This window comes from Paroedura picta, chromosome 7 (genome assembly GCF_049243985.1).
Source record: "Paroedura picta isolate Pp20150507F chromosome 7, Ppicta_v3.0, whole genome shotgun sequence".
Classification (NCBI taxonomy): Eukaryota; Metazoa; Chordata; class Lepidosauria; order Squamata; family Gekkonidae; genus Paroedura; species Paroedura picta.
Genome location: NC_135375.1, coordinates 68,733,428 through 69,272,959, shown reverse-complemented (window position 1 = coordinate 69,272,959; position 539,532 = coordinate 68,733,428). Strand labels below are relative to the sequence as shown.

At 41.8% G+C, this 539,532-nt stretch overlaps 3 protein-coding genes and 2 long non-coding RNA genes across 9 annotated transcripts in view; 2 read left to right on the top strand and 3 right to left on the bottom strand.

The window, feature by feature from the left end:
• Positions 1-42,991: 42,991 nt before the first annotated feature.
• Positions 42,992-68,527, bottom strand: LOC143841820 (uncharacterized). Its single transcript, XR_013232866.1, has 3 exons — positions 68,436-68,527; positions 45,775-45,856; positions 42,992-43,264 (listed from the first exon to the last, which is right to left on the bottom strand). It is a non-coding gene; the product is annotated as an uncharacterized LOC143841820 (long non-coding RNA).
• Positions 68,528-204,369: 135,842 nt separating this feature from the next.
• Positions 204,370-494,456, top strand: PCSK5 (proprotein convertase subtilisin/kexin type 5). 4 transcript variants are annotated; one of them, XM_077344762.1, is made up of 37 exons: positions 204,370-205,188; positions 236,029-236,133; positions 281,358-281,471; positions 296,923-297,066; positions 301,874-301,950; positions 308,986-309,074; positions 317,227-317,399; positions 334,201-334,413; positions 354,984-355,084; positions 367,986-368,089; positions 394,316-394,433; positions 397,176-397,385; positions 404,696-404,832; positions 406,146-406,289; positions 407,521-407,623; positions 409,919-410,112; positions 413,391-413,475; positions 419,240-419,337; positions 422,859-422,988; positions 427,163-427,278; positions 439,875-439,977; positions 444,602-444,738; positions 448,930-449,130; positions 450,387-450,455; positions 461,534-461,576; positions 461,931-462,073; positions 464,136-464,336; positions 471,933-472,016; positions 474,406-474,601; positions 478,201-478,418; positions 480,308-480,544; positions 480,882-481,106; positions 484,857-485,034; positions 485,509-485,726; positions 486,369-486,469; positions 487,243-487,429; positions 490,167-494,456. In XM_077344762.1, the coding sequence occupies exons 1-37, from the start codon at positions 204,985-204,987 to the stop codon at positions 490,577-490,579; spliced, it is 5,613 nt and encodes a 1,870-aa protein (XP_077200877.1). In that variant the 5' UTR covers positions 204,370-204,984; the 3' UTR covers positions 490,580-494,456. The 4 variants fall into 4 exon arrangements, 2 of the variants coding, with proteins under 2 accessions (XP_077200877.1, XP_077200876.1); XR_013232545.1 differs by lacking the exons at positions 439,875-439,977; positions 444,602-444,738; positions 448,930-449,130; ... (12 more) ...; positions 487,243-487,429; positions 490,167-494,456 and adding an exon at positions 414,847-414,991 and having other exon boundaries at positions 204,378-205,188; positions 427,163-427,253; XM_077344761.1 differs by lacking the exons at positions 439,875-439,977; positions 444,602-444,738; positions 448,930-449,130; ... (12 more) ...; positions 487,243-487,429; positions 490,167-494,456 and adding an exon at positions 431,551-435,444 and having other exon boundaries at positions 204,380-205,188.
• Positions 258,972-260,503, bottom strand: LOC143841068 (uncharacterized). The gene is made up of 3 exons (XR_013232547.1): positions 260,163-260,503; positions 259,283-259,348; positions 258,972-259,186 (listed from the first exon to the last, which is right to left on the bottom strand). It is a non-coding gene; the product is annotated as an uncharacterized LOC143841068 (long non-coding RNA).
• RFK (riboflavin kinase) lies at positions 494,452-502,344 on the bottom strand. Its single transcript, XM_077344763.1, has 4 exons — positions 501,899-502,344; positions 501,057-501,208; positions 499,780-499,882; positions 494,452-497,534 (listed from the first exon to the last, which is right to left on the bottom strand). Exons 1-4 carry the CDS (start codon positions 501,978-501,980, stop codon positions 497,404-497,406), a joined length of 468 nt encoding a protein of 155 aa, XP_077200878.1. The 5' UTR covers positions 501,981-502,344; the 3' UTR covers positions 494,452-497,403.
• Positions 502,345-531,230: 28,886 nt separating this feature from the next.
• GCNT1 (glucosaminyl (N-acetyl) transferase 1) overlaps positions 531,231-539,532 on the top strand; it is a 16,797-nt gene continuing 8,495 nt past the window's right edge. Inside the window, exon 1 of one of the 2 annotated variants that reach the window (XM_077344760.1) lies at positions 531,231-531,252. The gene's annotated coding sequence lies outside the window, so the exon portion shown is untranslated. Of the gene's footprint in view, positions 531,253-531,300; positions 531,719-539,532 lie in introns of those variants that run through there. The other variant, XM_077344759.1, reaches the window with a different exon arrangement.

The following is a 539,532-nucleotide window of genomic DNA, read 5'->3' as shown; positions in this document are numbered from 1 at the left end:
GGGTTACTAGTAGGAAAAGGATAAATGCCACCATTTTAATACCCAGTTGGAATGGCAGTGGAAACACTAGCACAATCTTATAAGAAGGAACCAAATTAACATAACATAAGATCAACATATGCTGCATGTGGATATAGCAATGGCTAAAGTTTGAATATTCGATCAGAATCTCATCAGGTGTTCTTAAGTATTCCCTTCATTTCGTCTACAGAGTTGGTGTAAGGCTGTAATCAATTGGCTTGAACATCTGAAAGACTTGTGCTAAGAAACATACCTTCTACCCATTACTTATTCAGTTCCTTGTAAAAGTGCAATAGGAACTTCTAATGGAACAGTACTGTTATTTACAACAGGAATTTGTACACTGTTTTATTCACATTCCTTCAGTCAAAGCTTAGTGTTCCTGCCTTATTGTGAAGAACCTTAGCCCAGAGTAAATGTAATGTGTTAGCAAGTCTACAAACTGCTGAAAAAGCAAATGTAGGCTCATATTGGAGTCAAGGTAGGCATTTAATTCTGGCACCCCACCCTGTGTTTCAGTGCAATCTTATCATTCTACAAAATGGAAATTATACAGTAGTTGATTGACACTGCAGCCATTTATAATCTAATAAGTGAAGATCTAGACTTTCTCAGAAAAGGTTTAATTATAAGTTGTAGAGGAGAGGTATTTAAAAAGCACATTCTTTCTTGCCCATAAGAATACTACTGTGTTGCTACATATAAACATACAGTACACTCCAGCTGTAAAAAAAAATAATTTGTGAGACCACAGTCATTGCTTTTTCAAGTATGTTCTCTTGGAGTAGGAATCTTCTATTTGTTCATTAGATGTAGAATGCAGAAATTTTGGTATTACCATAGATATTTATGGCTGCTTCAATAATAAATTTGGGATTGAAACGAATAGATTTGTGTTCAAAAACCTTCCAAAAACAGGGAGAAAAGGGGTATAAATGAAGTAAAGAAACTGCTCTTAACAGATGAAGATGGGTAGCCATTTTAGTCTGCCACAAATGTGTTTTCAAGGTGCTACTGGCCTCTTGCGCTTTTCTACTGTTCTTAAGAGGAAGTTCTTGTTTAATGTAAATGTGTATCCTTGTTTAGTTGTTTTTGTTGGACAATGTAGTGAAAAGCCATGAGCCCATCATGAACTAATTTTTTCTGCACAATTTTTGGCCTGATGTGTCAATATTATAAATGCTGTGATTTATGAAGCAGGTGCAGTTTAATTATATGAAAGTGGCCAGATTTTAACATTGGTAAAGCCGGACACCATTGACCAGAGGGTTCTTGATTAAAAATTAGGTCTATATGGAGCAACAAAAAGTTTCACAGAATGCATAGAACAATATTGCAATATTGCATATTACAAAAATAGTATTGTAATATATATATTTTTACTTGCAACATAAGTACAATTTGCCAGGTACTCTCAGATGTCCCTCCAAAAGCGGAACAATCTGGTCACCTTAAAAGTGCATATATAATCGTGTGAAGTTCTCATTTCTTACTAAACATTTAATGAAATGAGACCTGGCTCATGAAATCTTATCCTGAAATAAACTTCATCTCTGATGTGCTACTTAATTCTGTTTTATAGTATTTCTGTCATTCACAATATCTGTTTGCATGTACATAATGTGTGTGTGTGGGTACTGGCAGATAATTTTTCAGATTAATTATACCAGTGTACATCTGTGGACAGGAGGTTCTGCAGAAGATGTTTATGCCACTAGAGGGAACTAACAGCAACACTAAATAGCTAATCTTTGGATAACATATGCCCTTTTTTCAGCATGGCATCTGGTTTCTCTCTTTTTACACTACATTATATCAAATTGTACTATAAGGTTCATCATTAAACTAGATTTTTATGTTACATAATTTATACTACTGAACTGAATATATTTTTTTTCTAAAATGGGCACTTTATAGATTTTGATCATCTTGCAAGGAACCATCTGTGGGGAAGACAGTTCAGTGTCAGTAGGCAAGCTATTCTCACATCATCCAGTAGAGACCACTACAGGCAAAAACATACTGCACCTTTTGTCAGTCAGTTTGTGGTGTGTTCTAGCCGCTTTCTTCCCATTTCAATTATATGGTGGTAGGTAGATGCTATAATATAGATTGAGCACTGGACTAATGATAGTTTGTATAAATTGTAAGAACTTAATGCATACCAAGCAAGTATTCATTCAGACTGTGAAGGCTACATTTACTACTTTGAAGCTAAACCCAAGATCTCAATTCTTTACATCGTTTATAGAAAAATTTTCCTGCACAAGGCCTATTAACATGAGTGCAAGTAACCCAGGAACAGCCATGCTGGATCGTATCAGTGGCCCATCTAGTCCAACTGCATGGTTTTCCCAGTAGCCAACTGCATGCATGGAAGGAGCAACAAGGTCAAAGCCTTGCTGCCCTTCTTGCTGCCCTTCAATAACTGGCATTCATTTGTTACTGTTCTATGACTGGAACATCCACAAGTTTTTATTTGCAGATCTTGTTTGTTCATTTATGTTTAATGTAGAACGTGGGTAAGGGGAGCTAACCTTTACTGTGCTCCACTGCATTAAACATTTTTTTCTTCCAGCAATATTCTGAAATCAGAGCTGGGATGGGAAAATATTCCAGGTAATAGAGCATAGAAACTTAAGATGGAGAGGAGGTAGAGTGTAGCTCCCCTCATCTGTAAATGGAAATATTTCCATTTAATGTGTGAAAAGAAGAAGAGTTGGTTCTTATATGCTGCATTTCTACACCCGAAGGAGTCTCAAAGTGGCTTACAGTTGCCTTCCCTTTCCTCTCCGCGCAACAGACACCCTGTGACGTAGGTGAGGCTGAGAGAGCCCTGATATCACTGCTCAGTCAGAACAATTTTATCAGTGCTGTAGCAAGCCCAAGGTCACCCAGCTGGCTGCATGTGGGGGAGCGCAGAATCAAACCCAGCTCACCAGATTAGAAGTCCATGCTCCTAACCACTACACCAAGCTGAATCAGTACAAATAAAAAGGCTTCCCCTTATATGTACAATAAATGACTACTTATCAAATTATTAGTCTTCTGACTTCAGTTGTTATAGGCTGAAAGTACCCCTATATATCTAATGATGTGTGGCCTATCTGTGGACATCTGGATCTGTGGATCAGGGCCTCATGGATACCAAAATTTGCCTGCAAACTTGGAGGACCCACCCAGGTTTGCAGGAAAAAAACTTTAAAAAAATACTTTGGTGGGATTAAATCCACCCCATCCACAAATATAAGAGATGCAGAAATGGTAGCAATGTCTGGGAGCCAGTCCAGGCCCAGCTACTGTTGTGGTGTCTGGGCACTTCTCCAAGCCTGGTCACATTGGCTGGCCTTGGAGCCAGTGAGAACTGCTCCATGCCCAGAGTAGCTTCCAGATACCACAGCTGGGCCCAGAAGTGACAACAGGAAGATGTATTTCCCCTTCATTTGGACCCTCATCAGCAATAAGAAATTAGAGAAAACGAGATGGGGGAGGAAAGAGGGGGGATTTTCAGAGAGGGGTGAGGGGAAGAGAGAAGGGGAGGTTGACAGATAATGGGAAGAGGAGAAAGGGAATAAATGGTTACAGAAGGGGAGGAAAAATGTATAAGGGGAATATTGACAGATAAGAGAAGGGGGACAACGATGAGAAAAATGACAGAGGGGTGGGGTGAGAATGATGGGGAAGTTTGTTAGAGGGGGGAGGAAACAAAGGGACAGTTGGATTCACCATCCCTTCAAGCTTCTTGTAGGTCTTTTTACAATTATAATGCTCACCTATGTTTATTATTAACTCAAAACTCTGTGGATAAGTCTCAATAATAGGGGGGAATTCTTGTTGTTTTGAATCTAGTTCAATGAACTTTACTGGCAGTGCTCAGCCTTTCTGGGTAATATTTAGTCTCTACATTAAAAAAAAAAAAAAAAGCTCAAGATTCATGTATAAAAGCAAGAGTCCTGGTTACAGAAATAGACCAACCATAAAACAAGAACAAAATAGCCTTTACAAAAAATCACTGTTTTCCACAGTTGCATCCAAACTTGTCTCTTTTCAAGGAAATAAGTTCTCCAAGACAAGCAAATGGAAAATCAATTCACCTTACTACCCGAGAACGATGCTGACGGAATTTATAGCATCACTACTGCACCCTTCCCTCACAAGATGGATAAACTGGGTTAATATGTAGTATTTTCACCTCCGCTGACGGGAAAGAAAGCCCAAAGGGAAAAGTAGGGCTGCTAGTTTTCCAACAGATTGACATCTGCCACAGGAACCTGGTTCGGAATCCCAAAGTCCATCTATTTAAATAAAACATATACTTCATTTCATAGTATATCCCCAATCCACACATGTACTATATAAAACAGGAATCTGGAAGTGCTGGTTTTGAATGCTTCTACCTACTTGGGATCATCCACCCTTTCAAAGGGCGAAACTTCTGAGTTGGGCACTAGAAGGACATGATACTTGGGGCAGATCCATAAATAAGCATGGCTTGGATAGCATTGCTACGCTACCCCACCTCGCCCTAGCTACCTCCTCTAAGGTACTGAATTCTAGCTAACTGCATGTTCTGTTTCCTGATTTGTTTAAACTATATCATGTATTATATTGCAATGTGAACATATATGTACTGAAACTGCCCTGAGCCGCAACGGAGGGTGGTATATAAATGTAATAATAAAATTAAAAAATAAAACAAAACATAATGACTTCAGGCTATATGAAACCATGGTGCATATGCATTAAATAAATAGACACAGATGTGCCAGAAGACAGGAGGCATACAAATGGCCAGATGAGTAAATTGGAAGAAAGAATACAGTGGAAGAAAGAATCAAGATACAGGATGATACTGACAGGCTGTAAAATGGGGCTAAATCTAACACAATGAATTTCAGCAAATATAAAGTTCTGCAGTTAAGGAGAAAAAACAAATGCACAATTATAGAATAAGGGAGGTTTTTTTTAGTACTAGTACTTGCAAAAAGGGATCTTGGGGTTTTAGATCATACACAGAACATGAGTCAGCAGTGTGTGGTGTGGTAACCAGAAAGACAAATGAGATCACACAAAGTGAGGGTATTGTTTACTCTGCTCTGGTTAGATATTACTTGCAGTACTGTTTTCAGTATGTGGCACTGAAGTTTAAGAAGGATGTTGGCAAGCTGGAATGTGTCCAAAGGAGGTCAACAAAGATGGTGAGAGCACCGGAGACCAAGGTCTATGAGCAGGGCAAACTTATCCATTAGGCACAGCAGGCCCAGGGCTTAGGGTCCACAATACTTTTATGGACTCACAAAAATGGTTTAATTTCTTTTAAAATCAGAAGAAAAATGAACTTTTAGGGCCGAAGAAAATATTTTTTTTCTTGCTTTAGAAAAATATGTAATTTTGGGGTTTATGAAAATCTATTAAAATTTGATTTGAAAAAAGGTTAAATTTACATTAATTTTTAAAAATATTGATATTATAATAGGAGGGGCCCTTGAAGGAAAAAGTGTCTAAGGCCCATGAAAGCCATAATGTGGGCCTACCTATGAGAAAAGGCTGAAAGAACTGGGCATGTTTAGCCTGGAGAAGAGAGAACTGAGAGATATGTTAGGCCTATTATGCATGGCGGTGGCCACATAGAGCCACCGGTGGTTTTGTGCAGTGGGGCAGCATGTCCCACTGCTTCCTGTGTACACATGGAGGATGAAAGCCCCCGGTACACACAATCCACCCCAGAGTTGTCCATGTGCATGCATAACTCTGGGGCAGACAGGTTTCCCCATGCCACATGGTGGTGGCAGGGGTTGGGAGTGTCCCTGCACAAGGGTGGGATAGCATAGCAATGCTATCCCACCATCATGAGGGTCAATGAGAGCCCCATTGGGCTCCGCAATTCCACAAAGCCAAATGGGGCATTTTGTGTCCCTTCAGGGACACCATAGGTGGGGGAGGAGCCAGGTCTAAATGGCCAGGATCTTCCCTGTATGTATGGGCCTAGTCTGGCATGGGCGCCAATGGCACCCACGTTAAGGCATCAGAGGCTGTAATGCAGGCCAGAACTGAGAGGGTGCTGGGCTCATGGTGATGCCATGCGTCTTTAGGGATTTGCCCAGCTGACATGCTAGTGCTGGCCCGGACCACCCATTCTGTGCATAATCAGCCTTAGCCATCTTCAAGTATTTGAAGGGCTGTTAAACCGGAGATGAAACAGAGTTTTTTTCTATTGCCCCAGAAGGTCAGACCAGGACCAAAAAGTTTTTTTTTCTTTTTTTACAGAAAGAAAAAGATTATGCTCTTCGTTTAATACACTTGATACCCCGTTTCAATCCCCTTTTAACTTATTTTCTTAGGTAAATCAGATAAGGGCCCCATTGTTCTTGAAAACCCTCTTCTCTTCATTTAAGATTATAAGACTGGCTACAATATTATGGACTTTTATCCAAAGCTTATAAACTTTTCCCCATTTGCACCACATTTAAAAAGAGAAGTCTACTTTGTTACCATCGTTTCAACATTTGTTTGCATAGTTTTTAACAATTTTAACAATCATAAACAATTTATACTTAACGTAGTCTTAGAGCCATCCACATTTCCACTAGGGAAAAGAAAAAAGGAAAAAATAAAAGCCTACTTAGTTGTACGGAAAGAAAAAAAATATATATATGGGTTGTTAAGGTTGTTAAGTTATATAAGTGTACATTGTTAATACCAAAAATGATAAAATGGAGTCTTCATTAGTTAGTAAAATAAAGTCTTCGTTAGTTACATTTACACCTCCTCAGTTAGGTGCCTCCTTTTAGTTATGCTTTAAGTTTAGGCTGGGAGTCACTACAGAGATATGTTAAATAATTCAAATTCAGCTAACATAGGAAATCTAAGACCCCACACTTACATGGTAGAAGATCTTAGACCCCAGATTAACTTATTGCCTATATGGCTACGGAAAAGAGGAAAAGGAGGAAAAGAATTTCAACCCCTGTGTCTCATTTCCGTTCCCCAAGCTTCTTAAGGGGGTCTCATATCGAGGCTTGTTGCATCTTGTTGTTCCCATTGACTTATGTTCTGTCCAGTTGGCCTTTGGCTTAGAAAGTGCAGTTGTAGTCTTTCCCTCGGAGTATACATCGGTAAATCTTGAAACAGTTGTACCTCCTGGGCTCCAATATCAGTACAGGTTTTTTTCCAAGAAGCTCCTTTCAATCAATTGCTTTCACAGCAGATCCATATATCTTTTGATTGGTTCTTGTGTACAGTTGCTTTGGAGTGACTGTATATCTTCTTAGGTAGGGTGTCCTTATCTAGGCTGCAAGGCTCCGACATCCCCTTTTCCATCTCCATAGTTTCAAATTTCTCTTCTGCTTGTAATTTTCCACCTTGTTTAGAGCTATCATCAGCCACTGTTATTGGTTCATCATTCCTGTTAGAGACTTCTTCCTTGATGCCTTTGAACTCCATGAGCATATTTTTAAGCAAGCCATCTGTAAATTCTTTCAGATCTTGGGTTTGTTTCTCTAATAGATGAGCAATTTTTTTTAGCATAGACATGTTCTAGGCTTAGAATTTTGTTAGTCTTAGGCAATTTTGCAAATAACCAGTAGAGGTCCTACAGAGTCCTAAAGAAAGCAACAGTCTGTTTTGATATTAAAGCAATGTCTCGTACTGGAACAGAATTCTCGCAAGATCTTCCCACCCACTGCTCTTATCTCTTATCTCCGAAAACCAAAACAAATGCAGTAAGAGCTGTTACTAATTAGTTTGAGTTAATTTAAGTCCTTCTTCTACTTAGAAAAGAGAATTAGCCTGCCTCATATCGAGGTGGCTTCAAGCAGAGCCAGAGACGGGGGAAAAAAGGAGAAACGGAGAGACGGAAAAGTACTTGCATCTCTGTGCGTTGATTGATGTCTTAATATCTTGGAATTTAGCAGATGTCCTCCCCTCAGTTCACAGCATTCATTTGCAGTAAATCGTAGTAGAGGATCAAAGTAGATTTGCTTATCTTCCTGTCACTCTAGCTTGCTTAAATTAAAGAAAGCAGCTTTCCACGCCGAGAGTTTATTCCAGGGGAGAAGGTGCCGGGGGAAGCCCCACTCACTGTTTATAGGCTCGATCTGATGTCTGCCTGATGTTTTCACTCCGGAGTTGTGATGAGTCGAAAGTCTTGCAGGGAACTATCCAATTAGCTTTGTAGATTAAAATAAGAGCTTTGTAGATTGCAGAGTTGAAAGAAAAGAAAAAAGTTTTAAAATGGCGGATGGCACTTACTGGACCCTGTGCACACTGAGCTTGCGTTCCAATGGGATATTAATTTCCCTGTGGAACAGAGAGGCCCCAGAGATTCACAAGGAATTCCTGAGTAGATGGTGGGTGGGTTGGCGTACCCAAAAGCCGATTCTGTCAATCACAGCAGCAACTGACCCTCAGTGGAACAGGAGCTCGAAGTATTCGAGCTATCCAAGTGCCATGTCTCCGCCCACCCGTGGACCAAAATGTTTTTGAGCTAAACGTTAGGAGGAACTTCCTGAAAGAGCAGTTCTGCAGTAGAGCAGGCTTCCTTCATTGGAAGTTTCAAAGTAGAGCCTCGATGGCCATCTGACAGCAATGCTGATTCTGTGAACTTAGGCAGATCATGAGACAGGGAGCAGGAAGGGATGATCCAGTGCTTGCCTCTCGTGGTCCATTCTTACATGCTCACAGTAATGCTGATTCCTACTTGGGGAGCAGGAAGTAGAAAAATTGGTTTTTATACCCCACTTTTTACTACCTGAATGAGTCTCAAAGTGGCTTACAATCACCTTCCCTTCCTCTCCCCACAACCCTGTGAGATAGGTGGGGTTGAGAGAGGTCTGACAGAAGTGCTGCGAAAACTGCTCTTAGAGGGCTGTGACTAGCTCAACCAGCTCAATGCATGTGACGGAGTGGGGAATCAAAGCCATCTCTCCAGATTAGAAGATGCTGCTCTTAACCACTACACCAAGTTGGCTCAGGAAGGAATTTTCCAGGGATCCTGGAATATTTGCCTTCCTCTGGGCAGGGGTCACTGGAAAAATGGGGAGGATGGGAGGTAATTGTGAGTTTCCTACATTATGCAGGGGGTTGGACTAGATAACTCTTGAGGTCCCTTCCAGTTCTATGTTTCTAAATATACAACCTATATGTAATTAATATATCAAGGTTTAATTGGGTTTTTAACCCTTGCATACCAACATCAAAACATCACTTATTTGATCCACCAATAGTTATTCCTGGAAAATGGGGGGGGGGGAGTGTATTCAATGGCACTGCAAAGTGCATATCTAGCTGATAGTTATACAGTATGGGTGCCTGGCATGCTAATTTGGATGTGAATCTAAATGTATATCTAATTGATTCAGCAAAATATATTCATGGAAGAATGCTTCCATACACGGTCCTCCTTATCTGTATGTGTGTTAAGTTATAGGTGAAGCAACTCTCCTGTAAGAATTGGTTTTGCATGTGTGAATTCAAATAATCCCATATGATCGCATAGCGCAGGGGTAGTCAACCTGTGGTCCTCCAGATGTTCATGGACTACAATTCCCATGAGCCCCTGCCAGCAAACGCACAACTCAGGGGCAGACAGGTTTCCCCATGCCACATGGTGGCATAGAGCATGTATTCATACTGAGACTGTGACATCAGCACTATTGTGTTCCCAGGAGCATTATTAACAGCTTCTCCTGGAAAACTGGGCAGTACTATGTTGCTTAGGACAATTCAGTTGGTATGACAGGATGAAATGGCAACTGTCACCAGTGCCATTGGGAAGGATATAGATCACAGGAACAAAATTCTTGAGGCCTTGATTACCGTAAAACCTATGGCTTGTTTTGACAGGATGTTGGGATTGTGTCTGGGTGGTACAAGAGGGAACCCTAGAAGGAATCTTTGATAGAATGATTTTCAGCAGCCAGTTATCAAAACTATAGTTTTACAGTGGAAAGTGAATTATGAAACTGATCATCATTATCTTTGAACTAGTTATAAACAGAAACACAATGTATATGGTGGTACAACAGTGCTACTGAATCTATCACTGCTTTTAGCACTTTCCAGAGCAAGCTACTATTGGATCAATATAACTTAAAACGAGTGTCTTCTGGTTGTCCATTAATTAGCCACCAAAAAGCTAAAACCATCTTGGAGAAAGCTTGCTGACTCCAAGTTTCCTTTCTACAAAGTTTTTCTTTTTTATGCTTGGCTGAACAATGAAATACGGAGGACTTGGCTAGAAGCTCAAGGTCTGTCAGGAGAGTGGAGATTGCAGACTTGAGCTGTGAGAGAACAGCATCTTGATAAATGGCTACATCATGGTGGAAAGAGCAGTATTGGCTGTACTATTCCATCAGCAACATCTGTTAATGAACTATCCATCAAACCCTCTGGAGAGGGCATTCCTAGAGTTGCTCTGAAAAGCCCATACTAACATATATAGCTGTCTTTGATAGTGATGGCCATTTTTGTGTAAAAGCCAAGTACTGCTGAAGTTTCACAGACAAGATATGTGAGTGACTTGTCCGATAGATGGGGCAGTCCCTTCCTATCACTACTCCCCATTTCTTCCCTCTTTTCAGTGCAGCCTTTTCAACACCACCTTCATTCCTCATTTTATTCAAGACTAATTTTTTCCTCTGCCTTTGTTTTGGTTCTCAGATACATACAAATAAAAGAATCTGCCTTGGACTGAGTTAATCATTGGCCTCTGTAGCCCAGTCCAGTCTATTCCAACTGGCCATGGCTTTCCAAGAATCTTGTCTTTCCCCAGCCCTGCTGCTAGAGATTTAATTGCCTGGATCTCAGAGACTTGAATTCAAACCATGACACATTCATAGAATTCCATGAACCAATGTGGCTTATTACTGTTGAGTGACTGCAGTAGAGCAGCTAGAATGGAGCACAGTAGCACCATAGAAACCCACAAGATTTTGGAGGTATAAACTTTCAAGAGTCAAAACTCACTTCATCTTGATAAAGGGAGATTTGACAATTGAAAATTTATTGCCCCCCCCCATCTTGTTGGCCTTTTTATTATTCAGCAATTAAGGGGTTAATAACTCATCAGTTTTCAGCAGTGAGGTAAGATTTCATGCAAGCGGATGAATATTTAGGGCAATAAAGGGCATGCGTTGTGGACTCAACTGAGTTGGCTTGAAAAGAGCAGAGTTATTCATTATAAGGAATGTGACTATATCTGCCTCTTGACTGCCTCTTGTTGGTACTAGATTTAACCATGCCAGCGTAAAGCAGCATCTCAGAAAAGGGTCAGTGTGCCACTGGACTCAAATAGATGTTCTACTGCAGATCAACCTCAGAAACTATCTTCTTTGCATTTCTCTCTGCTGTTTCTGTAGGTGACTTCTTTAACCAGAGCTTGATGTTAGCACTCGTACAGAATCCTTGCCTGACATTGCTCAAATCTGCTGTAGATTCATATATGGACTCAAGGACCCTGTGATTTGCCACACCTGCTTACGAAGGGTTTATTGTTATCTCTGATAGTATATGACACTGTAGTGTTTTGGATTTCAATATATCAGTGCAGATGTTTAGGACTTCCTTGCAGAAGAACTAAGGAGACACAATTCTGGGGGAACTGGTCCATGGAAACCAGTACAGTCTCTATATCTCCTGTCTTCACAGGTCTGGTGGGAGGATAAAATGAGAGGATCGGCACAGTGCCTTGAGTTCCTCTAAAAAGAGAATGTAACAGAAATATAAAGAATGAAATGGGGGGAAAAACGTATGGTGTTCACTGCAGTAACCGCATATTAGTCTATTCATACAGCAAATAATTTTGTTTCATATGATCTTTGGAATGAATCTCAGTGGCCTGAAGAGGGGAAATGAAGAGGTTGGAAACACTGGAGACTGTCAACAGCCCTGTAATTACTTGTTGAATAGGCATAGACACTGATAGAAACAGCAGAGAATGAAGTAGAAGGTGTAGAAAAATTCATCTGAGTTTTTTATGGGCCATGTCATTAATAGTGGTAGTTGCCTGCTGCTCTACATTAACATTTCAGTATATATATATATAAAAATAATCCCTTTCCCAGGTGTGCATACTGTCCTTTTACCTTTCAACAGGACCTTGGCTCAGCCATGAGTGCATAAAGAATGTTTTTTGTACTGTTGATCAGCAGCCAGAGTTTCTACTGCTCTAGTGGCTCTTCCTGAAAAACCATGTTCTGTGCCATTGTGGCCCAGAGGCAGCTGTTCTCCACATGTACATGGAGAGTGAAATCTATGGGGTCAAATAAACAGTTGTCGATGGTGAAGCAAATTGAGTTGAAGATGGATGGGTGGGTCTTTGATCTCTCTTCACTTTTCAGAATAAGGAAGTCCTGCCAGCTGTCCCAACACTGCAGCTGCAGTGAAGGGTTAAGCTCATTCAAATGTGGCATTTGGGCTTGATGCTTTGCATGTCAGTGTCCATAAAGAAGTTCTTTTTTATTTCAGTGGTTCAGGGAGCAGCCTTTTGCCATAATGGTAAGGTATGTTAAAAATTAAAGTCTTCAGATACTTCAGTGTTACCTAGGCATTCATAAAGTCTCTTAAGTCAACAGGCAGGACTTAGTATACATGCCATTTTGTTGCTGCTGACATTGCTTTCATGCAGGGGTCTTATTTTGCATCACAAATGATAAATATGAAATATTTATTTGTATGTTTGGATATTTACACCCCACTTTTCTTTCCAATGTGGGTACAGTTCTGAGAGTGGCTGAGCTGGCTTTATAGTCTATTTGTCTCTCCAATGAGGACCCCAAAGTGGCTTACATTGTTCTTGCCTTTTCCATTTTATCCTAACAATGAGAATTAACTGTTTGTTTCAATGAAGTCCCCTTCCATTGCTCAAACATTTCAGCAATGGAATGCAATTTTTTAAAACAAACAAACAAACAAACAATACTCAAATTTCCCCAACTGACAAAAACCTGCCCTGCTTACAAAAACAAGATTTAACAAATCTGGGAACAGCCAAAAGTAATATTTAAAATCACTGTGTCTGAGGACAGTACCAAGCTTGGAGCCTACCTGGGAGAAGGGGCCAAGGAGGAATATGGCACACTATAATCTTACTTGCCATGGAGAAGGGTCCAGCTACCATTGATGACCTGGAGAGGGGGGCTGGCCCATGAACAAGGAGATGGCAGAAGCCAATGTAGAGCTAGCTACAGATATACTTCAGCACCTATCAGAGAGGCAGGAGTTTGGCAGGCTGAGGCCATCTCTGCACTGGAGGCTCTGCACCAGGCTGCAGGCTGGAGTTTGAGCTGGGGTAGGTTGTCCCACCTTTTCCTGCTCCTGAACAGGGGAGCATTTGGCCTGGTGAACTTCGTCCACCCTGGATTTGTGCTCCTATACGGGAGCCAGGGCAACAAAACTCCCAGCATAAAAATGATCTGAAAGAGGATTTATGTTTTTATTATTATTATTATTATTATTATTATTATTATTATTATTAGATTTATTGCCCACCACTCCCTTGCAGCTCGTGAATGCTGATTTCCTTAAAGACTCTTAAAATATTCATAAAGTAAAGTAAATATTCATAAAGTATAATTTTCCTTTCTCACCAGGTTTGTTCATTTATATGTATTAAACATATATTACATTTTTGCTTTGACCACCTTATACTAAATGCCTACTGACTGACAAACCTACCTGCATGCCTCTAGCTACCATCCTAAACATACCAAACAATCTATTGTATACAGCCTGGCCCTATGTTACAACTGCATCTGCTCCCATCTCACAGATAGAGATGCCCACTGAATGATCTACAACAAACCTTTTTGGAACTAAAGTACCCAGCCAATGAGGTCAAGAAACAGATTAACAAAGCCAGAAGGATACCAAGAGAAAACCTGTTAGAAGACAGACGCAAAAGAGGCAATATCAGAACACCACTAGTAGTTACATATAGCCCTCTGCTCAAGACATCAGCAGTGACTTTCCCAAGTACTGGAGGACAAACGTTTTCTTGCACACCGACCACCCCCCAATCTCAAACAACTCACCTGCAAAAATGCAGCATCTAATGTGAACATGGACACGGGTACTAGAGCTTGCAACAAACCCAGATGCCCACTTTGCTGCCTCATACACTCCAATGACACAATCACTGGACCTACAACATCACCTATATCATCAAAGGCTTATTCACTTGCTCATATTCTAGTATTGTATCTGCCAACAATGCCCCTCTGTTTTCTACATAGGGCAAATAGGTCAAACCGTCTGCCAAAGTATTAATGGACACAAGTCTGACATAAAAAATCACAGAACTGAAAAACTGTAGGGGAACACTTCAACCTTCCAGGACATTCTATAAGGGACCTCAAAGTAGCCGCTTTATTGCAAAGGAATTTCAAGAACAGACCAGAAAGGGAGATTGCAGAAATGCAAGTTATTACAACACTCAATACAATGGCATACCCTAGATTCAACAATGACATAGATTTTTTAAATCTCACTATGCACGCTAACCTCATTCAACTCTTATATCTACATTCTTACAATTCCCTCTTCTTTTTAATTTATTTTATTTGGGATAATGTGACTGTAATGTGATGTTAGTAATATGTAATATAATTTTGAATTTAACTCTCTGGTCTCAGGACAATTGCCAGCACAGCTTGTTACTTGCAGGGATGCTTCCATGCTTGGGTGGAGACTGCTGCGGCTTAATTTGAATATTATGACACAGTTTACTAATTTGCCACAATTTGCTTTAGCCTTATATCTCCACAGTTATGATGGTTTTTCATTTAGTCTGAGGAAGAGTGCATGCACTCAAAAGCTCACACCTTAATAAATATTTGTTGGTCTTAAATGTCGTATTGGACTCTATTTTTGTTGTGCTACTTCAGGCCAACACAGCTACCCACTTGAATTGCTAGCACATAGTTTGGTTAAGCTACAAAACAAGAGTGTCCTTAACGTTGCTTTAAAACATTGCATTACCCAATGTTAGTCTGTTCTTGTGTTCAGACAACTTCGTAAACATCCCATGGCAGTCTCACTTCTTCCCTGTTTTTTTTTTTCTTGATCCTAAAACTGGTTTCTCCCACACTTTTTCTTTTCAAAGCAACAAAGCCTCTGCTCGTAATCTGAACTAAGTTATTTGCATTGGTGACGTCCGGCACAACTTGCCCACTAAAACCCATTGAGAAAGGGTAGGCAGGTTTGATTTTTGTTCTTTTAAAATGTGCAGGTGATTTCATTGAAACAAGCAATTATTCTCATTGGCTATACTTTCCTTTTAGCTCTGTCTTGTGTGTGTGTGTGTGTGCTGGTCTAGTCTGGTTTGGTCTGGTTGTTCAGTCCCACCCTTCCTCTCTCCAGCCTGAGAAAGCTGTGAGCACGTCTTGATCTTGCTTTACTTGAGACTAGGGATATTATTGAAGCCAATGTTGTTACTCACATGCAATATCCACCCAATTGTCTGCTGACTGTTCGCACCTTACTCCGAGTTGCAAAAACCTTTTTTCTTTTCAGTACATTCTTTTAATGTTTTCAGTTTTTAAAAAATGTCAGAGGCCAAGTGATTGAACAAATAAATTATCTTTTGTGTGTCAGGGTTCTTGTTTGAGAACCCGTTGTGTTTTACACAAAAATAAATGGGGCTACTCTCATGTAAGGAAGGCAGAGCAAATGATGCTGCTGAAATGCTCAAACACTTCAGCACCTGCACAAAACAAAAACAAAGCCCAATACTAAGAACGCAGGGAACCCATGAGGAAAGTTGGACCCAATCTCACTAATCGTGTGATCATCAGAAGTGGCATTACCCACACAAAAATGCAAAAGGCAGCTGTAGTCTGAAAAACCCCTGTCTACCCGTGCTCTATCAAGCATGGTGGTTAGATGACAAGAGAGATCTTTCTTCCTAAACAGAGAAATCTCTTTGTACAAAAAATGTTCCTTTCTTCTGGATAAAATATGTTTATTATGAAAATATGACCATTCCATCTGCATGTGAAAAACTGTTTTAAGAGGTACTTGGAGATTTCAGTATTTTAGATCCATAATGAAACAAAATCATCTCCCTTAATAAAATGCATTTCCAGAAGTGATTATTCTTCAGTGCCGATAAAAAGTACGAGCATTATCATGCATGATTTCTTAGGCAATATGAAAAGCAATGCAATTACATTTATGAGCACTGATAAGGTGTTCATCTGATAATCATCAGAGGTTAAAAGTTTAAAAATCACACTAGAAAAAGCACTGCACATTAAAACTAAATAAAAAATTTAATACTGCACTCAAGCTATCACATTTCTTACTTTGCCTCAATAAGGGGGCTAGACCCAGTGTGTGCCTGTGTGATCGTGTATTGAAATTGCCTAGGAACTTCATTTTCTTTCTTGTGTGTGGATTCCTTCTGATGAAAAAAATCCTTTGGGAATTATTTGAAGCAATAACTCATTCAAAAACAAAGGAGATTAATTTTAGTTTGTGATCTTTTACGAGGGTTACCAGCTGGGCTTGGCATCAAGAGGGAGACTGGATGGAGTGGGGACCGGAGGAGACAGAATTGCTGGAAATTTTGGCAATTCCTTGAAAGGACTGATATCACTTCTGGATTTTCTACAGAAGTAATGTCATTCTCTCTAAGACCCATTATGCACGGGGGGAATAACGTACATTCGGGGTGGAATAGCTGCAACTAAAATCACCGATAACGCACGGTGCCAGCTGCAACTGGCCACAGCTTCGGTGCATGCCACCAAAAAAGCCACATGAGTGAAACGCAGAAGAAAGCGCAGCTTCTGGGTGACTGGGGTGCAACCAGAAGCGGTGCCGGGATCGCCGCGTGCATAATCGGTTATTCTGGGTTTTGCCGCCGTCGCGCCCCGTCCCGTGCATAACCGGTGTGCTTCACATCTTCCCCCTCCGTGTTTTCCATGTGACCCAAAATCGCCGTTTCGGCGGCTGTGCATAATGGGCCTAGGAAGCACACCGGTTAATTCCTAGAGAGGTGTGACATCACTTCTATTTGAAATATTCCTCTTTCTCCTGCAGGCCACGAGATAGGATATCTCCCACCCATGTCCCCAGGGGGCACATGACAACCTTATCATTTCCAAATGGAGAACTGATTATTTACACTGATTCTGTCATTACTAACAAAAATTTCTAGAATTGCAGCCCTTTTTGGTCATTACAGATACACATTCTGGAAGCCTGGCAGCTGTGTGTATTGGGAGTGTGCACTACACATAAACCTCCTGGTAGACCCAATATATACATGCTGCTCCTTCAGATAAAATGAAGATCATACATACCATAAGGATTATGCATGGCACATACTATGACGTGAAACACAGTGACTTGAAAGGGTCTTTTGCTGCTAAGTATTGTGTGCATTTTTGATATCTATACTACTTAAAGCTCAATGAAAATTGTTATTTATAATTTCAAACAATTTATATAGCTATAATAAGCATATCCTTACATAAATAACCTTTCTTCAGTTACCCATTACCTTTTCGAAAACCCTGTCATGTTTATAACCATAACAGAGACACAGTAGTTAAACAGGCTTGTTTCCTAGATCAGTGATCCCCAACCCCCGGTCTGAGGACCCGGACCGGTCCGTAGATCAGGCAATACCAGGCTGCGGCTCCTCCTCATCCTCCTCCCTGGCTGCTGCCTCCTGGGCTGGGTTGCCTTAACACTCTGCCGCCGGCTCACTTTTGGTGTTCTCCAGTGGCCGCCATGGCTGGGGCTCCCCCTTGGCACGGCACTGTGCAACTGGTGCTGGCACCGCCCCCCAGCGGGCAGCGGGAAGTCAGGGGCGCCGGCAGGAAAGCAAGTGGAGCAGGGGCTCAGCCGGCGGCAGCAACGTCCCTCGGTAAAAGACTACCCCCCCCAGGCCTCAGTAAAATTGTCAAGCATTGACCGGTCCCCGGTGATAAAAAGGTTGGGGACCACTGTCCTAGATCACCTAAACTGTATACAGGTGATTATGATCTTGAAAAATCCTGTCTAATCCTGAGTAGAATTAAAAGAGTCAGGAAAGTGGAAGATAAAGGGCTACAATGTTTGGTTACCATAGATTTTAAAAACAGATCCCTCCCCATGTTAAAAAAGAATTCCAATACCACAAATACCATACATTTTTTTCAAACAAATTCTTAGTCTGAACAATCCAGTGATTTAACACAGGTGGTGCAGTGTTTCCAACAGTTCCAGTTTGTCAAAATTCAAAATGTGCATCTATATATAAAATTTATTACATTTTATTAGCATTTATACTAATATTACCAATGTTCTCTTTGGACAGACAAAAGAGATTTGGTGAATGACCTCGTGTTTCTAGAGCTTTTAAAATTATGACTTGTACTGGTCACATGAACACATGCGACTGCCTTATACAAATCAAAAACTTGGTCCACACATGTCAGTATTATCTATTCAGGCTGCAGCAAGTTCCCAGGTTCTCAGGGAGAGGTCTTTACATCATCATCTACTGCCAGTTCCTTTAATTTGAGATGCCAGGGATTAAACCTGGGACATTCTGATCGGTAATCTAGAGATCTTCGCCAATTTTAATAACAGAAAAGGCCAAAAACAAGGACAGTACTGAAAAATATGATTGTGCTTATCCATGCTCTATGGTAGCTTTATAATGGGAAGTCTATACCCATATTCCATTATTTTGCTAAAACTCTGCATCAGTAGTGTGTTTAAGTGTTGCCATCAAATCAAAGCTGACATATATGGTCACGTTGACCCCCCTCCTAAAATTGTCAGTGATGGGCCTGGAAGGGATGAGAAAGGGAAGGACACCTAGTGGGTGTTTACACAGCTTTGCTTCTCAACCATATTTTGCATAACTGTGCCAGTTCTGGGATTTCTCGAAGCCTAAAGAATTTTTCTGGGGTTTTCAATGGTAAAAAACTTAAGACAGGCCAGTCTACAACTATCATGTGACTTCTTTATATGCAGAGGCCCAAGACGACACTTAAATATAGCAAAACGGGTAACTCCTATATTCATTATAATATGCAGATTATTCACTATGTGGTAAAGGTAAAGGTATCCCCTGTGCAAGCACCGAGTCATGTCTGACCCTTGGGGTGATGGCCCTCTAGCATTTTCATGGCAGACTCAATACGGGGTGGTTTGCCAGTGCCTTCTACAGTCATTACCGTTTACCCCCCAGCAAGCTGGGTACTCATTTTACCGACCTCGGAAGGATGGAAGGCTGAGTCAACCTTGAGCCGGCTGCTGGGATTGAACTCCCAGCCTCATGGGCAAAGCTTTCAGACGGCTGCCTTACCACTCTGCGCCACAAGAGGCTCTTCACTATTTGGTATTAATAGTAAAATGTATACATAGCTATACATTCAAAACATATGTTCTCTACATATGAACCTAAATAAAAGCTTGTCTTTATGACTGGCACACATATGGGTCACACATGACATTATTTCCTAGGTGTTCTGTATTTAAATAGGACAATCTTGAAGCTGGCCAAGGAGCACAGATTCACTCCACAGTTGGTAGTTTGCTAGAATTTGTTAACAGAGTAAATAAAGAAATCATGTTGCAGACTCTGATTAAGAATAGGTAAAGATTTATTCAGGAATTACCATACTTGAGAGTTCAGAGGTGAGACAGAGATAGGAGCTGACTACATGTCTAACTAAGAAAGAGAGATAGACTGAAAACTGTGGCTTCCGAGAAGAAGCAGGAAATTGCCCCTAAGAATAGCAATCTGGAGACAGACACATAACAGGAGAGAAGGTCATGACCTCACTGTCCTATCTAACAGGCTTCTTGCTGCCCCCTGCAGAATCTTCTTCTATTCTTATTTGTACACCAGACATTCTCCACATAGGTAAAGGTAAAGGTATCCCCTGTGCAAGCACCGAGTCATGTCTGACCCTTGGGGTGACGCCCTCTAGCGTTTTCATGGCAGACTCAATACGGGGTGGTTTGCCAGTGCCTTCCCCAGTCATTACCGTTTACCCCCCAGCAAGCTGGGTACTCATTTTACCGACCTCGGAAGGATGGAAGGCTGAGTCAACCTTGAGCCGGCTGCTGGGATTGAACTCCCAACCTCATGGGCAGACAGCTTCAGACAGCATATCACTGCCTTACCACTCTGCGCCACAAGAGGCGATATTCTCCACATACAAACTAAAATAAAAGCCTGTCTATATAACTGACACACATATGGGTCACATATGACATTATTTCCTAGGTGTTCTGTCTTTAGATAGGAAAATCTTGAAGCTGGTAAATGTCTCTTCAGGAGCAGAGATTCACTCCATAGTTGGTAGGTAGCTGGAATTTGCACTTCACAGCAGCAGCTAGATATAAGTCAAGCTCCAGTGTGTACTGGGCCAAGGTTCCAAAGCTAAGAAGCTGCAAGCTAATCCATATGAACCAGCTGAACTAGACTCGGGTTTAAATAGCCTCAAAGGGCAAAACTCAGACTGATGCTTGTTCCCGAGCCTCTGCCTCCCAGGGTTTCATTGGGCCATGCTATTGCAAACAACTAAAGATACTAGGACCACAATCTGGCTTGGTGGTCAGAGTATGGACTGCAAGTCTGATGCTTCTTTCTTGTGAGTTTCCTACTTCATATGTGTGCTGCCTCTACCAATCTTGTCTGGTGGGAAGAGCCCCTGGGGTTGGTAGCCTGGGTCCAAAGAGAGTAAAGTAGCCAGTCTCCAGTTGGGGCTCGGAGTTCTTGAGAAAATACAACTGATCTCCAGAGATCAGTTCTCCAGGGGAAAATGTAGTTTGGGATTGGGTTGGAGTGTTTCTGTGGTATTACATCACTGCTGCCTTCCTCCCCACTCTCAGCCCTCAAGTCTCCAAAAATTTCTCAACTTATAGTTGGCAACTTTATATGAGAGTGAAATAGCTTTTCTTGGATCTGGAGGGTCAGCAGCATCTCTGGTGGATGGGCTGTATAAACAGGCCCCTTGGCTGTAGTCTCGGGATCCAGGAGCTTCCTCAGCACTTTCTGTTCCTCCTCAGATAACTAATTTATTCCAGAGTCCATCCCAAGAGGCACCCTGACATTATTTAGACTTCTGTGCTGTATGAAGATGCTTTAAATCCAAGCAGACACTCTTAATTGAAGAACAATCAATTACCCTTTATTTACAGAAAGGTATGTCCAGTTTCACTAGAGGACTTTGTCAAAATGTTACTATTTCTGTATTCTTGCTGGCTCTAGATGCTGCCATGGTATGTGATTTCAGCTTCATTTCTGATTCATCTTTACACAGAGGCTGACACTGCAAAGGTGACATTGACCTTTTCTGCATTGCTCAAATGTTGATTGCTGAAATACTGTATTAATTGTAATACTATTAGGAAGCTTTCATTTCTACTACATGGTAGATCAGGCTTTCTCAATGATGGCTTCATGAAAACCTGGGGTTTTCTTGACAGCTCTGGAAAGGTTTCCCGAGTGGGTGGGTGTTAATTATGTATGTATGTATGTATGTATGTATGTATGTATGTATGTATGTATGTATGTATGTATGTATGTATGTATGTATGTTTGTGTTTGTGTTTGTATTTGTATTTGTATTTATATAATTTTTAAAGTATTTATCAGTTGGTATGACCATATAGGGTCATGCCAACTTGCCCCCTTCCAAATGGCCTATGATGGGCCTGGAGGGGATGGGAAGGAGATGAGGCTCGGGTGGATATGTACACAACTATGCTTCCCAATCATATTCTGCCTGACTGTGTCACTGAAGAATGTTTTGGGGGTTTCTCAAGGGTAAAAAAGTTGAGAAAGATTATTTTAGATTATATTCATTTGTCTGAAACAACCCTCTGTAGAACAATTATCTTTCAGCAGGAGGTGCTATACAATCTTTAATTGTATTCTATGCATTTTCAAGGAAAATAAATTAACAAAGGACAGATATTCATGTTGTGCTTACAGAAAGAAACCTAGATAGTTATCCTAACTTTATGTATATATGTATGTATTCTCAATATTTTTGCAAAAATTAGAAATAGGAACATTCCACAGTTCTAATCCCATGTAATTAATACACTTTAAAGAATTCCTCACACTAACATTTCATCTCTGCCATGTAGTTGTAGTAAATGCATGCTCGGACATCATTTGAATTTGAGCTCGGCTGTGATACCTCTTGTCAAGACCAATGTTCAGCCTTAATGCCAGTGGAAAGCATAAAGAGAAAAACACAGAAAAGAGCAAGAGTCCAGGAGCACCTTTTTGACTAACAAAAATGTTGGCAGAGTTTGAATCACTTTCATGAGTAATTTCTTCAGAAATATTTGAAGTGAACCAGTGGACCAGTTTTAGAAATCTTGACGTTGGCATTAAATTTTCTGTTAATGAAAAAACAGAACTGTTTACATGACAGATGAAGACACTGATATCATACATTTCCAGAAATGGATTTTCCACATGTACACCAGTTTTGATATGCAAAGCAGCCGTTAGTGTTGACTAAGGTTCAGTTATACTGTTTTCCATCAGTAGATGCTGTATTGTCTTTTCAGATTATGTTCCCACTTCTAGTTCTTTAACCAAATTAAACAAAAAGGCAGAAGTTCGGAACTGGTTTGATGTAGTTATTTCCCTCTCCCCCCTTTTAAGGAATCAGATTGTGAGATGCAAAGGAATTCTTTCACTGTGGAGTATGTACACCAGGGAACTCATCAAAGTCTTTTCCAATCAGTTTTCTGCAAAAAATTGGTGGCAGAAGATCAACTGTTGCTCATTGAGGTTCCCACCTCTTTGACCATTGACCACAACATGCATTTTTGTTTGATTAAAAGCTCACTGCATCAAAGCATAATATGAAAGATAGCAGAATCCTTCAAAGTCACAAGGACCCTTCTTTTAATCATAGCACTTATGAAACAAGGTCATTTCATCTTAAACACTTGTCAAGTGAATTTTAGAATGCTTTCTCCATGTACTCCCCAGATAAAAGTCATTTGATGTTTTATGCAAGCATTAACCACCTCCAAAGGCCAAAAGCCAAGTAATGCAAATGTCTCTCAACAACCTCCTTTTTTCACTATATGCAATCTTTAATTATATGGCCATGTGTTAAACAACATTATGTCATGTTCTTTCTTTTCCATCAGAAACAAGCAAGAGGAAGACTACCAAGATTTGTGGCAGTATATGAGCTTTTATGAGACACTGCTCACTTCTTCAGATACAGATGTGAATCTGTTTTAGATACCAAATGACAATAGCAGAAGAATGACAATAGCAGGCATGACTGGTAATATGCATAGAGTAGTAGCGTAGAGTGATCAGCATTGGTATGAGACAGGAAACCTAGGTCTCCATTACATCCAGGTGGATACATTGCTTTGCACTTCATTACCAGTTGGAGTTCAGAAGTCTCTCTTTCTAATCTCCCTTTGAAATTTCTTTTTAAGAGAATTGCTGTTCTCAGGTCAGCAGCTGACCTCCCTGGAAAGTTAAAATATCCCCTCACTGTTTTTTGACTGTCATGGTTTCTAATATCAGACTTTTATCCATTTATTCTTTGTTGCAGGGACTGGTCTGATTTGAACCTGGACCTCCTGGATCCTAGTCCAACACTTCAATCAAACATATATTGGCTCAAGAGAGTTACACATTATCAATATTTTTTAGTAATGGATTCAGGCTACAATTCCTAAGCATCACTGCCGAGTGATGAAGAAGGGGAAAGGGTCTGAATGTGCATCAGCCAGCTCCACCAAGCAGAAACCAAGAACAGTGCCCTTCATGAAGGGAATGTCTATATGCTATATACTGCATAGATAACAGCCATTATAGGGATTAGGACCTCCTCACCTGTCTGTTTGTTATAATCTAAGTAGTTCATCCACAGATTTCCAGTTAATGTCCCAGTAATGTCTCTGGCTCTGCTAGATTCTCCAACACGGTCTGCTGGCAACACTTTTTTGGTCCAGGGTTCCTGGGACTCCCCTGGCTCCAGCTCTCATTCAGGATTTCCTCTGGACCTGCCAAGAAGTAGTCTTGTAACAACTTGGAGGTAAACACAACAACAGTGTCTTTGTACAACATCATCAGTGTATAATCTAATGTGTACCTATGCTAAATGTTGTCAAAGACCATGTCCTAGAATTCTCCTCCACAAGCTATTCTGAGTGTGAGCCCAGCTAGTGTCAGTGGTGCTGCATCACAACAGCGTCTAAACAAAACAGACATCTGAGGAAGATCGCGGTTTCTTGTGAGGCAGACTGAGATTACATACAAGAAGCCTTGGCTACATTTTATCTCTGCATTTGCTTGCATGTCTATTCCTTTAAAAAATGAAACCGCTTCATAAACTGCGAACACGGTGCATACATCAACAAAATGGCCTTTTAATCCTATCATAAATAAGTTGGAAAACATATGCTAGCTGATAATTGCAAAACTGGCGCTGACTCATTTCGCTTTCATGACTAATTATATTTTATTTCAAGGGGAAGTTAGCTTGTCAGAAATGGGGGGAAATATCAGAGATGCTGAAGTTAAAACTTTCACAGGCTCTTTGCCAGTGGTTCAAGACAGATATAGCTGGGAAAATGTTCAACTGGAGTCAACCAACTTTATAAACATGCAAGATGTCTTCCCTGCAGGAAGGCTTTCTTTATTGAAAGAAAACTTAAAAGAAAGGGAGTCATTGGCTCCATTCCCATATATTTCCTAATAGCAGATCAGGCAAGGAATGCAAAGAATTAATTTAAATATTGTTCTCAACTTAAAGTTATTATCCTTTCTGTTGTTTTCTGTGAGCACGGACACAGAATACCCATTTAATAAGCGAATAAAGTAGAATGAGAATAGGGGAAGGGGGACTTAGCAGAACAATGCACTTCATTCCTCAAAGCTAGTCTTTGGTTGACTGGTTTCCTCATCTTCATGAAATGTGTGAAATTTCAGTTGCATGTCTACTCAATCTAGAGTGCAAGGTAATTAAAAGGTCTAATGATCATTCTTGGGTGTTTCTTTATCCTAAACTTAAATGAGAAAGATACCTCTGCCTTGAAAGGATAGACTAATATTTGGTCTTCAGACTCATTTCCTTGTTTTAAAAAGTGCTTTATGTGTTTGTTTAGATGTGTTGTTAACTCATCTCAGAGAAAGTCATGTAGGTGTCACATGACTTACCTGTCCTTACCTATACTTTTACATTGAATAAACTTTTTCTAGCACTTTCATTTTTAAGGCTCTTATCAACTATACATTTGCAAATTGTATATTTGCTCTCTATGATTTTGTATCATGGGCTTCATCTCTGCCATTCTTGAATACTCCAGCCAGTAACAGAGCCATCCTCCATGCAATTAAATGCCCATTGAAGTCAAGGGGCTTAGAAGAGTATGATTCTGCTTAGAATGGCACTGTCAGTCCACAGACCTGAGACAGAGTGTGCAGCATGGACAGCTTAGCATCACTTTTGAGAAAGAGAGATAATGCAACCATGCAGGGAACTTCCCATTTATATGGCACTTTTGATGGCAGGGTTCTAAGACAACTGACAATAAGAGAAGATTTTTTAAAAAGCTGTGGTAATTTATGAAAATGTTAGGGGTCTATAATGATATAAAATGTCCTCTCTTCCTTGTTCCTGTTCCAACTGCTAATCTTTAAAAGTTCTATGATGGCCACAAAGAAAATAACTCATGTTGTCCAAGTGCACTACCAATCTTCAATCCTGCTGTTGAAGAGTTGTGACTCTTGGCAGCACTGAATGCACAAATAAACACATAAAGTAGGCCATTGATTAATCAAGGTCAGTACTGCCTTCTCAGACTGGCAATAGTTGTATACAATCTCACATCACCTAGTATCTGATCCTTTAACTGGAAGTGCCAGGAATTGAACCTGGGCTTTGCCTGAAGTTTCCACAACCCCTCTCAATGGCCAATGAAAGAAGCAGTGTTGGTATTAGTAATGTGCACAGCCCTCTCCCCAGTCCTCCATTTCACCCTAAGGGACACATCAACACCACCATTGCATGAGAGAAATGAGAATACAGAACCAGGTTTCTAGAGTCACCTGCCTCAGATATATCACTGTGACCACAGTACAATTGTATGGGTCTTGGGTGTGTAGCCATATTGATCTGCAGTAAAAAAGCAAGATTTTAGGCCAGTAGCACCTTAAGGACCAACATGTTATCTAGGGTATAAGATTCTGTGAGTTGAAGCTCACTTTGTCAGCTAGCATTTATTGGGAACCAGCTTAGAGCAACGGATAGACTGTGGCAGGGGTCAGATGTAGCACCACTCTATGGTTTTGAAACAACATGAATGAGACAGTATTCAGGGTCTACAAACCAGTGTTTTAAATTGATTTGCAATCTTGATTTTGAGGGCCAGCAAGAAACAATGATTCATCAGTTCATATGTGACAGCAAAGTATGGTTTGTGTTGCGTGGAAGTTGCTAATTGACTGAATGCAGAAGAGAGGAAGGGAACACAGGAGTACAGGGCCTGTTCATGAGGTACCAAACAATGGCAGAACCATCCATGTGAGCTTAGAAAAGAGGAAGTCAGTCTACTACAGGCTTCACTCATGAATGAACCTGAGGAAGTCACTTGGTCTTGGTTCAACCTAGCCCACATCTGTGACAATTAAAAAATAAAGATTTATTTGGTTCATAAAAAACAAGCCCTATCTCCAAGAGACAGTTGTACATAAGAAAGAAGTAGAGTAGATGTGAACCTGAAAAATGGAGGTTTGTGGGGATACATGTGTTGGGGGCATCGTGAACCTCAGATTCTGAACTTACACAAGCCCCATTGTGTTCGTGGACCAGTTCAGTTAGTTGGGTTTGTTACATGGTCTCCAAGTGTTCTGTAGATGCAAAATTCACTGTGGAAGCCCCTGAGTACATTTTCTCATCATGAACATGGTTTCTTGGTGTGGACCATCCCTCTCCCTTTTGCCTATGGGAGGTGGTCATTCACCCACCTCCCCATCTTCTGGGTCTGGGGCTGATATCTCTCATGTGAGTGAACACCCATTCACTCAGTACACTGGTGGTGGGTCAGGATAACAGATTCATGGCACAATTTGAGAGTTCAGGCCATCTGGCAACCTTGAGTATCCAGTAATCCAGGGGATTTGAGTCGGTGAGCTCAGCTTGATACACAGTTTCCAGGTCAACACTGATGGACCCTTCTTCCAGGGTTGGGCAACTGTATTCCTCAGAGGCTGTCTGCCAAGGCAGACGTTCCTACTCTACCACCCACAGCACCATGTTGGGGACTCCTGGTTTATTAGATGCCCCATATTATTGATTGCATGACATTACACTGTGTGATCTTCCATGAGTCTCATGGACTATAAATAACAACATATAGATGTTCTATATTTGGGGGGCCTCCAGTGTGAATTGTTAGCCACTGTGTGAGAGCAGATGTGGCGTAGATGGACCAGTGGGTTTTTCCAGCAAATCTCTTCTAATATTCCTCGCATGTCCTTTTTCATTGCCTTTCTGACTGGAAATATGCTGGGCATGCTGTCTCACCAGTCACACCTAGTGTCTTCAATTCTCCTTCAAATAAAGTTCACATTGATCCCTGACTGCCATTTGTGCATGAGAAAAGACCATTCTTTTTCAGAGAATCTTGATTCCCAAATATTTTTCATCCTTTGAGGATCCATGTTTTTTGTGATACAACCAATGGACATGATATGTGATTTGATGTTGATGTTGGAGTGATCCAGTGTAAAACACTTGAGAATTCATCAGGACCTGTGCTTTGGGACTAAGATTTTGCTCATCGTGTTGCCATCAAGGCATACATAATTTTTGTGATGCAAGATGTGGCCATGGGCATATTATTTATTTAGATTTCTATACCGCCCATTGTGATTTGATGGTGAGTGTGGGGTAACCCTGTGCAAAAACTCCGAGGATCCATTGGGAGCCGTGCAGTAGAACCATGTTTTTGCTGTGTGGTGTTGCCACAAAGGTGGATCTCTGATTCTTGTGGTCCACACTGTGGTCATTGACATTATAGGTGACCTGTTGTTGAGTATGGGATGTTCTAGTGAAAAAAACATGAGGCCCCATGTATTTTACCGAAGTTTTTGTGCTATTGAGGCCCCATGAAACAGTAGATGCATGATTTTTGTGGTGCTCATTATAGGCTAAGACATGATTTACTGTATGATGGTGGTTTTATTTCATTTTGATATAAAATATATGAATTCACTAGGATCCATGTCTCAGATCCTGGTTTTTGTGCTGATGTTGCCCCATAAAGCATTGGATCCATTTTTAAATGTTCCAGTCCAAAGTCCTTGCTTTCACAAGTAATTTGATATTGGATTGTTCCATGAGGATCCATGTAGATCCAACTTTTACTTTCTTCCCATACTCAGCGAGCAACCCCTGTACCAAGAAGAAAAGAGAGAAGGAAACCTTGAGTTTCCCCAACAAAACACCGTAACAGTGAGTATTTCTTCAAAGCCAAACAAGAAAAAAAAACCAGACTGCAGCAAGGTTTCACCCAACATGAGGGAAAATAATTCTCAGCTGACATTGCAAATGGCCTTGTCGGAGAGGGGTCATATTGCCCCCTTGGAAAAACAGCCAGATGCCACCATGAAAATACCTGCAGTTCAAAACTTGGCAGTCAGAAGTTACTTGTCCGCTCCTCCACCTCGACCAGACCCACTATCTATCCAGCAATTTTTTTCCCTGCCTTCACTTGTTCTATAACTCTTCTGCATTCCACCCACTTTGTGCTAGAACAAAGAATGCAACACCATTGCATGTGAATGCTGGAAGGATATAGAGCTTGCTGTCATCATAAGCAAGAATGTGAGAGACTGTATTGGCTGTCATAGATGCCTGTCAAGTACAGATGGGAGAGACTGATGTTTCCATGGCCACCAGAGAACACCCCCCAAGCCCGCTTCATGACACATCAGCTTTTCTGGCATGTGAGACATGTGTGCAAAAAAGCAAACTCCATCTCTGCAGACACAAGCCGCCAAGCCTGCCAAACCCAGAAAGACCCATATGTGCTTGTGTGATCGGGTGGGGTATGGCTTCATAAGCACCTGATCACAAATGCTGAACATGCCTGTTTTGTGTATTTCTGAAGTTTGTGTTGCAGTCCATGCCCACCTCTAAAGCAGAGTTATTTGTCTTTTTTTCTCCAATGGACCCTGCATCTTTTTCTAGAATAAAAAGCCCCCAAGACTCATCTAAAGGGGGCCATTGCCGCTACGGGGGAGGAACGCCAACAGGGACTCCCAACCCTGGCATTCTGGGCAGGGTGTGTGTTGGCATGGCAACAGGGGGTGTGGGTGAGCTAGGCGTCAGTTAAACGGATGGCCTGACATTGCTCGGCCTCTTTTTCCCCATCAGGGTGCCCAAAGATGCGAAACCCACCCTCCCTCCCTATTTATGAATTGTTGGACTATTAGTTAGATGTTGGATTGTATTGTTGTTTAATTGTTACAGCCAGCGGAAGTGTAGCATGGGAAGGATCAATTTTGGGGTGGCCAAGCTTGCGCGCTGGCCACCCCTAGATTTGGGGGGCCCCTTAAGGGGCTGTGTGGATGCAGAGCCTGTTGAAGGTTTGAATTTCTGGGGGGCAGGAGAACCCAACAGAGGCTGATGCCTGGAGGGGTCACTCCATGTTGCCTCCCCCCCCTTTTCAGCCTGCCATTATGTCCAGGATTCTGGGCCGGATAGCCAATGCAACCTTTTGAGGGTCAGGCTGTGATGGGCTGCCTTGTGGTCAGCTGACCACAAGAGGCCAAATTTCTCTTCCCATGCTTGCCACGCTCAATGTTGAATAAAGGCTGTGGCCAAATATTTTATGCCAAATTATGGTTGTCAGTATCCTCATTAGGCGGTCAATATTCCCCTGCAAGGCAAATGTTAAAATATCATCAAAATCGCTTTATTCAATTTTCTTTTAGAATTCTCTACAAACGTTAATGCAGTCATAACAATAATATTTGATCTGAACAGTAAACTGAGTACTGGAGTGCAGTCAGGGAATTCATATCCATGACTCAATTTTGAACATGCCTCGAGTTTTGTTTCTATGTGTGATTGTCATATTATCTCTGGTACTGCTCCTTTTGTTCTCTCAGAATTGCGCAGTGTTGATGTAATGCTGCTTAGGCAATTACAAAGTTATTCCAGATATTGCAGCTTATATTCCCTGCACGCATGCTGTTTAGAAATGAGTTTTTGCTTTACAACTCCAAGGCCCTCACTTATATCTTCCCAGGATGCTAAGGGGCCCAATCATTCAGTTGTACCATATTTTATGAAGAACATACTCTCTTCATGTAGCTATGTTTTAAAAATAATTATTCCTTGAACAAAATCGTGTGTCCTTGACACTCATATTTTCCCAGCCATTTTACAGTGAAATGCTAAACAGAACTACAACTTTTAAGCCCACTGACTTCAGGGTATAACTGTTTATGATTACTGTGGAACATCAAGCAAATCTTCAGTGCACATTAAATTTCCTTGTGCTGGTGCAGTTCTAAGTTCTGAGAATGCATTGACTTTGGTTATCTACAACTTCCCAAATATAGCCCAGAATTGTTTATCTCCCATACCAACACACCTAGGAAAATGCTGTATAAGTGGACCATTTCTGGTTGTACAGATGGGGCACTCTTGCTTACCACCCTACTCCATCCTTGTTTTGTTTTTTTAATATCTCAGGAGAAATGGTTGTCAACTACCTGGAAGGGGGGGATACCCTGTTAATAGTGGCTTTGTGGGATATAATTTATGAGGTGATGTGATTTACCTCCATGTCATGAACAACTGCCCATTTCCACACTTATGCCTTTATTAAAGGGACAGGGCATTTTTATCTAGACTCACAACATGATTATCATATTTACCCAGCATCATAAAAGTTCTTGTTGCATCTTTGAGGAAAAGAGCAAGGAATACCAAACACAAAACATTTCCAGAAAAGTAGGTAGCATACAGGCTTATGGTAGTACGTGCTTCAGTTTTTCATTATGGGAAAAGAGCAAGACAGGGGAGAGGACAATAACTCTGTCTATGCGTAAGTACATAGGCTGCTGGAGGACTGATATAAGATTCCTGCTTCTCCAGTAAATGTGCCCCTTCTCCAAGGAGTACAATTAAGGCCACTGTAGAGCACTTGCATCTGTAGATTAGGACTGTTGGATCTTAAATGGCTGCAGACAAGGAAGAGATTTAGGGCCACACAGAAAATGCCACATAGAAAAAATAGCAGCATTAGGCCAGCACAACGGCTTAACGCAAAACAACAACAACAACAACAAAAAACGTGCCTCTGGGAACTCCCCACCTGATGGCTCCTCTGCCTTTCTCTAGCACATCTTGCTACTCCGCATGCTTGCTTGAAATGGCGGAAGAAGGGAACGTGCTATACACACTCCAATCACCTTTCTCCCTCTTTTAAAGGGACCATGATGCCAGCTAATTTAAAAAAAATAAAAGTTCTCAGTTTAAAGGCCTGGGCAATTGTACGTCTATTTGTTGCCCCAGGCAGTTTTTTTTAAAAAAAATAGAAAGCCCCGTTCCGAGTGAAGACAGAGGGAGGCAGGCTCGAGGGTGGGCACTGGATGTGGAGATCTCGCTACTTTGGTAATGCACATGTCTTTTGCTCATAGCTTGCTGGCTGTTCTCATCCTGCTCTCGCTACATGGCAGGGGTAATCGAGTTTATGCGTTTCCCCTGCAAGCACTTTAAAATGGATGATGTAGCTGCTGGTTTGCAGATATAACGTTTGATGTTCACAACATCATGCAAAATGCCAAAAATATGGCGTTTACTAAAAGTAAGGATTTCACTTTTTTTACCGGGTGCAGAATGGCCCTTAGGATATTTGTATATCACATGGGGTAAAAAAAGAAAAAAAAAGAATGGTATAATATAAAAAGGTAGCACAGGCAGAACAAGATACAGAACTTTTAGGTTCCTCTGGGGCCCAACATTTTGTGAACCGTAGCTCCCTGTGTTGAATTTTAGCTACTCCTATTTGTATTGGTTGATACTTTCACCTTCAGAGATTAAAGGTTTCCATCTAGGACTTCTGAAAGAATACAAGAAAGGCCTTTAGGATGGTAAGGAAGTAGGAATTACTTGAAGCACTCAAATGAAAGAAACAAGACATAAGGGAGCCATCTATCCCTTGAGGAGACTTAGAAGTTTTCAGAGAGGATTTCAGATCATGTCTTCATATCTTTGTGCCTATAGCTTAACATATTTTTAATTTAAAAAAAATCTAACTGAAAGACAATATTTTAAAAACAGTTTTGATATATCTTTAGTTTCAGGGAGATGAAAATGAATGAAAAATATGTTCAGTTGTTACTGACGACTAGTGACTATTAGAATGGTTTGGCAGTTCTTCCATCCTTCTGAACTACCTCAGGTTGCCTGTGGCTGTACTACATCAGCTGTTTCTCACAGATGTTCCAGTATAAATCAGAAAGAATCAGATGGAGTGCAAATTCAGTCCCCACAATGTACAGCCTGAGGCTAACAGTATACTTGGCTACCTTTGTCAGTGCTGGAATAAAGGATGACCTACTCCACTAGGAACTGGAAGAAGCAGAGACCAAAGCATGTGTCTAGTAGGTTTTTAGGTATACACTTAAAATATAAATTGAAAATATATAAACATATAAATTGTTAATCAGACAAGTAAGTGCTTGGTTGGCATCATGTCTAAGAGACTGAGTTTATGATCTGAGAGTTTACAGATCCAATTTAACCTTATCCAGAACCTAATGTAGGACATAGATTTACTATGCATGAAATTGGTAGTCAATTCTGGACAGACCCCACATACCCCCCCCCCCCCAAATCATGCATTCTTGGTTTGTGAAGGTCACATGAAGCTGCTTTATACTGAATTAGACCACTGGTCAGCACTGTGTATTCAGACTGGCAGTGTCTTTTTCGCATCACCAACTGCCTGGTCCTTTTAACTGGAGATGCCAGAGATTGAACCAGAGACCTTCTACATGCCAACCAGATTATCTAACCACATAGCCATGGCCCTTCCATGAGATTTAGTGTGGTCCTAAGCTTAAATGGTGTTAAAACAAAGAAGAGGAGAGAAAAACTAATGTAAGGTTATTCATTGAATTGAACAAACTTATGATAGCTGTGTAGAAACTATAGATTTGACAATGAATTCCGAATGAATACCTTACTGAAGAACTACAGTGGGTGTGAGAGAACAAATTTAGAATCCAGTGGCACCTTTAAGACCAACAAAGTTTTATTCAGGGTATGAGCTTCCATGTGCTCACACACTTCTCAGATACAATGTCATGAAATGGAAGTAATCAGTTCATACTTATAGGCAAAGTATAAGGGTAAATTTACATACAGCATAATGAAAATGGAAAACCAGTTATTTGTTTATATTCACTTGAGATTGAATTGCATGGGAAACATGTTGTGTACAATAAAATGTCCACATTAAGAGAATAATAACCAAATATATAATCAATTGCTGACAGCAGTTAGCTGAGACCTTGCCCTCATGCCCCCTTCCTGTCCTTCTCAAGCATGGAAGCAACTTAGGGCATTATGTTCTCTGAAGGAGAGCATTTAGCTGTATCCTCTGTTCACAGACCGCAGAAAAACATATCAATATACAGTTCCAAACTGCACTGCATCACACTACAATCTACTTGTTCAAATCAGTTATTCCAAATAAGAGATAAATTAAAATACAGAGGCCATTTGGATTTTCTGAGAGATTGTGAAGAATGTAGGTTAGCATATGTAGTGAGTTAAGAAACCAATGTCCCTGTTGAATCCTGGGGATTCCATTGTTCTGAGTGTTGTAATAACTTGCATTTCAGCATTTATTCAGCATGAGAGATTGCATTTAGTATCTGCTCATGGTCCTTCTGGAAGATGTGATTGGGCACCATGGGAATGAAGGTGTTGGGATGGGGAACTAGCAGAGTTTTAATCTGCATTCATAAACTGGTGACAGGAAAGGCTTAAACAGTACATGTGGGATGAACAAAATGTTTACTACTGGGTTCTGCCCAATTGTTGCCAGGTTCCAGATTTATTTTTTTTCATCAGATGGGAGCACTGAGAAATTAGAAGGCCCTGCCCTTTTAAATTAGTAGGTTGCGCTCCATGAGTCTCTGGCTTTAGGATGGTAGAGACCTGGGCTGAATCTGCACTGGGCTTTTTATCCACTCTGAACCTGAATAACCCCCCTTATTCAATTTCTATTTTGATTTTGGGCCCTTTAAATTTTCCCTCTGTAACATCCATGATTGAGTCCATGGTGACACTAACTTTTCTCCGTGATATCCAGAAGTGGATATAACTTGCTACATCTGAGAAAAGCACTCCGAAAGCCGCAATATCGCAAGTGTATATGTCGGCATTTTGCTGGATTAACTTCCTTCCTCCTCTCCACGCCTCCAACACTGACATAGTATGGTAGACTGTTGCTGATTGGTCAGGGTATCAGTTCAAAGACTGCAGGAAAACTGGGGTTCCCAGTTGCCATTCCCTCAGAAGCTTAATTTTTGCCCTCATTTTTAGGATCGTTTTTAAGTGACTGCACTCAAAACCCAACAACAACACTTTTCTGTGAGCAGAAATTTGCCTTTTGGCACCCCCCCCCCCCCGTTCTCTTCCCAAGATACTAATAAGGGGTTTGGGGGGGGGTTAATTTTATTTTACAGGCTCTGATTAGATAAATGCACACTCCTACTCTAAATACTGCAACACCCTTCAAAGTCCATTGATGTCAAAGAGTAGCCGATTGCTTGCATTCACAGCACTTTTCAAAAGTGTATTTATGCTGCATTTATGCCACAAAGTGTGTTTATGCTGCAAACTGCACTTTGACAGCAAGTAGTACAGAAGACTGGTTCCTTTTATTTCTGGATTGGATGGATGATCTGGTTGAATTCTGAACACACATACATTCAGAGAGAGAGAGAAAGAGAGAGAGAGAGAGATCATGAAGAGCTTTTGTTTTCTTTCTTCCTTTTTTGCCTAGGATGCCTGTATAGTTCTTAACTAAAACAGCAGTTTTGTTGCTAAGACAGATGGTTTGAAGGTCATGCTGTGGACATGAACGAATGCACTGGACAGCTGGCCTGATGTAGCAGCTTCACACCCGGACTACTTCCAAGTGGTGAGGGCAGCAGCCAAAGTGTTATTGCCTGCGGTATATTTTCTCCAACTGATCCTCTCAAGAATAAATCTGCCTCTATGTTTTTTGCCAGGACAGGATCACAGTTCAGTTCCTCGTGGCTTTAAAAAAAATCCACTTTTTCCTCAAAAATGTTTCCTAAGTGTATGTGGTTGATTAACAAAATAATACCAGCCTCGCCCACCTTTCCTGCCACAACACAATCCCGCAGATTTGGTGGCTGTTTGTGGTTACTTCAAGCACCAGCTGATTTGCTGGATGCTGATTTTTAGTTCAGCATAAACAAACCAAACACACACAAATTCTTGCTTCTATCATGGAAGAATTTTTAAAGGAAGGCAGTAGAGAGCACAGCCAAACTCTGCATCTGGCCCACACACATTGCCCGTCTAGACTGATCAACCCAGACATCACCAACTCCATATGTTTTCAAATTCAATTAGATCTTCTGATCAAAGGAGTTGGATCATTTAAGTATTCCATGTATCTTAACTATGTACCTTCTCAATGACTTCAGAAAATGTTTTTGCAATATATTTCAGCTGCTTTAAACCAGAGGTAGTTTCTTCTTTAAAGCAAAACAACGGACTCTGCAGCATCTTGAATAGATAAGGGTGCATTTACTTCAGCCTTGGCTGTAAAATCTGAACTTTCCCCAGTAAAAACACTGTGCGCAATCTAGCCAGATTTGTTCTCGTCCCATTGATATCATTGGTAGATGGTACATCTAGTTGTGTTTCATAATGCAAAGAAAAAAAAATCAAAGAAAAAGTCACCACCACATGGTGCTTAACAGCTCAGAAGCCAAACAAACCCCAAATGCAATGAAATAGAGCCATGCATTCAATTGTTTTATATATTCTCATCATTTCAGGAATTTTGTTTGTGAATGTATGAAGAATTGGGATACCCTGTGTGAACAGGAGTAAATAAATAATGGAAGCAGGCCTTTCAAGAGGTACCATGAGCCCCCACGTATCCTTGGGCCTTCGTCACACCAAGCGATACATGAAAAAACCTCAGGGTATGTCTGACTCTGGTTCCTCAGGGTTACCAATGTCTCAGAGGTTTTGACCCTTTTATCCTTCTCCTGCATGATTGTTGGAATGTGCAAGCTGTGTACTGCGCACAATTCAAAAGCATATAAAGAATATCCTACAGGGGGCATCATAGGAGATGTATATTTAGCATAGTTAGAATAGGAAATTCCTGATATTTTTCAAATACTCTCCCCCAATGTCCTTATTGGCTCAACTGGAAGACTTCTGCTCCTTTAAGCACATTTAAGCATTATTGTATTCTTTAAGCAGTGTGGTGTTCTACCCCTTTGCATATTTAAACATTGATCACTCTGAAAGGCATAGAGAAAGGTAATGACAGATATACCAGAGAAAGAGACAAGTAAAAGTACTGCAGGTACTTTATAAGCTAGTGCCAATGGTACATATCACATATTTGTGAAGCTGAACACAACTGTTTCCTTACACAATCTTTGGAACACCTCAAAACAGTTGAGATTAGATTGCTACTGATTGATATGAGTCAGCAATCCCATGAACACAGATGTGAGGGTGACTCAAATGTCTGCAATAAATGTGTCTCAATCTGACTCACTCCTGAGAACCAGACAACTCAGATGGCCTGGACCTTGTCCACTATCCCTGCAGCTGAGGTGGGACCTAAGCTAAGCTAAGCACTAACAGGCCTATCCTACATGAAGGACTCCTCGCTACGCTGTCACCCAATTCTTGTCTCATGGCAGATTGCCCCGCCACTTCAATGGGGAGCATTTTAGCCATCCCAGATTTGTGCCTCCAGGTGAGGTGGCTGGGGCATTCCTTTTTATTTAAAAAAAGATGGGAATGTGTTACAATGCAATTCCACCTTCTTTTAAAAAATGTCCCAGGTAGCTTTATGGTGCCACGTTGTGCCACGGAGCTACCGGTAGCATTTTTTGTTCCTTCTGGAATGCTGTAGGTCAGGTGAGGGTGCCAGATGGGCCTGGACTGACATAGGCCCCAATGGCATCCACAGCAAGGAAGGGAACACAGAAGATTCCACATTCTCTTGATGCAGGGCAATGATTTAGGCCAGCCAAATTCCCTGTGCGAAAAGTTCTCAGAGAAAAGTCTTATTCCCTGTCTTGTACTTAAGGACTATTGAACTGTGAAAATGTATATACATGCAATGCAGTTGTTAATAGTTACATTACTAGTGTGTCAGATGGGGACTGGAGTTCTCCTGGAATTGCACTTGGCTAAAGAGATCAGTTCTTCTGGAGGAAATGGCAGCTTTGGAGTGTAGACTCTGTGTTACTGCACCAATGGCACCTTTAATACCAACAATATATATTTCCTTCACTATATTTTCCCCAGGCATTACACCCAAACAAATGGCAACCATATAAACTAAGCTTGTTATTCCAGTTTGGTCCTTGAATCTGTTAAAAGTCTGTTATGCTGTGTATTAATTTACTGCTCACCCTCTATGTGTGGACTGGTAATTTCTATTTCATTGTATTTGAAGAAGTGTGCATAAACACTAAAGCTTATAACTTAAATAAAATTTCGTTGGTCTTCAAGGTGCCACTGGACTCAAACTTGCTTTTGCTGCTTCAGATGAACACAGTCACCCACCTGAATCTGTTATCACATCCTTGCTGAGACCCTTCTCTCCCCAGGCTCTACCTTCCCCAGGCACTGTCCCTAAATCTCCAGGAAGTTTGCAACCCACAGATGGCAACCCTGCTCAAGAGACCCCTCCCTCCAGGCATCTCTCTGTCAAGAGCTGGTCAGCCAGGATGAGAGGAAACCAGCCATCAGAGATCTTTAGCAGAAGTACATCACCCCTTCTTCTCTTGACATTTCCCTTTGTCTCACTCAGGTTGTAGAGCTGATCTGCTACATCCTTCTAGCCAAAACAATACTTGAATATACAGAAAATATTTTATTTTGGGCACAATCCAGCAGGATGTGCTGCAAAAGATCCAATGAAATAGAAAGAAATGTTCATGGAGTTTTCTGCAGAGAAAGTTCTTACAGTTTGGAGATTTTCTCTAAATTGTCTCTAAATGTGTTTTATTTTATATGTCTTGGTTTTAGTTAGAAAACTGAAGACAATAGAGGAAAACAATATTAGCTGGCCCAGTGGAAACAAAAAATAAACCAGATACAGGTATTGAAAACTGACTATAGTACAACATGTTCCCTCTCTTACAACTTCTTGATGCAAATGCCAGTGGCCTCAACAAAGTTTGGTATTATATATGACTGGTACCAAACTAAGTTAAAATTAATTCATGGATACTCTTCTTTAAAAACAAAGTCTTGCTGAGGAATTTGGATATAACAAAATGTGTGCAGTACCCAGAGTTTAGAGCTTTAGACTATATCTAATAAATATATATTGATACTGCTGCCCCCATATGAAATCCACATTAAACTGTGTACAACCACAGAGAACCATGGAATATATCAAGGTTCCACTAATTTTGGTAGGATTTGAGGATGTGCAATGTGTTGTCCTTGGGCTACAGCCCTCTCCATAGTTCCAAGTACTTTGACTGAAACCAATACAACCCATGTAAGTTATTCATCCATATCTTTATGGGGAAAAGAATAATGGGAAACTCCAGGCAATCTTCTGTTTTTCTTTACCATTTCTCTCTTAACCAGATTTAAAGCTAGACTGGTGTAATGAAAAACAACAGATTGGATTTGTAATAGGACCAGTCAACCAAGAGTTTTCTTATCATATACCTACATCAGTTGTAAAATAAATAGCCCTTTCCAGCTTTATTTAACTTTTGTTCAGTTTTTCCCCCCTATAGACATTCATATTGCTCTTTTGAATTGTGGAAAATTCTAAGTAGCATTTCTAAAAGTCTTTGGATGGAAAAAAAGTTACATTTACTGTGTTTACTACTCTTACCAAATCACTGGTATTATGAGGGGCCACATCAGCCATAGCAGCCCAGCAGCTGCCATAGTTCACCAGATCAGCTCTTAGCCATACAAATCAGCCATGTCTAAACTGCTGCATTTAATTATTCTCTGCATAATACTCTGCCTGGGCAAAGCCCCTTCTTCACAAATGGGTGTGACACAGCTAGGGTTGCCAGGTCCCTCCTGACAACTGGTGGGGAATGGTGGGGGGACTTACCAGGAGTAGGAGGAAAGCCCAGCCAGCATGCAGCGATGTGATTACATCACTGCCCACATGGCCTGGAAGTTATGTTATCACATCAGGGATGTCAGGGCAACACTCTGGTATTTGGCCTCTACCATAGTGGGGGCCACCAATGGTCCTAGATACAACTGTTATTCTAAACTAATCTCTAGTTGTGACCCTGTGAATGAAGAAGCCCAGAGAAGAATGTACAATAGAACATCTTGGTTCACAATAAAAATTAGTGGCTGGATCTTCCTTTTCAGTGGCAGGAAAATCTCTGTTTAAAGGGGCAGTGGTGGGGAATTTGCTCATTTTTTAATGTGCATTAGTGAACATTCATTCTCTAAGATTAAAACATGTATTACCATGCTTGACAGCCATATTTTAGAAATAAAATGTCTTGATATGAAGTGCCATTGTGCAAATGCAGATGGAGTTGAGTGGTAATGAGGTGATACCACACAATTTCCATGTATATATCCATTTGCCCCAAATACCTTAGTGCAACTTTGTTTACAGCTGAGCTCCCTTAAGGCTCACTAACAGCTCTTAATTTTGCCTGAATGACAACAGCACGGATGTTGTTATCTACCAATGGATTAACTGCTAGCATAATGAAGGTACTTTGTTTTTGCTGGATTTCTTTTTTCTGGACATCTGCATATTCACATAGCTTCCCCCCCCCCCCAATATCTCCATTTTTGTCTTCTGGTATGCATTCTGTTTATATTTCACATAACTAACTAAAAATAAGTTGAGCTGATTTCCCCCCCAGCCGTAATCAGGAATGAGATTTATTTTTAAAAGAAGCAAGACTCATCATTCCATAAGGAGTGGCAATAAATAATGATTAGATGCATAGGTGTTTCAACAGAGAATTACTGATTTTTTAAGTAAATAGCGGGCATTGTAGGCTCTTTAAAGCATGAGGGAAAAGGATTGGCTGCCTGGTTTGATAGACAGGTGGAAGAGAGTCACATATAAATTATGTTGCTCTCTTCCACCATTTCCATCAGCACTTGTGGAGGCAGAGAAGAGTGAGACAGCAAAAGAGGTGAGGAGGGACCGGGAGGCGTGATTTTATTTAGGGTTATGCCACGCAGCTGGTGTAATGCTATTTTTAAAGATGTGCGGAAATGCTCCTAGTTTTCTTGCTGTAACTTAGTCTCTATATATTTCAGCATTATAAATATTTTGGTGGACCTCATGTTGGTGTAGTTGTTAAATTAGCTTGGTGTAGTAGTTAAGAGCAGGTGCCTCTAATCTGGAGAACCAGGCTTGATTCCTCACTCTTCCACATACAGCCATCTAGGTGACCTTGGGCCAGTTATAGTTCTCAGAGCATTCTCATCTACCTCACAGAGTGTCCATTGTGGGGAGAGGAAGGGTAGGTGACTGTAAGCTGCTTTGAGACTCCTTCAGGGAGTAAAAAGTGGGATACAAAAACCAGCTCTTCTCATCTCCTCTTCTTGATTTAGGTTTGCAAACTTTAGTTTGGGAATTCCTAGAGATCTGACGGGGGCTGGGGAGGGTGAGGTTCAGGAAAAGGAGGCACATCAGACATCAAAATATATACCAATTCATAGCTGAGAAATCAAAATGACCAAATAGCAGGACAGAGCACAACTTTTGTTATGAAAAATCTTCCACAGGCTGCTCATTAGTATCTTGGAACAAAGGAGCCATCTGGAGGTTGGTGTGACTAAACTGGCAAGTAAGAGTTGGCAATGGCCAGCTTCTACCCTCTTCGGGAAGCAAAAGACTAGAGAGTAGGCAGAGAAAATGAAGGAGAGACAAAATAACGAGGAGGCTACAGGTTGTCTGAGGAAGACTGAAAAAGAGGCTCTTTGTTTCACTGGGTCTCAAACATAAGAATTCTATCATGTGACTTGGGCTATTGAAACAGTATTGCTGAAACTGAAAGGGCCAGCCTGTATGGGAAGGCTTCTTGGGACTGCTTTTTGAAAGGAATTTGGAAACTGGGAATGGGAGCTTTAGGTTCTAAGTTCCTTAACTGCATAGTTTAATCATTGGATGCTTAAGGTCTGTGAGGAGGTAAACATGATCCAGCACCTGAATCTTATCTCATGGTGAAAGTGAACTAGATGGACTGGGTGGTTACATTAACAATGAAATTATAGATCAATAGATTTATCCAGAGCATTTCTTTTTAATGCCTAGTACTACTGAAGTGGGAAAAAGCACTAAACATTCAGCAAGGTGCCTACACCAGCTGGAATAATCTCTCTTTTCAAAAAGCACACCCTGTACCAAACTGACCAAACAGACCTACCATATTGTACAATGTGGGCAATGAAGGAGTGGTCTCCCAAGGGCAGGAAAAGGGCAGGAGGGGGAGGCAATCTGATGGAACCATGACCCTTTTAAATTCCGTTTGCCTTGGGAATAAAGCGGGGGGAGGGGATTGTTGCAATAGCACTCTTGCAAAACACAATGAAACAACAAACAGAAAGCTAACAGAATGCTGGAGAGAGGAAAATCCATGTAGAACAATAACTGCTACAACTATGTACAACATGTACATAGTGAAAACAGGGAAGAATGCACAATGACAGCAAAGGAAAACCCCAGCGCATAAAAGGCCAGTGTTGTAAAGGCTGAATTGAAGTGTTTGAAAAGTTGAAGCCTCCTAAGTGGAATATTTGAGCTACATAATGAGAACATCAGTGCAAGGCAAGAAGAGGAGGTGTTGCAAACATTGACCTTCCTTACTTTCCTCTTAGGAAACTGATTTAAAAATAAGATGATGTGTCTGGTTACAACTTTTTTGGATGTTGGTCAAGTCTGGGATTACTCGGTTTTTGCATAACAGAATCATTTAAATCTTTGTTGAAGATGCTTGCCTGCTTTATGTCATTTTGAACTCTTCGTTCAGAAACAAAATGTTCTGGTTACTCTTTCTAACAGATTTTTTGCATCATGGTACTTGTTTACACAAGGATAGCAATAGCGATCATGTGAGGTAATGCGCCAAACGTCATATAGGATTGAAACTATGTGCTGCACTCTGGGGAGGAGCAAGACAACATAGTGGAGGAATGCTTATGAAGGGGTGTGTGTGGAGTTATATATACATAAAGTATTACAAGGATTCCAGGGGAAATGTGTGATTTGACTGTTATTCATAGAAGACTGGGAATAATATACAACAACACAGCCAAACATGACTTCACCTTTTTCTGAAATTTTCTTTACATTTGTAGAAGGAATTTACTTTCCCCCTAGCAATGAACATGCACTATATTTAGATTTAATCATAAGATGTTAGGGTTTTTTTTCTGTCTATGAGCTCCAGTGCTCTTGGAAGGCCTGTATTCTTTATATGCATGTTATTTATCCATTCGCCTACAGAACCCCTAGCTTTTCCAGAGTCTTGCAAGATAGTAGCTTGCATATCCCAACCTCTGACAGTATCGCTAAGAATCAGTTAAAATACTCTGCTGCACAAACTACAATGTGGTATATAAATAGGCTGCTTGCGAAACAAGTCACTTTTCAACTTTTGCTGGATTGTACTTTATGACAATAAGTCATAAACTTCCCATCCAGCAGTTCTTTGCCTTTTGAAAAGTTGCGTTTCATGTAAAACTGATGAATATTTTCTCACTACTCATTTGCATTTATAGGTTTCTTTCTAAATTTATTTGTGGAATAATGTTTTTTTTTCTTTGTTCATTTTAATACAGGGGGCAACTTGGTTCCTATCTTGCTTTATGTGTTCTTTTGTGCCAAATCATTTAGGAGAAAATGCTTGTAAAGATCTGACTCATTCCAAATGCCCCTTGCTTGCCCTCCACAGTTCTCCATTGTTCCGTCAGCTTCAACTGACTGTAAGGGTGGATGGTGGCAAAATTAAATCCTGAAATTAAAAAAAGATCTTGTGAGGTTATGGCAGGAAGGCAGGACAGTTCTGAGCTAGTAAGTTCCTCAGAGGGTGATATGTGAACCCTGCATCTTTGTCTTTTCATAAATCTTGGGGACTGTTGGTGTTTTATTGCTGTTAAGTACTTAAGGCTGCAAGACTATTCAAATTTACCCATGAGTAACTGCCATTTAGTTCAATGAGGCCTACTCCAGATTAAATACAATCCCCATTAAACATGTTCCCCAGGGCATTTTTCTTTTTTATCATGTGGGTGTGTGTGGGGTGTGTGTGTGTGCGTGTGTTGGTCTACAATTTTTATCAAGTCTGTCCAATATTTTTGCTGAAACCACCTGGCAGCCCTACTTATATTTGAACTAAAATGCAAACAGATTTTGGCTCATGCCATTAAAAGATTATTTATGAAGGGTTGCATTTTCCACTCCTCCTCCCCATCACTGGCAGCATCACCATACATTTATTAATTACATGCGGATTATAGGCTTTATATAAACAGATCAGAATAGTGGAAATGTTTTATTTATTTTTTGAACTGTAAGGTATTACCTTCCTAACTTACCTTACAGCAGAATATACCTGACCTAAGGTTATCCAATGATGGATTTCCTATCTTAGCAGTGATTTGACCTCCCAGGCATTATGCTAGCTTCTTGCTCATAACATTTTTTAACCCCAGTACTTTATTTTTCCTTTCTAGTTGTACATACATTTTAAAATATTTGTAAAAGAGGTATGTCATGTTCTTGTGTCTATTGCCTGGTCTATATCTGCAATAGAATAAGGGAGTAGCATTATGAGGTGCCAAAATGGGCTGTACCATTTCAGACTCCAGGTGATAAGGAAGTCATATTTTCAATGCTCTAGCATGTGGAAATAATAAAATTTCATTTCATCATGAAGAAATGTAGATTAACCATTTCCCCACATGCACAATGATTAATATATTAGAATTTAAACATTCTGCTGTCTTAGCAGTCTTCTGTTTCCCTGCACTTCAACATGGGTTCCTGAAGGATGATAACATTTAGAATGCCACCATGAATGAGGCATGTCTCACCCTCTCAGGGACCTCTTTGCCTACCTCCTCATCTTTGGTACAATAAATTTTATATATCAATAATTTTTTAAGGACCAAAATTTCATTTCATCATGAAGAAATGTAGATTAACCATTTCCCCACATGCACAATGATTAATATATTAGAATTTAAACATTCTGCTGTCTTAGCAGTCTTCTGTTTCCCTGCACTTCAACATGGGTTCCTGAAGGATGATAACATTTAGAATGCCACCATGAATGAGGCATGTCTCACCCTCTCAGGGACCTCTTTGCCTACCTCCTCATCTTTGGTACAATAAATTTTATATATCAATAATTTTTTAAGGACCAACCAAAACGGTTTCTAGATATACTCCGTTTTCACAATTTTTCTTCAGTGGTTGATTCCTTATACTCTTATCAAGCAATTTTTATATATATAGATAGGCCACCGGCTCTGTAAATTATTGTGGGGAATGTCAGTCAAAAAACATTCCCCTTAAAAATTATTGATATATAAAATTTATTGTACCAATTGCCTTGGAAAGGTTCTGTTTTTCTCTGTTTATGTTTCTCGTATTGTACCTCCTCATCTTTGGCATTGTGACCAGGCCACAAGATCTCTTTGACAGCTATAAGCCTTATCTCTGGGAAGATTATGCCCAACAGTACTCTATAGAGTGATCCCCAACCTGGGGGTTACGGGCCACATGTGGTCATTCGACTAATTGGAGGTGGGCTGCGAAGGACACCTTCTCCCCCCTCCGCCCTTTATTTCAGCCCCCGGCCCTTTTTTCACACACACACCCGGCCCTTTACAACACACTTTGGGTGTCATTGTCTCCCATCACTCCCAGATGGGACTATCTCGTTGCAGAGAAACAAGCTCAGGGTTCCAATTGATTTGTCACTGTCATGAGTTAAAATTTCCATGAAAATAAAATGTTCCTTATGTTCATTGTTGTGGCGTGTCTGTATCTTATTTTGAAGGGATGTTTAAACATTACCATAGTGATCAGAGAGCATTAGGGCAGTGGTTGAGAGTAGAGGAGTAAACTATCCCCCCCACCGGGCCTCAGTAAAAGGCACTGAGTGGTCCCCAGTGAGTGGTCCCCGGTGATAAAAATGTTGGGGACCACTGCTCTATAGGACATACAGACAACTGCCAAAAATGCCTAGCAAAAACATTCTATGACATTGGTGACAGTTTGCAGCTTCCTGACTCCTCCTGCTCAAAATTTGGATTTCCCCTACTGTCCACTGTCCCAGCATGACCTATCAAACTCTGAACTCCACAACACTACCAGGAACTAGCCCAGGTAATGATGGCCACTCTAAATGAACAGCAGCATACAACCTTCTGCACTATTATGGCTGCCAGCAGATACAACACCCTCCCACACAGATGCTACTTCATTAATGGGACATGAGGAACAGGCAAAACTTACCTGTATACAACTCTCATTAACACCTTCCATGGTGATGCTGGCGTGATACTACCTGTGGTTTCCATGGGTAATTGCAAATATCCTGGATGGAGGCAGAACATACTACAATGAATTCAGACTGCACCCACCACTAGCTGAGACTTCAACCTCAAACATCACCCCAAATTCTGCTGATGCTGCCATCATACATCTTGCAGCCTGTGTAACCCAACAAACCATTTGGAGGGAAACTCATCATCCTTGGGGCATCCAGCTGGGACCAGCGGAGGAGATTGGCTGCCCCCCCGCGGTGAAGGGAAGTTGTGGGCCTGTGGACATCATGCCACTCCATGCTCTCAATGCCTCTAGTTGGGTTGGGGAAGTAGGTTGGGAGATCATCCACCATGTTATGTGTTTTTAAGTCTTTTAATGGGGGTGTTTTAATGGGGTTTTAAGACCATGTTACTCAAATCGAATAAATAAATAAATAAATAAACCCTCCCTGTAGTCAAACATGGCACTATTAAGTAGCACCCTCTAGAGTCCACTATCAAGTAGCACCCTCTCTGGAGATATTTCACCATCTTTCGGTTACCTTCAATATCTGGACAGATAATGAAGCTTTCAGTGACTGGCTTCTATGTGTGGGAAACAATGACCATGATATCATTCCAGCCTTCCACAAGAAATGATGGAGGTCCCACAAACCATCATGACCACCCATGACCTCCCAGGTGACATCTTTGGGGAACACTTCATCCCAGCAGATTCTGACACAGTTACCCACAAGGCAATTCTATGCTCCAAAAACTCACTTATTGACACGCTCAATGCAATTGTCCTAGAGCAACTAGAGCCCCCCCCCTAACCAAATACTATGGTGGAGACTCCATTGATGCATAGAATGAAGAGAACTCTGAAGTATTCTTCCCCATCAAATTCCTGAACTCTCTCCCACCACATGGAATGCCACTACATCACCTCACACACCAAAAGTCAGTGCTATTGTTCTCCTCCTGAGAAACTTGAACACTAGGACCCATTATGCATGGTGGCAGCTATGCTGCGCTGCAACCGTGCTGTTACGGCGGGGCCAAAAGTCCCATGTCCCCCGTGTACATAAGGGCACGGAGGTACATCAACTGTGCCAGCGCAACGGCCCCATACACACAACGCGGGGCCATAAGTGCTAGGAGTGCAGGTAAGCAGCGGCAGCAGCTGGTGGGGATTGGGAGCAGGAGGTCCCCACTGCAGGATGGTGGGGAGCAGCATGCTGCTCTCCCATCATGGTGGGGGCAGGGTGGGTCACCCCTGTTGGTTCTGCAGAGCCGCGGATCCGGCAGAGGTGAGAGGCGTCCCTGTAGGGATGCTGTAGGTCGGGGGGAGGAGCTGGGCTGAAAGCCCGGCTCTTCCAATTATGCATGGGGCTCCATCGAGCTGGCCTTCATCTGTGCCCAGTATGGAAGAACCCGTGTTCTGTTAAGGCAGGTCTTCCAGGTGCATGGGCTAGGGCACGCTCGCACTGGCGGTGGTGGTGTGCATAATTGGGGATTTCCCCCGATGCCTTGCCACCGCCAGCATGGGCGTTCCGGCCCGTGCATAATGGGACCAGGAAACACCTCTACAATGGGATAAGAATGACTGTCACATAACTAAAGCCAAACTTGATTACTGCATGTGTGGCAACTGGATCTGCCTATGGTGATATTGTCTTCATTCCTCGCATTGATTTGGCCCCAAAAGATCCTGATCTCCCATTCACCCTCCAACAACGTCAGTTCCTGCTAAAGCTCGCATTTGCAATAACAATCAACAAATCACAGGGCCAAACCCTGGAGAAAGTCAGCCTCCATCTCGAAGAGCCAGTCTTCAGTCACGGCCAAATATATATCGCCATGTCAAGAGTCAGATGTTTCAAAGACCTACGGGTCCATGTTGCCCCTGGGCCAGAGCAAGACGTGCTCCTCCCACAATCTGAAAAATATCATGTAACGTGAAATCCTCCTCTGAGCAACGCATATAAAACCCATACCACGCTTCCCACAGGTCAGTCCTCTTCTAAAACCTACTAAATCTCCTGAATGCTCATCTGTGCCACAACTCTCTGCAATCACACCACCTCATGCCCAGCCACGCAGCCGCAACCCAAACAACACACCCATGCATCCACATGTCCTTCTAGAATCAACAACTCCTGAATTACTTTTACCACCCCCACACTGTAGCACCCGTTGTACTCCTGGATACAATGGGCTTTGCCCTTAGTTATAAATAATAGCTTTAAATGACTGTTCGTTTTATACGGAACTATAGTCGAACTCTCCAGGGTGCAAACTATAATATGCTTATCTTCTGCAAGTGGCAGTTCTAAACATTTCCAAAGACTTAAATATTCACTCATTTTTTTCTTACATTTATGCATGGGGATTGCAGTATAGTAAAACTATATCCCTTTTTAAAAAGTCACATGCTGTAATTTCCAGTAAAATTGATTGCTTGATCTAAGAGCCTGGCTATTGTTTGATAATGTACGTGACATTTAAAATGTTCAGGTCAGTTTCAGCAATTAATGAATATGTGCAAACACAGAAACAGCCCTTTTGAGTTCCTTAGTTGAAGGAATGCAAATAGGATAGTTGAAGGAATGCAGATGACAGACATAACATCAGTACATAAATTGATAATATTCTCATTTTAAATTACAAGTGGAATTTTCAGGTACATTTTCAAGTATAAGGGAGCTCAGCTCAGGTTTCGTAAACTGAAAAAACCTTTATGTTTTTTCTTGAACCTTCAAGATAGCTTAGCACTTTTTAAAAAGGAATATTATTTCAGCCTCCCATTCTTAAACTTAGCTCAGGAAAATCACCCCCCCCATCTTTTTAGCAGTATCATAGTGCAATCCTACTCAGAATTATACCCTTCTAAACCTAGTGATTTAGGGCAGCCTTTCTCAATCTTTTTACCATTGGGAAACCCCTGAAACATTCTTCAAGCTTCGATAAACCCCAGAAGTGGTGCAATTGTGCAGAATATGATTGGGAAGTGTAGGTTTGTACACACTCACTTGGGTCCCTTCCCCTTCCTACCCCCTCCAGGCCCATCACTGGCCATTTTGCAGGTCCGGGGGAGGTCAACATATGTTCATGTCACCTGATAAATGATTAAGAAATTAAAAATATATTAATAATTAACTCCCACCCATTCAGGAAACCCTTCCAAAGGAGTCAAGAAGCCCCAGGGTTTCATGAAACCCTGAGTGAGAAAGCCTGATTTAGGGTAGAACTTTGCTAACGATTGTACTTATAATAGCCTAAGTATCCTATTAAACAAAGCAATGGTTGAACTGGCATAATTGTGAACAACATCAACATAATTACAAGTTTTATGTTATTGTTTTGGCATAGCTATTTGGAGCCACATCCTAAATTTGCATTGTGAAATTTTAATCTATAATTTCAAAAATACAGAAGGTACTTATTGAAGTTGTTCAACTGATATAGCAAGGCATTAAAGCATTGTTACAAGTTAATATTGTAATATAATAAACTAATTTAGTTTAAATGAAGCCATAATAAAAACATGGATTTTTTACCGTCTCAAATTCGTCTTACTGTAATGTGTTGTGCAACAATGCACACAGAAGTGAACATAAGTGCACATAAAACTGAACCACAGCAACTTGCTTGTATTGCACACAGATGGCTAAATATGTCAAAGCAGGCCATAACATATGATAAAACCATATATAAATGGTTCTAAAAACAGATTTTTACAGATAGCTGACTTTTAGAAGTGCATTTAATATTTTAACATCAAAAACAGAATTGAGAGTAGGGATGAGCAAATTAGTGCGTTTTCCCACTCAGTTTGAATCTATTGGACCTCAAAATAAATTAGGTATTTCTAAAAAACATCATGGATCCCAATTCCAGTAAGAAATGTGAGTGTTGGGGTTTTTGGAACTCTGAATATTTTTTTCGTCCAATAGACCCAGGAAGAAAAAACAAACCAAAAATGCCATACTAGCCTTAGGGCTGGTTTGGCTTCTCCTGCAGCATGGTTTAAATCATACTGCAGGAGAAGCTGGCCCCAGGATCTGTGCGCAGTGGCAAGAGTTGAAACAGTTACACTAGAGTTGAAATAGTAAAGCTGTTCAACATTTGTTAGAATAGTGTTTCCGCCTATTTTGTGTGTTTGTGTTGCATGGATCTGAATGGCTCTGGGCCATTTAAGCTGTCCATTTCATTCCACCCATTTCTAAGGGTGAGGGGAGCAAAACCTGCTGCTAAAATGACTGCCAAGCCTGCCAGCCATTTCAGGCTGACAGCAGACAAATGTATATGCCCCATGTGGAAAGAGGAGGGAACCATTCTGGTGTGCTGAAAAGGCTTGTACTTGTTTCAGGCTGACAGTGTGGCTTTCTGCTATTAGGCCAAAAGGGCTGCAAGCAATTTCAGATTCCCAGATTGTTCCCCTATTCCAACATCAAACAGTTTAACAGTCTATTAATCTTAACTATGGGGATGTTCCAAGGTTTTGGTCATGGGCGGAAGGAATATGCTACATCTTTATCTTAAAGGGATAATGGTAGGCAATATTTTTTAACTAATTCTAAGATAAGATCTATTTAGAGACTCTTGTGGCGCAGAGTGGTAAAGCAGCAGGCATGAAGCTCTACCCATGAGGCTGGGAGTTTAATCCCAGCAGCCGGCTCAAGGTTGACTCAGCCTTCCATCCTTCCGAGGTCGGTAAAATGAATACCCAGCTTGCTGGGGGGTAAACGGTAATGACTGGGGAAGGCACTGGCAAACCACCCCGTATTGAGTCTGCCATGAAAACGCTAGAGGGCGTCACCCCAAGGGTCAGACTTGACTCGGTGCTTTCACAGGGGAGACCTTTACCTTTACCTTCCTTCTGCTGGTTGCCTGCTGGTTGCTCTCCAGTTGCTAGCATTTTTTAAGGTGGTGAATCCATTTGTTGGGATTCACAGAGAAACACTTTAAAACTGAGTATATAGCAAGCAGTCAGTGAGCTAGATGCTGGATATGGGTGACATCATGTGAAGGGGCTGGAATATTCAGCTTGCATTTGACTGGCATTGCGCTACATTTAATCCCCTTGGTGTAATGGTCTCTATTTATGTTTGGGTAGATTTGTGATAGGCTGGCCATGATAACTGGACCCCATTGAATGATAGTTTGTTCTCAGTAATGTTTTAAAACAATGAGCATGGATGCCTAGCTGATCAGGAGAGGGCTTCTTCATCACATGCTACCCCCTTTCCCTGTTCATACCCAACTGCCAGAAAACACAAATGGAGGGCAGATATGAGAGTGGGGGAAATGCTGCCAAGACAGTTGTGCATTTCTCCCTCCACATGGACTTGCCCCTATTGCTCCCTGGATCGCTGCATGGCAAGAAGTGGCGAATCGGTATTTGGAAATTTCCCTCATCGTGGAGCAAATCTAGGTAAAACTCATGCCTGCCACTTGAGAGCTTTGGGTTGCTGCGTACATCATGTGGAAGCAGCACTAAAATCCGAGAGCAATGAAAGGCTGTCCAGGTGGCAAATTCCCATGTGGAATTGGTCCAGGTGTACTGAAAATGCTTGCAGCTCTTTCAGCCAGACAGTGGGACCTGCAAGGCTCTTGTCAGCCTGAAAGAGTTACAAATACCAGATTGCTTCCCTTCCTTTTGAGGTGGGGGGGGGCAATCTGGCACACTAAAAAGGCTTACAGTGATTTCAGTGCATCAGATCACTTCCACCTTTAATAAGATTTTTTTTAAATATGATTTTCAATATTTTAGTCTAGTGTCAATGTCACATATCTAAACATTCTTGTCTTTTGACATTAAGGCTTAGGATTATATCTAAAACATTGATAATAGCTCCTAACTTCCTTTTTGTGGGCTTGTGTTCATTTAAATTGTGTGCAAATGCATTAGGTTTTTAAATTTATTTTTCAATATAGACCATTTAATTTTATTTCAGATTTGACCTCTGTATGAGTTTTTTGGCAGAGATGCCCTTGTAAACATTGGTGGAGATTCTGTTTGGTACCTCTCTTGCTCAGGCATCCTAGATTTTGTTAATTCCTCTAGCCAAAATTCAGGAGACGTCAAGAGATTAGGGCAATCATGGGCAGGTCTGTTATCATTTTAAAATATCTACATTTAAAGTATGTGCACTGCCGTTTTCAAGAATGAATGAATGCAGAGTATTTCAATCCAGTTTAGAATGAGTTAAAACAGATATGTTCCGTTTTGGGAGTCAGGCAGGCAACCTGGTTGCAGCTGAAATATTAAGAGACTCATCATACAGCCACTCCCACCCCCCAAAATGGTTACAACCAAAGAAAGCAATGAGGGTTTTTATTCTGTTGGGGTCACTGGACAGATGGATGGAGGAAGGGGGCAGCTGTGATAAAGCTCTGTCAGAAATGTGCTTGAGAAAGTATTTGCAATCCAGGCTCCAGGACTCCCATAAATAAACACAATTCTCCCTGTACAAGTGGACAAGGCTAGAAATGAGAGACAGGCCACATGCCTTTTTCCTATCCCAGCAGACTGATATTGGTAGTTTGCAAGTCATTTAAAAGAATACACAGTTGCCAGATGAGAATTGACGGTGGTCCTTGGCTTAGTTGACTGGCTCTTGTGTTGGGAGGAATGCAGTACAGGCCAGCTTTCTGCTTCCAGGAGAGTCTCACCGCACTGTGCTCAATTCGGTCTCCTCTACCAGCACAGTATTTGTGGCTTTCAGCAAGCTATTTCTGGGCAGTGCTGCCAGGATGTGGCAATTCAGCTGCATCCTCCTGGTCCCTGTACATCTTCTCCTTCTGCAGGATCCTCTCGACTGAGATACCAGTCAATGGGGGAAATGCTTTCCAAGCTATTCTTGTGGCCCATGCCAGCCACAAACACAAGGCAGAAGTTGATGCCATTCAGCTCCAGGATCTGGTCCCCCATACATAGCCCATAGTGGGATGCCAGTCTCTGTGGAATCACCATGGAAATGAAGATGCCTGGTTTGTGGACTATCTGTTCTGGATGCAAACTTGCATAGAATAGCAATGTGAGAATCTGCATGTATGTGTCTTGTAATATAATTTCAATAGAACAGTTCTGAGTATTGCACTGAAATAAATGCCAGCCTAGTTAAAAAAGAATGAACGAGGGAACATGGAGCAGAACAAACTCGTGGGACAAAAATGGAATGGCAGGGAGGAATGTGGTCATTTCTGCTATCAGTCAAAAACGTATGCCTTGTGTTACAAGATACCTTCTGTTCCTTTTTGAAAGAGTATCTGAATAACTTTCACATTCAACCTAACACCCCTCCTCCCCATTTTGCCAGGAGCAAATTCTAATTTTTATCCTGTTTGTGCTAAGCACAAGATGATATTGCTCTGTTTCCTTGCAGGCACTGTGTATTCACACTGATAGCTAGCTCATTACTATTTAAAGCATTCTGAGGTATCTTCAATCAAAAAGGCTCTGCATGAAAACAAATTCAGCTCAGCTACAATAATAAAATAGCCCTTTAACCCAGGGAAATCTCATTTATATTGCATTCAATGACATTTAACATATTAGTGTATGCTGAATAAGATTAACATTATGACCAAATGCTTTGCTTTACTCTATGATAGCTATGAAAGTATCAATATTCAGGGATTTTTTATGCTCTGTTGTAGCAGGGCCATCTTGCTCATTTAAAAACAGTTTGTGCATAAAACACACTAGAGAGATTATTGAAAATAATCATCCTGGTTCTGCTTATCCTGTATTGTTGACATGCTCTTTGAAGACTCCCCCCTATATTGTGTTTTAAGCAGCCTATCACTCTGCACCAGGATGTGCATCACTGCATGTTCTAGGGCATATTTTGATGCTATTGGTAATCTCCCCAAGACCTTTACCTGTTAAATTTTATATCTCAAGACCTTTTCATCATATTAACTTCTCAATCCATCTTAGGTCTTGCTCAGGGTGGTAGCTTTGACAGAAGATCACAGAAGGCTGAATTCCCCTCCCCCCTTTTCAAAACTCATCAGTACTGTGCAAAGAGTAAATGCATCCTGTTACCCCGCAGCTGATTGCCTTGCCTTTCTAATAGATATGTTTGCAGTCAAGACTCCCCTTGTGGATATCTTCCATATGTGTGTTCACTATGCCACAAATATGGCAATCGTTGAGGGGGGGGGCTGGCAGATGGAGTTAATTTAGTGCTTAAATAAACATATTTCATTTTCAGGTTTCCTAAGCGTGCATTTCACGTTTAATGAAGTGTAGTACATGAAACCTGTAACAGGCTTAAGACCTAAAGGGAACTTCCCCTCTTCACATGAATGGGTGTGTCTCCTGGAATATGCTAGTTAAAATTGGGTTGTTATGATACAAAAATGTTTATTGTATATAGCCAAAGGCCATTACAAAGCATAATTAAAACAATATGGTACAAATACGAATAAAACAATATTTCTCCAATATTGTCTACATAAAATTGTAAACATGGGCTACTGAGTTGCAGTAAGAAAAAAATGGTGTATCAAGGTGGATACTCCTGTAAAAATGCTTTGGCTCGGATCTTCCTGGTGGCCAGATTGTAAGCCGTGACTTCTTCGGGTAGTAAAAAGTTCCAGCTCTTCAAAATTGGGTTCTTGGTAGCTAGGACTATAGTCATTGTTAAGTCTGTGTTCTTCCCTGCTTTGGTGTTCTGCACATAAAAAAAATGTTTTAAAGATATATCACCTGCTGTGTCTCTCTGGCCTTAGGATACTTCTAATTGGACAACTTTTGTGTAACATGTTGTGGGCGACTTCAGCAGTGTTGTCCAACGAGACCCAATGGAGTACGTGTGCACTTTCACCACTTCCAACAATGACAGACATTCTACTATGATAGAGAAACTAAACTCTTGCCACTTCACCAGGCTGATGATGAAGTTTACATGGCAACAGTCAAGGACTGGGAACCAGTGACTTCACTGCAGAGAGGGGTGGCTCAAGAGTATATAGGGTGAGAACTCTTGAAGGGGCTTTCTACAGAAGACACTTGCGAAAGATTCACACACTGATTCCCCACACAGACGTAGGTGTACCACAACCTGCTCCTACAGGATTTTTTCCTGATGTCTATGCAAGTCCTGATGCCTTTGACTCCTGAGAGGTTACACCATCGCACCCCTCCTGAGAGGAAACACAATTTATTCCGCAAAGCCTCAAGAATTGTGAACAAATCTGTGACAGTTATTCACCTAGACCAAGAGTGGGTAGGCCAGTCACCTCCAAAGTAAATGTGCTGTTTTCTAAATGCTGAAGTAAAAAGCACCCCTCTAACCCCAGATCTATGATAGATATTTAATTTGGGGATGTGTCATTCTAGGGCACACCCATGTAAAGAGGAGAGATGTAGTACATGGAACCTGTCACTTTAAGAGACAGGTTTAAGCCCTAAGTGGAACTCCTTCTGTTCACATGAATGGGTATGTCTCGTGGAATACACTAGTTAGAACTGGGTTGTTGGTAGTTAGGATTCCAGTCCTTGTTAAGTCTATGTTTTTCCCTGCTCCACTGTTCTGCACATTAAAGGGTTTTGAAGGCATCTTGCGTGCTGTGTCTCTCTGGCCTTAGGCAGACCATTGACCCACCCCCACAGTGAATACACTTTATGGAGAAGCCAAATACTACATGAAGAGAATAGATATGATTTCTCCCCAACTCTCTCTTCTCTCATAAAATGTGAACGCAAGCTCACCACACCAAAATTAACTGATAAAGTTAAATATTGTTTCACACAGTTTATGAAATTCACTTCCACAAGATAGCCACTGGCCTGAACTCCTTTCAGATTGGAGATTCAGAAGGACTTGATTCATCAGTACCTATCTATGATAATGTATGGCAAAGATGCTACCCAGCCACTGGTTGACGTTGCAAAGAGCTGACTAGAGGCAGATACAACCACCCCAGCAGCCTGCTGCAGAGAGCACTGTGTGCATGCAGCATGTGCAGCGTCAATGGGGGCAGGCAGGACTCACAGCACCTATGGAGGGGCCAAGTGCAAAGGTCATGGTCACTTCACCCGGTATGCTGTGCACTGGGTTGTGGACAGTGGGGGAGGCTTCACCCCCCCAGCACTCCCCCCCCCCCGTTCACTTCACCATGTTCACTTCAGCAGGCAATGGCAAACCACTTTGGAAAGTCTCTTGCCTTGTGAACCCTGGGATTTGCCATTACTTTACACCAGCCCTTTCCAACTTTTCTGGAACCCCTGCCCCCATTTGGTATTTGCCTGTTTGCTTGCAGCATGGCCTGGCACATGGTGGTCTCCTGAGGACAGTTTGCCAGGCACAGGGGGGAAGGTGCAGCCAGGGGGTGGCATGGGCAATGCAGCTGAGGCAACAGCATGCCCAGGGCAGGCAGTGTGCCATGACAGTTTCAGCTGGTACAAGACCTCTGCCACAGCCTTTAAGCAGCACTTGCCCACTAACCCCTTTCAGCAACCCTCAGATAGCTCAGACTAGCCCAATCTTGGAAGTTGAGATGGGTTGGGCTTGGCCAGCATGTAGAAGGGAGACCCCTCAGGTTAATGGGGTCATGGCATGGAAGTGGACGTCCTCTGGCAATGTTTTGCCTTGAGGACCCCACATGAGGTTCCAAAGTGGCTTTGACATGATAGCCCTTTGCAGCTGGTGCCTCCATCAGTGGGCTACATTGGCCATATCCTCCTGTGATTGATGTTCCTACAGAGTGGGGGTGGCCCTCATGGTGCAGTGGGGAGATATCCTGGGCAATCGGGAGGGCTGGAAGAGACCATAATCATGAACTAGGGGTTGTATTTTAGGAAAGAGCTACTCTTTTGGCACAGATTGGACCCCAGTTTGAACTCCAGCATCAACAGTTAAAAGGACCAGACAGGAGGGGATGAGAAGGCCTCCACTGGACACTCTGGAGGGTTTCTGCCAACCTGAGGTGACAAGGCTGTGTTGTTGGCTAAGAGCCTGGACAGTAGAAAGGATCATCAAACCTTCCCCCACTGGTCATCCTCTGAGGATAGATGGGGGGATGGCCCATTACAGGAAGTGGGGCACAAGAACATTTCACAATGGGTGACTTCTCTGACTTTACACTTCAGCTGCACTCCTGGGAGGGGCACTGGAGAGGTAGGGGCACTGGTGCAGCTGGGTGGGACAGGGGTGGTAACATGGGCTCTGGACCTCCCCCACCTTTGGCAGGTAGGTCTGTCTAGTCAGTGAAATGACAGGCACTCTGCTGCCAACAGGCCATGGGGCAGCCCACTCTCTGTGTGCACAGGCAATGCCCTCCATGAATCTAGGCACCCTGTGGGTGAGGCAGCTTTCAAGCTATGGCATTGCTGACAGGTTATGCCAGCATGAGGTTCCTTTTCATAGCCTTCCAGGGAAACTTGTGAGTCATATGCTTGCAGACTTGCAATTGCCTTCTAAGCATTTTTCAGAGGATACTTTAATCAGTGGATCAGAGGTGCAGGGGCTGGCTGATGGTGTGAAAAGAAGCATGTGAGGTTAATTTATATGTCTACCTTTGGAATTGTTCTAGGTTGGACGTCAATGGTGCTACCAGTGCTGGTTGTGGGGCAGGGTATCACGTACTGGAGGAGCTGGGCATGTTACAAGCTCAGGCTGGGATGTCCATTGGGGTCTTGGAGACCATCTTTGTGTCATCTGGTTGGATGTTGCAGCAGGAAGTGGATCACGTTCCAGGACACCAATATAAGGGAGTCTTCTCATGACTGCCTTGTTGGTGACCGAAGGCACTGGACTGCAGACACTCCTTTCAGCTGCCCTGAGGGTTCTGTGGCAGGGCCTCCTGGGACACAGATTGTGGTTCATGCAGTTGGACACTATGTACAGGGGAGTGCTTGGCTCCATGGCAAATGTTTTCTTTGAACTGCTAGTGTTGATCATGCTGCAAAATAAACAGAGGGTCTGAGGGATTGCAGCCACATTGCTTGGACAGGATATCACAGCATGGCATGTCCAGGCTCCTGGCACTGCCAAGTGGGTTGCTCACCAGCCAGGCACCCCTGAGGTTACCATAGTTTGCCTGGGCAAGAATGGCTTGCCAGTGATATCTGTGGTTGCGTGGGATTTTGGCTGCCCTACTGGAAAGCTGAGATTCTAGGAGGGTTGACAGGAACTGGGCCTGTTTGACCTCACTCTGCGGTGGGTTTGCATGGGATGGAGCCTGTTGACAGGGAGTCCGGTGTGCAATCGGACTTCCCGGGATTTGGGACTCCATAAGAGGTAGCACATAAACAAGCAACACTGACCCTGCTGGGAGGCCAGGGGCTCATTTTACCAGGTGGCCTGGGGGACCGCCGACTGAGGTTTGCACCCTTTGGTTGCTTCCCTTAGCAGCAGACTTCAGTAGGCAGGGGGAAAACAGACCCCCTTGCCTTCTGAAGTCTGCTGCTAAGGGAAGCAATTTCAGTGGTATAAAATGCCTTAGAATCTACCTATCAAAGCAGCCATTTTCTCCAGGTGAACTGATCTCTATTGCCTAGAGATCAGGCATAATACCAGGAGATCTCCAACCGTCATCTGTAGGTGGCAACTCTATTCACACAGCGACCAACAAGTGGCTCTGTTCATTTAAATAGAGACAATAGGAATCTCAAATAACAAAAAGATTTCAGTTTGATCAATTACTTTTAATTTATAGCCAATCAACTGAAACTGGCATTTCAGCATGACACAACAAATGATTGTTTTGCTTTATTTTTGTGGTGTGCCTGTCATTCAAGCAATACAAATCATTTCTTGTTTGGGAAATCATTTGAAACCCTTTGCAGAGGAAAGGCATATGCACTTCACAACAATGACATCAACATTTAAACCCTTTGACAGCGGGCAGCTCCAATTAAAACTAACAGATGTAACTTGCAATTAAATGAATGGATTAATCATACTAATTAATTGCTTGGTGTTTTGGCCCTCTAGTTGCAACAGAAAGATCCAGAGAAATAGAGATTTATTTCTGCCAGTGGAATGCCACTCATTTTGTGTTGCAAACTATTTTAATTTGCAAATGAAATCATTTAAGAATATTTGTCTTTCCACTCATTCCAATGTCTAAGAGAACTAGGGGTGATAAAAGGTAAATGGATATATTATAGACCCATCCTAGCAGAAATTTCTGGGACACAAATGAGCATGTTGAACAAAACCTCTGCTGTGACCCCACAATAATGGAACAGCAGGAAGCTCCTCAGTTGTCAACCAGTAAGTGAGGGGAAAAAAAGGTTGAAAGGTCACTGTGCTTCAAGAGCAGGGACAGTAGGCTATATTGCCTGCTGGGAAGTATGTTTGCCACATGAGGAACAGGTGAGCATCAGAAAATACCTCCCTTGTCATCTTGTGGCCCTGCAGCTTATGAACCTGTAGTTGCTCAATGGCAACTGTTAACAGCATAACTTGAAGCTGCTGCTCTAACTCTGTCTTTATGTCTTTTCCAGAAAAGGGATGGGAAGCAGGTCTGTAGGCATATATTTACCAAGTAGTGCATATTTCAGTTAGTGAGATTTACTTCCCTAGAAATGTGCTTAGTATTGGTGTACCAGTATGTACAGAGTGGAAAATTGAATTGTTTTTAGCATTTCTGTAATACTACAATTCCTGAATCTATATAGTTCATCAATATTTTACAAGTGTTTCAAACTGAAAACAATTTGCTAGTCTGCATGCTTAAAAAGTACATGCTGGAAAGCAGATTGTATTGTAGTTCCTACCCAACAAAATGATTGCTACAAAACACACACACACCCAAATCTAGTGAGAATTAAGTGCTTTTATGTCCCACTGATTATAAGCATGCAAGTTATTTATATGTTGAAATATCTCCTACCAAAATGGAAGGGGATTGTCAGTGCAGTCCTCAGTATACTTCCAAGGAGTAACCCCATTTAATTGAATTGAGTAGGATTCTGAGTAAACACCACTTAATTTCAGCTAGATTGTGACCAGTGATTAAAAATATACTGTATAAAATCTTGAAGTTTAGAAACTGAAGCATTTTTATATGAAGAAAGGAAGATTACTACAGATCTTGCCTGCTGTTTCCTTTGATTATTTGGGTTGGTGGCTGAGCATCATGTGTCTTTTTGCCACAACTAGGAGAACTCATTACATTTAACTTTAACAGCAAATGCTTAACTGGAAGAAGAAACTGACAAGGAAGGAAGGAAGAAGGTAAATCCAGGAAGTATCAGACAGGAAGTAGCTGCAAGAAGATGAATCAGAGATCTAGAAGGGTTAACATTTCTCTTTCACTGTTGGATTACAAATAAAATGGCAGTGCTTGTGCAGTCTCACATTGCTCTTCTGTAGCTGTTCTGTCTATCATTCTCCCAATGACATTTCCCTGTCTATCATTCACACAATTTACCTGACAGGAAATTAATTTTCAGAAAATATGCTTCTCTGGGTTTTCTGTCAGGACATGGGTACTGGGTTGGTGGCATAGTGGCAGAGGATCTGCTTTGCAGGCAGAATTTCCCAGTTCAATCGCCAGCATCTGTAGTTAAAAGGGTGAGGTAGTAGGTGATGAGAAGGACCTGCATCTGTGACTGTGGAGAGCCGCTGCTAGTCAGAGTAGGCAAATACTGAGGGTCATTCCGCACAAAGATCAATGTTGCCAATTGGTTTCACAAGTGGAAATAGTGGAATCTCAGCGTTCCGCATACCTTCATTTGTAGTGGAATCCAGTAGCGTTTCATTTGTTCCCCCACAGGTTTTCGGTCTCGCAGGAATCGCTAGAAAGGAAGCGATTTTTTTCTGTGCTTGTTCCCGCCCCTGGCCGTCAATCAAATGGAACAGCCAATGGGTGGTTGTTATCATGCTCCTGAAAAGCCCCTTTCCCTTTAAGCACAGTTTTTAAAAAAACACACACACACGTTGCAACGAATATGCCTTGATTCCTCGCAACATAGAGACCCATCTAGCTGGCATGTGAGTTGGCGAGTCATCGTTACCAAGCTCCCCCGAGTGAAAAAAATCCCCCCCCGCACGGGTTCGATTTTTGGCTGAAATTAAAGGGAACTGGCAAACAGGCTGTGTTGTGCTTGGGGACTTAGGGGAGCTTTAAAGCACTTCTGTGGAGGGACTGTAGCCGGAAAAGCCTCATTGGGTGAATCAAGCCTCGCTGGTTCGTTGCTTTCCCCGCTCCGAGGGGAAAAAAATGGCGATCACTTTGCTAGAAGTTTGGAGGAGAGAGCCAGGGGGAGGGACTTTGTTGCAACCACTACATTGAGAACGCACAGGTCTTTTTCACAAGTGTTGCAGGTTGTTGGCAAGAGTGTAGCAATTTTCTCAGGGTGAATCCACTTTTCTGGATTCCCCAGAAATCGCTGCAACGAGCTATTTTGGCGCTAGTGTTGCAGGAGTGTTGCAGATTGCTCACAACGTCATGCGGAGCGTAGTTTTAGTGGCGAAAACAAAATGTAATACTAGTGCTATATTAATGTTGTGCGGAATGGACCTGATAGTGTGCCTCAATGTAAAGTAACTACTTGTGTTGTTAGGATCCTGGTGGCCATGGAAGTTGTAGTGAGAAAGAGAGAGAAATATAGTCAGATGTGAGGAAATTGACATAAAAAGTACTTAGTTAATAGATTTTTTAAAATAGGGGAAGCAGAGGACAAAGGACAGACACCAAGGCTGGTGCCATAACCCCTAAAGCTTAAACTAGATATTTTGGTCTGGAATCCTGCTTGGACAGGTAGCAATAAGCCTCTGCTTTCACCCCATGCCTCTTTGCCTCCTTCTTCCCCCCTCCCCAAGTGAGTGGGGGCAGTTGGGATAGTTACATGGAAATTCTAAAACTGAGTGCTACTTATTAATGTTTAATATTACCATGACTGCTTTGAATGTATTGCTTATTCTCTTAAATAAACATTTCTTTGATTTCGCTATATGGTAGGTTTCCATGTTCTTTACAAGTTTGCCTAGGCAGTTTGTCACTTTTGTCAAATGATCCTTTGATTACTGGCTGTGTGTTATCCTCTCTAGCCTGGTATAACACCTAATCCAGCATCTCTTTTAGTACAGGAGTGAGAGGCAATGAAAAGAAGGTTCTTGTCTTACACTTCAGCTTTTCCAGAGACAATATGGAGTACATGAGGAAATGAGCCTCATAAACATATGTCTCTTATGCATTTAGTACCACACGATAATGACCAATGCCACTGCCAGAGCATACAATGCCAAGCATTTTTAGGATTGCAGGACCAACTTTAAAATACAAGCCATAAATATTCCTGCACATTTTTAAACCATCGGCTATCATAAAGTAACTGTTGTTGATGTTATAGCTGTAAATAAACCATAATTATAATAGCATGTGCTAACCTTTAACTTCAGAAATAGGAAAGCATAAATATCACAAATTTGATAGATGCTTCATCAGATGATGTAATACAGTTTCCTCCAAACTCTCAGACTCATATTTCAAAAGCATTTCACTAGCACAGCCTTTCTCAACGTTTTTACCACTGAGAAACCCCTGAAACATTCTTCAGGCTTTGAGGAACCCCAGAAGTGTTGCAATCATGCAGAATATGGTTGGGAAGCATAGCTGTGAATATACCCATCTGGGGCCCCTCCCCTTCTGACCTCCTCCAGGCCCATCTATTGGGGGGGTCAGTATGACCATATATGGTCATAGCACCAGAAAATGTTTAACAAATTTTATATAGATATAGATATAGATATAGATATAGATATAGATATAGATATAGATATAGATATAGATATAGATAGAACCTCTTGACATGACCGGGTGCTTGCGCAGGGGATACCTTTACCTTTACCTTTACCTTTACCTTTATATAGATATAGATATAGATATAGATATAGATATAGATATAGATATAGATATAGATATAGATATAGATATAGATATCTATATCTTGACATGACCGGGTGCTTGCGCAGGGGATACCTTTACCTTTACCTTTACCTTTACCTTTACCTTTACCTTTACCTTTATATAGATATAGATATAGATATAGATATAGATATAGATATAGATATAGATATAGATATAGAAAGAGCCTCTTGTGGTGCAAAGTGGTAGTTCAACAGACATGCAGTCTGAAGCTCTGACCATGAGGCTGGGAGTTTGATCCCAGCAGCCAGCTCAAGGTTGACTCAGCCTTCCATCCTTCTGAGGTTGGTAAAATGAGTACCCAGCTTGCTGGGGGGTAAAACAGTAATGAGTGGGGAAGGGAATGGCAAACCACCCCGTGTTGAGTTCGCCATGAAAACGCTAGAGGGTGTTATCCCAAAGGTCAGACATGACCCGGTGCTTGCACAGGGGATACCTTTACCTTTACCTTATAGATATAGATATAAATTCCTACTCTTTCAGAAAACCCTTCAAGGCCCATCAAGAAACCCCAGAGATTGTAGCCGATATTTCTAATTTCTATCCTAGAGACAGTGGTATCTGTTGTTTCTCTGCCCAGTATGGTTACTTTTTAACTGCTTTATTGATTTTATGTCAATTGTTGTGATCTGTCTTGAGCCAGTTGTGCTGGGAATGGCAGAATATTAATATAATAAATAAATGAATGAATAAATGAAATGTTTCAAACAGTGATGTGAAATCTTCCCTTGGAAGTTAGTTCAGATTTTAAAGTCCAGCTCTGAAATGCTGAAATTCTGATGACAATAGGGAACACTTCAACCAGCTACTAATGGGAACTTTGCCCAAGAGCAGAAGGTTAGGAAAGTCCTATTGATGGCTTTTCTGTGAGGTTTCCACTTCTCCTTCTCTTTCACTTTGGAGGCATCAGTAGTTTGGTAGGGATGTAAAAGTCCAATCTCTGTAGTCTAGACATCAGTTGTAATTCTGGAAAAACTCTCCCACCTTGAGAATGGCAACCCCAGGACCAGAATCACTTGTAATAACATTTCCCACAGACTCTGGCACTGAGATAATGTTTTTGTAATATTCAGTATTATGGAGTGAATAGAAAAGAAGCATAGAAATATCATTTCCAGTGTATTGATCTCCAGATGCCCTGGCAACTACATTTTCCAGGGACACAATGCAGCAGGGGAACTCACAGAGACCCTACAGAGATGCCAGAGGAATCCGTAATTTCCACAGTAAGGTTAATGAAAAGGGAAAGGAGTGACTTTAAAATTGAAGGGAAGTGATAGCAGAGGTTGACTTTTTATGAGTTGGTTTGAATTTTAATATGTTTGTTGTTGTTATGTGCGAAGTCGTGTCCGACCCATCGCGACCCCATGGACCATGATCCTCCAGGCCTTCCTGTCCTCTACCATTCCCCGGAGTCCATTTAAGTTTGCACCTACTGCTTCAGTGACTCCATCCATCCACCTCATTCTCTGTCGTCCCCTTCTTCTTTTGCCCTCGATCGCTCCCAGCATTAGGCTCTTCTCCAGGGAGTCCTTCCTTCTCATGAGGTGGCCAAAGTATTTGAGTTTCATCTTCAGGATCTGGCCTTCTAAAGAGCAGTCAGGGCTGATTTCCTCTAGGACTGACCGGTTTGTTCGCCTTGCAGTCCAAGGGACTCGCAAGAGTCTTCTCCAGCACCAGAGTTCAAAAGCCTCAATTCTTTGACGCTCGGCCTTCCTTATGGTCCAACTTTTGCAGCCATACATTGCAACTGGGAATACCATAGCCTTGACTAAACGCACTTTTGTTGGCAAGGTGATGTCTCTGCTTTTTAGGATGCTGTCTAGATTTGCCATAGCTTTCCTCCCCAGGAGCAAGCGTCTTTTAATTTCTTTGCTGCAGTCCCCATCTGCAGTGATCTTGGAGCCCAGGAAAATAAAATCTGTCACTATCTCCATTTCTTCCCCATCTATTTGCCAGGAATTGAGAGGGCCGGATGCCATGATCTTTGTTTTCTTGATGTTGAGTTTGAAGCCAACTTTTGCACTCTTAATGTGTTTAGACCCAGACTAAAAAAAATTTCAGGAATTTTTCAGTTCAGCACTATAAGCCACTTTTAAACTTTTAATGGCATCACTTATCATAAGTAGATCCAGCACTGTAACTTAGTATATTATGCAATTATATGATCTGCTACATTAATTGGCATGCCATACAAGCTCTGTATATGGAGATTTTGGCAGATCTCTGAACCTATACTAACACACATGCTACTAAAAATTGGTTTCATCTTCATAATTCTTCATTTGTGATTTACTCTACAACAGTAAGCTATGAAATTGTAAAATAACAATTTTGTACTCCCCAAGGCATTTCTATTGCATTATACAATACCCCCATCTATTTTACATGAGTTATATGAAACTAATACATCCCAGGGCTTTAATGTAGAAACTATACAGAAAAGAGTCCATTGATTCAAGATGTCCACACTGCAGCTGTGCTGACAACTCACAATATTACATTGTTAAAACATCAAAGCAAGAGGCAAAATAGGCACAGTATATTTAGTCAAGACTATGGTTTGCATCTGAACCCTTAAGAACATATAGAGCCCTGGTGGGTCAAACCATTGGTCCATATAGTCAAGCACCCTGTCTCACACAGTGGCCAACCATTTCTTCTTACTTCGATTTCTGCAATGTGTCCTCCATTTTGGAGGTGGTGGTCTGGTAGAGTATGTCCCTCTGATGTTAGCACATTCCACTCATTGCAAGAGACTGTACATAAAGGGCCTGGTACCGAAGGAATATACTCTACAACCAGATACCCCTTCTGCAACAGGGGATATGCTGAATAAATGGAAGGATGGATCTGGATCCTAGATTGTGATCTTTGAAAGTCTCCTGGTTTAAGTCACAGCTTAGTCCAGCCACAAAGCCACTGGAAGCTGAGGAGGGTAGAATTTGTAAAAAAAAAAAAAAAAGGACTTTAATAGGGTCTAAGAGTCCACCTTCCAAAGGGCCATTTTCTCAGATGAACTGTTCTTTGTCACTTGGAGATTAGCTGTTATCCCACGAGATCTCCAACCACCACTTGGAGGTTGGCAACCCTAGCTGATTGGTACTTTTTATGTACATGGCTGGTTGTATATTTGTCTTAACATCATATTTATTTATTTCATTATAGTCCACTCTCCTCCAAAACTACATAGGGCAGTTAATAAACATTTAAAACAATAAATACTAAAACATCTAATAATGATGATAATGTTAACAGTATAAATAGTAACAGTATTAACAAATTGAATTGCCAGTTAGGTAACAACAGCCTAAACTAAGCCCCTGTCAGAATCCGCAAAATATAATCCTGGTATTATTATTATTATTATTTAATTTTTAGACCGCCCTTCTCCCAATAGGTCTCAGGGCGGTTTACAACATAAATAGTTAAAACACAATAAAATCCCCATAAAAACCCCAATTAAAAGTTACATATAACATATCACATAACATATAGCGGCGGTGGTCACAATTCTGATCTTAGTTCAGCCTGGTAGAGAGAATAATGTTCAGAAGAGGGTGGCACCAATACAATACATCTAACCATGATCTCGGTGTTAGAGATCTCAATATTGGAGGGGATCCTCTGATGGATTAGTGGGAGAGCTGCCCTGGCCTCAACCATATGCCTGGCGGAAGAGCTCCGTCTTACAAATAATTCAGTATACAAATAATTCACGTGGGGAGAGGGAAGGAGGTTAGGCCCCTTTCAACGGCTTTCTGGAAGACTTATTGGGCATTTGGAAGGGCCTGTTCAAGTGTCCAAGGTGAAGGAATTTTTAGTCTGGGGCCATGGCAGAGGAAGCCATCTTGCACATGCTCACCAGCCTTCCCTCATGAGAACTTTCTGCATTGAGAAGGCCAACCTGAAAAGGCTAGCCTGAAAATCTCAAGTAGTTGGTTTGCTAACATCATGAGTCTCCAAGATTTCTTTCTTTCAGAGAGCTCAGGTAAAACAGTATGGAATAGGGATATTCCCCAGCTCCTTTCTAATCAAGCCATTCAGTCCTTGATAGTTGCTTTTACCAAACACAGATTCACGAGTGTCACCGACCTATCCCTCCCCACATGGGAAAGAACCATCTAACACTTTATAGATATCAGTGATTAGGGGTCTAGTTTTAGAAAGCATTACAATCGTAATCTAAAGGCTCGAAGAAACTCAACATCTCACAAATAGATTTACACTGTCAAATGTTCTGATATAGCTGTTTATTTATACTCTCATGCAGCCTCAAATAGTTAAGTACACCTATCCAAGGTGACATATTGAAAAGGTGGGATGAGTGATTACATGCAGGGTAGGAACAGGTAATATGAAGTGCTCAACAAACCTTTTTTTGCATCTAAGTCTCTATGAAACAATTGTCTGATAGTTCCACTCACATTTACCAGACTAGGGCCTGCAAAAGGGAGCTCCTCCACCAGGCATTTGGTTGAGGTCAACCAAATCTAAACAACATCTACTGGACCCCTGAACTTTCCTCCCTTGAACCCGTGCAACAGACATGACCAACTATGGGTCTGTTAAATTGTTTGATATGTTAAAATGTTATTTCTGTTTATTGTTATTATTGTTATCTCTTATTCACTATAATAACTGAGTTCAATGTATTGTTCTGTTTAGTTCTATGTGAACCAATCTGAGCCTTAGAGGAGGGCAGTATACAAATGCAATAAATAAATAAATGCATAAATATGTACATGGTTTTATCATCATTCTCTACCTTCCAAATTATTTAATTAATCAAAATATCTACACAGCCACCTTTCTCCCAAGCATCTCAGGATGGGTGTAGTCAGATGCTTTCCATCAAATGTGGAACAAAATGTAGAGGTGATGTAAATGATGCAGTAAAATGATGTAGTACACCAGTGACCTGGAAAGTTGTCTCCATGTTTGATTATGAATCAGTTGACTTATTCAGTGTGCCACTAACTGTTCTGTATTACTGTTGCTCCTATACTTCAATTACCATTTAAGTGACAAATGGAATTCAGTATCATTAGACTTATTCCATACTGAGAAAGGTGGGGTATAAATGAATAAATACAGTGCAACCCAATACTGGCTGTCTAGCATGGCATTAGAAATATAGATCTACTGACGTTCAGAATGTTTTCAAAGGAAACCTCAAGGCAAGGAGGCTTCAAGCTCAATAAATATTCACTCAGTATAATCACCTCATGCTCATGCTGCTCAACCAAATATTGTATTTTATAGTAACTTCGTATGCCCTGAATGCCTGCATAGCAAACATGACTGATGCCTCTTTAATCGAAGGGTTCCACTTTTATCTTTCAAAAGAAAAGTCTTAAGAAAAATATATTGAACCTCTGAGGAAAAGCAGAACAACAGTTCAGACTCTGCACCTGGTGTCTTGCTGTTAGCTTCCTAGCTGAGTAGTGAGAATGTTACTTGTTTTGTAATGGGGCTAGCTTGCCATAAAACACTGCAGAACGTCTTCTTTTCTTGTCATTAGAACACCTGTTATTTTCAAAATAATGTTCCTTCAAACTGGCTCGCTTTACTAAACCTGTCGTATACAGAGTCATTGCATGAGAATTTATGTATCATATTGTGTTATAGGATCTTAAAAACTGACTGATAATAATTTGTGGTGGAAAGCTCAGCACAAGAGAAGGCAGAGAGGGAAGCACAGCAGTACAGAACAGGAACATAAAACTGTTTTAAAGCAAACTACCTCACCTTCCCCCTAGGCTGCTCTGCACAAAGGGCCTAAGACCAGGAACTCAGGTGCAACATTCATGGTCTCCCCTTTTGCCCAGCTGACAGTTTCAGTTGAGAAGGAACCGTTAAAATTCCTATCACATGGGAGTATTTAAAAAAAAACAACATACTGCAGCCCCATACCTTGAAGGGCATGCCTGCATGATGTTTTTTACTGGGTCATGCGAGGCTCCTAGAGGTCCTTGACCATCTGATGGGTCACGTGATATGCTGTAGGTAGACAAAGGTTTTGTTTTATGTCTCACTTTTCTCCCACTGCACAGAGTCAGAATAGCATCTCAAGTTTTATTCCGTTTTTATTTTTGAAAGGTCTGCTTTTATACCCTGATGGGCTTGTTTGTTGGAAGTGGAGGTTTTGTTGTTTCAGATTCTTTATGGCAATTCTAGCATCTTGAAAGTTTCATATCTGCTCTTTAGGTTTCTTTGTGCTGCTTTTATTATCATTATGTTTTTGTTAACAATTAGCAGCCGTGACTCACCGCAGCCACCATTGGTGACGCAGGTGAGCAGCCAGGGGATGAAGACAGGCCAGGCATGAGCATGCACACTACGCCCAGCATGGCAAGGATGCGGGGACACGGGGGCCTTTATAGGCACCACATGCTCCCACCTCCTCCTTCTTTGGGCTCCGCAGCTGAACTGCAACACTACCTCCCACCCATGTTTTTGGCATTGTTACAAGTTTTGTTGTTGCGTTCAATTTGCTCTTTGTCACAGTCAGTTTAGGCATGATAGGAGCCTTTTGTCAGGGAGTCCAGTTTGCGCACTGGACTCCCTGGGGGCTGGGGGGTCTCCTTAATGAGACTGGCAGAGATACAAGCATTGCCTGGGAGGCCAGGGGCTCATAGCCAAGAGACCTATGGGGCACCAAAGTGAGGTGGATGCCTGGTGGGCCTCAATGGGGTCGCTTCCCTGTGAAGGATTCTAGATGCAGAGGACCTGATCTCCTGGCTGGGATAGAGCGGGTCCCAAAGTGTACAAGGATCCTCAGGTTAAGCAGCTGGATGGCTGAGGGATCAGGCTACCTACTGTGCAGGGCTAACCCTTTAGATGTGGGGGGTATAATAATAAATGCCTGTGGCCATATTTATGCCAAAGAACGAGTCGAGTCTTCACTGGCAAAACTGCCACTCTGCTAACCGATATTATAAGTGAGACAGAATGTCATCTTGTAGAAGGCTATGAGAATAATTCCATAAACAAACGAAGAATAACAATACATGGAAGATTTTGCTTCATAGCAAGGTGTGACCCTGACCAAAGTCAGGCCTTATGTTTCACACAGAGGCATTTTATTTTGTCAACATGACAAGCAAAGGGAGTTGCCAAGCATCTAGCAAACATATATAGCAGGAATGTCCTACCTTATGGGATAGACTCCCAGAAGCAGTGAGGGCACCGCTCTTCAGATTTAAGAAATACTCAAAGTCAGAATTTTTGTCATGGCTTTCAGTAGGATATAAACATATTTTCAGTCATTGGTATGTATTTGTTACAAGGAATGGTTTTTACTTGGGTATATTACTATTTTATTGCATGCCTGTGATGATGATGTGATGATGTTATCTATTCAGTCATGTCCAACCCTCGGCGATTCTATAGGAAAGTCTTTGCCATGCGCCCCTGTCTCTGACTGCTTCTTTTAGTTGCTTCATGGTCATCCCTGTATTGGCTTTAATCATGTTGAGCCTGTAAACTCCCTTAAAACTGTATTGGTAAAGATGGGGTATAAATATTTTAAATAAATTACTTTAGTGAGAGAAGCTGCCTGTCACATTGGAGTAAAGAGCAAAATAGGGTTGGGTGCTTTAGCACCCAAAGCGGCTGTTAGCTCCTGACGTAGCCAGCATTGCGCTGTGGGGGGTAGGCGTGGGTGTGAGCATGCTAGCGAGCGAACACACGCATGTGTACACCTGCCAGCACTCTAATGCCTACGCCTCCCCTCCCCCCTTGCAGCACGGCACTGGCTGCGTTGGTAGCTAATGGCCACCTTGAGCGCCAAAGTGCCCAACCCTAGTACACAGGTCCATAGGAACTTGTAGTTAAATATTCTTTGTTCACTAGCTAGAGATGCTGAAACTTACAGTTAGTATTCTTAAACTGCAACATTGCATCTTTTTAGATTTAAATACTGTCAGATTTTCAACATTTCCTGTATTTCTGCTACTCCAGTACACTAATTTTTAGAGCTCATTATATTCTAGTAAATGGTTAGATCTGGTATAGTAGCATTTTTTTTATAATAATTTTATTGTTTATTATTATGTAAGCATTTACAGAGAAGTTGTAAAGAAAAAGCGACCAGTTGATATGGTTTGCCATCTCTTTTAACATAGATATTTAGTTCCCATCACATATTATTCCTAATCTAGAAGTTTTTACCATTTTTCTTAGCCAAGTGATTGTTAATACATATGAGAGTATGATCTGTTATAGGAATACATTCTGTTATTATCTTAAATGATATTAGGTCAGTCTCCTTCATAAATTGGCCCTAACCCAAGAATTACTACTGCCGTCTTGTTAATGCCTATGAAATATAGTTTGTCATCCTCTTTTAGCATACATATTAACATACATATTCAATTCCCATCGCATATTAATCCTGATCTAGGGGTTATTACCATCTTTCTTAACAAAGTAGTTGTTGATACATAGGAGGGTATAATCTATTATAAGGATATATTCTATTATTATCTTAAATGATATAAAGTCAGTTCCCTTCATATATTGGACCTGTCCTAAAGGTTGCTGCTATTATTTTTCCACAGGAAGCCAGGAGAGTACTCCATTATTCAGCTCATCTTTCAGGTGGTCGCAGAAAATGAATGGTATAGTAGCATATTAATGAAATAATAGGGCCATTTCAGAGGACAGGCCCTATTAGAGGACAGTTCAGATCTAGAGCAAATCATGGCCTGGTAACATAGGCAGTAGATTCAGATATGTAGCCATGTTGGTCTGAAGTAGCAGAACAAACTTTGGGTCCAATGCCACCTTTAACACCAACAAAGTATATTTATGGGATATCTTCATCATACTGTTTACTAATTTCCCACCAATTTACTGTCCTTATATCTGCACTCTGATTATCACTGTTTCATTGTCTGAGGAAGTGTGCATTCACACGAAAGCCCTATTATTTCATTAATATGCTACTATACCAGATCTAACCATTTACTAGAATATAGTGAGCTCTAAAAATTAGTGTACTGGAGTAGCAGAAATACAGGAAATGTTGAAAATCTGACAGTATTTAAATCTAAAAAGATGCAATGTTGCAGTTTAAGAATACTAACTGTAAGTTTCAGCATTGAATAAAACTTTGTCAGTCTTAAACATGGCATTGGACTCAAATTTTCTTCTGATAACCTAGTGAGAAGATAAGACTGGGAAGGCATGTAAATGTATGTCTGCTGTACACAAACCGATGCTTCATCGAAGAAAAGGACATAGGGGGAAAAAGTCATTGCATGGATAGCTAAGTAAAGCAACAGGTCCAGTTATATGGCTCAACCTCCTTTACTGTTCTAAACATCCTGGCCTGACATGCATTAAAAAAAAAGACTAGACTGTATATACTGAATATACTTGTGAGTTCAAATGAAAGAAAATATTGCAGTTAGGAAAACAGGATTTGCCAGTTGCACTGATAAATCATCATCATGGTTCCAGTCTGAATATGGAAATAGTTTTCAAATGGCATTTTGTGCTGCAGAAAAAAACTTGTTACAGTCTAGCCATTCTTGCACCTGGCTTTGTTCCTGGCTTTGCTCAGTACCTAAGCTGTTCTTTACCTATTACAAAGTACGTTTATGTATTGCCTGTCTGAGACATAATAAATGCACTGTACAAATTCCAAGGTAGTTGCTTCTAAAGCTGGCTTCTCACAGTACATCTGTCTGGCAACACAACAATAACCCAGATCAAAGCAAGCAACGGCCTTTAGGCAAACCCACTGTGTGATAGTGTGTATGCTTATCCAATGAACACATGCTTTACATTAAATGGACAAATATGTGCACCATGAACAATTCACTTTCACTCCAATGAATCATACTTGCCTTACATTTCTTTGCTCCAGCTGCTATGTCAGCATCCTCATTACTGGCTGCTTTTGTTACCAGCATGTTATGAGTAAAGCCTCATCACATCATGAAACCGCAATGGAGAACATGCTGGCATAGATTCAATGGAGGAACTTCAGTGAGAAAATTATCAGAAGACAAAAAACAGCTTGACATCTCATATATCCTGAATACAGAGCTGGGTACATTCAAGAATAGAAATATTAAACTGCTAATATGTTGCACTAATTTTGTGAACAGTTTTTAGAATTCTCTTCAACCCAATGACTCCTGTAGCCACTTAGCATGAGTTGCAGAAGACTGCATTCGCTGGGGTGGGGGTGGGGGCTAACAAATCACACACACAACCAGCTATCGATTGGTTCCTGCTGGCCTGAATTCTTATGGATGCGATCTTGACTGAGCAGCAGTCAATGTAGAGATAAATCAGAGTTGAAAGTGGCGGATGTTTGTGTTGAAAAGGTGGTACCAAATTTCTAGGAAGTAGAGGTGGAGACAATTTAAAGTGAGCAAGAATGTGATAGAGGTGATGCCCCAACTGTGTTTCTTCCCAAACTTTTATTTTTGTCCCTGGAGCTTCAGACACAACAAGAGAACAGTGTGTGAGAGGCAGACAGACAGAGAAGAAAGACTTCAGTGCTTCCATTCTTCCCAACTCATCCTCTGTTTAAACTTCTTCTCCCTCCAATTTTACATGAATTTTGAATGATTCATATTCTAGTGAATGGGTCACACTGCTAAAATATCTCCTAGCTGCAGCAGAAATACTTCCCTACTCTGCAGGTTGTCCCTCAGCAACTCCTGCTTCCCATTCCTTGTTTCAATCTCTGTCATCCCACTGGAAGTTACTCCTGGCTACTGACATCACTTAGTGCAAACTTGGGGTTTTTCTGCACATTACAAAAAAATAGTGCTACTCCAACACAATGGTGTAACACTAGAAAAAATCATGCCTCTGGCAATTCCTCACCTTCTGGCTCCTCTGCTGCCCTCTAATGCATCTTAACACTCCGCACGCCTGATTGAAATGGCAAAAGAAGGGAATGTGCTAGACACACTCCTCTCTTTCACCTGTCAATCGAGACAAGCGGCCAATCACTTTTCTCCCTCTTTTCAAGAAACCGCAATGCAAGTAATTTTTTTTCAATAAAAGTTTTCTGTTTAAATACCTATGCATCTAGGGCTGTTTTTAATGCCACTCCTCTTTGGATCCTGAGCCTTGAAGCTTTTAAGAAATTATCTTTTCCCCAATTTGTTTTTTTTTTGGGGGGGGGAGAGAAAGAGGCATGCTTTGTGTGTAAACTGGTGGGGAAAAGTTTGTTTTGTTTTTGTTTTTTTGCTCTGCCTGGGTGATTGTACACCTATTCGTTGCTCCAGGCAGGTTGTATATAAAAAAGAAGTGAGAAGTGAGACTAGACGTTCATTGTAGCCAGCATGAAAACTCAGCTATTGAAGGAATTTAATAAACTGGCAAAGTAGATTTTTCAGGAAAAGGAAGGCCAAAGAAAGAAGGAGAGCAAATCTGCTTGGGTCCAGCATTTGTTTCTCAATATCCCAGATCCTTCTCTTGATGATTTTAAATATATGTTTCACCCAAAGAAAGATGAATTGAGGCCATTTAGAGTAATGAAAATCAGACTGTCCATTAAACTAAGAGGTTGAGATAGAAATTATTTTATAGTTGTAGTCCACACTCTATATTCCAATAGGTGGAGGCTTAGCATATAGTCAGTAAAGGACCCAACTGAATTTGGGATACCAAGGATACGACAAAGGAAGGTCAAACAGATTTGCCCTACCTCTTTATTGAAAGCTTGGATCCAAACAGGAATCCCATATAATAATTGTAAAATTATTTTGGCTTGAAAAACCTAAATAGCTGCAGGCACAAATGGGTTTCCTCTTTGGAAGTGAAATTGGGAAACTGCAGACAACTGATTTTTCACCAAAGCAAGGGAGTGTTTCCGGTGTGGAGATCAACCCAATTTACAGTGGAAAGGAACACTGAGATATCTGAAGGTTTTAATCTGTTCAATAGTTCTCCCATCAACTTCCCAGTAGAGATCTTTCCATGACTTGTTCCTATTTTTGTTTTCTCAAAGTTGATGGATAGGGAATTCTGGTTAAAATATCTGTTCCACTATATATTTCTGGTAAGGCCTAGGAGGAGAAGCATGCCTCATGGCTTAAGTGTCACTTAACACCAACTCAGGGTGGCTGTCCTGCCCCTGAGTGCCTCCTCCTCCAACCGGCTGGCCTGTCTGTACAGCAGCCAGCCAATCAGCTTCCGTCCCCCACCCCTGACCAACCCCTTCTCCTTCCACTTCCCTTTGAGGCTCGGAGGCTGCAGATCCCTGATGCGTGAGAGCTGCCCCTGCCGGTGAACTCCATAACAGCTGCCTTCTCAAATGCAGAAACAGTCCTGGGAAAAAAAATTACTGCTTTGGAAGATGGATTCTACATCATTATGCTCCATTGAAATCTTTCCCCTCCCCATATCCTGCCCTATTCAGGCTCCACTCCCAGAATCTCTTGATATTTTCTGATCCAGAGCTAGCAACCAAAAATATTTGGAGAGGGATAACATTCAGGGATTATTTCAATTTGGACAAGGTGGTTTGATGCAAGAGAGAACAGGAATTTCAGCAAGTATTCCTTCTCCATTACAGAGGCATGAAAAACTGGTCCTGTCAAATGTAATATGCTACCATGATCCAGGAAGATACTGATGGTCTCTCTAAGAAACATCTAATAATTTTATTCAGGATAATGAATGAAAGAGCACAAGACATACTAGAACCTTCATAGCAATTCTAGTAGTCAGTTTATCTCCAGATATAAGTAAAACTTGGATGGGAAGTTTTCTTTCTTTCTTTCTTTCTTTCTTTCTTTCTTTCTTTCTTTCTTTCTTTCTTTCTTTCTTTCTTTCTTTCTTTCTTTCTTTCTTTCTTTCTTTCTTTCTTGTGGTCTGTGGGCCGCAGACCACATGTGGTCCTTCGACTAATTGGAGGTGGGCCCCGAAGGATGCCTTCTCCCACCCCCCGGCCCTTTACAACACACTTTGGGTGTCATTGTCTCCCATCACTCCCAGATGGGACTATCTCGTTGCAGAGAAACAAGCTCAGGGTTCCCATTGATTTGTCATTATTATGAGTTAAAATTTCCATGAAAATAAAATGTTCCTTATGTTCATTGTTGTGGCATGTCTGTAACTTATTTTGAAGGGATGTTTAAACATTACCATAGCAATCAGAGAGCGTTAGGGCAGTGGTTGAGAGTAGAGGAGTAAACTACCCCTCCCCCACCGGGACTCAGTAAAAGGTGTTGAGTAATCCCCGGTGAGTGGTCCCCGGCGTTAAGTGGTCCCTGGTGATAAAAAGGTTGGGGACCACTGTTCTAGAGTCTAATATCCTGGAACTAATATAAACCAAAAAATGGATTGCTGAAAATTACACTCATCCTTTCTTCCCATGAACAAAATCATACTTTGACTGTTGTACTGTAATAATAATAATATTAATAATAAGGGCAGACAGGACTTACCCTGGGTGCAATTTGCCGCTGCGAGGAAGCAGTCACCTAAAGAGCACACAGGGAAGGGGACTACAAGTCCTCCTGACACCCCCTATAGGGAGGAGGCAGAAAGGTATAGGCCTCTTTCCCACTTCCCTGCTGAAGGAGTTGCCCACCCTCCCTCCCTGTTCTTTATGGTTGCGTGTTGTTAAAACATTGTTGTAACCAGGGCGATTTGTTAATTATTATTTTTTTTTAGGAGATATTGGTTGTAATAAATTTATCGTCACAACTTGCGTTTTTTGGGCATGGGGAGGAACCATTGGTTGAGCAATCCCAGCCTGTGTGCTGGCATGCTCTAGTGGGGGCCTCCATAAGAGGCCGTGGGTAAGTGGAGCTGGGTGGCCATCACTCATGGAGGATGCCCTTGAATACAGATCCGTATTTCTGGGTGATTCGGAACCTGGCAGAGGTTCATGCCTCAACAGGTTTCATAATTTGGTCACCTCCCTGTAACATCCAGGAGGTCATTGGGGGCACGGGGAGCCCAGCAGGATGCCGTAGGCCCGGTGGGATGCTGGAGGGGCCCGTGCATACCTGCAGGATTAATCTATGGCTGCCTTGTGGCTCGTGAGCCACAAGAAGGCTGGTTCCTAATTTCCCATGCTATACAACGCTCAGTAAAATGTTGAATAAAGTTGTGGCCTGTTTAAAGCCAAATAAAAGAAATGTGTGGCTCTGTGTCTCTGCAGTGAGAAAGTCTTCCCCTGCAAGGCAATAGGTTTATTAGCTGCCACTCCCAGGCAAGCTGGCATGTGGTGGGTCATAGATAAAAAGCACCATAATAAACCCCATAAAACAGTGGTCCGCAACCTTTCTAAGGCTGCAGACCGGCAGTGGTGGGGAGGGCGATCGCGCGGCTATGCTTGCTATGCATACGCGAAACTGCCACACATGTGCGTTTGCTGCCGTGCATGCCACAAATGCGCATGCACGGCCCTGCTTCCATCCCCCCCCAAAACGAAGCTTGCCAGGCTGCAAGCTAATCGGCCACTTTTGCGGCCGATTTGTCTGTGGCCTGGGAAGTTTCTTACTGCGGGTGGGGGGAGAGGGAGCCGTGGCCCAGTTCCGGGGCCTTCATGGCCCCGCACTGGGCCGCGGCCTGTGGATTGGGGACCACTGCCATAAAACACAATAATCTTAACATTGTTAGCCCTCCTTGGCAGCAAAAATGTATACTGATACTAACAATGCCTACCCACTCATCATATTCCTAGCTCATGCCTCAGCAAGAGATGTAATAAGGGTAGCCTGATGTACCAGCTGTTCAGATGAGAGGCCCACTGATCTTACTTGGCCTCAACCAAATACCTTGCAGAAGAGCTCTGACATGCAGGCCATGAGGAACTGTGAAAGTTTGGGCAAAGCTATCAGCTCTTCTGGAAGGTCATTCCACCAGGTCAGGGCCAGGACGAAAAAAGCCCTGCCCTGGATCAAAGCCAGGCATGCCTTTGATGGGCCAGGGACTGCCATGGATGGCTTTGAAAGTTAATACCGGAACCTTAAACTTGATCTGGGACACAACTGGCAACCAATGCAGCTGCCTCAGCACTGGCTGGATATGGGCCCTCCAAGATGTTCCTGTGAGGACCCATCGCAGTTGCATTTTGTACCAGCTGCAACTTCCAGGTCAAGGATAAGGGAAGGCCCACATAGATTGAGTTACAGAAGTAAAGCCTATAGGTGACTGTTGCATGGATCACCATAGCCAGGTGATCCAGGAACAGGTAGGGTGCTAGTAGCCTTGCTTGCCGAAGATGGGAAAGTGCCAGGTGGGCTACCCTGGTGACCTGTACCTCCATCAATAGGGAGATGTCAAAGATCTCACTCAGATTCCTGGTTGAGGGTGAGATTATAAACTGCAATCTGGCCAGCCTGGGAAGACACTCTTTCTGGTCTGCACCCTTCCCACTCAGCCACAGGACTTGGAGAGGCTGTGTCAGGAAACTCTGCTCAAGCCATCCAGCTATGGCTTCCAAACATCTGGTGAATGTTTTTGGCAGGAAGTCCAGGCCACTGTCCATCAACTGATAGAGCTGGGTGTCATCCACTTATTGGTGACAGCCCAGCCCAAAGCTCTGGACCAGCCAAATCAGAGGGTGCATATAGATGTTAAAAAGCATAGGGGAGAGAATCACACCCTGTGGGACTCCAGAAACAGGCCAAACTATCATCATACATTTTATTGTTCTATAAGCCTAAACATTGTCCTTCCAGGATTGATACTAGAATGCTGTCATAAGGTAAAACATTCTGGATATTTTCAGTTAGTTAGTCCACAATGAGATTATTTCCTCACAAGTGTAAATCCCCATGTCAGCTTTTTAAATAATCAAAATTGGTAAAACTTTTGACACAACTTTTTGCTTCCCCAGGAGTAGATCTGAATTTAGTGCTCCATTACTCTCTGTTTTCTGGATCTACTTTCCCCATGATCCTCCATTGCTGATGAAGTACATGATATTACAGCCACACAACCACTTTTCAAAGGAAGTGCAGAACACATGGGGGAAGTTTCGATTTTTAATTTTTCCCCCCTCCCACGAAATGAATGCCTTTTTGCAGAAGGGGAGCCACAAAGTCAGAACATCAACTATGGATTCTGTTTACTGGGAAACAGTGACAACACTGATGTGTGGAAATGGTCCAAGTATTTTGAGACCACCTGGACAGACTGTGGCAAAACACATTAATGTGGGACATGGATCTATGTGTGCTCAGTTCTGGTAACTCCAATTCACTATCCAGAAGCACCTTATGATGTCCCTCAGGATTTTAAAATTGGAAACATTTTGAGTGATCTTGAGTTGTCCTCATTGGGCTGTAATTGGGCTTACCACAGGGTCAGGTCTACTGGGGAAAAAGTTTATTCTACAAGTGTCCTCAGAGATCTCATTGTTTTTGATAACTTTAGCTTCTCTGTATTTTAAAGTGTAACTAAATGAAGAATAGTACTCAAGACCAGGGTGGTTTTGGGGGAAGTATCCTGCCTTTAGATTACCCTTGCCCTACCCAAGCTCCCCCAAAGGAGCGAGTGAGTGAGTGCCTACTTAGCCATCTTGAATGGCTGTGACCTGTCCCTTACTGCAGCAAGGTTAAGTCAGGTAGGGTCACCCTATCCCATCCCACTGCATCAATGTGAAGCCAGGTGGAGCAACCCCATTCATAGAATCATAGAATCATAGAATCATAGAATCATAGAATCATAGAATCATAGAATCATAGAATCATAGAATCATAGAATCATAGAATCATAGACTCATAGAGTTGGAAGGGACCATACAGGCCATCTAGTCCAACCCCCTGCTCAATGCAGGATCAGCCCAAAGCATCCTAAAGCATTCCATTCCTTGTTGCAATGAGACTGGACTGGGCAGTTTTGTCCTGCCCCATGGCAAGGCCAGAGGTTAGTGTCTCATCTCTCACCATGCTGCTTGCCCCTCTTTTGGGGCTAGTGTTACCTTGATAGCAGGTGGCTCCTAGAATTGGGAGGCCCACCAATTGGCTTTAATGATCAATCAATCAATCTGCCCCTGCTTACAAGCAAGGTTGTGGTGTGTCCCTCCATTCTTCAAAATGAAACACTAATCAAAACTTCTTTGTATAGAGATATTTTATACACACAAACAACTGGCATGAGGAATTTGGAAAGTAAGAAAACAAGTAATTAATTTAAAAGGAACAGGAGAGGAGCCTGAAATGATGCAGTGAAGCAGAGACAAGGCAGAAGGTTTTTATACATATGCCAATTGTTAAAACCTGGCTCATGTTGATGGCCTTTTCAGCAACTCTGTGGATTTAATATATTATACTGATTGCTCTAGGGAGAAATAAGAAGAATAACATCACAGATTTTAAAAGGGACAATAATCCATACAGATTAAGAGATTCCCATTAAATGTGAAAAGAGAAGGAAAACCAGGCTTGGAACTTCCAACTAAGTCATTGTAGTCTGTTTTTCCAGAATGGTTCCAGGTTCTGTGGCTTTCTTTTGGAAGAAATAGATTAGCAAAATTTGCACATGCTGTAGGGTTGCCGACCTCTAGCTGGGGACTGTAGTTCTCTCAAAATAACAACTACAGGGATTTTTGCTGCAATCTTATGCCTGTTATCTAGAAAGCAAATGCCATTAAACCAAAAGGACAATAAACATGTTTAGGATTGCAGCAAAATTCACAAGACAGTTTTCAGGAAACTGCATCATAGAGGTGTTTTATTTGCAGCTTCCCACCCATATGTGTGCAGAAGCCTGGACTGTATTCTGAGATCAGGTAGGGTGTTGAAAAGTGCTATATAAAGACATTATTATATTATTTCATATCATACTTTCTGAAGGAATCCAAATTGTTTTGATGTTGTGTGATTTTTCTCATGTAACATTCTTCAAATTCGAATTCCAAATTTCTAGTATTGTTTTATTGTACTTATGAAAGAAAATGGCCAGAGAGGTTTCAGATTTAGGACTTACAAAGAAAAAGGCATGGAAAGTCTTCACTGGCAGGCTGGATTGTGAAATTGTGGAGAATTTGCCCTAAGCCTTTTGCAAGGCAAAAATGTTGTGGCAAAAGTGCTGATGTATAACAGAAGAGACAGAACATTGTGAAATTTTTTGAAGATGGGTTTGAGCTTATAAAAAAAAGGTCAAGTTTGGTTCTCAGTATCCTTGGTCTAGTCACTGGTTGCAAGAAATTTACCATAAACAGTTTAGTTGATTTATGTCTCTTTAATGGATGCCTCCAATTTGTTTTTTCACTAGGTAGCATGGCCTGCCAGTATTTTTAATATATTCTTACCTCAGTAAGGAATACATATCTCACAGAACTAATAAAAATAGGAGTTAATAAAAATGCAAACTTGGGATCAATTTGCTGGATTAGTATAAAAGATGTCCATGTTCACTGGAGAAAAAAGTTGGGCACTTTCCACATCCATGCGGAAATTATTATTTACATATAGTTCCTACATTTATTTAAAAATTTATACCCCTCTTTTCTACCCAGGGAAGCTCCTAAACAGTTTACAATATGGTTATATCCTCTTCCATTTTATCTTTGCAACACCAATACTATGAAATTGTGACAAACAGTAAATGTTAACACTTTAACCTAGTGTGGGGAACTTGAGTGACAGAAGATTGAAATGAAATTCTACAGTCCAGAATGGCAGTTAGGAGTGGCAGTTAAGAAAGGACAGTTTGTTACCCAAAGAGGCAGTCTCCACTTGAGCTGGGGGAATTAGCAAAAGGAGACAGACTGTAAGGTGATACTAAGAGGAATATTTCTCTGTCTCCATAAAATGCCCCTCTGTGAGAGGAGGAGTCTGACTTGCTAACAAGTTGACTGGGAAGAAACTGAGGGCAGTTTTGTATATTGAAAAAATAGCATTACGCCAGTGAAATGGTGTAACTCTAAAAAATAATGCACTTCCAGCCATTCCTCACCTTCTGGTTCTCTCACTTTCATCTACCACCTTCTCACTTTTCTTGCACTCTCCATGCCTGCTTGAAATGGTGGAAAAGAGCAATGTGCTTTACATGTGACTCTCCTCCGCCTATCAATCAAGCCAGGCAGCCAATCACCTTTCTCCATGTTTTATAGGGCCTGTGATGGCAGCTAATTGTTTTTTTTAAACGCCTATGCATCTAATCATAGATGCATCTAATCATAGATGCATAGTGCTTTTTATAATGCCACCTCTTATAGAATCATGAGCCTTAAATCTTTAAAAAATTAATCTCGTTCCTGTTTTTTTTTGGGGGGGGGGGACTTTAGAGAACCATGCTTTGTGTTTTAACCAGGGGGGATTTTTTTTTTTTGCTTTGCCTGCATGATTTAATGCCTATTCATTGTTCCAGGCAGTTTGCTTTAAAAAAAAGTTCCCAGGAGAAGGCAGAGGGAGGTGGCCGTGAGGGCAGGAATTGGAAGCGGAGATAGCACCACTTCAGCTCCACACATTTCCTTAGCATGTGGCTTGCTGTTTGCTCTCCTCTAGCTTGCAGTTTTTAGTTGGGGGAATCCACTTTATGTGATTCCCCAGCTAGTGCTTTAAAATGGAGGATATAGCTACCAGTTTGCTGCTTGGATGCTGGATCTTGGTGATGTCAGGCAAAATGACAAAAATATGGCATCTGTATAAGATGAGTATTTCACTATATTTATTGGGTGCGGAATGGCCCTGAGAGGGGGAGGGGATCAAGAAGAATCCTGATTCAAGCCTGAGGGATTAGCCCCTTATAAAGGAAGGCAATACCTCTACAGTCTGAGGGAAAAGGGTGTGTGTGGTCTCTATTAAATGGTTAAGGATACTGAAACGTGTGTGAATATTCCTGCTTTTACCAGGTTAAACACCTGCGAGACAAAGACGCTTATGCTTGTTTACTGAAGCAGAAACCGCCAAGAAATTTCTCTCCTCAGTGTTTAAAGACCTGTCTGTACAACTAAATCGCTATGTGTTTGTGACAAACTACTTTTATACAATGTTACCTCATTCCTATTGCCTGTTCACCTTTTTGACAGGGTAAGGAAGGCAGCATGATATAGCCCAAATCAGGTCTCAGAAGCTAAGTGGGGTCAGTACTCGGAAGCGAGACCACCAAGGAAGACTCTGTAAAGGAAGGCAATGGCAAACCACCTCTACTTCTTGCTTGCCTTGAAATCCCCTTGCTGGGATGGCCATAAGTTGGTTTTGACTAAGGGCATTTACAAATGTATAACGTTTGACAAAACAGCTATGACATAGACAACAGGACTACAACATTGCAGTCATGACTCTGGGGACTTTTATGAGACCATTATGGGAGAGGGAACACTTTCATCATTGATTTATTTGCTTCTGTACCTGTAAAACCCTAATTGTGATGTTACTCTAAAAAAAATGAACATCAAACCTTTGTTCATAATGCTTGGTTTCTCTCAGATTGAACACCCGATAGGGCAACACACTTTATCTATTTTCAGTTTCAGTAGAGGAGATAAAGTCAGGAACCTATATACATGTGCAAGCATATGTTTTCTGAGATGATTATTGACAAAACCCCATCAAACGTTTTGAGAGCTTGACAAAGATGTTTGCAAAAATGTGAGTAGTTTAGGTCAAGCACAGGGGTATTTTTGCAGCTGTCAAGAGCACTTGCAGAGAACTTTGGAATGCTGGGATCTTACATTTTAAAAAATCAAGTAGAAGAAGAAGAGTTGGTTCTTATATGCCGCTTTTCCCTAACCGAAGGAGGCTCAAAGCGGCTTACAGTCGCCTTCCCATTCCTCTCCCCACAACAGACACTCTGTGGGGTGGGTGAGGCTGAGAGAATGCTGATATAATTGCTCGGTCAGAACAGTTTTATCAGTGCCGTGGCGAGCCCAAGGTCACCCAGCTGGATGCATGTGGAGGAGTGCAGAATCAAACCTGGCATGCCAGATTAGAAGTCCGCACTCCTAACCACTACACCAAACTAGCTCTCAGTAGAAGTGCAATTGCACCACTAAACTATAGAATTGTTACTTTTAAAAAATAGAATGCTTTTAAAAGTACCGATGGTAAAGTTTCTTTGCTTTTGTGAAACTAGGACCTATGCATATCCATGATCTGTTAACACTAAATTCCAAACAGAAGACAACTGGAATGAAACTGAAATCGTAACGGAAGTATAAAATAGCACCTAACAGAGCTGAAGGAATCTGGTCATTCATACTTCATGTTCATTACTTCAGAGTTGTAAGGAACATGGTACTGTTACCCATATTGAAGCAGATAATGGACAAGTATGAATAGTGAATTTGTGCTCATGGGATCTTTTAAAAGTTACTGTAGCCGCTCTCTTTGAATACCACTGGCTCAATGACTTTAAAAGTGGATTGGAAAAAATTATTGCAGGATAGGTCCATCAATAGTTATTAGCCATGAAGGCTGAATGTGCAGAAGCATTTTACCACTCAATTCCCCACTGCTGGAGCAGGGTAATAAAAGGAGGCTTTGACCTCTGAGTTAAAGAGGCCAAAGTTGGATGTGCTAGAAGAGAATGCTGGACTAGATGAAACATTGTTCTGATCCATTTGGGGCTTTCTTATGTTCTTATATTCTCACCAATAGCAGGTGATGTTAGATAAAAGCAGTTTTATTGTTAAGGTGTAAAAACTGCCTATGGCACTGACTCATTCAACTGAAAACCAGGGATGATATGCTTCCCATGAGATCAACAAACTATACGCAGTATACTGATAGATGATTGGAAATAATCTTTTATATAGCAGGAAATGACTATGTGAAATGTGTTTATTACCTTTACTTTTAAAACATATCCACTGTAGCCCTTTGCCCTGTAGATATTAGCAAAAAAATTTCTTGTAATACTTGGAGGTATTTTTAAAATAGAAATTAAACTATCACATAGCTGACTAAAATGAATTGAAAGGTTTGGTGTCTGGGAAATCCAACATGTGAAAAAGGAAACTGATGAAGTAAAAAAAACAACAACACATTGCAACCTCTTGTAATTCTTGCTGCAGTCATATCAAAGACACTTAAGCTGGGGGGAAATATGGCTATGGGCTAAAGTAAAACATTTGAACAACTTTCTTGTATGGAATCCCAATACCTCATTATAGACACAAACTATGAAAAGAAAAGGACATGGCTGAAGAAAGTCAATTAAAGGGGGGAAATGAAAGGAGAGAAAAAATAATATCCAAGAAAGAGGCTTTTCAGTAAGAAAACAATAAGATCAGTTATGGTAGCAGTGATACTACAATGTAGGGCTGAGGGATGTACAGAAACTAGGCTGTACTAAAATAAATACAAGCTTCTTCCTTCATGCCAACCAAAATAATTTATATGTCCCAGAACACACAATTTTATACTGTGTCCATCAATTCATCGACACATAACAAAAAGAGATCTCCATTTATTACCCATTGTTCTGGGATAGGTAACTCTGAAACATGAGAACTGAGAACTAGTTCCTGTAACCTTCCCCCCCCCCGCCCCCAAATGATACAGCAGCAGTTGATCCTGCTGACTTCAAGTTCTTCTTGTTGGAAATACAACTGTTATTGGGTACAGCTAAGCATGCTAGGAAATAATTTCTATTACTGATCTGAACTGACATAAAAACAAAGACTTTGTTATTGGAATGCAAGATGTTTAAGAAAACAGGTACACAAATACAAGAAAAGCAAAATTCTTATGGCTATATTAGCCTTTATCCTATTTTGTTCCCATTATGATAGGGAATGAATACTGAACATGTTTATGGATCTGTGCATGTATTGATATAGTATAAAACAATGCACTTGGGACATATACATTTCATTGGCTGACACCAAAGAAGAGACCTGTATTTATTTTAGCATGGCTGGTTCTGCCTCATCTCAAAGCCATACATTGGAGTAATTCTGCTTTCATAACGGAACTTAAGTTTGTTCTCTCATTGAAAAGCTTTTATCATGGATATAGTTAATCCCCCCAACTTTATAGAATCATAGAGTTGGAAGGGATATACAGGGTCATCTAGTCCAATCCCCTGTGCAATGCAATAACTCACAACTACCTGCCTGCCCATAGGCCCATTATGCACGGAGTGGAAAGTCTGCATTCAGGGTGGAATGGCGGCGGCTAAAATCACCAATTATGCACGCTGCAGGCGGCAACCGGGTGCAGAGTCAACGTATGCCGCCGAAAAAGCCACATTAGCGAGATGCGGAAGAAAGGCCCATTATGCACGGCCGCCGAAACGGCGATTTCGGGTCACATGGAAAACGCGGAGGGGGAAGACGCGACGCATACCGGTTATACACGGGGCGGGGCGCGACGGCGGCAAAACCCAGAGTAACCGATTATGCACGCACCGATCCGGGCGCCGCTTCTGGTTGCGCCCCGCTCACCCGGAAGCTGCGCTTTCTTCCGCGTTTCACTGACGTGGCTTTTTCGGCGGCATGCACCGAAGCTGCAGCCGGTTGCAGCCGGCTCCGTGCGTTATCCGTTATTTTAGTCGCCGCCATTCCACCCCGAATGTGCGCTAAAACCCCCGTGCATAATGGGTCATAGTGGAGCTTCCTGGGACCAGGGCGAAACCAGAAGCGACTCCGGAGTATCTGCGTGCATAATCGGATACTCTGGGTTTTGCCGCCATGGTGTTCCGTCCCGTGCATAATTGGTTTGCTTCGCTTCTTCCTCCTCCTCGTTCTCCATGCCACCGTTTCAGTGGCCATGCATAATAGGCCATAGAGATGCAAATTGCATGCCCAAGTGAAATTTTTGTGGCTTCTCAGCAGTCTCATGGGTGATAACTGCAGTTTCTAGAACTCTCAGTAGTGCTTTAGAACCCCTCCTACTTGGCACTGGCCACTGAGACTATTTCTATAGCTTTCTAGAACTTGTGATATCTAGAATAGTTCCCTCCTCCCCTTTCCTCTGCTCAACACTAGCATTTTCCTGTCAAACCAAGATATGACTGGGGAGGGAGAGTGCTCTTTACCCTAGTTCTCTCTTTGCCACTGTTGGCAAGAAACATGATAGGTGAAAATGAATCCAAGAAGTATCATACCAGCATGGGTTTGGACATGCTAGGACTTCTCCCATTTGAAGTCAGCACTTATCTCAGATTTATGCCTCAGTAGTTGCTCCCCACCAATTGTTTTCATGCCACAGCTCCCCTTCTGCCCCCGTTCCCCTTTGCTGAGCTCCCTGGATTGAGTAGTTGGAGTCATAAGGTTAAGGTACAAAATTACAGGGAAAGCAGAGCTTGACAATAGAAGCTTGACAATACCGATCTGCATGAAGTGATGGCATACTAAATGGCGCTAGCTGTCAGATGATGCTAGGAGTCTGGACACAGCACTCCTGGTAGAAAACTATTAGTGCTGCAATGAACTTGGACAGCTAATGCTGCAGTGGTCCCTAGGCCCATTCTGCACACACAGGATAATGCACTTTCAATATGCTTTGGCACCTGGATTTTCCTGTGCGGAACAGCAAAATCTACTTCTAAAGTGCATTGAAAGTGCATTATCTATTATATGCGGAATGGGCCCTAGTGGGAAGCGTCTGCAATTACTATCAGCATGCCTGTCCTCAAAGCGTCGTTTGCAGCAGAGGAACTACCCCTCCCACCAACAACTGGTTTTTGCGGTTTTGAGGATTTGTTGCCTTAAATGTTTTAAATGCATAATTGTTTACTATGGCAAGCCCCCTCCCCAAATGGTATCAAAGCCCATGCATATATGAGACCAATTTAAAAAGAGATGTTTTAAAAGGATAAGCAGACTGACCAGTGAAGAAAGGTAAGTGCCTAATCCACCTAGCATATCTTCTTCTTCTAACATCCCTTCTCAAGGTTTTTTTGTTGTTGTTGGTTGTTGATGGTTTGTTTTGCCTTAGATATCCAAGTTATTCTTTCTCTGATCAAGAACTTCCCCTTCCTGAAAGAAAGGAAGGAAGGAGATAAAGAATTAAATAAAATTAAGGTACCGTTTTTTCTAAATTATAGGTCAGAATGCGTCATTAAAAATTAGCTCACTGTGGCATTAAAATGGCTCAAAAGGGGAAGCATAATCTGTATGTTTTGAGGAGGATCATGATGTGGGTCTTGTCTTATCTGCAAATGGTTCACACTCAAAGCTCTGAGCTACATGGCTTTGAGTTGAAGGCAACACTATAGGAGAAGGCTTGACCAGATTCCAACACTCCTGTTTTAAGGCAACCATCAGAGTCTGACAAACTGCCTAAGGTCTCTTTGCTTTGGCCCTGACTGGTTTGCTATCTGATCCAGATACCATTTCTTTTCCTGGTACCTGCTTTGGCCCATGGTACTCTTACATGTCTACCTTTCCCCATCATGTGCATCTGACTGGGGAGGTTTTCAGCACTCAGTGCCATCATTCTGACTACCCATGCACAAAGTAGTTGACAGTTCCTTCTTTTCTGGTGATCTTGAGTTTTTTAATAGGAACATGTTCTGAGATGATAGCAGATCCATCACCAGATGATTCCACATAAATATCTCCAAATGAGGATCTCAAGCTTCTCTTGGAAAAACTCCTTCACATGGTTAAATCATTGGACAATATTGCTTGCTTGTAGCTAGAGCCAGCAAACTGTACTTTAAAATTTTAAAACTTTGATGCTCTAGTTCCTACAGCATTCCCTGTGTTACAGGGATTCTTGGATATTGCCTTAGGGCTTTAGGCCCACCCTGCCACTCCCATCCCCACACCTTTGGTAAGGAAGGTGGTGTCATTGTTCAAAGGGCACCAGAAGGACTGAGCAGTCCTGTTCATACACACTCCTCCAAGTCTCTAGTCACAGAAGTCACTATTCTGCTCCTGCTGATAAACAGAAGCACAATTTACATTCCTCTGCTGCAGAAGCATCTACATTGGAAAACTACCATACTATTATGCAAAGCTATCAGATGTGTCTGTAGGAAATAATGCTTTCCTTTTTAGAATGTCTTCCTGATGGAGAAAAGGTCCTTATCCAAAGTTAGGCAAGCTGAGACAAACAACAGATATATGCAGAAAAACACGTGGCTGATTATTCAGCCAGGTGTCTGGAGTCTGTAGTTGTTCTCAGCCATCATGCCTGGCTCCATTCCACCATCTTGACACATAAAGCTAGGCTGAAAGTCAAATACATGCTTTTAAAACGATAATATTCTATTCAGTACTCAAATTTATGAGGCACTAGATAGGACGAGGATGAGGAAGAACAAGGTAGAAGCTAAGTCCTTAGGCCCTGGTTGAGTGACTTTTTCCCCCTCATGTTGAATTTTCTCATTTATAAAAGGAAGGGAGCAATTAGTCCTTCTTCTGACATGCCCAATTCAGATTATATCATCTTCAGTAAGATGGAAGCAATGTGTCATCTCTTTTACCATTTTAGGAATTTCCCAAGCCTGACTTGGCAACTGTAATAGTTGTCAAACTATAGTTTTTTTCTTTTGTGCTTTGTCATTTTCCTTATCATATCTATAATAAATTTACATAATATGAGAAGGACTGTGAGAATTTCTAGTGAAGTAGGGTGTAATACTCAGACCTAATAGCCCAGGTTAGCCTGATCTCATCAGATCTCAGAATCTAAGCATGGTTGATGAGATGAAACAAGCAATCTTCCAACAAAAGATAAGCTAAAACTAAGAAATTTATCAAACACATATACAAAACCATTGCTTGCCCATTAAACACAAATTTATCCTTTGGTTCCTGGTGTAGCTTATTTGCCACCAAGGAATATACTTCAGAGTACAAGGCAATTGTTCTTTCTCTTCTAAAATGCTGAGGGCAACAAAGATCAAAATAATAAAGTCCCGTCCTCAAGGAAACTAAGATCTATAAAGTAACGAGAAAGAGTTAACATCAAGGGCCAAAAAGGTCAAAGCAATTTGTGACCCTGCAGCACAGGAGAGGGGAAAAAGAAGGAGAAGATCTGAGGGGAAGCCAGTAAACCTGTAGCTTGGGTGTAGCTGGAAGGCCATCAGCTAGGTCACAGTTGTTTGTTAGAAGCTGGAGCTGTGCAGTATAGAGAAGGCATTCCTCTAGGCTGGAGAAGATACCAGGGATGATGTGCATTGGAGTTCTTTCCATGCTACTCAGATGGAAGGCCAGTATTAGCAGAGGATTTAAGGGCAGCCACATTGAGGAGCTGGATGGAGGTAGTGATCATTCCAGAAGGGCACAGCAACAACTAAGGCAGTTTTGTTGGTGCTGAAAACATGTGGTGGCTGAGTCAAGGGTGTGGTGTAACTTCCCTGAAAGGGACCTTGCCTGTATGCTGGACTGGAAACAAAACCTGTTGTTATAAGCTTTACCAGGCTCCTTGTGTAAGTTCCTTGATGGAATGGAAGGCCATCTACTCCCAAGGCTGTTGAAAGTCTCAGCTCTAGCTGGATCCATGGCATAGTCAAGCCCTGAGGAAGACCCAGCTTTGGCTAAAGATTCACTTAGCCAATGAGATGTACCAGCCTCATTGTGAGATCTATTAAGTGCTTGATAACCCACCCCTCCCACTTTTGTAATCACTAGCTTTAACTGACCATTATAATGCACAATAGATGAGTTGTTTTTTTTTAAGATGAGGGAATTGCAAATTGTTCAGACCTAAATTTGATCTAGGTTGAGATGAGAACTGTTTGCTATATTTAGCTAAACTGAAATATCATCCAGATGTTTGATAATAAACTGAACTATACCTTCCCTTTTAAAAAAAACTTTTAGACACAAAGGCTGGACTGAGGCCCAACCTTCGTCCAACAAATCAAAGACTTGTTAAGCTGATTTATTCACTGTTTTCCTTTCCTTACTATTGGAAAGATGTACCAAACAAACTCTTTTAATTATTTCTCTCACCAAATAGTCTCTTCTCATAGTGAAGAGGGATAAAATGTTAAAATATGGATACCTGTTTGATGTGGTATTAGCTAATAAGAAAAAGAAAATAGTTTTTCGTTGGTCAGCCACAAGTTCTTAAATTTTCCATCCAACTTCTTTGGAGGTCTATCAGTCAGGCATAGCTTTGAGTAAGGATATTTGTAAACAAGGGTGTCTCATTTTCTGTATTCTATAATGCATTATGCTTTGTGGATTTGCCTTCCCATTTGCTGTCATCACTAGACCATTTGTGACTGTTCTACAAAAATCAGTGATTAAATAAACTCTTTCATGTTCTGTAACCCATGAGAAACTGAACTAAAAACTCTGTATTTCGTTCCATACTGTCACTTCAAGAGTGAAATCAAGATTACAATTAGGATATTTTGCCCAAAATTTGTTTCCTCTAAGATGTCCAGCTGATATAGCTATTTTCATTATTCATAAACTATAGAGAATTTAGTCATTGTCTTACACTACCAAGCAAATCTTTCTTATCAGAGTAGACTAAGACTACAATCCTATTCTCACTGAATAAGTGGGGAATAAGCTCCACTGAATATAGTTTACTTCTGAATAAATTTCATAGAATCACACAACAGGAGCCTGATGAGGCCATCCACTTTTGAGCCATTGGGACACATGTCTAACCAAGGCCTGTAGGATACTGGTTTTATTAGGGTTGCTGTAGAACACCTGGGAAGAATTTAAAACGTTAAAGAGGGAAAGGAAAAGAGATTGTAGGAGGATATCTTTGTTGCCCATGAATGCATAAATATCCTTAGCTTTTCCAGATGTGTAAAAAAGTAAAATTTGGTCCACTCATGTTGAGGTCTATGTCCAGTAACAAAATACTTTTACTTTCAATGAGTTATTAGTTTTGCATTGAATTCCAGAGAGTTGGTAATCTCCTGGAATGGGGAATTACTTAGAAACACATGTGCTTTATAACCGATTCATTTGCTGAGTAAAGAATATAAATGCAGAGAGCCTCAGAATGTAAAGTTATTGCTTCTGAAGAGTGATATGATAACAACATAGCAGCTTGCGCAACAAAACTAGAGCATCCCAACTGGCTAGCATATGGATATATTATAAAATCTGATGATAGCTCAAGAAAGATTTGACTTTGATGCTTGCTTATGAAGAGACAAAGAAACCGGAAACTGAAGATGGCGCCATAAAGAAAGCTGGACTTCTGTTCAGCTCTTAAGCCATGCCGAGGGTCAGGAGCTTCTGCACCTGGCTGACCTGAACAGATACGCAAATCTGCTCACCGGTCGCCCCAGGAACCGGGAACGGCATCCTGAGGGTCCTACAGATCCGTGGGGAGATAGGAAGACCTCCCTGGATTAATAGCGGCTTGTGCTCAAGGTCACGATGGCGTCTTTGTCGCAAACAACTTTACAAGCTTGAAACGACCAGCCGACCTTACATTCTTCCCAGACCATCATTTACCAGATCGACAGGAGCAGAAGCTGACAGAAGCTGGAATCTGCAACAATAAGAATTGAAAGCTTTCTGGCTTTTCTCTCTCTTCTCCCACAAGCTCTTCCCTCCCCCCCCCTCAACCAATTCACAAGCGAATTCCTTCTTTCGCCGAGTGAGAGACTCCCAGCTAATTATACCCATTAACCAAACAAAGAGAGTGCTTTGAAGATTTATTGGTGAAAGTTCAGTGGGGGAATTTGACTTGATACGGAGATCGACAAACTGATAATTTGGGATCGCTCGTGCTCCCGCGAGACCTCACAAGACTTTCTGTTTATAGTTTGTGACTGCCTAGAACTATGGAAGAATTAACTAAGGCACAGCTTTTCCATTTGTTATGCAAAGGAAACTCAGAGATACTGAAAGCAGTCAATAAGCTGGAAAAGGAAATTCGTGGGACTAAGGGGGAGCTTTTGGATGGAGCCCAAGGTCCGGAGAGACCAGCTGATGACGTAGGTCAGCTAACAGTAAATCAAGTGAAACTTCAATGTCTGGAAGTTAATCAACTGGAGGGAGAGAGTGCCAGAGATGTAAAAACCCAAAGTACCTTTAAAGAACCTGGGAAAACAGATTCACGGAAGGAAAGTACCGAAAACCTGGAAGTCTATTCAGAGCAGGAAATGACTTGGATCAGCAAAATAAAAAGAGTCTATTCAAAAGCGACAGCAACTAGGAAGCTATCAGGAGATATTTCTGTGCGACCAGAGGAAGAGATCCAGATTGACAAAGGATTCAGAGCCCCCTCAAAGGCGATTACAAGCAAGAATCAAGTAAGAGATTTCTTTGGCCCTGACAGAAGGACAATCAGAAACACTCTACTATGGAAAAAACCACAATTTCATTTTCTGCGACCACCTGAAAGATGAGCTGAACAATGGAGTATTCTCCTGGCTTCCTGTGAGAAAAATAGCAGTAGTAACCTTTAGGACAGGTCCAATATATGAAGGGAACTGACCTTATATCATTTAAGACAATAATAGAATATATCCTTATAATAGATTATACCCTCCTATGTATCAACAACTACTTTGTTAAGAAAGATGGTAATAACTCCTAGATCAGGATTAATATGCGATGGGAATTGAATATGTATGTTAATATGTATGCTAAAAGAGGATGACAAACCATATTTTATAGGCATTAACAAGACGACAGTAGTAATTCTTGGGTCAGGGCCAATTTATGAAGGAGACTGACCTAATATCATTTAAGATAATAACAGAATGTATTCCTATAACAGATCATACTCTCATATGTATTAACAATCACTTGGCTAAGAAAAATGGTAAAAACTTCTAGATTAGGAATAATATGTGATGGGAACTAAATATCTATGTTAAAAGAGATGGCAAACCATATTAACTGGTCGCTTTTTCTTTACAACTTCTCTGTAAATGCTTTATATAATAATAAACAATAAAATTATTATTAAAAAAAAGAGACAAAGAAACCTGCGTATACATTATTTGCCATTCCTGAACAGTGACCAGTAAGGATTACATACAAGCACTTGAACAAGCATTTGTCCCATAAAATGCCCATGGGTAAAAAAAAAAATCTGATGTTGATGTCAGGAGAGAAATCTCAAAAACAGTTTAGTGCTGATTAGATCTGGTTCGCTTTCAGCCCTTGGGCCAACTCTGCAGAGATAGGTCTGGAACCCACAGTAAATGCATATGTGTGTGGGTTAAATGCCATTGTTGCTTCTGACTTATGGCAACCCTGTGAATCAATATCCTCCCGAACATCCTAGCATTAACAGCTTTGCTCAGGTCTAGTGAATTGAATACTATGGATTCCTTGATCGAGTCAATCCATCTCATGCTGGGTCTTCCACTTTTCCTTTTTTTTTAATTAATATTTTTTTTATTTGTTATTATAAAAAGCATTTACAGAAAGGTAAAGGCAAAAAAAAGCGACCAGCTGATAAGTAATTATTTCATTGTCTATACATCGTCTATACACGTATATCATACTTAGTGTAGTCTGATATTATCTCAAGAGATATATAGTCAGTTCCCATTACATATTGGTCCTAATCTAACAGTTACTGCTGTCTTTCTTAAGAAAGTCCAGATAATCACTCCACTGTTCATCATATTCTTCCGGAGATCTCTTCTTAACCATGTTAGTGAGTCTTGTCATTTTTGCTAAGTCCGCTAATTTGTCAAGCAATGTAGAAATAGTTGGAGTCTCAGTCGCCTTCCAGTGCTTCACCCACACCAACCGTGCCGCCATAGTTGCATGGAAGAAGAGGATTCTAGAGGAAGTTGGTAAAGCACTTGGGTGGAAACTTAGCAACATATATTCAGGCTTCATTGGGTATCGCATTTTAAATATTTCCTGTAACACCATATGTATTTTAGCCCAATACTTTTTTTGCTTTCTCACAATTCCACCACATGCGATAAAAAGAACCTATTGCTTTATGACATTTCCAACATTTATTATCAAACCTATCTGAGATTTTTGCAATGACCTTTGGAGTAATATACCATCTATAAAACATCTTATACCAGTTTTCCCTTAAAATTTGGCTGTTGGTTTGTTTAGGAATTTTCGTCCAAACTCGTTCCCATTCCTCCATAACAATTATGGAGCCGGGTCTTCCACTTTTCCTCATGCATTCAGTTTTTCCTAGCATTATTGTCTATTCCAGTAACTCTTTGTCTTCCCATAATGTGACTAAAGTACAATAGCCTCAGTTTAATAATTTTAGATTCTACAGAGAGTTCAGGCTTGATTTAATCTAGAGCCCAGTTTTTTGTCTTTTTGGTGGTCCATAGTATGTACAACTCTTTGCCAACACCAAATTTCAAATAAGTCAAATTTCTTCTTGACAGCTTTATTCATTGTTCACTCAAAAAAAGTAAAAAAAAAACCCTTCTCTGTATTTTTTTCATCTATTCTTTTAGCTAGATATAGATTGGGGTTGTATTTCGGCTATCTAAAATGGCCAAAGCTAAGAATCCCAAAAATATTCAGGATTTTTCAGTCCTTTAAAATGCCTTCCAGGTGAACTCATTGCTTGCAGAAGGGACAATAGGCTCTTTAAATGCCTTTGGAATTCATTTGCATTTTGCATAAAGCATTTAAAGGAAATGGCTTTCCTCTTTTCCACTGAAAACAATGGAGGATGGGGACACTTTCTTTGGAGGCTCATAGAATACTATACTATACTACTTTGAATACTATACTACTTTGAATACTATACTATTTTAAAACTTGGGGAGGGGAGAGGCACTAGCAGCTGTGCTACAAAAACAAAATGAAAACAAACCAAAAATAGCAACACCAAGCCCCAAATACTCTTGGATCAATTTTATTTATTTATTTGTTAGATTTTTATTTTGCCGCTTTCCATAGACTCTTAATGGGTTACATAAAAGCAGATAAAATCCCAAATAAAACCAATCAACTCCCCCTCAAAAACAGACCTGAGAAGGTGGCATAATCCCCCGCTATCCTCCCCCATCCACAGCCAAATGCCACAGGGTGGGGTTCACATGATGTTAAAGGGTTGTCCAGGAGAGTCAACCCTATTTATACCCTAAGGGACCATTATAGTCAATAGGTATAATAGAGCCACATTTTCTTGAAGTTCCTGAAGTTCCTGAATATTTACAGAATCCAAATAGGATTCTGTTCTTTTAGCTAGATATAGGATGCTTTGGGCTGATCCTGCGTTGAGCAGGGGGTTGGACTAGATGGCCTGTATGGCCCCTTCCAACTTTATGATTCTGTGATTCTGTGATACCATAGTCAAGGCAGAAAACTAAGTATAGAAAATTTTAAACATAAGCTTTTCAAAAGCAAAAAAAAAAAAAAGTGAACGGAATTGGTTTGCAGACCTTGGAAGGGGGAAGGCAAAAGAAAACATTACTTGGCCAATTCTGTGAGGAAGAAAGAATTAATGCTCCAACCCAGGATTGAACCAGGGTGTGCTACCTGACATGGTTAGGCATGCTGCTACTGCAGTATGGTGCTGAGTCAAAAGGAAAGCCCTGAGCAGGAACGGCTGTTAGGTGCAGGCTTTACTGAACCTGGAGTTTCTTGCAGCCGAGGGGGCTACACTGAAAGGAATGTCCAAGACCCCACTCATAAACAAGCCAGGGGTCAATAGCTAGAGAATTACCAGAACAGAGAGAGTCCAATTTCCAACCAAAGAGTCAAAGCCGAGAAGTCAATATGCCAACATGGAGTGTCCAGAGTCAAGGTCATTGCTACCGGTCTGCAATGTCAAAGTGTTCAGGAACAAGTGCATGATGTCAGGCTGTGTGAGGAATTAAGTATGTTGCATCCACACTGCATTAATCATGGCCATTCCTTAAATCAAGCTGAACAGTCTTTGTGGGAATTGTTTTCAATCACTCACTGTCATCAGAATCCTTTGTACATCAGCAGCTCATTTAGCACCCAAACATCTCCTCTCCTGCAGTACAACCCTAATTCTTTCCAAGCACCATCTGGCTGCTTTGGGCAGATCTGAGTTACTTGATTCAGATGTGATGATCCTAGGAACACAACTTGAAATTCCAGGCTGGGACTCTGCCTCATCAGCCTATGTTGACTCAGCTGGCTGCATTCCTTCATCCACTGAGCTCACAGCCATTTCAGTTCCCTGAGAAGCCACCTCACCATTGGATAAAGTGTCAGTGCTGGTGAGGGGGGCCATGACACAGGGATTTCTTTTCTTCATAAGGGCAGGGTATAAATATGTAAATTAATGAATGAAACTCATGGATGTGCACAAACTTGGTTTGTTGCTGGATGTACATGTGCATGTATGTATTTTAACTCCCTCTTTCCCCTGCCTTCCTGCACAGAAGATAATGAAGAAATATTGGTTTAAAACTCCAGTTCACAGTTTAATCAGCTAATCATCTCTCCAGCCTCCACCCTGAAATGTAAAGCTTTTATTAAACTAAGGTTTGGGGAAACCAACCATAGTTAAGCTGTGAGGATGCACTGGTATATCACGAGTAGTGAGAGTTAATTTTAAACGAGGGATTACTTCATGTCACGAAGGAGGAGGAGTAAGAGGTGTGGTGTTTGTATATGCCCAGTAAAAATATAAGTTTCAGGCTTATGTACCATCTGGATGCAGCACCTATTCACTTTAGGGTTAGTAACAAAATATCAGGGTTAGTAACAAAATATAATGAATATAATTGTATTCAAGGATATAAAATGCTGGTGCTATTTGCTAATATTTGACCTGGCTAATAATAGGATGAAAGGCCATATCTTACATAGTAACGGTAAATCATAGCAAAAGGTAGTCAACGGAATGAGAAATTTCAGCCTTTCTGTTCTCTTGGTATAAATTATCTATACTCCAGGGAGCATAGGTTCTCCTAACTCAAAATGGAATACCATTGGCTCAGCTGCATATATAAATAGGAATGTCCCACAGACTTCATGGCAAACATGGTCCACAGGCAAACATATGTCTAATGGCCCTAGTTGTTCCTCAGCTGAGTATTAAATGTGCTTGTCTTAGCACTGTCTGAGTCAAAAAGCTGCCAAACAGTTTTGATGCTGTGCAGGAGGTGTCATGGGAGGGTTTCATCTCCTTCTGTTTTGCCAACACTTTTCCATTTGTTCAGCAGGGGAAATATTCTCTCATCAAGGGTCAAGCCAAGTAATTAAATGGCAAAGGGTGTGTGTGCCTGGGCCTGAAAACACTTATTTAAATGAACATTAAATGTTATACTTAAAAAAAAAGTATGCTCACTGGCAAACAGATCTACCCATTATTTACACAATTACCTGCTGAGTTATTATCACAATTAAATCAAACTGGCAGGTGTTCAAGCAGCAACATATCTAATTGCCAATATGGCCAATCACCAGTAGAGAGACTGGTGCCAAGACCAGATATCAGATCTTTGTACAAACCTGAGAAAAGTCTTGAATATGCAGAAAAATCTTAAATCTGGAAAAAACATATTACAGATTAATTTAAATAAAACCAACACAACAGAAGCAATTAAGAAATGGATACACCTTTGATATCTTAGTGAGTGCTGCTAAGCAACTACAATCATATTGCCAGTTTTCAAGCTTGAATTTCTGTCAATAAAATGCAGGGGAGAGGATCCTTTCCAGAGCTACTTTGCTCTTCTCCTTCCCACCCCTGCGCCCTTCCCTCCAGCTTTGGATAGAGGACTCACCAGGGCCAGTACCATACACTGGAAGCTTGAAACCATGGAAGACTCACTCAGATATGATGGTGGTGACCATGATGCTACCCAATTGCCTAGCTCCACTACCAGCTTCCACATGATTTAAATGCTATGACCAGGCCCAGCAATGGCCACCATACAATCCCCCTGACCCACTTGCTATCACATTACTTCTGCAACTTGACCAGATTTCTCCCAGAGAGAAAGCTGAGATTCAGAGTTGTATAGCAGAGTGTCAGTCTAGGATCTTGGAGAACCCAGGTTCAAATCCCCACTCTGCCTTGGAAGCTTGCTGGGTGACCATGGGCCAGTTACACTCTTCTAGCCTAATCTATTGCAGCCTAAGCCACTTTACAGGAATGTTGTAAGGATAAATTGGAGGACAGGATAGTGATTTAATTGCAGGATAAAGGTATAGGTAAAGGTAAAGGTATCCCCTGTGCAAGCACTGAGTCATGTCTGACCCTTGGGGTGATGCCCTCCAGCGTTTTCTTGGCAGACTCAATACGGGGTGGTTTGCAGGATATAAATGAAATAAATAAATAATAAAACTGAAGATTTGTGTGGAGAAGATAAAAGTAAGGGTTGCAGGTGGGTGGGATGGAAGGAAGGGGGCAGAGAAAGGTACATAGGGGTTGCCAGGAGATGAGAAGGAGAATGGTAAAGTGACCAGATTTTAACATTGGTAAAGCGGGACACCATTGACCAGGGATGTGGGTGCAATAAAGAATAGAATTGGGCTGGACACTATATATGAATGAGCCAATGCAATCTTGTGGTTAAGAGCAGTGGATTCGAATCTGGAGAACCAGATTTGATTCCCTATTGCTCTACTTGAAGCCAGCTGGATGACCTTGAGTCAGTCACAATTCTCTCAGAGATCTTTCATCTCCACCTACCTCACAGGGTGTCTCTTGCGGAGAGAGGAAGAGAAGGTAACTGTAAGCCAGTTTGAGACTCCTTTGGGTAGCAAAAATTGGGTATAAAAAACTGTTCTACTACAACATTGCCTGGATATACATACAAACAACTGGACATGCATACAAAAATTAAGACAATATTCATAATTCCTAAAATTGAACATCTGTTCCACTTAATACTTCTGGTAAGGCCTTGGAAGAGGAGTGTGTCTTATGGCTTGCCACTCAGTGCTTAACACCCACTCAGGGCAGTTGTCCCACCCCTGAGTGCTTCTTCCTCCTACCGGCTTCCCTGTCTGTCCAGCAGCCAGCCAACCCCCCACCCCTGACCATTCCCTCCCACTTCCCTCTGAGGCTTGGAGGCTGAGGATTCCTGCTGTGTGAGAGCTGCCTCTGCCAGTTAGTTCCATAACAGCTGCCTGCAGCCTTTCCAGGTCCTGGGATGAGGGGGAGGACATCTACAGAGTCCTTCCACTCTACCCCCCTAATCTAGTGTCCATTGTATTCCTGAATGCAATGGTCTTCGCATCTAGTTTCTATACAATATGCTATCAAGAACAGTGCCCTAGTATTGTATTTAGATACACCAAAACTACATTCTTATGGAATTAATGAGTCACTTGATGCACATTGGGGGGAGAATGTAGAACCAAGAAGGACCTTACATATATAGCACACAGAAGGAAGTTGGGTTTTCGGGATTTCAGACATTCCTCAAAAGAATGTTTGGTCAACTGGGAAAAAGATAATAGCAATCCAAAGGCATTTTAAAAAGACAACTCATCGTCTCTGCAGCCTGCAGAAATTGCACGAAGCCAGGAAAAAGATAACAACAACAGCAGGCAAAAGTCTGGTAGCAAGACCATATGTGAAAGTAATAGGGCAGCATGGTTCCTCATCTCCATGTCTACAGATGCCTTTAAAAGATTTAGGCTTTAAAAATAAATTTAAAAGTGGCTGCCTTCCCTTTTGCCATTTGCTACTGATGAGCATCATTACTGGTTTGAATGAACAACAAACATGCTGAAGGAGCAAATGTGTTAGTGTGTGAAGGAGGCCAGTAAGCTGTCAGCTCATACAGTTCTTACAATAGCAAGGCCTTGAAACTGGATTTGGGTGTTTAATTCTGGTCCCTGAAAAGCTTGCAAAACACCACAAGAATAATGCAGGCTTCAAGAATGTCCATTCCAATTTAACACATCTCCCTTAAGGATGACTCTTTCACTGTTGTCACATTATCTTTACTGTTTTTTCTCTCTCTAGTTCCATGTAAACCGCCCTGAGCCTTAGGAGAGGGTAGCAGATAGATGATAGATAGATAGATAGATGGATGGATGGATGGATGGATGGATGGATGGATGGACGGACGGACGGATGGACGGACGGACGGACGGACAGACAGACAAAACGTATCACTTTATTAAAAGCCTTCCTGTCCATCTTTGCTTGCTACTTTATTTTAACCAGACTTGTTTGTACTGAATATGGGCTTGTGAACCAAGTTCATGTCCATCTCTAGTAATATCTATCTATCATTTTCCCATCAGAGTTTGCAGTAGTGTTGAGTTTTATGAGCTATGGTTGATTTTCTTATTAAGTCTGCAGTCATTTAGCTTCTGTACTCACAGAAGGGGAGCGGGAAAGGTAATCTGTTCATAAAGTCCAGTTTTCATTCTTTACACATGTACTATGCATGTTTTCAAAGCCCATCTACTTTATAAAGGATGCATGTGAGCACCCTCACTACCATACCAAAAGGGACCAGTCAGAATGGTCAAAATGGGTAACCGTGTTAATCTGTCTGTCTGTGCCAGTAGAAAAAAGCAAATGTCCTGTACCACCTTAAAGACAAACAAAATTTGTGTCATGGTATGAGCTTTCATGAATCACTGCTTACTTCTTCAGATTCTGAAGAACTGGAGATTGACTCACAAAAACTCATGCTCTGACACACGTTTGGTGATCTTTAAGTTCAAGCACGGTGGTAGAATTGAGCAAAGCTCCTAAATTCTGGTTTTGTATCTCCTTCTGACTTTTCCTTGTGAGTACCAGAGTCATAACTAGCTAATTTTATGCCTCAGCCAAGAATACAAAATTTCCGCCATATACTTTCATAGTAGTTATTCTGGTAAAAAGGTAAGTGCATAAATAACAAGGGCCACAATAGAACTCTTATTATAGTCGATACACTTTTTTTTCCTTTTTTGAACCCCTCAGTTTTTTGTGCATGAGGCAAGTGCCTCACTTGCTTTGCCCTTGTTATAGCTCTGGTTCTTACACAAAAAGGATCTGGTTAATGCTGCATAGCTAGAATAATTTGAGCAAGGGGCATGCCTCAACTCAGGGAGCCAGTAACATGACTGGAGAAACGCTATCCACAAGCCAATCAGAGACAACACTATGTGGCATGAATATGGGCTAAGTGTTAGTTGGACAGTGTGCTTGGCAGGCTTACATCTGCTGGATCATTCTCTCCCCCTTTTTTGTACTGCTTACTGCCTTGGGAAATGTAACTATAAACGCAGTACAAGAAAATGTAAACTGTAAGTGGAGTTCAGTAGCAAATTTAGTCAGAGGCAAATTTTATTTAGATTAACTACCCTTCCAAGTTTACGAACAGCTCCTTAAAATGTATGGTATTATCTATAAATCAAATAAGTTTTCTCTTGCTTGTGAGAATAATCATATTGGTTTTAGTCACTAGTTTCACATTACAACTGGTCACAGGAAATACTCCAGCATCTTTCTTGTTATAATTGTGCTGAAATCGATCTTGTTTAAGTACTACTGGCCTTGTTAATCTGTCTTCACCCAACTTGGCTGAAATTACAGATTTAATAATGCTTGCTTTAAATCTGTCAATTCATGTCCCAGTCTGAGGAAGTGAAACAAAGTGCTTCTATCATTGAGTATGACTAGGGGCCATTCTGCATATTGAAAAATAGCGTTACACCAGCACAATGGCGTGACGCTAAAAAAATAATGCACCGCCGGCATTCCTTACCTCCTGGCTCTCTCGCTCTTCTCTGCCACCTCCTTGTGCTTCTTGGCACTCCGCATGCCTGCTTGAAATAGTGGTGGAGAAGAACACGCTATACACGCGACTCTCTTCCGCCTGTCAATCAAGCCAGCCAATCACCTTGTAAAATGCCAAAAATATGGCATCAGCAAAAGGTAAGCCTTTCACTTTATTTTCTGGGTGCAGAATGGCCCTAGAGGTACACAAAAAGGGTGAACTCAAAAACACTCACTCACTGTTTTTACAAACATTTTGGCAACTACCCTTCCAACAATTTATTTTTAATTATTTATTGCTTATATACCACCACTTTCCAGAGACTCATGGTGGCTTACAAACATAACCCCCTCATAAAAATTGCTGTATAAAACCCATTGTACCCAGGGGCCTTAAGACCCCCTATAACCACAAAGATTCATGGCTGAAAAAAATCCTTATCTCCCCCAGGCAGATCTCCCTAGAGGTAGGGGTATAAATGTGATACAGCCAATCCTGAGGGGGGGCATGATGCTCCTAGTACTGGCACTGGCCTCAACAAAAGACCTGGCAGAAGAGCTCCATCTTACAGACCCCACACAACTGTGACAGCTCTGTCAGGGCCCTCAGCTCTCCCAGGAGCTCATTCCACTAGGTTGGGGTTAGGACTGAAAAGACCTTGGCCCTGGTCGAGGCTAGGCATGCTTTCTTAAGGCCAGGGATGTCCAAGAAATTCAAACTTGCAGAGCCTCAGCACAGGGTGTATATGGGTCCTCCAAGATGTTTTTGTGAGGACCCCAGCAGCTGAATTCTGCACCAACTGGACTTTCTGGCTTAATGACAAGGGTAGACCAACATAGAGTGAGTTACAGAAATCCAATCTAGAGATGACTGTTGCATGGATCAAAGTAGCCAAGCAGACTGGGGGGGCAAGTAGGGAGCTAATAGCTTTGCCTGGCACAGATGGAAAAATGCCATGCTGGTTACTCCCATGACCTGGCACACCATAGATAGAGAGGTATCCAGAATGACACCCAAATTCCTTGCTGAGGAATTAGTCATTCATCTATTCAGGATTTATCTATTCATAATTAGACAAGGAAAACAGTGGTACCGAACAGGATTACAACTGAAGTGTTTATGGGGACAATATGCGCTATCTTACCTAGTAGCTAATCTCTACTCAAATAAACAAAACACGGAAGTATTCAGCACAGTTCAAATGGAGAACATTAGAAATTTACACCACTTATATGTTTTCAACCATCTGTGTCTTTATTTATGTACTAGCCTGAAAGCCCATTGCATCCAGGAATGCAATGGATGAGTGGTGGGAGCCCCCAGAGGGGGCCACTGCCAGTTGACCTATCATTGTGGCTTTCAGCAGGGCCGATGGCTCAGTAAGCAGGCAGGCAGTGGGATGCGTGTTGGTCAAACGTGGTGTTTCCCTGCCAGCTGGGCGATGGCCCCTCAGCCGATCAGACTGGCACGTGGTGGCCAAGCCGGTAACCCCACTGCTGGCTGGGCTGATGGCTGCACTGCCAGTCAGCCCGCTGTGGCTGCTGGTGGCTGGGTCGATCAGCAGTGAAGGCACAGTGCCGCAGGAGTACCCTCCTTGTCCGACCAGGCAGTGTCTGGCCATGAGGTTGGCTGAGCACTTTGTGGCCAGCTTCTAGGGGTGGGTGTGCCAGGGGCCAGCCCAATCTGGGTGCACCCAGACGTGTCCTGGACAGTGCTCCACCCATAGTGGCTTTTCAGAAATATTAGAGCCAACAATGGTAAGGATTCATTGTATTTATATACCACCCTCCCTTTTGGCTCAGGGCAGTTTATATTCAAACTCTCATACATAATAACATATAACAATAACAACTGGCAACTGTTTCTACCAGGCTGGACTTCCTTTGGTCCAGGAACTACCAGTGTGTTTGTATTAGAAGATTGTAATGTTCTTCTGGGGGCATACTGGGAAAGGCAATCCCTCATATGCTCAGGGCCTAAACCATGTAAGGCTTCAAAGCAGGGTTTATCAACCTGGGTTTCATGAAACCCTTGGATTTCTTGACAGTCCTAGAAGGAGTGGTAGTTAATTAATTTTAGTACATTTTTCTTAATTTGTTAAACATTTATCAGGTGACATGACCATATAGCCTCTTGTGGCGCAGAGTGGTAAGGCAGCCGCCTGAAAGCTTTGCTCATGAGGTTGGGAGTTCAATCCCAGCAGCCGGCTCAAGGTTGACTCAGCCTTCCATCCTTCCGAGGTCGGTAAAATGAGTACCCAGCTTGCTGCTGGGGGGTAAATGGTCATGACTGGGGAAGGCACTGGCAAACCACCCCGTATTGAGTCTGCCATGAAAACGCTAGAGGGCGTCACCCCAAGGGTCAGACATGACTCGGTGCTTGCACAGGGGATACCTTTACCTTTACCTTATGACCATATATGGTCATATTGATCCACCCCTTCCCTCCCAAAATGGCCAATGATTCACCTGGAGGGGGTGAGAAGAGCAGGGTCCTGGGTGGGCATGTACACAGCTGTGTTTCCCAACCATATCTTGATTTCAGCTCTGTCCCTGTCTTTTTAGGTCCTTCCTCTGGCTGCCCAAGCTACTCCTATTTCTATATTGAAGGAGGGTTGAAAAAAATATAAAATTGGTTCCTATTAAAGTTTGTTAAAGGGGCCAATAGGATTGCTACATTCGCACTGCTATCTGATTGGACCAAAAGAGAGATTTGCAGGAGAGATTTGGTTTCTGGGACCATGGGATAGGCTTTCTTGAGGAAGGCCTACTAGCACCTGATGGACTGCACCTATCGAAACTGGGGAAGAATGTGTTTGGCAGGAACCTGGGGAGATTCATCGGGAGAGCTTTAAACTAAAGCCACAAGGGGAAGGAGACGATCAACATAAGGAAGGACAACGATCGGGGGCAGCCCAACCGGCAAGGCCAGCTCATAGGGAACCAAAAGTAAAAGGATTCAGATATCTTTATACTAACGCCCAAAGCATGGGCAATAAAAAGGAAGAGCTGGAACTTCTCATGCTGATGGAAAGGTATGATCTAGTAGGCATCACAGAAACTTGGTGGAATGATTCTCATGACTGGAATGTAATGGTGGATGGATATGAACTGTTCAGAAAAAACAGAATAGATTGAAGAGGTGGAGGAGTGGCACTGTATGTGAGGAAAGGGCTTACCTGTCAGGAAATTCTAGTGAAGGAGAACATATCTACAGTGGAATGCATCTTGGTGAAAATAAGCGAGGGGAAAACAAACAGTGTGGTGGTTGGTGTCTGCTACCGACCTCCTGACCAACGAGAGGATGTGGCTGCTGCACTTTGTGAGCAGCTTGAGAAAATATCCAAGCGGCAGGACCTTGTCATCATGGGTGACTTCAATTTCCCAGATGTGTGCTGGGAAACAAACTCTGCGAAGCGTCCTCAGTCATGCAACTTTCTGACCTGCCTGGCTGACAATTTCATTTATCAAATGGTAGATGAACCCACAAGAGGTTCAGCCATACTGGACTTAATATTGACCAACAGGCAAGAGTTGGTGGATGAGGTGAAGGAGGTGGGGACCCTAGGGGGAAGTGACGTCCTCATAGAATTCCTTTTGAGATGGGGAGCCAAGGAAGCTTGTAGCCAGATGCGGATGTTGGATTTTCGTAGGGCAAACTTTAATAAACTCAGAGACATGATGAGTGTCATACCATGGACGAGAATGCTGGAAGGGAAGGGAGCATGTGAAGGGTGGGCGCTACTCAAACAAGAGCTATTGCATGCTCAATCAATGACTATCCCAGAAAGACAAAAACACTGCAGGAGCTCTAAGAAGCCTATTTGGATGAACAGAGAACTTCAAGAGGAACTAAGAAAGAAAAGGAAAATGTTCAGGAAATGGAGGGAAGGACAGAGCTCTAAAGAAGATTACCTACAGGTTACTAGGCACTGTAGATCAATCATCAGAAAGGCCAAAGCTGAGAGTGAGCTAAGATTGGCCAGGGAAGCCCATTGTAACAAGAAAAGATTTTTCAGTTATGTGAGGAGCAAACGTAAAGTAAAGGAGGCAATAGGCCCACTGTTGGGTGCGGATGGACAAATTCTAACGGAGGATGCAGAAAAAGCAGAAAGGCTTAGTGCCTATTTTACATCTGTTTTTTCCCACAGGTCAAAGTGTTTAGGCACATCTAGAGATGGCCGTAGCCAAAGGATAGTGTCTGAGTGGCAGGTTAACATGGATAGAGAGGTTGTTGAGAGGCATTTAGCTGCACTGGATGAGTTCAAATCCCCTGGGCCGGATGAAATGCACCCGAGAGTGCTCAAAGAACTTTCCAGAGAACTTTCACAGCCCTTGTCCATCATCTTCGGAACCACTTTAAGGACTGGAGATGTCCCAGAGGACTGGAAGAGAGCAAACGTTATTCCGATCTTCAAAAAAGGGAGGAAGGATGACCCGGGAAACTACAGACCAGTGAGTCTGACCTCTGTTGTGGGGAAGATAATGGAGCAGATATTAAAGGGAGCGATCTGCAAACATCTGAAGGACAATTTGGTGATCCAAGGAAGTCAGCATGGTTTTGTCTCCAACAGGTCCTGCCAGACCAACCTGGTTTCCTTTTTTGACCAAGTAGCAGGTTTGCTGGATCGGGGAAATTCGGTTGATGTCGTTTACTTGGATTTTAGTAAAGCTTTTGACAAGGTTCCCCATGATGTTCTGATGGATAAGTTGAAGGACTGAAATCTGGATTTTCAGATAGTTAAGTGGATAGGGAATTGGTTAGAGAACCTTGAATTTGCATGATTGTTCAGATTTCTTATACATTCTAATCAATATACTCTATACCAATGGTCCCCAACCCCCGGTCCAGGGGCTGGGACCGGTCCATGGATCAGTCGGTACCGGTCCGTGGCTCCTCCTCATCCTCCTCCCCGGCTGCTGCATTGGGGGCTGCCTTGCCACTCTGCTGCTGGCTCACCTTTGGTGCTCTCCAGCAGCCGCCATGGCTGGGGCTCCCCCTTGGCATGGCACTGCACAGCTGCTGCTGCAGGAAGTCAGGGATGCCAGCTGGAAAGCAAGTAGAGCAGGGGCTGAGGTGGCGACAGCAACATCCCTCAGCAAAAGACTACCCCCCCCCCATGCCTCAGTAAAATTGTCAGGCATTGACCGGTCCCTGGTGATGAAAAGATTGGGGACCACTGCTCTATACAGTTAGATATACAAATATATACACAGTGTCATGGATTGAGGTCAGTTTCATCTTCTCATACTTGCAGTGGTTCGCCGGTTTTTCAGGCAGGGATCTTTCTTATCACCTACTGCCTGGTCCTTTTAACTGGAGGTGACCCATAGATTGAAGCTGGGATCTTCTGCATATGCAAACAGATTAATACTGAGGCACAGCTCCTACCCAAACATTTTTTAAATGAACGTATGAGTCTGCCGTGATGGGACCCAAAAGTAAGGGTAAAGGAAAAGCCAAAAAAGAGGGGAAAAGAACAATAAACTAATAATAAATACAAGGTTGATTTGTTTCTATGCAGATACTGACCCATAAAGGATTAATACCAGACATATTGGACTGCCAGGCTAAGAAGAGGCAGGGCAAGGGTGGGGTGAGAAAGACTAGTTTGGATCTAGACTAGAAGGAAACTCAGGAGACTTAGTTAAGTGAGAGACATTCAATCAGGAAAGCTTGAGGGGGGAAATCTGGATGCAGTGAAGAATAGTTGTGTTCTAAATACAGCTCTGGAGAACAAATAAGAGGCAGGCATAAAAGGAGTTTTGGGGGAAGAAATTCAGACACTGCTGCCTAGCAGGGGAATAGTCTTCTGAGGAAAGAAGCATTTCTAGCCCAGGTTCTAAGAATTCAGGGGAGCTCTGAAAGTGAAGTATGATATTTAAGAACTGAGAAAATTTGGGCTAAGAAAGAGAAGTGTGTCAGTGAAAGGACCATTCTTTAGCCTTGATGGAAACTTCATTCCCCTGTGGGGATTACTTCAAGGCTGTGAAGGTTTCCCAGAAGAAAAAAAGTACAACTATCTTTGTAACAAAGTCTGCTTCACAATTTATTAATAATATATATACTGAAACTTCATTTATTTAAGAACATCCATCTATTTAATAAAGTTCAATTTCTTATTGCTATTCTCTAAAGAGTTATTGATCAAACCTCTGAGATAAATTTGTATGCCTAAAACAGAAAGGGAACACTTGATTCTTGTCAGCTGGTTCAGAAATCTTTTTCTATTAAAAGGGTTTCTAAGGTGGGACAATTTGAAAACTATTTAAAATATAACAAACTACCAGGCTGACCAACAAGTACAAGAGAAAGAAGATTAGGGAACTTCCTTGTTGTTATTATTAAACATTAAAGAAGATAAAGTTGTTTGTCTTAGTTCCCTGAACTTTCCATCATATTTGGTACATTAGGATGTCATCATACCTGCCTTATATAGAATAAGACCCTTGGTCTATCAAAGTCAGTATTGTCTACTCAGACCAGAAGCAGCTCTCCAAGGTCCCAGTGAGGGACCTTCTACATGGCAAGCAGATGCTCCACCACTGAGCCACAGTCCTAACATATGACATCAAAACAATGAAATGTAATGCCATGGCCCTAATATAGGGTTACTATATTTTGAAAAGCAAAAAGAAGACACAACTGACAACTTCAAACAAGTGATCACTATGACAAATCTCATTTTAAATACCCCTACTATTTAAGGTGCGATGTTACTAATTAGGAATATTCCTAACTCCAAACGAGAATATTTTCATCAGTTTTTTCAGAGCTGAAAAGAGGCTGGACATCCATAAAGAGAACATCTGGTAATTCAACTTAATAGAATGCAATATATACAACTTGGACATTCCCACAAGAACTGGTAAAATGCCAGTATTAGAATTGAGGAGTATGGATGCAGCAAGATGTAGAGAACCATCATGTTTATAAGAATGATTTTTTTTTACTTTTCTAATAAAAATGTTTTAAAGTGGAGAATGGGGAGAGAAAAGGTCATTCTTCATGACTTTTGAGCTGTGCCAAGACATGGGCTGAGCTTCTTTGTCACAGCTGGGTGAATAATCCATGCCTCAATGTTTCAGCACATTTGAGGCCACAAGCAAATAGGTAAATGTCTTTAAAAAAAAATCTACTCAGTGTACACTGCTTGGAAAACCTGCCCACATGGTGAAACAATCGGAGGGTTACTTCATTATGTAAAAGGTAAAGGTAAAGGTAAAGGTATCCCCTGTGCAAGCACCGAGTCATGTCTGACCCTTGGGGTGATGCCCTCCAGTGTTTTCATGGCAGACTCAATACGGGGTGGTTTGCCAGGGCCTTCACCAGTCATTACCGTTTACCCCCCAGCAAGCTGGGTACTCATTTTACTGACCTCGGAAGGATGGAAAGCTGAGTCAACCTTAAGCCGGCTGCTGGGATTGAACTCCCAGCCTCATGGGCAAAGCTTTCAGACGGCTGCTTTACCACTCTGCGCCACAAGAGGCTCTTACTTCATTATGTAGCCTGCTGCAATTAAGCGTATATCACAGGCCCTGATGTCATGTGATTTGACCATTAAAGTTGTCTGTTATCTTCATATATATATGTGAGAACTGGAGAAAAATTATCATTCAACCAACAATGGCAATGGAAAACAGAACATTATTATTCAAGACTAGAAGTAAACAAGACTGCTCAATTTTTTTTTGTTTCCTACAGTGTAGGATCATAATGCTAGTCATCATGGTAATATATTTGCCTAACAGATGACACCATATGAGTGCAAAAAGGCAACTCACACATTTGAAGTACTATCACATTTTAAATGTATACATGGATAGGATGAATCCACCGAGGAATGTGGAGGTTATTTTGCAAGTTCCATGTTTTAATTTTAATTAAATTTTTCACACTGTCAATTTGCTCCATTTCCCTGAATCATAGCTACAGTTTCATGTTATGGATTTCAGACTTTAAGTTTCAGAGGACACTTATTGTACTCTGTAATAAAAGTATATGGCAACTCTCTGTGGCATTTACTGGTGATTAGCATCAGAACTGAAGGCTCTGTGTGATTAGTAGATTTGAAAATGAGTGCCCCTTCCGTTTTCTCTTGGGCACTATTTTCAAATGCTATTATACTAGAAAGGAGACATGCTCAAAGTATCAGTTAGGAAGCTGAGAGTCCTTATTCCTCTTAGAGATTATGCAATTTGTATTTGAAACTCAGCTTTGAAACTATGTCTGAATCATACATAAAATTGAGAGATACCCTTCCGTTGAAGAGAAGATTTAAATAAGGTGCTTACAAAATTGCTCATGCAAACCAAGCATTAGCTAAGGTACTTGCTTTAAAATTTATAACCAGAATGCTGCAGATCCTCAGATTTTGATAATACTTGAATAATAACTTTCCTAGATTTACTTTTGTTTATACACACACCATTTTGGCTTCTGGAGCTATCTGTACACCGCCCGTGGCGCCACAGGCGCCACGGACTAAATAAAAAGTAAGGGGTTGTGGGGAGGAGTTAGGGCGGGACCGGTCCGGGATAAAAACTCGGAGGCGTCCAATCAGGAGCTCTCCAAGTGCCACTCGAGGGCCAAGTGGCCAATTGGGAGGCGCGCGTAGCGCCCCTCCCTATTGGCCACTTGGCCCGCCCTGGACTGGCCGCCCACATCCACCATTTCCTGACTTGCCGCTGAGCTGGACGCATCTCCAGCAGGACCAGCGCCCCCTCCTGTAGCCAGCGGCCTGCATACGGCCGCCAGCAGCCCGCCTTGCTGCCCTCCCAACCAGCTTCTTCTCACCCGCCGACACATTCGGCCACCGCCCACCCGCCGCCGCTTTCACCTGCCCCAGTGGCCCTGATGTGAGCCGCGCCACTGCCAGAGCCGCAAAGTGCCTCCCGACGCCTCAGCCCGCCGCACAAGCCGCCACCGCCGCACAAGCCCCGGGAGCCGTCCAGCAGCATCGCTCCCTTCCCCAGGCCGGGAATTGCCCCCAACAGCCACCGCCGCCGCACGAGGCCCGGGAGACGCCCGGCAGCCTTGCTCCCTTCCCCAGGCCGGGAATCGCCCCCAACAGCCGCCGCAGCCGCCGCACGAGGCCCGGGAGACGCCCGGCAGCCTCACTCCCTTCGCCAGGCCGCCAATCGCCCCCGAAAGCCGCTGCCACCGCCGGAGGCCCAGGACATGCCTGGCAGCCGCGGGGAGAAGCCCAACCGGCGCCACGCCCTGAAACTACTCTTCACCGATCTGGAGCTGCACTACCTCGATGCCAGCCGCCCGGTGAGTGAGCTGGGGCTAGCTGCGCTCCGCGCGGCTGCCAGGCGCTCCCTGCGGAGAGAGGCTAGCGCCCATTTTATTTAGACATACAATGGGCTTTTTTACTAGTGAAGATATAATTTGCAAAAAGTTGCCTGTCAAAATGAAAACTCCCATTTGTTGACTCCTGCAACTTAAGATAAACTTTTCAAGAAGTTGGTTATCAGAATTAAACGCTGAAAATCTTCAAGTACACTGCATATTTTAGGATTGACATACTACTGCAAAGAAAAGGGATTGGGATGAAAGACCACAGGAAACTGAGCTACATGGATGTAAAATTCTAGAGGCTGGCATGTGCTGATATCTAATACTGCTGACTTGGTACAGAAATTACAATGGGTTAACTTAGAATTTCCATGTGTTTTGGTTACATATGGCTTTGTAAATGTCTTATCTTAAAATAAACTTAATTTGATCCTAGAATTTTCTTGCTCAAAGGCTCTCTGCATGGGAGGATACGATAGCAACGTTTAATTTACTGCAGTGCATTCATACCACATTAAACTGTTGAAAGCACTTCACTGTGAGCTTGCCATCAATTCAGTTTTTTAAAAATTGTATGTGATTTGTAATTTGGATCCTATTCACATGATGCTACAAGCATATATACTTTCTTGCTTAGAATCACATTCCACGACATGTCTATATCAATCAATCAAACCTTTAATTACATGTAAAGTATGTACAGACATGTCTATATCAATCATGAGCAGAGGAGGAAGCTCAGCAGGAATGAAATGCAACAGAGTCCACTTTCCCAAGTTGCCATTTTCCTCCAGGGTGATGTATATAATCTAGAAAGCAATTGTAATTCTGGAAAATATCCAGTCCAGACCTTAAGGGTGGCAGTCCTAAATTCCTGACACCAACAAAACTTTATTTAGAATGAAGGATATTTTTTAAAAACCTTACAAATAAGAGTGAAAAACTCAGGTGCATAGACAAACAATACACCAGGCCCAAGGAACTCGGTTCACACCATTCTTAGTACACAGTTGTCATGGTCTGTGCTTTAAAAGCTCATAAGTGCTGTATAAACATGTAATAGACTGTGAGGGGTTAATGCATCACAGAGCCAGAGAACCATTGAGTGACAAGTTGCTCCAACTGATTTCATTGTATAACATCAGTTAAAAAGGAAGATAGCTCTAAAGAGTGAAGTGATCCCTGGTGCATTTAGAGAAGGATCTTGAATACTTGGTAGTATATCCTTGCTTTCTGAAACTTGAAGTCAGTTAAATTCAAGAACATATACTGGAATTTCTGCCAGACACTGAAACCAAAGCCTCTTACCTCAAAGATTCTAAGATATTTCTGAAAAGCTTAAAACTCTAACTTCTAGAAATGTATTAATTGGTTTGTGAATTTACTAAGATACCTCAAAGTTATTAATGATTCACCTCAGACATTTTACCCTTGATTCTACCTGACTTTCCCAACTCTAGGTTGAATTAAAATATTTTGTTTATTTTTGAACTTTCAAGGGTTTCTCATGTGCCGTTTTCAGAAGTATAAGTTAAGGTGGTTATCTTGTCTCTTCCCTTAAGTCCCTGAGTTGGGCCAGCATCAAAATAGAATAGAATGACAAGGTTCTTATTCTTCAAATTAGAAGAAATGGGGCTGTTCAAGTCCATAAATATGTCCCTGCAAGGGATGTAGCCATTCTGGAACAGTTCTGTCATGTGGAGTGGGGGGGGGTTGTTTTGCAGGAAGGTAGGATTGTGTGAGAATGCAATCCCACCTTCCTGCAAAAAAAAAAAAAAGCAAATTTCCTATTCAGCCCCACAGTGTGGCAAAGCACCACAAAGCTGAGTGGGGCATTTTGCCCCCCTTTGGTCCTCTGTAGGATGGGGGACAAATCCTGTTGGCCCCTGCTTTGAAGAAGGGAATGCGGATTCTTCCATATGTTCCCTTCACACAAGGCAGATGGCCTTCACACAATTTGTGGCCGGCCTGGGATTAGCCCCACTTCCACGTGAGCTCCTTCCTGGCTTTTTCCACCTGTGCAGAATCGGCCTGAGAGTGGCTTTTGACAACACTGAAATTGGGTCCATTTTTGGTATCAAAGAGTTGCAGATCAACTGAATCAGTTGAACTGACCTTAAAATACAAACAGGACTCACATCATTCAAGAAAAAGAGACAACCAGGATTTTAAAGGAAGTGAATCCTTGAAAGAGATCTCCAAACATGTACAGAAAATTCCACTTGAGGAACTTAGCAAAGTGTCATACTGGACTGAGTCCTATGGAAGACCTCCATGCAAACGTTTGTGTGCAAATGGAAGCATTAAAGCCACTTCTCACTGTCTATTTCCGCTAAGGGAAAGTGATTATGTCCCGGCTATTTTTTCCTCTTGAAATGAAACAGTTTCCAAAGCAAATTAAATTAAATCTTGTGACCCAACAGTTGCACACTCAGTTGTTCCATCTGCATATCGCTGTTTCATTTTTTTAAATTATATTAAAGAAGCATGAGAAGCTAAGCTCTTGTGCTCCTGCTTGTTTGCATGGAACTACCCGAACAACATTTTCCTTTCTGCTCATATCACTTGATTCCACGCACTGCTCTTAAAGTCACAAGCTGGATTTTCTGGTCAAAAGATTACGAGTACAGACTCTTGCTCATTTTATATAGAAGCAACAGAGACATGGTTCTCTCGCTCCATGCACACACACAATTATAGATGGACAGCTTTTCTCCAGTCCTCCCTGTCATGGCACCCTTTTCCCACTTCTCTTACACAGATGCAGATTCTCACATATATTTTCAAAACCATTCCTTCTCTGTCTCTATCTCTCTCTCTGTCTCTCTTTCACACACACACATACACGGCTGCTGCAGCAGCCCTCCCTTTGTCATGTGTAGGAATGTCAGGTCTGCTTCACATTCTCTGTTCAGAGACAGACAACACTGCTGAACTATCAAGAGACTTTGGCTGCTGCAACATGCCCAGTTTGGCAGTTGTCATTTTACTTTTCGAAAGCAGTTTTGTGCTGATTCTGCACTTACTTTGTTTATTCCGTTGTGAATCCTGATGAGTTCAGATCGATTTGAACTCCCTGCACATTGAAACAGAAAGTATTCTGCATGTGATCAGGGAAGCTCAGAAGGGGGAGGAGCCAAGCGCAGCAGGAGGCTCTTTCTTTTCTTGAACGGGGGGGGGGGGGGGTGGGGGTGGTTGGAGACAGCAGAGGAAGGGGAAAAATCCAAGAGGAAAATCTCTGCCAAGAGAAGTTAGGGCTTCTGGAGCTTCTGCTGAGAGAAGTTAGGGCTTCCCCTTTAAGGGAAGCCTTGCAACCTGGGAACCAACCTGGGAACCAACCTGGGAACACCCTGGCCACTCAGGGCTTTTCTACAGCGTTGGGGGCTGGGCAGCAATTTAATTCAGGGAAAGCAGGCAGCTGCATGCTAATTCATACTGATTTTTCAAATATAGAGTGTTATAGCCACTCCAGGATATCTCAAGGGAAAGGTAGGATCACCCTGGATCAATTGTGCTTGTGGCAGATGAAAAATTTAAATCGACCAAAATCAAAATGGAAATTGCATTCAGTGTAGATGGCAGGAATTGAATCAACCTGGGATTGGTATAAAAGCTTCATGCAGATTCAACCCTGGTGTTCATGCACAATACTGAAAGCACACTTATAAATTTACTTCTTCTTAATCAGAATGGTAATTCCCTGGGCAAAGCGTTATCGTAATAATGCATTATAATAGGCTAGTTTGTATTGTTACCAAGTGATATCATCCTTCTTCAAGTGAGGACACATCTGATTATCAACCAAAGTCAATGAAAAGCATTCCCTGGTACAAAAGCCGGTTCTATATTCATGAGCACCATGGGACGTAACAGGGATTGTGATCTTCAAAGGGGAGCACAAACTCTTCCAACACCTATGGAACACCACCTCCATGTTCTGGTAGCCTGTCTATAGCCACTTAAATTAATTCATTCCCATTTGTCTCATTCTGAATTTCATTCCATTATGACTATCCATTTTCTAGCCTGTATTAAATGGAAAAAGAAAATAAAAATTTTAAATTGGTGAAATGTTATCCTGAGTATCAAGATGATGTAACCGGGGATTTCAAATAGATGTTAAATTATATGTCAGGATATCATTAAAAGTTTTGAATTCTTGGATAGTTGTTCATATCTTAATAGTGTTGCGATAGCTTTCTGAAAATCTACAGTATTTGGAGTGTGTCATAGCACTGCATTTTTAATAGACAAATAAGTACTGCTTGACCTCATTATCTGGAGTTTTCATATGTTTCGCATTGCCCAAGAGTCTTTCATAGCTTCCCTGGCTCAAACATCTCTTTTAAAAGATATGTTTCACATTCTGGTAGTATCATATTGGTTTACCATCAAGGATATTTCTGCCTCCAGTTGAAATTCCTTAGTGATATTCTAGAATGTACAGTGTATCTTTTAAACATGAAGAGGAGGTAATCAGAACAAGACTTTTTGACATGAATATCAGCTTTTTCATGATCATTTGGAAAACTGGAGATAAGAAGAACTGGAATAAATTCTCTGTGGACCAATGGGATGCCAACAACTGCCATGGGATAGCTTAGCTTCTGGCTTTTTCAAGTTGCATTCCAAGGGGCAAAGGAGGGGAAACTGCTGTAATGCTAGCAAGATGGCATGTTTACTCAGGGAAAAACTAAGTGCAGTGAATAGCTCTCCTGTGGTTTTGAAAACAGCAGCTGTGACTGGGACCTAATTTGGTTTGAGGATTCCCAACTTCAGTTGCTGGAGCTGTTATTTGTCCTTTCCTATGTTTTCATCCCACACAGGTTAAAAGCAGCTGTGCAGGAGACAGCAGAGATTGGGAAAGAGCTAAACCTTCCATTCCCAACACCACAGACCTAATCTGCATCAGCCCCATGCCTGCAGCTGCTATTTCTATTGAAAAATGAGGGAGGGAGCTTCCTGAATGGATCTCTTGATGTCCCATCTTGTATAGTCCTTACTGGAGATTGCCAGCACTGCGAAGAAAACATAATATCTGAAACCACTATGGTCCTTGAGAGGCAGGTCCAAGAGTAAATATGAGGGGGATCACACCTTCAGTTGCTGAACAGAAGTAATCTGTACTACATTAGCAGTACATTTATTTCATTTAAATAATGGACCGTGACTTTTCTCCCACTCACGCTGACACTTTCACAATGAGGCATTTCTGCACTATGACAAATATTCCTATGTGGTACATAAACCAGTGTTTTGTTATAGAAATTATAAACTGGCTTTAAGATGCCTGTAAATCTTTCAGTAAGCAACAAGCAGGCTATCACTCCCCCTCATGCAAATCATATACTTCCTTGCACTTAAAATGTAGGGCTGACTTTGAATTGACCCTGTGCTTAATACTTCAGGGGAGCTCTATGAAAGGATATTTATAATGCTTGTGGACATTCAATATTACACCACTGGGAGTTTTTTTTCATCAGTAGATGAACAGTAGAAACATGGTCTGACTAAAACGTGGCAGATATATGCAAGAGGCTGATGGAATCTGATTTATCCAACAATCTGTTTCTGTAGCCTTCTATGCACCTTCTCTTGGGTACCTGGTACAGCATTATTCTCTGCAACAATTATATATACAACTGTGGTGGAAGGAGAGTGCACAGAATAAAGTATTACTTGGATAAAAGAAGTTATTTCCTGGTTCCTGTAAACACAGTATATTTTCCTGGAAGCTTTCAAGAACATCTACTGCATTTGGTGCCCATAGGAAAACAAGTAACAAGATTATTATTCATTGTTATGAGCACAGCAGAAAACTCACATACTTATTATGCACTTCACAGAAATAGAGGAGAAAAATCACAGATTTCCCCTGAAGTGCTTCCAAGGGTAGATTTAACATTAAACAGGGGAATAAGAAAGAACAGACACAATAAATGTCCCTGTACTCAGATATTCTGATAAGGCAGCAGTGCTTCAGCCTATCAGCTCAGAAGTATTCCTTCAGGGCATCAATGTGATGTACCATCTGTGTTTTTAAAAAATCAAGGCTTTGGAGATGAGCATACAGGTATTCTGAGATGACAAGCCATTTGACTAACACACAAGGGACTTCTTTAAGTTCCTCCTCAAAACAGACTGTTCCTATGAAATCCTTGTTTAATTCCCCTAGTCTTCATCCCAAATCAGTTCAAATATTCAGCATCCTATGAGACATTTGGTGTTGGTAATACCAATAATCCACAGGTTCAGTGGCATGGGCAGTTCCTACCTACAGCACGGCTCAGCTTCTCTGCTCACCACCATGTTCTCTGCCTGCTAGGCATCTGGACAGCATATCACCATGTCTGGATGCCCTACATTACAGATTCAAATGAGTAGCCATGTTGGTCTGAAGTAGCACAATAAAATCAGAGTCCAGTAGCACCTTTAAGACCCACAAAGATTTATTCAGGGCATGAGCTTTGCAAGCACCCTTTGTCAAACCTTACATTACAGAGGCAGGGTGGAAAGAAGCTGAGAGAACTGCAGTGGGAACTGAATTGGTGACTTTCTTTGCTGTAACTAATCCGTCTTTATCCATGGATGTATCCTACTTGTAATGCAACATGATGAGAATGAGAATGACATTACAGCCTCCCCCACCCTACATTACAGCCAACCCCCCAGGTTCCTTTGCCCACTGCCAGTGGAAGTGGTGACAGGAGAAAAGTTAAAAAGAAAAAATAGTCTCAAGAAGTTCTTATAAAAGAGTTTCCGGTTATTCCTAGAGCCACTTGAAAGTGAAAAAGTAGCTTTAGGAAACTCTATGGTAAGTATATTGGGTTTTTCCATAGAACCTCCAGTGATTCCTGAGTAATATTTTGTAACTTATAGATAGCTCTAAGAATATTCAGAAACTGTATATTAAGAATTCCTTGTAAGTAGACAAGGCCTTATTTTTCTTCCAGATTTTACACTGCCACCTCCAGTTAATGCCTGGCAAACCTTCGCACACAGGTTGCTACTACTTTTGTATTCTCCAGCCACTAAAATTTCTGGTTATAAATTAATAGATGTGAGCAAAAAAGCTTTAGTCAGGTTGAGCTCATTTTGTTCATTTTTATTGCATTAATTAATATTGTATTAATGCCATTATATGTATGTAGGTTATTAGTGTATTTAAGAGATATTTCTATCAGTTTCAAGGGAAATATATTTCCAACTGTAGCTCCATCACAAATACACACACTGATATAAATGACACTGGGATTTTAGTCCTCAACCAAGGGATTCCCCATTAATTTCTAGCACAGTGGAGGGGGGATTTCCATATTTTACAGATCATTAATTATACATTGCAAAGCTAACACAAAGAACTATGGTGACAAGTTCATTTTGAGTATGTTCTAGTATTCTTTACTGAGAAACTCAGAAATGTATGCCCATGCGGGAAAAAAAAGTTAGAAAACCTACGAGTCTGGGTAGAATTGCCATATACCCACTGTGGCCAGGTCATCTCCCACTCCTAGTAGGCATTACCTGCTGGTATTCCACAGCCAGGAGAAGGGGGAAAAACACTTTCAGAGAAGTGTACATCACTTCCAGAAAAACCCAGAAATTACATCAAGTCTCCCTTCTCTAGAAATCACTGAAAATGATGGTAATCCATAGAGTTTTCAGCAGTTCCTGGACTGATGTCACTTCTGGGAAGAAGCCAGGGGTACTCTTGACAACAACATGATGTCATCTTCTGGAAACTCCCAGAAATGATGTCAGTCCTCTCAAGGAGTCATCAAAAGCCCCATTATTTGTTTGTTTGTTTATTTATTTATTTATATACCACCCTCCCCGGTTTCTGGTGATGCCTAGAGAGGAGGAAATAACATCACATCATTGTCAACAGTGCCCCTTGGGTCTCCTGCTGATTGCCAGGCATTGCTACCCTAAGTATAGGCTGAGAAACAGTCTCTTTGAGCTCAGAAACATTTATTGTTTTATTTAGGACACTGTTATCCCATCCTTCCTCTAAGGAGCTCAGGATGACATCTCCCATTTTCCATGTTATCGTCACAATAATATTGTGAAGTAGGTTAGGCTGAGAGAGAGAGTCACTGGTGCAATTTGATCAAGGAAGGAAAGAGAAACTATACTGATTTTACAAATATAAACAATAGATAGATGAAACTAACAAAAATTCACTATAATTTTCTTTACCAATAAATGTCGTCATCTCTCCATAGTATTTTTTTAAGTCTATTGTCCAAGAAAATCACTGCCTTAGCTGTTCTTTAAAATGAAACTCATATCTGGAAGGAATCTCTTGGTCAAGAAGCTATCATGATCTGCAAACTATCATTTACCTCTGATAGGCAACTGAATGTGAGTTAGGCCATCAGAAGTAAATCATAGTTTGCAGATCATGATAGCTCCTTGACCAAGAGAATCCTGCCAAATTCTGCTGTTAACTTATGCAGAGATACTGAGTCTAATTAAGTAATAGCAGAGGTTGCTTTTGAATTTATGAGGCCATAATCTGCTCTCTTGTGTTCAATAAATACTACCGCTACAGTCTGTGGTGTTAATTTCACACTACGCTGGGAGCTCATACTTGTTGCCAAATATAATCATAAGTCACAGGCAATTTGGATTATTACTGTAGAGTACAGTGCATCGAGAAATGTGGGTAGCTTATAATCACTTCTTAAACTCATTAACTGGGCTTTTGAATAGTATAACTTTCCTATCTATGATAAAGCATTCTTATGGTCTGGCCAGTAAATGAACTACAGAGACGATGTAAGAACTGCACTCATTTTAGAAATGAATGCACAAAAAGCTTCTTTTTTTTCCTGCAGGTTTTGTTTGCTTCTGAAATCATTACACTGTATATAACCTAAAATTGTCTTGGAGCAAAGCAATCTCCCTCCTAATAATTTTCAAGATATATAGTGTTTGACATGCAAAGAGCTGTTTCACACAGCCAGGTGTCTTGGTACAATTTTCTATGCCTAGAAAACATGACTGCATGCCAGGTGGTAAGAATGTCTGGGGAGGTGGGCACTCATGCACCTTTTGCTTAGCAGTAAGTGATATGTCCTGATATTAACTGTCCTTCTTTTTCTGCAAATGCTCTAGCAGTTCTCAGCAGAGGGAAATAAGTTACATGTCTATGACAACAGCTGCAATTCAGGGACTGAATTTCAACCAGAGATCATCACCATATTTCAATGGCAAGCCATACTTCTGAAAATGATGACATAATCAAGCACAAAGCTTTTTTTTCCAGGCAGATATACCTTGTCTCTTTAATGCCAAGTGGCATGGGCAGCAGATCAATAATGGGTGGTCTCCAACAGTGAACTCGGAGCTCAGGCTAAAATGAACTGGAGCCTTTAATGTAATATATTGTGCAGGAGACTCTCAAGGTCCTAATATTTCTACCAGGAGTGGCCAATCACACATGTAATCATAGGTGTTGATTTTGCAAATCCTATTTCTTTCTAGGCTTAAAGAAATTTTGTGGTTTGAGATTTTCAAGAGAAGAATGGGAATAGAAGATTTTTTTTCTTTGAAATTTCTCATTTAAAAATTGTGATGACAAATTGGGACATTCCTACCAGTTCAGTAACTTGTAAATATTTGGTTCAGGTCTTCTTGGAGATGCATTAGATAAACTGGTCTCTCTTACATGTTGATACTAATTCTTCCCAGTTCAGGAAGGTGAATAGGGAACTATGGGTGAAAAATAATATATCCTTGGCAGATTCATAACCAATGATAGTTTAGACTTTCAGCCATATAAAGTTAGGGGACAATTTGGCCATGTGTTTAGAATTTAAAATAACAGATGGATACTCTGTGGCAAATTGAGAAAGAGAGAGAGAGAGAGTGAAACTTAGGTGCTAATTTTCAGCTGTAGAGACAGCTGTATCTATATATTTCATCTGTAATACAGGCATGTCAAGGAGTTCCAAACTGGACTCCATGAGTTACCAGGGCAAGTGTGTGCTAGAAACAGACTTTTGTAAAAAAAAAAAAGTGTAAAGTTTACTAGAACAAGTTACAGAACATCAATTTATCAAATAGGCAACAAAATCTCTAAAAGAAAGCAGGTTCAGAAAATAAGAAATGCCATCTTAACTAATACAATGAAATGTTGCATTTGATGGCACATTCTTACATTCTGCCAGTCTCAGGCCTTAACTTAAGTGTTTCCTATGATATAGGCCATCTGCAAATGGGCAGATCATAGTTGAGGTCTTGTCCCATAAAAATCCAAGCTAGCTTGCTTGGCTCCAAATTCCTAGGACAGTTATAGTTTTTTCACCCACCTGGATCAGTTGATGATAAGGAACCAATCAGAGTATATTCTCAGGGGTGGCCAAACTGTGGCTCTCGAGATGTCCATGGACGACAATTCCCATGAGCCCCTGCCAGCTCACTGCTCTTGACTCTCCCCCTCCCGTCATAGCTCACAAATTCTCACAGAGAGCCAATTATCCCATTCTGCACTTTGGTCTTGAAGATGACAAGAGGCCTGTAAGTTGCAGAGCTCAAGCAGTAACACCTGCAAGATATAGATAGTTACTACATATATTAAGCCTTGAGAGGAAGGATTGGGGTACTTTGTCTCACAAGGGCATCACATTTGTGAAATTTAGAGTGCAATCAAATGAAGACTGGTGGGAAGCACTAGCAGCTAATTTGATCTGCAGAGAAGAAGAAATTGATGATGTTTTTCTTCACCCTGAGTCTCAAACTGATTTACAATTGCCTTCCTTTGCTCTCCCTCCTATAGTCACATTATGAGGCAGGTGGAACTGAGAGAATTCAGAGAGAACTATGACTACGCCAAGGTCATCCAGCAGGCTTCAGGTGGAGGAGTGGGGAATCAAACCTAGGTTCTCCAGATTAGAGTCCACTGCTCTTAAACACTATATCACACTAGTTCTCAACACCAAAACAGTATCATATACTTTTATTAAAACACAGCCTTTATTTATATCTGATTTATTTGACTGATTGGATACTGATTAAATTGTTTGTTTAAACAATTGCTTGCTGAGCAGGACTGGGATGGGAGAGGAGAACAAGAACTCAATGTGTCGCTATGAACACACACATTCACAAAAAGCCAGTTGCGCTGTGTTGTATAATTAGGAAGGAATACAGTGAGGCAATTTGTTGAACAGTCACTAGAGGGTTGATCACCTGTCAAACTAATCATTGCAAGTCAGCTCCTTGTTCACAACTGATGAATAAGATGTGAGCCAAACCTGTGTGAGAGCAGCCCTGTGGTCAACCACTGCAGCACACTTGTGCTCAGTATATAGTACTTATATTTTCGTGTGATACTCTTAATGTCTCTTACTCAGAGACCATTGTAGTATTTTTCATGTTGTAGTTTTGTTTTACCACCAGGAATTCTGTGAGGGAAAGGACTATGTCTCCCTGACAAGAAAACACACGTTTTCTGCAGTAGGTATAAGATGAAATGCCAGACACCATCTCCCTTAGCAATATAGGTTCAGGGTATCCAAACGGGCTTAGTTCACATAGACCCTACTCACAAACATCAGGTGTAAAAATCATATATGCCTTTATATGCTTGCAAAAATTACATGGTATTAAACCACATGAAAAAATTGGAGAACAAGCCTTGCATTAAGTGTGAATCTGTAAATCACAGATCAACTTATTGGCAAGATGTTGTTGATGTTGATGTTGTTAAACACTGTTATCTGTTATTAGTGTTACTACTGTTACTCATTTTGACATGATTATCGAGTTATACTGTATTGTTCCTTGTTCCCTACGTTCCATGTAAACCGCCCTGAACCACTAGAAAGAAAGAAAGAAAGAAAGAAAGAAAGAAAGAAAGAAAGAAAGAAAGTCCATATGTTCTTATTTGCTTTATTTTAAGGTTCAACAGCAAGCACAGACACAGAACTTCTACATATGTCATACAAAAAAAATTCATATAACCCTTAGCCACTATCTGAAGCACAGAAAATTTCAGTGCTTGTCTGTTAATAGTATGGGTATATCATACACTCCAATATATCTACTTAGGACCAAACAGAATTTATCAGAAATCTCAGCAAGCAGCAGGAAACTCTGTTCCAAGCTAAAGTATACTTACTTATATCCTGATCTGAGAGCGTTCAGCAGCCTGTATTTTGTTCTTCAGTGGATGACTTAAGCTCACAAATGTGTTGTGGTTCTATTAATACTCGGTAAAGTCTAAAAAAAATAAAATCCACCTCTTTCAACCTGCATATGTGTGTAGATGCTCCAGTGTTTGCCACAGGGTATCCATAAGTCTGCTTTCACAATAAAGACTCACTCAGCCCAAGAATAAGACTGGTATCAGCTTTAGGATCAGCACTACGAGAGAAGCAATTGCAGCAAAACCTCTTTAGAATACCCTATCAATACAGCTACTTGTAACTTAATTCGGACTAGTTTCAACAGTGGTGCTATCAAAAATCCACAACTATCTGGCTTAGAATACAAGATGTGGTGCACAGCTGCATTGCAAAGCAAGTGGCATCAGCTTTTCTTTGTCTTGGTCTAAATCTGTGCTTCCCTCCTTACCTGTCTTTCTGTCTATGACCCATTATGCACGGGGGGAATAACGCACATTCGGGATAGAATGGCAGCGACTAAAATCACCGATAACACACAGTGCCGGCTGCAACCGGCCGCAGCTTCGGTGCATGCCGCTGAAAAAGCCGCGTTCGCGAAACACGGAAGAAAGCACAGCTTCCGGGTGACCGGGGCGCAAGCAGAAGTGGCGCCGGAATCGCCGCGTGCATAATCAGTTACTCTGGGTTTTGCCGCTGTCGCGCCCCGCCCCGTGCATAACTGGTGTGCGTCGCATCTTCCCCCTCCGCGTTTTCTATGTGACCCGAAATTGCCATTTCGGCGGCCGTGCATAATGGGCCTATATCAGGCTTTCTCAATCAAGGTTTCATGAAACCCTAGAGTTTCTTGATGGCCTTGGAAGGGTTTCCTGAATGGATGGGAGTGGATTAATTTTAATATATATATTTTTTAATTGTTAAACATTTATTGGGTGATGTGGCCATATATAGTCATGTCAACCCACTCCCCCCCTCCCAAAATGGCCAATGATGGGCCTGGAAAGGGTGGGAAGGAGAGGCATCTCAGGTAGGCATGTACACAGCTATGCTTCCCAACCATATTCTGCAACATCACACCATTTGGGGGGGGGGTTCTTGAAGCCTAAAGAATGTTTTGGGGGTTATCAATGGTAAGAACATTGAGAATGGCTGGTCTACCTTGAAAGCTACAATTTTTTATCTGTCCCTGCACACTCAAGGTGGTACATGTTGTTCTTCCTCTTCATTTTATCCTCACAACAGCCTTACAAAGATTGAAAGAGAATGACTGCTTCCAGGTCATTCAGCAAACTTCCCAATCCTAGGTGGGTACCCTTGATTACTACTCTAGGCCAGCCCTCATGCTGGCTTTATCACCTGGAACCTGAGATAGCAGCACCCCAGGCCCCGGGACCCCTGATCAATGTGGTATCCTAGATGCAAAGAACCATGGAATATTTGATTTCCTAGGTACCATGCACACACATAAAGTAGAGAAAAGACCCATACATACACAAGAGTAACAACAAGCAGCAAATATAAGGGATTTTTTAAAGCAGCTATTCATAATTAAAGATATCAATCACTTGAGTAAGGTTAGATAGAACTAGTACAGAGAAAAGGGGAAAGTGGTTTTTAAAAAACCCTTGTCACCAAAAGAATGGGTAACCAGAACAGACTATAGTTTGATCTGTGGTAGCCTGATGCCATGTCTGGGATGTTTTAAGCACATGCAATACATGCACCCCATTTATGAATAGAGCATTTTCTGTGAAATTTGGCTCTACAAGGACAAACAATTAAAGGTTCCAAGAGCAGCCAAAAAAACAGGTATCGAAAATTCAGACACACCTGGAACAAAAGCTTTTAGATGAACCCAGAGAGTGAAGCGAAAGGCCTAACACTGTACAAATTTAGTCCATGGAATGTTTACGATAAAAGTTCTCAGCAGCAGGATGCTTGCTGAAGAACAAGTCAGACTGCAACTAGTAAACTAGTAAATTTACCTTATATCTCTGAATATTAGAGGTGCCGGGATCAAATGATAAGGGAGCTATTTCCTTCATGTCCTGCTGATACTGGAAAAAAGATGCTGGACTAAATGGACTTTTGGTCCAGTGAACCACAAGGCTCTTCTCATCAGCAGGTGGGACAGAGGCAATCAAGCAATCAGCACCGGAGGCGTCCAGCTGAGAAGCTGCATCTGTGGCCCATGGTGTTAAGATGACAGACACTAAGATGCTCTCTGGCAAAAAAAGTGAGGAGCTGCCTATATAGGTCTGGAAATCTTATATTTTCTTTACATTGTAAACGCCCTGGAAACAGGTCATTTAATTGGACAGAGAAAGTATTCCAGACACTGATGGAGCTATAGAACTAATAAATAATGACAGTGGAAGCAAAAGTATTTGTTTGCTCCAACTTTAACCTTAGAGATTTTGGTTCAGCTCCTGAAGACATGAAATGCACAGTTCCTACAAATAAAACCAGATATAATGCAATCCAGACCAATCCCAAACATAAAAGATCCCTTAAATAAATCCAGACTGAGATTTAACTGGGAGTGTAATTTACAATGATTCCTGTTCTGAAATAGTCATTGTCATTTAAATTTCTTACAAAGACATTCAAGCATCACGGCAAGACCAGAATCCAAAATACAGTTAGGATTTAGAAGGGTACAGTGAGATCAGTTTCGGTCTCTCATTTCTTTGCATTAGAGAAACAGTCCTCTTGTTGCATGCTTATTGGTTTGATCTACCTTTCCATTTGTCAGGTCTAAGGACTTTTTCTGGCTTGCAAAATATTCCTATCAAATCCACCATTGTTATGTATTCCACATGTGTACAATTTTGTGCTCATTTTTTTCTCTATTCCCTTATCTGTTTTATATGATTGCCTTGCCACCTTTTCATATATGATTTTATAGAATTTGATTCATTGGATAACCCAAAGTATACAAAAACAAGCCATAAAAATTCATCTTATTTCAGATATGAGAATAAACAACAGCAAAGATAACTATGTTATTAAGGCTTAAAAATATAATAAAAAGTAGCAATAGATGAAACATGATATTTGGCCAAGCTGCAGTCATAGATGGGAAATGAATAATGAGACAACAAAAGGCACATTAATTGGTGTTTATGATATATATTAGCAGGTAATGTAATGAAAGTAACATTTTACATTCCTTTGTCATAGCAGGTCTTCATATTGCCTATCATTGGATATATTGGTTAGTAATAAACCTTTTGAATAATAGATAAAATGCACTCTCAAATATAAATATCTTAGAGTAACTTCCAAAATTGTTTTTCACTTATAGTTAGGAAGCCTCTGTAAGTTTTTCAGTAGGAAGGTGCTGTGGTGTAGCCCGATATTATCAGATTTCAGAATTTAAGCAGGGTCAACAGTTGGATGGAAAACCATCAAAGAAGTTTCTGCAGAGGAAAGCAGTGTCAAACCACCTCAACTCACATGCCTTGTAAGTTCCTTGCTGGGGTTGCCATAAGTTGATTGTGACTGGACAACATGTATGTACATATGTAGACCATCCAACAAGATTCTAGAAGTTTTGCATACAGATTGTGGAACCATGGCTTGAATAACTACATGGACCATTCTGTTGTGCCATGGTCCTCAGCTAAGAGATCTATATGTGGTACTCCCAACATGGCATCTAGTTTGGCCCTCAGTGATGTAACTAGGCTATACTATACTATATTTATTTTTACTATAATTATTTTTATCCACTGAACAACTGGTGTTTCCTGGTAGCTGTCCACTTCTTCATATGAATAAATTATAAACAGATGTGAAATGTACAAGTATTTGTTTTCTAAAAATGACTGCTGATTATTTTCCCACAATAAGGTATCTTGCAAATTTGCATGGAAACATGGAGCCATTTATGGAACCCCACATAACTATTTCTTGGTTGAAAATGCAGTCTTGGTGAGTGCCTGGAAACCAAACTCATACTCATTTTAGTATTATTATTATTATTATTATTATTATTATTATTATTATTATTATTATTATTATTATTATTATTATTTAATTTTTACATTGCATGACATGCAGCAAACAGCTAACTGATGACATTAACAGCTCGTGTTCAAGGCAGAGAACCTAAAAAAATGTCAATCAAGGGATAGGGTGGGTGATAGGTGAGAATCCATAATGTTCTGACTGCAAAGGGAGTTGAGCCAAAATCATTTTTTCATTCAAGTTAGAATTTCTATTCTCCACACAGGAAACCTGGTCAGGGCCTGGCTGTCCTTGGCACCACCCATTATAATTTCCTTCCTGAGTTATCTGGGAAACTCATTTTTGTTAGCTGGGATCACATGCCGGCAGCTGATGTTATGGCTGAGACTCAGATCGAAGTTATTGGTTTACAGGAGTTGCAGTCACACCTCCCATTACTATTGGGGGAAAGCCATTCTTCAAGGAAAGGACTCTGACTAGCAACTTCTGTAGGGAAGATAATAATACAAAAAGGGGGAAATCTTCATTGCAAAACCACTGGGAATGGAAAAGGTGATTTTGGGGAATAAATTCTTGAATATTTTAGAAAAATAACCTTTTCAAGAACCTAACAGAGACAAAAACAAACATTTTCCATTTTCTTAAAGTCACCTAATTTTAACACTGGCAAGCATCTTGCCTAATCTACTGTTGGAAATTACTCATAACGGCAAACTTCATTTATAAAACAGCAGGCAATGTTTGTATTTAGCAGTAATGACTACAATGTATTTTCATTTCTTCACACAACAATCACTAAGGATCTCAACAACCTTCAGCGTTATTGCCATTCTTTCCCAACATTATAAGACAAGCAGCAGATGGTCCAGCCCCCCAATCACACTGCAGTCATCAGCAGGGATTTGGAAGCTCTCTCCTTGGACTGGGGGCAAGGGCCCTGCACAGAAGCTTTTGGATGGATGTGGTAAAGATATCAGAATAACAGTTGCTTGTACAGGATTCCTGATAGATAGCTGTTGTTAGTCTGTTGTAGCAAACAGTAGCACCTTAAAACCTAACAACATTGACTCCAGAGAAATCTTGTCAGTCAGAACTGAAGGGATGCATTTGATGATGTGAACTTTAACTCACAAATAAATGTTGTTAGCATTAAAAGTGCCACCAGTCTCCAGTTTGACTTGCTTGCACATCCCACACTGGCCTGGCCCACTTACACAGAAGTCTAGGTACCTAAGAACCAATATAGTGAGGGCCTGGAATCTCCTACACCCAACCCCCAGGCTACAGAGATCAGTTCCCTTGGGAAAACAGCTGCTCAAAGAGTAGGCTATATGTCATTGTACCATGCTGAGATCCCTTCCCTCCCTCAACCCCATCTTCTCCAGTCCCCCCCCCATATCTCCAGGTATTTCCCAGTCCAGAGCTGGCTACCATATGTGCAATGTACTAGTTGAAGTCGGCATTTGTTGGCAGTCTTCTTTTTCTCCCCCCCCCCTGTACATCAGAAATTGCTTATTCCAACATGATTTTGTTCTGAAGTTGTATTGGTCCAAAGCAAAAACCCCTTCCACTCAAAAGCCAAGTAATTTTCAAGCAGAACTAAATTTAAATCCTGACTCAGCCATGAACATCTTGGGCCTTTGATTGAGTGATAAAATGCCTTGAATTGGTCACCTGTAAGATTCAACATGTGTACCTCAAGCCTGTAGACAGTGGGATCAAGAATGACCTGTCAATGGCTGATAGCTCCCCTGGTTCAGCAATGCTTGTGTCAGCCAGTGGGGAGGCAACTGGGAAAACAGCAGCTGAGAAATAGCTGCTGTCTCCCAACATGGCAGTGGATCAGCTGAATGGAGAGAAAACAAATGGGCTTCACTGGATGCCAAGTAGGAGGTGGCCTTTGAAGCCTTGCTACTTACATAACCAATCAGCAGCTGGTGAGGTGACAGTGAGACTGTAGCAAATGGTTTTCCTTGTGAGAGGACAGGGACCATGACAGTGCCTGCACCAAATGCAGTGGGGCTAAGGAGGACATTTAGTGCGTAGTTGGAAAGAAGGAGGACCAAAAGGATCAAAAGGGGGAAAGGGCATCAGACACAACAATCTACCCCTAAGAATTCTGGAAGTACAATTCCTCCTTTCATACATCCTTCCTTATTCCTACTGAGGGCTCTGGAATATATAAATAATGATGCCACATTTTTAAAGCACTGCCTTATATCATGTCAGACAATTAGACTTTCTACCTCAGCACTGTCCACTCTGACTGATAGCAGCTCTCCAGAGTCTCACATCTGTAACTGCTGGGGAAGCAGTATACATAATTGGTTAAGGGGTAAGTGGGCGGAGAGTGAGCGGGGCCGGGCCGGGTGAGGTACCAATCAGAAAGACAGACAACTCACAACTCATCCTTCGAGCCCCTGTACCATAACCTCTTTCAGATCATGTGGTTGAGGATGAACATATGTTCAGCTGTAGACCCATATTCACCAATGCACCTATAATAAGCTTAGAGGCTGGTCAAGTTGGGATGTGATATGAAATGCAGTATTGTCAGTGGTATCTACACTGTTTCTGTTGACTCCTTTTAAAAGCTTCTGCAGATTGCTGGTGTTGTAACAATGATGGAATCAGTGTAACATCTTGTAACAATGATGGAATCGGTGATAAGACAGACTTTCTCAATATGCCCAAAAGAAATTACCTGTTTGCACAATAGAATAAACCCTAATTATAATTATAGCCCAAGATGGTTAGTCACATTAGTCTGCCTGTAGCAGTAGAAAAGAGCAAAAGTCCAATAGTACCTTAAAGTCTAACAAGATTTGTGGCAGGGTAGGTGCATCAGACAGATTAGCGAGATTGCTGAATTGCAACGGATAATGAAGTTCAAGAGAATACTTCTATCTGGTCTTAATAGAGACTTGGATTTCCTGTCCCATTACCAGTGCTGATTTCTCCATACCTACTATCCTTCTGCATATCACACATAATCCATTAATGCCTGCTATTGTCATTCACCTGCTATTATCATTTGCCTGCTAATATCATTTGGCATCTGAAACCACTCCACTTTTCAATGTATAAGACAGATGGACTCACATTCTAGCTGTATCTGAAGAAGTGACTCACAAAAGCTCATACCCTGCCACAAATTTTGTTAGGTGCTATAGAACTCATACTCTTTTCCATTAGAGCTGCTGCAATAATAATAATGCTCTTACAAGCACTTTTCAAGCACTTTCAAATAACTGTTAAGTTAATCTTAATCTAAATAATTAGTTAAGGTGACCCAAATGCATATATCTTTTCTATTCTCCACTTTTCTGGTATTAAAGTTCTTTAAAGGAATTAAACTAAAAATAGGAAAAACTACAAAAGGAGGGGGGAAACTGAGAGATGACTCATAAACAGGAAGCCAGAAAATGAAAATAAGAAACAGGCAAGAAAAAACACTGGAGATAAGGAAAAGAGAAATGAGAAACACAAATATAACTAAAACGGATTAACTAAAAGGACTATGATGCAGAATGGAAATACATTAAAAACAGGTATGAGTGATGCTCAGCTGAAAAGACAACAGGCAAAATATTGTTACTGCACTGACTATTGTACTGCTTATTAAATATTATAAGATAAATAATAGCCTCTGCATGCTGCTGCAGCCAAGTATAGGCATGCTTATATAATAAATGAAGCATGGAAGTGCTTGTTCTACTTTGAAGTTTTGGTGCTTATCCTTCTGAGATAATTTAATAGTGAGGTCTCTTTTCTCATTTTACAGATTTTCAGTTAAAAACTTGGCTGGCTACTTCAAATCAGTCCGGTTCTGATTTGTATATATAGTTGAGTCAACTCTCAATGAATGCAAAGATTCCTTCCAGTATCCAGTATCCTCCAATGCCAAGCAAGACAGGAGGAATCACCATAATAATTGAATAAAGTTCTTTGTCTTTTAATCTTAATGCTCTTGGAGAGGCACAGCAGGAGCCCTGGTGAATCTGCATTTTGATGCCGGACCCTGTAATTGTGTTACAAACTCTGGTATCTAAAAAACTGCTTCTGTAAGCCTGCTGTTTGCCAATAAATAGCGGCTGCGGCTCGGCGCGGCCGCCATTGACGCCGCGGGGGTGCCCAGCAAGGACGCGGCTGCCGGTGGCGTCATCGGGCCGCGCTGCTGCGCGGCCGGAGAGGGGCGGGGCGCTCGGCCTTAAAAGGCTGTGTGCAGGTGCGCCCACCCTCTTCGCGCCTGGCCGCCAGCTGGAACAGAAACCCCCCCTCCCATCCCTGTTTTCTTTGTAATCAATAAGTCGCAGCCGCGGTTATGCTAGGTAGGGAGCCTGTTGGCAGGGAGCCCGTCTGCGTGCGGGACTCCCTGAGGTTGGGGGGTCTCAGTAAAGAGACCGGCAGTACCCGGGTGCGGCTTACCCGGCTGGGTGGCCAGAGGCCCGGGGCCAAGCGGCAGGGGGACACCAATGGAGGCGGACGCCCTTTGGGTCCCCTGTGGCCACTTCCATGGATTCCGCGGCGAAAGGCATCCCATCCTCCCAGCTGGGAGTGAGGCGAGGAGCCGGAGCGCCGCGGTTCAAAATGGGCAGCCGGACGGCTGCGGGGGTCAGGCTCGCTTTCACCTGCATAAGGCCAACCCTACGTTGGGGGGTTGTTTGTTAATAAAGGGCTGCGGCCAAGTTATTTGCCAAAAAAACTGGAGTCGTGTCTTTGCTGGAAAGTCGCCACCTGCCAGTCAAACATAATTGTGAATTCTATGACATTTTATCTCATTGAGGACTTCCTGTTATCCTCAGGCTCCATCCCCAAATCTCCAGGCATTTCTCAATCTGGATCTGGCAATCCACCACACAATCCCTTCCAGTGGCCAAGGGGTACCTGTCAATCCTATTCCCAATTTAGAGCTGTAACACTATATGAGGTCAAAATAAGCAACATTCAGGGTTACCAAATCCGGTATGGAAATTCCTTGAATTTCACAGTGCTGCTGGGGAAGACAAATTTGGGGAGGAGAGGTAATTTAGCAGGAATGTGAATTCGTAAGGTTGGTCTTCTAAAACTGCTGTTTCTTCCAGGGAAATTGATCTCTGTTATCGGAGATCAGTTGTAATTTCAAAGGAACTCCTGGTCCCACGTGGGGTTAATAACTTTAATGTGCAGTGGTGGAAAGTGCCATTAAGTCACAGCTGACTTATGGTAAACTTGTAAGGTTTTGAAGAGACATTTAGAGGTACATTGCCATTGCCTGCCTCCACACCATGCCCCTGATATTACTTGGAGGCCTCTCAAGGAAGTGCTAACCAGGCCTGTCTCTGCTTCTGAAATCTGATGAAATTGGCCAAGCATGAGTTATCTAGGTCAGGGAACCATAATGACACTACACTAAATTCCTGGAAGAAAGGTTAGTGCTAGAGAAGGATGCTCACAATCAAGGCCGATGTTTTACACTGCTATTTGTCTTCAGTATCTTTTATTCAGAAAATTTAGATAATATGGTCTTTGATAAATCTGTCTGTCTCCTGTGTATTTTTCCAACCCTTAAAAAAAATCTAAAGAAATGTGATTTTTTTCAAAAACTTTTTTGCATAATGTATTTTGGTGTCTAATACTTTAGAACCTGCTATGTTAAATAAAGTGAACATAGTTCCTATACATTTTCTACTTTGCTCCATCCATTTCAGTTAGTTTGACGGATGATGCATTACTATCTATCTGATGCAACTTTCTCTTGGAATATATAAAATCATAGTTTCTTCTTTTTTTATTCCATTGTCTAATAGTTGTGAGATCTATTAACTTTCAATAAAATAACTTGTCTGTTCCTGATTTTCTTTCTTTATGCACTCTTCAAAGGATAATCCTTCCATGAAATAGCTCCTGCTTTTTAAATTCTATTTTAAAGCATCAAAGGAAAAAATCCAAATTACTGAAACCCTCTTCACTCATACAGCTGTGACTTACAACAATATAAGGGGGAAGGAACAGGAAAGAGGTAGTAAAGTGAAATGAGAAAGAGAAGGGGGAGCACACAAAACATGTAGAGGAATGTGGAGGAGGTATATCAGGGGAATAAGAATTTTATTGTGCATAAAGGAGAGAATACTAAAGTATTTTTCACTCCCTGAAAGCTATTCTTTGTCAGTACTTCAGCCATAGTGGGTCTTAAATTAGTGATTTACAGCACAATCATAAGGAGACCATCTAAGACCATCTAAGACCATCAACCTCAATGGACTTAGAAAGGTATAAATTCGCTGAGGATTGCAAATTATTTAAGTCTTTATAGATGAAACTTGCTTGTGTGCCGCTCACTGCCCAGTTTGGATCAAAGCAGAAAACTGCCTCCTTGCACTGATAGGCCAAAGTTGCAATACTTCCATACTTATAATAGCACCTAGGCAGGCTTGTTCATAACAGTATCAACATACAGAATGGAGGAAATCAAAAAGATGACAAAAATAAGGCCACAGAAAGTGGCTGGTTGGGATGTGAATGGGCATACAATTGCAGATCAGAACTACAGTGAGACTCTGACACTAATTCTTGATCTCCTCTTGTGCTATATGAAGTAAACTGGGGAATCAAGGCACTAGGTCACCTCAGACAACTGGACTTTTAGTTGTTTGTGTGTTGTGGGAGATATTAAGTTATTTCAGGCCTATTCTTATGATGATGGATAGGTTAAAAAACAACTTACAACTTAAGAACAACAAGAAACACACCACCAGTACCACCACCACTCCCCCTCCCCATTCAGCGTAGCTGTTTTGGCTAGAGGGATTGAGGCCTTGGCTCCAGTGTGATGCAGCATTAAAAAAAAACAGTTTAGTAGATTCAGCTAACAGATGATTTAACAGGAAGATATAAACTTTGGATATTATCTGCTAGAGTGCCACTTTTGAAACTGTCTGCATATAAAAATTACAAGGTTCTGGACTTGATATAATTTCTCTTCCCCTAGAAGGATAGGAACTACAGAAGAATCAGCTTTTTGGAAAACAAGAATGTAGCTGCTGGGAAATCCACTCTTCCTCTACATTGTTGTTGTTCTTTTTTGTTGAAGTACAATAGATTAGTATAGACTAATTTTCAGTCTTTTAAATTATTTTTTCAAGTTTAAAAATTCTTCCCTTCCCCTTCTTTCTCAACATCATCTCCCAATTCCCTTACTTACTATTAATTCCCTCCATCTTTTTTCTTATCAAATTTGAATTTAATAGAAAATATACAATATTTTAATACAATTATGATTATGAAATGTTGATTAGGATAAGCTATATTCATTTCACATTTTTAATTTTTTATTTGAGTGTTTATATTTTCACATGAAAAAATTATTATAATGATTTAAGATATGTTAAATACTTGTCATAGTTTGGCTATTTTAATAACATAAATGTGATAGTTGTAAAAACTTATAATATGTTTAGAAATAGGAAGGTAAAAATTATGGCAGCTTGAACACAGCAAAAGAATAAGAGGAAAGTAGAAGAAACTGAAGAGGCCCAATGAAGAATTTTTTTGAAAGGTATCACAACTACTGAAACAATTTGAGGGAAGAACTCAGAAGAATATTCAGAGGGATATCTAGAATATCCAGAAAAATAATCAAGAATCAAAGGAAAGAACTCGGATGAAAATACAGCCAGAAAGACACTCAATAATCCAATAAAAGAAGACACACACAAACATTCTAGAAGCATCTCAAGAATTACCATCTGGACTGTTATAGATTAAAGCAAAACTATAGGATCAAACACAAGAAATCCTAATACTTAATAAAAAGCAAAAAGAAAATGATATACACCTAGAAAGACAAGATTATTTTGATTGAGAAAGCAAACTAAAGTAATGAAATCTTAGAGGCATACCAGACTTTGGCAGGCAAAATTTGGAAGAAAGATTTTGGGAATTACTTCAAGATTATATGACAATACAAGGAGATTTTCTCAATATTGACTAGAAATTTCGAGTGAATTCAAGATCTGCACTTAAAAATAAGCTACTATAAGACATATTTCTGAATAGCCATAATTTATTTAAACAACCCACATTTTCCTGCCATTGTATGGATCTGTCATCAGTCACACTGTTAGGCAGCATTCTTTATGAGAACCAGGATCAGTGTAATACCATGGGACACTATTATTACAGCACCATTTTTTGAAATTAGAACTGTTTTATTGATTAATTGGGATTTGGGTTTATTTATTAGAATGTTTTATCTGTATGGGGTTTTATCTTACATGTAAATCTTATATGTACCCCTGGGAGTGGTGGTATATAAATATAATTAATAAATAAAAATAAACTAATTGTAATTGTAAATAAAACTAATTGAAGAATTAGGAGATTATATTTCATTATAAAAATGAAACTTGTAGAAGGTGAGCTATGCATGTTCACAACCTTATATGTGCCAAATAATGATAAAGTTAATTTTTGAGAACTTCTTTCAGATTATCTTATAGTTTCAAGATGAAGATATAAAGAGGGTTTTTTTGAGACATAAACAAAATTTAGATACCAAAATGGATAGATCCAGAAAATGGGGGAACCTACTGAAAAATGTATTTCAATATTTGGATATGTTGAAATTAGAAGATTCTTGGAGGATCAAACATCCAAAATGTAGAGACTTTACATTCTTTTCTAACAGACATCAAACATTGTCAGGAATAAGCATGTGTTGGATATGAAAGATTAACAATTTAGATAAAGCAGGGATTCATTTTAAAATATTCAGGGACCTAATCCTGTAGGGGTAGTCTGTCATTGGAACTGAAAACCAAGAGAAAAGTGCAGATTAAATTATACTTTTCTACTTCAACATGATGTAACAAACAAGTGCAAAGAGCTGGAAGATTTTTTAAAATACAGAAGGAATGTCCCTAGTTACAAGTGGGGAGGCAAGTAAAGCCTTCATTAGAGGAAACTTATTAGCAGTTGGGGCAAAGAAGAAAAAATAAATAATAGCACAAATGAAGAAATTGGTAGGAAAAAAAATCCAGACAGGACCTTGAACACACAAAAATCACACTCAAAGATCAGACAATTAAAAAATCAATTAAACATTTTAGAGAAATGAAAAACTTTAAACAAAGGCAAGGGAACATACAAACAAACCTGAAAGATATTTGGGATATTGTCTCAGGAAGGAGAAAGAAAAAAAAGAGTAATAACATACATAGAAAAAGAATAAAAGAACAATTTGTTAATGGTCTTTTAGGACTTAACAAAATGAAGCCAATTTCAGAAAATGAAACAAGAAAATATTTTAAATACATTTCAGTTTTGAAGTTTGCATTAGAATATAGAAAAATTGTAAGTTAAGCATTACAAATTCAGGAAATTTCCCAGGCAGTAAAAAAAAAAAAAAAACATTAAAGAAAAAAGATAAAGTACCAGGATTAGATGGGCTAACAGTGATGTAGTACAAATATTTTGAAGAAATATTAATGATACATTACAAAAAGTTATAAATCAGATTAAAGATGGAAAGACAATAGTTCTGACAAGAAGGCAGTGAAGCAATATTACCACAATCATATAAACCAATACTCTTACTGAATGTAGACTATAAACTTTTCACTATAATAATGGCAGAAAGACCAAACAATATATATTGATCAAAGATTTAAGTGAACGGTAACATACAGTTTATAATGGATTTTATTGAATTTTGAATAAGAAAAAAAGAAAGCAGTGTTTTTATTTTTGAACATAGATATGTGTTTGATAATGTAACTTGGCCTTTTTACTTAATGTTTTTCAGAATATGGGCTGTGGCCCGGAATTCTGGAACTGGATGCAGTGCAAATATTCAAACCATCAAGTTATAATAAATGTAAAATTAACAGAATGAGCCTCTTGTGGCGCAGAGTGGTAAGGCAGCAGACATGCAGTCTGGGAGTTCGATCCCAGCAGCCAGCTCAAAGTTGACTCAGCCTTCCATCCTTCCAAGGTCAGTAAAATGAGTACCCAGCTTGCTGGGGGGTAAACGGTAATGACTGGGGAAGTCACTGGCAAACCACCCCATATGGAGTCTGCCATGAAAATGCTAGAGGGCATTACCCCAAGGGTCAGACATGACCCGGTGCTTGCACAGGGGATACCTTTACCTTTACCTTAAAATTAACAGAAGCAATATCAATCGAAAAAGGAATATCAATCGAAAAAGGAATCCTGTTACTTCTATTATTTATTTTAGCAATAGAGATTCTGGCTACAAAGATAAGTTATCTTGTTTTTCCATCTGTGCCTAGCATGGCTACTAGTGCCCTATCTGTCCCCAGAACACTTGGCCACAGTGATCCATGCAATGGTCATTTCTAGATTAGACTTCTGTAACTTGCTCTATGCAGGCCTACCCTTATCCTTGACTCGGAAACTGCAACGGGTACAAAATGCAGCTGCTCGGGTCCTCACAAAGTCATCCTGGAGGGACCATATCCAGCTGCTGCTGAGATAGCTTCATTGGTTGCCGGTTTGCTTCCAAATCAAGTTCAAGGTATTGTTTTTGACCTTTAAAACTATTTGTGGCCTGGGTCCTGCCTACCTGCATAACCGCTTGTCTCCTTATACCCCCTCAAGGAAATTACGCTTTGTGAGTAGGAATTTGTTGAGAATACAGGGTCTCCAGGAAACATGCCTGGCCTCCATCAGGCCAGGGCTTTTTCAGTACTGGCCCCTACCTGGTGGAATGAGCTCCTAGAAGAGCTGAAGGCCCTGTTGGAGCTCTCTGGGTTCCACATGGCCTGCAAGACAGAGCTCTTCCACCAGGCTTTTGGTTGAGGCAAGGCTAAATTTTGGGCTATAAGATTGGGTCCTCCCCCACCCTTGTGGCACCCTGGGGACATACATTGCCCAAGTTTTACATCTGTTTGACTCTTCTGGGAATAGGTGAACAGGGAATATTGGTCTAGTGGGGTTATACCTGTCATCTTTGTCCATTTTTAATCTGTGATTATTGAATAGTATTATGGGTAATCTTGCTGTCCTATGTTTTTACATTTTTATTCTGTAGTGGACCACCACAAGCTGGCCTGTCCAGGAGTTGGGATATAAAAATGAATGAATGAATGAATGAATGAATGAATGAATGAAAGGATTAAAGGAATAAAGGAATAAAATTGGATAACACAAAATTCAAAATAAAGAGCTATGCAGAAAAATGTGGTTTTAACAGTTTTGGATTTGCAAAAGTCTTTACAGTATGTAATGAACATTAAAGAATTTGGATCTTTCTCAGAATAAAAAATTAAAAAGAAAGAGTCAAAAATAATTTTAATGCAACCAGATACTATAAAGTCTACAGAATGTACATTGTCTGCCCAATATATTGGATACCAGGGGATAAATGTGACTGGAAAAATTGTAATTAAAAAAAAACAGTTATCAAAAGACTTGAAAACTGATACAAGCAGATTCACCCAGAAATAAAAAAATTAAAATCTCCTGTCAAGAAAATAATCAGCAATTAAAATAAATATATTGCTAAAATCTGATTTTTAACATTTCAAATGCTACACACACACATACACAGAATTACTGGCATCAGTTTCTTTGTACTGTTATTGTAAACCACCTTGCACCTGCTTATGAGGAGGGATGGCACAGAAATCAAATAAATAAACAGAGCTATGAAGACAGAGAAACATATGTATTCAGAATGCATATTTCTCAAGAACAAGGGCATGTGATTCTCTTAGCTTCTTATCTTCAAAGGTACAAGTAGAAATATATGACTAGTGTTATTGTTTTATAAAAATCCAGAAATACTTGTCCAATATATACTTCCTCCAGAATTAACCTGAATTTATTCGTCTAAGAATTGTATTTGGTTCAGATACAAATGTTGTCAGAAATATTATTGTCTAGCTTCAGCTTGCCCAAGTTTCAACATTCATCGTAAGGATGAATTTTCTTCAACATGACTTTGGTAAAAAGGTGGAAAAGATCACTAATCAGCATAATATGTTGCATTGCAATGTGTGTAATTGCTCCAAATAAAACAATGAGCTGAGCAGCCATAGAACAATGATCAACATGTGTGCTGTAAATCCACCATCAGAAGCTGACAGGATAAACTGCTAGGCATTTAGTTGACAACTTTATCATACATACTGAACATCCTCTAGAGAGCACACAATTTAGACAAAACACAAGGTATCAGTTATTGGATGAATACAGTTTACAACATATCAGCAGTGAAGATAAGTGATATGATTCTGTTTTGAGTCCCCTGAAATGTTGAGCTGTGTAGTAGTCTGTCAGGATTAGCGTTATTGGATAAATCCGCTGTTGAAAATGTCATGTTGCAGGCTTCACAGAGGATTTTGTGCAGGTCTGAGAGGATGGCTGCTGGCTTTGTAGGGAAAGGAGAGAGCATTGGTGTAGAACAGAAGAAAAAATAGTATGCTTTTCTTGGTTATGTATCGGTATGCTGTGATTTGCCTTTATGGCTGCAAGTCAACATAGCCCATAGGATATGCTTGGGGAAAATATAGTGCTTACTACACTTTCAATTTTAAGTTGCTTTGCTTTTTGCTGTACAATAAAGTCTGATGTCATCTACAACTCTGTTTCTGTCAGTTGTTGAGTGAGTGGTCAGGATTTGTTCCCCATCCTTTTACAAGATACCATTCCCTACCCTTTTCCTGTAGTTTCCCCACAGTGACTCCCAGAATGATCTCCCTTTCACACAGCTGAGGGGGTGGGCTTTTATTGGAAGCTCATGCTGGAAGTGATGATGTCAGTCTTCATGCTGCCACTGCCCCTCTGGTTTTGTTTAGTTGCGAAATAGTCCAGTGACATCTCAAAGACTGCTTCTGCATAGTTCACTGCAAACTTTATGCAATGAAACACAGCTCTTCACCAGCACAGCACAGCCTTCTGCAGTCCCGAATCCCTTTCTCACTCAGTACACAGCTGGTTGTTGTGTCAGGAAATGGTCTGGAGGTGGTCACAAGGTATATATGTTCCTGTTTGCTCTAGCAAGAGGGGGTATTTGATCTACACTTCCATTATCTCAGCTGGAATCCACACTGACCCCGACCCATATCTCCGGACATAGACTGGGTCCGATACAGCAAATAAGGGGGTGCCTTGAGTTCCACCTCTGGTGCCACAGGTCACTCCTTGGTCAAATTCAGGTACAGTCAGCCAAGAACTGTCATCAGCCTCAATGCATCAACAACTCTGCTGGACTTCATACTACAAAAACAGGAAGTTGGACAGTCTTTGGCTCTAGTCACCCTTGATTATGCTTGACAATACCTCCTTGGTTGTTCACATCATGCATTCTGCCTGGACATAAGATAGGATGGATAGAACCCTAGTCTCTTGTGCTTATTTTGCTTGGCAATCAAAATTATTTGGCTAAGAACAAAAAAAAGCTAATTTATCTGCCACTACATGGCTGAGGTAGGAGAGACAGGGCTCCTATGCAGAGTCAGCTTGGTATAGAGGTTAGGAGTGCGGACGTCTAATCTGGTGAGCCAGATTTGATTCTGCACTCCCCCACATGCAACCAGCTGGCTGACCTTGGGCTCACCACGGCACTGATAAAACTGTTCTGACCGAGCAGTAACAGTAGGGCTCTCTCAGCCTCACCTACCTCACAGGGTGTCTGTTGTGGGGAGAGGAAAGGGAAGCTGACTGTAAGCTGCTTTGAGATTCCTCCGTGTAGAGAAAATCAGCATATAAGAACTAACTCTTCTTCTTTTAGATACAGTAAGCAGCATATAACTGAACCGACAGGGTAGCCATATTAGACTGCAGTAGAAAGAACTAGATTTGGGCCCAGTAGCATCTTAGAGACCAATAAGATTGCATTTTTTTGGGGGGGGGTAAGCTTTTTGAAAGTCAAAGCTCTCTGATGAAGGTATGTGAAGGAGCTTTGACTCTCAAAAGCTTAACCCCTCTCAAAATCTTCTTGATCTCTAAGGTGCTACTGGTACTTGAACTTACCAGAGAAGAAGATATAGAGAATGTAGGAAATGCATTACTTATTTATTCATTTTCATTAGAATAAGAATGGAAGTAAAAATGGGTGCCTAATGTCCAGAGTAAAAGTTGGGCACATTTTTCCTGTCATCCATGAAAGCTAATATCATTCTTTTATGAAATCTTTGATTCTGATACATCTTGAAAATATAGATATTCAGAACGCCCATACCATAGATGTAATATAAAAGAGTGAGCACCTACAGTTCACCTATGAATGGCCCCTTCACAGTTCGTGCACTGCACTTTCTGTGGGTACTAGGCCCTTGCAAAAAGCTTCTTTGCAGTGAATGGAATGGTAGGAGAGGCCAGTAGTGATTTCTGAAGAATCACACACCCTCATTTCATTCACACTTGAGGCAGCAGAAAATAAAACAGACAAGAAAAAAGCTGAAAGCTCAATTTCAACTATTTAAAAAAGAAGTAAAATGCTTGCATGGGTGTGCTTTCCCTTTCTTCCTCACACATTCAACACAACATCTCTGTAGCAGCTTCTGTACACAATCTCTTTGAAAGCAGCAGAAGAGGATATTATTGGATGAACTTCCTTGTGTTTGATATTATCCTTAGGAGAAAAGATAAAGAGTCCAGACTGCATAACATATGCTGTCTACACCTTCTTTCTCTAATATTTAAGACCTGCTTTGACACACAGTATAATAGTATAAAGCATATGACTCAATAACAGTAGAACAGCATATGGCAGGCAAAATCACCAAGTATAAAGAGCTATGGCATAAATACTATGAGAAGCCTACAGCTGTGTCACAGATTGAAAACCAGAAAAGATCTGAAATCATTTTGAAATCTATTCAAAAAGAAAAGGACAGGCAAAAGTTCAGGCCTGAGTAAAACTCCTATAAATCTCTGATTCATAATTGGCATTCAGTCAAAGCTAACATTTATATTAACAATCAAGGTCTTTTGTCAGGCATAATCAACATGTTTAGTCTTAGTCTAGTGTTTTATAAAAGAATGACTGGCCACGTGAAACAAACAGCCCAGGTTCACTACTTGGGAAGTATAACATTAGGATGAAGGCTGGAAAGGGGTAGGGAAGTAGAATCTGGGCTCATTTTATGGTCTGAGTTGAGAAGTCACAGAAAGGCAAATGCGGAAAGAATCAGACACTTTGATGTAATCAAGTTCTTTTGGAATTATCTCTATACAAGTTGTGCATGCGTACACACAATTCCAGGGTGGGAAGGGTCCATTATACCACTATTGTAGGAGGTGTACAAATGCCCCTTTCAGCTCCACAGCACCACAAAACCAAATGGGGCATTTTGTGTCCCTGCAGGGACACCGTAGGTATTAAGTCTGCGGGTTCAGTGATCACAGACTCCATGTCTTCAAAACAGCTCTTTTTATTTAGCAACTCCAGCAACAGACTACAACTACTGAACAGAGAAAAACAGGCAAACTCATGCACTTTTATACCTTTCAGGCAGCAAGCTGCTGCCTCTGATTAGAGCAATCTGATTGGCCCTTGCGGAGCAATCCAAGCAATCTGATTGGCCCTTAAGCAGAGCAATCCGATTGGCTCTAGCGGAGCAATCCAATTGGCCCTCTAAGTGGAGCAATCCAATTGGCCCTAAACAGAGCAATCGGATTGGCTCTGGCAGGGTGATCCGGTTCCTTGATTGGTTAGTTCCTTGGCTAGCAGAGAATCCTCATTTGTATCTGTGTCCAAATGCCCACAGACATAATACCAGGTGCCCGGGCCTGTTCCAGCTGGGCCTCTGCTGGCCACTGCAGCAAGACAGGAAATGAAGAAGAATCTGCATTCCCTTGCCTTGGGCCACCATAGGCTCTAACGCAAGCCAGGGGTGGGAGGGAGCCTGGACAGTGACAGCATCATGTGTAAACAGGGATTAGCCCCGCTAGCATGTAGGCACCAGCCTGACTTTCCTGGCCCATGCATAATCAGCCTGTGTGAAACTTTATGGGTTACTGATTATGGACTAAGGAGGTCTAACAATGTAATTCTCTGAATTGTTCTGGTCTGATAACTCACTTTGTCTTAACTGGCAAGCTTGTAAAAGCAATATAAATCTGGTTTCAAAATAACTAAAAAGTGTTGCTAGTCTGCCATCAGAATTAAAATCTGACAAACAGGGGGACCCTCACAGATTTGCAGAGTAGTTCTTAAACCAAGGTTTGGAAGGCTTGGCTAAGCAATATGTTGTGGTTCATGGCAACTCCTAAAATTGTGACTTAGAACTCAGTAGATATTATTTTAAGAGCCTCTTGTGGCGCAGAGTGGTAAGGCAGCCGTCTGAAAGCTTTGCCCATGAGGCTGGGAGTTCAATCCCAGCAGCCGGCTTAAGGTTGACTCAGCCTTCCATCCTTCCGAGGTCGGTAAAATGAGTACCCAGCTTGCTGGGGGGCAAACGGTAATGACTGGGGAAGGCACTGGCAAACAACCCCATATTGAGTCTGCCATGAAAACGCTGGAGGGCGTCACCCCAAGGGTCAGCCATGACTCGGTGCTTGCACAGGGGATACCTCTACCTCTCTAGATATTATTTTCTTAAAGCTATAAGCATTGGTTCTTCTGAAGGAGTTTTAACCCCCATTGTTTTTTTTTAAGATTTTGGATTTTTCTGCAAACTTGGGACATCCTTCACATTTAGAGAGTAATCCCTCTGTTTATATCTCTCTATTGCAGACCTATTAATCCATACTCTATGGCCCAGGTTAAATATATGATGCCTATATATATATTTCTGCTCTATTAAAAACCTATTGCTGTGCATGGGAATATTCACGCTGCAAAGTAATACAGACCACTCTTATTTTGGCATTAAACAGACCACAATTTTAATGAACAATTTTGAGCATTGAACAGCATGGGGATAACGGAAACAGCCCTCTTGTGGCCATCTGGCCACAAGGCAGCCAACTTTTTATCCAGCAGGTATGCATGGAACCCTCCGGCTCTCACCGGGCTTCCTGTGCCCCCAATGACCTGTTGGTAACGATAGGAAGGTGACCAATCTTTTTGGGAGCCTGTTGAGGTGTGAACCTCTGCCAGGTCCCAAGCTACCCGGAAATGCGGAGCTAGCATGAAGGCACATTCTCCATGAGAGATGGCTGCCCGTCTCCGCTTACCCACAGCCTCTTATGGAGACCCCCTTTCTAGAGCATACCAGCATGCAGGCTGGGATTGCTCACCAATGGTTCCTCCCCTTGCCCAAAAACCCACAAGTTGTGATGATGAAATTTGTTAAAATCTCAAACCAGCTTTTTAAAAAAAATACTTAAATTCAAGTAACACATTATGTATTGTATCTACTCCCATGGAGTGAATGGATTAACAACAACAACTCACATTATAACAATTAAAGGGAACAGGGCGGGAGGGTGGGCAACCATGTGGGCAACCTTTGGACTCTCTTCATGTGATTTGGCATAAGGCAGCCATGAAGTGCCTCATCGTTGTGTTCATTGCATGCAACCCCCCCCCCCCAATATACAAGAACCATATCCGTTATGGGGTGGTAAAATGGTCCTTTGGAGAAGGAGGCATACACAATGCATATGGAATTCTACAAAAAGAGCTGTACGTAGGGTTTTTTTGGTATCTTTTGTAAGATATACAAGTCAGTTGTGATGCTAGCATCAAAGCTTAGAAGAATGCAATTGTGGAAAAGCAATGTGATTTGCCCTCCAACAGTGAAAGAGAAAGCCACAGAATAATCATCCTAATCATAATAATTGATGGTATAAAATTACTGCTAAATGGGACTGAACACCATCTTTGTTATATTGTTTTAATATGTAAAGGTTTTCATGTCCATAGCAATATTACTTAATGAGAAAATTATGGGTAAATTAAATAGAAGCCAGTCTCTACTCCTAAAATAATACTGTTGCAATTTCCAATAGTTGCTCTTTGCTGAGTGGATAATGGGCTCTGTTTTTAGAAGCTGAATATTCAGTCATTACATACATTTGCATTTGATTATTAAATTGGCTTTTCTGACAAAAATTAGTGAAAGTATCTTACATAATTATGAGAAAATACAACTAAAGTCAAGTACTATGTCAATATTCATGCAGTTATCTTTGTAAGACTTTGTAAGACTTAGTCTAAAAGCAATATATATATACAAATATATACAAATATATATAATATATATTACAAATATATATATATATTTGTAACAATGGAAACAGTGCAAACAGTGCAAAGTGGGGCCAACAGCTTCAAATTAACTGCACAGAACCTAAAACAAAGGAAAAATAACACCTCTCCCCCAAAATAATATTTCTCCAAAACTTCACACCTTTAAAGACCTTGAGGTCAGTGTTGGGGTCAGGGTATCTGAAGAACCATCTTGTTTCATAGGTTCTTGCTCAGGAACTCAGATCACATGGAGATGTTCTCATGAATGTCCCACAAAAGAAGCTCACTTGATGGGTACCCAAGGGAAGGCCTTTTCAGTGGCAGTCCAACAACGATGAAACAACCTCCCCCGTGAGGTGTGCCTGGCCCCCTCACTCTTGGGGCCATTCCGCACAAGGAAAATCCAGCGAGATCCTTATCTAATACTGACACTTTTTTTCAGGGTTTCAGACATCATCGTCAGCCTCCCGCCTCCTCCAAGCACTGCTCTCGCTACATCTTCTGATTTGTAGTGAGAGCAATGTAATAGCAAAAAGTGGATTTCCCTCTGGAAATCCCGTGAGCTGCTGCAAGCAGCCAGCCAAGGGAAAGTTAGGAGGCGACTGCAGTAGTTGTCACGCGAGGAGATGTCCCACCCTTGCTCCTGCCTCCATTACTTCCAGAGATGGGAAAACTCACCAAACCATCTGATTTTAGTTTTATGACATCTGGCAAGTACCAAGAGCAGTGGAGAAGAGGGGGGAATAGTTTGACATTTGAGCAAGGAATGAGCAGCTCCCCCATCTTGATTTTTTTAAAATGAAAGCTGGCAAGTACCGTGAGCAGCAGAGAAGGGAGAGGAACCAGTTTGACATTTGAGCAACGAAGACACACTCCCCCCCCCCCACACACACCTTTTCTCTCTCTTAGACCATTTACACACTGGAGGTTTCATGCCAGGCTGAAGGCTGGAGTTTTAGTCATGGCAGGTTGCCTCACCTCTTCCTGCACTCACACAGGGAAGCATTTGGCCCGGTGCACCTCATCCGGCCCCAATTTGTGCTCCTGCACGGGAGCTGGGGCAATGAAGTTCCCAGTGCATAAACGGTCTTAATGAGGCAAAGTACTGGGAGGCTCCACACCAGCCCATGTGACTACCTGCCCAATGATACTTCTCCACTGTGCACCATGCACAAAAAATAAGGTTGTGGAAGGAAAACTTACAAATGGAATTTTTAAATAAATGAATATGCATTGCAATGATTACATCTGGATTTTTAAAAACCTCAATGCTAGTAACGGGGTTCTAAGTGCACATTTCTCCCGCACCCTACCCAAGGGATCTGGAGCTTGGATAGGTTTGTTTGGCATGGAAAAGGGAAGCCAGAATGGCAGGGAAGCAGTTAATTGGCACCAGGATTAATAAATGCAGGGCTAATCCCCTCTGCTGCTCTCTCCTCCCTGCACAGCACACAGAGATGAGATAGAAGGCAGACAAAGCATCTACCTGCTCCCCTCCCACCATTTAATCTCATAACTTGGGGGTGGGGAGGGGAGCAAAGGTGAAAACTGGTACAAAAATCAATGATCCTGCCTCTTATAGAAGAGGTCGGGCCAAATCCTTTAAGATTTCTTTTGGAGGCAGCCCCAAAGAAGCAGAAGCCAAGAAGGTGGAGATGGGATGTGGAGGTCTCATTAGCCTCCCTTGGTGCTGCACCCCCCCCCTTAAGTCCTCTTCAGCTGATGCAAGCTGGCCCTGCATTTCAATACCAGCCAGCTCTGGAAGAAGGCAGCGAAGTAGGCTTCTTGCCAACAGGAGTTGCAAGGGGCAGGGAAAGAGAAGAAACAGGATAAGCATCCTGGTGGAGGAGTCCAAGCCTCCCCCTCCTCCCCCCAAAAAAAAATTCTGGAGAAATTGCAGCCAGAGACTGGCAGTCCCACTGGTCCTAGAGAAAAATCAAATGGGCTTTCTTTTCCAGAGCAGGGGGTTTCCCTACTGTAGTTCTGTACACCAGCAATTTGTTAATCAAGCAAGGAGCAGACATTGGTGAGGGGTGATACTGTGTTTTTAAAAAAGGAAAGAGCAAGTAGCTAGTGCGGGGTTCTACGCGCATGAGTCATGCTGATTGGTTGTAAGGAGTGATTGGCAGGCACGAGCTGGGGCGGCGCTGCAAGTTTGTAGCCTGTTCCTCGTTCCTCAGCCTTAACTGGAAGCAGGTAAGGAACTCTGGAAGAGGAACGCTCACGCTACAAAAACTGGACCATACAGCGCTGATCACGTTGTATTTCCCATTGTGCGGAATGGCCCTTGATCTTTAGGAGGCAGCTAAACATTTTATTCATGACAATATTTGATTAATTCTTCTGCATACTAAGAATTTTAAATTATAGTAGGTTTATATATTTTATTTAATGTTTATTATTATTTACATTGTAAACTACCTTGAGTTTCTATAAAGTAAAAAGGCAACTAATAAATTTTCTTAATTAATTCATTAAAATGGACCCAATCCTTGTGGCTGGGATGGGCAGAACAGAATCTGAACTACAAATGACACTATGTACCATGAGAGGCTACCAGAGGTATGAGTGACACTGGTAGCAATTCCAGTAGGAATAGATCCAGCCCTACCCCAGTTTCTTTGACTGCCACTAATGAAGGATATCTCCAGCACCTTTACTTAATGTCTTTTTAACCTTCCCTGTCACAGTTTTAAGTTTGCATCTAGCATGATGCCTTACCTACTTACTGTACTTAATAATAATAAGAGGAAAAGTAGAATTCCTCTATGTACAGCTCAATATCTTATTCTAATTTATGAAGCTCAACTACAAGCTTCAGGCTAGCCCATGCAAGCAAAACTGAAAGTTTTGGATTTAGTTCTAAGGAGAGGATAACTTTCTAGTCAAAACAATAGAATCAATCTGGCCTAGTTCACAGACCAATGTTCCTGGCATTCTGTCCAGTAGTGGCTACAGTACACATCTGGAAGAGGCAGCAGTTCAGGACATAAATTCCTAGTCAATTATGTTAATATGTTTGCTTAGGGAGCTAATTTTCCTCAGATGTAGTATCTCCTCCCCTAAACGAATCTCCATACTGGACTACTTGACAATAGCCAGATAAGGTCAGGAGATATGCTGTAGGCCTTTTGATGGATGGATTGGCTCCTAAAAATACAGGTCATGAATTTCAATATCAGTCAAAGCTATATTAAGTTTTCCCCTAATATAGCAGGATGAACAGAATTCACAGGATGCAACTTGGACAACTAAATGGAATAATTGCTGACCTTTTACCTTTGACACTGAGAGAATCATCAGGCTTAAACAATAATTTGAATTACAATAAAGTAGTTATAAAAATCTTCATTAAACTATTTACAAAGTTAAGTGGTATGTAAGATATGGGACTGTAATGACTGGGGAAGGCACAGGCGAGGCCATCCCATATTGAGTCTGCCATGAAAATGCTAGAGGGCGACACCCCAAGGGTCAGATATGACCCGGTGCTTGCACAGGGGATAACTTTACCTTTACCTAAGATATGGGAAGAAGAAAGAAGAGTTATCTATGTTCAATAACTTTTAAATAAAGACCCAAAATTCTACCAAAAGTAACTTAATTATTCATCTTTGCGGTTTGAAATGATGCCATCAGCCATGCTCTCTGGGCAATATCTCCAAATATCCACAGCCCAATGCCTGTGTATATGTGGAAATTCATCTGTGCAGGACCTGCCCCACTATGTTTTGGCTTGTCCCCTGTACTCCGAACCCAGGGGCAAATTCCTTGCCAAGTTACTACCGAACCCACACCCCACTTCTGATTTTGACAAAGTCACCTATCTGTTATCAGATGTCGACCCCTATATTTCATATAGTGTGGCACTTTTTGCTCTGGCCGCCAGGAAGATCTGAGACAAAGCTTTTTTACAGGAGTCCCCACCTTGATACACCATATTTTTAGTAGCCCTCGTTTATCGGAGAATATTGTTTTATTTGTATTTGTACCATATTGTTTTTAATTATGTTTTGTAATGGCCTTTTGTGGCGCAGAGTGGTAAGGCAGCCGTCTGAAAGCTTTGCCCATGAGGCTGGGAGTTCAATCCCAGCAGCTGGCTCAAAGTTGACTCAGCCTTCCATCCTTCTGAGGTCGGTAAAATGAGTACCCAGCTTGCTGGGGGGTAAACGGTAATGACTGGAGAAGGCACTGGCAAACCAATCCGTATTGATTCTGCCATGAAAACGCTAGAGGGCATCACCCCAAGGGTCAGACATGACCCAGTGCTTGCACAGGGGATACCTTTACCTTTACCTTTTAATGGCCTTTGGCTATATACAGTAAATGTTATCCTATCGTAAACTTAATTATTCAGGAAATTGGTTTAAAAAATACTAAAATACTAATTCACATGGGTGAATACTAATTCACATGGGTGGAATATTTTGAATGCTAAAGGAAAAACTGAATGTAGGAAAAGATGTGGCCATGAGAAAACAGACCACTGAGATTGAATAAAATCATATGTTGTAACTTTTACTCCTCCTATAAAAAATAGCTATTATTAAGCCACTTAAAGCATAATTTTAAGCATGTACATTCAGAAGTAAACCCCACTAAACTGAGTGATATTGATTTCTTAGTAAGTATGCTTAAGATTGTACCCACTACTAGGGAGTAAATTACAATTAACTCAATGGGATTAACTTCTGAATAAGTGCACTTAGGATCACATGGTCAATATATGTCAGAATCATGAGATGAGGCTTGAAACATTCAGCTAGGAATGCCAGCCTTCAGTTGAGGCAAAAACAATGACTCAGACAGTCCACAGTACTGAAGAATAAAAGAATATTATTGACTTCATGTGTTTAAATGATCAGATATTAAATAATCAGTGCTTTATTATTGTCCAGTGTTGTTGTTTTTTCCCTTTCTTTCTTTTTCTTCTAGGTTAAGCCAAAACGGGTTCCGGACCATAAAAGCCTGCTTTCAAATTACAATCCTGCTTCAGTGGCTGATTCCCCAGAGATTTCATTATTATATAATTTCGGTAATTCTTATTCACATGTAATCCACTGTCAATCATGCAGAATTAATCAAAACGCTCATAATATACATTTGCCTTTGGCTCTTTCTTTGATTAAGGTGGAGGATTCCCATTCCAGTTCTCTTGGATCCCAACTCTCTTGAGACCTGGGGCTTGCCAGGAATTAAAGCTCATCTCCAGACTACAGAGGTCAATTTTCTTAGAAAAAATAGGTGATTTGGAGGGTGGACTCAACAGCTTTGTTACCCACTGAGGTCCCTGTCCATCTCAGTCTCTACCCCAAAATCTCCCATCCTCCCAACCAATGGCCAGAGGAAACCTGGTAACCCTATATTTAGCAGTGGTGTTGCAGGTAGTGTTTGTGCATAACAACTTACAAACATGACCTAAAGAACAGTTTTGAGAATCTGTCAAGCAGTTAAAAGTAGTTTCAGACTCTGAGTACTTATAATAAGGTTGCTAATTTTATGCAAGTCTTAAACATTGTCTAATTAAATTACTTTGGGAAATGGAAAAGCAAGACAACTGGTACAACTTGGATTTCTTTATGCATTATGAGCAGTAGAAAGTCAAAACAAATGCTTTAAAGCAGTAATGCCACAGGGGAAAATTTTCCTTGCTGTCAGAAGGACGCAGATTAGGGGCATTAAAAATAATACATATCTATGTCCCCAGGATATTGAATGGAGAATTGTTTACATTACGTAGAAACATCAGCAAATGAGTTTGTTGTTGTTGAGTAGCTTAATTTTCTTAGGGTGTTGGAAACCCATAAAAAATATAGCAATAAGTATAATAAAAGCTTATTGTGACTACATTACCTGTTAATGTGTGTTACTATGGGATGACTTCAAGCTTATTCTTTCAAATATTTTACTGATATACTAGAAAGTTGTTTGCATGATATCACAGGCTAAAGGGTGGAGTCAGTTTGAAGCAATAGCCCAGCCTTTCTCCATTTTTTTACCATTGAGAACCCCTGAAACATTTGTCAGACTTTGAGAAACCTCAGAAATGATGTCATCAGGAAATACCTTCTGCCAAGCCTCCAGAAGTCGCATGTCACCAGAAGTGACATCAATGAAACAGTCCCATCAAATGTGACATCACCAGGCCACTCTCACAGCACAGTGAAAGCACAGCAATATTTACATATGATTTTTGAACAGAACCATACCTGCACTCTGGGCTGGCTATCAGTTTGCTCTTCTTCACCAAAGGGAGCCTACAGTGGGAGCCTGCAGAAGTAGGCCCGGGGCAGACACATATCACCCTGTTTCATCCATTCTCTCTGACATCAGAAACAGGACTGGGGCAGGCTTATACCACTCTGTTGCCTCCCCCACCCCTTGCAATTAAGTTAAAATGAGAGTACTTATCTCTCTGTACTCCAGTTGCTACCACATGTGAGAGCCTCAGCCAGCAAGGACTGATGATACTAAACTGGGAGGGGAAGCAAACACAACAGAAAGAATCACAATACAGGATAATTTTGATTTGCTCAAGAACTGAACTAAATAAAATTAAACTAAACTAAATAAAATTAAACTCAATAGGGACAAATGTAAAGTTCTGTATTTAGGTAGGAAAAACCATTTATACCAATATAGGATAGGGGAGACTTGTCTTGTCTTGGCAGTAATATGTGCGAAATGATCTAGGAGTCTTAGTAGACCATACATTGAACATGAGTCAGCAGTGTTATTCGGTGGCTAAAAAAGCAAATGGTATTTTGGCCTGTATCAAACAGAGTATCATGTCTAGCTCACAGGAGGTGATGGTACCACTTTACTCTGCTCTGGTTCGGCCTCACTTGGAGTACTGTGTTCAGTTTTGGGCCCTACAGTTGGAAGAGGATTTGGAGTGTGTCCAGAGGAGGGCAACAAAGATGTTGAGGGGTTTGGAGATCAAGACATATGAAGAAAGGTTGGGAGAAATTGTTTAGCCTGGAGAGGAGGCAACTGAGAGGGGATCTGATAACCATCTTCAAATATTTAAAAGGCAGCCATATAGAGGATGGAGCAGAGTTATTCTCTCTTGCCCCAGAGGGATGGACCAGAACCAATGGGATGAAATTAATTCAAAAGAAATTCCGTCTAAACATCTGGAAGAAGGTCCTGACAGTTAGAGCAGTTTCTCAGTGGAGCAGTCTTCCTTGGGAGGTGGTGGGTTCTCCATTTTGGAAATTTTTAAACTGAGGCTGGATAGCCATCTGATGGAGAGGCTGATTCTGTGAAGGTTCAAGGGAGTGGCAGGTTACAGTGGATGAGCAATAGGGTTTTAAGTGTCCTACATAGTGCAGGGGGTTGGACTAGATGACCCAGGAGGTCCCTTCTAACTCTATTATTCTACGATTCTATATGGCTGGGACACTCCTTCCCTTCCCACCCACTTCAGTTCCATCATTGGCCATTTTGGAAGAGAGGATCAATCTGATCATATATCGTCTTACCAGCCAATTAAAAAAATAATTTAAAATATATTAAAAATTAACTAATTCCCACCAAATCAGCAAATCCCTTCTGGAGTCATCATGAAACCTTGGTTGAGAAAGCATGCAATAGTCTATTTGTGTGAATTAATGGAGTGACTATTATAACTTTACTAAAATGGTTAGATCACTCTATGGGGGAGATCAGCCTCATTGCCTATGAGCCAGGGTGCTCCAGCAATAACGCCTGTAATATTAAGGATGCATCTACATTGTCAGAAGGTATGTAGGAATTATTAGAGTGGAATTCTCAGTAGTCACTGTCAGGAAGAAGATGCTGAGTCAGACTGACTCCTGGCATGAACTGCATATTGTTATGACAAATGTTTTCAGAAGCAAGATGAAAGCTCTTATTGGGTGCTAAGTGAAAATAAAGAATGCAGACTGAGGGGAAAGCAGGATCATAGTAGAAGCTCTCCCATTGATTGATATGCATGCGGCTTCCTCCTTCCTATGTACAGAGGCTTTATAAAGGTGTTGTAAGAAAAGCACGTAGATCAAATGTAGATCTGTCTCAATTCTACTCCCAACAGCGAATTTGTATCCCTTCTCTACACACACCCCTCCCCCCCACTCTTTAGGGCATCTGGAAACAATTTGAAAACTTGTTTAACCAGCTGCCAATCAAGAAACCCTTGTAATTAATTTTTTTTCAAGAGGCCACAGATTTCCAGCCTTAAAAAAGTTATCACCAACTTTAATTTGCAGTTCTTGCTTTTAAAAAAACATGAAAATGAAATCAGTTGTAAACCCTTTTAAATTTTTAGCAAAGATGGGCCCCTCACTGCAGTATTACACTGAATATGTTAGACATCTTTTCACAGTGTGTTCCCCAGATGTACTAGTGCTGTAAACCTCATGGGACTTGTTATTCCTGATCAAAGTGTGCTGTAAGGTGAAGGAATTGTTTCCATTCCTCCATACTAGCGGAAACTGACAGAAGGTTGTGTGTGTGTAGGGGGTGATATCCAAAGTGCAACTTGACAGAAACACTTGCTGACCCTCAAACTAGAATAAATCCCTTTCTTTTAAACCTTTTTCTTTGCCTTTTCTATTTGGTTACAGTAGTGTTTAACTAAAATACATTTGGGAATGTTTGTAATCACTATCTTAAAAAGTGTGCATGTACACAAAATGTTGTACACAGAATTTAACTTTGTTGGTAATACTGGACTCAAACTGTGCACAAATTGCACAGTCCAGTTTTGGTAACTGGGAACAGGTACTATCAACAACTTGCAGAATGTGTCTCCTTCTACAACTTACACAAAGAGTTGTGTTCATTTATGTTGGCTGGTAGAAAACTCAGAAATTAAAAATACATTGCAAGGCTTATCCTCTCCAGCTCTGCTGGCCATCCTCTGCAGATGAGCATCCCCAGGCTTCAGATTGGGAAGGGAAGAGAGCTGTGCCACCTTATTCCTTCTCCATTCCAGGACAGCAGGTCTCTGATACTCAGAGCAGCCCACTTTAAAGGGCTCATCTAACCTTCTTACCATTTTCTGTCCTTCAGTTCCCATTCCTCTCATCTATGTGCACAGCGGCCTGAGCTATCATGGGAGTGTGTAACTGGCTCCCTCATACTATTTCCCCCTCCCTGGCTGTTGACTGTCTCTCTTTTTCCCGCTGTCTTCCACTTTGATTAAGCTGGCTGGAATATGCTGCCTGCTGTCTGGGTCCATACTTGTTCCACCCAGCCCCACCCAAAGTGAGACTTTGCTGCCCAGGTTGTTGCTCTGCCAGTCCTAGCCACTGACACCACCACTCCCCACAGGCTTGCCCCATCTTCCTCCTTGGTTGCTTTGTTCCTGCTCCCTTGATGTTGGGTCTGATTCAGGTGTCTCTAAGGCAGTGGTTCTCAGCCTGGGGGTCAGGACCCCTTTGGGGATAGAATGACCCTTTCGCAGGGGTTGTGGCAGGGCAAGCAGCTTGGCCAGGGGGGGTGCCATCCACACAACAGCTTTGTGGGGTAGATTGAGATAGAATGTTTGTCTGTCTGGAGCAGCCGAAAAGAGCGACATAGGCATGGTGGGACAAGAGGCAGAACTGAACTGAGAAACCCCAGTGGGGGAGAACGATTTATGTACAATCATTACCAATGGATCTTCATGCCATTGGTCAGTTTTGGTTTAATTTCTGTGAAAGAACACTTGCATAATTGTATGGTTGGGGGTCACCACAACATGAGGAACTGTATTAAAGGGTTGTGGCATCAGGAAGGTTGACAACCACTGCTCTAAGGGCTGTAGGAACCACCACAGCAGTGAAGGGCCCAGCTCATTTGCCTCCCCTTTTGTCCCTGGTGTCTCCCAGCCTGACTTTGGCACCCACAACAGTAAGTGGGGCCACACAAAATCAGATGCCATCTCTGGATTGATATTATACATAACCATCATGGTACATAAGAAATGGGAAGAACTGGAAATTTACATAACAAACTTCAAGAGAACAACACAATTTGTCAGAACACAACACAATAGGTGTTAGCCTCAGGTGTCAAATTTGCAGTCAATTGTGTGGGTAGATAGAAAATTCTATCAATATTCAATAATTGTCAAGCAAATTTGCTATGCATAACACAACCTCTTTGTTGTTATTTGTGAACAAGTGTTCCTGCTTTTGCACAATAGACCAAGACACATGCTTCTCCACAAGCTGTAAACAAAATTTCTACCTTATTTTCTATAATTAGTGACATAAACAAGAATTGGCAGATATATTGTATATCAGGATTACAAAAACAAATATGTAAGGAGTATTTTATACCATCTAAAACATTTTCTAATGACAATTACTTAAATCTGTTGTATAAATGCCATTATTTGGAAAACAAGAGTCCAATGACATATTAAAGACAAAGAACATTTATTTCATTATAAGCTTATGTGAGTCACAGCTCAATTCTTTAGACAGATATGTTTTCTTAGGGAGAGTTTTCTTAGATAAAACTGCAACCAATAAAGTTCAAGTGCATGCTTAAATGTGAACCTGGCAATAAAATGTTAGACATTGGAAACCAGTGACAGATCCGTTTGGATCGGTACATTATGGGCCCTTATTTTCAATTCTACTTGCAGTATGAGACTGCCAACCTATGAATTACTAAAAGCCACATGCAAAATCAGTTGTTTTAAACAGAGTGTGTTGAATGAGCTTAGTTGCTGCTGTTCATGGCAAGTCCTTTGAGGCTTAAGCAATTTTTCTCAGCCATTAGATGTAATTTGAACCTTTTGCTTGAACTGCTAATACGCAATTTCATTAAAAGTCCTTATTTCTGCTTTCATCAGAGCCCAAAGTATCCCTTGGGGAATGCCAAGAATAGATCTGTTTTGAAAGATGGCCAGTCTCATCTGTTGGTAGAAAATCCAGATTTCCAAGCCATAGAAAAGGTGGGGGGCAGGCTTTAAAATCAGCTGCCCACACAAGCTTTTTACTTGGTAATGTCCAAATAACCTTCCAGTTATTTGCTCTCATGTAATAAGAATTTAAACACAAAATCATGGATCATACTAATCACAAAATATGGATTGAAGACAACTATTTTGTCTCGTATTAGCAAAACAATTTCTACAACACTGGTCAGTTAAGATTATTGATAATCTCCTCAGGTCTACTCATATACAATGACAGAACCTCGATATCAGTAGAGGAGAATTTTAAAATTATTATTTAGAAATTTATATACTGCCCCTCTCAGAATATCTTGGTATTGAACTGGGAACCACATGGCCTTTGTGGACTGTTAAAGAGTGAAACTTTATTGGAATTGGATTCTTTATTGGCAATGGCTGCCAGTCCAAACTGAGTAAGACTCACTTGCAGGCTGGTGTTACATAGCTGAATCCAAGGGAAGAATTCACAGAGGATATCCACACTACAGATCTCTCCCTTTCTCCAAGCAGCCTCATGTTTGTCCTGAAACTCCTCTGTATGGATCAAGACAGCCTCAGAAACAAATGAGCCACAGGGTGTGCTGACAATGATGAGAAACAGAATAAAATTTGCTTTTCCCCTTATGGACTTTAACAATGTTGCAGGACTTTAGCCTGGGCACAGGAAATGAATTCCAAAACACAGTACCCATGTGACTGGGATGAATATTGGTTACCTTCTTTTGTGATGTTGTTTCCGTTTAAACTCTTCGATAGTGTTCCACCTTTGGGAGATATATTTATTAAGTTCATTATAGCCTGCCTTTCTTTCCCAAGGAGACCCAAAGCAATTTACATTGTCCTTCTCTACTCTGTTTTATCCTCACAACCACTGTCTTGCATTTTGATTTTTTTCACTGTTCTTTTGATCCTATTTTTTCACTTTTTAATCCTACTTCACCCCTACTTTCCCCCCTTCAAGAGCCAAAATTACCTGGAGCAACTGCTGTGAAAGATACATCAAAATGAATGGGAAGTGTATACATTCTTACATTTATAAAAATTTCATTTGTTTGACCTGGATTGCATGTATGGATGCAAACATTCAGGTGGGTTCTGGAGATCCACCAGAATTATAGCTCATCTCCAGGCAACAGAAATTAGTTCCCATGGCTACTTAAAAGGTGGACTATGTGGCATTATACCCCATTTTTCCAACCTGGATCTGGCAAGAGACAATGTTTTTTTTTCCCCAAGCATATATAGAATATGGAAAGCAGAGAAAGGTTTTTCCGCCCATTGCAGTCACAGTGCAATGATCATTTTTTTGTTTGAGGGAGAATGCTCTTGTTGCAAAACTTCTAAAGAAAGCATTCTCAGCCATCCATATTGAGACAGGTGCCATGTCAAGGTGACTATTGAAATATATCGGGAATTCTGTTTAGAGTTTCCTCCATATTTTCCTGTGGACAAGATGTTAAACATTTAACATGAGTCTGGCACTCATCTTCAGAATGGGGTGTGTGGAGAAAATGGACTTTCAAGTCCATATGGAGAGGCATGATAAGCTTCTTCATTCCCTGCCTTCCATCCAGTGTACTTTTGCATGAGGAAAAGGGTTGGGGATAGGCTGTTTGTCTGACTGCCTTTTCCACATGACTCCTGGGCAATTAATATCTTAATCACTAGTCATCACGTATTGGCATCCTGTAACATCATTATGAACAAATAGTCCAAAAAGAGAAAAAGAAAAAAGGCAGGAGTCTCAAAAACCAATTAGAATCATCCTCTTTTTAATCTCTTTTTTCCTTAAACAAATAGGGTAGGAGTGGTACTTCAAACATCTGACTGCTTAGCAAACTCCAAACATTCTTCCCTTATCCTCTTTAACACATAAAAGCCTTCAACTAAATTCCATCATCTAAGAATAAAAGGTCTCTTTGGTCTAAAGGAAATACCGAAACATGCAATCTCTCAATAGATGTGAGGTCTTATTATTCATCTCCAAATTTCTTTAATAGATGCCAGCATCCTGTTTTGTGGCCCAAATCTCAGTTCATGACTGAGGGCCTTGCTAGAGGACCACACCCTTCTGCTGATGCTCTTACTGTGTCATCAGCTGTATCCCCCTGCAGTGTGGCCACCAGCAGCCACTCACGGAGATATCTGGGGCTCCAGAAGCATGCCCCGCCATTGATGGCCAGGGCTGAGCCCTGTTTCAACCTTTTCCTGCCCCCCTGACATGTAGAAGGTGAGAAAGCATAACTCTATGCACATACCTTGGGTGACGGTGCAGTGGTATGACTCCCTCTATACAATGATGGGGACCACTGGTTCACCCATCAGTTCTCAACAGGCATCAGTTTTGCTCCATTGAAAGTCATTTTGACTTCACAGAATAAGCTTCACAGATTAAAAATGAGATATCAATTTCTTTTTTCTGTTTGTATGTTCAGATATCACCCTTGACCAATTCCTATTTGTATAAGTCATAGTATGTTACCACAGCTGCCATTTTCTGTAATCCCTACCCTACCTTTGGTTTGGCATGCTCATATTACCCATTAACTAGCTGGCACCTGGAAAAGATCTAATTAAAGTCTACCAGACAGTTATCATGAAAATTTACATACTTGCAAGGGAATTATAAGAAATCCAGTAATCAATAAGGCTCTGCTACTTAGCAGTTATCAATGGCATCTGTAAATGCACATGAAGAGCCTCTTGTGGCGCAGAGTGGTAAGGCAGCAGACATGCAGTCTGAAAGCTCTGCCCATGAGGCTGGGAGTTCAATCCCAGCAGCCGGCTCAAGGTTGACTCAGCTTTCAATCCTTCCGAGGTTGGTAAAATGAGTACCCAGCTTGCTGGGGGGTAAACGGTAATGACTGGGGAAGGCACTGGCAAACCACCCCGTATTGAGTCTGCCATGAAAACGTTAGAGGGCGTCACCCCAAGGGTCAGACCTTCACCTTTACCTTTTATGCACATGATAGGGAAAGTTGGGCTCTGAATACATTGCAAAGTAGAATGGACTTGTAATCCACTTCTGTTCCTGCTGGCTGATCCCTGGAAGGTTGGAAAATCCTCGAGGACAGCGGTCCCCAACCCCCAGTCCGGAGACCGGGACCCGACCATGGATCAGTTAGTACCGGGCAGCAGCTCCTCCTCATCCTCCTCCCCGGCTGCTGCCTCAGGAGCTGCCCTGCCACTCTTCCACTGGATCACCTTTGGTATTTTCCAGCGGCCGCCATGGCTGGGGCTCACCCTCAGTGTGGCACTGCGCAGCTGCTGCTGGCAGAGCCCCCCAGTGAGCGGCTGGAAGTCAGGGGTGCTGCTGGGAAAGCAAGTGGAGCAGGGGCTCAGGCAGTGGCGGCGATGTCCCTTGGCAAAAGACTACCCCCTCCCCAGGCCTCAGTAAAATTTTCAAGCGTTGACCGGTCCCCGGTGATAAAAAGGTTGGGGACCACTGATCGAGGAGACCCAAGACTCTGCCAAACACTGCTGCATCTTCCCCTCTATCTCCTGGGTACCAAAAGGAAACTGGTACCCACTTGATAGCAATGACCCTGAGCGTATATCCTAGTAAACGGAGTCATATGTCTGGTATTCCACACCAGATTTGCCATTTTAAAGGCTCTGCCTAGTTGCTGAGCTTGCCTCTGCTGCCCCACAAGTTAAAGTGGAGATGATTTTATCACAGCTTTGCATATTATAGGTATTGTGCTCTGGGATAGCAAGCATCTCCACTGCCCGTTCTTGTTATTCTTGGAAACAAAAAAGAAGAACCAAAAACCCTGAAGGGGGGGCAGCAATTGGGTAGGATAGTGAAATCAGCACATTATTTCCTTTCAGGTCTCATGTCTTGCCTATGTCCAGATTGCTATGCTTAAGGCAATATCCTGTTTCTTCTTTGAAGTTCTATACTTACACTGATTCTGCATAAGGAATCTGCCCCTCGACAGCCTCTGGTTGCTGGCGGGTTTGGGGGCTACCTCCACATGACATCCTCTTCATCCCAAGGCTGTCCAGGGACTGGCTCTAGTTTTGGCCAGATTTGAATCGAGATAAGGGAAATCACCAAAACTGGATTTGCCACTTGTTATCTCGCTTCACATCAGGGAGCAACCAGGGGCAAGCCTGTGTAGAGGGAGAAACACGTGGCAGTCCCTGCAGTTGCCTGACTTTGTGCCCGTTCTCCTCTCTCCACACACAATCATGCTTCTGGGTCCAGTTATCATGTCCATCCTCTCACAACTCTACCCAAATATAAATTGAGTCCAAAACACCATGAATCCCAAAAAGAGACAGGAGTCTGGCACTCATTGTGGCATTTTTCCATAGCAATGTGGAAGTGTTGATTTTTTAATTAAAAATGCATTACTGCATAGCAATGCGGAAGTGCACTTTTAAAAAATAAAAATAATTTTGGGGCTCAGGGGGATGGAAGTTTGAGTTCCTTAGATAACTGCTATGCTTCGATTAGTGGCTTGCTGTGATTGACAAGCCGAGGAGCAGGTGGAGAAGTTCAACTTGTTTTCCCTTATCAGGAGGCAAAAAGCCATGAAAAGGCAGAGGGACAATGCAGGAATAGTCTCTCATGAAGAGGCTTGCAAATGCACAGCTGACAACCATGCATTTGCAAGTAGGAGGCAGCATGAGTTTTTTGTCTCCATGCAGACTCAAGTCTTAGTCTATTCTCTCTCAGCTAGAGATGTAGTTTGGACCCTGTCTCTCCTCTTTACTATCAAGTATATAAGTTCATGAAACTTTATCTGCACTTATCAGATTGTGCACCTTTGCTGTGTTATCACTTTTGCCACAGTTCAGTATAAATAAGGCAGGCTAGCTTTACTTATAGGGATGGGCATAAACTAGGAAAATACAGTTTGGTTCATTTCATGGTGTGCCCAGCTTGCAAACCACAAATCATCATGAACTTTTAGGAGTTAAACAAACTGGTTTGTTTTTAGGTTCATGAGGCAGTAGAATGCCTCCCTCCTCCTCCAGCATCCTAGAAACACCAAAGTCAGGATGGGGTTTTGACTCCTTCAAAGAAGGAGCTCCTAGAAAAGTGCTTTCTAAGGGAATGAGCAGCTATCACTTCCCCAGAAAGCACATACTTGGGGGAGCCTTATTTGGGGGGCTGTAACTCAGACTGCATAAATCCTCACAAACCTGGAAGGCAGGTAGAGAAGAGTCAGTTGGAGAACCCCAATGAGTTTGGGGTCTCTAGGTTTCACAGGATCCGTTCTATATACTCCTGATCCTCACAAGCCTGTGCTTGTCAAAATCGGTGTCCTTGGCATTTTGACAGGCATGGATTTAGGAGGTTCAAGAATGTATAGAATGGATCCTTTGCAAGCTAGAGACATCATATTTACCCCAAAACGCCTTCCAAGTTCTGACCTTCTACCCTCACCCCCGCTGCTTTGAAGTTCTGTAAACATTTATATTGAAGACAGTCTGTCTAGAAATATATCCATTCACGAACTGGCATGAACCTCCATGAACAGCTGGAAAATTGTTCTTACCAGTAAAACAGTAGAAAGTTCATGTCAATTGACCTCCTACTAATTTCACTTTGTGAACTATGAACCAACCCAAATTCATCATGAACTTTAGTTCATGAGCTGATTTGTGACCTTCCCTAATTACTTTGAAGTTGCAGTAGTTTAAAGTTCAGCATTTCTTTCATTCTTATAGTTAGGTCTTCTCTCCACCCCACCATCTGGTGCATTATTGGCAACATAGAGCACATAAGTAAGAGCTTAGTCCTTCATGGCTTATAGCCACCCAAAGGGCTGCCCAAAGTGGAAGAGAGTACAATCAGATGTAGAAGAGTTGGGTTTTTATACACTAATTTTATGTACCTTAAGGAGTCTTAATATGGCTTACAATTTCTCTTTCTCTCCCCACAACAGGCATCTTGTGAAGTAGGTGGGGCTGGGAGAGTTCTAAGAGAACTGTGTCTGGCCCAGCAAGCTTCATATGGAGAAATGAGGAATTAAAACTGATTCTCCAGATTACAGTTCACTGCTCTTAACCACTATACCATGCTAGCTCTCTTCCCAGGGTTCTGAGAATTTATAGTATACTCTGGATATACCTTGGATAAGCCCTTCCACCTGGTGGTCATTTAGATCTTTCTACCTCAAAAGGAACAGTTTACTTTCTAGCTATTTAACTCCTAGCTGTATATATCATTTTGGGGTCTGACCAGACTACAAGGCATGGTTTAGGTAAAGGTAAAGTTATCCCCTGTGCAAGCACCGAGTCATGTCTGACCCTTGGGGTGACGCCCTCCAGCGTTTTCATGGCAGACTCAATACGGGGTGGTTTGCCAGTGCCTTCCCCAGTCATGACCATTTACCCCCCAGCAAGCTGGGTACTCATTTTACCGACCTCGGAAGGATGGAAGGCTGAGTCAACCTTGAGCCGGCTGCTGGGATTGAACTCCCAGCCTTATGGGCAAAGCTTTCAGACGGCTGCCTTACCACTCTGCGCCACAAGAGGCTCTTACAAGGCATGGTTTAGAAAGCCCTTATCCAGCTTAGTCTTGATTGCTCTGTACTGGGTGCTTGGTACTCCTATCTTCAGCCTCATTCTTTCTGCCAGCTACTGGTTACAACTGGGCTCCTGAACATGTGCAGAGAGCAGCCACAATAACTGAAATATAGGGGTGGATGCTTGGAGGGGTCAATTCTCCCCATACCCCTGCAAAGATTTCAAGGCATATGCATAATTGTGACCAGGCTATTTCCTCCCACCCCCAACCCATGGGCACCAATGTTCACCCAGATGGGTACATTTTTACAGATGGTGTTGACTCAAGAAGAAGAATGTGCTGTCAAGTTACAACAGACTTATGGAAACCCCATCCATAGGGCATCACAGTAAATAGTTATACAGAGATGGCTTACTATTGCTTTCCTCTGCATAGCAAACCCAGTCTATCTTGGTGATCTCCTCTGCAAATGTTGACCATGGCCAACACTGCTTAGCTATCATGCTTTAACGAGCTTGGGGCAAGCTATTCAGGTTGCTAATGATTCAAGAGTGGTAGTTAAATTTTTTGGCCAGTAATTCTGCAGCTATTTGTGTGTCTCAACAAGTTTTCCATGTAGAAGATCCTGAAAATATGTTATATCTTGCAATGCATTACAAATCTAAATATTCATATTGTTTAGTAGACAGGACATACTTGCAGTATGAAAATTGTCTGCTTTTCGTTATGTTCCCAACCTGAATTCCTAAGGGCAATGGCCTTCCTGCAGTTTTACTGTTGACTAATATGACCTTATCTTAACAGCCATGATGAAGAAAGTATAAATTGCAGCACTGGTTTGCAAAAAGAAGATTAATAGGCAAGATTAGGGCTTAGGTGTTTTCTAATGTTGAAATTAGTAGGTCAATTTAATCTTTCTTCCCAGAAACCAAGGGTTCCTAGGAGGTTACCCCCTGACTGAGCAGTCCAGGCCTCTTTAACATCACAAAAGTTTGCTGCCTCGTGGGTCTTCAAACTACACTGCTTCTTTTTTTGTTGTACAGAAGCAACGGTTCTTTTATCCTACCCTGGTACAGTCCAGATGGTTTGTGACTGTTGTGAAAGTCTCTGCCACCGAGTCTCTTGACAGCCCAATGGTTCACTTGTAGGAAAAGACATGATTCCCTTGATTTAAGGGGAAATACTATACCAATATTTAATTTTGATTTTTCCAGTCCCTATTATTTGTGGAAGTTATCCTAAACAAAGTAATCTGAGCACAGTATCAGAGCAGTCAAGATCCCCTGTTCCTCTAATCCACTGTGGTTTTGTCAAATCAATAAGCCACTCTTTTGTGTAAATATATCTATGATTGAGAGAAGAGTATATTTGACAAGATTTGAAAAATAAACACATTTGCTGCCATTAGTGTTACAATAAAGTATAATTGTGCCCAGGTAAAGATGAAAAACAAACCAAATTATGGAGGTTTGTCACCTGTAGAACAAAATAGACTCCTCTCTGAGGGGAGAACAAAAAGAACATTGTAAGAAAAGCCTGAGCTCTGGGCTTTATCTTAGGTAATTGCTCATCATGAGGTGCCTGTTAAAATCATTTACTTCTTCTATTGCTGTCATTAGTGCTTCCAGGTTTAAAAAAATAGGCCATGTGCTGTGCTGATGGAACTTTGAAAAGATCTTAGTTCTTTGAACCACCTCAAAGAAAAGAGGAAACAGCTAAATGGATAACCCTTGGTGGCCTTGCTCCAGAGTCTGTGCTGTCAAACAATGGAACTAATATGGTTCAAAGCACTGATTACAAGAGTTTTTATGTCTGAGCCAAAAGATGCTAACCTGTTTTTCCCCTTCCTTCCTTAAGATTTACTCTTGTTAGATTAAGAATGTAGAAAATATAACTGTAAACACAATGGAACAATGGGCAAATGAGAAGAAGATGCAATTTAATAAAGATAAATGGAAATTTCTACATCTGAGTCATAAAAATGAAAAGCATGCCTACTGGCTGGGGATACGCTTCTAGGTAACACTGTGTGTGAACGAGACTTTGGGGTACTTGTGGACTGTAAACTAAACATGAGCAGGCAGTGTGATGCAGTGTTAAAAAAGGCGAATGCCATTTTGGGTTGTATCAACAGGGGCATCACATCAAAATCACAAGATGTCATAGTCCCATTGTATACGGCACTGATCAGACCACACCTGGAGTACTGTGTGCAGTTCTGGAGGGCTCACTTCAAGAAGGACATGGATAAAATTGAAAAGGTACAGAGGAGAGCGATGAGGATGATCTGGGCCTAAGGGACCAAGCCCTATGAAGATAGGTTGAAGGACTTGGGAATGTTCAGCCTGGAGAAAAGGAGGTTGAGAGGGGACATGATAGCCCTCTTTAAGTATTTGAAAGGTTGTCAGAGAAGGGCAGGATGCTGTTTCCGGTGGCTGCAGAGGAAAGGACATGCAGTAATGGGTTTAAACTACAAGTACAATGATATAGGCTAGATATCAGGGGGGGAAATTTCACAGTCAGGGCCATTTCGCACGGCTTCAAAGTAGCACAATGGTTGCTATTTGGAAACGCTACTAATTTGCCATAACCCACGACGTCGTAGACAATCTGCAACAATCCTGAAACCAATCAGCAAAAAGCGCTTCGTTGTGGCGCTTTCAGGGGAATCCAGAAAAGTGGATTCACCCTCCGGATAGCGATATACTCCTGCAACCAATCTGCAACAGTAGCGCTAAAGACCTGTGCGTTACCATTGTTGCTGGTTCTTCAAAGTCCCTCCCCCTGGCTCTCTCCTCCAAACTTCCGGCGAAGCGATCGCCATTTTTTTTTCTCCGAGCGAGCGGGGATAAACACACCAGCGTGCCTCTTTCTGTTTAGAGGCTTCCCTGGCTTCAGTCCTTCACCTTTAGTCACTAAGCACAAACCACTGAAAAGCCCGTTTGCTGAAATAAAGTCCCTTTATTTTTTACAAATAAATTCAGCCGAAAATCGGGCCCGTGAGAGGGGGGGGGATTTTTTTTTTATCACTCGAGGCAGCGTGCAAACGATCATACAATCAAACGACAGCTCACATTAGGCAGCTGGATGGGTCTCTCCGTAGCAACGAATCTACCTAGATTCGTTGCTATGGGTCGTTTTTTTTAAAAAAAACCTTTCTTAAAGGGAAAGGGGCTGTTTGGGAGCATGCTAACGGCTGCCCATTGGCTGCTTGACAGCCAGGGGCGGGACGAGCTTGGCAATAGCGCTTCCTTTCTAGCGATTTCTGCCGAGACCGGAAGCCTGTGGGAAACGCTAAAAAACGCAACTGATTCCACTACAAAGGCAGGTATGCATAACGACGAATTCCACTATTTTAAATGACGATTTTTCATTCCGCAAACAATTTGCAACAAAGATCCCTGTGCGAAAAGACCCTCAGAGTAGTTCAGCAGTGGAATAGGCTGCCTAAGGAGGTGGTGAGCTCCCCCTCACTGGCAGTCTTCAAGCAAAGGTTGGATACATGCTTTTCTTGGATGCTTTAGGATGCTTTGGGCTGAATTAGCGTTGAGCAGGGGGTTGGACTAGATGGCCTGTATGGCCCCTTCCAACTCTGTTTCTATGTTAAACAAAACCAAGATCCTCAGTTCAGCCAGTTTGGTGTAGTGGTTAGGAGTGCGAACTTCTAATCTGGCATGCTGGGTTCGATTCTGCGCTCCCCCACATGCATCCAGCTGGGTGACCTTGGGCTCGCCACGGCACTGATAAAACTGTTGTGACCGAGCAGTAATATCAGGGCTCTCTCAGCCTCACCCACCCCACTGGGTGTCTGTTGTAGGGAGAGGAATGGGAAGGTGACTGTAAGCTGCTTTGAGCCTCCTTTGGGTAGGGAAAAGCAGCATATAAGAACCAACTCTTCTTCTTCTCTGGCAAGTAGGTGATTGCATTATCCAGATGTAACTGCACCTTCCTTTTTTTTACACAGAGGGAAGAAAGTTGCGAATGAACCACTTGGTCATAATATGCTACTCACCTGATAAATAAGACATTTGCTAGAGTTGTGGAAGGGGAATCGATGGATCACATACAATTTATGTTTGAGGTCATACCACTAGAGGGGGCAAATATTTAGATCTGATTTTCAGCATAACATTACAGTCAACAGTGCAAAAAAAAAATAAGGAAGTAATGATTTCTTTCCGGAAATGAATAGATCAAACTTGGAAACATTGTCTGTTCCTCAAAAGTCACATGTATCCTTGACATTTAAAATGAAAAGGAACATTCCTTGACATCTAAATATCTTGACTTTCCAAGGCACAACCAACCAACCTTATCACCCACTCAGTGTCATCCCTGTCTTCCAAGAGAAATGCTGATATTCCTGTCACCACAGGAAAACAATAAACCATCCAAAACAGGGAAAGAGGAAAAATTAGTATGGCTACATGACAAAATCTGGATTTAAATTTTCTCTAGGCTACAATGAAATTGAATTTCCTTTATAAACCAGCTACATCAACTAAACTAAGATAAAACCAACTTGGGCTGCCTCAAATTTACCCAGGAAGCTGCATGGTTGAATAGAGATTTCTACCCAAGTCCTCTGGGTCCTAGTCCAGCAATCTTATTTAGGATTATATGAATATGAGAGTCATCCTTCATTGAAATCAGTTGGCATAAGTTTTAAATAAAGCTATCTGGAGCTGAAATAGTCATTGTTGTTTACCTTTTAAACAGTTGCAACTCTGTGTGTGCATGTATGATAGAAATATCTAATTATATTAGATGGGGTGCAGTGCATTGGAGCACACTATTTTAATATCACGCCAAAGAGTCAATTATTCCTGAGCAACATGGGCACAAAGCCAGCAGCAACTCTGCCGGCATTAATAAGCCTGCCTGCAGCCAGCTCCACGAGTCTCCTGCTTTCATTTTTTTTTTAAATCTGCCAACCACCTCAAATGTACGAAGGGGAAAAATACATATAAAGTGGAAAGATCACAAGATAAATTACTAGAAAGATTGATGCCTTTCAACTCTGAACCTGGAAAGAGTGATCTCTTGCTGACATTCAACAAAGTGACCATGTGATCATGCTGAGAAATTATTTAACACTCTGGCCTAATGCTGGTCCTGAATGATGAAGGCGTTTGCTGGCAGGAAGCTGTTGAAAGAGTGACATCCATCAAAGTTAACAGTAGTGCGTTTGCTGATACTGTGTACCCTGGGGTGCTGCCAAAATATCTCCGGAGCAAGGGATGATGAGGTTGTGAGAGATTGTGATGATGACTGATGTGATAAAGCTCTGCCGTTTTGGTAGCAGAGTGACTATTTGGAATGGTTTCAATTCTTTGCTTTATTTGTTTGGGAGACACCTTTGCTATTAGGTGGGTGCATATCCATCTCTGCTCATTCAACAGGGTGAGGATAGGCTGACAAGATGAATCACATATTCCATAATAACCTACCCAAGTCATCAGTATTAGGAATGTTTGCCCTTATTCATCAGAAAGCTTGCTCTAAAAGTAATAGGGCACTGTGATTCCAATACAGTAAATCAAACCTTTCAATATAATAAACAGACTTCCAAGGGGTCTTTGAGCTTCAGTTGATTCTTTAATATTCAGAATTCCAAATTGATCCCAACGCGTTTCACTGCATCAAGGGAAATTGTTTTCAACTGGCAACTTCAATTTAGAAGAACAATCTCTTAATAGAGAACTTGGTATATATAGTTATTAACCTGAATACCCTACAGCAAAATTGATGTTCCTTGACAAGGCTACACGGTGAAACGCATTGGGATCTATTTGGAATTCTGTATATTAAAGAACCCTGCAGCTTGAAGACTCTCTGGAAGTCTGTTTATTATATTGAAACTAGCCAAAAAGCCCATTGCATTCAGGAATGCAATGAGCGCTAGGGGGCCATGGCAGGGAGAGTGGGCCAAGGGGGGGAGGATGTACCGGAGGTGATGGGCATGGCAACGGCGAGCAGGTCAGTGGCAGGCACTGCCTGAGCGGTGGCGGGCGTACGGAGAGCTGGCAGCTAGCGTCCTGGTGGCAAAAGGGGCGGAAGCTGGGCAATGGCGGCGGTGGTGGTGCGTCCTTAGCAGGCAGCGAGCAGCTGGGGAGCGTTGCACTTGTGGCCAGGCCTGTTGAAAGCATCTGGTCTGGCAGCAGGCAGCCAGAGGGCAGCACTGCAGGGAAGGCCTCTGTAGAGGTGCCTGCTCCATGGCGGGCAGGCGGAGGGGTGCGGGCCGCCACTGCCGGGCACGCATCTTTGGAGCAGGTGCCTCAGCAGCGGTCAGTCGGAGGGCCACGGGGCACCCTGGAGTGATGGAAGAGGCGAGTTGCCCAAGCACAGCCTGCGCTGCCCAGGAGCTGTGTGGCAGCAAGGCTGGGCGAGCGCTCCCATGCGGGTTGGGAAGGCAGGCACTCTAGGGGCCGTCCCAATCCAGATTGGCCCACTGGCTGTGGTTTCGGAGGGCCAGACAGGCCCGGACAGCAGCTGAGACCCGGACAGCGCTGTCCAGATGGCCCTTTCAAAAATATATAGAGGAACTGTGGAAAGGATATTTGATTTGATGTACCATATTGCTCTATTTCTTGCTTTGTTTTTGGTCCTTATCTGGAACCTACCCCTCCTGTTTCATTCTTGCTAAATGTAATAGGCCATCTGCATGCTTATAAGAACTGTAGAAAATGGGTTTTTGGAATCAGAATATCCAGAAATTAGGCTTCTTACTGAATATACCTCATTATCTGGTGTTCATATTTTAATCATAGAATTCTTCAATTCAGGTATTGTGAGTTGAGAATTCTGATATAATATCTTAATGGGGTGGAAAATATTACTGACAAGTCCAACAGCTACATTATATTCTTGAAATTGCATTTTTAGGGTATGGGGACTGGGGATCATGCTCTGAGTGCCATAATTGATGGGGCTACACTGAACCTCCCTGGCAGGTGGAGGATGGCTATGGATTTATGTACCATTGATTTATGTTGAAAAGGTTATATGAGCATCCAGATAGTTTTTTTAAAATGTGATGAAATGTTCACATAGTCATAGTATGATAGTTTGCAGTAGATGGTTGGAAGTTAGTGTAAATGCAACTAGAAGGGACATATATTTTACCATGTAAGGATAGAGCATGCAACAGATTTTCTGTGTGAAAGGAATCAATTGGAACTGGCACTGACATGAGTTCTTTTCAGTTTCTGGCCAAGACTGGCCAAGGTGAAGATGAAGGAGTATGAGAATGGGAACATTTCTTAAGTGAGGAAGGATTTCAAGTGGCTGCGGGGGTGATGGTAGGCATTATTATTTACCTTTTTGACAAGATCACTGCTATTGGAAATGTATTTCCCTGGTTTTTAAACCACATTTTCCTGTGTGCTAAACAGCTAATTGGTCCATTGCTGCTGCTCTTCCAAGTACATTGATAAACTAAAGAACAAAAAACTTGTCGAAATATAGGTTTTAGTACTTCAGCATATCTTTCCTTACTTAGAAGCAGCTCTCATTGAAGAAAATATTGTTCACCCGTCCTCTATAACCTAAGCAGCTTAAGATACAGGAAAAGCACTACTGGTGGTAGAGGCAGCCCTATCATTGTTCCTCGTTCAAATACAGTGTCTCAAAGGATTAGTCTCCATCCTAATAGACTGCTGTGTTATCGACAACATTTTTCTAATTTAAGATATTTAAAAGTACTATATGTACAAGGAATACACTATTAGAGAAGTTTAAATTTGTATTAAGGCAAAGAATATTTGGGCTTTGAAAATCCTATTTCCACTCCTATGTGGAACATCTTCTAGAGTAGGAGTTCCCAAAGTGGACGATATGCCCCACCTGAAGGCTGTAGATGGATCTGGTGGTAGTGGGGTGAGAAATTTTGGGTCAGTAGCCTGACTCTTTCTACTGTGGCTACATATCCCTAGCAAAACACATTCCAAGGTGTTTTGTCATTGCCTGCCTCTACATAGTAGCACCCCTGGACTTCCTTGGTGGTCTTCCATCTCAGTGCTGACTAGGGGCAACCCTGCGTTTCCTGAAGAAAATGACAGTTTCAGAAGGTGGGCTGGATGGGATCATAGTCCTTCTGATCTTATTCCTCCCCCTCCTCAGTCTTCCCCAGATCTTCAGGAATTTTTTTAACCCAGGGTTGGCAACCTTTCCTCAAAAAGTTTCCTTATTTGGGAGGCTGGAAAAGCCTTCTCCTGCTTGCTCAGGGCTATGGGATTTTCCATTGCTTGCTTCTTTCTCTCTCTCTCTCTCCCCCGCCCCCATCTTTCTTTCTCCCCAGTGAAGATCCAAACAGGTTTTTACAAATAGTTTTTTTCCCAGTCACTGCAGAAAAATCTAATATAGTCACTGCAGAAAAATCAAAAAAGAAGTGTGTGAAATATATTGTGTTTTGAATTTGCAGGAGACCTAACACCAGTAAAGAGGTATCTGTCAAATGTGGGTGGTGAGGGGGGGCACTAGGGATGGAGCCTGGTTAATAAAGGTGTGGCAGCCCCTTGACATTTGGGAACCATTGTTCTATAGCAACAACACAGTCAAACTGCCAAAGCAAGATCCCTTAATTCTTTAGGTCTTCAGTGCCAAGGGATGAATTCTATGGCAATATCAAATAAAAGAAAGAATTGTATTAAATAATGCAATCAATTATAGTTTATACTCTGCTATAGTTTGTACTTTAACCTTCTATCAGTGCACTATGGAATCTGTTGTTAAAACTGTATAATTATGTTAGGGAATATGCTGCAGAATGCTTAAAGAAAAAGTCAGCTTTTCTAGGGCTTGGGGAGTATAAGGGGAGGCCCTTGAAGGAACAACCTAGATAGGGGATGACTAATAATTAAAGGAAATATAATACATAGCAAAGATTGAATGTTACAGAGAGTTTTTGAAAGTTTGGGATGTAGAATTAAACAAGCATCCCACAAAACTGAGGATACAAGCTGAGAAACTAGATGTCCTTGTGCCCATACTAGTGTACAGAATACTGTGAAAACAGAAACAGCTGTAGCAGTTCAGGGAACATTTATTCTGCAGCAGGAGCGGTAGGTCACATGCCTCCAGTTTTCATTAAAATTCCCACCCAAAAATGTCAGATTATTGTGTCTATCATTATGTCTCTATAATGTCTGATTATAAAGGGGGAAAGGTTTTGGCAGAAAGAATGGCATGAGGCACAAAGAATGCCATATTTGTAATGACAGTGGTCCCCCATGATAGTAATAAGAGAACATATAACAGAACTAGCAATGAAGCCTGTTTTGCAAGAAAAACAAAAAAGAAAAACCCAGGCTCTAGAAAACTGTTGCTGGGAAGGGCTGCCCAGAGCCTGCCTGGGCAGGTTACCCCCCCCCCCACACACACACACACACCTCAACCTGCAAGCCGCCTTTCATCTCCACCATTGATGCTTTGAAGGATGGATGCTGTGGCACTGTACCCCTTTGAGACCTCACCTCCAAACCTCACAGAATAGTTCCAAAGTCACTTCTACCCCTGTGTCTTTCCGACCAATTACTTGTTCACCATTTACAGTTACAGGCTCTAAATTTTCCTTATTTATATATTCCTGTCTGTTTATGAACCCTGAGTGCAAGTGTAGTAGTGTTGTTCATGTACATGTTGCTCTTTGGCACCATTCTCCACCATAGCTTTTAAAATGCCAAAGTGAGGATAGGATGTAATGCTTATTGCTCTTGTTCTAATATGGCTTTAGCCATTTTCATGTAGCCAGGTCTCAATGGCATCAAGGCACGCCAGAGGGAGGGTAGGAAGTTGTGCTTCCTAAGCTTTTTAAAAGCCAGAATGACTCCCCTTGTATTCATGGCACATAAACATAGTTGTGATATCAGGATGGTATTTTCTCTCAATATCTGAAACCCTCTTTCTCTCTTCTCAGCAATTTTCTTTTCCCAGGCATGGAAATAGCTTGGTATACTTAGCTGAGTTTCAAATTATGCTGGAAGAAGTTCACTTATTAACAAACCTGGCACTGTTTGAGGCTGAGCACCCAAAGGAAATGCAATATTCACTTAAACTGATAGCAATTAGCTGCTTCATCAGCTTTGGACTAGCTCTAAAATGGAACCTGGAACTCTGAACAAAAATGGAGGATGGCTTAATTAAGTTGTCCAGAACAGAGAAAACAGGCCCACATCAGCTTCCTTCATAATGAAAATATTGAGGTTGTGGACAACAGCTGTTGGCAATAATTTCCTTACATTTTAGTGTCTATTGTTAAATATCAAGCTGAGACTGGTGCTTCCTCATAAATCTCTGCTCCACAGATAGGATCCACCACTTTACAAGACCCAGACCAAGGATCACACTATAGGAAGCCCAGTCAAGGCAAACTAGGAAAAGCCAAAATCCAGAACACAGAAGATGTACCTGATGTACCCGATGGAAAATTACAAAAAGAAGGAAAATGCAGGAAGTGGTAGAAAAAGTAGCAGTCATGTACAGAAGGAAGATCTGGATGATTTTCAAAACAATTCCCAAAGAAAAAAAATGGTACTTATTTTCAACCCCCAAATTCTAAGTATGAGACTATAGAAGGAGGCACAAGCCGGGGAGTCGGCAGGGAGGGGGGCGGCCAGCCAGGGGGGTTTCCATGTAGGGGGGATCCTCAGGGGTGCGGGGGCCGCCACTGCAGCCTCCCCTTTCAAAGCCCAATCTTACGAGCAGGCTTTGCAGCCTAGTTTCTTATAATTCCCTAAATAGCAAAAAAATAAATAAAAAAAAATTAAAGGAGAAATGAGAAAATAAAGAAACTTGCACAAAATTCTTTGTGTAAACCAAACTCAAATGGAATGAGTGAACGAAAACAGCAGGGCCTTATTTGGGCTGAGCTCTGTTTCTGCCTTTATTTTTTTTTAAAGGATGAATGCTATGAAGCAGTTGTCTATAGGGGTTGCAAAATGGGATGCCTGCTCACTTTAATCAATTGCTAGTGGCAGTAAAATAGGGACAGAGGATGACATCAGCATGGCATTTACCAGTATCATTCTAATATACCCACAACCTTCAGGGGTTTGAAGACACAAAGTGAGAACTAGCATTGTAAAGGTGATGATGCAAGTTGGCTCAGGTCACACAGAGAGATTTATAAGCCAGGATTCTTCCCCGCGTGTCTTTAGAAACTGAATTAGACAGCTAATTAGAAACCCCTGAGCTATCAAACATCATCTATTATTAAGCTGTAACAAAGATGATGAAAATGAATAAATATAGCCCTAATCAGCTACTGAGACTTGGTTGTTGCTAACTTTGTTCCTGATGGCCTATAATGGTTAAATATTAATACATGTCTATCTTGTTAAACAAAAGGAGAGGTTTACATTGCTATGATTTTACAGACTCTTGAAAATGAAAGGCTCAATTTTAACTTACCAATTAAAATGTACCAACCAGGCCTGAAAGCCAAGCCAGAAAAAGAACAAGAATTTGTTTTTTTAAAGCAGAGCTGACTCCAGATTTTGGGGAGTATGGACAAGATGTTGCCTAGTACCCACCATTAAGCACAGTACCAACCATTAAAAATGTCAGACAACCACTCCACTTAGACACAAAATGGAAAGGGACTGTGATTTTGGGAAAGCCCTTTCTCTGCCTGAACACCATCTGACATTCCAGGTCCATATTCTTCTGGGGAAAACAGAGGCAAAATAGGTGCTGAACCTTTCTTTTTTCTTTCTGTCAGAGTCCTTCCATCTTCACCCTGTGACATGGGTATGTGGAAAATGTAGGGCACACAAGCCTCTGAGCTTCTCTGCCATCTCTCCATCTTCCTTTAGCACTCCCCTTATTCCTTTGTCATCCAAAGGGCCAATGGTTTCTCTGGCTGGTTTCCTGCTCTGGATAGATTTTTAAAATGTTTATTGTTTGTCTTGATGTTTTTAGCAACCCACTCTTCAAAACCTCTTTCTGCATGTCTAATTATTGACTTACATTTCTTTTGCCAGACCTTCCACTTTTAAAAATATATAATTTTATTGAAAGTTTGTTGAAACATAACATTTAATGAAAACTAATACCAGGTAGAATAGTTAAAAAGAAAGGATAAAAGGACATAAGAAGAAAGAGAAAAAATAAAAGCACTTCTAATTTTATCTACAAAGTTATAATTACAGTTACAAAGATAAAGCCCTCCTTTGTCTATTATCTAATTATCTAATAAATTTTTCATCAGTTCTTTTTTTTTTCGGTTTTGTACAAAAAAACTATTAAGGGTTTCCAGTCAGCAATAAATGCCCCATCTTGGCTTGGAAACGTCTAGCAGTTTCCTATAGACTGTAATGTATTTCTCTCTCCAGTAACCCTCACCTCATTCAGCCCCTTAGATGCCACACATGGTTCTCAATTGCCATCATGTCCTCACTCTCAAGTTCTAGTTACTCTTATCAATATTACCCTGGGTGTTTATCAGGGACGGATTTACATGAAAAGAGGCACTAGGCTATTCCACTTATGTGGCCCTTTCACCTCCCATTTTAAAGTTTGTAAATTACATGAGAGATAATAAAATACATAATTACTGTGATATATATTAATATGTTAAATGAAACAGGATGCGATTGGTACTAACCTTTATTTAAAAAATGTGGAATATAGGCCCTTCTTGATCTTGAAGCCTTAGGCTGAAGCCTAGTTAGCCTATAGGAAAATACGGTCCTGGTGTTTATGCTATCACCCCGTTGGACTGATCTGCCCTGAACTGTAGGCTTCCCAGCTCCTGCTGGCCTTCTCCCCAGGATTAGTTTTAATGCTGCTCTGACGTCTTTTTGTTATTTTGCCAGCAGCCTAATTCTCTTTTGGTTCAAATGAAAACTGTCTCTTTTGTATGAATTTAAGTCCCCCAGTACTAAGAATTCCAAGCACCTCCCATTACCATTGTCTCATCCATGCGCTGAGACCCCTGTTCTGCACTATCTAGCTGGCCCTGAATGTGGAAGTGGCAGAACCAGTGGGCACATAATCATACATTTATTTCTAGTCACTGATATATATGCAAATACAGACCATGCATATGCAAACATTCAGAGGTGTTTCAGTCATTCATCGCTTTTAACTATCCTGTGAAGTAAAGTTCACGGTTACCTTTTCCGCATGACAATTAAAGTCCAGGCTGGTACTCATCTGGCAGCAGGGATAATTTCCACTTCCAGATTACATCAACGCTAGCCAGTCCTGTCCCAAATTAGGGCCTCCATTGCCTCATGGCAAGAGAAGCAGATATGTCTGTGTTTCCTTTTTTGCCCCAGGTGCTAACAGGGCCTATCTCAGCAAAATGCTGTGGAGTTGTCTGGGGCATTTTAAAAACTTTTATGAATTTTCACTTTTATGAATTTGAAAATGCCCTCTCCCTGAACCTCACATGGAGGCAGTGATCTGGGGCAGACCAGGTTTGGTGGGGGAAATCTTTCCCTGTCTGGACCTAGGTAAAGGCGGGGCAAACTGCCCCATCACAAAGAACCAACAGCAGCCCGGAGCAGCACTGCAGGTGCGGAAAGCACTGTTTTCTCATATAGTATTAGATGGCATTTAATAAAACGGGGAGCATTTGTGAAGTTGCCTGCATTTCATTGACAGCGTATTGGATAGTGTGAGGTGTTGCTTTCAAGAAGAGACTTCACGAGTTGCACAGACCCAAACTTCATTTCGGGCTTTGAGTGATTAGAATTCTGGACATGGACTTGGTGACACCTGTTTAATTTCCCACTCTCTCTCTCTCTTTCTGAGACTAACTTACCTACACCACACTTGCTCATCAGGAAAAGATAAATATAAAATGTACTGGATAGATTTTTTTGTTCTAGATGACTGCATTGTAGGAGGCCAGTAGAGTATGACCTGCAATTGTGCTGTTTCCTACATGGGGACACTGGCTAAAACAGCAGAATTGATCAGTGTGTTGGATCTGTTAGTAATGTTGAAAACCATGTTCATTTATATCTTATTCTGACTTTTCTTTACTAGTACATTGACCCTTAGAATCAATAAACTACTTTTTTAGAAAGCATCCTCCAAGGTATCATCCAAATAAAGTTAAACATCTAAGTCCTGTTTTACAGTTGCCAACTATATTCCCTTCAAGGGAAACAATATACAGAATCCATCTCAAACAGGCCCTTTTAAGGCTGCATTATTAAATCTAAATTACATCTGGCTATAAGCCAGTTAATCTAAATTTCAATTATGCAAACAGAATTTTGCTGAATTCTTGATTATTGCCTCTGTGACTGGACATCAAAACTAACGTTGTTGAAAATCACAAGGAAGATGTTAGCCCCCTACCAACGCTGTGGTCCTATATCTCTTTCTTAGGCACCAGTCTGAATTTTATCCCTGCATCCTGCTAAGAAATAGTTTCAGGCTGAAATTCACCTCTCAGCATGCCGACAATCAGTACAGGGCAGTTGAAAAAAACAGTGTCCACTTTGATGAATGTCCCAGCAATCTTCATTTATAAGGGGGGAAAGATGTTGACCTCTGCAGTCTCTGTTATGGAAGCCCTTGTTCTAACATTTTATGTAAGGAAACTCTCTCTCTCTTTATTCAATAATAAATGAAATTATTTATTAAACTGTCCAGGCTAACCCATGGTTTTGGCAACAGGTATGGTAGGGTGAAAGCTGTAAAAGTTGGACAGTGAAAAAATCAGAAAAGAGAAGGATCAATTCATTTGAACTCTGGAGTTGGAGAAGGCATCTGTGGGTTCAGTGGACAGCAAAAGTCACAAAAAAGGAAATCCTACAGCACATAAATTCTGATATATCATTGGTAGGCAAACTCTGGCTCACTTACTTTGGCCATATCATGTGATCTGACTCAATGGAGAAAGCATTTATGCTAGGATTGGTCAGTAGGAAAAGGAAACAAGACTGACAAGGTTGGACGTGATTGGAGTGGACACCAGCAAGAACACTGCATGGCTGAGGGAGGCAGTGTGGGATTGGGGATGATTTATTTATTTACTTATTTATTTATTAGATTTTTATACGGCCCTTTCATACGGCCCAGGGCGGTTCACAGAAAACATTGCAAGAGTAATACATAGAACAGTCTAATCACATAACACAGTCATAAATAACATATCTTACAGTGGCTTCAAATAGAATGATAACTTGGATAAACCCTCAGGGGGGTCAGGCTGCTTCAGGTCATGGATGTCTGAGGGGGGACCAGCGGATGTTGTTGGGTTGGTCAGCCTCAAGCAAATACCTCATGGAGGAACTCCCTTTTGCAGGCCCTGCAGAATTGTGGGAATCTGGCCATGGCCCTGATCTCTCCAGGTAGCTCGTTCCACCAGATGGTGCCAGGACAGAGAAAGCTCTGGCCCTTGTTGAGGACCAACGTACTTCTTTGGGGCCAGGGATACCCAGCCAGCTGGTGGTGGTGGAGCGTAGTGCTCTTTCGGGATGTAAGCAGAGAGACAGTGTCTCAGGTACACTGGGCCCAAATGATGTATGGCCTTGAAGGTGAGAACCAAAACCTTAAGCCTGATCCGGAATTCATGGTGAAAGCTGTGCCATGGGATTGCCAAGAGTCAGACATGAACCAAAGGTGATGAGGCAACACCATTTGATTGGCAGCATGGACTATTGGGCCATGCCCAGAGACCAGCATGCAGTGCTACTTGGCTGCATGCCGGGATGTTGCAGGGAATTTGTTCCTGCAAGCAGATGGGACATGTCTGTCCAGATTTCAATTTGCAGCAGTATTGAGGGCCATCCTCTCATGGCTAGGGATCCAGGAGGCATGCTGTAGAGTTCACTCATTTTGTATCGGGGTGGCCATGCAGGCTCATCAGCAGGGGGTTCACTACAGCAAATAATGGCAGTAGGCTGATGGCAGTCGAAAGCTTACAGGATTTATATGAGACCTGGACATTAGCTAAAATTTAATTCATTGCAGGACCATCTGCTGCAGTGTCCATTTGACTCATGGAGCACAGCTTCATTTATTGGATGGGTCAGTACACAGGATGGACTGGCTGAGGATCAATCCTTGGGTTTGGAGATAGCATGTGACTGGCCTGGATGGGACATCAAGGCATCCAATGGTTGGTGCTCTTGGACACAGTCAACAGGGCAACATGTTTGAAGGAGGCCCGAGCCACTCTGGTGATACATGCCAGAGGCAATGACCTTCCCTGGATCAAAAGCGTGGAGGGTGGAGCTCAAATCAGCCATGATGGCAGACCTGTCCACATTGTGGTGGTGCATGCTGGACACTAGTTTAATTTGGTCAGACATAGTTGAACAGAGGGTCTGGTGGGGAGCCAGCTTTATCACCAAGTTAAATAGGTCAGCTTGAAAGCTGGATATAGTTGCAGCCCCATGGGCTGTTGCATTTTGGGGGAAAGTGGTACATAATTTCAGAATATATAAGAACATTGAGGCCTATTATAGGCCAGATGGGATCCACTTATCATATTGGAGCTTAGAAATGTGGCTTCATGACATACCGGCCACTTTATGAGAATGGTTGCTGGAGGGCCTAGTCTGGTGGTGGAATGGGTCAAGGGGGGGGAGCCTGCTCTGGTTGAGTAAGTCAGGTCAGGGGTATCTGATTCCACTGGATAAGCACAATTTTCCTAGAGTGATTAGAGATGTTGAAGCTGTAGGTCATTTACTTCAGACAAACCCCAGCTTTTCAATAAAACTATACATTAATATTCTAGGGCGATAAGAAATTCCTGAAAAGTAATAACATACAACATACCAATTCAGAGCAGAGCTGCAAGTCTAATAATCTTCAATGGCTGTATAGACAAGTCAAAAAGGCAGGTCCTGGTCTACTTGAGCACAGCCAGTCTGAAGCGTTACAGGTCAGTTATTGTTATCCATATTGAACTGTGTTTTTTTCCTAATATATTGTACCTTATTATGAAAAAATAAGTAATTTGAAGTTTTATTATTGTTATTTTCATAAATGTCAGTGCCACATGGTGAGATCACACTATCAAATATGTGAACTACCAGTTCTTTAACTGAAAAAAGAGGCAATCTGACTGGCAAAGGCAGGATATAGGCAGGCCAGAAAAAATGGGGGTAGAGGACCCAAGGGGCATTTTTGTGCCCACTGACATGATCAGTGTATGTAACTTCAGCACAGGACAAGACAGGCTACAGCTTCCCAATCAACCCAGCCAGCCCCGTGTAAAGCCCATAAAATTAAGTGAAAAATTGCTATTGCTATGACATCATTATGTCACTTCTGGGGGAAACACTGGAAACTCTATGATAAGCCTGGAGTTTTCCCTGGCAGTGACATAACACCATCTTGCCAGTAGTGCCTCCCCAAAGACTCCTCCTCTCAGACTCCTGTGATACTGCCTATTAGATTAGCACCTCCAACTAGGCTTCAGGGTAACAGAAGTTTGATAATATTTCACAGAGACTCAATAAGATTATGTTTTTTTTTTTGCTTTATAAGGTGTTCAGTGTGAAATTCATCACTGAATTTTTCTTTGGATATTCTTTTTGCTGTCATTTAAGGGTTACGACACACTATCAATGTAGCACTAAAATGGGCATTTCTATGAGAAAAACTCATCATATCTGCCCGTTCGTTCATGGTTTTATTGTGATAGCAGCATCACAGAAATAGTGCTTAGCAATAAATGTCTATGATCCTCAAAGCATAATCTTGAAAGGTAAAGAACAAGAACCCTGAATCCAGTCAGTAATTTTATTTGATTATGCAGCCAAAACAGTCTGCCACTTCTATCACCATTTTATTCTCAAGGGTGGCAGCAACATATTTGGGAAGAAAATATAAAGTAAAATATGAATATAAAGAATATATATAAAGAATATAATATATATATAAAGAATATATATAGTAAAGGCGGAAGGCTTTTTTGGACTATTACTCTGACCTTTGTGCTGTTCTTGTTTTAAGAGGTAGAGTTAAACAAAGTTGCTCTAATAAATGATTGTATCAGGATTCATATTGGTGAGACATTTCTGTTATCAGTGCCCAAAGGCAATGATAGATTCAAATGGGTATCCGTCTTGGTCTGAAGTAGCACAACAAAAATAGAGTCCAATAGCATCTTTAAGACCAACAAAGATTTATTCAAGGCGTGAGCTTTTGAGTGTGTGCACTCTTCCTCAGACTAAATGAACAACCATCATAACTGTGGAGATACATCAAAGGCAATGATGTATGACATTGTATGTGACTCATTAATCCCCCTAAAATGCTTTGTCATCAGACTGGCAGGAACCATTTTGCCCCATTTTAGTTATTTTGGATTATTAGAAAGCTAAGCATCACTGCATCTTGGAAAGAAAGAAAGAAAGAAAGAAAGAAAGAAAGAAAGAAAGAAAGAAAGAAAGAAAGAAAGAAAGAAAGAAAGAAAGAAAGAAAGAAAGAAAGAAAGAAAGAAAGAAAGAAAGAAAGAAAGGGTTAAAGATTGTGTTGAGTCTTTCCCTCCCTTAAAAATAAAATTAATTAATTTATACTCCACATTTATCCCCAATGGGGACCCACATCAGTTTACATCATTCTCTTTGCCTCTATTTCAAAAGCAAGAGAAGGAGAAATAATCCCTCAGATGACAAATCAGAACTGAATTGTGTGCACATATGAAGATAACCAGGGTAAATTTAGAGGCAGACAAAAGTTAGTTCAATTATAAAGAATAAGATTGTCTTGCCAGATTCCAAACATTAACTGAAGATTTCAAAAATTGTCCAACTTGGTAGATCTACATATGACCTGGCCCAGTCCAAAACTACTTTATGGTTACAATTTGTCATGCCCACACTAGCTGCACCTTCAGCAGAGGCCCCAGAGAATGCTCCAGAGTCCTACTCAGACATGCTTCTCAGGCCAAGCCCTCTCTCAGCACCACCTGGAAATCCTGCCATTGAGGATTGAGAAAATGCTGGGACAAGACCCCATCCAGCCCTGAGGACTTGCCAAAGTGGCAGTGATTGTGCCACTGGACCAACTTAACAGCTGTCAGAAGATCAGCATGCTGTCAGGCTAGGTGAGGCCAAGCTACAACTCCTTCCTCTGACAAGGATTAGCTCCAGCTGCAAGCCCTCTGGCCAAGGGCTGCTTCACCCTGCTCTGGAAGGACCTTGAGACAAGGTCCTCCATGGATACAATATGTGCATTTCCCTGCCTGTCTTCCCAGACAATTCCATGTTCCAGTTTGCTGCGGCAAAGCTCTACTCAGCTGTCTCCTGGTTCCTGACTTCAGCTTTACTTCTGACTTTGGCTTTGACTCCTGACTTCAGCTTTTACCTCAGTTTGTCTTGACTTCATCCCTGGCTCCTGACCTAGGCTTGTTCCTTGACTCCACTCCTGGTTCGTGACCCCAGTCCAGCTTTCAGCTCTGCTCCTGGCTACTTGACCACAGTAAGGCTTCGGTGCTCTTTCTGGCAAATGACCCCAATCTGACTTTGATTTTGTTCCCCACTCTGCCCTCCTTGCTGAACTGACTCCATCGATTTAGATCTTTTGGAATGGACTTTGACTATGAACCTGCCTTCTGATTCAGTCTCAGCCTCCCAGCTGAGGGCGTAATTAATTGTTACCCAGTGTGCTACCCGATAGGGCAGCACACAATCTTTATGGTTTCAGTTCTAAGGACTTTTCCTGAGAATAGGTTGCACTGATTAATATTCTATTTACTTCTATACAGACCTGCTTAGCTTGCTTCCTATACCTGGATGTAGTCTGCATGGGGCTTTTTACCCAGTCCGAGTTTGAATAAATTGCTCCGGTTTACTCTGAATTTGATTAACATTTTGATTTTGGGGCGCTTGAAAATTTCCCTCTGCAACATGCATCACTGATCCATAGTGACTCTACCTTTCCTCTGCAATATCCAGAAGTGGATATAACCTTCAATATTTGAAAAATCACCATCAGTAAGTGTGCAAATTTCTGCTTTTTGCGAATTAACTTCCTTCTCTGTGCCTCATAGCCAAGCAGTCTTTCCTGATTTGCCAGAGCATCAGTTCAAAGACTTCCTGGTTCCCGTTGCAAGGCTTATCTTAAAGTGACTGTGCTCCAGAAGCCCTAACTTCTTTCAGCAGAGATTTGCTTCTTGGAAATATTCCTCCCTCCTCTTCTGTCTCCAGTCCTCCCCCCGCCCCATTCAAGAAAAGAAAGAGATTCCTGCTGTGCTTGGCTTCCTTCCCCACTCTGAGCTTCCCCAATCAAGTGCAGAACACTTTCTGTTTCAATTGGAGGAGGGGGATAGAGGAAGACGCAAGTTCAAATCAATATGAATTCAGCAGGATCCGCAATGGAAAAAAACATAGAAAGTGCAGGATCAGTCCTGGTTGCAGCTTCAGGGCTGTTGGAGGTGGAATTGGGGCACAAATTTCTGGTGACTCTGGTTACCCTTGGGGCCATGGAACATGGCAAATGGTGTGATTTTTTAAATGTCATGGTTGGGTTGGATATGTATATTGGTGTGGGGATAAGGAAATATTTGTCTGTGGGCCCATTGTTGGTTTTAGCAGCCCTGTCACAAATGCATAGATATTTGAAGATTTTGGACTATGACAATATAAGTATCATGGCTTTACCCATAATATATACAATTAGCATTTTTAGATCATAGAAAATTACTAGATTACATCTGAGGAGGAGTGGCAGAGTGATGATCTTTTGTTGGTGAGTGCTTCAATGTCTTGTCAGAGAGAAAGTATCTTAGTAAGTGGAGAACAAACTGCCTTGCTTCATTCCACTTTTGCTTAGCATTATAGATACCATACAGAGCTTCAGGAGATATCTGGGTCTCAAAGGATATGCTCACTTCCTCTTTTGTCAAGTACTCTTTTGTATTCCATGAGTTCCCTTGTTGGTACTCACTGGGCCTGAAGATGAAAAATCCCCATCTTTTAGTGTGACTCAGATCATAAACAAAAAGTATCAAAGAAAAACATGAGCTCTCAGTCTCTTGTAGACTTTTGAAGGTAAAAAATAGCATCTCAAATGAAAAGAATGTCCTTGAAGATTTGTTTTAATTACATAATTTCAGCACTATCTGGAGGTTTGCTTCGGATTAGAGGCTGATCCTGCAGATTGACTGGTGCTGTTATCTCTTGGTGAATGAAAAGCTGTCAGAATTCTGGGACTTGTAGAATTGAGTAGAATTTACTATCAATATATATTTTGATACACACAGAGTCTCATGAAGTTTACAAACAGAGAAAGGATGTAATGTGCAAACATCCTTTCCCTCTTTTTGTTTCATATATTTGTTGAATTAACTTATGATAATCAATTAATGAAGCAGTTCAGTGGAAGACTTCCACAGTGAGACACTGGACTAAGAACAGTGTTTCAAAATGGAACCAATTATCTCTTTATCTCATTCTTTTAATAAGCAACTCCAGGATATGTCAAAACAAACCACTGGATCACCAAAACAAATGCAGCTGAGAGTTCATTTTAAAGCCTGTGTTATGGTCATGATAGCAGTGAGGAAGAGCTTCCTTTTAACAATAATATTGAATCCATGGGGCTGCAGGTCAGTGGTTTGATTATGTATATATTAATGAAGGTTTAGTCTGTTCTAACTATAGGGGGTGTTGTCAGTTATGCTTCCCACTGTTCAAAGCTTGTTTTCCTTTCTCCATTTTTTTGCTTGTAAGTGATCTATACTAAAGGTCTCTCTGCTACTGGAAGTCCTCTGGTGAGTCAGTTCTTCTTGCAAAACCGTTGCAGTAAACTTTAGATAATGCAACTCTATGACCGTTTATGCACTGGGAACTTCACTGCCCTACCCACCTATCAGGAGCACAGATAGGGGGTGGATGAGGTTCACCAGGCCAAATGCTCCCCCATGTGGGTGCAGGAAGAGGTGGGGCAACCTGCCACGACTAAAACTCCAGCCTGCAGCCCAGTATGAAACCTCCAGTGCATAAACAATCTATGTGATACTGGTTTATTTCTGCTAACAAGAGCAAGGTGGGCAATTGCCACAGAACTTAGAGACTTACCCCAACAGAATGGTCACTGCCAAATCTTGCTGTCTATTGCTGTCGTATTAGATTTGTTATTAGTTGTGAATTTGTGTCCAACCCATCACGATCCCATGGACAATGATCCTCCAGGCATTCCTGTCCTCTACCATTCCTCGAAGTCCATTTAAGTTTGCTTCAGTGTCTCCATCCAGTCACCTCATTCTCTGTCGTCCCCTTCTTCTTTTGCCCTCAATCGCACCCGGCATTAGGCTCTTCTCCATGGAGTCCTTCCTTCTCATGAGGTGGCCAAAGTATTTGAGTTTCATCTTCAGGATCTGGCCTTCTAAGGAGCAGTCAGGGCTGATCTCCTCTAGACTGACTGGTTTGTTTGCCTTGCAGTCCAAGGGACTCGCAAGAGTCTTCTCCAGTACCAGAGTTCAAAGCCTCAACTCTTTGACGTTCGGCCTTCCTTATGGTCCAACTTTCACAGCCATACATTGCAACTGGGAATACCATAGCCTTGACTAGATGCACTTTTGTTGGCAGAGTGATGTCTCTGCTTTTTAGGATGCTGTCTAGATTTGCCATAGCTTTCCTCCCCAGGAGCAAGCGTCTTTTAATTTCTTTGCTGCAGTCCCTATCTTCAGTGATCTTGGAGCCCAGGAAAATAAAATCTTTCACTACCTCCATTTCTTTCCCATCTATTGGGGGAATAAATTAGATTTATTACCAGAACTCATATCTGAGTGGGAAGATGGCAGCAATCTGATAAAATATCTGCTCTATGACTGTTGACAAACCAAACAGCACAGCTGAGGCCAAGAACTCAAATGGCTCATCTGAATGACTGACTGAAGCACTATCCAATGGCAGGTCACAGCCTATCCAAAATTAGCCTCCAGACAACATTCCAAGAGCTAGCCTAGGCTGAAAACAAACATCTAACAAAAAGGGAAGGTTCCATTTTATGTGTGATATTAAATCTAATGGTGAACTTAAATTAATAAATTATATTTTTCATCATACTGTATAATGTAGTAAAATCTGCAGTGAAGAACGCTTTATAACTTCTATTTACTTAAAAAATATAAAACACACAATGTTTTATAATACATAACACCCAAAAAGAGCCTCTTGTAGTGCAGAGTGGTAAGGCAGCGACATGCTGTCTGAAGCTGTCTGCCCATGAGGTTGGGAGTTCGATCCCAGCAGCCAGCTCAAGGTTGACTCAGCCTTCCATCCTTCCAAGGTCGGTAAAATGAGTACCCAGCTTGCTGGGGGGTAAACGGTAATTACTGGGGAAGGCACTGGCAAACCACCCCGTATTGAGTCTGCCATGAAAACGCTAGAGGGCGTCACTCAAGGGTCAGACATGATCCAGTGCTTGCACAGGGGATACCTTTACCTTTACCTTTAACACCCAAAAATGAGTATCAGGAAAGAAACCCAAGGGAAGGATACCAAAGAAGACCAGGTATGCCCTTAAATATGGGCACAGCTTTGAAAGAATGAATTTGCTTTTTAGATGCACAAAAGGGGGTATGGAAGGCTCAAGTAAACCCAATTTTGTGCTGTCCCAGGGCTTTCAAATCCTAGCTATGTCGTTGTCTTGTAGCTCAGTGCCTTCCAGCCATGCTTTTTTGAGTAATAAAGTATTTGTTTCACCATACCATACTTTAGAAACAACAATATAATAACTGGGGGTATGCACAAAAAGTTAATCAATAAAAAGTATTGACAAATATAATTCCAGTTTTAATAATCTAAATTTAATAATCTAAATTTAAACCACTACAAGTAAACATGTATGCAAACTCCATTCTGCTATATAGATAAACATTCCTATTCTGAAGTGGTCTGCAATCACTGGATTTAGACTGGAGTAACTGCATAAAATAGTACTATATTATAAATTCTAAATCTACCCCCAGATTAACAGTGTCATCCTGACTGCTCTATAAACTCATTAACTAACATATATTTAGGATTTTATAAAACTACTTAGGACTGCACAGTAAGTGTCCTTGAAGGTAATTCTGCAAATAGTATTTGTTCCCAATTCCAGGTTGGAAAATTCCTCATTTGGACATTCCTGATTTTGGCATGAAAACTGATAACAGTGAAGTTAGTAGGAAAGAGACATCAGCAGGCCATTCAGAGGCCATTCTCCAAAGCACCCATTGTGTCTAAGGCAGGGTTTCTCAAGCAGGGTTTTATGAAATCCTGGGGGGTTCTTGATGGCCATGTAAGGGTTTCCTGATTGAGTGGGAGTTATTTGTAATATATATTTTAAATTTGTTAAACATTTATTATTTTATTTATTTTATTTTATTTATTTAGATTTATATACCGCCCTCCCCGAAGGCTCAGGTTTATAGGTTGTTATGACCGTATATGGTCATGTGGGTCACCAAATAGCCAATGATGGACCTGGAGGGGGTGGGAAGGGGAGGGGCCCCAAGTGGGCATGTATATGCTATGCTTCCCAACCATATTCTGCATGGTTGCACCACTTCTGGGGTTTCTTGAAGCCTGAAGAATGTTTCAGGGGTTTCTCAGTGGTAAAAAACAAATAAGAAAGACTGGTCATCAGATCCCTGTAATCCGGAGATAAATTATAATTCTGTTAATCGGCAACCCCATTCCCACCACCAGATACTACAGTTTTGATTTTCCTATCCTGTAGGGACATGCAGAATTTTGTATTCCTGTGTGATCGTGCCCCTTTAATACTCAGCTCGCTCAAGGGCCATATAAAAAAGTGCAATTCACTGAGTAGGATGTCAGAATGCTATAGCCTGATCATTGCAGATCATAGAAGCTAAGCAGAGTTGGTATTGAAGGCAGACCATCAAGGAAGACTTTGCAGAGGAAAGCAATGGCAAGGCACTTGTGCTTCTCACTTGCCTTGAAAGCCCCTTGCTGGAGTTGCTATAATTTGGCTGCAACTCGATGGTACTTTACACATTTGAAGCTCTTTATTAGAGAAGTACTATAGTTCATTGGCATATTTTGCATGTAGTATATTTTGCATGTAGACATTCCCAAATTCAATCATTGGGATCTTCAGCTAAACAGGTTGCACATTTAGGGGTATGTACTGCCTGGAGAACTACCATCAATCACAATAGACAGTGCAAGGCTAGATGGAACCATGGTGCTTCTCAGTGTAAAATAGCTGTACAAGTCCAATTCCAGTATTAAATTACATTTCCCAGAACTGAGAAGCAGATTTAATGGAATCTTCACTCCCACTTCAAATGTAGGCTGGTTCTGATGAGCAAATTGCATTTGCAATATTAACTAATGAAAAGAGGAACCAAAGCTCCTCTTGGATACTCCTCTTTAATACATTATAGTATGGAGATATGTTGCAATTCTGGGAGATCTCCAGGTCTCACCTGAAATTGAAGACAATTGATTATTTATTTATTTATTTGTTTGTTTGTTTGTTTATTTATATACCACCCTCCCCAAAGGCTGAGGGCGATTTACATAGAACTGAAACTATGCATGGAACCATACATATAATAACTATAACATTAATATTATTAACTGGTAATAACCTGGTAACAGTATAGCATAAACAATAGTAATTCAAACAGGTCCAGGAGTTTTTGTGGGTTTCTGGGGGGGCAGTGGCCCTGCAGATGCTGATTGATTGTGCCTGGCCTCAGCCAAATACCGGGTGGAAGAGCTCCCTTTTCCAGCAACTTTTGTAAATAGTCATTATTTTGGCTTTTCACAGTTGTAAAATGTGGAGGCATTAGGAGTGGCAGAGAAAGGACACAATCAGAAGATAAAAAAAGAAAGGGTATCTTCTGACTGGAATGATCAGCTGATATGCCCATTGACAGATTTCTTTACAAAGTTTTCCCATTTATTTCCACCAGTCATTGTACTGCAAGAGTGGCTTCATACAGGCTTTGGGGGTCTATATATTTACTATTCTGCTTTTTTTTTACCCTAGTGCTATGTTTATCTTTCTGAAAAGGGGGTGGAAATTTAACTTGCAGTGGGTTAAGGTGGGAACTTCCCACTGAGATAAGAGGCTGCATAGAATCCTTTGGGAATGGCAGTATGCCTGCAGGAGCCCATTTTTTTTCCTTCCATAGTCTAGTCTGGGATATGCTGGAGGAGGTAGTTTGCACCCTTTTCACTAATCATGATTCATTGCATCTCTCCTTGCTGTCTTTCCCCAACCTGCAATAGACAATGCAACTGGAACAGAGAGAAGAATAATGCATTGTTTGTGTCCTGAGGAACACAATCATGCTGCAGAACAAATCAAAGGTGGAAAGAGGCAGATGCAAACAGGACCAAAGTAGGTAAGGTGTGGTGAGAAATACACAATTAGGAAAAATCTGAAATGCTCCTTTCTCTATGTGGAAGATCAGTGGAGACTATATTACTGAGATCTATTGGCATCATTAATTTCATGTGAAAACAGGAACACAGTGTTCCAAATACAAACTGCACCATCTGGCTGCTATTAGCCCCAGGACAGAAAAAGAGAGGTAGCCTTCCATTCACATGCAAAGAAAATGAGGGTCGTTGCGAGAGGACCTAAACCGTACTATCTTGTATGCCTTTTAAGAAGCTTGTATAAGCTGGGTATAAGCCAGGCTCGGAGAATAAGGCTGAAACCAATATTTACAAGAACAGCCAGGTAAAGAGCAGGGTAAGATTCAGCGCACATTGCCCACACACTCAAATGTCTCTCATATGCTTAAGGATCCCACAAAAGGGGAAAAACTCACCCAGACCCTTTCCACAGCAGCGGCACTGCTCTGGGCTGCCACCAGTTCTTTGCAACAGGGCGGCTTGCCTTGCCTTTTCGAAGACTCCACTTGACCTGGTCCACCCTGGATTAGTGCCTCCACACAAGGCAGCTGGGATCGGAGAGGTTCCGCTGTTCTTTACGGTAGCAGGTGGTTGGGTTTTTTTTTTTAATCTAAATTTTAAAAAATTAAAAATGTCTCAGTTGGGCCTGCGCCACTGTGAAGTGCCATGGAGCCAGCTGGTGCATTTTTGGTCCCTTCCAGGATGCTGTAGGAGAGTGAAAAGCTGGGCCTGGGAGGCCTGACTCTTCCCCTTCTGCCCTTCTACACTGGCTTGCCCTGAGATAGGTCCCACTGGTACCCATGGCAAGGAAGGGAACACAGTGAAAAGGTTCCCTTGCCTTGGGGCAACAGAGGGCCTGATTCAGGCCAGGCCTGGGACAGTGCCAACATCAACTGGAAGTGGAGATCAGCCCCACTACCAGACAGTACGGGCCCTGCCTTGAGTCGTTATGTGGAAAAGGTATTGGATACTCCTGCTTCCTCATGCAAGTAAAATGGGCACCCATTATTCAATCTGACTGAAATTTAGTAGAGAAGATCCTATGAGGAGCACAGTCTCTAATTATTTTATCATAATTGATGATTGACAGCATCCTAAAAAGCAGAGACATCACCCTACCAACAAAAGTGCGTTTAGTCAAGGCTATGGTATTCCCAGTTGCAATGTATGGCTGCGAAAGTTGGACCATAAGGAAGGCCGAGCGTCAAAGAATTGAGGCTTTTGAACTCTGGTGCTGGAGAAGACTCTTGCGAGTCCCTTGGACTGCAAGGCGAACAAACCGGTCAGTCCTAGAGGAGATCAGCCCTGACTGCTCTTTAGAAGGCCAGATCCTGAAGATGAAACTCAAATACTTTGGCCACCTCATGAGAAGGAAGGACTCCCTGGAGAAGAGCCTAATGCTGGGAGTGATCGAGGGCAAAAGAAGAAGGGGACGACAGAGAATGAGGTGGATGGATGGAGTCACTGAAGCAGTAGGTGCAAACTTAAAAGGACTCCAGGGAATGGTAGAGGACAGGAAGGCCTGGAGGATCATTGTCCATGGGGTCGCGATGGGTTGGACACGACTTCGCACATAACAACAAATTGATGATTGAGGGAAGAAAAGGTTACTCCCAGAATGTGTTTTTCATTGAAATCAATTGAAGCAACGATTAAATATAATGACCAAACTAAAATTTTAATGTCAAATAATGTTGTTGAAAACTGAAAGTTATAGTCAGATATTTGTACGCACATATGCCCTTCTTACAATTGCACTGCATCATGGTGTTTTTGTATTTAAGATTGCAAAAATTGTTCTTGTGCATGCATGTTTTACTGCTTCAACAGTTAAACTACTGTGAGCATGTTTTCACAGGAATCAGCTAATATACCACGAGAATGCAGATGGTTTGGCAATGAGAAACTGAAATATCATGAGAGTGACTCATAGGCAGATTTGTTGAAAGCATGATACATTTCAAAATGGTTGCCAGAACTGTGAGGTGAAACTTTTCAAATGATAAAATTTTAATAAGGAAGTTGAATTTTGCAAATGCTTGTAGCAAGATTCCCACTAGCAATTTCTGACTGATTTTCAACAGGATTACCCCAGGAAGTATTTTAGTAGAGACTGCATATCACAATAGTTCTGTATACAAGATCAACATGTCTATGGTGTGGCTAATTCTGAGGTTTAACATACCTCAGGTGGAAAACAATAAAGGCTAAAATGTCTTGGCCCCTGACTTGGATGGCCCAAGCTAGTCTGGCCTCATCCCTCCCCCACAGCTATTCCCTCTTCAGTTGGTGAAAGATCCAGGCAGAGTAACAAACAAGACTGATCCAGGAAACAAATACTGTAACAATTGATTAAAAGAACAGTTATGAAAAATAGGGCATATTAAAACAGCATGCCCTGCAACACAAAGGCCAGGGCAAAACTCCTAGGGAAAGAAGCTGTTTGTAAAACAATAAAGTTCCCTAATGTGACGGTCTACATCGTGGACCTACACAGAAGCAGCCAATGGCAAAACACCAGTGAATGATTCCTTGCCTTGAAAACCCTACAGGGTTATCATTAGTCGGTTGCAGCTTGATAGCACTTCCCATCACCACCACCAAAGGCAAGAGCAGTTCTAGGTTTGCTGGGTTCCTGGCACCTCTAGACTGTGAATAGTGGAACTGGCCAAATTGAAGATACTTACATCTGATGGCTGCAGCTGTGAACAGGAAAACAGATCTTTCTACAAGCCTGAAAAGGTGTGGGCCATCAGAGGCCCTATAGCGGGTTGGGGCTGGGAGGGGGCCGGGATAGTGGCAATGTCACGTGTAAGTGGGGATTAGTCTTGCTGCCATGATGCCGCCAGCCCAGCCAATCCTCCCCATACATAATCAGTCTAAAACAAAAGCTACTGATTCTCACCAATGATACTTTCCCATATGGCATTGGGGCTCCCATTCTATTCATGCATGATAACTTGTGTGGAATGGAATGCTCAAATCAGTAAAGGAGGTACTCACTGTATGACTGGAACTAAGAAATTTCATGACTATGTCTGTGGTTGTCTAATAAAACCATTTATAGAACTGTTTGCCTGTTTATCTTTACCAACAGACATCTCAAATATTGTCTCAATGCATGTTTCATTAGACATTCCTTTTAAAAGTGTATGGTAGGCCAGGTAAAGGGATTGTCTATGCTGTTGTGTAAAAAATCCAGCTTTATTGTCTCAGAAACATTGAATGTACAACTTAAAATAGTTTGTCTTTATCTAATTCATTTTAAACATGGTGACATTATTCCCCCACCAAGTTATACATTGCATTTTTTAAAATATAAAAAGAATTACTGTAATCATAAGAGTTTTCATCTCTTTCATGTCATTATGTTACAAGATTGTGAGATATTTTAGCCCCAAAATCCTTAGTTTGTTTGACAGCAGGACTTTTCCGGATTGAGCTGCCCGCAATTAAAGCAATTATGCAGATCACACATCTTTCTAGTTAAATCCATGCTGGCTTTCTGTTTTCAAGTATGGCCTCTCATTTGCCTGGCCCAATGGGAGAAGACTGGTGGAGAACAGGAATGATACTTACTATCTCATAAAGAGCTTCATATGAGAAAATTAGCATCTTTCTGATGTAACTTTTCTTGGGATTCTGGGTACCAAAGGACATTCTTGCAGACATCTCTTATTCAGTAATTAACTTCTGTTTTCTGCCACCTTTCTCTAAGAGAGACTAAGAGGGAATGACTTGCCTGAGAACTTCCAGCAGGCTTCAATGGCAGAGTAGGGTTTTGAACCTGGGTGTCCCAGATTCTTATTTGACACTCTAACCACTACACATGCTTGGCCCAAAGGAAAGGGAATGACACTACTGGGGAATGTTGATCAGGTTGATGTGCAAATGGGTTCAAAAGCATTGAAATACATTGTATTACCTGATGGCTACATAGGATATAAAGCACTGACTTATCCAACATCAAATTCATGGCTTGTTTAAACCTGTAAAATCAGCCCTGACTAGTACAAAAAATTGTACTCAGTTCTCCATTGCCTAGGACAAAGGCCTTCCTAGCTCCATTCTCACAGATTATTTAAATGGGAGATTCAATCAAAGCCCTCAGGCATGCCAAAATATTCAGTATGGTAGCTACTCTTGATAACCAGCATTTCTGCTTCTGCCTGCTGGGAAGACAGGCTTGTCTCTCATTCTTTCTGGCACTTTACCCTTCCACACTGCTCTGGTCTCTACTTCTAAATTCATCCTCTTCTTGAGTGGGTCGATTGTTCTGCATCAAGTTGGCATGATCTTGCAGCTGTGTTTCATGAGCCAGGAAGGAGCTGGAGCTAAATCTGGGTTGGTGGTGATAGCAGCACATCCAGGATTATTTGATAGGGATCTGGAATTGGTTCCTGCTCTCTAGTGTCCCATTACAATAATGCATCAGCTGAAGCACTTTGGTAGAATACTGAAATAGTATCTTCCCAGAACCTGATAAATTCACTTGCATTCTTCTTTGGCATTAGTAGCTGTCATACCACTCCATCTTCTTGGCATTGTGAGCCAATTGCTGCCCTAGACTAGGGTCAGTAACTCACCCCTGTTTTCTGGATCAGCAAAGGGTGGCTTAAGTTGACTCTTTTACACTTCAGAAACTGACTTGACCTCTTGCTTCTTCTTTTGCAATTTTGCATCTATTATTTGACTCTTCATTGCCCCCCAGCAGTTCTCTGCCCTTTCTTCACCCACTGCTGCTGATCCTGTGCAGCAGAGACAATGCATCAAGGAAATACTTGGAAGATAAATTCTTTTCTGTCTGTTGCTGCCATAAAAATGCAGTCACTTATAAAGTGCTGTGACAAATAGTTCTAAAAGCAAAGCCAGTCTGGGCATCAAACAGGCTCATAGTGTGTACAGCGATGGTGTGCCCTCTCCTCAAGAAGCCATCTCTGGACCCGCATGACCCTGCAAGCTACCGCCCAGTAGCGCATTTAGCGTTCCTGGGTAAGGTGGTGGAAAAGGCTGCGGCAGACCAGCTCCTAGCGTTCCTGGAAGATACTTTGGCACTCGATCCATACCAGTCTGGCTTCTGCCCTGGTCATGGGGTGGAGACTGTGTTGGTCTCCTTGTTGGATGACCTCCGTCGCCAGCTTGACCGAGGTGGCTCTGCTGTGCTAGTTCTTTTAGATCTGTTGGCCGTGTTTGACGTGGTCAATCACGAGCTGCTAGTGAGCCGCCTTGCTGGTACGGGGATAAGGGGTACAGCGTTACGCTGGATACGCTCCTTCCTCCAAAACCGGACACAGAGGGTAGCCATAGGAGAGGAAGTATCGGGCCCTTACCGGCTCCCTTGTGGGGTCCCACAGGGCTCGGTGCTCTCTCCTACATTATTTAACATCTTTATGCGCCCTCTGGCTCAACTGGTATGGAGTTATGGGCTGGGTTGCCACCAGTACGCTGATGACACCCAGCTCTTTCTCCTCATGGATGACCACCCAGACTCCCCCCCCCAGAGCCATTTGCCAGATGTTTGGAAGCCGTAGCTGGATGGCTTGAGCAGAGTCACCTGAAACTCAACCTCTCCAAGACGGAGGTTCTGTGGTTGGGCCATAGGGGGGCAGATCAGGAAGCATGCTTCCCCTTTCTGGCCGGGACGCAACTTAATATCGCGTCTCAGGCCAGGAATTTAGGGGTGACCATTGATGCCTCACTAACACTTGAGGCACAGGTTAAACAGGTAACTAGCCGGGCATTTTTCCATCTTTGCCAGGCTCGGCTACTAGCGCCCTATCTGTCCTCCGAACACCTGGCCACAGTGATCCATGCGACGGTCACCTCCAGACTAGATTTCTGTAACTCGCTCTACACCGGCCTGCCTCTGGGCTTGATCTGGAAATTGCAACTCGTCCAAAATGCAGCTGCTAGAGTCCTCACAGCTACACCATGGAGGGCTCACATCCAGCCAGTTCTGAGGCAGCTGCACTGGTTACCGGTCGCCTTCCGGATCAGGTTCAAGGTTTTGGTTTTGACCTTCAAGGCCATCCGTGGTTTAGGCCCAGCATATATGAGGGACCGCCTTTCGCCCTATATCCCCCGCAGGGCTTTACGCTCTGCGGGGCTAACCTATTGGTTGTTCTCGGCCCCAAGGAAGCGCGCCTGGCCTCGACCAGGGCCAGGGCCTTCTCGGTCCTGGCCCCAACCTGGTGGAATGAGCTCCCGGAAGAGCTGAGGGCCCTGCGGGACTTACTAGCATTCCACAGGGCCTGTAAGATGGAGCTCTTCCACCAGGCTTATAACTGAGGCCAGGTGGAAAGAAGATCAGCCCCCCCCCTCACAAACTGGCGGTAGAGAGTGTCACCCCCCCCCTCCTGTAGTTGAGGATGCAGAGACCAAATGAGTAAGATTAAGCCATCGTTGTTGCCACTATTGTTAATTTATTGGTTCTTATTGTTATTTTATGGTTTTAGGGAACGGGGTTATGTAAGCCGCCTCGAGCCTTCGGGGGGAGGCGAGGTATAAATACAACAACAACAACAACAACAACAACAATAATAATAATAATAATAATAATAGAGTATAAAGTAGCAAAAGATCATTTCATTAAGCCTCCTACTGTGAGCAAATTCTGTTCATTTCCCTGTCCTTGCATCGAATCACCCAACTGATAAATAAGTTATTCACTGCCCCAGAATCTCCCCCCCACTATTTCAGAAACAGTTGTCAAAGTTAAAGATAGCATACTACAGATTTTGCTTTATTTTTACAGATGCAAAAAAGTTACTTTTATTTGGCAATCTTCATGTTTTAAAATGCATCATTTTCTATTAAACAGATGTTCACACAATGCTTACTTCATAAAAGAGCAGGTCACTATTAAAATGGAAAGCTGAATAGAAAGAAAAAAAAATATTATTATTTCCTTATAAACAAACAATATAACCTTATCCTTTAGTGGTGTCAGTTTTTCAATTGTTAGCATAAACAGTAACAGAAAACAATAAGAAAAACAAAAAAAATCTGTGTGTGTATTTTACCTACTTAAGGGTACACTGAGCTTTAAATAGTTTCAGAATTGCATCTTTGGTTTTCTAACAGAATAACTGAAACCTTTTTTTGATTAATCTGATTTCCGCATGAGCTGCAGCAATTTAATTTCCCAGCCCTGGATTAGGTGGTGGCCTCAATATACAGAAGTACAGGGGAAAATGCACCTTCACTTTAAAAACCAGTTATGGTTCCTCTAGATGTTATATGCTGGATCCCATCTCATACAAAACAAACACACTTAATACAAATTCACAATGGAATACTTACACAGCTGTTTCAATGTTTAGTCCAGTGTGCCTTGAGAGTTTAATGAAATGAATAGCAATTACAAAAGTTGTCCTATATCCTTATAATTTATTAAGAAAGCTATTTAACACCACAGGTGAAAAGGTTTAGGGTTTACACACACACATTGCTTATCAAAATCTGATCAAGTACACCCTGTTTATAAACTTTGGAAAGATAACTAAGCTCAACAAATTTACCTCCAATTTAGGGATCCAAATTGGGCTAGGCCATTTTTTCCTGTCAACATCATGATGTTTTGCACTTCTCCCTGTTTCTAGTTTCTACAGTGTCACTATATTTTGGCTCTCTTGGGCAGTGGAGGTGGCTGAGGACAACAAGGAGAAAGAATGACTCAGCAGATAATGCCTATTGGGCATGCTGGCGTACTGAGATACTATCTCATAGTTTATGGTTTATGATTACCCTGATTGGTGTTTCTAAGCACAGTGTTTTCCACAGTCACTGACCCATATTTCTGTGTGCAATAAAATCAGAGTCCAGTAGCACCTTTAAGACCAACAAAGATTTATTCAAGGTGTGAGCTTTCGACTGCAAGCATCCTTCGTCAGACTATGATCTTCTTACATGACAGGGATTTCTGTGTACGTAATTTCCAAGGGAGAACTATATTGGCCTGTAAAATGTAAATGCCATCTATAATTTAGTAGGCAGGATTTCTTGGATGAGGGGTAGGATTCTTGAAAATATTATCCATGCTGAAATGGGAGGGGAGTTACAAGTGGAATTGAGTTTACCACTCAAACACTGAGTGGTACCTGAAAACTACATGATTGATGCAGAACTAGCCACACTTGAATCCAGGTAAGTCTTTATTTGACTAACAAGGCCACAGGCCTCAGCAAAATCAGACACACAATAAAGTTGTTGAATACAGTGGATTAGTTCAAAACAAACACAGATCTATCACAGTTATCAACTAAGAGTAAAAAAATCTTTCTTGCTGCCAGTGCAAAGGTGGCTACCCTTTGAGTCACAAATGGATCCGTACCTGAAAACAAATATCTTCATTTATAATGAGCTGAATAAAATGCCCCTGGAATAATTTGATTTAGAAATTTCCTCCTTGGATCTGTGTAAAGGGGACATTAAAAAAAGATAGTGTGGAAGATTTTCTGCTGGCCTATAGAGGGTACCACAAATCGTGTACCGACTAGTCTCTGCACTATATCATGGTTTCAGATGCATGCACTGTTCCCCATACACTGACATATCCTCTATATACAGTGGCATTTGGGTCAGTTGGCTCATTGTTCTCATTCAGCCCCACTTTAGGAATGCTCTGTTATTTCCATCAATTAAGAATTATAGTCTCTATATCTACTTTAAATATTTAAAGTAAGAGGGAGTGGGTGGGTGGGTGATCTGATTGCTTTCTGCCAATCCTACAGGGATCTGAGAAGCATGTTTTAAAGCCAACCATTAGCACAAAATGTCTTCCTGGGCTTCAAGGACAATGTGCAGCATTTCAGAAATCCACCCAGACAGAAATAAAGTGCAAAAAATACCAATTCCTTAAAGGAGGAGGGATGCTGTATCGTTCTGGCATTTCTCCATAGCAATGTGGCAGTGTTGATTTTATTAAGGATGCATTGATTTTATTAAGGATGTTATGGCATTACTTCATAGCAGTGCGAAAGTGTCTTAAAAATAATAATTTGGGGGCTGGGTGGGGGAAGAGAAAGTTTCAGTCCATGAGAGAACTGCTGTATTGTGATTGGTTGCTTGCTGTGATTGACAAGCCAAGGGGCAGAGGGATAATTTCAGCTTGTTTCCCTTTGCAGCCACATCAGGAAGCAAAAAGCCTCAATGAGGTGGAAGGAAAATGCGGGAGGGTCTCCCCTTGAGGAGGGCTGCAAACGCGAGATTTATCATCCCACATTTGCTGGCAGAAAGCCACTTGTGTTTTACCCCTCCATGTGGGAATGGAGGCACCTGACTTTTTAACTACCCATAGACCAAACACCCATAGACCAAGGCTGTGTGTAGGACATGACTATCAGTGCCTCAAACCACTGATAGCAAAGGGAAGGGCAGATAAGTTTGAGTGGTAACAGGGTCTTACCCTGAGTTACCAAATTTTTAAAAGCAGAAAAGAAGACGTATTTCCTGACTGATTACTTCAAACAATTGATTACTATGATAAATATCATTTCAAATACTGATAAAGACACTTGTCTGATATCATCCATCTCCAGGAAATAACATACTGGGAATGCCAACATTAATAGCACTTTTCATTAGATTACGAATCTACCCAATACACACATAGTCAAATTACTCAAATATGTCATGCTGAAGCCTTACAGTGAGCCTTTGATGCAGATACCATAACTGCAGTATAGCCAAGGTAGCCACCAAAATTAGTACACATAAATACATTCTTCATAGTTCTAATCACAGTATACAAACTGATAATACATTCATAATTCACTTTAATATTTATTACTAAATTACACTGTATATATAGGATATATTAAGAGTCTTCCACTTCTCCTCTTAGGCTTTTCATATGTATTTTGTGAGGAAAGGAAGTTCTGTCTTGGAGGGAGTTTGGAAAGATTTCTGACCATCGTAGATCTCTGCCTAGTGAGACACTGCCTTACTCCTGAATTATTTACTTGACTCTGGGTATTTCTGCTGCTAACTTCTAGCTTAAAGAGTCAGTATCTCCTGCTGAAGAGCAGCCTATAGGCTGACACTGCTTGAAGGCTCTGCCTCTTTGCCTAGTTCCTTGCTTCACACTCAAGAGGTATTGAGGGGACCAGCAGACACATTTGTGCCCTCTGTTAATGAAAGGACCTACAGGCTGCTGGCAGTCAAATAATAAAGAAGTATAGGAATCAAAGCACATGCAGGGGTTTATTTACACAACAAGCAGACGAAGGATGAACATAGAAAGAGAGATAATGTAATTTCCCAGCTTTTGTACATGCTCTATGAGATGGTTGGAACAAGGACAGACTATTTATGTTTGAAACTGCAATGTTCAGCTGTTACCCCATTTTCCTAGACTGGGATTCCTCCCCATTGTTCAGCCACATGTGCTGGAGATGGTGTTCATAGCTTAATCCTTAATGCTAACAAACAGAATTTAAGAGTAAAACAAATCTGAGTAGAACAAATTTAGAGTTCTGCTACTTCAGACTAACATGGCTACCCACTAAGATCTGAATAGTTTTGGCTTCATGACCAGAGATTTTATAATCTCTTGTTTGACCCTCTTCTTGTTGGTCATTCCATTCCTTTCTCTCTAACAGGAAGGGAGACAAATAGTTGTGGGTTCCCAAATCTCCTCCTAATAGATGCAAATTTGTGGCCAAGGTGTTAAACTGGTGGCCACAGATATCCCCTGCTGCTATATTTGATGTTACTGGGTTGGATTTGTCTTCCTCCTGCCAGAGTTATCTACATATCAACAGCACTGAATTGCCCTGTCTCCCAGGAACTTACTCAGTCCACCTTAACTTTTCCATTGCCAAATGTTAACCTACAGAGAGGCCCTTAGAGCACTTAAAGAGTGCAGAACATGCATCAAGGGCAATAAGGCATCTATTTACATATACCATTGGCTTTAAAATATAAGCAGCTTGTTTCCTATATTTGCTTAATGTACTCAATCATACATATGTTTTCCAACTCAAGTAGAATATATTTCTAATCAGAAGTAAAAATAAAAAGAGAGTGTGGATATTTTATGATGGGTTTCATATTCATACAGACAATGAAAATAGCTGATGCCGAATTGAAAGTTATAGTCCTGTCAGTGGGAAAGCTCGTAATAGCACTGAGTATACTCTATAGAATTCTTAGACTCTGTATATCAATAGTCTGTATGTCAAAACCTGCATTTATAAATGAATGCGTTCAAAAATTCAGATATATCTCTTCTTCTGACAGAAACACAGATCAGAAACAAAAAGTATTTTTCACAGAAGCCATTAACTTCAATCCACTCATGCCATCTCAAGCCTATTGATTTGGATGGGGCTACTCCGAAAATAAATAAATAAATAAGAGCTGTATGCTGAAGAAAGAGTTATGTCAGTCAGCACTTGTTCTTCAGCACACCCAGAGGAAGTGTAATGAATACATATATCTTGCAGGAACTCACTTTATAAGCTTAAAACTAGTTTCAGTGCTCAAGACCAATGTGTAAGGGAAATGCTAAGCGTAAATCATAACTTTCTTTTACTACGTGTTGAATTTGAAAGTGAATCAATGTGTAGTGATTTCAGAGTGTAGCTTTGCCATACTGACTACTGATACGAAGATTTTTTTTCTAACAGTGAGACCTCTTGTCAAATTATATCTCCTAGCATTGAACCAAAGACAGAATCAAAGTGGCTGTTGGGAAACCTGCATTTCCAGAAAACTTCCCTTTTACATTCTTTGCTTAGATTACTGCTGTCCCACTAGCTGCTCTTTGATTTGCCCCCAGGAGTTCCATGAGCTTGCAGCACTGGTGGAGTGGGGGAGGTGCAGCTGTAGGCCATCTTTTTAAGCATCTTCTGGGAGAGTCAGTTGAAGACTGCTTCATCATGGAACAGGCTGGTGAACTCCTGCTGGATGTGCTTGCTCAGCTACAGGACAGTGAAACGCCTCAATCTTGATGTCAGTTCACTACTTGGCCCTGTTTCTGGTTTGAAGTTCTGACTGGTGTCAGCTGAAAGTGAGGGAAACTCTGATGCCATAGTGTGGCAGGGCAAGCTTCTAGTTACTTATTTTGGAGCATATAAGTCTGGTGTTTAGATTATCACACATAATTGTTCTGTTGAAACATTCCAGGAATGGCTGGTGTGCCAGCAGGGGAAGGGGAAATGTGGCCTAAATGTAATTGGTAGTTAGTTGACCCTAATGCAAAGACTGCTTGTCTTCAAGGAGAAGGCAGCAGGAAACATTGTGTGTACATGTGCATGCAAGAGGATATATAGCCATGTTTGTTTTCCCTCCATCCAGTGTCTCTTGGGACTCAGTAGGCTGTTCAGGTAAACTGCCTTGTTGCTTGAACCAAAGCTCTACTGGCATTGCCATTTGTCAGTCAGGTATGCATGGAAAGAGCAAGGTTTATCACTGGGCTTTTAAGAGGGCCACGGCAGAGATGGAGAGAGGAGTCTGTTGCCATGTAGTCAAAGTTAGGAAGAGGTACTCCACTAAGGACAAGGAGATGAAAGGAACACCAGGTTTTCATTTTTAAGCTGCTCTTGCCTGGCAACTCTGCTGTTGGAGCAGATGACAGGAACAACCCAAGATTAAACCAAGATACTATATTTGTATGTGTGTAAAACCGTGGTAATAAATAAATGGGCTTCATGTATTGGCATCTTAAGTATACTCAGTGTAGTAGCTTTTAGTTCAATGACCATTTGGCTATCATTAAATTAATTATGCCATGGTTTTGTATTACACCTCAGCTGAAGCCCTTTGTTACTTCTAGGATGAATAGAAAAACCCTGAGTATAATTATGGGTATGTGCATAGTGGACTGAAGAAAACAACTTTGATTCTGGCTAATAATTAACAGATGTTACCTGTGAAGATTATTTATCAGATCCCATAAATCTTCTGGGGCTTCAGCTTATCTATTGCAATGCTGAAACTTGTTTTGTTTAGGATCTATTATGGACTGCTTCTGCAAAACTTCCTGTGAGACCCTTATCAAGAAAAGATTATATAAGGAAATTAGTGGGCTGTTGCAAGATTCATTTCTGTCTTCTATGTTTTTAAATATGTACACATTTGAGACGCAGTGCCATCAATATGCTGACAGTGCCAGCTTTGTTTCTCCTTGATTTGGGTGAGTCAGTAAATTTCCTAATGAGGTATCTAATGGGTTGGATTAGTGTGAACAACCTGAATCCAGTCCCTTCAAGACAGAGGAAAGTTCCTGTTGTTGGAACATATGATGCTCCAGTTCTCTATTCTACATACCTTGGAAATCATATTATTTTTTAATATGTTCAAGAGATATCTGTTGCCAAGAGTGCCTTTCACCAACTTCAACTAACATGCCAGATGTATCCTTCTCCAGAAAACAGGGATCTTGTCATTGTTATTTGTGCCTTAATACAATCCCCTTTTTTGGGTCATGATGCCTTTGATGATCATGTGAAAACATGAGTTGTCTTTTCATAATGAGTGGGCTAATCATAATGAGAAGACTATATCAGTTCTCAGAACACTTAATTGGCTTCCATTAAGTTTCTATGAACATTTTGGTGCTTACCTTAAAACCATAGACTCTGGGTTCAAGGTAAATGCTGAAGACTCTTTTTTGACTCTTGTGGCGCAGAGTGGTAAGGCAGCAGTCATGCAGTCTGAAGCTGTCTGCCCATGAGGCTGGGAGTTCAATCCCAGCAGCCGGCTCAAGGTTGACTCAGCCTTCCATCCTTCCGAGGTCGGTAAAATGAGTACCCAGCTTGCTGGGGGGTAAACGGTAATGACTGGGGAAGGCACTGGCAAACCACCTCATATTGAGGCTGCCATGAAAATGCTAGAGGGCGTCACCCCAAGGGTCAGACATGACCCGGTGCTTGCACAGGGGATACCTTTACTTTATGCTTATGTCATTAGTAAGATTTCATCCTCTGTGCCTTTAAACATTTTAGTGTGGTCTGATAGCTTTATGGAGCAAGACTTTTGGGTGGTAGCACCATACTTGGGACTACCCTAGTTTAGATTTAGGAAATAAGGCCGAATAATGGGTTGAGGTAGTGGCTTTGAAATAAAATGCTTTGTTGATTTTAGCTGTGTGGATTTCATATTTGCATTTTAATTGCGGGACGTAACCTTTTACATATCAAATTGTATCTTGTAAGATTTAAGATACCTGGTAGGACATATAAAGTAGAATAAAGAAAAAAAATCCTTCTTGATGATCCTAGGGTAGTATATAATTGATATATATTTTAAAGTTAAAGCAAGTAAGCTTTTGGAACATCATTCCTATCTATTCTACCTTCTCAGTACCTTTTTGTCTCTTGAGACTAATTTTTTTTTTTGCAGTACAATAGTATGTGAAGTCATTTACCTAACTGTTTTGTTTGCATTTATAGGGAGCTTGCAAACACTTTTCAAATCCTAGTAGTGATGATAAACACATTTTAAATACCATGTAATTTTATTTTTACCAAACAGACAAACATGACTACCTGTCTGGTTTGATTTGTTATTGTTTACTGACATTCCAAGGCATATGCATTCTGATTAGTGATGGAGAAAGACTGGCTATTGCTTGCCATTCCAGTGTTTTGTTGAGCTTTTTCCCCCTGAACTCCACCAAAACTGTGATATATTGCCTGATCTCTACCAAGAGCGTTTGTTTGTTTGTTTGTTTAATGTACAGATCAGAGGGAGAGTTCCGTGAAACCCGAAAGCTAGCTTGCTACTTATGTGACTTCCACTTAGCCCCAGTATGTTCTCATACAAGTCTTGCGGGTTTTTGTTTTCTAATCGACAGACTGCCAACATGGCTATTCACTTTTAAAAAACGCCCGTCTTCCTCACTGTTGTGGGTTATTTTAAAGATCTGTTCGAAAGGTGACTTTGCGCAAACCAAAGCGGATCAAGCCTTTCTAACACCATCGGAATCCGGAAGCGCTAGGACCGGGCGTGCTCCGGGAGACCGCTGGCATTGGACGGGAGTTGAGTCTCTTCCATGCAGAGCAGGCTGCCATTTCCACTCGCACACTCCGCACTCCCCGCTTCCAGAAGGCTGGGGGGGGGGAGGGGGGAGGTTACACAGCCTGACTGAACTGAGGCGCTCGGCTGCCAACACTCACACACTGCCTGCTGCTTCTGCCGCCGCCGCCGCCGCCGTTTCTGCTCTGGGCAAGTGAGGAGAGCAGGCAGAGCAGGACAAGAGGAGGGGGAAGGAAAGGAGGACGGCAGCTCGGACTCGCACGGCGAGCCAGAGGCACGACCCTCCCCCCTCCCACCCCCCCGAGGCGCAAGGCAAGAGGCAGAAGAAAGTGGGAGCGGGGGAGAAAGGTCCGTAACTTTCCGCGCCTGGAAGGGTGCAGGGAAGCGTGGCGAGGCGTTCGCCTTCCAAGCCCCTCAGGGAGGTTCAATGCACTCCCGCAGGCTGTTTCTGGTTTCCGTCTTGAGGTAACTTTGGAAAGACTTGTGGCTGCAGCTGCCCGTGGAGGTGCCTGGAGGTGAGCGGCGCGTCTGGACAGCAGTGAAGGCAGGAAGGAAACTGCGAGGGGAAGTTTTCAAGAGGACCCGCTCTCGGGGGGACTGCGCTTGCTGGTGTGGCCGTGGAAAGGAGCCGAGGCGATGGGCTGGAAAGGCGGCGGCGGCGCCTGCTGGGGCGTCCGAAGCGGAGGGGATCTGCTGTGCCTGCTCACCCTCTGGCTGGGGGTTTTGCTGCCCGTCTGCAGGACTCGCGTGTACACCAACCACTGGGCGGTGAGGATCAGCGGCGGGCTCCAAGAAGCCAACCGGATAGCTACCAAGTACGGCTACATCAATATAGGACAGGTAACCCTCCGGCGGCAGGCCATGCGCTCTCCTCCGCTTCCCGGGGCGGGGGGGGGGCGCCCCCTCCGCTCCCTCACTCGGCGCGTCGCCTCCAGTCACAAAGGTCACGGGAGCCCGGAGGGAGGGCGCGCCGCGGGGGCGACGCAAAGGGCAGGTAGAGGTCTGGCCAGGTCTGCCTCTCGCGCGCGCACTCCACCGCGGCTCCTTTGGAAAAACTCCCGAGGGGGTTGTCGGGGAGGGGGGGGGGCTCTGCCTGCGAGCTGGGGCCAGGGAAAGGCAGGCGGGCTGTAGAGCAGGCACACATTGGCTGGAGAGCAGAAGCAGGTTCTATTGTTGGGGGGGCGCGGGGGAAACTCGGGAGATCTTGGGAAGGTAGCTGTGTTCTCTGGGCAGGAAGGAGTTGGTAAAGAGATGACTTGTAAAGAGATGACTTGTCTAGAAATAATGAATGACACTGTCTGTGGAAACAGTCAATCCGTTTTTACCTTTCCTCGTTTGTAAAATATGGTCCTCACATGCAGAGCTGGAAAGGAACTGAAAGCATACAGAGGATAATTGCACTTTCAACCAGGTGGATTTCCCAGCTGCCTTTGGAATTCTGCCCCTCTGGCTGGGGCTGGGGCACCCTCTCTTGAGTCAGAAAGCAGGAATTTGATGCATCTACTCTGATGTTTGCTTTGCTTCTCTCCAGGTTTGCACTTAGTGGACTGTGGTACTTGATTACAGGGAACACAAAGTTTGTGTGTGTAGGCATAATTAAAAGTCAGTGTGTTGTTTGTTTGCAATCTGGACCTTCTTCACGTCCTAGACTCTCCCTTGCTCTTTGTGCACTGAACTTTGAGCTCAACAAATGGAAATCAAATCTTCAACAAGCAGATGGTGTGTGTCCCTCTGCATACAGGGTCCAAGATTTTGCCTGGGCTCCTGCCAGTACAACAGAAAAGGAGGAGGCAGGATTTAATTTGTGCCAAAGTTCATTTGGGCTGAGCCCCGGAATTTTTCTCTGCTAAGCTGGGGCTCAGGAATATGTGAAGGAATAATAAATAGGAATCCCTATGAACATTAAACAAGACAGCCATTCTCTTATCAGGTTATGTGATCCTTCTCCTCCCTCACTTATGATTAGGTGATAAGACCTCTGAATCTGAGAATGAGCCTTTTCAAACAGAGTTCAAATTCTTTTCTATATATAAAAATTTGGGAGTCACCATGTCACCCCCTGCTCCCATTTTGCTGTCTAAAGGGTTAAGTTGAAAAAGGGAGAAAGTTGCAGAGGTTACTATATGCCATTGTATGTCCTGGTGTTTTTTGCCCAATTACAAAATAGTTTTGCAAATGAAATGTTCTGGTTCTGTCAAAGATCCTTTAAGTATCATGACATTTCTTTGTCCAGGATATAATTTTAGGGGTATTCTTTTTAAAAGTCTCTGAAATTCAGTTCAATTCTTGTTTACTATAACTTTGGGAAACACCTGGAATCTACAGAGTCCTCTCAGATGTTTAGTTAACAAGCACCTGGAATTAACTGGATTCAAAGCCTATCAGTGAGAAAATACTTGGAACTGTGTAGGTCCATGCACTCCCTAAGGAAATAAATTACTGGATCTGGTCAAACTTAGAAAACACTCATCTGCTGCATAATTGCACAAGAGGGAGAAACAATCACAGGATTCTGATTTCTGACCAGTTCTCTGGGAGAGCACTTCAGGCATTTCATGGCACTTAGCCCTCTGAGGTGTGAAACATGTTACCTAATGCAAAGAATGGCCTGGCTGAAACAACACATAGTAGCCTTTTGCATTTATTCTTTATGAGTCCAGAACAGAATTGTGCTCTCTATTGTTTAACACATTTTATTACACTAATTAAAATGTTTACGTTGCATGCTTTAACCTGTACAGTAGAATCCTTTATCTGATACAGTAGGAATCTACAAAATACAGCTGCATTATCATAGTTTTGTCTCACTTACTCAGATCAAAGGACAGTAGCACTTGTCCAGTTGTTATTTGTGCCATAAAATTGGTTCACACATACTGTATGATTACAGTGAATTTTCCCAAACAGCTTACAACAGCCCGAAGTATGAAGAGTTTCCTTCATCTTTTATGGAAATATGGTGTTAGTGCATGCATGGGTGCTGTAAAACTGTTAACATCATAGAAGTTTATTTCTGCCACTGAAGCTGTATACACTGTAAAAACAGTGTCAAGAAAGAATGATTTATGGCCACTTTGTAACAGAAGTAGTTGTTCTTGGTCAAATTACTTGATCAAACAACTTGGTGAAATAACAAGTAGCAGCACCAGTGCAGATACTCTGACTATAAAGGTTTTTTTTTGGGGGGGGGGGTAGCCATGTTAGTCTGTAGAGCTTGAGCCCAATAGTATCTTAAAAAACAACAAAATGTTCCAGGATATGAACTTTCTAAGCTTGCTTCATCAGATAACACTGAAATAATGAGCTTTCACACACAAAAGTATATAGTTTGAAAATTTTTGTATTATACTACTGGTCTTAAGTGTAAATATTGCTATGCTATAATATCCACGGTACTAAACTTGTTTTACTGTATGTATATACTATGTCATGTATTGTTCAATCTAACTTCTATGTTCACATTTGAAGCATAGCTATCTGAGCAAAAGGGTTTTTTTTTACTTTCTTTATATGAAGAAATTGAATTAAAGATTTATAGAGGTATAATTCCAACACATTTGGTAGCTATACAAATATTACTGCAGTTATTAATGTAGTAAAGCACTGAATACATATAACTGAACACTTGTATAGAATAACAAGGAAATTCACATCCCACCTGTAATCTGTTCCACTTAATATTTCTGGTAATGCCTAGGAGGACAAGCTGGTCTCATGGCTTAAATGCCACTCAGCACTTAATACCCACTCACGGAGGCTGTCCTACCCCTGAGTGCCTCCTCCTCCAACTAGCTTGCCTGACTGTCCAGCAGCCAGCCAATCACTTTCCGTCCCCCACCCCTGACTACCTCTCCTCCTTCCACTTCCCTCTGAGGCTCAGAGGCTACAGATGCCTGCTACGTGAGAGCTGTCCCTGCCCATGAGTTTCCTGCCCAGCGGGCTTTTCCAGGTCCTGGGGGGAGGGAGAGGGCATCTGCAGAGTTCTTCCATCCCCCCCCCCAAAAAAATTTAGCACCCATTGTATTCCTGAATGCAATGGGCTTTGTCCCTAGTGTTGTTAAAATACTGGTTAAGGCCAAGAGTATAAATATTTGATAATGGGAAAAGAAATAAACAGAAAAGACAGAATAAATATTAAGGTACACGCTGTATATGTTTATTCCATTTTGTATATAATCATGGGTTATTGTGAACAGTACTACAGTTTAAGAATCCTGTATATGTAATGATAAAACAGAGTTAGTATATGCTTTATTGTGTTGTTATTATTAGACCTGAAACACAAAAAGGAGGGAAATGTTCATATATGTTATTTATTTTGGATGTCAAGATTGTCTGTTGATGGATGTTTCCCCTACCATAGAGAGGGCTATTATGTTTGTTTAGTTCCATTAATACCTTTCAAAATGAGACATACAAGCTGCATAAGGTGGTGTCTTTTATGGATAGGACCAAAAAGGCTAGGTTTAATAAAATATAAAATATAAAATTATAAGCTTTGCACAATAAATAAATAAATGTTACTATAAAGCTAAAAACTTAAAAACAGACAAGTTCAAATGCTAATCATTGTCATTGAAATAACATGATATGCACCATACAGTGCTAGACCTAATGTGTTTCAACCCCCAAATGGGCCTTCCTCAGAGGTCTAATCCTAAACACACATGTAATGCAGTAGTAGAGAATGTAAATAGCTGCCAGTGAGATTTTTAAAAATTCAGTTTATTCGCTGAATAACAAGATCAATTCAAATGGAGCTGATAGAAGATGTCCATTTATCAAATGTCTCCTTTCCCAAAGCTGCTAAAAAGTTCTGGCATGTGTCAGTAACTTCTGTGCATATCTTTTATGGAACCCACAATCATAATTATAGGAATGTGCTTGCAAGTGTTAATAGTAGCAATAATAATGAACAAAATATACCTTCCTGTTCTTTCTCTTTTAAAAGACATGGCATAAAGTTCAGTTCATAAACATACATTATCTAGTGGAAGGTTACAGATTATTGTCATTGCTATGACATAACAACCTAAAGTTCACTTCTTGTTCTTTGCATTCCATAAGACAGCAAATGCTAACTTTTAAAGGCATTGTTTTCTTTTAGGATAAAGAGTAAAAGGTCATAAGGGGAATGGTGGTATTGACCAGAATGTGCTCCCATGGGCAACAGGCTATTTTTCATAGTCCTTTTTCTACATGAGTTTGTACAAGATCCTAAATGTTGTATAATTTCACCCATGTGATAAGCATTGTGACACCATACTACATGTTGTATTCCGCATACCACATTTTGAATTCTTAGTTTCTTGCCAGAAATGTTTGATATTGTCTATACTAGATGTTTCTGCAAGTATCATATATGAGGAAAGTCTATACACAGATCTTTCTCTTGACAAGCTGCTACCTTTCAGTTCTGCTTCATTAAGGTTATTGTTCAATTTGAAAGTTTACTTAATCCTATCCAAACAAAGGAGGCCCACTATCACTATAAACTATTTTGAGTTTCTTGTCCTCTAGTATCAATTCAGCAACAAAACTTTAAAACAACCTGAAGATTATGTGTTCATCTTCCTGGAATTTTCTTTCCTGTAACATATATTACAATTAAAATTCTTTCTCCACAAGATTCTGATAATTCCCAGCTTTTTTGAGTAAGGGGGGGGAAAGATCACTATAACTACTATATGTCAAACATTGTTATTATATACTATGTGATTTAAAGTAACAAGGGCAATAGCACAGTGTCTAAAGTAATAAGTTTGAAGATGCTTAACTTCTGTATCATTAAAAAACTCATAACGGAGATATGTGGATTATAAAAATGTAGATTAAAAAGTAGTAGGATTATATTTAACGTACAATTTTCAGAAGGTGAACATCTGAGGAGTTCGGTAAGAGGAACCATAGTCCCCCCAAATGGCTAATAAAGATACAAACAAGGAACAGAATGTTCTTTTCCAGATATGAGGAGTATTCCAGCTCTACTAGCATGATGTAAAAGAGTCATTTATGTTCAGTGTAACTGTGGCCTGTGAATAATGTGTATTTATTTATTAAAACTGAGCAAGCTTAAATGGAAGAACAGTGACTCTCTGGACCTATGTGGATTGAGGCAGGGCATGGCTATGGATAGCAAGAAGCAAAGAAGAGGAGGGTAGTAGTTGCTCAAGAGCCAGGTGTGAAGCTGTGTGGGTGTGTAAAATCCCATCAAATTGCAGCTGATTTATGGCAGCCCCATGGTGTTTTCAAGACAAGTGATTAAGCAGTGGTGATTTGCCCTTGCCTTCCTCTGCAAAGGCTTCTTTGGTGGTCTTCCATCCAAATACTAACCTTGACCAGCTTCAGAGATATGACAAGATATACCATTACATATCCTACTGTGAACCTGGGAATATAAAACATGAGGGAGGGGCAACAGAAGAGGCTAGCTGGAGAAGAGGGAAGGAGGAGTCAGGTTGCAGTGTCATGATTTTTCTGTGCAATGCACTCTAACCCTGCACTGGGCAAAGTGGAGATTGGTAAATAAAGCAACCTGCAAAAGAAAATATGGACTACAGGTATGGTGTTCACTTGCCCCCACAGTGCCAGGTGGCATCACCAGTAGAAGGCCTCTGAGCCTTTTTGCTGGTTGCCTATTGTGTGAGAGAGGATGCTAGACCAGATAAACTACTGGTCTAATCCTGTATGGTTCTTCTTATGCTCTCAGTACAATTAAGGGTCCACAAGAAAACACCGATATAAGAATATGCTAGATACAGAGAAATAACTTGTAAATCGACAGAAAACCAGTTAGAAGTATAGCACTAACCAAAAATCTTATATACTCTGTAGGTATTTTGCATTTTGATAATGTAGTAAGATAAGTTTTAAAGAATCTTCCGTCTTATTGTATGTTTGGCTCTTATGTGTGTTTATTGTAATTTGAGGGTTCTTGTGTATATCCTATAAAGACAAGGTAATTGTACTGAAGTTTGGATAAGCTTTTCATTGTATAATATACATAGGAGAGGATACTACTCCCCCAATAGAAGGCTTAAGATATGAATGGGTATAGTATACTAATATATTAAAAAGAGATACCAACTAGCTGATGTCTTTTTTAAAAGAGACTTCTCAATGACATATAATAACCTTGTACTCTTTACAGTCAGTGGTAGTTTTGAAATACACATTTTAACATGATGGAGTTGCAGTTCAAAGGCCCAAAGGAATAGAGAACTATGGATAAGAAAGTATGAAGAAATTCTTCAGAACTGATGACTAATTAGAATGATTTTTGGGAAGAGATTCTTAGAACAGATGACTGGGGTTTTGTTTTTTGTTGAAGAAGGCAATGAATACATTTTACAAACTAAGAACATAATATTAGTGATTTAATACCGAGAAAAGCTAAACTGAGTTAGAACATCTGTATTTGAATCCAGTAGCACCTTAGAGGCTAACAAGATTTTGGGAGTATAAGCTTTCAAGAGTTAAAACTCCTTTCAAGAGTTAAAATATCCTACTCTACACCAGTTACAATTGTAACAGTTGTTAACTTTCAGTAATTTTTCAAGAGTATTACAACAGAAATGGAAGAGCTTGCACTGCAGCACGGATATTTACCTCAGCATCTACTCAGGGTGAAGATAAGGTTTCCTTCCAAATCTATAGCTGAAACTGGCTAGCTATGTGGCAGCATGCATATAGTATTACTATAATCCTGTATTGGCTTCATATTGTTGCAGCACAGCCAAATGCTAAGACTCGGTGGGAGACTCTGGGGTGAAATTAATGTGAATAATTACCAGCAATTATTGAAAACTAGAGGCAAAGCCTGTTGTACCCGGGAATACAATGGGCACTAGGATGCTCGCCTGCACTGTGACCTTCCTGGGTGTTGTTCCTCCTCCCCTTGCTCAGGTATGAGACATTATGGGAGAGAAAGCAGAAACATAAGAATGAGCACATATTTCAGGAATGGGGGTAAGGCCCTTGTCTGGTGGGGCTTTGTTTGGCAGGTAGTTCCTGCCTTGAAATAGCTACCATTGGAAATAAACGTGGCTTCTTTGGTTGATGGTATGCAGAAGAAGGCAATGGCCAACCACCTCTGTTAGTTTCTTGTCTTGAAAACCCTACAGGGTTACCATAAATCAGCTGTGATGACATCACTTTAAGTACACACACACACACAAACACACACACACACACATTGGGAATGTGGCTCTGTATGAAGTACAGAGTGGATATCATTCTGGAATTGTACATTTTGGGAATTAAAGAACTGATGAATCTTTTTGTACTTTACCTTTTCTAGTACAATTTGATTCCTGCCCCACAGTTTTATGTCTTCTGATGACATCTTTTCAGAGAAGTATATAAGAACATAGGGATAAATTATCAAAAGGATTCATAGTATGAGTATAAATATATACTTACTAGGCGTACAAGCATATACTTTCTGTGACTTAATTGTTCTTCATTTCTATGTAAATACTAACCTTTAAAAAGAAAAAGACAGGGGAAAAAGGAAGAAGGATGGTGGAGTGCACAAAGGCTGTGCTGGCCCCTATGGGGTCACTGGGTGGCCTTACCTTTATCTCCTGTGCCCACCGACTTGGGAGGGAGTCTGGAGGAGCCCACAAAAAACATTACAAGGATTTCCAAAGTGAACATAACAGATTTTTTTTCGCAAGCAATATTACTTGCACAAATCGATAATGTTGCATTCCTTTCTAGATTGGCTCAAGCAGAACAATATCCTCTGCCTTTAAGCAGTATTGAGAAACAACATCTCTGTTTGAATGACCAAATGGAACTGATAGCTGTAATATAACCAGAAACACTCTATACAAATGATGGCTTGTAGTATTACTGTTTGTGGGATGAGAAAGCTGGTAAGCTCTGGAGCTGATGTTATTGCATTATGCTGGCCCACCTGTATTTCTTACTGTACCATTCAGTGATGCACTGACCATGGGCAACATTTGATGCCTCTGGGAGGCTATATGAAACTGCACATAATTGCATCAAAATACACAATCAAAGGAGAGAAGCTGTCAGGAAGGCCATCTAATCAGTAAGATAGAGGAAAAATCAGTATAAGGGAAGGAAGAGAAGTGAGTAATAAAATGAATTTAAAATCATGAATCCAGTTCAAGTTACCAGCTAAGTCCTAGAACTGTTTGGTAAAGTAAATTGTTAGTACAGAATGAAAGGCAGCTCATTAAACATAATGTACAAAAATACATATATTTTAATATCTGAAGCATATATGTTTATATTTTATAGTTGTAAAAAGTCCAAAAGAGTACAGCAATTGATTTTGCTGTTCATGTGAGTGTACATTTAGCAGAAATGGTGATGTGAAGGCAGACATTTAAAAAGCGAACAAGTGTTGCCATATAAATGGCAATTACCTTTTCTACCTTTATGACAGTAGAGTGCCCCGATCAGCAGTTTTCCCCATATTGCCATTCTTTACATTTGAACAACGTGATTTGAAATAAAAAAGGATTCTCTCATAATAGGGCTTTATATTCTGTGTATTCAGTTTTAACACCTATTACTATGGCAAGTATCCAGAGAGGTTTTGACTATGATAAAATTGTAAGGTCAATCTGTGTTCAAAACGCTAAATTTCGATTAATCTTTCTCTCTGTGTGGATACACACACACACACACACACACACATATATATGGATTTGTAATTTTAATTTTTCTCCATCTGTTGAAAGTGACAGTTCTTGAGAAATATGTAATAGCATCAATGGCAAATTATCTGCTTGATTATAGAACTTTCACTGTAGCAGCTCTTCTCAAAACAACCACAACACATATTTTATTTTAGCTATGGCAAACTTGTAAAACCAGGATTTGGTTTGCAGATGATCTGTCACATTTTTGTTTGCCGGCCAAATATCAGTTTTACCACCATTTTCCTCCCTGTCACATAGTGATCCAGCTTGGTATTGGCATGGCTCTTGAGGTGACGGCTCAGGCTTCGAGAAACTCCAGAAATGATGTCAGGAGGCTACCTAAGACACCCCTACCAGATGTGTCATAACCAGGTCACTCCCACAGCACAGAAATAGTTTCAGATGATTTGTGGACAGAACCATACCTACATCCTAGGCTAGCTAGCAGTTTGTTCTTCTTTACCAAAGGGAGCTTGCAGTGGGAACCTGCAGAAACAGGGCTAGAGCAGGCCTATGCTGCTCTATCGCCCCCCCTCCCCATGCCAGAAACAGAGTTGGAGGAGGAGCAGGCCTATGCTGTTCTGTTGCCCTATGCTCACCCCAGTGCCAGAAATGGGGCCAGAGCATGCCTACGCCAACATCCCTACCTCCCCATGCCAGAAACAAGGATAGGGCAGGCCTATGCCACTCCATCACCCCCACTCCAATGCCAGAAACAGGGCTGGAGCAAGTTGATGCCACTGTTACCCATATGTCCACCCCAGTACCAAATATAGGGCTGGAACAGGCCACTGCTGCTCCATCCCCCCCCCCTGCAGTTTCTCTCTCTCTCTCTCTCTCTCTCTCTCTCTCTCTCTCTCTCTCTCTCCCCCCAGAATGGGTGAATGAGAGATGATTAAATTAATAGTATTGTAATGATAGTTCGCTTCATGTCTTTGTCTCTTAATTTACTTATTATATTAATGTATTTGTTTATCATTAGAGCTCTATATATTAATTAATCTATGGGGTATGGTATAGTACATTAAAAATGATCTGTGCATATTTTGCTTTGTGAATGCATCTTAGCCACAGGTTCACTTAACCTATACGTACTCTGTAGCTTTTATATTCTATAAAAATTAAAACAAATACAAGAGATAAAATTAACTTTCATTGCCCAAATGATAATATTTTGAGAATACAGTACTATTCAGTTTTTTGACAGCTTAGATATGCATGCTGCAAAAGCCATCCCTTGCCTTAGAAAGCCCTTTGATGTACCATTGTCCTACTGCTATCATTTATCAATAAGGATGCCAGTCTTTTAACATACCTTTTCACACACTGGCTCTCTTTGAATGACTACATTCTAAATATTAGGATTAACTCATTGTTTGATGAAATTGAACAAATAGGCTTGAAGTCAAGTAAAAAAATTTTTTTTGAATATCTATTCCTGCAGCAGCATAAAGTTATATTAAATATAAATGTTGTGTATGTTATTAACAAAATATCTTGAAATGAGAAACCTTTGCTGTTTTCTATGCTTTGTTAAATCTGTTTTACAGATGGGCACATGAACAGACTTTGATTCAGAACAAAGTCTAAGAGGGCTGTTACGGTTTTATTGCTGTGGCAGTTGATGCTGATAAAATGAATGAATGAGCTGCTGTGATGGATATTTAATACCTCAACACATCACTTAGTGAACGGAACTCATTCCTAATAATACCCATGAGTCAGAGCTTTATTATTTCTCAGTAAATTGTATTGAAGTTGGTGATGGAGAATGGGTTTATGAACTCTGATGATACTGGAGATAGTAAAATGAAAACACTGTAGTTATTCTGATCAGTCATTGCCAGTTTCAGATTTGTAAGGCAAAATCCAGTGTCAAAATATTTATTGATGATGTTATTAAGTGTTCCATAGAAACAGCATGATATTTATAGCCTACTGCATCAATTACCATGAATAGTGTGTTCTGTTTTGAAATAAATGCAAATGGATATTTTATGCTAAAGTTGAATAACCAGGTCCACATTTTACTTCAGACCCAATACCAATATTTCAAATGCTTTCATTCCTTTGAACCTAAATTCTTAATGTATATCAGCTAAACTGTATTAATTCCAATAATTTTATTTCTAATCCACACAAGAGTATAGATACAAACCATAAGATATTTTGCTGATAAATACATGGAAAGGTGACAAAACAGCATACATATTTCCCTCTGTATTGCTTATCATATAAAAATCCAGGTATTGAAAGTGTCTTGTCATATTGTTCCCCCCTCCTCTGCTTTATCCTCATAACAACAACCTTGTGATGTTAGGATAAATGGAGAGTTTGTGACAGGCTCAAGGTCACTCAACAGAGCAGGGACTCTGACTGTCATCCTAGGTCCTGCCACTCTAACCAGTATGCCATGCCGGCTCTCTTGATAGGCTTGCCTGGGCTTCCTCTGTAGTGGGGGTTCTCTTACTGGTAAGCTCCATTGCTTGCCATGCTTAGAGGCTGAAGGGGAAAAAAACTAGCTGGAAGTGACAAAGGGTAGGTCAAGAAATCACAATCGAATTTTCAGTGATCCCTAATGCTACCCTTTGACAGTTCAAGATTGTATCTGGAAGTAATGTAGCAACACTGGTAACATCATACCTGTCATGTCCCCACTCTCAACCCTCCTGCAATATTCCAGGCTCGGCCTGGCAACCTTATCTCATGGGTAGTTTTGCTTGGGTAATTTCCCCTTTCTCTTTGTTGATTCTTGTACCATGGCATGATGTAGCTGCTGGGGAAAATTGAAGGCAGTTGTTGCCTCCATAGGTACCATGCACTTGTGGTTTGTAAGTTCCAAGCAACTATTTTTTCCACAGCTTTTAGTTAAAGGTAAAGGTAAAGGTCTCCCCTGTGCAAGCACCGAGTCATGTCTGACCCTTGGGGTGACGACCTCTAGCGTTTTCTTGGCAGACTCAATACAGGGTGGTTTGCCAGTGCCTTCCCCAGTCATTACTGTTTTACCCCCCAGCAAGCTGGGTACTCATTTTACTGACCTCGGAAGGATGGAAGGCTGAGTCAACCTTGAGATGGCTGCTGGGATTAAACTCCGAGCCTCAGGGTCAGAGCTTCAGACAGCATGTCAGCTGCTTTACCACCCTGCGCCACAAGAGGCTCTTTTAGTTACAATATTTGTATGTTTTCCAAGATTTTCCACAATGGCCATTACAATTTTCTGTTGCATTGTGAATCATAGAGTTGGAAGGGGCCATACAGGCCATCTAGTCCAACCCCCTGCTCAACGCAGGATCAGCCCAAAGCATCCTAAAACATCCAAGAAAAGTTGGTATCCAACCTTTGCTTGAAGACTGCCAATGAGGGGGAGCTCACCACCTCCTTAGGCAGCCTATTCCACTGCTGAACTACTGACTGTGAAAATTTTTTCCTGATATCTAGCTTATATCGTTGTACTTGTAGTTTAAACCCATTAATGCGTGTCCTTTCCTCTGCAGCCAATGGGAACAGCATCCTGCCCTCCTCCAAATGACAATCTTTCAAATATTTAAAGAGGGCTATCATGTCCCCTTTCAACCTCCTTTTCTCCAGGCTGAACATTCTCAAGTCCCTCATTCTATCTTCATAAGGCTTGGTCCCTTGTCCCCAGATCATCCTCGTCGCTCTCCTCTGTACTCTTTCAATTTTATCTATGTCCTTCTTGAAGTGAGGCCTCCAGAACTGCACACAGTACTCCTGGTGTGGTCTGACCAGTGCCGTATACAATGGGACTATGACATCTTGTGATTTTGATGTGATGCCTCTGTTGATACAGCCCAAAATGGCATTTGCCTTTTTTACCGCTGCATCACACTGCCTGCTCATGTTTAGTTTACAATCCACAAGTACCCCAAGGTCTCGTTCACACACAGTGCTACCTAGGAGCGTATCCCCCATCCAGTAGGCATGCTTTTCATTTTTCTGACCCAGATCAGGGACATTTCATTCTGATCGTACTATTGTTATGGTCCAGTATAGTATTTGCCTTTATAACTACCAATAACTACCTAATAACATGCTTATCAGTGTAGTTCATTTTTCTGACCCAGATGCAGAACTTTACACTTATCTTTATTAAATTGCATCTTGTTCTCATTTGCCCATTTTCCCATTGTGTTCAGATCTCGTTGAACTCTGTCTCTATCTTCTGGAGTATTTGCCAGTCCTCCCAATTTGGTGTCATCTGCAAACTTGATGAGTAGTCCCTCGACCCCCTCATCTAGATCATTAATAAATATGTTAAAAAGTACCGGGCCGAGCACCGAGCCCTAAGTTACCCCACTACTCACCTCCCTCCAGTCTGATGAAACACCATTGACAACAACTCTTTGAGTGCGGTTCTCTAACCAATTCCCTATCCACCTAACTATCTGAAAATACCGATTGCAGTCCTTCAATTTATCCATCAGAACATTATGGGGAACCTTATCAAAAGCTTTACTAAAACCCCAGTAAACGACATCAACTGAATTTCCACGATCCAGCAAACCTGTTACTCAGTCAAAAAAGGAAACCAGGTTGGTCTGACAGGACCTGTTGGAGACAAATCCATGCTGACTTCCTAGGATCACCAAATTGTCCTCCAGATCGCTCCCTTTAATATCCGCTCCATTATCTTCCCCACAACAGAGGTCAGACTCACTGGTCTGTAGTTTCCCGGGTCATCCTTCTTTCCTTTTTTGAAGATCGGAATAACGTTTGCTCTCTTCCAGTCCTCCGGGACATCTCCAGTCCTGAAAGTGGTTCCGAAGATGATGCACAAGTGTTGTGCAAGTTCTTCGGAAAGTTCTTTGAGCGCTTTTTGTAGTTCATGGATTTTGTATTGTGCTTTCCCTTAACATTGATATAAGTGAAAGTTTACTTTATTTGGTGCTGTACTTTAGTAGAATTGTGATATTCTTAGCCAGATCAACTGGCAGTCTGTAAGATGAAGCACCCCACAAAGAAATGTTATCCTGCCATCTGGTAGGAAAAAAATTCAATTGCAGTATGTAGATACTTTTGCACTTTAAGGTTACATCCCTTTTTGATTTTGTATGGATTATTGCAATAGTGATAGAATCTATTTACATTATTAAATGTGCTTCCTCCTCTGGACTGAAAATAGCTTGAATAAATTTGACAGTTTTTTAGTTCCACAGAATCGATTTGGCTAAAGCAGGCTTAGACAGCTTTCACTATGGAATTTGGCTCTAGACCATCAAGCCTGAACAAAATAGTTAAGTGTTTTATCCTTCACAGTCCATTCAGTCATAAATAATTTATTTTAATTTTATTTACTTTGAATGAACTGTAATCATTCAATTTAAGACACCTGCAGTATTATAGTGCAGAATTTTTAAAAAACTGCCTGAGATAAAGTGTACTATACTATACAATATAGTAAGTAGAATTAGAAACATGGAGGACAATCCAGTAAAAGCAGGATAATAACTAGAATAATTGCAATAGGCCACAATCCTATCTGTACACCGCCCGTGGCGCCATGGGCGCCACGGACTAAATAAAAGGCTAAGGGGTTCTGAGGCGGGATGTGTCCATGATGAGGAAGGGTCCGGATTGGACCCTTCCTCATGACAGACAATCGGAGGGACCAATCGGCAGGCGCTGCGCGCCTGCCGATTGGTCCCTCTGATTCCCAGCCCCAGCAACTGTGAGCCGCGCACAGCGCAGCTCGCAGTTGCTCCCTTGGCCGCTGGCCTGGCGCGTCGGAGGCGCAAAGCGAAGAGCCTCTCACCGCGTCTGGCCACCGCCCGAGGGAACCCTGAGTCGATCCCGGAGTCGCCGCCTGAGTCGCATGTCTGAGTCTCCGCCTGAGTCGAGCCCGGAGGCGCCGCCGCCAACTGACATCGCCCCCTCGGCCCGCCCAGCCACCGCCGCCCATCGACTTCTTCCTGCATCAAAGGAGACTGGCCGAGCCGGCGTCAGGCCGCGGCGGGGGCAGGGCCGCGGTCGTCGTCCAGGGCCCATGTGGCCGCGCTCGCCCGTCGCTGCTCCGCCGCAATGGGACATCGCCCCCTCGCCCCACCCAGCCACTGCCGCCCTCCGGAAGATGCCTCGGGAGCTCCGCCACCACCAACATACTTCAGGAGCCCCCAGCGCCGGTGCCGCCGCCCTCCACCACGGCCTGGCAGCCTACCGCACTACAGGTAGGCCACGAGCCCCCGGCCCCACAGCACAAACCTGACCTTCCCAAGCCAGCCCACAGAGCCCCGCCGCCCTCATGGCCTGCCCTCCTAGCGGCCACTGCATTTTGACTGCAGTGGGCTTTTTTACTAGTTCCATTATAAAGGCCACAATCCTAGACTCTTCCATTCTGCTGCAGTTCTAATTCCTTCATAAAAATGCCTTACTGAATGTTCTGTTTTACATATTCTGTGGAATAATAAAAGTCCTGACCTCCTCAAGCAGGCTGTTCCACAAAGTACAAAGTTGCCAGCTCTGAGTTGGAAAATACCTGGAGATTTTTGTGGTGGAACCTGGGGAGACAGGGTTTAGGGAGGAGAGGGAACTCAGCAGGGTATAATGCAGGGGTGGCTAAACTGTGGCTGTCCAGACATCCATGGACTACAATTTCCATAAGCCTGCAGGCTCATGGGAATTGTAATCCATGGATGTCTGGAGAGCCACAGTTTGGCCACCCCCGGTAATTCTGTAGAGTCCATCCTTCAATGTAGCCATCTGCTCCAAGGGAACTGTTCTCTCATTTATAGATCGGTTGTAATAGCAGGGAGTCTCCAGGTGCCACTTGGAGGATGACAACTTTAACAAAGTGAGAAGTATCACAGGGAATGCTCAGGAACAGGCAATTGCCAGTTTTACACATTTGTAGGATGGTACCCTCCCAAGACTTTGTCCATATATATGAAATTGTCAGCGTGACGCATAGCAGGAGAAGTGATCATTCAGGTATTTTGGCCCAGGGCCATTAACTCCTCGGTAAATAATAATTAGCAGCCTGAATTGTACTTGGTAAATGATTGCCAATCAGTGATCACTAACTGGAGAATAGGTGTGGAGTGCATTTTCTGCCTGACACCCAATAATAACTATATTGCTTTTTAAACCTTGTATCTTGAGTCATTTGAGGTGGCAAGGGAGGTTTGCCTAATTAAATAACAGTATTCTGCAAGCCATTCCTAAATCAAAGTATATCTTAGTTCATTTGAATAACTCTGCGTTTACAAAGCTTCCATTTTTTTTATTTGCATTGGAATAGGGTTGTCAATCCCTGCCTGGAAAATTCCTGGAAGTTCAGGAGGGGGGATGATGCCTGTGGAGGGAAGTATTTGGGAAAGGATTTCACATAAAATCATTGCTGCACTGTAGAGAGTGCCCTCTGCAGAGAAATCTAGGCCTCTCTAGAGGCTGGCAACCTTAGAACACACCCTATCTCTTCAAATGTACACATGTATAATCTCAGCGTACTGTTGAGAACTGCTTTTCCAGGGTTTCCATCAAACAATGGCCTTTAGAAATTGCAAAGACATTTTTAATACAATTGCAGAGTTTAAGAATAAACAGTAAGGCATAAACACTGCAACATAAACATGAACTCAACAAAACAAAACAACGTGGAGAAGTCCTATAGTTTCCAAGTTTGTGCTCATCAACAGATTTTTAAAAATCTTTGTAAGGGCTGGAACCATGAATGAAGAAAGAATTCTAGACGTGACAGTTATGCCAGTTTGCTGTTTGGCAAACGTTAATCTGCCCTTTGAAAGTGTCATTTCTCTATGACATTACATTTGAAGTTTAACTCAGTGTGCCAATTCTGCATTTTCAATATCTATGAACCTAGCTGAAATTCATATTTAGAAGTTATGTCCTTGTTTCATATCAGATGCTTTGAAACAAACTGATTGTGTTTCAGATACAGAGTTGCTTTATAGAACACTAGCAGTAGAGCCTGCTGTCCAAAAAATACAGCAGGCCCTAGGGGAGGGTTTGCTTCCCCTCCCCCCCATGTAGGAAAACGCTCTTCAGGCCCCGGGGCTTGGGGAGCGTTTTAAGGGGCGGGGGCCAGGGAGCCTACCTTCGCTCTCGGCGGCCAGCAAAGTAATGGCCGCCGTGGAGCGAAGGAAAGCTCTGGTGGGGGGTGGGGCAGGTTGGAAGGCGTTTCGCGCCTCCCAATTGGTTGTTGGCCGGGCAAGCAGCCAATAAGCAGCCACGCTGCGCGCGGCTGCTGATTGGCAGCTTGGGGGTGGACTGACCAGCGGAGGGGCCAATCGGGAGGCGCTTTGCGCCTCCCGATTGGGCCCTCCGCTGGTCAGTCCAGTGGAAGGGGCCTATCGGCACCCTTCCTCATCCTGGACAGGGCCCGCCTTCGGGGCCCTTACTCTTTTATTTAGTCTGCGGCGCCACGGGGCTGTTTTAAGATGATGAAACCCTAGGGCAGGGGTTGTCAAACTGTGTCCCTCCAGATGTCCATGGGCTACAATTCCCATGAGCTCCTGCCAGCGAATGTTGGCAGGGGCTCATGGGAATTGAAGTCCATGGACATCTAGAGGGATGCAGTTCGACAACCCCTGCCCTAGGTTTTGTCACGTGTCTGACTCAAATGCACTGTTAATATTTACTTTACAGTTGTTTGAAATAAATATGTTTTAATTTAATGACAGTAGCAAGGGCTGAATGTAAAAATTGCAGCAAAATAATGAGAACCTGTAGATAAGGATTGGCATTCAGACTCTGTTTACAAAAGTTCAGTATTACAAATAAGAAAAGCTTAATTTGTCCATGTTAAAAATGCAAACTTGAAAAGATGTTGGACAGGAGATTTAGAAAAAAGTGGGCTTTCAATAATGAGTTGGAAGTAAAGAAAGTAACATTTAAGAAGAATAAAATGACCTTATAGAACCAGCTAAATCTTTAATTATACAGCTCTAGCTTACATAAATGACCATTTTAAAGAGCAAAATTCAAGTTTAAATAGTAATGACTACATTACATAAACTTGCTTGGATTCATTAATTAACTAAACAATTCAGATCAGGTGCAAATGAAAATACATAGCCCACCTGGGCTTTTCAGTAAAAAGTACCTTACTATAATTATGTAAACTGTATCTAAAGTAAGGTGACCAGATTGTTTCAGTTTTGGAGGGACATCTGGGGGTACTTGGCAAATTGTACTTATGTTGAAATTAAAAATATATATATTACAATACTATTTTTGCGTTCTATGCGTTCTTTGAAAATTTTTGTTGCTCCATATAGACCAAATTTTAATCAAGAACCCCCTCCCCCCGTCAATGGTGTCTCGCTTTACCAATGTTAAAATCTACTCAGCTTAATCTAAAGTTACAGTCACATGCACAATTACCTGGGAGTAAACCTTGCAGATCAAGTGGGAGAGGGGGCAAGGCTCTTTCTAGGTCTATTTTGATCTTTGAGGGAAGATTAATTAGGGCCAGGCCTGACTCCAATTGCCAGATCTAGATTGAGAAATTCCTAGAGATTTTATGGAAGAGTTTGTAGAGGGCAGGTTTTGGGAAGGGGAGAGGCTACTATAATACCAGAGTCCAGCCTACAGGACAGTCAGTTTATCCAGTGGTGACAAATCTCTGTTGATTGGTGTTCAGTTGTAATTCTGGAAACTGGCAACCCTAAACCTGACAGCAGCCTCTATGTGATTTGATACCACAACAGCAGCCACCCTATGAAAGACAGTGTGATTAAGTGGTTACAGCTTCAGAGTAGGATCCACAAGATCCAGCTTCAGATCTTCAGCTTACTGTGGAAGCTCTGTGGGCTATTTTGGGCTAGTCACTTACTTTCAGCCTGACTTTGATTGTGCAGAAGGAGAAAGAAAAGAATGAGGTGTGGAGGCAGTAGAAGAAAGAGTGATGGGTAGGTGGTAGAAAGCGAGGGAAAGTGAAAGGCAATAGAGTAAGAAAAGTGGTATCAGGAGTGGAAAAGAGAGGAGACTGAGATAGAGGGAGAAGGGAGAAAGCAGAGGTAGGTGAGATGGGATACCTGCTCCCACAAACTTCTTGTGAGTTTCCACTTGTCCTTTACTAAAAAAGACAGTGATTTTAAAAATTGGTCAACCTACCATAATTAGGCAACATATCTAAACACTACCCGCGACGCTGCGGGCGCCGCAGACTAAATAAAGCGCTAAGGGGTTATGGGGCGGGATGTGTCCGTGATGAGGAAGGGTCCGGATTGGACCCTTCCTCTGCACAGACAATCGGAGGGACCAATCGCGCCTGCCGATTGGTCCCTCTGACTGCATATGACTGCATTCCCTTTTGAATTAGTTATTTGGAGTAAAAATAAACCAAGAATACATTAGCAAGTAATACAATAAATATGGGTTAGAGAAAGGCTAGCCATCCAAAACAGAAGAAGAAAGTTCTAGTCTTATTTCATCTGCAGTGCTTTGGATACAATAGCTCTGTCTCCCCACCAGATCTTGAAGCCTCTCCAATGGCTCATGGACAGCAACCATCTGCTTTATTTCTGCAAGGTCAGCATGCAAATTAATAATGCCCCCTCCCATATAATGATGATTAAACATTTGTTACTAATGATGCAATATAAGGCTTTTTAAAGTTGGGAAATCCATTTAAATCCTTTGAGGTTTTTGCAACCCATGTTTCAGCTTTCCTCCAAAGTCTTCTGTTCCTTATATATTCTCATAGCTATTGACAATATGAACATCCAATTTGCAGAACCAAGTACAAAGCTTTGGGTTTATCTATTTTATCTTTTCCTGTTCCCAACAGTCTGCCACTTCACATCATGTCACTCCTTATTCATCACCGCAGAAAAGCTTCCTTCTAGGTAAAAATTCTGTTTTACTCTCTGACATCTGGGGAAGACAGGAAGATCATTGAGGTAAAGTACCATAGAGTCCACCCTTCAAAACATCTGTTTTCCTCAGAGGAACTGATCTGTATAATTCTGACATAATTCTGGGGCTCCTCAGATCCCACCTGGAGGCTGGCATCCCTAGCTATAACCCTTCTCAATAGTCTTCTGTTGTTATTCCAGAGCCTTCTATCCAATATACACTGTCATCAAGATAATTCTGTTATGTTTCTCTAAAAATGTGATGTCCCTCCATAAATTCCTACAGTGTCTTCCTTTCTGTTCTTAGATTTTGGGATAAATGTTTCATCCTTAAGAATACTGTGTGATTTTTTGGCCTCTTTATGTCTCTTGTCCCATATCCCATAACTATAGCCATGCCCATAATCAGACCTCTCAACTGGTTAAAGGACTTCTGCTCCCAGAAACAAATCTTCCTTATTTTCATTGTTGTCACACATTGGAATCCTCCCCCTCTGTGATATCCTTAATCTCACTTCCTTCGAGTTCCTTTGCAAACCTCTTACTTTCTATGAATCCTCTAGCATAATTGCTTAGGTTCATCATCTACTGTAACTTAAGTCAAAGTACATATAACTAAAATGAATACATATTCTTACCCTGTTTTATAGGTAGCCTAGCATGTAAAAGTTTGCATTTTCCAATGTGGTGGTAGAAAGTGCCAGTTTCCGGCGACCTTGTAGGGTTTTCAAGACCAGAGATGTTCAGAGGTGTTTTGTCATTGACCTGTCTCTGTGTAGCAACCCTGGTATTCTTTGTCTGGTTTCCCATCCAAGCACTAACCTGGGCCAGCTGTACTTGGCTTCTGATATCAGATCTGAGCAGACTAGCCTGGGCTATACCGGTAACGGCTTCTCTAAGATAGGAAATATCATAACTTTACTTGTAGAAAAAGTATTTATATTTTAAATTTTATTAAAAAAGCTAGTGATATACTTTTATCACAAACTTTGTAACTGAGTTACATAATTCATTTTATATAAAAAGCTGTAAAATAGGTTTAGGATTGATAACAAAATTAATACTGTATATATTTCTGTATTCCACCTTAATTTTAAAATTTCTGAAAGGTTTACATTTATAGACAAAATGTGGGAGCCAGATTATTGTCAGGGCTACCTGAAGGGAATATATTTTGCCCATTTTGAAGCACGTTCATTGAGTGCTGGTTTGTTTCTGAGTTCAATTCAAGATGCTGGTTATAATCTTTAAAGCCCTTCATGTCCTGGGATCCATGAATGTGAAAGAACATTTCCTCCCATATGTTCCCATACACTGATTAACTAATCAGGCTGCCATCTACCAACCCTAATTATCACATCCACAGGCATCAGTGGCATCAATGCAAACTATAAGGTGGCTAACCATTCATGTAAGTAGTAGAGAACATTATTAGGTTGCAGCTTGTTAGTGTTGCCCTGAAGAAAGCAGAAACCTTGTCATACGTATCTGTACACTTGCTGCTTTGGAAAGCATAGAACCAAGCTTGGTTTCTTGAGATGTCTCTGTGTTTTTTGTTTTTGTTTTTTTTTGCCATGGAGTACTATGTTCTCTAAAGCAGGGGTAGTCAACCTGTGGTCCTCCAGATGTTCATGGGCTACAATTCATGGGCAAATGCTGGCAGGGGCTCATGGGAATTGTAGTCCATGAACATCTGGAGGACCACAGGTTGACTACCCCTGCTCTAAAGGCCAAATAGTTCAATTTAGTGCAATACTTAGAGCCTCTTGTGGTGCAGAGTGGTAAGGCAGCAGACATGCACTCTGAAAGCTCTGCCTATGAGGCTGGGAGTTCAATCCCAGCAGCCAGCTCAAGGTTGACTCAGCCTCCCATCCTTCCGAGGTCGGTAAAATGAATACCCAGCTTAATGCTGGGGGGTAAATGGTAATGACTGGGGAAGGCACTGGCAAACCACTCCATATTGAGTCTGCCATGAAAACACTAGAGGGCGTCACCCCAAGGGTCAGACATGACTTGGTGCCTGCACAGGGGATACCTTTACCTTTACCTAGTGCAATACTTTTATTGCTTTTGAAGACTAAGTCAAAAGGTCAGTTGTATCAACTTCCTGAAATATACCAACAACAGCAACTTCAGCCACAAATGGTTAATAAAACATCTGTTTTCCTCTAATAATATTTGACCTGTTTTAATAATAATTACCATTGATCTGTTTTAATAATAATTACTTATTGTAAGCTATGCCCCCAATTTCTTAACACATTCATGCAGAGATTCCCAGGAATGAACTTCTGATCTCTATCTAGTTTAACCAAAAGCTGCTTAATTTATTTCTTGCTCCTATATGCCTTATACAGAAGATGTTTTGATAATAGACTTTGTCCTGCATAACTACAGCTTAGCAAACATCTTTTTTTCTAGCTTGTTAGATTCCTTTTTCATCTGGCAATCTTCCATCTCAGCTGTAACATCTGGCTTTTAACTCTGTGGCCACATTCTAACTGGTGTAGAGTTCTTCATTCCCTAAGTTCACAAGTAATACAGATACTGAATAAAGCTATGTGGCTAAAACTCACTTTGTTTCTATACAGAAATAATTGTTCTGAGATATGACTTATGTTGTTCTTTTATTACTGTTTGCATAGCAATGTTTTAAACTGTAACAGTGATTCCCCTTCAAACTGCTACTGACCAAATGGGGGCCTTATAGCTTTAGGCAAACATTCAATATTAGTAGCTCTGTGGTGAATTTGTTTGGCTGCTATTTTGGAGCTGTCTTCATCACTCACATCAGCAATGGGTGGTAGAAGAAATCATTGTTTTATTCCCTTTATATCTTAAAATGCAATATTTAAGAAAGTTAGGACTAATTTAATTTGTGACTATTATATTACAGCTGTGCAGTAATTCTACAGTAAAAAGCTCTTCATTAAAATATGTAACCTCTTTGATCTACACTAATTGGAGGGAGGCTCATACTAGCAGATTAAATGTTGTACTTTAGCTTAATAACTATAATAAGTGAAAAGTAAAGCAAATAAATACTGTCTACTTCAGTTCTTAAATCAAAGCCCATGTGGGAGAGAACTTTTTGAGGCTAGTAAGGAAAAATGCTTTATTATTTATCATTCTGTACAGAAATATTCTTGATTTAGTGATTGTAAGAAATACCATGCTTTAACTGAATTGGTGGTGCACAGATAAATCATCAAAATGTCTACTTCCAAACATTCTTATGATTTGTTATGTGCGAAGTCGTGTCCGACCCATTGCGACCCCATGGACAATGATCCTCCAGGCCTTCCTGTCCTCTACCATTCCCTGGAGTCCATTTAAGTTTGCACCTACTGCTTCAGTGACTCCATCCAGCCACCTCATTCTCTGCCGTCCCCTTCTTTTGCCCTTGATTGCTCCCAGCTTTAGGCTCTTCTCCAGGGAGTCCTTCCTTCTCATGAGGTGGCCAAAGTATTTGAGTTTCATCTTCAGGATCTGGCCTTCTAAAGAGCAGTCAGGGCTGATCTCCTCTAGGACTGACCGGTTTGTTTGCCTTGCAGTCCAAGGGACTCGCAAGAGTCTTCTCCAGTACCAGAGTTCAAAAGCCTCAATTCTTTGACACTCGGCCTTCCTTATGGTCCAACTTTCGCAGCCATACATTGCAACTGGGAATACCATAGCCTTGACTAAACGCACTTTTGTTGGCAGGGTGATGTCTCTGCTTTTTAGGATGCTGTCTAGATTTGCCATAGCTTTCCCTCCCCAGGAGCAAGCGTCTTTTAATTTCTTTGCTGCAGTCCCCATCTGCAGTGATCTTGGAGCCCAGGAAAATAAAATCTGTCACTATCTCCATTTCTTCCCCATCTATTTGCCATGAATTGAGAGGGCCGGATGCCATGATCTTTGTTTTCTTGATGTTGAGTTTTAAGCCAACTTTTGCACTCTCCTCCTTTACCCGCATCAACAGGCTCTTTAGTTCCTCTTTACTTTCTGCCATTAGAGTGGTATCATCTGCATATCTGAGGTTGTTGATATTTCTCCCTGCAATCTTGATCCAAATTTGTGACTCCTCTAATCCCGCATTTCTCATGATGTGCTCTGCATACAAGTTAAATAGGCAAGGCGACAGTATACAGCCTTGCCGAACTCCTTTCTCAATTTTGAACCAGTTAGTGATTCCATGTTCAGTTCTCACTGTTGCTTCTTGACCTGCATATAAATTTCTCAAGAGACAAATAAGATGCTCTGGTATTCCCATCTCTTTAAGAACTTGCCACAATTTGTTGTGTTCCACACAATCAAAGGCTTTAGCATAGTCAATGAAGCAGAAGTAGACGTTCTTCTGGTACTCCCTAGCTTTCTCCATGATCCAGCGTATGTTGGCAATTTGATCTCTAGTTCCTCTGCCTCTTCAAAACCTGCCTGTACTTCTGGAAGTTCTCGGTCCACATATTGCTGGAGCCTAGCTTGTAGGATTTTGAGCATAACTTTGCTAGCATGAGAAATTAGTGCGATGGTGCAGTAGTTTGAACATTCTTTGGCATTGCCCTTCTTTGGGATTGGAATGTAAACTGACCTTTTCCAATCCTGTGGCCATTGTTGAGTTTTCCAAATTTGCTGGCATATTGAGTGTAGAACTTTTACTGCATCGTCCTTTAAGATTTTGAATAGTTCAACTGGAATGCTGTCACCACCACTAGCTTTATTGTTGCTCAGACTTCCTAAGGCCCATTTGACTTCACATTCCAGGATGTCTGGCTCCAGGTCAGTAACTACCCCATTGTGGTCATCAGGGATGTTAAGCTCGCTCTTGTATAGTTCTTCTGTATAATTTTGCCACCTTTGTTTAATCTCTTCTGCTTCTGTGAGGTCCCTACCATTTTGGTCCCTTATCATACCCATCTTTGCATGAAACGTTCTCTTATGATTCTTATGATTCTTATGATTATTGGTGCCCAATGGATGATTAGAATGGAGTGACAGGACCACAAAGTGACAAAATATACAATGAAATGGCATAAGTCCCTCTTTTGATCTTATAGACAATTTGGAGATATGTGAATGGTAATTCTAGAGAATTCACCTTTTTCTGAAAGATAGATGGTTTTCACAGATAGATATGTTCTTGATATCAAAACACTTGGTCTCAAATGTTGCAAAATCAGAAATTTTACCAAAGTCCTTTTCTGATCATAATCCTATTTTGATGTTCAAAAGGCAAGTAAATGTATATAGGTGGAAGTTAAATGAAGTCTTATTGCAAAAAGAAAATATATTGTGAGGTTCTAAGAAAAAAATAAAATAATATTTTGAATTTAATTTAAACAAAGGCACAGACATGAGAATAGTATGGGATGCTAGTAAAGCATTCATGAGAGGATATTATATACAATGGAATACTGAATTAAAAAGAAAGAAAAAGAAATTTCAAATGATGACAGATGAGATTAAGAAAAAGAGATAATTAACAATTGATCCAGGCAATGTTAAGATCTAAAGCCACATAAACATTTTACAACAGCTTTCCATGTTAACAGTGAAACAAATGGAAGTGAATTTAAATTATGTAAAGTGGAGACATTTTGAATTTGCAAAGAAATCTGGAAAGTAGTTGGCTATAAATTAAGAAAGGAGAGAGAAAGCGAGAGGGAGAGCGAAAGAGAGAGGGAGAGAGGGAGAGAGAGAGAAGACAATTTTGACTATTCAAGAAGGTGATAAGAAGTATATTGATAATGAAAACTTTCAAAAGGCTCTTCATAGATATTATACCTATTTTCTTAAGGGTTATGTTGTCCCAGTGGAAAAAATAAAATATTTTATCTGTAGGCAAAATATGTCAGAATTAACAGAAAAACAAAGACCAATTATGAAAGGCCCCATAACAATTAGCAAAATGGTTGAAGCTATTAAGAATTTTTTAAAATTATTTTACTTAATTTGAGATTTTATACCACACTCTCATGAATGGTCACCTTGGGGCAGTTTACAGCACTCACAAATATACATCCTTTCAGCAGTTAATAAAAATTAAAACATTAAAGACATTGATTAAAATTGAGGACAAGCAATTTTGGGGCTTGGGATTTCCAGACAGTTGGCATTTACTGAACATAGAGCTTTCTGAGGAATGTATACAGATAGGCAGCCCCTCAGATATGCAGGGCCCAGTCCATGTATTGTCATAATCACCCTCCCAGTATACCTCAGGAGTGTTGACTTAGAGGTTCAGTGATTGCCTACTCCGACATGAACTGCCTTTCATTGTACAAGTAGATGCCTCAAATTTGGCTGTGGGTTGAGCTTTACTCCTAAGGGGGGAGACAGGTATGCACCCACGTGCATACCTGTCTCACAAAGCACTCCAGCAGAGAAAATCTGGATGATTTGGGAAAAAGAGGCCGTGGCCATGAAAATGGCCCTCACTGGAGGGTTCCAAGGAGCAACACTTCCTGCAGAGTTCCAAGGAGTCCTTCCAAGTGTGGACTCACCATAAGAATTTAGAAGTACTCTGGAAGCCCTGGAAACTGAAGGGCTTCCTTGCTGATGCTATGTCTAGATTGCCCCAACATACGTGTGAGGATAAAGTAAAGGTGGACACTGTGTTCAATTCATGCCAGCTGGGTCTCCTGGGGCAGACCCGGAGCGAAATGAGGGGGGACCCCCTCCCACAGACTTGAAGGGAAAAACACCCAACAACTTCTGCCAAGCATTGGGCTCCCATCTTGGCCACTGTGAAGGGATCTGTGGAGGAGAGCAACGGGTTGTGGTACAAGGGCAGCAAGTCCTGCCTCCCAGCTCCAAGAAATGCTGGAGGTTTTCCATGACATTAAAATAGTGGGACATTTTGGGTTCACAAAAACCTACCTGCTAGTATACCACCAGTTCTGGTGGCCCAGCCTTCAACAAGATGTAGAACATTACATCAAGGGATGTCTAGTGTGCACTGACCAAAAGAGTGGTGGGGAAGCCCCCAGGGCTTTTAAAACCTCTAGAGACCCCCAACTGATCCTGGGAAGTAATTTCATAGAATCATAGAATCATAGAGTTGGAAGGGGCCATACAGGCCATCTAGTCCAACCCCCTGCTCAACCCCTGCTCAACCCTGCTCAACCCTAGCATCCTAAAGCATCCAAGAAAAGTGTGTATCCAACCTTTGCTTGAAGATTGCCAGTGAGGGGCAGCTCACCACCTCCTTAGGCAGCCTATTCCACTGCTGAACTACTCTGACTGTGAAAAAATTTTTCCTGGTATCTAGCCTATGTCATTGTACTTGAAGTTTAAACCCATTACTGTGTGTCCTCTCCTCCGCAGCCAACAGAAACAGCATCCTGCCTTCCTCCACGTGACAACCTTTCAAATACTTAAAGAAGGCTATCATGTCCCCTCTCAACCTCCTTTTCTCCAGGCTGGACATTCCCAAGTCCCTCAACGTATCTTCATAGGGCTTGGTCCCTTGGCCCTAGATCATCTTCGTCGCTCTCCTCTGTACCCTTTCAATTTTATCTATGTCCTTCTTGAAGTGAGGCCTCCAGAACTGCACACAGTACTCCAGGTGTGGTCTGACCAGTGCCGTATACAATGGGACTATGACATCTTGTGATTTTGATGTGATGCCCCTGTTGGTACAGCCCAAAATGGCATTTGCCTTTTTTACCGCTGCAATCCATGGATTTCATCACTGACCTGCCCCTCAGCAATAGCAAGACAGTAATCTGGGAGGTAGTGGACCTCTATTCAAAGCAGGCACACTTTGTCCCCTGCACCTCGCTGCCGAGCACCCAAAAATTAGCAGAGCTATTCGTGCATCACGTGCTGAGATTACACACCTTTCCAGCTAAGATAGTGAGTGACGGGGAGCCGTTTCACTGCCAGGTTTTGGGGAGCCCTGTTGAAACTGGCAGAGGTTATCCGCTCTCTTTGTTCAGCCTATCACCCAGCCACCAACAACCAAGCTGAAAGGGTAACTCAAGGGTTGGAACAATACCAAGACATTTTCTAAATTATCAGGATAACTGGGACTCTTTGTTGCCCCTGGTGGAGTATGCATACAATAATATCCCCCATCTGAGCACAGGGATGCCCCCCTTCAAGGTTGATAATGGCAATGCTCCATAACCATTTCCTGCCTTGGAGCCCCCAACCACGGACAAGCACAATCTCCCCCTCAGAGTGATGGACTGGGTGACTAGGGTCCAAGAGACATGGGGGGAGGTGACGGACTTGCTCAAAAGCGCTAAAGCAGACTACAAGAAGTGGGCCAATATGAAGCTGGCCAAGGGCCGGTCTACAAGGTGAGGGATAAAGACTTCTGCCCACTGCAAAGAGCTCTCCCTTATCTATCCTCATCCTTGGTTCACATACTAGGGGATGGAAATTTACTGCCAGAACATTTAACCAGATCCAGAATTCATCTGGGAGCCAGTGCAGCCATTGGAGAACTGGGTGTTCAAATAAAGACCCACATGACTGCATTCTGGACCAGTTGGAGAAAACATGGTGTTGACATGGTATTAAAACATAAGTGGTTAACGTATCAAGATATTTTGGAGTTTTCAGAAGAAGAGTTGGTTCTTATATGCCACTTTTAGTTGAGTGTGGGAGAGGACTGACCTTTGTGACATAGTGGTTATAGATGAGCTTTCCAGAGCCATGTCTTCAGATATGTGAAGGGAAAATCAGACTGGAGACTCTTCTTAGGGGGAGAGTACACGGCAACCAATTCCTCCCAGTTCTGTGGCCCTGCTCCATCTGTCTCCATTTTTTTACTGTTGATATAATGTTATGTGCCACATGGTTGCCCCTTAGAAGAAGAATAGCTGGATTTTTGTACCCTGCTGTTTACTACCAAAAGGAGTCACAAATTGTTTACAGACACCTTTTCCATTCATTTCTCCACAATAGACAACCTGTGAGGGATGTAGGGCTGTGAGAGGTCTGAGAGAACTGGGAATATTCCACAGTCACCCAGCTGGCCTCAGTTGTCTCTAAGCAGTTTAAAATCACCTTCCCTTCCTCTCCCCATAACTGTCATCCTGTCAGGGAAGTGGGGCTGAGAGCTCTGTGAGAACTGAGAACGGTCCACAGTCACCCAGCAGGCCTCAGGTGTCTCTTGGCAGTTTAAAATTGCCTTCCCTTCATCTCCCTTCCTCTCCCCATAACAGACATCCTGTCAGGGAAGTGCTTTGTGAGAACTGGGAATGGCTCACAGTCACTTAGCAGGCCTCAGGGTGGTTTTAAGGGTGGAGTCTAGGAGGAGGGGTTTTAGGGAGGGGAGTGATGTCACTGGGGTATAATGCCATTCTGTCTACCTTCCAAAGCTGGTATTTTCTCCAGGACAAGTGAAATACATTTTTAATTAAATCAATAATAAATAAGCTATCTATGTAGCTTGGAGATCAGTTATAATTCTGGGAAATTTCCAGCTCTCATCTGGGGACTGATAACCCTAGTACCTAGCCACCATGCAGCCTGGCCTGACACTATCCATCACGTAGCATGGTCAGACTTTCTTGAGGAGAAGCTATGAGAGATAGGGAAAAAGGGAAAGCTGTAAGAAATGGTGACAGAAAAAGTAGATTGGCTGGTGGGTGGAAGGGGAGATGGTAGCAGTCCAAGCAGTGGGAGCCACCACCCAACTAAAACTTACCCAGCACTAACAGTAGCCACCATGTAGTTGTGCCTGGTTGGCTTGGTGCTGGTAGCCACCATACAAGTTGGACTGGCATAGTCCTGGAGGCCATTGTACAACTGAGCCTGGCCTTGTGCTGGCAGTATTATGCATCTCAGCCAGATTTTTCCTGGGGAAACTCTGCTAAGAGTAGGGAAGGAAGAAAAGCTGGAAATGGAGGGGGGCAGAAAGGAAGATAGCTTGGTGTGTGGGAAGAAGCAGGAAAGGGGAGAGGTTGTGGGGAAATGCCAGGGAAAGGAGAGAGGAAATAGTGGAAAAAGTGGATACAGGGAAAATCAGATACCACTGCAAGTTCTTGTATGTCCCCCATTTGTACTTATGCTAGCTATCAAAGTGAATTCTATTGATTGACATCAATAGATTAGGTAATTGTGAGATGCAATATTTATGCAGGCCTAGGAACCCTTTGTAACTGATTCTTCTGTGAAGATAATTAAGGGTTGCTAGGTAGTATACAGACACTCACATTCTGTATGCTTTATTCATAAAGAGGAACAGATTTTTCTGGAAAAAATCTCATTATTATAGACCATGGTAGAGTGTAGAAATGCTAGTGCTTTCACTTTTATAGCATGTGCTAGTTCTTAGATTTGAATATACAGTAAAGTTCCATTGAACTGCAGAACAAGTTAATATGGACATATTTGCATGGCATTTGTAATCTAAGAAAATATGTAGGTCTGTAAGAAACAAGTAAGCCAGTAACCCATAATGGCAGTCTGAAAATGAGATAAAATGACACTTAGGAATCTAGGTCCATAAATCTTGCTGTACCCTTTTCCAGTTCAGTGGCAGTTCAGACTCATCCAGTAGTTTTTAAAGTGCAGTTCAGGATTGCTGAGATATGACTGATAGAGTAATAAAACAATGTTTAATTTATTCTTGATAAATTATTTCCTAATTTTTAATAAAATGAATAAGCCCTTCAAGAAATGGATTGTTTGAAGTCCCTACAGAAATCCAGTATGAGTTTATTCATTGTGAACGTTCTGAGACTTAGGACAAGAGTTTGTGTGTATATGTGTGAAAGAGAGAACCAGAGCTAATGATGTATAAATAGCTGAACATAATACCTTTTTACAGTATGTTTCCTTAAGCATATTAGTTGGAATACTTTTAAATAATCAAATAGCTGCTTGATGGTTTTTATACTTGCCTTGTGAAGACAAGTTTGGATAAGAATTTGGTATGGAATTATTTAAAATACTGCATATAAATTAAACATTAAAAAGGTAGATACAGGCTAAGCAGCTCAGTTATAATCTTTGGTTATGCAGTTACTGCCTCAAGGACACTTCATCCATTTCATATCATATGTCGCTCTTTTGAAAGATGAGCACTGGGGTTCAAGTAACATTTCAGAATAAGCAGGAAATTGCATAATTTATAGACCTTTTAAAAATGAAAAACAGACAAACTGCTTTCCATAAATTGAATCTTTCTGTTTTTTCTCTCCCCTTCCCTCTGTTTTTTCTTCCTACAGATTGGAGCACTGAAGGATTACTACCACTTCTACCATAGTAAAACAATTAAAAGGTCAGTTCTCTCAAGTAGAGGTACTCACAGCTTCATTTCAATGGAACCAAAGGTAAGATAATCTATCTGGCAAATCCTATAAAATGAGAGCATCTGCATTTTTAATCTGAAATGTTATGCCAGGAGATGTTTACCTGGATGGCATCTAAGATTACAAGAGGTAACATAGTATCTGTTCACCAGGCTTCTGCTTCAAATTAGGATAGAATGAAGACTATCATATTGATGGCTGTGCTGTTCTAAGGACATCACAACGGTTGTAGTTTGTGGGAACAGTGCATGTTTTTGTAATCCGTACTTCTCTATGTTGAACTGCCTCACACACAGGATAAGCAGTAACTTTTTTTAAATTCCAGAAATATATCATGGGACAATAGGCAATATTGTGATGCTTAAGTTGCACAGCTCCTGTGTTTGCTAGACTAGAGCACACCCTCTGGTCAAATTTGGCAAGCATGTTTGCTCTGCATTCGGAATGAACCCACAAATCTGCTGACGTCAAAGTCTTTCTGATGTTTTAGCATTACTATTGTTTGAGAAATGCTGCATATTTAACCAAGCAAATGGATTGTGAATATAGTTGACATCTAATTTTTACTCCTAAAAAGCAGGTTCTTTAATGGCTTCAGTGCTCCTTACAATTGGCAGAAATGTAACATTCAGCATTTCCTGATATATAGAAGACGGCATTGGAAAAGCTGCATCTGGCTTCCTGTTGTGTAACTCTACAGTTTATATAGGGCACCCATGAGGAGAAAAGATGGCAGCTGTTTGTGGAGTTTTATGTTTAGTATATCAGAAACAATGCCCTGACCTGGACAGCCCAGAGTAGTCCAATCTCATCAGGTTTTAGGATCTAAGCAGGGTAAGCTCCAGCTAGTATTTGGAAGGGACACTACCCAGAAATGCCAGGTTCCATGATATGGAGTCTTGCCTTGAAAACTCCTTTGGGTCACAATGTGACCTGTGATTTGATGGCATAAAACAAAATGAAAATATCAGAAACCATTGACGTTTTGTAAGAATATTTCAGAGAATGTTCTTATTTTTTCTCTTTATTGTCAGCATAACTCTTTCAATCATATGATGCAATCCTTATAACAAATAACAATATTTAGACATAGATTCAGGCGTTGGTCAGAAACAGCAGAATGGAGGTTGAGTCCAGTGGCACCTTTAAGACCAACAAAGTTTTATTCAAGATATAAGCTTTTGTGTGCAAACACACTTCTTCAGATACAAACATGTCAATATTTCAACATGTCTGATTAACCACATTTCTTTATTATCCATCCTATCAGACTTTAAAAAGCCACTCTTTCATTATAGATTGTCCCCAGAAGAAAAGAGGTAACTAGATCCTCTACAAAATTGCCTGGTACAGTAGCCAAAAATGGAACAATTATATCTTCTCTAACTCATTTTATAGTATGTACAAAACCAACAGCACATGAGCTAGTGTCTATTACTCCTGTACCACAGGGACAAAAACAGTCATTTGAAGTTTGTAATAACCTTCACAAATAACTGATGGCAAAACATTACAGGGGCCTAATATAAAAGCAGTTCTATATTTTGGTAAAGTCTGATTTTTATTTAAATTAGTAGAGATTTCATTTGGGTTTTTATTATCCCTTATATCAATTCTTCTAATCACAAATGCTTAGTTACTAAGTTCTGATATCAGCACGTGCTGTTATGTTCAAGCTATTTCAATTTTTTTCTACAAAAATATTCAAATAAGTTTTTCAAGGGGCTTGAAACCAGTGTGGTTAGTATGAAAGACTAGGGTCTGGGAGATGCAGGTTCATATCTGCACTTGTTCAAGCAAGAGTGATGTGCTTTTATTAGTAGTGTAGTCTACAGCAGGCACAAAAACATTTTCTTTTTTAAATTCAGGTAAATTCGACCTGAAATTATTTGGGTATAGCTGAATCACTAGCTTGATATAGAAGAAGAAGAAGAGGTTGTTCTTATATGCCGCTTTTCTCTACCTGAAGGAGTCCCAAAGCGGCTTACAATCACCTTCCCTTTCCTCTCCCCACAACAGACACCCTGTGAGGTAGGTGAGGCTGAGAGAGCCTTGATATTATTGCTCAATCAGAACAGCTTCATTAGTGCTGTGGTGAGCCCAAGGTTACCCAGCTGGCTGTATGTGGGGGAGTGTGGTATCAAACCCGGCTCGCCAGATTAGAAGTCCGCACTCCTAACTACTACTCCAAGCTTGCTCTCTAAATATAGTGATACCCATTTGGTTCCATAGGAGCCCAACAAACACCTGATACTGCAGTGAGCCAGCTCTCTGTAGCATCAGAGGGTCTGCCGGAGAGATGGTTAGATACTGCACCAAATAGCTGACAGTTAAAGACCCTAACCCTACATAGCCCAAGAAACAGTTTATCAGCAGAGAGAAGGCTCTCCATGGATTTCTTGGGGTGTGATTCTGTGTGTGTGTGTGGGGAGGGGCGGTTTGAAAGTCTCTCTACTGCAGAGCCCACTGGCTGGCAATCAGCAATCCCTTTTACTTCTTCTCCTTTGGAAGGGGGGAGGGAGTAAAAGGGAAGGTTTCAACAGCTGCTGGCCATTTCAACTTAACAACTGACTGACAGACTGGTAAAGCTGTAAAGTTTACATGGCTGGCAGTGATTCAGGGTTCCCTATACTTCCCCCCACCTTCCAAAGGGAGGTAAGTGAAAAGTATAAATGAATCATCTAAATCAAAACTTGAATCAAATTGGGCTTCTCTGATTCTGGTGATTAATTTCCTGAGGATCAGCTGTTTGGCAGGATTTTCCCCTGTAGCAGACCCTATCTGATGCTGTGGAAAGCCTCTCTTTCACAATATCAGATGAGTCTGCTGGAGAAAGACCCTGCCAATGTCTAAATATGGACTTTGCTGGAGAGATGGTGAAAGACACCTGAGTGGGATCTTTCTTTCCAGCAGACCCCATTTGATGCATTTTGTCACGCCCCCCCCCAAAAATAAAAAAATCCAAGGATACATTTATGTGAATTGATCATAGAACAGAATGGTATATTGTGCATACTTTTATGATTTGTTAATTGTTATACATGAATTAAACCTATCTGCAAAAAGAATTAATGAAATATTCTACCATAAATCTCATTAGTTTAGCCAGTTGGTCTGATAATTGAAGGGGTAGACCAAGGAGGAAGGACTTTTATCCTTTTTCCCTTGTACAATTTTCCTGCTGAAAATTTGTCTTTGCTGTGTGAAATTATTGATACCTATATATTTTTATATATTTTTCTCTGCGTAGATTATTGAGAACCCAATTTTCCCCTTACATTCCTTCTCTTTAAATTGAAACTTCAGTGATTGCAATTTTACCCGTATGTTGATTAAAACCATCTGAACAAAGAATCACAGAACCTTTAGTCCTTCCTTTAGGGAACTGTGTGAAATGTATTTGGACCTTCATCCATGAACTGTGTAGTTTCACATAAAGTCTCATCGACTCCACTGACTGCAATAAGAATTGCATGTTTACTATTTACAGTACATTTTGCCTCATAAATGTACTATTCTGTGAACATTAACAGATTTATTATTTATGTATTAACTAGCAAGAAAGCTAGTTAATTAACTAGCAAGAAAGCTAGTTCCACTCCAGGGAATGGTAGAGGACAGGAAGGCCTGGAGGATCATTGTCCATGGGGTCGCGATGGGTCGGACACGACTTCGCACCTAACAACAACAACAAGCAAGAAAGCCCATTACAAGCAGGAATTCAATGGGCGCTAGGACCCAGGGGACACCGGGAGGGGCAGATCTCTCTCTCTCCCTCTCGCTGTGTGTCTAGGTGTACCTGCAGCAGAAGGTATAGCAGGTAATTGAGGGTTGGGTTTGTAGGAGGGAAAGAAGGCTGGTGTGCAGTTTGGGGCAGCTTGCTCTGTCTCTCTCTCCCTCTGTCACAGCAGGGGGGCTCTCTCTGTGTCTCTGTTAGCAGCTTGGGGCAGCTCTTTCTGTGTCTCTCTCTGCCTTCCTCGCAGCAGGAGCGATAGGAGGGAATGGGGGCTCTGTGTCTCTGTCGTGTCTGAGAGGAATGTGGCAAGCGTCCAGGGAGGGAGGGCAGGAGCTGTAGGGGCAGGGCCACTCAGGGTGCAGCCAGTGTTGCTGGCTGCATCCTGATTGGCCCTATTCCAACTTGGATAGTCGGACACATTCCACCCCCCCCCCCCAGGCTATTTCACAAATATATAGAGGAACCATGGATAAGAATACTTTGAGGTTGATGCAATTGTATCTCTCACAAAGTAGCAAATACTAGCTATATAGCCCCCTCCACTGAAAGAGTAGTTAAGATTGTGATCTTCCATGCCACTAGATCTGGTATCAGCTCCACAACAGCAGTGTGTGCACAATGATATTGTCCTTCCTGATGGGGCTGTGGTAAGGGTTACTGAGAGAAAACATGTAAAATGCTTTGAGCACCTGAAATGTGAAATACAAATGCTGCCTTGCCATGAGATGTCTAACTCAGGCAATGGCTTTGGATAGTAAATAGATTGATATGAAACATGGGGCACTCTTTCTACTGGATAATTTTTCAGAGCAAGCCTCTCTGCATTGAATTGAATTGCACAAGAGCACACTATTATTGCTTATATAGTCCCTATTCACATGAGACTTCCCAGTGGATTGTGGCTCACATTACATAGGTTAAGGGAAGGCAGCATCTACATTTTCCAACTCAAATCCTAATATGTATTTGGTTGGTCCATAATGTTGGATTTGGTTGAGTGTTTTTTGAGGAGAATGTCTAGAGTGAATTATAAAACTCTTACCTATTTCTTAAATGATTGTTTTATCTTTGGTTTTATCTTTGGTTCTTATATAATTGTAAAGAGCATTGTTATCCAGAGCTTGTTTATCATAATGCTCAGTTAACTGGTATCTTCTAGATGCCACCTCAGCCAACGTTCCTCCAAGTCTTTGAGCAACTCCTGCTTCTTTTGCTGCCCCCCTTGACTCTACTGGACATAGCTGGTCTTCTGTTAGCTAGTACTGACAGCTGTCATCATACCCAGACGCTTCCTTCTCTTTCAGCATTGTACTGAGTTGTCAGGAATCAACTCTGTGAGGGATCTTGCCCAGCTGGCTCCTTGTTTGCTTTATAGGGAGGCTTTTTTGTTTAGGGGAAGGGTCCCACCTAACCTGTAGGGCTATTACTATGGTGTTTCCAACAGGGTTTGGTCACTGCAGATTCCTATGGGTGGTGGCAGGACAGAGCATTAAGCTGGAATAGTCTGCACATTTGATTAATCAGCAGCCCCCATTATCCATGTGTGTCAGAAAATAAAGCCTTTACTGTGTATAAGATACAGGCCATGAGATATTCAGAATAATTCTGAATGATTACTTTAGCTGAAGTACTTCAGATAATGGTTTGTATTGCTGCAACTAGATCAGCATGCCCTGTGCTATGTGGACTAGAGCCATGAGTGTCTGCCTTTCTTTTTAAATTTTAAACTCCATAATCCAAAAATTAAGGTGTACAGTTGCAGTGAATCAGGAGCTTCTGAGCTTGCTGGAAAGGTCTATCACAATTGAAAAACAAAAACTGCCTTAAGAGAGGCAGCTTCTAATCTGGCAAACCAGGTTTGATTCCCTGATCTTCCACATGGAAACAGCTAGCTGACCTCTCACAAAGCAGCGTTGTTAGGGCTCTCTCAGCCCCACCTACCTCACAGTGTGTCCGTTGTGAGGAGAGGAAGGGAAGTTGATTGCAAGCCACTTTGGGACTCCACCAGGTAGTGAAAAGCAAGGTATAAAAACCAAATCTGTTGCTGCTTCTAGACAGGGCTAGACATGGTCATGCCGGGCAGTTGCCTGGGGATGCCATGAGCATAGGAGCCCCATGCTATTCTATGTGTGTATTGATAGTTTATGACATGTTTGTGTTGAAGATTTGATTAATAATAAATAATCCATAGTAATTTCATACTGTGCCATCTCCACCTGTATGGTTTACCATTTGAGTGCCATTTAGAAGAAGAAGAAGAAGAGTTGGTTCTTATATGCCGCTTTTCCCTACCCAAAGGAGGCTCAAAGCGGCTTATAGTCGCCTTCCTATTCCTCTCCCCACAACAGACACCCTGTGGGGTGGGTGAGGCTGAGAGAGCCCTGATATCACTGCCCGGTCACAACAGTTTTATCAGTGGCGTGGCGAGCCCAAGGTCACCCAGCTGGTTGTATGTGGGGGAGCACAGAATCGAACCTGGCTTGCCAGATTAGAAGTCCGCACTCCTTACCAATACACCAAACTGGCTCTCATTTATATGTTGATATTTTTGTTTTTTTCACATTTGTGTTGATTAATTTTTGGTGTTCAGCATGTTTTTAAATGTTTAACATTTAAACACTGATTTTGTTGGGGGTACCAATAAATATAAGTTTAATGTTATGAATAATTTATGTTTTTATTTATAGTTGTTTTCTTTGAATGGTTGTCCACTGCTTTGCTCAGGGCCTATAATGCTGTTAAGATGGCCCTGCTACTAGACTCTACTAGAGAAGCAGATGTACCTACAACTTTACAATGATTCATTTCCACTTACTGTAACAAATAGATTAGGATGTGAAATATGCTCAATAGGACTGTACTTTGAAGAAGAGTTGGTTCTTATATGTACTCTAAGCCTTTTTTACTTAAACTGTTCATTACGAGCAAGATGGACTACAAAGGTGGGTTATCACTTTGAGGCTGGTCTGAGCTACAGCATGTTGTGGAAAAAGTAATGATATCCACTTGTGCATTTTACCTTGTTATCAGGCCATCTCAGAAACTTAAACTCCAAACAACAGCAGGTATCATGTTCCAGCAAGTCAAACTGTTGATAGGCATTGTCTAGAAGGCAAATTAAAGTATTTTAAAATTTAGGCTTTAAAACATAGGTTACGGTTCCATTGTGGTGGATGTAATGGAAAATTGGTAAAATCTAAACCTTAAACAATGGCATTGATATGGCAGGATTTTTTATTGTGGCATTTATGAATTTACTGTAATTCATCTCTTAACTATCAGAAAATATTTATACAATATTTTTCTCAACTGTTCAAGTCTGTTTACATTTATTACTTCCACTATACTTATAGTATAATGACTGGGGAAGGCACTGGCAAGGCCACCCTGTATTGAGTCTGCCAAGAAAACGCTGGAGGGCGTCACCCCAAGGGTCAGACATGACTCGGTGCTTGCACAGGGGATACCTTTACCTTTACTATACTTATACCAGCCCTTTCAAGTAAATTATTATTCTTACATGGATGAGATGATGACAAAGGGAGACAATACCTTGCCATATATCTTTGGGGAAGTTCTGACTGAACTAGAACTAGGAACTTGTAGCTCATAGTCTTAAACACTCAGGTATTAAAGGCGGAATAAGAAGCTTCACCCTTCCTAATATAGCTCTCTGATGTCCCCTTCCACTGTCTAGAAAGTCTAGAAAGAATGCAAGTGCAAGGCAAACTGCTCTCTATTTTCAGTGATGTCTAGTTTGGAAAGAGACTGTCCGAGATGGTTCAGACTAGCCCAATCTCATCAGTTCTTGAAATTTAAGCAGGATCAGCTCTGATCAGTACCAGAAGCTCAGTGGGGTCAGCCAAGGTCAGGGTAGTTACACTGAACCAGGGAATGACAAATCACCTCTGAATGAGAACCCTATAGGTCATTCTAAATCAGCTGTAATTTGACAGCACTTTCTATTACAGTTTGGGAAGGAAGAAATCCTGTTTCCCAACCTGTAAAATTGTCACAACACCCTATTTATAATGTTTTCCTAATATTCCCAAATGCTGGCAGGAGCTCATGGGAATTGTAGTCCATGGACATCTGGAGGGCTGCAGTTTGACTACCCCTGTGTTAGATTGTCCAGTCAATGTGTTCTATGAAATTAATGGATTCCTAAATGTTTTCAGAAGCAAACTGCATGCTACATGTAAGAATGTGTAACAGTCATTAAATAGCTTCAAGGTAGAGTAATTGTGTGTGTTTGTTTTGTTTATAGTTCTAAAGAAACAACTGATATCAATTTTTGCATTCTTAAACAAAAAGTCCAATCTGAAATATACAGTTTACAAATATACAATGCACAGAATACTTTCTCTCTTCCACTTCAGCAAGAAAACGAGTTGTTGTCTGGGTTAGTATTAGGAACAACGAGCAGTACCATGCATCATAATGATTTTTTTTAATTATGAAGAGGAATGGCAATAAGAGATAATGGGAAGGAGGAAACACAAGGAAGCAGAGACGGAAGTTTGGTATGACTGATGAAATTCATTCAATCCATCCCTGAGTCACCATTTCCTTTTAGAGTCTGTCTCCAAGCCACCATGATGTATATGGCTTTGACTTGTGAATATCACAGTTCTAGTTGTTTTTCTTTTCGAAGGAGATCACACAAATATGAAATCTGCCATTTTTGGTTTAGCAACCGGCAGAATTGCAGCAGCATTGCTGCTTTGGTTTTGAATCCAGATCAGAGTGATGGTAGCCGCTTAAATGTTTGCTGCCACATGCATCATCTGCATATTTTTAGCTAGAGTGTTTTGTAATAGGCTTCAGAGAAATGAGACCATAGAAATCAACATAAATTTAGGCACATGGAAGACATAAATAAGAGAAGAGATACTTCTAAGCCACTTGGGAGATGATGATAGTAATTGTGTAGCAACATATAGCCTCCCTTTTATTTTAACTATCATTACTTCTGACAGATTTCCAGATATTAGAAGAAATGGTGGATTATGCTGGGGGGGTGGGGGTGGAGCAGGCCATTATTATGAGGTACAGGATGATAAAACATGGGTGTAAAGAATCTGATTTAGGGTCTTTCCTTCAAAAATTATATTTCAACTAGTAGCGAAGCCTGTTGCATGCTGTAATGCAATGGATGCTATCTCATGGTTTGGTGTGGATTTAGTGCCTCACTTATTTATTTATTTATTTATTATATTTATATAACGCCCTCCCCGGAGGCTTGGAAGATGGCAAGCCTAAGAGGAGGTCTCCATATGCACAGCTATCCTGTCCCAAGTCAGGTTCATGGACACCTAGGAAGTGTGGAATTTGAGGACATGAACCTATATCTATCTGGCAATCTTACCTCCTCTCTGCAATATTTTCTTGACCTGATATGTGGCTGGTTGGGTGGCTACGGAGGCATTATACCCTTTTGAGGCCCCACTTTCAAACCTCAAGGAATATTTCCAGACCAGAGGAAACCAACCTCCAGGTAGGGCCTGGACATCTTCTGGAATTACTGCTCATCTCCTGACTATAAAGATCAACTCCCCAGGCAAAAATGGCTGCTTTGGATGGTGGACTCTGAGGCATTGTAACATTTTGAAGTCCCACCTCCAAACCTCAAGGAATATTTCCAACCCAGGGGTAGCCAACCCAGGAGGAGGAGGGAGCCAGGCAGGATGGGGAGAGGATGAAGACAGATGCTGGAAGGCCTTACAGGGGCTTAACTGAGGTACAGGAAAAATGGGGAGACGGAGGAAAGAAGGAGGACTACCAACCACAAGTACCCCTAGACCCCCAAGAACAAATACCTCAACTTCCTCTTTGAAAGGGAGCTGTCCCAGGGATGGCCCGTGGCAGGAGTCATGTGACATGGAGCGTGGCCATCTGGCTGGTGTACCGCACACCAAATGCACATCCAGATGCCCTGCCTGCCCTGCTAGAGGCGGCCACCACCTGGACATTACAGTTCCCTAGACCAGTGGTACCCAAACCCCGGTCCACAGACCGGTACCGGTCCATTGATCAGTCAGTACCGGGACATGGCTACAGCTCGTCCTCCTCCCCGGCTGCTGCCTTGGGGTACTTGTGGATTGTAAACTAAACATGAGCAGGCAGTGTGATGCAGCGGTAAAAAAGGCAAATGCCATTTTGAGCTGTATCAACAGGGGCATCACATCAAAATCACAAGATGTCATAGTCCCATTGTATATGGCACTGGTTAGACCACACCAGAAGTACTATGTGCAGTTCTGGAGGCGTTACTTCAAGAAGGACGTAGATAAAATTGAAAGGGTACAGAGGAGAGCGATGAGGATGGTCTGGGGCCAAGGGACCAAGCCCTATGATGATATGTTGAGGGACTTGAGAATGTTCAGCCTGGAGAAAAGGAGGTTGAGAGGGGACATGATAGCCCTCTTTAAGTATTTGAAAGGTTGTCATTTGGAGGAGGGCAGGATGCTGTTCCCATTGGCTGCAGAGGAAAGGACACGCAGTAATGGGTTTAAACTACAAGTACAATGATATAGGCTAGATATCAGGAAAAAAATTTTCACAGTCAGAGTAGTTCAGCAGTGGAATAGGCTGCCTAAGGAGGTGGTGAGCTCCCCTTCACTGGCAGTCTTCAAGCAAAGGTTGGAGACACACTTTTCTTGGATGCTTTAGGATGCTTAGGGCTGATCCTGCGTTGAGCAGGGGGTTGGACTAGATGGCCTGTATGGCCCCTTCCAACTCTATGATTCTATAATTCTATGATTCTATAATATGCAGATGACACCAAGCTCTTCCTCCTGATGGATGACTGCCCTGACTCTCACCCAGAACCCTTAGCCAGATGTCTGGAAGCAGTGACAAAATGGATCAAGCAGAGTCGCCTGAAGCGGAGGTCCTGTGGTTGGGTAGGAAGTGTGTCTGCCCATCCTGGGCAAAGACGGAGGTCCTGTGGTTGGGTAGGACGTGTGTCTGCCCATCCTGGATGGTGTGCAGCTCTCAGCAGCACACTCCACCAGGAACCTGGGCGTGATCCTGGATGCTTCCCTTACAATGGAAGCCCAGGTCACAAAGGTGGTGCGGCTGGCATTTACCACTTCTGCCAAACCAAGCTACTAGCGCCCTACCTGGACCCAGAGCACTTAGCCATAGTTATCGATGTGACGGTCACCTCTAGGCTGGACTTCATCCTTGATCCAGAAACTATAACTGGTCCAGAATGCTGCAGCCAGTATTCTCACTATTCTCATGGAGATTCCACATCCGGCCGGTACTCCAACAACTTGGCTGGCTCCCAGTTGAATTCCGGATTAAGCTTAAGTTTCTGGTAATCACCTTTAAGGACATATGCGGTTTGGGCCCAGTGTATTTGAGAGACCACCTCCCTGCTTATACCCCTATACCCCAGAGAAGCGTGTTGAACCTCAACAAGGGCCAGAGACTTCTCGGTCCTGGCCCCCACCTGGTGGAACGAGCTCCCTGAGGAGATCAGAGCCCTACCACAGTTCCACAGGGCCTATAAAAGGGAGCTCCTCCATCAGGCATTCATTTGAGGCCAACCAACTCGGAACATCTGCTGGTCTCCCCAGATGCTCCCTCCCATGACTGAAATAGACCCCGTAAGGGGCTTTGGAACCTTCAGTATGTTGTGAGAAGTACAAGACACATTTCATTATATTAGGCATTATATTGTATGGTCTTGCTAAGAAAGAATATGTATGTATATATGTATACCTTGTATATATCTATACCTTGCAGTTTCCTTAATCCTACTAATCCTACTAATTCCTTCCTTCCTTCCTTCCTTCCTTCCTTCCTTCCTTCCTTCCTTCCTTCCTTCCTTCCTTCCTTCCTTCCTTCCTTCCTTCCTTCCTTCCTTCCTTCCTTCCTTCCTTCCTTCCTTCTTAGGTTCAGGGTGGCTTACATAAAACATCATGAACATAAATCAAAATCTAGTGACAGTAACATAATAGAGGTTCCAAAATTGAACGTAACAGATTATAACAAAGTGTGACAACAACTCTCAACTTTTAACAAGAACCTGTGAGACGTCAGCATGGTTCAGACCATAGAGGGGGATGTTTGGGGAACCAACAGATTTTGTTGAGTTGGCGGACCCCAACCAAATGCCTGGTGGTGGAGTTCCCTTTTACATGCCCTTTAGATGGTGACTTTTTTCACTGATAGCTTGGGGTGAAGCAAATAGTAAGTTTCAGGGTTGCATAAGTGATTGCACCATCTTTTTTAGGTTGACAGATATGTCCTAGACAGGAAACAGAAGAACAAATAAGAGAAACAGAAGATCCAGTTGATGGAGATGTAACCTCAGTTTGTGGGTTCTGTGGGGCAAAGTTTGGAATGAATCTTGCAATAATTTAAAGGGAATAAAACATTTTTAGTTTTCATTTAACATCATATCATGTAATTGTTTGGCTACAGATCTCCTGGGGGTCATCCTGGACGACTGTTTTCCACAAAATGCCCCCTTCTACCCCGAGAGGCCACACCCCTTTCTGATTCATTCTGTTCCTAGCTAGGGATTACAAAGAGAGTCCTGTTAAAATGTTTTTAGAAACAGAAGTCATGTTTTTTAGCACACAAAATGGGATTTTTGAAAAGGTATATTTCTGTGGATATGTAAGGAATAAAGAGAAAAATGTCAAAAAACAGTAATGGAAGGGTTTAGCCAGACTGACTTAAAAGATACAGCATATTACTAAGAAAGAGATATACTGCAAGCATATTTGGAAAGTTCAGAAGGACAGAGACATAAAGAAAGAAGGAAAGGAAAGGAAAGGAAAGGAAAGGAAAGGAAAGGAAAGGAAAGGAAAGGAAAGGAAAGGAAAGGAAAGGAAAGGAAAGGAAAGGAAGACTGCTGTGAGCTGCAGACCTAAAGGGATGTTAGAAGACTTTACTTAGCTTATTTTGCCAGCAAAGACAAGACAGAAGTAGCTATCTTGGCTGAAGGGCTAGTGTGTTTCACATTGATCCAGAAGAGGAGGAAATGGAAACACAGTGTTTTTGGATCAGAATAATGGACAGTGGTTTGAGGGGGAAAAACCTAATTGTGCAGGGCCAGCTGCCATAACATCATTCAGAGATGGATAGAGAATAAGGAAACATTTTGGAAAGAAATGCTGTAGAACACACTGTCTGGGAATGTGACAGCACAAAAGGATATTTTCATAGAGTAAAACCAGTATGTATTATAATTTGCTTTTTAATTTAGGATGAAGGGCTTTTGTCTGCATTTTTAGAGTGGCTGAATGCCTAGTAGATTCAATGTATTTTATTTGCATTTTATTTTTACTTTTTCTCCATTGAGAGCCAAGTATCCTCCATTGTTGTCCTCTCCTTTTATCCTCAGTGCACCCAAGTATGGTATACTTGAACCTGCAGAGGCAGGAATAGTATATTAACAACAAAGAAGATTTAATGAGACCTTTTGGCGAATGGCAGTATATAAATCCAATTATAAATAAATAAATAAATAAATAAATAAATAAATAAATAATTTGCAGTTTGGTTTCAAGAAGCAGATAAGCAACCCAGGTATACAGTTGTTCAGAGGAGAAATCTGACATTAGTTTAAACTTGTTCTTGTTACAGGGAGTCAATTGAATTTTCTTAAATACTTTCAGCCTGGAATGGAGGGCTAAGAGACCCTTGTTCCAGGCCATTCCAAGACGATGTGGCCATTGCCCAGGCCACGGAGGCCGCAGCAGCAAGAGAGTCAAGGCAGGCAACAGCCGAGGCAGGCACTACTGGGTCTGCAAGCCCCTGCTGAGAAGCTCGATGTTGGGGCAGGGAAAGAGGGGCGGGGCTGTGGAGGAGTCCCCGTGGCAAGACTGGGAAGGGAAAGGGTAATGAGGACAGCAAAAAAGATGTCCATTGCAGTCCCTCCCCCACACCCCAGCAGAGGGGGCTAATGGTGGGAACAATGTCCCCAGCAGAGACAGATGACTTGGGGGGGGGAGAGGGAAGAAGGAGAAGGAGGTAGGAATACTAACCTGGTCAGAGCTCTCAAGGATGGTTCACACACTGAGGGCGATGGACAGGGAGGAAGGGGCGGAACTGTGGGTTAAAAAGGCATGCAAGGGGGAGGATAAAAGGGAAGAAGGAAGGCTATGTGGGGTTGGTCGGAGTGGTGGTAGTAAGAAGGGAGGTGGGTGTTGTATCAATCAATGAAGAAAGGAAAATAAAGGCAGGGAAACTGCCCGGTGACATTTGTTGGCATCAATATGAAGATGGCAGAGGGCAGTAGAGGAGTGAAGTACATGCCCAAGGGATAAACAGGCTTTACTGACTAGCAACTCAGCACTGACTAACCTCTGACACTCACAGGATTCCACCCACACCAGCCTTTCCCTCTCCTTTCCCAAGACTGAGACTAAATGGCAAAAGTTCTGCTCATTGCCAGAGGCATACCTAGCTACTGGTACTCTGTTATCTCTCAGAAGCAGAGGTAATCCACCCTGCCATACAGTCAAGCAGAGTTAATCTTCACTCTGTCTACTCTTTTCCTGAACCAAACCTGATCTCTCCCTGCTCTCTCCCTGAGGCAGAACTGAACTCCTGCTGTGTTTCTCTTCAAAATTCGATCCCTCTTCTCAAAGGTGATTGGATGCTGGAGAATACCTCTCCTGGGCTCAAGTGAGTGGCTGTTTTTTCCCCCTTCATGGGCAGAACATCCTTTCTGGCACAGAAGGCAATTACTAATTTTTAATTCTAATGTAGATATTACTATTGTGTTTTTATCAGTAACTAGATCTAAAGCCCATTTTATATTGGAATAAAATGGGCGCTAGATTCCCTCCACACACACACACACAGCAGAAGGCCTCTGCGTGGGCGGGGACGGCATTGGTTGGGTGTGTGAGGCGGGCCACGGCGTGGATGGCCCTGCAGAAGGCCTCGTCCTCCTGGCCGCCTCTGAACGCGGTAGGGTTTTTCGGGGCGGGGGTTGGAAGGGAGAAATGGTGTGGAGGGTGGGTTCGTGCTCGCGGCTCTGGAGTGAGTGGGTGTTGTGGGGACGCCATGTTTGGGGTGTCCTGGGGTGCGGCCGTGGTCGGCAGAGGTGCGGCGTTGCGGCGTGGAAGTCGGGCGATTAGGCGGCGATACTAACTTTGCTCTGTGTGTGTCAGAGTGGGGGTGAGCGTGGGAAGTGTTGAGAAGTCCACAGGGTAGTCCAGGGGGCCGTCCTGGCATGGAGGCGACGGCTTGTCGAAGGAGGGGAGGCGGCAGGCGGCTGGGCAGGCTTGTGCGGCAGCGGCAGTGGCGGAGGTGCATCGCTGGCAGTGGAGCGGCTCGGCATCGGCGTGACCGTTGGCGGGGCAATGTTGGCGGCATTCGGAGGCGCTGAGGGCCTGGCCACGGAGGTCGCTGTGAAGTCGGCGGACAGGCGGGGAAGGCGGTAAATCATGTGGTGGGACTGCAGGCGGCGGCTGCAAGGGACGGGCAATCGTTGTCGGGCTGGGAAGGGTGTGGGATTGCCTGGGCAGTGGTGAGGGTGCAGGGGCAGTCTTCGCGGGGAGTGCTTGTAGGTAGGGAAGGGCCATGGCTCGGTGGTGGGAAAGGAGCAGGGCGGCCGCATCTTCGACGTGGCAGCCCTGCTCGTTTCCCAGCAGCGAGCCATGTGGGGACGGAGTGTGGGCATGGAGTCCGGGGCGGGCCAATGGCCAATTGGCCACTTGGCCCCCGAGTGCCACTCGGAGGGGGCCAATCAGGAGCCGCTTCACTGCTTTATTTATGGTTATTCTTTTCATTCTTTTGTTTTTGACCTGTTCCTAAACAGAACATGCTGATCACTTCTAAATAAGCAAATGATGTTCCCAAGTAAACGCGAAGAATTAATTCATTGACATGAATTTGGGCAACCCCATTTACTGCTTTATAATTGGCTTATGTTTTATTCAAGATAATAGTGGTTGACCTTTTAAATAAATGGTCTGTAGGCACATATTTTTATCATGATAAAGCAAAAAAAATCTAATGAAGATAGTTTATATATTTGTACCACATATTTTGTGAAAGAATATAATTTATTAAAATAAAATATTCTAACTTTAAGCCCATCCATATAATCCATTTAATATCCACCATATTTATTAGAGTGCAATCATATAAGCCACATTGCAAGTCAATTTAATATTGTTTTGGTTTCTTACCTCTTTTCAAATTGACATTCAATTGTCATATAGACTTCAAATATGAGAACATTCTAAGAATTATTTTGGGGTCAAAAACAGCTTGCTATTGAATTATTAATTGTATACTAGAGGCATAACTTGTTGTATCCAGGAATACAATGGTGTTAAATCACCAGCCTCCCCTGGGTGTAGGCAGGCCAGCCAAGGCCTGGAGAGGCGTTGGTGAGCCAGTGGGGGGGAGGGGAGTCACTGGCGGTTAGGCACCCCCCACTCCCAAAAGGTACGCTGAGGGCTGTGGATGTTGCGGTGGGGCTTTTTTGGGGGGGAGAGTTGGTGGTGAGCAGTTGTGCCCCCCTGCCAGCCCCCAAAGGCCCAATGAGGGCCACGCAGGCCCTGGCAGGGCTTTTGGGGTTGGGGGGGAGTCACCGGCAGACAGTTAGTTTTGGGGGGCCACCCTCAAAAAGGCCAGCAAGGGCTCCATTGGCCGTGGCAGGGCTTTTGGGAGTGGGGGAAAGTACTGGCAGACATTCCTGTCCTGCCCCCTCCACCCTAGCATCCCCACCGAGGCCTGGGCTGCTTGGAGTGGGGGCAAGTGCTGGCAGGAGCTGCCTGTCTCCTTCCTCCCTGCTACCAGGCTGGCAGTTCTTCCAAATGGAAGAAGTTGGAAGGAGAGCAATTACTAGAGGTGGGACCTCCTTCCTGATTGATTGGCCATTCATTGGACAGTTGGCCATTCAGGAATTGGTGATTAGGTGATTAGGCGGTGAGGCCAAAGACCTCTTTCTACCACTTACTGCTTTTATTATAAGAGTTACGGATTGTTGATGGCAATTGTCCTGCTTTCCATTGATGCAGGCAATCCTAAGAAAGGCAGCTATGTTATTCTTTTAAGATTTGTGATTTTCTGGGTTATGAACCTGGGGGCTTTATAATTTCACTGGCGCAAAATTGGTAGAGATCGTCTATTGCATCTACTGTTACACCACTATAGTTTGGGCAAGAAAAATGACCCAACTGCTTGGAGACAAGGACAAACACTTAGCTGAGGGTGCAAACAGGATCGTTCAAGGAGTTTTATTTGCTTCTGATGCAGCTCTTGACCTATCCATATTCAATGCATGCAACATTGCTTCCTCTTCGGTTGCACATATATTTCTGTGGCTTTGGGCTTGACAAGCTGACATCTATTACACATCAAAGCCATCGAAACAGTTCTCCTAGAGGAGATAAGGAAAGGTCTCTATAGGATTTTCTTTATGGTTCCAAAAAGGAACAGTGACTGGTGGGCCATTTTAGATTTGAATTGACTCAGCCACTCCGTCAAGGCCAAGAAATTCAGACTGGAAACACTCTCCTTCATTACCAAAGCCATTCAATTGGGGGATTTCACTGGATCTTCAAAAATCTTACCTCCATGTGACTACCAGACAATCACATTGTCAGTTCCTGTATTTCTGTGTAGGAGAACAACACTTTTCATTCTGGGTGCTTCTGTTCAGAGTCTTCTAAAAAATGCTCATAAATCCAGTTGTTCACTTGAGAAACCTTTGAATACATGTCCATCCTTATTTGGACTACCTTTTAATAAAGTCCCCATTGCTCAACATGGCCATCTCCAACATAACTCAGGTAGTCAAAACCCTACAGGAGTTTGGGTTTCTCATGAACTTCCAAAAGAGTTCACTAATGCCATCACTGCAACTGGAATACTTGGGAGTCATTACTGACACCAAGTGTGGCACTCTTTTTGCTACAGAAAAGAAGATTTTTGAAAGTAAAAGCACTAGCCACTTAGGTCATTTAGAATGAGACATCTAATTTAATGTCCCTAGCGAGCCTGATGATATTGCTCATGTCATGTCTGGACACCATCCAGTGGGTGCATCTGCACTCCAGGCAACTCCAATCCTATCTTCACCCACACCATCTGAACATTGCTCTCAAGAGGAACACGGCCTTGTCTGTTCTGCCAAAGGTGAAGAGAAGCCTTCAATGGCAGATAAATCCAGTCAATCTGCCTGCAGGAAAGACGTTCCTGCTTCCACAAGTACTGAAGGATGCAAGTTGCACGGGCTGGGGAGCCACCTCACAGGGCAAATTAGTTCAGGGGATGTGGTTACATCATGAGAAGCTACTACCCATAAATGTCCTAGAAATGAGAGCAATGTTTTTGACTCTCTTCAACCTCAAGAGGATCGCTGTAGGCAAACCAGGGAGTGGCGGGCAATAAATCGAATAATAATAATAATAATAATAATAATAATAATAATAATAATAATAATAAAGGACAGAGAACGCAGCTCCAGCTTAGAATGGATGCATATGGAAACCCTGAAAATGCTACAGTAGAATGGAAGGGGGCACATTCTTTGGGAGCCCCTAGAATTGGACCTCTTGTTCCAAACTTTTTAAAATCGGGAGGGGAATCAGGGAAGGGCCTCAAGGAGCTACCCTGAAAGTTTGGAGTCTGTAATTTAAACCCCCTAGGCCCCACAAAAGGAAATTCCTATTAAAGTTAATGCACCATTGACCTTAATGGGCACCAAAGCACTCCACACCACTACGAATCGCTACGAAGCTAATTGCTTTGGCTCCATTTTTTTTAATGAGTGGTGTGGTTTGATCTGCTTTGAAGCAAACTGTCTCTGAAGCATAACCTCTTCAGAGTGATTTGGGATCAAATTGTACAACCTTTCTTGCTCTCTATTTCATGCCTTTTTATTTTATTCCTCTTTCAGGTCTCAACTTCTTAGCACACTGACTTATTATCTCCCACATAGTTGTGGGTAAGTTTTGCCAGCCATTGCGAGGGATGGTGATGACATGGGAGAAGGGGAAAATAGTGCTGCACTGGCAGTATAGAGTAGTGTTAACTCTGATGAATGCCCAGAAATTGTGTCATGTTACCTGTATGATGTAGAGGTGACACTCTTGGTCTTGGAGAAAGTTCTGAGGTAAAACCATTGAACTTTCCCCAGATCCTAGGAAGTTGTCTTGTCATCCTATCAGTTAAGTGATAAAGTATTCCTCTCACCAGTTCTCATTGGGCCAACAGACATCAGTGGTTTCTAAAGTCCTATTTGTGAGCTCACTTTTCTTACGTCCTGAGCCTCTGCTTAAACTTGACAGCTCTCAGCCTTCTTGTAATCTCTTTCATGTCAAACAATCTTGTGGGGTGATAGCCCTTGCCTTCCCAAGTGTATTTTCTATGGGAATGTCTCATAAGCAGAACAGCACACAAACTGTCTAGTCTAAATTTCCATTTTAAGTACCATATATTCGCAAGTACCTCATATTAGGAGACATCTTTTAATGTTCAAGACAGTGGAAAACTGCTGAGACTCAGGATATACAATACTAAACTAGATGAATAGTTTAATTTAGTTCAAATCAACTTCATATTATGGCCGAGTGAACCAAAAAAAGTTAGAGAGATTATTTCCTGCTCCCTCCCCCTACTCAGGAACTAGGGGTGTACATCCAAGTTGAAAACATAATGTCTTATTAGTATTTTTTGATATATTTTGGCATCCCAAAGTTACCTCAGATTTTTTTTGAAAAAAAATCTTGTTTATATTCTGGAATTACTGGGTAGATCTGAAAAACAGGAGTGGATGGAGTAGATAGTTCCTGCCTTTCAGCTATTTGCTGGGCTTCTTCTGCAGTCCCTTTAAAGTTTGGTAGAAGTGGCCCACTCAGCTTCTGGCTGGCTACTCATGAAGCTCTGTTTAAATGTTGCTGCAGAAGAAGCTGGCCTTAGGTTCAACTGTGCTGGTGATGAGAGGAATGCTCCCCACAGGCAACCCCTCATCCTTTTTTTCCCCCTTTGGGGTCTATTAAACTTGAAAAATTTGGGATATCCCAAAAAATCCCAGCTCTGAATACTATACCCATATCGGGATCTGGGATTTTAGGGGAACTGTGAGTTTTGGGAAGCACAATAGACATGAACTCAAAAATATAAAGGGGAGGATTAGGCACCCCTTTTGGAACTTTCTTCAAAGGAAAATTCTCTTTGGTGTTTTCTCAAAGTGGCTGCTGGATTGAGGGGCAAAGCTTCAAAAACAAATCACACCTTTCTTGGTTCCTCCAGGATGAGTTCTAGAGGTGACCATGCATATTTCACATGTAGTCTTTTATTTTGCTTGATTTGTTTTTAGACATGTTATTACTGTGGAAGCTCAGTGTGACAAAGTGAAGGTGAATTCTGGGAAGTGTTTTTATTTATGGGATTTGAGACCATAAGCATGGATTGGGCTGTTTAGTTCAAATCTGTAGTGTATTGACCCTTCTTGCCAAACTAGGAATTGCTGCAACAAACAAGAGCAGTTCCAGCACAGTTTGGCTGACTTAGCAGCCAGTTCAATTTAAGGTTCTCTTCTGATGTTCCTTTTGTGGCTATAATAAAGTTACCAGTTGTTTATATACTTTCCACATATATAGCTTTCCACATATATATAGCTGCTTCATGCAATATAATACTGGCAAAGGATGAGATTTTTCTGAGGTACACAGAAATGTTCCTTGTGGAAAAAAGAGAGCACAAGAGACAAGAACATGGCCTGTACATTGTTATAGACTGTATGAAATTACTTAAACACTTCAGATTAGAGGACTACTTTTAGGTGGTATGTCAGGTAGCTGATGGCTATTTTTTTTAGATTGTATGTACTATGAACAGCTAGGGCTGACTAAATAATGCTGATTATGACTGTGTCATAGGTGAAATCCAAAGGCCCTTGGGTATACTTGCCCCAAATACCGTGCCCCAAATACTATTAATTAGGCTCAGCTTCGATCCATGCAACTGCAGCTCAATCTACAGGGTCACCATACTACCTAAGTATGATACCAGATGACTGTGTTTGGATGATTCATGCATCTAAGGTTGCCAGCTGGTCGAAGGTTGTGGTGGTGGTGGTGTTCTGTTCCTTTAATAGAGGTTATAATTCAGAAATACAATTGTGTATTTTCAGTTCATTTTAGAATTAATTATTTTAATGCATATACTTACCAGGGGAAAATGTAAACTCATTAATTCTCTGGTGGTTCCTGGGATGCTGCAGTCTAGAATGTTGGGAGAAGCACCTTCTCCTGGATGCAATTCTAGCAGTTCTCTGCTTCACAATTTGGCCCTGTCTGACAGCAGACAGGATTTTGTGAGCCTATTCTACTGAGCAGCTCCACTCCGCCAATCCTAGTTGGGAAGGGATGTTGTTATAGCCTTGTCCAAGTCCCAAAATCACTGTGATTTTGGCAGGAAACATTTTTGGCAGGAAATGGAGGCAGCAAAATGAAGGCTAGGATGGGAATAGCAATACTTCACTCCTAAAGAGTTACAACCCACCCAGACAAGGGATCCAATCTCCTATTCTGTTAGTCTCCTGTGGGGAAGGTAATAAAGAAGCTAAATCTTTCCTCACAGATTTTATGAAATGGCTAAATAGATGGAAGCCTCTGTTTCTAAAGCCCTTGCAGTAGACCTGAGGAGGAGGGATCACCAGAGGAGAAATAGAAAACACACTCATTCTCAATTTGAATCTCATTCCAAATCCCAGTTGGGAATGAATAGAAACTGGGATTAATCTGTGTCTATTTCTTCCTTGTGGGACAGCAGCATCCCTCTACCTAACACCCCCCCCCCCGAGCCAATGGGATAAAGATGCCCACCAAAGAGCTAGATCATGCAGGGGCATTTCTGGGACTCCAAGTCTATATTCTCAGATAATTCGGGCTGTTCCTACTGGGACTAAGACCGTTTATGCACTGGGAACTTCACTGCCCCAGCTCCCGTACAGGAGCAAAAATCGGGGTGAGATGAGGTGCACTGGGCCAAATGCTCCCCTGTGTGGGTACAGGGAGAGGTGGAGCAACCTGTCACGACTAAAACTCTAGCCTGCAGCCCGGCATAAAACCTCCAGTGCGTAAACGGTGTAAGAGGGATTATTTGATGAGAAGCCAATTGATATTTCCATTCAAACACCACTCTTTCCCTGTTGATTATTTCCTAAAAAGCTACACAAAGTCCTGGACAACTAGATGTAGTTAAAAAAAAACTGACACTGGCTCAATGGAGTGGAATGCTCCCACTAGACTTAAAACAAACCACCAATTAGAAGAAGACTTATTTTTTATTTCTCACTTTTCTCTACCAGGAGTCTAAAAGCAGCTTACAATCACCTTCCCTTCCTCTCCAAACAACAGGAATCCTGTGACGAAGGTTGGGCTAAGAGAGCCCTGATGTTACTGCTTTGTGAGAACAGTACTATCAGGACTGTGATGATGCCAAGGTCACCCAGCTGGCTGAATGTGGAGGAGTGGGGAATCAAATGGAGGAGTGGGAAATCAAATCTCAGTGGAACAGGCTTCCTCGGGAGCTGGTGGGTTCTCCATCCTTTGAAATTTTTAAACAGAGGCTAGATAGCCATCTGACGGAAAGACTGATTCTGTGAAGGCAAAGAGGTGGTAGGTTATAGTAGATGAGTGATTGAGATGTGAGTGTCCTGCATAGTGGAGGGGGTTGGACTAGATGACCCATGAGATCCCTTCCAACTCTATTATTCTATGATTCTATGAAATATGGGTCACCAGATTAGAAGACGCCACTCTTAACCTCTACAACCAAGCTGACTCTATGGTCTAAGTCATCCTTTTTCAAAGCTCTGACCATGGAGGAGCACCTGAAATATTTTTCAGGCTTTGAGTAGCCATGGAACCAGGCCAGAAGTGATATCAGCTGGCCACTCCTCCCTGTCACATCCCTGGAAGTGCAATGTCACCAGAAGTGACATCATCCAGACTCTCCCACCAGATGTGACTAGGCCACTCCTACTTTCACATCACAGTAAATGATGTTGCCAGGCCTTACTCTCCTGATATATTTAAAATATATCATGAAGAGCATTGTTATACAATAAAAATCTGTTAACTAGATAGATAGATAATAGATGATAGAGGGATGATAGAGGGATGATAGATAGATAGATAGATAGATAGATAGACAGACAGACAGACAGACAGACAGACAGACAGACAGACAGACAGACAGACAGACAGACAGACCCTTAAGGTGATGATTACTCACATAGGATTCTGTTACTCACATAAAGACTCACATAGATTCTATGATTCTAAATGAAGGAGCTCCCACACTTATGAAATATGTCCAAATATATCTCTCTTGGAGGGCCCCCTATGAAAAAAATATATAAAGTTAATTTATTATAAAAGTCCAAACTCCTATTAAAAGTCCAACTCTATTAAAAAACCTTAGTATGCATATACACACCTTATTGAAGCCGTCTCATCCTGAGTATATTTTCATATGTCTCTTAGAATGTAGTGAAAAAAGCCACTGGAAGAAAAATGTTTAAATTAGGTATGTGCACTAAGCAGAAATCCGGATTGCTTCGGCTTTGGATGAAGTCACATTGGACTTGCAAAGCTTCGGCCAAATTTTCAAAGATCTCCAAAGCGCTCTGGCAATTAAATGGCCCCAGGGAAGCCTCAGAAAGCAAGGGGGGTAGTGTCACATGGATACCTTCCTCCTCCTCAGCAGGCTTATCGCATGCACCAACTCTACTGTCCTCCAATGGAGGAGCTCAGGGTGGCCTAAGTGCTTAATCCATGCTCCCTCATCACAGGCACTCCCATCCAGCCCCCTCCAACAAATACAGAAAAGTCAAGAAAAAGACTAGCTGCTGGTTTTTGTTGTTAGGTGCGAAGTCGTGTCCGACCCATCGCGACCCCATGGACAATGATCCTCCAGGCCTTCCTGTCCTCTACCATTCCCCGGAGTCCATTTAAGTTTGCATCGACTGCTTCAGTGACTCTATCCAGCCACCTCATTCTCTGTCGTTCTCTTCTTCTTTTGCCCTCGATCGCTCCCAGGATTAGGCTCTTCTCCAGGGAGTCCTTCCTTCTCATGAGGTGGCCATAGTACTTGAGTTTCATCTTCAGGATCTGGCCTTCTAAGCAGCAGTCAGGGCTGATCTCCTCTAGGATTGACCTGTTTGTTCGCCTTGCAGTCCAAGGGACTCACAAGAGTCTTCTCCAGCACCCCTTTTTTATGGCTCTGCAGTAACGGTTTACAGATCATGCTAGTAAAAAAAAAAAAAAATCAAATTCTGGCCTGCTATTTCAACATGAAATCGAAACATTGGACTCACCTGAAGGTGTTTTCTGTTCAGTGGGGCGACGTCCTCCAAAACTGGTTAAGTCATGCCTCTACTAGCTCCAGGCAGGGCTTATGCAAATTTGAATGCCTCTCCAGGATTAGAGTGGGCTGTCCCTTCCAGGCGTAGAATAGCCAAGCTCCTTCTGTATATAAGAATATAGAAGAACAAAGCGGTGGGATCAGTGGAGGACTTCCCCCACCCCCCACTGAAGAGATGAAACCTTTGGGTAAGTACAATATTTCATTCTCCTTCACTGGGGAAAGTCTACCAAAACTGGAAAGTCTACCAAGCTAAGATAGGGTGAGCAGAGAAACTACCTCAGCACTGTGTTCATCCCATCCCATCCCATCCCAACAAGAGAACTTGTCTCTCAATTGCTGTCTCAGTCGATTACTACTGGATTATTATCAAACTAGAGTTAAAGCCCATTTTATTTTTAAATAAAATGGGCGCTAGACTGACCTTGTAGCGGATCTGCGGGAGTGGCAGCGGTCGTTGTTGGCGCAGTAGGCCGTGCAGGGTGGCGGCCCAGCATGTGGGCGAAGTGGTCGGCGTCCGGCCTTTTGTTGTAGCGGGAGAAGGCGGAAGGGCCCCAGCTCCGCAACGGCAGCCATCTTCACCCATCTCCCGGCCGGTGGAGCGGCCGGGAGAAGGTGGCACGATCCCCCCCCACGGTGAGTCATGGGGAGGCTTGTGGTGCCGCGGCTGCGAGAAGGCAGCAGGGCCCCCCCAGGAATGGCAGCCATCTTAAGGCGGCTCCCGGCCATTGGAGCCGCCGGGAGAAGGCGGCGCAGCCCCGCCGCTACACCGGGAGCAATGGTGCGGCTTCTGGCGCAGCGGGCGGTAGAAGGTGGCAGGGCCCCCCCTCCCCAATGGCAGGGATCTTCAGCCGCCTCCCGGCCGGTGGAGCAGACAGGAATAGGCGGTGCGCCCCCCCGGGGACAATCGCGAGGCTTCTGGCGGCCGCTGGAGCTGCGTTTGGGCGAGTCCCCATCTAAAGCTTTGGTTGGTAGCAGCTGCTGCCTCTTCCTCCTTTCTCTGGGCCTGCAAAGAAAGTGTGAGTCATCCCAGCCTTCACTTTCTCCTCTGTCCCGTTCCCAGGGCTGACGAGTCCTTCTGTGGTCCTCCAGATGTTCATGGACTACAGTTCCCATGAGCCCCTGCCAGCATTTGCTGGCAGGGGCTCATGGGAATTGTAGTTCATGGACATCTGGAGGACCACAGGTTGACTACCCCTGCCCCAGAATACAAACAGTTGCTGGTAAGGGCTGGCCATAGCCTAGGAGAGACACACCTGCAGGCAAAAATGGCTCCCTTGAAGGCTGGACTCTGCAGGCAACTGCAGGCAAAAATGGCTCCCTTGAAGGCTGGACTCTGAGGTATTGTACAATTTTGAAGTCCCGCCTCCAGACCTCCAGGAATATTTCCAACCTAGGAGTAGCCAGCCTCCAGGTGGGGCCTGGAGAGTTCCTAGAATTACAGCTCACCTGCAGAGTATAAAAATCAGCTCCCCAGGCAGAAAGGGCTACTTTGGACAGGATTGTGGTAGAGAAGAAACATTTAAGGCCTCCCACACAGGTTGTTGTTGAATTGAAAGACTTGAGGCCTACTGCATAGGGTTGTTGTGCAGATAAAACAGGAGACAAAAGTACCAGTTTCATCTGCAGAATAACACTGTGCAGTGGCCTCAAATCTGCAGAGAGTTGCAAAGAAGAAAGAAACATGGCTTGGCTGTGTCTAACCCCCGGCCAGAGCAGTATTTTAAGTGAGAAGGGGCTTGTCTGTGGCCTCCCTGTCAGCCAACTATTTTGCAGAAGGGGAAAGTTCCCCACCCTCAAAAGGAATGCCCTCAGGCTCCCCTGCATTGCTCTCAGAAATGCCTCCCTCCCCTCAGTCAGGGCCTGTCAGAGGCTCCTTCGCAGCAGGCCTGAAGGGGGGGGGGACACCTCCTGCCAGCTCTGTCAGGGTTCTGAGGCAATTTACAGTTGGACATGACAGTTAGGACAGCCTTGGGGCGAAAGGGCTGGCACAGCCTGTGTTCTCATTCCCTTGGCAGCCCTGCTGACCTCCTCTCCCTGCAATGGTCAGGAGCAGACTGGCAGCCATGTCTCCAGATTGCCCTGGAACTCTGGTCTGTCCTGGTGAGGGCCAGCGCCTTCCGATTGGCCCCTCCGCTTGTCAGTACAGGGCCAAGGGGCCAATCCTGGAGTTTTGATCATGGACACAGCCCACTCCAACACCCCTTACTGTTTTATTAAGAGGGAACAGATGTCTAACAGGTTGTCTCAGATATAAGTACCATATGCCTTCTTGATGCAATGTCTGATCTAGACAGCCACAGGGGCCTTTGACACTTTACCTAAATGTGCTATAAATGGACTCCAGGTAATGGTAGAGGACAGGAAGGCCTGGAGGATCATTTTCCATGGGGTCACAATGGGACAGACATGACTCTGCAACTAACAACCACAACATAAATATGAAAATCTAAATGTTGTGTCAGTGTTATGTTGTGCTTGCTTTGACGGTATATATACTATACTAAAAATTACAAAACAGTATTTACCTTCAGAATAATATTGTCAGTGCTGACTACTACCATAACCTAGTTGAAGATGCAATATTACTTATATACTGATAAAATTCCCAATTCTGAGACCCTCCTTATCAAATTTGTGGCCACCAAAAAGACCACTTCTCATGACAGCTAGTTTAATTTCAACTAAAATAAGATTTAAGGAAGATGCTTTTACAGTTATATAACCAGCTCCATCATTCTTCTGAATACTAGGACACCTTGGGGAGGCAGTCCCCTTACTAAATGGTCCACCTTCAAGTACTTGAACAGTTTGCCATTTTTTTCTTGTGGTCAGACAATCCTCTGTTGCTGATGAGGATTAAAAAAAACTTTACTCTGAGGGAATTAAAAAACTTCACTGAGGGAAAAAAACATTACTCTGAGATCCCAGTTAGTAAATTCACTCCTGCCATCAGGAGTGCGGGGCTAGCCATAGAAGGTGGGCAGCAGTGCAAGCAGAATCAGATTCTCACAAGTTTTTTTATTATGAATACTTAAAATGAGTCCTGATAAACTGTTCTGGAAAATAAATGAAAAGTCTGCTGTGTATTTCTGAAAAGACTGTTCTGTGAATCTGTTTTATTCATAACCTTTCTTTTTGTAGAAAAAATAGTTCATGTATGCTTTTATTCAACAATTGCAAATGGAAATTGCTTGGCTTTATGAAAAGATTACATATTACATATTACCATTCTGATCTTTACTGTTTAAAGAGAAAGGGACTCTTAACTCAGAACAATTTTTTAGTCTGTTTCAATCTTGGCATATTTCTAAAACTTTACATTGAACATTAAGCAGGTCATGATGTTCAGAGAAAGGTTTGGATTCCAGTCTTATTTGGCTGTGATTTCTTCAAGAAATAGAAAAATAGAACTTTTGGAATGAAAAAAAATATGGGAAACTCTATACTGTTACCTTTGCAGCTGCATGCCACTTTATGGAAGTGTTAAAATATAAAACCTTGTGTTTATTGCATTTTCTTTTTGCCAGGAACAGGGATCTGTATAATCAATTATTCCAGAGATTTCCCTTTAGGGGATATAAACTAGGACATGTGGATGATTTGGGGAAGAAAATATTTCTATACAAATGTATCTTTTTCATACTGAGTCATACTATTCCATAATATGCTAGCTATTGCTACCTATATAAGGTAAAGGTATCCCCTGTGCAAGCACCGGGTCACGTCTGACCCTGGGGTGACGCCCTCCAGCGTTTTCATGGCAGACTCAATACAGGGTGGTTTGCCAGTGCCTTCCCCAGTCATTACCATTTACCCCCCAGCAAGCTGGGTACTCATTTTACCGACCTCGGAAGGATGGAAGGCTGAGTCAACCTTGAGCCGGCTGCTGGGATTGAACTCCCAGCCCCATGGGCAGACAGCTTCAGACAGCATTTCTGCTGCCTTACCACTCTGCGCCACAAGAGGCTCTGCTACCTATATACATCTATAAAATAATCATGGGAAATAGTTGACATTACTATATAATAACTACATCTTGCTATATAGTGTATGCTTCCAAAATAGACCCAAGATCCAAATGAACTCATTCTTATTTATTGCAAAATAATTTGCTGTGCATATCCTAGGGAATCAGTACAATATAACAGCCACTTTTAATAACCTAGTTATTTTCCAGCTTTACCAAGTATCTCTCCAATAGTTTAAACACCTGGTCCCATCATCTGGAGGCTCAAATACCAGCTAAAGATTGGGCCCTGCATTTTAGCAAGGTCTTTGGAGCCCATTTGGCTTCACCCCCAACAGCCATGTCACATTTACAACATATCCCCCCTGATCTAACAGATCTCCCAGTTTGGCCCACAGTTTCAGAGGCTGAAATCAAAGGCCTGATCTCCTCATTGACATCTGGTAAGTCCCCAGGGGAAGATCTGATCCCTACAGATCTTTATAAAGCCTTTCCATCATGGTGGTCTCCTATACTAGCAAAAACCTTCTCGCAAATTAACAATACAGGCCAAATCCCCCCTGGATGGAAACTTAGCATTGTTGTGCCCATTTACAAAAAAGGGGACAAATCAGCACCAAATAACTATAGGCCTATTAGTTTGTTGGACATAGCAGCAAAACTGTACAGTAAGTACTTACTGATTAAGCTGGAGGAATGGGCAGATGAAAATCATATTTTATACCCACATCAAGCTGGATTCAGAAAGGGCTTTAGTACTATTGACCAATGCCAGATACTTCAGCAACTGGTCTATTCAGGGATAAATGGCCCTAAGAAAGTGTTGTACGTTGCATTCGTTGACTTGGCCGCAGCTTTTTTTTTTTTTTTTTTTTTAATAATGATTTTTTTTTATTTTCATAAAGATAGAAATATAATCATCATTTGAGAATATACAACCCCACATTGACTCCACAATGATATAAACTTTTGCCCAAAACTCTAAGAGCCATGAGTCTAAGAGCCATCCACATTTCCACTACATTAAAAAAAAAAAAAAGCCTGTTTGGATATACAAAAGAAAAGTTATTATTAATCAACTTACTTGAGAGATCGTAGACCTCACATTAACTGCTTGATACAATCTGAGAGCTATCCTAGCAGATATTTCTAGGTTTAAGTTAGATGCTTAACATTAAACATTTCTTATAGCACAGTATAAGTTTTGGCCCTGTATCAATACCCTGATGAAGGGAGAGGAAAGTAGGGCTTTGCCTTAAAGATGTACAAAGAAAAAAAATTACAAAAAGATTTCATAATTTCTCCTTATCCTTAATACAGATACATCTACAAACCATTTATACTTGGCCCATTCTAAGAGCCATCCTGACAGGTATAAGTTGAGAGCTTTGCATTTTCTACAGATCAATATGAGCTTTGGCCCTATAACAATACACCAATAAAAAAAAATAATAAGAGGGGAAAGCCCCATTTTATATTTCCAACGCTAACGATTATATTACCTATATGCCTACTAAGAAAAAGAAACAAGAGAGAAAAAAGGCACTGCTTCCCCTTTTTCATAAAAATAGCAATGTAGGATACAGTATATGTTGTTAATACAGAGAATAATAAGATTTCCAGGTTTAGATTAAATGCTTAACATTAAACATAGAACAATATAAGCTTTCAGTCTTCTATAGCTTCTCCTTATCCTTGGTTCTAATACATCTACAAAACAGTTTATGCTTGACCCATTCTAAGAACCATCCTGACAGATATATTTTCAGATTTAAGTTGAAAGCTTAACATTAAACATTTTCTACAAGTCAGTGTAGGCTTTGGTCCTAGGACAATTCACTAATAGAAGAAAGAAAAAATAAGGGGGGAGAACCCCATTTTACATTTTCAGCACTAATGATTATATTACCTATATGCCTATAAAAGAAAAGAGACAAAAAAAAAAAAAAAACAAGAGAGAAAGAGACACTGCTTCCCCTTTTTCATAAAAATGGAAATATAGAATACAGTATAACATTAAACATAAAACAATATGAGCTTTCGGTCTTCTTAAGGGGGTCTCATCTCGAGGCTTGCTACATCTTGTCGTTCCCGTAAAATTATATTCTGTCCCATTGGCCTTTGGCGTAGAAAGTGCAGTTGTACTCTTTCCCGCAGAATATGCATCGATAAATCTTGAGGCCGTTGCACCTCCTGGACTCCAGTATCAATACAATTTTTTCCCCAGAGAGATCCTTTAAATCGGTTACTTTCACTGCAGATCCATATTTCTTTTGATTGATTTTTGTACACTGTTGCTTTGAGATGGCTGTATGTCTTTTTAAAAAGGGTGTCCTTATCTGGGCTGCAGAACTCCGGCATCCCATTTTCCGTCTCCAGAATTTCAGATTTCTCTTCTACTGTTGGTTTTCCACCTTGTTTAGAGCTGTCATCAGCCACTGTTATTGATCCATTATTCCTGTTAAAGACGTCTTCCTTGGCATCTTGGGTCTCCTTGAAGATATGAATTTCAGATTTCTCTTCTGCTGTTGGTTTTCCACCTTGTTTAAAGCTGTCATCAGTCACTGTTATTGATCCATCATTCCTATTGAAGACTTCTTCCTTGCCATCTTGGATTTCCTTGGAGATATTTTTGATCAATCCATCTAAAAATACTTTGTAATCTTGGGTTTGTATCTCTATTAGATGAGCCAATCTTTTTAACATAGACATGATTTTGACTTTAAAAAAACCCGGCCCCAAACAATTTTACAAGTGGCCAGTAGAGGTCCTCTGTTTTATCCTCTAATGTTCCGGCACAGGCATGTGACGTATTGAAGCCGGTTAAGGCAGGGATTCTCGTACTGGCACAAAGTTCTCGTGAGATTTTCCCATTCACTGCTCTTATCTTTATCTCCGAAAACCAAAACAATTACAATAAGAGCTTTTGCCAATTAATTCGAGTTGATTTGAGTCCTTCTTCTGCTTAGTTAGGAGAATTAGCCTGCCTCTTAACGAGGTGGCTTCGGGCAGAGCAGAGTAAGAGGAGGGGGGAAACAAAGGGCTTTGATGCAGGAAGAGAGACGGAGAAAAAAAAAGCGAGAGATACTTGCAGTAAATGATGTTTTGGAACTCAGCCGAAGTCCTCCCCTCAGTTCAAAGCGTTCATTTGTGGTAAATCATCATGTAGGGTTGAAGCAGATACTTTAAGATTAAAGAAAGAAAAGAAAGTCCGAGGTAGAAAATGGCAGTCGTCCTCTGGACCTGGAACGCTGACAGCCTATAATCCAGGGAGATATACTCCCTAAAGGATTGGAGACGGCCCCAAGAACTTCCTGGGTAGAAAGGTGAGGTGGGGTTTGCGTACCCCTCCTCTTTTCTGCCAATTGCTTGCACAATTGACCCCTGTCAGGCTTCAGAGATAGCAGAGCAGATGCCCTGCCACCCTCTCAGGACGACATCTTTAGCCACACCCCGCAGCTTTTGATTCTATAGACAGGCAGCGCCTATGGCAAAAATTAGCAGACTTGAACATTGATAGGCGGCTCCTATTTCTGCTGCGGGAGTTGCACTTTGACACTTATGCTCAAATTAGAGTGGGAATTTCTGGCTCCCTAACCAACAAAATTCCAACATGCAAGGGCGTCAAGCAGGGATGTGTGTTGGCTCCCCTGCTGTTTAATTTATACATTAACAACATTGTAGAAAGACTCTCTGGCCCACAATTTGTTTCTCCCATACTAGGAGGTCAAAAAATATCTATTTTACTTTACGCAGATGACATGGCCCTAATTTCCCTCACAAAAATTGGGATGCAAAGACTACTACAACAATTTGGTGCTTATTGTAAAGAAGAAGGTCTTAAAATAAACTACGATAAGACAAAAGTAATGGTCTTTAGAAAAAGGGCCAAAAAGTTCTCTTGGAGCATATCTGGAAATTCTGTTAGCCAGTGCAACTCATTTAAATATCTGGGTATCACATTTAGTGAGAGGCTGAATTGGAAACTTCATCTGGACACCATTAGGGCCTCTGCAACACGCCTAGTGGGCACTATTCTGAAGTTTTATTATACAACAGGAGGATTCCTCATCGATCCAGCCCTCAAATTATACAAGTGCAAGGTTATCCCCCATCTTTTGTATGGAGTAGAGGTCTGGGGATGGAAGGAAAACTTCATACCTAGGCTAGAATCTGTTCAAAATATATTCTTAAGGCGAATTCTAGCCCTACCTAGGGGAACTCCGGCTGTTTTGATGAGGGCAGAAACAGGTCTGCCTTCTCTTAGTGCCCGAGTACATTTGGCAATTTTAAAACAGTGGAAAAACCTCAAGTTAGCCAACATAAACAAATTTAGTCATCAGTCCTTTAATATAATGTTATCTAAGGATCCAGCACGGCATTGCCTTATTAATAGCCTTATTGCACGCTACTCCATCCCCGATGACCTCCTAAATCCTTCAGCTAATAACTCTCACCTTAGAGACTGGATCTTCAAAAGTGATGCCCAGTTAGACAGAATGCAAATTTTGGAAATTAAGACAGCAACATGGTTTAAGCGGTTTAAATATGACCATCGTAGATCCTCTTATCTAATGAAGATCAGTAACCATAATCTCAGAGTAGCTTTTACATCACTTCGATTCGAAACGATGCCTACAGAGGTACTGGCGGGTCGATTTAGCTGTACGCCAAAAAACCAGCGTTTCTGTATTTGTGGTGCACAAGCTCTGGAGGATTTACCCCACTACATCTTTGACTGCTTACTTTATGCTCAACCCAGAGCCAAATTCCTCAATGAGACCTTACGGGGTTCTAACCTTCACTCCGTTGCTGAAAAGATAATCTATCTTTTATCTGACCAGGTTGATGATGTAACATATAAAACCGCCCTATTTGCCTTGGCTGCAAGGAAAATAAGGGCCAATGTTACAACCACTAAGGCAGCCTCTTAACACTCTTGCACTTTGTATGCTGTTTCAGTTTTCTGTTCTTAAATTTTATATTTTTATACAGTTCCTTTTATTCTATTTTACTGTTTGTAAATTTGTATTTTATATTTTGTAAAGGCCTATGGTTATCCTCTTGTGGCGCAGAGTGGTAAGGCAGCCGTCTGAAAGCTTTGCCCATAAGGCTGGGAGTTCAATCCCAGCAGCCGGCTCAAGGTTGACTCAGCCTTCCATCCTTCCGAGGTCGGTAAAATGAGTACCCAGCTTGCTGGGGGGTAAACGGTCATGACTGGGGAAGGCACTGGCAAACCACCCCGTATTGAGTCTGCCATGAAAACGCTAGAGGGCGTCACCCCAAGGGTCAGACATGACTCGGTGCTTGCACAGGGGATACCTTTACCTTTACCTATGGTTATATACAAATAAATGTATCTTATCTTATCTAGTACCGCCCTCAAGTCCTTCCTCTTTCCCTTGCATTAATGACCTAATTTCATCTGCTACTAGGAGTATGGGTTGCTCCCCCTCCCTAATGCAGCTTACATATTCGGAAGAGCTTTTGGTTAACAATATTTTCTGGTTAAAATGGTTGGGCCAGATTGAACTGTATTTTTAAAAACTGAACAACCTACTGTCTGGGGATATACTAGTTCAGCAGTGGAATAGGTTGCCTAAGGAGGTGGTGAGCTCCCCCTCACTGGAAGTCTTCGAGCAAAGGTTGGATACACACTTTTCTTGGATGCTTTAGGATGCTTTGGGCTGATCCTGCATTGAGCCGGGGGTTGGAATAGATGGCCTGTATGGCCCCTTCCAACTCTATGATTCTGTGATATATAGTTCCTGACCTGAATAGCCCAAGGTAGCCTGATCATGTCATATCTTGAAAGCTAAGCAGGGTCTGAAAACTTGCTTGTGTTAGAACAATAATAATATTGGTTATATCTGGAGACTTTTAGTATGCATTTTGAGTTTGTGTCCTCATAAAGCTAACTGACACAGGGAACTTGCTAAATCTGGGAAATACTAGTTGTGGAATATTTATTGGAAACACTGCTTAACATCCAGAATGAAAGTCCAATACACTCCTGTAAATATTTGCTCTCCATCTTATAGGTCTCCAGTAAATATCAGTACCCACAAATCCACTGTCAAGGATATTTATTATGACCACTATGTGGGGGGACTAGCTGTGATTTACTAGCAGCAGTTGTAATAATCTTACAACTCTACAACATAAGAACATAAATCCTGTTTCATAGAATCGCCAAACACTTGCCCTTGAAAACCAGCAAACAGAACACAGAGGTCAAGGCCTTCCACTGATGGTATCAACTGATTTCTTCCCAAAATCATCTCTGGTTTTCTTCCATGCCATTTATCTGGTCTAACACCATTTGTAGGTGGGGTGCTTATGTACTGATTTTCTCCATGCACAGCTCCCCAACACAACAGGTAGCATCCCCCCACAACATTTTTGGATTGAAAAGATGGGAAGACTGAAGCCCCTTCTATCCTTCCTCGAAGTCCCAATCCTAACAGGGCCCCTGAACACTTGAAAATAATAGTTAGAGTTGGTTTTTATACCCCAGTTTTAACTACCTGAAGAAGTCTCAAAGAGAGTTACAATTGCCTTCCTTTCATCTTCATACAAAAGGTAGGTGGGGCTGAGAGAGTTCTATAGCAGTGGTCCCCAAACACTGGGCCTCCCTCTCCCCTCCCCCCTGCCCCCCCTGCACTGCGAAACTTCCCAGGCCAAAGCGGTCAATTAGCTTGTGGCCTGCAAGCTTCTTTTTGCAGGAGGGGGGGAGAGGGAAGCACAGCTGTCAGCGCAAACGTGCATGCGTGGCCGTTTCACGCATGCGTGTTTGAGCCATGCACGGGCACAAATGCGCATGTGCGGCACTTCTGCACATCTGTGCATGCGCAGAATTGCCACGCATGTGCATTTGCTGTCGCGTATGGCACAAACTCGCATGCACGGATGTGCTGCGCATGCGCGGCCGCCAGATCACCCTCCCTCCCCACCAGTCTGCAGCCTAAAAAAGGTTGTGGACCACTGCTCTATAGGACTACACTGTGAGAATATCTCTAAGAGGACTGTGAGTAGCCCAAGGTTAAGGTGACTAGATTTTAACATTGGTAAAGTGGGACACCATTGACCGGGGGGGGGTGTTCTTGATTAAAAATTTGGTCTATATGGAGCAACAAAAAGTTTCATAGAACGCAAAAATAGTATTGTAATATATATATTTTGTACTTTCACCATAAGTACAATTTGCCAGGTACTCCCAGATGTCCTTCCAAAAGTGGGACAATCTGGTCAACTTACCCAAGGTCACCCAGCTGACTGCATGTAGAGGAGTGGGGAATTAAACCCAACTCTCCAGATTAGGGGCCACTGCTATAAAATCTGGATACAGAAATCTGCCAATTCTTAACAATTGACACTAAAAATAAATATCGCTAAATGTAAACATAAGGTGTCAAGTAGGAACAGTGATTTACCATAATTAGGAAGAAGAGGGGGGCAGGAATTAGCTTCAGACCCAGAAGTGACGTCATCATATCAGTGTGACACTCTGACAACAGACAGATGGTGGGAAATGTACCTCTACTGTAGATAACCTGTAGATAACCTGGTAAGCCTAACTTTAAAAGGTAAACAGAGTGTCCCTGGTAATGGGAACAATTAGAATGTATGTTATTTGTGGATTGTAGCCATGAATCTTGGTATAAATTAAGTCCTCAAATACTCCAGTTAATTGTTTTCTATTGTCCAGGCACTATCTCCAATAAAATTAGATTATTTAAAGAAAACTTTGGAATTTAAGCCAAAATTGATTGCAAAAATGTTCAAGTAAAAAACAACACTGACATAAGTTTCACTTTGTCTTCGATCTAGAGGTGCACATTGCAAGATACATATTCTCCAGTAGTCTGCAGCAGAGCAGTCCTGACTCTTGGGATTCAGCTCTTCCTCCTTGTGGGCAGGGTCACAAATCTTGAGACTCCACTTAGGGGAAGTGCTTTCCTGACTGCCCCAGTTTTTGGCCCTGCTAAGTTTAGAGCAGGACACCGATCTGTAGCACTTCTCTTAAAAAAGAAAACAGATTAGACTGTGGCTACGGAGATAGCCTCACCAATGAACAGTCTGTGGAGGCAGAGACAGTCGGTCTCCTTGGCCACTGGGTCAATCCAGCCTTCAGGCTTGGTACCCCCACACACACTTCTATTCTTGGTCTGAGAGTGAGAGCAGCCATCATTACTGAAGCACCCTGTGCCCTCCAAGGAACCCTTGGCCTCTCACTGTTTTCAGCACTGGAAGTGTAGAGCCTGCTGCATTTCCAGCTGGTAGAACCTGGTAAGTTTGGTGCTTTGCTGCAGGGACTTGGAGTGGGGGATGGCTTTCATTTTCAGTGGCAAGCTGTTTTTTGTTGCTGCCAAAATAATTATGGCTGTGACAGCAGGCCTCACAGAGGGCTGTTCTCTCAACAATATGGTTGCTGATATCCATCTTCCTCCCTCTCCCATCCTAGTTTCTTCCAGGCCCTCCCTGACTTCCTAGAGTCAAGCTCATGGTATCTCAGGGATGAATGCCCAAGTTAATTTATTGGGTTGGATTAAAGAATAAACGCAAAAGGAGATCAGGGAGGCTGTGGCAAAGGCTGTGCCCAAGCAAAAGGAACTTTGTAAGAGGACCCATAGACTTCATTCTAGGGAGGCTTCTTCCACATGAGGAGGCACCTGGAAACAGAGGAATCCTGCTCATCTTTGGGAGCAAAAAGCACCAAATTTGATGTGTTGGTTGGCAGAGAAGCTAGTTATTTTGGAGAACAAGAAGGGGACTCAGAGTCCTCTGGGTCTTTGGGTCCTAAGGAAGAACTTTCAGAAGAGGAGGAGCCCCACATCACCACAATGCAGACCAGGCTCTTTCCTTAGGAGTTGTTTTATAACCTGTTGCCCAAGGTGCTTAGGTTCTCGGAAATACAGAAGACTACAAAGGAGGCTGAGATGGTAGATCCTAGCTTACTAGCAGGTTCTGTCATACCTTTTCCCAAAGATGGTTCATATGTTCCTGGGATGGCTTTTCTGTCGGTTTTCATCAAAGCAGTGCAAGGCAAATGGGAATGTTCAGCCAGATCTAAGTCTAATCATCCAGTTATCTCCAGATTTTATTCCTTGCTCCTAGAGGCTGCTCAACACTTCATGTTGCCTCTGATTGATGAGCTGGTCACTAGCCTTTGCTCTATGTCTGTCCTCCCTACAGAGGACAATGGTTTATCAAAGGATCCCTATGATAGACAGATTGAGCAAGCTCTCTGCAAAACTTTTGAGGCAGTCTCTATGGCACTCAAAGCCTCTTCTTTTTTTCTAGAGCAATTTATATTTAGGCTTCTCATCCCTCTGGTGTGGCTAGTGAAATTCCTAAGGAACTGAAGGATGAACTTTAAAAGATAGCCCTAACAGCCACTTTTTTGGCATGTGGTCTTTGGACAGTATTCAGCTTTTGGCTAGAGCCATGGCCTCCAACGTGGTGGTGGAAAGGAATATTTGGCTTGGAAATTGTGAAGTAGATCCTTCAGCTGAGGCCAGGGTAGTCTGTGTTCTGTTTAAGGGAGGCCTGCTCTTTGGTGAAGGCATGAACAAATACTTGATTGAAAATCAAGATAAGAAAAAGGGTTTGCCCTCAAAGAAAAAAGAGGTCAGAACAAGGAGGCATTTTCATTCCTTTCGGGACTCAAGGAGATCTGATGGTTTTCGATTCTCCAAATCACCCACTGAGTGCTGGAAATGAGGGTAACAATCCCATGTCAGAAAATCCCACCTCTTCCTCAAACAAGAACACTTCCCAGGGCCCCAAGAATACAAAGAAGCCTGCTTCAACATGACTACTTACAGAGTGTTCCAGAAAGCAGCATTGGGGTCACTTGCTCTACTTTGCCAATCACTGGCCCAGCAATATCAAGGATCAATGGGTGGTGGAGACTGTGACCAAGGGTTACTATCTCAAGTTTGGAGTTCTTCCATCTGATCATTTCATTCATGTCCCAAGTTGCCTTGTCCTCTGAAACACTCAGCATTGTTTCAAGCCATCCAACATCTGTTGGAGTTTGGGCCAATAGAACCGCTTCCAGTAGAACAACAGAAGAGACAAAAATCATCTTCAGTACACGGCTCTGCTGTTTGGGCTAAAATTGGGTCTTACAAAGATCCTGGTCTCACTGGTAGCATACTTGTGGATGCAAGTAGTCCTGATTTTTCTGTATTTAGATGACCTCTAGATTAGGTCCTCATCTTTACAGCAGGAATTAGAAGATTTCTAGAAAATGATGATAAGATGCTTTCTGGACCATGGCTTTGTTGTGAACCTTGAGAAAAGCATTCTAATTCCCTCCCAGAGGGTTCCCTACCTGGATGTGGCCCTAGACATGACTTTGGACAGGGTTTTCCTGTCTCTAGAGGGGGAGCAGAAGATAAGGAGGGCCATTCAGCAGGTGCAATCACAGACACACCTGGATGTGATGTTCCTGTCCAGTCTTCTAGGAATTATGATGTCCTGACAAGAAGTGATCAGTTGGGCACGCCTCCACGCTCATCCCCATACTAGAGTTCCTGAGCCCATTTCAGGATACTATAGCCAAAACATTGCCGAAGAACCAGTGCCTTCTTATCTACCTCAAGTTGGTGCTTTTCTGATGGCTGGAACCCACACGTTTCTCCGAGGGAGTGCCCCTGAGAGTTCTTCATTCCAACAAGGCAATGCGATGGCAGCCTGGCTCAGTGAATGTTGCAGAAGGAAGTCTTGAAAATTTGTCACAGGTTCAGAAAGCCAAGAATAAATCTCTTTGCCATCAACTTCCAGTGTCCCTTTCCAGAGTCATGTCTCCTCTTGCATCAGGAGTTGACTCTCTGAGCTTCATCTGGGCAAAGGGGTTTCGCCATGTGTTTCCCATAGTTCAGCTGCTCCCAAGAATGCCCTAAAGGATCATAGACTTACAAGCATAGGTGGTCTTAGTGGTACCTTTTGACTGCAGAGGGCTGGTTTCAGGAGCTGAAGAAGTTGTTGGTAGTGGAACCTTGGCAGCTTCTGGTAGGGAAGACTTACTGTCCCAGGGGGCAGTTCTTCATCCAGACCCAGGCCTTCTAAAACTTGGAGGTTAAGCAGGGCAAACTCAGGGAGTTAGGCTACCACAATAATGTAATAGAGTCCACAATTGCTTCTAGGAAGGATTCTACCAACAGGATATATAATAACACCTGGCAAGTCTTGGTGTGACGATAAAGGTTTAGATCCTTTTATAGTTACGTTTTTTTCCTACAAGAAAGACTGGATAAAGCTCTCAGTACTAGTACTCTCTGGAGACAGATGGTGGCCATTGCAGCTGTTAGAGCTACAAAGAAGGGCAATCTGTTGTCTTCTCACCCTCATATTAAAAGGATCCTTAGAGGTACATCTCTAGTTAATCCTCCACAGGTCCACTGCTTTTTGACATGGAACTTATAGTTTTGAAAGCTTTAGTGAAGGCACCCTTTGAGTCCATGGTGACATGTCCTTTAAAGCAGCTTACCTTTAAGACTTTATTTTTGATATGTGTTACTACAGGGAGGAGGGTATCTGAGGTCCAGGCCCTCTTGGCAGATAAGGAACTATGTGTCTTTTACAATGACAGAATGAGTTCCAGCCTTCATTCTGAAGGTTAATTAGATCTTTCATAGAGGAATTGGTTCTCCCCACTTTTTCTCCAAATCCAGGCAGTTCTCAGGAAAGGGAATGGCACTGTTTGGATGCTGGGAGGGCATTGTGCTTCTATTTGGATAGGGTGAAGGCTTTCCATTAGATGGATGCTTTGTTTCATTTTGAAAAGGTTCTCTGGGCAAGAAAATTTCTATTATCAGCAGGTTATTTTCCTTGACTATGAAGCATCAGGAGTGGACTTTCCCATGGGAATGACTGTGCATTCTCTTAGAGGAGCAGCTACCTCGGTGGCTTATAGAGCCTTCCCAAGTCTGGAAAAGATTTGTAGGGCTGCTACATGGAGATCAGTGCATTTGTGTAACAGGCACAATAGGATTGATAAGGCTGCCTCAGCTGAGGCTGAGTTTGGCAGGAGAGTTCTGCAGTGGGCTCTCTCTCCCTAAAGTCTGATTTTTCCCTCCCAGGGACTCTGCTTTGATAGGTCCCAATAATCAGGACTGCCCCACTGAGGACTACTGGAGAATGGAACATTTGTTTCACTTAATGTGCATATTCCTTCTTGGTGGTCCAAAGGTAGGGCAGTCTATATTTCCTACCCTGGTTCTGTTCTGGAACACTTTGGACTCTGAGTGTGGGAGAGTCAGTTGCAGAATGTGAATTAGTTGGAGGTACCTTCACTGCTGCAGTTAGTTTATTGCTCTTGGTTTTGGATGGTTTCTGGTTTCCATCATTACAGCTTAGCCAGAAGTTTTATCTGGACTGAGAGCTTAGTTGTTAGTTGAGAGTTAAGGAGTTTTTTTTCCATTTGAGACTACTGTGGACCAGACTGGGGCAGTCAGGAAAGTGACTCCCCCAAGTGGAGTCTCAAGATTTGCAACCCTGCTCACAAGGAGGAGGAGCTGAATCCCAAGAGACAGGACTACACTGCCTTCAGACCACTGAAAAGGAAGATTCACGGTAAGTAAAACAAATCTTCCATTTTAGGCAGTCAAAAAAAAAAAAAAACAGCTCCTAGTGCCACATTGAAGGATTGTGTTTATAGCATCAAAGCATGAAATATGTCCAAGTATCTGTTGTTAATAACAGGGCATATTTTAACAGAGAACTATGCAGCAGAGTAATGCCAGTTACATTATAACAAGAAAGAGAAGCCAAAAAAATGCCCATCAGAGTTGCAGTTTCCACGCTCAATTCCTTACAGTTAAAAATTAATAAGTGATTCTGAATACACAGAATCATGAATGAAGAAACAGATAAGACCAGGCTTGATATATTTTTTAAAATATCTCCTTTGCTAATCTCCAGTTTAAATGAAACTTCCTGCTAGAACTTGAAGTGACAAAAAAAATTGTCCACATGGTATGGGTATGGTATGGTAAGCACGAAGACTGTGAGAGGCAAATGTATAATAAAAGTTTCAAGTCTATTTTGTAGTAGTAAGAGCATCAATAAAGACTTCTTTATTTTAACTTGCTTATTAAAAACTACCCTATAATTAACTTATCAATTAAACAGTTTTTGGTAACACTGTTTTCAGAGATCAGGGCCCTGTCCAAATTCCAAAATTCCTGAGGGCCTGCAAAGGGAGCTACTCCACCAGGCATTTGCCTGAGACCGACAATAGGACCCCCCTCAGACATCCTCTCCATGGCCTGAACCAGTCTGACTTCTCTAAGGGCCTTAGCTAAGTTCTGTTCCTGTTATATTGTTTAAGATCACTGTGTTATTTAGATTACTAGAAATTAAGCCCGCCGTAGAAGAAATACAGTGGGCGCTAGAGAATGGGGAGGCAGACTGTAGGGAAAGAAGGAAGAAGAGGAAAGGAGGTATGGGAGGGAGAAAGAAGGGCAAGGGGTGGTTGAAAGGATGGGTAGAAGGGAGTAAGAAAGGAAGTAAAGGAGAAAGACAGGAAGCAAGTGAGAGGGAGAGACAGAGAGACAGGAAGGAGATGGAGAAATAGAGGAAGTTAGGAAGTAAGAAGGAAAAAAGGAAGGCGGGCAGAGAGGTAGGTGAAATGGGAGGGGAAATGGGAGGGGACAGGGTGTGTGTGAAGGGTGGGGTGGGAATCACGGGGGGGCGAATCGGGAAGGGAAGGTGGCAAGGAAAGAGGGGGGTAGAGATGAGTGTGTGCGTGGATGTGTGGGGTGGGGGAAGGGGTGAGAGAGCACGGTGGGTGGATGGCTATGTGTGTGTGTGTACATGTCTGTGGGGGCGGGTAAGCGGCGGTGGTGCGATCGTGCGGGGAGGGTGGCCAGGGGGGTTTGCCGTCTGTGTGTGTGTGTGTGTGTGCGCGCGCGCATGTGTGTCTGTGGGGGTGGGGAAGCGGCGGTGGCGTGATGGCAGGGCGGCCATGGGGGTTTTGTGTGTATGTGTGTGTGCCTCTGTAGGGGTGGGGAAACAGCGGTGGGGCAATCGCGAGGGAGCGGCCAGGGGGTTTTGGCTGCTGAGTGTGTGTGTGTGTGTGTCTGTGTGTCTGTGTGCGGGGAAGCAGGGGTGGCACGATGGGGGGGCAGCCAGGGGGGTTGCGTGAGTGTGTGTCTGTGCGAGGGGAAGCCAGTGGGGGGACTCACCAGCGGGGGGACTCACCATCCTTGTGTGCGATGAGTCCCCAACCAGGCAAGGCAAGGCTGGGCCAAGCGGCCAATGGGGAGCCGGTCTCAGCCCTGCTAAGACGGAGGTCCTGTGGTTGGGTAAGAAGGGACCATGGGAGGAAGTGCATCTGCCCATCCTGGACAGTGTGCAGCTCTCAGGAACGCACTCCACCAGGAACCTGGGCATGATCCTGGATGCTTTCCTTACAATGGAAGCCCAAGGTTACAAAGGTAGAATGGCTGGCATTTTACCACTTCCACCAAGCCAAGCTACTAGTGCCCTACCTGGACCCAGAGCATCTAGCCACAGTGAGCCATGCAATGGTCACCTCTAGACTGGACTTCTGCAACTCGCTCTATGCAGGCCTACCCTTATCCTTGATCCAGAAACTGCAACTGATGCAGAATGCCATGGCCTGGATTCTCACTAAAACATCATGGAGATCCCACATCTGGCCAGCACTCCAACAACTTGGCTGGCTCCCAGTTGAATTCCAGATTAAGCTTAAGGTTTTGGTTATCACCTTAAAGGCCCTATGCAGTTTGGCCCCAGTGTACATGAGAGACCGCCTTCCTGCCTATACCCCCCAAAGAGGCTTATGCTCCACCACCTCTAACTGGCTGCGGACCCCTGGCCCCAGAGAAGCACATCAGACCTCAACAAGGGCCAGAGCCCTCTCAGTCCTGGCCCCCACCTAGTGGAACGAGAAAGCAGAGCCCTGCCTGAACTCTTACAGTTCCACAGGGCCTGCAAATGGGAGCTCCTCCACCAGGTGTTTGCTTGAGGCCAACTGACTCGGAACATCTGCTGGTCCCCCCCCTTTAGACACGCTGCCATTTGATCTCCCCAGCATTGTTGTTATTCATGTTGTGTTGTAATTGTTAGTGTTAGAATGTGATGTTCCATTGAAAATATATAATGTTATAGATTGTTATAATGTTCCATGTAAATTTATGTAGTGTTTCATGTAAACCGCCCAGAGCCGCAAAGAATGGGTGGCATAAAAGTCCCAAATAAATAAATAAATAAATAAACAAACAAACAAACAAACAAATAAATAAATAAATAAATATAACTAAATTAAAATTGCATTCAGGAAGATCCATGTGTTTAGTGAGTTAAGCAAATTTGCAAACATCATAATCATGACACCTATTTTGCCCCATAAGACTTCTGTCTTCAGTTCCAACTTCACTACAGTCTGTGTGAATGAGCTATTCTCCCATAGTCCTGGTTCTTCTACAACCAATCTCAGGTCTTTCTAAACAACTCAGTACATCATTTAAAATATGCCAATGCCTATAAATGGATTTTTAAATGTCACTAGCTAAGAGCGTTTAGTCCAATTACCAATTAATTGTTAAATCATCTGGTCTGGTCCTGGCTTTAAGTAGTTGTTTCCTAGGAATCTTTCTCACCTTATGTAAAGCTTTAGTCACTAGTACAGTTGGGTTGCCCCTTAAATAAAAATTATGAGGCATCTCAGTAAAGGTAAAGGTAAAGGTATCCCCTGTGCAAGCACCGAGTCATGTCTGACCCTTGGGGTGACGCCCTCTAGCGTTTTCATGGCAGAAGTCCTTGACAGTTAGAGCGGTTTCTCAGTGGAACAGGCTTCCTCGGGAGGTGGTGGGTTCTCTATCCTTAGAAATTTTTAAACAGAGGCTGGATAGCCATCTGATGGAGAGGCTGATTCTGTGAAGGCTCAAGGGGGTGGCAGGTTACAGTAGATGAGTGATAGGGATGTGAAGGGACCCATGAGGTTCCCTCCAACTCTTCTTTGATTCTATGAGTGTCCTGCAAAGTGAAGGGGGTTGGAATAGATGACCCATGAGGTCCTTCCAACTCTATTATTCTATGATTCTATTATTCTATCTGAAACGTGATTCATAGCCAACCCCTCATTGACTGTTTACGCACGGGAAACTTCACTGCCCCAGCTTTCATGCAGGAGCACAGATTGGGGGTGGATGACGTGCACTGGGCCAAATGCTGCCCCGCGTGGGTGCAGGAAGAGGTGGAGCAACCTGCCACGACTAAAACTCCAGCCTGCAGCCTGGCATGAAACCTCCAGTGCATAAATGGTCATTTAGAATAATTTGATAATAGAGGCAATATGTTGAGAAGGGTCTCCACTGATCTTTTGGTAATATCTAACATCATTCAACTGTCTTTCAATCTCAGAAATATATTGGTTCTTGTCCACCTTAATAACTATGTCTCCCCCTATGTCATCTTTTCAAATACCAAATCATGTTTACTAAGCTCCTCCAGAGTCATGTGAACTTCTTTAGACGTGTTACATTTCCTTCCTCTTATCATTCCTCTTCCAAGGCGTCTTGTTTTACTGATTAAGAATTTGAAGTGTTTAATAATTATATTTATTGGTCTTTCTTATCTGCGTAATATTTCATTAGTATACAGCAGGGGTAGTCAAACTGCGGCCCTCCAGATGTCCATGAACTACAGTTCCCATGAGTCTCTGCCAGTGTTCGCTGGCATGGGCTCATGGGAATTGTAGTCCATGGACATCTGGAGGTTCGCAGTTTGACTACCCCTGGTATACAGACTATTTTTCCTTTGTTATCTGTTTCATAATAAAGGGGGAATTTAAAGCTACGTTTAATTGTAACACTTCAGGCTGCTGAATTATTGGAATAGAATGAATGCATACAATGACTGTTAGGTGAAATCATTAGCTTGATTGTTTCCTCCATTGTATCCTTCCTTCCTTCCATCCTCAGAAATAACCTTAAAGCCCCCAGATTTTTCTAAAATGGTGGTGTTAATTTAATGGTACTATTATTTATGCAGATGTACTACTTAAATTTTATATTTTAAATAACTAGAAAATTTAAAGGAACAATATTTTAATATGCTTTTGTGCAATGTCTTCAGATTTATATTGCTTTTAGAATATCCATAGTAGCTTTTTTGATATTTACCATTTGTTTATATTGACAGGTGGAATGGATAGAACAGCAAGTTGTAAAACGAAGAATAAAGAGAGATTATAAACTTGGTGGTACTCAATCCATGTATTTTAATGATCCTAAATGGCCAAGTATGTGGTACATGGTAAGTTCACATAAGACTAATAGTTTTGTTGTGTACTGAAATATTTAGTAGGCAGAATAATATGCCAGAATTTTTGTTTGTTTGTTTTATGTGAAATAGTAAAGGTCAGCAAACATGATAACTTGCAACCAATGGAAGCCTGGGTATTTATAATTTCTACAGAGGCTACAGAGAGGTTAGGGGCTATTTTAGTCCAGAAATACTTTTCTTGGTGTGCTGGGTTTAAATGTATTTAATAAAAGCTGTTTTGTTCTTAAAGTAGAAGTAAAGTGATCCGATGGTGCTTTTTTCTTTTCTATTCTGTATTAGAGCAGTGGTTTCCATACCTATGACTTCCCCAGCTAAATTGTTAGGCATCTAACTGAAGAACTTTTCTCTTTATTGGAGACATTATGGACCCATTCTTGATGTGTTTATTTATTTATAATTTATATATTCCCATTTTTAGGCTGCCACTCCCGGCAAGCAGGCTTGGGGTGGCTCACAGCACACAACACAGTAAAATCATCTAAATTATTTTAAAAGTCTTAATCACTTTAAAATTCTTGACATACTGATTAACTGTGTCCAGAGCTCCCATGGATTTCTGTCTTGTTCTGCAGATATAAAGGAATTTCAGAGGTGTGGGAAAACCATCGTAACAGATGAGAGAAAGTAGGAAGGACATGTAATTGTTTTTTGTGTATCCTGGCCTGATGGAAGAGTTCAGTTTAATAAAGTGCAGAATTTTATAAGTTTCATCATCTCCCAGCAACTCATTCTACTAGTCAGGAATGAAGTCCAAAAAGGCCCTGGTCAAGGCCTATGGGATTTCTACAGGTCCTGGGATCTCCAGCAAGATGGTATTAGCCACGTGTAACACTCTTCTGAGGGTGTATTGGGAGAGGCCGTCTCACAGGTACACAGGGTACAGATCACGTTAGGCCTTGCAGGTAACTCCAGCTTCTTGAACTTGGTCTGGAATTCCACTGGTAACTAGTGCAGCTTCAGGGAGGTCTCCGTAGCCCTTCCCAGCCACATGTTGTACCTGTTGTAACTTCATATCAAAGCCAAGGGTAAGTTTGCATAAAGCGAGTTACAGTAGTCCAGTCTGAAGGTTACTCTCACATAGATCACTGTGCCTAGGCTTTCAAGGGCCAGATAGGGTGCTAGTAGCTTTACTTGGTAGAGGCAGTAAAATGTCTGGTGGGCTACATTCATAACCTGTGCCTTCATAGAAAGAGGGCATTAAAGATCACTCCCAAATTCCTTTCATTTGCTCCTAGGTGTTTAATTATTTTTTTAGTCATTGCACATTCCATTAGTTTTTCTAGTTGTTCTTCATAGAATCATAGACTTTGATCTAGTCCAACCCCCAGCATAATGCAGGAAATTCACAACTACCTGTCCACCACAGTGACTGATGATGCACAGATGATGCCCTTCTGCCCACGCATTTACAGTCTGCCTAAGTTCACAGAAATAGCATTTCTGTCAGATGGCTATCTAGCCTTTGCTTAAAAGCTTCACATAGACCGTTTACGCACTGGAGGTTTCATGCCGGGCTGCAGGCTGGAGTTTTAGTCGTGGCAGGTTGCCCCACCTCTTCCTTTCCTCACACGGGGGAGCATTTGGCCCGGTGCGCCTCATCCGCCACCAATTTGTGCTCCTGCACGGGAGCTGGGGCAGTGAAGTTCCTAGTGCATAAACGGTCATAATTAGCATTTCTGTCAAACGGCTATCTAGCTGATGCTTAAAAATTTCCAGAGAAGGAGAACCTGTCACCTTCCAAGGAAGCCTGTTCAACCAAGAAACCACTCTTAACTGTCAGGAACTTTTTCCTGATATTTAACTGAATTTTTTAAAAATGAATTTCAACTTATTGGTTCTGGTTTGACCTTCTGGGGCAATAGAAAACAACTCTGACAGCCCTTCAGGTACTTAAGGATATCTATCATATCACCTCTTAGTTGTCTCTCTCTCTAGGCTAAACAGACCAAACCTCAACCTTTCCTCATACATCTTCCTCTTCCTTTGTTATATTTTGCAATATTATTTTAGTCTTATTTTTATTTACTTTGTACCTAGAATATAATCCAAATCAGTAAATCTGGCCCATTGCATATTACATTGAATGCTCCTGTGTGGTTTCTAAAATAACCACATAATCAGTATAATTTTTCAATTTACCGTTTTCTTCACTATTTTTATACAAGTAATATTTTCATATTTTCTTATTCTAATGGCCAAATATCCAAAACCAGTATAAACAATAGAACTGAAATTGGACATCCTTACCAGGTTGCTTTTTCAGTTTCAGTTATCTCTGATAGGGCTCCATTTATTGTAAACAACTGAGTCATGGGATCAATCTGCCCCTACACGTCTACTTTTTCAGGCACAAACTTCATGAACCCAGTTTGGTCAGTATGTGAGCTGACCACGTTTCTGGGAATTTGTGATTCAGTTCAGGGTTCACCCACAAATCCTGAATCAAGCCTCAATTTTGTGGTTCATGGACATCCCTATTAAGAAATGTATAATTTGTATATCGGACAACATGCATCAAGCCAACATTAAAATCCAGAATTTGGATAAGAAATTGGATTTACTAAACCAAGAAATACAACGTAATCTGGACTGCTTCAATTAAAAATTAATGAAAAATGCCTTAGGTTACACAGAGTTAAAGAAGATACAGGTTAAAAGTAGTGAAATGTTTAACACATTAGTTTGGAATATCACCAAAAGACTCAGAAGCAGAGTTTGACAAAATCTACAGGGTTATTTCAACTTATGCCAAGCTGAAGAATCTTCTAAGGAATATCTTGGTATACTTTGCCAGGTCCAAAATAAGAGATCAGTATTAAGAACTCCAAAACTGAATGGCAAAGAGGTGATCATACTGAAAAACTTTCCCATAGAATTTTACAGAAAGGGAAAGGTTATTCCTGCATTACAGAAAAACTAAAAAGCAAAAAACAAGCAAACAAAACTAAACACCACAACCATTACAGTGAGGTAAGCTTAAAAAGTAAACTTCATCTACTTTAAATCAACAAAAGAAACTACAGATTTTCTACAAAGATTTGAATCAGATTGGGATGATACAGAAGACTTGGCATTACTTGAAACCTGAATTTGGATTACAAATATTGTTTAAAATGAAGAGGATATAAAATCTACAGACTATAGAGGACTGTACCGTAAGAAATAAAATACTTAAAACTCAAACCTGGATTACATATATTCAAGATAAAACCAACAAAAGAAGCTATAAAGATTCAAATCAGATTGGGATGATACAGAGGGCTATGGGTGATTGGTAAACATTTATATAATAGCTTTTAAAGTCTGTTCTTACTTTAGTTTTTATACTCTTATCTTTTTCTTTTCTTTCTCATTCTTTCTACTCTAAAACTTGGTTTAGTATTTATGTATTGAAAAATTTTAATAAAATTATATTTTAAAATAGAAATGTAACCTATAATATTTAGTTACAGCTAATTTGTTATCAAAACAGGGTATCCTGAATCCATACTGTGTGCTATGGTGTGCATGATTGTGCATGATATCCACTGAACTGTGTAATTTACACCTCATGTATTTTTGTAACTTCCATAATATGTGTATTTTATGTATATACCATAATAATCATAATAATTCTCAGTAGAAATATGTCTCTGCTATGCCGTATGTCTGTAAAATAATCTCTTGTCCACTCACCTCCATAACTTCATATAGTACTGGTTAAAGTATGTAAAATCTGCCCCTATGAGTTAAATGCTAAAGGCTTTTTGATTGATGAAGCCTGTAAATTGTGACAATTCTGTTTGGACAGAGAAATGGCTGTGCAGTCAAACAAGATTAAGAAACCAGTCAGACTATCATTCCAACAAGTGGCTATAGGTGAAATACTTAAAATAATGACCTCATATATGGCTAACGTCATTCACAAGATATTTATCTAGTTATATGAACATCAAAGTGAAATTCCTTTATCTCTGTAGATTTTCTTGGATAAAAAACTTTTTAAAATTTTAGACTGGTAGTTAATTTTCATCATAGGAATAATTTTAGCATTCATATGTAGAAAACTTTTTTCTAATTAAAGTAGTAAAATAGAAATCTGCATTGGTTTGGATTTTTATAAAGGAAAACTTTTACAATAGGGAGCAACTGATACCTTTGGTCTCTGAGCTAGTCGAAATTTGTTAAAAAGTTTTGTATCTATTTCTCATTTCATTTCAAGCCTCTTTACATAGGAATCACATTATCTGCTTTTAGGCCTTCAGTTGCGCTCCTCACCCACTTCCCCCTCTTTCTCGCGCAGCCTGCTAGTTTCTGCTAGTAAATAATATAAATTTCAATTCTACATTAGTTAAAATAAACAGCAGCACCAATCTGCATAATCCATCTCCCACCAAAGGGTAGAAAAGGAAATCATAAATATGCTCTTCCACTTCTCCTGCTAATCTACTCTGTCCTCTGCTGGAAGTGGGTTGGGAATTTTCTGAAACCAGGAATCTGGGTCTCCTCTTTCTCTGCTCAGGCTGATGGTGGCAGCAGCTGCTTAAGCTGTTTATAAAGAAATTTATTCAGCCAGTCAAATGCCCTACTGAGCAAAAGCATTCTACCCTACCACAAGGACCCAGCAGTGGCCTGGCGCAGCTGCTGCTGTGCATAATTGGTCAATGTGAAGCTTCTTAAGGAATCATCACTGTTGCCCCAAATCTGGCTACCTGGTTTACCTATGGAGCAGAGTTACCGAAAGAGAGCCAGGAATGCCTAGAATAAAGTTGGCAGAGAACTCATACTGAATCTCATAAATTATGCTATAGAGGCCATTGGTTTTCCTATTAAGTGACTGTGATAGCACCAGAGAAACGTTACTTCTAGACTACGATTTATTTTTATTTTATTTATTTATGATTAAATTTATAGACTGCCACTCTCGGCCCAGCCAGCTCATGGCAGTTTACTTTAGATAAAATCCACATTAAAACCCCAATAGAATATAAGTTTTTACAATATTATTATGGTGGCAACAATCAAGAATTAGTCTCCCTTGCAGACCCTCAAGTCTATTGCTCACAGTTGTTGTGTCACTAGCTGACCCCAGGTGATATTAGCCTAAGGGGGGGGCACAGGTCACAAAGAGAAGGAGGGATCTGATTGTACTACGCCAGTCTACATCCTGGCCTTAACCTAATGCCTGGTGGAAGAGCTCCATCTTACAGGCCCTGCAAAACCCAGAGAGCTCCGTCAGGATTCTTAGCTCTTCCAGGAGCTCATTCCACCAGGCTGGGGCCAGAGCCCTGCGGAGGGTATAAAGTGGTCCCGCAGGTAGGTAGGACCTAGGCCATGGGTAAGGGTCTGCTATTTTGAGAGAAACAAGCCCTCCATAAACTCATGGAACGTATTCTGTAGTTTTTGGATTCTAGCCATTGCACTTTATGTCACCAAAAATACAGATTTTAGAATGGAATATTCCTTATGCAGAGTAAATTCAGCTCATTGACTTATTTGCTGACTTTACTGATATTTAGCTTTTAATAAATAGGCATGCTTAGAGACCATATCTTAAATTTGTCAGTATGAACATTGTACTTGTTTCAATGTACAATGTACTGCTTATTATGCACTCATAACTGTGGCAGCCATCTGAAGAAAGTTAATGAAGGGTTTCACATAAGTATTTACCATTTGCCTGCTTACAAGGTGCACATTAATGAATATAATTTTCCCAATACACAGAGCATATTCATGCATGTGATACTCTTTAAGTGTTTTATTGCCACCAGCTATAGGAGTTTTTTGGTATAACGATAATTTCAATTCATTTTGCTCAGTGTTTCAAGCGTTTCATCATTATATTGCTTGTAGACTGAATCAGGAATATGTAATGATATTTTTCATCCAGGTGTGACAAAGCTATTACTTAATCAACATAGGTAAGATACATGCGAAGATAGCTCCAAGTGAAGATTATTTGTATGCAAAAATATATAACTATAAATGGTGTCTGTTAAGTTGAACTTGCTGTGATACAGCAGAAAGCAAAATATTTCTTCCATAAGTATGGTCCTTGTTTCTAGATAGCAGATTATCATTTATTTATTTATTTAAATTTATTTATTTCGATTTATTTATTTCGATTTCTATACTGCCCATTTCTTTGCAGCTCTAGGTGGTTTACACTGAACATTATATAACTTACATGGAAAGTTATACAGACTTTAACATCAAAACAATTTTCAATAAAGCATCAAAGCTTACAAAACCACATTTATAACATAAATAACAATTAACAGTAACATTGGAAGAGTCATGGGCGGGCATCTGGGGAGACCAGCAGGTGTTCTGAGTCGGTCAGTCTCAAGTGAATGCCTGGTGGAAGACCTCCCTCTTGCAGGCCCTGTGGAACTGTGGAAGTTCGGGCAGGGCTTTGATCTCCTCAGGGAACTCGTTCCACCAGGAGAGGGCCAGGATCAAGAAGGCTCTGGCCCTTGTTGAGGTCCAACATGCTTCTCTGGGACCAGGGATCCACAGCCAGTTGGAGGTGGCAGAGCATAAGACTCTTTTGGGGGTATAGGTAGGGAGGCGGTCTCTCAAATACACTGGGCCCAAACCGCATATGGCCTTAAAGGTGATTACCAGAACCCTAAGCTTAATCCGGAATTCAACTGGGAGCCAACCAAGTTGTTGGAGTGCCGGCTGGGTGTGGGATCTCCATGATGTTTTAGTGACAATCCTGGCTGCAGTATTCTGCACTAGTTGTGGTTTTCGGATCAAGGATGAGGGTAGGCCTGCATAGAGCGAATTGCAGAAGTCCAGCCTAGAGGTGACCGTCGCATGGATCACTGTAGCTAGGTGTTCTGGGTCCAGGTAGGGGCGCTAGTAGGTTGGCTTGGCGGAGGAGGCAGAATGCCAGCCGTGCTACCTTTGTGACCTGGGCTTCCATTGTAAGGGAAGCTTCCAGGATCATGCCCAGGTTCCTTACCGAGTGCGTTGCTGAAAGCTGCACACTGTCCCAGGGTGGGCAGACGCGCTTCCTCTCATGGTCTCTTCCTACCCAACCACAGAACCTCTGTTTTTGCAGGGTTGAGCTTCAGATGTCTCTGCTTGATCCATTTTGTCACTGCTTCCAGACATCTGGATAAGGGTTCTGGGGGGATTCAGGGTGGTCATTCATCAGGAGGAAGAGCAGGATGTCATTCGCATATTGGTGGAAACCCAGACCAAACCTCTGCACCAGCTGAGCCAGAGGGCGCATAAAGATGTTAAATAATAAGATAAGAGAGAGGACTGCTCCTTGTGGGACTCCACATGTGAGCTGGTGTTGGTTAGATATTCTCTCTCCCATCACTACCCTCTGTCCATGGCCCCGGAGGAAGGAATTCAGCCATTTGAGAGCCGTTCCCTGTATTCCAGTGTCTGCAAGGCGGTGAGCTACAAGCTCATGATCTACTGTGTCAAACGCTGCCAATAGGTCTAATAGTATGAACAGCGCTGAACTGCCCTGGTCTAGCTGGCGTCGGAGGTCGTCCGTCAGGGCAACTAGTGCTGTTTCCACCCCATGTCCAGGTCGGAAGCCCGACTGAAATGAATCAAGGGCTGAAGTTTCCTCCAAGAATGCTGATATTTGGTTCACAGCAGCCCTTTCAACTAACTTTCCCAGAAATGCTAAGTGCAAAACGGGGCAATAGTTGTCAGGGTCTTGAGTGGCCAGAGATGGTTTCTTGAGTAATGGGCATACCACTGCCTCTTTTAATCCCTCCGGGAATTCTTCTGTTGAGAGGGAGAGGTTAATTATTTCCCGGAGGGGGGTTCCTATTCTTCTGTCTGTTGTTTTTAGGAGCCATGATGGGCATGGGTCTAGTGGGCAAGTGCTTGGCCTCGCTGTTGCTAGCATCCTGTCCACTTCAGTTTGTGAGAGTTGTCTGAAGTGACTCATTGTTCTCTCCAAAGATGGCAAAGGGGCTTCTATGTTATGTATTTTAAACACATTCTTAAAGGGTGCTAAACTGGGTAAGTACACAAAGGTAGTTAGACTTATTCAAATAAGGAATTCACAGATCACAGCATTTTAAAATGATATTTACTACCTTTGGTACAAATCTTGCCCGGATATTTCCCCAGTTGGGCAGATCTAAGAATGACAGAAAACAGCACAGTGAAAAAGTTCCCAAATTTAATCCCTGGCAATGGAAAAAGTCAACTTCTGCTGCTCCTCTTCTCACTGCAGCTTCCTGAAAGGCACAGAGCAAACTGAGAGTACAAGAAGAAGGGGAAAAGTCTCTTTCACAGTAGATAGAAAAAACATTCTTTCAGAGGAGCTCTTGGGTGCCTGATGGAATAGTGTCTCAGGATACAAGCAATAATCCTCAGTAGATATTGTAATGGGCCCCTTTTGGCTTATGGCAGTACCACTGGTTTTTCACACCTGCAGTAATTACAGGAGGAAGGCATCAGGAAAGCTTAAAAGTTAAATTTATTCTTTTTATAGCACTTGACTTTAAACAGTTATGCCTTTGAGAAAGTTTGTGGTGAATACTGAACAATGTTGTTCAGTAGGTACTTCTGTATGGTTTACTCAGTCACATATATTGCCACTGTATTGGTTAATTCAAGTGGTATTTTGGGTTTGGCCATGCATGCATGTTAGCCTATACATCATGTAAGAGTTCCCAGGATATAATTATGTGTCACACTGAGAATAGTTAAAATATTGTTATAGGTAAGCATTTCCAGATTGCTCAGCTAGTCTTTGAGGAAAGTTGGTTGATACCTAGACCATAATTCTTTCCAGTTCATTTTCATCCTTACTTATCAATCTTAAGACCTGTACTGGCCTTTACCTCAGTTCCTTTATATTCCAGGCAATTATAAAACAGGTTTAAACACTTTGTGATATTGTGATGCCAGACCACAGATAATGAATGTGCCTGGAAATAACCTTGGATTGTCCTTTTCTTTTTCTTCCTCCCTCTTTTTGTATACTATGAGCTAGTTAGTGATTTTCTCATTTTTCGGGAAAATGGTAAATTGTGGTCCTGTTTTAGAAAAGATATGAATCACATTCATGAATAAAAACTATCTAGAAGCTTAGTCTACGCAATAGAGGAGATTTCTTAGCTTCAAAACTCTCATTGCAACAGCCTAAGCCAAACTATATATTACAGAGGTGGAAGCCAGTTGAAACATCTCCCTGCAAGGTTACTTCACATGAGATCAGTAGCATGTAGATCTCATGTGTTTCTTTAAATAATCCATAAACAAGATTGATGGCAAGTGGTGATGTTGTTGGCAGCAACCAAGGTGTAGCAGTGAGCATTTGAGTTAGCACAGTCTGCTGATAAAGCTGAGCATAGGCAAAGATACAGAAACTATGAGAATAAAATATATTGTGTTTAAATGTTCATAAACATAAGAAATCCACTAAGAAATCAGTATTAATGTTGAAGAAACATGTAATGTGTTCTATTCATGCCTAAACCTAGTAACATATGATGTGCAGTAATGTTATGGAATGCTTTGTGGGAAAGTGATAATTTATAATTATGTTTGATGTACTGGTATACAGCTAAGTAGAACAGATAATGTATATGTGTTAAGTATCCTATTCTTCACATGACCATCCAGATCAGAAGGCAAAAGACTCACAGGAAGGCAGCCAAGATTGTACCAAGTTCATGTGTCCACCAGTTTAGGAACTGGAGCTGAAAACTAAAGAGATCCTCAGAGAGGCAGGAAGGTCTAGAAGGGCTAGATTTCCTCTGGCCAGGGAACTGTCAACGCTGGAATGAAAGCTAGGTTTTGAACCAGCAGAGGTTAGTGCTCAGCTGAAGCATTACACAGGAACTGAAAGAACTGTTAGTTCTACCCTTTCCCTCAGCCAGAGATGGACCCTTGATCCTGCCAAGATTTAGAGTTGTGGTTTCCTCATTAATGAGACTAGAGTACAGGAGGGATTGAACATCCAGAAATGTGGTTCTCTGCCTGGCCCAGGTTTCAGCTCTGGCTGTTTGTCTTCTTAGTTTCTAATGCTCTGAGAGGAGAATATAAGGGATGCTGGAAGTCGATCACTCCATTCAGAAGATTCAGGGGATTCTTAATTGGCCTGTTCTGCTGACTCTTGAAAATGAACTTGTGGTGATAAAGGGCAGATGGAGTCTTCCAATAGGGGTCCTGATGTTTAGTTCATATCTGGAAATTAATATATCACGTCTGCAGTATCAGTAGAGTTCTATCTTAGTCTGGCCAGTCATGTTAGAATTCTATAATACTGATGTAAGAAGAATTTTGCCTAAGCATTGATCTGTAAGACTGGAGAATAGGATGAAGCAGAATCAGCACTATACAACCCATGTTTGTGTTGAACAGAAAAAAATTGTATTGCATCCTAAAAGCCTATGCAAGAATTTTCTCCATTGTGGGAAAAAATGAGAAAGTCTGTTGGGTTCTTGTTATGAAATAAAGTACCAGCAGTTCTAAGCTCATATTGGGGAAAACTTGTTAAATAATGAAACAAAGGTTCCTACACCACCCCCAACAATTGCAGATCCTGATTTTCACTTCTTTTTTATTGACAAAAATTTGTTTTCAGTGAAAGTTGTAGAAATCATGGAAAATGTTCATTAACTGTAAGCTGTTTGATTCTTTCCAGTTGCTATTTCTTCTCTTACCACTTTTTAATACTATTAATTCATTGGGGTTACTTAGCTTTATTTACATATTTATTAATTAAAATATTTATATTCCACTTTTCCTGTTGATCCTGGCAGTTCACAGCAGCTTGTAAAAAAGCCTTTAAATTCACCAATTCAGCAAGAGAAGGCTGCCAGAGCTTCTCCAGGCCATTCCTTGGTCTTATCATTTGCCTGTTGTAACAAAAATACTATAGTTATATGGAAGAGAGGAAATGCTTTGCATGGCATAAACCCACTGCCTGGGGAATGTAAAGTTATATGTTGGGTTTTCCAGATTGCAATCTGGCAGCACTATGTTCCTTTCTTCAGATCCATTTCCATCTGCTTTTCAATTCTGCCAGAAATTGCTTATTTGTATGTATTGACTGTACTCATAGCATTTTGCCTAGAAAGCTGCTAAGAGTGACTACATTTTGCCTTTTCTGTAAAACATAAATAAGGCAGCCAGCCAATGAAAATAAGGATTTTGTACTTGCTGAGGAAGCAAACAGTTCAGGCAAGGACAGTCTGCTGACATCATTAAGGGAGAGAGGACTCTTCTGGCAGGGATTCAAACCCTTTCAAGGAAAGAGGGTTTATAATCTCACACCCATTTGTACTGCCTAAGGTAGGTGGCTTGTCTGAGCCAAGTAGCAAAACTTCTGAGTCATTTCCCTCAATAAGCTGGCTTCAGGCTATTTCTGTCTGCAGTTTAGATTTGTCAACTGACTGGGAGAAAAAAAGTTGGCCCTTTAATAGAGAATAGAATGTTTATTTACCAGATAATATTATTTGTTTGCACCCCACAAAGAAGTTCAGCCGCCCTTTCCCACGCATTAAGTCTGTATTAAAGGGCAGGGCATTATTGTCCAGGCCTGTTGGGAATCCCATTGCAATTAGAAATCTGAGCTAATTGATGTACTTAGAGAGAAATCCTAAGCAGATCACTGCGGAATTCTAACAGTTTTATTCAGTTTGCTTATACACAGGATAGTGTTCTAGGACCTTGCCCCTGTTTCACGATAAGATGCGGGAAGTAGGACATATGAATGCTTGCCCATTAGTTGTTATTTATAGTAATTTTAGCAGTAAGAAACAGAGAGTTCATAAAAGTTTTTAACTTATCCTCTGCCTTATCACAGCTGTAATCCGTATGAAAGTATACTAGTTGTCCATCACAGCCATACTTGTGTGATGCATTTTAAGTAGTGTGAAACACTATTATTCATTAATTTTTTATAAAGTGTCATAATGGTTATTTACAGTATTTGCTGGCGTATGAGACTACTTTTCCCCCCTGAAAAACATGCCTCCAAGTGGGGAGGTCATCCTATACGCCAGGTGCACTTCAGTTGGGATAGACATAGCTGCCCATAGTGGCCCATAGTACTGTAATGTAATGTAACAAACTCTATATTTTGAGTGGAAATGTTGGGGGGTCATCTTATACGCTCAGTCGTCTTATACGCTGGCAAATACTGTATGTCAGAAGTGTTCAGCCTCTATTTGTTGCAGATTGCAACTTTTTTCTGTGAGGATAGGGGGCTTGTAGTATCTTTCTATGGGGAGCCAGTGTGATTAGTGATGGATTAGTATCTGGGAGACCTGGGTTGGAATCCTCACTTGTGCCATGGAATCTTGCTGGATAACCTTAGGCCATTCTCACTCTCTCAGCCTAAGCTACCTTGCAAGGTTGTTGTGAGGAAATGATAGAAGAAAGAATAATATAACACTGTACTTTTGAGAACACTCTTGCTATTTCAGTACCTTGCATGCCCTCCAAGCAATAGGACACCATATTATCAACATCTGGAACAGCTTCATTGTATAATAAACACTGGTCCCCAACCTCCGGTCCAGGGACCGGTCCCAGTCCTAGATCAGTTGGTACCGGGCCGTGGCTCCTCCTCATCCCTGGCTGCTGCCTTGGGGACTGCTCTGCCACCGGCTCACTTTTGGTGCTCTCCAGCAGGCACCATGGCTGTGGCTCCCCCTAGGTGTGGCACTGCGCAGCTGCTGCTGGCAGCGCTGCCCAGTGGGCGGCGGGAAGTCGGGGGCGCTGGCGAGAAAGCAAGTGGAGCAGGGGCTCAGGCGGTGATGTCCCTCAGCAAAAGACTACCCCCCCTGGGCCTCAGTAAAATTGTCAAGTGTTGACCGGTCCCCGGTGATAAAGAGGTTGGGGACCACTCTTAATAAAAGCTAAGCCCTAGGTAGGTGGACAGTGGGCTGGACACTTTCTAATTGGTCCAAAGATTGGACTGGCCCTGCCCCAAACTTCGGACCAATAAGGAGGTGACACAGTCTGCCGGCCAGGGGCAGTCTGGCAAGTTTGCAGCCAGTTTGCCCGCGACTGCTGACAGGGAAAAGTAAGTGGCCTGGGGGGGGGGGTGGCCTCCTTTCCCCGTTAGGCCAGGCACTCCTCACGCCACCTCACAGACCTGGCAGGTGGCTGGTGAGTGTGTTCCCAACCCTCCTTCCTTCAGGCCTCCTGTGAAGGAGTCCTTAACAGCCCCTGACAGAGGGGAGGGAGATGTTTCTGAGAGAAATGCAGAGGAGTCTGTGGGGGTCTGTGCTTTCCTTTTGAGGTGAGGGGGGGGAGCTTTCCTCTTCTGCTAAATAGTTGGCTGACAGGGAGGCCACAAAAAAGCTCCTTCACACTTAAAATACTGCTCTGGCTGCTGAAGGGAAGAAGCAGCCAAGCAATTCTCTGTAGATTTGAGGTCTACCACACAGGGTTGTTGTGCATATGAAATTTGATACTGTTGTGGAGGTTTGGGGGCTTTTCTGTCTGCCAACGGTTTGGCAGAAGGGGAAAGCTCCCCCTCCCCTCAAAAGGAAAGCACAAGTCCCCCCACAGACTCCTCTGCGTTGCTCTCGGAAATGCCTCCCTCGCCTCAGGGTCTGTTAGAGGCTCCTTCACAGAAGGGCTGAAGGGAGGGGGGAGGGAAAACACTCCGCTTTGCGGCTCCTGATTCGCCCCTCCGAGTTTTTATTGGAGGGCCCGCCCTAACTCCTCCCCATTAGCCCTTAGGACTTTATTTTATCCGCTCCACAGGAGTGGTTAAAGATAGTTTTGCCCACTTTATGGAAGGCTCTAGCAAGTGATGTTGTTCCCTTGTGTTTCTTCGTTAGGCCATTTAGGTATAACTATAAAAGAAGAAGATTGTACCAAAAAAGAGCAAACTTGATGAGATGTAAATGTCAGTAGCAGATGATGTGGAAATCTAAGACAGAAAAGTTTATGGGGAGTGAAAGAGATATTTCATTGAGGTTTACTGGACTTTGAACTGTGCCCTGAAACACACTGGAAACCAATGTAGTAATTTCAAGCCATGCATCATCTGCACTGAACAACTTGTATAAGAATACCACTTGAAAACTGGTAATGGCTGTTGAAGAAGTACTAAGTTTGGTCTGTTGAACTTTCTGCAGTCAAGGCTGGCCCTGTTTACAAGAGTGCAGGTAACTTTGACTGAACTCCCTATACGCGGAGCAATAGTTCTCTTTACGTTACTTTTTGAGTCCATAGTAACACAGAGAAAAGTAAGCCAGTATTCACCAAACCTCACATTAACAGTTCTGAAATAAAAGTGAAACCATTGTATTTCACATTGTACAAAACCCTTATTTTATAAGCACCATCTTAAAAATCATAATATTGTAAACATCTCAATTTGACATTGGGATTTGTGAGTAAACTGAAAATGAGAAAGGTCTTGTTAATCAAATTGTTGTGCAGGTGTTTCAATTCATGACATTGTAGACAAGAAGGAAGGAATGGGGTCTTCTTGGAGCAGAGTATCATCTTTTTCCCCACTTATCTCCTACCTTTACACATTCTGAAATGCTAATACATTATACAGTTGGGAGTACAAGTAGGAAGGAAAGGAAAGTGAAGAACACTGAGAGCTGTCGTGGCGAGAATGTGTTGCTATGATACTAGTTCTAAGAATTTATTTGTCCTCTTTCCTACTCATTCTTGCTGAGCCCAGGGGAGCTGGAGCAAATCGCCACTACTGAGGGTCTGAATAGGGTACACATTAAAAGAATTCATTCCTTCTGCTGTGCAGAGAGATGGGGTGGGGCCTCACGAGTGCCCAAATGTCAATTTCATTTCTTTATAAATTGGTCTGCTTCTTACAAAATAAAGATATGTATATAAGAGAGATCAGATCAATTGTTAACATAAATTCTTCATTCAACAAATGATGCCTCATTCTTTTGTCATTATAGTTAGCTGCAATTCAGTAAGCACCTCAAGCTTCCAGTATTTAAAAGGATTGTTTTGGTTACAGGTTCTTAGCTGCTGTTCATCTCCTGCTGATACTGTACTAAACATGCCAAGAACCCCCTTTTTGTAGATATAAAAGAATCTGAATGTTTCCAGACAGCTATTCCAAAAATTGTACTGTATGTAAGCCTGTCTCCCCCCCCCACACACACACACCTTGTGTTTTGTTCTTGGTCTACATTTGGTCTACATTTGTTCTTGTGTGAAAAATATGCTGAAAAATACAAGTACATTTTTAAATATGTGTTGTTTGTATGATAAGCAATTTAAAAAGAAATAACTGGAGCTCTATTTTCATCTTATTAAATATTGCTTTTTAAATTATCTTGCTGTTTGTTAATTAGAGCATCGATTGTCTCTTCAATGAAATACTTGAAATACTAATTTGCTGATAATTTAGTTGGTTATGCTAATGAATAAGCTAATTATTATTTTCCTGCCCCCCCAATATTCACTAATCTCCTATTCCCATTTTTAATTCTTCCTCTAGCACTGCAGTGATAATACAAACCTCTGTCAGTCAGATATGAATATTGCAGGTGCCTGGAAGAGAGGCTACACAGGGAAGAGGATTGTGATCACTATCTTGGATGATGGCATTGAGAGAAACCATCCAGATCTGATGCAGAATTATGTGAGTGTTTTTAAAACCAGTTCACTTTTATGTATACTAAAACTGCTATGTGATGGTAACTTTGAAGCACTGGTGTTTTTTAAGAAGATGAGAGGAGGGGAAAGCTGAACCAGAAAAGTAAACTAAAGATCTGGCATCAAAAATGGAATCATATTAATCTCATTTACTTCCATTAAAATACTTGCTATTTGTGCAGGTATGAATAATTTTCACTGAACGCATAGTTTTGGTAGCCTAATTAAAATTAAATAAGATTAGGTAATCAACCCAGGTTTTTTTCAGAGTTGTTTCTTGATAAAGAGAGAAATACTATTCACTATCTCCTAGCACAAAAGCTTTTGTCAGCTGGTTTATCATGAGACTTTTTTCAGGTTCAGTGCTCCTGATTCGTCAGAATCCAATCAATAGAACACTGTGTTTGGGGCAGTGGTGCTCTGTATTCTGGGTGCTTGGGGGATAACCATGGCAAGGCTTCTGGAGTTCTGGTCCTGCTGGTGGATCTCCTGATGGCACCTGGGGTTTGGCTACTGTGTGATACAGAGTGATGGACTGGATGGGCCATTGGCCTGATCCAACTTAACTTCTCTTATGTTCTTAATGATTCTTATCTTAGAAATTAATCTATTTAAGGAAACTAGCACCCTATTGTGGATTCAGTTCATCTAAATCGATATAGTGTGACAGTAAGAACCATAATTGTGAAAAGAATGTGGCTCACTAATTTGCCCAGGGCTTCCTAGTTCTGGATACATTGGAGCAGCGTATGTGGAGACAAGCATTTGAATCTGAGGATTTCAGACACTTGTTTCATCAAGATAAAAACTTGGTTTGTTTACAATCTGTCCAGTTTTAGGAACAAAATAGTGGCAGAATCAGTTTTTCTCATGTTAACTGTCACACATGTTGGGTGCCTTAATCTATTTAGTCTACAGTTTGAAGTAATTCTATTAGGAAGTAAGTATTTTAACATTCCTGTGAGTTACTTTCATGTAAATAGGATCAGTATCTCAAGTATGTCAGCCATGGCGGTGCTAGGGCTCTCGCAATTTGTTGTTGGTCCTACCCATCATAATGGAACCATCAATTCCTCAAATAGTCAAAGCTAATAAGTAATTCCACAGGCTGTGTATATTTTCTCAAATAAATCCAAATGTTTGTTTATTTCTGTACTCATAAACTTCTTAAGCAAATAATATACAATTAATATCTTGGGCAACCATTCTCTCAAATAAATCCAAATGTTTTTTCAAATTAATCATTTTCAAATTAAGAAAAAGGAGCAATCATTGAGAAAGTTTTCAGGAAAACAGGTGAATCCAATACCCGGGACCCCATTCTGGTTGCCATTCTCGTAATGAAGACTCAAGAACATCTTATAGAATGTAGTTAAGAGCCTATGAGATGGTGGTAAAGTTGGTAAAATGCAAATTTACTCAACTGAAATTGCATTTGCTAACTCACGCCCAGCACAATGATTTAGGATAGTTCAATCTCTTACCACTCTAGAGGAAGGGCACCAAAATAATAACCAATTGGACATCACCTGTGAGGCATTTGCAAGTCATTTTGCAGACAAAATCTCGACAGTCCACCATGACCTCCTCCTAATCTTAAATACAGAAAGTGCACTAGAGGCCCCTTGGCCACCTTTGGAGAGTACATTGAGTACGTTTAGGCGACTCACACTGACTGAAGTGGACAAGATTTTAAAAGCAAAGCCAACCACATGCCTCTTAGATCCATGTCCATCATGGCTACTAAAAATATCTGATACAAGAATAGTGGACCCCCTCTGGGAAATAATAAACCTCTCCCTCTCAACAAGAGAATTCCTGAGGGACTAAAAGAGGCAGTGGTTTGCCCGCTATTCAAAAAAAATATCTCTGGACCCACAAAAGCCTATCAACTATCATCCCGTTTCACACCTACCATTTCTGGGGAAGATGCTTGAGAGGCCTGTTGTGGACCAACTATCAGCTGTTGTGGACCAACTAGGAAGAAGCTTCAGTCATAGACCCATCCCACTCAGGTTTCTGGCCTGGTCATGGGGTAGAGATAGCACTAGTCACCCTGATGGATGACCTCCGTCACCAGATAGACTGGGGTGGATCGGTGCTGCTCATACTGTTAGACCTATCAGCAGCATTTGACAGAGTCAATGATGAGCTTTTAGCTCACTGCCTCTACAATGCTGGAATCAAAGAAACTGGCCTTCAGTGGCTGATCTCCTTTCTCTGGGATCACGGACAGAGGGTAGCAATAGGAGAGAGCTCCTCAAGCTGTCACCAGCTTGCATGTGGAATCCCTCAGGGAGCAGTTATCTCTCCAATCCTATTCAATATCTTTGGGCACCCTCTTGCTCAACTGGTGCGGCGGTTCAGGCTGGGTTGTCACCAATATGCTGATGACACCCTGCTTTTCCTCCTGATGAGTGGCTGCCCTGATTCTTCCGCAGAAGCCTTTAGCCAGCTGCCTGGAAGCAATGATGAGATGGCACAAGCAGAGTCATCTGAAGCTCAGCCCTTCAAAGATGGAGGTCCTGTGGCTGGGCAGGAAGGGTTCAAGTGAGGAAGCATGCCTACCCAATCTGGCCAGACTGCAGATATCAGTGGCTCACTCCACCAGGAACCTGAGTATGGTTTTAGATGCCTCCTTTCTGCAGACTGTGCAGGAATCCTTCTGCAGGCTGTGTAGAGTCCTTGCACTAGATTCATGTGTAGTAGCTCTCAGCTACCTCCTGATAGGTCCTGAGGATCCCTTGGAATAACAGATCATCTCCATGCTACAGAGATCAGTTTCCCTGGAGAAAATGACTGCTTTGAAGGGTAGACTCTATGGCATTGGACACAGTCTTTTCCTGCTTGAATATATGAATCCTTTTGCTTGCTACAGCCTTTATCCAGCCATTGAACTACTATGCATAGCTGCGGCCATACCATTGTTGGAGCGTTGTGGTGAAGCAGCATTCTTCACCATTTATTGCATCCCCACAGGGGATGTATTTCAGTGGTGCAAGCTTGTACACTGCTTTCTGTTTCCCTGTGGGGGACACATTTTTTGACAGACAATCGTAGATTCATAGAATTATAGAGTTGGAAGGGACCTCATGGGTCAAGCTCCATGCCAAAACACCCATCTCAAGGGAAAACAGCAACAATGGAAAAGTTCCACTGGGGGAGTGGTGGCAGGGGGGTACATTGTACAGAAGGTGGGATTGCATGGGAATGCAATCCCACTATCCTGCAAAATACAAAAACAAAACCCCATTCGACCCTGTGGCACTGAGAAATGCCATGGAGCCAAGTGGGGCATTTTGGTCCCCTCCCGGCCACTGTAGCACCATCAATGTTCCCTTGCCACAGGCCATCGGAGATCATAAAGCAGGCCAGGGCCGGGAGGTGGCCAGGCTGATGGCAGTGTTGTGTGTAGGCAGGGATTAGCCCCTGTACCATGCTGCTGCCATCCCAGCCTTTCCTCCCCATGTGTAATCAGTCAATGAAGTGGAATGCAGAAGATTCAGTTCTTTCTTCCCATTCCTTTTGCATTTCAACAAGGCCATTGCAGGCTAGACAAATGAACAGAAAGCCGCTCTGTCCTCCTGACTCCTCCCTGGGTTAGAGTGTGTGTGTGTGTATTTAACCCCCCTCCAACTAGACTAACCCTGGGGTTATTAGTAACCCTGGTTGGGTATCGCTGGTATAGATTAATAGAAATAAATAATGGAGGAAACCTTATTCACTAAACTAGCAGTCAGATTTAAAAGTCTATCTGTAAAAAATAGTTTTCAGCAAGGTTTGCTATTTATCCAAAATTACTTCATTTAAAATGAATCCCTTGGGGTCATGCTCTGACGTTATTATGTGGAATACTTTGCTTAAGATATGTGACAAGGTATAATAATTTTTGTTACTTGCATGGGCATGATGATTAATTCTTCATAAACTTTATTTTAATGATTCATTTAAACAATCCAAAACCCATTTAGCACTTTTAGCTTTTCAGAGTTTCTAGCCATAACCCTATACATCCTCTCTAAAGAAATTATAAAACAAATTTCATAGATGTTTTAATGATAACAGGTTACAGATGTCAGTGAGCAAGGCTTACAGTATATTGTTATGTAATGAGTTTTGAGTAAAGATGGCATTTAAAATAATTATTTTCTATATATCATTCTACCATATAAGATCACTGGATCAACAAAGTTAAATAGCTGTCAGTGCTGTTTTCGTCAGGGAAATGTGACAAGACAAAACACATTTCATACCCATTAAAACTTGCAGTTTGTCCTGACAATAAGAAGAGTATGGCATTTAGAAGATATTGTTAGTATATATTTTTCTAAATTGATTTATTTTTCTTAAGTATTTTCATATTTGTAACTAACAAATACAAATGTTTCCCTAAAGCAAGTAATGTTCACTTAGTATCATTTAAATAACTACCTTTTACCAAGATGAAGAGTGCTTTTGCTTGACTGATATGGTAAATATGGTTCATATGAAAAAAAAATAAAATAGTTTGAAATACCAGAACAAATGGCAGTATTTTTTGACAGTGAGAAGAGGGTCTCTTAATCCATTTTATTTTAACATTTCTAAACATAATTATTATGTATATAAATGTTGTAATCTTTTGAACATGCAATTCCTTCCTAAATCAGGCAGCGGGCACAGAACTAAGCTGCACTCCTGTATATACCTGCTGAGGAATGCATGTGTTAAATGAGTCAGTGACTAATTCATGAGGCTCTCCCATTCATTTTCATTTTGTTTCTTGTCCCCTTACCCTCCTGTTCTTCCTACAGGACCCAGAGGCCAGTTTTGATGTCAATGGTAACGATATTGACCCCATGCCTCGATATGATGCCAACAATGAAAACAAGTAAGACCAGAGCTCTGTGGGATGTATGACATTCGTAATGTAGATGTCTTTATCAGTAAAATATACTTATTTTGAACATATACACTATTTGCACAGATGTAACACAGGACAAAATTATATTTTTGTTATCTTTTAATCATTAATATATATGACTTGTATTCTCTTTTGACTATGCCACTGGCAGAAGGAAGCATCAGGTGAAGGCCTTAGCCTCTAAACCAGGGGTAGTCACTGCGGCCCTCCAGATGTCCATGGACTACAATTCCCAAGAGCCCCCTGCCAGCGAATGCTAGCAGGGAGCTCTTGGGAATGGTAGTCCATGGACATCTGGAGGGCCGCAGTTTGACTACCCCTGCTCTAAACCCTGTTTGGCAATTGATTGTTCACTGTGTAAAAGAGAATGTGGACAAGATGAACCACTGGTCTGACCCAACAGATTCTATTTACTCTTTTTTTATATGCCTACAACATAGGAATTCATATTCATTATCTACATCTTATTTACATATATTGGATGTTTTTGTGTGAAAGAAGTTATTGAACTACTTGAGTTAAATTTGGAACTACTTGTTTTCAGAATAATTTTTGTGACTATATTTGCTGATAATTTTTGAAACTTGCTTGTAATTCTGATGTCTGAGTACAGCTGGAATGAAATTGTCCATCAGCAATTTCAACATAGATTGCCATCTCAACTTAGGAAACTTTGGTAAATGTGTATATTTAAAATTTAAAATGTCCAAGGAGTAAACATCTTCCTATGTAGATTTCAAAAAGTTGCAGAGGTTGTTATTTAATATGGCTTCCCATGTTTTGTTGCTGGTGATTCAGTATTTCTACTTCAGCCATAGATTTCCCCTGCAGCTTTAAGATAAGGATTAGATGTTACAGTTCTGGCTAGGGCTGAGGTGGCCAATTACAGGCCACTCTCCAATTTACCGTATATACTCGCATATAAGCCAACCTGCGTATAAGCCATGGCACCTAATTTCACCACAAAATACTGGAAAACCTTATTGACTCATACAAGTCTGGTGTTTGGAGAGTGGCTTTCCCCCCTCCCCTCCCCTCCCCTTCCCTTTTGGACAGGATCTTTCCCCCCCCCCTTTTCTCCCCACCCTTCTCTTCCGTCTTTCCCCTCCTCCTCCCTCTTTCCCTTTGATCCCTCTTGCCTTTTTATAGCCAATCCTTCTTCTTCTCCAATTCCCAATTCCCGGGTGTTCTGTTCTTCTAGGGGCGTTTCCTCCTTCTGCTCTCTGCTCTCCCTCTGAGACAGAGGCTTCAGAGCTTCCTGCAGCAGCAGCACATGCTAGCCTCATGCTAGCCTCGTTAAGGCTATGAAGGGGGGAAGCAGAGACTGCTCTTTCCCTCTCCTTCCACTGTCCCTCATGGGCTTGCTGCATCTCTGCCTCTTCCTGCATCTGCTTCTTCAGTTAAGTATACTTGTCTCCCACCCCCGCATATAAGCCAAGGGGGACTTTTTCAGCTTCAAAAAAGGGCTGAAAAACTCGGCTTATATGCAAGCATATACAGTACCTTTTCTAGGGAAAGTAATAGGGTATGTGGTGGCAGGGCAGCTCCTGGATGATACATCTTCCCCTTATCCATTTTAGTCTGGTTTTAGGCCTGGATTTAGTACCAAAACTGCTTTAGATGTACTTGTGAACAATTTTTATTGAAAGTTGGACAGGAACAGAAATCTTCAAGAGTTACATCCCAGAGTAGTTATTAACTATTCTATTTCCCTATTTTCCTGGGACTGCCAAAACTTTGAGTGTGCCAAATGATTTATGTTCATTAATAGTTGCATTTGGCTTAGAACACACATTACCCAAGACAGAGAAATGACTGTCTCAGAAATTCATTTATGTTACCTTAATTTGCTTTCATATTTCCATTTACTATGTTGTTTTTGAAAGGTCAGCTGTAGAAAAATCTTTTAACAATGTCTAAAGTATTACTCATTTATTAAAGAGCTAGAATAGTTAGCTAATTTTCTGCTATTTTTCTTTCTATATGTGCATACATACACAAAGTATTTTAGTCCAAGACTACATAAATCACCAATCATAGCAATCAAGTGACTAGCAACTGTCTGTTTTTGAAGTCATAGAATGGCAGCAAAATCAAGAAACATACCATGTCCTAGTGTGCCACTGTACATATCTGGTGGACTGTATATCACCAGGTAGATCACAAGTCCTAGTGAATACTTGATTTCACTCTTGACTTTTTCATTCATTACACCATTCATTATGCTGAGATCATGATCTCATAGACATACCATCACATTTGTACTCACAAATACATGTATTTCTTCCATGCATTACCTTCCCTGCATTCAAGGTCAATCTGCTAATTACCAGGTGTACCTCAGAGCAGAAAGGTGAACAAAGACTGCCTAAAAGCTCTGGTGTCAAACAACTGATACCCCATCACTTTTGTAAGGAAGGTTGGTTACCTTAGTAAACCTCGCCTTCTTTCCTATTAGCAAGAGAAACCAAGCTGTGTCTGTGGTAGGCTCAGTAGAGTGAGCTACTGAGGGAAGATCATGGAGGGCACTGAGCTTTTCATTTCTCCTGTCACAACTTGGCATGTGAAGTTCAGCTTTGGAGTTCCTGGCTCAATATTTACTTTGTAAGGATTATCAACACATATCAATTCCAATTTAACTAAGAAATATCAATAGCCTTAATCATGATTACTAGAAATGTCCTAGGATGGCCAGGATTCTAAAACGTGGATGCTAGTCTCTAAAAATCTGGAATGCTTTTCTGTCCTTCCATAAACAAGTATATCAATCCAGGCATATATTTTAGCTGCCCTAGAAACCAGATAACTTCATTAGGTATAGATTATAATTCACCGTTTAGTGAAGCATAGTGCAATCCTAAACAGGAAATCACTTTTCTAAATCCATCTTCTTCATGAAACCCAAATCATATAAATTATGACAAAATGTTTTTTTTATATTGTGAGTTCACAATATAAAAGGGAGATCCCTTCCAACTCTGTGATTCTATATATAAACATATTCTACTCTAATTTATTATCATTATCAGAAAGTAAATATTTTCTAAGTTTGCTGTAAGTGATGTTACCTCATAAAAAGTAACATATCTATGGTAATTCATACACTTTAAAATGAATATCCTGCCCTGCCACTTCAGTTTCTTCCTTCTACAAATTAAACTCAGTGCTCATTTTGAGCATTTAGACCAGGGGTAGTCAAACTGTGGCCCTCCAGATGTCCATAGACTACAATTCCCAGAAGCCCCTGCCAGCATTCGCTGGCAGGGGCTTCTGGGAATTGTGGTCCATGGACATCTGGAGGGCCGCAGTTTGACTACCCCTGATTTAGACCTTCATAGCATGCCAATCATCATCATTGTCACAAGTAGTTCTTGAACAAATCCTCTCAAACTGCTGTTTACATTATTGTGAAGTAATAATTGTAGTTTTTGTAGTAAAATAAAAACATTATAAAATTCGATAAAAATCCATAAGTACCATATTCTGTTATAACGGTGGTAAAGTGTCCCCTATTAAAGGGGGAGTTTTATATAGGGAGAGGAGGGGGCTGTCCATAATATTTCTGAACCAACCTGACCTTAACTATAGGCCTGGTGGAAGAGCACCATTGTATAGGCCCTGCAGAACTCTGATAATTTCATCAGGGTCCAAATCTCCACTGGCAGATTATTCCATCAGGTAGGAGCCAGGGCTGAAAAGGCCCTGGCTCTGATCAAGGCCAGCAGGATCTTTCTGTGGCCAGGGATCACCAACAAGTTGGTATTTGCTTAATATAATGTTCTTCAGGACACATATTGGGAAAGGTGATCTCTCAGATACGGAGGGCCCAGACCATGAAGTACCAATAACTTGAACCAGATACAGAATGCAGCCGTTGGAGGGCAGGTCAAGTATGAGCTCTCTAGGGGGTCCTAGCCTAGAGTGAATTACAGTAATCTAATCTAGAAGTGTTATCATTAACAGTTGACATATCCACTGATTAATTGTTTTAGTGGATTTCAGACAGTTTTTCTATATTGGACCCAATTGCCAGTAATTATTATTGATTATTCCAATTGCTCTATTGCTATATTACAATTTGTGAAAACTTATAAATGAACCACATCTCATTTTTAGATATTGTTAAAAACTATGTTCTCACTAGTATGGATGATAGCAGGAAGAAGCCTGCAAATATTAATCACTTGAACTAGGATTGGGTGCTTGCGCCTGAAGCAGCCAGCAAGGGGGGGGGGAGGTGTGGGCGTTGATGCACAACTTTAATGATGGGAAGACTGCCATCCTGAGAAAAACCAATTGTTTTATTCATGCTTCCTAACCACACAACTAGAATAGCTTTGCTGGTTTTGTGATTAAATTTTGGCAAAAATTCAATACATTGAAAGTCCATATTAAACTATTAGTATGATTGTGGGTTTGTGACTATTACAGCCATTTTTGTAGTAATAAAAGCATTACTAAATCATACACTCAAAGGCCTCCAATCCATAATTTCATCTTTAAATTAATTTGCATACAAAAAATGCTGGCAAAAAGCTCCTGAATTTTTGCACCATTTTTTAACTTTTAAGAGCAGTATTTATTCCTTAAGCAAGAAAGAATTTTATGTTGCTAATTATTCACTTCATATAAATACAGATAACAGAGACCTGATACTAATGTGAACATATATTTGGAATGCCATGATTAGAAGAAGCACATTAAGGTGTGATTTGGAGTGGAAAAAACTGATGTTAAAAGGGCTAAGTACCACCCGCCACTTTCTGACTCAACAAAGATCCCTTTAAAAATGGCCTGGAGCTCTTAGACATATAATATGTAGTTAGCTGCTCAACTATATGTATATAAATAAAAAATCTCATCTCAGCATGGTTAAAAATGCTGAACCTGATTGTGAGTCTTCAAGACAGTTCTGCTTATTAAAGCATTAAACATGATTAAAATATTTCAATAATGTGACAAAGCATACATAATTGAAGGTATCCATATCTAGATGGATAATGGAGAAAGCCTAAAGAGATTAGTGATATCTGAATCTACCTGGCTTGAATTGGAGTTTGACTTGGCAAACAGAAAATCATGAAAGAATTTATCTTTTACCACACCTAATTCAGAAATCATTCTTGTTTCTAATGATATCATCAGGAGTATGATATATTTTCCAAATGTTTCCAACCTGCTCTAGCACTAAAAAATGAGTACCTGGGAGTAATCATGTCAACTGCCTGGGTCATTTCCCCATTCCAGAGGTCAACCAGGGCATTAGCAGGAACTCCAACCATATCAACAGGAAAACACCCTAACACCATCAGAAAACTATTTGGATTCATCTGGCTCTGAGGGTGGATTTAAAAAAAAATATCCTCCGTTCTTGCAAAATCTTGCTATCCCTATAATGCTAAAATATACTTCTGTTTTTATTTGTCATCATTATGAATGTATGATGACTTTAATTTTAATTTAATTTAATCTACTTTTGTTATGTATTAATTGCTATGTTTTTCCAAACTGTACAAACACATAAGCATTGCTAATTATTTTTTCTAATCTTGATATTCAGGTTGATTCCTCCAGTTATGTGTACTGAAACAGTGACAAATATAATTAAAAGCAATTTGGAATTACTTCAACAGAAAAGTTTAAAACACATATTTCCAAATCAGAAGGACAGTATACCAATGAAACATTAATATTTATATTCGTTTATATTATTTATTATTAATATTTATATATATGCAAATAGGAATTTATTATACATATACTAGAATCTACAAGGACTTTCAAGATAGGGTAAATCTCATTCTCCCTCCTCCCTTTCTTGCTGTGGTTTCCCATTGTTGCTGGCCCTCTCCCCTCATCTCCTATACTCGTTGCTTTAAAAGAAAAGTAGTCTGTTCAGAATTCCAGGTGTATAGGGTTAGCTTTTATAATATGATGTGACTGGATGGTTTTAAATTGTATGCCCTGATGGGTACAGACAGCAACTGTTCAAAAATTTTCTAGTGCAACTATACATTCACAATTAGACACATTTGTGAAAGTTTTGAATGGAGGCCTATGTTCTCACAAAACCATCTTAGTTTCTAATTTTAATAAGTTTATGGGCCTAGCGTGATTTGAGCAAATCATTATTCTATTGTCTGCCTTATAATTTCCCATCTCATTCAGAGTTTTGTATACAGAAAGTACGCAGGAAGTCCAAGCAAGGTCCTAAGCAGGGTTGTCCCTGCTTAGCTTCCAAGATCTGATGGGATTGCACTTGCCTGGGCTATCTGTTCTGCAGATATGTTTTGCGAATCTGTGTCTCCAAGGTGAATTTGAATCATGGACTCAAGGAGATAGGATTGTTCTGTCTGTAAGGCCCCAAGAGACATTATCTGCTTGTTGGTGGTGCCATGTGTGCTGATAGTGTACATGTAGGTTTCCTCAACAAGAGAAATTGAGTTTCCCCCAAGGCTTCAGATCAGGAGAATGGTATTGTGGGAAGTATTAAATCCTTTCCACTGGCCTTGCATAGTACTAATCCAAATGGTGTCCATATATACTGTGAAGGCATGGACTCATGGAACATATCTTCATAGCTGACCTGAAACATACTGAGGCAAAATGTATTGTATAGTTAGACTATGAGGCAACTATTTTAAAACTAATCTGATAAGCGCTACAGCTCCTACCTACACATAAAATAACACTTTTAAGTTGTTCAGTAACTTTCTTGTATGGCATCAATTTAATATGTCCTTGCATTATGGTCTAATCTTGCTGCATTTGCCTAAGGCTTCCACCCTGATTAAGTAAAAGCACAGTTAGTACAATGTGACTTCAGTGAGACCAATTAGTTGTAAATAAATTCTAAATACACAGGATTCTTTTGCATGCATTTAAAATGCATGCTGCAATCTGGGATTCTTGAGAAACATCACAGACATGTCATCTGAGAAGAAATATAAAGGCTATTAAGTACATACAATCTATCTTAATGGATATTTGTTCTGCCTACAGGCATGGAACCCGTTGTGCTGGAGAAGTGGCAGCTACTGCAAACAATTCACACTGTATAGTAGGAATTGCGTTTAATGCCAGAATTGGGGGTAAGTTGTAATTACTTCATATCATTGAAACAATAATTCGTTTTTTGTTTGTATAAATATTTGAAAATATTCAAAAATATATATATTTATGATTCGATGGTAGTGTTTTTCCTTGTAAGCTACTCAAGCAGGACTCTGGAGAGCAACATATAAATTCTCTAAATAAATGATTTTGATATAGAAATGTCTCCAACATACATTGATTATATACTAATGTAATGATAATATGTGTTATCATTCGTCTATTCTAAATGGCTAAATTTAAAGTCTGGCTAAAAATTATATTTATACAATACAATGATTCTAATCTGTAAACCGCTCCAGCCCGCTGTAGTCACAATAATCAAGCCCGCTGTAGTCACAATACAGCGGGCGCTAGGCAAGGAAGCCCCCGGCAGCCGCGCTGTGCGCGGCTGCCGGGGACTCCCTTGCCGGCGGCCTGACGCGTTGGAGGCGCTTTGCGCCTCCCGACGCGTCAGGACGCCAGCAAGGGAGCAACTGCGAGCCGCGCTACGTGCGGCTCGCAGTTGTTCCCTTGTCAGCAGGGCGGGAATCGGAGAGGCCATGTATATGTTTTTCCATGTACACGTCTATTCAAAATACCTGAATTAAGATTATTTTCTCTTCCATTACAATATGCTTTATTTGTAGGACATCATTTTTATAAGTGGGCAGCATCTCACAATTCCGTTTTCCTCAATATATGGGAAGAATTTTATTTCCAAAAATTTCTTATATTTGCATTATTTGCAGACAGTGAAAGTTGTTAAGCACCAAATATTTTGTGGAAGAATCTAAAAAAGAGATCAACACTCTTCATCCTGGCTCCTTCCAGTTCTTCACATATTTCCATTAGCCTGACCAAAATTACATTTCACTATCGTTTTAAATGGAAGGCCTGTTTTTTACTGTAAGGTGAAGCAGATTGGGGGAGGGGATCCTGCAGTAATACTAGAGATAACTATGCTTCTATGAGGATTCCTTGTTTGAGGAGTAAAATAAAGTCAGAAGAATGGCAATAAAATTTAAAATTAAAAATGTAAAAGGTGATATGTAAACTAGGATAAATGTTGCTATAGCATTAAGAGTGATTAAATTACATTAAATTACAAGGCAGGAATTTCCTTTTAACAAATACCATTCTATAATAATATGTGTAGAAATCCGAGACCTCCTTTAAAACTTACATACAGTAAAAAAATTGGCACTGTGGTGGAAAAGTTCAAGCTCATCCCACTGTATCACAAAAATATTTCTCTCTCTCTTTCTCTCTCTCTCTCTCTCTCTCTCTCTCTCTCTGTACATTTTTAGGTACGCAATATTGGAGAAATATTGTTTTATTTATTTATATTTGTGCCTTATTGTTTTAATTATGTTTTGTAACGGCCTTTGGCTACATACAATAAATGTTATCGTATCGTACTATGCAAATGCAGGCATCAGAGGAAGGTCACGCGTAATATGGTGGTATTAACTTGAATGATTCTGAGCTACACTATGTATTTATTTAGGAATCTAAACATGGAAAAGGTTACAGGTTTAGCTTGTGGTGCAGAGTGGTAAGGCAGTAGACATGCAGTCTGAAAGCTCTGCCCATGAGGGTGGGAGTTCAATCCCAGCAGCCGGCTCAAGGTTGATTCAGCCTTCCATCCTTCAGAGGTCGGTAAAATGAGTACCCAGCTTGCTGGGGGTGGGGGGTAAACGGTAATGACTGGGGAAGGCACTGGCCATGAAAACGCTAGAGGGCGTCACCCCAAGGGTCAGACATTACCCAGTGCTTGCACAGGGGATACCTTTACCTTTACCCTCATATTTATTCCAGGGAAGAATAAGAATAGTTGGTTTTATACCATGTTTTTCATAACTTGAAGGAATCTCAAATCAGCTTACAATCACCTTCCCAAAGGTCACCAAGCTGGCTGCATGTGGAGAGCCATGCTGGCCATAGATAACAACTTTCAGAAGCATTTCACTTTTTCTCATTTCATGTGCCACAAATCTTTCTGACCTTCCATGTTTCAAAATACCAGCTCAACATCTTTTAGTTAAGCTACACAGTGATAACCCACTATTCCTATTATTTCTTTTTTACACAAAAGGCAGGCAATACGTCCCAGCAGCCCTGGAGTTATTGCTTTGCAAGGGGATACTGACACTTCAATGAGAATACTGGACTCTCACTTGGCATGAAATTGGCCACAGCCTTTATTAACATGAGTGTGGCTAGCATGGATGGCAGATCCAGCCCTCTTGTGGTCAGCTGAACACATGTCCTCTCAATGGGTCCCCAGATTAGCCAGCCTGTAACCCAGATTGAGGCATGTTGAATACTGGGAGTTGGCAACTGGGATAACCACTGGGTGTCTGCGTCTGATGGATTCTCCTACCACCCGGAAATGCCAGCCCTCATTCAGGCTCAGCATAGACTCTTATAGGGCCCCCCAAACCCGGAGAAACCAGCACACAAGCATAGCCACTCCAACAAAGATGGGCTACAACTATTATTCTGCTAGCTGTGACAAGTAATGATAATAACACGTCCCAAACAAATTCAACCACGTAATTTTAAAACATAGGGTGGGAGGGTGGGATACCTCTTGGAGCTGGGAGGGGAAAGAGGCCGAGCCTTGCAGCTGCATCCCATATAAGAATGCTTGGCTTGGCTTCTCCCGCTGCCGACGCGCCCCGATGTCTGCCACTGCCCTTGGGGCCACTGACCAGGTCCTCTTTGTGTGCTGGCTCCTCTGAAGCATCAGTGGGTCCCATCAGGTAAATCTCTAGTCGCTTTTTCAGCTACTTTTAGGTGCCTCTGTTGGAGCTTCTACAAAAAGTATCGCTACAATAGAGAGAGAGTTCAATCTAAATTCCTTAGAGCGATCTTTCACTTCCCCATGGTGTACCTAATGCACAAGTGTGCTTGGAAACAGGGATGCTGAAAGCTGAAGATAATATCACCATTCTCTCTATTCAGATATGGCTGAAGTTAAACCAACAGCCTGCAACTTTGGCATCTCTTATTCTTCAAGATAATTTTCATTGACATCCAAAATAGAAAAGTTGGGGATATCGATGAAGCTGGTACTTAAGCTAAGCCAACAGCAGGCCAAAAACATCTTAAGGCAAAAGATCAAAGATATCGGTTGATAAGTGAACATAAGTAATTCTCCTGGTTTTCTAGCATCAGTTAGGTACAAATATGTAACAGCTCTAACCACATATCTATATAATTTTGGGAACCATAAACAGGGAATAGCTTTTACTCTTACCAGATGATCAGCCTTGTTTAAAGCAGTACTAGAGGGCAAATATAAAAAAATCCCCCTCCCTCAGAGACTAAGCCCCTGCCCCAGAAATCAGACTGAAACAAGAGAACATTTTCTATTCCACTGTCCTATATGTGACAAAACAGTACAGATTATACAGAGGTATTCAGGCCTATCAGCAAAAGAAAAGGTAAATAAACTTAAATGATGAGAACCTGCAAATCACTCTATATAGCTCCAAATTCTGTGCTGCTGCAATTAAGATGTGCAAAAATGTCATAGGAAAATAAATATTTGTGAAGTTTTTTTATAATAGCTGTGTGCTTACAAATTTTATACAGATTACTAGTAGTATTTAATTGTGATTTTAAGAGTCTTAATTTTAAATGCATTCAACATTTTACCTTGTATTTTTATATCCCAGCATTTATTGTACTGGTGAAAATGACTGGAAATAAACGATTGTTGAAGTCCTGTAGTACCTTAGAGCAGCGGTCCGCAAGCTTCTGCAAAGTGGTGGGAGAGGGCGGCCCAGGGGCCCGCGCACGCGTGCAGCCCCAGCACAAACGCGCATGCACGAACTGCCGCGCACGCACGTTTGCGCGGCAGTCCGCACACGTGCGTTTGCGCTGCCGCCATGTCGGTGGCCGCGGCTTCCCCTCCCGGCCCCTCCGGACCGCGAGCAAATCGGCCGCTAAAGCTAAAGTGGCCGATTAGCTAAAGCGGCCGCTAGCAAATCGGCCGCTGAAGCTAAAGCGCCCGATTAGCTTGTGGCTCAGCAAGCTTCTCTTCCCTCCCCTCCCGAAGCGAGAAGCTTGCCGGGCCGCGAGCTAATCGGCCGCTTTGGCGGCCGATTTGCTCGCGGCCTGGCGAGCTTCTCGCTTCGGGGGGGGGGTAGGGAAGAAGGATCCGCGGCCCGGCGCCGAGGCCTTCGTGGCCCGGCACCAGCCCGTGGCCCACGGGTTGGGGACCACTGCCTTAGAGACCTACAAGATTTTCAGGGTACAAGCTTTTGAGAGTCAAATTAGATACAAGCTGGAATGGAGACATTTCTTATATCCCAGTCAGAAGTTGGGAAGAATATTGCAAATAAGAAAGGAAAGGAAAGGAAAGGAAAGGAAAGGAAAGGAAAGGAAAGGAAAGGAAAGAAAGAAAGAAAGAAAGAAAGAAAGAAAGAAAGAAAGAAAGAAAGAAAGAAAGAAAGAAAGAAAGAAAGAAAGAAAGAAAGAAAGAAAGAAAGAAAGAAAGAAAGAAAGAAACCAGATACAACCTTCTCCCCTAACATATCTGCATGCCTCCAGTCACCATCCATATGCTAGGGATGAGCACAAACCAGCTAAGAATCTAAAGTCCATCACAAATTTTGGGCGGTTCATTAACTTCTATGAATTTGTATGCTGTTCATGGTGGTTTGTGGTGGTTTTTCTTCAAGAAAAACATGTGAGCTACAGGGGAGCAGAAAGCGGGGTTTAAATTATTCAAAGCCATTCAAACCAAACATTTGGGTGATAGTCCTTATTGCTCAACATTTTGAAATCCTTGCTTTCTACTCTCTGCAGGTTTTTGTGGAGAGAAGAAAGCAGGATTTAAATGGCTGCAACCCATTTAAACCAAGCAACCGAGCAGCAAAAAGCTGTGGAGAGCAGAAGCAGGGATTGAAAATTATAATATGAACCAATACATACCAGGTCAGTTCATGAATCAAACTCCGGGTTTTTAGCTCAGCCACAAACCATGAATTGAATTAAATTTCAAAATGTGGTTTATGCCCATCCCTGCAAATGATCCATCATCTACAGCCAAGCTCTATGCTATAGCTGCATCTATTCCAATCCCTCAGACAGGGGATCTCACTTGAAGGATGTACAATGGATTTTTTTTTGGAACAATACTCACTTGATGTACTAAAACAGTGGTCCCCAACCCCCGGTCGGGAGACCAGTACCGGTCCATGGATCAGTCGGTACCAGGCCACTGCTCCTCGTACTCCTCCCCGGCTGCTGCCTTGGGGGCTGCCCTTCCACTCTGCTGCTGGCTCACCTTTGGTGCTCTCCAGTGGACACCATGGCTGGGGCTCCCCCTCGGCGGGGCACTGCACAGCTGCTGCTGGAAGGTGCCCCCCAGCGGGCAGCAGGAAGTCAGGGGCGCCGGTGGGAAAGCAAGCGGAGCAGGGGCTCAGGTGGCGGCGGCATCCCTCGGGACCCCCCCCCCCCCCCGGGCCTCAGTAAAATTGTCAAGCATTGACTGGTCCCCGGTGATAAAAAGGTTAGGGACCACTGTACTAAAGGAACAAATCAATAAATCTAGAATGTTATCAAGGGATAACTGCCTGCAAGACAGGCTTACATCAACAGAACACCACTGGTGGTCATATACAATTGTTAGCCAAATAAAGTTAATTGCATCAATAGTAACCTACAACCTATGCTGGACAATGATATTTCTCTCTCACAGGCATTGGGAGTCTAACCTTTCCTTGGCCACGGATAGCCTCCTTACAACTTCTTACCCACAACATTGTCCTTCCTAACATGGTTACAGATTCTGGGACCAGGACCTGGAAAAAACCAACTATGTCTCCAGCTGCACACCAGCATTACCATCTCAGGTTCAGAGTCCAGTGGCACCTTTAAGACCAACAAAAATTTATTCAAGGCGTGAGCTTTCGAGTGCAAGCACTCTTAAATCTTTGTTGGTCTTAAAGGTGCCACTGGACTCTGATTTTGTTTTATTGTGCTACTTCAGACCAACGCACCTACCCACTTGAATCCATCTCAGATTCATTCACTTTCTCATCTTCCATTGTTATATATGCCATCAGTTGTCAGCAGTGCCCATCCTTTGTCTATATGTGTTGGACAAACACATCAGTCCCTACGTAAAAGAATATATCTGACATTAAAAACCAAACACTCATAAACTGGTGGAAGAATTTCTTGATCTCCCAGGTTATTCCATTGCTAACCTAAAAGTAGCAATCCTCAACATAAACATTTTAAAGGGAACTTAAAATATGAGATATCCGAACTTGACTTCAATCACAAATTAAGAACAATAATACATCCCAGACTGAATAGAAACATGGGATTCTGAGTTCACCATAGATACTAATTTTAAACCCAAGCAGATTACAATGTACCTCTGCATTTAGAGTTCCTCTTTTAGAACATTCCTTTCACTTTCTGACTGTTGTGATGGCTCAAGATAGGTAGTCTTGCCGTGATTAGCAATTAGCAGGAATATTAGTAATTGTTAAGAAATGGAAATCCCAGGACATACCAACAAGAGATGACTAGCTGGACAAATTTGCCAACCTGGCTAAAATGGCTAAACTCTCATTGACGGTAAACGAGAAGACTGAAGAAGACTACCATGAACAGTGGTCTTTTTATTTCAACTATCTCACCAATTGAGACAAATGAGGAAAAGAAGAGTCATCAGGGGTGCGAGGGGGGATTGTTTAGATAACTAATGTTATGATTTGTTGTCTATTTCTTTTTCTTCATATATTCTCTCTCTCACTCTCTCTCACTGTCTTTCTCTCTCGGGTTCAGTAGCACTTTAAGGCTACATATATATGATCGGAGGCTCAAAGCGGCTTACAGTCGCCTTCCCATTCCTCTTCCCTCAACAGACACCCTGTGGGGTGGGTGAGGCTGAGAGAGCCCTGATATCACTGCTCGGTCAGAACAGTTTTATCAGTGCCATGGCAAGCCCAAGGTCACCCAGCTGGTTGCATGTGGGGGTGTGCAGAATCGAACCTGGCATGCCAGATTAGAAGTCCGCACTCCTAACCACTACACCAAACTGGCTATATATATATGATAGTCTTGTTCCATCTCTTAAAGTGCTACTGAACCCAAGTAAACCAGACTGCCCAGCAGAGTCCCAGCCAAACCTGCAGGGATAACTCACAGCTGTAAATCAAGTGTGAGTTATCCTTTGGCACTGGCATCACAGCAAACATAACATGTGATGAATATGCAGTATCTCAAGAGTGCTGGAAAGAAGTCTGGAAAGAAGTAATGTTAAATGAAGAAATCCATAGTAGCATAACCTATATGAGTGGAGTGTAAAGATGTATTTCCAACTCATTGTTAGACACAACCTGTTGTAACTTTTGAAGTTCAAGCCAACAACTTACATTAGAACCTAAATTCATTATTTTGGTACTTGTGCAGTCCCACATGGGTTCTGCATGTGTTTAGGACTCCTACCACAAATATGTTTTTTGAAGCTCTAAAGTAGAGAATGCTCCTTTTCCACCCGTCATGCTGCTTTTCCACCTTTTTGTGATGTGAAAAGGAGGGAGCAGTGACCTTCCCCAGGGTCTCTCTTTCTGCCATATCTTAGAGAGGTCCTCCTGCTTAAAGCTCCTTCTTTGAGGAAACTTCAAGGTTCTGTTTACTTTTCTGAGGAAAGTAGGAGGCATTTCTGTCTTAAGCTGAATTCTTCACTGGGAAAAAATAATGTTATAGATCAGACAGCAAGAAAATACGGCACAAAAAGCTCTGTTTTTAAAAAAGCAATGTGCATCTTGTGGGGGGTAAAAATGCCTCACTCTGATGACCATACTCTCTCACCCTCTGGAGCAGACACAGTTCTGCAGGACCAGCAAAACAGATCTCTTCTACCAAGCTTTTGATTTGGGCCAGTGGACTGAGAACATCTACTGCCCCCCCATCAGACGTGCCCAGAGAGATAGGTGCCGAGAGGTAGCCAATTTATGACCGATCATTTTAATAATTGTTTTAAAACTTTTCTTTTGTTTATTTATAAAATAAGATGTTTAGACTGTTTCATGTTCAGGAAAAGGAAAATAGTTCATATTAAAACCTGCAACATCCTTAACAGTTATTTTCTTGTGATTTGTTATTTTTCTTTTCAAGGAGTACGGATGCTAGATGGTGATGTTACAGACATGGTGGAAGCAAAATCCCTAAGTCTCAATCCCCAGCACATACACATCTATAGTGCTAGCTGGGGGCCTGATGATGATGGGAAGACAGTTGATGGACCTGCTCCTTTAACACGCCAGGCTTTTGAGAATGGGGTCAGAATGGTAAGTTTACATGCATCAATATTCTTTTCGTGAATTTTCCCCAAAAGTTAGTTACATCAGAAAGGTAGATATAGTAGTATGGAATAAGTGTATGATACATGTAGGAATGGCTAGAAGTTACTGGTTTTCCTCTAAAAGCAACTAATTAATGTAGTGACAGTAACTGATTATTGAATGAATCATTGCAACATACAGATACTATTTTGGAAACTGGGTTGTTTGTTTGTTTGTTTGTTTGTTGTATGATGTGTGTGTAGTGAAGCCAGGAGACCTTATGATTGTAGGCTTGTCTATCAGTCAGGCAAGAGATGCTTAAAGGACACTTGCCATTCTTCCACGGCATTATGACTCTAATTTTCTTTGGAGGTCTCCCATCCGGATACTAAATACTTAGCTTCCAAGAACTAATGGGAATCATGGACTATCCAGATCAGGGCTATGGAAACTGAATTAAATCACTTACATACAGATTCTTTATCATGGCTTGGATGCTATCAAGAAATGTTGTTTCGTTCCTCCCAGAACATCATGGTGTTTCCATGCACTCTGAGTTTTGTCTGTTTCTCTGCAATCTCTCCTAAACCTGTTCAATGCAGTGTTTTGAGAAAGATCTTCCCAGTTCCATTCACAGCAGTGTTACTTTTCCTATTTGAAATTCCTGCAAAGGCCACTTTCTTTGCCAACACAGGACTATTTTTGTAAAACAAACAGCAATTGAATATAATTTCATTATAATGTTGCTAGGGGCCAAGCCCATTGCATTCAGGAATACAACAGGTGCTAGATTAAGGGAGTGGAGTGGAAGAACTCTGTGGACGGCTTCCCCCTCCCCCCAGGACCTGGAACGGCTGCAGGCATCTGTTATGGAATTTACTGGCAGGGGCAGCTCTCACGCGGCTGGGAACTGCAGCTTCCAAGTCTCAGAGGGAAGTGGAAGGAGGAGGGAATAGTCAGGGGTGGGAGACAGAAGGCGATTGGCTGGCCACTGGACAGACAGGCAAGCCAGTTGGAGGAGGAGGCATTTGGGGGTGGAACAGCCGTCCTGAGAGGGTGTTAAGTGCTAAGCCATGAGACATTCTCCTCCTCCAGAGCCTTACCAGAAATATATAGTGGAACAGATCACAACCCATCTCTCAAGTTCTCTGAATTTCCTTTCATTTTTTTAAAGTAGGTTTCTAGACGTTTCACGTCTAGATCTCCACAAAGAAAGGGATTAAAGACTTTTAAAAATGAAAGCCAGAATTCAAAGAACCTGGTATTATAATGAGTTGTCCATTATAATGTCATAAATATATCCAGTTGCCTATTTAAAACTTAAAATGCCCCTAGTTTCCCAGGGAAAAGCCACTTATGAATAGGGGCTTGGGAAAGCTCAAATATGAGAAAAACTGCTAGGTGGAAGTCCCATTGCTGCAGGGTGGTATCAGCAGCAATGATGAAACTCTCCATCCCCATATAGAAATCCTATGGTGCTGATGGCTGGCTATACCGAACACATCTGGAATTTTAAACAAACTGTGTCCTGAGGGTCATGGGGCTAGAATCTTCTCACTGTTGCTCAGGCTTAGCACTGAGCACAGTGCTTACATCACTGGGACCTCAAATTACATCCACAATTTAGAAGATACCCCCTTTCCTAAACTAGATAATCACATATTTCTGTTTCATCTAGACTTCTAGGTTAACAACTTTCTGTAGGAGGCACAGAAAAACAGATCATTCTCAAAGGGCCAAATGAATCAATTTTCAGCAGCACATTTAATTATAAAATTAAGTGTTTTTATTTACAAAAAAACTTGTCACCTGTCAGTTGTCTGTGTAGTAGTCTAAGATATAGCACATTCACTGGCAGCATGCATCCCACCATTTGCAAATTTTAAAGATAAATCAATCAATAACTAAGTTTAGTTAATCAGTGACCAGATTTTCAGCAATCAGTGAGACAAGTCTGTACTTTTGATAGCAGAAGCAAAGCTTTGTGCAAAAGCCTTATTACTTTGTATCTAAACTAGAAATACACTCAATAGAATGCAATTAGTTTAGCATACCGTATGTTGAAGTATAGGTAGCATTCTAGTTATAAATTAAGGTATGGACCCAGCATATTTTCTCTCCTCTTTGTAGGTGATCTTTTTCATTTGAATGAGCTCCTTTATCCTTCTACTTACATTGCTCTTATCCTGACAATAGTCAGCAGAAAAAAGGATGCTGTAAACTCTAATCAGCTGCTTGCATTTGTGGAAGTTGCAGTTGCCTTATTAAGATAAAATATTTTAGTATTGATTTTGAGAGCTGTACGAGACCATTGTACAGCGCAATCCTAAACTAGGCTTGCCAGCCAGAGCTGACAGCATGCCAGGAGATGCTTGGGTCAGAAATAGTTACACTGACACATGACATCACTTTCAGCACAAAATTGGAAGTGAAATTATCGTCTTGGTTAAACCAAACTGTTGGGTAAATCCTATGTCACTTCTGCTTTTGTGCCAGGAATGACTGTACATATTGACATGATTCAGTAGGCCCTTCAGATATTTCCCTACTAGCTGCTACTGCGTTGGCAATGGGGACCAATGCAAAGAAGCCACTCTATCCTGAACAAAGTTGTACAACTGACTGTACAACTAAATAGTAGAATCCTAATAGTATACTGACGTGCATGTATAATGTCACTAAAATCAAAAGCCTGCAGAGTAGCAAATGTTAACACTGATTTTTAAAAAGGGATACAGACAAGAGCCAGGAAATTGCAGGTAAGTTAGCCTCATGTCTGTCCCAGGTAATTTTGTAGAAACTGTAATAAAAAATCAAATAGTTAGGCACATAGAGGAACAAAGCCTGAAATCTCCATGGCTTCTGCAAAGGGAAATACTGCTTCATCAGTGCTTGGTAGTTCTTTGGAAACTGCAAAAACATATGGATAACAGTAGACTCAGTGGGCCCTATGCCCCCGCAGAACTCTGCGGATACTAATGTGCTGGTTGTTCCCAACCCCAGAGAAGCTTGCCTGGCCTCAACCGGGGCCAGGGCCTTTTTGGTCCTGGCCCCCCTGGAATGAGCTCCTGTAGCATTTTGCAGGGCCTGCAAGATGGAACTCTTCCACCAGTTCTATGGTCAAGGTTGGGGTCTGAGTAGAAGATCTAATTGCCCCCCCCCCACCTTGGTGCTAAACAGCAGTATACCAGGGTCATCTACAGCCATTTCCCTATTGGATCATGTTTATGGGGGGATGCAGTGGACTTTTACCACCATGTTCTCTTATCTATATGCTGTAATTTTATGTCCTGTTTTAATTTTACTGTGGTTTTACTGGGGGCAATTGTAACCTGCCATGAGCCAGCTACCCACCGGAATCTATCAGTGGACATAGATATACTTTGATTTTCAGAAGACTTTTGACAAGGTACTTCACCAAGGACTACTGAGTCCTGTGACAGACATTTTGAGATTAAGTGACTTGAATTACAAACAATAATCCAAAGGAGGCTGCCCTACAGACCTGTACAGGGAAGTTACAATATTGTCCATTGTATTTTCAATACTTTTTCTAATAATCTCCAACATAAAGTTTGCATTTTTCATTGCTTTGGCACACTGCGTTGACTTTTTCATTGACCTAGCCACTAAGATTTCGTTATTTTTCCTTTTCTCAGCAGTTAGCCTTTAGTTGGATTGTTGTTGTTTGTTTGTTTATTATATTTATATATCCCCGAGGGCTCAGAGCAGTATACAGAATGAGATACAATTAACAGTAATAACAATATAACAATAATAACTTAACAAGATCATAAACAATAATAGTATAAATTAGAAATTGCGAGAGCGCCAGCTTAACTCTTACTGGGACCCAGTGGATTAAACTGATTAGTGTAGGTCATAGCTTGTGGGCCAACTGGAAATGGTGGTTTGCGTTGGCCTCAACCCATTGCCTGGCGGAGGAGCTCCCTTTTGCAGGCCCCGTGGAACTGTTTAGGTTCTGTCAGGGCCCTGATCTCCTCTAGGAGCTCGTTCCACTAGGTGGGGGCCAGAATGGAGAAAGCTCTGGCCCTGGTTGAGGTCAAGCGGGCTTCTTTGGGGCCAGGGACCACCAGGAGGTTGGATGTAGTAGAGCGCAAGGCTCTTTGAGGGGTGTAGGTGGAGAGGCGGTCCCTCAGGTATACTGGGCCCAAACCATGTATGGCCTTAAAGGTAATAACCAACACCTTAAACCTGATCCGGAATTCAACCGGGAGCCAGCACTGCTGCTGGAGGATAGGCCGGATGTGGGACCTCCAAGGTGTTGCTGTGAGGACCCTGGCAGCCGCGTTCTGAACCAACTCCATCCAGATTGGGTAGGCACGCTTCCTCACTTGGACCTTTTCTGCCCAGCCACAGGACCTCTGTCTTTGAAGGGTTGAGCTTCAGACGACTCTGCTTGAGCCACCCCGTCACCGCTTCCAGGCAGCTGGCTAATGCTTCTGGGAGAGAGTCAGGGCGGCCATCCATCAGGAGGAAGAGCTGGGTGTCATTGGCATATTGGTAACAACCCAGCCAAACGTCTGCACCAGCTGGGCAAGAGGGTGCATAAAGATGTTAAATAGGGTTGGAGAGAGGATTGCCTCTTGGGGGACTCTGCAAGCCAGTTCATGGCGGTTTGATGAGCTCTCTCCTAATGCTACCCTCTGTCTGCGATTCCGGAGAAAGAAGATCAGCCACTGAAGGGCAGTCCCTCTGATCCCAGCATCGGCGAGGCGGTGCGCTAAAGGCTCATGATCTACTGTGTCAAAGGCTGCTGAGAGATCTAATAATATAAGCAGTGCTGACCCACCTCGGTCCAGCTGGCGACGGAGGTCGTCCATCAGGGCGACTACCATTTTGTTGTAAACTTTGTTGTAATGTTCATCATGTTACACTCACACCAAACTTCGTAGCCCACACTGTTGGCTAGGCTTCAGCCTTCTAAAGCTCTACACAGTCACCCTTGGTTTTCATCATCCTGAATAATTTTATATCACCTGCAAACTTGGCCTCTACGCTGTTCACTTGTAGTTCTAGATCATTTATGAAAAAATTAAATAGTACAGGCTCCAATAACAATCCTTGTATGACTCTACTCAATAATTCTGTCTTTGATCCACTTTTCTTGGATGCTTTAGAATGCTTAGGGCTGATCCTGCGTAGAGCAGGGGGTTGGACTAGATGGCCTGTATGGCCCCTTCCAACTCTATGATTCTATGACAACTGTCCATTTATTCTTATTTATTCCTATTTTTGGCTTCTTGTCATTTAATCATCCCATCCTCTTGCCCCATGACTGCTAAGTCTATTCTAGGGTGTGCATTCAAGTCTACCTGAACCAAAATATATCCCCAAAATATCTTATTGGTATTTTCATCTATATTTGGGCTTCCCAAATGTGTTTGAGATTTTGCAGGAAAACCACAAAAAAAATTATAGGATCAGGCCCAGGGCAGGCTCTGTTGGATAGTCTGGTTTAAACCAGACTATCCAACTGTCCCTGCGGGGAAAATTCTTACTGCAGAACCAGCTGCTTGGCAGGCTCTGTTGGGTGGTTTAAACAGAGCTGCCAGCAGAGTCTGAGGAGACAATTCTCACCCCAAAATGAATCCTGAAATTTTTTCAGGTCCAATAGACTTGAACCGAAAAAGATGCAAAAAAATTTGCATACCCCTCAGTTTCTCAGGAGGATTTGTTTTTTATGACAAATAATTCTGTCTTTGATTTTGTGTGGAACTATAATTTTTTGGTTCTCCTCTGGAACACCCTTTATAAAAAGCAGTGTAATATTTGTTATTCACCAGTCTTTTTGTACAGTGGCTGGATTGAGTGATATCAGAGTTCTTACGGTACCCAAATGTGAGATTGTTGATCTACTGATAGATAGATAGATAGATAGATAGATAGATAGATAGATAGATAGATAGATAGATAGATAGATGGATAGATGGATAGATGGATAGATGGATAGATGGATAGATGGATAGATGGATGGATGGATGGATGGATGGATGATTACATATATGGGTTAGTAGATCATCAGTCTCATATTTGGGTTCCCTAAGAACTTGGGATATAACCATCAGGACCTGGAAACTTACTGGGTTTTATTTCCCCAATAGGTCTAGAATTTCATCTGTCATCACCTGAGTTTAACTAAATTCTTCAGACTCCTTTCCTGAAAATTCTCCCATCCTTAAGAAATCCTTTTATTCTTTGTCCTCCAGAGTGTTCTATTTCCTATTATTCTGTTGGATTGACAGACATCAGCACAAAACTGAAATATTCTAAATCATATCAGATGACTGTAAAATTGAAGCTACTTCAGGAATCTAGAAGTTGTATAAATTTGCAAAACTCTGTTTACCAGTTCTGATAATGTACAGCCAACTGCATGCTTTGCAGTGCTAGATCAGTAGCCCCAGGAGGTACTGCACAACTTTGGCATGGCATATCATCATTCTTAATGTAATGGAGCATGGAATGATAAGCTCTGAAACTTAAATTAGACACTTTGGCTTTTTGCCTAGGTTGGCACAGTGGCCTTCTTGTTGTTCCCAGTACACCATTTTCTTCAGTGAGCTGGATAAGGGCCAAAAGGTTTGATGGACATTAATGATCAGATGTTGTGCTGCTGAGCCTCTTGTGAGAACTCTGCTTGGTGCCTTCCCTCTCATCATCACTGCCTCTTTTCATCTCTCTCACTTCATCAAGTTTGGCTTTGGAGTGTGTGTTCAAAGTGTTGATAGGAACAGATACCATCACAAAACAACTGTCAGTCTTCCGAAGGTGAATAAAGAATTTTGATTTATTTTTTTAAGAGCTTTTAAAATCCAAAAAGTATTCTAAAACTACTGTAGCAATAAAAGATAGCTGTTTTATAAATCCTTAACTATTCAGTAGGCTGTGATCCTAAACACTACGTTCCATGGGAACATCCCAACTAATCTCTTAATCCTATGTATGTTTACATCCTGACTTCAGTGGCTCTTATTTCCCAATATAAGTGCATGAAGGATTGGTTTCCAAATGTTCTTAGGGCAAGGTACCAGACTACAATTTTGTATGAGAATAAAGCAAACTTAATTGCCATTTCTTTCAGTGAGCCTCACACATAAATTTGAACAGGAATGAAGCATTTTATGTTTCTTTAATTTCATGATAAGTGTTCTGCTTCTGACTTAGTTTGTGTGTTTTGAAAAGAAATTGTATCACCCACTTTCTATGGGATACATTCCCTTTCTTCATTTGAACTTAGGCATGTAATATAACTCACAAAAGTGTGTATTTCTCCAGTCTCTTTTATACTATCAAGATGTGAATACCATACAATGCTGTTATTTATTAAAATATTCCAAAAGTATTTCTTTTTCAAATTTACTAAAAAGGTAAAGTTTACCTTTGAAAATGTATGGAAGTTACAATTTCAGTATATGTAGTAAATTTGAAGAGCCTCTTGTGGGATACACAGGTATCCCCTGTGCAAGCACTGAGTCATGTCTGACCCATGGGGTGATGCCCTCTAGCGTTTTCATGGCAGACTCAATACGGGGTGGTTTGCCAGTGCCTTCCCCAGTCATTACCGTTTACCCCCCAGCAAGCTGGGTACTCATTTTACCGACCTCGGAAGGATGGAAGGCTGAGTCAACTTTGAGCCGGCTGCTGGGATCGAACTCCCAGCCTCATGGGCAGAGCTTTCAGACTGCATTTCTGCTGCCTTACCACTCTGCGCCACAAGAGGCTCTTCAAATTTACTACATATACTGAAATTGTAACCTCCATACATTTTCAAATGAGTAGCCGTGTTGGTCTGAAATTGCACAATAAAATCAGAGTCCAGTAGCACCTTTACAACCAACAAAGATTTATTCAAGGTATGAGCTTTCCAGTTGACAAAGGGTGCTTGCACTCGAAAGCTCACGCCTTGAATAAATCTTTGTTGGTCTTAAAAGGTGCTACTGGACTCTGATTTTATTGTTCTCCATACATTTTGTTTTAGACAATCACTTGTTATTTGTACCTGATTTCTTTTGCTTGTTTATGACCCCATTCCTACTTTTGAATCCTTCCTCCTGTCTCAAAACATCTGCATGGTATCACAGGAGGCAGCTTTTTAATTACTCTCATTGACTGTTGATGCTGTGACTGTCATATAGGAAAGAACTTGGGAGAAAGAAATTAGATAGTTCAGACACTCCCGTGATCAGACACTGCCTTCCTATTCAGTTACCTTAGGTTTAGCATATATACTATCCAGTTTGAAAAGGAAACTATAATTCACTAACTCAAACATTTATTTTACAGATGAAGATAATATGAATTAACATTATAAACTGAAATGACTGAATATGAGCACAAAAATATCAAGAATTGATAGTTCTCATATGTACAGTATTTGCTGGCGTATAAGACTACTTTCCCCCCCTGAAAAACATGCCTCTAAGTGGGGGGGGGGTCGTCCTATACGCCAGGCGCTCTTCAAGTTGGGATAGACATAGCTGCCCATAGTGGCCCATAGTGCTGTAATGTAATGTAACAAACTCTGTATTTTTAGTGGAAATGTTGGGGGGTCATCTTATACGCCCAGTCGTCTTATACGCCGGCAAATACGGTATGTATTTTTCTCCCTCATAAACATACACACATTAGCACATGCGGAGCTTGGGGTTATTTTAACTGAATGCAGTAAAGTCATTTCATGAATATAGGAAAGGTATTATCAAGTTGATCCTGGATGTAAAGTCATTGTAAACAAGTATAAATCTTTTATACTTTTATATGAAGTTTACAATATTGTGTATGGTACAGCATTATTGTGTGACCTTAGCAAGTCTCTTTCCCTCAGCCTTACTTGTTAGATGTCTTTGTAAGAATAATCCAATAGCAAGTTAGAATGATGCAGAACTTTCATTTGGTAATATATTTTTCTAGTTGGATGATTGATCCACATGTACATGTAGGTCGATGCAGCATAAGTGGATAAAAAGGGCACTTCTATAACATTCCTGATGTATTATAAAACTTGAATTACTGTATGTATTTTCTTTTCTGCAATAAGACGGAATCTCTATGGGAAGCTATTCAACACTCTCAGTTTTCGCACCTCTCTGTGGAATCACTAACATATAATGAGGTTTGTTTTTGTGAAAAACTAGAAGTGCAATACAAAAGGTATAAATTTAAAAAACAGATTCCACCCCCCACCCCCAAAGGCTTTGTTATAGAAAGGACTGCAGAATGAAGTAGGGGAAAGAACACATGGAAAAGTAGATGAAGTTTGAGCTCCATCACTACCAGAGGTACAATATATCTTAGAAAAAGTTAAATTCCTATACAAACATGGTGTTTCCTCTTTCTTTTAGTTGTGATTTAAATTACACAAGCATATGACATTCCCTTTTCTTTAACAGTTTGTTTCTTGAAAATGCTTTTTTGCCCTTTTTCCTAAAATCTCAAGGAAATGATGGTTACATTGGCACCAAGATTTGCTTTTAGCCTGGATATGGAAATGGAGTTTAAACTTTGTTAGTATCAAACATAGTTTATGGTACTGTCAACAAAAGCTTTAATTATGGTCAAAAATTGAAGGAGAAATTGTATGCAAGCTGGAGAGGCTGGTGGAAGGAACAGATAATCCTACCACCTTATCATGACAGGAATATGTATGGACAAATGTTGTATTGGTAAGGCTGTTTATTCTTCAAGTCTATATCAACATTCCAGTAATGTGACTTTTCCAGGAAAATTTGAATTGTAAAATTTTCCTAATCAAACTTAAATAATGTTTGCAAGATTTAAACAATGGTAGCAAATGAAATCAAATAAAGCATATACAAACCTGGACTGGCTTTTCTCTGTGCTTCATCTCCCACAATTAGACCATGTGACAAAATTAACTTCCAGCACAACTGTGCTAACTAATATAGGTAAACAGACTATACATACATGGGGTGAAAAATGCCCCATGTCAAAATACAGCATTGGAAACTTTTCCAGAAACTTTTTTGTTTTGGAAACTTTTCTGCTCCCACATCATTGTGACGTGCCACATATTTCTTAAATCAAATGAACAATCTAGAAAACAAATGAATCTTCAGAAATTGGCTGTGACTTGATGGCACTGTCCATCACCACTACACAGAATTTCACAAACACTTTCTCTCAGCCTAACCCACCTCACAGGGTTGTTTTCAGGATAAAGTAAAGAAGGGGAAAACATGTACATTGCAGTGAGCTCCTTGGAAAGTCAGCATAAAGATGCACGCTGGATAGATTTTAAAATATGAATGGATGAATGAATGAATGAATGAATGAATGAATGAATGAATGAATGAATGAATGAAATTACCTTTACCAGAATCTATGCCACCAAATATGAATGTAAAAAAATTTTTTTTATGGCAGCACCCTACTCTGAGAAATCGCAATCATCTATCTAAAGGATGCCAAGAGTGTTTGGAAATACTTTTTTTCTGAAAAAGGGCAGGAAGTCTGTTAGTAATATCGTTAGATCAAATACCTGCCTAAAATGAAAATACACAGTATGTGTGGTTGTGTTGCTGACTTTACTGTACTTAGTAAAATAAAATGTCTTGCATTTCACAGTTTCAGATTTCAAGTTCTAGCCATCAGCACTTCTTGTTTTGTTATGTTTGAATTTTTAAACACTAAGTATAGGTCTTCAGGAAATAGTGTGAAGCTGTTTGACTGCTTTGCCAAACCTCACCCATTCTAACTGATTGCATAATGTCTGCAATACCTTTATGCCAATTTCGTCTTCATTTTATAGTAAAGGTAAAGGTATCCCCTGTGCAAGCACCGGGTCATGTCTGACCCTTGGGGTGACGCCCTCCAGAGTTTTCATGGCAGACTCAATACTGGGTGGCCTTGCCAGTGCCTTCCCCAATCATTACTGTTTTTTTTATAGAACAGTACCATTGAAGAGAAGGGCCTCTTGTGGCGCAGAGTGGTAAGGCAGCAGTCATGCAGTCTGAAAGCTCTGCCCATGAGGCTGGGAGTTCGATCCCAGCAGCCGGCTCATAGTTGACTCATCCTTCCATCCTTCCGAGGTCGGTAAAATGAGTACCTAGCTTGCTGGGGGTTAAGAGGTAATGACTGGGGAAGGCACTGGCAACTACCCCATATTGAGTCTGCCATGAAAACGCTAGAGGGCATCACCCCAAGGGTCAGACATGATCCGGTGCTTGCACAGGGGATACCTTTACCTTACTATTGAAGAACTCTATCTTTTCTGTCTCTTTTACTTTGGCATTTTTTTTTCTTTTTCCTCTTTTGGACAATAAGAACCTTATTTACATAAGTTCATGTAAATTCTTTGAAATATCATTTGTAAGGAGTTCCAAAATTGCTTGTGCATGCACAACCCCTGTAGCTAGCATTTATGACAGTGTTTATGAACCTAAATTATCTAAATTACTAGTGTTTATGAACCTAACCCAATTCCCTCTCTCAGGGACAAGATTTTCCTTCCATTTGTCTCTTCCTTTCTGACTGAGCAGCTCTATTAGTATTCTTATTTTTTTGAAGAATTATGGCTGTCCCCCTCCCCTCCACTCCCATGACAGTATGAAATATTGCTTCTGACTCCACCAAGTAACCTGAGGTAAGGGTTGAGATCCCTCTTTAATATGAGCCACTGAAATGTCACTTGAGGCTTTTTATTTTTCAAAAGTAACAAAATATTTTATTAACATTGAGGAGAAAGGTGAAATCAGGTGAAATCAGGGGTAAGTTTTGTAAGGTAAATCAATATAGGCAGAGACTGCAATTCATATTTTTCATGCAACTAAGAGCTTCCTAAGCTTTTTGTAGTGATCTTTAAGATAAGTGGTTTTTGTTTCAGTATTTCTTAGACAGTATACTTTCATGAGCACATTTAACTCTTTTGGTTTCTGTAAGGGAGGAAACCAATACCCAAATTCCTTAAACTGAACACTTCAGGACTTTTTTTAAAAAACTGATTTTGAAGAGTTAAAAGGCAGTATCATAATATATTAGATCAGACATCTCATCACTCTTCAGAACTATCTCCCTGTTTAAAATGGGTAGAGAAATGCTTCATTCACTAGAATAGCGATCCCCAACCTGTGGGCCGCAGACCACATGTGGTCCTTCAACTAATTGGAGGTGGGCCCCAAAGGACGCCTTCTCCCCCCTGGCCCTTTACTTCATCCCCCCCCCCCCCGGCCCTTTACAACACACTTCGGGTGTCATTGTCTCCCATCACTCCCAGATGCAGAGAAACAAGCTCAGGGTTCCCATTGATTTGTCATTGTCATGAGTTAAAATAGTGAATATTTTCATGAGTGAAAATAAAATGTTCCTTATGTTCATTGTTGTGGCGTGTCTGTATCTTATTTTGAAGGGATGTTTAAACATTACCATAGCGATCAGAGAGCGTTAGGGCAGTAGTTGAGAGTAGAGGAGTAAACTACCCCCCCCACTGGGCCTCAGTAAAAGGCATTGAGTGGTCCCCGGTGATAAAAAGGTTGGGGACCACTGCACTAGGAGATCTGTCCCCTTTTCTGGCCCAAATGGGTCTTTTACTCTTGCCAAACTTCCCAGTATTCCATCTGTGTTAAACTGCTCTCTGTAAGGGCTAAACACAAACCCTCTCTGAATTTTTCTCTGTCAGGGCTGGACATAGGTTCTTCAGCACCCAACTCTTCAGAGTCCTGAAAGTTGTCCTTGTTCAACTCCTATTAACCACCTATTTTGGAGCAGTGTGAGGAATCAATCCTTCACAATCCATTACCTGTTTACAAAGCATTTCTAAGATTTTAAAGTGCAGTCAATCACAGTGCTAGTGAGGACAAAACTCATGTATTATTAGTTGCTGAGATCTTAACCATCAGGGTTGAGACCCAGACAAACATTCACAAGAAATGAAGGGGAATGAGCTTCTTAAACAAGCAAAGGAATTTATTTAATTAATAAGAAAGGAACCAAGTTAAACAGTATAATGCAAGGGAGAAATAAATATATAACATCTTGACAATTCAAGAGGCTACAGAAGAATTCATTTAGCATATCTTTGAGCCAACTCTAAATGTGCAATTGTTAAATATTTCTACTGAAGATAACAATAATTCAGTTCCAAAAGACTCAGATTTGGGTTGAAAAGTTGTTTTACAAGGGTCTTCTAGATAACAATGAATACCAACCAAAATGGGGTGCTACTTTGAACATGTATTGTGAAAAATCAAATACAAACACTCAGTCTTAATAAACATCCCACAGTTGTAAGACTTTAGGTATTTAGGGAATTCTCCAAAATAAAACCACTGAATTCTTGCCTGAGATGGTGTCATCACATTTTTCTGAATATGAACTGAAGTTAAGTTTCTTGTTTTTTTTCTATAATTGTTTCTTTAGTCACTTCAATAGTGGTCAAATTGGCTGCGGGAAACTAAATACACAGGAAGACACACTCAGTGACCTGAAGTGATTAGAGCAGTAGGGTTCCTGGGCAACAGCAAGCAATTGGTGCTACTACATTTATAATCCATGGAGAGGAAATTAACTGCACAAATAGAAGTCAGAGTACCCTCCTGTTTTAAAATTTATTTTCATTTCATATGTTTACTTTAGTTAAAATAAGAAATTATTTAAATGGAGAAAGTTTTTCAGTCATAAGTCATATGAGGTAGGAAGGATGTAAATAGTTGTCTTAAAGATATTAACAGGTTTTTCATCATTCTTCAGAAACTTTCAGTGAAATCAAAAACAAATATTAGTAGATTTTTTAGTAGATTTTTTTCTAAATTGTATTAATGTAGTCTAGAAATTAAGCCTGCTGTAGAAAAAATACAGCGGGCAGTGGGTGGTTGTGGGAGGGACCTTGGCCCCCCTGGGAGGGAGGGAAGGCTGGCAGGCATAGAGAAAGGGAGAGAGAGAGAAGGGGAGAAAAAAGAGTAAGCATTAGAAGGAAGAATGTAGGGAAGGAGGGATGGGAGCGAGAAAGGAGGGCAAGGGGTGGGTGAAGGGATAGAAAGAAATTAGAAAGGAAGGAAGGCACAAAGACAGAAAGACCAAAAGAGAGCAAGTGAAAGGGAAAGAAAGGGAGAGAGAGGGAGGGAGGGAGGTGGGGTGGGGTGGGGGGAAGGAGGGGTGTATGTGAAGGGTCCGCAGGGGGGATTGGGAGGGAGTCGTGAGGGGGGCAAATTGGGAGGGGCCACTCCCTTTAAATCTCTCCCCAGCTTGGGGAAGGATTTAAAGAGAGTAGGTGGCATGCCTGTCATTATCAGCTATTCAGTATGCACTCTGTCTTCCCTGCCTTCTCTGGTGCTGCCTGATGGCCGAATTGCAATCCAGCAACCCTAATTCAGACCACTTGAAAGGGTGGTTCAGCATTAATGGGTACAGTTCATCTTATTCATGTAAAGCCACCCATGCCTAACTGGGACAGATATTTGGTAGAGGAATGTAGGCAGTGAGACAGTACTCCAATATAGGCCAAAGGAGAGGGGAGAATTTTTCTAAGGAGTTAAAAAGGGGAAATCAAGTATGAGGATTTCCTTGGACTTGTGTGACAAAAAGTTTACTTCAGACTTCTCATAGATCAGAGGAAACTGGTACTTCTAGAAAGGTTAATTGGCAGTACTAGCAGGAGGTACCTGTCTTCCAGAAACCAGGAGAGTTCAGAGGAAATAAATAAATTAAAAGACAAAAAGAACCAGACATTTAAATAAACACAATAACCAAAGTCTCCCAGTGTCGAAATAAATCTCAACATCAAAGAAAGAAACCCTTTTAAAAGTCTGTAATTAAGAATTTCTAACTAAGCTATCTGATGTGTATGTAAAAACTTGAATTCCTTATTTCAACTACCCTTTTCATCTTAGTAAAATAAAATATTTTGTTTGCTCAATGCTATTCTGGCAAAGGGCTTAAGAAAAGAGCTGTTACATCCTCCAGTAATGTTACAGGGCTAAGTTAGTCAAAAGATCTCTCAGTGTCAGGGTGGGACAGTCAGCTTTATTTTATAACAAAGAAATCATGCTATAGGGGCAGCTCAGACTGAGGGAACAATACTTTTATTTTGGAGGGAAAATGTCCTTCAGAGTGCGGAAGTACATGTGGGTCCAACATACCTGAATTTCTAAAGCAACTTTTGGGGGGTTGATGAGTTTGCAGGAGAATAGGAATCATAGGGAATGTCTGTTTCTGTGAATTCTTTCTGTTTGTGAGGGCTAGAGGTGGCATCATTATTTTTTCTGAGTGCTAGGTTGAGAAATCATATAGAGGTATCTTGTGTTGTCATTTTGTAGAAAGAAACTCAGCCACTGTTGTTATTTTTTTGTGAACTGGAATACAATTTATTTATTTATTTAGATGTTTATACTGCCTTTCCCTATGGCACTGGGCGGTTTACAGAAAACATTTTAGAACATTTACTTGGAACAGTATCAGTATCAATCAATACAATATTATAACAACAATAACATACCAACTAGAACTAGAACAGTATTTCAGCGACAATAACTTTGACACTCCCTTGGTAGGTTCAACCTCTCAGTCTGGGGGGGGGGGGAACCTGTAGATGTTATGGGTCAGTTGGCCTAAAGCAAATGCCTGGTGGAAGAGCTGCTTTTTGCAGGCCCTGCAGAATTGTGGAAGTTCCAGTAGGGCCCTGATCTCTTCCACCAGGTGGGGGCCAGGACTGAAAAGGCCCTGGCCCTTGTTGAAGTCTGATGTGCCTGTTTAGGGCCAGAGATCCACAGCCAGTTAGAAGTGGCAGAGCATACAGCTCTTCCGGGAATATAGGCAGGGAGGCGATCTCTCAGATACACTGTTCCCAGACCACATATGGCCTTAAAGGTGATTACCAAAACCTTAAGCTTAATCCAGAATTCAACTGGGAGCCAGCTGAGTTCTTGGAGTACCAGCCAGATGTGAGATCTCCATGATGTCTTAGTGAGAATCCTGGCTGCGGTGTTCTGCACCAGTTGTAGTTTCTGGATCAAGGATAAGGGTAGGCCTGCGTTGAGTGAGTTGCATAGGTCCAGTCTAGAGGTGACCATTGCATGGATCACTGTGGCTAGGTGCTCTGGTTCCAGGTAGGGTGCTAGTAGTTTGGCTTGGCTTGGCGGAGGTGGTAAAATACCAGCCGTGCTACCTTTGTGACCTGTAAGGGAAGCACCCGGAATCACACCCAGGTTCCTGGCGGAGTGAGTTGCTAGGACTTATCTCAGAATGTGTAAAGAGTGCATTATAAGACTAATTCTGATACATTTCAAGTCAGATGAAAGTTTCCCCATTAAAATAATTGGTTATTTGAACAATTATTTAAAAAGAAGAGCAAGGAGGGAACGACAGAGTCCAGATTAAGCATTATTAAACTAGAAGATGTGACATGGGAGGTTAAAGCACAGAATTATATGATTTATCTATGTATGTATTTATATCTTTTAAGAAGGAAGATAATGGAGGGAAGAACAGATCACTTACTATATAAAATCACAGGGATCACTAATGTATTTGGAAAAAATCTAACTATATATATATATATATTGTAGGAACAATATGGATTTATCTAGGAAACCACTATTAGTTTTTTTTAAAAATGTGAACAACAAAAAGTCTGGTAGAAAACTTGTCTTCAATATGAACATGACTCACTCGTGATATGTACATTAAAATAACATTTAAGGGCCCGCTTATGACTCATGGAAAATTTGACTATTTTAGGCTGTATATGGTCAGTGACAGCAGTGAAAAGACAAGGAATCTAGTCTTATAAGTTTACAAACTAAATTACTTTTTCCCTACTTATTTTAAATAGGGTCGAGGCAACTTGGGTTCCATTTATGTTTGGGCTTCTGGAAATGGTGGAAGGAGTAAGGATCATTGTTCCTGTGATGGCTACACCAATAGCATCTACACTATCTCCATCAGCAGCACAGCTGAAAGTGGGAGAAAACCTTGGTATCTAGAAGAATGTGCATCTACGTTAGCTACAACGTACAGCAGTGGAGAATCCTATGACAGGAAAATAGTATGTGGTATTTTCAACTTGTTCAAAGCATGTTTGTATTTCTTAAAATTGTTGTGGGCGATGAAAGGGCTTTGTGTAAATTAATACATATTTATTACGCTAAAAAAAAAGTTGGTCAGGCACATCTTAACTAAAAGATTTTAAAATCTCACTTTTCAGCCAACTCTATCTTTTGTGCAACTAAAAATTGGTTTGCACAACACCATAAATCCCAACTATTGTTGGTCTCTTATTGAGCCCAAAATGGTTTTGTCCTCTCTCAATTGTAGTTATCCATCACCCATACCAGTTCTGTTTAACATTTTCTCAATTTCAGTCTCTTGCTGCTAATAAGGAGTTAAGGTCGGCTGTTTTTCAAAATATTGTCTATCATTTCTTCCAGTAATCTGGGATATTAGCCATCTCTCCTGGAAACTTTGCTGTTTTCAAATGATTAATTTAAAGACAAAATTTGAGGTAACTCTTCATACCAGTAATGTTTCTGGATTTTTTCCTTGCTTTTTTTTCTGGGGGGGATTGTTTGGATTGTTTCCTTATAATCCTCAATAAGCAAAAATAATAGAGAAACAAATTTTTCAGTTTCCCAACGAATAAGACTCATGTGTTGACATTTCCAATCATGTTTTAATCAGAACTTTGTAACTCTTGCTTCATAGTAAAATATTTGCTCTTGTTCTGCAATTTTGTTATTTCCCAATTCCTATTTCCTTGAAAACATGCTTAAAATATAGTACACATAGCTTCACAAGAATGTCACTAGGTAACATTTACTATTTAACTTCCTGAAACCCTGAATTATCCTGCCTTAATCTCCAAATTGTTTAAGAAAAGCAACTTTAAGGTTGTTTTTTTAGGAAATGCATTGTATTGCATGTTGTTTCCTTCCCTTTTACTTTTAGTTCAGATGTCATGTGATAACTTTGAGTATGTATTCCTTTGTGCACACAGCTGACCCTGCCATTGAACTGAATGAGAAATTAGAATCCTTGAGTCAGAACCCATATTAGATATGAAAAGGCTACAGAAATGAATAATGGCATTGCTTATTTCTACATTTTAAAATTATGGCCAGCTGTGGTAATCTGAGGAATGTATTGCCTTAAGGCAGCAAAGTAATGTACATAGTTAAATAATAGAATGTGACAGCAGACTGCAGGGTTTTTTTTGGGGGGTGGGGGTTTGAGGGATCAGTAAGTGAACTTAAATATTAATATAAAATCTTTAAGATGAACATAAATATGTTTCAAAGCCAAAAGCTGTAATCCTAAGAATACTTTTCTGGTGGTAAGCCCCACAGAAAAAAATACTTCTAAACAGACCTGCATTGGATTTTGCCAAAAAGTGACTACAGGGGAGTGGTTTGCTTTGTGTTTCTGCAAAAGAAGTGGGCTGGCATTCTCTCTCTGATATTTGTGGTTATTTGTACAGAGTCTAGAACTGAGACAGGCTGAATACTGGAATTTGGATCAGACCCAGGTTTCTTGTGTTGGATAACCTGAATTTTACCAACATTAATCTTTTTTGCATCTCTGAGTTGTAGACTTTTTACCATTTCCCATCACTTTTCCCAAAGCTCACAAGAGGTGACTATGGATGGGCATGAACTGGAAAACATGGCTTGGTTTGTGACTTATGGCATGCCCAGTTCATGAATCATGGATTGTCACAATCTTTTAAGGGCTAAATAAACAGGTTTGCTTCATGAGATTTATGGTGCAGTAGAACCCCCCCCCCCCTTCAAGGATCGCTGCCTTGATGTGGCGAAGGGGCTTGTGTAGCTCAGTGAAGCTATGAACTATGCCGTGTAGGGCCACCCAAGACAGACAGGTCTTAGCTGAGAGCTCTGACAAAAGGTGATCCATTGGAGAAGGAAATGGCAAACTACTCCAGTATCTTTGCCATGAAAACTCTATGGACAGCTTCAAAAGGCAAAATGATATGACGCCGGAAGATGAGCCCCTCAGGTCGGAAGGTGTCCAATATGCTAATGGGGATAAGCAGAAGGCTAGAATGAGTAGCACCAGAATGAATGAAGCAACTGGGCCAAAGCCGAAAGGACGCTCAGTTGTGGAGGGAACTGGTGGCGAAAAGACAGTCCAATGCTGTAAAGACTTATTCCATAGGAACCTGGAACGTCAGATCCATGAATCAAGGCAAGCTGAATGTGGTCAAACAAGAAATGATAAGACTGAACATCAACATTTTAGGAATTGGTGAACTAAAATGGACAGGAATGGCTGAATTTAATTCAAATGACCATCAGATATACTACTGTGGGCAAGAATCTCTCCGAAGAAATGGAGTAACCTTCATAATCAATAAAAGAGTAGGAAAAGCAGTCGGGATACAATCCCCAAAATGACAGATTTATCTCAGTTCGAATCCAAGGCAAACCATTCAACATCACAGTAATCCAGGTCTATGCCCCAACCACTGTTGCTGAACAGGATGAAGTTGACCAGTTCTATGAAGCCCTACAACACCTTCTAGAAGCAATGCCAAAAAATGATGTGCTTATCATCATGGGGGATTGGAATGCTAAAGTAGGAAGCCAAAAGATAACCGAGATAACAGGCAAGTTTGGCCTTAGAGTACAAAATGAAGCAGGGCACAGGCTGGTAGAATTTTGTCAAGAGAATACAATGGTCATAGCAAACACTCTTTTCCAACAACCCAAGAGACGACTCTACACATGGACAACACCAGACGGTCAACACTGAAATCAGACTATGTGCTCTGCAGCCAAAGATGGAGAAGTTCTATACAGTCAGTAAAAACAAGACCAAGTACCAATTGTGGTTCAAATCATTAGCTTCTTGTTGCAAAATTTAGGCTCAAATTGAAGAAAGTAGGGAAAAGCACTAGGCCACTCATATATGAACTAAATTATATTCCTAACGAATATGCAGTAGAGGTGACAAATAGATTTAAGGAATTAGATCTGATAGACAGAGTGCCTGTAGAACTATGGACGGAGGTTTGCAACATTGTACAAGAGGTAGCAACTAAAACCATCCCAAAGAAAAAGAAATGCAAGAAAGCAAAATGGCTGTCTGAGGAAGCTTTACAAATAGCTGAGGAGAGAAGGGAAGTTAAAGGCAAGGGAGAAAGACAAAGATACATTCAACTGAATGCTGAATTCCAGAGAATAGCTAAAAGAGATAAGAATGCCTTCTTAAATTAACAGTGCAAGCAAATAGAAGAAAACAATAGACTAGGGAGAACCAGAGATCTCTTCAAAAGAATTGGAGATATGAAGAGAACATTTTATGCAAAGATGGGTATGATAAATGGTAGGGACCTAATAGAAGCAGAATAGATTTTTAAAAGGTGGCAAAATTATACAGAAGAACTATACAAGAGCCAGCTTAACACCTCTGATAACCACAAGGGGGTAGTCACTGACCTGGAGCCAGACATCCTGGAATATGAAGTCAAATGGGCCTTAGGAAGTCTGAGCAACAATAAAGCTAGTGGAGGTGACAGTATTTCAGTTGAACTATTCAAAATCCTAAAAGACGATGCAGTAAAAGTGCTACACTCAATATGCCAGCAAATTTGGAAAACTCAACAGTGGCGACAGGATTGGAAAAGGTCAGTTTACATTAATGTGACCAGATATCCTGCTTTTGGCAGGACTGTCCCGAACTTAGAGAAAATTTGCCACGTCCTGCCACATTTCTAAAAAAGTCCTGGCTGCCCTGGCCCCGGAGCCTGCAAACAGAACTTTGCTGGTATTCTCCTTCTCCTCCTTGCAATGCAAGGAAACTATCACTGTCTCTCCCCCCACGCACGCATCCCACCCGTTCGAGGAGGAGGCTGGCCAGCTTCTCAGCAGTGAAAATGGAGCTGGCCCCGTCCCGGAGCCGGCAACTGGCCCCGCCCCCTGCTGTCAACCTCCTCCTCCTCACAAGGCAAGGAAGCTTTCACTCTCTCCCCCGCACACGATCCCACCCACTGGAGGAGGAGGCTGGTCAGCTGGCCAGCTTCTCAGCAGCAGCACCGGCCTCCTCCTCCTCGCAAGGCAAGGAAGCTCTCTCTCTCTCTCCCTTCCCCTTGGCTGGCTAGCTGGCTTCTCAGCAGCAGCAGCAGCAGCAGCAGCAGCAGCCACCTGGGAAAACTGAAAACCATTGAGTAATAATGGTGCTCACCTGGCCTTGCCCCACGGCATCCTTCTCCTCCTCCTTGCAAGGCAAGGAAGCTCTCTCTCTCTCCCCCCCCCCCACTGGCTGGCTTTTCAGCAGCAGCAGCAGCCACCTGGGGAAAACTGAAAATCTGTGGGTGAAAACAGCTCTGCTGGCTCCATCCCCACCAGCATTCTGCTCCTCGCAAGAGAGCATAGTAGGTAAATGACATTCTGTTCAACCTCTTTTAAAGCAAAAGTATGTTTCTTCTTCAGGCACCAGCGTCTCATACTTGTGAATGTTTATTTACATTCATTCTTAGACATTGGGGACACTGTATTTCTGTTAAATTAATGGTATTCGTTTTTAGGTTGTTTTTTACTTTGTATGTCATTTGTGTATGTAAAATGTCAGTGGCATAGTAAATAATTACAGCTGATGCTAGGGTGTTTGTTAATAGTAGCCTGTTTAATGAACACTGTGTTTTTGCAATGCAAGGAATGCTTTTATGGGTCTCTGGCCTGTTAACAAATGCTTGCTTGCTCTGTTTCCCTGCTGGAATATGCTGTTCTTTTTTAATTTCTGCATTTTATGAAGCAGGAAAGGGGTGTTATGTCCTCCGAGCAGTGGTAAAAACAAAGAGAAGAATTAGTTCACTAGTGGAACTTGTATTCTTTATATATCTGAAGCTGACCTGGTAGCAGGAAATGGCTTCAAACAACAACTTGTTTGCTTTGGAAATGTAAGTACCACCTGTTAGACAGGCTCCCAGTTTATTTTTTAAAAAAAAGAAAAACCTGTCATCAGCCACAGGTTAGGACTAATTTCTCCAAAGTAGCAACCTATCAAAAAGTTGCATTTTTTCTCTGATGGCTTAATGTTCTTTGCTAAGTCATTATCTTGTAACTTTAAACACCATTAAAAGTTATCTATCTATACTTAAAATAACCTCTTAGAATATATACAAATATATATATACTTCATTCTTGCTACTTTTTTTTTAGCAAAGTCTATTTAAAATTATTGCTATTTTCTCATACATGAATCTTTTGGCCCTCAAACAGTACTCCTATCCTTGAATCATATTTTCATTTCTATGAAGTTAAACAGTCTTGCCATTCTCAGATGCTTTTGTGCCTGTGCTTCCTTCACATCAATCTCCTAGTCCTCATGGGACCCAATGGAAAGGGGAGGGGATAGCACCAGCATGCCATTTTTGCCTGTTCTTTTAAAAATGTTTGGCTTACTGAGTAACTTAAAGAAGCTAGTTCCTAACATATCTTTTAATAAGGGGAAACCTATACAGGAACTACTGCTAGCTGAAATAATTACTGAATGTGCATAAAAACAGTTTTATTGATTGTGCCTTTAGCTCTGGACCAATAAATCTCAAGGTTACAATAAATAAATCTCAAGGTGATTCCATATTTCCAGGCCATGTCTGGTGGTTGGCAACCCCCGTGTCTCCAAGCTGTGCAGGCTTGATTGGTTATTCCAGAACTCCAGGCTGTGCCTGGAGGTTGGCAACATCCTGTTGTGTCCCTCTTTTGTGTCCCTCTTTTCCAATCTTAAAATCTGGTCACCTTAGTTTATATTCCAATCCCAAAGAAGGGCAATGTCAAGGAATGTTCAAACTACCACACCATTGCACTCATTTCTCATGCTAGCAAAGTTATGCTCAAAATCCTACAAATTAAGCTCCAGCAATACGTGGACTGAGAACTTCCAGAAGTACAGGCAGGATTTCAAAGAGACAGAGGAACTAGAGATCAAATTGCCAACATACACTGGATCATGGAGAAAGCTAGGGAGTTCCAGAAGAACATCTACTTCTGCTTCATTGACTATGCTAAAGCCTTTGATTGTGTGGAGCACAACAAATTGTGGCAAGTTCTTAAAGAGATGGGAATACCAGAGCATTTTATTTGTATCTTGAGAAACCTATATGCAGGTCAAGAAGCAACAGTGAGAACCGGGCATGGAATCACTGATTGGTTAAAAATTCTGAAAGGAGTTCGGCAAGGCTGTGTACTGTTGCCTTGCCTATCTAACTTGTATGCGGAGCACATCATGAGAAAGGTGGGGCTAGATGGATCACAAATTGGAATCAAGATTGCAGGGATAAATATCAACAGCCTCAGATATGCAGATGATACCACTCTAATGGCAGAAAGCGAAGAGGAACTAAAAAGTATTTTGATGTGGGTGAAGGAGGAGAGTGCAAAAGTTGGCTTGAAACTCAACATCAAGAAAACGAAGATAATAGCATATGGCCCTCTCAATTCCTGGCAAATAGATGGGGAAGAAATGGAGGTAGTGACAGATTTTATTTTCCTGGGCTCCAAGATCACTGCAGATGGGGACTGTAGCAAAGAAATTGAAAGACACTTGCTCCTGGGGAGGAAAGTTATGGCAAATCTAGACAGCATCCTAAAAAGCAGAGACATCACCCTGCCAACGAAAGTGTGTCTGGTCAAGGCTATGGTCTTCCCAGTTGCAAGATATGGCTGTGAAAGTTGGACCAGAAGGGAGGCCAGGCATCACAGAATTGAGGCTTTTGAACTCTGGTGCTGGAGAAGACTCTTGCCAAGTCCCTTGGACAGCTAGGAGAACAAACAGGTCAGTCCTAGAGGAGATCAGCCCTGACTGCTCCTTAGAAGACCAGATCCTGAAGATGAAACTCAAATACTTTGGCCACCTCATGAGAAGGAAGGACTCTCTGGAGAAGAGCCTAATGCTGGGAGCGATTGAGGGCAAAAGAAAAAGCGGATGACAGAGAATGAGGTGGCTGGATGGAGTCACTGAAGCAGTTGGTGCAAACTTAAATGGACTTCGAGGAATGGTAGAGGACAGGAAGGCCTGGAGGATCATTGTCCATGGGGTCGTGATGGGTTGGGCACGACTTCGCACCTAACAACAACAAGGATAGCCCCTCGATATGCTAGATTTGCAGGGGATCTCAGGATGACTCTCCTCTAGTTGCTCCCCAAAGGAGGTATCCCCAGGAAAGTACTTTCTGGGATATTAGCTGAAAAGTCATAGGTTCAGACATGAGTGTATAAAATGGACCCTATGTAAGCGAGAAGTATCAAACTCACGGGGGACCTCCCTATGGTGCTCCTCTACATGTCCTCCAGATTGTGCAGATTTAGGGGCTATGAGTTATGGCTCCCCAGATATAGATAATGATACAACCTATAGTGTTGCCAAGTTCTTTGCAGCAGCGATGAAAATGCATAATAGAATAGTCTGTTTCAAGTGAACAACAGCTGTGTGTATGTACCTTCTTATGTATTTTATTTTGTATTGCTATGTTTATGTTATATGTTCTGGTTTTAATTGATGTTTTGCATCATCTTGTGCTGCTCTATGACCTTAATAAAACTAAACTAAACATGGCTCCCCAAAGAAGATGCGCCCAAGAAAAATGTTAGGCACAGATATGTAACCTACATACACCAAATGCACAGGAAATATCGCCTTCTTGCCCACTCCTGTACAATCTCTCCAAGTTTTGAGTGGATTACATTTCAAGGGACCCAGTTAGGGACTACCAGAAAAGGGCTCCACAGTGCTTTCTCTGAAAAAGACAGCAGTTATAGCTAGGAATCTGAGGAATAACTCAGAAATAAACCTGTGACACCATACTCACATGAAAGTTTCAGCTGGGCAGCCTCCCCTTCACTCCCAAGCATACACTGGAAGCAAGACATGTATTCCCCCTATTTTCACTACCCCCCAAGTCTCAAAAACAGGTTCTGAAGGACAGAAAGATAGAAATGCCCAAAGTTCCAACAGGGGCAACCCAGAGTAAACCAACAGGAGCTTGGCAGGCGCCCTATCCACACCACATAAGCAAGGGAAGTGATCTTTTGAAGCAAGCTGTCAGAATTGCTTCCAGTACCTCAAAATATGGTTTGTTCAATATGAACTATTAATCATAGAATTGGAAGTGTCCATAGAGGCCATCTATGAAACAACAAAGTTACCCAACCTGTGTGCACAGTTTACGAACTGAAAAGGTTGAGCAGCAGAAGCAGAACAAATATAAGTATAAAAAATTAAAATGCAAATATTTATTACAATACAGGTGTATGTATAAAACTTTAAAACATCAACATTTTTCATTAGTGTGGGAGCCTCTCCATTCATGTGAGTAATCATCACCCCAAGTATTTATACACAGACATATATATTTTAAAAATTAATAGATTTTATTGCATAACAATGCTCTTCATAATACATTTTTATCTGTTTCAGATTTCTTATAGTTCTCATTACATCACATGAGTACATTTAAATATTAGACCACTGAAGAAGACCCCAAAGGGGGTTGAAACACGTTTGGTTATTTGGTCATTTATCCATGTGTCAAAATGTTTTGGATTTGTGCAATAGAGTGTGATATACGTTGATGTTTTTTAAGTTTTATATGTGCAAATGGATTATAATATATATTTGCATTTTAATTTTTATACATTGTGCTGCTGCTCAACCATTTAGGTTCCTAACATAGAGGTCATCTAATCAACTCCCCTGTTGAATGCAGGATCTGCAGGATCTAACTAGAAATTTGTCCAGCCACTGCTTGAAGACTGCCAGTGAGGGATAGCTCACCTCATACATTGTGATGTATGAAAGCTGTCCCAGACAATGCAATCTGAGCAGTGAATATTGTAAAAACATGGGGACTCTGTAAGTGTTCCAGAGTTTGCAGAAGGGATCTGCTTCTTCCCGAAATGGATCAAAGGGGCATAGATGGTGATGGACCTGAGGCTGTGACATACACGGTTTGTGGCATGTTTGTAATTTTACCTCAGAGTAATTTTAACCACACATGCACTAAGAACAGCACTACATGTTAAGAATATATATACTTGTGAGGAAGTTTCAGCATGAGAGTTCAGCTGAGAGTCCTTGGGTAAAAATAAAACAAATAGTAAATAATAGTGGTATTATGGTGAAGGTCTGCTATAGACCACTAGGCCAGGAGAAGGACTTGGATGAGATGCTCTTAGACCAGATTACAAAGTAAGACTTAATTCTCACCCATACGGAAGAGCTGGTTGGGGAAGTAAAAGTTGTGTGCATGGTTGGTAATACTAACCATGTGATTTTGGACTTTATGATCTTGGGAAAGAGAAAAGCTGTACATGGTCACACATACAGGCTGGACTTCAGGAGAACAAATTTTAACAAACTTAAATGTTATGTTGGGTAGAATCTTGGGCCAGAAAAACCTAACGAGATCGAAGTCCAAGAAGGTTGGGAGTTTCTCAGAAGTGAAATCCTGAACGCACAATCACAGGCAATTCCCTTGAGAAGGAAAACTTGGAGGAAATTTTTTTTAAAAACCAGGATGACTCCATAAACAACTTTCAAAAGAATAGAAAGTTTGAGGGAGCTTGGTCTGTGTGAACTGGAGAGAAGACGACAGAGTTGATATTATAACCATCTTAAAATACTTGAATGCCTGTTGTATAGAAGATGGTGCCCCAGTGATTTGGGCCAGAACCAATGAGTTGAAATTAATTCAAAATAATTTTCAGCTAAACATCCAGAAGTTCCTGACAGTTAGAGTACTTCCTCAGTGGAACATGCTTTTCAGGAGGTAGTGAGAACCACAACTGAAGAAAGATGTAGAAAAACTAGAGCGTGTCCAGAGGAAGGCCACAAAGATGGTGAGGGATTTGGAGGCCAAGTCATATGAGGAAAGGTTAAGGGAGCTTGGTCTGTTTAGCCTGGAGAGAAGATGATGAAGACCATCTTCAGCTTAGGCAGATTGTGAGTGGGTGAGCAGGGAGGGATGTGCCAGTGTGTTTCTTGTGACACTTACTTGCATCCCCAGGGGATGGTAGGTGAATTTCCTCCAGGCTAGACTGGATGATGGAGATTTTTGTTAAAGGGATCACTTTGGTATGAAATTGGAGTCACTGTGGGGTGGGCAGGTAGTTGTGAGTTCCTGCATTGTGCAGGGAGTTGGACTAGATTATCCCGGAGTTCCCTTACAATTCTATGACTCTATGCTGGAAATCTTTGTGGACTTCCAGCTAAACTGCCATTAGTAAAATCCCTTTAAAGATCTAAGATAGATTTTCTACTGAAGTGAGTTTATAATACTTTTCCTGGTAGTATATTGGCCATAGAATAGGGCTCCACAAGTAGAAACAGTAGTAACCACAATGATATGCTGAATAATATTTTCAGTGGTGGTGCCATTGCCTAGCAGGAGTGCATTCTTTCAGGCCACCAATGAAGACAAACAAACCACTTTTGTTGGCATGTAATAGGCCACTGATTTTATTAACTCCAGCAAGGAGTATCGGCACACCCTAGGAGAGGACCTTGGTGATTTCATGGTCAGCCAATCGGAAAGGAGAAAACCTAGATCCCAGTGGCCTAACACATCTGCCAACCCCTCAGCACCACGGGAACTGCTCCCACCTTTTATACCACTAGAACAAACCAAGAGTAGGTAACCTTGAGTTGAGGGAACCCAGTTTGCACGGGCATCTGATTGGTTCCCTCCAGCCACCATGCGATGAGAGTCTACCAGCCTTTGCAGCCAGGTTGGAAACATGGCTTAGCATCCCTGCATCCTCTTAAGGAGGCCCCCTATATTGGAGAGTCTGGTTCATAGAAGCGGACTCTTAACTAACGGATTCTCCTCCGGCCCAAAACTGCCAGCTGTGACAAAAATGAAAAAATATTAACTCACAACTTATTTTTGCATAAACAATAATATTGAAACAAAAAAAAACATTTGAAAGAATAAGCCAAACAAATAAGGGGTTGGGTGGGTGAGTAGCTTCCTGCCAATGCCCTAAGCTAGTGGTAAAGAGGCAAGGAGTGCGGCAGGCAGCCTCCTTTGAAGGGTTAGCTATGCCTATCAGACAGCATGCAGCTGAATATAAGCAGGTGCTCCTCGCCTGCCCAGTACACCATGTGTTGCTGCCCAGCCACCTGCATGACTTTTCCTAGCAATATATTGGCCATAGAAAAGGGCTAAGTAGAAACAGTAGTAACCACAATGTTATGCAGAATAATATTTTCATTGGTGGGGCCGTTATTTAGACTTGATAGCTAGGATCACTGAAATCAATAATCTCAGCTATTTGCATATTGAATTTCAGTTCACAGTTTTACAATTAATTTCGTAGTATGATTCATTTTAAACCAGAAATTCCTAATTCAGTAATATAATTTTGCGGAAAAGTTCTTAAAGTGTGAGGTTGACCTGTATAGTAGTACTTGGTATGTTGATGTACTTTGAACACCCTTAACCAAACTGTAGATTTTTTTCAATGGATTATAAGGTACAGTTCCAGTCAATTCTCCCATTCCTACCAATATTCCAGTTGTTGTTATGCTCCTGCCACACTAGTAGGAAACTGAGCAATTCATTTTTTTCTAAGATCTCCATTTTCAAAGTGTTATTTTTGGTGGAGCCTAAACCATGCAATAGCTCTGTTTAGCCCAGTGTAATCAGTTCTCAGAAGCTAAACAGGGATGGCAGAGCACCAAAAAAGTCAAGGATTGCAACATAGATGAAGGCAATGGCAAACCACCTTTGAATATCTCTGGTATTGAATGGCCAGAAATCAGCTGTAACGTGACAGCAAAAACAAACGAAATCACACCATAGGTTCACACAACTCTGTTCTTCCTGTTTTTCAGTTGGTCATACTTCCTCTGATGAGTTTATGCTCAGGAAAAATAACAAATCTAGAAGTTTAATTTGGTGAAGAAATAGTGAGGAAGGAAAGAACTGAATTTCCATACCACTATGGCAGCCTCACTCTGAACTGACTTTTTCAGAATGGTTTTTCCAACATCAAACAGTTTAGCAACATCTTAACTATGGGGATGTTCCAAGGTTTTGGTCATGGGTGGAAGGAATATACCACATCTTTATCTTAAAGGGAGAATGGTAGGCAGTGTTCTATTTAATTTCTCAGAGGTACACCTACTATACTTCTGATGTTTGGGTCAGTGAATATATAGGTAGTAGGATGAATGGCAAGAACTTGGTATTTATTTTAAAAATAGTTGAATTGAATTGTATTTAAATGAGTCAATTTATATAGATGTGAAAACAGTAGGGCACAGCGAACCTTTCATTTTCATTATTATCACAAGATTTCTGAATATTTAGAGAACCTGTCTCAGAGGTTCAAAGCATTTTATACTTTACATGCCAAGATTAGCTGTGGCAAAATGTTTTAGCCCAGGATTTAAGGCCAAACCCATAATAAATAGATAAGAGGTATCTTATGATTGACATAAATATGACAGAAATGTCTTAAATGCAGAAGTATTAACTTTGTTATGAATGACTTGTATTATTTTTGATCATTGCCAAGAAAGTAAGATTTTTTTTTCACATCATTTTAATTTATTTATTTATAATTTAATTTACATACAGTAATTCTCAGAAATTCTGGCTCATGGCAGTTCACAACATCTGTACACAGCCCGTGGCGCCACGGGCGCCACGGACTGTATAAAGGAGTAAGGGGTAGTGGGGAGGAGTTAGGGCGGGACCGGTCCGGGATAAAAACTCGGAGGGGCCAATCAGGAGCCGCGAAGCGGCTCCTGATTGGCCCCTCCAAGTGCCCATCCCGCCCGAAGCAGGCAATCGCGCGGCTCCCCATTCCCTGCTTCACACGCACAGCGACAGGTGAGCGCTTCGGGGGCCGTTCGCCGCTGGGGGAGGGTGGGGGTGGTGGGAGCCGGCCTTCGCTCGGCCTCCGGAGCGCCCTCGCGGTAGCGAGGGCGCTCCGGAGGCCGAGGGAACGCCGTTCGCCGCTGGGGGAGGGTGGGGGTGGTGGGAGCCGGCCTTCGCTCGGCCTCCGGAGCGCCCTCGCGGTAGCGAGGGCGCTCCGGAGGCCGAGGGAACGCCGTTCGCCGCTGGGGGAGGGTGGGGGTGGTGGGAGCCGGCCTTCGCTCGGCCTCCGGAGCGCCCTCGCTACCGCGAGGGCGCTCCGGAGGCCAAGGGAACGCCGTTCGCCGCTGGGGGAGGATGGGGGTGGTGGGAGCCGGCCTTCGCTCGGCCTCCGGACCGCGAGGGCGCTCCGGAGGCCGAGGGAACGCCGTTCGCCGCTGGGGGAGGGTGGGGGTGGTGGGAGCCGGCCTTCGCTCGGCCTCCGGAGCGCCCTCGCGGCAGCGAGGGCGCTCCGGAGGCCGAGAGAACGCCGTTCGCTGCTGGGGGAGGGTCGGGGTGGTGGGAGCCAGCCTTCTGTCGGCCCCGGCAGCGGCCTCGCCCGGCGAGCCCGCTCCCGGGGCCGACAGGACGCCGTGGGAGCCTTTGGGAAGGGTGGGGGGGCGGGATCCTCCTTTCCCAGCCCCCCTTTTCCCTCCGGCTTCTGCCGGGGCTGAGCTCTCCCTCGCACCCGCGAGGGAGATCTCCGCCCCGACAGAAGCCTCCTTTCCCAGCCCCTCTTTTCCCTCCGGCTTCTGCCTGGGCTGAGCTCTCCCTCGCACCCGCGAGGGAGATCTCCGCCCCGACAGAAGCCTCCTTTCCCAGCCCCTCTTTTCCCTCCGGCTTCTGCCTGGGCTGAGCTCTCCCTCGCACCCGCGAGGGAGATCTCCGCCCCGACAGAAGCCTCCTTTCCCAGCCCCCCTTTTCCCTCCGGCTTCTGCCTGGGCTGAGCTCTCCCTCGCACCCGCGAGGGAGATCTCCGCCCCGACAGAAGCCTCCTTTCCCAGCCCCCCTTTTCCCTCCGGCTTCTGCCTGGGCTGAGCTCTCCCTCGCACCCGCGAGGGAGATCTCGGCCCCGACAGAAGCCTCCTTTCCCAGCCCCTCTTTTCCCTCCGGCTTCTGCCTGGGCTGAGCTCTCCCTCGCACCCGCGAGGGAGATCTCCGCCCCGACAGAAGCCTCCTTTCCCAGCCCCTCTTTTCCCTCCGGCTTCTGCCTGGGCTGAGCTCTCCCTCGCACCCGCGAGGGAGATCTCCGCCCCGACAGAAGCCTCCTTTCCCAGCCCCCCTTTTCCCTCCGGCTTCTGCCGGGGCTGAGCTCTCCCTCGCACCCGCGAGGGAGATCTCCGCCCCGACAGAAGCCTCCTTTCCCAGCCCCCCTTTTCCCTCCGGCTTCTGCCTGGGCTGAGCTCTCCCTCGCACCCGCGAGGGAGATCTCGGCCCCGACAGAAGCCTCCTTTCCCAGCCCCTCTTTTCCCTCCGGCTTCTGCCTGGGCTGAGCTCTCCCTCGCACCCGCGAGGGAGATCTCCGCCCCGACAGAAGCCTCCTTTCCCAGCCCCTCTTTTCCCTCCGGCTTCTGCCTGGGCTGAGCTCTCCCTCGCACCCGCGAGGGAGATCTCCGCCCCGACAGAAGCCTCCTTTCCCAGCCCCCCTTTTCCCTCCAGCTTCTGCCGGGGCTGAGCTCTCCCTCGCACCCGCGAGGGAGATCTCCGCCCCGACAGAAGCCTCCTTTCCCAGCCCCCCTTTTCCCTCCGGCTTCTGCCGGGGCTGAGCTCTCCCTCGCACCCGCGAGGGAGATCTCCACCCCGACAGAAGCCTCCTTACCCCACCCCCCTTTTCCCTCCAGCTTCTGCCGGGGACGGGCTCTCCCCCCCCAGCCCATCTAGCGCCCATTTTATTTCAATTTAAAATGGGCTTGAAATCTAGTATACAATAAAGCAATAAAATCAATAAAACAACAACCCAATAAAACATCTTAATATTACACAATCCCAAGATGGCGGTAATAATTAATACATCCAGACCTCTAATGTTATGGAATTATTATTATTATTATTATTATTATTATTATTATTATTATTATTATTATTATTATTATTATTATTATTATTATTATTACTGAATTTATTACCCACCACTCCCTTGCGGTTCGTGGCGGGTTACAACAGTATAAAACCCCATAAAATACATTAAAAACCAATTAACATATCAATAGTTAATAACTACCTGGCAAGAGCAGCTAATCAACTACCCATTCCCCCCCTAGCAAGTGGAGAGGGGATACTGGTAGTACCCGTCTCTAATCCCAATCCTCAGGTCCCGGGGGGCATAGATGTTAAGCCTGGTCTCAACCGTAAACCTGGCGGAAGAGCTCCATCTTGCAGGCCCTGCGGAACGATGGAAGGTCCCGCAGGGCCCGCAGCTCTCTCGGGAGCTCATTCCACCAGGCAGGGGCCAGGACCGAGAAGGCCCTGGCCCTGGTCGAGGTCAGGCGTGCTTCCCTAGGGCCGAGGACGACCAATAGATTTTCTCCCAGAGAACGTAAATCTCTACGGGGGGCATAGGGTGATAAGCGGTCCCTCAGGTATGTGGGTCCCAACTCGCGTAAAGCCTTGAAGGTTAAAACCAAAACCTTGAACCGGATCCGAGCAGCAATTGGCAACCAGTGCAGCTGCCTCAGCACTGGCTGGATATGGGCCCTCCAAGGTGTGCCAGGACCCTAGCAGCTGCATTCTGCACTAGCTGAAGTTTCCGGATCAAGGACAAGGGAAGGCCCGCGTAGAGCGAGTTACAGAAATCTATTCTGGAGGTGACCGTTGCATGGATCACCGTGGCCAGGTGTTCGGGGGACAGATAGGGTGCTAATAGTCGGGCCTGGCGAAGTTGGAAGAATGCCTGGCCCGCTACTCTTTTGATCTGTGCCTCCAAAGTTAGGGAGGCATCAATGATCACGCCCAAATTCCTGGCCTGGGACACGATGGTAAGCTGCGCCCCTCCCAGGGTGGGCAAGCGCGCTTCCTGATCCCGCCCCCTACGTCCCAGCCACAGGACCTCCGTCTTGGAGGGGTTGAGTTTCAGGCGACTCTGCTCGAACCATTCTGTCACCGCTTCCAAACATCTGGCAAATGGTTCCGGGGGAGAGTCCGGGCGGCCGTCCATGAGGAGATAGAGCTGGGTGTCATCAGCATACTGGTGGCAACCCAGTCCAAAACTCCGCACCAGCTGGGCCAGAGGGCTCATAAAGACGTTAAATAATGTGGACCGTGCCCTGTGGGACTCCACATGGAAGTCTGTAGGAGCGCGAGAGCTCATCCCCCACTGCTACCCTCTGGGTCCGGTCCTGGAGAAAGGAGCGTATCCAGTGTAAAGCTGTGCCCCGTATCCCCGTTTCGGCGAGGCAGTGGACCAACAATTCGTGGTCCACGGTGTCAAAAGCGGCCGACAGGTCCAGAAGAACCAGCACTGCTGACCCGCCTCTATACAGCTGGCGACGGAGATCATCCAGCAGGGCGACCAGCACCGTCTCCACCCCGTGGCCAGGTCAGAAGCCAGACTGATATGGATCGAGTGCCGAAGTTTCTTCCAAGAATGCCAGGAGCTGGTCTGCCGCGGCCATTTCAACCACCTTGCCCAGGAACGCTAAGTGCGATACCGGGCGGTAGCTGTCTGGGTCTCGCGGATCCAGCATAGATCTTTTCAGGAGAGGGCGAACCACTGCCTCCCTTAGCTGCTCAGGGAACTCCCCGGAATCCAGGGAGAAATTGACAATATCCCTGAGCTGGCCTCCTATCTTCTGGCCCCCTCCTTTGAGGAGCCATGACGGACAGGGGTCGAGGGGGCACGTGGTCGCTCTGACCGAACCTAGCAACTCGTCCACTTCGGGTAAAGAGAGCCGTCTGAAGCCATCGAACGTCACCTCCAAAGGCGGCCAACAGGTCTCCAGTTCATTTACTGTATTAACTGTGGCGGGAAGAGCGTGGCGGAGCGACGAGACTTTGTCCGCAAAGTGGCTCATTAAAGCCTCACAGCCTAGTTCTAATTTCCTACTATTTTGGCGCCCCTCAAGGGCGGTAAGGGATCTAACTGTTCTAAATAGTTGGGCCGGGCGAGAGCTTGCGGACGCGATTTCTGCGGCAAAAAATTCCCGTTTTGCCACTTTCACCGCCATCTCATACGCCCTCATAAGCGTGCGATGAGATATTCTCGTAGCTTCGTCGCGAGTCTTCCGCCACACTCGCTCCAGTTGTCTCACTTCCCTTTTTCTCTCCCGAAGCTCCCTGGTATACCAGGGTGCCCGTTTGAGTCGAGAGCAGAGAAGACGTTTAGGGGCGATCTCATCTATGGCAGCCGATAGGTGGGACTGCCAGTCCGCCACCAGGGCCGCCAGTGAGTCGCCAGGAGGCATCGGGTCCCGCAGAGCATTCCGGAATCCTATTGGATCCATAAGTCTCCGCGGGCGGGCTAAAATGCGCCCGCCGCCCAACTGGGGGGGGGGGTTGTATCCTGAGCCGGGCCCGCAGGGCATAGTGGTCTGACCACGGCACAGCCAAAGCTGTATCCAGATCCATTTCTATCCCAGCGCCGAAAATCAGGTTGAGTGTGTGTCCGGCGTGATGGGTGGGCTCAGCAACAAATTGTGAAAGTCCTAGTGTCGCCATGGATGACACCAGGTCTCCGCCATGGACTGGAGAGGGCGTGTCCGCGTGGACATTGAAGTCACCCAGGATCAAAAGCCTGGGGTACTGCAACGCCCAGGTGACTGCCGCCTCCAGCAGGCAGGGCAGGACATCTGGCGGCGCGTTGGGTGGACGATATACCAACCAGATAGCCAAACTCTTGACCGAGTCCCATCCAATACCGACACACTCCACCCCCTCGATTTCTGGCGCCGGGAGAGCCCTGTGAGTGAGAACCTCCCGTACCACAATAGCCACCCCCCTCCCCTTTTATGGGTCCAAGATTGGTGGAGGACCGAGTAACCTGGTGGGGCTAGTTCTCTCAGGGCCACTGTCTCGCCTTCCCTCACCCAGGTCTCGGTCACGCAAGCAAGGTCCGCCTTCGACTCTGCAATAAAATGTTGCAGAGTCGAGGCTTTGTTCTTAATCGACCTTGCGTTGCACAAGACCAATGTCTGATCCTGTACCCTAGCCTCCACCCTCACATTCTTGGGGATGGGCCGGAGGTTAGAAGGGGATCGAGCACACCCAGGGCGCCGACCGTGTCTCCACGACCGGGCCCTATACAGGACACCAGTGCTCCCACCCCTTCTCTTGTCCAACCTCCTCCCCTCGCTATAGCGCCCCTGGCCCATGATCGTCGAAATCCCGGCCCCAGCATAACCCCCCCTCTCAGTTTGGGCCTCCCTCTCCATATCCCTTGCTCCCAGAGAAATAATCAATTAATCTCCTATCTGTACTCCCACCTGGCTGCACTAATCCCGCCCTACCCTATTTTACTAACCACCCAACCCTCCCTCCCCCACCCTATTCTACCTAGCAGCTGGTGGGTCCAAGCTATACTGCAGGGTGGGATCCCGCCTGCAGGGGGTTCTCCCAACCCTTTAGTTCACTTCCCAACACTGCTAAGTTTCCCTAGCATCTAATCTCTCTGGGCGAAAACCCTATCCTTAACCCACTAACCCACCCTATTACCAAGGAGGGGGGGCTACCCCAGACAGCTACCCCAGATGTTGGAGCAGCTGAGGATGGACACACTTTGGGGTAGTTCCTGCCAGTCTAGTACCTGAGCATGGCAACTGGGGGTTCTAATTTCCCTGGTCCAAATGCCTGGCAGAAGAGCATTGCAGGCCCCGCAGAACTGAGAGTTCCTACAGGGCCCACAGCTCCTCTGGGAGCTCATTTTGCCAGGTAGGGACTAGGAGCGAAAAGGCCCTGGCCTTGGTCAAGGCCAAGCACGCTTCCCGGGGGCCCAGGACCATCAGCAGATTCATACTCACAGAGTGAAGTGCCTCTTCCTGCTTGCTACATTCTGATTTCCATGTTATACCTGCATGTCCATACCTCAGCTATAGTGGCAGGTCACCTTCTTGGATGCCTGTGAACCTTCTTCTGGAAGCAGCATTCATCTTTTCAATTAGTATTTCATGCTATTATTTCTAATGCTTTGTACATTGTTCTTTTGGATTGTATTTTATGAAAGATCATTATACATATCTTAGAACTAGTAATACTGCATAATACTCCTTTGAGTAACTTCATCTACTACTGGAATAAATTATTTTTCTTCATTAAATTTTAGGGACATTTTCTCTATAATATCATATGACACAAGCAGTTATGTATGTATTTTTCTCTGTGGCATATCTTTGGATGTGATTGTAAAGGTTGAATCCTATGAATACCTGTTGGAGGAAATCAATGAAGAAAGAGGGAAGGAAAGTGTGCTTTTGTTGATTGTTCTTCCTTCTATTACAGTTGGTACATTTGGCACTTTGTCCATGAGGATCACTCAACTAGGGTTATGCGCTTCGGCCGCCAAAGTAGTAATTCCAGCCTGAAACAGCCAGAGCCACGGCATGGGGGAGGGGTGGCGTCGGTGCCAGTGTGCCAGTCAGCACCCGCATACAGACGCACTCTGCACCTGCGTGCAGGTGCCAGCTGCCGTGCTGGCACCAGTGCCGCTCCTCCCCCCCCCACCCCCGTGACGCAGCGTTAGCTGCTTCAGACTGGAATGGCTGCTTTGGTGGCCGAAGCGCATAACCCTACACTCAACCCCAAGTGTTGCCTTTTCAGTAATGGGAGCACTCTCAATCATGGAGTGGCAGAGAACATTTGTCTCTGTGAAGGTTTTACATAGGATACAACCTGATATTTCAATTTTAGAGTTAATGTCAAGACACTGTTAATTAGTGTTTAGGCCAGTAACTATTCTAACTGTATATTTATCATATTCTTGAGACAAAAATTCTTTCACACTAGATTGTACCATTTAAAATTCAATCCATACTTCTATTGCTAAGCAGTATACATCCTTAAGATTCAGATTTGCAAACAAGAAAAGCGAGTGAAGAAAAAAGGATTAGTTTGTTCTAAAACAAAATGCTTCTGGCTGGGACCATAATGATATTATCTTGCTGGTGGTAGAAATCTGAGACTGAGCACCTCAGCAATTGGTGGTCCTTTCAATACTAGGTTTTTCTTTTTTGCCTCATGCCTGCTTTCCAACTTGAGTTGTAATCTATTGATTCTTCAGGACCATACTGAATTTTACACTTTTGGACACACTAAAATATGTGTTTAAAACATGTTCAGCAGAACACCTGGTAGGCATGTCTTGGAGAGTTAAATCATATATACAATGTTAAACTTACTCCTGCTTGCTTGGCAGAGTAGCCTTATACAAATATGTGCAGCTCTCCCCCACACATACACACTCACAGGAGGAGGTGCTTGTAACTAAGGGGTTAAAAGCCACATTCCTGGCATTCCCTCAATTGGGCATAGGGGCTCCATTTGTAAATGTTGTTCCTATGCTTGAGGATGCTTGAAAAGCAGCATTCTCAATCATGATCACAGATCCTGTTCAGTTTGTAGACACTATGTTGATGCACTGCAAATGCATATATGCAGAAGTCTGGGACAGATGTGAGTGCTCATTTTTACTCAGCTTTTATGTACATAGTTAAGACATAGTGTCTCCTTCTGTTGTTGGAATGAAGATAGTAAAAACTAGTACTCTTTTCATACCAGCAACCATTGTCTGAATTGCAAACTCTTTCTTTCTCCAGGTTACTACAGACTTGAGACAGCGTTGCACAGATAGCCACACAGGAACATCAGCCTCTGCACCTATGGCTGCAGGAATCATTGCACTGGCACTGGAAGCAAAGTAAGATTTGAGTTATACTTTTAACGTTAAGTTTTTAGAGATCAGATATTATGTATTTTGCTGATTTTTTTGTTCATTAAATTAGTTTTTCCTAACGTGTCTGAGGTGAAACCAGAATATTAAACTAGGTATGGACTGCAGGGACTGATATCCCTGGTGGTGGTGGTGGTAAGTGCCATCAAGTCACAGCTGACTTAGGATGACATAGGGTTTTTCGAAGAAGAAAAGTTCAGAAGTGGTGGTCATTGCTTCATCAGGCCCCTGGTATTCCTTGAAGGTCTCCCATGCAAATATTAGCCAGAACTGATCCTGCTTATCTTCCAAGACCTGAGCTATCAAGGTCAGCCTGAGCTATCCAGGTCAGGGTGATATCCCTAGGGTAGAGAAAACTGAGATGAGCACTTGTGGGAGTCTTGCAGTTCAATTAATGAAGGTGCTGATCACCTGGACACTCTGTATAGACCCTGCCACATTGGTGATCAATTATTTCTTTGGTCAAAGCACAGAGATATTTCTTCTACAAATCATGTGATTTCCTTGGATGGCAACTTCTCTGTTCAAAGTGACAGATCTGTATGCAAAGTCTCTTAAGGCTGGAAGGAAGAGTTTTTCACAGATGTTTTTCCCCTGAGGACTGTACTAATACTTTAGTATATTTTAATAACTTGTCATGCACTTATGTTAAGACACAGCCTCAACATATATGGAGAGGGAGCAGGGGACCCCAATTTAGATGTTAAGGAGAGTTAGCCTGGGCCTCAACCATATATCTGATGGAAGAAGCCCTCCAGAACTTTGTCAGCTCCAAGAAAGCCCAGGTCTCTCCTGGCAACTCATTCCACCAGGCTGGAGCCAGAGCTGAAAAGGTCTGGCACTGCTCAAGGCCAGGTGCCCTTCTTTGGGGCTGGGGATCACAAACGGGTTGGTACCAGCCAAGCAGAGTGATCTTTGGGGAATATACTTGGAGAGACAGTCCCTAAGATACACAGGTTGTTTACCATGAATTAACATTCTAGATATGTCTACTATACCAAGAGTGGTCTATGGATTATTCTATACCATATATCATGAAGACAAAGCAGATTTCACACAAAATTGAATGGCTTTAAGTCATATCAAACAATACATGAAACAATTAAGACTATTGTAATTATAAGCCTCTGTTCCTTACCTGTAAATGCCAGATTTGCAGTGCAATTCTAAGCAGAGTGACAAACATTTATTTCAGTGGATTATGAGAATGTAATTCTATTTAGGATTGCACTGCAGAGGTCCAAATATTCTTACTGAACCTTCAAGGCATGAGTAAGGAATTGCACAAAAAAAAAAAAATGGAAAAAAAGCCAATAAGGGATTTTAATTGAAAAGCTGATTCTACTTTGAATAGATTAGCATTTGTGTCATTGTAGCATTGTAATTGTAATTAGATTGTTAACACGATACTTGGAGAAGAGTTAATATAATTGCATTATCTGAGAACTAGAAATAAAGCCCATTTATAAAAATGGCTTGAGGCGAGGCCCCCGTACCTGGGAGGCTGTTGGGCCGCTGGCGTGGGCGGGCTGCGAATCGTCGCAGCGTGGAGTTCTGGCGGCGGAGACGACGGGGAAGGGAAGGATGGCTCCTGTGTAGTCCGTGCATGCATGTTGTAGGCGAGGGCGGGAGGCAAGCCATCTGACAGAGCAACCAGGCATGCGCGTGAGTCCGGGCATGCCTGGTTCATTCGGGTGCGTTGCTGGCCGGCGAGCAGGCCGCGCTGGCTGGCAGCGTGGCTGGCAGGCCGAAGAGAAGAGAGGGACAGGGATCAGGAGAATCGGCAGAAGGTGAGTGCAGATCGGGGAGCAGGGAGCGGCCGGGGGAAGGGTCAGTTGTTGTGGGGGTTGGAAGCGCGGGGACAGGGGCTGGGGTAGAGGCGGCGGATGGTAGTTGGGGCGTTGTGGCAGGTCCAGAAGGGGTCTGGGGAGGGTGAGTGGGTGATTGGGTGGTGGAGTGTGTGGCTGGGTGGGTTGCTTGGCGGCGGGAAGCGGCGGGAGTTCGGGAAGGGGTCTGGGGAGGGTTTGGGGGGGGTTAGCGGGCAGCGGGTGGGTGTTGGAGTTTGGCTGGGTGGGTTTGTTTGTATCGGGGAGCGGCAGCGGGTCAGGAAGGGGTGTGGGGAGGGTTGTGGGGGTTGGCGGGCGGCGGGTGGGTGGCGGAGTGTGTGTGTGTGTGTGTCGGGAAGCGGCATTGTGTTGGTAAGAGGTCTGGGGAGGGTTTGGGGGGTAAGCGGGCAGCGGGTGGGTGTTGGAGTGTGGCTGGGCGGGTTTGTTTGTATTGGGGAGGGCCGGCGGGTCAGGAAGGGGTGTGGGGAGGGTTGGGGGGGTGGCAGGTGGTGGGGGAGTGGCGGAGTGTGTGTGTGTGTGTGTCGGGAAGTGGCGTTGTGTTGGTAAGGGGTCTGGGGAGGGTTTGGGGGTTCACGGGTGGCGGCTGGGCATGGGAGTGTGTGCGTGGGGGGGGTCTTGTTGTCGTCAGGGCGGGAAGGCAGGTGGGGATGGAGGGGGGTCATAGGACTCAGAGATTAGCGTGGTGTTCGGGGGTGGCGGGAAAGGAGCAGAGACGCTGCGCCTTCGACGTGGCGTCCCTGCTCCTTTCCCAAGGGCATTGGGAAGGAGTCCCTGGCGGGCGAGCCGCTTGGGCCAAGAGTGGCACTCACAGTGGCAAATCAGGAGCCACTTCGCGGCTCCTGACTCGCCGCTGCGAGAGTTTTTATCACGGACAGAGCCTGCCCTAACTCCTCCCCAGTAGCCCTTAGAGCTTTATTTTATCCGCTCCGCAGGAGCGGTTAAAGATGACTCTTTCAATCACATCTTAATCTCAGAGCAGTTTTAAGTTTTCCACAACAATCTACAGGAAAAAATTAAATTTATGTGAACCATTATATTATATTTCAAATAGTTAGATAATAATGTAATGCATTTACATTGCCAGATTATTTGGAATTGGAAGGAAATCACTCTTATAACAGAAACTTTCAAAGTGTAAGGGCACCTAAGAAATCTAAGTAATTCATTGTTACTTCGTCTAAAAGTTAACATAGGTCAAAAATACCAGAAGAAATGATAATGGTGTATACTGGTCATCTTTTACAGTGCTTAAAATAGTTTGCTGTAGATGTTCTAATGAATAATTCACATCTTGATTCAATATGCTTTTCTTGAGTTAAATGCAAAGCAAGAATCAGGTCTTATCTGCAGCATTATTTTCAGATGCATACTTTAAAAATTATGTATTTATTTTTAGCATTTTATTCCACCATTCCCAAGGGTCTCATGGCAGCTTACAACAGAGATAAAATATACAATAGTTACATATAATTTCAGTTTTAATATCTAAAATTCTATTTTACAATAGGCGTTAGGGACTCACCCGAGCCACCATTTGGCGGGTGGAGAGTGGGCGGGAAGAAGACACGGCTCAGGCAGTGTGGCAGTGGGAAGCTTGGCTGCACTGCAAGTGGTATTGTGCACAGTACGGGAGGCGGGGCCAGGGGCATCCTATTAGGATGCTGTCTGGTGCTTCCCCGCTTCTTTGCTGGGCTTGCGGGAAAGTGGTCCATCCTCTCACTCTTTGTTTCTGTTAAAGTTTAGTGGTTTTTATATGTTATATGCTTGTTGTCAGAGCGGGGCCTGCGCATCGTAATGAGCCTGTTTTGTGAGGAGCTGGTGTGCGATCAGACTCCCTGCAGGGATTGGGGCCGCCTTAAAGGGATGGTGGTTATGAGCTGTGAGCTGACTCGGTGGGGTAGGCTACTATTGCTTGTTATTAACCAGGGAGCTCTGGGGGTTGCCAAGGAGGTTTGCGCCCTTTGGCCCCCCCATCTGGGTCGTTTTCCATCTTAGATGATCCAAATAAAGGAGATCCATATTCCCAGCGGGGATTTATGATGGATCCCTTTAGGGTGTGAATTAATGTGCAGTAGTCAGCAGGTTGCTTAGGTATGGCTCATTCCGAAGAAGAAGAGGAAGAAGAAGTGGTTCTTTTCTCTACCTGAAGGAGGCTCAAAGCGGCTTACAGGCGCCTTCCCTTTCCTCTTCCCACAACAGACACCCTGTGAGGTGGGTGAGGCTGAGAGAGCCCTGATATTCCTGCTCAGTCAGAGCAGTTTTCTTAGTGCTGTGGCAAGCCCAAGGTCACCCAGCTGGCTGCATGTGGGGTAGCGCAGATTCAAACCCGGCTCACCAGATTAGATGTCCGCACTCCTAGCCACTACACCAAGCTGGCTATCTATGCTGTGCCAACCCTCCTCTGGGGAGGTGTGTTTTCGTAATTAAAGCTGTGGCCAATTTTAAGCCAAAAATATCCGAGTTGCATATTATTTCCACCAGTATTGGCCCCCTGCCTGCCAATACAAGCAACAGGTGAAGACCTGTCAGCCCTAATGAAGTAGAAGAAAAAAGTCTCAAGCTGGCAATGGCAAAATGATATAATGTTCAAAACAATTTCACAGTGTTCAGAACAATTTCAAAACGGATTCCCAGGCATAGTCCATTTTTGATATCTTCATCAGTGAATTCTAAATATAAATGTATAAAGGTAAAGGTATCCCCTGTGCAAGCACCGAGTCATGTCTGACCCTTGGGGTGATGCCCTCTAGCGTTTTCATGGCAGACTCAATATGGGGTAGTTTGCCAGTGCCTTCCCCAGTCATTACCGTTTACCCCCCAGCAAGCTGGGTACTCATTTTACCAACCTTGGAAGGATGGAAGGCTGAGTCGACCTTGAGCCGGCTGCTGGGATTGAACTCCCAGCCTCATGGGCAAAGCTTTCAGATGGCTGCCTTACCACTCTGCGCCACAAGAGGCTCTTCTACATAAATGTATAATATAATATAATATATAACATATAAATATATCCCCATGCTACATATTAATTCAGTGTAAGGATCAAAATTACAAAATAAAAATAGAAATATTGTAATAACTCAATATTGTAATAACTCAATCTAATAGTGTTTTTATGATTGTTAGAAATAGCCTGCAAAGACAAATCATTCATATTTTAAATCCTTATAACATGCCACTAAAGGTTAATTCTACTTAAATGGTGAATATTAACTACTTAATCTTTTATAATGTCTTGTGTCTTGATTATATAGTTCAATCCCAAATTGGTCGCCATTGTCCGATTGAGACTTTTTTCTTCTACTTTACTGCCAATACAACCAATCTGATTATAAAACCTATGGCCATGTCTTTTAGAGCAGTGGTCCCCAACCTTTTTATCACTGGGGACCACTCAATGCTTGGCAATTTTACTGAGGCCCATGGGGGGGTAGTTTACTCCTCTACTCTCAACCACTGCCCTAACGCTCTCTGATTGCTATGGTAATGTTTAAACATCCCTTCAAAATAAGATACAGACATGCCACAACAATGAACATAAGGAACATTTTATTTTAATGGAAATTTTAACTCATGACAATGACAAATCAATGGGAACCCTGAGCTTGTTTCTCTGCAACGAGATAGTCCCATCTGGGAGTGATGGGAGACAATGACACCCGAAGTGTGCTGTAAAGGGCCGGGGGGGGGGAGGCGTCCTTCGCGGCCCACCTCCAATTAGTCGATGGACCACAGGTTAGGGATCACTATTTTAGAGTATTAAGATGGATTACTGAACTGGTGAGCTATGAGGTACTGGGAGTATTTCCTGTGTGTGGACTTTCAAGTAGAGGCTAGCTTCTTCTTGATGTTATCTGTGGCCTCAACCATAGGCTTGGCAGAACACTCTGTGTTGCAAGCCCTGCAGAACTGATTGAGGTTCCACAGGACCCTGATCTCATTAGGCAGAGCATTCTACCAAAAAAGCCCTGGCCTTGGTTGAGGCCAATTTCAAGTTTTTGGAACTATGTACTCTGAGCAAATTCTGGTCACTGGATCTTAGTGCTCCTTGAAGGGTGTAATAGAAGAGACAGTCCCGAAGGTACCTTAATAAACTTACTTCATAAGAATTAGCTGTTGTTCATTTCTATATATTTAGGATATAACTTTTAATATTAATGTTTCATATTTATTCAAAGGCCAGATTCCACTTAGCATAATTTTATTCTGAATCTATAACATTCTTCCTCTGGATTTAATTAATAATTAATACATTTTTATCATATAAACTCAGTCCTCAAGAAAGTAAAGTGATATTCTCTCTTGGAACTTCACTGTTTAATATTGTTAAAATCCATTTATGAAAGGAAACCGTCTTTCATTGTCAATAAATTGTTCATCTTGAGAGAGGCAGCTCAATCTTATAGGGTCAGGAATAGCAGTCTGATAAGACATCTTCCTCCTCTTGGAGGTCTGTGTGATATTCACAGTTCAGACACTATTTCTGGCAGATATATTGATGATGAGATTTCCTGGAGAGATTATCCTGGTACAAGGGCACAAGATATGAGAACTGGGTCATCATGAGAATACAGTACCTATTACCTCATCACATAACAAGAAAATTGCCATATTCCTACTTTCAGGGGATTTGAAAGTACTGGTTGTAAGCCCAGCATTGGAATCCCAATGTACTGTTGCATTTTCTGAGACACAAGAATATGAAGGAAGAACATATAACCATGATTCATGTGATTTAGTAAATGAGACCTTTGGAGTAAGTGACATTTTTCTAAATCTGTGGGCTTTAAAATGTAGGTTACGCATCTCAGGGTTACAGTGCGACTTTCATTTGTATTTGTTATTAAATTTACTTTATATATAAAAATATTTACACCCCATCTTTCCTCTTGGCCCAAGTTAACTTCTGTGCCCTTTTTACCCCACTATTTTCAGTTTGTAATCTTCTCTAGACTAATGCATCTGTAGTCTTAATCATATCATAAGACTGCTTAGGGGTTGGTATCCATTAAACTTGCTATAGGTATAAATATTTGTTCCTAATATTGTTGTTTCTGAAGTCTGTCTGTCTGTCTGTCTGTCTGTCTATACTCTGCCCTGCCTTTAAAAACCAGGATTTATATTCTGTCCTTTCTTTGAAAAATGTACTTATTTGAATTCTTTATCTTTCTCCATGTGGAACCCCTCCCCCAATTACATTAAAGAAATCAAAACAAAAATCACAGAACCAAAGTACAGAACCAAACAAGCATTCTAGATCCTGACTATCTGTATAGAAAGTTAGATTTTCACAATTTCCAACATTGTAACACTGTAATAGTGTGAAAGATGTCTTAACATATTCCAAGAGGTTACTTTAAAAGGTGTAAATACAGGGAAATCCCATGAACAAGTAGCAGATGTTATAACCCTCCTGCTTGAAGGATTGTTTTGGATTACTTGCATCAGGTCTGATTCAGATAAAGGTATGCACAAGAAGCCCTTGGCATCTAGTAAACTGTCCTGTATCAGATCGTTTAACTGTTAGCCTCAGTAACACTTCAGGTTCATTACTGGTATAGTTCACCAGTAAATACTATTAGAGCATCTCTGCTTCCATGTTAAGCTTATATAAAAGCATAACTCTTTGGTATTCTTAATCAACAGAAAATTATATTATCCATAATTATTGCACCAATAATTAAAGGAGACCAATTACAAGTCTATATATCTTACCTCCAAGATAAGTAGGTTACAGGCAAGGAGACCCTCTAAAAGAAGCTGCCAACTTCCTATATTTATAGGATTTTAAAATTATCTCCTAACAATAGCAAAATGGAAATACCTTTTCAAATGTTTTCTTAACATAAGAATATTACACCAGCAAAAGTAGATTGTCAAATATATATCTTAACCCCAGCTAACCTGGTCTGCTGGACTGCCTGGAACATTCTCTCAATCTTCATAAAGTGCTGTGGTATGCAAAATGAAGACTAGTGCATGGAGGTATGCAGAAAAATCGAAGCCCAATTCATTTCATTATCTGCACCGCTGATGAGCAGTGACTGAGTGACATTATTTGAAGTCTTGAAAAGAGAAAACACAAAAATGTGATAATTCCCTGAAAAACATGAAAACATTGATGTTCCCTCAGCTATAAATTGTGTTCTCATTGTTAGAATGTTGGTTTTGGATAAATCATTGGACTCAAATTTATCTAAAGCTGCACAAAATACTGGTATGGGGTTTAGTTAGGCTCTGTGTGACAGATAATTTGTGGGCCAGCCAGACAGCTGTGTTATGACCTTTTGGAGTAGAATTTTGTAAAAAACAGAGAAGAAAAAATGTTGATTAGAATATAAGCATTTTCAGTTTATATTTTTCTGAGTAGTCGCCTTTCAAGCTAATAGGACAGCATAGATGATGCAACATAGAGATGGAATATGAAGATGTTCCGCAAAACTGTTCAGGTTCAGCAAAACTGTAAAGAGAGAGCCTACTTGATTATGGCCTCAAAACTGTGGATCTCCCTCCCTCATCTGTCCCTTTCTATCAGTGTCTTCTGTTGGGTGAAGACGTCTTTGTTTTATTTGGAATCCCCTTAATGTCTTCTCCTTTCTACTCTGTTGTAATTGCTGTTTTTATACAGGTTTGGTTTTAACTGATGATTTTATGTGTTTTATAATATTTGCTTTTAGCTCTTAGCAACCTTGGTGGCCATGTTTGGGATGAAAGGGAATATATAATAAATGATGTAAATATGTAACATTTGGAAAGTCACTTAATTTCCTTCATTTAGCACATAATATTGTATCCTCTTGTGTATAGATCTGCTTCACTGAAAATAATGGAGGCACTATCCATTCCTTTGAGAAGTAATGGAGAAATAGATAATTGGAGTACATCACATTTCCATGCAGTATATGTTTCTCTGTATAATCCCGACACTCCCAGTGTGATTCACACTCTATATGTCAGCTTTCTGCAGGGCCTGCAAGATGGAGCTCTTCTGCCAGGCATATGGATGAGGCCAGGATGAGGTCCCAGAGTTACTATCAGGGGATCCTCTAGTGATGGTGAGAGCAGGACCCTAGCTCCTAATGCGAAAGCTCCTTGACCCGCAAGCTGGTCAGGGGGTGGGGAGCTAGAACTCTACAGTATTGCCATCTTTTAATGTTATGGGGATTTTTAGGGGTTGTACTGTTTTTACTGTTTTACTGTGAACCACCTTGAGTCTTTTTGAGAGCAACGATATACAAGTCCAAAACAAAATAATAATAAATAAAATAAATAAATATTGGAACAGGAAGTTTATGGGTGTTAGAACCCAAGAAAAAGAAAAGCAGTTGCGTTGCATTTGCCCATTATTCCTAATCTCAAGTCATATTCACAGATCATTTTTTAACCTCTTCATAGAATGTGCCATGAACATGAATTTCTAAATGGGATGAATAAATTGTTGCTACTGTCCCTACTGATCCAGTAATTAAGCCCATTAGGTCTGGAGTGGAAATACAGAGTTTGAATGGGAATGAGCTCAATGAAAGGGAATAGAGTATAGGAGTCTGTCAATTTCTAAATCTTATGAAGTTCTCTACAAGTGGGTAGCCATGTTGGTCTGAAGTAGTCGAATAAAGTTTGAGTTCAGTGACACCTTTAAGATCAACAGAGTTTTATTCAAGAGGTAAGCTTTTGTGTACACAGCACATTGGACTCAGTCAGTCAGTCAGTAACCTTTTATTGGCATAAAATATGTATAAGACATATAAAATAGGATTTAAAATTTCAACAAAATAATAAAATAGGCCATGGGGTTACATAACCAAACAGATCTTAAAATGATTAAATAAACTATAAAAGATAAAATACAAGGTAGGCAGCATATTATAAAAGCATCTTAGTTAAAACTCTGGCAACTAAAATGGTTACCTCTGGGTCTTTGTCAGAGAGCAGAAATTGCAAGGTCATAGATTTATTTACAGAAGGCTTGTTTCCCAGCAAAGCAACAAAGCTGTCATTCCGACACTGCTCATATAAGGGGCAATCTAACAAAATGTGTGAGACAGAGTCAGGGCAGCCAGAACCACACGGACAGAGTCTCACACGGTATGGGATACGGTGAAATCTTCCCTCTAAGACCTTTAGGGGAAAGCATTAATTCATGCCAGGAGAAAAGCTCTTCTCAGGGGTGGGACATCAAGGAGATGCAAATATGTAGGCATAATATTTCTCTGCATAGTGATGCCAAAGAATGCTGGTGAGCAGACTCGAGGCTGGGTAGATATGAGTTCCTGCTGCTCATGGTCTAGTATTCTCTGTTTAATAATCCAGAAGATACATTTTTCTTTCAGAAGTAGTAGGGAGTTCAGATCGATGCCAATGGAGACTAATTTTTGTTCAATAGCCTGGAAACATCGAAATTTAAGAGGGTCACTTTTCAGACAAGTTAAAAGGCTGCCAGTTTATACTCTAAAATATAGTCTGACCCAAAATTTAAAATTAGCTATCCAGGCCCTTGTCTCTACCCTAATTTGGCGAAATTCTGCGCAAATGGCATGATAGGAGACACAATTGGGAACCCCTGCAATTTGCCTATAGAAATCAGATTGAACACCCTCAATAGATTTATTAAAAGCAGGAACCCATAAGGGGCATCCAAACAGGAGCTGGGATATCACTTTGACATTAAAAAATTTAATTGCTGCAGGAATAAATTGGTTACCTTTTGCAGAGAAAAAGAACTGTTTTATCAAGGAAGATGAGGATTTGGCCAGATTGATAGCTCGTTGGCAGTGGGAGCGCCAGTTCTGGTTATATTGGAAGGTAACACCTAGATACTTAAATGTTTTGACTTGTTCTACTGAAGTGCCCCCAGTAGACCAAGTCATTGCATGCCAGCTCTTAGAGAAAGCCAACACTTTTGTTTTACCATAGTTAATTATTAACTTATTATCTTGGCAATATTGGTAAAAGGTGGATAGGTATCATTGTAAGCCAACCCTTGTATATGAGAATATTGTAGTATCGTTGGCATACAACAACAAAGGAATATGCTGGGAACCAAGTTTGGGGGGATGACCATTAATAGGTTCCAGTTTTTGCGCTAAATCATTAATGAATAAATTAAACAACAAGGGGGCCAGAATACAGTCTTGCTTAACTCCAATGGTCGTTCAGATCTTAGAGGTTAAGTCTCCCTTTGAAGAATACCGGACTTGACAGGAGGTGGACACAAAGTTTTTGGATGAGAAACACAAGCAAGCCATCCAGCGCCATTCCTGAGCCCACAGAAGCTGTTTTCCTTCCCCCCACCGGCAAAGGATTCTGTGGCCCGGGGCGGTGCTGGTCGGCTCTGCAAACCGGCCAGCGCCATCCCCGGGCCCACTGAAGCCGCTTCTCCCTCCCACCGGCAAAGGCTTTTGCATGCCTGGGGGCAGCACTGGTTGGCTCTATGAGCCAGCCAACGCCATGTCTGGGCCCACAGAAGCCATTTTCCTCCCCCCACCGGCAAAGACTTCTGCGGGCCATGAGGCTCTGCGAGCCAGCCAGCGCCATCCCCGGGCCTGCAGAAGCCTTTTTCCTCCCCCCCCCCCGTGGGGTGAAGGGACGGGGAGCCGCGGTCCTACCTTCCATCTTGGCGGCCAGCAGAGCAATGGCCGCCTTGGGGGTAAGGTTTGGCCTTGTGGGGGTGGGGCGGGTTGGGAGGCGCTTCGCACCTTCCGATTGGTGTTTGCCGGGCCAAACTGCGTGCGGCTGCTGATTGGCGGTTTGGAGGTGGACTGAAAAGCGGAGGGCCCAATTTGCGCCCCCGGTTGGGCCCTCCCCTTGTCAGTCCAGGGAAAGGGGCCAATGGGCACCCTTACTCATCCTGGACAGCGCCCACCCTCAGGGCCCTTACTCTATTATTTAATCCACTCCGGAGGAGCGGTTATATCATATCATATCATATTATTATAGCAGTTTAATTGGAACCCCTCTGTTTAGTACAAGATTCTCTTTAGTCAAAGTTTATGTTGTTGTTGTTATATTCAGGCAAGTTGTTTCTAACTCATAGTGACTTTATAAACAAAGTTTCCTAGTGCCTAACAAATCCAAATACTTTCATATATTGAATTCCATATTGGCTGGGATTATGTACATGGCTTGTCCTGCACATGAAACTCTTTAGCAATATTTTTTTTCATACAGGACTCAATAATAATATCTTTTAATACTGCTGGTGTATCATAGATTACTCAAGTGACCAGAATATAGGAGGCCCCATGAGGGATATAATCAATTTCTCCCTATCTTTGGGGGAGTTCCCTGGGTGCTGAAGGGGGTGGTGGTCCATCCCTTATTGAAGAAACCAACACTGAACCCATGGGGCCCAGCCAACTACCTTCCAGTCTTGCATCTTGTGTTTCTCAGTAAGGTGGTTGAAAGGGCTGCCATGGACCGGCTCCTGGCATACTTGAAGGAAACTTCCGTTCTCAATCCATAGCAGTCTGGCTTCCATCCTGGTCACAGAGTGGAGATAGTGCTGGTTACCTTTACAGATGATCTCTGGGGCTAGGTGGATAGAGATGGTTCAGCCATCCTCATGATGTTAGATCTGTCAGCCATATTTGACATGGTTGACCATGAGTCGTTGACCACTGCCTCATCAGGGTGGGGATACAGGGGACAGCCCTTCTGTGACTGATCTCCTTTCTCCAGTACCAGACCCAATGTTGTAATGAGGAAGAGATTGCTTGATCTATCCCAATGGGAGGAAGCATGTTTTGGTGAAAAATAAGAAACTATATATAGAAATGTACATATATAATTTATCTTTAGATAATATAAATGACTTTTTAGCTACCTAAAAGAACCATGCTGCATGCTTTGAAATAGAAGCACTTCCTGAATGTTAAAGCATTCTCTGTCTTGCACATGTGAGACTGAAGCTATGCCCTTTTGTTTTGAATAATTTGGAAAGTCTTTCCCCTTTAGTTTGAGATTCAACCCCCTGTTCCTTTTGGTAAAATGACTGTATGACTCTGCTTTTCACTGTCTTTCTACAGTCGATTACTGACATGGAGAGATGTACAGCATATCATTGTCAGAACTTCACGGGCAGGACATTTAATTGCTAATGACTGGAAAACCAATGCTGCTGGTTATAAGGGTGAGAATTTCCTTTCTTGTTCATTATTACAGGCTGTACATTTTTTCAACTTTTGGACTTAAATGCTTTGCTTGACCTCTAAAGTTTGTGTAGCTTTAGACTGACATGGAGAGATGTACAGCATATCATTGTCAGGACTTCACGGGCAGGACATTTAATTGCTAATGACTGGAAAACCAATGCTGCTGGTTATAAGAGTGAGAATTTCCTTTCTTGTTCATTATTACAGGCTGTACATTTTTTCAACTTTTGGACTTAAATGCTTTGCTTGACCTCTAAAGTTTGTGTAGCTTTAGACTGTTTTCACTGGCAAAACAAACACAGCTAGAATGCTGCATCTTTAGTAATTCTTTATCCTTTTGTGGTTACCTGCAATTTAAGTATATTTGGTTAAGATAAAAGGAGACAATTTGGAAAATTGCATGGAGATTAATATTAATTGCTCTTTGAAGCAAAATGAAATTTAGATAACAAATTTGATTTTAAATCCGTTGTGTAGAATATGTTTACAATATTTTCCATGCAATATTACAGTGTTATCATTATGCCATTACCAGCTCAATCCTATACATATTTATGAATAAGTAGACCTCACATTATTCAATGAGGCTTATTCCTAGACAAGTATGCATAGTATACTTTGCAATTACTTTTTTTAAAGCCATCACCCTAACAGCTAATATACAAAAGTTAATTAATTTTAATTGGGAGGGTGTTTTTCTGAAACTTTATTTATTGCCCTATTGTCAGTGTAATAATGATATCCTAAGTAGAGTTATCCTCTTCTAAGCCCATTTGCTGCAGTAGCACTCTCTTCCCTTCCACACCAGAAAGCTCCCTAAAGCTGTATTACTCCCAAATTTAGGGGATATAAATTTTTGACAGTGCCCAGACTTGTTTTTTCTTGGGCAAGATAGTTCATGTCTTCAACATATATAAATTGGATATGGAGATATGTCTTTTGAGTAATTGACCTGTTTTGTTCAGAAGAAAGAAATGCCATTAAACATTGTGTGTGTGTGTGTGTGTGCATGCCCAAGTGAGACTTTGCAAGGACTTGAGTGAGGTGTCTCCCTTATTTAAAGATAATGAGTGCTTCCCTTATGCTTAGTTAAACCTCAACAACCCTTGAGGAAAAATTGAGCTGCTACCATTAAAGTTAATGAAGCAGGGATGGAAAGGAAGAAAGCTCTAATCAAATCAGGGAGAACTGCCAAATCTTGGAATTGCCAAATAGAGCAGAAACACCTCAAACCAAGGAGGGTAAGGGACAGAGAAGAAATCCTAGAAATCTAATGAGACCAAAGAAGACTCTGGACATGTGGCTTGGGAAACCAAAATCAACAGCATCCCCTAAAAGGCAACCTGAAAGAGTTATAAATCAAAACAAGACTGCAAAATCTTCTACAAGCATGAGAGATAAAGGCCCTGACCTAGAATGCAACATCTCCAATTCTTTTGACTCTATGCCCTCTTTAGAGTCATCACATTGCTCCATCATGGAAGAAAGTTTAGAAAACTTAGAAACCTCAGACAACATAAATCTGGTTAACAGAGATCCATAAAGCATACCAAAGCAACAGCTTGAAAGATATGAACAAAGTTCTTGGCAACAGAATTGCAAGAGGCTAGAAGTCAGGACATTTTCTTTCAAACACCAATCACATCCAACCTTCCCTGGAAAATGACTTTAACCAACCAGAATATGTAGATCCCCCCCCCCAACACATACACACTCACATACATAAGGACAATGTTATGGCATTCAGCACCCAAGGCCCAGCCAAGCTACTAGAAATTCTGTCCTGGAATACAGAGGGTTGGACATCAGACAACTCTGAAATCCCTTTTATCCACCTATTTTATGATATTCATAGCTTTGCAAGAGACTTGAACTAGGACTAATCTAGAATATGATTGTTATAATTAATTTAAACTAGAGGCAACCCTAGGTCTTGGTTCTTGGTTCTGGGAGGCTAAAGGAAGTCTGGGCATTTTGGTTTCCAACCAGTTGAGAGCTGTTTTTCAATGTATACCTTCCACCACAGTAAGGCAGCTGACTCCACAGCCTTTTACCAGGCACTGGAGCAATAAATTCAGATGACTAGGCAGGAACATCCTGATGCCAAAGTTTTAGTAGTGGGGGACTTTGATGCCTGGATAGGGCCAGATAATGATGCATTCTGCGCCAAGCATAATTTATCCGCCTAAGATCATGCTGAGGTGGGTGCTTATAGTTTACTTCCCCACCTACCCAAAGATTCATGCTGTAACTTTGCAGGTGCTTGCTTGGCATGCATGGCCTAAACTTGGCATGCATGGCCTAAGTATATCTATACTAAATGGATCGCTAAATGATGATTATCCAGGTCAATTTACATTCATGGTTCGGAATTAGAACTAGCACAATTGACAACATGTTGCTCAAGGCAGCTTCTCTTAATAAAGTCAGGTGGTTTCAGATTCTTCCTTTCTTGGTGACCATTTTCCACTTCCTTTGCAACTATGTCCCCCCTGTAATCATTTTTTCCTTGAAGTAGAACTCCCCATTCAGAAGATTTCAACAAATCATATTGGGTGTTGGATTAAGTGATCAGACCAACTTGATCTAAAACTGAAGGGATTCATAGCAGCAGAAGGTTGGTCTGCATCTAAGGCCTTTTCAAATGTGGATGTCTCACAGAATCCTATTTTTGAACGTTGTGGACTGGTTAAACCACCCTGAGACTTATGGGAGGGCAGTATAGAAATTAAATAATTAATTTTTAAAACTCTGCCCTATTTAAAGATTCTTATCCAGATCACCAGAAATTGAACAAAACAAGAAAGCTATGGTTTGACAGGGAATGTGTCAAAGCAAAGGGTGATTTGTCTAGAGCATTTCGTCTGTATATTAAGGTAGGATTAAATTGTAGGAGGGAAACATTTAACACAATTCTAGAACCCAAGAAAAACTACCCAAAAATCTATATAGAAAAAAAGATCCAATACTGTAAAGTAGCAGTCCCCAACCTTCTTCTGGTCGGGGACCACCTCCAGGGGTTGGGGAGAGCCAGCGGCCGGGCTGCCGCAGTTGCTCATAAACGTGCATGCCCAATTGCTGTGCATGCGTGTTTTGGCCACCAGGGGGTGCTAACACGCATGTGCAGAGTTTCCGCGCATGCGCGTTTTGGCCACCAGGGGGCACAAACGCGCATGCGCAGCAATTCCTCACATGCGCGTTTGCGTAGCTGCCGCGCTGGCTGCCGCGCCAGCCTCTTTCCTCCCCTCTCGCTGCAGGGGGGGGAGGCAGGCGTGGCTGCTGGCGGCCCAGTATGATGGCCTTTGCAGCCTGGTACTGGGCCGCAGACCGGGGGTTGGGGACCCCTGCTGTAAAGAACTGTGGAAAACCCATATACAAGTTGTAAAAGATAAAAATAACTTCCTTTTCTGGGAACTGACTTCTGGCACTGATCTCAGAGATAGATCTGCAATTGACATCCATATCCCCCATCACCACCTCCACCAGCCACTGCCCGCCTTTCCCTTAATGGTTCAAGATAAAATTTGCCTGGATTTCTTTGGTTATCTATCAATAGCCACTGGGGGATTCATTGCTTAAAACTACACACTAGACATGTTCATTTTGCTATTTTTATTAAACTTTCCAACTTCACATTTTTCTGTAAACATGGGGTCCTTCTCATGTTTGCAGAAAGGTCTGCATTGCCTGTTCACATCTATAGCCACTGCATTTAAATATCCAAAGATTGGTCAGCTTTGCTGCTAGAATTTAAGACATGGGAACCTGCAAGACTCATGGGGTGGATCCCATCCCTCCTTACCACTCTCTTGCTGAGTCTGGAGCAATCTCTGGGTGCTCTGGTAGCCACCATCTGGCTCAGCATGGCCCCCAGGCTCTTCCTCAGCTGCACTATCACTGGACCCAGTATGACTCCCAAACTGTGTTGTCACTATTGCTGCCAGGCCCAGTACAGCTCCGAAGCTCTTCAGCCACTGGGCCCAGCCCAAAGACTGTGCTGCACTGCCTCTGGAGCCAGTGTGGCTCTTGGGCTCCTTCAATTGGGAGTCTGTTCTCTGCACTTGTGCAGATATTTTACTTTGGAGGTAATTAAACCTCCCATGTATATATTTGTTAGGGATTCATATTTTTCTGCAAACTTGGAAGGATACCCAGGTTTGCTGAAATATCTGTTTAGTGTTCTTGTGGTTCCCTTCAGCGGATTTAGTTTCTGCAGATGGGGCCACATATCACCAATAATATATAGATACACATACACACAGAGACATAAAATCAGGCTTAGCATACTTGCTACTTTTCCCAGGACTAAGTTTTCACCTCTGATTTATCTTGCTGGCTGACTGCCATCAACAACAAAAAATATCAGAGAACAATGCATAATAGCAGAATTGTTCAGAAAATAGTGATTTGTCAAAATCTTTGTGCACGATATTATCTGTTGCCTTAATTTTTTCCTTAGGGTAAATTAATAGTATAAAACCTATGTTGTGGATTGCTATTATTCAGAATGATATATTTGTAATTCCACTAGCAGTCATTCCTGAAAACCATTCAGTTATGTAGTAAATTTGTCAGTGAATTTTATTTCATGATCTCTGAAGGCAGTGATAAAAGAACAAACCATCCACTCCCAGCAAACCTAATTCCTGGAGTTATGGGACTCATAACCATGCAAACTGGAGTGGACTGCACTGAAAGTGAAATTGCCCACTCTTCCAGTTAGTTTAGCTTTGCTACTGGATAGGGTTGTCAGCCTTCACATAGTACCTGGAGACCTCCCACTATTATAATTAATCTCCAGGCAATCAAGATCAGTTTTCCAGGAGATAATAGATGATTTGATGGGTGGGATCTATAATACTTTGCCACAATGAGGCACCCCCCACACCCCCCCACACAATGAGCCTCTTGTGGCGCAGAGTGGTAAGGCAGCGATATGCTGTCTGAAGCTGTCTGCCCATAAGGTTGGGAGTTCAATCCCAGCAGCCGGCTCAAGGTTGACTCAGCCTTCCATCCTTCCGAGGTCGGTAAAATGAGTACCCAGCTCGCTGGGGGGTAAACGGTAATGACTGGGGAAGGCACTGGCAAACCACCCCGTATTGAGTCTGCCATGAAAACGCTAGAGGGTGTCACCCCAAGGGTCAGACATGACTCGGTGCTTGCACAGGGGATACCTTTACCTTTACCTTTTACCACACACTTTCAGATCAAAATGACTGCTGCAAGTTATTTCATTCATCAATTTTGCTACACACACATACTTTGGTAGATTCTGCACAGGCAGAAAAGGCCAAGAGGGTGATAATATGGAAGCAGGTCTAATCCCTGCTTCCATTTGATGTAGTTGCCAGGCAGGTCCCCTCCGGGATCTGCTGCAGGTTGGGCCTTCAGTTGCCCTGGGCTAAGGGAATGCAAATTCTTCCAAGTTCCCTTACCCAGCTGCAGGGGCCAACAGGCCCTGTCCCTGCCCTATGGTGGCCCAGAGGGGGCAAAGAATGCCTAGGTGAGCTTCAGGACATTTACCATACCACAGGGCCTGTCGGGGCATTCATTTTTAGTTTGCCCTGCAAAATAAAAAACCCACCCACCCCCCATGCAGCAGAACCATTTCACCACTGTTTCATTTTCCAGGAGGACACATTTTAGCACCGGAGCAGATTTGGCACTGAATTGTATCCCCCATGGGGACACAGTAAACTGCATAGCTTTATGCTCTGCAACACCGCATCACCAGCTGCCCGGCATGGTGGCTGCCGTGTGGAATCGTCTTTCTAATGGTCGACAATAGCTCCTGCATACTCCTCCATTGTGACTGCGAATTATTTCAGCATGCCATTTCACTCCCCACACATACACTTCTAAGCAGGGAGAAGCATAACAGACTGAAATGGACCAGTTTGTTTCAGGTGGGTTGGGTTGTCTGAATTCAGAGGATTCAGCTTGGGAACACCTCAAACCCCAAACCGAATCTGGTCCATGCCAGTCCATACTCAGGACTCAACTTTCTTAGGCCATCATGTTAGTGGAGAATGGTATGGGAACCCAGCAAATATCTGCAAACATCAGCATTTAAAAATTTAGGATCCAGCTAATGATTATAAATGACTGTAATATATTTTATGTTGCTATATTTGTATGCCAATATAGTCCTGCATCTTCTTTTTAAAATCACAGTATGAGGTTCATGTAGCATATGCCTGCACCTCAGGGGCTTCTCCAGCCTGTTTAATGTCACAGGATGAAAACAGAAAGGGCTGGAGACCAGGAATAAAATGTGGCTTGACAATATTGGACTTGGAAGGGGGTGGGGGTGGGGAATAAAATGGAATCAACTTTAACCTAAATAAAAAGAATTGTTTTTAGAAAATTATTTTGGCAATGTAAGCTGAGCAAATGGTTCTAATAAAACTCCAGCTTTCCTTAAACGTCTTGTTAGTTTTGGATGAAGGAAAAGCAAATGATTTAGATTAAATAACAACATTCAACTCTGAGCTTTGTGTAGGGAGGGGATCTTGAACACAGCTGTTGGCAGGAATGAAACAGTATTTTACTATTGCACGTGGCAATATTTAGTGTAATATTTCACTATTGTTCTCAACTGCTGCCAAGAGTAACAATTAAAGACCCATTCTTCATCAAATTACTATGGTCAGACTGTGTCCCTTATGGAAATGTGCTATCATTCTCCTGATGGCAGATACCATATTTCGTCTATGGCATGTTCATAAGAAGGTATGTATTAGAAGCTAGGGGAATAGGCTTCTAAGAAGTAGTAAAACAAATTGGAGCATGGGGGTAGGTGGGATTTGCTTTTCCTCCATGAATAGTAGAGAAGAGTGTAGAAGAGAAAGGAGGTCTATTTCTTGAGAAATGAAAAAACTCAGGGTGGGGGGAAACAAAACCTGGAGGAAGCTTTTGCTCAACAAAGGGTCAGTGAGAGCTGGCACTTGTAAGTGGGTCAGCATGCCTTTTCAGTGGACTTGCTTGCATAGCAACGCTGTGCCTTGGAATAATTACTCCTTCTGATTTTAAGTCAGAAAATACAGAGAAGGGGCCAGAAATGTAGCCATAGGACTCTAGAGTAGAGGAACATAAATGAATGAAAAATATTGGCGTTCTATACCTTTTGTCTGAAGCATGAAAGTTTACAAATGGATCAGAAATGGACTGTTGGTATTCCATATAACTGCTTTTCTTACAGTACTCATTATGTGCCATTAAATGTACAATTTATTCAGATCTGAGAAGAAAATTTCTTTTTTCTTTTCTTTTACTTATTGAGTAAAAAGCCTGCTCACTCTTCTAGCTGTCATTTAAAGGTTCTGTTAGGAGATCTGGATTTTAATGTAACATTAGATGTGTGCAGATATACAGCTGCTGCAATTAAATGTCATTTGTTTTTAATGAATATAGAACAGCAATAACTTTTTGTTATATTGCTGTCTTTTTCAGGTCAAAAAGCCTATTGCCTTTAAGACCTAGATGGGAGAATGTAAACACCATTAGCCAAATTAATCCCAAGTATTATTGCAATTCAGCCAGTTATAGCTAGTGTCTCTCAAGCTTTTAGTTTACAGTTGTTTACAGGGAGACAACCTGATACAAATATTCAGTACCCAAAATTATTTATATTTATCTTCGTCAACTATAGAAATTTGCCCAACTGGAGCATACCATGCATAGTTCTCTTCGGTCTGCTTCTCAACCCATTATTCTTTTGTAAAGAACATTTTATATTAAAGACTCGCTGTCTTACAAAAGCTGAAAAACACCTTTTTTTTCTTCCTGTTTTGGAGGCATTGAAATTATTGGTATGGAATTTCTGCTTTGCCTGTATATGTTCAGTATCAATAGGGACTGATTGTAACAGTGGTATAGTACAGAAAAAACTTGGTGTAAATATAAATGTAGTTTCAGAATTACAAAGCAAGTTAATTTTTTACTGATGTAGAAATTGTGTTAATATGTATTTATCTAGAGTGAAGGAATTTCAAAAGAAATTGTATATACTTTAAATTTTAAGGTTGTATTTGTGTCAGTATCTTTTAAAACCATGAAAGAAGTGAATCAGCAAGACAGTTTAGTGGTCTAAATATTGTACTTGTTATGATGGGGATGGGCACAAACCTAAAATTTCTAGTTCAAGGCAGCCCTAAAACTGAACCAAAAATGTCCCAAATGGGACCAGCAAGTTCAGATTCCAGGGAGATGGCCTAGATATGATTAAATGGCTAGCAGCCATTTAATCTATTTTGCACTTCCCTGCTTTGAATCGCTTACAGCCATTTAAACCTAACAGCTGATGGGCAGTCATTTAAGCCTAGCAGTGAAGTAGGGTGCGCCTATCAGCTGGCTTCAATCTTCAAAGCAGGGGAGCAGATCTGATGGGGTTAATATCTCATATAACCATTTAAGCCTAACAGGCAGAGTCACCCTACTGTTAGATTTAAATAGTTTGCAACTATTTCACAGGTCAGTTTTTTTCCTCCCGCTTCCAGGTAGGAGTAAGTGAAACCAACTGGTGAAATGGTTTGCAGCTATTTTAGTCTAACAACAATGCAAATGCACCCATCAGCGGAAATTGTCAGTTTTACTTTCTCCCACTTTGATGTAAGGATAAATGAAATGGATTGGTGAAACATCTGCCAGTGATGGTGTAATCACCCTGCTATTAGGTTGAAATGGCCAGCAGCCAGCAGTCTATTTTGCTTCCCCTGCTTCCAGGCGAAGAAGAATATTGATGGGTTTGATGGCTTTCAGTCATTTAAAACTAACATCTGATGGGCAGATCTGTCCTGCTGCTAGGTTCAAATAGCTTTCAACCATTTCAGCCTAACAGCAGGGTGGGTACACCCATTAAGTATTAAGCTGAAATGGCTGGCATCCATTTCACCAGTCTATTTCACTCCCCCTCACTTCAAAGAGGGGGGAAGTGAAATTGGCCAGTGAAATAACTCACAGTCATTTAATCCTAACAGTTCAGCAGCAAACTCAAACTGCTCAGCTGTTCAGTTTAAGTGGCCTGCACAGAAGAATCAGAACATAGTCCAGTAAATGTTCATGGTAGGTGCCTTCCCTGAACCAGCCCAAGTTTGTTATAAATTTTGATTTCGAAACCAGTTTGTGCCCATCCCTACTAATGTATGTGATTATGATGACAGCAGTAAGCACTTCACTAGAAAACCCTGAAGTACTAGTCCAGCCTTGACACTCGTCATGATGGTATCAGAATATCCAAGATGCCACTCAGACACAAAAAAGGAGAACAGTTTAAGAAACAAAGCCAATGCTTTCCTAGCGTTCCAGTGCACTTGCTGAAAGTGGAATTTGTAGTTATATAATAATTATTTACCAGCATGTCTGCTTTTAACATGTAGCCTCTTGACATGTCTATTTTCAGATGAAAGAATAATGAATAGTTTGATGAGCTTGGTCCATAAGAATTTCTAAGTGGCAGTACATCCAATGTCAAACTTCCTTAGAAAAAGGAAAATAGTGATTTAAAAATGTATTCTTGTTCCAGACAAAAATAGTTGGCTTACTCAAAAGATCTAACTAGCTGGTCTTTTCCAGTGCATATTTTATCCTGAATAACTTGTTCAATTCTTAAGTTTCGCTAACTTATAATATGCCTGGTCACCTTCACAAAATTTTCGGTTTGTCTTTGCCTTCCTATGAGTTCTGTGATGAGGGCTTTAGCCCTATTCCTTTTTAATTTAAGGGGATATGATGCTTAAGCTCAGTAACCTTAAACTAAAGAGAAAGCACTGCATTCATGGCCAAAAGATAAAGATAACATCATATCCAAGCAGTTTTAAGTCCTTTGCAGAAAAAGAAAGTAGGGGGTATTTAGCGCCTCCCAATTAGCCCAAAGTCCAGGGGCTGGCCAGTCCAGATGCTGGCCCAAGTGGGAGGTGCTTTGTGCCTCTTGATTGGCTCAAAGATCAGACAGGCCCCACCTACTGTTGAATTATGCACACTGCAGCTCTTGCAGATTCCAACAATCAGCTCCCTGTCTTGACTCCTCACCCATAATGATACAACATCTAATTTGAACATAAATCCAGATGCCAACTTTGCTGCCTAACAATACACCATCTCAGGCTCATTCTCTTGTTCATATTCTAACCACTATAGGACATTAGATGCTTACACAGCAAAGGATAAATGTTTAAAAAATCTAATATCAAGAATGACAAAACTGCGAAATCTATTGGAGAATACTTATAGAATCATAGAATCATAGAATTGGAAGGGGCCATACAGGCCATCTAGTCCAACCCCCTGCTCAATGCAGGATCAGCCCTAAGCATCCTAAAGTAGCGATCCCCAACCTGTGGGCCGTGGACCACATGTGGTCCTTCGACTAATTGGAGGTGGGCCCCGAAGGACGTCTTCTCCCCCCCCCGGCCCTTTACTTCATCCCCCCAGCCCTTTACAACACACTTCATTGTTGTGGCGTGTCTGTATCTTATTTTGAAGGGATGTTTAAACATTACCATAGCGATCAGAGAGCGTTAGGGAAGTGGTTGAGAGTAGAGGAGTAAACTACCCCCCCCCACCGAGCCTCAGTAAAAGGCGTTGAGTGGTCCCCGGTGAGTGGGCCCTGGCATTGAGTGGTCCCTGGTGATTAAAAGGTTGGGGACCACTGTCCTAAAGTGTCCAAGAAAAGTGTGTATCCAACCTTTGCTTGAAGACTGCCAGTGAGGGGGAGCTCACCACCTCCTTAGGAAGCCTATTCCACTGCTGAACTACTCTGACTGTGAAAATATTTTTCCTGATATCTAGCCTATATTGTTGTACTTGAAGTTTAAACCCATTAGTGCATGTCCTCTCCTCTGCAGCCAACAGAAACAGCATCCTGCCCTCCTCCAAGTGACAACCTTTCAAATACTTAAAGAGGGCTATCATGTCCCCACTCAACCTCCTTTTCTCCAGGCTGAACATTCCCAAGTCCCTCAACCTATCTTCATAGGGCTTGGTCCCTTGGCCCCAGATCATCTTCGTCGCTCTCCTCTGTACCCTTTCAATTTTATCTACGTCCTTCTTGAAGTGAGGCCTCCAGAACTGCACACAGTACTCCAGGTGTGGTCTGACCAGTGCCGTATACAATGGGACTATGACATCTTGTGATTTTGATGTGCTGCCTCTGTTGATACAGCCCAAAATGGCATTTGCCTTTTTTACCGCTGCATCACACTGCCTGCTCATGTTTAGTTTACAATCCACAAGTACCCCAAGGTCTCGTTCACACACAGTGTTACCTAGAAGCATATCCCCCATCCAGTAGGCATGCTTTTCTTCCACTTTTTCTTCCACTTCCTGGGATGCTCAATAGGGAGAAGGGGTTCAAATTATCTGTTTTATTGCAAAACTAGTATTCAAGCCCGCTGTGTTCTGAATACAGCGGGCCCTAGGCAAGGGAGCCCCTGGCTCTTCCAAGCCTTCTCTCGGCCGGCGGAGCAGCCTCGCGGCGTCATAGACACCGCGAGGCCACTCCGGCGGCCGGGAGAAGGCGGTGCGGCCGACTGCTCACCTGTGGCTGTGTTGGTGAAGCAGGCAATGGGGAGCCGCGCTTCGCGCGGCTCCCCAGTGCCTGATTCAGGTGGGATGGACACTTGGAGGGGCGAATCAGGAGCCGCTTTGCGGCTCCTGATTGGCCCCTCCGAGTTTTTATCCCGGACAGGGCCCGCCCTAACTCCTCCCACAGTGCCCTTACTTCTTTATTCAGTCCGTGGCGCTCCGCGCCATGGGGCTGTTTAAAGATAGTTTAAAACATACCTAAATGAGTGTTACAAGTTATTACAACACTCAGGATAATGGAACCCCCAGGGCTTAACAGAGATATTGTTTTCTTATATTACTACACGTGACAATGTTGTTCACTTCTTCCATTTGTTTGTAAACACTTTTATTATGCTGCTATTCACATGGTACCAAATGCCCTTTGGGTACAGGGCAGGGGATAATGTTTGAAATAAGCAAAATTAAAAGGAAATTTAAGTTAACTTTAGCCTGTATAGACATAGAAGATTTCTATCCCTCCCTCTTTGGCACCTAGAATTCTGGAAACCTAGCTTCAAAGCACTGGAGCTTTGTGTATATAAATGTTCCTGGATTGCTTGAATCCATTTGGGAAGTACCTGTGACAAGCTGCATTTCTTATGGTCACTGGTTTCTGTGAAGCTTGTTTTCGAGGCCTTATTTGTCCTGTTGCTACTAGGCTGCTAAATCAGGTAAATGAGAGAGGGGGGCAGAGCAGAGTATGAGGCTCAGTGAGGAACACACAGTAACCAATTTTAATCATCAGGAGCACAATGGAGCCACAGTTCAGAATAGCACAGGAGAAAAATAGTATTTTCTGATTTGGGGTATGGAATAGCTTGGTTTGCCAAACCAAATTCCAAACTGATATGGAGAAGTTTGATCACAGCTAGACTGAAACCACCAGTCAGACACAGGGGCCATTTCTATATTAGGAGACATCCCTTGTTTTAGCTCCACTTTGGATTTCCTTTGGATGCTGCGAGTTGCTCCTAGTCTTTCCACATTTGGGCTTCCCTCCCATTATTTCTCAGGCTGAAATTCATGACATGCTTCCCACACTAAGTCTCATGGAGACAGCGTTCCATCATGCCTTGCTCCCTTCCCTTTTTCCAAAAATGTGTTTTTTTGCAAAAGGGTGTCTGCTTGCACCTTTGTTTTCATTATGCCCCTTAATACTACCATTCTGAACCATTGATTACCACCACTCCTTCTCCCCAAAGTGTGCCAAATGTAATTTAAAAAATAAACCTGAGTTTTAAAAAACAACCTTGCAGGGTGAAAGCATTACAGTGTTGTTTCTAAGTTTTAAAAAAGCATCCTTGCAGTCATAGACAGCAGCATTATAATGTTACTAGATATTAAGCCTGCAGGTCAGGAGGCGCGCTAACAAGTAGAGGGCCCAATGGGCTGGTGCTTTGCGCCAGTCGATTGGGCCCTCTCCTTGTCAGTCTGGGGGCAAGGGGCCAATTGTTGCCCCCCCATCCCAGACCAAGCCCTCCCCCACAACCCTTAGCGCTTTATTTATACCACTCCTGCAAAGCAGTGTTAAGATCCTTATCCATGGTTCCTCTATATATTTGTGAAACAGCCTGGGGTGGTGGAACATGTCCGGCTGTCCAAGTTAGAATAGGGCCTGATTGGCCCTGTCCCTGCAGCTCCTGCCCTCTGTCCCTAGACTCTAGCCTCTTTGCTCTCAAACGCGCCTCAGTGCCTGGAGCCAGCAGCAGGTAAGGGGAGAAGGCCCTGGGCAAACAGTCATGATGGAGGGCCTGCTAACGAGGGCCTCTTGGCCTGCTGAGCAGAGCCTGCTAATGAGGGCCTCCTGGCCTGCTGACTGCCTGCTAAGGAGCTCTGTCCTGGTACTGCTAACGAGCTGGCCAACCCCCGCCCATCCCACTTGATCCGGCTGCAAGCTGCAGCCCAAAACCACAATCTGGCTGGCTGGGGGCCAGGGGAGGGAACCCTTTTAAGGCCCATTCTTAGGAACAGGCTTTGAAGCTAGTAACACTATAATTCATTGTTGTTTTTTAAATTATTCAAGACACTTGGGGGGAAGGAGGGAGGTAATTAAAAAGGCAGATTTTTTGGTAAGGAGGAAGAGAGGGGAGGAAGGCAGGGTGGGGTTGAGGAAAGGGTGTTCCAAAACAACTCAAAATGGCAGGCATGGGGAAAAACCTGACTGCATGCATTTGTGCATTTGGCAGACTAAAATTAGACCATGTTCGTCCTGGATTTTAAAAATGAAAACCAGTTTTCTGGGGATTCCTTTGTTGCGGGGCAAATGAGAGGGCAATTTGAGTCTGCACCCAAAGAGGTGAATTTCACTACAGAAATGGACAAAATCCTCAACCCTTGAATATACAAAACAGAACAATATCCCTACTGCAGAAATAGTCTGCATGAAACAGAGTGAAATAAAGCAGTTCACACAATCTTTAATTAAGTGAAATGGATAAAGGCTAATATACTGCATCTTAATCTCATTAAGTTGTCTCCTGTTATGGATGGAGTTGCAGTCCCCTTAATGGAGCACATAGAATCATAGAATAATAGAATTGGAAGGAACCTCATGGGTCATCTAGTCCAACCCGCTGCACTATGCAGAACACTCACATCCCAATCGCTCATCTACTATAACCTGTCACCCCTTTGCCTTCACAGAATCAGCCTCTCCGTCAGATGGCTATCTAGCCTCTGCTTAAAAATTTCCAAAGATGGAGAATCCACCACTTCCTGAGGAAGCCTGTTCCACTGAGAAACCGCTCTGTCAGGAACTTATTCCGGGTGTTTAGATGGAATTTCTTTTGAATTAATTTCATCTTATTCGTTCTGGTCTGTGCCTCTGGGGCAAGAGAGAACAATTCTGTTCCATCCTCCATATGGTACCCTTTTAAATACTTGAAGATGGTTATCAGATCCCCTCTCAGTCATCTCCTCTCTAGGCTAAACAGACCAAGCTCCCCCAGCCTTTCTTCATATGTCTTGGTCTCCAAACCCCCTCACCATCTTTATTGCCTTCCTCTGAACACGTTCCAGTTTGTCAACATCCCTCTTCAACTGGGGTGCCCAAAACTGAACACGGTACTTCAAGTGAAGATGAACCAGAGCAGAGTAAAGCGATACCATCAGCTCCCATGATCTGGACATGATACTCCGTCTGGTACAGCCCCAAATCCCATTTGCCTTTTTAGCCACTGAATCACACTGCTGACTCATGTTCAATGTATGGTCTATTAAGACTCCTAGATCCTTTTCGCACATGCTACTGCCAAAACAAGTCTCTCCTATCTTATATTGGTGTATTTGTTTTTTCCTACTTAAACGCAGGACATTACATTTGTCCCTATTGAACATCATTTTATTCTGTTTAGCCCACTTCTCGAGCTTATCAAGATCATCCTGTATTCTGTTGCTGTCTTCAGTTGTGTTTGCTACCCCTCCCAGTTTAGTATCATCTGAAAATGTAATTATACCCTCTAATCCCTCATCCAAAGCATTTATAAATATGTTGAACAACACAGGCCCCAAGGCAGATCCTTGGGGTACTCCACTTGTCACTTTTTTCCAAGAAGATGCTGAACCATTAACAAATACCCTCTTGGTACAATTTGTCAAACAGTTATTGATCCACCTGACAGAATTAGCATCCATACCGTGTTTTACCAACTTGTGAACAAGAATATCATTTGGAACCTTATCAAAAGCTTTACTGAAATCCAGATAAACTATGTCCACGGCATTCCCCTGATCCAGCAAGGTAGTCACTTTCTTGAAAAAAGAGATAAGGTTGGTCTGACATGACTTGTTCTTGCGAAACCCATGCTGATTTTCTGTCTTGAAATATAACTAAAGAAGCCTTTTTTGTTATGTTTAGCATTTCTTGCTAGCCTAAGCTCATATCAAGCTTTAGCTTTTCTAACACTCCCCCTACAATTATTGGTTATTTGTTTATACTCATCCTTTGTAATAAGGCCTTTCTTCCATTTCCTAAATGACTCTTTTTTATTCCTCAAATCTTTTGACAACTGTTTATGGAGCCAACTTGGCTTACTTAGGCTCCTTCCATCTTTTCTTTTCAAGGGAATTGTTTGTGATTGAGCATTCAGTATTTCACTTTTAAGACATTCCCAGCCCTCTTGGACTCCTATCTCTTTAAGTCTTTCTGACCATGGGTCTGTACTCAACATACCTTTAAGTCTGTGAAAATCAGCTTTCCTGAAGTCCAGTCTATACATACGACTACGTAAAGGTTTTCTCTTTCCCACGATTGAAAATTCCAAAGCACATGGTCACCACTACCAAGTGTGCCCACTACTTCCACCTCATCTACCAGTTCTTCCCTATTGATGAGAATCAAGTCTAAAATAGCAGAGCCCCTGGTTCCCGTCTTTACTTTCTGGGAAATAAAGCTGTCAGCAAGACAAGTTAAGAATTTAACGGAGTTTGTATTTTTAGCAGAGTTAGTCATCCGACAGATACCTGGGTAATTGAAGTCACCAATGACCACTATTTCCTCCTTTTTTGAAAATTGTGTAATTTGGTCTAGCAGTATCTCATTTAGGTCCTCTGACTGGCTTGGTGGTCTATAGCAATGGTCCCCAACCTTATTATCACCGGGGACCACTCAACGCTTTTTACTGAGGCCCGGTGGGGGGGTGGTAGTTTACTCCTCTACTCTCAACCACTGCCCTAACGCTCTCTGATCGCTATGGTAATGTTTAAACATCCCTTCAAAATAAGATACAGACACGCCACAACAATGAACATAAGGAACATTTTATTTTCATGGAAATTTTAACTCATAACAATGACAAGTCAATGGGAACCCTGAGCTTGTTTCTCTCCAACAAGACAGTCCCATCTGGGAGTGATGGGAGACAGTGACACCCAAAGTGTGTTGCTTATGTCCAGTCTACTCCATTGTTTTGTTTTGGTTGCTGTCACTGCAGAAAACCCTGCTTCACACAGATAAGATGTTGGAAATGGCAACAGGGCTTTCAGTGCTGTGGTGGCGATCTCAGGGTACTCTGCCATGACTTTAATCCGGAATACCGGCAGAGTTGTTTTCTCAAAAATACTTTTAAGGCCGCCATCATTTGCAATCTCCAGCAGCTGATCTTCTTCCTTTAAAGACAGGCTAGATTTGCCTGGTTTGTTGGCAAATGGGTCACGGATCCATTCCTTGCCAGTTCGTGGGTCTTTTGTGGCTGGGAAGTAGCGCTCAAACTCCTTTAAAAGTAAAGCCAGGTGCTCGTGCACCAGCTGGGAGAATGAAGGCTCAGGCTCAGTCTCACCCAAAATCCCCGCTAATGTTGGAAACATGTCCAATATGCCCCTGTTCACGCGCCGTCCCCACAAATCCAATCTGGCTTTAAATGCAGCTACTTTATCTGCCAATTTGAAGACAGTTGTCATTTTTCCTTGAAGTGACAGATTGAGTTCATTGAGCAGGTTGAATATGTCACACAGGTAAGCCAGTTTGGTGTCCCATTCCTTGTCAATGAAATTTGCTGCCAGCGGTGACTTCTTTTCTGTGAGAAATGTTTGCAGAGGCTCTCGTAATTCAAACACTCTGGCCAGCGATTTCCCTCGGGATAACCATCTTATTTCTGTGTATAAGAGAAGGCGTCTGTACTCTGCATCCATCTCCTCACAAAGTTGCTCAAAGAGGCGTGAGTTGAGGGCTTGTGTTTTGACATAGTTAATGACTTTAACAATATCATTCATCACACTGTTCAATTCTGTTGGCATTTTTTGGCTTGCCAGCATTTCCCTGTGAATGATACCATGTGTAGATTCACGTTCAGGGGCAACTTCCTTGATCCGACCTGTTAAACCAGACAGCCGTCCGGTCATGGCAGCAGCGCCATCTGTGCAGATGCCAACACAAGAGGACCATTTCAGTTTTCCTGATATAAAACCATCCAGCGACTTGAACAGTTCTGCAGTGGTGGTGTTGGTTGGCAATGATAGTGCACATAACATATCCCTCATGCACATCCTCCTGATAAAGATATCACACATATTCAAGTAGTAATGCCTTGTTGTCAACATCTGTAGATTCGTCAACCTGGAGGGCGTACCATGGTGATTTATTAATCCTCTCCAACAATTGTGTCTCAATGTCTTCGGCTATGTCTGCGATGCGCCAAATCATGGTGCTAGCAGACAGAGGCACCTGTGTGAACTTTTTAACAGCAGCCTCTCCTAGAAGTTCACGGCACATGTGTAAAGAGCAGGGCAATACCAATTCCTCAGCAATAGTGAATGGCTTTTTAGCCTTAGCAATTTCATTAGCCACCAAGTATGACACTTTCAGTGCATTCACATTTACTGATGTGGTGGCCTTCAGTAATTTCTTCTGTCCGTCGTGTTCCTGTTTTTTTCTTTCGAAATACTCCAGGGGCTTGTCTTTTAATCCAGGGTGCTTGGTCTCCCAGTGGCGAAACAGTTTTGAAGGCTTCATTGCCTCATTAGCCAGCCGTTTGCCGCATATTATGCAGAGTGGGCTTGGTGTGTGGAAATCACCTACCAGGACAAATCCATATTTCAAATAGGACTCATTGTATTGTCTACAAACTTTCCTTTTCTTGGAAGTGGACGGTTCTTCTGTCTCTTCTGTCTCTTCACTCGGCCTTTTACCCTTTGCAAGAAACTTTGCAAAGACATCTGCCTCTTAATCATTTTGCTTGATTGTGATGCCTCACTATTTCTACAGCTGTGTTGGCCTGAAACAACACAAGAAAGTTTGAATCCAGTGGAACCTATAGGACTAACAAAGTATCTGAAACTGCTGGGGGCGGGGCTCTTTCGGCATGTGCATGGAGAGGGGAAATGCACCATGGGCTTGATCAGGATCCAGCCTTGTGGCATTTTGGAATGGCTGAATAAATCTCTAGAATGGCTTCAGTATCCATGGATCAGACCTGTGGATGCTGTAAACCGTGTTTGGCCCTAAATTGGCAATCTCTACCAATTTCCCTGATCCACCATCATTTTGTGGAGGTGGGCTGCAATGTGAAGATGAAGCGGGGACGTTTCATTATGCTGATGGAAAACTTTGGTCTGGATCCAATCCCATACAACAACAATAAAGCCCCTTTATTATCGTGTCATTTTCCTACATTTTGTAAAATGCACAATGATAACATCAAAGTCTATGCATGATGAAAGGCACAGAAAAATCTCAAAACCAAACTATTCATCTGACCCCAAAGGCTTGCATTTAAAGCCAGGATAAACCACCCCAGTGGTACATGTAGCAGCTGAAGGTGTGGTTCAATGTACTAAGCATCTTTGATTTTGTCTCCATAAACCACAATGTGTCAACACCATGTGTGATGGTATGGTAATTGCTGTTTCCCAAAGTGAAATGCAAAGGCTGTAATGATATTGCTTCTGCTGTTGACGATCTTTTAAAAATGCCAAAGGTACAACAAGGATTATAGTCAACAAGGAACTAACATGCTTTTCAGACACATCCTCACCCAATTCCAATTGCCTTTGAGTCCAGGGCTTCAGCTGAGGCAGGCGAGCTTGCTGGGGCCGGGAAGGGAGGCAGCCGGCAAGCCAATGAGCGCTCCTTAAGCGCTGGGACTCCAGGTGGGCGGGGAAGCCGAGGCGGCGCTTCTGCTCAGGCAGGCGAGCTTGCTGGGGCCGGGAAGGGAGGCAGCCGGCAAGCCAATGAGCGCTCCTTAAGCGCTGGGACTCCAGGTGGGCAGGGAAGCCGAGGCGGCGCTTCTGCTCAGGCAGGCGAGCTTGCTGGGGCTGGGAAGGGAGGCAGCCGGCAAGCCAATGAACGCTGCTTAAGCGCTGGGACTCCAGGTGGGCGGGGAAGCCAAGGCGGCGCTTCTGCTCAGGCAGGCGAGCTTGCTGGGGCCGGGAAGAGAGGCAGCCATCGCCAAGCAAGTGAGCGCAGGCGCGGAGCTCTGCCGGATTGTGGATGAAGTAAAGGGCCGGCGGGGGGGGAGAAGGCATCCTCCGCGGCCCACCTGCAGTTAGTCCGCGGCCCCCATATGGTCCGCAGCCCACAGGTTGGGGATCGCTAGTCTATAGCAGACACCCATAATAATACCACTTTCATTTCCTACTCCTTTTATATTTACCCAAATACACTGAACTGAACTTTCTTGCTTGGGTACCTGTATTTCTTCACAAGTATAAAAATTCCTAACATATATTGCTACACCTCCCCCCTTCTTTTCTTGTCTGTCCCTTCTGAATAGATTCAATTTTAATATTCCAATTGTGAGTGTTATCCCACCACGTTTCTGTGATTCCTATTAGGTCATAGCCCCCTTCCTCTATTACGACTACTAGTTCCTCCTGCTTGTTTCCCATACTCTGTGCATTAGTGTAGAGACATCGTAGTCCATCCTTTGTGTGCCTCATGGTTTTGGTTTTTGAACTTCCTTGTAAGCTAGTGGTTCCCTGCTTATGTAACATTCACTGTAGATTTGAGATCTTCTCATGTTCAGATCTTGCCATCACACCAAGTTCTGAATTTATGTCTCTCTCCCCCTTTGTGTCTAGTTTAAAGCCCTCTTCACCAGGTGTGCAAGGGTTCTCCCCAAAATATTTTTCCGCCCCTTGTGTGGTGCACACTGTCTCCTGATAATGGCCCCTCATATTGACATTGTTGACCGTGATTCAGAAATCCATATTGTTCCCGTCAACACCATTGACGTAGCCAGTCATTTACTTGCATAATTTTTTTCTCTCTTCCTATGCCTCAGCCACTTACAGGAAGGACTGATGAAAACACAACCTGTGCTCCTGGGTCCTTTACCTTTTCCCCCAGATCCACGAAGTCTTTTTTAATATGTTCCATGTTCTGCTGGGCAGTATTATTTGTTCCTACATGGATGAGAAGGAAGGGGTAATGATCTGTAGGTTTGATTAGCCTGTCCAGCCGTTCTGTCGTATCCTTGATGTGTGCACCAGTAGCTTGGGGGTATTTCTGCATGCGAGCCTCCTGCTGGAAAAATTGGTGGCAGCAAGTGCCCAGAAGCATCTTTAGCTAGTCAGCTAGTTGAGGACTTTACTGGGGAAAACAAAACTTGCCTAATAATAATAACTGAACAGGGGGTTGGCAGCTTCCAGATTATAGTTCCGTAACTCTCCTCCAGCCCAAGTATGGGTTCTCTTTGGTCTCTGCTTGGGGTGATCATCTTCGCTGATGAACAAGAAAGTTCTTGTCTTCAGAACTGCAGAACCATGCAAGCTGAATAGAAGGGGAGCTGTATAAGGAAAATCTCGTTCTCTGTGTTCTTCACTTACTACTAAAGTAGTAAACAGGACTTTCTGTTTCCGTTGGAAACTGGACACATTATTATAGTGTAAAGAAAATCCAACTTCCATTAAATATGTTAATGTACTGCTGAACCAAGTGGAGGTGGAAATTTAACATAAGGTAAAGCCTTCATAGAATAAATAAAATCTGAAGGACTACAACATCAGGAAGCTGATTATGCTGAAAATAAATAAATAGCAGGAATGTGTCACAAATTATCTTGGTGTTTGCCTTACAACAACAACAACTACCCAAAGGAGTCACAAAGCAGCTTACAATCTCCTTCCCTTTCCTCTCCCCACAACAGCCACCCTGTGAGGTAGGTGAGGCTGAGAGAGCCCTGATATTACTGCTTAGTCAGAACAGCTTTATCAGTGCTGTGGCGAACCCAAGGTCACCTAGCTGGTTGCATGTGGGGGAGCGCAGATTAGAAGTTGGCACTCCTAATCACTACACCAAGATCCTTTGCTACCAGACTTTCAAGGTGATCACTGAAGTTGAAATTTAACAAAGCTACATTTAGAGATGCATTTAGCTAGTGCAGAGAAAGCAGTGTTTCTTCAAGCCTTTCAGATAATACTGCATAATGTACAGACTGCAAAGATATATGCCCTCATATCAGTTTCAAAAAAAGATATGAAGGTAATTCCCAATCTACCATCTTGGCAATAAGCCATGTCTTACCTTGTATGATGCTATTGCTTATTATGTATTTATGACCCTAACTAGACATTTGCCATGGAAACTAGTTCTTGGTTCCAACTTGTGAGTAGATGAGCTGGATCCAGTTCAGACTGGGACTGCTTCACAGAAAAAGAAGAAATCTTTGCCATATCCCCATGTTGTTTTCAGTGGCCAAATCATTCTGGTGTCCATTCATTCATTCATTTTTGGATTTTTATTCTGCTCCTCCATGTAAATTGGCTTGGGGAGGTTTATGACAATAAAATAAAGATAAATGCATTGTTAAAATATAGTTAAAACCTGCTCCCCCAATGGGGATGGAAACATTATTTGCTGCATTGAGAGCCACCACTTGCGTTGATGCTTGCATGTATGGGTTCCTCACAGATGAAATAATGGTTCTCCCTGTGCCCCCTCCCCAGTCATTTCAGCCTCTGAAAATAGCGCAGGATATAAAGCAAAAATTCTTACTTCTTCTATATTGTGGTCCTAATCCAAATCAGGCGCTGCTGTCTGCTTATATATGCATTGCCACCAAATCTAGAAGCTACGGTAATTGGTGAACTCATGCAGTTTGTAACATCTAGTTTAAGTCTTAAGTAATCTTAGCCCACTCATGGAGGATCTAGAATTTATTATCAGGCACGCAAACAATGAGAGCAACCTATGCATCACTTCTAATTTATACACCGAGAGAATGTTTTAATGGTATAGGAACAGTGAGTGGACACATTTTTTTCTTTTAAGATTCATGGGACCTGCTACTTTTATCAACTCAGTAATGTTTTCTCAAATTGTTATTATTTAGTCTGAGAAAATGATGGCCTGTCTCTGTACCTGCAGCTGCTAGCCAAACCCATTTGATCGGGCACTTTGAAGTGCAGGCATTGCAGACAGCCAAATATCAGCTGTCTGGAACAGTTCCATATGGAAGTCCTTCACAGCACCACTGACTGTTTTGACTTGGATAGAAATGTTTTTCGGGGTGGGGGGCGGGGTACACACATTTTTACATTTTACTCATACTCATTCCTGGTCACAAACAGTAAATTTTGAAACATTAAGTATGTTATCAGTCATGGGAAATTAGCAAAATACAACAATCCAATTTTCAATTTTATGAGTCAGAGTTCTAAAAGTAATGAGCCCTTTTTGATGTACTTACCAATGTCAATAGTGATTTTGCACTAGCTTCTATAAAATATAAGACTTCACTGTAGAGCTTACAGTCCAACTCTAGATACTGGGGAGAGGCAATTTCTGAAATAATGTAATATGTCTCACACACTGTTGTGAGCTTCATATAATATGCGTAATTCAAATATACCAGATATATGATGACCTTAAATCCTTTTTAGTTTTCTGGTATTAAAAAGAATACATTATTAATGTCTGGTTAAAGATGCATTGAAAAAGTTCTACTGTTTTATTTACACAGGCATTCGGCCAGTATCCATTCATGTGTATTATACTATTGTTGATTGTTGACAAGGATTTTAGAATGTCAGATGTGGAATGGCAACATTCTAGACTTTTAAGTAACTGCTGTCATATAAGCCACATTATTGCGTATGTACATGATTATATGTGCAAGTGTATTACTTTATATGCTGGCCTATTTTCATATTTGCCTTTTAATGCAATTATTTATTTAGTATATTTCTATGTAACCTTTTCAGATTCTTGCTTGAGGTAACTTACAATTTAAAAAATATGGTATTTTAAAAAGCCATTAGACTTCAACGGCATAAAAACTGTCCATGAAACAGGAAGACCATTTTAAACGATAAGATAAAACCCATAATTGAAAGACAAGGTCAAAAGATGTGTTTTAGCCTAACACCTAAAAGATACTAAAGTAGGCTTTGGGCAAGCTTCAAAGTAATCCAAAGATGAGGTGCCATCACAGAAAATATTGGTCTGTAGCCACCACCTAGCTCCTTGCTTATGGCAGTGACACAGAGAGCAGAGCTTGAAATGTAGATTTTAACTGGCATAATGGGAGGAGATGGTCCTTCAACTGCTGTGGTTCCAAACCATTTAGAGCAGTGGTTCTCAACCTGGGGGTCTGGACCCCTTTGGGGGTTGAACAACCCTTTCACAGGGGTTGTGGCATGGCTAGCAACTTGGCCGGGGGACACCATCCACACAGTAGCCTTGCAGGGTAGATCGAGATAGAGCGTTCATCTGTCTGGAGCAGCGGAAAAAAGCGAGATTGGCATGGTGGGACAAGAGACAGAACTGAACTGAGAAACCCCGGAAAAAAACCAATTTATATATATTCATGAACAATGGATCTTCACACCATCGGTCAGTTTTGGTTAAATTTCTGTGAAAGAACACTTGCATAATTGTATGGTTGGGTGTCACCACAACATGAGGAACTGTATTAAAGGGTCGAAGCATTAGGAAGGTTGAGAACCACTGATTTAGAGCCTTAAAGGTAAGAACTAACATTTTTAATTATGTCCAGAATCCCCACACATACTGTACTCTGCTCTGGTACTGTACAGAGGGGTGTTACAATCCCTGTAACCATCCCCTGGCTTGTATGGTGTTACCTCTAAAATATAGAAATATCAGTGTGAACAAAATAGAATACGGAGATTGTAGAAAACCAGTTTTTAAAAATATTAGCTTCATGTCTTTCAGATATCATAATCCCAGGAATGTTTGAAACTCTAATTGTAATCTTGTGTATACTTACCTGGGAGTAAGCTGCGTTAAATAAAATGGGCTGCTCTTAATGGACATCTTTGACTATGAGGGCTTGTACACAGCGATGAGGATGATCTGGGGCCAAGGGACCAAGCCCTATGAAGATAGGTTGAGGGACTTGGAAATGTTCAGCCTGGAGAAAAGGAGGTTGAGAGGACATGAGTATTTGAAAGGTTGTCATTTGGAGGAGGGCAGGATGCTGTTCCCGTTGGCTGCAGAGGAAAAGACACACAGTAATAGGTTTAAACTACAAGTACAACGATATAGGCTAGATATCAGGGGGAAAAATTTCACAGTCAGAATAGTTCAGCAGTGGAATAGGCTGCCTAAGGAGGTGGTGAGCTCCCCCTCACTGGCAGTCTTCAAGCAAAGGTTGGATACACACTTTTCTTGGATGCTTTAGGATGTCTAGGGCTGATCCTGCGTTGAGCAGGGGGTTGGACTACATGGCCTGTATGGCCCCTTCCAACTCTATGATTCTATGAGTCCTGGGGTGTGGCCACAGCAGCGGAGTGGAACTTTTTTTGGGGGGGGGCATAATATGAATCAATGGGCTACACCAGCATTTGTGGCAGATGCAGCTTTGCATCTGTTCAGGAAGCTGTCCCCATGCCACCTAACTATGACCACTTCCTTGTCATGCCCTGTTTCCCACTGGTGCAGAGTTTTCTACTAGATCTCTGTCAGCATGCTGTGGCATTGCATCTATGCCAGTGGTACTGGAGTATGTGGCAATGTTAGCCTCCTACCCTTCCATAACTAGCCCCCCATACACCGGTGTTCACGGCAGTTGGCTCCCTGTGCTGTTTCTCTCCCCCCTCCCCCCTAATTGTGCTGTTGGAGACTGGTTTTAAGATTGAGTTTTACAGTGTCTCAAAATACTATGTCCTCTAAAAATTTTGTTTAAAATAAAAATAAAAAAAATAGGTCAAAGAATGATCATGAACAAAACTGGTTAAGGCATAACACTCTCTTTGGAATAATTTTTTCCTTCCCCTCAAAACTAATCCATCAGTTTTGTAGACAAAGTCAGTAAAAATACTGGAAGTTCTCAAAACATCTTATCATGTTTATATTTGCAAATAATAATAATAATAATAATAACACCACCCAAACCAAACCAGTGAACTAGGCTGCTTCCCCATGTTGATCTCAGCATTACACAAATAGAAGTTCTTCAGAGATGCACATAGGTCAATAGGTTAAAGTACACTGAAGTACACATATGAGTCTGTCAGAGATCAATCTGGAATTCAGCTAAGGTATCACAGAAATGCAGGTATAAATAAATAACTAAACAATAAATATTACAGAAAATAGGCAGATAAAAAGAAGGTTGATGGGTGGGTGCAAAAGAGAGAAGGGAGCAGGGAAAAGTGAATATATGATAATTGCTAGGAGAAGAGAAAAATAATGTGGGGATGCAACCAGTGAAAATAAGGTGCCCCCTGCAAGTCCTTGCAGGTTCCCTACTATGCAATTGGGCCTTGCCCAACTGTCAGCTCCATGCAACTGGACCATAGTTTTCCTGGTAGAGAGTGTCCTGGGGAATGAATGAAGGAAAAAAATCAAAGATGGAGACAGCTAAAAGTAGGATTGTGGGTGGATAGAAAAGAGAAAAGCAAGCAGGAAAAGAGGAAAGGCTATGGGGGTTTTCATAGAAATAGTTTTACTACATATTTTTAGTAGGTGAACCTTACTTTTAAAGCATTTCACTCAGTCCAAGAGATAAAATTGCATAGGAGGTTCCTTTTCCATGCCCTCTAAAATTAGTTGGAAAAAGAGTTGTTGTTCCCCCCATGACTTTCTAAAAGTCCCCCCCCATGTTTATGCATCATATGGAAACAAGGTAATATTGGGATGCAAAAATTAGGAATATAAGCAGAGACTATAATGACTATTGTATTATCTAAGGACAAAATATTATTGTAACAAAATTGTAACAATTTTGCTTATATTTCAGTTAGCCATCTATATGGATTTGGATTAATGGATGCTGAAGCTATGGTGAAGGAAGCAGAAAAGTGGACAACTGTACCTTCCCAGCATGTGTGTGTTGAGAATACAGATCGTCAAATAAAGTAATACTTACTGAAAACATTTGCTGACGTATTATTATTACAGTTGTACATACTTCAGAAAGAGCTCTTCTCTGATACTCATTGGGAATGTCCCAGATACTCAGGTGTATTGCTCTGATCCTTTACAGAAGAGTTTGCAGGCACTATCTCCCATACCTACCAGAACCTTTTGTGCCAGTCTACATGGCCATCCTACACAGAATTGTTGGTGGGCAGAAGAACTAACAGAACACCGTCATAAAAATTCCAGGCCAGCAATCAGTTTAAAAGAATAGATAGGGATCAAGGATAGCAGCACACCTATCTAAGGAGCTCCTGTTAATTCTTGGAATCAAGATATATGAAGTAGCAGCAAAAGCCACTTTAGGTCATACCCAAACCCACATCAGCACGTATCCCTAATGCAGTGGTCCCCAACCGTTTTATCACCGGGGGCCTGTCAACACTTGACAATTTTACTGAGGCCCAGGGGAGGATAGTCTTTTGCTGAGGGATGTCGCCGCTGCCTGAGCCCTTGCTCTACTTGCTTTCCCGTCGGCGCCCCTGACTTCCCACTGCCTGCTGGGGGGTGCTGCCAGCAGCAGCTGCACAGTGCCATGCTGAGGGGGAGCCCCAGCCATGGTGGCTGCTGGAGTGCACCAAAGGTGAGCTAGCAGCAGAATAGCAGGGCAGCCCCCGAGGCAGCAGCCAGGGAGGCGGATGAGGAGGAGCCACGGCCCAATACCAACTGATCCACGGACTGGTCCCAGTCCCTGGACCAGGGGTTGGGGACCACTGCCCTAATGTATATCTGCCTTCAGCTTGGTATGGTAAACTCTTTGTGTACTATGTGATTTAATAGTCTGCTTTCTCTATAAATTCAATGATGTTTTAGGTTAGAAAACTATCAAATTAGATTTCTGTTGTTATTCTGGAAATGCGTATGTGTTTAAAATGTTTACATCTCTCTTTTTCTGGTGCACTGTATCTCTGCGCTGTGGGATCCTTGTGGACCCTGGAGCTATAAAAGGATGGGTGTTGTGAGGAGAAAATCCATGACACAAGACTTGGGTGAAAAAAGCTCCAGCTTTATTGCATGTAGAGCAAGAGGATAGGCACAAAATTAGGACAGATCCAGCATCAGGCAACCCACCCAATGCCTAGGGGTAACACTGTGGAATGGTGGATTTCCAGGGTCCCATATGGGTGCTGGTCACTGCTACCTGGAGATGAGAGCCGACCAACAGCCCCACCTGGTCATGCCAGTTAATGTTACATCTCCAGGACTCCTTAAGGGAATTCTCAACAGAGAGGAGGTATACTCGTAGGCACCACCTCCCCCCTGAAAAGTATCCTTTTCAATGACCAAAAGCTATGACAATTACAAATAATGATGAACAACCAAACTCGGGGGGGGGGGTGAAAAAAACTGCCACCGTCCACTGAAGAGCTTAGCACTTTGGAAGGACAGAGCATATCTATGACATGGCCCCTGGCTTAGCTTTCCCCTTCCTCATGACCACCCAGCCCAGGATCAACTGGCCCAAAGGCCAAATGCCACAGGGCAAACGGTTCCTGCTTTGGAGTCACATGGCCCGCTGTAGCCAACAAGACACTTCTCCACCCACCCTCTCTAGTGAGTCTGTGCTGCAGCTTATTAAGGTCAGTAGAATCCTGTTTCTTCCCACCTCATCTCATTTATGCACAGAAATAGCACAGCAAGACCATTCTGGAACACAGGAGACATTAGTGCAGTTATCAGATCTCCATTCGGTACTCAGTTTATGTTTATTTGTATATCCTGGGATAATGAACAGAAGTTTCTGCTTTCTCTGCCCATATTCTCATCAATCAATATGGAGAGAAATTCTCGTTACCAAGGATATATTTGAACTTATCTTGCTCAAATAATTAGAAATGTATCAAAATGTAAAATAGAAATGTATGGAATATTTTGCTAAATTCAGAGGTTAAATGTAGAGGTTTTTAAACTTTTGTCTTAGGGTTCCTTGATGAGCAGGTTTAGGGCAGATTGCCTTTGATTCCACCAACCTCCTCTATTCTTTGAAGGTCCAGGTGTTAGCTTTACTTTATCATTAATAAACTTTCTTCCTTGGACAAATACTGTACCTACATGATAAGAAAGCTATCCATGGAAGTTAATATATTATAGTTGTTTCTACAATGTGAAAGGTGCTGTCATTTGATTTGCATAGACTAAGTCTGATATTTTCTTGTAATGTTTGAACAATAATATTAGTCCACTAGTTTTGTGCTATCCATTCTATCTCTTTTTTTGAGAACTTGGAAGAAAATTACTCTTTTCATGGATGATAATGAAATTGCAGTGAAAAGTTCTGGAAGTGCATATAGTAGTTTATGACCTCATTGTGTCATCACAAATTTTTAGACTAGGAGCAAGTTATTTCTAAACCATTAAATATTTTTAATTAGTAGATTTGAAAAATATGAAAAATATATATTCTGGAATCAAGAATTATTTATAAACAACGTTTATTTTTCATTCATTTTTTCAATCAAGTAATAATGCATGCTCTTTAGCTAGTAGTATTACTGTCATATACTTCAAAGAACAGAAAGAAGGATACAGCAAAGCTTTGGAAAGAAAGTTGGTCATTTTAAATAAAATATACATAAAATCTATTAATTCAGGAATCACCAAAATTAAATATAAATATTTGAAGCCTAAAAATGAGTAATTCTGTTATTCACTGGCTACCATGTTATTTGTTTTTGAAACAGAACAATACGACCAGATAGCATTCGTAATGGACCAGACAATGGTGTTCGCTCAATATATAAAGCCACAGGCTGTGCAGATAATCCTAATCACCATGTGATCTACCTGGAACATGTTGTTGTTCGTATCACTATAATGCACCCACGACGGGGTGACCTGGCAATTTATTTGACATCTCCCTCCGGAACAAGGTCTCAGCTTTTGGCTAACAGGTACAGTAATCCATCTGGTCAGAGCATTAAACATTTCAAATTTTTATTCATCTGTAAACAAAAATGAGTGGAGAATATATAGAAAAAGAAAAAATACTGTGGGAATCTGAGATCCTCTGTCACAATGAGCAATCTTGTACTCTGGTGCTGGGAGCATTAAAATGCGACATCACTTGTATATTAAAATGTGACATCCTTAAGGGCCCTGCCGGAGTTATCAGCTTTCTGCAGGGCCTGTAAGACAGAGCTCTTTCCCAGGTGTATGGTTGAGACCGGGTTGAGGTCCTGGAATTACCATCAGGGGATTCCCTAGAGTTGGTGATATCAGGTTCCCTCCTCCTAAGCAAAGAGCTCTGGACTCCTAGCTGGACAGGGGTAGAGCAAGGAGGTTTTATTCCAACTAATAGCCATCTTAATGTATTTTAATGTGTGGGGGTTTTAAGGGTTTCTTGTTTTACCATTTTATTGTAAACCTCCGCAAGTCTTTGAGAGCGGTGGTTTATGAATGAATGAATGAATGAATGAATGAATGAATGAATGAATGAATGAATGAATGAATGAATGAAAACTATTCTCAAATAAGAAGTGATGGTAACAGTACAACTTTAGGGAGAGATATTATCTGTTATATTTTTATTGTATCATTTGATTTTTTTAAATATTTTCATTTGTTCCATCAATTTTTCATTATTTGTTGGGTTCTCCTATACCAATCATGTCCAGCTGCTCTGGGCTTATCGATCGTATGCAAGGGGACAGGACAAGCTAAGAATTTTTTTGTCTCCTCATCTCCTCAAGTAACTACTCTTACAAATTACCATTATTTTCACAATTTGAGTAATTAATAATTGTATTAATGAAAATGAGGCATTAGATTTTGAGGGGAGTTAATTAATATCTAATAATTAATATCTATAATCCTTTAATACATTTACATTATCTTGTTAAACTTATTAAACTTAATTTTCAGAACCTTCAATTAGTCATTTTTGTCTCTTGGTTGCAAAAATTCCAATAGGGGCTTCCAATCTTGTATGAAGTGGGCTACTTTCTTTCAGTAAGGAAGGCAATTTTGTCATCTCAGCAAGCTCTATCAGTATAAATAGCCAGTTCTCATTGTTGGAATTTGTAGATATTTCCATTTCTTAGCAAAAACAATCCTTGCTGCTGTAACTATATATTGGAACAATATTCTATATTGCTTCTCCATTTCTTCAAAGCCAGTTTGGTATAATGGTTAGGAGTACAGATTTCTAATCTGGCAAGCCGGGTTCAATTCTGCACTCCCCCACATGCAGCCAGCTGGGTGACCTTGGGCTCGCCAGGGAACTGATAAAGCTGTTCTATTCAAGCAGTAATATCAGGGCTCTCTCAGCCTCACCTCACTCACAGAGTGTCTGTTGTGGGGAGAGGAAAGTGAAGGCGACTGTAAGCTGCTTTGAGACTCCTTCGAGTAGAGAAAAGTGGCATATAAGAACCAATTCTTCTTTCATTAATCCTAATAAGAAATCCTATGGTTTTAACTGGAATTTTAGATTTAGAATAGTCTGGATTTCGTCATATTCTGGACCCATCTTGATCCAGTTCCCATATTTCTCTGCATGACCTGAGTGTTCCAAACTTGACATTGTAATTATATTAAATTTCAGTCTAAATCTTATTTTCTGTCCTGTGTTATGATATGTTTGTTTATGCATATGGTCATCAGTGAATTTGGTATGGCACTTAGTTTTTGGGATATTTAAATCTGGTGTTTGGAGCTATGAAAATACAAAACAAATCTTTCTGCAAACCTGAAAAATGTTCCATGTTTGCAGAAAAGTTTGGGGGGATATAGCATTTGAAATACAAAATGGGACTCAGGAAATTAGTCTGAATTATTTGAAAGGGTCTAAATTATATATATACATAACTGGCACCTGACCATAAAGGCATGGAAATTGAAGGTACAGATTAGCCAGGTCTGTGATAGAAAAAAATATTTTCAAGGTAAGGTAGACATCAGATAAGAATTATAGTTACCTGTTTATTTTTTACTCCTCAAATTCACTCCATTTTCTAGGTCATAGGATAAGATCACATGATGACTTAAAATCAATGAAATTCACATAAAGGGTTGTACCCCTCAGTAAAGCATGCAGATTATATAAAACAGAGGGACTAACAAGCAAACAAGAGCCTCTTGTGGTACAGAGTGGTAAGGCTGCAGACATGCAGTCTGAAAGCTCTGCCCATGAGGCTGGGAGTTCGATCCCAGCAGCCGGCTCAAGGTTGACTCAGCCTTCCATCCTTCCGAGGTCGGTAAAATGAGTACCCGGCTTAATGCTGGGGTGTAAATGGTAATGACTGGGGAAGGCACTGGCAAACCACCCCGTATTGAGTCTGCCATGAAAACGCTAGAGGGCGTCACCCCAAGGGTCAGACATGACTCGGTGCTTGCACAGGGGATACCTTTACTTTTAACAAGCAAACAGGAACCATGGTTGCTTGTATAGAATCAAATCTACGCAATTCCTCTTGCTCTTTCCCAGGCCAGTGGCTGGATGAAACAACACTTCAGGAAGTTTGACCTGCTAGCAGTCTTCTTTGGTAGGGATATCTGGTTTTACATATGTACTGGGCAACTTGTGCAAGAGGAGGTTTAGGGAGAAACCTATTCCCAGCTCCTAGACCTTAAGTATAGCATATCCTGAACTGCTTGTCTGCTTGTGCAAGATGTTTTCCAATCAATTTGGGGTGCAATAAACTATAGGGCGGAAATTGTTAGGTATTGCACAACATCTTTTGGAAGCAAAACTTATCTAATCTAAATCTGTTTATGATTCCACTTGTGCGTTACTGAATCTAGGCCACCATGTGAAACTCTGCTGACTTATCTTCCTTTTCCCTTAGTTGCTGAATCACACTCTCTTGTTTTTCCCCTTCTGATTTTTTTGGATTCTGTCAGGCACCACAGTAACAGTTTCAGTGTGATCAATTATCCTATACTTGGATAAATAACTGCAGCAAAGGATCTTTTGCATCCTTCTATGACTTCTACATATTCTTTGCTAAATGAAAGGGCGTTTTTGAGTCACGTGCTATTTTAGACTTGATATTTTCCACCTTGATATTTTCCAATCAGAATAGGCCAGTGCTGGCAAAACCTCCACTCTAAGAAAAAGTAAGTGGCTGATACTGAAGCCAGGAAACATGAAACCAGCTGGAAAGTGGGAAACAATTTGAGAAATTGGAGACTAATTGGATCTTACCAAAAACAGAATTGTTCATAAGAATTTATAAACAAAATAGTTTATTAGGGCATATAAGATATATACAACCTGCACAATGATGTTAAAATGTTACAAGTGATCCAAATAGCAATATGAAAAGGCATATTATTTCATTTTCTATTAGCTATTGTTCTTTATTTGAAACAGTGCAATTCGAAGGTGATCAGCTTTTCTTTGTTGCTGACTTGTTGCTTCTCTTCCAGTTCCATTTTTTCATTTTATTAAATTGTAAGCCTGTAGATAGGACCTTGTCAATATTTATGGACCCAGAGGATGCAATAAACATACATGATGCAGCAATGTTACTTAACCTAAACTGGTCTGGCAAGTCTGAACCAGAATGGCAGCTGCCTGGAAACCATTTATGTTTTTTTTCATATACATTATTATTGCTGCATTCATAGTATCATTGTTTTTAAGCAATAATAGCCAGCTTAGCAGAGAGTGGTGTCTCTTTTAATATGAGCAGTAAACACACGTGATATACACTCTCAGCACAGAATTATATAATAGCGAAGAGTGGTGAGCCTAGGCATATGCCATAGGAGGTGGTCTCCAAAAAGTCTAAAATTTACATATATTGGTTGGAGCCATAATTTACAGATCCCATTCAACCACTCAACTACACTTTATAATGAGTTTAGATATTTTATATAGAGTGTATTGTCACAGTTCTGACCACTTAGGAAGATCCAGTACATGTTTGGTCTTATGTGCTGTTAGTTCTGCATAGTTTTTATGTAGTTTTTATTCTGTTTCTTAATTGTGCACTATAATAAATAATTAACATTTTTACATTATTTTATTGCACAATTAAACTATGGCAATCATGAAGAAGAAGAAGATTTGGTTCTTATATGCCACTTTTCTCTACACAAAGCGGCTTACAGTCGCCTTCCCTTTCCTCTCCCCACAACAGACACCCAGCTGGTTGTATGTGGGGGAGTGCAGAATCGAACCCACACTCCTAACCACTACACCAAACTAGAAGTCCGCACTCCTAACCACTACACCAAACTGGCTCTTTATGGCTGGCTCTTCCTCCTGTGGCAGCCACTTGTTGCTGCACCCGCCAAAGGATATGCAAATATGCCCTCAGGCTCAAAAAGGTTTTGGGCTCCTTATCTAGTTGTTGGGAAATGCAAATGAAAATATTATTTTTGATATAGTTGGGGAAGGGTTTAAACAGAGTTTACCCCTATATATAGTTTTTCACTAACCCACTCACTAATTTTAGCAATTCTGTGATCATATGCAAAGTACATGATGTTTTCTGAGATCATTATTCTTCCAATTCTTACTGAAACCACTTCCACATGAGTTATCTATGCTGGGATTGATGCAGTTGTAAGGTGAGGTTTTTCTCTTGCTTCTTCATAGCACGATGGTGCATTTGTGCATCTTTTTGGGTTTTCCATGTTTTTTCCTGATTTTTCTCAAATCTGCCTTGCTGCTAAGTTTTGGAAAAGGTCTCAGTAAAGCCAGGATGAGCCAGAAGGTTCAGATTTCCCTGCCCACTTGGTAGCCATTTTTCCTGACCTTGTACTGTGGTGACCGTTACACTACCTCTGGGAGTTTTTTGGGATTTTTTTTAATCAGCAGTTTTATATCATTGGATAGTGGTAGATCCTAGACTTTATCCCAAGCATCTGGTGTAACTTTAATCCCTAGCTTTCTTTTTCTTTTTTACAAAATTTAAGTTTCTAACCTCTTCCATTACAGAGCTATAAGGGATATAAGGCATACCAATATAATGATATGAAACTGTCAGTTTGAATATATAACAAAAACCTCAGAACAACAAATTATGGCTGATATTGGGGCATGGGGCAGGAAAACTGTAAAAAAGTTGACATCTGGAAGCCCCATTACTGCTGTGCTGTATCTGTGTAAACCTGTTCCTGTATGAAAACCACCTGAGTGAGCTAGCTAGAGCCAAAAAATGAGTGTATAGATTATCAGAAGAACTGCCATGTTAAGACAAGCAAAAGGTCCATCATGTCCAGTATTCAGTGGCCAACCAATTGTTCTTAAAAACATGGTGTAGTAATAAAAGCTCTCCTCTCGTCTTTATCCCAAGAGTCTGATACTTAGAGTATTCTGTTTAGTCATTTTGACACCAAGAGCCCGAGGTGGTCTGGATCCAATAAAACCCCAGTGGAAGTTTCTTGCTTTCTGGATCTTTTCCATTTCCCTTCTTTCCTCAGTAATCCTGAAGATCATGCTAACGGTGGTAGAACCCCTGTCGAGGTCGAAATGTGTGAAGGTCAAGATGGGGGCAGAGGTCCCAGAGGTAGTGTAACAGCCACTTCAGTAAAAGGTCAGGAAAAATGGCTGCCACAAGGGCAGGGAAATCTGAACCTTCTGACCTATCCTTTCTTTAGTTATGTTGGGGGCAAGAGAAAAAAAACCAAGAGAATGGCAGGCCCATTGCAGTAGGGGAAAGTAAAATTTTAACAGGTGATAAAGAGAAAGCAGAACTGCTCAGTTCCTTCTTAGCATCAGTTGTCCCTTGCAAGGGAAATGGTGCTCAGCCTGGTAAGGAGATGAGGGAAGGAAGTTGCAGCCTAGGATATGCATGTTTCTCTAAATAAAATTAAAGCCCTTGGGAACAAGCATTGTCCCTTGTGGGTATGCTTCCATGCTTGCGTGGAGATGGATGGGGTCAGCAACTAGTCTCTTTTAATTATTTATTTTCACAACTGGGAAAGTGTCTGCTTTTAATTACTGACCTTGACTTTTTTATTTCTCCAATGTTTTTGTGAACTACAACGGAACTCAAAAGGGCTGATTAGCTGTTTTAGCAAAGAATTATCATACTGCATAATTTGGATATTATGACACAGTTTACTAATTTGCCACTAATTTACCTTTTCTTTATATCTGTACTCTTATGATGCTTATTCTATTTTATCTGAGGAAGAGTGCATGTACTCGAAAGCTTATGCTTTGAATAAACCTTTGTTGGTCTTAAAGGTGCTGTTGGAATCAAATTTTGTTGTACTACTTCAGACCAGCATGGCTACCCACTTGAATATACCCAGAAATGTTTTAGAACAAATCATCAATCAGTGCTTGAGTATTAGAGAGGATGGCTGTGAATATTAAAAGCTAGCACAGGTTCTTCAAAAACAAAGAATGTCAGACTAACCTTATCTTCTTTTCTGAGAGAATTATTACCTTGCCGTGGACAGAGTTAATTTTGATTTCAGTAAGGCTTTTGATAAAATTCCACATTATACTCTTGTTGACAAGTTGGTAAAATGTGGTTTACATCCTATTAGTATTAGGTGGATTTGTAACTGGTTGACAGGTTGGGTCCAAAGAGTGCTTGTAGATGATTCCTCAATGCTATGGTATTCCCAGTTGCAATGTATGGCTGTGAAAGTTGGATCATAAGGAAGGCTGAGCGTCAAAGAATCGAGGCTTTTGAACTCTGGTGCTGGAGAAGACTCTTGCGAGTCCCTTGGACTGCAAGGCGAACAAACCAGTCAGTCCTAGAGGAGATCAGCCCTGACTGCTCCTTAGAAGGCCAAATCCTGAAGCTGAAACTCAAATGCACCTAACAACAACAACAATAAAAAAGATTGGAAAAGGGTGATATCATTTCTACTGGCTTCCCAGCCCAAATGATCTCATGATAGGACAAAAGTGTGTCTGTCTCCTCTATCTTCTTTCTGCTCCTGCAGAGAGAGGAGCTTCCAGCTTTCACTGGTGTTTCTTGCCAAATCACTTTTGTTCCCCCTAGAGAGCTGCATGAATTCAGAGATGTGAGTCAAAATGGCCTAAAAGCTATTGTTTAAGAAGTCTGTGTTTAAGAAGTATTTAAAACGCAGTGCCATCACTCTCAAGATGACAGGTCTAATAGATACAGGCTATAAATCCAACAATAAACAATCAGTAGGCCTGCACAGGTTCCCAGATAGGTGACTATGCTGTTGATTATTTGATAAACATCTTTTATAAATAGGTACAACTCTTGCATATGTTAACATGTTGATTTGTTCATGTATATTGCTGTTGCTGTTATTTTAAAAGGTTATTTGACCACTCCATGGAAGGATTCAAAAACTGGGATTTCATGACTACTCATTGCTGGGGTGAGAAAGCAGCTGGTGATTGGATCTTGGAAATTTATGATACCCCATCACAACTAAGAAATGTCAAAACTCCAGGTATGAATCCTATCATTCTTCCGTTGCAGATTTTATTTGGGTAAAAGATAGCTCTGGAAACAAGGAGGAACACATGGGATATGACATTGTATAAAATATGTATAAATATGATCATGGATGCTCAGACTGGATTTGAAAAAACATAGGCAACCAGTTTAATTATGCCAAACATTTTGTTTTCCATTCTCTATGAATTGTCAGATAGCTTCAGAATTTTGCACTACCTGTAATTTTTGAGTCATTTTGAGTAAGCTTGAATGCTTTGCATAAAAGATGGTAACCAAAGCAAGAATGATATTTGCTAAATTCTAAATCTAAGTAAAACTACCTGTCAGCTGACCAACCGAACCTGGAAAAAACACTTGATAATACTGCTACCTGTACAGCAAGCAGCACTGCAGGATACAGGTATATGCCCAGATTATACACCTGCTATTTCAAAGTGACAGAGAATGTTATCAGTACAGGTAAAACTCCTGCCCTTTCATTTCTACATCAGCCAGCCATCAACATTTTTGTCATTAGGCATTTTAATCTATTAGCCTTCATCCAGCCTAAAATAGAATCCACAGTCTCACGTTCAGGGGTTCTACTACTACTTACAGATCGATAGTTGTTATCAAAATACTAATGCTTCTGTACTTCAAAGCTTCAGACATTAATCTTGGGCAGTTGCGTATCACGTATTAAAAGGGTAAGGGAGAATTTTAAGTCTGGCAGTGCCCCATCAGTTCAGAGACACAAGAAGTGTGGTTGTTACCTAATGCTGCCCTTTGGTATTCATTGTAAGACAAGCATTTAATCACTACAGAACAGTGCTTCTAACTCCTAAGCATCCAAAACAATGCAGAAGCATGTGATAGTCACTTGTGTAAAGTGCTACTTATCCTCCCTTAATCTCCCAAAAATGCCACTGCGGGGGCCCTCAGGAAAAGGAGCAGAAGAAGAAGAGGAGCAGGAGCAGGAGCAGGAGCAGGAGCAGGAGTTGGTTCTTATATGCCGCTTTTGAGCCCAAGGTCACCCAGCTGGTTGCATGTGGGGGAGCGCAGAATTGAACCTGGCATGCCAGATTAGAAGTCCGCACTCCTAACCGCTACACCAAACTGAGAGGTAAATGAGGAAGTCTGCATCAGGAAGGGGAAACTGGCATGAATTAAATCTCTTATTCCATTAGCAGAAAGTTTCTTCTGGATCTAACCAGTGTTTTTATTGTTCTCAGCAGTAACTCATACTATATCAGTTTGTTGATGATGTACATCCAGAATAGGTACAGTATTTGCCACACATTATTTGTTCCAATATGTCTCTCCTAGGTAAATTGAAAGAATGGTCTCTAGTGCTTTATGGGACATCCACTCAGCCTTATGCCCAAAGAAATGATTTTCCAAAAGCCGAACGAGTACGCTCAAGTCCAATAGAAGACCCCACAGAAGATTATGGGACAGATGATTATGCAGGTAACAATGAATGGTGTTTTTCACCATATTCACTAGTGTAATTCTATTGATCTCATTTTGATTAATTGGGTACTATCTTCAAAGCAGAAAGGGGACCAGTACAGATGCAGATCACAGGGGTCTACATCACAAATTTACATTTTTTTAACTTCTCATCATACAAGTCACACACACAATAGACCGCAAATAATTTCTAAGCATCATGGAAGAGTAAAGATAAAGAGTTGGATCCAGACTAAATTTTCCAATGGTAAACTAATTTTCCTGCCTATCCCACCCTACTGCACTACTGATCTCCAGGAAATACTGTTCCTAGGTGTGCACATAATAAATCCTCGGTATCTAATTAGCTTTCCTATATCAAATCGTTTAACTCCTACATCTCAGCTGTAGGTTGGTTCTGGGTATAGTACACAACTGCAATTAGATAATCTCTGTTGCTATTCTTAGCTTTTATTAAATCACAGCTATTGTGTTTTTAATATAAAATAAATTCACAAAACATTATACCATCGATAGAATCATAGAATAATAGAGTTGGAAGGGACCTCATGGGTCATCCAGTCCAACCCCCTGCACTATGCAGGACACTCGCATCCCAATCGATCATCTACTGTAACCTGCCACCCTATGTATCACTGTTATGTAGATAATTAAAGGAGAGGAATTACATGAGTCCATAAAGGTTTTTTTAACCAAAAGAAAGTAGTTCATAGGCAAGAATCCTTTTTGACAACAAATTCTCAACCAGTGCAACTTTCCATATTTCTAGGCTTTTAAAATCATCTAACAATAGCTAAATTAATCCTAATAAAGTTTATTTACTGATAGTAATTACAAGTTTTTCATACATACGAATATATTTTAATCCTCAACTAATACTTGAAATATATCTTCCTTTCTTTGAAGTTGGACATTTTTGCATCTGGATCTCAACAAATTATATCTATAAATAATGGGTAGATGGCTTCTAATTTACACAAGACCATAAAATCATGTTTCTACTTTGTCTTCTTATTACAATTCAAAACTATACAGTTCTGGGTTTTTAGACTCCCTTCTTGGCATGCTTCCCTGAGAGGACAGGTTTGTTCTATATATGTTTTCAGCAACATCCTAATTATGTGTGCTGCAATATCCTTCATGATCTCTCTGGTCAAGTTCGGCAACTGTTCTCTTGTATTTCTGGTCATATCTGTGACACAGTGTTGTTGTTTCCTTGTAATAAAAGGTCCATGCAATGCAGAGTGTAGTAAGGTAGGATGTGGTGGGCCTGGACCAGACCATTGCAATGACTGTCTACATTACTACTACAAATCTAAAAACAACACGAGGTAAGAACATACTTACATAATAGTTACCCATTCACCCAACACATTCACTGTAATACATCTTTTTTAATTTAATTGATAGCATTGCTTAAAGCTGGTTGGAGTTACTGATTCATGAGACTGTTACCAAGCATTCAAATTTATAATGTTAGTCCATGGCTTGCATTTCTGAGTGGCAGAGGGTTATATTTAGGGACTAGCACCAATGGGTACCCACTGCCTGTCACCTCCAGGATTGGTCCCAGCTTGCTGGGAGCAAGCTATGCTCTAGGAAGGCCAAGGGCCTCGGCTGCATGAGTTGCTATCTTCCCATGCTGTGCCATGCTCCAGCTTGGGGTTTATTTAAAGCTGTGCTCTTATTTATTCCATAGATTGTGTTTTAGTACTCTTTATCAGCCTCCTTCATGCCTTCCTGCTATGCAATTCATTTTAATATATTAAACAAAAGTACAATGAGTAAACTATTAGCAGTGATAAGTTAAATTACGTGAACATTTAATATTAAAGGCATAACACAAGATACACTGGAGTGCTAGGATACGGTCAATGAAAGCAAAAAAGCAACAAAGAATTAGTAAGGATGGTTAATTCCACACCTACCACTTCTCTTCTATGGATCAGACACACACACCCATATCTGTGGCTCCTTTATGTGTGTGCCTTTGCATATGTGTACCTGATACTCAATATAAGCATGGAAGCTGTTTGGAGGAGAGAGTTGGAGTAAGAAATGAGATCTAAGGTTCAGCGCATCTCTCTCTCACTCCTACACACAATTTTTAATTCACAGATTCTTTTGTTGAAAGCATTGGGCAATAATATATATTTCCGTGTAAAGTTTAGTCATCCCCTGTAAATTATTGAACAATCTGGCATGTAAACAATAAACAATACCAAGCTATAGCCATTTATGCTGGAAGATAAAAGATAAAATTATATTATGTAGATATGTAAAAAGGGCAAATCATGGGATGATGATGATGGCTGCTGACTAAGGATGGGCACAAACTGGTTCTTTGTGGTTTGGTTCAGCAATCATGGCTGAAGCATGAACCTATAGGAATTGGAAGGTTGGTTCACAAACTGAATTGGTTTATATGGGTTCATGACCCTGCTATTTCCACAGGGAATAGAAAGCAGAAATTTAAACCGCTCCCAACCATTTAAACCAAACACCTGAATGGCTCTTACTGCTCAACTGCTTGGTTTAAATGGCTGAGAGCTGAACTAAAAAAATAAAAAACCCTTTGAGCAGTTTGCTCCATCAATCTCAGCTGTTTAAAGGAACTTTCTTGGGCAGCAAGCCTAACACAAAGCTCACAAACTGCCTTAAAAGTTAATGAAAGTCTATGATGGTACAAAAACAGTAACATTCATCAGGATTTTCCTTCTTGGTTCAGTTCATGCCCTACTGTTGACTACCCTGCAGTATCCACCCTTATTCCTTTTATACTACTTGTCTGTTGCTAAGCTGTGGCACTTTTTGCTGAGTTGTGATATTTTTTAATTTGGGTCTATCGGAAACCCCCTCCCCTAAAATTTGGGGATCCCCGAAATTCTGGATTTTTCAGAAATCTCAATTTTTTCAGGTCTACCAGACCCAAGGGGAAAAAAAAAACACAGCAGTAGCAAAGCTACTTAAAAAAAAACAACAACCTCTGCAACTCTGCCACTCAGTTTTTTGGAGGCTTTCTTCTGTAGTCCCTTTAAATGGGCTGCATTTAAAGGGTCTGCAGAAGAAAGCCCAATACAGCTGAGCAGTGAAAATAATCTGCTCCTGCCACTCAGCTGTTTTTTGTGGCTTTGCCAATCTTCCCAATAATTCCCAAATATATCCAGGATTTTTTTTCATGAAAAATTCCAGATACCTTTGGGATGCTGAAATATAGCTAAAAATAAATTTTCAGGTATATTTCTGGCTCAAGTAGATCCAAATGAACACACCTAATTTCACAGAATATGGATGTACTAGGTATTGGTGGATCACAAAATAAAGGCGACAGTAGGATTTGAAGGGTCATCTTATGTATCAGTGTTTTTGATGTTATGTGGGTAATAAGTTTTGGAATTAACAAGGTAGAAGCTATTTCATATACATATCTATATTTTACTCATAGGAGACTAATAGAGCTATACTGGGAATGTATGCAGAATATGAAAAGGAGTCTAGTGTTCATCTCTCTAACAATAGTATTTTCATAGATAAGTCTGCTGTTCTGACAGCTCAGTAATTCCCCCCCACACACACACAAAACAGACAAATAATTCTGGCTATGCCTTTTGTCTTATACAATGCAGAATCTGTGTTCCCAATTGTCCAACTGGCCACTACAGTGCAGATAAGAAGCGCTGCAAAAAATGTTCAGCCAACTGTGAAACATGTTTTGGAGGTCACAATGATCAGTGCAATACTTGCAAACCTGGTTACTATATCCATGAAGAAACCAGAAACTGCATTTCCAGCTGCCCAGATGGATTTTACCTGGATAATAGTCAGTATTTTTTAATTAATATGTTTAAACACCTGCCAACAGGAAATGTTCATGTTGATAAACACTAGATATCTTTGCATGATGAGGCACAGGAAAAACATGGATTTTCAGAGAGATCTGGGGATTTTTATTTGGCGCTGTCTGCAAACTTGAATCAGAAAAAAATTAGGTTTATATCCTATCTAATTAAGGCTCTAATTAACTTTCCAGGTGACTACTGAAAACTTTCAATTCCCAGCTTAGATGTCTTTTAAAAGAAATAGGACAATTTCATGGCTGGCTGAATAGGACCGCCATGTTCTAAGGCAGTATAACTACAAATTCCAGTTTCTGGAAGAAGAGAACAAAAATGTAAGAGAGAGTTATGGTCAGTGGATTTAAAGTAAGTTTTTACTACTAAGCACAATTCAAAGATGATCAAAAAAAGAATTAATGTCTAAATTGGGCTTTCTCAACCAGGGTTTCTTGATGGCCCTGGAAGGGTTTTCTGAATGGGTGGGAGTTAATTCATTTTTAAATATATTTTTTAAATTTGTTAAAAATTTATCGGGTGATATGACCATATAAGGTCATATCAATCTACCCCCCCCCCAAAATGGCCAATGATGGGCCTGGATGGGGTGGGAAGGGGAGGGGCCCTGAGTAGGCATGTATACAGCTATGCTTCCCAGATATATTCAGCATGATCATGCCATTTCTAGGGTTTCTTGGAGCATGTAAAATGTTTCAAGGGTTTCTCACAATAAAAAAGTTGAAAAAGGCTGGTCTAGATTAAGAACTTGAACTCAAATGCTGCCATGAATAAATTAGCAACATTTGGTGCTGTAGGGCTTCCCATGGCTACTGAAAACAGAATTGAGAAATAAATCTCTTTTTTTTGCAAAAAATCTAATAAATCTATGGAAAAAATGTGTGAGAGGTAAGAGAATAGATCTATAGCACCAAGTGTTACTAATTTGTTCATGGCAGCATTTGAGTTCAAGGTCTTACTCAATCTAGATGTAAATGCTTTTTTTGATCATCTTTTATTTTATAAATGATTTATTGATTATTGATGACATCTTTTTGCTCTTTCATGGTGTAGATCACTTTGATAATTTTGCTTAATGGGTTAACTCTATTCACCCAACTATTAAATTTGTTTCTAAATGGGACTTTTCATCTGTTCCTTTTCTGAGCATTGTAATTTATAAAAACAATAAATTGCACTTAGAAGTAACAACTTACATCAATTCTGCTGATTGTAACTCTCTCTTATATTATTGTTTTCATCATCCACATCATTTGTTAAGAAATATTCCTTCCAGCTAGTTACTGAAAGGAAATAAAAGCAGGAGAAGGCTTTGGCTATCCTGAACTTTTGGTTGACTATTGCAGAAAACAGAATGCTGGACTAGATGGATCATTGGTTTGTTTTTAAGTTCTTTACTTTCAAATTAAACATAATGACATTTTCCCAAGATAGGAACCACAACAAATAAAATTATGTTGCACCAGCTACTCATTTTGCAAAGGCTTGCAAAAGCCACATGGTAATAATACTGAGGGTAAAAATGTCAAGTTATACCAACCTTCATTTTTACTTAGTAGAAATGCATAGGAGAGGAGAGCAAGATAATAATTTATTATTAATTCTATGGGACTTGTTGAGCTTTTTAAATTAAAAAATCCAACTAGTAATTTATTGCCACAGAACAAAAATCATTCCCCCTTCTAAAGTATATTTTACTGCCTGTCAGTCTTCTCCCCTTGCGACCTGGTTGCCCATACCATTAGCTGCTGTCATTTTTCCAGTCCTTTGAACTGTCTAACAAACAAGAGGATAAGTTCTTTTCAGTGTTCAGAGACATTGTACCATGAACACAGTGAAGAAAGAGATGACCGTTCTCTACCAGAAACATGGAGGGATTCCATAAATTGTGTTAGCAGCCCTATTTCTTTTTTTTTAAAGCAAAGTTGCATATAAGGAAGGTTATCCAGAAACGACAATGGATAATAGCAAAGTACTCAACTCATTTACGATTGATGTGGGTTGCAATTCTTCTTGAATAATACTTTTGACATCACCTCCTGATGCTCTGACCTCTCAAGCTGAAAGAGACAACTGACACTAGAATACCTTCAGAACTATGCCCTGTCTTTATCTTCTTTTGCAGCCCTTCTGTTTCCAGTCATCTGGTTCTGTGTTTGGTTTATAACCCAACAGTTCTCTGCTTTAACCTACCTCAAAATTTCACTTTGTCTGCTAGCAGTCGAATTATCATCAGTTCCCTAAACCAGTGGTCCCCAACCTTTTTATCACCAGGGACCGGCCAACGCTTGACAATTTTACTGAGGCCCGGGGGGGGGGGTAGTCTTTTGCCGAGGGACATCACTGCCACCGCCTGAGCCCCTGCTCCACTTGCTTTCCCGCCAGTGCTCCTTACTTCCTGCTGCCTGCTGGGGGGTGCTGCCAGCAGCAGCTGTGCAGTGCCACACTGAGGGGGAGCCCCAGCCATGGCAGCCGCTGGAGAGCACCAAGGGTTAGCCAGCAGCAGAGTGGCAGAGCAGCCCCCGAGGCAGCAGTCAGGGAGGAGGAGGAGCCGTGGCCCAGTACCGACTGATCCACGGACCGGTACCAGTCTCCAGACCAGGGGTTGTGGACCACTGCCCTAAACCATGCCTTCATTTTCTCTCCTTCTCTATTTGTTTATATTCCTGCCTCTCTTCTCCGTTTACAACTTCTTTTACCAGTCATTTCTGTAGGATCTCTTTATAACCTGTTATTAGCCAGTGTGATGTAGTAGGGAAACCTGAGTTCAAATCCCACTTTGTACCATGTAAGCTTTCTGTATGACCTTGAGCCAGTCACACTCTCTCAGCCTACCCTATCTCACAGCGTAGTTGTATGGATAAAATTTAGGAGAACAATGTAAGCTGCCTTGGACTCCCACTGGGGAGAAAATCAAGGTGCAAATGAATTATTAATAAATAAAATAAAGTAAGGATTTTCATAAATTTTAACAATGTAACTTCTCCTTTAAACCAATGAAGCAATTACTTTAAAGGTAGTATTTACTATCCCTAATTTAAAAAAAAACAAATATTAGATATGTGCAGTTATTTCAGATTGTTTGAAAAAGGCTATTCTTTATCCATATGGAATATTGAACTTTATTTTAGCTTTCAGTTCCAGTTTATTGAATCAAGTAAGAAAATAAGCAATGGGATATATCCATTACATTTAATGGGTAGGTAATTGATCTGGATTTTCTGAACAGTGTTTCTTTTTCTTTCAGATAAAATTGTCTGCCGTAAATGCAGTGAAAACTGTAAGACATGCACTGAATTTCAAACCTGCACAGAATGCAGACATGGCCTAAGGTCAGGAAATGACAGATTGCACTTTCATAGTAACCAAGAAGACACATGTATATACAAATAACAAATAAAAATGTATAATATAATTCTTAAACCCTTACTATGCATCCCAGTTAGATGTCAGAGAGTTGTTTATTATACGCTTGCATAAAATAGACCCTGGGTAATAGTGGGTAAGAAGCCTTAAGAAGGAGGAAAATAGATGCTTAGCTCTTCCAGTTGACTTTTCCTTCCATTTTTACATGCAAGATAACATTTGTGAATAACTATGATATTATTGATGAATGAAAACTTTGGATGCTGATAGTTATAAATTATTTATTTAATTTACTGTTTTTCTTTGGATGTTAATTTTTTAACTTATTTAAGTACAGCAGACACTTCCATGGTGCTGCAATGTTATAGATCAAGATGAATAATCAGGGGTGTGCAAAAAAAAAAATATTTTTTGGTTTGGGTTATATTCAATCCCCCAAAATTGCTATTTCCTGATCATTCCAAATCCTAATACCAGTATGGTATTCAGATTTGATCAATATTTGGGAATGCTGATTTTTTTCAGCTCCATTGTTGCCCACGGGAACTCTATAGTCAATGGTCCCCAAGGCTATAATGGAGAATCAATCCAGGGGTATCTGGGGCTCTAGGGAAGCACCAAATCTGAAGAAACTTTCCTCAAAAAGACTCCCCAACTTTGAAAACTATTGTATCAGGGGGTCCAGTCTATGTGCTCCGAAAGAAAATGTCCCACCCTCTATTGTTTCCTACTGAGGGGGAGCATTTAAACTTTAAAAGAAACATGGTTCCTTTAAAATTTAAATACCTTTTGCAAACTGCAGAAGTGGCACAGGTGTCTGAGAGCTCTTCGAATGCATTCTAACCATGGCTTGTTAGTTGTCCCAGAAATCCTGAATAATTTCAGGCCAGTCATGTCACATAGCTGAAAAAATAGCAAAAAAAAAACAAAACCCACTGGCTGAATTAATACATGAAAAATATGGATAAGGTATTTTTCCAGGTTGGTTTCCACTCAGATTAGCCAAATGCACACCCCTAATAACGATATCAGTCTGTCTGTAGTAGCAAAAAAGAGCAAGAGTCTAGTAGCACCTTAAAGACTAACAAAATTTGTGGCAAGGTAGGGCAAAGAAGCCCTCAAAAGATTTCAGCAGGCTTTCAACAACTTGCACCTTACCATCAATCTAACTCTGAATTAGTTTATACAAGAAATAAGCTTCCTGAGCATCACAGTACAGATAAATGATGACATACAAGCACCACATTATATCAGATGGGCAAGCATATCTACACTTGTTGGACTAGATGGCCCATTGGCCTGATCTAACATGGCTTCTCTTATGTTCATGCCTCCAGCTGCCACCTCAACCAGATCAAACAATCCATTGTCTATAGACAAGCCCTATGCTATATTTGCATCTGCTCCAACCCCTCAGACAGAGATATTCATTTTAAGGATCTACAGATGGTGTTTTTGCAACTACAGTATCTTCCTGATATGGTAAGAAAGACGATTGAAAAGGCCAGAATGATACCCAGGAACAGCTTGCTAAAAGACCACTCCCCTTCCCCCCCCAAAAAAAATAACGCAAGTGGTGGTTACATACGACTCACAGCTCAAGCCAATCTAATGTATTACTAACAACCTGCAATCCATGCTGGATAGTAACATTTCCCTCACAGGGGCACTGCGGTGTGTGACCTTTTCTTGTTTACAGGCAGCCTACTAACCTAAAACAACCCCTCAACTGCAATAATAAACTACATAACAATAACACAGACTCTGGTACCAAAGCCTGCAACAAGCCAAGATGCCAGTTTTGTTCTCATATAAAGGTAAAGATAAAGGTATCCCCTGTGCAAGCACCGTGTCATGTCTGACCCTTGGGGTGACGCCCTCCAGTGTTTTCTTGGCAGACTCAATACGGGGTGGTTTGCCAGTGCCTTCCCCAGTCATTACCGCTTACCCCCCAGCAAGCTGGGTACTCATTTTACTGACCTCGGAAAGATGGAAGGCTGAGTCAACCTTGAGCCGGCTGCTGGGATTGAACTCCCAGCCTCAGGAGCAGAGCTTCAGACTGCATGTCTGCTGCCTTACCACTTTGTGCCACAAGAGGCTCTTTTGTTCTCATGTAGATCTTAGTCCCACCAAGACCTGCCATACCATCTTGGAGTCATATTCCTGCTCATCCTCTAATGGAATTTGTGCATTCATGTGTCAGCAATGCCTTTCCACCCTCTGCGTTGGATAAGCGGGCCAGTCCCCATAACAAAGAAGAAATTGACATAATTGTGACATTAGAAACTACAACATTCAAAAACCTGTGGGGGACATTTTAATTTTCCAGGGTTTTTAGTTGCTGACCTAAGTAGCAGTTATTTTACAAAGAAATGAATCAAGACTTAGGTTTTCTGTCTCATTACCAATGTTGATTACTCCATGCCTACTACCACTCTGCATATCACATGTAATCCAATCAAGCTTGCTATTTTACCTGCTGCTGTCATTTGCCTGCTATTGTCATTTGGCATCTGAAATCACTGCACTCTCTAAGATAAAAAGACAGATGGACTCACATTATAGCTGTATCTGAAGAAGTGAGCAATGAAAGCTCATTTCCTGGCACAATTGTTTTTAGTCTTTAAGGTGCGACTGGGCTCTTGCTTTTTTTCTACTCTTTGGTTAGACAACAATAAATTTTTCTGGGGTAGGATAGCTTAACCATTTCCTAAACTACCAAGTAAATTCTATAAAGAGGCAGTTCGCTTTTCAGGTTCCAAACTGATCCATAAATTACATTACAAACATATGTGAAGACAAATGTTAAACATCATAATCCACAGAGAAATGTTTCCTGAACATGTTGACACTGTTGATGGCGGTACTCCTGAAAGTAACTATGACTTGTTTACATAACTACATACTGTAATTGTGTTTCAAGTTGGAAAGTTATGGTGGGAAGAAAGAGAGAAAACATAGTCTCTGTAAGCAAGTTTGTTCGAAAATATGTACCATAATTTGTATACCTAGAACACAAGATGTGCCTAGTGCATAGTTCAAGTGGGGATACTTGCAAACGTTTTCCATAACCAGGATTTCTTTCCATATTTTTAAAATATATATTTTTAATTAAAAAGAGATAAGAATATAATAGAATATTTTCCAAGTATTCAGGTTGCAAATTACCTCACCTTGTTTGGATTTTGGTCTTGAAGCATTGAATGTAGCTAATATGATTGCGAAAGAAATTATTGTTTGACTGTTGCCTATTATACGGTTCTTCTCTATTATTTGGACATCTGTCCAATTCGTAAGAACATAAAAAAGCCTGCTGGATCAGACCAGTAACCTATCTCGTGTAGCATCCTGTTTCAAACAGTGCATCCAGTTACCTGAAGGGCAAACAGGGCTGAAATGCTGAGGCCCTTCCCTGATGCCTCTTAGCATGGGTTTTGAGAGGTTTTCTCTAGAGAAATAGCATTTTTGTGGTTCAGTCCATGGCTTGTGGTTGAACCATGAACATATATGAACTGGAAGGTTGATTCACAAATGAAATCTGTTCCCTGAGAAGCAGAAAGCAGAAGTCTAAATAGTTCTGAGCCATTTAACCTGGAACTGAACCCAAGAAAGCGCCTTTAAACAGCTGAGCTGCCCAAAGCTGCCTTTCACCTGTTTAAAGGAGATTACTTGGACAGCAACCCCCAAAGCAGACTGCCAAAGAAAGCTCGGTGCCTCTCAGCTGTTTAAAGGGGCTTTCTTGAGCAGCGAGCCCTGTGGGCTTGTTGCCAAATAAAGTCCCTTTAAACAACTAAATAGCATGGAGTCATTTAAACATTAAAGAGACTCTGCCCTGGCCAGGAACTGATAAACCCCATAAACTGCCTTAAAAGATTATGGATGTACCATCACAGACTTTGGTTCCTGAACCAAGAACTGGGCAAAACTCAATATGAATTTTGCTTTGTGCTTCAGTTCGTACCCATCCCTGGTTTTCATCTTCTGTTTATGGAGGCTCCCATCAGCCATCATACCTAAACAGGGTCTCAGAAGATATCTTCAGTGGTCACATATGTTCATAAAGGAATAGATATGTTGGTCCCAGACCATATAGGGCTTTAAGCTAAACACCAGGTCCTTGGATTGTACCCAGAAGCAGATTGGGAACCAATGTAGATAGGCCAAGACTGGAATTATATTATCCTTATGGCTCACTCCAGTCAATATCTTAATTACAGCATTATACAAAGAAATTTTTCAAACATTTTTCAAGAAAAGCTTAATCTTGAAAGTTTTAACTTCTAGCTACTCCCCTGATTTATGAAAAGTTCCCTCTTTAGAAATAAAAAAATTATTGCTTTGGACTTTGGAGGCAAATTTCTGTTGACTTAAATGCTGAACTTACTAACATTAGTCATAATTCATAGCCAGTTCAACAACATTTACATCTTGCACCACGTTCATGTCCCAGTAACAACCAAGTACAGAATTGCTGAACCTTTAATTAGCTCTATGATCAACTGCTACAGTACACAATCATTTATGATGTCTAGAAAGCTTTCTGTGGCAAGATCAAGTATGTATATGTCTATTCAACATGAGGATAGTAGAAACCCAGTATTATAATGTTTGCCCTTTTAGCCACCACCCTTATTTCCATCTGAAGATCTGCCTCCTGATCGGTTATTGACCAGGTCTGGTTTTGGCCAAAAATATGATAGTATACACATACACTTTTTAGAAAAACTGGGAGCTTGATATCTCTACCTATAGTTATTCCACAGGGGAATAATGCTTTCTAACTTATGTGACTATACTGTCTTTGATATATGGAGTAACAGCATCCCAACACATCTCTTCCTGTCCAGTCTATGGAGTTTATATTCAGGGATAATGGTCCCCATTTATATTCACCATCCACTCAGTTGTATAAAATGCCCACTATATCTAAATTGTGATTTATAACCTTGCAACCTAGCCCACTGAGGTTGGCTAAGAGACTTCTAGTATTGGCATACAAGCACCTGTACCACCTGTCTCTTTCTAAGGATTCGTGCCTTCTTCAGCCCTGCTGTTGTCTCAAATGGTGCACTTTAACTGTCAAACTCTCATTCTCAAATTCTAGCCACTAATATTTTCCCAAGAATTCAACATCCCATCCCTTTGGGATGTGTATTTCTGAACCAGAAGCTCTCCAGCTCCTACAGAAGTTAGTTAAAATGATGCTCTGCCAACTTTTTGATATTATTCTAGCAGCCTGGTTCCCTTTTGGTTAAATTGAAGCTCATCTCTCAGTTGATTGTGGAGGCAAGTGGCCCCTTCTAAAGGGTTATTTCTAACTTCCTCAGACTGAATCCTTCCCAAGACCCTCTGGATTGAATTAACTAACATGTTCTCTGATGGCCAGGAGCTCCATGCATTGAACATACACCCACAATTTCTGCCCTTTGGGCTGATACATTTGACATACTTTGCATTCTATCTTCAAGGCTACTTTGGTTGCATAAAGGCGTTAATTCATTTTAATGGGCCACTGTTGCAATTAATTGGTGCTATCCACAGGAATCATACTTTGCTTTCATTCATCTTAAATAACTTCTACTAGATTATGTCCAGTGTGTGTTAGGAGATGTAACACACACTTGAAAACAATGAGGTTTTCATAAACTGTCTTTGAAAAAATAAAGTGCTAAGTATCATATCCTACAATCTTTATTATAGTTTTGCAGTTTTCCTTGTGTTTCTGTGTAGTTTACAGGGGTCCAGATGTATCATCCACTGTGAAGAAGGAAAATATTATAATGGCAGGGAGTGTGAGCCATGCTACCATTCTTGTGCTTCTTGCGCAGGTACCTCTTCTATATTTTTCATCTGTAGAATGATTTTACATAACCTTTCCATGTTCTGGAGTTATGCCTGATTTTCTTGAGGCGGGAGTCATCCATACGCATTGGAATTGGTTTGGACAAGGCTCTTCCATGTATCTGTCCTCCCTGTGCATTGTTACAGTTGTAGAGTCAGTTTGTTTTCTTCTACACGTGGCTTAAATAAAGAAAAATTTCAAGGGAGGATGCTATTATCATCACTGTCATGATTGGTGGCATCACTGAACCTGCATATTGTTTAAAAATGGGCCTAAAATATCAGTATAACTCTGTAGTGTTGTGATGATAATTTAAGCAGGTTCTCTTAATTCTCAGTTTTCTTCTTTTAAAGCAAGTCTCTAGCCCTTTCCTTCACAGAGATATAAGGAAAAGAGCATATCTCTGAAAGGAAAAGAGCTAAAAAGCTCTCTCTCTCTCTCTCTCTCTCTCTCTCTCTCTCTCTCTCTCTCTCTCTCTCTCTCTCTCTCTCTCTCTCTCTCTGGGAGAAAAGCTGGGAATTCAGAGAACCTGCTTAAACTATCATTACAAAATTACAGTGTTACAGTAATATTTTTGGGAAATTTTTGGGAAAGAGAAATCTGTGTTTTGGGGGGGGGGGTGATTTAATGATTTCAGCAGTCCAGTCATTGAAAAGAGGGTTGGAGGTAGGTGGGAGTGGGTAGGAACAGTAGACACCAGGAAAAAGTCAACACAAAATGGGGGTAAAAGTGGCTGCAAAAAAGCCAGACAAACCAGAAGTGAAAAATATGGGCATAAAATTGTGTGTGGAAATCAAGGAATAACCCCTAATAAACCCTGAAGCAATATATGATTATTATTTATTTATTTTTCCATGTGTATGCCACCTTCCCCAGAGGGCTCGGAGCAACTCACAGCAGTCACAAATTGCATAAAATCAATCAAATCATCAGTAAAACATTATTAACATTAAAAGCAAATCTCAAAGTTACAGAGAAGCTGCCTCTTTCTCTTTTGAGAGGGTCACATAAAGCGAATCCATATAGTTAGCCATAGATGTTTTGTAAGTTGAGTGCTTCAAGTAGGGAGGCTGGACTTTTTATGTTATTTCTTGGCCTCAACCATACGCCTGGTAGAAGAGCTCTATAACTGTTTAAGGTCCCACAGGGCCCTGATCTCATTTGGCAGGTCATTCCACCAGGCCAGGTCAAGGACTGAAAAAGCCCTGGCCCTGGTTGCAGCCAGTTTGACCTCTTTGGGGCTTGAGATCTTTAGCAAGTTTCTTGGGGAGATATAATGGAGGATGCAATCTCACACATATGAAGTATGGGGGCAGAACTGACAAAAAATCCTGAAAACCCTACTCTTGCAAAGCAGCATATATTCAGTTCACTGACTTCCATATTAGTTACAGAATGTTAATCTCTCTGAACATTTTTGACAAATTGCAGAACAGATCACATGTTACATTGTTCATATGTTTGCCTCAACTGTGACATAGACATGAAGCTGCCTTATACTGAAGCAGCTCTCAAGGGAGAGATTTTCACATCTCCTGCTACATAGTCCTTTTGGCTGGAAAGACTGGGAATTGCACCTGGGACCTTTTGCATACCAAGCAGATGCTCTGCTATTGAACCAAAGCCCCTTACTGATATTTTTCATAATAATATAACCATTTAGAGTTTGCTATTAAGGTAACTTGGTCTTTATGGCCTACTGCTTCCCATAATTTCAAAAATTGACCAATAGTTGGAAGCATCAGGATAAATGTAGTATAAACTGATATCATTTCAACTGAACTGGTAAACACATCTAAACAAAATCTCATTCCTTCCCCTGTCATAGTTAAGGGAATGGGTGAAGGGATTCTCTTTGCAGGCTGACCTCAGAAGGGAGAGTTATTGGCACTGGCATAATGCTAATACCTCATGCAGACTGGCTAATAAGAGGAAGCTAAGGACATCCTGTTTCAAGTATATGTCCTGATGTCCTCCACCTGCATGAATAAACCAGGCTTTCATCGTGTCACCTAATTAGGGACCAAATATACATATACTAGGTTTAAGGCCCGCTGTAGTCCAAGTACAGCAGGCACTAGCGGGCAGGCAGCTGGGGGTGGGAGGGCCCAGCCGGCCCCCATCCCCCCCTGGGCTGGGCACCCCCCGCCCCCTGAGGTCCCTCCACCCCCTGAGGCCCTGGCTTCATCCCAGGGAAAGGAGCAGGCCCGGGACAAAGCCTTTCCCCCCACTTCCCCCCCTGAGGCCCTGGCTTCGTCCAGGGGAAAGGAGCAGGCCCGCCGCGTCTGTGACACGGCGGGCCTGCTCCTTTCCCTCGGACAAAGCCTTTCCTCCCCCCTCCCCCCCGAGGCCCCGAAGCCCGGCTTTGGCAGTGGGAAAGGAGCAGAGCCACCGTGTCTTCAATGCGGCGACCCTGCTCCTTTCCCAGCGGCGAACGCTCTTTTCCCGGCCCCCTCACCTCCCAGACTAATACTCGGAGGGGCCAGTCAGGAACCGCTTTGCCACTCGCCCCGCCCCTTTCTACTCCCACATTGCCCTTATCGCTTTATTACTACCGCTCCCGCGGAGCGGTTTACAGATTTTTACTTCTCATATTGACCCAGGATTTGTATGGGGAGTTCCTGAATATCTGTAGAGGGATTGGAAAGAAGACCTTATTATAACATGTAGCAGCCTTGGATAAATTTTCTATGGCCACAGCTGACAACAGCAAGTAAAGCATGTAACCTGGAAGCACAATATGGTTGGGAAACCTGAGGCATGAATTGCATGGTGAAGGAGACCTTTCTCAGAACAGTAGCTTCATGACTTTACATAGCTAGGACAGCAGTTATCCCCTTGGAGGCAGTTGTAGCTTCCTGACCCAACATTTAATTGCTCTGTGGGAAGGTACCTGACCTTCAAAGATGATTGACTGTGTAGAGCCTGAACAATACTTGTAACTGCTATGGGTGGTTAGGGTGGAGTCATCCAGGTGGCATAGATGCCAGTAGGTGGCAGCCCAACTCTACTTCACACTGGTAGTTAATCATCTGCCCTGACAACAGAACTTATAGTTCAACAATTATTCTGTCAGTTGTAGGCCCTTTTCTGTATATGAATAAAATTGTGATCCCTTTGTTTTAGCTTTAAACGTGCATTTGGTTTCGTTTATTTCACATCTGCTGTAAAGAGATTTTAATAAGTTCTTCATGTTCATCAATTTGCAATATACTCTCTATCAAATATTTGACCATATTTATAGAAAGTATGATGACTGGAACCTAAAGATACTCTGGGACTTTCTGAAATGGCTTTTCTGTGACCATACAGTAATCCACTAGAGTGGAAGTTTGAGAAGAAAGCACTATGTGTGTAAATGTCTTTTGACTTACATGGATGCAGTCCTGAACTAAGTATCGTCCGTATTTTGGCTCATTTTTTAATATATGGTATTGTTTATCTAATACCTCAACATTGTGGAGAATATGTTAATATATTATCTTGTTTGTTCTGTTGGCTTTTGAGGCCCAGGAGCAGATGCGTGTATAAACTGCACAGAAGAGTATCTTATGGAGAATGGAAGATGTGTATTGGCTTGCAACATTGGCTACTACTTTGATCACTCTCTAGAAAATGGGTACAAAACCTGTAAAAAGTAAGCAGTATTTTTCAAATATGTCTTAAAAATAGATGCCAAACCTATTGTATTTAATATTATAAAAGCATAACTAAAATGGAGGGAAGGTAGCCTGGTATAGCCCAATCTCATCAGATCTCAGAAGCTAGGCAAGGGAGTCTACTGAGGCAGGAAATGGCATACCACCTCTGCTTTTCACGTGCCCTCAAAGTCCCTTTTTGGGGTTACCATAGTTCTCTCTGCAGGATAGGCTCCTTGAGGGCTCTGGTGGGCAAACCAGTTTAAACTGGGCTGTCCAGCAGAGCCCCAGCCAAAGCTGTGGGGAGCACTCTCCCTGCAGGATCAGCTCCTGGTTGAGCTTTGTTGGGTAGTCTGATCTAAGCCTGAAGGAGGCAGTGGTTCATCCCTTATTGGAAAAATCAATTCTGGGCAAGGTGGTTGAACAGGCAGCTGCAGACTAGTTGCTGGCATTCCTGGAGGAAACATCTGTCCTGGAGCCAGTCCAATCTGGCTTTTAGCCTGGCCATAGGGTGGAGATGGCTCTGGTTTCCTCAGGGCATGCTAGAAGGAGCTCTGCTGCCAGGCATTTGGTTGTGGCCAGAGCAACAGTTAACATCTAATTTGCACCCCTCTTCTTCCCACCCCCTTCAATTCATGGAGGGGCCCTGAAGCTGACAATATGTAGTTGCTAGCTGCATGGATTTAGCGTCCTCAGTCTTTTTGGTTTATTTTTATGAATTTTATAGGTACTAACCATGTTGTTCACCACCCTGAGAAGCAACCACTGAGAAGGACAGTATACAATCAAATAAATAAATAAATCTAGCTACCCAGCAGAGCCCAAGCAGAAACTGCAGGGAGAGTGCTGACTCCTTGGCAGTCTCTGTAGGGCAGCCCAGTCTCAAGTGGACTGGCCAGCAGAACCCCAGTTGAGCCTGTGGGCAGAGGTTGCCCCATATAATTGGCTCTGGGCAGGCTCTGTTGAGCAGTGTGGTTTAAATCAGGCTGCCAAGCAAAGCCCCAGAGAGAAATCTGGATCCTCTCCTGAGCAGGATCTGTTGGGACGTCCAGTCTAAACCGGATTGCTCAACAAATCCTCAATAGAGGCTGCATGAAGAGTTCTCCTTGCAGGATTGGCTGCTTGTCAGTCTCTGCCCAACAGAGCACCAGCCAGGCTTAAGAGAAGAATTCTCCCTACAAGATCTACTTCCGTTTAAAAGGACTGACCAAAAAAGCCCCAGCCGAACTGCTGCTCAGTAGTTTTTAGCAGCTTTGCCACTGTTTTTATTCCTTGGTGTGTGTTTTTTAGTTCAGGTCTATTGGATCCTCCAAAAATTCAGGGCTTCCCCCAAAAAAACTTGGTCCAAATATTCTACTGATACTGGAATCCAGTTTTTTTCAGAAATCCCAGAATTTTTGGGGATGCAATTTATCCTGAAAAAATGGGGAGGGGGTTGCACATCCCTAGTATATATCCAGTAATGGTAGAGGAAGAAAAGAGACACAAAATAGACAACTTTATAACTAAAAGTGATTCTGAGAAAGGATACTGTCTCCTGACCCAGTTAACAAGCAGACAAAAACTGGAATAAACAGGTTCACTGACTTCTATTAGACTTCAACAACAATAAAACTGAGTCTTGCATGCCACAGAATTTAATTTAAATCTATTTTGTATATATTATACTTGTGGAGAACTAATGGAAGGCAGTAGCAAGCAAGCAGTACTTTGCTTTGGTTCTTGAAAACTAGATCTCATCAAATTCATGCCAGAAGTTCCAATATCAGTTATAAACCCACTAGAGGAAAGCCGACTCAATCCCAAACAAATGATTAAGAAGCAGACTTGACTGCAGTGAACTTTAAAAAGTGTAACTCTGTTTTGGATTTGTATTCTCAGACTTTGCCATCCCTAATACAGGGCTTATAATATTTTATTTGTCATTTATAATGCATAATTCTAATTTTTGTTCTTCCTAGTAAAATAAAGATGTTCAATTAATCAAGAAGCAGATTACAAAATATATCAGCATTTGAGTCAAACAACAAAAATGACTAGTAAAACAATACTGGGTACTGGGGCCGGAGTGAAGAATTAGAAGGGGGAAAAGACACATCATCCTAATAGAGGTCATCTCTCAAGCAAATTCATTACATCACAGCTCTACTTTCTCTAAAAGAATGCCCTTTGAAACAATTGTGTTTTGCATATTTTGTAAAACCTTATAGGATTGTTGTAAGGGCGACACCTTTAAAAGTTCAGGTTGTCTGCATGGGTCCCATAGAACTGATTTTGAACTTTTAAGGTGACTTGTCGTTCTTTCCCCATGTGCAAACACCATCATTTGTCATCTTTGCAATATATTCCTGTAGTACATGCTTATAAACTTCAATTAAGGATCTTTCTTATGTATTTATTTGTTTGTTTGTTACCATTGTAAGAATGGTAATTGTAACATTGCAAACAGGTCCAGGGGCAGAATGTATTGATGGATTTCTGGGCGGGAGGAAGCAGGGGCCCTGCAGATGTTGTTGGTTACGCCTGGTCTCAACCAAATGCCTGGTGGAACAGCTCCCTTTTGCAGGACCTACAGAACTGTTCTAGCTCCGACAGGGCCTTGATTCCCTCTGGGAGCTCATTCCCCCAGGTGAGGGTCAGGACAGAAAATGCTCTGTCCTTGGCCAAGGCTTGGTGGGCTTCTTTAGGGCCAGGGGTCATTAGCTGGTTGGTGGTTGGTGGTGCATAGGGGCATAGAGACATAGGGGCGGAGCAAGACGGGTATAGGCAGGGAGGCAGTCCCTCAGATAGACTGAGCCCTGACTGCATATGGCCTTAAAGATAGTTACCAGAACCTTTAGCCTGATCTGGAATGCAACTGGCAACCACTGTAATTGATGGAGAATGGGCTGGATGTGGGGCCTCCATGGTGTTGTTGTAGGAATCCTGGCCACTGCGTTTTGGACCAGCTATAGTTTCCAGATCAAGGCTAAGGGCAGGCCTGTGTAGAACGAGTTACAGAAATCCAGTCTAGAGGTGACCATCGCATGGATCACTGTGGTTAGGTGTTCCGGGGCCAGGTAGGGCACTAGTAGCTTGGCTTGGTGGAGATGGTAAAATGCCAACCACGCTACCTTTGCAACCTGTGCTTTCATTGTGAGGGAAGCATCCAGAATCACACCCAGGTTCCTGGCAGAGTGAGCTGTAGAGAACTGCACACCATCCAGGGTGGGCAGATGAGTTTCCTCACATAGGCCATTCCTACCCAGCCACAGGACCTCTGTCTTTGAAGGACTGAGCTTCAGATTACTCTGCTTGAGCCATCTCATCACTACTTCCAGGCAGCTGGCTATTGCTTCTGCGGGAGAGTCAGGTTGGCTATCCATCAGGAAGAAGAGCTGGGTGTCATCTGCATATTGATGACAACCCAGCCCAAACTTCTGTACCAGTTGTGCAAGAGGACACATGAAGATGTTGAATAAGATAGGAGAGAGGACTGCTCCATGTGGGACTCCACAAGTAAATTGTCGGCAGTTTGATGTTTGCTCTCCTATTGCAACCCTCTGTTCACAACCCTGGAGGAAGGAGATCAGCCATTGAAGGGCTATCCCTGGTATTCTGGCATCGATGGGGCGGTGAGCTAGAAGCTCATTGGTCAACTTTGTCAAACGCTGCTAAGAGGTCTAGTAATATCAGCAGCGCTGACCCACCTCGATCCAACTGGCGATCGAGGTCATCCATCAGGGCAACTAGCACTGACTCTACCCCATGGTCAAGCCAGAAACCTGACTGGGATGGGTCCAGGAATACCGTTAATTGGTTTGTGTCAGCCCTTTCTACCATCTTCCCCAGAAACACCAGGTGCAAGACATTCATAGAATCATAGAATCATAGAGTTGGGAGGGGCCATACAGGCCATCTAGTCCAACCCCCTGCTCTACGCGGGATCAGCCTAAAGCATCCTAAAGCATCCAAGAAAAGTGTGTATCCAACCTTTGCTTGAAGACTGCCAGTGAGGGGGAGCTCACCACCTCCCTAGGCAGCCTATTCCACTGCTGAACTACTCTGTGAAAAATTTTTTTCCTGATATCTAGACATTCCTACATGAGCCTTAAGGAATCAAGTATAAAGGAGATGGAAGGGCAGTGTGGTTATTTTTTGCCATTTATTTATAACTTGCTATCTTTTCATTAGATGTGATTCCAGCTGTTTTGGGTGCAGTGGTCCAGGAGAGAAAAATTGTACAAGTTGTCCAAATGGTTACATCCTAGATACAGGTGTCTGCGTAGTTGGCCTAGTTTGCAAGGATGGTAAGTATTTTTATGTGCCTCCAAATAAATTATTTCATTGGTCATTTTTTTCTACACTTCTCACATGTTCACTACAAACAATCGTGATATCCAGAATAAATGATTATGTTACCATTTCAGATTTATAAAAATGTTCAGTGTATACTAATGGATCTAGTTTTTGTCCATTTCTTTTGTGACATGCAAAACCTAAATAGTCTTTAACAAATAGTTAACAAATTCCCTTTCCATGGCAACTTTTGTGAAGGAGAAGTGATTTCTGCTGCTTACCACTCCAGATCTCTTTGCCTATCCCACACTATTCCGGATATTCTCCCAACCCTCAGGGCCTCTTTGAGGCATGCATGGGCCTGTAACAAAAAGAGAAAGCAACAAATAGCTGTTCTGTGACCTAACTCCCCTGAAGGTTCTTTGGATCCAACTTCAATCCAGCTCTTCCATAAATTAAAAGAATTATCTGTGTGTATTTATTTGTATCATCTACGTAGGTATGTAATTGTTATACCTGACATCCTAATAAGAGAGTTGAGATAACAAACAAAAAAATGGAAATTTTCATTTAGAACAAAATTAAATTGTCAGAAACAATTACCTGTGTTTTATGAATTATACAAGACTAAAATCAAAACCCTATTTTAAAAACAAGCTTTGAAAGGGGCAGCAGGCAGGAGGGCTGCTTACTTGATGGACAGGAAGGCTGGAGAGAACGCGGTAGCCCAGCCTGGGAAACTAGGCCATGGAGACTGGTGTGGCGCTGCGGGGTGCAGCCAGCTGCCCGCCCTCTCCATGCTCACCTGGTAAGCAGGAGGGTAGGAGAGAGTGCAGCAGCCTAACTAGGGAAATTGGGCCACAGAGGCTTGCATGGCACTGTAAGGTACAGCCAACTGCCTTCCCCTTGCTTGCCTGGCAGACAAGAGGCCTCAGAACGTGGCAGTCCAGGCATGCCAGTGCCTGTGCAGTTGGCCTCTACCCTGGCTTACCTGCTGCCATCTCTTCCTCCTCCCAAGTGCCTAGAAGGGGCAGTAACGAGGATGGAGAGGAGGAGGGGGGCAGGGAATACCCAAGATTGACCCTCAGTAGGGGAGTGTGTACTCTCTATTGGGGGTATACCCCCACTAAGGGCTAATCATGTAGGGTGTACATCACCTCATGCAAGCTGGGTTTTATCTTGGCTGAAGATAATAATTGTTAGGATGTTCACACCTTTATTTGGGGCTAGAACAGGGACCACTATGGTTGCAGTTTATACAGCCATCCTAAGCAGGTCTATTCAGAATCCTGCTTACACTCAGAAATGTGTTCTTAGGAGTGGCCTATTATTATAGTAAATATATATTTGCTGTACTTAATACCTTCTTGATATGGAAAATATTATTAGTTTCTGCATTTATATTTTGCAAGTTACTATCATTCATTCACTCAGTAAAAAAAGAAAGGCCCCATGTCTATAATAACTACAATATAATAGGGGGGGGGGAAATCCTGGGAAATATCATAATTTATACTAGTTAATTTGAGCAGCATATTACCTTCAATTACAGCTAGAAGGTAATTCGTGTAGTCAGTGCTACCATACTGTTTTAATAAAAGAAAATATTGTTAGACCAACATTTTATAAAGGAACTATTCACAGACTTGAGCCTGATTAGACAAATCTTGTACGTAGATTGAGGGAGAGATTCTGACCTCTGCCTGCCATTTTCCTGATGTTCCAGCAAGACTTAAAAATAAAGGATAAGCCAAATTGGTTTGGAACATGACTGTGGGAGGAGAAAAGGCACCTGCCTTCCTCCCAATTTCTCCTGTTGAAACAACACTGGATATGGGTTATTTTCCTGGCTTTGCTTTTCCATGTAGAATATTCTGTGCTCAAGGAGCAGAAAAATTGTCCATCTGCCAGAATGTTCCCATCAACTGATGGGAGATAGGTTTAGAGTAGGCAGCTCCAGATAGGGAGATTCCTGGAGATTTGTGGATGGAGCCTGGGGGGGGGGGGGCTCAGTGTGATTTATTTTCACATGTATACCCCACTTTTCCCATTAAGTTCACCCCCACCCCCAAGCATCCATTTTCTCCAGGGGAAATGACATTTGTAGTCTGGATTCCAGAAGATTCCAGAAGATTTCTATGTCCCACTTAGAGGTTGACAACCCTAAAAATGAGGGAATAACTTCCCTCCCTCAGTGCCATTTTGTAACAGTTCTATGGTTTGGGGTACAGGAGTAGAAGCCCTTCCTTTCCCCTTGATATCATTCTAAAAAGCCTTTCCCTACAGCTGTTATGTACCTGCAGGAACCCACACCCAACACCTTTAAAACATGAATATGTACCTTGGCCCTATATCACTTGCTTCAAAGTTAATGCAAGAAAACTTATGCCAGTCATAGTTGGCAATCAGATTGATTGTGTAACTTCTTCCTTTTAAATAATTGTTTCCGTAATCCATAACCCTTTTTTAAAGCCAGTCATTTTGTAGAAAAGGCAAATGTTCCACAGTTTATATGGAACATTTGCCTTTTCTATTCTATTCTGGTTATCATTTTTGCCATATACTGGAGTAATGCAGCATATCAGAATGGCAGACCTGCAGATTCTTCTGAGGAAGAGTGCTTGCACTCAAAAGCTTACGCCTTGAATAAATCTTTGTTGGTCTTAAAGGTGCTACTGGACTCTGGTTTTATAGAGCTGCCAAAGCATTCCTGGCCCTTTCAACTGGAAATTTCACATGAACCTTAAAACCATTTGGCAACCACTGTCAAGCAGTTACCTAGATTATCAAGAAGTCTCCAGTTTTATAATCAGCCGTAGGTTTCCAAGTCAGTTGAACAAGGATCCGATCATTCAGAAAGGATAACAGATGTCTCAATTGATCAATAGAGCAGTTTCACTGGGAGAGTGGTATATAAATTAAATAAATACCAACACCTTGGCTCACAAGTGGTCTTGCTATCACCCTATTCATATAATCTGCTTTTATGACATTCTGGTAACTCTTCTTCCTGTTCCTTCTAATCACCTGTTGTACAAGCCTTTATGGTAATGGATGATTTTCTGTATGCCTCTTGTTTTGGTTGTTCTCTTGTCCTCCCCAAGGGCATCACTTAAGTGTTTTTTCACATTGGATGTTGGTTTGTATCCAGCTTTCTTTTCCAACAAACTGAAAATCCCAGTTTGCAGAATTGTTACTTTTTCTTTTGACACTTTCCAAACTGCTTCATTCTTTATGAGACAATTTCCCGCTCCTATGATAAAGCATGTTTTAAGTATTTTCTGTATCGCCTTACTTTATACTTTCCACAAAAGCAATTCTAATCTATAAACCTTCCCTCCCTTGCTGTTCCATATAAGATAGAAAAATGCTGAACCAAAAGGCACAGGTATAATATTCAGTTAAGTAAGAACAGTGCTTAATGCTTGCTGAAACCAGTGAGGGTTGAGCAAGCAGAAAGAATTCCGGCTAAGATTTATTAGACCTATAGGGAACCAGATAGCTACTATCATACTTTGACCTCTGATTTACAGTAAAAAATGCTGGCATTATTCCTGTTTTCTTGTTACTTTTCAGGAAGAAACTAAACTCTCTACAGGCATACCCTGCTCCCATTTGCAGGGGGAAAGTAACAAGTGAACAATGTATACTGCACTTATTTGAGCACGAGATCTCTCTGAAAACCTAGCTAAAATCTTGCACTGTTTCCTGAGAGTGGATTTTCTGTGTTCAAGTAAATGCAGTAGTCCTCAGTTTGCTTGCTATTTTTTCTGACATGGAAGAGAGGGAATAGATGTGTGAAGTACCTGCAATTCTACAACAATGTCATCAGTTGGGACTTTGCATTGGTATGGCAGGCCATGGAGCTCCATAGTAAGCACTTGCTTTTAGAGAAGTAAGTTAGGGTACTATATAAAAATGTTATGTGTTTTTAGATTATGTACACTTTCATGTGACATGGCTGTTTGGTTTTCTTTTATTCATAAAACTCAAATATCTTCCACTGTGTTTTTCACTGTTTTCTAATATTTCTCTTGACTTTTTTTTTTCTCCTTTCATAAATGGATACAAATCACTCCTTGCTGGAACACAATATTTCTTCTTGAAAACAAATGCTGTTGTGACTGAAATTCCTTTTGATGGAAAAAAAAATCCTATTTACTGCCTGTTCCTGAACGGTCTCTTCCATCAAATATGCCTGTCTGACAAATTAAACCTTACTCCACTTGACACCACGCTGTTCAAACCTTCAACTTCTCTCCATTCTCTCTGACCACTGGAAGCAACGGAAGAATCTTGGGCTGAAGGAGGCTTCTGTATGTTAGTGAAAAAGAATAATCTTTGCCAGCGGAAAGTACTTCAGCAGCTTTGTTGCAGAACATGTACACTCAAAGGGTGAAATGACACTTCTACACATTTTCTCGCTCCTGTAGACTTATAGATTAATCCATACTATTAAAAATGAAAAAAAATCACCTTTTTCTCTCTCTTTCTATATCTTCCCTTCATCTGGGGAGACAGTGAACTGTATGTTGGAACTTAAAATAGAAAAACTACAACACGCCTACCTTTCATAACTGGGTGTTTAGAACAAAGCATCCTGGATCACAGTGTCAGTATGGTGTGACCAAAGCATTTGATGCCAAAATTAAAGTTATTTGATTTCCTGTCACCTTAAGGATATCCCTGGGTTTTTAAAAACATTGTCCTTTTCTTTTTTCTGCTTGTGTCCCCTTCAACACATGTACAGTGTTTCACAAATACAACACAAGTTTACATGGATAAAAACTGAACAAAAAGTGCTTGCATAAGTCTTTTTTCTGTTCACATTCTCAGAATAAGGAAGAATTTTAGATAAGAATACAGCCCCTGAAGGAATTAGAAATACCTTTAATTACAGGACTATGCTCTTTTTCCATTGTAATATCCTTTAAAAATATTAATACTTTTGCAGATGATTTCTTCGAATTTCCTAAAAGGTCTTTTGCATTAGAATCTGATATTTGTCGTAGTAACTTTTAATAACATTGTTAAAGGTGCAAAGTTCTTAAAACCTGAGGGCTTTCTTCCTGCTGTGAATAAACTCCAAAAGGTGCACAGCCCTCTTGCTTCTTTATTGTGTAGCTTGCATACTTGAAACTAGAATCAGCAAGAACAGTATTAATAGATTATTTTTATTTATATCTAGGACCATTCTTTTAGAGATGGACCACGGACAGGATTACTAGCTCCCAATTCCAGCAGCTCCTTGCATGTAAGGAAGCTGCAGTGCACACATGGCTTTCCAGTTTGCTTCAGTGGACAGAACAACTCTGCTCCTACATTCTTTCCATGTGCATAGAGCTGCCCTTTCCACCAAAGCAAACAGCCAAATTTCCACCATGTAGACCTTATAATGTGTGTGCAGTTCCTTAAGTAGACAAATAATGCCTTATGCATGGGTTTTCATTCACAGTACAGCTGACATGTTCATGGTAGTCTGTTTTCTCATAGCAGCTGCATTCTGTGCATTGTGGCAGTGGCCTAAAAGGGAAACTGCTGAGACTGAGATTGCAATGGAAATTCTATAAAACCTGCATGATTGGTGCCTATAACTGGAATTAATATACTGAACCAAATGCAACTCTTGATGTAGACACATTGTCAATGTTCTGTCAAGAGTAATCCAGTTTGGTGATTGTGCAATAATAGATAATTTATAGTTCTAGGCCTCTTATTCTGCTACAGTATAAAGTAGAGGAAATGTCCATATGAAACTCCAATATTGTAATTTCCAGGCAATCTGGAAATGATATTAAAATATAGTTCATACATTCCTTTTAGCATATGATATAAAAAGCATTCATTCATCATGAAATAGATTAAACTTCTAATATATACATTAAGAGATTAAAAACCACAAAGCCAAATATTTCTTCTGAAAAACTTGTGCCACTGTATGTGACTCTGTAATTTAAAATGAATTTCATTTTTATATAGGTAGCTAAAATCAAAGAGAACAAAGCTTACTAGCTTATTTTTTAAAATACCGTAATGGGCCTAAAGTGTTTACAAATTAATGTACTAGTTTCTGTTGAAACAAAGCTGAAATGTTGTGAAAGATACCTCCATCTGACTCACCACAAAAATAAGTACTATTTTTATTATTAAAATTGTAAATTTTCAATCATTTCATTGGACTTCAGAGTCTAATGGAATCCAGTAATTCATTTCCAGTCCTTAGAATAGTTATACATGTTTACCAGAACAGCCCATATAACATAACTAGACATGGGAAAGGCAATGAGAATAGTTTCATACATAAATGAAGTTCACAATATTTTGTCAGCTAGCGAATTCCTTTTTCTTGTGATATGTGCCTGATTATATAACTAGAACAATTAAATCATGATGAGCCTTGTTATCCGATCAGCCATAATTGTGAGAATATAATTCCTGCAAAATGTAGTCAGAACCAGCATGTTAGGCTAATCCATTGTACCCAGCAAATTTTTGTGTGGTTCCCTCTTCTCAAAAACCCTGCTACTGTTGCTATCTCTTGAGAATGGACTACAGTAAAGGGGGAAAGAGAGAATGTACAGAAATAGGTTTCTATCTAGGCACTTAATTTCCTAGAATTTGCTCTCCTGAAAAGCAGAGTATTTAAATTAGAGGTGCTAACCATATTTTTTATTGGTAAAGGAAAAGTTCAGCTATAGCATTTCTGATCCAGCAAAAATAATTAAGGTTTAGTCCAGTTGAAATGAATGGAATTAGTTACAAATAGTTTTAAGTTTCAGAGCAGTCATGTTGAGCCGCAGTAGAACTAGATATGAATCTAGAGCACTTTAGAGACCAAGAGAATTTACAGGATATGAGCTTTTGAGAATCAAAGCTCCATTCATTAGATAAAGAGTCCTTATATCAAAGTAATGGTATAGGTGTGTTGCAAAGAAGGAACTCAGGATACATAGGTACAATGCACATTTTAATCACCTTGATTAGAGCAGAGGGGAAATGGGGACAGAATATTGGCTTCTGTAGTAAGACAAGAATCTACTATCTTTATTCTGCTCGGGGGTCCATTGTTCTGAACTTGTGAATGAATTCAAATTCAGCAGTCTCTTATAATATTCCATTGAAGCTTCTCTGTTTGAGGACTCTCATTCTTAGGTCAGCAATGGAATGATCTGAAAGATTAAAATGTTCTTCCACTGGTTTTTAAGTGCTGTGGTTTTTAATGTTGGATTTATGTCCATTGATTCTTTTGTGTAAGGACTGACGTTTGTCCAATACAGAAAATGGAAGGGCATTGTTGACATTTGATGGTATATATAATATTGGTACATGAACAAGTAAATGAACCTAAGATGGCATTGTTAGGCCTATTGATTATGTTGTTAGAGTGAATATGGGAACAAAGTTGGCATCCTGATTTGTTGCAGGCCCTGATCATACCCTGAAAATGTTTTGGTCTCTAAGGTGATAGTAGACTTGTATATAGTTAGATTTAAGTGTGACTAATTGTGCTGGATTGAGATGGGTGAGTACATCTTTTACAAAGCCACAGTGAGCATGATATGCTAGACTATTGGAGCCCAATTCCATGACACAAATTCAGAAATGATCACAACTCTGTCTATATTGGTGTAACTACTAGTACAATCTGGACTGCCTCATTTCTCTACATAACATAATTAATTAGAAAATAATGCTTTCAAAGTTTAAGTTAATGGTATATATATTATATAAAGAAATATATATATATTCCTAATTGTGATATAATGTATTGGATTGTAAAGAATTTATTTGGATACTTACAAATGCCTCTAACACAACTAAAGCAAAGGATTTGATTTTTTTAAAATACTGACACATTGTTAAATCCAAATACGTTTTTATGAAGAATACTGTACATGTGTAAGATGTCCAGTTGTTATTGTAAAATAGGGTACTACTGTTGTAACTGATTATGGCCAAAATCAATGTCATTCCATATTTTATTTTTTTTCTATTAAATTAACCAACAGTCTTGTTCCTTTGGTCCAGCAAAACACATTTATGAGCCATATATATCAAAATCTTACACTTGGAAAAGTGAAGAGTTTTTCTGGGCTCCCCCCCCCTTTTTTTTCAACAAACCATTTGATACTAAACAGAAACTGCTGAAATAAAGTAAAATAATGTTTTAATTTAAACATATTGGTCTTTGAAAAGAAATATGACTGTATTGTATTTGAATGCTGGTATAGAATATTTTGAACACCATTTAAGAAATTACAGATTATATTTCCAATCATTATACAATTTGGTACATTTTGCAGCATAAGTTTAAGTAAACTGGGTAATGTAATGTCTCATAAATTTAGCAATATAACCCCTATGGTAGCAGGCAGCTGCTAGTATAAGGAGACATCACATTCTTATAGAGACATCTCTTAACTCTGGCCTTGCATCTCACTTTTCTATTCCTGTACTGGAAAAGCTTTGGGGTATGAGACAGACGCTGAGTCCCTAATACATACGGCTAGTATGGACACGGTCTTCCAAGGCTACATCATGCTTCGGGTTACTTTACCAACTGACACATAAATATTACAGAAATAATATAATAGTAAAAGCAGTAAATCAAAAATACTAATGGGCTATTTCATTTTCCACATAAACCCTTCCCCACACTCATTTTCTCCTGGCAGTTCCCATATCCCCTCATTACCCGGTTCCCTGGTTCTTTCTCCCCTGCCCACTTGCCAGCAATCTCTTCTTTTATATCTTCCACACAGTTTTTAGCTTTATTTGTTATTTATTTACTTGATGATTGAATTGATATCCCTTTTTTCTTCAAAGGGGAACCCAAAGCTGCATACATAATTTTCCTGTCCCTTATTTAAGCTCACAAGCTCACAAGACCTTTATGAGGTAAAATAGGCTGAGAGAGAAAACAACATCATGGAAGTTTCTGTCACAGAGGGGGAAGAGCTGAACATATGTCTTTCATATCCTAGACTGAAATATTAGCCACTGCACCCCACTAGCTTTTATGCAGTGGCTACTGCCTTTTACTGACAGAAATCAAGGACTGAAGGCTGGATTTATTGTTGTGCTTGCTTAGCGGCCACCACCATGGCCATAGCAAAGGGGATACATTTCTTAAAGGTACAGGTGCTGCTTCTATTATTTTGGGGGATTTAACCCCCATGCAACTTTTTAAATATTTTGCATACCTCAGGCTTTTTTCTGAGCTGCAGAAAGATGTCATGTCAGTACATGGCTCCAGTCTCCAGATTTAATTATTAATAAATAGGACCATGAGAATTAGATATATTGAGAGTAAGTACCTTGACCTCTCATGAACTCTTTACATTATGAACATTATGAACTCTTGAAAAAAACGATGTGGTTACAAATATTCTATTTAAGGATTGAACCATGGTGCAGAAATATTATAGTCGGTCCCAAACATCAAGATTAAATCTATTCAATCTACTTATCAATATTTTATGGAATGTGCTTGTGAAACCAAAATTTCAATAAGCTGAGTTACAATGCCAATTACAGATCATGTCTATATGCTAGATGCCTTGAATAGATTCATAAATACCAGATTTATTTTTCACATACCAAGACACTTTAACATCTGACTACACATTCTGACCAGATGTTTAATTATACTCTCCTGTTTACATGAATAAAAAATTGACAAATTATCTTTTCACACTACTCTTTATGACAGAATGTTACAAAATCTGTATATCTTATGGCACTTTTTCTGGATTTTTAGTCATTGGGTGTGTATTTTCCTTCCAGCTGCAGCATGACCCAGTTAATATTGTTTGCTGGGATAGAGGTGGGCATTAACCAGCTCATCAACCAAAATTCAACACAACCTTAGCCTGGTTCAGAGCCCTTGAACCAATGTTCAAAGTGGTGGGAACTGAAACTGACTGATGAAATGGCTGCCAGCTGATAGGTTTAAATGGCTGCAAGACATTTCACTGGTCAGTTTCACTTTCCCTGTTTCTAAGGGGGGGAAGCAAAATGTTTGGTGAAATGACTGTGAGCTGTTTCACCAGTACATTTCACTTCCCACACTTCAAAGTGAAAAGAAGTGAAGTGGACCAATGAAATGGTTCACAGCTATTTCATTCTAACAGCTGATGGGTGCTTCCTTGACTTGGAGGTGGGGAGGAGCAAAACCAACTAATTAAGTGGCTGCCCAACACTTAAATCTAACAGCAGGGTGGGTCTGCCCATCATCTGTCAGGTTTAAATGGCTGCAGGCCATTAAACTCGTTAGTTTTGTTCCCCCCTGTTTCAAAGGGAGTTCCTAAAACTTGCATGGACTGAATCTCCAGAATCAAAGCTACCCTTTAGGAGAAGGCATTGGGAGCTCTGGGTAAAGTTAAGACCTCTCCAAGGAGTCATATCCAGAATTCCATGGAGTTCCTCAGAATCGCCACCTCAGAAGAAGTCAAAGTCCCAAGTATAAGGCTTCTCACTCTTCCTCTACCTGGCCAGGAACAAATCCATTCCTTCCCAAAACCATCTGCTTCTCTTCTGTGTGGGGGTGATGATTGAGATTCCTTTGCAGTCCACTCCTGTAATAGAGGGCCTCCTGGTAAAGAGACACTGCAAATCTTTGAGTGACTCCTAAATCCCACCACCCCCTTCACAATGGTCCCAATACTCTTGGTACCTATGTACTACCCTATATGATGGGAACAGCAACTGCTGCCTCCCTTGAAACCAAACAACCACCCCCATCAAGCCCTATCATTGATGTCATTCACGAGGGACCCACGTATTTCAGAATCAGACCTTAGGTAGTCCCTTGGAATTATTGCAGCCATGTTCTCAAATACAAAAGAAAATTAGGTCCTGGGAGTAGTCTACCATCTGACATACCAAATTAATTTTCTAACATGAAGATAATGTCTGTCTCCAGTTATTGCCATAGAGATACTCTGGTCATGGGAGACTGGGAAGTTGCTTGGCATGTAACAGGCATGTACTACATCAGATATAAACTTCTGATAAATATATTAATCTCTTCATTAATTTTTGCGCCTTCAAGGGGGAGGACTCTTATTGGCTCTTGTAGGAGGGGGCCAGTTCGATCATGTTCAGAACTGTAAGAGCTCCTGAAGGCCCTGCAGTTTTTTGGGAGTTCCTTCAACCATGTTGGGGCCAGGACCAAAAAGGCCCTGGCCCTAGTTGAGACCAAATTAACGTCTCGTGGGCTGGGGTCAGTTCAAATTGGCAGAGCGCAAAGCTCTACAGCGTGTACGGTCAGCCAGGTGGTCCCTCAGGTACATGTGGCTCAGGCCACAGAAGACCTTGAAAATTCTCCCGCAACATTAGGGCGGCGGGAGAAGACTGCGAGCAATGGAGGCTCCCTCCGAATGGCCAAAGTCCCCGGGGTGGAAAAGGAAAAGGACGCAGCGCCCCTGCTCCTTGCTGAAGATGGCGGAGTGGCAGGGCCGGAGGACTTACCCCATGGGCTGCGAGCGCGATCTGCGAGGTGAGTCCGCGGCCGGCCTGGCGAGGCCGGGCCAAGCCACCAATGGGGAGCCGCGCTTCACGGCTCCTGATTGGGCCCTCTGAGTTTTTATCCCGGACAGGACCTGCCCTAACTCCTCCCCGACACCCCTTACCCTTTTATTTAATCCGCTCCACAGGAGCGGTTTAAAGATAGCACATTATACTTGACTACTTTGGGGTTTTTTTTTATTTTTCTGCTCAACTGCATGACCTGCAAAAATTGAACCTGAGTCTGATAGAACATGCGCTCCCCAAGATGTGATTATTCAAAGAAGCTCCTCTAAGTTATTCCCCATCTTCTTTCACAAAGCATTTGTGGCCCTCCATAGTCTTTTTTTGTGCTGCTTGCTTCTAGTTAACTTTACTTTGTCTTACTTTGGCATTTTTGTAATCAAACGCTGTCAGTTCCAAGTTACTAATGGTATTTTCATACAATATCAAAAGTGCCAAAAAGAGAATACAAGATATACTTTCTCTTTTATCTTTCTAGGATGTTTCAAAAATAGGCGTAAAAGTTTTGTATCTTCATGTAGAGACATGGATGAGCTTTCCTTTATCAAGAGCCCATATCTGTCCCAACATTTTTATTCTTGTCCCAAGAATATTTTAAATTTGTCACATCGGTACTGAGGGACATTTCTAAAGATTTTTTTCATAACACAAGGTCACTGGAGGATCCCTCTGTGACATATTGTAGGCTTTGATCCTTACTGTGCCATATACAAGTCAATCACAATCACACATAATTTTGAAACTGGAAGGCAAACAACTATGATCTTGGTACCAAGTTCACCAACAGTTCTCAAACTACGCCACAAGAATATTTTTTTCTTCCTTATTGTTTCTTGAATTCTAGCAATGTATCATTTCATAGAACTTCTATATATTATAATCAAAATAAACTATGTTTCTAAGTATTTGAAAACAGCTGTTCTGTGAATGTAGGGCATCAGCAATATCTACTTGCCTTATTTTTAAAAGCCTGGGACAATTAATCAGATTTTTACTTCATTTGCTGGTACAACCCTTGTTTTATAAAGACTATGACATAAGGGAGTTAAGTAACTGATAAGCTTTCATTTACCAGGAGAATATATTGACCCTGGTGGTCATTGTCAGTTCTGTGATGCTTCCTGTTCTAAGTGCACAGGACCAACTCCAAAGGACTGCATCAGTTGTCTATCCACAAGGTAAGCATTAACTAGTTATGAGTCTCTTAACACTTCTAAAGATTGCAGCTTCTTCTGTGTATAGTTTAGCACTTTTCAAGCTGCTTTCAGGGTGGAACTGCAAGTTGAACTAGTGATAATGGTTTATTATTTGTCACAATTGACTCAACCTACGACCTCAGAAAATGTCTAATTGGACCTAAAAGGGTTGTGTATTTGGAAGCATGTAAAATTATGGGAGAATTTCTGACAATTTTGTATAGAGCTATACAGCAAGCGATTAGGATTTTTCCCTCCCACCTCCTAACACTGATCTGAATATTGTCAACACAGGTCTTCATACCAAAAATGACTTTACTTTTTTACTTAACCTATCCTAAAAACTATATGTAAGTTCTCATTTCTCTCTTCCTCAAATTCTTTTCCAGTATTCCCCTTTCTCATCCCTCTAGAGGTCTTTCCTAATATGTATTCAGTGGCTTTAGATTTGTACAAATATCCAACAGGATGAAATGAGAAGCAAGAAAGAAAAATGAAATATAACAATTTCTCAGTACAGAAATAAAACACAAGGACAATAAAACAAGGAGCTCTGGAGCATATTTTTCATTTAGTGAAAATTGACCTTTGTGATGCCCCTCCTGGGTCCTCTGGTTTTTTATAGTACAGAGATGCCTTGGATTTAAGCAAGTAATGAATGACACTTAATATAATGCAACCTGACATTCAACAGACAGAAGTTCTTATGATGAGCTTCTCATTCATTCTGACAAAGGATGAAACAAGTCTTGTGGGGTTTGTATCACTGAAAGTCTTTTAGAAAAACCTATGGGAAATATACACAAAGCAATATTTCATATTATGTTAAATCTAGTGTAAGGATTAAAAATAATGATGGGACTATTATTTGTTTTCAATGCTGAAATTTCTTCCCCTCCTTTTCTTTCAGTTAATTATTTAATTTGTAAGTATATACTGCATATTTCTCATTGTAAAGGAGAAAGATTATTTTTTCCTGTGTGCTAAGTTTTGTTGGCAACAATCTTCCAAAAAGCCTCATGTATTTCCTATAATGTGTTACTAACATTCTAAATGCTCCCAATAATTTTTACATCTCACCTTTTTATATCTCACCTTTATTCCTAAAAAGGGACTCAGCATACTAAAATGGATTTTGTCAAAGCTAGGCATTGCCCAGCAACAGCCTTTAACACCATAGCCAATAAAACAACAATAACAATATACTGTATATAGGAATCAAAATCCAGAAAAAATATCAGCTAAAAAGCATTCTCCCTCCAATACTCTTCTTAATAACACAATTTTGCACCATTTCTTAAAAATTACCAGCAATTAAGAATTTCACTTCCTCCGGAAGGCTATTCCAAAAGCACAGAGCCACTGCCCATAGGGCCTGTGATCAAGGTAAGGCAGATCTATTTGGCTTTGTTGAGGCCACGGAAAGGAGAGGCAAATGGGAAAAGTGAAGCAATCTTTTAAGCATATGAGACCTTGGGCAAGAATGTCTCTAAAGGTAAGAACTGGTACCTTGAACTGAGCCTAAAAACAAGTAGGCAGTCAAACCTGCATGTTACAGTTGTTGCCAAGGGCAGCACCATCTAGAACACATTGCAGAAGTGTACCTTTGAGATTATAGAAGCATGGAACAGTGCTGCCAAATATTATGTCTAGAGCAGCCTTTTTCAATGTTTTGATCATGGAGCTACCACAGACCTCTAGGGGTCCACGGACTCCTAGCTGGGAATCCCTGGCCTAGAATTAGAGAGTAGTGGACAAAAAGCATTCCTCTAAACCAAGTTGACCTGATTTCACAATAGGCCTAGTCTGAAATAATTTTGGAACTCTTTATAATGGCCAGCCCCACTTATTTTACAATGCCAGACTTGCCAACCATAGTATCTGTGAACTGGCTTCCATAGGTTTATTCAAAATAACAGTGAACTGGTTGTACTTGACATGTTAATGAAATGCAACCTGAAGTTTCACATTGTCAAACCAAAGCCATCTCTGCTACAAAGCCCAAAGGGAGATGTGTCAAGCAGAAAATCCTGCTCTACTACTACCCTTTCAACCACTTTACCTTTAGCAAGCAGATTTGACACAGGTCAGTATATGGAAATACAGTTATATTCAGAAAAATCCTGGCTCCATACCCTGAAATGATGACATCAAGTAAAATACATGGGTAAAACTAAGGTTTAAGAATTACAATATATGGGTAAAACTATAGTTTCTTCATTATAACCTGAACTGTACGACTAATTATACTCACACACACTCCTGTGTAAAATTTCCTAAAACTTTGCCCAATTGAGTTTGCAAGTATTTGGCCAATTCAACCCTGGCTTCACATTCGAAATGTCCACAGGTCATGCCTTGCTTTTTCTTGTCTGCACTAAATTTGTGCAGACAAATGTTAGATGGAGCGCAAAGGATAGTAAAAAGGCACTTAAGTGCAATACTGAGGATTTAATTCACCCCTCTCCAATCCCAAGGACCATTCAGTTATGAGTGGCTGGTTTGGGTAGTTCCCCATACTCACCAATCTAATGAAATAACAAGCACCTAACTAACACAAATCCTGCCAAACCAAATTAGAGCCTCACCAACTCTCTTCAAGATCAGGCCTATTTGGATAAGTTTACCCTGCAACAATGAAAGTGAAGCAGGTGAAAAACAGTTCCATTATCCCAGACAATTAGAGAAAGACAATCCCAACCCCACCACCATTTTTGCTCAGCTCTGAAGCAACTGCCTCATCCCACACTGCAAGAAGGAAAGGAGGAAAGCTCTGGAGCAAAAAAGTATATCAAGTGAGGATGTAGCCTTGAGGAAATTGAGGAAATGGCCTTCAAAAATCTCTCCTCAGCCACTTCACTGAGGCAGTCTCCAAACATACACTAAGCTGCCCATTCCTCCCAATTTTAGCGGGACACTCACGCCTTTAAAAGAATTGTCCCATGTCTCGCGTCTCTATTAAAATGTCCCAATTTTATTTTAACAAATTTTATTTGTTATATTTATTTTAACTTCCCCTTCGCGGCTGGGGGAAGGAAGGAAGGGCAGTGGCTTCATCCCCAGGCGGCACGTGGGCACAGCAGGATGCATGCAAACGTGTGATGGGAGATTGGGGGAATTCCTAGAGCATTACACAATACAGTGACATCACATCTGGATACTTGCCTGTGAGCAAAATATGGTCCTAAAGTTACCACCTTCCTTTATGCACAGAACTTCAAGTAGTGTACTTGGGGTTTCCACCCCTCCCTTTGAGTTAAATTTTTGAGAAAGAGTGACTGGTTCAAGATCTTCATAGGGCTTCCTGGAAAAAGTAGGGCTTGAATCTCACTCTGGCTTGCCCTAGGCCAACACTGCACCACACTGACTGCTGCAAATAAGAACTCAGAAGAAATGAGTGTTACTTCACTGGCCTGATGTGTTTCCATGGAACTAATGGAGCATTCTGCTTGACTTTTCTTCCATTATTCTCTTCACTGTTCCTTAACCTTGATTCTCTGCTTTCTTTAACTTGATGCTACCATGGTGCCTCAAAGGTAAGACAATAGGTAAGGGGAAAGGCAGTGTGATATAGCTCAATATTGTCAGATTGTGAAAGCTAAACAGGGTTAATGCTTGGAAGGGCCATCACTAAGGAAGGCTCTGCAAAAGAAAGCAATAGCAACCCAACTTTGCCTCTCACATCCCTTGAAAACCCCCTAGATGGGGTTGCCAGGAATCAGCTGGGACTTGAATGCACTTAACACACACAATACATATTGGTATAGGGATGTCATCTTCAGAGGGTGGCCCCTAGGGCATCCCATCCTTGCTGAGCTCCCTCTCTTCCTCAACCATTCTCCCAATTTCTCAGTCCCTCAATCTCCAGGAATTTCTTAAACTGAAGTTGGCAGCCCTAGATACTCCATGCCTGTGTATATCACAGCTCATCTTTACATCAATGTATCTCTTGTGTATCAATAAAATATATTAATAATGTAATACATTTATCCATATACATTTTGAATACAATGCAAGGAAACTAAAATGGGGTCCCACACACTAGGAGAACTCAGTAACTTTCCTTCTGTTGACAATTCGCATGGATTTTTGCAGGAGCCAATTTACTATTCAGCTGCCAAAAGAAAACAATCATAAGATATATCTAGTGTTGATGGGTGTCTTTTAAAGTTAGAGCTAGGATTTCCTGAGGTGACCTACAAACCAAACAGAGCAAGAATGCAATCCAATTGCACAGCAAAACATAGGTTTTTTTTTTTTAAAGACAGGTCCATGAAAAAGTATTGATCCTTCACTTATTTTTAATAGACCTTTGGAACACTTCTATGGGTGAGGCAAAAGGCCTGGGAACAATGGTGACTGCAAAAAACTTGGCTATATTTGGCAATATAAAATGTTCAAGGCTTAGCTGTCCTTATGCTATCTTGCCAAATGTCATAAATAAGTTCCACGTGGGAAGGAGAACAAAGTGCAAGGCATATAAGTCATAAATAAAACCAAGTATGGAACTGGCTTTCAGAAGTTCTTTGAGCCTGTTCTTTACAAAGAAGATACTGCTCTGCTGCTTGGTACTTATATTCTATTCCCCTCTCCTCTTTTGTAATAGACTTTTGGATGATGGACATTGTGTTCTTCAGTGCCCTAAAGGAAAATTTGAATTTCAAAATGAGTGTCATTTGTGCCATCCTACCTGTAAGGAATGCAATGGAAGCGAACCTAACAAGTGCACAGCTTGTGAGACAGGTAAGGGCGAGATATTTTTTACCACCTTCCTACTTATTTGCTTTTACCTGATAACTGATCGTGGACAGAGCAGTCATGTAATTATCTTACAAAGGGCATCAGTTAGCATTTTAATATAGACATGTAGACAGACAGACCGGTAGAGGATTGATTGCTACATAGCATTCATTTTGTACATCTTATATTTACTTAGCTTCCTTACTCTTTTATTGGGAATTCTAGTCCAGACGCCTATAGGGGACAGCTACAAAAAAAAAAAAAACTGTTCAGCAGACAAAAGGTTCAAATAATAACACATTTTCTCTCCCACTCTTCCAATATGCCAGCCAATGGTTGGAGAGAACCAGCTGACATTGGTCAGAAGGGGGAGGGGGCTAAGATTACTCTCCTCTCTTACAGAGGCTAGACAGAGTAGAAATTAGCTTCTCCAGCCCACCTAGCCTGTAATGATAGCAGGTTCATATAGTGTTGCCAGGTTTTGTGCAGCTGCGGTGAAAATTCGTAATAGGATGACTTGTGCTAAATGACTTCGAAAGCTGTGATACTTCTGAGTAGTTCCTTGTTTGCTTAGACTGCATGTCTACTTTCTTATTCCATGTTTTATGTTATTGTACAATAAACTGCTTTTAATTTGTGATCTTAAATGCTTGTACTTCATTTTCTTATGCTTGTCTATGCTGGGCAATGGCTGTAATAAAGTCTAAAATGGTAGCAGGTGGTTGCATTTTCAGCTGACAAGAAAAAATGGTGGCTGATCTCAAGTTATTTCCTGGATTAACCTGGCAAGTTCTAAATAGTTGCATTTAATTAGAGATTTTAAGATAAAAGTTTCTGAAACCAATGAAATAATAGTATGGTTTATTGCTTTTCCTTCAGTACCATTACTGAAATTGTTTTATTCACGGCACAATTTTGTCTTCTTAAAAGACAAATGTAGGCAAGAAGTAGTAGATATCATTCCATATACTTACTAATATATCTAATTATCACTTGTCATGTGTTCTAAACAAGGTGAATCAGGCAAAACATACACAGATATCAGCACCAGAATGTTTCACAAAATGAATTCAAATGGGTAGCCGTGTTGGTCTGAAGTAGCGCAACAAAATCAGAGTCCAACAAAGACCAACAAAGATTTATTCAAGGTGTGAGATTTCATGTGCAAGCAAGGAACAGTGCTTGCACTTGAAAGCTCACACCTTGAATAAATTTTGTTGGTCTTAAAGGTGCTGCTCACAGAATGAAAACGCTCTGTAACCACACCTGCTGTTGGAACACTTTCAAAAAACACTTCTTTTTCTATTCACACTTTAAGGTTTAGGTGAAAATGACCAAGACAAAGAGACAAATATAATAAATTCCAAACAACCAAACTGCACAATAATTAGCCAATACCTGGAAAATTTATGCAAGGAATGAATTTCACAAGTGAGGTGACATCTCAAAGAAAGTACTGTATCTGGTAGTCACCCGCCTCTCATAAGAATATGGGGGGGTATGCATAGTTACCTGCATGTCCTGTTTATAAGAAGCTTTGGCTGGCCACTGTTTACATAGAGCCTAGGGTAGAAAATTATGGCCTGGGAAATGCCTGGAGATTTGGGGGGGGGGATACTTGGGGAGACAAGAGTTTGAGGAGCATTGGGAACTTGGAAGAGATGTGATACTGTTTGAAGCTGCCATTTCCTGTAGAAGAACTGATCTGAAGTCTAGAGATTAGTTGCAATTCCTGGACAACTCCAGGCCCCAACGTTAGGTTGGTAACCCTAACACAAACTATAAAACTAGACCTATGAGACCTATCCAAGACCACAGCCTTTAAAGAATGTGAAGGTTTCTGCTGGATCAGAACAATAATTCAGCTGTGTCACACAGAAGCCTGAAGGATACCCAAAAATACTCACAGCAGGGGCCCAGCTGGTACGGAGTTTTGGACTGGGTTGCCACCAGTACGCTGATGACACCCAGCTCTATCTCCTCATGGACGGCCGCCCGGACTCCCCCCCGGAACCATTCGCCAGATGTTTGGAAGCAGTGACAGAATGGTTCGAGCAGAGTCGCCTGAAACTCAACCCCTCCAAGACGGAGGTCCTGTGGCTGGGACGTAGGGGGCAGGACCAGGAAGCGCGCTTACCCACCCTGGCAGGGACGCAACTCACCATCACGTCCCAGGCCAGGAACTTGGGTGTGGCCATTGATGCCTCCCTGACTTTGGAGGCGCAGGTCAAAAAAGTAGCGGGCCAGGCGTTTTTCCACCTTCGCCAGGCCCGACTATTAGCGCCCTATCTGTCCCCCGAACACTTAGCCACAGTGATCCATGCAACGGTCACCTCCAGAATAGATTTCTGTAACTCGCTCTACGCGGGCCTTCCCTTGTCCTTGATCCGGAAACTTCAGCTAGTGCAAAACGCAGCTGCTAGGGTCCTTACTGGCACATCTTGGAGGGCCCACATCCAGCCAGTGCTGAGGCAGCTGCACTGGTTGCCAATTGCTGCCCGGATCCGGTTCAAGGTTCTGGTTCTAACCTTCAAGGCTTTACGCGAGTTGGGACCCACATACCTGAGGGACCGCCTATCGCCCTATGCCCCTCGCAGGGCCTTGCGCTCTGCGGGTGAAAACCTGTTGGTCGTTCCCGGCCCTAGGGAAGCACGCCTGGCCTCGACCAGGGCCAGGGCCTTTTCGGTCCTGGCCCCGACCTGGTGGAATGAGCTCCCGGGAGAGCTGCGGGCCCTGCGGGATCTTTCAACATTCCGCAGGGCCTGCAAGACGGAGCTCTTCCGCCAGGTTTATGGTTGAGGCCGGGGCTGATAATAGATCTATGCCTCCCCCGGGGACTCGGGTTCTGGACCCGAAGCAAAACATCATCAGGACCTCCTCTCCACCCGCTAGTAGTGGGAGGGAGGGGGGGAGTTGAGCTGCCATTCTTGCCATGCCGGCAATATTGGCAATGTTATTATTGTTTTATGGGGTTTTAATGGGGAATTGCGATATTGTTACCCGCCACGAGCCGCAAGGGAGTGGCGGGCTATAAATCTAATAATAATAATAATAATAATAATAATAGAAACCAAAGTTTTTCCTTATGGGAAACTAACATTCAAAGCATATTGCCTTTAAACATTGATGGCTCATTTAGACATCTTACAATTGATAGTCACTGATCCTATGTCACATATCCTATGTATTTAATCCCTTTTCAAAGCCCTTTTCAAAGCCAAAGTCAGTGACCATTACATCCTGTGGACACATATTAATTATGTATTGCATAAAAAGTATTTTATTTTATTTGTCCTACATTTGTTGCTCATCAACTTCATTAAAACATTCTCCCCTTCTCTGGAGAGAAGCAGAAGATGTCCTCGCTATTCGATTTCTCAAAACTGCAATCTTTCAATTTATTCATTACCTTACTTATTTACTTAACTTATGCCCTGAATTTCTCCCCAATAAGGACCCAAAACAGCTTACATCTTCCATTTTATTCCCCTTCCCAAATAATATGTCCATCCACATTTATTTTCTTTACTGTTTCCCCTCCCCAAGTAAGTAAACTTTTGTTTACCTAGCTTTCTCTTCCTTTCAGACTCACAGCTCATTTATATTATCTCTTAGTGGAGGAGGCTGGAGGTAGGCTTCCTGGTTACTTTAGATTAAAAATGGTTTGCTGACCAATCAGCATCCAGCCATTCCACAGCCAACTCCACAATCTAGTCCTGCCTCTGAGACATTGACACCCATTCATTGCTGAAAAATAACTCAGAAGAACAAGAAATAATCAAACTCCATGAACCACATTGACACTCCTTCACCAATACACTGGCACAAGGGTGAAACATAAAAGTACCATCCTGAGTGGCGGGACGAGCTCTGTCATAAGCAATGTACATTGATTTTGACCCATTTCACCTCAAGATGGCAGCACACAAGCTGTGTAGGACTTCACTAAGAAAACATCAGGGCTAATAACCAGAGCTAAAAGAGAAAGTCAAATTATTAAGAACCTCATCACTTGTTTTTAAAGGTGATAGATCTTACCAGTTAAATGATTTAGTAATGTCAGATCTTCATTCCTCAGCTTTTCACAAAACATAGGGCTAGGGGTGGTCTATAATGGTATTAATAGTGGGATCCTGACCTTTAATAATTCCTCTGGCGTTTTTATTCTGTTGTGTCATGTATTCTGCTTTACAGATAAGAAAGGCAACAGCCGGTTCCTGTACTTGGGGGAGTGTCGAGTGAGCTGTCCTCTTGGCCACTATAATTCAGAGGACAATATCTGTGAGCCTTGCTTTGAGAACTGTGAAATGTGCCTCCATCAAACTGAATGCAAAAGATGCTTTGAAGGATACTACCTGGCTGATAATAGCTGCCAGAAGCACGTATGTAGAAAAGGTAAAATTTGGTACAGCAGAACTTTAAAAATATTGAGAAAAAATAACTTCATTTCTTTTTCATAAAGGTTTAAGTAGCCTAAAATAGACCTCTACTCCCACCAATGTTATTACAAATATTACAGCCATTAGTCACACTTCCAAAGGAGGACACTCTTCGCTGAATATGGTGGCTTCAGATATTTCCCTTTTTAAAATCTAGGCATATCCAGAACTAGAGAGGAATGTGGGGTATTAGTCCCCCAGTCTAAACGACTGGGCAGCAGACTTCAGAGCTAGGTCTGCGGGGGTTGGGAAAAGACCTGCCCACCCACACAGATCCTGGGGACAACTTCTCCTGTGGCAGGGTTTAAAACTACAAAATCCTTTACAAAATATTTACAAGTGTTTTCCACTATGAAAAAAAAAATAATGAAAATATAGGGACATGAATTTCTTTATCCAGCCTTCAGTTTCTCAAATACATGGATTTTCTGTATGCTTTTCTTTGATTGCTGTACTCTTATTAAAGTGTGGGTATATTTATGTAAAAACAACGTTTAAAAAGCAGGAACGAAGGTAATGCAGAAATAATAAATTCAAAGCAAAATATTTGACATTGCTGGTAAACTTTAAATTGCTCATTGAGGACACAACGTTTGCAGTTAAATTGGATCTGAATATCCAGGCTTAAATGTACAGACTGATTTAAATTAATACAAATGCATCAGTTCTTGGAAGCTGCTGTCCAGCTCCTCCATCCTTGTCCCAGACCTCTGACAGAAGTCTTGTCAGTCAAGAGTCACATCCACACCATACTTTTTCCCATTATCAAACCTCCAGTGAAGAGCAAAGCTATTTGTTTAGCGATTTGCTATTTCCAAAAAATGCAGCAATGCCAGTTATACTAATGCTTGTTGCTGAAAATATGAATAAATAGTTTGGGTCCTATAAACTGGTAATAAAGTAGGGATGAAGCAAATTTAGCCTCTCATTTATCAGGGGCCTTATCAGGTAGTATTTTGCCATGAAATGTGCATCTAACCTCTGTGCCGCATCTATGCTCTCTACATTTCCTGACTCACTGAAGTTATAGAATCAAATGTAAGTATTCATAGTCACAGTATTTCTGGTAGTTTTATTTTGACTGAAGCTACAAATCACACTTTACTAGGAGTAAGCCCCATTGAGCACAGGCATGCATAAGAGTAGGCTGGAAGTAACTAGATTAATTTCTGCACCCTATGTACCTATTTCTTAACATTATCCAATGTGCAGGTGAAATGAAGGATCCTGACTCAGATGACTGTGTTCCATGTACAGATGGATGCCAGACTTGCAGCTTGGGTATGTTTTATGTTTAGGTTTCATATCTTCATAGTTTCACTTAAGAAGGCATTGTCTCTAACCATATGATTGGGAGGTTCAGTTATATGGCTGGCAAAAATTATTCCCTTTAGCCTTGCCATTATTAGGTCACACAGATGTTAATGATGTTATTAAAGTTGAGGTGCCTTAATTTGTATCCTTATTGTTATGAAGTTGATCTCAATACATACAGAAATGTAGTTATATGCTGTGGTGAAGATTAGAGTTCAGTGTACAACAATCTTTCAGTGCATTCACTCAACAATAACATCATGTAAACTAAGTCATGAGGACTGAAATTATGACATTTAACAGATCCGGTTTTGATCATATCATTCTGATGTCCTTTGGGCTCACATGATATTGTTACAGACCTTTAAGTTCCCATAAAATATATATATTTAAAAAACAGTCCTGGAGCAAGCAAACTTAAGTGGCTTCTCTGGTACTTAATATTACTGCAGAGGCCTCTTGTTTTTGGCCACCGCTGACCACCCAGGGCCAAAGCCAACTGGTAACCTTCCTGGTAAGGAAAGTAAGTTAACAGGCCAGACTGCCTGTTAAAAGGTATAAGCTGAAATGTCACACCAAACTGTGATTTGCATTAAACTTCACTTAATCCACATATGAAGGTGTTTGATATCAATAGGATTACAGAATTCCATAAAACAAAGTAATTTTTCTGTCTTTCCCAAATAGTATTTTATTAAATACAAGACAATGGAAGCAAGAAAAATCTAAATCAGGAACCCTGACTCTAGCTGATTCTGTAGGCATTTTTAGAATTTTGAGAAAATATAGTGCTTGCTTATGGCTAAATGTTTGATACCTGTGGTAAAATTACATTGTAACTGGTAGTCAACGTTAGGCTTGCCCTTTAGTATGTGATGGCTTATGCCTTTTATCATGAAAACAGTAACTAAGAAGTAGGAGAAAGGATGATGTGTTCTCCTACAGAAGGCTGACATGAGGTTCAAAGCATCATTCACAAAACAGCCAGGTGCTTCTGAATACATGCTTCTAGTTTTTTACAAAGGCAATACCTTCTAGGCTCTTAGGAAGCACCTATACTGTACTAAAGAGGTAGTGAGAAGTCTGAATTAACTCTTTGACTTGGGAAGAGACACTCATTGACATTTGAATTGGCCACTGTTCACAGACTGAACTGAGTTACTAGAAATGCATCTTTAGGGTTCTGACTAACCAAAACCCAATTATGTTATTTATTCTATATATATTATAAATACATTCTGTGTTAGTCTAGCTAGTTTTGCATGAAAGGTACTGGGGAAATGTCATGGTGATAAGACAAAGGTTTGTTTTACAATAATCAAAGCAATCCACAGCTAATATCCCAAGATGGAATAACTCAGGGAACCAGAAGACCCCAAAGGTTGGGTGCTGAATGACTGACACTTTGATTTTACAAGCTCTGAAAAACAGTTCAAAAAAAAAATGACCACGAAAGATCTTCCAGATAGGACAACCCCCCCCCCCACTTGTCAGTACAGCCTTTGAGGAGAAGGCAGTCAATGCAGGGCTACAGGAATGACCTTTGTATCTCATTCTCCCATCTTAGTTGCACTGTTGGTGCTGGTGCATTAGAGATAGACTGTGGGAGCACAAAAAAGAGTATATCTTTTGCTTCTTTTTCAGTTTTGGCAACCAGATGCACAGGCCAAGCTTCTCTCATTCAGGAAGAAAACAAACTGACAAAAATACTTTCAAAGAGTTGAAGCTTGTAAAATACACAGGCTGCTAAAGGTAGCAAGATAAGAGATTCATTTGCATAAAAGCTTGGTTCTCTTTCAGAGGGAATAGCTCAAATATAACGCCACTTAAACCTTCCAGTTCCTGTTCCAAAGGAACTTTTGCCCTGCTTCCGTGACAGGCCCTTTAATAAAACTGCCCAGAAGTGGCAGGATCCTCAGAATAATATTATATAGTGCAACCAACAGCATCATCTTCTGACCTTGCTAAGAATTATTTTCTTGGTGACATGTGAAATAACCTAGCAGACTGAAGCACTATAAAGCAGAAGGTGGATTAAACTGGAAGCATTATTTACCATAAACATATAATGTTGCATTGAAGACACTTTTAAAAAGTAGCCTTGGGAGTGTGCATAAACTATGGGAGCGCACAACTGTCAGCTTCTCCCAGTCCATCTCAGATGTTTGATTGATTGTAAAGCTGTAAATAGGTTGCAGAAAATCTAGTTTATGCAGTGTGTAAGAGCACCTGGCACACATAGTACTGAAGACATATTTGGAATGTTGTAGAACTAACATGAGATATCTGCATTACCCTGAGCTGAGTGCTCCCTTCATTTGGATGGTGTGTAAGAGCATTCCTCTATTCTAGGGCCATGTGGGATAAAACCCTTTTAAATACTTTATAGTGCCATTTGAGGTGCATATAAAACCCCGAACGCCCTGTTACAAATACAAATGAGCGGTGGCGGGAGCCCGAGGATGGTATATCCCTATTCGGGCTCAGTGGCGGAAGTGGAGCATGGGAAGGATCAACTTTGGGGCAGCCAAGCTTGCGCGCTGGCCTCCCCTAGATTTGGGGGGCCCCTTAAGGGGCTGTGTGGATGCAGAGCCTGGTTGAAGGCTTGCATTTCTGGGGGGCAGGAGAACCCAACAGAGGCTGACGCCCGGAGGGGTCACTCCATGTTGCCTCCCCCCCACTTTTCAGCCTGCCATTATGTCCAGGATTCTGGGCTGGATAGCCAATGCAACCTGTTGAGGGGCAGGCTGTAATGGGCTGCCTTGTAGTCAGCTGACCACAAGAGGGCAAATTTCTCTTCCCATGCTTGCTACGCTCAGTGTTGAATAAAGGCTGTGGCCAAATATTTTACGCCAAATTATGGTTGTCAGTGTCCTCATTAGGCAGTCAATATCCCCCTGCAAGGCAAACCCCTTTTTAATACTTTATAGTGCCATTTGAGGTGCATATAAAACCCCTAAAGCCCTGTTACAAATACAATCCTAGCATCCAATGGAGTATCCTCCTAAAAGTTCATCCTCCTTTCTTGCCAGCTAGAACATTTCAACAGAGTCTCATTTCATCCATGCTTTCTAGCTTGGTGCAAATCCTCTAGATTTGATACTGTTGTACTCATCTTCATACTATGCACTTTTTGACCCATGATGTCTTTAGATGGTGTGCAGAATACTCAGATGCTAAAGTCTCTCAATCTTTACATTTTCTCTTTATATATCTTCTAAGGAAGCTAATGCAAGTATGAATAAGGGCTTTATTTAAAATCATCTTACATTTAAATAGAATGGTGTGAGGTGTATTTGCAAGTGAGATGTAATAACTTTCAAAAAGGGTCTGAAGATTCTGCTAAATACATAGATATGGGGGGAGTGCATTAAGGTATTATTTAAAAGTTTAAAGAAGCTAGCAACTGTGATACACCTATAAGGGTATTACTGTGTATAGCTTTGTACATAAAAACTGAAAACCAGAACTGTGATGATTGCATTGATCACCTGGAGAAATTATTTTAATTTCCATAAGTACAAAAAAAAATAGTAATGAAACAAAGCAAAATAAGAAAACTTCTCAGATTCAATCCTGATGATGAATAAGACCAAGTAACACTAAGAAATCTGCATTATTGATGGACCAAATTGATTATGTTGAGAGTATTGTTACTTGTGTCCACATTAGTCCGTAACATGAATGTAAAGTCTACATTGGCTATTATATATATTAAATTTTTCTATCCCACTTCAATTTGTTGTACAGATAGCACAACAGGAACTGTGTTTAATCCTTATCTGAAAAAAAATTGCATTAAGAAACATCCTTGTAGTATCAGAGCTTGGGGTAGCTTTGTAAAGCTTGCAAAATCAACACTAATGCTTTCTTCTTTAGACAGCTGAACAGATATAATACCTTTTATTAGGCTCAATAAAAATATCACATTAGAAAACAAGCTTCCGAGTTTTCCGGGATTCATCAGGCTGATGCTCAATGCTAAAAGATAGATGGAACATCAAAGTCCCTTAAAAGGCTGATGCCAAAGAGGAAACATAATTGGGGTCCCAGGGAGCAAGAGCATGACAAGGGCAAGGAGGCAAAAAAACATACTACAGGCTGAACCAGGGGGAGATTAGGCTACAGCTTTATTAAATACAGCAAAAGGAGCATTGGAAAGCATGGGGATAGACCCACATTGGGTATCCCACTTGTCATCCAACATGTCCCCATCCTCCCAGCACACCTGCTGGGTAAAACTGAGGAGTGGCAAGGCCTGTGATGCCACTTGGGCACAAACTGCTATGTGGCTCCTTTTCCACATGGTGGTGAGAGCTAGCCAACAGTCCCCGAGGGAGGCATGGGGCTGAGTGTCTCCATCTCCAAGACCCCTCAAAGGAGTACCCAAATGGGGGAGGCAGGCACACAAGCACGACCTCCTCCCAATGGATCTGTCCCAATGTCCAAACCACCTATGAAAGCTGTGACAAAATGCAATGAAAATAAATGACCATATGATCCAAACACAGCCTGTAACAACTTGAATGCAAGGGAGGATAGGAAGGAGAGTTGGAAAAGCAATGAGGGGAGAGGCTCTTGCAACAGCCAGCAAAATAGGGAGGAGGTGGGCTAGGGCAGAAGCCCAGAACTCTGAGAGTGCCCAGAGTCTCACCACCTCCCTGGCCACAGGAGAGCTGCAACAGGGTCTCCACCTACCAAGATCCACACTGCAGGCTCAGAACCCATGAGGCAGCCCTCCTTTGGCTTGGCCCCAGGTAAGTCTGGGAGCTTTGCTTGTATTTTTACACTTCAACTCCAAGACTTCAGCTCCACTTGCGTAGGTTTAATCTTTTTTTTTATTATATATTTTTTATTTTCATAAAGATAGAAATATAGAATAGAGACAATGTAAGTTATTAATACAGAGAATAGTAAAATATAGTCTTCGCTTGAAAATATAAGGTCTCACATTAATTACACAATGGTATGAACTTTTGCCCAAAGCTTATAAACTTTTTAACGTTTCCACCACATTTAAGAAGAGAAGCCCACTCTGTTACCACCCCTCCAGCACTTGTTTACATAGTTCTTAACAATTTTAACTGTCATTTTTGGTGTCCCATAACACCTATAAAACAATTTATACTTGACACAATCTTAGAGCCATCCACATTTCCACCACATTTAGGAAAAAACCCCAAACTAACTACATAATAGTATAAACTTACAATGAGCAGTAAAATATAGTCATCATCTGTTATACTTAAACCCACTCCATTAGGTGTCTCCTTTTAGTTAAGCTTTAATTTTAGGCTGGAAGGCACTGCAGAGATATATTTAATAATACAAATTCAGCTTACTTAGAAGATCTTAGACCCCACATTAACTTCTTGACCCTAGTAAAAAAGAAGAGAAAGAAGGGGAAAAGCCCCACTTTTTCGTGACATTGCCTTGAAAATGTACAAGAGAATAACGAGAGGATTTCAGTCATTGCTTCTCCTTTCCCTTAATACAGATTCAGCTTACACAGGAAATCTGAGACCCCATGTTGACTACACAATGGTATAGACTTTTGCCCCAAACTTATAAGCTTTTTCACATTTCCGCCATATATAGCAAAAGAAGCCTACCTTGTTACCACATTTCGAACGTTTGTTAACATAATTTTTAGTAATTTTTACAGTCCCTTTTAGTGTCACATACATCTATAAAACATTTCATACTTGACACATTCTAAGAGCCATCCTGACAGGTATATTTTCAGATTTGAATTAAATGCTTAACATCAAACATTCCTTGCAGAACCATATGAGATTTGGCCCTATAGCAATACACTAATAAAGAAGAAATAAAGGGGGAGAGAAACCCCATTTTGTATTTCCGGCACTTACGATTATATTGCCTATGTGCCTACAGAAGAAAAGAAAAAAAAGAGAAAAAAATTCAACCACTGCTTCTCCTTTCCCTTCCCCGGTCTTCTTAAGGGAGTCTCATATCGAGGCTTGCTGCATCTTGTTGTTCCCGTAGACTTGTGTTCTGTCCAGTTGGCCTTTGGCGTAGAAAGTGCAGCTGTACTCTTTCCCTCACAGTATGCATCGATGAATCTTGAGGCAGTTGCACCTCCTGGACTCCAATATCAATACAATTTTTTTTCCCGAGAAGCTCCTTTAAATCAATTACTTTCACAGCAGATCCATATATCTTTTGATTGGTTCTTGTGTACTGTTGCTTTGAGATGGCTGTATGTCTTTTTAAGAAGGGTGACCTTATCTAGGCTGCAAGGCTCCGACATCCCCTTTTCCATATCTATAATTTCAAATTTCTCTTCTGCTGATGGTTTTCCACCTTGTTTAAAGCTATCATATTTTTAAGCAATCCTTCTGTAAATGTTTTCAAATCTTGGGTTTGTTTTTCTATTAGATGAGCCATTCTTTTTAACATAGACATGTTTTAGGCTTTAGTCAGCAACCAATCTCAGACAATTTTGCAAATAGCCAGTAGAGGTCCTACACAGTCCTAACCGAGAGCAAAAGTCTGTTTTGACCTCCGACGTTCCTGGCACTGGCATGTGATGTATTGAAGTCAGTAAAGCAGATATTCTCGTACTGGAGCAGAATTCTTGCGAGATCCTCCCACCCACGGCTCTTATCTCTTATCTCCGAAAACCAAAACAATTGCAGTAAGAGCTATTGCTAATTAATTTGAGTTGATTTAAGGCCTTCTTCTGCTTTAATTGATATCTTGAAATATAGCAGATGTCCTCCCCTCAGTTCACAGTGTTCATTTGCAGTGAATTGTAATGGAGGGTTAAAGTAGATTCTTTAAGAAAGAAAGAAAGAAAGAAAGAAAGAAAGAAAGAAAGAAAGAAAGAAAGAAAGAAAGAAAGAAAGAAAGAAAGAAAGAAAGAAAGAAAGAAAGAAAGAAAGAAAGAAAGAAAGAAAGAAAGAAAGAAAGAAAGGAAAGTCCAAGATAGAATATGGCAGTCGTCCTCTTGACCTGAAACACTGACAGCCTGTAATCCGGGGAGATATACTCCCTAAAGGATTGGAGACGGCCCCAAGAGTTCCCTAGGACTTCCTGGGTAGAAAGGTGAGGTAGGGTTTGCGTACCCCTCCTCTTTTCTGCCAATTGCTTCCACAATTGGCCCCTGTCAGGCTTCAGTGATTGCACTGCAATCCTCTCAGGATGACATCTTGGCCACACCCCACCTAGGTGTAATCTTATTGAATAACATGGGGGCGACTCATGAGTCAATCTGTTTAAGATGTCTTCTTTAGATACTTCCATCTAGGATTACATAGCTAGAATTCCCAAAACTTGATTGCTGTTTTCTCTGACATCACCTTGCAGCTACTGCCGTGTTGGTGGGGCATTATGGTACTCTGTCAAGATATAAAAAAACCTTTAATTTGGTGGATAAAACCAAAGATACATCAAGTCTTGTTTTCTATTCCGAGCAGTGGCTAGCTAGATGTTTCTGGGAAGACCCTGAACATAGCAGTTGTCTGCTCTGTTATTGGTCCCAAATATTTATTTATTTACTATGATAGGTCCTTTCTTATTCTGTGTAATTTATTTGGATCTGTGAAGAAAATTTCTGGAACCTTATCTAAATAAGAAGCCTTCTCACTCTTCTAACTATCATTTAATTACTTTGTTAATGGACCTGGATTTTAACATAACATTAGATACATTCAAATATATAGCTGCTGCAATTAAACAACATTTGTTTTTAATGAATATTGAACAGCAATAACTTTTGTTATATTGCTGGCTTTTTCAGGTTGAAAAACCTATTGCCATTAATACCGAGATGGAAATTAAATTAATTGGTCCATAATCAAGCAAAGTATTAGACATTTCTTCAAATTTAACTATATTATAGGTGGGATCCAGCTCATATTATTCCTGTTTTTATCAGCAAAAAACTTTGCAAATTGTCTGTCTCCAAGACAATAAAGGCTCACATTTTGGATCAACAGATGTCATGATATCGTAAACAACTGGGATGCTTCTAAGGTGGCTGATGTCACAGAGTAATAGCATTTCTTTGCTGCTGTCCCTGTCACTTCATAAGTTTTCCAGTGGACTATATCACTTTCTCTGTTGGATTCAATCTGTGTTTTCCTCCAGTATCTTTCAAGCCTCTTCCAGCTCACTTTAGGTCATATGGCTCGTCTCTGAAGTCAACAAGCAGTAAATGTTAATATATTCCAGGAACTTCACATTCCAAGCTCATACAACAACCTCAAGAGAACATGTGTTTGGAATCCTAAATTCCCCCAGAGCATTTTGGAATCCAGAAGGATTCTTAAGCCTTCACTGTAGCTGCCTTCCCCCTTTTGAAGAGTGTCTGTGTCATACTCACCCTTGCCTTTAGACCAGTGGTTCTCAACCTTCCTAATGCCACAGCCCTTTAATACAGTTCCTCATGTTGTGGGGACCCCCAACCATAAAATTATGCAAGTTTCTTTCACAGAAATTAAACCAAAACTGACCAATGGCTTGATGATCCATTGTTTATGATTGTATATAATTTGGGTTTTTTCTGGGGTTTCTCAGTTCAGTTCTGCCTCTTGTCCCACCATGCCAATCTCACTCTTTTCTGCTGCTCCAGACAGACTAATGTTCTATCTTGATCTACCATGCAAGGTTGTTGTGTGGATTGTGCCCCCCCTGGAAAAGCTGCTTGCCCAGCCGTAACCCCTGTGAAAGGGTTGCTTGACCCCCAAAGGGATCCCGACCCCCAGGTTGAGAACAACTACTTTAGACAGTGGTCAGATCGTGATTCAAGCTGAATCTCCAACAGTTAAACAAGACCTCCCCTCAAAGGCTCAATGCAAAAGATTATGTTGAAGGTGTGACTTCTGTCTTGTGTCGAGTCCATTATGATTTGAGCAAAGTTCAAAAAGATCCAAAGATGCTATAAAATCATGGGCTGTCTTGACAAGAAGCATTCAGCATGAATGTTGAAGCCACCCAGAACAATCAGGCTTGATGTTTACAGCACCATAATAATATGCCTTTCCTTGTAATTATCTACCAAGGTCCAATCAGTATTTGTTTTACAGATCCCCACAAGTTGAATTAATGAACCTGAAATATAGCATGCCTACACTCCCCCCTACACTTGGGCCCCCTTGGAGAATTGAGCATTTTAGTTTGCATGCTTTAAAAGGATCACAATTCTAAAATACTGCTTTCAGCAAGATAGTTAGGTTCCTGTAAAAGCAAAAGATTCTCAAAGTACTTGAGAAGATATAATAAAAAAGGTTCCTGATTGAATACCAAATGCAATTGGTTAGGATTATGTGAAGCCTACAGGGAGCAAGTGAGTCCTGATTAGATCAAAGAAATTGATGTTTATTGGATTTCTTACTCGCCCAAGGATCATTGGTCTTTAATCATATTCACTCAAAATTTCTAGCTACCTGACCTTAACACAGTAAAAGATTCATACATTTAGCATGATGTTTAGGGAATAGGAAATGGTCTGTTATAAATTCTAGCAAATGATATGGACTCTATTTCTGAAGTCAGCAGTTATTGTGTTAGACATAAACAAATTCAGAATTTTTACAAACCACTTTTTGGGTGGTTTTGGGGAAATCATGCTTTCTCAGCCTCAGCACCCTTAACTGATTATTTTATGAAAATATCAATATATTATTATTCAATGTCATAAAAAAACAGACAGCAATGATCAGGCAAACAATGTTAATTAATATCCAAGTTAAAAAATGGCATACAAAGAGCTTATAGGGAGAGGCTTAGGAGGAGGAGGAGGAGGAGGAGGAGGAGGAGGAGGAGGAGGAGGAGGAGGAGGAGGAGGAGGAGAAGGAGAAGGAGAAGGAGAAGGAGAAGGAGAAGAAGAAGGAGAAGAAGAAGAAGAAGAAGAAGAAGAAGAAGAGATGGTTCATATATGCTGCGTTTATCTACCCGAAGGAGTCTCAAAGTGGCTTACATTCGCCTTCCCTTTTCTCTCCCCACAACAGACACCCTGTGAGGTAGGTGAGGCTAAGAGCTCTGATATTACTGCTAGGTCAGAACAGCTTTATCAGGGCTGTGGTGAGCCCAAGGTCACCCTGCTGGTTGCACATGGGGAGCACAGAATCAAACCTAGCTCACCAGATCAGAAGTTTGCACTCCTAACCACTACAACAAGCTGACGTAACATAAAACACAGCTGAAGTCTACATGCATGCAATGGTATAGATAGACTTTTACAATGGGAAACCTCATTTTTTTTCAATATTTCCAAGAATGCTCAGAGGATATGTGAACGCTGTTTCAAACTTCACACACATGAGTCAGGGTAAAATCTGCTGCCATTACCCTGTTCCTTCTCTCTATTTGCACTTGTTTATCATTTTAAAAAGTCTACAGTGAACTGCTAAAAATCTGCAAAGTCAGATTTATATGTTGGGTAAGAAAACATTGGATCAAGATAATGCAATAAGGCATATGATAGACATATAACTGTTATATTGTTATATGGTTACAACTATTAGTATTATTATTGTAAGGTATTCACTTGTTTATAGAATGTTCTATGTATTGTTCTTTGTTCCTATGTGAACCGCCCTGAGCCTTCGGGGAGGGCGGTATATAAATAAATAAACAAACAAACAAATAAATAAATAATACGAAAGGCATATCAACAAATAATATAAATTGACCTTAAATACCCAATCACCTGTTTACTACAAAGGAAATGCATATGCAAATAAATGGGCTTTAAAACATTCACTTTTTTTCAGTTACAATTTCTTAAGCAACATATTGCTTCCTGACTGCAAATATAAGATTAGAGATATTGGCCAACCTAAAGCAGCTTATGTCTAGATTAGAGCTGATGTAATGTATGTAGAGGAATTTTTTTAACACATGAAGAATGCCACTTGAACTCTAGATTGCAGCAGCAACACAAACCAATAACGGGACCTTCTGTTCCTCTCAACATTGTAGTCGTTTCCACCTTTTGGCTGAGTAAATGAAATCTGAATAAATGAGAGATTAGTGTAATCATTCATTTCCATTGTGTGTTTTGCTTTTAATTGCAGATGATCCAAGAATCTGTTCATCATGCATTCATAATTATTATATGTAAGTTCTTGCTCTACCTGTCTCTTTTTAAACTTTTTCTGGTACAAAATAGTGCTTTCTTTGCAAGGCTGTCAAGAGCTTTGATACGGATACTTCAGAACTAAGAAAAGACAATGGTGGATTTTTATAATTCAAGCAGATAAATGCACATAGTTCAGAACCCTGCCTAACATTGCCAATACTGATTTTTAAGATGAAATGGATGCTTTCCATGTGCATGGACTATTTCCAGTGGGAGAGTTGTGCATGTTCCTTCCAATTAAATGTCATACTTTCTAAGATCTACACTTTTGTTGTTTGCCTGCTCCAGCATAAGGAATGTCAGTATCAAAATTTCATTTATTTTATCTCTAGGTACAAACAGGAGTGCTATAGAAGTTGTCCTCAGAATACCTACCATGATGAAAATTCTCTCCTTTGCATAGACTGTCACCCACACTGTGGAAGCTGTGACCAATTTGAGTGTTACTGGTGTACAGAAGGCTTTTTTCTCCTTGGTAATACATGAGCTCCTTGTAAATGTCATGTTTTTCCCAGACATGGAAAATGGGTATACATTTGAAAGAGCGATCATGAATCTATGGCATTGTGGGTCCTATGTTTCCCCCAGCTAATCAAACCCCTTATGGAAACACAGGACATCTCTAACGTGTCCCAAATCAACACATGGTTCATTATGACCCATTATGTGTGGCAGTAGCCATGCCGGGCTGTTGCACTGTTGTCAGGCATTGCACTGGGGCAGCATGCCACGGCGCTTCCCGCATATTCACAGGGGAGGGAGTCCCCCCGGCATATACAGGTTGCTCCGGCTTAGCACACACACACAAAACACCAGGGCTGGAAATCCCAGCACACTGCCTGGAGGCCACAGCAGTGGGAGGGAGCAGGGGGCATGGGCCCCCCACCGCACAATGGTGGGGCGTGGCATGCTGCTCTCCCACCTAGGTGGGGGTGGGGGGAATCCCCAGGCAGCTCCATGACTCTCCGGAGCTGACAGGGGCATGCGGTGTCCCCCGCAGGGACACTGTAGGTTGGGGAAGGGCCAGGCCTGGCTCTTCCAATTATGCACGGCTTTGACCCATGGCATCCCAGGGAATGCAGAAAATTCCGCATTCCCTTGCCGCGGGCCTTCCGGGGCTCTGTACCAGGCCAGGGCTGGGATGGCAGCAGCGTCGTGCACAGTTGGAGTTGTCTTGCTGCTGCCACCCCAAATTTCCGGCCCCATGCATAATCAGTCAATGAAGTGTTTATCAATTGCTTCCAACAGTTCTGCTGTATGACGAGATCATGTTATTTATTTATTTGCAAACTGTCTATGCCACCTCTCCATAGAACCTGCTCAAATCAGCTTACAAATTTAAAGGTAATAAAAACCTAATTAAAACTTACTGGCAATTGAACATTCTGCATTAAGAATCCAGCATTAAAAACCTAGCCGAGGGTAGAACATGAAAGAAAGAAAACGGAACATGTGCCAGGCTTGTTGTGTAATGTCAATCCGTCAGTATCAAACCCTCACGGGATTTCCTCAAAGTTATATGTGCTTTATTAAATGAATGGGAGTCATAATACTAGTGATACATGTTCACAACCATGCTATAGAATGCCCCTCCTTTGAATGGGCTTGTATGAACTAATCTATGTCAAAATGACTGGGGATAAACATAGGGATAAACTAAAATGGGTTCGAGGGGTCTGATTGGCTGGTTTGGCAGGGAGTTATCATGTGGCTGTGTGTGGATGCTGTGACACAGTTTACTAATGTAACAGGATTAACTTTCACTTATATATTCCTACTATTATGATGGTCAGTTCTTAGTCTGATGAAGAGTGCCTGCACTCAAAAGCTCACACCTTGAATAAATCTTTGTTGGTCTTAAAGGTGTCACTGGACTCTGCTTTTATTATTAAAACAAGACTTGTGTTGACTCCTATGAAGACACATCAAGCCCTTTATAACACTAGAATGTCTCTTCCCCTCCCCCCCCAAAAAAAATAATTGTGAGCTGGCACCACATCTACATCTTGTACAAGCTGAAATTTCTATGATCAAAGGCTAAGCATATTAGTTTTTTAGATTATAAAAATGTGGGTTGTGGCTCCAATTTATAGTTTTTCAACATATTCATGCGCTCCAAACTACAGTAGGAATCCAGACCACCAGAGAATGTTACCTGCTGTTCTCACAGCTCCACTGAGTAAAGCTCTCACCTAAGTAAAAAGTAAGTTGTATGGGAAGAGGCTGTAGACAACTTGGGAGGCTTACTCCTGAGAAATCTTCTTTAGATTTATTTCGGGGGCTAATGTACATATCTTCCACAACAGTTTATACAGCAGTCAGCTGAAGATTAATAAAATAAATAAAATACGTGAAGCTGCCCTTAATTTACCCCAACTATGGCAAATGGTTACTAATGGCTGATAAGTACACAGAGCTGTTGGAATCATATATGGGTCCTGCAAGTAGAGCACCTTGTATTGCCAGTTCTGCAGTTAAAGGTATTAATGCACGCTTTGCTAATATTATGACATAAAAGCTTTGTGTTTATGCCTCAGATGCGAAATGTGTAAATGACTGTGGAGCAGGGTTTTACAATGATGAGATCACAGCGGAATGTGAACCGTGCCACAGGACCTGTGCAACATGTGAAGGGTTCAACTACAATGACTGCACTAGCTGCAAAGGAACTTTGGAACTAGTCCATGGAAAATGTGTGAAGCCCAAAAGCAAGCAAGTAGATGGGAAATTCTGGAATGGTATGTTGCTCTAGTTTCGACAGATCTTTTCATGTCTCTCCCACAAGTAACCAATATTGTTTTCTGATAGAAAGGTAACCACTGTTCATCCAAACGTCCAGCACAGATTTCGTTTATAGAAATCTAAAATACTGTATTTAGAATTTTATATGTCATCACTGTTACATACAGAGATTAAAACTAACCACAGCAGTCAAAACAGAAGAGTTGGTTCTTATATGCTGCTTTTCTCTACCAGAAGGAATCTCAGTGCGGCTTACAATCACCTTCCCTTTCCTCTCCCCACAACAGATACCCTGTGAGGTGGGTGAGGCTGAGAGAGCCCTGATATCACTGCCCGGTCAGAACAGCTTTATCAAAGTTGTGGCAAGACCGAGGTCACCCAGCTGGCTGCACGTGGAGGAGTGCAAAGTCAAAGCCAGATCACCAGATTAGAAATCGGCGCTCCTAACCACTACCCTGAGCCCCCACTAGCCTAATCTCATCAGAGCTTGGCATCTAAACAGCTGGCTAGAACTTAGAACTTAGAACCTGGTTAGAACTTAGGTGTTCTCCGATTGCTATGTAAAGGCAACCTGATGGTCAACCACCTCTGCTCAGTTCTTGCCTAGAAAGCCCCAAGATCCTAAAGTCCTCCATTAGTTGAGTGCAACTTGACAGCAGATAGTTATTATGTGGAAATAATGAAAAGAAATAGTCTGTTATAATCCATCAATAAAAGAGACATAGCATTTTAAAGTGTAAGAAGCACAGGTCTTCTTGTCTCTTCCTCCCTTCCCTCTCCACATACATAGTCAAGTACTCCTTGTCACTGAGGACAGAAATACATACTACACGTTGGTCTGGGACGATTATTCCTGACATTAAAAAAAATCAAGCCCAACAGTAAACTGGGACTTTAATTTATCAGGAAGGTTTCTGGTGGCTGCTGCCCTGGAAGACCACAGGAGGCAAGAGCAAGCTGAGCCAGATGGCTTCCCCCGTGCTGGCAGTTGGCCAAGCAGTCTGGGTCAAGGGCATGACGATGATAACAACAATGGGTGTAGCCACACTCATCACTGCAGTCCAGATCTAAGTGAAGCAGTCCCTAGGGCACTGCCAGCACCATGGAGGTTGCTTGCTATAGGGGTGTTTTAACATACCAGTCTTCTCCTGGAGAACATTGTTGGAAGGACTGTGATTTCAAGGATGAAGCCAGCACAGGGATAGGAGGGCTTTTAACCGCCCCTTGCTTGTGCTGTTTTCCTGCTATAGGTCACATTACATCACTGTTTTTAGAAACCTATGAATTTCTAAGTAAGGAAACAGGACTGTAGTTTAGTTGAATGCTTAGTGACAAACACATTATTAAACAATCTAATTCACCAGCTAATTCAAGATTTTGATCACAATCAGTATGACCTATACAACAATCAAGCAATATGTAGTATTGATTAACACAAAGTAAATTTCCTAATCACTAAATAATGTCACAAATAATTTTGCCTCTTCTGAGACTATTATTCTGTTTTATAAAGCTGAATAATGATTATCAATCCTATTTTACTGATAGAGAGAGAGAAACTGCACACCTCAAATGGCTTGGGCTCTGCAGACCTGAAAGGCCGCTTGCTCCTTTATGTCCGTTCACAATCCTTACAGTCAGCCAAGAACGATCTCTTGATTATACCATCCGTGTCCCAAGTCCAGGCGGAAAGGGCAGTGAGAAAATTGTTCTCGGTGGCCGCTCCACAGTTGTGGAAGCCCCTTCCCCTGGGGATTCATCAAAGTAAAAGCCAGAGCATGGTCCGGAAGCGATGTAAGACTTTTTAAACACTGTTTTAACATATTGTTTGCCCCCCCCCCTGAGCCAGGAAAAGTCGGCTGTATATTCTAATGAATAAAATTGGATCATATGATTGCTTCCTGCAGCACCTGTAGCAGTATGAGCAAAGTAGTGAGAAAGTAGCACAACTGAAGCTAAATGTGAGCTGGATTCAGTCTACAAGCACTGATTGTTTAAAAAACTGTACCACTATTGCTATTCTATTTGGATCAACACAAAGATCAGTAGAATCCTTCGTAGTTCAAGAATACTATTCAAGCACACCTGACACATACAAAATACTCTTGTCTTGATTCAGTTAGGGATTCATGAATGCCTTGCTAGTCAGAGATGTTCCTTAAAAAGTGCTACACACCAGAATCCCCTTTCTGATCCAACAGCAGCACAGATAGCGCAATGCAACTTGTAACCCTTTCAACACATAAAAATGGCTTAGAAAATTGTTCTTAGCTGTTGAAATAAATCCCTTCTAATATATTTTATAATTTGTATAATTAAGACAATTCTAATAACCAAAACATTTCACAGTTTCATCGGGCAACTGAAATGGCAGTCCAAGAATAAGTTTGAGACCGGGACTGGGTAATTCTATTTAGGTACCAGGTAATCATCACTAGTGAATTAATCATCATTAAGATCACACATTACTTTGTGCTTTGTCACTATAAGTTCAAACATAATCTCAGAGAATGCCCAGAACTCTGCCTAAGGTTTCTTTGCAGATATATGGTCATCAGTTTATTAAACTACATTACAGAGGGAAGGAACTTGGGTAAGGCTAGCACTCTAGCTTCAGGTGGCAGATATAATGGGATGACAGTTGCATATCCACTGGGGAGATTTCTTAAAATTCAGCCCCTAAGCAGGATAAACTGTGACGAGGCCTGAAATAATGGATCTAAATTTGTCTGGTATTCAAACATTTTTTTAAGGGTAAGCCAAGAAGAAAAATTGCTGGGGCCTATGTGTGCAGTTCAGAACATCTGTATTCTATCTTGTGTACCAGATGATGAAATTATTTTGGGAGCCAGGAGACATAATATTGAAGAATTTGATTCATTGTCTGAAAACACACAGTGGTTCAACTAGACTAGATGTTTAACAAGCTGAATGGGCTTTATTGTTGCAGATGTAACATCCCCAACCCTTTATGTTCTTCATTTAAACCACTGTCACCAAAAAAAGAAAATCAATTTAAAGTGATGTCTCTCTGTGGTTTTTTAAAAACTCAACAAAAAACCTGCTGAGCAGGTTCCAAAACCTTGATCAAAATAAAATATCAAGGGATATTTCATACAAAGTATTGTGTCCTGGACAGGATTGCCAACTCTGGGTTGGGAAGTCCCTGGAGGTTTTGAGGGTGGAGCCTGGAGAGGAAGGCGTTTGGGGCGGGTTGGGCCCTCACTGTGTTATAATGCCAGGGAGTCTGCCCTCCAAGCAGCCATTTTCTCCAGGAGAATTGGTTTCTGTCACCTGGAGATCAATTCTAATTCCAGGAGATCACCGGGAGTTTGGTAATCCTAATCCGGTAAGGCATTCAAATATTAATACTTTTTCCCTGAAAATATGAAAAAAATATTTTAAAATGTGTTTTCAGTTTGTTATGCCTTTCAACCAGCATTTCAAAAATTACACTTGACATTCTGCTTTTCAACTTTCATTTTTGATCTAGCACTCATGATGTCTGCACAACAAGACTTGTTAAAGCCTTAGGCAAGAAGCTCTGAGGCATGATCTGTTGCCAGGCCTTGCTAGGTTATGCCACATATGGGCTAAGTCTCTCAGCTTGCTGCAGATATGAGAATGTCAATGATTCTGTGTTACACTGGATACCTCTGGGCAAACACAACAAGCTTTGCGGCCCCATAATGCAGCATGAGATATAGCCTGGACTCTCCTGAAATTTGGATCCTATTGAGTCCACGAAAACAAACTGGAGCAGAAGTGCAACTCAGATTGTTGAAGTGTCCCAAACAAAAAATCTTTGTCCATCAAAACCAACTTCTCCAGATTACCTCTGTGCTCAGAATAGGCCTCCCTTTTCTCTGCATGCCACCATTCAGCAATGAATATCTGGCACACTGATGTGACACTCTAGGATCTGGCCAGAACAATATGGTTTTGCCTACAGGTGTCCTGCTAGCATGGTGTTGTCACATCGATGAATTTGTTAGAAGTAATACTGCTAGGGTTCCACTCTTCCCACTTGCAGTTCCTATTGCTCACCGCTGTTCTCTGGGTGAGAGGAGAAAATGCCTGGGGAAATGGGGGGAGGTTGCAATCTGTGTCTCTGCCATAATGATTATTATTATTATTTTATTTTATTATTTTTAATGATGATGATGATGATGATGATGATGATGATGATGATGATGATGATGATGATGATGATGCTTCTTGTGACATGATCACACCGAGGGAACTGTAGCATTCATCCCAAATTCAATGTTTAAACTGTGTAGTTTGGGGTGAGAGCTAGAGCATCACTTTTAGGTCATGCTGGAAATGACATAATTACTCCAGGTCACTGATTACCCCACAAGTAACCCATAGCCCCCCAAGTTCAAACATTGCCTGTGGACTTCTACCAGGGCATTGGTGACTGCTATCGGAAGGGTTGAGGGATGGTATGGGGGAGGTACCAGGGTTTTTATCTGGTTTTTATATTTTTATGTAAACTGCCACGAGCCAGCCAGGCTGAGAGTGGCGGTCTATAGATAGATAGATAGATAGATGGAGGGAGGGAGGGAGGGAGGGAGGGAGGGAGGGAGGGAGGGAGGGAGGGAGAGAGAGAGAGAGAGAGAGAGAGAGAGTCCCTGCCAGCCCCATCTCCTGATTGTCTGGCAATCCTAGAAATCAGACCATCAGGACAACATCCTTCCCTCGTTTTCCCACACTCCCACTAGTGGCCAGCAGATGGCTGGCAAACCTTGCTCATAAAGGAAACAAGTAGGATTTAGAGTAAACTAAGGCTGAACAAGGGAGAGATGGTGTTGGGATAAGTGCTAGCCAGGTACAGTGAAGAAGGTTGTAAAACAAGCAGGATTTGTCCCCCACCCACTCCCTGGGTCAATAGGCACTACTGTGATGCCTATGTCAGTAGAACATCATATTTAAAAATGTACAAATTATTCAAACTTACTTGGATAGCATGTGATGTCTCTGAAGATTCTTACTACAGCATCAGCCCAGAGGAGATGGCTGGGGAGGAAATTTGCTATTGCCTGCTTTTTTAAAAAGCAGTTTTATGCAAGTTTTACACCTTTTCCTTTTAGTGGTTTGTTTTAATCACTTCGTAATATTTAATGGTTATGCCTTAATAGCCTTGTTTTATTGTTCTAGTTGCAAGCTGCCTTGTATAGGGATCTAGTGAGACAGTGTTTACCTAATAGATTATTATTCCACCTGCCATTTCAGAATTTATAATTTTAGCTCTGTAGTTAATATGGCGATTAGTGTAATATTCCTGAACTCTTAGGTATAAACACAAGTAATTCTAAGCACCATAAATTAATAAATATACAGAACAGAGAGATTTCTCATGCATACCTCTGTGCAACCTTACATTGAATTAGTTATCAAGTAAACAAATGCAGATATGTTCCATTAGTATAGTTCATTCTGTTTGCAGAAGTTGGATGTCTTCAGTGAAAGATCTTGTTTAGGGGTCTGTTGCACCATAAATTTCAGGTGACTTGGGGTTGGATCCAGAGAACTGTGAATGGAACTAGTTCATAGAGTGGATTGAGCCCCGCTTTCTCTGGCAGCTCCCTGCATACTCTGAGAAGGTGTTCCAGAAGGCTGAGAGAGCAAGAAGGGGCAACTGGCTGAAATACCTTCTCTTTGTGTGAGCTCTTGCTATAATGGTAGGAGCAGGAGAGAGAAATTCACTTAAGCTATAGCACCTGCTCTACATTGCACTTTGTTCCTGACACTCTCCCGATCCTCAGAAGCTGCTTTTCAGAAGATGGGAGGGGGGCGTGTCTGTCCCGTGAATTCATTCCATTCAAGTTTCATTTTGATTTTTTAAATTTAAAAGGTGCTTGGTAAAAGTGGTTATTAAAAGGAATGTCAATCTACCTGCTTTTGAACATGTACAAAGTTAACTGTTGAACAAATATAGTATCTGTTATAACTATCACAAGTAGTTGAAGATTTATTGACTTTGTTTCTAGTACACCTTTTTCTCTGGGACACAAGGCTGATCACACCACTTACAAGAGTACGATAGAAACAGTATAATACATGCAACAAACCATACGATAAAAACTAAATTATACGATCAGAGAATGATTTGAAAACTGTATAATACATATAATTAAGCTTAATTATACAATTGGATAATTGTCATATGCGGCCCACTCATCACTGTGCAAGAGGTCAAATATGATTCAAGCTGGTTAATAATTGCATATTGTCCCTCCTAGCAATTTGCTCATTAGTTGTAGATCCCTGTAGCTCTTCCCCTTAGAGCTGCACCTAGGATTTGTTTTGTTAGCATTGTTAAATTTTCTTTGAATGCTGACACAATACATGTAGGTAGAGTATCTTATGCATACAACAGAGGGACACTGTTGGATAGCTGAACAAAATAATTCTGTTATATCCTCATGTATCCAAATAAATGATTGCCTATTAGAAGAGTTTTATGTCATCAAAAGTTGAAGTCTTTTGTACAGGAAACACACCTGCACCTACTTCCTACTGAAGGAAAACATTCAGCAACACTGTGGAAATTTTCTCATCTTCTCTGGCACAGAGGGATTAATAATCCTGCCAATGTGATCTTTCATGTACCTTAAGTTCCACGCAATGTCAAAAGAGGCTCTGAACATAAATATTTATTGTTTATATCTGACTGGAAGGCAGTAACATGGCTGGCCGATAAGGGTCTAGTACTGCATATGTTTCACACAGATCCTTTATTCCTAGTCCACATTTCCCTCTGGTGGAGAATCAGAAATACTACATGTCACCAATATTTTCAAAACATCATATGGACATTATCATTCTTATTATCAAGAAGTGATGAGCTCAGTTGCTGCTTAAAATCCACAGCGTATTTTATAATCCTTTGTGCAAAATAGTGGATGTTTACAGAATGTGGCATAATCCCCTCCCCCCACCATATCATCATGCACTGTAGTTTTATGTCAACACTGAAAATAGATTTGAATCATCAGTTTCCTGCTGCAATGTGAAAGCTATTGGGGTGGATAATATAACCTGTATATATGTATTCTGTAAAGTATTTGTACCAAAATACAGGGTACCTGATTTCTTATAAAAAGCCTATTGCATATAAGTGGTGAATACATAGGTACTTCTCTGACATTTAGAAGTGATGAGCTTATAGGAACCCTGAGTTGGGTCAAAGGGCAACATAGAAATGTTTAAAATAGATAAAAAAATAATATGGAGGTAAGAGAAAGGATAGCAGACACAGCTGTGTTCCATTCTGCATTCATTTGAAACATGTCTGTCCTGTGTCCTCTGTTACTTGATTCATAATATGTTGTTTATATATTACATGTGTATTGTTTATACTGTATGATGTTCAATTAACTCAGTATAATTTGCATTTCTGTTCGGTTTGCTCTAATCAAGAAAAAAGACCTACCCTTATGCCATTAAACAATAATAAAGAATGTTTTTAAACAATGTCAGTTTGCTCTAATGATAATTTTTGGAATGAAGTATTCTGGCATGAATGCAAACATCTATAAAATATCACGTTATAACATCATGTTTTCTTTCTTTTCCTGATACAGCTACAAGTACTCAGTTTCAGCCATGTGATCCTCCATGCAAAACTTGTGAAAAAACAGCTCATGCATGCACTTCATGTCCTCTAGGTAGCAAAATTTTACATAATTATATCTTAGCATTATCAGATATTTTGGTATACTGTATATTCCCTGGAAATCATAACATGCTCTTGAAATATTTCTTGTAAGAGAAATAACATGATTCTTCTTCTTCTATTTGCTTTGTTTATATCATAAATAGGACATCTATATCTGAGACAGTAAGATTTCTAAAATATCATGCAAACTTTGGATCTGTTCCAGTAAACTGCATGCAAGTATCAGCATATGTAGAACAGGATTTCATTGGATCTTATTTCTTTGTGCTGTCATTCTTCAACAGGACTAAGAGGTTCCCACTTCAGGTGGGAGACTTTCCATACCTGGCCAGCCCTTCTGGTTGATGTTCAGCTGCATAGCAGAAGGGGGGAAAAGGGGGGGGGAGAATGGGGAGGGCAATAATAAGCATCCTGACTTAATAACATCATTACTGGCACCTCAGAAAGTGAAATTACATTGCTAGCCATTGTTAAACCATAGAGATGGGCCAAATACTTGAAGATTGTCAGCAGCACAGTAATGTCACTTCTCTTCACATCAGAAGTTATGTCATCTCATTACTGCCAATGTTATTAGGTCACTGGCAAACCCTGCCCCACCCCCACCCACCCCATCAGTCTTTCTCCAGGTGCCAGCCTCATGCTGGCAACTGTTATCTTCAGCAAATTTTAAAGTTGGCTTTGAAATATGGGACCCATTCACACATGCATATTTATCATTCAGAGACTGAAGCATCCAGTGATTACTGTTGTGGCCATCAGAACAAGGAGCCAGCACGGTTTTAAACAGGAACACAGGTTATTAACTATGATTCTTCCTCTGTGTGTAGTTGCAGTAACAACTTATTTTTTCTCTATTCTTGGCCACACTGGTTCCAGAGCGGACTAGGGCAGTCTAGAATACATGAAAGAAGCAGAGTTGACAACAGAGTTGACAACAAATACCTCAATTAAGTGAAAGAGCCACTGATAGAATTTTTGTATCACTTATTGTCAATTTAAACACAGCATTGCTCAAAAAGGCTGTTTCATACATTCAGTAGTACATTTCAAGGAATGAATAAGGAAGTGATGTAACAGCAAGTAAGGTGCAGGCATTTATTAACTGTTCTTGGTGGAAGTGTCAAAAACAGTTTGGGGATTTGCTAAACAAAGTGCTGGAGGGAAACATTCTATTAAACAAAAACAGGCATGATCCTTTCATGTTGGCAACCTGGTAATGGAAGTATCGAATCACGCTTTGGCATTGGTGCTAGGCCCTGCTTACAATGGCCCAGATGCAGCAGGCACAGTTTACGGGGAAGCAATGGGCTAAGCATGCCATGGAGTATGACAAATTGTAGGCAGCATTATTATCTAATCAACTGAAATAAATCATTTTTAAAGGCACTTGTCTAATTATCTTGCTTTACCCAGAAGAAACGTGACATACCTGCTTTGGACAGAATTTCCTCAACACTAAGCACCTCCAGTGCCACGAAAAATTGTGCAGGAAAGGCATCAGACCCAAACTGTCTGGACTTCTCTCAAATTTCCAAGTACATTTTCACAGCAAAATAGAAAATACCAGTGGTCTGCTAAGCACAAAGAAAATAATGACTTCGTAATTTATGCTGCTCAGAAAAATGAGCAAAACAGGATATCTGCCTGTCTCCTCATCTGTTTAGCAAAGCAGAGACTAATGCTTTGGGACTTCAGATGTGGTTCAGTATACATTATGCACTTTAAAGAACTCTGGAGTATCTGTTCACTTCCACACTCTGGAATCCTTCGACATATCCTTCCCCCTTTGAAGGCTTAACAAGGAGCTAATAAGAAGGGGGTACTGTCCGTATACTGCAGTGGTCAATGTGGGGTTGGAATATGTCCAATTCCACTTCACATCCCTACTAACACATGGCTAGTTTTGTGCTTTGGCTAGTTTTGAGCAAACAGCTCAAACATTCATCCTAATGTACATTAAAGAATAAGATCATATGGCCATCTTCTGCTAATTGGAGGGTTTTTTCACTGAGGGCTTTGTATGTGCACCGGGGTGTCTTCTTTTGCTAATTTCCATGCCTGGTGCTATTGCTCAGGAGGGTCCCCTGTGCTTTAAGGGCTGTATTGATGGATACAGTGGAAGGGGAAGGAGAAAAAGTTCTATTCCATGGACAAAGCAGAACCCAACGTGGTTTGTTGAATGTAACCCAGAAAGCAGAAGAGTAAGACATTTTTCCCACTTCAAACTTATTACTTTTGATATTTTATGCATATTAAAGAATCACATTCTGTTTTGAAATGAGAAAGTAGTTTAGCAACCACATCCTAAAATCTGCTTTATCAGAAAGCATGGTATTGGTTTTTCAGTAACACTGCACCCTTTCTATTGTTTTCAGGGAAATTTCTTTTTGCTCAGTCATGTATCTCCACTTGCCCACAAGGAACTTTTGGAAATATGAGGATGAGGAAGTGTGAGAACTGCACAGGCGACTGTGAAGAGTGCATTAGAACCAACCATTGTTTGAAGTGCCGATCTGATTTAGAGAAGCCACGTTATTTGCACCAAGGCCAATGCTTCCTGGAGTGTCCTGAGTATGTCCTCTTTCATATTAATTATACGAATTCATGAATTTGTTTCACCTACTTGTGTGATATTCTTACCTTCATGTCTTATATGATGAAATATATCACAATTTTCTTAGGGTGGCTACACAGATTTTTTTTATTACTAAAAATGCCCCATGCTAATGTTTTCTGTTGATAGCTTTGGCAAGTATAAAGTCTGTAGTCTTGATTTAAAACTCCACAAGAGAATAAACAGAGAAACCGGCTACCTCATGGATCTATAACTCCATTTCCAATAAGTATTAGGAACACAGAATCACAGCTGATTTTCTGTCTTTTTTCTGTCTTTTTGGCATTTTTTTTATGAGATCTGATTCAATGTGTTCATGTCAGAAGAGATATTAAAGTCAGAAGAGACATTTTTTCATGAAAAATGTTCTCAGAAACATTTCAGAGATTGATAACCTCAGTAACAATCTGCAATAGGAAGTGGGTCCCCATTATTTAGTTATATGAGTTAGACCCAATGAACAAAACAAGTTTAAGGGATTAATCTCTCCTCCTTTTCCTGCCCCCATATAGAGCTCTAAATTCCTCAAAAATTTTCACCTGAGTGTCAGTGAATCTTCAGGAACACAGTGTGATATAATGCAGGAAGCTGCAACTAAAAGAAGAACGCAGAAACCTCCTTCCTCCTCTCTTGCACAAGTTCTTCTGTGAGTGGAGCTATGCAAGAGTGTAGAGTAGCAATTTCTGCCAATTCTTCCTTCTTACTGTGCTCCTCTGCATCACATTCTGTTCTCCTCTAGGAGAACCTCAAAGCTCAGGCATAGATTTTGGGGGGTTCAAGAAGGTCCAGGAGAAAAGAGAAGAAATCCATTGCATGGACGCTTTCTGTTCATGGATCATAGGATCCAGCTCATTTGTGCTCTCATGTGGAGGCTTGGTATGGTTATCATGTGAAATCATAATTTAATAATTAAACTAAATCTGGGTTATGTGGTTGACTGAATGCAGGGCTCTCCAGTAACTATAATTAATTAGGGCTTGTCAAACCGATATCTGAAATATGATTTCAAGTTAACCACAGTTACAATTTACTGTGGCCCTGTAAGATAGAATCATAGGGCCGTTCCGCACTCGTTCTAAATTGCACAATGGTTGCAAATTGAAATCGCTACTGATTTGCTGTTATGCACAACATCGTTGACAATCTGCAACACTCCTGAAACCGATCCGCAAAAAGCGATTCGTTGTAGCGCTTTCAGGGAAATCCCAAAAAGTGGATTCACCCTCCGAAAAGCGCTACACTCTTGCAACCAATCTGCAACACTAGCAGGAAAGTTCAGTGCGTTACCATTGTTGCGGTTTCTGCAAAGTCCCTCCACCTGGCTCTCTCCTCTGATCTTCCGGCAAAGCGATCGGCATTTTGTTTTCTCGGAGCGAGCGGAGATCAATGCACCGGCGAGCCTTCGTTTACCCAGTGAGGCTTCCCCAGCTGCAGTCCCTCCCCAGAGCTGTTTAAAGTCACCAAGCACCAAACAATACACAGCCCCGTTTGCTGGTTTATTTTTCCTTTATTTTTCACTCTATTTTCAGCCGAAAATCACACCCATGCGGGGGGGAGGGTATTTTTTTTTCACTCGGGGGGAGTGTGGCAATGATGAAACGGCAGCTCAAACACCACCTGATAGCTAGATGGGTGTTTCCGTTGCAACAAATCAACGCAGATTCGTTGCAACGTGTTTTTTTTTAAACCTTCCTTAAAGGGAAAGGGGCTTTTGGGGAGCATGATAACGGCCGCCCATTGGCTGCTCGTTTGATTGACAGCCAGGGGCGGGACAAAGCTCAGCAATATCGCTTCCTGATTTTTGCGATTTTTGCCGAGACCGGAAACCTGTGGGAAATGATAGAAACGCAACTGGATTCTACTACAAAGTCAGGTATGCATAACGACAAATTCCACTATTTAAAATGGCATTTTTTCGTTCCGCAACCAATTTGCTACATAGATCCTGGTGCGGAATGGCCCATAGAGTTGGAAGGGGCCATTCAGGCCATCTAGTCCAACCCCCTGCTCTACGCAGGATCATCCCTAAGCATCCTAAAGCATCCAAGAAAAGTGTGTATCCAACCTTTGCTTGAAGACTGCCAGTGAGGAGGAGCTCACCACCTCCTTAGGCAGCCTATTCCATTGCTGAACTACTCTGACTGTGAAAATATTTTTCCTGATATCAAGCCTATATCGTTGTACTTGAAGTTTAAACCCATTACTGCGTGTCCTTTCCTCTGCAGCCAATGGGAACAGCATCCTGCCCTCCTCCAAGTGACAACCTTTCAAATATTTAAAGAGGGCTATCATGTTCCCTCTCAACCTTCTTTTCTCCAGGCTGAACATTCCCAAGTCCCTCAACCTATTTTCATAGGGCTTGTTCCCTTGGCCCCAGATCATCTTCGTTGCTCTCCTCTGTACCCTTTCAATTTTATCTACATCCTTCTTGAAGTGAGGCCTCCAGAACTGCACACAGTACTCCGGGTGTGGTCTGACCAGTGCCATATGATGTGAGAGCCAGTTTGGTGTAGTGGTTAGGAGTGCAGTCTGCTAATCTCTCAAGCCAGGTTTGATTCCCTGTTCCCCCACATGAAGCCAGCTGGGTGACCTTGGGCTTGTCACAGCACTGAAGAAGCTGTTCTGACCGAGCAGTAATAGCAGGGCTCTGTCAGTCTCATCTACTTCACAAGGTGTCTGTTGTGGGGAGAGGAAAGGGGAGGCGACTATAAGCCGCTTTGAGCCTCCTTCAGGTAGAGAAAAGCGGCATATAAGAACCAACTCTTCTTCTTCTACAGACATCCTGGTTTAATCCTGGCTTTATCTTGGTTTGTTTCCTGACAGCACCACTTCTACTATAGAGGGAAGAAAACTTTCTATTTATCAAGACAAACCAGAATCTGAATTATCATCAACAAGCTGAATATTGATTCTGCAAATTTTAAACAGCTAAAATAAGCCATAGTTTTGTGCTATGTCTGAACAAACCAAAATGTAATAGCCATGTGCACATCTGTTTAGTGTAATTTGCCCAGTGTTAATGGTCCTTCCATCTCAGCAGAAGTGGGATGAAAGCACAATCGGACTAAGGCTAACTGCATGATGTTACTTCCTCATTTCATAGTTTGCTTCTGCACATTGGGCCTCTTTTACGTCCACTAATTTTATAAAAGCAAGTGGTTTATTGATAACAACAATATAATTGGTATGTTGTCTGGAAGACTTCATCCTAAGGGTCCAGGGCTAGCATATACAAATATTTTTTCCCTTTCCTTCATGAACATGGAAGGGTGGGGATATATACTCCCCACCTTATGCATTACAGAATATTTTTGCAAGAGCAAAGCAGAAGCCTAGATGCTCCCAAATGTACAGTGGCCTCAGATACCTTAAAATCCTATAGGCACATGGAAACAGAAGTAGAAACTCCACCAGTATCCACCAAGAAAATTACGGAACACAACGGCCACATTTAAAATAAACTGTTTCTTAAAGAATTGGGGCAACCTCCCAAGTATTTTCTGGCTCCCAACAATTACATCATGGTCTACTATTTGTTTTTTCTTTACTCTTTTAGGGGCTTTTTTACAGAAGATGGGATCTGCACAATCTGCAGCCTACCCTGCAAGACATGTAAAGGAAATGCCACCACCTGCCAGTCCTGTGCAAGCCCCTTGTTACTGGAGCAATCGGAGTGTAAGCATGCCTGTTCAGAGAAGCACTTTTCTGCTGATGGAGTTTGCAAGGAGTGTCCTGAGATGTGTCAAGACTGCATTAATGAAAATGCATGTAAAGGTACTTCAAAGAACCAGCAGTTACAATGAACCGAGTTTGTAAAGTTGACACCCACCTAGAAATACATGGGATATGTCTGTGGAGAAACATCCTGCCATTTTTGTTTTGTTGTTTGGGGGCATAATTAGAAGTATCGAAGCAGTGCCAAAGGGGGAAACAATTCTGTACCATCAAGTATGGATGCACAATACTGGAGACATAGCATAGAAAAGTAGAGAGTGTCACAAGCCACTTGAAATCCCTATTGGGGAAAGACGTGGTGCATAAATGAAGCAACTAAATAAATATAGTGTGTTTCACAGTCCTACCTCCCATGAGGTTAGAAGAAGGAGCCCCCAGTACTTCAGTCTGAGCAACTTGTGAATTGGTTGTAATCTTGGATGCAACTGAGAAGATTACACTTCCTTCAGGAGATGGAGTACATTGTTTCTTAGCTGTTCTGTGAGTAGAAAGGTGGGTTTCTGACCTCAACCCAGGAGAAAGGATACATCGTTACTGTACCCGAGAGTCTTGTGGCGGAAATGCAAGCTTCACAGATGTAAAGGAAGCTTCCCCACCTCTGGGGTGGGATCAGAAAGCTGCCTCTCAAGCAGCCTCAGTCAACTGCTTGCTCAGGGATTCTGCAATCCTGCCCATGCCTTCCCACTTATCTTCAGTCAAGACACATTACATGCCATGTTGGTTACGTTAGTTGTGCATCCCTGCTATAGAGAATTAATATGCCTTTCTGTCTTGTGAACCCTGCCATCCACATAGACCCTGGAATCTTCCTGGTCTGCCATGTACAGCCCCTGGGAGATAACCAGGTGCAGCACAGGTCTACATTAAAGGTGTTTCCACACAAGGACCAATGTGGCCAATTGGTCCCGCAAAGCGGAAATGCTATTTTTAAAAGTGCAGTCTCGGCGTTACGCATACCTGCTTTTTTAGTGGAATCCAGTAGCGTTTCATTCGTTTCCCACAGGTTTCCGGTCTTACAAAAATCGCTAGACAGGAAGCGATTTTTCCTGTGCTTTGTCCCCCCCCCCCGGCCGTCAGTCAAATGAACAGCCAATGGGTGGTTGTTATCATGCTCCAGGAAAGCCCCTTTCCCTTTAAGAAAAGTTAAAAAAAAAAAAACGTTGCAACGAATATGTCTTGATTCTTCCTAACAAACAGACCCATCTAGCTGGCAGCTGGCATGTGAGCTGGTGAGTCATCGTTACCACACTCCCCCGAGTGAAACCCCCCCCCCCCGGCACGAGCACGATTTTCAGCCAAAAATAAAGGGAACTTGCAAATGGGACTGTGTTGTGCTTGGGGACTTAGGGGAGCTTTAAAGCACTTCTGTGGAGGGACTGTAGCTGGAGAAGCCTCGCTGGGTGAATGAAGGCTCGCCGGTTCATTGCTTTCTGCTCTCTCTGAGGGAAAAAAAATGGCTATCGCTTCACCGGAAGTTAGGAGGAGAGAGCCAGGGGGAGGGACTTTGCTGGAACCACAACAATGGCAACGCACAGGTCTTTTTCGCTAGTGTTGCAGATTGTTTGCAAGAGTGTAGCGCTTTTTGGAGGGTGAATCCACTTTTACCAATTTCCCTTTAAGTGCTACAACGAATCGCTTTTTGCAGGACTGTTTCAGGAGTGTGGCAGATTGTCCAAGCGCTACAACGAATCGCTTTTTGCAGGACTGTTTCAGGAGTGTGGCAGATTGTGGGCGACGTCTTGCGGAACTGCAAATTACTAGCCTTTACCATTTGCAAGCCTTCTGCTACATTTAAGTCGTGCAGAATGGACCTAAATTTTCCCAAAAGTTTCCAGGCACCAAAAATTAGCAAACTGATGGAGAGAGTTTTGTACCATATAAAATGTATTATTTCTTCAATTCTGATATATTCTACTCTTTCATTAAAGTATGTGAGCCTCCATTTCTCCTGCACCATGGGAGATGCCTGCATGATTGCCCACCTGGCTTCTTTGATGACACCATCCACTGTTTTCCCTGTCATGAACACTGTGAAGAATGTGATGGGCCAGATTCTGATGACTGCACAAAGTGTCTTGATGATGCTCTTGTTCTTTATAATGGGGAATGCATTGATGAATGCCCAGAAGGCACTTATTATGAAGAAGAAGACACAGCCTGTCAAGGTATTTTTCAAGTCAGAGGTAAAGTGGGCACCAAAGGTGGTTTGACAGAATTCAGTAATTCCTAAACAAACAGCATACCATGATAATTAAATGAAAATTAAATACTTGGATGAGCTCAAAGTATCCACCTACATAGGTGGTTGCTTGTTGCATTTCTGTCCTCTGATTTTGTCTTTCTTCAGTAACGCTGTGCTGTGGATCAGTAAGTCATTTGAGTCATCCATCTTTCTGATATAGTAGCCCCCGCCAGAGAATCAGACAGCAAAGTAAAAGTTAATTGGGTATATGGAAATTAAAATGAAAACTGGTCAAGTGTTTCTAACTTGTCTAATTTCAGATTGTGACAAAACATGCCAGACTTGCTTGTCTTCCACTTACTGCACTACTTGTAGAGAAGGACTGCTGATGAGCCATCCTGGTCACTGTGTAGTGCAATGCCCCCCCACTAAGTATTATGATGAATACACAAAGACATGCAGGCCTTGTCACAGAAAGTGTTTCAGTTGTACAGGCTTTGCTGAAGATCACTGCCTCAGCTGTCTAAACAACTGGCATCTCCTCAGTAAGTGTTTTCTAGCATTTAGCACGTGCTGTCTATGTCCTGAATGCAGGACTGTGTGGATATTTGGAGTGGGCTTTTGTCAGTGGACTTCTCTGAGTCATTTAGCTGTCCTGAGCCTTCGGGGAGGGCGGTATATAAATAAATAAATGAATAAATAAATAAATAAATAAATAAATTCAGTTTATATAAGGCAGTTCCTTCAACAGAAAGGGATGGGTGAATCTGTACAAATTGTAAGAGCTCTGTGAAAAAGAATATCTGGGTTTCAAGTCATATACCTTATGGCAGTGTCCCCAACCCCCGGATCGATGACCAGGACCACTCCGTGGATCAGTCAGTACTGGGCCGCAGCTCCTCCTCGTCCTCCCCAGCTTCTGCCTCGGGGGCTTCCCTGCCACTCTGCCACCGGCTCACGTTTGGTGCTCTCTGGTGGCCGCCATGGCTGGGGCTTCCCCTCAGTGTGGCACTGCGCAGTTGCTACTGGCAGCACTCCCCAGTGGGCAGCAGGAATTCAGGGGCGCCGGCGGGAAAGCAAGTGGAGCAGGGGCTCAGGCGGCGGTGACGTCCCTCAGCAAAAGACTCCCCCCCCCCCGGGCCTCAGTAAAATTGTCAAGCGTTGACCGGTCCTGAGTGATAAAAAGGTTGGGGACCACTGCCTTATGGGACTTGCCAAAGTTGTTGTTGTTCCAGAGAACTTTTCAGTGCCAAGGCCATTACCTTTTGTCCCTGTTTATCAGTACTATTAAGCCCCAGCATTCACTAGATTGTACCTGGCAGCTGGCCAAAGAGTCCCACAGACTGTTGATTAGTCCTAATGCAGAATCAGATATGATTAGACACTGATCAAAACAGAAAATGATATTTATATCCTTTTCATGCAAACCAATGACTAGAGCAGTCTTATGGAACTTGTGGCACTGTAGGAATCTAGTGGCACAGTGAGAGTTTCAAAAGCAGATAGTGAGCAAAATGGTTACTGATACCAATTAAAAACTGGCTGCCATAAATCCATTCACTAAAACTGGGGACTTTGACAAACATTAGCAGAGTCCAAGACAAGCCTCCTGCGATGATGTAGGCATCTGCTACCAGCAGGCACAAAGGTAATAACTCTTTGTCTTTTCTGAAACTCATTCTCCTCCAGTGAAGTGGAGGAAAGCCAGGACTTGGCCCTTTGCTTTGGGATACAAGCATGTGAGCACCAGGCCATATAAGGTTGGGCACAGTGTTACCCACAAGCACCACACTGGTTATATCACTGTGCTGGGATTTCAAATTCCCAGTGAGCTATGACACACATTAGTTAATATTGTTGTTAGGTGCAAAGTCATGTCCGACCCATCACAACCCCATGGACAATGATCCTCCAGGCCTTCCTGTCCTCTACCATTCCCCAGAGTCCATTTAAGTTTGCACCAACTGCTTCAGTGACTCCATCCAGCCACCTCATTCGTCCCCTTCTTCTTTTCGTCCCCTTCTTCTTTTGCCCTCGATCGCTCCCAGCATTAGGCTCTTCTCCAGGGAGTCCTTCCTTCTCATGAGGTGGCCAAAGTATTTGAGTTTCATCTTCAGTATCTGGCCTTCTATGGAGCAGTCAGGGCTGATCTCCTCTAGGACTGACCGGTTTGTACGCCTTGCAGTCCAAGGGACTCGCAAGAGTCTTCTCTAGCACCAGAGTTCAAAAGCCTCAATTCTTTGACGCTCGGCCTTCCTTATGGTCCAACTTTCACAGCCATACATTGCAACTGGGAAGACCATAGCCTTGACTAAACACACTTTTGTTGGCAGGGTGATGTCTCTGCTTTTTAGGATGCTGTCTAGATTTGCTATAGCTTTCCTCCCCAGGAACAAGCGTCTTTTAATTTCTTTGCTGCAGTCCCCATCTGCAGTGATCTTGGAGCCCAGGAAAATAAAATGTGTCACTACCTCCATTTCTTCCCCATCTATTTGCCAGGAATTGAGAAGGCCGGATGCCATGATCTTCGTTTTCTTGATGTTGAGTTTCAAGCCAACTTTTGCACTCTCTCCTTCATCCACAGTATACAGCCTTGCCGACCTCCTTTCTCAATTTTGAACCAATCAGTGATTCCATGCCTGGTTCTCACTGTTGCTTCTTGACCTGCATATAGGTTTCTCAAGAGACAAATAAGATGCTCTGGTATTCCCATCTCTTTAAGAACTTGCCACAATTTGTTGTGCTCCACACAATCAAAGGCTTTAGTATAATCAATGAAGCAAAAGTAGATGTTCTTCTGGAACTCCCTAGCTTTCTCCATGATCCAGCATATGTTGGCAATTTGATCTCTAGTTCCTCTGCCTCTTTGAAATCCTGCCTGTACTTCTGGAAGTTCTCGGTCCACATATTGCTGGAACCTAGCTTGTAGGATTTTGAGCATAACTTTGCTAGCATGAGAAATGAGTGCAATGGTGCAGTAGTTTGAACATTCTTTGGCATTGCCCTTCTTTGGGATTGGAATGTAAACTGACCTTTTCCAATCCTGTGACCACTGGTGAGTTTTCCAAATTTGCTGGCATACTGAGTGTAGCACTTTTACTTCATCGTCTTTTAAGATTTTGAATAGTTCAACTGCAATGTTGTCACCACCACTAGCTTTATTGTTGCTCAGAATTCCTAAGGCCCATTTGACTTCACATTCCAGGATTTCTGGCTCTAGTGACTAGTCCATCGTGGTTATCAGGGATGTTAAGCTTGCTCTTGTATAGTTCCTCTGCATAATTTTGCCACCTTTTAAAATCTCTTCTGCTTCTATGAGGTCCCTACCATTTTGGTCCTTTATCATACCCATGTTTGCATGAAACATTCTCTTCATATCTCTGTTTTTCTTGAAAAGATCTCTGGTCCTCCCCATTCTATTGTTTTCTTCTATTTGTTTGCACTGTTCATTTAAGAAGGCATTCTTATCTCTTCTAGCTTTTCTCTGAAGTTCTGCATTCAGTTGGGTGTATCTTTCTCCTTTGCCTTTCACTTCCCTTCTCTCCTTAGCTATTCGTAAAGCTTCCTCAGACAACCATTTTGATTTCTTGCATTTCTTTTTCTTTGGGATGGTTTTAGTTGCTACCTCTTGTACAATGTTGCAAACCTCCATCCATAGTTCTTCAGGCACTCTATTAGGTCTAATTCTTTACATCTTTTGTTACCTCTACTGTATATTCATCAAGGATATGATTTAGTTTATACTTGAGTGGCCTAATGCTTTTCCCTACTTTCTTCAATTTAAGCCTAAATTTTGCAACAAGAAGCTGATGATCTGAATCACAATCAGCGCCTGGTCTTGTTTTTACTGACTGCATAGAACTTCTCCATCTTTGGCTGCCGAGCACATAATAAATCTGATTTCTGTGTTGACCATCTGGTGATGTCCATGTGTAGAGTCATCTCTTGGGTTGTTGGAAAAGTGTCTCTTGACAAAATTCTACCACCCTGTGCCCTGCTTCATTTTGTACTCCAAGGCTAAACTTGCCTGCTACCCCGGTTATCTTTTGGCTTCCTACTTTAGCATACCAATCCCCCATGATGATAAGCACATAGTTAACATAGTTAACATAGGGGTGGCCAAACTCTCAGTCTAATCCACTTCACATGATTGCTGTGTTTGGGAGAGATTGGGTGACATACATCCTGCATTGAGTTCCTAAGAAAAAGGGCAGGATAATACAGGTTGGTGTTTGTATCCCAGAGGGGAAGGGGGTGTTGTATATGTACTATATCTGGTGTTATTTTCCTTGCAGATACAACTTGTGTAGAAGTCTGTCCCAAAGGATATTACATGGACAGATACGAACGTAAATGTTATCCTTGTCACAAGAACTGTGAGACGTGCACTGGAAGACACAGCACACAGTGTCTGTCCTGCCATTCAGGCTTGTATAGACAAGAACATGGATGTGTACACACCTGTACAACCGGGTAAGGCCCAGGGATCTAAAATTAAAAAGCTATATTGAACACGGTGCTTTGTTGATTGTAATATCTCTATAAAAAATGCCCTGGAATTATCAGAATTGTATGTAATAATCCTACTAATTAGAAACCAAAAGAACTGGCAAAAGGATTGAAATAGCTGCAGATTCCACAGCCCTTTTAAAGAGAAGGTTTACCTCTAAGACTTGAAAATCTTAAGAACTCTTGATCCCAGCAAAGTAGGAAATGTCTTAGCCAAATGGAGAAGCTGCATTCCTGACTTCTGATGGCTAGTTCACTATTGCCTATGGCCAAGAATCCCAAAGCACATGCCTATCTCTCAGATCCTCCTCTAAACCCTCTGTCATTTTGCATGACAGAGTTACTTGATCATAACAGTGCTTCATAGATGATAATGTATATTTTTAAATGATCAGTGATAATGATCAGTGCAAGTTTTTCTTTTTTTTTCTATTTCAGATATTATGTAAACAATTTCACAGGTTCTTGTGAGAAATGCCACAAAACTTGTAAGGAATGTGTAGGGCCTGAAAACTCAGATTGTGTGTCCTGTGACACAGATTTATTCCTGCTGCCTTCCAAGAACGAATGTCATGTCTCCTGCCCTGAACATTACTTTGCAAACCGTCATAAAAATACCTGTGAACGATGCCACCCAACCTGCAGTTCTTGCAGCGGTAAGACATGGCATTACACGGTTACAATGTCTTGAAAACATAATCAAAAGTTAATAGCTCTTATCTTGCTTAACTAGTATTTTATGAATGCTACAGTAAAAGTTCCCGTATGCTCACCTGCAACAGCTTGATAACTTTATGACTATCCCGTCTATTTCTGGTAGCTTCTTTAGCTCAGAAAATCCTCCCAGAAAGCACTATAAAAAAACATTTCTCAGCCTAGATCCTACCAGTATCTAGGTCTAGTAAGGTAAAGGTAAAGCTATCCCCTGTGCAAGCACCGGGTCATGTCTGACCCTTGGGGTGACACCCTCTAGCATTTTCATGGCAGACTCAATACGGAGTAGTTTGCCAGTGCCTTCCCCAGTCATTACCGTTTACCCCCCAGCAAGCTGGATACTCATTTTACCAACCTCGGAAGGATGGAAGGCTGAGTCAACTTTGAGCCGGCTGCTGGGATTGAACTCCCAGCCTCATGGGCAGAGCTTCAGACTGCATGTCTGCTGCCTTACCACTCTGCACCACAACATGCTATTCCATTATATTTACTTATATTATGAATGAGATTCATGTTAACAGCAGTATGTCATAATGATCTAGATTTTTCCTGTGCATTTTCCTTTCAATGTCTTTATTATTAAGGAAAGGGAGCATTCAGCTGTACATCCTGTGTGTGGAGCTATCATTTAACTGATGGAATCTGCAACTCGGAATGCTTTGCAGGAGAATACAAAGTCTCAGAGGTACCATGTTCACAGATGCAATCTACTTCCCGCAATATACATTCAATATGAAATGTCACTTTTACATAGTTTTGTGAGGCTCTGTTTATGTATATGTATGTATAAATGAGATATGACTTTTACCCCTTCTGGCAAGGCTGGCAACATAGTTCATGAGCAATTATTTAAATCTGGAAAATTATGGTAAAGAATTAGGCTGCTGTGTAAGGTGACCATCTGGTGGGTTTTAGCAGGGCAGAGTGACTTGTTTTGTTTTCTAGCCTTTTATTTTTTAACCCCCCCCCCAGTTCTATTATAGAACAATTGGGCAATGTTGCATCTTAAGTACATATTCATAGCATTGGCCATTAGTTTTGTTTTCCCCTGAGAGAAGCAGCAACTGCAAGGAAACCATGTTTAAAGTGGATAGCACCACAAAGAAATGTGCAAGCCACTGGCAAACTGAATCTCTTAGGATAAAATGAACACAAAAACAAAACATAACAAGCAAGGAGATTCTATCTCCACCTTGATCTCAGCCCTATAATATAATCAGTTGCCTCAACCTAGATGTGTTTAGGCAGGCTTTCCTGCACATTTTGCTTGGTGAATAGCGCACTGCATGGCCAGATGAGCACTGTGCATGTAATTCCAGGGCCAGTGAAGCAATCCAGAACTTCTGCCAATCAGCTGAAATGCTAATCAGAAAGTCTCAAGCTTTTCTGCAAGTCTTACCTTGGCAGGAAACAAGTAGATCCCAAATCCAAATTTCTTCCTGTGCTTCTAATTTCAAGGGGGACCCACGAAGATGTGAAAAATGCCATGAGACTTGTACAGAGTGCAAGGGTCTTGGTCCTCTCAACTGCACTGTGTGTCCTCCTAATACTGAACTCTATCTGGATGAAAGTCGTTGTGTGTCCTGCTGTAAGAGTTACGGGCCTGAAGAAACTGAAGAGTGTTGTGATTGCAGTGAAATCCGAGGTAATTATAATAAGCAGAAGGAGGAATAAATATTTTTGATCCTTTTCTATTAGAGGTTTTTAAAAGTAGTTTGTAAAGTTTGAGAGCAAGCCCCTTTGATGGGTTTCATATCTCTGCCTATCCTGCTTAGTTTTATATCCTTGGTGGTGATAACTCAGATGCTGTCTGCTGGGAAGACTCAGACCACAAAAAAAAAAAAAAAAAATCCCAGAGAATCTCTGTAGGAAAACCTGAAGGTTGGGGTGGGTGCATTCTTGCTAGCCCAACAGAACCAGTGACACTGTGGCAGTGCAAACTTAACAAGACTAAGGCCAAACTAGTGAATCTCTGCAATAGAAACAGAAAAGGGGGGGGCAATTTTTGCAAGCCCAGTAGAACCAGTGCAACTGGTCACAACTCCAAGCAAGGAGGGTTGGATTTTGCAAGTTCTTTGCAATAAAATGGGAACAAAGGAATGCAAGCAAAGGAAGGGGAAAAAAACCTCTTGAAACTGATAAGACTAGTTTGAGACTGACAACAGTGTTTCCAAGTTTGAAGAATTCAATCTCCCTCTCTGTTGCTTTGAAGTTCGGTAAACCATTTGTTTGCACAGAGGTAGCCTGTCTGGAAATGTATCCATTCATGAACCAGCACAAATCTCCATGAACGACTTGAAAGTTCTTGGAAAGTTCAGGCCAATTTACCAGCTATGAACTGCAGTTTATGAACCACAAACCAACCAAAATTCATGAGGAACTTTAGTTTGTGAGCCGATTCATGCCCATCCTAAGAAATTCATGCATGAGAACCACATAATGTAACAGTTGAGGCTAAGCCAGACAGCCTCAGTGAACCAACAAATCCTGACAAAAGTCCTCACATAAAGCAAATGAAGTGGCACAGCTATCTGAACATAAGAAGAGCCTGCTGGATCACACTACTGGCCCATTCAGTCCCACGTGCTGTTTTATACAGCAGCCAGCCAGTTGTTCTGGAGGGCCAACAAACAGTGCAGAATCCAAGGCCTTCCCCTGATGTTTCCTCCCAGAACAGGTTTCCACAGGATTGCTGCATCTGACAATGGGGGATCCTTTTAGTCACAATGACTAGTAGCCATTGATAGAACTATCATCCATGAATCTGCCTAATCCCATGTTAAGGCCCTCTGTTCTCAAGATGCCCTGAGTTAAATAGTCTAATGTCAGGAGTCTAATGTCAGGAGTTAAGTCAGATTGGCCTTAGTTAATACTTGGATGGGAGATTCCTAAGGAAGTCCAGGGTGGCTACACTGAGGCGTGTAATGCAAACCACCTGCTCATCTCATCTGGAAGACCTTATGGCATTGCCAGGACTTTAAACACACATTCTTATGGCCATCATTAGATCCATTGGCAGTGAATGCCACAATTACTTTTTTGAATTAAGTATTGGCTACTTTTGTTTTAAATCTGTTGCCTATCATTTCCATTACTTGTCTCAAGTATTCCTGGACTGTACCACTTCAGATTGTCTTTGAGGCTTATGTGAATTAACATGGTGGGAAGAAGCTTGGACCCTTCACCCTGACAGATTTCTTTTTTATTTTCAAGTGGAAGGAATGTTTCGGAAGGAGGATCATTCAGTCAAATGAGCTCATCCTTGCATTCTGTATACCTTATACATTTGTAATCTGCTAGGGTTTTTTTTTTTTCTTTAAAGGTGCAGCTACTATATACAGTTAAGGTAAAAGCATCTGGCAGATAGTAAATTGTTGTGCCAGATTGGTTGCTGAGCAATTTGCAATAGTTGTTTTTTATTTTACTTCTGAGTTGATAATGATTTTGTTTCCTGTCAGCTTTTGCTGTTTTGTTAGCTGTCCCAGAATATGAGGTGGGGTATAAATCTTTTAAATAAATAAACTCTACCATAACACCATCATGCTTCTTTTCACAAGGAACAAATCCCCCTATTCTACTCCCTGCCTCAGAGATGCAATTGCAAGAAGTACATACATACACACCCTGGACCTATTTGGCTTTTTTTCAGTGACAATGAAAATTGTTAAACAGCTAAGAAACTGAGCTATTTAAAAAAAAAAAGAAGAGTTGGTTCCTATATGCCACCTTTCTTAACCCAAAGGAGTCTCAAAGCAGCTTACAATCACCTTCCTTTTCCTTACTCCACAACAGACACCCTGTGAGGTGGGTGAGGCTGATATCACTGCTCGGTCAGAACAGCTATCTCAGTGCCGTGGCGAGCCCAAGGTCACCCAGCTGGCTGCATGTGGGGGAGTGCAGAATCAAACCTGGCTCACCAGATTAGAAGTCTGCACTCCTAACCACTACACCAAGCTGTTCACTACACCAAGGCGTTCAATGTTAAACATCAAAATAAGTATAGATCTCTTTGAGATTTCTACATGCATGCACTTTTGGGTTCTTGGACACAGTCTAGTCACTAGGCCTAAAGTAGAAGTGTTCTCCAGGCAAAGAACTGGATCCCACCAATTCCTATTCCATATGCCTTTTGTCTATGCTTGCCCTCGTGAAAATATTTGTTTTATTTAATTAACACTTTTTTACCCCACATTCCCATCAAACTGATCTTCTGGATAGTTTACAAAATACATAAGCACTAAAACAATAAAGTAACAAAAGCTGCAATAAACAAAATAAGCAAGAAATACGTCAGCAAAACATTTTGTTAAGGATCTAGGAATCAAGAGTTGTAACAATGTGAAGTATAAACATCATGCATAAAATTATGTTTCCCCCCCCAGAAGAGTGTATATTACGCACCAGTTTGAACCAGCCTGATGCAAATAAGGGGAAAACTGCAGCTTTAGTTGTTGCTTCATCCATTTTTTTAATTCTCACCACTGGAGCTATTATTTTAATCTGGAGAAGATCACGAGCCAAACCCAAGCCACTTAACCAAGGTGGATATGAAAAACTAGCAGACAATGCAAAGACTTTCACTTCTTTCAAGAGTAATCACTTTCAGAGCACCAGTTACCCAGAACATCAAGTGACGGAATACAAAGATCGAGACGATTATGATGATGATGAAGATGATGATATTGTCTACATGGGCCAAGATGGTACAGTCTATCGTAAATTTAAATATGGACTTCTGGAGGACGATGCAGAAGATGAACTGGAGTATGATGATGAAAGTTACTCCTTTAGATAGCCTTTAGTTAGAGCATACGCAAATTACTGAAAGATCCTAATGATGAACTTTGTGTAAGCTCTGACTATCACGTAACAAAATGATTTATTTGCATATCTGTCCTTGGTGTGATAAAAATTAATCTTGCTACTTGGCAGGAGAGTAAGGCAATAAGTTCATTGAGTTCAGTGCAAGCACACTGTAGTAAATTATCGTTTGAGAACTGATTCTATCCACTGTGAAATTATTTAAATATTATCTAGTTCTTCTAAACCTCTGCCATTAAATGCAATCAGTTCTAATGGTCACAAGTAATATCTGCACTGAATTAGATGGCTATCTTCCTCTTGAATTAAGATAACTTTGTACCCATACGCTAGACAAAATAGCATATCCTTCTCTACCCTTGTGAGTGCTTTGTCCACTTTGCCAGTAGGCTACTTATTTTGTAGGGCATAGTGACCCAACATAGAATTGTTCAATTGTTAGTATTCAAAGATCTATGATTACAGTGCAGCCTTGGCCATACACAATTGAAGGAATATGCAACAAGAAACATACCATAAGGCTCTGTCCATCAACTTAAATCAGTGGATGGGCCATAAGTGTGCACTTATCTGTTTTATTTGGGGAAAGTTAGATATCCTACAGCCTGTTTCTGTGAGTTTTTTTTTTGAGGGGGGGGTTCCTTTTATGTGGCAAAAGAAATCCTACACTAATTTACTTCTTCTCAGGAAATAATTTTAAGCCCAACAAAGCTTTATTCAAGGTATGTGCTTTTGGGTGCATGCACACTTCATCAGATACAATGAATGACTTGAATGATACATTGTACCTAAGGAAGTGTGCATATACACGAAAGCTCATACCTTGAATAAAAATTTTTGATATTAAAGGTGTCACTGGACTCCAAATTTGTTCTGCTGCTTCAGACCAACATGGCTACCCACTTGAATCTATACTCAGGAAACCGTTTCATACATTCATATCGATCGTGTGATGGTTGCAGTCATCAGTCTGCTACCCAGATGATCAAAGCCAAAATTACATCGGACACATTACTTTTCCATGGAGGCAATTCAAACTCATTGAAGATCAAGTAAGGGCATGTTGCAACAATCTACATGTGTGAATCAGTCCTCAAAATCTTGTCAATCAGTTAAAATAATCCACAATAGTTAAGGTACATGCAGTTATGTTTAGATGGTAAGCTTGACTGGAATGAGCTTTAGTAATATTGCCTATGGCTGTGTAATTATAGCTTGCCATGCAACAGAATTTGTGATTAGTATTTTTTCTTTCCAGCCTGCATTTCCATTTGGTACTGTCTACCAAAACCATTAAAAATCCCCCATGTTTGAAAAGTTTCCTTTTCTAGCATTCAAGTGTATTTCTCATAGAGGTTGCTGTGGCATCAGTCATGGTAGAATGTTACACTCATAACCAACTGGATGAAACTAAATATAAAATAAATGTACACTTTTAAATATAAAATCAGCTTTTATTTCTTTGTAATTAAATTATGTGATTTGAGCTGTTTAATGAGGACAGAGTATAGACTGTACATCAATATTCTGATTCCTAATCAGATTAGGAAAAATGCTTGGAAGATGACAGAAAACTGTATTTTGAAACACAAAATTGCAAAGAAATTAACTATTCGGATTCTCTTAGTCTTTATGATTTGTTAATAATTTTATTTGTATAGCCTGCCCTTCCGGGTTGTCTCCGGCAGGTGACAAGATCAAGATAAAGGAAGTAACAAAAATTACTCTAAGCCATCAATTAAAATGCCAAAAGGCAGCATGGCTTTTTATAAAATTTCAAATGTGTTCATTTTTAAATACAGTAAATTTGTTTCCATTGTCAATAAAAGTCTTTCTACAAAAACATGCTCACTATCCGAGTAAGACCATCTGGATGAGAGTAGCTGGATCACAAATGAGAACAAACCATCACATGGTATTTCAACAACTTCAAAGTACTAGTGTTCAACCACATCTTGAGGATGCAATATACATCCTTATCCATGGTTCCTCTATATAGGAGGTTCTTATATGCTGCTTTTCTCTACCCGAAGGAGGCTCAAAGCAGCTTACAGTTCCCTTTCCTCTCCCCACAACAGACACCCTGTGGGGTGGTTGAGGCTGAGAGAGCCCTGATATCACTGCTCGGTCAGAACAGTTTTATCAGTGCCGTGGTGAGCCCAAGGTCACCCAGCTGGCAGCATGTGGGGGAGTGCAGAATCGAACCCGGCTTGCCAGATTAGAAGTCCGAACTCCTAACTACTACACCAAACTAATCGCACAGATAAAAGCAGGCAATACAGCCAGTGGTGCTGTAAATAATTTTTATTGTTCAGGTTTTTTAAATCCTTCTGGCTATGAAAATACTGAAAAAGCTATTTCCCCGAAAAAAGTTCTATGAAAAGCATATGGGGAATTTTTTTAATCTGAACAATAAATATTCTTCTCTGCTCTATTGGCTCTTTTGCCTGTTTTCACCTAAATGCCTATGTGAGCGCCAATTTCTGTATTTCAAGTCCAGCCCCAAGATCATCTGCTGTGCCAGGCTTCCCAGTGTTGCAAAATCTGGAAGGAATGCTGCCCAACAGGCCTTAGTAACATACACTCTGTATCCAGGACAATGTTGTGGTGTTTTACAAGATAATTCAGAGAGAAATCGTTTTTAAACTCCAGCTCAGTTACCAACCACCTGCTGCTTTACTGGTCTGGTGGGTATCCAGTTGCACAGCTAGAGCTGGCCAGCAGCATTTTTGTCTTCTGATTTCATCCCCAGGTGCACAAGGCTTCACCCCTCAACTGGCAAAATTCCACCATGACTGTCTGTGCTGGACAGGGGTGGGTAGGCAGGAATAGGTAAACACTGGATTGAGTTAAAGGTGCAGGAATTAGTTGTGTTGTACAGAAGAGGACTGCAACAGCCCTAAGATAGGAACTTAAGCAATATAGAGAACCTTCAAAAATTTCTAAAGTATGGACAAAGTCTAAAATGTTAAATACACACTACCATGTACTAACTGTCAATATTTTGCTTTCATGTTGGGCTTGATGCCAAACACGTACTCTCCAGTGGAGCATAATAGTAGGGTCTCAGTTAATTACTCCCTGCATTCCACTGCTAAGAATGGTGCATCTGTCAAGTCTCCAATTTTGATATTTGTTTTCCTCTAGCCTTGTCAAGGTAATAACATAACATTATTTTTGTCCAATGCCTGAAGATCTAAGGTTCAGCAGTTTCTATTTCCAGGCAGTGTAGTCCAGACTGGCAGAGCAGGAAACATTTTCTTAGCAACATTTTTGTAACTCTGATATGACTCGGCCCCAACCTTGGATAGTTTTAGCCATTGGGGAAAAAATAGGACTGTTATAGATCTGAGGAAGGACAGCATGCCTCCCCATTGTAAACATGTTACCCAATCATGTTTCGTGGCTTATGGGAAGGAAATCGAACTTCTATAATTACCAGCTGAAGGTATTACATTTGCAGGTCACCCAGGCCCCTTAAAAAATATGGGGTCAGTTGAACTAAAGCTATCATTACATAGAATATATTTAATTTGTTTAGACAAATTACTGAATAGATCAGGGGTAGTCAAACTGCGGCCCTCCAGATGTCAATGGACGCAGTTTGACTACCCCTGGAATAGATCAACCACCAATTGACTAACCCTATTTCAACTTTGGACCATGGACTTTTTAAATTGCAGAGTTTCTGCAAAGATGGAGTGTGTTCTGCCATTTCATACAGCAGTTAACAGAACAAAACTAAAAAATATTAGTTGCTGAATTAATGTTTCCGTGTTAAGTAGCTTTCCCTTACAGAAAACTGGCAGAAACAAGTGATTTGTTATGACACAAAGAACACATATACATGGGTATGTACTTTATTTAATTGAAACGTGTACAAAAACAAAATCTTTAATAAAAATGACAATGATTTTATAAATACATACACATAAAGGCAGAATCTAATAAAGCATCACATTTATAAGCTATATTTTTGCTTCATTGTTTGGCTACTGATCCTGTGAAAAACCTATCAAATTCTCTGAACTCAAAACACATAAGAAGCCTAGGCGAGGGTTTGCAATGAGTTAAACAACCTACCACAAGGCACCAGTTTCCCAAAATAAGACAAAACTAATACCATACATACAGGGAGGAACAAGTAATTCAGACTGAAGTTATAATCACACCCCATTAATATAACCCATGACCAACATGCTTACTTCCAAGTATGAACTTTTAATAATTCATTGCCAGACATGCCTCCATACACCCATTTTCAAAGTGCCCCAAACCTCTGACAAGGGCTTCGCATCACATGAGATGCCTAGTTCCCTCACCTGAGTTAAGATGCTGCCAAACCTTGTCAGCAGCAGAAACAGTGCAACATACTTGTTTGTATCAGCTTCAAAATCCCATGAAGCATGAAAGATATGTAAAATTACATAGCACATGCATGGGCAACAATACCACATAAAATATTTTAAAACAGGGATATCAAATTTTCAGTTCCTGGCATCAGATTCACAACATTTCAACATGGTAAGAGACATTCCCTTGCCATTTTAGCACAAGAGGCAACTGTCAAATAAGAAACAAATATTGCTACCAACTTTAAAGATAAACCTTTTTTGGTCTCAGCCAAATGCCTAGAGGCAATCACATGTTGTATTTAGTAGACCTATTTTTAAAGGATGTGTTAATATGTTTAATATTACTACAGGATAATGTGATAGTAAATATATATTCTTTTAGAAGGATTTTTTAAAGTAGAATAAGATTAAAAAACACCTAAATGTGAACTGGTGACCTTTGAATTTAATGTGGCTTGATGTGTCATGATCGTTGCATCTGATCATTTTAGCCTTGTGAAGAACAGTGACTTTTGAACTATTTTAGTGCTATCGATGTCACCAGGAAGTCTTTATTTTTACAGAATTCTGTAAAAAGGCTAAAAGCATTTGGTTGTTAAAGGAAGCTGGTGAAAAAAATTAAGACAAACTCCTTAATTGAAGATGGTTTACAAAATGATGGCCTATACAGAAAGGTCAACAGAAATTATGGACTAGGAGTAGAGAAGAGATGCTAACAATCAAAAGTTGAACAGATATACTACTGGAAATAAAGATAAACATTAAATCTCAAGATCCTTTATGCCCAAATAAGTGTTCAAAAATAGAATGGCTCTCCTCCTGCTTATAATAATCAGACTTCTCTTGCATGGAGCCCTGGCTTTTGGCCATCTGCATATTACAGCGATGTAAGAAGTAGGAGAGGCAGTATTTGACAATTTCAAGCAAATCTAATTTTCAAAGGCAGAATCATTATTGCTTAGAATAGACAAATCTCTGTTTTACTACTTTTCTGACATCGCTCCAGTGGGTTTTATTCAAACAGCTAAGGAGCTGACCAGGCATGAATACCAGCAACACTCTTTCAAATTCCAAACCTGGAAGTGCTGCTAATCAGTATCTCAAGTAACAGCACCTGGAATAAAATGCCTTGTAATAGCGAAGATCACAGATCTATAGCTTTCTCCAAGGAGTTCAGAGCAGCATGCATGATTCTCCATATCCTGTTTCACCTCAAAACTACCTGTGAGGTAGGCTAAGTCAGGACACTGCGATTAGCCCAAGGTAACCCAATGAGCTTCATGGTACAGTGGAGAATGTAACCATTTTCTTCCTGGTACAAGTATGACATTCTAGCAATTATCCCCAGTGACTCACAGACGTGTGCTCGCCATTTCATCCAGGGGGAATAAGTATATCAATGCTGATCAAGTAGACTCAGTAAGAATGAGACTGGAAAACTCATTCCATCATTCCATGAATCAAAACAAGTAAATTTGTAGTTTTGGATAAAACCTATAATCTTAAAACCGCCTGCGGCGCTGCGGACTAAATAATGCGGTAAGGGCTAAGGGGGAGGAGTTAGGGCGGGCTCTGTCCGTGATGAGGAAGGGTGCCGATTGGCCCCTTCCTCCGGACTGACAATCGGAGGGCCCAATTGGCAGGCCGCCGCCAAGGGAGCTACTGCAAGCCGCGCTGCGCGCAGCTCGCAGTTGCTCCCTGCCCGGCGGCCTGGCGCCTCAGGACGCCGCCACGCTGGACATTGCGAGCCGCACACAGCGCCTTCGCTCACTGCCCCCCGGCCTGCCTGCTCGGCGGCCACGCACTGCCCCACTAGCGCCCACTGTATTGCAGCTACAGCGGGCTTAATTACTAGTTTAAATAGTATTTCTAGATTAAAACATTCTTCTTGAAATCAAGATTAGTGCATTCACTATTACAATCATGGACAGTTAGTAAACACTACTGATCTCCAGAAATACTTCAGACAATTACAAACCTAAGATCCAAAAGGAACACCTCCCTGAATAAGCCTATAAAACTACTTGTGTTATCTTTCGAGTTTCCCCTTGCTGCAAGAAGCATAACTGTTTTGAACTTTAAAATCAGAAACCAAATTTAATTCAGATCAGGCAGCTATTATTAAAAGGGTTTAGAAAGGATTTCTGCTCCCAAGTTTTGGGGACCAACTTTTGCCCAGCCTCAAAAAAGCTAGTAATTGTAACAGTTTATACATATTGCAATTGAGCAGATTCTAACATGCCCAGTAACAATATGCTATTCTAGGAAGGGAGGAGGGATAAGAAGAATTTAGTGCTGGTTCCATATGGCTGGAACTCTATTACAAGTAGGAAATGCTAAGTCATAGAAGGCCTAAGTTACATCATTTTGCTCTAAATAAGGAGAATTGTTATCAGATCAGTGCAATTTAAACCATTACAATGAAGATACATAGCAGTGTTATTCAATGACTATTAACTATTTTGCCTTCCGGCAAGTGAAAAAAGTTGTCATCTTTATATTTTTGATGTTCTGGCAAGTCCAGTGTATTTTTAGCTTCTTCAATATCATTGTGAATAGCTGCTATGAGTGCACCTACAAAGGAAGGAAAAAAATACAACCATTTCACAAACTACTTCTAGATAAAATACTAGGAAAATATATTGCTTCAAAAATATCACATGAAAACGAATAAATAAAAAACAATCAGATATGCTGCAAAAGAAGAACCACCAGCTAGTGTACAACACTTCCAGTTAGTCTGTGGCTTTTTTGATTCCCCACACATACAAACATTTGTTGTACTCATTCAAGCAATTTGTGTCAAAGAGTAGGAAATGTTATAGACGTTTACATACTCAAAGAAAGAAAAGTTCTCCCTTAGACTAGTTCTCTGCTTAAAAATAGTCACTTCAGTACAGTGCAGAGGTAAGACCTTGGTTAAGTGCCTCCACAGCTATTACAGCAGAGATTATCTTCCCTGAACACTGTGGCATAAAGGTTCAGATTTTAGGAATACCAGCCTTGAGAGGAAGCCATGGCTCAATGGGAGTGTTAGCAACCACCTCAGTTTAGGATTTCAGAACAGAGAAGATCAAACTGAACCATCTTTGGTTCTTAGCCATTTCTGATCCTTTGCCCTATTATTCTCTGTGTGTCAAAAGGCTTGCTTCAAAGTTAAGACACACTGACCTCAGCTGTATATATATCTAATGTTTGCATTAGAGGAACATAGGGGGTAGACAGATAGTTTTAATAAGTCCTTTTCCTCAGCATGGGATGGCACCAGGGCAGCTTGCCTCTAACTGGAGATATGCCAGAGACACATTCCAGAAGAAAAAAACCCTTCTCCCTCAAGGAGGCAGAACTGCTCCTAACATGAAGGATCTGGACAATGACCAGCAGGGGATAAAAAGTTGAAAGTATAAGTGTATAGTCAGGCATACAGCCCAAGTGTAATCAGAAGAGTTCTTGCAGGATATCTACATTGTCATCTCAACACACTTGCCAACTTCTTGGTAAAAGCTCTTGTTTCATGTCAGCATGAATGGAATCCTGAAGTAAAACCTCAAGGGGATAATGTGCTTTTGTGGGGGAGTGTCATCTGAGCAAAGATGGGTGAGATATTGATTTATGGTTTCTGTTAGCCTATTCACTGTTCTCTGCAATAATCAATAAATCTTGTTAGCTTTGCCTCCTTCTACCACAACGGATTAAATAAGTCACAACTGAAATAATTTGCTTTGATTGTAAAGAAGCTTGGAAGCAATTATGACACACACCACTTGGAGATTACCTTCCAAAGCCAGATTCTAAGGCAGGCTTTCTCAACAGGGGTTTTGTGAAACTCAGGGTTTCGCCAACTGGATGGGGGTTAATAAAGTTTTAACTTTTAAACTATATATGGTTTATATGATATGACGATATATGATCATGTCAAACTGCCCCCCCAAATGGTCAGTGATAGGTCTGGAGGGGGTGAGATGGGCAGGGGCCCTGACCATACAAATCCTTGCTGGCTGAGGCTTGGTGCATGTGGCAGTGACTGGAGTCCAGAGAGGTTAAGTACTCTCATTTTAACTTAACTCTGTGTGTGGGCAGGAGGGGTGCAATGAAGCAGCACAGACCTGCTCTGGCCCTGTTTCTGGCTTTGGGGGAGTGGAGGCGATGGAGCAGCGCAGGCCTGCCCCAGCCCTGTTTCTGCAGGCTCTCTTAATAAAAGCAAGCTGGTAGTCAGAACTGAAAATATTTCTGTGCTGTGGGAATGGCCTGGTGATGTCACATACGACAGGACTGTCTGGGTGACATCACTTCTGGTGACTTGGCAGGAAGCTGTGGCCTGCTAACATCACTTGTGGGGTTTCACAAAGCCTGAGGAGTGTTTCAAGGGTCCCTCAATGGTAAAAAAGGTTGATAATGAATGAGATTATTCAACTGTCAATTAAAATATGTTTATACTACCTATCTCAAAAAGACTCAATAAAACTGTTATGTAGTACACAAACCCAGCAGAACAAAACCGGAGCACTCAAGATTATCATAAGATCTCCAGCTGTCACAGCTCCTAAAATTTGAATGGGATGGTGCACTGTGTATTTCAAGAGGAAATTCAGCTTCCTTAGCAAAGGAACTACTAGGAAGAACATTAAAGAACATTACTAGGAAGAACATTACTAGTACTAGGAAGAACATTAAACATTTATAGCATTAAACATCAAGATTAATAGTGGGGAAAATACGTTTCATGCTATATAAGATAGCATTACAAAAACATTAATTAACATTTATAAGGGAGACTACTTGCTCTATTGAAAGCTTTAGGAGAGCACTCAAAACTTACTTAAAGAATCAAAGTTTCTTTCTGGTCTTATATAGCCAAGAATAATCACACCAAGATCTTCTCCATAGAAGTCCTCCTTGAAAGAGTGAATGATGTGTGTTTCCTAGAAGAAAAGAACAGTTTTGAAATTCCCTCTCTCTCAAATTGGTAGTTTACATTCATATATTACTGTAAGGAAATGAGCTGAAATTTGTTCAAAATGCATTTTTACTCCAAGGCAAAAACAGATTTATAAAAAGCAGAGAGCATTGCAGCTTCAGCTATGTCACCAGCATGCATTATGAAGGACAAAAAAACATTCCTGTCAATACTAAAAAGTGTAATTTTGTGAAAATACCAATTAATTACTTCCAGACTCTTCCAATCAAACATGTTTATCCAAATTAACCTGCTACTTCCTTATATTCCCTTACAACTTGATCCCATTTGTTCATTCCCTTACAAATATACAGATGAAATCAATGTGGAAAAATAACTCTTGCCATCTGTCCGTTCCCAGCAATGGGAACTTCAATGCAGTTTCTTATGACAGAAAGCAGATGTACAATATGACAGAATAGAGCCGGGATAGACAACATATATGCTGACAATGGAACACCAATCCTTTTGCTTGATGTTGGCAGCAATGCTGGGGCAAGCAGGGTGGGAAAAGGCAACAGACATAGCTTTGGCCCTCAGACCTGCAGGCAACTAGTTAAGCTCAAGGTGAATCCATGAGATGGTACCATTGCCCTGGGGCTTGACTTGCTCCAAGCACAACCCCTGTCTTTCCACCTGGCCCAACCCACCCTATTGAGAAGTGTATGTTGCAACTTTTGGCAGCTGGCCAAAAAAAATTCCCTATCTCATAAATAATATACCTGCAATCTTAAGAATTACAGCCTTAATTTTCTGGTATGGTTGTGTGCTTCGGCTCGGCTGCCTCGGCAATCACCAAAGCCCAAAGCAGTGTGTAGGAGCAGCGGCATTGCCAGCTGGCAGCCAAACTGAGCCAAAGCGCACAACCCTATTCTCAGGTAAAAGGAGGCAACTCCCAGGGAAAGTCATATTTCCCCATTTCCTAGTTTAGTTTGAAACAAATTATCAACATGGGATCTACAACCTGTATCTACATCACTTATCTAAAAGCACATCCTTGTGATGCTATTACTAAAAGGCATAATGAAAGGTTTCCATATTCTGCACCTGAGGTATGACAGAAATGGAAACTCCCCAAACAAGTTCCTACTGGATGGGGCCACAATGTTTCATCAGCTAGTTAGCACAAGAATTCTTACCACAGATTTCTTAATATTCTTGTAAAATGGATTCCAGCCTATACTCAAGACCATTTTATGCACGTCTCCATTTGCAACAGAAGCCCATCCATAGTATATGCCCGTAGGGATATCAGAAGGGAAATTCTCAACTGTTTCCTCAGAAAAGTTAGCTGAAAAACAAAAATGAAAGATTGCAGTCACCCTGCCTCAGTTAAGTCTCATTCACTTTCTTTGGTCTTCTCATTTTGGCAGACATGACTGGAATTCAGATTCTGTAAATCAAAGTGACTTTGATCTGAAAGGAAGGGAATTCCATCTCTTTCTTCATGACACATATCACCAACCTAATAACTCAGATCGAATTTCCCATGTTGTAACTTATACCATAACAATGTTACAACAAGTAGCGAGACAGTGTGAATTCCAGTCAGTGTAGATTTTACAAGTATGTAAACTAACGGGCGCAGGGGGACATCTTCAGCATAGTAAACAAAAAACAACCATGTATTCAAGTCAGAAATGTTTCTTTTATCTTCTCCAAGCCCATGCATTGATGTTTCAGATTTCTGTTAAAACACGAACGGTGCGGGGGCGGGGCTTTACAGACAAAGTTAACCAAACTGCTAATTCTGGAAGGGGCTGAACCATTCTGGAAAGTCCCCCCCCCCCAAAAAAAAACTCCAAGCCAAATAGTTTTAAATTGGAAGAGAAAAGCTCAGAGGGCGAGTGATCCCCACGTGCTCAAGGCGCCCCCAAGGCGGGTCAGCAGTTGGCTGGTGCGCCAAACCACCACCGGGGAGAGTGGAGCCAGAAGGCTCGAGAAGGGCAGAGGCAACCCGGGAATGGCCCAGCCCACTCACCTGTGGGGATGCCGAGCTCCTTGGAGCCGCGCCCGAAACCCCGCACCACCTCCCCGCGACAGAAGTACGGCAAGTGCTTCATCCGGCCAGCGGACTGGATCCCGGCGACCCCCGCAGGCGGCTTCCGGAGGAACCGGCCAGGAGGACACGCGGAGAGAAAGGACGCCGGCACAGAGCAGGCGGGGCGTCACGCGCCTCCCGCAGAAGGGGCGGGGCGCAGTATGGCGTCAATGCCCGAACCAGATTCCCCTACTGGCCGCTCGCAAGCCAATCAGCGGGATCTTTTTGTCCGGCGCCAGGCGGAAGGTAGTGCTGCAGTACGTGAGCGCATGCGTCAGGACAAAGGCCCGGCTCCCCCGTGGTCTTTCGTAAGAGAGGCCGAAGTGCCTCCCTCTCCCCCCGCTGCGTCTCGGTTGGTGCCTGCGCAGAGACAGACATCTGCGGGGCGGGGGGTGGCCTGTGGTTCATTGTTTTCGCCTCCGCTGGGGCCCCTTTGTGGCGTCATCCGCGCTCGCCTCTGGCGTCAGGCGCCCCTGCAGCGGGGCCGAGCGGCTGGGAGGGAGGGCCGCTGCCACCCTTCAAAGAAAGCAAGGCTCGTGTTTCAGAATCGCAGCGGCCGCAGTGCAGCCCTCAAGCTGCTCGCCTGGGATAAACGCCGCTGGGTAGGCTTCCTTACGGTTGCCAGTAAAAGGGAGGGCCGGTTGCTACATGGAATAAATAAATGACTAAGCATTTCCCTCAATTTGAACGTTAACAGAGTTAAAAGCTGGATTCTCCTTTTTTCCCCGCTGAACTCTTTATCAGATCCCATGGCAAAACTAAGACTGCAAATTATGCCTTTGAAAAACACGCATCTAAATCTTTGCAGTGCAGCAATGGCACAAAATCATGGACCCCAGGCATGGAGCTTCGTATAATAATTTTCCCCCATCGAATCAAAACCATATTGTAGATCATGTCTTTCTGTAGACAGCATCACACACAAAATCATGCATCCAATGTTTTGTGGTCCCACTGTGACACAAAAATGTAGTTTTCAAAGCATGGAGTCTCCTGGTTTTTGTTTGAGTCACCTCAAATGCACCATCAGATCACGGATCATGTTCATAGCCACATATGTACCAGAAAAAACACAGCTCCACTGCTTCATAGTGCCACAATGGTACAAAATTGTGGTCCAGAAGCACAGATCCTCAGGGTTTTTACATTGGGTTACCCCAAAATCATTATCCAATAAAATCTGTTCATGGCCATAAACTGTATAAAAAAAAAATAACATGCATCTACTGCTTTATGGCTTCACCATGGTGCAAAAAAAAATTGTTCCAAAGCACAGATCCTCAAGATTTTTATGTTTGGTCATGCCAAATTGATTATCTCATTATCATGTCCATGGCCACAATATGGGAGGGGTGTGGCTCAGTGGTAGAGCATCTGCCTGGGATGCAGAAGGCCCCAGTTTCAATTCCTTATTTCTAGTTAAAATATCTGATGGGCGGTGATGTGAAAAACTTTGGAGACCTGCTGTTAATCTGAGTAGACTTTGATGAACCAAGGGCCTGATTCAGTATAAGGCAAGTTTCATGTTTTGCACCGCAAAAATCCTGCCTCTACCAGTATGTGGCACTGCCAGAGAACAAAAATACGGATCCAAACCATGGGTCCTCTTTTGCCTTTATTTTCCTTTTTTCTTTCTTTTTTGCATTGAATCAGCCCAAACTAACCATCAAATCATGTATGTTTGGCTAGACAGATACTTATCATGGATGCTATAGCCTGATCCTGCATTGAGCATCCAGCTCTATGATTCTATTATATGATTTATAAGCTTGCACAATAAACATCACAGATCCAGCTTGCACAATAAACATCACAGATCCACTGCTTTGTGGCACTACCACAATGCAAAACACAATGCAAAAACATGGTTCTCAAATATAGATCCCCCAAAATTTTAACTTAAGTCACCCCAAACTTACTATCCAATCACACAGCATATCCAAAGTCACCTTTTATGCCACAAAAATCATGGTTCCACTGCTTCATGAGATCACAATGGCACAAAAGTGTGGTTCTGAAGCATGGATTTATACTTTTGATCACTCCAAAGTCAGCATATAATCATAAGAAGATCGGTTTGGGGGAGTGAGGAAGATTGGTCCCCCCCCAGTGCTAGGCAGTGATTAGGCCATTATTATCTTGGCCCTTCTTTCCACCTTCTTTTCCTCATTAGAGGTTGGTTGGGGGTTGCATGATCAAGGAATTTCACCATGTTTGTGCCAGTTTTGTTCTATGATTTTGTCCCTTTTTAATGGGGTTTTACTGGGGGTTTTATTGGACACCTTGTAAACCACCACGAGCTGGTCTTGGGAGTGGCAGGGGAAAATATAATAATAATAATAATAATAATAATAATAATAATAATAATAATAATAATACATGTAATAATAATATATCATGTCTATGCCCACTGAGTGCAAGACAAAAATCCAAATCCAGCCTTTGTAGCATTGCCACAGCATAAAAACATGAATCCAAAGTATAGATAAGTTTTATGTGGGGCCACCAACAAATCACATATCAAAAAACATAGCCCCACCTTTTCATAGTATTACATGGTTCAAGAACATAGATCCAAAGCACCAGATCCTTATGAATCTTCAAGAATTCTACCTGGGTTCATCCAAAACTCATTTGGAAATCACATATAATCATAGAATCATAATTGAGTTGGAAGGGGCCATACAGGCCATCTAGTCCAACCCCCTGCTCAACGCAGGATCAGCCCTAAGCATCCTAAAACATCCAAGAAAAGTGTGCATCCAATCTCTGCTTGAAGACTGCCAGTGAGGGGGAGCTCACCACCTCCTTAGGCAGCCTATTCCACTGCTGAACTACTCTGGCTGTGAAACATTTTTTTCCTGATATCTAGCCTATATCGTTGTACTTGAAGTTTAAACCCATTACTGTGTGTCCTCTCCTCTGCAGCCAACGGAAACAGCATCCTGCCCTCCTCCAAGTGACTAGTTGTAGGCATGGGCATAATGCCCATGCCTACAGCTGTATATATAAAGTAGGAGAACAGATCTGTTAGTAGCTACTAGCAATGGTTACTGAAGGGAACCTACACATTCACAGGCATTCACCCTCTGAATCCCAGTCCCAGAAGGCAACATCAGGGGAAGGCCACTACTTCTATGTCGTGTTGTTAGATCTGCAGAGGAGCTGGTTGATCACTGTGTGAGGCACACTGCTGGACTACATTCAGCACATCCTATCCCCTACATCTGATACAGTAAGGGAACAGTAGGCCCCTTGGTTGCTATCGGAGAGAACGTTTGATGACTTCAGCTGACTCACATTGACCCAAGTGGAAAGGTTGTTAGCTTCAGTGAGGCCAACCACTTGTCTTCTAGATCCCTTATGCTGACTCTACACTCAGTTTCACTAATCAGAATTAATTTCCAGTTTGGAAAACATGAGAAGGTAATATGTTTTTCTTTATTCAGTCTGTCTTCCTTACAAGGGACCTAGGTGTGCTGATGAGTGCTGGAGGCAGATCTGAATTATTATATTTCCAAAGAGAGCTTTTCTGCCTCTGTTGTAACCGGCGGTGCTTTAGCTCAGCCTAATTAAGTCCCAAGGGAGTCTCAGGGCATTCTAAAGACTAACAGATTTATTATGGCATAGCTTCGAACTAAAGCCAGGTAGAGCAAAGAGTTTGATAAAAGTACCTGCTGTTTGCAAGAAGGGCCATTAGCTAGCACTGTGTGGGCACCAGCATCTGCAGCATTAACAGAGCAGAGGGACTTTTCTTTCTTCCTTCCCTCCCCACTGGCATAGTGCAGACTTGCAGCAGGGAAGCTCAGGGTGCAGATATCAGTTAATGAGCTAAATAAATCTTTCTGTTGCCATGACTCCTCTTCTCAACCAGGCCCTGCATGGGCAAAGGTTAGCTATTACAAAGCTAAGCAGAATCTGTGTGTGATAGAAAGAGGGAGACTTTCATGACCAGTGGCTGTTGTGTGAACTGTGTATAGTGTGCTTTCAGTTCTTCAGAACTGGCTGAGAATAAAATTTGCAAAGGTTATAACAGATATGATATGGGGTGCCGGAGAGGGGGCTGCTGCAGCAGGTGCTTGGCTGGGCCAGTCCTCTGGTGTGCTCCCAGGCAAGGGGGGCAACAGAGGGGCCTAGCAAGGAGGCATGGCACTTCGGGGGTGGGGGGGGGGGGCAAGGCAGGAAGACATACCCAGCTGGCATCCGGTGTGACTCCATGATCAAATGGTTTTAAAAGGCTGGCTTACAGTTTATAATAGCACGTTAATGGATTTCTTCTTAATGAATACTGAACACAGGAAGAGCTCTGCTGAAGCAGACCAGTGGTTCATCTAGTCCAGCCAATAAGCAGGGCATAGAGACCAAGGCCTTCCCCTTGTGCATGTGGTGTAATGTAGTAGTTAAAATGCTGGACCAGGGCTGGAGAGGGGAGAGGGGAGAAAAATGCTGGACTAGGATCTAAGAGATCTAGATCTGACTCCCCACTCTTCCATTGGAGAAGAGTACTCGAAGTTTCTGTCTCTGTCTAGCACTGAAATCTGATGGATTCCTCTCAGCTGGAATTAAGTCCACATACATAGAGTAAGATGACCAGGTTTTAACATTGGTAAAGTGGGACACCATTGACCGGGGGGGTTCTTGATTATATGTACAATGTACCCCCGGATGTCCCTCCAAAAGCAGGACAATCTGGTCACCTTAACATAGAGATGAAATGGCTGAAAATACAGAAGATACAATGTGCAGCACAATAACGACAGCAGAATTTACATTACAGTTGGGAGAGATTTATAAAAAACAAACATTTGGCTCAAGAGTGGTTATTTGTAAGGCAATTAAGAATAGATATAAAGAAGAGTCAATATTCCATGCTGCTGAACAGTTCTTTCAAGAGAAGGAAATTCCACTTACTAATGTAATTGCGTGTACAGCTGATAGAGCACCATCAATGGGAAGTCATTACCATGGGTGTCTTGCTTACTGGAATAAAGTACAGCCAAATGTACCATTCACTGTGTCATTCATCGGCAACATCTGATTGCAAAAAATCTGAGTGATCACCTGCACAAGTCATTGCATACTGTCAATATTGCAGTGAGTACAATTGAAGCCCATGGTCACAATGATATACTATTCCAGGAACTCTGTGCTGAGAATGGTGAAGATTTTGGATATTTGTTGCTTTATGCTGTGGTTTACTGGCTATCAAAAGGGAAATGTATGTTTTTATTACCTTTTAAACACTAGTGGAGTGTTTTGAAGACAGGAGTGCTTTGCTCAGTGATGAATTCAAAAAGATCAGGCAAGATATTGTTTATTTATCCAAAATATTAACAAAGTTCAATTAAATGCATCTGCAGCTTCAAAGAAATGAAGCCGATCTTATTAAAACCAAATCTGTCATCTCTACATTATTTCAATGCTAACCTGATTCAAATGCAGTATAAGCCATCAGGAGCTACACCAGTTTCTGAGTCTGTCTGAGCTAGAAGAGAAAGGAAGGACACAAGATGATGATCTGCAAGTTTTTTGTGACCATTTGGATATGCTGCGCATTTGGGTGATACATTCATTTTTAAGATACTGAGGAAGCTGGGGTAGTGGAAGGACAACTAACTGAGCTACAAAATGGCATTGAGCTAAAGCCAAGATTTAAGAAATTCTGCCAGGAGTTTTTGTAACAAAGGGAAATTCCCAATCACTATCTTGTACTATGTGTAGTAGTTAGAAGCTCCTTGTTGCATTTCCAACATCATACTTAAATTGTTATCATTGCTACCATTAGTTATGAATTGTTATTGTTATGAAACCATTGTTTTACTGTTGTTCAATTGATGTTATTCTAGATTATAATGTATTTATCTTTATGCTCCCCCATGTTCTATGTAAACTGCCCTGAGGAACAAGGGAGGGTGGTATATAAATAAACAAATAAATATTTGGTGGAACATAGTTTTAGTGGTCATCCAACTTTGAAGGAAAGACCTCAACTCCACATTATTTAAGACTCCTAAGTAATTTAAAACCAGATATTAGGAAACTGGTATCATAAAGCTCATCCGTCACATTAAGAATTTACTGTACAGTGAAGTACTTACAAAATGTACCATCTTAAGATTCTTGCTAAATGACTATCAGACTCTGAAAAGCTGGTATCATTGATCAAGTTCATCCATTTTGTTCAGTAAATTAAAAGTTCCAATTGGATGTTGAATAAAAGTACAGTTGTTACTGCTTTGAATTTTATTCATATTATCCTTGGTGTGTTGGGGAAAACTGCTATTCTGAATAATGCTTTTATAGGGTAGGAGGCCCTGGAGCTGAGTTTATTAGTCCAAGGAGTGTCAAGGTCCACAAAGTGCTCACCCAAAAAATTACCTTCTGATCCAACAAAGCAAAGTACTGGAATATCAGGCCTTTGATCAAAGTTGGTTTATTAAAAGGAGCATACAGGAACAGGCATCAATGGAAGTTCATCACAGCAAGGAAATTTACGGTTTAAACAAAGGACCTTCAGGGGTATATATAGATCTGGGCCCCACCCCTAAGATCTAGGTGGGAAAAGGGGTTCTCAAGGAAAAGTGTTTGAACTCAGAAGTGTGAATACTGGTGGCAGCCAGCCTGGGTTATCTTCCCAAATAGCTTTCTACTCCTAGCTGCTACAAGGTTTGTTTAACATTTCAAAGGGGCACACAGCAATACTGCTCACCTTTCACAGACAAGGCAAAGCATAAACAGGAAAGAACCTGGATGGGCGGGGTAGAGTGGAGGAATTCACCTCCAGCCCTGGACAACTACCAGGGATAGACATGGGACATGGGACAAGGACTAGTGGCCTGAAAACTAGAGCCTTTCTACTTATTTGTAAGCTGATGCACATTGAAACAAAAATTAATTACATGTTAATGGAATCTGAACATGCAGAGATTGAAAGAGATCTTGAGTCATAGTTCAATAAAAGTGTCAATCCAGTATGTCACAGTACTGAAAAGACAAACTCTGTGCTACGGATTATTAGGAAAAGGATTGAAAATAAAACAGAAATTTGGATTCTGGGTGCAGTTCTGGTCACCGTTTCTCAAAAAGGACATTGCAGAGCTGGAAAAAAGTACAGATGAAGGGGTTGGAGCATCTTTCCTGTGTCTGGGACCTTTCAGATTAGAAAAGAGACAACTAAAGGGATCATGATAGCGGCTTATAAAATTAGATATGGAATAGAGGGAGGAGACAAAAATACCTTTTGCTTTTCTCAAATATTTTAGAACTGGAGGCGTCCTGTGAGGCTGATGGGCAGTGGATTCAGGATGAATGAAACAAGCAAATTAGTTATGCAATTTGTTATTAAAATGTGGAATTCACTGCCAAGAGGATGTAATGATGGGTACAGGCATAGCTTTAAGAGGGGATTAGACAGGTTCATGAAGGATAGGTTTATCAATGACTACTAGCTATGATCACTCAGGCAAAACTCCACACTCAAAGGCAATAAACTTCTGAATACCAGTATAGAAAGTAACATCACGGGAAGACCGCAGCCTCCAAGCTCTTTGTTGGCCCTCCAGAGTAATACACTGGCCATTATGTGAGAGAGTAAGCTGGACTAGATGGATCAGTGCTCTGATCCAGCAGGGTTCAAATTCTTGACTGATTGGCTTCTAGTGCTGTAGAAGACTAACATAACTACTCTTCTGATAAAATATGCATGCACATGACAGTTTATACGCAGAATTAAACTTTATTGGTCTTAAAGGTGCCACTGGACTCAAACTTTGTTTTAGCTTTTCTAATGCTTTTCTGAACAATTGACCCACATCTTAAAGGTGTTGTTATGATTATAGCTTAAGAAAGAACCTGGTAAAGGCATTAAGTATTTTTTTCTAGTGTCCACTAGATGGCACAGATTACCTACTCTACTCTTCACAAAAACATGTCTTGATCTTGTAAAGACAGTCTTTAGGAAATGTATGAATGTGTTTGATTATGCTGCTGTGCCATTATTCAAGGTATAAGCTTTCATGTGCATGCACACTTCTTCAGGTACTCATGTGCATCAAAAGCTTATACCTTGAACAAAACTTTTTGTGTCTTAAAGGTGCCACTGGTCTCAAACTTTGTTTTGCTGTTTTAGGCCAACACAGCTACTCACCTGAATCTTGCTAGGTTGCTAATATCTAGGATCTATACCCAGAGGGTACTCTGCTGACACGAACATGTCCTATCAGCTGGTATCTTTTGCAAGCTTCTTTTGGTTCCTTCATTCAAGACAATCCTAGAATACCTCCTTGTGCTCACTGATTTATTGCTATTGCACTAAGATACCTTTTCTCACTTAAAAATACTAACACAATACTAGATAGCTCAAGTACTTCAGCCATTCTTGAGAGCAGCAGTTGGCACCTGATTCATCCTATGGGCTGCCCCTTCCCACTTGGAGGCACACTTGAACAGCTCGTGCCCAGAAGGGAGCAGCCAAGTGTAACACAAAACAGTACACACACTTTACACTGCCTAAAAGGTATTGCGTAACTTCTGTTTTGTATGTTGCTCCAGAGCAATGCTTCTCACTGTACTACACCCTCTGTTTAATCTCACGAAAGCCAGCAATTGAAGAGATACATCAGAATGCAATGACGGGGGAAGCTGTACCTACTGAACTTCTGCCTGTGACAAAGCTGTTGAGGACACAAACCTTCCATTGGGGGGAGGGGAAGGGGAAAGGAACCCTGCCACTATGTGAATGTCATTTCATTTCCTGCATCTGATATGTTCTAACCAACTGAAATGCCTGCTTACCGTCAACCAAATAGAGTACATGATAGATGTTTTATTTTGTTAGCCATTGGCCATCACAATACTGTCAAATCTACAGAGCACACAAAAACATAAGGATTAAAGTACATGTTATCTTCTTTCTACAGGATACAGAAATGGTTGTGGTGAGTTAGTGGTGGACTGACAGCTAAATCCATCATCATATCAAGGGCAGTGTTTGGGAAGGAGAGGGCAGGAGACAGCTGTATATGCAGACTTCTTTCTTGCAGACACCAAGTCCTTGATATGCACTTTAAAGTAGTAGAGCTGTAGGGGCAGAGCAAGGCATGAGTTCAAAAAATTAGGCCTTGTTCCTGTAATATCTGCAAACAATTTACTCTTTTTGGTTATGTGAATTTGTTACTGAATGTACCACTTTAAAATGTTGGGTGTATGAAATTCTCTATATTCTTCTCAGTACATTGATCACACAGCAGCTGTTCATGGAACTCCTTTACTATAAAGTTTTTGCTACCACTACCAGCAGAATGCCCCCCCACCCTGGCTGGGATTTTGCTAGGATTTTAATGTAATTTTAATCTGTATTGGTTTTCAATCCATTGTCCCAAGTGAGAGGCAGCGAATGAATGAATGAATGAATGAATGAATGAATGAATGAATGAATGAATGAAAATAGGATTTAAATAGGATTTAATTAATGATTTAAATAGGATCTAACGTTACCAAATTCAGGGACAAAACCATGGTGTGATTTGGACAGCAGCGTTCATCCCACTTGTTAGGGGGAAAGAGTCACACAGCACAGGATGGCTGGTTCTCTGAATGTGCCTCAGTGGAGGACCTGCAAGTGCCATTTTTCTGTTCTGTTCAAAATCATGTCTCCATCCTAAAATGGCTTTTCTTCTGTGTTTTCCTCTGCAGGTGGGAAAGCCGTTGAGAGGAGACAAATGGCAGGAAGGGGAAGAGTTAAGTTAATTCATCCTCCCACAGCTAGTTTTTTTTAAAAGTTGAGAAATCAAAAAGCCCGTCAGGTGTCAATTGGCCCTCAGTCATAGTGAAATCAGAACTAGCAGATGTGAGACAAGATGTTACTGAGTTGGGAAGTGGACAGTAAAAGCAAATCACCATCGTGTGGTTTTAACTGGAGGTTTGCATCATTCATTCATGTTTTACAGTAAATGTATAAAAACAAAACATTTACTTCCTCATACACTGGAACTTACGAAATGCCTATTTTGCTAGTCTTTGGGTGACAGGTTGTTGAAATTTATATGTAGTCTTATGTAAAGACCCAACTTCACTGAAACTGGAGAAAAATAGGAAGAGTGAAGATGCAGGGTTGCCAACAAGCCTTGAGAACATATGCTTTCCTTTTAATACGGGTTTAATGGGATATTATTGACCTCCAAGCTATGAAATACTTCAAGGGTTCCATTTTCATACTTCCATTTCTATATTAAAGGGATAAGTCTTTTTTTCTCCAGCCAGTCGGCAACCCTAACAATGAGTTAGTTACTGTACACGAGATTTCTTTTATAGCATGCAAACCGGATGCAAGAGAATGCGTGCTGTATTTCAGGAGCTCTTACATACCATTTTTTTGTTTTATAGTTTAAAAATACGAAAGGCAGGGGACCTCCAATATTCTATTTATTTTATTTTACTTATTTACTTGGATTTTATACTGCCCATTCTATATGTCTCTGGGTGGTTTACATGGAACACTGCATACATTTACATGGAACATTATAACTATCTATAACATACAGTTTTCAATAGAACATCACAATCCATTGGTAACCATTACAACACAACACGAATAACAACGCTAGGGAGATCAAATTGTTCAGTCATGGCAAAGTGTCTGGGGGGGGGGGGGGGACTAGCAGATGTTCCGAGTTGGTCGGCCTCAAGCAAATGCCTGGTGGAGGAGCTCCCTTTTGCAGGCCCTGTGGAACTGTGGGAGTTCAGGCAATTCCCTATTCCCTGCCAGTTCCGCAACCATTAATTTGCCCCTGCCCTGTTTTTATTTGGCCTGGCTCCAGTTCCAGGAACAGAGGCTGATAGGTGTGGTGTTCCTAATGAAGTGGATCAGGCAGGTTCAGAAGAGTTTCTTGTGGGAGGCAGAAATGCCTTCTATTCTTTTCCTAGTAGCACCATCTTCATTGGGCAAACCAGTTCAGTCCTGTTGAAGGAGAAGGGTAGCATGGCTCAGCTATCATTTAGGGAAGAGAGGTGGTGGTACAATAATAGTATACTGGTTTTTCCTATCACATGCAGCTGTTCCTTAGCAGCACCATATGGCTAATTTATTGTTTTCATAAATTAGTAAATGCAAAAGTCCCTTTTCTGAAGTGCCATGAGTCTTTATACTAAGAAAGTAATTAAAGCAAAAGAAGCTCTTAAAATGCACTAGTTTTGTGTAATTTAGTCTCAAATATAGCCAAGACTCCTGGGGATCTATATCAGACTCTTCCTCCAAGGAGTTTGGGGTGGGGTGTATATGAGTTTCTATTTCATCTCAGAGCCACAGTGTGAAGTAAGTGAGGGTGAGAGAGAGAGAGAGTGATTGGCCCAAGGTCACTTGCAGAGATCTATGACAGAGCAGGACTGGAGCCTAGCTGTTCCCATTCCTGCTCTCTCACTCTCTCTCTCTCTCTCTTTCACCACCCCACTCTACGAGCTCTCTGTCAATATTTAATTTCCCAAACTGAAACAGCTGCCCTGGTATGTGTATGAAAATGAATCCAAAAGAAAATGCTTATAGCATCTGAACACAACTGTTCATGTAAAAATGGATACTTTCCTGAATTGGAAAAAAGTGAGTTTATGAGATCTAGAAAGGCAATTGAATTGGACCTTCGGGGAAAAAAAGAGGTATGCTCCTTGCTTTGAAAGCACAAATTCCTTTTCATTATTTAGTTTGACAGGACAAAGGGATGAGGGTTGGTTAGGGTTCATCAGGATGGGGGCTGGAACTTCTACTTGCTTATCTGGTATGTAGAAACCTAGAGGGAACAGCAACCTAACATCAAGAAAGGAATGATGCACTAAGAACTCCTCCCTGCATGCAATCAAGTAAAAGCAGGCTCCAGCTGGTGCCTGCTGTATGACTCATTCAGCAATGTTACAATTCCCTGTTTTGCCTTTGAAGGTTAAAAAAGCAATACAATACCACTCAAGATTTCACTACACTTGCTCAAACGTTTAAAGAGCTGGCAACTCTCCTTCCAACCTCACTACTTACAGTTTTCCTCCATTTAGTCTTCAATGCTATTTTGGTGAGCTATTCTCTACAACAATGGTATTCAGCCTTTCTATACACCATCAACAGTAAAGCAGCAGTATGGAGCCCACTAAGCTGAAAGTATCTGGCAGAAAGCCTTGTGATAGTTAAAACGACAGGAAGAGGAAGTGTCAGAGGCATGACCTTGGTAGTAAAGATAGGAATGCCACACTACACGCATGTACAGAAAACCGGCAAACTAAATTATTAGGGGGGCAGGGTCTGAACCTCATAGAGCCAGAAGATTAACTAGTCACAGTTGTAGAATATCCTAGAATTGTACCTGGTCCTGCTGGCAAACAGCATCTCTATGTCAAAGGTAGGAACTGTATGAAAGGAAATAATTGTGCTTGAATTCCTTTACACTGTATGACATCCAACCATGTCTGGAGATGATTTTGAAGTATTCTTACCATCTAGCTTCAATAACCTTCCATTAAATGAGTGCTATCTCACTTTCATCAATCAATGATGATTGATTACTATTGGAAAATATTAAAACCACAACAGTTAATAAGAATTTGGCACATACTCAAACCAATGAAGAAAGTTTCCATACCTCAGAGCTCATCAGGATCTTCTCTCCTGTTAAGTATCAATCTTTGTTTGTCACCAGATTGCTACTCTTAGGGGCAATTTCCTGCTTCTTCCCAGAAGCCACAGATTCAGTCTCTCTCTCAGTCATGTAGTTAGCTCCTATATCTGTCTCTCCTCTGCACTATAAAGTATGGTAATTCCTGAATAAAATTTTACCAGCTCTTAATCAGGGTGTGCAACCTCACTGCCTTTTTTACTCTGCTAACATTGTGCATGCTGCTCTGAGGGAAAAGACCTCCCAGTTTCAGAAGCAAGTAGAGGAGGGGAAAACAGAAGCCAATGTTGCCATGACACATTTGAACACATGTAGAGCCATGACTGAGTGTTGGAGTGGGTGGGGACAGTGGCCTCCTTTTGTTCCCCACATCCTGTTCTCAGCCCAAGACAAAAAATGCCATCTGCAGGTTTCAGAAACAACCTCCCCATCAAGCCTTTCTCTCAGCCCTCCTGTATCTGTGGAAAATGCAGGAATGATGAGGACTCTAGTATAGCCAGGTTCAGACTCCCACTCTTCCTAAGACAGGACCCTGTCATCTAGATCACCTGTGGCTAATTGTCCAACCTAGCTCACCTCACAGAGTTGCTGCGGGAGGGGAATGGGGCAGTGGAGAGTGGAGTCTGGTGTGCCTGCTTGAGATGTTCAGGACTAAGATGGGGGAAGAGGGGAAACAAAGAGTGAGAGACAGACTGTAGCCGTGCTTGGCTGTTGAGGCTGGGTATTTGGGAGGTGCTGGAAAGCTACCTTATTAACTCGCAAAGATGATGACTCATCTGCTAAAAGTGCTATATATACAAAAAGCAACTACTTTATATAGAAATGTAAGATTTTTGTGGGTTTCTCACTAAATCAACTGTTTTTACTATAGGAATCATTTGCTTTTGTTTGTGAGTAAAAATAGCATTGTTAATTGGGTTTGCCTGTGTCTTTTATAAAGTTTATATTTCCAGTTTCCTGGCATTACACTTTATGGCACACATAAATAACATTTATGTCAGATCTTGCTCTTGTTGCAAATAAGGTTGATATCTCAGCATTACATCATTCTGTGCTCTGTTCTTGAAAAAAGATGTGGCCCCAAATGCAAAGTCAACCAATTTTCAGATTCATCAGCTGGCATCATGGGATGACAGATGTCTTTTCTCCCTGGACAAACTTAATCTATCTCAAATAAAGCTGAATTATTTTATACCAGCCACTTTTAGAGTTTTCTGGAGTCATAAGAAGTGTATTGTAAAATTAGTATTTTTAAAGTAAGACCCCTCAAAGACTCACAGGGTGAATTTTCTTCTCCCCCACTATTTCCTACTTTTCCTTCCTTGAAAGCCTCCTTGGCCTTTTCCTGCCTCTTCTCCTTACTCATCCACCAACCAACCTTTCTTTGTCAGTAAATATTTTGCCCTACTCTATCCCTGACACCCTCATTTGAGGAAAATTATGGCCAAATTGCACAGTGCCAGTTGCCAGCGCAGACCCAGTTACACAGATGGAAACCAACAAGGATTTGCACAGGGCACCCAATTCCCTCTGTTTCAGCTTCCCCATCCCCATGCTATTTTCTCTTTCCATCAACCAGGCAACCTCCACAACTTCAGCCTTCTCTGCTTTGAGCTTTAGCTACATTTATTTTTATTTAATTGATAGCCCACCTTTCTCAACAGTGGTGACTCAAAGCACCTGATTTCATTCTCTTATTGGCTGGATGCCACTTTCCTCACCTCAGGCAGGTTTCACATGGGCCAAGCATTGCTTCCCTTATTTTGCATAGACAAGGTGTTGCCTGCATTGTTACACAATACCACATTCTTCTAATAAAAAAAAACAGGTCCACACTACCCCGCAGTATGGGGGAACCTTGCCTCGCCAGCTGCTGTGTGGGAGCAAAAATCCAGGGTGGATGGGTTGTAGAGGGCCAAATTCTCCCCTGTGTGGGGCCAGAAAGAGGCAGGGCAACCTGCCCCAGTCCAAACACCAGGTGGCAGCTCAGCACAATGGCTTCTTGTGGTCCCAATTAGTTTCCAGGAAAAATGGATATTTTAGGTCCTAGTCTGAATCTCTAACCACTAAATCATACTAGCTTTCATGGGATGGATGTTGTTGAACATTAACAAGCAGCCAGATCTAGGTCAGTTATGTAAATCCTGTGGTATCAAGTCACGCCAATGAGTCCTCCCTCACAGACCAAAGCAATCCTCTCCCCTTTCCCTGCCTCCTTCTCTCCTTCTTAGACATTCATCAACCTACCTTTTATTTGTCTCCCATCTTCACCTATATTTATTATTTCTAAAAAGTTTATAGCTGACCTTTCTCCACAGTGGGACCCAAATTCTCCCTCTTTTACAGACAGGCTTTTACAAGCCTGTTGCCTACTAAAGAGCAAGTGTGGTGTAGTAGTTAAGAGCAGCAGCTTCTTATCTGGCAAGCCAGGTCTGATTCCCCACTTCATCACTTGTAGCCAACTGGGTTTGTCACAGCACTATTCTGACCAAGCAGTGATATCAGGGCTCTCTCAGCCTCACCTACCTCACAAGGTGTCTGTTGTGGGGCAAGGAAAGGGGAGGCAATTGTAAGCCACTTTGAGCCTCCTAGTAGAGTAAAGCAGCTTATAAAAACCAACTCTTCTTAAGCATGGCAGACTGTAATCCAGTTTGATTCCTCACTCCTCCACATTCAGCCAGCTGGGTGACTTTGGACCAGTCAGTGCTCTCAGAGCTCTCTCCATTTCACCTACCTCATAGGGTGTCTGTCTGTTATGGGAAGAGGAAGGAAATGTGACTGTAAACTGCTTTGAGACACCTTTGGCCAGTGAAAAACAAGGTATAAAAACCAACTCTTCATTTTCTTTTAATGGCCCCAATGGCATCCTTTTTAAAAAGTTACAGGCACTCTTATCATAATTTTGGAGTTTTTAACAGCAATGTTTCTTTTTTATAAGATTTCAGATTGTTTGCAATCCTGGGGTTAGGGTTAGGGGCTGGGGGAACTGCCCCAGTTGCCCATTGGCTAAGACTGTGCCTGACCAGTTCTGACTAAGAAACACAACTCCCTGGTTATTTTAAAGGAGAATGCTATTGCAGCTTATATTTTAAAGGAAGCACTTAATGTACAAACTAGGTACTGTAAGAGTGGCAATGTTGACACAAACAGAAGTCAAGCCAGGCAAAACAGACCTAGCCAGCCAAATAACATATCTGAGCCATTTAACATCTCATGAATCTTAAAGCTCACACTCATTTCTGAAATTTGTCTGCCTAATTAAAGATGGGTTGTGTCAAAGAGAATATTGAATTGGCCCATTTTCTTTAAGAAAAGAAGATCCAATAAAAACTGTTTGGATACTTCTAATGTTTATTATAGTTCATGTATGCCACAATGAATCCTGAGCTGTTTTCAAATCCTAGTCAACATTCAAGAAAATGTTCCAAAACACCATTCATGACAATTACGAGAGCCACTTATTTACTCTAATAACTTCAGTCATTTACACAACTGGAAGTAAACCTGTGTGGGAATATGAGATGTAATTCCAAAATAAGCATGTACGTGATTGGGTTGCACAAATTTATGTAAGTTTTATTGAATGTAAGAACAGGAAGAACTGGGGTTTTTGTACCCCACTTTTTAGTACCCAAAGGAGTCTCAATGTGGCTTATGGTTGACTACCCTTCTCCCCACAACAAACACCCTGTGAAGCAGGTGTGGGTAAAAGAGCTGAGAGCTCTATGACTGGCTCAAGGTCACCCAGCTGGCTGCCTGTGGCGAGAAGTGGGGAATCTAACCCTGTTCTCCAGATTAGAAGCTGCTGCTCTTAACCACTTTCAAACAGTTCTGTGAGTAGCCAGCAGGCTCATTTGCATGCTTCCATTTAAGACCAGGGACTGAAAAGGTGGATTTTCAAGGTGGCTGCTAGCTGAAATGACAACTGAATGGTTTTCTTGTGTTAAAGTGTGTTACCAGGGTCTTTCTCTACAGACTCATTATAAACTCCAACAAGAGGCCAATTAACAACTGGTTCTTACACTCACTGATCAAGTGAGTGCCATCAAGTCACTTCTGACCATTGGCATCCCTATGACTAAATCACCTCCCAAGCATCCTATCATTAACAGCTTTGCTCAGGTCTAGCAAACTGAGGGCTGTGGCTTCCTTGACTGAGTTAATCCATCTCATTTTGGGTCTTCTTTTCCTTCTGCCTTCTACTTTTCATAGTCTTTTACACTGACCAAAGTATGACTTCTTCAGTTTAGTTATTTTCACTTCTAGGAAGAGTTCAGACTTGATTTGATCTTTTTGATGGTCCATGGGGTCCATAAAACTTTCCTCCAACACCACATTTCAAAGGAATAAACTTTCTTCCTGTCAACTTTCTTCATTGTTCATCTTTCACACTCCTACATAGTCATAGGGAATACTGTGGTATAAATTATCTTTGTCTTGGTGCCACAACACACACTTAAGGATTTTTTCTAGCTCCTTTGTGACTGCCCTTCCCAGTCTCACTCTCCTTCTAATTTCTTGGTTCATTCTGCCTTTTGGTGAATCTGACCTCTCTTGCAAGGAAGATAGTGGCCCACTTTTTAAAAGGGGTGATCTGCAAATATCTGAAGGAAAACTTGGGGGCTTTACGCACCGGGATCTTTGTAGCAAATTGGTCACTGAATGAAAAATCGCCATTTAAAATAGTGGAATTCGTCGTTATGCGTACCTGCCTTTGTAGTGGAATCCAGTTGCGTTTTGTAGCGTTTCCCACAGGCTTCCGGTCTCAGCAGAAATCGCTAGAAAGGAAGCGCTATTGCCAAGCTCGTCCCGCCCCTGGCCATCAAGCAGCCAATGGGCAGCCGTTAGCATGCTCCCAAACAGCCCCTTTCCCTTTAAGAAAGGTTTTTCAAAAAAAAAACAGACCCATTGCAACGAATCTGTGTAGATTCGTTGCAACGGAGAGCTGCATACAGCTGCCTAATGTGTTTGAGCTGTCGTTTGATCGTTTGATCGTTGCCACGCTTCCTCCGAGTGAAAAAAAAAAATCCCCCCCCCCTCTCACGGGCCCGATTTTCGGCTGAATGAATGTGTAAAAATTAATGGGAAAATACATCAGCAAACGGGCTTTTCTGTGGTTTGTGCTTAGTGACTAAAGGGGAGGGACTGAAGCCAGGGAAGCCTCTAAACAGAAAGAGGCTCGCTTGTGCGTTTATCCCCGCTCGCTCGGAGAGAAAAAAATGGCGATCGCTTCGCTGGAAGATCAGAGAAGAGAGCCAGGGGGAGGGACTTTGAAGAAACCGCAACAATGTTAACGCACAGGTCTTTTTCGCTAGTGTTGCAGATTGGTTGCAGGAGTGTATCGCTTTCCGGAGGGTGAATCCTTTTTTGGGGATTTCCCTGAAAGCGCTACAAGGAAGCGCTTTTTGCAGATTGGTTTCAGGTGTGTGGCAGATTGTCGACGACGTTGTGCAAAACAGCAAATCAGTAGCGTTTTCAATTGGCAACCATTGTGCTATTTTGAAGGCGTGCAAAAAGCCCCTTGGTAATTCAGGGAAGTCACCACTGATTTTTTTATTTCTGGCACTGTCTACACGCATGTCTGCCTATTCATTGCTACAGGAAGTTCACCATTTAAAAAAAAGTAATTCTCATCCCCAAGAACAGGGGAGAGGGAGACAGGAGCAAGGGCGAGACATTGCAGACAACTTTAGCACGTTTGAACCTCCATACCTTCTTTCTGCTGGTTGCTCTCCGGTCGCTAGCGCTTTTTAGGGTGGTCAATCCACTTTTGGGGATTCCCGGAGAAGCACTTTAAAATGGAGGATGTAGCAAGTAGTCAGCAGGCCAGATGCTGGATGTAGGCGACATCATGTGAAGGGCACGTAATATTCAGCTTGCATTTGAGTGGTGTGACGCTCCATATCCCCATAGTTTTGAGTTTTTATAGTAGCTAATGGCAATTTTCCCTCCTCTGCTCTTTTTCTGGGGAGGCACTAATCATGTTCAAGACTATTTGATTTATGGCACCAAGCTCCCAAGGTTAACTTCTTAGCATGTCACTTAAACTCTTAAAGTGTTCCATTAAACTGAAATGTTATTGAGTTGTTGACAAATAGCCACCATGGTGTCTGTAATAAGTACACACTGGTCTCCTACGATCTTTAACAGGTCAGCTTTAGATAGTCCTCCCACACTTTCTTCCAAAGCAGCCAAGTCTGAATTAACAATCTTTAAATTAGCTGCCAGGCTACAGACAGCCTCCTCGCTTTCTCCCCCATGAGGGTGTGGGGGAAAAATGGCATTTGAATGCTTTGCTCTTCTGCTTGTTCCAAAGCCTTAAATTTGTTAGTAGAGGAGGAGGAGGAGTTCTTTCCAAAATAAATTGCCTATGCACAACTCTTTTGCCAACTTAGCATGGTGGATCATGATGGTAAATCAGAGTTCTTCCCGGATCTTTTGCTATTCTTCATATTTATTTGCCTTTTCCTTCTCTCACCTCTTCTGTCCCACAGCTACTAATCAGTCTCTAACAGAGGTTTTATTTAGTCCAGAGAAAACCAAGAACAATACTTGGAAGTCATGCACTGTGTCTGCCCCACCCCCAACACCTCTAGGCACTGTGTCTAGATTGGTTTCAAACTAACACTAATTATGGTTTAGAATCTGCTTGATTCAGGTGCCACAGCAAATTATTATTATTATTATTATTATTATTATTATTATTATTATTATTATTATTATTATTTAATTTCTAGACCGCCCTTCTCCCAATAGGTCTCAGGGCGGTTTACAACATAAATAGTTAAAACACAATAAAATCCCCATAAAAACCCCAATTAAAAGTTACATATGACATATCACATAACATATAGCGGCGGTGGTCACAATTCTGATCTTAGTTCAGCCTGGTGGAGAGAATAATGTTCAGAAGAGGGTGGCACCAATACAATATTGGTACCAAATACCAATACCAAATTGTGGCTTGTTACAACCCAAAAGGAAGGTAGAAAGGGAAAGAAGACATATGTAAACCCAAGGACTTCCTGTTACATTTTCAGGAAGTTTATGACATCACAATGCAACCTCTAAGTATTTATTTGTTTGTTTGTTCATTTATTTATATACCACCCTCCCTTGTGGCTCAGGTATCTCTGAAACTTCAAAATGACCAGGATTTGCTCAGATTGCATCTTCATAAGAAATGGTTGGAATAAATACTTTGTTTTAAGCAATCTGTAGCATCTTTCTATACACTGAAATCAAACATGCTGCTATCCAATGAAGCCTTTAACGTCTTTTCAGTTTCTTGCTTGCCAAGTTCATGAACTCAGGACAGGAGCAGACACAGGCATCAGTTGTGGAATTTCTCAGCTCTGAGAAGGAATCACTGGGTTACTTTTTTTCAAAGAACTTGTTGATATCTGCATGAGAGAAATTTTGCATTTGGTTAATCCAGCAAAGAATGTTTGAGAAGTCTCAGAAGAGTAAATATAAGACCACTGATGGGAAAATAACTCAATGGTCACTGAATTTAGAATGGTTGTCAGCATATTAGAAAAAAAGCTGAACTGTGAGGTTATCTATTCTCACTTATTACAAGAGGTACCAACAAACATCAAGATTGAGTAGCAAAAATCTACTCAGGGTCTCTGGTCCCAGAGACTGGCCTCAACCAGGCCCAAAGCTTGTTCAGCCCTGGCAACGGCTCTTCCTGATAAGGTCAGAGCCCTATGGACCTTAAACAGTTCCAGAGGAACTGTAAACAAAGCTGTTCCACCAGGTCTCTGGTTGAAGATAGGAAATGAGAACAAATAGATGCTGGCCTCTCTACCTGAAAATCCATATAGCCAAAGAAAAAAACAGTCATCACTGTCTAACCCTCAGAAAATGATTTTGATCAAAGGGGAAGTGGCTTTTGAAAACATTTTTATAACCTAAATTTATTTTAATATTCTATATGCCGGTTTAATGTAAATTTGTATTTAAAAAAAACATTGCTGCTTATCCTGAGCCATCCAGGGAAGGGTGGGTTATAAACATAAATAACAACAACAAACAACAACTATTATTATTGTTGTTGTGGTTGTTGTTTCCTGAAAGGCATAGAATCCTTTTAACAGGAGAATGATTAGGGGAATATAACAAATCAGGCTAATGCCATCATTACATATCTGGGAAGTTGTTACTGCTTGGTTTCTATGTGATATCAGGATATTGCTAAAGCCACAAATACAGGAACATTAACCGCCTCCCTAAATCGTAAACTCTAACACAGCCAATTCCAGACTCTGCGAGTACCTTTAAGCTTATCATAACTGCAGTGGGGGGGAGGCCACCATAATGTGAACAAGTGCATCCAGAAAATATCTCCTTTTCATTTAACTGTTAACATTACAGAAGTCCCCTCAGAATTTTAATAGTGCAACATTGGAGGTGACAGTGGTGGGTCTCTTGTCCCATATTATCAAGGCAAGAATGCCTTATCCAACTTCCATTAATTTAAAAGCTGAATAAAAGTGAGAAGTTTATGATTCACTCATTATTCAAATCAATGCAGGCTCAAAAATTAATAGTGATGATTGTGTGTAGTTTTTTGCTGCCAAAATCTCTTACTGGGTTTCACAGGAATGCTAGTTTGAGTATAGATCCCACAGCAGAGATGACAGTAGTAGTGTGGCTACATTTGTAAGAACAGTTGTAGACAGATTGTAGAGAGAATCCTTGGAGCTGTAGGGGCTAAATTTATTTCCTAATAATTGATTTATAAACGTATAGCCCACCATTCTTACTGAAACTCACACAAATCATTATTACCAAGTATAAAGAACAACTCAGCCAGAATAAGCATCCTTTTGGGTTGTTTCATTATACTGCAGGTCTAATCCCTTTGTAAAAAATACTCAATGATAGAAATATGAGTGCCTTGTCTGACTTTCTCATGCAGGCTCTTCCACAAGGGGGGAGCCAATACTAAAATACATACTTATCACTGATGATCTAGTAAAATCGTACTGGGATTAAATGAAGAGTTTCTTTTTTGAAGAAAAGAATGTATTGTTTCATGTATTGTTTATATGTTTTTATGTTAACCGCCCTGAGTCTCCATGGTAAAAGGTAAAGGTATCCCCTGTGCAAGCATTGGGTCATGTCTGACCCTTGGGGTGATGCCCTCCAGCGTTTTCTTGGCAGACTCAATATGGGGTGGTTTGACAGTGCCTTCCCCAGTCATTACCGTTTTACCCCCCAGCAAGCTGGGTACTCATTTGACAGACCTCGGAAGGATGGGAGGCTGAGTCAACCTTGAGCCAGCTGCTGGGATTGAACTCCCAGCCTCATGGGCAGAGCTTTCAGACTGCATCTACATGGAGGGCGGTATATAAATATAATAATAAATTAATAATAAATACGATTATAAATCTTCCCTTGATGGATCTAAAACTTCTGAAGGAAGCTGTATTCAGACCATCATTGAGGAAACCCTGATTGAACAAGAAGTTCTGGCTACACTTGAAGTTGACACAGAAACTTCCATTAATGCAAAATGTGGCCATTTGTCTTTTATTTGGAACACTAGGGGCAAAGCCCGTTGTAGCCAGGAATATAACGGGCATTAGAGTGTGGGAGTGGTAAAAGTAATTCAGGAGTTGTTGTTTCTGGAAGGACATGTGGATGCATGGGTGTGTTGTTTGGGTTGTGGTTGCATGGCTAGGCATGAGGATGTGCGATTGCAGAGGGTTGTGGCACAGAGGGGCACTTAGGAGACTTAGTAGGTTTTAGAAGAGGACTGACCTGTGGGAAGCATGGCGTGGCTGTTGCATGCGTTGTTCAAAGGAGGATTTCATGGTACATTATATTCTTCATCACAACACGTTCATACTGCAGGAGGAACATGTCTTGCTTTGGCCCAGGGGCAAGATGGGCACACAAGTCTTTGAAACATCTGACTCTTGACATGGCCTTAGAAGTCCTTCCCTCTGATTGGCTGACTCTCCTTTCACTCACCAGGCACCTTCCTGCTCTGTCAGTGGGCTGAGGCAAAGTGAGCGAAGTCATTGGACATGACAGTTAGGGGTGGGAGATGCAGCCTGATTGGGCGGGTAGCTGGCCATATGGCGGGCGGCCACTCAGGATGACGCAGACAGGAGCATTCTTTGGCCCTTAAATTGTGAAGGCCAAGGCAGGCCCAAGGAGCATTTATTGACTCTTAAATTGTAAAGCCCAAAAGATCATTGTGAGGCCCAAAGGTCATTAGGTCTTTTATAATAGTTACAGATGAACATATTACATCTAGAACATCTTCATTGGTTGCCTGCTTCCAGATTCAGTTTAACTATCCCTGTCCCTAAAGAAATATGCCTGGCCTCAACCAGAGATGGGGCCTTTCCAGCCCTGACTCCTGCCTGGTGAAACAAGCTCCCCAGGGAGATCAGGACCCTGACGGAATTTGCCTAGTTCCATAGGGCCTGTAAGATGGAGCTCTTCCACCAGGCTTATGGTTGGGACCAGTAAGAAAGTCATCCTTCCAACAAATAATCTGGCCTCTCCCCCATCCCCTCTTGCCCTCCAACTTTACCTCCATCAACATCTATACTAGCAAATTTCCATCAATATCAGTAACTACTGGTGTTGTTAGCGGTTTTTAATTTACTGTTTTTAAAATTTTGCAATACTAATTTATTGTTAATGTAATTTTACTGCTTTATTGTTGATATAGCTCCAATATTGTTGATATAGCTCCAATTTGTTCACTGCCCCAAGATGGCAAGACAGAGGGGTGGTATATAAATTGATGTATAAATAATAAATATAAATAAATAAGGCACCAATTCTTACCTGTAAAGAAATTTAAAGCCCAAGGCTCACATACCTGAGAAACTGTCTCTCTCAATCCAATACTCTTTCCATCCTCTACCATCCATTAGGACTGCTGGAGCCATTTCAGCCCTATCACAGGTATTTTCAGTTCCAGCCTTCCAACAAGGTCTTTGCCTGTTTTTAGGAAGGCCTGAAAGTCTGCTGATTGAGGAGGGATTTTTTTTTTTTGCACAGATGAATATAGCAGCTGCAATATGACTTGTTGGTAACCTGTGGTTTTGAACTGTGTTACTCTATATTTCAATGTCGACTGCTTTAGATCAATAACAATAAAATGGCATTGCATGTTTCAACAAATAAGTAACTATGGGCCCGAAGAATAACTAGAACTAATATTGATTCAAGTGGGTAGCTGTGTTGATCTGAAGCAGCAGAGCAAATTTAGAATTCAGTGGCACCTTTAAGACCAACAAAGTTTTCTTCAAGGTATGCGCTTTTGTGTGCATGCACACTTTCTCAGATACAACAATACTGCATTTGAGAAAGTGTTTGTACACATAACTGCTCATACCTTGAATAAAACTTTACTGGTCTTAAAGGTGCCACTGGACTCTAAATCCAACAGATGAAGCTTTATTACTTACTATAGTTCCAAAATGAGGAAGGACTGTACAACATTTACTTCTGGTATGGTCAACTGTGGGGCCAGTGCCTGTTTCACAATTGCCCTCCTTCCCACATTAACTTATAAGGCCATGTTTACTATGAAAAGAATTATGTTTTCCTTTTTTTTTTTTTTTTGCTTCAGCAGTTTCTCTTTCATATTCTGAGGAATGAACTGATTGCTATTGTTAAACATTTATCAGGTGATATGACCATATATGGTCATGTCAACCACCCACCCCTTCTAAAATGGGCAATGATGGGGGTGGGAACGGGGTGGGTGTGTACACAGCTATGCTTCCTAACCATATTCTTCCCAACCATATTGTACCACTTCCAGGGTATTTGAAAGCCTGAGGGGGTTTCAGGGATTTCTCAATGATTTTTCTTAAGTTTTCCAGTACCCAGGCTGAACGACAGGGCACTCCAACTCACATACACTGTTGGTGCTTTGAAAACAATGTCATCATCATCATCAATAATAAGGGCTTGTAGTCATGATCTAGCAGAGACCTTGTATTTTTATAGCTTCTTAACTGGTAACAATTTGACAGATTCAGTCTATGCCTCACTGAAAGCAGCTTATAATTCCTCTGCAGTGACAGAAGAGCATTACTGCTACCCTGTTCACACATTCTGATATGTAGTTAACGCTTTCATATTGAATAGGATCTGTCCCTATTGTATTCTTATAGAATACCTCAGCTGAGGGGAACATCCACAATTGTGTCTTTTAAAATTATTAATGTTTCAAGATCACAAGATGCTGCTTTTTTTCTTCATATGCATGCTTATGGCTGAGATGAGTTCTAATCCACTTGAGTGAATGCAAGTCACAGAACCTCTCTAAGTTCATCATTATTGCTAAATAAAAGGATCTAAAATTGTGGGGCCTAGACTAGGAACTGGGGCACCCAGGTTTAAGCCTCCTCCCTGCCATGAACTTTGGTCAGCCACTGTCACTCAGCCTAACCTACTGGACTGTTGTTATGTGCGAAGTCGTGTCCGACCCATCGCGACCCCATGGACAATGATCCTCCAGGCCTTCCTGTCCTCTACCATTCCCCGGAGTCCATTTAAGTTTGCACCTACTGCTTCAGTGACTCCATCCAGCCACCTCATTCTCTGTCGTCCCCTTCTTCTTTTGCCCTCGATCGCTCCCAGCATTAGGCTCTTCTCCAGGGAGTCCTTCCTTCTCATGAGGTGGCCAAAATATTTGAGTTTCATCTTCAGGATCTGGCCTTCTAAAGAGCAGTCAGGGCTGATCTCCTCTAGGACTGACCGGTTTGTTCGCCTTGCAGTCCAAGGGACTCGCAAGAGTCTTCTCCAGCACCAGAGTTCAAAAGCCTCAATTCTTTGACGCTCGGCCTTCCTTATGGTCCAGCTTTCGCAGCCATACATTGCAACTGGGAGGACCATAGCCTTGACTAAACGCACTTTTGTTGGCAGGGTGATGTCTCTGCTTTTTAGGATGCTGTCTAGATTTGCCATAGCTTTCCTCCCCAGGAGCAAGCGTCTTTTAATTTCTTTGCTGCAGTCCCCATCTGCAGTGATCTTGGAGCCCAGGAAAATAAAATCTGTCACTATCTCCATTTCTTCCCCATCTATTTGCCAGGAATTGAGAGGGCCGGATGCCATGATCTTTGTTTTCTTGATGTTGAGTTTCAAGCCAACTTTCGCACTCTCCTCCTTCACCCGCATCAACAGGCTCTTCAGTTCCTCTTCACTTTCTGCCATTAGAGTGGTATCATCTGCATATCTGAGGTTGTTGATATTTCTCCCTGCAATCTTGATCCCAATTTGTGACTCCTCTAATCCCGCATTTCTCATGATGTGCTCTGCATACAAGTTAAATAGGCAAGGTGACAGTATACAGCCTTGCCGAACTCCTTTCTCAATTTTGAACCAGTCAGTGATTCCATGTTCAGTTCTCACTGTTGCTTCTTGACCTGCATATAAATTTCTCAAGAGACAAATAAGATGCTCTGGTATTCCCATCTCTTTAAGAACTTGCCACAATTTGTTGTGCTCCACACAATCAAAGGCTTTAGCATAGTCAATGAAGCAGAAGTAGACGTTCTTCTGGTACTCCCTAGCTTTCTCCATGATCCAGCGTATGTTGGCAATTTGATCTCTAGTTCCTCTGCCTCTTCGAAATCCTGCCTGTACTTCTGGAAGTTCTCGGTCCACATATTGCTGGAGCCTAGCTTGTAGGATTTTGAGCATAACTTTGCTAGCATGAGAAATTAGTGCAATGGTGCGGTAGTTTGAACATTCTTTGGCATTGCCCTTCTTTGGGATTGGAATGTAAACTGACCTTTTCCAATCCTGTGGCCATTGTTGAGTTTTCCAAATTTGCTGGCATATTGAGTGTAGCACTTTTACTGCATCATCCTTTAAGATTTTGAATAGTTCAACTGGAATGCTGTCACTACCACTAGCTTTATTGTTGCTCAGACTTCCTAAGGCCCATTTGACTTCACATTCCAGGATGCCTGGCTCCAGGTCAGTAACTTCCCCATTGTGGTCATCAGGGATGTTAAGCTCGCTCTTGTATAGTTCTTCTGTATAATTTTGCCACCTTTGTTTAATCTCTTCTGCTTCTGTGAGGTCCCTACCATTTTGGTCCCTTATCATACCCATTTTTGCATGAAACGTTCTCTTCATATCTCCAATTTTCTTGAAAAGATCTCTGGTCCTCCCGATTCTATTGTTTTCTTCTATTTGTTTGCACTGTTCATTTAAGAAGGCATTCTTATCTCTTCTAGCTTTTCTCTGGAATTCTGCATTCAATTGGGTGTATCTTTCTCTTTCTCCCTTGCCTTTCACTTCCCTTCTCTCCTTAGCTATTTGTAAAGCTTCCTCAGACAGCCATTTTGATTTCTTGCATTTCTTTTTCTTTGGGATGGTTTTAGTTGCTACCTCTTGTACAATGTTGCGAACCTCCGTCCATAGTTCTTCAGGCACTCTGTCTATCAGATCTAATTCCTTAAATCTATTTGTCACCTCCACTGTGTATTCGTCGGGGATATGATTTAGTTCATACCTGAGTGGCCTAGTGCTTTTCCCTACTTTCTTCAATTTAAGCCTAAATTTTGCAACAAGAAGCTCATGATCTGAACCACAATCAGCTCCTGGTCTTGTTTTTATTGACTGGATAGAACTTTTCCATCTTTGGCTGCAGAGCACATAGTCAATCTGATTTCTGTGTTGACCGTCTGGTGATGTCCATGTGTAGAGTCGTCTCTTGGGTTGCTGGAAAAGAGTGTTTGCTATGACCATTGTATTCTCTTGACAAAATTCTACCAGCCTGTGCCCTGCTTCATTTTGTACTCCAAGGCCAAACTTGCCAGTTATCCCGGTTATCTTTTGGCTTCCTACTTTAGCATTCCAATCCCCCATGATGATAAGCACATCATTTTTGGGCGTTGCTTCTAGAAGGTGTTGTAGGGCTTCATAGAACTGATCAACTTCATCCTCTTCAGCAGCAGTGGTTGGGGCGTAGACCTGGATCACTGTGATGTTGAATGGTTTGCCTTGGATTCGAACTGAGATCATTCTGTCATTTTGGGGATTGTATCCCAAGACTGCTTTTCCTACTCTCTTATTGATTATGAAGGCTACTCCATTTCTTCTGCGAGATTCTTGTCCACAGTAGTATACCTGATGGTCATCTGAATTAAATTCACCCATTCCTGTCCATTTTAGTTCACTGATTCCTAAAATGTCGATGTTCAGTCTTCTCATTTCTTGTTTAACCACGTCCAGCTTGCCTTGATTCATGGATCTGACATTCCAGGTTCCTATGGAATAAAAATCTTTACAGCATCGGACTGTCTTTTCGCCACCAGTTACTTCCACAACTGAGCGTCCTTTCGGCTTTAGCCCAGCCGCTTCATTCATTCTGGCGCTACTCGTACTAGCCGTCTGCTCATCCCCAGTAGCATATTGGACACCTTCCGACCTGAGGGGCTCATCTTCCAGCGTCATATCGTTATGCCTATTGGAACTGTCCATAGAGTTTTCATGGCAAAGATACTGGAGTGGTTTGCCATTTCCTTCTCCAGTGGATCACCTTTTGTCAGAGCTCTCAGCTATGACCTGTCCGTCTTGGGTGGCCCTGCACGGTATAGCTCATAGCTTCACTGAACTACGCAAGCCCCCTTGCCACAACAAGGCAGCGATCCTTGAAGGGGGACCTACTGGACTACTGAGCTGTATTGAGGATGAACAACAATGAACTCCATGGAGAAAAGGCAGGATAATAAACAGTATTGATTTTTAAAATGTAGACTAAAATAAAGCAACCTGCATGGTTTTAGAAGTGCTCATACTTTATTTGGGGTGTGTGTGAGGGGGGGGGGGGTCCTCTGCAAGTAAGGTTGCCAACTGGGTGGAGAAATCCCTGGAGATTGAGGGGAGGTAGGGCCTCCAGAGTGGAGGGTTTGAGGGAGGGGCAGGACTTCAGCAGTGGTATCTGTTCCACTTAATATTTCTGGCAAAGGCTTGAAGGTGGAGCTGGTCTCATGGCTTAAGTGCCACTCAGCCTTTAACACCCACTCGGGCAGCTGTCCTGTCCGAGTGCCTCTTCCTCCAACCAGCTTGCCTGTCTGTCCAGCGGCCAGTGGCCAGCCCCCAACCCTGACCCCCCCCTCCTCCTTCCACTTCCCTCTTGAGAGCTGCCCCTGCCAGTGAGTTCTGTGCCCAGGGGCCTCCAGCTTAGCACCCCCTGTATTTCTGAATTGATAAACATTTGCCCCTAGTAATGTCATAAAGTCCATCCTCTGAAGCAGCCATTTCCTCCAGGGGAACAGATCTCTATTACCTAGAGATCAGTTGTAATACCAGAAGAGCTCCAGGTCCTGCCTGGAAGTTCACAACCCTATCAGTTCCTACCTACTAATATCAGCACAACAAAAATCTAGGAAGTGAAATCAGAAAAAGCCCATTGTGCATGGGCTGAGCCCCATCCCAAGACCACGATCCTAATCTATGTGTCATCCTAACATTGCAAATCACACTGCAATTACCCCTGCCTAACCTCAGCTCAAAATTACTAATGCGGCTTTAGGATTCTCCTCTGAACCCCAATCAAGAGGGGGAAATCACTGGCTTCCATTCTGATGCTGGAGGTTAAAAAGGAGGGCCAAATGATGTGCAAAGTTCCAAGCCAATAGGAGGCACGTAAGTTGCTGCCTTATTTGCAAAAGGGCCCAATTTTACTTGTTAAGCTTTACTGTCGAGAGGCACGCGCGGCTTTTCGCCGTCGAAGTCAGACTCCCCGAGGGAGGAGACGCCAGCCGGAGCGATAGAGACGACGCGCTGCGCGGGATTTCTAGGCGACGCCCGGCTTGCGCGGCCCTCTGCCCTGCATTACACGAGGTTTCTGCCGGCCGCTCTGAAGAGAAGGAAGGAAGGAAGCAAAGGCCCCAGGAAGGCAGGAAACCCTGGCCGGCTTCTCTACGAAGAGGGTGGAGGGGAGGCGCCTACTTGGCCCGGCCGCGGAGTAGGGGGCGGCGGAGAGGCGAGTTCAAGAGCTGGGTGGAGCAGGCGAGGTGAGAGGAGTCCCCCGCTTCTGCCGCTCGATGGTGAGGCCGCCTCGGACGTGCCTGCGCGGCGCTTTTCCACGCTCCTGCCAGGGTCGCTGCAGGTAAATGACTCCCCGGACTTCAGGCTCGTCTCTCTCCCGGCCCCCCGGTTCCAACGCCTCGCCAGTCCTTTGCGGTGACTTCGCGGGAGCCTCGCGCCGGGTCGGCTGTGAGGGGGGGGGGGCGGACTAGGTCCCTGGAGCTTCCCTTTCCAGACACAGGGATGAAACCCGCCGACAGCCCGGAGCGCTCGTGGCTTCAGGCGAAGGCGGGGAATTCGCCGCGGCGCCAAGTTGCGCTTCGGCTCGGCGAGACTCCCAAGAAGGAGCCGCCGCCGATGCTCCGGTGGGGGGGGGGGGGGAGGCGAGAAGAGGAAGGCTCTGCCGGACGGTGCTCGGCGAGCTCTTCTTCTCCCTCTCTCACAGAGGGAGAGGCACGGCAAGGCCGCCTCGGATGGCTCCTGGTAGGGCGGCTAAGAGGAGCGCAGCAACACTTCTTCCCTCCGGGCTGACCCAGCGTGTTTCGGGGGCAGAAGAGCTCGCGCGGGCTGGGGCAAGCGCTGTGAGTTTGCGGGATGTCCCGGGGCGCCCGCTCTTTTGTCTTCCGGCCACCGACTTGACGGCGCTGCCCATCTGGCGTGCTCTCCTGGGAAGGAGAAGGACAGGAAAGCCTCCCTCTCACCTCCGTGGGCGCCTTTCCAGATAAGGCAAGAGCGCCCACTTTCCTTGTAAAAGGCCGAACTGGTTGTTTTCAGTCAGCTCGCCAAAGCGCTCCTCTGGCCTGCAAGCAAAAGAGAGTTTCCAAAACTTTGTTTTGCCTTGACCCATATACCTGAATGACATTTCGGTTTTCAGAATTATCGGGAGAGTAGTATTAGGATTCATGGGCTTATTCTTGAACATACTCAACATTAAAAATAGCACAGGGATAAATGTTGTATACCTAAGAACTATAGCTACATTATGAACAGAGGTCAAACATGCTGGTTTTATCAAAAGCAAAGAGATTAAAATCTCAGGCAAACAATGTTGCATTTTGTAAAATATAACAATAGCAACTTGGCACTTCCTACCTTTGAGGCAGTCAGACCAGTGCAGTTGACCTTGCAGCAAGTACAGAGGGGAGAGCCAGTAGCCACATCTTGAGTAACACTTGTGCCCTAAAGGCAGAATTCGTGATATGATTTTGTTAGCCTTCAGTAGCATGGTGGTAACTAGATTTGAAGACTAATAGGACACACAATAAGTGAATGTAGGACGGTAGCTTTCTTAAAGTCACAAAACAATCTTTTCAAAAGCATAATGCAATTTGGGTTTTTGTTAGATGAACATGGGTTCATTTTTTTAATCTCCCTTTTAATGCACTGAAAAATCAATTTTATACAGTATGTCAAACATGCTTAGCATTGCTACTAGACCTGTGGCACTAACTACTCTTTTCAGGTATCTATACTTATTCTGAGTGCAAGTGTTATCAGAGCCCTCTCCTTAAAGAGACCACAGATAGCTTTTTATTGTAAACAGATCAAAACCTGGAAGCTGCTCAAGTGGAGTCCTGCATTCAGCTATTGATGTTCATGCCTCTAATGAAAGTGAGATATATATATATGATACTACTTGAGTGCAGAACAATAGTTGAAGTATCTAAGAATCTTTGGTTTCTTGCTGCACGAGAATTGGATGATTTTCCACTTTAGTTTGTGGGAAAGTGATGTAACTTGAAAAGTTACACTGTATGCTTACAAAATACATTTTAACACTCTTGATGTATTTTTGTTATTCTGCATCCTGTTTCTTAAACTGTAGGTGCAGAAGGGTGGGATACATTTTTGTAAATAAATAAAATTAATGTGATACAATAGTAACATCACATTTTGGGGTTCTCCTTGACAAATGTAGGAACTAGCTGGACTTCCTGATTTGTAAGAACGTTTAGACCTTTTTAGATTTCAGAACTTCTCTGTCTCTATGAGAAACTATCACGTGGTTTCACTTCTGTACAAACAAAGGCCAATCAGACTTTTACAAGTTAGTGAAATTTCAAATCTCTTGAAAGGAGAATTTGTGCACATATATTCTGCTGCACTGACTCAACAACATGTCATGTATTTATCAAGGTGTGCTAATCAGAGGGGATAGTCCCTCCAATCCCTCCCCCAAGTTTCTGACCCCATGGTTTTGTATCTCTTTATTATGATTTTCCCCCTTTGGCTTGTTCTTCATCATCCAACCAAATGTCCTTTCTCAAAACAGTTTTTCATTTCCTACCTTTCTGTACCACCCTCCCTACTTTCCCTCCCTAGATTCTTCCCCCAAATCCACTTTTTATCAATAGGGTTGGGTTTAGGCTTTAAAGCTTGATTGAAGTGCAATATCCCATATTCCCTTTGCCCAGTAGATTTTTTGAATGGTGGGAGGGGAATAAGGACTAACAATAAAGATTGTACTTACCAAATGTTTATCAGGTGGGTTTGTGTACTAAGTAAGCATAACAATCATGCATCTTTAGGGAAAAAAACAACACATAAGGGTGCATGTCCCTAGTTAATAGAACCATACAAGTTTTCCTGAAGCATTAGGAGGACTATAGACATACGTTCCTTCAAATTTGAAAGGTTCCAGAAGTGGCGACACAGATGTTTGTCTAGAACATTGTCTTATTGTAGCATGTGTGTTTGTCTAGTAATGCTTTTTCTATTTGGGGAATATAAGCAGATTCATGGAATAGAATATAGGAATTTCTAACTGGGCTCTTAAAACTGATCAATTAAAAAATTACTGGAGATTTAAAGTATACTGTACCAGGCCTTTGCTCCTGACACACAAAGCCTGAGAGCTGATAGCTGTATAGAGTCACCGATGTAATCAGCCTAAAAGCCTCTGATATGCCTGATTTATTTTTGGAGGTGGGGGAATTGGGGGATGACCAGTCACCCCAACTCCTTCCTGCTTCAAACATGAGGCTGGCTGGAATCCTTTTGCACAGATCCCAGTCTGGCCCCCAGTTACCATCTCCCCACAACACAAATGCTGTGCAGAGACCATATGGAGTGTGTATGGCTGGAATTTTTTAATGGTTGTACACAGTGCTAGATCCAGAAAATTTTAAATCAGTTTTTATTATTCACCTCCTTTGAATGTATCTGCCCCTTGCTTATTTTATGGCAATAAGGGTATCATTATTACCACTGTGTAAAAAAGAACTTCAGCCTTTCTTCCCTCTACACTTTGTATCCAATCAAGGAGCAATTAAACTAACAAAATGAATTAATTTTGGATATTTGATGCTAAAAACCACCCCTGCAGGGTGTTCCATTGTACAGATTTACACATTGGGAGTGCTCTAGGAGTCCTCAGCTTCTCAGGGAGGCTGGAAGGAGTCTCAGAGAGTGTGCCAGGAGTGCTAGGAGCATTTGGGGGCCGGGGGGAGCATGCTACCGGACTCCTTCATCAGAATGGGTGTATCCAACAACATTTAAACGTGCCAATGAGTGTGAGGGCTCTAGCTGGGGATTGCCTTTAAAATGGGAGAAAGGGGAGGCATCCTGCTAGCTTTCTCCTGCTGTTCGACCCTCTACCCCAGTGGTCCCCAACCCCCAGTCCAGGAACCGGTCCCGGTCCGTGGATCAGTTGGTACTGGGGTGCGGCTCCTCCTCATCCTCCTCCCCCGCTGCTGCCTCGGGGGCTGCCCTGCCACTCTGCTGCTGGCTCACCTTTGGTGCTCTCTAGCAGCTGCCATGGCTGGGGCTCCCCCTCGGTATGGCACTGCACAGCTGCTGCTGGCAGTGCCCCCCAGAGGGCAGCAAGAAGTCAGGGGTGCCGGTGGGAAAACAAGCGGAGCAGGGGTTCAGGCGGTGGTGGCAATGTCTCAGCAAAAGACTACCCCCTCCCCCGGGCCTCAGTAAAATTGTCAAGTGTTGACCGGTCCCCAGTGATAAAAAGGTTGGGGACCACTGCTCTACCCAACGGAAACCACACCAGCATCAATTTTTGAATCCGTGAATCCCACTGCACCGTTAAAGCGAAAAGCAGCAGTGAGGAGACACCATCTTAGTGGGGACTCTGACAAGGAAAATGTACCATGCAGCATTGCCAAGTGGCTTTTTGCTTCAGAGGCAAAAAGGAAGAAGATGTAAAGCTGTGCAACACCCAGGAGAAGTTACCTGAGTCTACAGATCCCTAAGAACTGTCCCTCCATGAACCAGCAGTCACAGAATATATTCGAGGTTGGAAAATATTGTGTACACATATATAGCTTAAGGGGAAGACAACTGAAGCTATATCAGTGGTAATTTAGAGGAGTTTTATTATTACATTTTAAATACGTAATCTTAAATTTTAAATTTGGAGATTCTTTGACTCTCTGTTGGCGGTGTCATCCTTGGCAGAGTGTTCATCATTCTTGACAGATCCGGCCTCCCTCAACCAGCTGTAGTCCTGGTGATATGCTATTTGGGTACAATAGTCACAGCAGTTATGCTTCACTCTGCAGTGATTGTAAGCTGTGACTTCTTCGGGTAGTAAAAAGTTCCACTTTGCAGTGGGCTGCCTTGACTATTTGTACAAACAGCTGCTAGTCCACTTCATGTAGCTAGCCAAAAGCATTCTATAAATTCTAATCTATATAAAGGCCATGATGTATCATAGGCAAAAATAGAAAAATATCTTAGGAAACAAAATTTACCTAGGATTACAGAAGAACAAAGATGGATTGTCTTGGTCCTATAACAATAAGGGAGGTGTTGGCGCTATAAAGGGAATTACCGTATATACTTGCATATAAGTTGAGGCACCTAATTTTACCACAAAATCTGGGCAAACTTATTGACTCACATATAAGCTGAGGGTGGGAAATGCTCCATCATCACAGGCTCTACCATCCAGCCTCCCCCCCCCTAACAAATACAGAAAAGTCAAGAGGATGAATAGCAGCTGGTTTTTGTACCCCACTTTTTATGCACAGAAACGAAAAGAATAGTTTGAAATAAGTGATTAAGCAGAGGAAGAAGTGAAGGCAAAACTGAAAAAAAGATCAGAGTCCCTCAGTCAAACTGTTGATGTTCTACAAGCTGCCAGAGCAAATATTGGCTGGCTGGAGCAGGCTTTTATTTCAATTACTGTATATACTCGCATATAAGCAGAGGAGGGCTTTTTCAGTGTGAAAAAAGGTGCTGAAAAACTAGGCTTATACGCGAGTATAGGGTAAACCAGAAAAACTGTCTGGCTTACCAGAATTTTATTATTATATTTTATTTATTATATGTTATTTTATTATATACTGCTCCCTATATCAGCCATTTTAAGGCGCAAGCTGATGAATGCCAAAAAGTGGACTCACCACCCTAAAAAGTGCTATACCCCAGCAGACAATCAGCAGGCCACCAGCCAAATAAATATATGGAGAGGCGAAAAAGCGCTACCTCCACCTCCTATGCCCACCCTTGCACCTGCCTCCCTCTCCCTTGTTCCCAGGAACAGGAATTTTAAAAAAATGGAGAACAGCCTGGAGCAACAAATAGGTGGACAAGCGTGCAGGTGATGCCAGAAAATTGTTTCCCCCAAAGTTGTAACTCAAAGCATGCCTCCCTAAAGCCCTCCCCCCCAAAATCAGAAACATGACTAATTTTGGAAAGTATCAAGACTTGTGATTACATAAGGGGTGGCATTCAAAAAGCAATAGGCATCTATGATTAGATGCATATGCGTTTTAATGGAGAAGTATTGATTTTTTATTTAAAATATTAGCGGGCTTGGTGGGACCTTTAAAACACGGGGAAAGGGGATTGGCTGCCTGGATTGATTGATAGGTGGAAGAGAGTCATGTATAAAGCATGTTGCTTTCTTCTGCCTTTTCCAGCAGCAGTTGTGGAGGGTTAGAAGTGTGAAAAGCCAGCAGACGAGACAGCAAAAAGGTCAGGAGTGGCTGGGAGGCAGGATAATATTTAGCACTATGCCATTCAGCTGATGCAACACTATTTTTACTGATTTGCAGAAATGCCCTAAATATAACTAGAACTAGGGTTGTCAGCTACCTGGACCAAAATTCCCATAGGGTTAATGAGGTGCTGTTTACCAAGTGGCAGTATTTTCCCCCCAACTATCTATATTTACACATTAACCTTCTAGGAAAGAGGCAGGGCATTTTTTCTCCAGGCTGTTGGCATCTTAACTGCAGATTTTCTTTAAAAGGAGTTGTGTTTTATTTATTTTTTTACTGAATTTTGGATGTTTCTAAAAGACCTTGCTGAGTCCCCTCCATATTATTGCAGTCCCCCTCTACCCCTTAATGAGCTTCTTTGGCACCTGAGGACACCACGTACCTGGGCAAAGCCAAATGTCCTGTTTGTTAACCTAAGCCTGGTGACTGGTTGAGAATGGGCAGCTCAGAGTGTTCGCTGGGCACCATGCCTTCTTTTCTAGGCTGTTCTGAAAAGAATATCTGTTTAATGGGAATAGGATGGGGCTCATGGTTTTTAAAGAGCAGTATGAGTTACCTTTTGGATTCTGTTCTGCTCCAAACAGGTCTTTTAAATAAGGCTATAGATAACAGATTTCAAGTCCACCAAGAACAAAACATAGCATTGTGTAATAGCACAAAGGCCCTTTCTGTTTGGGGCTGCTCTTGGCTGGTTTGCTGTTTTAAAATTCTCTTCTTTTCCTTTTTAATTTGTAAGAAGTAATTATCCTGCCATCACAAGTGGGTCCAGTAAGCTTTGGTTTCTTTAATAAGGGAGTGTAAGTAGAAGCCTGTGATTGTTATAAGCACTGTTCTCTTCAATGGCATTTGTGTAAGACAGCCACAAAGCCCTCCAGGTGTGAATGAAGGTTGCACAGGTACAATACTCATAGGGCTGGTTAGAAATAATGCCAGGTAATTTATCATAAACCTGAAGGTCCACCCAACTTTTCATAATGAACAAATATTCTTTCCAAGCACTACCGGTTAAAGTAACCAGATTTTCATGTCCTATTTCAAAGTTTCTACTTTCTAGAGAGAGTCTGCTATAGATTTAGCAGAGTTCACAAACTTTAACATAGCACGGCTATGTTGAAGTTTCCACACTTATTGTAAGAGTACCCCATAACTTTTCTCTGTGGGTGACTATATGATAATGACCATATTCCTCAAGGGAGAAAATCTTCTGTAGTACTATAAATCAAAACCAATTAATGTAGGTAACACAGTATAGTCATTCCCTTTATTGTTAAGCTTTTATGACCACAGCTCTTGAACACAAAACCAATACATTACAATAGGGCAAAGAAACAACACCAATGTTACATAACATAGCAGAGCAGGCAAATGGCAAAATACAGAACCATAAAATACATGTATCTCATAAAAGTCTAAAACATAAAATATAGCAATGGACCTATATGATTTTTTTGTAAGGTCAGCAGGAGATCACTTTTGTCAAATATTTGGCAACCAACTGAGTTAGACTCAACCAGATGCTGGTATTTGGACAGAACTGTCTGTTGCATCAGACCCAGAAGCAGTCTGAAAACAGGATTTTAGCAAATCATTCTTTCAGGTCTGCATTCAGTCTGGCAAGCATAAAGCGTCCTGTGGTTTGGGATTGTAAGAAATTTCAAATATGAGAGGAAAGGTCATAAAAGGAGGAATTCCCTACTCCAGAAGTGGCGCTTACATGCCTGAGATGATCAAGGTCAATAACCCTCTTCCTGAAGCTTCTTGATAATCCATGTTCCCGGGTGTTATGAGGGAAAAGCCAAGAGACTCAGCCCTATTATCCACACATCTCTCCCAAGCACATCTGAAGTTGTCTTCCTTCACTTGCTTGGGCATTGGATACTGAGAAAAGGACCTTCAGCCCCAGATTAAAGGCAATAACCCAAACCCTGGATTAAAATGA

Bases quoted from the DNA above. Each gene is read 5' to 3' on its own strand.
- RFK (XM_077344763.1), bottom strand. From the start codon at position 501,980: ATGAAGCACTTGCCGTACTTCTGTCGCGGGGAGGTGGTGCGGGGTTTC. The intron at 501,209-501,898 runs GTGAGTGGGCTG...TTTGTTTTTCAG, and splicing joins GGAGCTCGGCATCCCCACAG to CTAACTTTTCTGAGGAAACA. The intron at 497,535-499,779 runs GTAAGTTTTGAG...CTTCCTTTGTAG, and splicing joins AAGAAACTTTGATTCTTTAA to GTGCACTCATAGCAGCTATT.
- PCSK5 (XM_077344762.1), top strand. From the start codon at position 204,985: ATGGGCTGGAAAGGCGGCGGCGGCGCCTGCTGGGGCGTCCGAAGCGGA. The intron at 407,624-409,918 runs GTAAGAACATAC...TATACAATGCAG, and splicing joins AAATCTAAAAACAACACGAG to AATCTGTGTTCCCAATTGTC. The intron at 480,545-480,881 runs GTATTTTTCAAG...GTCTAATTTCAG, and splicing joins AGAAGACACAGCCTGTCAAG to ATTGTGACAAAACATGCCAG.